The sequence below is a fragment of the Mustela putorius genome, unplaced genomic scaffold, assembly GCF_011764305.1.
Source record: "Mustela putorius furo isolate JIRA1106 unplaced genomic scaffold, ASM1176430v1.1 tig00003859_pilon_pilon_pilon, whole genome shotgun sequence".
NCBI classification, from domain to species: Eukaryota; Metazoa; Chordata; class Mammalia; order Carnivora; family Mustelidae; genus Mustela; species Mustela putorius.
In genome coordinates, this window is record NW_025422011.1 from 3,138,942 (window position 1) to 3,648,761 (window position 509,820).

The window sequence follows — 509,820 nt, forward strand, 5'->3', positions numbered from 1 at the left end:
TTATTTATATATAAATATTATATATTTACATTATGATCATATTATATATAAATATATATTTATAAAATATTACATATTATATTATCATATTTAATATGAATATATTATGTTCATATTAAATCATAGATTAAATTTATTATTTATTATATTATTAATAATATATTATGGTATATTATTAACATATTTTATTATGTATTATATTATTAATTACATTATTAAATATGTTATTGATTAAATATATTAATTTTATATAAATTATTATGATTAACAACATAACATTTAATAATATATTATAATTAATATAATACATAATAAAATATATTAATAATATGTTATAATTTATATATTTAAATATAGAAATATATTATATAAAAATATATTTATATTATATAATATACAAATATATGTAACTATATACAGATATAGTAATATACAAACAATTAATATAGATATTTATATTAATATATTAATTGTTAATATATTAATATCTATATTTCTATAAACATAAATATATCATATATAATACAAATATATAATGATTATATATTTATATATTATTATTTATATTTATTATATTATATATTTATTATATTATATATTATATTATATTTATATATTAAATATAAATATATATTATAGGGTCAATATATATTATATATTTATATAAATATATTATAATATATAAAATATATATATTAAAATTAAAAATATATTAAAATATATTATATAAATGAATGTAAATATATTGTATATTATATATAATCATCCTTATATATTTATATAATATACAACAAATGTATTATATTTATATAATATTTATATAATATAAAATATATATTTTATATAATATTTTATATTGTATATTTATATTTATATAATATACAATATATTTTATATTTATATAATATACATATATAAATATAATAATTGTATATTATATAATATACAATATATAAATATATTATAATTTTATATATTGTATATTATATAATATATGATATTTATATTTATATAACTTATATTTATATAATATACAATAAATAAATGTATATTATATAAATATAATAATTGCATATTATATCATATACTATATAAAAATATATAATATTTATATATATTGTTTATGATTACTATATTTATATTTATATAAATGTATATTATATAAACATAAATGTTGTATATTATATAAATAGATAACGATTATATATAATTTATGACTATATATAACTTATATAACTTATATATTTATATAAACATAAATATTGTATATTATATAAATAGATAACGATTATATATAATTTATATATAATTAAAATTATATATATTATGTATAATTTATATATAATATATATGAATTATATAATTTATATATAAATGTAATTATATTATATATATATTTATATATAAAATATAATTATATTATAAGTATATATAATATATAAATTTTATAATTTATATATTTTTATGATTATATATAATTTATATAATTGTATATGATATAAAATATTAATAATATATAATATATAATCATTATCTATTTATATAATATGCAATATATTTTACATTTATTTATATAATATTTCATTATGATTTATATATTTTATTATAATATTTACATAATATTTTTTTTTGTATTATATAAATATATTTTAAATATATATTTAAATATATATTATATAATATATATTTATATATATTATATTATATTATCATTATATTATTATATATAATTTAATTTATATATAAATGATATATAAAATATACAAAATATATAAAAAACATATAAATATATATAATATATATAAAATATACTATATATATTAAATATATAATATATATAAAAATATTTATATATAGAAATATATAAATATTATATATTTATAATTTAATAAAATATAAATAATAATATAAAATAAATATAAATATATTTATATATAAATAGACTTATTTATTATTCATTATTCATTATTTATATATAAATATGTTCATATATAAATTATATAATATGTAAATATATTTATTATATAAATATATTACTTTATATTAATTATATAAATTATAAACAGAATATATTTTAAAATATAAAATAATATATATAAATACATATATATCTTTCCATTAATCACTCATTTGCTCATTAATTGAGGACTTTCTGTGTTAAAGACCTGTGTTAGGAACCACCTCCAGGAACCTGTCTTATTTACCTCTTAAAATGTTAGACATATATAGTGCCTGGCACACAGTTAATGGCTCTACGAATATGAATAAAGGGTGCCCAGACACCGGGAGGAACTAAGCAAAACGACGACAAATACACAAGCAAGATCAGGTAAACAAAGGGCTGTGAGGTACAAAAGAGTAAGCAATCACGTCCAGTCCCAAAGATGTGGGAAGACTTCACACAACAGTTAATATCTTGGCCGGTCCTGGAGGACAGTTGGGATTTGGGGCAGGTAGAGAAGTGAATAGGGCATTCCAGGTCAAGAAAAAGCCAGGAGCAAAAGCACAGCTGAGAAGCAGGGCATGTAAAGAAGGAGAAGCCATCAGCAAGACCACGGGCTTTTTCTAATCCAGTTTAACTAGGACGATGCGACTCCATTGCTACATGCAAGTGATCAGCGGTAAGTAAGCGCAGAGCCTGGACTGTAGAGGCTACAGAGATGCTGAAGCAGCTGAGGGTGGCTGGGCCGTGGAGCAGAGCAGGAAAGGAAACTAGAAGCCAGGACCCACAGTCTCGGAGAAGGTAGGAAAGCTCAGAGGTTAGTGATTAAAAGAGGAAAAGCTGTAGAAAGATGTTTTGTTATTCACGTTGAAGATGGGGGTGGGGAGGAATAGACACCGCAGATCCCAGCCTACCCATGGGTCCTGGAAAAGCAGAAGAGGAAGTTAGACAAGGCCTGTCTTTCCAGGAAAGCAGCATCATGGGGGAAAGAGAGGTTACAGGCAGGTGGAATCCGTAGTGCGCTGTGGCGTCCCAGATTTACCACTTCCTTTAAATGATGGCGGTTTGCAAACAAGGAGAAAGGTATAATCTCCAAGGAAAAAGATTCTGTGAAAAGAATCGTTATGCTGGCTCGGCTTCAACAACACTTGCGGGTAGCCTGGAGAACTAGAAAACAGCTAGCTATCCAGCCCAGATCAAATATAATGAACACTCAGCCTGATGGGTAGCTGAGCTCACGAAAAAAGTAAAGATACAGAGGCTAGAAACAAAGCTACGGTGAGAAAATCAAGTGTTAAAGTAACAGTGAGGGTGTGCAAGATGGGAAGTGGGTCCTGAGAGGCTCACGGAAAGCCAGGATACTGAGGGGGAGTCTGGAGAACCGACTTGATGTCAATAACAAACCCAGAACTGTGCATCTTGCCCAGAGAGTGGAGAAACACCAGATTTAAGATCAGGTTTCACAACAATGTGGGATTTGAATTTATACCTACCAGCATGGTCCAGAAAGTTCCAAGCCTAGAGAGTAATACAAGGTATTAGCAACCCAGGTTGGTTGCACCGGAAGAGGAACACATGAACCCCTCTCACCTCCACCCCCAGATGGAGGGTCACACCTCCACACAGCCAGCCCGGGATCCTGGCAGATAAAACCCGAGCCAACGTAAGCTCACGATCAGAAATGAGCACATGGTAAATGAGCCAGTCAGAAGAAACTACAAACAGCACACATTTTACCCCCAAGAACCACAGATCATTGGATTCTGAGAAATAAATATAAAATAAGTAAGTTTATGGTGCTCGAAGACTTGAAAGATGGAATGTCAACATGAGAAACAAACAAGATGATATTTTCTGAAAAGACCGAGGGAATTGAAAAAGCACTAAACACGAAAACCAGGGACTCGATGCCTGAGTTAAACAGTAGATGAGACACAGTCGGCAAATTGGGATCTGGATCTGAACAGACTACCCAGAATGCAGACTGAGCGGAAAACAAAGGATGGATGAGGATGCTGAGAGAGAGGGAGGAGAGAAGAGGAAAGGCCAGCGTACATCCCGTAGGAGGGAACAGAGAGAATGGAGAAGCAGTATCCAGGGAGAGAGTAGCTGAGAGTAGCTGTAACAGGTGGACAGTGAGACTGACGGCTGACTTCTCAACAAGAATAAAAACAAAACACGGAAGGCCCAAGATCATCGTAAGAAGGCCAAGACAAGCTAGTAGTCAGTGTACAATTGTATACTTGGCAAAGACATCTTTCAAGAATGAGAAATAGACATTTTCAGACAAATAAAAATGGAAAGAATTTACTATCAATAAACCTTTCCTAACCATTTCGGAAAGATGTACTTCAGGGAAAAAGAAGGTTAGAACCAGAAGAAAGGACAGAGATGAGGTACAAAAGGCAAACAATGAAACCAGTAAAACTCATGGGTAAATCAAGACAAATTCCAATTAAAACAAGAACAACAACAATAAACACTGACTGTACCAAACTATAAAACACTGACTGTACCAAACTATAAAAATAAACATGACAAATTTGGAGATTTAAAACTAAATGTTTATCCCCATGCTCCCTGCAGCTTTATTTATGATAGCCGAGATATGGAAAAATCCATCAATAGATGAGTGGATAAAGAAAACAGGATATGTATACATACAATGGAATATTTCTTAAAACAAGTTGTTTGGGATTTTTTTTTTTTAAGATTTACTTATTTATTTGCGGTGACTGTGTGGCTCAGTTGGTTAAACATCTGCCTTCAGCTCAGGTCATGATCTCAGGGTCCTGGGGTCGAGCCCCTCATCAGGCTCCCGGCTCAGCAGGGCACCTGCTTCTCCCTCTCTCACTCCCCCTACTTGTGCTCTCTCTCTGTCAAATAAATAAAATAGTAAGTAAGTAAACAAATAAATAAATAAAATCTTAAAGATAAATATTTATTTATTTTAGCAAGTAGGGGGGAGGGGCAGAGGGAGAGGCAGACTCGTAAAGCAGGTTCCACACCCAGTGCGGAGCCCTACACCCCGGGGCTCAATCTCCTGACTCTGAGATCATGACCTGAGCCCAAACCAAGAGTCAGATACTTAACCAACTGCGCCACCCAGGTGCCCCCAACACCATGGAATATTATTCAGCCATAACCAGGAATGAAATCTTGCCACTTGGGACAATATAGATGGACCTCAAGGACATCATGCTAAATAAGTCACAAAGAGAAAGACAAATACTAGGTGATCTCGCTTATATTAGAAACTAAAAACAAAAACAAATAAATTTTAGAAAAGTAAGCTTACAGATACAGGGGACAGATTGGCTATGCTGGAGGTGGGGGTGGGAGGTGAGAGAAATAGGTGAAGGGGGTGAAAGGTAAAAAAAATAAATAAGTTGGAAGAATTTTCCAGCGAATACCCACATATCTACTACCATCTCTACTATGCAATTAACATTTCGCACTACTTATCACATATTGATCCAACCATTGTGGGCCCCTTCTTTTGCTGTATGCAGAATAAATTGCAGCTGTCAGTAGTTAACATCCGAATATTTTATCAAAGGCATGCCATTGGGCGCCTGGGTGGCTCAGTGGGTTAAGCCGCTGCCTTCGGCTCAGGTCATGATCTCAGGGTCCTGGGATCAAGTCCCACATCGGGCTCTCTGCTCAGCAGGGAGCCTGCTTCCTCCTCTCTCTCTGCCTGCCTCTCTGCCTACTTGTGACCTCTCTCTGTCAAATAAATAAATAAAAATCTTTAAAAAAAAAAAAAAAAAAAAAAGGCATGCCATTAACTACAGATCAATATTTTGCAGTTCCTTTCTTCTAATGAGGTAAACATTTTGCATTTTTTCTTTATATCAGGGAAAAACATTTTGCATTTTTTCTTTATACCAGTGAAAAACAATGGCTTTGGCAGGTGATAAGGAAAACAGAAAGGCAGAAGAAAGGAGCAAAAAATAATCATTTTACCTTTATGCAAAAATCATAGCTCACATGTAAGCAAAAAAAAAAAAAAAACCATTAAATTAGAAAGCAAATATACAATAGGAAGCATTAACAAAAGTAATAGTTCATTGTAAAAAAAACTAATAAATCCAGAAAAATTGATAAAATCATTATAAAGCTGACTATTGACGACAAAAAAAAATAAAGTAGAACAGGGCAAAAGCTACAATATCAAGAATGAAAAAGTGGATATTACTACAAAGAAAAAGAGAGGAAGAATGTACTATTGATACCTAAAATGATGTCAATGAATCTCAAAACATTAAGTTGAACAAAATAGCCCAGACACAAAAGGGAAGAACTACATGGCTCCTTTGATGGGAAATTGCTGCATGGAGAGCGAAACCAGAATCACAGTTGCCTACGGGTAGACTCAGAACCTTGGAACCTTGGAACCTTGGAACTCAGAACCCATACATAGATGGAGACACCGAAGTCATTAACTCTTACAATGAAGACATGTGCAGTTTGCTGTATGTAAACTTTACCTCCACGTTAAAAAATTAATAAAAGCCGTGTTCCAGCAGAAGTTCAGGAGATGCCTGAGACCAATACTAGACAAAAGTCTTGGTATCTGTAACTCTCCTTGGGATATAGCCTACATATTTTTTTTAGACTCTTCCAAAGTCCTTTATTGAGCTGACAAGGCTGGGAGTTGCCCTTGGGGTGGGGTCCCAGTTCCAGCCCTGAGTCTCCAGATCTATGGTGCCCCCGTTCCTGACTGGAGCACGTGGGTTCCTCTGAGAGGTTACTTGGTTGGCTCCTTCAGGAATTCCCAGCCCTCCTTGGAGTACTTGTGGGCATTCGAGGGAGCCACCAACAGAGCTGACATCACCATTATGATGCCCGAATTCCAGGACTCACAGATGCGAAAGCTAAGCTTTGGAGGGACTGGAAGCTGGGGTATCTTCAGACGGATCTGCTCACATGCATACTGGCTGAACTGGTCCATGGCTGGGGAGACTACCATGACCCCCCTGGCATTCTGAAGGACAGCCCGACTCTTGTCACTAGGGTGATGGAGTCCAAGGAAACACGATGTTAGACATGAAACATCCCATTGATAGTTGCGTAGCAACTATCATGATATTAAAAATGTTAGCGTGAAAAGTAGAGGTTCTGTTTTTTCTAGTCTTCACTCTAACTGGGGTTGTCATGACCCTTCAAAGCAGTTTCTGGAGGAAGAAGGAAAAAACACGCTGGCAAACAGCCTAGGCATGAACTAAAGCACTCGTTGACAATGTCACAGGAGATGAATATAAAGCAGTTAAGAGTTAAATGCTCTCAGGTCATTTCCATGTTCCGGAGGAGGATGAAGAAAATGCTGAGTATGAATGTGAATGAGTTCAGAGTCTCTGGCAAAGGGCTCACTTGGAGAATATATAAAGAGCCCCTAGAAATGTGAGGCCTGACGAATATATATGTAATTTTTTTATATATATATGGGGGAATAAGTGACTGAAATAAGATGAAAAGGAAGCACCAGAAACCATATTCTCTTTCCTGTCTCTAGAAGCGCTTGGTGAGGAGGTGATGTGTGGAGCTTCTGGAATTGTACTGAGACCCTGAGGAAGGAAGCTCCAAGGGGAAAAGTCAACTAGGATGACAGACCAGACAGATGAAGAGAACCCAGGCTCCAAGCACCGCATTCTCCTGAGGGGCTGGATGATGGAGGGAAGGCCAGTTGGCCTCCTGGAAGAGGAGAGACATGAATGCTGAGGCATACCCTGGGGGTGTCTGCTCTCACCACCATGGTGCTGGGAGCTCGGAAGCCATCTTGCCACCCCCTGAACAGAGCAAGTTTGAAAAGGAAGGCAGAAGACAGAAGGCAGAGAGCAAGAGCACACATCCACTGCCATCATTTGAACTCCTGGCCAGAGCCCTGCCTGCAACATTGTTCCTTCCCCTTCCTACTTCATTCAATCAACCCACCCATCCTTTTGTTTAATTGGTTTTAGTCATTTGTAAATGAGAATCTTCAGTAAGAGAAGGGCTTGGGGTCTTTCACTGATGGAAGAAGGGGAACATACTGTTTCCCTATGAAACACATTTCCCCCTGCAATTGACGATGATAGAGGTTTCCTGCAGAGACTCACAGAAATCACTAGGCCAAGCCTCTGATCACTTTGGGGCCCAAACCTGGCCCTGCATCTCTGGGCCATTGGGAAAGCAACGTGAGCTCAGGAAACACACAGTGGGGGTTGTTGACCTATCACGTATACTTGGCTTTGCTTGGTTCCCTGAGAGTCCTGGTGCAGGTAGCTATTCTGGGGAGCAACCTCAGGGAACAGTGAGATCGGAAGTCCAAGAGAACAAATCCTGTGCAGCGGCATGGTAAAGTGCAGGCTCCTGTCCTGGGCTCCCAGTGCTCCATCCCAGGGGTCTCTTTGAGGAGCCATGTGGCAGGTCACAATTGTCTACTGCGGCCACCTGCATGCGGAAGTATTAATCTGCGGCTTCCTATGCCCCCTTGACCCATGATCACCCGAGAAGGGTTAACCCTCCTCGGCGTTCCCAGTTCACATGTCCCCGTGAGGCTGTCAGAGAAGCTTGGGACAGAAAGTGACATTCGGGCAGACCGGGGGACCCCAGGGGCGATGCTCACACACAGCTGGCTGGCCATCCTAAGGAGCAAAGCAGAAATATGAGCCCACGGGGGGGACTGGAGATGGGTATGGAATATGCCAGACCCAGACTCTGCAGAGTGATACATATGGAGCACACCCCTTCCCCCAGCACAAGACAGCGGGGCTCCTAGGCCCCCCTTCTGCCGACTGAAACAGAGGAGCTCCATTCGGGCCCAATCCCCCGCTCAGTCTGCCTCTGCTGGGAGGGCGGCTGGACGCCCTCTAGAGAGCTAGGAGTCTTTCTTCGGAGAATTCTAAAAGGAGTGTATCACAGCGGTCCTTCCTTGGGGGGTCCCTGAACCCCAAGGGCAGCGCCATAAAACAGAGGTTTTTATGGCCTTTCTTACTCTGGCCCGTAAAACCTGAAGGCTTCCCAGTGAGTCAACAAATCCCAGCAGCAGAGTTTCCTGGAAGTGGGAATAGAAAAGAGCGACAGCCAAAGGCACTGAACAATAATTGAAGGCACTGAAGGTGACAGCACAAAGCCAGGATCTCAGGACCGGAAAGGGTCAAAGCAGCTGCCAGTCCCTGGTTTGGCAGGGTACAAACAGCACAGGATTCCAACCAAACCCACCCAACTTTGAATCCCAGCTCTGATGCTGTCTGGCTCCGTGACCTTGAGAATGTCCTTCCAGCTCTCTGAGACGCGTGGCCTCTTCTCCCAAGTGGAGGATAATAGGGTCTGTTTCCCTGGATTGTCAGAGTTGGAAATAATGCACAGAAATTATCAGCACGGTGCCTGGCACATGGAAGTTATTCAGGAAAGATGGAGAAGGGATGAATGGATGAAAAGCAGAAAGGTAGAGAAAAGCGAATCCTGTATCAAATACTCTGGGTTGCAGAAAGCACACACGACGGCCCCGACATTCTCTTAAAACAGAAGCAAGGAAAGAGACCGCTTTTCTACCCCAGAGAAGAGTCCTCCGCACACAGCTTTAACGTCAGTCCAGAAAGCCCACTTGGGCTCCAAACTCAAGCTCCCCTGAGGATGGCTCAAGTGGCCCCTTGCCTGCTTAGGATGGAAGGGCCAGCCTGGGATCAAGTCCAGCCCTATGCTCCCCGCAGCAGTCATGGCTGGCTCACTCGGGTATGATATGGTTGGTGAAGGCAGTTCCTTGCCAGGAAGGAGGAGGCAGAGCAGCTCTTCCTGGTCGCCCCCCTGCGTCTTGTCTGTCACCGCCCAAGTGGAGGCCTGTCCCAGGTCCCAGGTGTCCTGGGGGCCCACACACCCTCCCTGGGGAGAACGATTGGAACATACAGAATTAACTCCTTCCTCCTGGGACTTGAGAACTATCGCTCCTGTTTATTTCCTGGGTGTGCTCTGTCTTCTGTGCGCTGTTCTTCTGACTTGTTTCCCGGCAACAAAGGACGAAAGAGGGTGTCATCAAAAGAAGGTACATGTTGTTTTCTTTTCACATCCTCAGGGGGGCAAGGGCTTGTGGTCGGGAGCAGTCACGACTCCTCCATTCTGTAAATTATTCACAACACGGGGGAGATGAAGCAGGAGAGACTGTGGACTCTGAGAAGCATACTGAGGGTTTTGGAGGCGGGGGGGATGGGGTGAGCCCGGTGGTGGGTATTGTGGGGGGCCCGTATTGCATGGAGCACAGGGTGTGCTGCATAAACAATGAATCCTGGAACACTGAAAGGAAAAAAATAAAGTTTTTTAAAAAATTACTCACAACAGAGGCTCCTAGTTTCTTCCAGTTCTGTTTAATAGAGGGGGAGGGGCCGAGGCACAGCATGGCTGGAGGAGCCTATCCCATGCCCTGAGAGGGGCCAGGAATGGTTCTTCTTTGAGGGTGAGGTCACGCTGGGCTCCCTCCTGACAAAAGGCCCAGCTGCCGTGGGTCTCCGCAGCCCCAGTCGGCTCAGATTGGCGGTGGCTGCCAGGCCCTGCTGTCACCAGGCCCTGCTGTCACCAGGCGATGACCAGCTCACCTGCGCTGACTCCTTGGCTCCTGGGTCTGACAGGAAGAGGGCTCTTCTGCCACCCGGGATTTGCCCTCCAGCACCTGCCGGACCCTCTGCATCCCTGGGAAGGAGAAGGGACAGCCCCTTGGCACTGGCGGCTCGGTCGGCAGGACGGGCCAGCTGAGGCTGCTGGAGCCACAGGTGGGACGAGAAGCGGGAGGGCAGAGTGAAGGGTGCGGTGAGGAGAGGAGGTCGCTTACCCAGCCGAAGCCGGTGGGCCTTGTCCGAGAAGACCAAGCGGAACCAGCCGGGCTCTTTACACTCAAAGGTCTGGCCACAGGACAGCAGCACCTTGTTGTCCAAAAATTGGCGCCAAAGCAGCATTTCTGCCTTAAAGGTGGCCTCGGGCAGGAACTGGGAGGGTGGCAGGGGCTCAGGTAGGAGAGGAGACACCCCTGCCCCTCACCTGCCGGAGAGAGGCTTCAACTACCCGCCCCCCCCACCCCGCACCCATGCAGCCCCACCTGTGTTACCTTCCTCAGGTCAACCCAGATGAAGAAGCCTGCCCCGCGGCTCAGGAACGGGATGCCCAGGGCCCGGAGCTCTCCTGCCACGTAGGCGTGGGCAGCCTTGAGCCGGGCATGGTTCTCTGGTAAGTACACCTGGTTGATCCAGTCTGTTTGGGGGAAAAGAGAAACAAACAAAGAAATCTCTCACCAACCCTCCAGGCTGCCCCACGAATCTAAATGCTGACAAAAGAAAGGCCATGAGCTGCCAAGATCCTTTCTCCAGCTGTGGGTGGGGTCCACAGGAATAGTCCCTGTTGGTAGAAAGCACTGGAAATCCAGGTAGCTGGCCTCACAGCTGCCAGCCCTGCAGACACAGGGTCCCCCGGGGTGCAGATCCTAGCAGAAGGCCCCCTCCCACACAGATGCTTCTGAGCCCCAGAGGCTGCTGTTCAGATCCCAGCCTGGCCTCTGACAAGAGGTGGGGCCTGGGGCAACTTCACCTCCCCATCCTTAGCTTTTTATTAACTTTCTTTGGTGTCCCATTTGATGAGGGTTTTCAATCGTTTTTAAACAATTTATTTATTTTATTTTTTTCTGAGAGTGAGAGAAAGCGAGAGCTATAGAGCGAGCATGCAGACGGGGCAAAGGGAACAGGGGACAGAGAATCTCAAGCAGGTTCCACACCCAGCGCGGAGCCCAATGCGAGGCTCAACCTCACAACCCTGAGATTGTGACCGGAGCTGAAACCAAGAGTTTGATGCTTAACTGACGGCGCCACCCAGGCACCCCACCCCCTTTTGATGAGTTTTAACACAAGTGTCTATCTGTGTAACCCACCACCTGCCGGCAGGACACCGAACAGTTCCCTGGCCCCAAAGAGCACCCTCGTGCTATTCATAGTCCCGACACTTCCCTGCCCCCGACAACCACTGGTCTGTCAGTTCTCTGTCACCTGGTCTTGCCTCTTCTACAGTGTCACAGAAGTAGAATCATACAGTCATGTCACCCTTGGAGACTGGCCCCCTTCACACAGCACAATGCCCTTGAGCTTACTGTGGACTGCCCTGGACCTCGCCGCGGAGCCCTCCTCCATTGGACAGATGTGCCCCACTTTGTTCCCTCCTTCCCCCACGGAAGGACATTTGGAGTGATTGTGAACAAAGCAGCTATAAATTTTCACACGGAGGGTTTTGTGCGACCATGAGGATAAACAGCTTAGGAGTGGGATTGTGGGGCCACGTGGTAAGTGTGGGTTTAACTCGGCAAGCAACTTGGCTTTCCAAAGTGGCCACAACACCTTCCATCCGCGAGCAGTGTGAGAGTTGCTGCTCCACGTCCTCACCAGCATGTGATGGGGTCGTTTTAAATTTTGGCTGTTCTAGCAGGTGTATAATCATTTCCACATCTATAAAATACCAGGGGAAAGGCAGGAAATGTCTGCATCCTAGGATTCTGGGAAATAAGGTGATGCAATGAGAACATCTAGCAGGGCTCACTACAAGGTGGCAATTATAGATCCCCTTTGCTATCTAGACCCACTAGCTGAGATCCTCGTAGGCAGAGATACTCCCGTTATAACTGTTTTCCCTTTGTTGCTTCTACTTTCTCTTTTTTCAAGGGCTCACAGCTAATAATGATGAGTTCACGTTGACCAAGTGCCTATGATATACCAGGTGCTATTCGAATTGATAAATCACACGAACTTAGGTTTGGGGAAGTGAAGTAGTGTGCCACATGGTCAGGAAGTGACGGAGTGGGCTATGAACCAGCCGTGGCACTGGGTTCTCGAACACCACCCCAAATTCTTCTCATGCAAGAAGCACCCTTGATCCATTCCCAACTGACTATAACCTCTCCACCCCCCATTCTCAAATGACCAGGCCCAGACAGTCACCACGGTCCCGAAGCAGCTGTGCCATCTGGTACTGGACCAAACCACTGAGGCCATGATAGCGGCAGAGGGAAGCCACCGCAGTGGCCACGTCCCAGTTTTCCGTGTAGAGCGTGCCGAAGCGGAGCCCAGACATCCCAAAGTCCTGCAGAGAAAGGCACCCTGGGCAGTGGCCAGCCCTCCACCAAGGAAGCTGGTTCCACCCACCTCTCTGCCCTCCCACTTCCGTGACACCCCCGAGGCCAGCCAGGAACCTACCTTGCTGGTCGCCCACATCACGTGGGTCCTCTGGGGGTCAGGCAGCCTGCAGAGAATACAGGTGGGGACAGAGGCAACACAGATCCACAAAAGCTCATACACATTTGGATGAATTTAGTTCTGTGTCTGTGTGAAGCCCTGGTCTCACCTTTTTGAATCATCAATTCCTACACATCCTTTAGCATCAGGGTCAGCAAAATACAGCCTGCAGGCTAAACCCAGCCCACAGCCTGTTTTTGTAAATAAAGCTTTACTGGAACACAGCCATGCTTTTTCATGTACATAATGTCTATAGCTGCTTTCATGCCATATGGCAGAGTTGAATGAGAGACCATAGGCCTGTAAAGCCTAAAACTATTCGACATCTAATCCAAAAATACTTCCTGATCCCTGATCTAGAGCTCAGCTCAAGTTCTGCTTCCTCAAACAGACCTTCTCTGACCACTCCCAGTAGCCTGGGCCCACTGGGGACCCCAAGCAGATCCCCTCATGCCTCCCCAGACTTCTCCTTTTTAGCACTTGTCACAGCCACAATCAAATGACTGTGTATTTCGCCACTAAAATGTTTTTTCTGGGGCCACCTGGCTGGCTCAGTCGGTTGAGCATCCAACTCTTGGTTGAGGCTTAGGTCATGTTCTCACAGTCGTGGGATTGAGCCCCACATCGGGCTCTGCCCTCAGCATGAGTCTGCTTAAGGCTCTCTCTCCCTCTCCTTCCTGCATGTGTGGAGTCTTTCATTTACTTCAACTAAATGAAATCTCCAAAATGTTTTTTTCTGGCTAGAAATAAAAGTTCCGCTTGAGAGGGGCCTACGTCTTTCTCGGTCCCTGTTATATCCCAGCACCAAGCAGGGTCTGGCACAGCGGAGGTGACAAGTCGTTCATTTTCTGCGCCTCACTGTCCTACTCCATAAACAAACAGGAGTCGCAACCGTGCGCTTGGCAGAGCCTCGCGAGGACCCGCTGAGAGAACCAATGGAAAGGATTTCACGGGGTCCAAAGTTCTGAACACATACCAGGAACAGTTAGAGTCTCTCAATGCCGCATGTATAGACTCTGTGGGTGATCTGGTCTGAGAGTCTCCAAAACTCTTTCAGCCCAGATTCTTGGTTCAGGCTAAATCTAGTGAAAAAGCCCCAACAGCTAGAAGTGCTTGGCACGCGGCTGGGGCTGCAGAAGGATGGGCGGAGTGAGCGAGCGAGCGGGTGGATGGATGGACGCAGCTGAAGGCACTCTGGAGCTGAGCGGACGGCACAGGGGGCCAGCTCCCACCCTCGCAGCCCCTCCACCCCCAAGGAAGCCTACGGCCCAGCCCCTCCCTGGAGCTCTCAGAAACCCTGATGTAGCCCAGCCCTCCCATCTTCTCCTCACGGGGTCTGGGGACAGTGGGATCAGATCAGGGGGATGGAAGGAAGCTGCCCTGGGACAGGTCACGTCACGTGGGCGGGGCCACCAGGGGCCGGAGGACCGGGGGCTGGCAGAGCCGGCCCTGTGGCTGTGGGCAGGGCAGCCTTACCCTTCCAGGCTCAGGACGCTGCGGTAGGCCGCCGGCTTCTCGAACACGGACAGCATGTAGACCTCATCCACCATCACGTGCAGCTCATGCCTGAAGGGGCAGGGCCGGGGAGGAGACGGCTTAGTCTGCAGGTCAAATAGGTCCCCTGCGGTGGGGAAGCAATGACTCAGAAACCCAGTGGACCATGGTCGGGCCCAGGGCTGCCAAACTTTGTTCCAGAAACACCTTTCCCTGTGTCTAATGCTCCACACAGGAAGCTCTGTACGCAGCTGACGGCTTCTGAAGCACTTCAGAGGAGAGGCAAAGGCCTCGGGCACGTCCACAAAAGAAGGGCCCAACTGAGAGCAAACCAGGTTTGTACAGACAGATCCAGATTCGAATAATCAGGCTCCACTCCTCACTCGAGGGCTCGGCAACCTGGGGACCATGACCACATGATGACTAATAGGGTGACTGGGCGGAGTGCATGAGATACAGCACGTGAAGAGCTTAGCAGGGCCCCTGGCCCCTGGGGGGCACAATGTAGGACAGCTGTTGTCCTAGAAAGAAAGAGGGAGAGAGAGCCCTAATACCCCCATAAACCCTGCCCCCCCACCCCAGTGCTGGGGAAGGGCGAAAGCGGGTGGGGGCCCACAGAAGAGTGAACAGGGTAGAAGAGTCCATACCAAGGCCCACGCCCATAGCCCGATCTGCCAGGATGTTTTTGTGGGTGACTGTGGGGTGCCTCACCTCTTGGCAAATTCCAGGTAGTCCCGCAGCTCTCCTGGGGAGTAGATGTCGCCCAGAGGGTTGTGGGGGTTGATGAGGATGAGACCTTTGACCTTCACACCCTGAAAGCACCAGTGGGGCAGGAAACACTCAGCTCCTCCCGAAGGCCAGAGCCACACGCTCCCACTGAATGGGGCCGGCGGCTGGGTGGGATCCGGGGGAGCTGGGATGGGAACGTGTTCAGGACCCAGCGTGAAGCAGGTAAGGGCAGAGAATTACGAATCTGCAGCAGATGGCATACGTGCAAACGTGTCAGCCAGGAAAGAAAACAGAGGCAGAGAACAAAGCCCAGAGGCAAGAGGCCCAAATGCCAGTGAAGGCTGCCTCTGTTGGCAGAACAATGGGCGGGGGTTTGCACTCTCAGATTCCTACAGGAGGCATGTGTGACCGTACTGGCCACAAACTGGAAAGGAACCACGGGAGAAGTAACCCTTATTTCTGCCTTTCTTCAGAAGATCCCCTCAAAGAGGGATGCGACAGGGGAATCAGGTCCTCGGATCACCAGGGAGACTGCTGAACGGCACACCACTAAGCTCCACACTCGACTCCCTGACTGAAGTCAGTTGGAGCAGGGGTAGGGGCGTTCATCGAGTTCCCACTGGTCTCGGAATCTTTCTCTAGTGGGAAGACCCTCCACTGGTAGGCTCCTAATGGACCCCCAGAATGGTTCCCTGGGGCCATCTGACACCCCAACCCCACCAGGGGTTGCTAACCCCACACCCAGGACGAGATCAGCCACCAGAAGCCTGTGCCCTGCCCAGACCCACCCCTCCCAGCCTTGGGTTTGATTGGACCCCCAGACCTCAGAATTGGCTCGCTGCAAGGCCATCTCCAGCTTCTCCACGGTGAGCTGGAATGGACGTGTGTCCAGCCCAGTGACCTGGAAAAAGAGGGAGAAAAGCCACGGGCCCAGTTCCGTGATTCCCCCGAATCTGAGCTTCTGGGGCCTCTCCTAACAGTCATCTCTAGCCTCCTTGGAACAGTCTCTGAAAAAACCCCGGCAGGGTCCCTCCCCTCATTGTCGGCCATGCCATCACATCAGGGACAGCTCAGCACTCTCAGTCGGGAAGAGGCCCCAGAGACCTTCTGATTGGGGTTCAAGAAGTTACACGCTGAGGTCTGCTCTGTCCCCTCCTCACCCCACTATTTTGATGGAGTGTCCTTGCGGCTGCCCTTGGCTTCTACTCTGACCCACAGATCTCAGAGCCGGGACCTGGGGAGCCCCAGGGAAACCCAGGTATGGACCACCGTGGGCAATAGAGGGCTCTACCCTCCTTGCAGCCGTGACGCTGGCATGGACTCCCTCCCACGTCTGCCCTCAAACTCACAGAGAGGAAGAACTCTTACCTCACTGTCCAGATAGACACATACCAGCCGGACATTGCCATAGAGATAGACGTGCTGTGTGATGGCCCCATAGTAAGGTGCGGGGATCAGGAATGCTTCTGAGGGAAGGAATGGTTCAGGGCCTGTCATCCTCCGGCCAGATCACCCCAGGCCCCCGTCACCCACAGGCTCCACTCTGCCTCCCCAGACTTCCATGTTTTTGGGGAACCCCAGGTGTACACTCCAACTCTCAACTTCCAAGCTCTAACACCTGGATCCACTGAGATGAGCCCCTTCTCTGATCATCAGTAGCTGACATTTACTGAACACTTACTACGTGCTGGGAACTGGGCTAAACATAAACATTTGTGTGTCATCTCATTTGGTCCTCACAGTAGCTCTGTGACGTCAGTACTCCTGTCACCCTCACTCTCCCGATGAGGACACTGAACCTCGGAGGGCCCCTCTGAAGCACCCCATGTGCTGGCTCACTCCAAGGACAGACCAGGATCCCGGGAGTTGAAGCTGCGGGGTGATCTGGGCTCGACAGATGGACAAACGGGACAGCAGGCAGAACTGCCCAGAGAGAGAGAGAGTGTGTTCAGGACGAGTGGGTTCTCTCTCCCTGGAGACATTCAAACACAAGGCTGAGGCCATCTGGTGGGGAAGCACGTCGTGTGGAACATTCTAGCTATGAATGGGGGAGTACTGATGACCTCCAAGGTCTACCCTGAGGCAGAGGCAGGTGTCCCTCCAGTTCTGAAGGGTATGTGTGGGCAAGCCGCCCTCCCTTCCCCCGGCCCACCCCACTCACAGCTCCAGAAGGGGCAGCTTTGTCCTACATGTTCCCCAGCCCAGCCACGGGGAGTGGACCGGAGGGAAATGAGGGACCCGAGGGAGCCAAGGTACTGGCTGGCCAGAAACCCGGCACAGGCTCTCTCTCACGACTTGCTCCAGGAAGCACAGATGCCCGTGAGGAGAGCACCTACACCTGAGCAGAAAGGTCATGAGCGGGTGGAGTTGAGGAAGGTCCAGAGAGAGGTTCACAGATACAGAGGGGAGGAGGAGGGAACTGCCTACCCCTGTGAGAGGTGGACAGTGTGACACTGACCCCGTTCTTGGCTGTTGGAGAACAGGTAGGAAATCGCCTATCCTATCCTTGCGATGAATCTTCTTCTTATGGTTCAAATCCTGGGTCCTATCTCTGTATGTGAATTTGACAAATCACGTAAGCCCCTGTGCCCTAATGTCCTCATCTGGGACGTGGGGACGGCACAGAACCCACCTCAGAGGCGAGAAGTGAGGATTAAACAGGCCTATGTGTAAAGCCTTAGGCTGTGCCCGCAACATAACACACGGTCAGTAATTATCACCCAGAATCCCTGTTAGCGAAGCTGGCGTGAGGGGGCCTCTGTTCTGGTGACAAGGAGCCCTGATCGGGACCTGCTTTCAGATCCACTGTGGATCCTGAGGGACGCTGCTGGCTGCCTACTCACCAGCCATTCCAATTTTCTGGCTAATAGAGCACCAGATTTCCCAGAAATGACCAGCAATAAGTCTGAGGAAACCGGGCCTACTGCCAGCCCCTAGGGAGGAACCGTGTTTGGTTGAAGTCAACCAAACTTATCCCCTCTGCCTGGGGCTGCTCTGAGAATGGGTTTGTGCAGCAGTGCTGGCCACTAAGACACAAGGGGAGCTCCGCTGGGACTTTCTTTGGGAAAGAGTATCTCTCCTGCCCCCTCCCAATAAAACAAAGACACAGGCAAGGCACAACCTTTCCCTTTCTCCCTTCCTTCTGGACCCACTGACAGCCAGCACATGAAAGGAAAAACCAAGGTCATCACAGAGACAAGCCCCAAACCCTGGCATCATGTTGACCTCCTCTGAAACTATGGACATCCGGGTATCTTGACCGGACATCCGGTCAAGCCCCTTGTTAAGCACCCTGCAGCCGCATAGTTGGCTATGGCCAAAGGCATTCTGACACAGGCCACAAAGACAGGCAACTGTGGGCACTGCAGGCATAGGGCAGCCCCCAAAGCTGAGCACGCCATGGGTCACTTACCCCCTGCCTCACACAGCACCGTGGCCAGAGTAGAGAAGAGAGAGGCACAGCCATTCAGGACAACCACCTGCAGGTGACACATCCATGTTGACAAAGATGAGTACCCATCCAGGCGGGAGCAAGGACCTACAGCTGTACCCAGGCTAGCAGGGAAGGGGGGCCCGGTCCCAACTTGGTGCCCTCTGTGGCTCGGTCACAGCAAAGCCACCAGAGGAAGCCAAAGGCCTCTCCTGACTGAGAGCCAAGTGCCTGTGTTGCTTATCCTTTGGGCCCCTCTCTGGATCAACAGAACAAGAAGAGGGAGCGGGTCACTCAGAGAGTCTTGCCTGAAGGTACGGAGGCAAGGAGGGAGCACTGAACAAACTGGAGCAGAAACTGTAACCAAATTATGTCCTCAATATTTAGAATGAGGAAGACAAAGGGCAGGGGTGCTCCTAATTCTACCTGGAAACAGCCCAAAATCGAGTGGAAGGCAGATCCCACGCCCACCCTACCCTTGCCCAGTCAAAATTGGGGGAGGTGGGTAGAAGAACAGGGGAGAGCAGAGGAGGGGGCGACTCACATTGTCTGGTTTAAGGGGGTTGGGGCTCTTGCAGTAGAAAGACAGGAATCTGGCCACTTCCTCCCGGAGGCTAGAGATCAGACCGAGAGATGATCAGTGTTTGCCAGAGGATCCCCAGCCCACGGTCTGTCCCAGAGCTCCCCCGGTGAATCTTCACACAGCTGCCACCACCCTTCTCTGGTTTCCCACTCAGTCAGCGGGATCGGCGTGGCCTCCACGTCGCAGGGCCTACCAGTCCCCTGCCCCATCACTACCCACACACGGACACTTGCATTCTCTGTAGTTCTAGGACACCCGACCCCCTTAATCTGCTGGCCTCAGGGATATGAAAAGTAACACTCCACCTACACATAGATCTAGCTAGTAACAGTAATGCTATCATAATGGTAACTATCGTCAGAGTCATGGTTGGACCATTTCCATCATGCAGGAATTACGTGGGGAATTTTACTCATTTAATCTTTATAACAATCCTAAGATGCTGTTATTATTCCCATTTTACAGATAAAGAAACTGAGGCTTGAAGGAGATAAGTCACTTGCTGGTAAGTGCAGAGCCCACACTCAAGGCAGTGGGCTGTCTCCAGGGCCCACCATCCTCATTACCTAGGAACGAATGCTTTGGAATCCAGTCCTGCTTGGCCACGAAGCTCCTGGGACAGCAGCCTCCGCTCCCAGCAAGTGCTCACTAAGTACCAGCTCCAATTAGCATTATTTAACTCGCTCCATCGGACCAGGAGGAAAATGCCCCCACCAGCAGCCCCCGAAGATGATCCTGCTTCCTCTAAAACTACTGTGAGAGCAGGGAGAAGGACTCCATGCCTAAAGGCCCTCCGCCTGCCTCAGACCCATGGAAGCAAGTGAGGGAGCTCCCAAGCTGTGGTGAGACCCGCAGAGGCCCTAGTACCCCACAAACACTCCAGGAAACCCCATGATTGCCAGACCTCCAGGATGGCCCTCGGCCCAAGGCAGGCTTTCTCCACCTGCCACAGTCACATCCGGGGAGGGATAATTCTTTGTTGTGGGGGCTGGCCACTACCCAGTAAATGCCTGAAGAGCCCCTTCCCAGCTGGGACAAGCAAAAGTGTCTCTAGATGTCCTATGTCCCCTGGGAGCAAGATCACCTCCCGGGCTGGGAACCACCGGCCCGCGGCAGCTACTTACAACAGATGTCCCCTCCAGTCGGGGTACTGCAGCAGGGACGGCTCCACCCGCAGCATGTCGCTCTGACTCAGCTGGGGACAGAGGGAAGGGCGGGTTGAGCGCCATACACCCTCGTGGTGACCGCCAGCACGGCACTTCCACCCACATCCACACGGCCCCCACCACGAAAGCCTGGGCTTGGTCTGCTCATCAGAGAAATGAGGGGAGAGGCAGCACGGGCACAGCCTTCTCCTGCCCGTTTTGCAGAGGAGGAACCGAGGCTCCAGAAAGTGAGGTGACTCCGCCAATGTCACGGAGCTAGCAAGTGGCAGAGCCGAGGCAAAACCCTCGGCTCTGCCACTTGCTAGAAGAAGGTCGGACTCCTAATCCAGTGCTCTTTTTACAACACTGCCATCTAAGAAACCCAGAGGAGTGGGGGCACCTGGGTGGCTCAGTCGGTTAAGCATCTGACTCTTGATTTCCACTTGCATCATGATCTTAGGGTTGTGAGTTCGAGCCCCATGTCGGGCTCCCTGCTCAGCTGGGAGTCTGCTTGAGATTCGCCCTCTCTATCTCTGCCCCTCCCCGTGTTTGCATGTGCGTGTGCTCTCAAATAAATAAAGAAATCTCTTGAATAAATAAATACATAAATAACCCAGAGGGGTGAATTGGTAGAAGCAGTGATAGGAGACTATGCTACTCAGCTGCTCCCTGGGGTGACAGAAGGGGTCCCAGAATTGGGTGCCATCCCCTTGGAGTTTGCTCCAACTTCTGGAGGGACTCGAGTCATTGTGTTCCCATGGGCTCAGCTCAACTTTACGCTTTGGAAAGTGTGGCCTTTTTACACCACCCCCACCCTGACCAGGCACTGGGTTAGTAAGTCCCAGGGCATCACAGACACAATGTCAAAGAAAGGCAGAAGTCTTAGGGAGTGGACCAAAAGAAGAAGGGCAGTCAGCCACTTGTATATGACTCCAACCCTTCCCGTCTGTCCTGCCGCCCAGAGAGCCACACCGTCCAGTGGGAAGGCCACAGCCACGTGTGCCCCTTGAGCACCTTGAATGCGACTGGTCGGAACTAAGACCCACTGGATTTGAAAAACGTGATATGAAAACAGTATGTAACATATCTTAATTTTTTAGATTGATTACATGTTGAAACAGTCCTATTTTCAATAGATGGAGGTAAATAAAATACATTAATTACTAAGATGAATTTACCAGTTTCTTTTTACTTATCTAATAGAAAATTTTAAATTACATACATGGCTCACATTTTACTTCTGTTGGACAGTACAGCAGGGAACTGGCTGGATAGGACAGGCATCTTGAGCCCCCTTCCTACACCCCTCTCCCCTTGGGTCTTGGATTTGTCACCCTCAGAAATAAGTTCCTTTGGGGTGTGCGTCCCAAACTTGGAGTCTGTGGCCCTGGGAGACACATCTATCAGGCATTTTCAGTGGTTTGCTAGAAATGGCTCGGACCAGCTCAAGAAATCTGTTTATTACATTTCCAGGAATTTTACATGCTGTGTTTAAAAAAAAAAAAAAAAATTAAAAAAAATTAAATTATGCCAATGTATAAATAAGTAAATTACATTAAAAACAAACGTAGTAACTAAAATATCACTGCTTCTGATTATGTTACTACATTTTGTTTAGATTTTATTTATTTCTCAGAGAAAGAGAGAGCATATGCACAAGCAGGGGGAGCGGCAGGCAGAGGGAGAAGCGGCAGGCAGAGGGAGAAGCAGGCTCCCCACTGAGCAGGGAGCCCAATGCGGGACTGTATCCTAGGACCCTGGGATCAGGAGCTGAGCAGAGGGCAAACGCTTAATGGACTGAGCCACGCAGGCGTCCCTATGTTACTACATGTCTATGTGTATTCTTTTTTTTTTTTTAAAGATTTTATTTATTTATTTGACAGAGAGAGATCACAAGTAGACAGAGAGGCAGGCAGAGAGAGAGGAGGAAGCAGGCTCCCCGCTGAGCAGAGAGCCCAATGTGGGACTCGATCCCAGGACCCTGAGATCATGACCTGAGCCGAAGGCAGCAGCTTAACCCACTGAGCCACCCAGGCGCCCCATGTCTATATGTATTCTTGAAGTTATTTCCATCTTTGCGTCTGCATGGGGGGGACACTACAAACCTTTTTCCCAACTCTGTGTGCAAGGACGTCACATCCGTGGCTTGAAATCCGCCGGGAGTATTTACACTATGAGAATTGGCAAAATCTACAAATCAGAGTCCTCCCTACCCCAGAGGCAGTTGTTAAATGCTGACCACACCCCACTGAGTGTCCCCTCACCACCGCCATCCTGCTGGGATAGCAGGACCCAGCCAGCAGGAGGGACTGAGTATGGGAAGAGGTAAAGCAGGACCAGAATAGGGAAGTGACTGGCCCAAGATCACAGAGAAAGTTGTCCCTGAGGCAGATCTGGAACCAGGGTGAGAGGACTCTCAGGCCAGCGCTGCAGAGGCAAGGGGCAGACTCTGGTCAGGGAAGCCTTCCAGGAAGTCCAAGAGCAGATGGGCCCTGGGAGCTGCTGACGGCTCCCAGACATGTACGGGACTTACCCGCCTGGAGAGCAGGTCAAAGCAGAGTTTGTTTTCACTGGTGCCCAAATTAATGATGCCCTGGAGAGAGAGACAGGGAGGCAGAGTGAGCATAGCCAAGCGGTCCCAAAGGGAAGGCCTGAAATGCACACGGAGGCAGAAAAGCAAAGCGGGAACGATCGCACCCTCCCAAACCCCCTTCCTTAGCCTTGTTGAGCCTCACCTCCTCTCAGCAACCTGGTCCATCTTCCCATTTCTAAAGCTCTGTTCAAAGGCCATCTCCTCCAGGAAACCTCCCCAGAACCCCCACTAGAAAGGATCTTTCCTTCTTCTGGAACACAAAACTCATGGTCTGTCCCCCTGTAGAGCACTGCTCACTCTCTGTCCGGGTCACAAGGACAGACGGACATGCTTTGTGTCCCCCACTGGATGGGAAGGTCCCCGAAGGGGATGCATGCCCGAGAAACCATCACTTAGTAGGACCCAATACATGTTTGTGGTACAAAACAAGGTACAAAGTAAAGCAGTGCTCCGGGAGGACCAGGAACAAGGATACATGCGGAGCAGGAAGGGCTCTGGGGCTGCAGAAATGGTCCCCTGGGAGACCGTGTGCAACCACACACCACCTTGATCCCACCCCATGAGGCACCCACTCATAGGAGCGAGAGTGGTGAAGGCACAACTCAAGCCGCCCATAGAGTCCCCAGGGAGACTCATGCTCTCTAACCCCTTGACCCCTGTGGTATTAGGACAATGAGGAAGGAGGCAGGATATGGAAGCCAAGCTTGAATGAACCAGTGTTCTGACCAATAAAAGGCATGGCTCCTTTACTCACTGAGGAACAGAGCAGTAGGCTCCTCTGCTCACAGCTAATCTGTCCACAAATCCTGTTGCTCCTACCTTCAAAATACGTGTTCAGGGGCACCTGGGTGGCTCAGTGGGTTAAAGCCTCTGCCTTTGGCTCAGGTCATGATCCCAGGGTCCTGGGATCATGCTCCGCATCGGGCTCTCTGCTCAGTGAGGAGCCTGCTCCCCCCTCCCCCGCCTGCCTCTCTGCCTACTTGTGATCTCTGTCAAAATAAAATCTTAAAAAAAAAAAAATGTACAGCCCAACCTCATCTCACCTCCACGGTGAAGACCCCTGTCGAGCCGCCAGAGCTTCTTGTCTCCCTTCTTGCAATGGCTTCCCTCCTCTCTTGCCAGCCTACACTCATCCTGACCTCCACACAGCAGCCTAAGCCCCAGGCCTCTTCTGAAAGCCAAAATCAGATCATACTGCTCCTCCTCCCAACGCCTTCCACTGTGCTGTGTCCCAAACCAGAAGCCTGTCTGCGTCCCATAATGCCCACACTCTTCATCTCCAGGCCACCACCTGATCTCTCTGACCTCGTCCCCTGCCAGTCGAGGGGCTTCACTCCAGCCGTCGTGGCCCCGTGCTGTCCCTTGAACCCATCAAGCACAGATTCACCCTGGAGCCTTTGCACTGGCTGTTCCCTCCGCCTGGAACATTCCCTGCCCCAGGTATCTGCAGGGCTCCCTGGGAGAGGCAGCCTCCAAGATGGCTCCCAGGGAGCATCCCCACCTCCTGGTATCCACACCCTTGTGTAATCCCTTTCCCGTGAGTGTGGGTCGGACCTACTGACCCACTTCTGACAAACAAGATATGCAGATGGGATATCTTGCAAGAATAGGTTATAAAGTCCCTGGCTTCCATCCTGGGTACTCATGGTGTCTCCTTCTCTCTCAGAGCGCCTGCCCCGGGAAGCCAGCTGCCATGTCACATAGCAGTCTGTGGAGATTCCCACGTGATGAGGGACTGGAGCCTTCCAACACGCACACCAACAAGCCTGGAAGCAATCCTCTCCCAGCCCCCGACCACGTCAAGCCTAAGACGAGACCACAACCATGGCTTCAATGCAGGTTCACAGATGATTCTGAGCCTGTGGCACCCACCCAGAGCCTGAACCCCAGAAATTATGAAATGCATTTGTTAAACTGCTGAAATCTGAGGTAATTTGTTACAAGCACCAGGTAACTAATATAATCCTTTGTTTTCCTCAGGTCTCCACTCGAATTGTCACCTTAGGAAAGTGGCCCTCTGTGACCACCTTACATAAAACAGCAACATCCCCAGACCACCTCATCATTCTCTATCCTCTTTACTCTGCTTTATTTTCTCTATAGCACTTATTATCATTATAGGGATTTTTTTTTTTTCTGTTCCCCATCTGCCTCCCCTTCTAGAACAAAAACTCCACAAAGGCAAGAACTTTGCTTTTGCTCACAGTTGCAACCCCAGCATCTAGAACAACTTCTTGGTCAAGGCCGAGCATCCCACCCTGCAGTCTTTCCTTGGGCTCCAGTGGGCACAGGGGTCTCACTCACACTGGGGTTCTTATCCTCATCATACTCGTCCATGTGGTAGGTCCTGTAGCCCTCCTCTGCCGAGTCCCAGAACCACTTAATGACTCTTCCTCTCGAGGACAAGCAGGAGCTGTCCGAGGACAACATGGCAGTGGGACCACTCGCTCCACAGTCCTCTGGCAGCTTCCGGTCTGGTTTTCTGGAGCATTCTCTTTCCAGATCATCCCCAGAGTTACTGTCCAGATCCTGGATGGAGGTTGGGCCCGGGCAGGTGGCAGGTGCCCTGGATTCCTTCTGAGGCAGAGTGAACATCTGCAAAAGGACAAAAGTATTCAGGGCCCACATTCAGCATTCAGAAACGCAGCAGAACTGAACTGGGAGTCTAGCGGTCCTTCCCATTCTTGGCTCCCCCTTCCCTTATGTCTATATATTCACCATTTCCTATGTCCCTTACTAGTTGTAACCGTAAGTCCAACGGCTTCAGCAAGTAAATCCTGTTAAAGATCTCTTCGGGGCCAGGGGCTAGGCTTGCTACTTTTATATGGGGTAACATATAGCTGCTTTCCCTTGTTTTACATTTATGGGACTTTTTCATTCTGCAGCCTGCGGAGCCGCCAGCGTTCTTTTTCCATTCTTGCTGACCTCAATTTCAAAACCCCAGGGGGAAAATGTTCTGACTTAAGCAAATAGAGCCCAGAGTCCCAGGGGTCTTGCAGTGATTGCTGTCAACAGGGCTAAAGGGCCCGAGATTACTTGGTGATCGAGGGAGGGTCGGGGCCAAGAGGAGGATGACTGAGGGTCTCCCAAAAGCAGGCACCCTGCAGAGCTCCAGGGCCTGGCAAAGCACGGGTGCCAGGAGAGGGTGGTCTCCTGCCCGCGGCTGTGAGCTCCTCCGCTTTCCAAGCCAGCTTTGCCATCTGCGGAGGCGTGTAAAACCGCCAGGGCAGCAGGGAGGCTATGAACGGAGGAGCTACCTAGAACTAATGCCGGCTCGTGGCTCAAGTTAGGTAAAATAGGTTATCATCGCTCCTCGCCGAATTCCCGGTCTGTCCAGAGGCAAGCCCGCACACCCAGTGCCGGGGGACAGCCAGCGGCCCCGACCCCCGGGGCGTCCCCGCGGGTAAACACGGTTCCCCGAAGCACCCCTTCCCCCGCTCCACGTGCCAGGCTCTCCCGGCGCTCACCTCGCTCCCCACCCCCGGCGGCGCGGGCCGGCGGCCGGGCAGAGCAGCGGGAGCGACGCCGGGCTGGAGCGCAGGGTCCGGGTTCCTGCCGCAGCGCGGCGGGGACGAGGCCTCGGCGGGCGGCTGAGCCTCGCGAGACGACACGTCTGAGGTTCGCGGACAAGGAAGTGTGCGCCGGGCCGGGGACTGCGAGACGCAAGCGGCGACTCCTGCGGGCGATCCCCGAGCCCGCGCCGAGGGAGGCCCCGCTCCGCTGCCGGGCAAAGCGCGATCGCAGCCCCGGGCGGCACGGGGGAGGCAGCAGCGGCGCTGCTGAATCGGGCGCCCTGGTCGCTTCCGCCGCCCGGACCCGCCCTCCGGCTTCCCAGACACCCAGGCGTGCCCCGCGTGCTGCCGGGTTCCCTGACCCCCCCGGGGGTCCGGACCCCCCCCCCCACGCCTCCGCCCCCATCCTTCCCGGTGCCGACCCCGGCCCGCGCACAGCAGAAGCCGAGAAGACCACCGCGGGGAAGAGTCAGGCCACGGTTCCGGGTCTCTGCTGGCACCAGAGGACGCCTCCCTCTGCCTCCTGGGCCTCAGTTTCCCAGTTTGGAAGCAGTTAGAGTCTCGGAGGTTACTTGGCAAACGTACTCCTGCTTGCACCCATGGAGAAGCCTTTCGGGGTTAAAGCGAGGGCATCCTTAAAACATCCTTCCCCTGTGAGAATTTTTACAGTGGCATTTAAAATTCTCCTCCTTTCGCTCGTTGGGACCTTTGTTGAACTCTTCCACCGACCCCTACACGTCCTGGGGCATCGGCAGTGAGTTAGGGTACCCAGGCCCCAGCCTTCGCCGAGCCTTGAGTGGAACAAACAAGCAGGATCCCTCAGGACAAGTATGGCTGGGAACCACTCCACTGCTTGTCTTCTCTGTGGCCTTGCCAGGAACATGGTGACCTTAAGCAGCTCTCATGACTTTGTTGGTCCCCTGTGCGATGTTCTGTAAAACAAGTCAGTTCTCTCCATTTAAGTCATATTCTATTTAATTCTGGTAAGTACTCTTATCGAATGTCTGTCTTGTGCCAGCTCTCTGCGAAGTGCTGGGATACCGTGATAAGCAAAACAGTGGGCCAGTAGTTGATTGGGAAGGCAGACGGTACAAATGGAAGGACTATTAAGAAAGAGATTACCGGTGCCATGGAAGCAAGCAGCTGGGAGATCCACCCCCAACCCCAAGACATGCATTGGCCCCACATGGGAAGTCCCACACTCAGGAAATGATGGCAGAGCTCCGAAGGGTAAGTCCTAGTTAGCTAGTGAGAGGGTGGATTGTTGGAGACAAGGGCACCTTTGATAGGGGAAGGTCAGGGTCAGTCTGGAACATTAACATTCTCAGGAATTGAACTTAAATGGACACATTTTCTTGAAAGACACAAGTTGCCAAAACTGACCACAAGAAACAGGAAATGTGAATCACCCAGTATCTACAGAAATTAAGTTTACGAGTAAAAAAAACCTCCCCATAAAGAAAATTTCAGTATAGATGGCTTTATAAGTGGATTTTACCAACCTTTTAAAATATTTTTAAAAAATTAACTTGACACAAACGTTCAGAAAATGGAGGAACGAAGATTGCCAACATATTTATGAGGTCATTATTACTCTGATAGCAAAACCAACCATGTGTTACTAAAAAGAAAGTTACAGCACACTACTCAAAAAAATAGATGTAAAATTCTTAATATAAAACCAAATCAGGGGCGCCTGGGTGGCTCAGTGGATTAAGCCACTGCCTTCGGCTCAGGTCATGATCTCGGGGTCCTGGGATCGAGTCCCGCATCGGGTTCTCTGCTCAGCGGGGAGCCTGCTTCCCTCTATCTCCCTCTCTGCCTGCCTCTCGTCTGCTTGTGATCTCTGTCATATAAATAAATAAAATCTTAAAAAAAAAAAAAACAAACCAACAATATATACAAGGAGAATGCGTCGTGACTATATGCACCTTATTGTAGGAATAGGACCCTCCCTTAATATTTAAAAAGTTCAGTGTAATCTACTACATTAATACTTAAAGGAATTTTATCTTCTCTAGAGGTATAGATAAGAACATGACAAAAACAGAACCCTCATTCAAGGAAAAAAACTCAGCAAACTAGGAATTGAAGGAACTCTTATCTGGGAAAGGGCAATATGAAAAATACTTACTAAGACTAAGAGTCAGGTGCCTGGGTGGCTCAGTCGGTTAGGCATCTGACCTTGATTTCCGCTCAGGTCATGATCTCAGGGTTATGAGATCGGCTACTCACTGGGCATAGAGCCTGCTTGAGATTCTCTGTTCCCCTCTCCCTCTGGCTCCCTGCTTCTTCTTAGGAAAAAAAAAAAAAAAAAAGAAAAAAGGATCAAGAGTGGCCTCAGTTCTGCTAAGATTGAGAACAAGAATGTCCTCCCTTACTATCTTTGTTTGACATTGTACTGGAGGTTCTAGGCAATGCAATTAGAACAGGAAAATTATTGGGGCACCTGGGTGGCTCAGTTGGCTGAACATCTGTCTTCAGCTAGGGTCATGATCCCGGGATCTCAGGATGGAGCCCCATGTCAGGCTCCCTGCTCAGTAGGGAGTCTACTTCTCCCTCTGCCTCATAACCAATTCGTGCTCTCTTTCTCTAATAAATGAATAAAATATTACATAAAAAGAAATATGAGAAATATTAAAAAGGAAGAAGGAAAATCATCTTTATTTATAATCAACATGATCATATACATTAAAAAATTAAAGAAATCTCCCTTTCCCCCTGCCATGCTCCTAAGGCTAATAATGAGTTTAGCAAGATCACAAGATACTGTCAGGAGAGGATTCTTCCTAGGTCTCTCATGTTTCTGTCTGTCTTACAAGGAGGGGCACTGACTGTCTTTGTTCTAGGCTCTCTTCAAGGAGGTACACACACACAGACACACACACACATTTAGAGTGAACAGCATTGGATAATGTCTTCCTCTAGAGCAAAGGGTAGGTTTATTATTCGGGATGATAAAAATGTCTCCTTTGGGGCCAAAGTTCAGGCAGGCTTACTGCTCATTGGCCAAGAATCCTGTTCTTTAAGCTTGGGTTTCCTCTTCTGCAGGACACTGCACTTCATGTGCAGGCATCAGTGGTTCCTCCTCACGTTGCCTTCTAGAAAGCAGGGCTTGGGGAACCAGAAGCTGATTCTCTGATTCCACTGTGAGTAAGAAGCTGTCCTTTATCTCTGACCCAGTATTCTCATGTCTTCTGGCTAGCATCCTCGAAAGCTGTTTTTAAGTAGGGTAAAATCTCAGAGCCTTCAAAGCTCTTGATAGATACAAGATACAAAAATCAGTTGTTTCATACTAGCAGCAAACAATTAGAAAATGAAGTTAGCAAGCCTTTAGCAGAACATGAAAAGCATCATACAGAGATAACAGGATGTGTGTAGGACGAAATGTGTGCTCTGAAATCCACAAAGACCTTGCCGAGTGAAATTAAAGACCTAAATAAATGGAAGGAGATTCCATGCTCATGGATAGAGAGATATGACGTTTTCTCCACTCAAACATTCAAATCTTGAGTGGTAGACAAAATAGTTGACCCCTTCCATGACTGTCCCTTTCAAATGAGGACAGTGTCCTGACTGTCTGTCTATTAGCCCTCATTACTGATGTCCCAGGTCCCCCTCTGCTTCTCTTCTTTCACGTCTTCATCTTCTCTCTGGTCCCATGGGCTCCCTCATTCATCCAGTGAATTCCTTGTGTCTATTTATAAAGAACACTATCTGAGATATAGATAGATAGATAGATAGATAGATAGATATACCCTAAAGAATCAGGATTTGCTGTAATACTGCTTTTTGATTTTTCCTTGGACAGTACTCTTCACATGCAACTTGCCTTAGAATTTAAAAGAGACCCCCCCCCAAAAAAAAATCTCCCAGAGTTGACACAAATGAGTGTAAAGAAAGAAAACAAGCCTAGAATTTGAAAGAACATGAAATTTATTAGATGCAGCCTACAAAAATAAAACCACCAAAATCAGGACCCAGCAAGGCCCCACCCCAATCCCCATAAAAACATTTCACATACACCTATGATGGCTAGCAAAGATGAAAAAGATGCAAAGATTCCAAAGCAGCAGATGCTCAGCTGGAGAAGGTTGATGACGGGGTCAGAGGAGCCCGTTCCTGGAGGAGCCCATGGGTGGCTCAGACACAGCACCAGGTGCAAACCCCTGCTTTTGGCCCGGTGGCCGCCGTCAGGGGATCCCTGAGCAGGTGCCTGGCTGCAGCCTCTGGGTGGGAGGCCGACCGCTTACTCTCTCTGTGTGCTCTCGAGCTGCTTCACTCTCAGACGCTGCTTCTGCTCCTCCAGCACCTGGTAGAACCGGTACATGGCTGGAGGGTCCAAACAGGGACAGAGACACAAAAATTTAGTGAGTTTGCAGGTGGGTCCCAGACATCCCCAGATCCTGGCAGACCACTGCAGAGTGCCTTGCTCAGGGATGTTGAAGTTCAGCCTCCCTTCTTGAGGATGGATTTCCGGCTCCAGCCGCTCTCATTAAGCTGCACTACCCCAGCATCTGCCTGCCGGACACCTGCAGCTCTACATCAAATCCAGGAACCTGGCTCATGCCCTTGACCTCATCGGGTTTTCTATCTGCCTCTCTTTGCTCAGTCCATTCTCCAAAAGGTATTTCGGTGACATAAATGTTCTCTCGTTAACGGTTCTGTTCCCAGAGATAGAACAGTATCCAGTATGTGGCAAGATGCAACAGAAAATTGGCAAAATGAAGGTCGGAGTCTCCATAACCTTCAGAGGAGAATCTGAACTCCACAGGAGAACATACAGGGACCCCCAAGGTCTTCTACTGGTCTATCTCCCCGGCCATACACCACTAGTCCCACAAGGGCAGTATACCACTTCTTTGTGGGTAGTCCCAATGCCCCACTCCAGACAGGCACAGAACAAACACCCAAAGGGTGCGGTGTTCGAGTGCCTCTCGGTTCCTGTTTGCAAAGGAGCTCAAAGACATGAAAGTAGATGCTACAGCCAGGCTGGCGCTACAGGCTGCTAAAGGCCCCAAAAGAGGGAAAATCCAGGAATTGGGCAATAGAGGAACTGATGGAGCATCTTTGAAGGATGCCACGATCTTGAGGTTGGGACCACTCACCTTGTTTTAGCCGGAGGGGCTTATCCGCAAAGACAATGCGGAACCAGCCAGGCTCCTTACATGTGTAGGTCTTGCCGCGGGACAACATCAGCTTGTTGTCCAGAAAGTGGTGATGCAGCAGCAGCTCTTCCTCAAAGGTGCACGGATCCAGGTACTAGGGAAGGCCGAAGGACAGAGCTGAGCTGAAGACACACCAGGCAGCTCCGCCCCAGAATACCGGGGCCTCATTCCCACAGCTCACCACTTGCAAGTTGATCCAGATGTAGAGGCCAGAGCCACGGTTGAGAAAAGGGATCCCCAGTGCCTTCAGCTTCTTAGTAATGTATCTGTGAGCTTTCTGCAGCCTGGAGCGGTAAGTGGGCAGGTACACTGTGTCAATCCATTCTGGACGGGTCGGGGAAGAGAGCTGTCAGGGCTCTGGTAGCAGAAATCTGCCAGCAGGAGCCTTATCAGATGCTCCCTCCTTGGGATTTCTATCCAAGCCAGACTCTGGGTTCTTTCTGGGCTGAGGATAGCCATACCCAGCACACCTTCTCAGTAGGTCAGTAGGAATGTTCCACTTGGCTTGACATCCCTGACACAGAATCAGAGTCCCCCAGAAGGGGGACAATGAAGAAAGTAGATGTTCTGTTGCCAACTGGGGAGATATTCGGAGGCTCATGCAGTGGACTTGGAGAAACCTAGATATGCTGGGGGGTGGGAGGTTCTTTACCCAGTTGTTCTTAGCACTGGTAGCACATTAGAACCTCTTGGGGAGCTTTTAAAAGTCCCAATGCCCAGCTTATACCTGCAGATCAAAACCGGAATCTTTGGGGATAGAGCCCACGTATCAGCATTTAAGCTCCCCAGATAAGTCCCAGGTGCCCAAGGTGGAGAACTTGTGTCCAAGGGGCCAGGAACCTGGTTTCTGCCACATATCAAAGGGCCTGGCACCACGCATGGGGCCATCTGGTTGGACTTCTCTTAGCCACCCTGCCAAAGCTGAAAGCAAATTGCCTCTAAAACAGATTATCAAATTACATTAATTTGTATCATTATATCCCAGCTTTTAATTTAAACCCTCCAGCCTGGCATCCGCTCTGTTATAGGGAATTAAAGAAAGGGGGCCTTATCTAAGTTTGGGTGATGGCATTAAACAAATGAGGTGGGAGGGGGAGGTTTCCTCTGAAGCCAGGATTCACTTGTGATCCATGGAGGAAATTGAATCCAGGCGCCATAGGTCTAGCCACACCAGCTTGCCCAAATGGTAGTTCTCCTTTGGCCACCTTGGAAGATGAGGTCTTCAAGGAATTGTGGCATTTGGGGTCATCTTTGCCCAAAGCAAGCAGGGTATTGGGGAGGGAAAATTGACCTTTGCATTGGGTTTCTGTCTTTCAAGCCTTAGAGAACAATTTGCCTCTGCCCTTTCCAGGCAGAGCTCGAGCTCCCAGGCAGCCAAACACGAAAGCCCATCTGTGTTTTAGACCAGCAGCTCCGCCTTCCCCCTCTGCCCTAGTGCACAAGCCTAGCAGCATCCCGCCCGCTTTCAAACTTCCTGTCCTGCCACCATTAAGCCCAAGTCCGCGAACAGGTTCTTGGTGGACTAGAGGTATGTCAGTGGCCCAAGAAGACCCAGGAACTCCCCCATGGCCATGATGCCTAGCCATGATCCCAGCCCAGGATGGGACTCATTACCTTGGTCCTGAAGCAGCCGGCACAGCTTGTACTGGGCAATGCCGGAGATACCGTGGAGATAGCCAAAAGAGCTCACAGCAGAGGCCACCTCCTTGTTGTGCGTGTAAAGAACACCAAAGCGGAAGCCAGAGATGCCAAAATCCTAGAGGAAAAGAGGTAAGGGAAGGAGTGCCTGGTTTGCCCATCTCCTGGCCCCCTTTCCTTTTCTACCCAAGGACAGGAAGCTGGGGCTCACCTTACTGGTGCCCCAGATCACATGGGTCCTGTTGGGGTCAGGCAAACTGGAGAGGAGATGGTACAATCAAGGTTATGAACTACTGAAAGGATGAAGACTTGAGGTCAATGAGGACAAGAGAGGAAAACGGATTTGAGGTCCTGCCTAGAAATAAGAGCCTCTGGGGCCCAAAGTTCAAGAAACAGTTGCCCCAGTTAACAGCCAGGGAGTCAGCAAAAGGTATCCTTGGGGAACTAGATGGAAGAGCTCCTGAGTGCCCACTGAATGAAGTCTGGCCCCCTTGGCCTGACTCATGACCTTCCTGCTGCTGGTCTAAAGCCACCTTCCTAGCAATGAGCTCTTCACACACGTGGGCCACCCACCATTTTTAAAATGTGTTCACCTATTTCTAACTGCCCCACTTTGGGTAAAACTGTACGTTCTGCCAGGCATGGCCTTGGCCTTGCTTTAGCTGCTGGGATCCTATCTTAAGGCCACACGCTACCCTTAAGAAAGTGTTCTATTTCTCTTCTTTCCCTATGCACTACTTATCAAGAAATTCCTACCCTGACCTTCTGTGGGGTTTTATGTAGACTTTTGACAGTGTGCTTTCTACCTTACCTTCAAAGTTATCTCATGTACAAAACAGCATTGTAAAAAGATACTTAGGAGGAAAGAGGATGCTTTGGTCATTTCCACACTCCTGGAGGCACTTAGCTCCAGTTCCTAGTACACAGCCAATCAAGAATATGGCCCATGAACGCACCCTGCAAAAGCAGGAACTTCATGGCTCACATTCCCAACTCCAGAAGAGGCCAACAAACTCACCTTTCCATGCTCAGAACGCTGTGGAATGTGACAGAGTCGTCAAACACAGACAGCATGTAAATCTCATCTATAATCACATGGAGATTGTACCTGCAGGTTGGGCCAAAGAGGGAGAACATTATCTAGGTTCTCTCCCATCTCCAGTCCCTTTCTTTCATGGGCTTCTCTGGAGACAGTTCACATGCTGCTCCCACAGCGCATCCAACCCTTCCAAGGGACACAGTAACATATAAGGAGGGTACACCAGAAGGGGGGGTCTTCAGACCTGGCTTAGAGGTAAGAAGGAAGAGGACCCAAAGACAGTCAAGAGAACATCTAATCCTTCAGCCGTCAAGCAGAGACCAATGCAATGCAGAGGGCTCTGTGTCCCCAAGAGTTTTACATCTAGTATAATCAGGAGCTCCCACCTGGGGGCCGATTGGACAGTGGCCTTCAGCGGGCTAAGTGCTAGTACAAATCACCCTGCTTCTTCTCCCAACAACCCTCCCAAGCAGAGCTGGTATCTCCACTGCACGGATGAAGAAACCATTTCTGTGACAAAGTGAGTGCCTCAATTAGCAGGTGCTCGAGCTTGGATCTGATCCTAGTTCTGTCAGATTCCAGCCCACACACTTCCAGGTTCTTCCTCTTGTCCTCATGCTGTGCCATGAATTGGTCTGGACTAGAGTTATGACATTTGCGTAAGTGTGATTCTTCTAGAAAATGGGAGATTAGCACCCCTAACAAATAGGGCTATTTCAGGACTCCAGAGAAAACCGATGGTAACATGTTCGTGAAAATGGGACACGAGGGTTCTCTGGGGACACGTCTTCACCCCACAAGGTCTGAGAGTCTGGCTTCCTCGGTGCTTCAGGCCAAGTAGATGGGAAAGGGATGCTGGGAGAAAGTGGTTACATGACAAAAAGAGGAAAAACAACAAACCAGATTACAATTGTTATGTGGGTGTCTGTACCGGGTGGGGGACAGGGGAGCAAGGCAAAAAATGTTTGGTTGAAGCATGTGGATGCATTTTCTTCCACTTCAATTTCAGTGAGTATCATGCAGTAAGAATATTGGGATAGATTACATCTGGTTCCAGCTTCCTGGCCATGAGTGATAGGAACCCTGTTCAGGGACTTCGTCTAGTCCCAAGGACTGGAACCCCCACCTCTTGGCAAATCCCAGGCATTCTTCCAGTAAGTCTCGGGAGTAGACGTCTCCGAGGGGATTCTGAGGGTTGATTAGTATGAGGCCTCTCACCTTTTTCCCCTAAAAAAAAACCAAAACCAAACCAAAAAACCAACAAAACCACCAAAGCCCCCAAATAAACAAAACCCCCAAAAAACATCACTGAGGTGAACCCAACAGGTCCTTCACATCTACCTCAGGTTCAGCTGAAGGTCAAGTCAGGATACCTAGTTTTGGGTACCTCCCCGAGGCGTCTAGCTGGGATCTCAGCAGCTTAGGATCTGCAGCACGCAGCTCCCTTACTGCCCACACAGAGCGGGGCAAGGAGGAGCTCTGGGGTCGGCCCCCAGAGACAGGGCTCAGGGCTCAGAGCTCCTAGAGGGACATGCCCCTGGGATACCCCCTCCTCCGAAGAAGGAGCCTACAACACCTCGGTGAGAACGTGGTCCTGGGTCTCAGTACTCAGCCCCTCTCAGGGGCAGCAGCACCCACCGCGAAGACATGGGTCCCTCCTTACTGCAAGGGTCGACTCGAGCAGAGCTCGCTCTAACTTGTCCACGGTGAGCTGGAACGGACAGGGGTTCGCATCCGTGCTCTGGAAGACAGACACTGCCTGAGCACTGCCTACCTGAATGCTTCCAAGCACCGGTCCCTCGCTCCTCTACACACCGCACAATCCCTCATTCTCAGGGCTGCCGTCCCTCATGCCCTCTTTGCCCTAATTTCTCCATTCTCCACCCCCCACCATCACTTATAGGGGAGGAGAGTGAGGTCCCCTACACCTTCCAAATGCCCTTGGAACATTCCATTGCCTGGTGGGGAGGGGCTGAGCAGGGGAAGGGGCCCCATTCTGACCTCGCTGTCCAGGTGGACAGGAATCAGCTCAATTTTCGAATACAGGCCGGAACTAAAGACGAAGCCGCCATAGAAGGGGGTGGGGGTCAGAAAGGCCTCTGGAAGCGCAGGGAGACAATGCCGTCAGTCCGGGGGCTCTTGGTGGGAAACTGCCAGCCACCCCCCTCCCCAGACCAGAAGCAACACTACAGACAGAGGTTAGTTTGGCAATCTCCCCTACATGGGAGTTAATTTTTGGCCTCTAGCTCTGTAAAGGTTACATTTTTTTTTTTTTAAAGATTTTTTATTTCTTCATGTAACAGAGAGAGATCACAAGTAGGCAGAGAAGCAGGCAGAGAGAGAGGAGGAAGCAGGCTCCCTGCTGTGCAGAGAGTCCGATGCGGGACTCAATCCCAGGACCCCGAGATCATGACCTGAGCCGAAGGCAGAGGATTAACCCACTGAGCCACCCAGGCGCCCCAAGGTTACATTCTTATAAACATTATTCAGGGAACACTGGGGAAGGAGAGGGGAAGAATATTGCTAGGAATGGCTCGGAATCCAGGTTAAAAACCCAAACCAGCTTGCTAGCGGGTGGAGCCCTAGTCATCCAGCAAATCTTCCCAGCTCCTGTCCAACCATGAGAGGCTGAGGTCCGTGCCCAGAGAGGGCGCTCATCTCTCTGCATGGCTTCGGCTACCTGCCTCTGATGAGCCCCTGGGTTCTTTCCTTCCCTTTCTTTTGGCCTCATGGAGGAGTTAACCAAGGACATACTCCTTTGAGCGAAACTGGCCATCAGGGTAACTTCCTTCTACGGATCCAGAGCTAAGATCGGAGGCTCTCGCTCTGGTGTTGTCAGGAGGGAGACTGGGAACACATCCCTTGGCCTTATTTGATCTAAAATGAATTTGCCCCTCTTTTATTTATTTATTTATTTTTTTTGGGGGGGGGGGCAAGGGAGATAGGAGTTAGGAAATCTAACTGGCCTAGGCTAGTTTACCAGGGCTCTCCGTACTGGGGTTGAGTCCAGAAGCCCAGCCAGTAATATATGGAGTTGGCTCCAATTCTCACTCTTTCTGAGGCACACCTCCTTGAGGACTGTCCCATATTTTCCTTCCATATTAAATGGGGACCCAAATCCATCCCTCCTATGGAAATAGTAGGAAGATGTTTGAATCGGGCTAGAAGTTCCAGCACATCCGGGGAAAGGCCTTTGAGTCAAGATATCCTTCTTTCCCTAAGGTCCAATGCCCATGAGTGCTATTTCCTGAGGGAAAGCAGAGTCCATTGACTTACCTCCTGGATCACACAGAACCATGGCTAGTGTGGAGAATACGGAGGAGCAGCCATTTAGAACAACTACCTGAAGATGCACAGAAGGCAGAAGTCAAAAGCCAAACCCCATGTAAGAAGGTCTGACCCCTTCGTCTCCCTCCCCTTAGGAGGAACAGGCAACAGGAACCTCCTCTTCCTCCAGGGGGTCTCCTCCAGGACCCACTGGCCTTGGCTCTGCCCTGGCCCTGAGGGTCTCTGCTGGTTCTAGAAAATGCAGGGAGTACCCCAAGAATATACCCTCTACCAGGGTGGCAGTGAGGCTGGGAAACGGACTCACATTTTCCGGATCGAGCTGAGCAGGTACCTTGCAATAGCAGGTCAGGAACCGGGCCACCTCCTCCCGCAGGCTGTGGGTAGACCCAGACAGACTTGGTGGTACCCAGACCCGGGGGCCTTGCCTTAGTCAACGTCTAGCCTACAGCTTTTTCCAAAGAGCAGGTCATCCAACCTCCTGTCACAGGGCTATCGACTGATGCTATAGACTCTCCAGGCGATGCAGACAATAGATGTGAGAGTTTGGACAAGAACTCAGGCCTTTTGAACTATAGGGCGGTGCTATTTCTACTACATCAGGCTCCCTCCTGAGGAGGTTTCACTCTAGACATTTTCTAGAAGTTGTTACCCAAAGAAATAGGGAGGTAGCCAACCAAGAATCTGGCGCCCTGGGTCCTTGCCTTCCTGAGAACAGGTGTCTGGGGGCCACAAGACTGTAGATCTGGAAGTTGCTTACAATGGATGCCCGGACCAATCAGGATACTGCAGCAGGACATCCTCGATGACATTCATATCACTCTGACTCAACTGTTGACAAATAGAGCACGAGGACAGCCAGATCAGGAATGACCAACAGGCTCATCCTACCACTAGGATGCGTATGGGTATTTGCCCTACAACCTGGGGTCTTACAGAAGAGAATAGGGAGTCATGTCACATGCCCCTTCATGAATGGAGGCCCCAATCCTCCTGTCATAGGTTACACAAAGAGAACTCACTGAGGACTGTTGTTGGACGACCTCCCCAACCCTACACTTGGGTCAGAGCTCCCTTGGCAGCCTACCCACCATAGACCCAGCCATAGCACATCCCTAAACACAGCAAGCTAGGAGGTCAGATGTGTTATTCTATAAGCTTTCCCCCCCCCACTCCCTTCCTTACACTCTTAAGTCACATTCATATATCTACCGCATGCTAAGAAAGATTCTAGAGGGGACTGAACCCGACAGTGGGTCCCAGCACAGCCCAAGACTTGGCTTACCCTTTCAGTCATCAGATCAAGGCAGAGCTTATTCTCACTGAGGCCAAGGTTAATGAAGCCCTGGAGATGGAAGGAACTGATCAGTCCACTTGCCCTGCCCTATAGGGACCTCCTAGAACATTCTAGTAAGCGCTCAACTTAGATTATTTCAAATGGAAATCTCACCGCCCCATGAGGCAGTTCACTCCATGTCTAACAACCTCAAGCATCAAAAAACTTGTCACAGACTCAGAAATCGTACAGCTTGCAATTTCCCCCTTTAGAGCCACACAGTGCTTATACACCAGAGAGCAGTCTCTGAGTTCCTATCACGTGCCAGACCCTAGACCAAGTGCCTCATGCAGTGCCCTTACTTCTCACAACTCCCGAGGAAATGTTCTATTATGGTCCTCGCTTTAAAGAGAGTGAAGCTTAGAATGGTAGACTACCCCACTAGCCACAGGACATTGGTGGTGGACAGAACTCCATCTGCCTGACCCTAGGGCCTGTCTCATGCCCATGACTGGCTGATTCAACTTTTAATACACCTCAGACCACCCAAGCGGGCCTCCCTTTACTTCTCTCAGGTTATTATTAATGTTCCTTTCTCCAGAGGCAGACTACATTCAGCACTAGACTCCCTTTGGCCAGGGCAGGTTGGCTGAGCACAGTAACCACAGTGACCACAGTGACCCCTAGTGGCCAAGAGCAAGGACTGAGGGAAAGCTTGCAGAGGAAGGGCAGGGAGGACCCAGGTAGGGCCCTTAACTTTCTGGGCACTGTCACCGTGCTTCTGCGCCCATTACCTGATCTCTAAGATGATAATAGCGTCTACTTCGTGGAGCTAGGGAGAGTGAGAGAGAGAGAGAGCCCAGGGTTCCGTAAATTCTAGTGATCAGGGCCCTTGAGGAGATGTACCTCCCGCCCCTCTACCCCCCAACCCCCGCATCCTCACCAAGGTGTTCTCGTCCTCATGGTATTTATCTCCTTGGTACATCTTGTAGTCCTGGAAGCTGGCCTGGTAGGAGGCAGAGATGTCGATCCCACGGCGGGACAGGTGCTGGCTGACAAATGTCGCTTCAGGGTCATTCAGTTGGTAACCTGGCTGGGCAGGCTGCCTGGATGACTGGGCCCATTGCCATTGCCCACCTCCAGCATCACCCTTCACATCCAGAGAAGGGCAGGACGGTTGGAGCCCTGGGCCATCCGTGGCGCCAGACTGTAGGAGGTTGACCAACTGGTACATTAGGTTGCCCAGGAGGGCTTCCTGCTCCCCGGGGGCCTGATAAGGCCTCTTATCCTCTGGCACCAGGTCCTGCTGCTGGTGCCTGGTGGCGAGCTGCCTCATATGCTTCTCGATGGCCTGCTTCAAGTGTAGCATCATCTCCATGGGCTGGGTGTGGACGCCCTGGTTTCCGAGGCCCTGACTGCCCATCTGACCCCAGGGCAGATGGACGGCGTCTGATGGGTGACTCATGCTCTGGGTCTCGGCCTCAGCAGGCTGGCTGGAACCTGCGGAGAGAGGGAGAGACTGTGCAGTGCAGCAAAGGAGATGCTCTTCGACCCTCAGGTTCAGGCCTGATCTCAGGCTTCCCACCGCCTCCTCCGACTTCCACGCCTTGGGTACAGACCCCTGTCAGTGCAGGAAGAATTACCAACTCACTCAAGGGGCAATGCTTAAGTGTCCCTGAGCCCAGACACTGGAACACTGTACTCAAATGACATTAAAATGTGTTCTGAGAAAAAGCATCAGGGCCCACTTTGAGAAAAAGGGGAAACTCAACAGGTAGGCTTGGGAGTCTCCACCCTGTGCCTCAATTAGAGCAATTCCTGCTTTACTGGGTTCTAAGAAAAAGGGAGTTTGAAGACAGAAAGAGAGAGGGAAGGGGAGGGAGGAAGACAGAGAAGGAGGCACAGAGACAGAAAGGAAATAAAAAGCATGAGTAAATTATTCTGCTAGACTAGATGTTAGTAAACTCTGCCCAAGGACCAGATCCAGACACCTCTTCTTGCAAAGAAAGCTTTAATGGAAATACAGTCACATGTGCTTCTGTATCACCTCTGGCTGCTTTTATACCACAACGGCAGAGTGGAATAGGTGGGGCACAAACCATATGGCTCACAACGTCTAAAATATTCATTCTCTGGCCCTGTATGGACAAAGTTTGCCATCCCTTACTCGAGAACAACAGCCCTTCTTTTTTTCTCTTTTTACAAAGTTGGCCATACCAGATATTCAAAACTTGGCCTTTCCCTTCCTTCCTTGTGTCGCCTCCTTATAAATGCCTTTGACCTGCTCCCAGTGATGGCCACCTTAGACTATCATCCCTACAAACCACGGGCGTGCTACGTGGCCCTTGAACTTCAGACTTCACCAGGATCATCCAGAGGACTTCTAAAGGACAGGGGTGGAGAGGCCTCATTGCCAGACTTTCGTTCTGTAGGTGTGGGCTGGGAATTTTCAGTTCTAACAAGTTCCTGAGACTCTACTTTGAGAACTTCTACCTATTCAAACCAAACTTTCCTCTGAAGAGAAGTCAAAATGATGGGGAGGACCTAAGAAACACCTTTTTAAAGTCTCAAAGTATCCAAATACTGGACATTCTGCCCAATGTCTTCCAACCATGTCCCATCAGCCCGTGAGAGCCCCAGAGCCACGAGTAACTTCCCCCAGAGGACAATACTGTTCCTCGTTCAGGATCTCCCCGGCTCAGTCTTCATCACGATACTGTTAGCACCGTGCCTGGCACATATGTAAAAACGAATAGGAGAGGCCCAACCACAGAGATGTTGCCAAGTCCATGAGGAGAGGAGCCATCACTAAGGACTTGGCGAGAGGAGATGGAATGATGACCAGGTGCAACCACGGACAAAGTCATGCCAAGTCTTGACTTAGGGCGCCAACCTCTCAGCAGCAGTCAGTGCTACGAAGAACTTCCCTCACCAGAATCAGGAACATGCATGCTATTTAGGAAGAACTAGAACCAGCATAAACCCTCATGTCTAGACTCACCTAGACTCTGCTCTAGCCCAAATTCCCTCCTTTAAAAGTAGGAAAGTCGGGGCGCCTGGGTGGCTCAGTGGGTTAAAGCCTCTGCCTTCAGTTCGGGTCATGGTCCTGGGGTCCTGGGATTGAGCCCCATGTTGGGCTCTCTGCTCCGCAGGGAGCCTGCTTTCTCTCCTCTCTCTGCCTGCCTCTCTGCCTATTTGTGATTTCTCTCTGTCAAATAAATAAAATCTTTAAAAAAAAAAAAAAGTAGGAAAGTCATGTGAATGGGGCTCTCCACCCTGCAGGTAAGCAGGTCACACTGTCCTTCCGGATACAGACATCCCCCTGATGTAGGAGGGTTCAACTTATGATTCTTTTTTCCTTTACAACGTGCGAAAATGATATGCATTCAGTAGAAACTGTACTTGGAATTTGGAATTTGAAGTTTTTCCTGGGCCAGGGATACGCGATACGACCCTCTCTCTCTCGTGATGCTGGACACCAGCCATGAGCTGCAGCTCCCAGTCAGCCCCGCCACCACGAAGGTCAACAACCGGCTTGCAACTATCCAGGACCCAGACAACCCTTCCGCTTCTCACCTTCAGTACAGTATTCAGTAAATCATAGGAGATATTCAACACTTCATTATATAATAGACTGTTAGAGGACTTTGCCCCAGTGTAGGTTAATATGAGTGTTCTAAGCATATTTAAGGTAGGTTGGGCTACACTGTGATGTTCAGTAGTTTAGGTGTGTTAATTAAATGCATTTTCAACTTGTAATGGGTTCATCATTACATAACCCCTCATAAGTCAAGAGAGATCTATACCTGGAAAGCACAGAGGGGTAGTTAAGGGTCAAGAGGGATTCCTGTGGCTTTGCCTTCCAAAAAAGTGGTGCCTGTCATCTCTGCTGGCCCTGAGGAGTGCTGGTGGGAAGGGCCACAATGGCGGACAAGATCTCTTTTCAATGGAAAAGAAGTTAGCAATGGGAGGAAAGCGGGGGTGGGGGGGGCTGCTTTCTTCCAGGTCCGGACTCTCACATATTGAGAGTCTTGATCTGTGTCATCTTAATAACAAAAATAAAAGATCTCACAGCTCTGTAGTGTCTACTAGACCAGCGCGCGGCCCCAGAATTTAAGCAATAATCCCAGTTCTGGCTGGATTAGGAGCTGTCTTGGACTTCTTGCCCTGAGAGTCCTTGATGTTACCAAAGTTCCACGATTCTGCCCCATCTACCCATCTCAGCTGGCGACTCTAGGACCAAAGAAAACAGCAATCAGGATGCTGCTGACGGAACAGGCTTATGGAACAACAAACAGGTGCCAAGGCAAGTACCTGAAAGAAGTGTATTTTCTTGGAAACATGTATTTTCTAGTAAGGAAGTGAGAATGTGGCAAGGCCAGGAGGAAACCTGGCAGTTAAGCCTCTACGAAGATTTGTCTTTTCTCTAGGAAAAATCTATTGTGAAAGATGTTGGCCCACAAAGGCAATAATGTCCCTAAATTGTCTGTTGTTTAGGTAAACCAATCCTTTCCTCAAGTCCTCTTACACGTACCCTTGGTTTCAATATTCCCCAGCTTCCAACCATCTACCTGTTAAGTCACACTCTGGGGCACCTTCTAGAACAGCTAGAAGCTGTGTCTCAGAACCAGCCCAGTGGATAGCAACAGCCCTCTATAAAGGCTGACAAACAGTAGAAGCTGAGAAGGGGTGAACGTGTGAAATGAGCTAGGAGCAAGCTGGTCTCCGGTTCGTTTGCAATGCTAGCAAATGGGTATACCCTTTCTGGAAGGAAACTTTTGCTGTCACTCTTCCTAGTACCCTACAAGCTTTTCCAGCTCTGTCTTGCCCTCCAACCTTCATTTTCTTTGCCATATACCAACCTCGCCTGCATCCCAGTCCTCTGACCTAATTCAGGTATGTCCTTCTTATTATGGTAAGTAGGATAAGGACTATAGAGTCTCCTTTACGTGCTGGGAAAGCAAGGTGTGGAGAAAATACAGCCACTCAACACAAGCCGCAAAACTAAAATCTCAGGTAAAAACAGCCTTGAAGATCCTAGGTTCTATTTTAGAGTTCCTGCTCGGCTATTGTAGCATGTGGCAAGAATTACCTCCCCTGTCTGGGCATCAGTTTCTCAATATATAACATAAAAAGATGCCTCAATTCAAGGTGAGAAAACTGAAGCTTAACAACGATGAGTCACTTCCACGGTCCCACAGGAGAGCCAGGATTTTAAACCTCAGACCTCCCACTTGAGCCCAGAAGTTCTGGGAATGAGAGTAAGCTGGCTGAAAACCAGTCCTGGCATGGACAGCTGCTGGGCTTCACGACACCATGCCCAGGAGATCTCAATTTTTGGAGTTGGATTAACTTCATCCAACAAACTTGTCCTCCTGTATTGTTCGTGACTCCGATTCCCTGGGCAGAAGCTGGTAAATACTCTGGAAGTGGTTACCTTAGAGTTGCATTTCTCAGAGGATCACTTTTCAAATACAGTGTCCAGAACACAAAATCCAGACACACGAGCAAACAGCATGAGGTGAGCCCAGGGCAGACAACAGAAAGACTGACTGGACTCCAGTTAATAAGAGTAGACTGTAACATTATTGCTTTTCTCTGCAAGGAGATAAAAACCCAAGTCTGAAAATCGGCAGATTGGAAATTATTTTCTTCCAAATCTGTCCCTTTGGTCATCAATTCTAGAGGTTAAAATGCAACGACCAAAAGTGAAAAGCCTCAACGTAAGGGTTTATCATCATACTAGATCTCGGTAAAGAGAAAATTCGTAACCTGGAAGAAGAGCCTGAAGAAACTTTCTAGAATGTGACGTGAAAGATACAAAGGAAAGTTAAGAGAAGCTATGAGAAGATCTAAAATATACATATACATATTCATTCGGAGTCCCAAAGGAAGAGAAAAATGGAGCAGAAGCAATCTGAATAAGATGTTTTATCAGTGCCAAATAATCAGACACCAAAGCATGGATTCAAGAAGCCCAACAAATGCAAATTAGAATAAAGAAATCTACATATATACATACATATATATGTATATAGACATATATATATTTAGGATAAATATATATATATATATATATATATATATATATATTACAAAAAGCAAACATCTCAAAAGCAGCCAAGAAAAAAAAGTTACCCTTAAAGGAATAACAGACCAGAAGCTAACTTCAGCCAACAGTGGAAACCTGAAACAATGAAATGTTATTTTCAATATACAGAAAGAAAATAGCTCCCAACCTAGAATCCCACAGCCATCAAAACATCAATGTTTCATTAGGCGGTACCAATTCCTCCCCCTGGAAGAACTGGGTTTGTGTGCAGGGTAGCACTAATCCACACAAGTAGGTTTGCCTTTAAAAACTTCAAGGCCAACTGAGTGAAAGAAACCAGACACAGTACATATTGTACAGTTCTACTTATAGAATGAGCAAAAGTAATCAAGAGTGATAAAAATCAGAACAGTGGTTGCCCGGGGAGAGAGCTGGGAAACTGACTATAATGGGGTGCAGGGAACTTTCTGGGGAGATGACGTGATCTAGATCTCAACGAGGTGGTGGTGACATGGCCATCACCATTTGTCATAGTGTCAAACTGGACACTTAGGAATTTTACTATATATAGGAATTGGGTTTTTTAAATGCAGCTGGGCTAAATGAAGACTCTTTTAGGCTATAAATAGCAAAGTGAAGTTTGTTTCCAATGCAAGCCCATGGAGTGGAAAGACCAATATGGGGGCAGGTGCCAAGTACACAAGAGCATATTTACATCATTATTTATAGTAGGAAAAAAAGAAAAAAGAAGGATCAATTCTCAAAAAAAAAAAAAAAGGCACATATAGAGAATGTTTAAGTCTGGATGAAATGGATAATTCAGTTTAAAAATGCTGTTTAGTAATCTTAATCCCAGATGAGAAAGTTGAAACGATTTACATAGAAGTTATCAAAGAACTAATTCCCTAAAAAGGCAACTGGCCCAGACATACTTATCAGAAACTCCAGGTATATTTAAAGGAATACATTGTTGCAGTGCTATTTAAACTATTCTAGAGAAAAACATCCTCATTCTATAATTAAATAATGGATCTGATAAATTTTATATGAAGAACTATGGCCCCATCTCCCCGATGATGAGATTATCGGTACTTGAAAGTGGAATAACTCAGCAAACAGAATCCGACAGCATCACAACATAATCTTGCAACGAAACAGGATCATTCGGAGAATGGCAGGATGGGTCAATCCTAGGATATAAATTAACTTTTCATTAACAGATCCCAGAGGGATCTGTTAGATCAAGTGATCCTATCCCTCTAGGATAAAAATCACTTGATCTGTAGACACTAAAAAGACATCTTACAAAAATCAGACACCCGTTCTTGACTTAGATGGTAGGATAAATGGAAACCTCTTTAACACTAGACACCTCTCAGCCAAAAAGCCAGCCTCCTACTCAATCAGGAAACCTTGAAAGGTTGGAACTGCTGGGCAAAAGAAAAGCCCACCCATTGTCACTGTTAAATATCTAACATGGCACCAGGGGTCTCAGGTGAGCGTATTAGACAAGGAAAGAAACTAGAGTTAAAACAAGGGAATTTGGAGGTCTGTTATCTCCAGATTACTACTCTCTGCTTGCAAGACACTAGACAACTGGCAGACAATCTACAAGGGAATTTAGTGTAGTTAGAGAACAGAGGCCCAACTCCTGTTTCTGTTTAAATACAGGTTTATGGGAACACAGCCTGGATTGCACATAAATCCCAACCAGACTTTGGTACTAGACACTAGAACAGTATTTTCAAACCCGGGTCACTTACCTAGTGAGTGAGCCTAGCAACTGCCCAGCAGCCCTGGCCTCGTGCAGCATTTAACCCTAACCTCTGGGATGTAAGAATTATTCCCAGCCTTCAGATGGATCAACTAAGGGCATAATTTATTACAATCCACTGAATTTTACAAGGCCCTCCCCCAATATATCCAGAATAGGTATGAACGGTGTAAGCTGTTTGGGAAGACACAGAACCCTCTGAAACTCCAATATGATCAATGACAGCTGACCCTGGTAGAGCATGGCCTTGAACCAGGCTCTGGCCTGGGTGACTTAATCCTCAAAACAACTGTTAGGAGAGTACCACCATTAGCTTCACTTTACAGATGAGAAAACAGAGGCCCCAAAGAAGGAGATAACTCACTCAAAGTAGGATGGGAAAGAGGAGCTTTAACCCCCAGTCTGCTAACCCTGGGCCCCAACTGCGCTCTTAACCATCCCTCCTCAAGGCCTCTTCCTGGAACCTGCGAATACCTTCAAAGCTTGGCGCTCAGCTGTGGGACTCCAGAAGCCCCCTAAGTCCATCAGTGGCCCTACCCCACCAGGGGATGAGGAGCCCCAGCTGACGCCCCGGCAATGTTCGGTCCAAAGCCCCTCTCCCGCTCCACATCCCATGGCTCCCCTGTCCCCACTACCCTACATTCGCCTTGTCTCTGTTTACACTCATTTCTTCTCCAGTCTAAAATCCCTATTGTGTCCCATAAAACTGTCCTTGACCGTCAGGGCTCAGAGACCTCTCCACCACCCTCCTCCTCTCACTAAGCTTGCTCTCGGCCTTGGGCCCCCGTGCTCTGCTTTTAAGTACAAGGTGGTTTCAAGGGCGATAATAAGATCCACCTTTTCCCTCCCAAGGGGATCTCCCCAGGCATTCCTTATTACCTACAATGGCCTTTCTTTGCATCTTCACAGAGAAAGGCTCAGCCAACGCCCATTCATGGAAGAGCCACGCACTGGAGCCATGGTTCTCAAACTCTGGAGGATTGGTACCCCCTGGAGAGCTATAAAAGAGCAGGAGGCTCTTGGAAGTAGGCTAAGGCCTGGGCCCAAGGAATAGCTCAAGGCTTCCAGGTGATTCAAGTACTACCAGCATTTGAGAACCACATCTCAATTAAGAACAAATGAGCTACTAGCTTTCCCCATCTGTGGAGAGGCCATGATGGAGAACCAAGGGGAATCGGGTTAACCTAGGGCTGGAAGACAACTTGACAAAGACCCTGGGAATGACTGCCAGAAAGACGGGCCCCCATCCCCCAGCCTTACCTGACTGCATCATCTCGCCAGGTCTTTCAGATCTTCAGTGATTCCTGGTTAAAGGGGAGGTCATGAAACCTACCTCCTGGAGGGTGGTGCAAAGGCTGAGGGGGAGGATGTACACTAAATGGGAGGGCAGGAAGAACCACCACATAACTCTTCGAGTGAGCTTATCGCTTTCACTCCGGGCAGCTCCTGTCCCGCTTCCCCTGAGGGTCAACAAACAGAAACAAGGCCAAAAGCAGCCTGTGGTCTGAAAACACCCTGCCTTGTGACTGTTCTCCGACGTTAGTGGGTGTTTGTCTAATGCACAAATGCCTGGGTTCCACTAAGGGTGTCAACTCAGTAGGTCTGTAACTCGGCCCCATAGTCTACTTTCTAAAGCAAACATGGCAGGTCGTGATGGACAGCTCTTAGAGAGATGCTGCCCTAGCCAACTCCACGGTGAGAGGAAGCATGGGCTCTGGGTGGGCACCTCACCCCAGAGGACTGGGACCTCACCTATCCCCCAACCTGGCCTGTGCTGATGGCCCATCCCTTCTGGGTGGCTCAGTGGATTGAAGCCTCTGCCTTCGGCTCAGGTCATGATCTCGGGGTCCTGGGATGGAGCCCCGCGTCGGGCTCTCTGCTCAGCGGGGAGCCTGCTTCCTCCTCTCTCCCTCTGCCTGCCTCTCTGCCTACTTTTGATCTCTCTCTCTCTCTGTCAAATACATAGATAAAACCTTTAAAAAAAACTCACACACACAAAACTAAAACCAATTCACTAGGTACCTATTATGTACCCATACTGCATGTATTACACCCTATGTTAGACTGTGCTAGACCCTAAGACTCTTGGAATGAAAGAAAAGGTCCTTGGTTCCCGGAAGCCCCAGAATACCTCCCAGTGGAAAAGTCTGATCCCATCTTTCCTGGGCTCAAGATCCTCCCATGGCTCCCCTTCACCCCACAGGGATTATAAAGTCAAATATCTTCGGGGACACAACAGTAACAAACGCGCAAAGCTGGCTTAAGGCACAGGGTAGGCGGGGGAGGACATTGGCTAACTGCAGCGTGGATGACCTCCCTCGGTGCATTCAAATTCTTTTTTTTTTTTTTTTAAGTAAGCACTTAAGTGAGCAAAATGTTTTGAGCAGACACTGTCAGCAACCCAACCATCAATCTGCACCATCAGAATCCAAATTCCCTCATGTAGCATATCAAACTCTAGAATAATCAATCACAGACTACCTCCCTAATCTCATTCTTTGCACACCCCTCCCAGGCCCCCTGCTTGCAACGAGCCCAAATGCTGGCCCCCCTTAACTTGACCTGCATGCCATGACTTCTCATTGCCCCTTCATACCTACTGTTCCCTGCATCCACGAGCCCTTTCACAGACTCACCTGGTCAGCAGACCTCTGCTTCTCCTTCAAGTCTACACGGGTGCGTCACCTGCTCCAAGGAATGCTCCTCGCTGACTCCCCAGACAAGTTGAAGGGCCGGCGCCCTAGATCCCACGCACTTTACCCAAACTGAGGGTAGAAATTGCACAAGCCAGGCAGTGTCCCTCTGGGCCTTTGCGCCAGCTGGGCCTGCACGGCCCTGCCCCCAATGCCCAGTGGGCTCACTCTCTCACTGCCTTGTCCCTGCTCAAACGTCACCTTCTCCCAGAGGCCTACTATGACCACCAACTTCGTTCCACAGCCCACAGCCTCCCTTACCACACCATGGTGCCTCCTCGCTCCATTCTACCTGCCATGTTTTTACAGCAATTTTCCCCTCCAAACGTACCATACATTTTATTACTCATTATATGCATTGTTTCTTTTCAGTCCCGCTAAAACATAAACTCCGTGAAGGCAAAGGTCTTCAATTATTTTGTTTACTGATGTTTCCCAAATACAAAGAACTGTGCTTGGCCCTTACTTCCTTAGGGAAGTAACATTAGTGGATGAATGAGTGGAGAGATGGTTGGATGTGTGGATGGATGGATGGATGGATGGACGGACGGAAGACTGAATACCCTAATGCAATTGTCTATGGTCTGGGTCTGCCTCTGCACTTAGCTTCTCTGGTTCTTCCATTGTTCCAAGGCACGGGGGCAGGGGAGCTGGTTCTTGGTTAGTGTTTGTTCAAGAGTCTTGACAATTTACCAGTAATTGAGATGGGATTGAGGGAATCAATGAACTGTAGGCATCAGGTGAATGTTGACAGTGGAATGAAGCCTTTCCCAGAGGAAAACTCTCATTTCCCAACAACATGGACATTGTGGGGCATCGCCCACAACTTGCCACAGCATGGGCCCCTCTCCAGGGGCCCCCACTTCGACCACAACAGCTGTAACGAGGACCCGCCAAGAGGGGGCGCTAAACCCTTATTTTCCTTCCTGGCACGGAACACAGGGCCGCCACCTCCACAGCAGCGGTGACGCTGGGGTGAGAGGAGGAGGGAGGGTGGGCGATGGGCCGTGCCCTCCGGGAGCCGCCAGGTGCCGTGCACGTAGCATGCGCCGCGGAGCCTGGGCAAAGGGCACCTCAGGCACCGCGCTGGGGTGGGCCACACGACCCCTTCTTACCCACCTGCAGCCCTGGGCTCTGAGGCTCTCCTGGGGTCTCCAGCTTGCAGACAGGAACCCTGGGCTCAGAGAGGTGGGTTGCCTTGGCCAATGGCACAAGACTAGAAAACATCAGTGGTGGGGTTAGAATCCAGATGGGGGGAGCACTGTTGTTCCCTCTCTCCACTCCTCCTCCTCCTCCCCAGCTCCTTTTGGCATCTCTGTTCCAGAAGCAAAAGCAAGAGTCTGAGTCCAGCATCTGACTTGGCCTAACTTAGAGGGCCCTGGGGTTCTCGTTCCACGTTGGGAGAGCAAGGAGGAAGACAGTGGGAGGTGGGGGAAGGCAGAGCTCTTCCCTCAAGGACCAGGCGTCGCTGTCCCACCACCTCCCCGCTTGTTGATTTCAGCTCCCGGAGTTCTGCAGTAGCCACTTGGCCACACACAGATCCACTTCAGAGAGAGGAGCCTGGTAGCCACAGAAATGAGGGCAGGACAGGGAGGGGACTGCAAATGGTCCCCTGACCCATCTGAGAGAAAGACAGCCATGGAACGCAGTCTCAGAAAGTTTGAGAAGACTTTGGCCTGTGCATCCTTGTGGCCAGAACCCAGGAGTCTGTAATGAGAGGCTCTCTTTGCTGACACGAGTCCAGAGCTGACATTCTGGGCTTCCCAGCAACCCAGTGAGGAAAGTATCCTTGGTCTTGCCTTATAAATGGGGAAACTGAGGCCCAGCCAGTTTTCCTCAACTTTGTCCAAGATGACTCCTCTTGAATTGGCCTGACTCCAGACATGTCTAAATCCAGGCCTAGTGTGTTCTCTTCCCAGATTTCTGGGCCACAGCACCTGTACCCTAACAGTCCTGGTAGGTTTGGCCTGGTCTCCAGGTTGTATGAGGTCACCTGGATTAGGGAAACTGAGGAGGAGGAATGCCATGATGTCTGGCCCACCCACCCCCTCTTCTTGTGGCAGGACCTGAGGCCAGTTCCCACATGGTTGCCTCCTGGGTCCTGTTCCCCAAAGGGCACACCTCCACAAAGCCCCTCTGACGTCTCCAGCTCCTCAAGACAACAAAGACTGTCCCAGGTCCTGAGCAGCTGCCCACCCAGGGGTTCTGACCTTAGCACTCACACCTGACTGCATTGTGAAGACCTCGAAGAGAGAAACTCTTTGCTTATACCTCTCTTTAGCCTATGGGGGCTGAGTATACAGTAGGTGGCAAGTAACTGCATCATGTTTACTTGTTTATCATTTACATGGAAAAACACAGCCAAAAATCAGCTCTCTGTTTCTGAGAAACAGACAAACCTGGAAAATGACATTTGTGTCTTGTTGGACAACAGGAAGGAGCAAATTCACATTATTCATTCATTCACAAACATTTATTGAGCAACTGCCAGGTGCTAGACATGCTTCTCGATGCTAGTGACACAGAAGGCAACAGAACAGATACGACCCGCCGTGTTTACCGTCTACAGCAGGTGACAGAAAATGAACAACATAGATCAATAAATCTAGTTGCTGACTCTAAGTGCTACAAAGATCCAAGTTGGGGAGGGGATCCGGAGTGAAAGGGAATGCTATTTAGAGAGGGTAATTAAGCAAAGACCCACAGGGAGTGAGGGATCAATCCATGTGGATCTCTGGAGAACAGTGTTCCAGGCAGAGGGTATGGTGAGTGCAAAGGCCCTGAGGCTATATTTAAGGGAAGGACCTCGAAAGGTTTTGTGGACCTTGATAATAAGGACCTCGGGTTTTAATCTGAGCATGATGGGAAAACAGTAGAGATCTTCCAGAGCTGGTATGTGAGTCACTAACTGCCTTATGGAGCTGGCTGGGGGATCCCAAACCAGTGAGATAACTCCAGCTGCCTGAGGTACGTTCCTGGCTTGGATTCACTTGCTCTTATTGCTAGCTTAGAATACATTTGCTCCTTGAAAGCCCAACGTCTTCACCTAAAGCCCCCAGACAACATTCTCAACCAGAGGCTAGATCGGAATCACCCAGGAAGCTCTTCCCCAAAACCAGTGCCGAGTTCCACCTGAGCCTTGCTGACCCTGAGTCTCTAGGTTGGGCCTGGGGATGAATGTCACTCATTAGGAACCACTGTCTAAGAGGGGCTGTGGATGGCCTCTGGGGGCCTCTCCTTCCACCCCACACTTTACCTCCCTATACCTTTGGTGGTAAAAGGATGCTCAAGACCACAGCTTTCATCAGAACCCCCAAAGACTGAGATTCGCACGCCAAGGCAAACAAAGCAGGCGTGCCAGGGAAAACACAATGAGAGCCCACAGGCCGGTGTGCTGCCTGCCCCCTTGGCCTCCCTGCTCTTTTCCTCCCGCCGCCCCCGTCTCCTGCCAATGCCGCCCCCTCCAGCTTCTCCTCCTCCGGCTCCTGGCTTTGCCTAGATTTCTTTGGATGGCAGCGTCCCCCTTCCTCCCAGCACTTACTATGCTGCCAGCACTTAGTACCTCTTCCAACATGAATACGCTGTTCTCCCTGCCAGAGCTGTGGCTCAGTGAAGTCAGCCTCTTCTGGGCCCTTTCTGTTTGCTTTTCCGCAAGGTCTCCCCACTCTGGCCGGCAAAGAGGAGTTTGTTCTGGCCGCCCTTTCCTCCCCCCTGCCTGGGGTTCAGTTTCCCACTTCGGGCACAAAAAAAAGCGTTTTGTTTCATGTTCCAGTGACACTATCTACTCAAGTCACCCACACTTCAAAGTGGAAGGGGTCTCCTTCGAGATTCCAGGTCCTGGGAGGGAGACCGAGTGACCTTGGCCCCAGGTGTGCTGAGGGACAGCAGTGGGGTGACCGGGTGGCTTGGCTCCCTGCAGGGGCGGGGAGGGGCAGTCTCGGCTTGGCAGACACTGAGCTCATCGGCTTATGCTCTGGCCCCATTTGCAGTGATCCCCTGAGATGTCCCTTTCTCTAGAAGGGGTATGGTGGGGTATGAGCTACACAGAGCTATTGTCAGGGGACCAGGGTTCAAGACCCAGCTCAGCCACCTCCACACTGTGTGGCTGCAAGTTGTTAATAAGCATCTCTGGGCATCAGTTGCTCATCTGTGAAGACAGAAGGGAAGGGGGTTGAGAGGAATGCCTATAAGTTTGAGCCTCCCCCCTTCCAAATTCTGTTCAGCTATCCACCAGACCGTTCTTCCGCCTGAATATTTTTTTATTATTATTATTATTATTATTATTATTTTTGACAGACAGAGATCACAAGCAGACAGAGAGGCAGGCAGAGAGAGAGAGGGAAGCAGGCTCCCGGCTGAGCAGAGAGCCCGATGTGGGGCTCAATCCCAGGACCCTGGGATCATGACCCGAGCCGAAGGCAGAGGCTTTAACCCACTGAGCCACCCAGGTGCCCCCCGCCTGATTATTTAAACTTTCATTCTTTCAATCCATGGCTACTGAGACCTACTGCACACTCGCCACTATCCCGAAACAAAAGCTATTACAAGGAATATTCCAGAGGGAGCCAATTCCTCCCGGCAGACCCAGGAGTCGGCCAGCTGAGCTTCCACGGGACTTTTCCTTCCAGTTAGAACACGTGTGTGATATCCTTCCCACCGGGAAACTTCTTGGCAGGAAGTCCTCTTGTCCCCTGAGTGGCCTGCCCTGGCTTGTGGAGCTGGGTCTCCCCCCATACCCAGATTCCCTGAAGCTGGTCCCTACCACCTCCCTTCTTCCTGGGAATTCTTGGACAGATCTAAGTCTCTGAAATCCTTTGTCTTCTAAGTTCCCCTCAGGGCCAGAGAGGGCTCTTTCTAACTACCCCCACCCCCCGCCAGCCCTTCAGAAAATAGTTTCATCCTGTTCCAGTCACTGTTTATTGGGCACATGTTTGAGGCACTTAGCGAGGTTATCACGCCCCCTCCTCCACAGCCCTGGGCACCCAGTAACACTGGTGGCCACGACGAATGCCCCCATGTCATCCCCTCCTGTGTCAGCTCTGGGCTTGGCCACGCCATGTTCTCCGACTCTTGGAACATTAGCCAGCATGGCACAAACAGGAGTGTGACAAGTGCCCAGGCCATGAGGCTCTTCCTCTTGGAAGGCTTGCCTTAGAAGCCAGCCGCTGTGCTGTAAGGAATCTCAGGCTAGGCCATGAGGAGAGACAGCCTGGGGGGTGGTGAGAGGCACCTTGCTCCTTCTAGCCCCAGCCAGGAGGGCCTCTCCGATTTCAGCCCCATGAGTACTCTTGGCAATAAAAGCTAAAGCTGAAGAAACGACCCAACTTGAGGCCCATTAACCCACAGAATCATGAGAAATAAGGAATCATTGTTTTAAGCCAAAAATGCCAGGGATGATTTGTCACACAGCGATAGAAAATTGAAACGAACCCAAAGCCCTGGATCCGATGATGGTCACCCCTATTTCCCAGATGCTGAGTCTGAGCTTCGGGGAGCCCGAGTGCGTGTCGCAGGGTTGCGCGGCGAGTCAGCGCGCGTGCCGGCCGAGAGGAGGAGCATTTATCTCCTGCTGGGGGGCTCGCTGGTCAGACACCCCAGCTCCTGTCCGCCTGGATCCACCAGCACATTCTCCCTGCGGCTCACGTCTGCTCCCTCGAGGCTGCCGCCAGCCCGTGGAGGACAGGGGACCGGCCCAGCCTATTAGCAGGAGACATGGAGGTGCCTCCAGCAGCCTAGTTTGCCTCAAGGATGCCCCATTGGCCTAGCTGAGCTTTTTCTAGAACTGTGCGGCAATGCAAGACTCTTCTTGCCTCAAGTCCCCTTCGTTCTCTCTTCTTCACCAGGATGGCCCCGTCGGAAGTTTCTTCGGTCTCCTTCCCCTCCCCCCTCCTTATGCCTCACAGGTGTTTCCTCCAACAAATACATATGTCTTGACTCCCGCTGTGGCGTCTGCTTCTCAGAGGATGTGGACTCACACAGGGACGACTCGGGGACTCAAGCCGTGGAACCTCTCCCGACATTTCCCCTTCTTTCCCTCCCTACTCTTTTCCTCTCTTCAAAAAAAAGAGGCATCTTCAAAGGGCATGACCATCCAGGCCTCAGATTTTCGAAGGCCACGGAAAAAGGACAACTCCCAGGACAAGATAAACAAGGGGGCAGAACCTCCTCAGACATGCCTGGGGCGCCAGACAGACACCCACCTCTTCAGGAACTGACGCGACCTGGGAGCGTCCCCAGAAGGAAAGACGCTAAAATTCATTTTCTTCTCTGCCCCTGGCTCTTTACACAGCCTCTTGCTGAGTCCTCCCGAACGGTGAGGCCAGCGTTATGACCCCTACTGTACAGGCGAGGACACAACGCTCAGAGAGGGGAGGCCTCAAGTCACACAGCGACCATGAGGGAGGGCTGAGATTTAAACCCGGGAAGCTGAGCCACCAGGCGCTTTCCAGATCCTGGGGGTAAATCTCTTGTGCTTTTACATGTTCCTGGAAGACCTGGGGCATATTCCTTGATCTCCCTGCGTCTCTGTTGCCCCACATATAAAACCTGGACACTAGCTGTCCCTTCTTCCTAGGGAGCTTGTAAGCACCGAAGCTAGAATCGGGGGCTAGTGGCGGGTCAGGACACACTAGCTGTGCTCTGCATGGTCACCTTGCCTTGTTATACTTCTTCGCACCATTCCGCTGTTGACACAAATAAGAAGCTTTAAAAAAAAGAAAGAAAGAAAGAAATCCAAACCCAGGCTGATCCCAATTATACCAGAGACAACATCCCGGCCTGATTCATAATCTGGTGCTGCTTTCATTCCTATAAAAACACACCAGATCAACAACTGAAACCCTGATAAATTAGCAGAGAATGCACAAAAACTGAAGGCTTCCAGCCAGGGCCCCTTCCTGAAAAAAAAAAAAAAAAAAAAGACAGATTCTTTCCCCATGAGGGGAGGTTTTCCACAGGGACCCAGCCCTGTGCTTTGGCTCAGGGACCACGCTGCTCTCTCCTTGAGAAAGCTCCTGGGATAAAAATAGCCAAGCAGCAGCCGGCTGACTTCTGGGGCTTGGAGAAGAAAAGGGAGGGATGGGGCAAGGTGGGGGGGGGCTGGCTCCTGGACACCTGCCCACGTTCTTGAGAAACAGGGGGGCAGAGCTCTGCAATGTGGGGTCTGAGGTAGGGAGAGGAGGGAGAACTATCAGATCAGGACTCGGCAAATTTCTCAAGCCAGAGCATTCTATGGAAATACTGCTCAGGAAGTGAGAAGAGGAATGTCGGGGGGCTAGACTCTGACAGCCCGGAAGGGGAGAGGCAGGCCGCAGGGCCTCCTCGCGAGAAAGACAGGAGGGGCCCCTGAGTACATTAAAGACAAAACCAAAGCACACCAAGGCCCAAGTGACCCTGACTTAAGTGTCTAAAAGGAACCCAGGCCCCTGGAGCTGCTTCCAAGAGACCCATGTTCTGTGCAAGTTGTCCTCTAGCCTTCTTCTTCCTAAGCGACCCCTTGGCCAGCGCAAGGTCCAACACTCCTCCGGAGGGCCACATCCTTGAGCCATCAAGTCAGCATGCAAGCAGAACAGGGACCCCCTACAGTGCTGCGGCCCTCGGACTCTTCCCAACTATGAGGAATCTTCAAAACTGGGCAGTTCTTTATTTGGGCTTCATAGTGCAGATGGGGCCTCTGCAGTCCGAGGAGGGCAGTCGGTGTGTCCAAACCACAGAGCACGTCTCCTGAGCTGCCGGTGAGCCCATCTGCCCAGAATGTCATTCATCCAGCAAGAATGACTGAGCACCAGTGACGCCCCAGGCACTGTCCTTGGGCAGTCGGTGTACAAGGGCAGGGGCTGACCCTCTTGTCAGGTATACACAGAAAGCCTCTCTGTTAAGGTGACATTTGAGACCTGCAGGCAGGAAGGATGAGCCAGGAGGCCGCCTGGCAGGGGAATCATAAGTGAAAAGGCCCAGAAGCTTAATGTCCTCCAGGCCCGGCAAGAGGCTGTGTGGCTGGAGCAGAGGATTTGGAGACGAGGTCAGAGGGAATAGGAGGGTTCTGTAGGCCACTGGGAGGACACAGCCTTCCCCCGTGGGGCAGGAAGCCTTTGCAGGGTTTTGAGCAAGACCTGATCTGTTGTAGCACTGGAAAGGCTCTCTGATTCGAGTGGAAAGGGTGCTGTTGTAGAAGGTCAAGGGTGGGACCAGAGAGGAGATACTGCTATATCCCCAGGGTGAGGGGGAGATAACGTGGCTCTGGGTGGTCCTGGGAGGATGATAAGAAGTAGCTGATTCTGGGTAGAGGTCAAGCCTACAGGGGTGTGGTGGGAGAGGAAGAAGGCCTCGAGGAGGACCAGTGGAAAGATCAAGTTGCCTTTTACTTCGGTGTGGAAACCTGGGACAAGGGTGTGGATCCAGCCTGGGGTCAGAATCTATTCCCCGAGGGGCTCTCATCCGATCACCGGGTCACTTTAGCCCAGAACGGCCTGCGGCCCGAGTGCAAGGTCAGCCCCAAGCTGTGTGGCCGAGAACACAAGCCTGGGTCCAGGCTGTGTGACAGGTCAGATTCCATGAGCCCCAGTTCACTCATGCTGCCTCCCCCATCCAGCCCAGCCCGACTGCACTGGTTCCAAGAAACTCATCTACTCCGAAGATAGTTTTAGACCATTTTTTCCATTTCTCTACTATTTAATGATTTATAAAACATTCTTTCCTGTGTTAGTCACATGACCCTCATCACAAGCCAACATGATATACGGGACAGCAATTATTAGTCCTATTTTACACATGAGGAAACTGAGGCATGGAAAGGCTAAGTCCCTTGGACAAGACTGCGTAACCACACTGTCCAGGGTTAGGGGCAGAACCCTTCTCTGCCTCCACATACCACAGCTCCAGGCTCAGTGAAGCTGGCAGAGCTGTGGAGCAGCTGAGCTGAACTTGGCCACAGCCAATCTCTCCAACACAGCAGTCACTAGTCACACGTGGCCGTCTGAATTCAAATTTAAAAAGAATTAAAAATAAATACAATGTAAAAATGAAATCCTTCAGTCATCCCGGCCACATTTCAAATATTTGATGTGGTCAGTGGCTATCATATTGGACAGCCCAGATAGAGGAAAGTTTCCATTATTGCAGAAACTCCTACTGAACACAGTCATTTGGACACCCCCATCCTGCCCTCTATGACCCTAACTCCCAATGTCAGAGTGGAGAGTTTTGGGTAGAATGTAGTATCAGACCAACTTCCATCATGCTCAACTTTCACCCTGACAGCATACCACCTATACCATATCTTACTTAATAACTGGGTTTTTTTTTAAAGATTTTATTTTATTTATTTGGAGAGAGAACAAGAGAGAGAGAGACAGTATGTGCACATGCAAATAGGGGGAAGGGGTGGAAGGAGAGGGAGAGAGAGACTCCCAAGCCGACTCTGAGCTGAGTGCAGAGCCTGATGCAGGGCTTGAACTTACGGTGCTGAGATCATGACCTAAGCTGAAACCAAGAGTCAGTCGTTCAACTGACTAAGCCACCCAGGTGCCCCCGAACTCAGCTGATTTTCTACTGGAACATTTACTTAATGGGTAAAAAGGCCAGGGCTCAGAAAGATGAAGAAATGTGCCCAAGGGTCAAATGGCGAATTCTTTTCTGTTTTTTGTGCTTCAACCATAGCAGTGCTTCTTCATCACAAGATGGAGGTGATTTTTTTTTAAAAAATCAACTGAGTTCTTATAAGAATGGGATTAAAAAGGTTCATGGTGAGGGACACCTGGGTGGCTCAGTGGGTTAAAACCTCTGCCTTCGGCTCAAGTCATGATCTCAGGGTCTTGGGATCGAGCCCCGAGTCGGGCTTTCTGCTCAGCGGGGAGCCTGCTTTCTCCTCTCTCTCTCTGCCTGCCTCTCTGCCTACTTGTGATCTCTGTCTGTCAAATAAATAAATAAAATCCTTAAAAAAAAAAAAGGTTCATGGTGAGAGTGCTAACACTGGACCTGGCACATAGTAAGTGCTCTTCAAATGTTAGCTCCTTTTTTTTTTTGCTCCCTCCTCTTTTTTTTGATCTCCCAGGCCCACTCAGGGTTAAAGACTTAAAAGCAGACACCAGAATGGAATGTCCATAGAGGGTTGTGAAAAGTGCTAATATATTCCTGGGAATCTAGGATTCCACATACATGCAGGGGGCTTGGAGCACACCCAGGAAAGATCTAAGGAGGCCTTAACCTCTTGACATTGAGCCTCCTCATAAAGAGAGGAAGGCTAAAGGCCTAGTTGTAAACTGTCCACCAACACACTGAGCATATGCCCCAACACATGCAGAGCCTTTGGCAAATTCAGAGAGACTTACTGGATCTGGCATTTAAGGAAATCTCTGTTTAATCATTAGCTGAGCAGTAGGCTAACAAGCGGAGACTTCAGGGGCCATACATGATAAAGATTGCAGACTTCACAGAATTGGTCCAGTAAACAGCAACAATAACAAACCCTAGTGATGGGACAGACTCTCATTTTCAGAGCTGCTACATTGTATTATTGAAAATATCTACATTTCAGCAACAACAACAAAACTACAAGACACATAAAGAAACCGAAAGTCTGGCCCATACCCGGGGAGTAGGGGGGAAAATTAGTCAATCAGAAGTATCCCCAAGGAAGCCCAGATATTGAATTTACCCCACTTTCAATAAGGATACATAATAACTGGACAGGTGATCAGCAATGAAATAGAAAATTTGAACACTATAAACCACCTAGATCGAACATATTTAAGGAACTCTCCACCCAAAAAATTAGAAAACACATTCCTCCCACGTCCACAAGGAACATTCTCCAGGACAGACCATACTTTAGGTCATAAGACAGGTCGCAATAAATTTAAAAGGATTGAAGTAATACCAAGTCTGTTCTCCAAACACAATAAAATTAGAAATCAATTAACAGAAGAAAATATATGAAAATTAAACAACACACTCTTAAATACCCCTTGGAGTACAGAAGAAAACACAGTAAAATTAGAAATGCTTTTTGAGTAAAAATGAAACACAATGTACCAAACTTAGGAGATGCATTTAAAGCAGTGTTTAGAGGGAGATTTATAGCTGTAAACATCGATATTTAAAAAGAATTAAGATCTCCGATAAATAACCTACTTTTCCACCTTAAGAACTTCAGAAATGTGTGAAGTGGGGCTGAAGGGCCAAAAGCTAAAAAGTTCTAGTTATAAAATAAATAAGTCATAGGAAGTAATGTACAACCTAGTGACTAGAGTTACTGATAGTGTATTATATATTTGAAAGCTGCTGGGAGGCCAGATCTTAAAAGTTCCCATCACAAAAAAAAATTTGTCACTATATACATAGTTACATGATGGATGTTAACTAGATTTATTGTGGTGATCATTTCACAATATATACATATGTCAAATCATTATGGTGTGCACCTGAACTGATACAATGTTACACATGTCAATTATATCTTGATTAAAAATAAAGAAATAATAAAGAGAAGAAGAACCTAAACCCAAAGCAAGCAGGAGGGAAAAAATAATAATGACCAGAGCAAAATAAATGAAATAGAGAATGGAAAAATAGAAATGGAAAATCAACAAAACCAAAAGTTGATTTTTTGAAAAGTTAACACAACTGCTCACAAACCTCTTAATGTAACACTGTATGTTAAATGCACTGGAATTATATTTTTCTTAGAAAGCAAAGAAATGTTTTTAAAAAAAAGAAAGAAAGAAAAAGAAAAATGTCTGGCACAGTGTAGTTCTCAAAAAATATTTACTGAATTAAAAAAATAAAATTGACCAAGCTTTAGCTAGACTGACCAAGAAAAAAATATATTAAAATTACTAAAATAAAAAATGAAAGAGAGGACATAGGACCAAGAATACTAACCTTACAGAAATAAAAGGATTATAAGGGACTACTACCAAACACTGTATGCCAACAAATTATGTAATTTAAATTAAATAGACAAGCTCCTAGAAATTTAAATTAAATGGACAAATTCCTAGAAATGGACAAACTATTAAAATTTACTCAAGAAGAAATAGAAAATCTGAATAGACTTATGATAAGTAAAGAGAAAGAATTAGTAGTCAAAATCTTCCTAAAGAGAAAAGTCCAGACCCAGATGGCTTCACTGGTGAATTATATTAAACACTTAAGGAAGAATCAGTTGAAACTCTTCCAAGAAATAGGAAAGGAGGGAGTACTTCCTAATTGATTTTGTGAGGCCAGTATTACCCTGATATCAAAACCAAAAAAATTAGCACAAGAAAAAAAAAACCATAAGGATATCCCTTATAAATATAGATATAAAAACTTAAAACAAAATACTAGCAAACTGAATCCAGCAGCACATAAAATGGATTATACACCATGGCCAGGTGAGACTTATCCCCAAAATGCAAGGTTGCATTAACATCCAAAAATCAATCAATGTAACATACCATATTAATAGAATTAGGATTAAAAACCATATGATCATCTTAATAGCATCAGAAAAAGCATTTGACAGAATCCAACACCCTTTCATGATAAAAGTACTCAGTGGGAATAGAAGAGACCTTCTTTAACCTGATAAAGATATCTATGAAAAAGTATACAGTTAACATCTCTCACTCTCTCTCTCTCTCCTCTCGCTCTCTCTCTTTTTTTTAGTAATCTCTACACGCAATGTGGGGCTTAAACTCACAGCCCTAAAATCAAGAGTCACATGCTCTTCCGACTGAGCCAGCCAGACGCCCCAGCACTTACCATCATTCTTAATGGTGACAGCCTGAAAGCTTTTCCCCTAAGATCAGGAACAAGAAAAGAACGTCTGCTTTCACTATTCCTATTCTGTATTGTACCGGAGGTTCTAGCCAGGATAATTAAGCAAGAAAAATAAAATTAAAATAAAATAAAATAGAAGGCATCCAGATTGCAAAAAAGGAGGAGGAGGAGGAGGAAACTATTTGCAAATGACATGATCTTATATATAGAAAATCTCAAGGAAACACACATTCAAAAGTATGTGTGAACACACACACACACATACACACAGTTAATAAATGAGTGCAACAAGGTTGCACGATACAAGATCAAAATCTAAAAATCAGTTTGTATTTCAACCCTCTAGCAATGGACAATTAAAAAATGAAATTGAGGAAACAAGTTCTTTGGGATAAATTTCACAAAAGAAGTGCTAAGATTTATACATTTAAAGTTATAAAACATCACTGAAAGAAACTAAAGAAGATCTAAATAAATGGAAAGACATCTCATGTTTATGGATGAAGACAAATTGTTAAGATGGTAATAATCCCCAAATTGACCTACAGATTCAATAAAAATCCTTATTAAAATCCCAGCTGTCTTTGCAGACAGACATTGACAAGCTGATATAAAAATTCATTTGGGACTTACATAGGCAAAACAATTTATGAAAAGAAAATTTCTTGAAAAAGAAAACAAAGCTGGAGAACTCATATTTCCCAATCTCAAAATTTACTACAAAGTTGCAGTAATCAAGACAGTGTGGTACTGGGGAAAAAGGCAGACATTTGATTGGTGGAATAGAATTGAGACCTTATCAAGAACCATCTTCAGAGTGCAAGAAAATGTTTGCAAATCATCTCTCTGATAAAAACCTATTATTTAGAATATATAGAGAATGCTTACAACTCAATAATAGCAAGAAAAATAACACAATTTGTTATATGGGCAATTGATTTGAAGAGATATTTCTCCAAAGAAATCGTAAAAATAGCCAGTAAACCCTCAGAGCAAAGTTCAATGTCATTAGTTATGAGGGAAATGCAAATCAAAATCACAATAAATACGATGCACACTCATGAGGATGGACAGACTAAAAAAAACCCAATAACTAGTGTTGGCAAGGTTGTAGAGAAATCTACAAGTCTCGTACACTGATGATTGGACTATAAAGTGATGCAGCCACTTTGGAAGACTGTTTGGCCGTTGCTCAAAAAGTTACACTGAGCATTACCGTATGACCCAACAATTCCACCACCAGGTACATACCCAAGAGAATCTGAAACACAGGTGAGGACAAAAAGTTATACAAAAATGTTCATAATGGTATTATTGGTAACAGCCAAAAGCTGGAAACAATCCAGTTCACCAACTGATGAATGAATAAACAGAATGTGGTAGATCCATGCAATGGAATATTATTCAACCATAAAAAGGAATTAAAGTACTGGCATATGCTACAATATGCACGAACACTGACAATATTACGCTAAGTGAAAGACACTGGTCATAAAAGACAGTTTATATGATTTCATTTACGTGAAACGCCCGAAATAATCATAGACCAAAAAGGAGCCTCCCAGCCAGGGGCTGGGAGGAAGTGAGAATGGAAAGTGACTGTTAATTGGGTGTGGGTTTCTTTGATGAAAATGTTCTAGAATTAGATAATGGGGATTGATGGTCACACAACTTTGTGAATATGCTTAAGATCACTGAATGGGATACCCTTAAAGGGTAAATTTTAAGATCTATGAGTTATATCTCAAGAAAGCTGTTTTATTAAAAGAACAAGCAGTTATTGTTTTTTAAAATGATTCTTATGCTGGCCCCAAGCCTGGAAACCCTTCTAGAATGGGTCCTGAAGGACGGATGGGCTGGTGCCCCCACCAGGTGCAGGCCGTTCACCTTCTGTCTTCGTGTGCCATTGGAAGAGGCAACTGAGCTTGAGCAGAGATCAAGCCCTTGGGAGAAGCTTTGTCCTGACTGTCCGCAGATTCCTGGGTCCAGAATCTGGAAGGGTCTGGGTCCAGAAGGCAAACCTGGGGGGAACTGGAGTCAGTCTGGTCCTCCTGCTGCTCAGGCCTGTGTCTGCAGAGCTGGTGTAAGTAGAATGAAGCTGAGACTGACCATTATAGACCCCAAGGCTGGGAGTTTCCAGTAGACTGGCTGAGCAGTCTGTCCGGAGTCATGCTATTCCCTGGAAAGCTCAGCTTCTCCCAGTTATACATGGGGTGGGCAGCGCCCAGTGTGACCAAGGAGTCTAGCAACTATGAAGTCCTTCCCCATCCTCCCTGAGTGGGGTGATGGACACACAGAGGCACAGACCGAGGGAGCGACCTAGCATCCCTGCTGGGCATGGAAAAAAACTCCAATCTCCTGGGGCGCTGGCTTTTTCCTGAAACAGTTCTCCCACAAGACCCTGCGAGTGCCCTGCGAGCATTTAAAGATTATGGTAAAATCATTGCTATTTGGCAATGGCTTTTGCCCAGCCTAGTCACCAGCTCCTTGCCCCTCCCTCCACTCCCAGCCCTCCCCAGCACCCAGGAGCTTCCAGGAACCAACCACCCGTCCTCTCTCTGTGTCCGCAAGTCAGTCGTCATAACATGCATCATTTCTGAAGCCCAGGACTAGCACTTTACATACATGATCGCTTTCATGTCCTCCACAGCCGGTAGAGAGGAACACTTATGATGCCCACTTTCAGGAGGAAACTGAGGCCTGGAGAGGTTATGCCACTTGTTGAGAATCCCACAAAGCAATGGAAGAAGCATCTGAATCTGATCGCTTTGAACTTTTTCCATGAACATTTGGAGCTTTGTTCAGGAAGGAACAGAGCTTATGCCCCCAAGGTCAAGAGAATTGTACCACGGGGGGTCGGGGGGAAATGGGCAGTCCAGGGATTATGCTTCCCTCTTCCAGCGGCCCTGGGAGGCACCTATCCAGCATTTTTTCCAGGGCTGTCACATAAAGCCAGGGAGGTTATACTCAAGGAGAGCTAGTCCCATGGACTGCAATGAAAAGGGAGTTGTGCAGTGCACATCCCACACAACTGTATGTGTGAGTCCTGACTTCTCACAAGGACTTGCACAGATACCCTGCTCCCTTCTCCTAAACTCGTGAATTCTCCCCATCCTCCAAAGCCTGCCTCAAATGCCACCTCCTCCAGAAAGTCTTTGTAGACCAGCCTCTGCCACCTTGCTCTCCTTTCCTCTGGTCCCCTGTAATGGGCACCAACCACTGGGTATAGGGTATCCACTCTGTGTGTATGTGTGCCCATATGTAATCTGAGTGTCCTTGATGAGCTCCAGGAGGGCAGAGGCTGGCTCTGAAATGACCTATTTCTCCCACCTCACCTGACAAGGTGCCAAATGTTCCATAAATACTTGTGTACTGGCAGATCTCCAGATGAGGAGGGATGAGGCAAAAGCCCCAGAAATGAACCAGAGATTTTCAGAGCTAGAAGGGTCTGGGAAGGAGCACATTCTCCCTAAACTGAGGCTCAGGGAGGGAAGTGGTTTGCCTGTGGTCACAGGGTTATTCAGAGCTCAGATTTGCTATCTGGTGCCCTTTCCACTAACCACCCTGGGTCTTGGCTCTTGGCCCTGCTTCTCCCCTCACAGTGCTGCAGCAGGTTTGTCTACGAGTCCCCATTCTTACCTACTTGATCCAGAGGAAAGTCCCAAATCATGGAGCTCTGTCCTTTGGGGACCAGAAATGACCTTCGAGGCCTGGTCTGACCACCTTTCAGTTCCCGAGAGCCCAACCTCCCCACCTGAGCGGATGCTATCCTTTTTTGGTTCTATTAAGTCAACCATTTGAGAGTGAGCCAACTACAGAGGCTTGGTTTCCAGACCAAAACTTCAAACCAGAGTAGCTAGGAGAGAATTTGGGATCCTTTCCAGTCCCATTGCAGACTAGATGAGTGTCTCTAGAATGTCTGCTCTCCCTCCCGTGCCCCCTCCCCCCACTCAGCCAGGACAGAAGCAGCTGCTCCCCAAGGGACCTCAGTTGCTGGAATCCAACTACCTCCTAGGCCTGCCCCCGGTGACTAAGCTGGCCAGCAATACTGTGACAGCCACCACCCAATGACCTGGGGTTTTTCCACTCCAGAAAAATGGCAGGAACTTCCCCCAACCTGGCCCATTAGAGAGGCACTTGTTTGAAATTAGCCAGCTATATCAAGGCTCCCTTTTCTTGGGGGCTTCAAGTCTGGTTTAAACAAGGCACAGAAAAGAAAGCCCCCATCAGTGTTATGGAAGTTTTCCCTGGTTGAAAGAAGTGTTTAGGAATGTTAGGGTCACACAGGGGGAAAAAACCCTAGCAAGCTAGACTGAGGGCCCCTTTTTTTAATGAAAATAAAAAAATAAGAAAATATTGGAGGGAGAGTTGGAGCTTCTGCATTAATGATCTAAAAGGATGAAAGGCAACAAAGAAACAAATATGCTTTGGGTACTTACCACATACCAGGTATTTTCACTGCTCATATTTCATTTAATCCTAACAACTAAGGAATTAGTGTGATTGTCCCCATTGAGCAGATATGGAAGCTGAGGCTCAGAAAAGTTAAATATTTGCCCAAGGACTTAACACAGATCTCTGTCTTGCCATCTTGCCATGGCTCGGGCTCTTTCTAGCATGTTACCTCTAGGGAATTACCTCCACCCCTGAAAATGGGCCAATCGCATGCTTGTTACAGAAGTACCGTGGAGGGGCTGGTATGAGGACTGGGCTTCCAGAAAGAAGTAAAAGACCACCAGTCTTAGGAGCTCTTAGGAAGCTTTTGGTTTGGGCTCTGCCTCTTACTCAAGGAGGGAAGAAGTTGCTTCTTGTCTTGGGGCCGCGCCTTCTCCAGCTCTCCCAGACTCATGCCCTCCCCGTTAAGGGGCCCTGATTCCCACTGAGGAGAGGGGGTGAGAGGCAGAGGCAAGAACAGAGGCCTTGGAACCGTCCCAGTCTGGACGGAAGTCCCGTGTGGCTTTGGCAAAGTTCTGACCCTTCTCTGCCTTGGTTTCCCACCTATGAAACAGGGCTAATGTTATTACCAGCCTTGCAGGGGGTGCTGGGGGCAAACACGGATGTCATGCATGAGTTGTAGGCCTAGCAAAGGACCCGGCAGCAATAAACATTCAATACATGTGTTTAGAAAAGGGGTCATTAGCCTGCCACCAGGTGTTTATCGAGCACGTATCACATGGCCAGCTGGGTGAGCTCATTTTTCCTGAGCAGCTCACTCATGCCTGTCATTACGGCACTGATGGTGCCCACGGGCTCCCGGGCACTCCCCACGTTTGTATCACCACCCCCCTGCGAGGAGGGAAGGCTAAAATGGTCGAGTCCCCACTGGCCCTGGATGGGGGGCGCTGAGACCCAGAGGATGCAATGACTTGCTTGTGATATCTCAGGGTTGGAGCAGAAGCCCGCCCAGGGCGGGGAGGGGGGGGGTGTTGCTCTGGAGGCCCTTGGGTGGGTCCTCCTACCACTCCTGCCCCTGAGGTCACCAGCCTCCGAGATGCCCCCCAATCATCCCACTAGCCGGAAATCACGCTCTTGTGTAGCCTCCTCCCACGCTGTCCTGTGTGACCGGAAGTGACAGCATGTCACTCGTGAGATGAGGTCATAAAACACTGTGCTTCTGTCTTGGGTTCTCTCTCCGACTAAGAGCCAGGGAGGGACTGAGGGTTGCCAATGCCCGCAGGGTGAGGGGAAGCGGATCCTCCCCCTTCGGGAGACAGCAGGCCTGGCCCACTGCCCGACAGCAGCTGGGAGGTAATAAATGTTTGTTGTCTGGAGCTGCTGTTTGGGATATTTTGTTTCAGAGCAGTAGAAACCTAATACACGACCCTCCCCACCAGTTAACTGTGGGGGCAAAGCCGAAAGGGCACTTTTCTGCTGTCTGCCCTTCAGGGAGCGTCTATAATTCTTCCGTCTCAGTTTCCTCAACAGTAAAAATGGTGGCAAGCCTTCCTCTCAGGGTTGATATGAAGGCCAGTGGAGACGAGCTCAGGGCCAGAAGTGGTTGACAAGGAAGGGGAGCACCGCTGCAGGCCGGAAAAACCCACATCCGGCTTCCCTGACCCAGAAATTCAGTCCACCAGGCCCCAGCCCACTTCCTACATCCAAGTCTTGTGGCGACTGAGGTAGACCAGGATGTCCTCATGTTGTGGTTTCGGTTTTCTAATGAAGCTGTGTTTGGTGGTGGCGGTGGTGGGTGTCCTAGAAACATGATATGCTCGTGACGTAAATTTAAAACAGCTCAAAAACCCTATGAAGTGCCAAACCAATGTTTTCCCTTGTCTCCTACCCTGAACTCTGTCCCACTCATAGAGACGACCATTAAGACTTACTTGTGTTCTTTTACCCACATTTCCTATCCATAGGTAGGCAGAGTCACAGGCATTTTTCATCAAAAAGTGATAATAATAACCATGCCGTTCTGCACCTGGCTTTTTTTTTTACAATGTATCTTAGACTTCTGTCCTTGTTGGTCTATATGGATCTACCTCATTCTCTTCCCCTCAATCATTGAGAGATTATTTCTTGAGTCCCTAGTATGTGTCAGACTGTGCTCATTCATCACATACTGAAGAGCGTTTCCTGTGTCCCAGGCCCTGGTCTAGCCCAGGGTGTCTCATTCTTAGCACTACTGACACTTGGAGCCAGACAATTCTTTGTTGTTGAGAAAGGCGAACTCCAAAGAGGGCACTGAGAAGGAACACTCTAGAGTCAGGAAGCATTCAAGAGGGATGTGGGGAAAACCATCCTGCAGCTTTACAGGCCCACGTAAAGGACAGGCACAATGTAGCAGGCCATTTCCTAGGGTAGATATTAAATCGCTCCGACTTTTTTCCTTTGTTGCCGGCATAAATAACACTGCGGTGGACATCTTCATACACCCATCTGCACACAAGTCCAAGTACATCTATGGAATATAGTTCTAGAAGAGAACTTGCCACAATCAGGGTAGATACGTCTTTACATTTTTGATAGGGATCACTGAAGTGCTCAGACAAAGGTCGATCAAGTTTCCACTCCCCAAAACAGTACTGGGGGGAGGAGGGCTGTTTGTCCACACCTAGCCCATGCCAGGTCTTGTTGGATGGCTGAGTACACAGCAGGTGGAAAGGCAGGGGGGACTATGTCCAGAGCCACACGGCAGCCCCGCTGACCACAGCAGACCACGTCCCGGGCTCTCACCTCCTCCCAGGGGCCCGAGGCAGTGTCCAGGAGGAGATTTGGCCAGACGGAGAGAACAAGACCTTGAAGAAGACTCTTAAATTTGCTCCTACATTCCTTCCTTTCATAGCATCGGCACCAGGGTCATGACTCCCTCCTGTTTGCATTCACTGTGCAAATATTTGGCGGGTTTCTACTTCATAGCAGTCCCCAGAGCCCCCAACTGGACGTGCTTGTATCTCAACAGATAATCAGATAGACTCTTCCCCTGTGCATCCTCTCCACGGAATACGCTCTTAACCTCTCAAACACACACACACACACACACACACACACACACACACACAGCTTGAAAGGGGCTCAACCCCCGCCCCCCACGTGACCTCTGAACAGGCCGAAATGTCCTTCCAAATGGAAAGTCTTGAAGTATTTCTTCAGTGTTTCTTTGGTGGAGGAAGACCACAAGCTGATTTTGTGTGCGTAAAAAATTATTTCTCTTCCTTCTATGTTTAAAACAGCTTTACTCCCTTATCTATCCGTTGAGTACCCACCGTGGCTAAGGCTCAGCGGAGAGAGAGGGTTAGTGCAACGGACGGAGTTAACGTACATGGATATGTTTACAAAGTCTTGGGCAAAATATCCTTCAGCCTCCTTCCTAGCTCCGTGCTGAGTGCGGGGGCCAGAAGCATGAGCAAAAACAGATGCAGTCCCCGCGCTCGAGTTGGTTACAGGGAAGTGGGGGAGGCGGCCATAACTTACACAAGCTCACTCATCAGTCCCCAGCAAGGACCACAGTGCCGTGAGGAGGTATGAGTGCCAGAACGGGTGATGGGGGCGGGGACTTGGCCTCACTGATGGGGGCCGAGAGGTTGGCCGTGCAGATTGAGAAGATGCCCAGGCAGGAGGACCCAATGGGAGCAGCGGAGGTGGGGAGATGTGATCAGATCTGAGATGCTTAGGAAGTAAAATCACAGTGAGATTAGGAGAGGGACATGTAAGGGTTCATGGTGCAGTCTTCGCCAAAGGGTGGGAATACTGGAAGAGGCCCAGATTGCACGCCCTGCCTACAACACAATATTTTAACTTATTTGGACTTCTTTTTTAACATTCTTTTTTTTTTTTTTTTCCTTAAATAGCCTCCACACCCAGTGTGGAGCTGAATGCGGGTCTTGAACTCATGACCCTGAGATCAAGACCTGAGCTGAGATCAAGAGTTGGAGCCTTAATTGACTGAGCCATCCAGGCGCCCCCTCATTTGGACTTTTCCCTCCCGGCTTTTTCATCAGGCTATTTGCCTAAATGACTAAGGAGAGAGGTAACTTCCATGAATATGTTTGCAGATTCTTAAGAATTTGAAGCAAGCTCCTCAATCCTGGCTTCCCCAGGAGCGAAGCCTCACTGACTTATCTGGACTTCTGGTGCCCTCTTCCATTTTTCCCATTTTCTGTTGCTGTTTTCCAGCCCCAACAACTTCTCAGGAGACCAAGGAAAAGGTTCCGAGTGCAGGTAACCAAGTTCATTGGTTGCTGCTGGCTACCAGCACCGTACCACATGGGGTTCTGTCTTGGCTTTGACGAACTGGGATCGGAAGCCCAAGGGCGCCATCTGTGTGTTGCTCTGTGACCTACTGGGGGCACGTGCTACCTCGGGACAGAGCAGAACCCCTCTGCAGGGGAACTCAAGAGAGGAGGGGAGACTTTGCCTCTTACGTTATCTACTTGGACATAAGAGGGGTTGATTCCAGTGTTGCCCGTCACGTAACAAGTGTGTGCTGCAGACCCAAGTCAACGTGGACCACTTTCCCACTTGATCTCCAGTTCCCAGAGCAGCACCTGCACATATGAGGTGCTCACTATTTGTTGAATGACTGAATGAAGGAATGAATGAATGAGAGGATGTTTTGTTAGCTCTTGTGTATATATCAGTCCCCTGACTCTAGTTTCTCCATCACCAAAGAGTCATTTGGAGCAGGCAGCTCTGACCTCACATTTAGCAGCACTTGATAAGAGAGAAGAGGGTTATGTCCAGGGAGGATAGAGGGAAGAGAGAACTGAGGGCTGCTGAGGGTGACTTGTCTGTTCAGTGTAACAGGGACACCCATTTTTTTTTTTTTTAAGAGAGGCTCTGGGGCGGAAGGGCCAGAGGGAGAGGGAGAGAGGATCTTAAGCAGGTTCTATACCCAGTGTGGAGCCCAATGAGGGGCTCAATACGGGGGGCGATCTCACAACCCTGAGATCATGACTGGAACCGAAATCAAGAGTCAGACAACAGAAATGAGCCGCCCAGAAATCCCACAGATGTCCTTTCTGCGAGCAGCAGTCCCTCGATTCCAAGATACACACCTTGTTCACATTTTAACCATCTGGATATCTGAATGGATCTTCCGATCAATAGGTACACTTAAAAGACAGCCTTTTTTCTTTTCTGTCCCCCCAAAGAACCAGGATAAGGTCACTGGCTGACCTAACAACTGATGCAAATATGTAGTAAATTCATTTTCAAAACATCACCCCAGTCCTCAGCCCATTTCATCGCATCACCCCTACAAGTCGTCTTGGCACTCCACAGCGGAGGGGGGGGTGAGCAGCTGCACTGGCCCTCGGGCTTAGCCCCATTGTCTGCTCCCCAGAGCACAGATCCCCCGCCCCCACACTTGCCCAGTGGTCCTCATCCTTCACAGTCCCACTTAGCTGCATCAGAATGTTAAGAAGAAGGGCTCTTCGAGCCTTTGAGCCAGGCATTGATGGGTCCCCACTCCCCCCAGTAGCCTGGGCCTCCAGACCTCGTTGCTCCGTGAGGGTTGCCTGCAGAGGGACTTTGCTTCAGACCTCACTGGAACGCAGCTGGGACCCCTGATGTGTACTGTCACTGGGTGGGGTCTGAGTCCCAGTCCCACTAGACCTCAGAAGGCCTGAGGACAAGGGAAGGTGGCATGTTTCATCTCACCAAGAGGGAAGGCATATGTAGTGTCAAGGCTCACGTGTAGTTCTCAGGCACCAAAAGTCAGCCGCTCCCTTACCTTCCCCCTAGGCCTCCAGAGCCTCCCTGAGGCCGACACACGGCACCAAATGTAGCCCTGCGGGACCCATGTGGCTCAGTCTCTAAGTGGTGTTGGCCTCAAATAGCACAAACAACAGTTCACAGTTAAATCGACTCGTTTTTAACTCATCTGTGCTCAAGAGACCTGTTCATAAGCTCTGAGCCACATTTTTTTTTTTTTTAATGCTCAGTTTTTTCCTTCTCCCAATTTTGTCTCCTGCCCTCAATTCTTCGGCACTCCCCTCCAGCTCTCCTGGTCCTTCTCTTCCAAGTCCTGGCCGTGGCCAGGGCCGCGCTTCACCTGGAGATCCCCCTTGGCTGGGTAAGGGTCCCCTCTAGCAGCCGGGGGAAACACGGGCCTTGGTACACAGAGGCCACCTCACCCTTCTCCTGTTCAACAACAGTAGCGGGGCATGTTTATGAAACACCAGGCACTGTGGCCAATTTCAACCACACAACCACAGTGACGCAAGAAGCTAACATGTATTTGTTAAGAATATGGGGTCTGGAGCCTAACCCGTTGGCTCTGACACTGACTAGCTCTGCTAACTTGGACCTCAGTTTCCTCCTCTGTACACAGGATTAGCACCAGGAACTCGCCAATGTCCGTGGCTGGCATCCGGTAGGCGTTCAGCCTGGGTTAACAAGTGCCTCGGGCCATTTAAAGCAGCAAACCGGGGCACCTGGGTGGCTCAGTGGGTTAAAGCCTCTGTCTTCAGCTCAGGTCATGATCCCAGGGTCCTGGGAGCCCCCCATCGGGCATTCTGCTCATCAGGAAGCCTGCTTCCCCCTCTCTCTCTCTCTGCCTGCCTCTCTGCCTCCTTGTGATCTCTCTCTGTCAAATAAATAAATAAAATCTTAAAAATAAAAAAAATTTTTAAAGGCAGCAAACCTAGGAGACAGATTCTACCACCACTGGCATTCTACAATGGGGAAAAAGAGTCCCCCAAAGGCTAAATAACCGGCCTGGGGGGACCCAGGTCCCACGTGGGAGGCCGACTCTGCAAACTCAGGCAGCTGGCCCCAAGCCCACAGTCTCAACAAACCCTCCTTGTACGGATAAAGAAAACGAGGCTCAGAAGAGTCCTGCTCACCATGACGACAGATAGGAAGGCCCTGGGGGTCTGATCCATTCCCCAACACTGCTCTCTGCCCTGACAGCTCCAGGACAGCCCTGAGAAGTGACCAGAGCGCAAACAGATCCTCGCTGTCCAGGTAGCCAGCCCTGGGTCATGGGCTGCCGGGTCACCTCTCTTAGCTTTCTGCCATCTGGTTGCATCCCTGGGAGCAAGTGTCTAAACTCACAGTGGTCGGGGTCCCTACCACCACCCCCCCCAAAACAGTCACCGAGCATCTGTTTCTGGCCTGGAGAGAGGGGCAGCCCACAGGATGACATCCTGGGGGTTGGGAAGCATTTGGGAGATGTCCTTCAAGCACTGACATGTCGGCGTGGTTGATGGGGATGACGAGCTAGAAACGGGGAAGGTGGCTGGGGGATCAGCACGGAGCGATACCCCGCTCCAGGCCAGACCATGGCCAGACACTTGCCGGGTGGGCGTGGTCTCGCGCAAGAGCCACCCACCCACGCCGTCTCGTGAGCGGAGGAATAGAGCTGAGCATGTGCAGAACTCCTACACCTGGGCTTGTTCATTCCGCCCGCCCTTCACTGTATCTTCAATCCCTACCACAAACCCAGAATGCACGCATATGATCCCCATTTACTGGATGATAAGCCCGAGGCACAGAGAGCTTCAGTGTCGAGTCCAAGGTCACACAACTCCTGCATGTCAGAGGCAAGGTTCGAGAGCTGCTTTTCCCCCTTAAACTTAGGTGCCTTTTCTTGGACGTGGACTCCAAGGCCTTGTCTCTGTGAGGCAACAGGGACAGAGTGTGCGGGACCAGCTTTCTTCTAGGACAAAAAGGATTGAAGTGACCCATGACTGAATTGCCACCTAGAAGGCTATTTCTAGAGGGAATTTTTTTTTTTTTAAAGATTTTATTTATTACAGACAGAGAGAGTGAGAGACAGCTGGGGAAGGAGCAGAGGGGGAGGGACAAGCAGACTTCTCACGGAGTGCAGAGCCGGACGTGGGGTTCGATCCCACAATCCTGAGATCACGACCTGAGCTAAAATCAAGAGCCGGACAGTGAACTCACTGAGCCACCCGGGCGCCCCTAGGAGGGATCTTAAAGCCCCCAGCCTTTGCCCAGACACTCTCCAGCAATGGCAGCTCCAAATTCCATGTCCAAGAGAGGCATCTGGGAAACCTCGGACCTCAGGGCCTCCTTCCGTCCCCGCTCTGGCATGTCTGGCAGGGAGTGGGGCCTGGAGCCGAGGGCCTCTTAAACTGATTTCAAATAAAACTCAGCCCCCAGGGAGTCATCCGTCTCAGGGAGAAAGAGCCTGTGACATTCTTGGGGCAGCCCCAGGCAAATCTGGCAGAAGCCTGGGCAGGCCTGAGGCAGTCCGCCCCACGGCTCCCTGCCCCAAGGGGCTGCCAGGGGGCACCGAGTATGGCCTTGTACGGGCAAAATCATCCTGCCAAGCTTCCTTCGGAGTCAGCTTTACCTCTATTTTAGGCCCAGAGGGTAGTGTCAGTCTCTCCCCTCAGCTGTCCTTGGCTAGAACCCCACCCAGGCCTGCCAGGACCCTTGAGGCAGCCAGGGGATGGGGGGATTAGTTTGAGTCCCCAAACTCAGGGAGGAGGAGATCCCTAAAAATAAAAACAAAAAGAACAGCAACAACTCACTGCTATTTCCTCCGGACATCAGTATAAGAGCTTTTCATGCATTGTCTCCCTAGGACCTCAGAGAGGTGGGCAACATCATTGTTCTGTCTTTACCACGCGCCTTCTAGAAGTTGGGTAATTTGCCCAAGGTCATGCAGTTACTGAGGGCCTGCAAAGCCAGGCGCGCTGGCTCTCAGCCCCTCGAACGAGCCATGTCCAGCTGGCATCCAGAGCTGGAAGGGGCCTCGGCCTGTGCCCAAGCCAACCCCTCCACCCCCCAGAGGAGCCTGGGGGTCCCATGCTGCTCTTTGGCGGCAGATCCAGGCGCCCTGCCCTGGGCACCCTGCCCCCAAGAGTCTCGCCAGGTCCTGGCAATGGACAGCCCACCCATCCTGAGCCAGGCAGGTCCAGTTGTGGAATCCAGGAGAGAACAGCCCCTCCAGAGAAAGGCTGGAAGCCCCATGGGTTGGGTGGGGACCGTGGCCTTGGCCAGGGTTCAGAGAAAAGATGGAGCTCAGGGGGACACCCTGAAAACCTGGACCCACCCACCGGCTCTCCCCTGCACTGTGGCATTTGGGCAGATTCCTTGCACCATAGACCTCGAGGATCCGACAGACCGGGGTCCAAGTCTAGCTCCTGCTGCTTAGCAGCGGTTTGGCCCTGGCAATATCCTCAAGCCCTTCAAGCTCTGGTTTCTCCATCTGTGAAATGGGGCTAATGCGCCTCCCGGCTCTTCCAGCTGTAGAGAGAATGAGAGGCAGCTTGACCACCCGTCCATGCTTGCCTGGGACTGTGGGGGGAGGGGGCCCAAGGTTCTGCGGACGTGTTAAAACTGGGAACGTGCCAGGGAAACCAGGATGAACGGTCACCCTCTGAGATCCAGTATGCAAAGCGAGGAGCACAGGGCCGGGCCCAGAACACGCTCAATGCACAGAAACCGCTTTTCCATGAACAAACCCACTCCCCAGCCTCTGCTCCGTCCATCAGCCCTGCCTCGCTGCGCTGCGGGGGAACTGGCTCCCGGAGCCCCGGAGCCAAGGAGCAGAACAAAGCCCAGTGCTGCCCCCAGCGCCCCCCTCCTTGCAGAGGAACCCCTTTGTCCTCTAAACCCTTCCCTCCCCATCCTGGCAGGCTGCGTGCCAGCAGTAATCACAGAATCACTTATTCAGAGAAGCCTGCACGTGCAGCCCCCCATCAGCGGTAATTAGGCATCTAAGGGGGTTTGAAAGCCCATCAGCCAATGCGGGGAGGGGGTGCTGAATGGGACAATCAGCTTCGCCAGGCGGGGTTGTTGGGGGCAGGGGGAGTCTCGGGGAGGCAGCCTTTGCAACAGCCACCCCCACCCTCTCTACAGCAGCTGTGTAAATGAAGGGGTGAGAGCTCCAATCCAGAAGCACCAGGCAGGCTGGCATAGGGGAGAAGGGGAGGGTGGGCAGGGCGGGGTCTCTGAAGACAAGACCACCCTCGTCACCGCAGCGTGCCCCATAAGAGAGACCTTCTGGAAGAGTCTGATGTCCTTCATTAAGGGTCCACCCTTTCGAATTAGGTAGCCCCTTCCTGTATGCAAGCTGCTTCATCTAAACAGAAAAGAACGTCTCTAAAGCTGTGCTTCTCCCTCTGGAAAGTGCTCGCAAATTACCAAGGCTCTTGCTGAAACGTGGGTTCTGGTTTCCGGGGTCCAGGGAGGGTCCTGAAATCTTGCATTTCTCACCAGCTTCCAGATGCTGCTGATGTCCTCATGTGGGCCCACACATCTCTGGGGACAGGGCCAGGCAGAAGGGAGAAGGCCCTGGGGTCATTTTCCTGCTCTGTGGCATTGGGCCACCCCCTAAATTCTCAGAGCCTCCTTATCCTAACACAGAAAAGAGAGGACATGGTGCCTGTCTCACAGGGCTGTGCTAAGAACAAGGCAAATAGTGTGGCACAAGCCCACATGGGCTGCAAAATGGTGTTTTGGGGGGGCTCGGCCAACCTCACCTTGGCTCTGGGTTGGGGTAGGGATCCACCTGAGTTCAAATTTCAGAAGGGGCTGGTGAAACTGTTTCTCTCACCTCGTGATCTTGGGGTCTGTGGACGGTTTGGGAGTCCCCCGGGGTGGGGGCGGGGCGCAAGTCCCTGGGACAACCTGATCTGTGTCCGTCCTCTGACTCGCTCGCACGCCCGCCTGACCTGCTCCCAGTTCTTCCAGCTGCACACCTCTGGGCAGTGGCTCTGGCTGCCTAAGACACTCTCCTGACCCTGTGGCTGACTCACTCCTGGGAGCACGTTGGCCTCAGTTTCCCTTTCCCAACTGCAGCCTTACCCCACCCCTGATCCTCAGAACTAGGGGTAACTAGGCAGTCTGCTCAGGGGCCAGGATGCTGGCTCTAGTGCCCTGGACCCCAGCCTCTTCTAGGACAGAGACCTGGCCTTGCTCAGCCTACAGCACCACCACCCCCCACCAAGAACCTTCGTCTTCCCCTCTCTAGCCTACAAAGCCTACTGGAGTGCCTCCCTACTGGGGCTGCTGCCCAGAGGGGAAGACCGGGTGAGGTTCTTCCAGGCCTTAGCAGAACCAGAACCCACAGCCCCCAGGCAACACCTGGGTTTTGAGCTTCTAGAAACCTCCTGACCTGGCTCCCCATGCTGGGAACCGGAGGGGCTGGTGAAAAGTCAGAGGGGAGAACCAGCAAGGACTGAAGGGGCCACTTAAACCTGGGCCATTGTAGCAATTTTTCTCTGTCTTTCTCACTCCTTTTAAAAAACAGGCTTCTTGGGGTGCCTGGCTGGCTCAGTCCATAGAGCGTGTGGCTCTTATCTCAGGGTCATGAGTTTAAGCCCCATGTCAGGCATAGAGATTACTTTAAAAACTTTTTAAAAAAATAGGTTTCTAGTAACTGAGTTACTTTCTGCAAACTATAGTAACATTTTACATTTAAGAATATGTATTATGGGGTGCCTGGGTAGCTCAGTTGGTTAAGCGACTGCCTTCGGCTCAGGTCATGATCCTGAAGTCCCGGGATTAAGTCCCACATCGGGCTCCCTGCTCTGCAGGGTGTCTGCTTCTCCCTCTGAACTGTCCCCTCTCACGCTCTCTCTCACGCTCTCAAATAAATAAATAATCTTTAAAAAAAAAAAAAAAGAATGTGTATTATGAAATAATTCAGATGAACCAAAAGGTCTTACCTGCCCACACCCACTCCCAGTGTAAGACACCTGCAGCGCTGCAACCTCGCTGCACCTCTGCGGGGTCACATTTTTCTCCCTCCCCACTCCCTCCCCGCTCCCAGAAGAGCCGCCCTCCCCGCCCCCCAATCAGACCCAACCAGACCCGGGAGCCCTGAGCAAGCCCATAGTAGGCTTGGGCTCCCTCTTAGGGGATAGCTGGGCTTTTGCAGATTACCTGGGAATCCGCACCACAGAAACCACTGCCAGGCAAGGCGACCACCCCACTCCACCAGTGAGGATCCTGAGGCTCAGAGAAGTTAAGTATTTTGCCTGACACCACATAGCACTCAGACCCCTAGAAGGCAGAATCCCGAACTGCCCTTTTTCAGATGCCAGCTGGGGCTTGGGTGTGTCCCTTCCACCCCGGAGCGAGTGAGTGGTGGCCCTTGGGAAGTGATGGCCTGACTACAATCTTCAGAATCACTGGCAGTTCCCAAGGTGCAGTCTGTTGGGGAAGGGGGCTGTAAAACCCTGAGCTGGCCGCAGGGACGAGTTTGGCCCTCTGTTGTCAGGACTAGTTACACACAGAAGCCAGAGGAGACATATTTGCTAACTGACAGAGACCCTCGTGTCATAAGCTCACCCCAAAAACCACCTGGGGTGCAACCTCAGTGGGTTATTCCTGGGGGTCCTTTGTACCCCACCTGGGAGCCCCTGAGCCAGCTTGGGGGCAGGAAGGGTTGGAAGGAGTCAGGAAAGACCAGGCTCCAACAAAGCCCAGAGCAACATGGGGAGGCTGAGTTCGAAACCCTAGCCCTTCTGTTGCCCCCCACCAGAATGCACCCCCAGGTGGGCTGGGGTCACAGAGCACGAGAGGAAAGAGAGCCTGTGTCACCTGGCCCAGAAGCAGGGACAAAGGAGCAGGGACAAATGCTTTCCCTACCTCCTTGCCTGCAGATGAAAAAGAAAAGAAAAAAATAAAAGACAAAACAAGGCTGTAATTGCAAACCCATTTCCTTCTCCCTGATGGCCTGCCACTAGGGCCCCCTCCCTGTGCCATGAATACTGGGAACAAGCCGTTCTGGCTCTTAGAGGACCTGCTACTCAGGGTGCAGCAGGGTGAGGGGTGCCAGGGAAACAGGGACTCTGAGCTTCCCGGGCGGGCAGGAGAAGGAGCCTGTGGGGAAGCAGCGCTGAGCCTCCTTCTTACGCAAGCACCCACGTGCGGGCTGACCCCAACAGCCCTACTCCGGCACTCCCTCCCGGCCAGTCTCCCAAGGCAGAGCCCCAGCCTCCTTATCTATAGTTTCTCCCGGCCACTGAAAGTGTATATTTCTGACTCAGCTCCGAAGGCGGTGCGCAGGATCTCTCTCATAGTTTCTTGAATGAACACAGGAACGCGTGAATGGCTCTCCATTGAACAGATGGGCAAACTGAGGCTAGACTCTGCCATTGGCAAGTCAGAAGAGGCACCGACTTCCATCCCATCCCTTTCCACACAGTCTCACCCCCCAATCTTATAACATTTCCCAATTTTCATATTTCTGGAATTTTTCCTTTTTTTTTTTTTTTTAAACCTTGAATGCCTGTTGCTGCTCTCTCTGCCAGCAAAAGCCTGAACAGAAACAGCCAGAAAAGACCCGTAGGGGGAACTTGGAAGCAAGCCACCACCCAAAGCTGGGCAGCTAGCTTTGCTCCCGAATGCAAGCACAATTCTCCGTTGTGATTTCACTTTGCATACAAATAATGAGTATTGTTCATCGATTTTTCTGCTGGTAAATTGTTCCTGGTTTCCACACAGCCTGATTTTATGTGTCTGTTTATGTTTCTACCCCCCCTACAAGACTGGGAGCTCCTTGAGGGTAGAGACTGTATCTTAGTACATCTCTGCTACCCCTTTGCCCAGAACAGGACTTGGCGCAAAACCAGTGCTTAGTTAATGTTTGAGTACTTAGTTAATATTTGAGTACTTAGTTAATGTTTGAGTACTAACAATTACAGCTTACCACACTTCTCAAGGAAAGACCTCAGCGTCAAGGTCTCCGGAATCTCACTGCCTGGGTTTGAATCTAGGCTCAATTTTCTTAACCTCTCTGTGCCTCAGCCTCTTCGTCTGTGAAATGGGCTGACAGTATTTATTTCACAGGGTCAAATACAGGGATTGGCACTGCAGAATCCCCAGGCGATCCGGATATGCACATGCGGGAGCTGGGATGAGGCAGGAAGGTGAGTCTAGAGGTGAACTAAGATAAAGGGGACTGGTTGAGAGATTTTAGAACAGCAGTTAGACTCCCAGATCCTCTTTTCCATCCCTTGCGTTGGGACAACCCCTCCCATCCTGGCCCTCCTGCCCAGCCCCACACTAGCACAGGAGAGGAAGAAACCGGAAGAATCTTCTTGGGAACTCGGAGGGCCCAAAAGCCACTGACACCAGCGGGTTCTGACCCCCTCACAGTGGAACGACAACGTGGCACTCTGTGTTCGGCTAAAAAAGAAAGAACAAACATTGATGCCTGGCTCCCTCCCCAAGAGATCCCAGTTTACTTGGTCTGGGATATGGCCTGGGTGTTGGATCTTAAAATCTCCCCACTTGAGCATAATGTGAAGCCACGGCTGAGAATCTCTACTGGGGGCCATAAGCTACCCCCAGAGGCCCATCAACGGTACCTCGAGTCCCCAAGACAAAGGCTCCTGGAAATATCTGGAATGAGGGTCCACACTTTATCTCCAGTCCAAGTTTTCTGAGGGACGGAATCCGTAGCTCTAAGAGCACCTTAAAATCAGACACAGACTCATGATCTTTACCCTCAGACCTGGCCAGAGAGTCTTCCTCTCAGAGACCTGCTCCGCTGTGCTCTCCTGAGCAGAAGCCGGACCCTAGGAGCCAGCCCGGATACCCCTGGCAGCTCTACCTTCTGCGTGTCTCCCACACCTGTCTGCTTTGCTCTGTCTCCGGCCCCAGTCACACCAAGCGTGGGACCATCAGCTGTCTCCAGAACATCACAGTCCTCTCCCCATGGCCGTTTCTGTGACTCTGTCCCTGCTCTATGCCAGGCCAAGCACAGACACCTCAAAACACCAAGTCCAGCCATGTTCTCGCCAACAGCTCCCCACGGTTCTGCAGTTTCCTGGGGCTGCTGCGACAGAGCCCCACAAGCTGGGCAGCTCAGATGACAGACACGTATCATCTCATGGTTGTAGAGGCTGGAGCCAGAGACTGAGGTATGGGGCAGGGTGGGTTCCTTTGAAGGCCTGGGATGGGGACCCTGCTCCATGCCTCCATTCTGACCTCTGGTAGCCTCAGGCGTTCCGGAGCCTGGAGACCGTTCTTCCTGCGTCTTCACATGGTCCTCCCTCTGTGTGTGTCTGTCTCTGAGTCCTCATTTCCACTTTTCATAAGGATATTAGCCTATTGCATTGGGGTCCCCCTTGTGGTCTCAACTTGACCATCTGCAAAGATCTGATTTCCAAATAACATCACAGTCACAGGTACTGGGGTAACGACTTCAACATCTTTTGGAAGGAGTGCAGGGAGGGGCCCATCCAACCATAATACCAGGCTTCCTATTGCTTTGAGGATAAAAACCAAACTTTTCTCCTGTCCATCCTGGTTCTGGGGATCTGGCCTGGCCACCTCTTGTGCTTTACTCTCTCTCTTGCTCTCCGGGCTCCAAACATACTGGCCTCCTTCCTCTTAAGTGCCCTGGTTTCCTCACAGCTGGACACCAGTCATATCGGACAGTTCCTGCTACTCTCTCCTCGGGCACAGGGCTCTCTCCTTCCTGCTTCCTTCCCGACTGCCCAGGCCCTCCCAGTCCCCAGCCCGGCCATCCTGTGCTCCCTCCCAGGTCGGGCGCCGTCTCCTAGCACACGCTCTTCATGTCCCCTACTCTTTGTTAGAATATTTACGTCGCAACAAGCTCTTTACACTCTATCTTCTCCAAGAGAGCAGAAGCTCCCTGAAGAGAGACACTAAATCAGTTCTGTTGACCGCTGTTGCACACCGGAGTCTTGTGCACGTCCTCAACATGTGTGGGTTATCAACTGCTTGGCGAGAACAGCAGTCCCTGAGAATACCCTCTCGCAACGTCAAAGTAAGCTGCCTTCTGTGGAACCCGGGTCTTAGGCTTCCACCCACTGAACAGCCGTGTGCCTATTGGGCAGGTCACCCAACCTTCCTGGGCTGCAAAATGGGCTTAACGACACCCTCTCCCGTCTCCTGCAGTAACCAGCACGGAGCCCAGCACACGGGAGGCTCTCGGGGAGGTATGCTCTCTGCTGCGAGAAGGAGTGTGGGACCAGGAGTCAGGGCAGGGGCGGGCGCTCCCTGTGCCTCCGAGACCTAGTCACTCCACGTCCGGGGTCTGTTTTACTCTGCCCAGGGTGGGAGCTGGACCAAACCAGTGGTCTACCCCCTTTTTATAGTAGATATTTAGTAACACACCCTTGACCTCCCAAGATGAAATTCTTAGAAACAAAAAATTACCCACTCACTAAACTGAAACACACATACACACACACGCACACATGCTGCTCCAGGTCTGATGAAAAGGAGAAATAAAAGGCAAGTATTGTGTGCTACACTTGTGGGCATTTTAAAACTATTCGAATGATGATCTGAGTATGCCAAAGGCCTGAGGAAGCAGTTGGAGACTGGCAGGCATGGACAGAGTGCCACAATCCCACACATCGTGTTGCAGCTGCGAATGTGAAATCAGCTGCCCAGACACCTCCAGGAGCTTTGCCAAGGGACACTATTTTCTGAGATGGTGAAAAACTCCAGGTAAAGTTCCCAAAAGGACAAGAGAGATTACTCTCTACACAGCTGCAATCCAGAGAATTTTCATGAATATAAAAATGCAAAACACAGTGTGTGTTTAGATGTAAAACAGAATTATATCCTCGGCTCAAATCCTCCAAAACAGATTTCCATCTCCGACAGTTGTTCTCAAACTGTGGTCTCTGGGTATCACCTGGGAACTGCTAGAAACTCACATTCCTCGGCCAGCTGCAGCCCTGGTGAGTCAGGGATGGCGAGGCGGAGCCCGGCAAGCTGAGCTTTCAGGCCCTGCACGGTCAAGTTTGGAAAGGAGTACTCGGCCACACCTGCGCAGGTGGGCGGGATGCAGGACGGTTCTTGCATGTCCCCAGAAATCTGTACCTTCCACGGCCAGTGTGTCCACCCCGTTGGCCCCGCAGGAAGATAAAATTCCCCTCACGTGGCTCCAGACATCCCCACTGAGGACCATCAGGCTCTGTGGCCAGTCAGCATCCTCCCTGCTCAGTTTCCCTGAGATGCTTGGCCTGGGAGCGGGGCTGGCTGAGAACAGCGGCCAGCATCACAGTGGACGGAGGCTGGGCGGGAAGCCACGGAGCCGCCTGGGCTGCCAGGTGTCCCAGCTGAGTGATACGGCTCACCCCCAGCAAGGGCAGACGGGGGCGGGGGTGGGGTGGGGTGGCTGGCTTCTGCTTCCCATGGCTGGAAGTTCTGCTGGCAAAGGAGGCTTGTTGGCTTTCAAAGAGCCTTTCAGACGGCAGCCGAACACACTGGGCCGTAGACATAGGCCTGGTCTCCTGTACTGGTTGGGGCTGGGGCTGCAGATAAGAAGCTGAGACCATCCAAAAGATCGGTGGGAAGTCACTCAGGACGCAGCCCAGCCCACTCTTAACAAAGGGAGAAGACTGCAGCCTGCCCGGGGTCTGGACTCCTGCATCTGTAAAACCCTGTTCCAGAGGCCTAACAGAGCCCTCAGGCCCCCAAGAAGAGTGTCTGACCTAGAGCCACCCTCCAACCCCACGTGGGTTTCCCTAAGCCCCCCAACCCCGACCTGACCTGTGGTCAGCCTCTATCTCTGCGCGACAGACCAGGAGATGGTCACCTACATTACCCACACTGTGTGAGTCCCGCCCGCTGTGGCATGTGGGGGCAGCCCAGCTGGAAGCCCAGTCCCCTTCAATGTGACCTGGGGGTCTGCCTAGCCGTCTACACACACACACACGGGAGCCAGAAAAACCGAGTCAGCCTCGTGGCTGTACTGGCAGAGATGGTCAGTGATCACTCAAATCCGTCTCGTCCCCTTTCTTCCCGGGGCACATGGCCGCACCCCGTCTCCCCCCCTGCGCTGCTCCCGGGAGTTCTGGGCACCGGGACGTGAGCAGAAGTGACGTGTACCAATTCAGAGCCAAGGCTTTTCAGAGCAGCTGTACCTCCTCCACAGTCTTTCTCTGTCTTCCAGTCGGATGCCGATGGCAACAAGGACCTAAATAATGGTGGCGCCACAAGACGGAGGGAGCCAGCACCCCCAAGTCGCCGTGTGGAGGAAGGCCATGTGCAGACCAGCACCATTCGTCTCAGACTTGAGTGAGTGAGAAATAAACACCTACCACGTTTGGCCCATTACCCACTGGGGGGCCTGTGTGTTGCCATGGCCTACGCCCGCTGACAGCCTCCCCTGCACGAGCACGTGGGGCCCTTCGGGTCCTGTCCACTAGAGCTGGCCGTGGCGATGGCATTGGCCCCGGCCTTTCCCTTCCAGGGGAGCGTGAATCTCTAACATCGATCCCCCCCTGCCCCAAGATGGTGGCCTCACACGTGTAGCCACCAAATCCCACAACATACCAAGCCAGGGCTAGGCTCTGGGGACACAGGGCAAACCAGCTGGCGCTCCTGCCCAGGGGCTTCGGGGACCGCCTGTGGCTGGACAGGAATGATACGGAAGGAATGAACCGGAGACAGGAACACCTGGGACGAAGAGCCCAGCCCCCGGGAGGGAGGCTGGAGAGACTGCATTTCCTTAGCAGGGGCGCGTTACCGTGGCTGCCTTGAAAAGATAAGAAGGGGTTGTAAAGGAAAGGGGAGGGGCAAGAAATTCTAAGAAAGGGGAACCGTGCAGGTAAAGGAAAGGGGTGCGAACAGTCCCAGTTGCTTGGGGAGGGCTGGGACACCTGCTCTAGCCGAAGGAGGACAGAGATTTGGAGTCAGGGCTGCTGGGGATGGGGGAGGCGGCTCCTGGCACCAGATCACCAGAGCCTTGAATGCCGTGCCTGAGGCCAGCACGAAACTTGGAAAGCTGTGAGGAGGGCCATGACCTCACCCTCCCCGTCTTTATTCTGCTGCTGGCACTGGGACAACATTTCACGCGCTCTGCATGTGAGCCGTGTGCTCGACACACGAAATACTTAGTCCTCACGGCCGGCCCGGGCTCCCCATGATCCCCTTCCATAGCTGTCACAACTGAGGCTCCCCGAGGTTAGGAACTTGCCCTTGGCCCCCCCCAGCAGCAGGGCTGGGCCTGGAAAATATGCTTCCCTCTTGGTTTAGGGCACTCAGTGCACCCAGCTCTCAGAACACGGCTGAGTGCATAGTAGACAGCCAAGGACTGTAGAGGGAATGAGGGAATCTACCAGATTCCCAAAACCTGCCACACAAATCCAACTGGTTACTTAGAAAGCTGCCCCGGCTTAGCAGGGTGGGGGACAGAGAGGGTGAAGCCAGTGAGCAGAAGGAGAGGTTGAACGAAGACATTAGTAGGGGAGATAAAACCCATGCAGAAGAACTGGAGGGCGCAGACTCGGGCCAACTTTGAGCAGTGACTGTGCGCCAGGCACTGGCCTAGGCTCTCCCCCAGTATCAACTCAGTGTCACTTCCCCACAGGCCCATGGAGTAGAAATCCGCCTTAGCTCCATTTCCCGGATGAGCAAATCGAGGCACAAAGAGGTAAAAGGTGACAGATCGAGTAAGTGAGGAAGGGGGGACCCAAAGCCAGGCAGAGGAGGTCAGAGCTCTGTGTCCAGAGGAGGAAGGGAGAGGAGGCAAGGGTGACTCCCGCTGTTTCCATCGAGGGGACTGAGGGATGTGGGGCCTCTGCTTCCCCTGTTGGCCTGGAATGTAGATGAGTCAGGCCCCAGGCCAGGGAGCTGCCTAACTTCCTGGCTGGGCCAGCATTCTGGGAGGCTCTGTTTCTCTGTAGGACCCCAAGGCGTCTGTGAGGGAAGCTGTGTGTGGAATACAGATGACCCCAGCCCACCCTCAACCCCGGCAGTGATAACAGGGTGCCAACTTTGCTGAAGGGAGGGGGCCGGGACTGGCATGAGCCAGGCCAGGGCAACAAGGGGCCCGCTTTAGCTCCCTGCCTTCTCCACAGTGTAGGCAAGTCACTAGCCCCGCCCCCAAGCCTCTTTGGGGACCTGACCTTGGCCCCTCCAGGTAGGGGCTGTGGTGTTTGCGCCTGGAACCAGGATGCGGGGGGTCACGGGGCCCAGGCTGTGAGGAAGGGAAGGGCTAAGAGTGAGGGGCAGAGGAAGGATAAGGGCCAGCTCCGAGCCTATCCTGTGAGCAGAGACCCACAGCCACCACATGGCCCCAGGCAGGAAAGGAAACAGGAGGATTCTCAAAATAGACCAGGAGCGTGCAGCTCGGCTGCATTTCCCAGGTCCCACCATCTGGCCAAGCCTGGGCCAGAAGCGCGGCAGGGGAGGGGGGAGCCAGAGTGTGGATGGGCTGCCAGCCCTGAGCCGAGCGGGCGCCCACCATTCACCCGGCACCTCTCCCTGCCAGGTTTTCTGTTCGTGAGGACTCTGACAGGACGAGGCGAGCACCGTTGTCGTTAGAACTCTCAGGAAGCCGAGACTCGGAGAGGCACAGTGACTTGTCCAAGGACACACAGTAGGCAAGCAGCAGAGCTGAGGAGGCCTGCGCCCAGCATGGAGCTGTGCTCACAGCCACGGGGCTGGACAGCAAGGCCTGCCACCCGCCCTGGAACTTGCTGTCTCCTGTCTCCTATCTTTGGGCTAAACCCAACATGAGACCAGCTCCCCTTGAAAGCCAAGTTTAGGACTCACCAATGATAGCCCCGAAAGGACAAGTCTGTGGCAGCGAGGGCCCCAGCAACAAGAAACTTGGCAGAGAAGGGTGGTTTGGACCCTCTGGGCAGACCCTGTCCAGGTTCTGCCTGAGAGGAAGGAGGGGACTCCGCACAAACCAGGCAGATGCCCCAGGTCCGTTTCTACTTCCAGAGCTGGGACCTGGCTCGGCCCTCTCCCGCCTGCCACCATGGCCACCCGCACCCCTGGCGGCAGGAGCATTCCAGCTCCACGCACTATGGCACCTGATCCTCTCCACTGCCCCGAGGGGCTGGATGAGGACAGAGTGACTCCTCCCTATGTTACCCAAGAGGGTCCCAAGGCTCAGGGAGATGGAGGGATGCGTCCGAGGTGAGGCGAGCCGTCAGGACTGCAGTCTGTGGCTGTCATTCAGTCACTCAACAAATGTGCGTGTCATGCCTGCTCTGCCTGGGGATAGAGACGGAGGCCAAGCGTGTGTGGGGAATTCTGGCTCCAGACTCCTCCTCCAGTGCTCTCTCCCCTTCCCCGGCTTCCTTCACACACCTGTCTGGGAGGGGTGGCTTCACCCCACCCGGGAGTCTTGGCTCCAGTGCTGGCCCAACAGGGGCAGGGGCGTGCTGGAGCTGGGTGCTGTCCCCAACCCTCCCTGCGGGGACCCTCAGCCCAGAGGAACAGCAGCAGCCCCGGGCATCCCTGTGAGCGGAACTCGGGCCATTTTGGTCACCCAGAAGGAGGTGAGCCGAGGGCAGCAGTGGCCTCAAGCCCTTCACAGACAGGGTAGGAGTAGGGGGCAGGTGACGAAGGGGGAGACGGAAAGAAGAAGGGAAAGAGGCATGAAAGAAAAGGAAGGAACAGAGGGAGCAGGCAAGATAATGGGAGAGCCGCTGCCGCTGCCGGAGACACGGTGGGGAGCAGGTAGACAAAGCGGAACTGGGAGCTCCAACGACAGTCCTGGTCTTTACCTCGTCTTCTCCCCAGGGCAGAACACAGGTGTGTGGCCGCCTAGAGCCTCGTGGAGCCTGAGCAGCAGAAGCATATCCTGTGGGTGTGGCTCACCAGGACGGCCTTCCTGGAGGAGGAGGGCTGCGACCCAGAGGATGGAGATGGGCCGGGAGGCTGTGGCTCTCGCCCCCTCCATCTCTGCAGGCACATACCTGCTGTGGCTGTAGCTCTGCTTCATCTCTGTGGGGTCTCCCTTTCGACACAAAGTCATGACCACCTTCCTGGCATCGGGGGCCGCAGAGGCTGTGGAACCAGGAGCGGCCCCGGGGGGCTCAGGGCCAGCTCCCAAATTAACAGGCACCGTTTTGTGAAGATCTACAGTATGCCGCGCCCGTGCTTGGGCCCGGGGTCCTCTGGAGCACCGTCTGGTGGGGGAGACAGAGCAGCAAAGGCAAGACGGAACACAATGGGCAAAGTGACCTGACGGGTGCCGTCATGAGAAGGCACAAGGGGGACCTCCGGCACGTGGGAGCTGGGAGCCAACCCAAAATGAGGCTCCCTGCTCTCCAGCCGAGGCTGGGCTTCTCTGAGCCTCTCCCGGCCTGCCATGAAGCTGGGCCTCCCCGGGGCCGCTATGCTTTTCACCAATCAGGTGGGAGCCAGAGAGAGGGTAGGAAGGAGAAGCGTATCAACTGACCTCTCTTCTGTCCTCTCCCCAGTCACTGATTGTGATCTGGGGACTTCCTGGAAGAAGCTATCACTCCCACCCATTCATGGTAGCCTTGGAACGTGCCTAAAATTCCACCATTAGAGACACCTGTTGCGGGGGTTGGGGGGGTCAGGTGTTAGCTTATAAAAGGGGAACTTTAGAGAGAAAGCCTATTTAATCTTGGTTCAAACTTAACTAGCTTGTTGGAGCCAGATTGTCTTGATTTGAACCCAGCTCCACCACTGTTAGATTCTGAGTAAGTTATTTACCCTCCTTGAGCTTTGGTTCCCCCCCTCCCCCACCGTCTGCAAAAGGGGAACACAGCACCTGCGGTGAGGTGAGATAAGGTAAGAGACAGAAAGCCCTTGCCAGACGGCGGTGGGGCGTTTAGAAAACATTCGGTGATTGTTAGCTGTTACTGACGTGGGGAACAAAGGCAAAAGGAAAAGTTAAATTTCCTTACCGCCTGCAGCCCATTGATAAGTCCTTGGAAGAGGTAGAGGGACCTTCCTCTGGGAGCTCAGCTGCCTCCGTGTTAATACTTGGCTAAGGGCAAAGGCAATCTCAACTTCACATTATCCCAACTCCCCAGGATCCTGAGTCTACTTTAACATATAAAAATTCCTTTGGAAACCTCCTTTCTCTCTACTCGCCCCACCCCCGCAAGATACATGTTGGCAACCCTCCTCCTGCCATCTGTCACACTGATCTACATCTAAAGGGTCTCATGCCCGAGCCTGTACTAAACAGTAATAAATGACCTTTTCCTAACAACAGCTAGCCCCTCAAGGTCCTGGAAACCCTGCTTCTAAAATTCCGTAGACACTTCTGTTATCCCCGACCCCCTCCCAACTTGAAAGTATATAACCAGTCACACGTCACAAACCCAGGGCAGCTCTTTCCGCTTACGGGTCCCGTCCCTGGGCTGTTATAAAACCACCTTTTTGCACCCAAGCTGTCTCGAGAATTCTTCCTTGGCCATCAGTTCCGAACGCCAACATTTCTACCTCATTAATATTTATTACCCACGATTGCTGTCATCTTCATCATTATTGACACAACACTAACTTTTTTCCCCAACTGCAACTACAAAGAAGAAAAAAACAGAGGCCCGTGCTGCAGGAATTCAGTCAAGGGCGCAAGGCAGGTGAAAGCCAGCAGGGATGAGCTAGTTTAATACGTGGCTGTCCTTGGAAGGGGGCAGGGGGCTTTCTAGTGAGATGACCACGTCTGGAGGAGAAGGATTTCACACCCAGGAAAGCTCTTGCCCGAGGCCAGGGCGTCAGGAGAATTCATCCATCCTGTTTTGCTTTGTTGGAATTGGAATGGGGGTGCAGATCTGACCCCTGGGACAGAAACCAAGAAGACCATGCAGTTTCCATGCAGACTCTTCCAGGGTCTGCTGGGCTTTGGCCTAAGGAAATTCCCTACAGGAGGTGCCGGAAGAAGGACCCGCTTGAAGCTCCTGAAAGGAAAAATCTCCTCTGCCTGCCAAATGCATATGACTGTTCCCGCCACAGTCCCAGCCTCCAGCCGACTTCTGCTGGGACTTCTGCCCTGCCTTGGCCTTGAACTTCAGAATGCTGGATTATCTTGACTCTGTTCCCTTGGGAAGACATGTGAGATTATTTTGGGAAGTTGGCTAGGCTTCCTGTTGTGCTCCCCCTCCTCCCGCAGATCAGGGTGTTTACTGAGCCAGAGGAGACCCGGACAGGCGGTCTCCATGGTCGGGCCGTGAGGGAGCTCGGCTCCGAGGGAGGCAGAGGGGGCCTGGGAACGTGGGCAGGGGAGGCTGGGTGGGCTGGTGACCCAGATCTCACTTCCTGTCCCGCTTCCCTTCATTCCCAGACACTAGAGAGGGCTGGACACTTGGAGCACAGGCCGGCAGGAAACCGAATGTCTCCTTGTTGTGAGTGAGGCTGCGCCTGGCTCACCCCAGTGGCAGTCAGACATCCTAGAGCTCTCATGGTGCCCCTGAGCCATGTCCCCAGCCCTTTCTGACGGAGTCATGGACTCAGCCCATGAGGTCCAGCCTTTACCTCCCTTTTGACAGAGGAACAAACTAAGCCCCAGAGCTAGGAAGAGACCCAACAAAGCTGCACAATGGGTGCGTGGCAGAGGTCACATCTAAGCCTGGGACTTAGGAATCCAGGTACTCAGGATGTTTGGAATAAATGCACGAATGAAAATCCTGAAGCATGTGGCCCTACAGCGGTGAAGCAGGGGTAAAAAGGATCCATGAAACAGCTCTTCTTAAAGTCAGACTTGGGATACCAGCCGCCCGGGAAGAGGAGGGAGGCCCGGGTTCCTGCAGTACCCACACCGGGCCGCTAGTTGGGAGTGGGGGGTGTCGCGAGAAGTCGCTGGAGTCCTGGAGCCACACTTTCTCTTGCTCCAAGAAGCTGCAGCTTTCGTATCTTCTGGGATGGGGGCAGGGAGGGAACATGTTCCTCCCCTAGCTGAGAGGAGTTTACGGGGTGCATATCACGCTGGCTGTGGAATGTGCACTGCAAACCCTCCAGACAAGGTCCCTGCGCTTGTAGGGGCGACAACTAACCAACAGGCAAAGAAATGAATGAGAGATGACCAACCCGACAGCCACATGACAGACGCGAGCGGTGCTGGGATGCGCTTGGCAGAGAAAAGGACCAGGAGGGGTCTCTACGGCTTCTCCGAGGAGGTGGCATTTAGGCTGAGCCCACCGGATGAGAAGGAACCAGCGCCGTGAAGGCACCAGGAAGCCGGGGAAAGGCTATATGCCCGAGGGTGGATGGGATCCAGTTTATGTTCTAAGACCTTCTGTTGCTCTGAGTAAGGGGGCACGAGGCGGGATGGGAGAGAGAGGCAGCAGGGAGACTGGTGAGGGGAGTGTGTGGACATCAGTCAGGATGGGAGGTGACGCCTCTGGCCTGGGGACACCATCCCCGTGCCTCTCGCTGCTTGAAGAGAGCTTTGGCTGGACAGGGAGGAATAATGATGGCTCCCAGGGGAAACGAGAAAGACCGGGGAGGGGCAAAGGAAATGCTCAGCCTCAAACGAGTTAAGGTAGAGAAGCCGTTAGACGTCCAAGGGGAGAGGCTAAGAAGCCGTCTGGATATTCAGAGCAATGACAAGAATCATGGTGACCAAGTTCTGAGTCGTGTTTCTGTTATCCGGGGTGCCTTGGGCCTCCCGCCCCAGACTGGGCCCCTTCAGGCAGGGGCTGAGCCCGGAGTTGTTCCGACGCTTGTTCTCAGCCTCGAATCCACTGCGGCACTAGGACCTGACCGCGGGGATGTGGGGGCTCAGTGAACATCTGTCAAATAAACCTGAATGGACAGAGGCCACTGGGGGTGCAGATGGAGCTGGAAACTGAGACACCAGGGACAGACCCTGCCTAAGCCAACAGTCCCGGACAGACCCTGCCTAAGCCAACAGTCCCACCTGGCCCCCTGGGAAACCCAGCCCTGGGCCTCCCCTTTTCCCACCCCCTCCCTCGGGTCTCCTCCCCTCCTGCCAGCTTCCTGCCAGGAAACAGCAGCCCCCAGGCATACATCATTAACTACAATCACCTCTTACCAGGGAGCTGCACTGCAGTCCTCGAAACACTCTGCCTTCCATTATCTCTGAAGCATCCTTGGAAGCAGCCTGGGAGGGGGGCCTAGGTAACGCCCGCCCACCCGCCTCTGCCAAGAGGGGAGGTGAGGGAAGAAGCCTTCAGAGCGGTGCTGGCAGAATCGGGATCTCTGTTTCCTTCCCTTCACAAGAGAGTCTGGGAGCGTTGCATTCCCCAAGGACCCTGCCCTTCAAATAGCAGAGAAGCCCCTAAAAAGAGGGAATGTTAATGGTGGCCCTATAGGTCTTGAGACATCCGGCCAAGGAGAATGCAGGGCTGGGGAAAGCCTTGGGCACATGGGACCTCTCTACACACAGCGCTCTGTGCCTCTGAATAGGATTCCGTGGGAAAGCTAGCCTCCCTCTACATTGTTTTACGTTCCACAATGTTCCGTGATCCAGGCTCACCCTCCACCTGAAAACAACTCCCACTAGCTCTGGCAGAGGGTTCTGTGGAAGGTGATGGAAAGAACTTGCCATGCTGCTTTGACCAACTCCCTTTCTCTCCCTGGGCCTCAGTTTCCCCATCTGACAAATGGAGTAGGAAGTAGTTGCCCAGTTCTCCCCTCCTGCCTTTTAGTTCTGAGTCTCTCTAATTTGAAGGTCCCTGGACCCCAGCTCTAGCCTCTCCCCAGAAGGTTCTAAAGACTGTGGATCTGAAGTCCATCCCCACCCCGCCGCCCTCAGCCCTCTGGTGGCTACAGGAGGCCTTGGTCATTTCCCAGCAGCCACAGCGCAGTCCGGCAGACACACACCACCTGCTCTTCACATCCAAGTCCTGCGGCCCCAGGCTTGGAGAAATTCCCCTCTGTTAGGCAAGGCTGTGACAGGAAAGGGACAAGACCTGACCTCTGCTTGGAAAACCAGTTGTGCAACACAGTCCTGCAAAGGGGAGGCACGTGGCCGACGGGAAAGGCCGTCTGAAGGAGCCAGGGCCTTCTTTGAAATGAATATCTTGGCAAGACCCACAGAGAAATGTCCTTTTGGACACCGCTAACTCTGGGTCACTGCTAATTAATTAATCCAGAGGCTGGCTGCAGTGGCTGTGTCCCCACAGCATCCCTAAATACAGAGCCTCGGGGTCATTGTCAAGGATGCATGGAGTTGCAGGGGCAGGGCCTCGCTTGCGGCTTCTGCACTCCCAAACCCCTTGTTTGTGCTTCGAAGAGAGCTCAGCCTGCAGCTCAGTCATCTGAGCACACTCTCCCAAGGCAAGCAAGTAATGTTTTCAGTCACAAGGAAAAAGTCATTTTGTATCAAGTCTTGTAAACAAGGCAGGTAATGTCATTTGGGGCTACTAGGGGCAGCGGTGGAGAAGACTACAGAGCATTTTTTTTTCTTCTACTGTTATGTGGTTTGGAAGCTGATGGAGTCTTGGCATTGTGTTTGGAATAAAGCATACTAATGGTCATGTGTGTTAGATACCCATCGCGTGCCAGAAACAGAGCTGGGGCTTTTATACAGGTTTGGTCTCTTTCTCACGGCATCTCCGCAAGACAAATTTTTTTTTTTTAAATGTCTATAATTGCTTTAAGGCTGTTAAGGTGTTCCATCTCTTCTTGAAACTTCCTGAAAGACAATTTATGTCTTTCACAGAATTTTTTTGTATCTAAAATTTCAGTTGTACTGGCAGAAAGTTGCTCATAATATCCCCTCTCTCATTTCATGTCTGTAGGGTCTCTCTCTAGTTAGGTCCACTTCTCCCGTCCTGATATTGGTGATTTGTGTTCGCTCTTCTCCTGGGTCCCACGGAGGAGGAAACGGAGGTCCCGCAGGATTACAGAACCAGCAAAGCCACCATCTGTGGGGCAGGTCTGTCCCCCAGGTCTGTCTCCCTCTCCCTGCCCCCCACCAAGATTATTTTGAAGAACAACATTTAAGGCACGACTCACAAAAGTGACCCTGGAAGAATACTCCGATCTTTCAAAATTACTCATGGCCCTTTGACCTCAGTCAACAGCATTCCCTGTGCCTTCCCTCCCACTGGCCACCCCTCCCTGCACTCAGGTCTGCTCACAGCGACCTCCCCGCCCCACTGTCTGAACGAGCACCCCCCCCACACAGCCCATCCTACTCCTCTGGGCTTCCCTGTTCCCTTCCTCACAGCAGCGAGCAAGACCTAAAGGGATCCTCTGTATTTGGTGGTCATCTGTCTCCGCGTTAGAAGGTACATGAATGAAGACAGAGACTAAGTCTCTCATACCAGGCACATAATAGGTGCTCAATGGGTATTTATGGAAGAATGAATAAATGAAAACAATGAAATTCTTTGTTTCTTAAAAATATTCTTAACTCAAACTTGGCCTCCGATTTCTCTGTAATTATTTCCAATGAATGAGTTTTGCCGGGAGTTCCTTCATTTAAAACCCTTTAACCAGGACACCTGGATGGCTTAGTCTTGGTTGAGCACCTGACTTTTGGCTTCGGCTGGGGTCGTGATCTCGGGGTTGTGGAACCGAGCTCTATGTCAGGCTCCTCGCTGGGGATAGAGTCTGCTTGGGATTTTCTCTCTCTCCCTCTGTGTTTTCTCTCTCCAAAATAACAAAATAAATAAATAAAAAATAAATGCAATATGTATACATATATATGTGTATATGTAGTAGTAATAAATAAATAATTTATATATATATATATATATATATATATATATATAGTGTGTGTGTGTGTGTATAGTATATATAGTAGTAATAAAAATTTTTAAAAAACAGCCTTTTAACCAAATCTATTCTCCTATTTGCCTTCTTAAGTCCCTAGAGAGCTTGGGGGAGAGGAGATACGATCCCCTCCATTGAGGGATGCCTGGATGGAGCGCAAGAAGTTGTGGGTGGAGGCTCAGAGCCCCTCAGTGCCTGACACCCACGCTTGGCGGTCGGCCTCCTTTGCGGAGTGCCTTGGCCGAGAGAGCCTCCAACCAGTATCTTCCTGGGAGGCTGCAGCTGAGGGCTGACTAAGGAGATAAAGGCCTGCTCTGGGACTCCCACTTGGAACAGCAAGGCCACCCCGTCCTCGGACTGACCTGGGCGAGAGGTCAACTGTGCCTCAGCCCAGGGCTCCCCCCCTTCCCTCCTAAAGCACCTAGCCCCCGACAGGAGGAAGGACTTCCAGGACCCTCGGATCCCGGGCCCCCACTAGAGGATTGGGCTGTTGGGTGCTCAGGTCCCAGTCTGAGTGCTAGGGACTGAGTGCTCACAGCCTGCCTCCCCACTTCCTCCCCTTTGTGAGAGACACACACACACACACACACACACACACACACACCAGTAAAGAAAGTGGATAGTATAAAGTGGAGATACGTTGTATAAAGAAAAGTTTCAGAATGGGTAAGTGGTCATGAGGGTTTTGGGGTGGGGAGGCCCCAGGAAGGCCTCTGGGAGGGGACGAAGGGGAAGGATGGGGTCAGCTGAGGGTCCCACTCGGCCCACAGCCCTCTGACTAAGGTCCTGCTGGGAACCGCTCGGGTTTTGACCCCTGTGACCGAGGAAAGGGGTTGTTGGTATACCCCGCAGGTCCCCTTCTGACCAGCCCCCGTGCTCCAGGGAGCTGACTCTGTCACCAAAGCCTTCTCAGCAAATGGATTCTGGTTACCCCACACCCTTAAAGTCACAAACAGGGGGTGCCTGGGTGGCTCAGTGGGTTAAAGCCTCTGTCTTTAGCTCAGGTCCTGGGCCCAGGGTCCTGGGTTTGAGCCCCACATCGGGCTCTCTGCTCGGCAGGGAGCCTGCTTCCTCCTCTCTCTCTGCCTGCCTCTCTGCCTACTTGTGATCTCTGTCTGTCAAATAAATAAATAAAATCTTAAAAAGAAAAAAAAGTCGCAAACAGACCTAACCCCAACACCTGTCACTCTCCTTGTGGGTCCTCCAGAGGGTGTTTTGAATGGCAGTGGAGAGAGAAAAGGAGATTGGGAAGTTGCCTCCCCCCACCCCAGGGAGAGGGGGTGCAGAAGAAGGGCCTGGGGCAGAAGGAAGCCGGGCTGGCCTCCTCAGAATCTGCCCCCCCCACCCCACCCCACCGCAAGCTAATAGCAAGCGCAGGCAGCAGGCTACACCCCTCCCCACCCAGGCACTCTGCCAAGATATCTTGGGAGGAGGATCCTGAGCAAAGGGTCCCTAGGGTTTAGCTTCTGGGCTGGCTTCCTGGAGCTTAGAAGGCAAACTACTCAGAGTAAGAGCAAGAAAGATGAATTCCTTCCTATGAAACACCCGTGGATGGTGGGGCGCTGGGAAGGGGTCGTTGACTGAAGTTGGGAGGGAAATATATAGGGTTGTATTGAGAGAAAGGCGTTCTCCTTTAACATATAAGCATTTGTCAGAAATGCCCCTATAAACAGGATTATTTTAAGTGATGAAAGCTCATAAAATACTATATGTACCATGAGGTGAGGATATAAAACTATTAATATGAAGGAAGAACAGAAAGTACAGAAAGATTAACAGGGATGGTACACAGGTGACTTTCTTCTTGTTCTTTCTACTTTTTGTTCTGTATTTTGTGATTTCTTCTATTTTCTATTTTCTGCAGCTTTTCCCCCCTGTGACGAAGGGCCACAACCACACAACAGGACCTCTGCCCCAGCCCCCATGAGATGTCACTGACTCATCAAGCTTTGGTCTGAATTAGGCTTGAATGCAACAGAAACCATGAGCGTTTGACTTCAGGCAGCTACAAACCACCCAGAACCCCATGCATGAGGGCTCTTCCTTGGTCCTTTACCCAGATTTAAGGGAGAGCAACTGGAAACATTCCTTACCGGGAAATCATAACGACAACAATAATCAGTACCAAAGGCTTTCCTAATGAAACCCCAAGTCAAAAATCTTTCCCATTTAGGGTTAAAGTGGGGCCACATTAGTTAAAAGAGTGTAAACTCCTTACCAGACCAGCTGACCTTCGAGAACAGGACAGGCTCAGAGCTGGAAGAAGAGCAGTCCTTCTTTTTATCGGTGAAAACCCCACCTCATCCAGCAGGAAGTCGCACACATTTTATTTTTACTTACTTACTTATTTATTTAGTTTTGGCATCAAGTACGTGAGGTGTTTCATCAACCCCAGTGAGCGCTGTCTCAAGAAGAAAGAGGAAAACAAGTCTCCCCACCTCAAAATGATGGGGCGGTGAGAGATACGGTGCCTCCCTGCCCAGGTGGGAACAAAATCCACCTGTAGGCATGGCCAAAAGTCCTTGGCAGTGGGGTGCCTGAGGAGGGAGCTTCTGGGCCCCTTGTCCCCACCACCCTGTCAGGACCTCAGAAAAACCTCTATTACTCATGCAATGATCTGTATGAACTTGTAGTACTAATCTGAGATCTTCTTGTAACCCGTGAGTGAGTGCCTTACAAAACACTTGACAAAATGGCGGGTCAAGGAAGGACCTAAATTGTCTTGGGCTGGAGCTCTCCTGAGGCAAGTAAAGGAGAGATGCTTCCCATCCAGTGACATGAGTCTCCACTATTATTACCCATTATGAAGACTGTATCCTCTGTGTTATACGAAAATGATGCCCTTTATCACCCACAACAACCCTGAAAGCATTTATCTCCCCATTTTACGGGTGAGGAAAATGAGGCTCAGAGACATCAAGTGACTTGCTAAAGATCACACAGCTGGTGAGTGTTGAGGTCAAGAGTCAAATCCAGTCAATCAGGCTGCACAACTGGGCACCACTGTTAGATTGAGGGCCAGATGTCTCCAAATAATCTTGGTGGGTTCCTTAGGCAGGATACCCAGTATATCCATTCCCAGTTGTGGCTGCAACAAATCACGCAAACTTCGTGGCTTAACAACATAAATGTATTATTTTAGAATTTGGAAGGAAGTCAGAAGTTTACAATTGGTCTCACTGAGCTAGACTCAAGGTGCTTTTAGAGCTGTCTTCCTTCCTGGAGGCTTAGGGGGAAATCCATTTCCTTGTCCTTTCTGCCTTCCAGAGGCTGCCTGCATTCCTTGGCCAGCGGCCTCTCCCAGCATCTTCAAAGCCAGCAAAGGCCATAGCATCTTTCTCATGATGCCAGCTCCTTGGTTCTCACTCTTCTGGGCCCCTCTTCCCCAGGTCAAGACCGTGTCATTACACCGGGCTATTTAGGTAATCCAGGAGAATCTTTTCAGAGTCATCTGATCAGCAACCTTACTTCCATTTGCAGCCTTAATTCCCCTCGGCCATGTAACAAAGCTTATTATTCACAGGTTCTGAATTAGGTCCCAGACATGTGTTTTGGTGGAGGGGGGTACATTATTTCACCTATAGTGACTTCAAGAAGCCACCAAAGTCAGGGTCTGGTTTTCACCCACATGTGCCATTTGAGAAACTGATTCATCCTGACCAAAATGCCCAAGAGACTGATTTCCAGGCCAGGAACATCAGTGATACGTCACAGTTGGAAGCATGGCTGTCTGGTCCTGAGAGTGTCAGAAAGACCCGGTGTGAGGATTATCTAGCCAAACCTATTCATGGTGACTTCACAAAAGTAATATCTGCTCAGGCAACATAGTCAAACATTACAGAAGTGTATGTCTGGGAGGCACCATAATGTGTTCATGGGAACCCGCCTCTCGCTCTCAGTGGGGCACACAGCTGGCCCTCCCTTCCCAGCTTTCCCTCTAGTCCTGTGTGGACACGTCACATGTTCTGGCCCAGGGGGACAAGCAGAAGTGAAGGGTGTCACTTGCAGACCTGGTCCTAGAAAGCCTCCTCAAGGGCATCCTCCTGGGACACCCAGTACAGAAAATGGCAGTTCAGGATGGATCTGGAAAATTGCATCACTGGTCAAGATACCTGCTCCTGACTTCATGAGCCAGAGAAGAAGTTATACTGCATATACCAGGTGGCTTTGGTAGTTGGTCATACCAGCTCTCACTACTTTATTTTTTTTAATTAGCATATAATGTATTATTAGTCCCAGGGGTACAGGTCTGTGAATCACCAGGTTTACACACTTCATAGCACTCACCAAAGCACATACCCTCCCCAATGTCCATAACCCCACCACCCTCTCCCTAGCCCCCTCCGCCTGGCAATGCTCAGTTTGTTTTGTGAGATTAAGAGTCTCTTATGGTTTATCTCCCTCCCGACCCCATCTTGTTTCATTTATTCTTTTCCTACCCCCCCAAACCCCCCATATTGCATCTCTACTTCCTCATATCAGGGAGATCATATGATAGTTGTCTTTCTCCAATTGACTTATTTCACTAAGCATAATACCCTCTAGTTCCATCCACATCGTTGCAAATGGCTAGACATGTAGGTTTTTGTTAAATCTTTGAGAATGACTTATACCAGGCAAATATATAGCATATACCTATAGGACAAATATAGAAATTGTACCATGACATGAATGTTATTTTTCAACTTGTTCTTTTCATTTAGCAACAGACCAAGGGCATCCTTCAATACTTGTAGATCAACTTGGCTGTTTTTGGAACAGTTTTATTAAGGCTAAAGCGATCTACAAAGGACCACACATATTTGATGAGTACAATTTGATGAGCCTGGAGATCTGCAAACACTCGTGGAATGATCAAGACGATAGGCATACCCAGCACCTCTCAGAGTTTCCTTCAGTGTGTGTGTGTGTGTGTGTTTGTACCTGACATGAGATCTGCCTTGCTAACAGATTGTGAAGCAGACAAAGCTATCCTGTGAACTCTAGACTCTACTGCTTCTCAGACTTCGGGCGAAGAAGAAGTGTATCTACTATTTTTTTTTTTAGTAGCATCACATTTCTTGGTATCGGCTGCCCTATAATTTATGTTGCCAATCGCCCTTCATAGATGTTCCAAATGATCACAGTTTTTTGATGGTATGAATAACGCACTCTGGGCTTCCCTGTACATACAGCTCTGCTCAGCCTCGTGTGGCTTCCTGGAGGCCAAGTTCCTACAAGGAGAACTGCTGGGATCAAAGACTGACTCGTCTACCCAATGTAAGGGCTGTCATCAATTGGCCTTCCCCGAAGTTTGTACCAGTGTCAACGCTAATGAATAGTGAATGGAAGGGCCTGTTTTCCCAAACCCTTGCCAATGCTGTGTGCCATCGAGCTGTTTCATCTCTGCCAACTTGTTAGATAAGAAGTGGCAGCTTATTTCCCTTGGCATGCCTTAATATGCCTCAGTTTTAATAAGATGCATTGGTGGTTTGTGTTTCTGCTTTCATCCTGAAGTCCTTTGGTGAGCACGGTATGACAGGGTAGGGAATGGATGGTCCCGAGGGACATCCACGCCATGAAACACCCAAAGGACGATTGTTAACACAGGATGGAGCCCACTTCCGGCAGTGACACATTCGTGGATGCTTACAGCAGAGTAAAGCATGCCACACCCTCCCTTTGGGCCCATGACAGCATGGAAGAAATCATTATTAAATAAATGCCTACTATGTACCAAGCACTGGCTATATACGCCGGGGCACAGAGGAGACGATGAGACAGTCATTCCTTCACTCCTTTTCCTTCGCTCCTTTTCTTTCTAAGAGAAAGTGATTTTGTTCACCCTTCCTGCGGCTCTGGGCTGGGTCCCTCCCCACCCCGCAGAGGGCTGGTCCCTGAGCCACCTGAGTATTCAGCATCATCCCACTCCCTGGGCCACGTGACTAGCTGGGGGTGGCACCTGTGACATAATTCTGGCCAATGACACATTTGGGACCATCGGACAGGGGGCTTCCGAGGAGACTTTCTTTGTGCCTAAAAAGACACACACACGAGGCTTGATCCTGCCTGGAGCTGCGGCAAGGACCTTGGCATCAGGAGGGGAGTGAGGCCAAAAGGATGAGCCGATTGCCTGGGGATGGTGCAGGGGAAAGACAGAGGCTTTTTGGAACCTAGACGCCACCAATCCTAAACTTCTTGCAACGGGATAGCAAGCCTTCCTAATTAGCCGCCATCGGTTGGAGTCTCCCATGACTTGCAACTGTAAACGTGCTTCATAGCAGGGAACCCTCATGCGGAGAGGCAAGGATCAGATGGCAGGCTTGGACTCTGAAGGACGAAGAGGAGTCAGCCCTGAGAAGAGTGTTCTAGGCAGACAGGGTGGCGGGTGTCTGCGTATGCTGTTTCCCCGCGTAGAAGTGGCCGAAGCCAGCTGGCAAGAGGGCCGCGAAGAGACGATGGCGGAGATAGGATGGCGCTGGCACAAAGAGCTGTGTGAGCCGTCATCAGGAGCTCGCACTTTCTCTAGAGGGTTCTACGGAGCCGTAAAAGTCCTGAGAGTAGACTGATGGGGTCACCTTTGCATCAGCTATAGCTGGGAGGGCTAAGGGTGAAGGCAGACGGACCAGCCGGAAAGCTGCTCCCACCACTGGCCTTGGATTCCCCTGGCTTCCTTCTCGACATGGTGGGGCCTCTCTCAGCTTCCGTGCTCACGTTGCCAGAGAACGCCTCTCCAACTCAGAAAGACTGCTGTGACCTCGTGTGTGCCAGGCTCTGCTAGGACACCTGACCCTGCTCCCCGAGACACTCAGAGACGCACAGGTGCAACCCCAGTGTCCACCAACAGACGAAGGGAATCCACAAAATGTGGTGTACATCTACAGTGGGAGAAGGAGGGTGCTCTGACGGCTGCCCAGCACAGACAGATCCTGATGGCATCATGGGAAGTGAAACAAGCCCGTCACAAGAGGACAGATCCTATGAGAATCCCCATACATCAGGTTCCTAGGGCAGTAAGTCCCGCAAACTTCCGCAAGTAGAATGGCGGCTGCCAGGGCCCCAGGGGAGAGGAGAGGGGTCCGTGCTCAGTAGGTACAGAGTCCCCATTTTGGAAGATGAAAACATTCTCGAGATGGCTGGTTGCGGTGACTGCATGGTGTGAAGGTACATAATGCCATCGGTGGTAGGCTTAAGACAGTCAGAAGCGTAACCTTCATGTTATGCATATTTTGCCACAATACAAATTATTTTTAAGGCCAATAGAGAGGGCTACGTCTAGCACTTAGAGCCACGTAACTGATGACAGAAGAAAGGAAAGTTTCCAGTGAGAAAAATGCCACCAGGGAAAAGGGAAGGATGGTCAGCAAGTACAGATTTTGAAAGAAGTCAAGAGAGGGTTCAACAGATGTGGGGAAGGGGAACTCATGTTCACGTACACACCAGGCTCTGGGCGATTTTCATGTCCCTGGTGTTATTCTCTGGATTCCTCATCGAGACATTTCAGGTCTGTTTTGTTCCCATTTCACAGATGAGGACACAGACTTAGAGGCTCAAACTGGCTTTCCCAAGATCCCCCTGTGAACGGACAGGGGATTTGGCATTGGCGTTCCAGAGGCAGAAGGCTCGCCTCCCCACCTGGCCTCTGGGGAGCCGGTGGTCCGGCCCGGTGAGAGCCCAGGGCTAGGTCAGAAGTAGGGAAGAGAAGGCGGAAAAGGCAGGTTAGGAGTCTTGAACGCCAGGCTAGGTGTCTGCACTGAACTCAGGAGACAACTTAGGAACGACTAAAGGTTTGGATCTCAAAAGCTGCACTGAATTAACTAGAACTAACGTCTTCAGGTTAAGTGCTGATCTTCCCTATTCAATGGAGGTGCTGGGTGAAAAGCTAAGCTTTTTCAGAACTGGGCCCCACAGGCCTGCTGCTAAAGATGCATGTATCTAGAAGCCTCCTTGAGGGGCTAAGTCGAAGGCTGCTTTACATTTTATCCCGGCTTTGGTTTCCTTCCTCTCCAATTCCACTTTCGTGCCTCCTCCCAGCGCTCCTTGTTTCTCTCGGCAGGCAGAGAAAGCCCAGTGAAGCATCAGTCTGTGGCCCAGGTAAGGCTTGGCCTCAGAGGCCCTCGACCGGCAGGGTGATGCCAAGAGGGAGGAGGAAGCTGACAGAAGGCATGGGATCCAGCTCGGCTTACTGCACCGACGCCCGGCTTGGGTTAGGACAGGACAGAGCAACCTTCGGGGTTGACAGCCCCTGGCCTCCATCAAAGCCTGCTGCGACAAGTTCGGTGTGAATAAGGGACTTCTCAATACCACCCCTCAGCTTTCGCTCGGGCGGGACTGACACAAGCAAAAGACATCTGGTTGCAGTTCCTGTCAGCCACCCAGCTCTCCCACCGGAGACACACCTGCCCTCCTTGACAGTGGCACCAGCTTGACAATGACTCACTGGAACACCCTTCCCTTTGGAGGTGACCCAAGGGGAGCCACGAGATCAGCAACCTGAGCCAGAGATGACACCAAAAATCCCCCGCGAGCTGGAAGCACATCTGGGCATTATGGGGCCGACTGGGTCACTTCCCTCCTTTAATAAAAAAATGACCTTCTTACTCTTAATTTGGAATCATGTCAAAGATACGGAAAGTGTGAAAACCGGCGCCCCCTATATCCCATCACCCAGATGAAACAGATTTAACGTTTTATCCTAGGAAGACAGCCGCAAAAAGACAGCGAGAAACTCACCTACACTTTCCACTTTCACATCTCCTACCTGAGGTCACCGCCATGACGCATTCTCACACGTAAGTTCACCGTTTGCTTCCAGTGTACATCCGCACTAACTCATAGCGTTTTCTGTGATTCTGAGGATCTGAGTTTGCTGCAAGCATGCCTTTGTAGGGGCTCCTGTGGGGCAGAGTCAGTGAAGTGTCCTTGGTTTCAGCTCAGGTCACGACTTCGGGGTCATGAGATCGAGTCCCACGTCAGGCTCTGAGCTCAGCTCGAAATCTGTTTAAGATTTTCTCTCCCTCTCTCCCTCAGCCCCTCCTGCTCAAGCACGCACTCTCGCTCTAAAATAAATAAATATATTTTTTAAAAAGCTTCTATTTGTAATTTACCTTAAATACTCAATATAATGTATTTATAGTTTCTCCATGTAGAAACACACAAATCTAGTTCATTCATTTTTAACAACTGATTAGCTTTTTGTTCTATGATTGTGAGGATACAGTTATGTTACGTGATCACAAAGGTCTGATTCACTGAGGGATAACAGGGTTGTCTTCAACTTGTTTTGCTTTCTTTCATTTTGTTGCTTCTATGCATGCAATTAACGTCTTTGTCTGTGTTTCTTTATGCACTGATGAGAAAGTTTCTCCATAGATACCTAGAAGTAGAATCCTTAGGTCACAGTGCAATGAATATTTTCAGATTTAGTAGGTATGACAAAAGTCTCACTAAGGGGAGACCCACCTGCAAATATTATTACACACCCACCTGCAAATACTATTAGATTAGATCATTACTGCTAAATTGGTGGATGTGAAATTTCACTGTTGTTGTAATTTGTATGTTTTGATTTCTAGGGAGGTCAAGCATCTTTTCGGTAAAGCTGCCAGATGAAACACAGGAAGCCTAGGACATATGCGGTGCATCTTTTAACTTGATATATGATGTATCTTTTGTATATGCAGGATTGGGTTTTTAAAAATTTCAGTAAAGTCATAAAGACGTAAAGACATTCCTTCTATGTGTTCTGCTAAAAAAAAAGTCTCAAATCTGTGTGAAATTTATAACTGCATGTGGTGTGAGTTAGTAACTTAACTTTATGTTTTTCCATATGGATAGCTATTTTCCCCAACAGAATATATTAAATTGTCCATCCTTGCCTCACTGATCTACAGGGTCTTTATTTTTTAATTTTCATTTATCTATTTGAGAGAGAGACAACGAGCAATGGGGAGAGGTTGGGGAGAATGGGGAAGGAAAAAGAGACTCCCTACTGAGCAGGAGGCCTGATGGGGGACCCAATCTCATGATCTGGATATCATGACCCAAGCCAAAGGCAGATGCCCAACCAACTGAGCCACCCGGATGCCCCTGCAGTGTCTTTCTACAGAGTCTATATTCCCATACTTATGTGGGTCTGTTTATAGGTTCTCAGTTCCATTCCACTGTCTTTGTCTACCCCTCTCCCAAAACACAGTGTTTAATAATTATTTTTTTAAAGATTTATTTATTTATTTATTTATTTGAGAGCGAGTGAGCGAGAGAGAGAGAGAGCAAGTGCATGCACGTGTGCAAATGTGGGGAGGGGGCAGAAGGAGAGCTTCACAAGCTCTTTTGTGAAGTACAATCCAGAATAGGACGTAAAGCAAAGGTACATTACCTCCTGTGCACAACAGTGATAAAGCAAACACCCATAAGATCACTGTCCAGCTAAGAAAGTGACCATCATTGGCAACGGTTAAATTCAAGCATACTCCCCACTCAGCGAGGAGCCTGCTGTGGGTTTCCATTCCACAGCCCATGAGATCACGACCTGAACTGAAACCAAGAGGCAGACACTTAACAAACTGAGCCACCCAGGTGCCCTAAGTATTACTGCCTTAGTAAATACTAGTGTCATATGGGATAATTTTTCCAATTTTCTCCAAAATTATCTTTATTCTTGTAAATGAATTGGTCTTCAACAAGAATTCTCGCCCAATCTGATAGCAGAGATTTATTTGCAGATATAAAAGTCTTATCAGTACATCCACAAAACCTCTTTCTTTTGTTCCCAGAGTGCTGTGATGACCATGAGGTGCTTTTAGCGCACACGGCCCGGCACGGAGGCTCAGAAATTAGACTACACATTTCACTTCCCAGCTCTGTCCTCTAGTGCTCTGACTCTGAACTTCACATGTTGATGCCCTGTTTGCACAGCTTCAAATGGGGATTTAAAAAAAAAAAATAGAATCTACCTCATAGGGTTGTTATGAGGGTTAAATAAGTTAACAGGTATAAAGAGCTTTACTTACTATTAGGTAATAGAAAGCACAGAATTAAATGTGACTAAAGGCTTATGCTTTGTCGTCAGGCTTCCTGGAACAGAAATGCCCGCACCATTTATTCATCTACGGAACCAAAAACAAGCTCTTTTGTGAAGTACAATCCAGAAGAGGACATAAAGCAAAAGTACATTATCTCCTGTGCACAGCAATGATAAAGCAAACACCCATAAGATCACTGTCCTGCTAAGAAACTGACCATCATTGGCAACGGTTAAATCCGCTGAACTGGTCCATACTGCAGCCCCTTGCTCTCCTCCACCCCAGAGATGAGCCCTGCACAGACTCTTAACTGTAATCAAGATGCTGAGCCTGCTTTAACAACCATCTTTATCTCTATTGGTCTCCATGTTTTGTTTTGTTTGAAAACCTACTTTGTCTAATATTCAAGTAATTATACTTATTATTTTTTTAATTTTTTAGTTTTTACATGGGATTCTTTCTTTAAGCCTTTTGTTTTCAATGTGTCTTTATGCTTTCGATTCATCTCCTGGAAACAGCGTAGAGTTCAATGTTTCAATCGCCTGATATCCTTAATTTCAAACTGAAGTCATTAGTCTATCATTACAAGTATGTAAATTGATTGGGGTTATTTGGGCTTATTTATTTGTATGTATTTGGGTTTAAAATCTATCGCCTTATTTTGCTCTTTCTACTTAGCCCACCTGCTGTGTTTCTTTTTCATTTTTCTTCTTGTTTGCCTTTGGATGGATTGAGCAATTGCTTTCATTCCATTTCCCTTCCCCACAGTTAGCAACAGACAATATGCAACCCTCCCATTCCTTACGCTCTTATCCTAGAAATTACAACGTGTGTCCCCAACTTGCCAGAGCCCGGTGTGACTGCATACCTAATCCTCTTTCCAAACTGTGCAACCTTCTGTGGACCCTTTACTCCTGCATTTCTAACCTTGCAGCACAATCTCCCTTCTGCCTGGAACTCGAGTGCAGCGGTTCTGAAAAATCTTTATTTTGATTTTATTCTTTTTAAACTCTTTATTGTGAAAACTTTAGGTGTAAACTGACATGAGCAAAAGAAAAGAAACTGCTGCAATGAACCCCACTGGCAAAATAACAATAATAATTATTATTACATATAATGATATATAAAATATGTTATATATAATAATAAATTATTAATCATATGATATAAAATTATATATAACAATATAATTTTATATTAATATAAATTAATATTATATTAATATAATATTAATGTATAACAATATAATTTTATACCACATATTATATATTAATATTATATTATTATATATAATAATATTACTATATTTTATTATATATAATATATTATTATGTTATAATATAAATATATTATTTATTATATATTATATAATTATATATATAATTATACATATAAATAATTATATATACTATAAATATAATTATCATTATAATATAAATAATAATTATTATATAATAATATAATATTAATATATAATATAAAAATTATATTGTGATATATTTATGTTATAACATAATATATAACATTATAATGATATAATAATAATAATAATAAGTTTCAGCAACTCCCAACTCACGTCCAATCCTGTTTCCTTGGCTTCCCACCCACGTCTGTTTACCCAGAATTCATTAGTGGTAAATATCATACTGGTTTGCCTATAAATATGTTTATCTTAAGAAGGTGGACTCCCTTAAAAAAAAACCATACTGTCCACCAAAAAAAAAAAAATAACAGTGACAGATGTGAACTAAACTTAAGGAGGTAATCATTCTACAGTACGTACATACAGCAAATCATTATGTTGTACACCTTAAACTATTACGACATTATATGTCAATTATATTACAATAAGACTGAAAAAAAATGCCAGCCAGGGGAGAAAGTACCGGCAATCAATCCTTTCTATCATCACAGATCCTGATGTTCACATTTCCCTAATCGCCCCACTAGTTTCTGTTCCTACTCTTCATCTGTGTAAGCTGGGAATAAATGAGTTATTTGGATTATTAGTGGTTAACTTGCCACCTCCGCTTCTTCACCTCTGTAGAGGCTCCCCTCCATCTCCTCTTGGTCTTTCATTTTCTGTTGCTGTTGTTAGCGCAGAGACAGTCTAGATTCTGCAAACTACACCCCTTCACTGTCATCTAACATGCCCCTCTGTTCCTTCCGCATTTTTCCCGTGCATTCAGGATTGGATCTGGAGACATCATCAAATTCAGGCTCAATTACTTGGCAAGACTACTTCCTAGGTGAGGCTGCCTTCTACCACCAAGATGCACGTAGTGTCTGGCTGTTTCCCTCTGGGGAATGTAAATAGGAAGAATGATCACTGCCTAGATCCACAACTTCATCGGAGGTAGATGTGGCAGCAAGGACTAACTCTAGCCGTCCTTCTCCAACCTTCTCCATCCATCGGCTGGGGTCCTCATGCGGACAGGAACTCCCTCATCAGTCCTTTGGTGATTGTGAAGTACAGTTGACATAGAAAAGGCAGAATAACTGATTCTTTCCCTATCATTGCCATTTCCAAAATGAGTTGTTCTCCCAAACATCTTTGGTATCTCCCAAAGATGATTAAGGATATCTTTATCACTATAGAAATTATGCAGCTAAACATATTTGGTGTGTTTCAATCCACTACACTTATTGTCCTTATTGATGCTCCAATTGTCCCATCAGTAGGCAGCGGGAGCTCGTTCAAGTTGGCTCCTGAGTCCTTTGGACGGACTCTCATAGCCTTTAAGAGATTCTTTGCTTTTTGGTGAGAAAGAAATATTCTAGGCTCACCCTGTATATTTTCCCAAAGATCCACAGTAGTTTTTTGGTGGCCAGTGGTATTTAAAGACCATAATCTGGGCACCTGGGGTAATTTTCACTACTGGGCTAGTCCTTGTTTCTGGATTTTTCCATGGACAGAACTAGAAAATGTGTTCTTATTTTTAAAATAAAATACATCGCAAATAAAATAAAATAAAATATATCGCAAGAAGAAAAACATTATGACTTGATACTGATACTTGCAATTCCAATTTAGGAGTCCAGTGCATTTACTTATTCTCACTCCTCCCTCGCACACCAAAAATTGTGGTTCTCAGTGACCCCGGCGTATTTATTCATTTGCTTTCTCCTGCCCAGAGCCAGGACCAGGGCGAGGCAAGTGAGACCCCTATTGTGAGAAAGTTCCAGAGGCACCACCCTTGGGCTGGGGCAGGTATGGGAGCACCTCCTCACCCATGCTGGACCCCACATGGCCACCGGAGGAAAACTGAGATAGAAAGTTCTGGGTTGGGATCTTGCATCTAATAAATGAAGGCAAACAGAATGCTGCGACATTGCCTAACCCGAGGGAACTATGGCCAGCGAAAGGTCCCGACGCCCTTCTTCCATGGAGGATTCCAGAGTTCCTCTCTCAACCCTTCCTGCAGCCGCTGCAGTGCTCCTCCGCCTTTTCTCCTTCATTAGACATTTCTCTTTTCTCTCAGGATCTAGGAGCTCCCTTGTCTATCAACTGCATTCAAATTGTCCTGCCCTCGCCCACCACAGGGGCTGGAGGCAGACCAAAGCAATTCTTTAGATGATGAACATGGGGATGATATCTGATTAAGCATTATGACCCTGCAAACTATTATTACATGTACTGAGGTTTCTCTTCCCTGTCGATATCAAAACCAATCAAAGAACAGGGCATCTACATTAAAACACACACACACACACACACACACACGACTCTGTAACGTAGATGCAAGTAGGATGCATAAAATGTAACAGTCACACATTACAGCTACCACTTCGACTCAGGTAGTGTGTAGAGCGTATTACACAATAGCTATGTAGCTGTCTAGGATAAATAGTGTCAGGTTACCTTGCAAAGTCTTCGTCCCCACCCATATATTTGGTACTGAAGAGTTCTCATGCTGGGTCACATCATATAGTCTTTTCTCGAGGACACTGGGCGTCAACGACCGGTGTAAACCAGCATCCCTTTGGGTGGATAGATGCTTATGAAAGAGAAAAATTCTTCTTAGAGATCATGATTCAGCATTACTGGGGTACAGCCCAAGAGTCTGCATGAACCAGCTCGCTGTGATTCTGCTACAGAGAAGTTCCACTCGTGGGTGTTCTTCTCCTGCTCCTGGCTCATGGCTTGGGTTTTAAGTGAACTTTTTCTTGGAATCGATATTCACCCTTTACTTGGTCCTGTTGGTAAACCACATACAGAAACTTCTCTCTTGTGCCTGGCAGGGACAGTGAATCACTTGTGCCTTAGGGTATGTCTCCTAATCTGCTGGGTTTAGTTCTGATACCTACCGGTGGGTGTGGACTTCATAGGGGCATAAAACTGTCTTCCCAGAAGGGGAAGACCTGGTCACCGGCAGGTCTACACAGCCAAGCACAGCTCTCAATTTTAGACAGGTTGTAAGGCCACTCCGGGTGTCCGCATGACTCGCCAGAAACACCTCAATTACATAAATTTCAAAACCAAGTATTAGGAATATAAATAACTCCATTTTCCTGAGAACTAATTATTACCCAGAGTCCCTCTGCATGAGTTTCCAGAAGCCCAGAGCTACTTCCATGGGGCTGGGAATCTGGACACTGGGACATAAGTCACAAAGTTGCAGTGGGCCTGGGTTCCAGCTCTGCTCCTTGCCTGGTGTGGGCTTTGGGAAACAGGCCCTTTCTTTCTCGGGGCCGTCAAGGGTACCTTCCTTCTTTATAGCTGAGGAGGATCTCCTGCAGGACTTGGGGGACGGCAGGGAGAGAGGAGAGGAGAGGGTGAAGAATTGCAGTCATTCACACCTTCCACGCGTATTTACAGGGCGCCTCCTATCTGGCAGGTTGGCTGGGGAGGTATAATGACAACCAAAGGAGACATGATGTCTGTTTTCAGGGAGCTTAGAGTTCACCGGGGTAGGCAGACATGAACTGACTAGTCAAATAAATGACTGAAGCTGAGACAGGGGTCGGCGCTAAGAAGCAGAGGTCAGTGGTCAAAGCCACAGGCCCACAGGCAGGGAGCTCACTGTCAAGGAACACCGAGAGGGCTATGACCCAGAGCTGCTTCCCCCGAACCACTGCCTGGCTCAGAGAAGGCGGCAGCAGCAGGACAGGTGGACGCAGACGGAAGGGAGCCCAGAAGGGTGAAGCTGGAGGAGGGCAGCTCGGTTCAACGAGACGACGACCAGGGAGCCAGGTGGGAAGGGCTCCTTGGGGTGCGGACCTTCCCACCTTGCGCCCTGCCGTGGGTGTGACAGCCCTCACGCGGTGCCCTCTGGATGTCGTTTCATCCCCCAACCCATTGTGTACTCGTCAGAGTATCGTCTCGCTGTCGTGGCAGGTGTACGCGGGCAATACGGCGCGGTGGTCAGAACACGGGCTGTGCAGCAGACAGACTCGGTGTTCCGCTCCGAGCCACCGCACACCGCTGGGCGACCTCGGGCAGGACGCGGCATCTCTCTCAGCCCGGAACCAGGAAACGCTACCACTTTCCTCACAAGACCGGTATAATGAACTAATATGTGTCGAAGTTTGTCGAACAGGACCTGACACATAGGAAGTGGGGGATAAATACGAGCTCTCCGCATTAATAGGGCTCTAAGCCCTTGGTATGTCATAGCTCGAGTCACTTCTTGCAAAAACCCTATGACAGTCACTATTCTTACTGATACTTTATAGATAAGAGTTTGATCATTCATTAAAAATATGTTCGGCTTAGAGAACAGATAGATGGTTATGGGGCAGAGGACGGGGGAACAGGGGAAGGTACGTAGAGTCCGCTTATCACGAGGAGCACGGAGTGATCTGCACAAAGGCGGAATCATTGTATTGTACACCTAAAACGAAGATAACACTGTATGTTAATTGTACTTGAATTTAAAAAAAGAAAAATGAGAGAAAAAAAATACGTTTGGTGCTGTGCTAGGAGCTAGGATTGGCAATGAGCAGCAGAAACGCAGGTCCTTTCCTTCCATGCTGGAAGAGCAGTTAAAATGCCCCTGGGCCCCCACTGACCAAGCCTGGGACGATTGGAGCCTCCACATAAACAATGATGGTAAAAATGATAAGGCGTTGAATAAAACAGAAATGCATGAGTCCATTCTGATATAAGTAAGTGAACACACAGAGGTGTGGGGGAAGATTCTTTGTCCTGTTACAATGCCAGTTAATGAATGCAGAGGAAATGGTGGAGTTTTTGAAAAATTGCCCATTGACAGACATCATAGTAGAAACTGATTCAGGCAAGAATTATCATGAAGACACCTGTGTGGCGCAGTCAGTCAAGTGGCCGACTCGTGATTTCCCCTAAGGTCGTGATTGAGATGGAGCCTTGCATCAGGCTCTGCGCTCAGAGTGGAATCTGCTTGAGTTTCTCTCTCTCTCACTCTGTTCCTTCCCACTGTGCTCTCTCTCTCTCTTCTAAATAAGTAAGTACATCTTTAAAAAAAGAAAAAAAAAAGGTATTGTTAGCGGATGCTAAAACCACAGAGTGAAGTTTGATGAGGAATAGGATATTTACCTGCTTAGCGGATGCTAAAACCACAGAGTGAAGTTTGATGAGGAATAGGATATTTACCTGCTCTCAAAATACTTCTTAACTCCAAGAGGAAAATCCTATCTTTTTTTTTTTTTTTCTAAGTTAACCGCAACTCTCTTTTTTAGAGCTTTAGTTTAAGTTCAGCACTTACACACAGCACCCAGAGCTCACTATGACAAGGGCACTCCTTAACCCCCATCACTGTATCACCCATCCCCGCCCTCACCTCCACTCTGGTAACCATCAGTTTGTTCTCTGTAGTTAAGAGCCTGTTTCTTCGTTTGCCTCTCTCTCTTTTTTTTCCTCCTTATGCTCAGTTATTTTAAAATCCTGACTCTATAGTAGAAAATCCTGGCAGACACCACCCTAACCGAGTGATGAAAGTGAACATCCCCACTGAGGGACAGACTCCGTGCGCCTCCTGATCTGACGGGCTGTGGTATTCATGTCAAATATGCATGACCGTGAATTTAATCATGAAGAAATTGCAGACAAATGCAGATTTAGGGACTTTCTACAAAAGAACGGGTTTATAGTCTTCAAAAATGTTCAGATCATGAAAGACAAGGGCAGACTGGGAGTCAATTCCAGATAAGAAACTTGACAACCGGGGTGCCTGGGTGGCTCAGTGGGTTAAGCCGCTGCCTTCGGCTCAGGTCATGATCTCAGGGTCCTGGGATCGAGTCCCGCATCGGGCTCTCTGCTCTGCAGGGAGCCTGCTTCCTTCTCTCTCTCTCTCTCTGCCTGCCTGTCTGCCTGCTTGTGATCTCTGTCTGTCAAATAAATAAATAAAATCTTAAAAAAAAAAAAAAAGAAAGAAAGAAACTTGACAACCGAGTGTAACGTGTGATTTGGATCCGGGACAAGAAAAACAGGGCTTTTTTTTTTTTGCTATAAAGGACATTACTGGGACACCTGGAAAAATATGAATGTCTGTAGATTACATCATAATATTACATTTATATTAATTTCCTGAATTTGAGAACAGCACTGTAGGTAGGAAAGATAATGTCCTTGTTTTTAGGAACACACACTCAGAGGTACCAAAAGATAAGGGAACTTCATATCTGCATCTCTCACATGGTTCAGAAAAAAAATAAATAATAATAATAATAATGTATGTGTATATATAGACCAATAAACCAATAGATAAAATGATAGAGCAAATGACATAAAATGTGAATGCTTGGGGAGTCTGGGTTAAGGACATACAAAAGTTCTTTCTACTATTTTTGCACCTTCTTTCCCTAAATATGAGATTATTAAAAATTAAAAGCTGTCAAAAAATCAAGGACACCTCACCCCTGCCCCCATGCCTCTTTGGGGGAGCCGTGCGGTGCAGAGGGGAGGAGAGGGAGCTGTGACCCCAGGGCTACAGACCAGGCAAACCTGCCCAGGTGGCTGAACCTCTCTGCAGACGGAGCCGTTTCCGGCGGGCTGGGGAAGGGTGCTGACAGCGAGAAACATTATTCCTGGCCCTTGGCCAGTGTGGGAGGAAACAGTGAGAGGAAACAGTGAAAGCTCCGTAGGGCTGAGATGCTGGCACCAGAAGCTGAGGCGTGGGCAGGACGTGGGGTCCCCCTGGGACATGTAGCCAGCAGGGCTTGCTGGGGACCAGGGATCTGCTGTCCAGGGGGGCTCTCTCCCACTGCAGGGAAAGGGGAAGGAGGGACCAGAAAAAAGAGAAAGGGAACGACTAATGTTCACGAGGCACCCCCCATCTGCCAAGCACCGTTCTGGTTGGTTTACGTTTATTACCTCACTAATCCTCACAGGAGGCTTGGAGACAATCTCTGCTATGACTCTCATTTTAGAAAGGAGGAAGTAGAGGCTCAGAGGGTTAAGGACAGAACTTCTGTGTGGGGGCAGGACGGTGGACCAGAGATGCTCACTGATTTGTATGCTGAAAGCCACAACAACAGAAAAGCCAGTTAAAATAAGAATTTAAAAAAATTAATCAAGGATCTGGCATGAAAATATAAAACATTCTGAAGTCAAAATCCAGGTGAAATCAGGAGCCCAGAGAGGTGGGCAGGGCAAAGGGCTGCCTTTCACCTTGAGGGCATTTGTCAGATCATGTGACCTTGGCTTTGGTTCTGATGGACCAATAAAGATGAGAAACAAGGGTCAAGCCAAAGTGGGAAACTAACGGAAGACACTAGCCCTGCACAAAGCTGACCTCCATCAGATTAGGGAGGAACTAGAAGCACAACCCTCCACCACCACCACCACTTGCCCCACTCATCATCCCCACTAACCCCTACAAACAGATCTTAGCACTGAGTTGAGGAGGCAAGCATTTTCCCTGAGAATTCATAACCTCAAGTGCGCGGCCGGTGGTTTTGAAACCTGAATTCACATTCCCTGGTTCGACAAAAACATCTAAGCCGAAGTTGTAGACTGAAGTAACCCCGCAGAGATCTGGGTACGAGTGTCGAAGCAGGAAGAAACAAATTCCCTCTTCTTTCCTGGACGTTCAGAAAGTGAAAAGATAAATGGAAAAAAATAACACGGACTCCATTACATAAACTACAGATTCAAAAATATGTAAAGACTGGCAAAAACAAAGATTTCACACAAAAGCCATGAAGGTGGAGAGGTGAAGAGCAAGCCAGCCCAGGAGTGGCCAACTTCAAAGAACTCGGGCCAAAATACTTCACCTTTAACCAAGGGCCCACTGCAGAGATGAGTGCCTCAACCTCAGGCACGTAATTCATTGTTGTAGGGGCTGACCCACTGTAGGATGTTCAGCAACATCCCCGGGTTCTACCCACCAGATGCTGGGAGCATCAATCTCCAGTCTGGACTGTGGCAACCAAAAATGTCTCCAGATGTTGCTAAATATCCCTTAAGGGGTAGACTGCCCCTGGTTGAGAACCACCAACCTAAACTGATGAACATAGATGATGATAATAATGAACACAGGCCACAGATCTGAGAAGCCAGAGTAGGGATGGGAAGGCTTATTGTAGGTGGTGGGAGGTAGCGTTATTGTAGGTGGTGGGAGGTAGCGTGAAGCAACTAAGGTCCAGAGAAAATAGTACAATGACCCACTGGCAGCAAATCTCAGAAAGAGCCTGCAAAGCTATACTCCCTGAAAGAACCTTCTACAAATATCCGGGGCATGAAAATCCAACTCATTTCATGGCACATAATTTTTTTCTAATCGACTTAGCACAAAATCAATACAAGGACGCTTAAAAAAAAAAAAAAAAAAAAGTGGGGTGGGAAAATCGGCAAAGCCTGCCACATAAAGAACAACGACCAGGAAAAAAATGTTCCCACAGAATAGATGAAAAAATCTGACTAAACATTGATCTGCGATGGAACAAATCTTACTAAAACAAGTGCCTCCGGGAGGGAAGCCCCCAAAGCAGAAATGGAACGACTCTGGGAAGAGACAGCAAGGCAATGGGAGGAGAAGAAGGGAGAACTGGAAGAACGGAGGGATAAGAAAATACAAAATAATTTCAGAAATGAGGATGCGCTTGGGTGGAGGACTCAGGCAAAACACAATAAAAATGGAGGACAGACACAGGAAAGTGACCAAATAAGACAAAATGGGGAAAAAAGGTTTTTTTTTAATTAGAGAGAAAATGATAGGTATCTCAAAAAGACAAGAGAGCCAACATATTCATAATTGGAGTCTCTAGATGTGAAACACAAAACGATGAAATACAATGAATACTTGAGAATAGCATTGAGGGAAACGTGCTTGAAATAAAATATGTGAATCTATGAAGAACATCACGTGTGCCAGAGATCGCAGGCCTACAACAGTCCTTTCCAAGACTCTCCTAATAGAATTACCAGACTTCAGAGATACAGAAGATACCCTGTGAGCAGCCAGGCCAACCAAACAAACAAATAAACAAAAACCAAAAAGCAAATATGATCACTCGTACAGGGACAAAATTGAGCTGCCCCCAGCATTATTCAATGCCAAACAGTGGCACAACCCTCATAGGTTATGTAAGGATTTATGTTCCATCAAGTTGTTCCTCAAGCATAAAAGTTACAAACAAACATTCTTAGACTTGTGGGAACTCAGGGAGTATCGTGTGCGTGGACCTTCTTGAGCGAACTACCTGAGAACAAATTGAGACCACCAGGAGATGACCAGGGAAGCCATGGCAAAGGAGGAGCTGGAGCAAGCACATATAAAAACAAGTTTTATATGTTTAAAAGTAGAATGAAGATAAAAGGAAGCCTGGGCATCTGCTTGTGTAAATGTATATGGGCTGCCATAATATAGGAATGATGTATCTAATGAGAAGTGAGAGGAGAAAGTAGAAAGAAGATGAGAATAGAGAACATTTCCTCATGGCCCAGTCTGTGATAGCTAGGAGTTAAAGAACACCATCAAGAATTGAGAAATCAAATAGTAGAAGCATATTTAATATGGCATATTAATAATACAAAGTTACAAATGTATAGAGATCGTTTTGCATTGCATTGAGGGAAGGGATAGGAGGAATGTGCCAATTTTTCATTGCTCATTCTAGGAGATTAATAGATACTGCCTGATATACAGGGAACTAAGGTTGCTCTACAGTATTATAATTATGAAGGCAAACACTAGGAAAAATACAAAGAAGCCTTCCTCAATAAGAATTTTCATAGCTCTGGCTAGGACCTCCAATACGATGCTGAATGGCAGTGACAGGAGTGTGCACACTTACCTTGTTCCTGATCTCTGGGAAAGCTTTTGGTCCTTTACTGTTGGGTATGATGTTAGCTGTGGGTTCTTCATAAGTGTCTCATTTCATGTTGAGGAAGTTGCCTTTTCTTCCTAGTTGCTAAATGTTTTTATGATGGAAAATGATGGGTTTGTTGAGCCATCCTTGCATTCCTGAGATAAATCCCATTTGGTCCTGGTGTACAATCCTTTTTAATATGCTGCTGGGTTCTGTCTGCTAGCATTTTGTTGAGGATTTTTGCATCTATATTCATAAGGGATATTGGCATGTAATTTTCTCATAACTTCTTTTCTTTTTTTTTTCCCCAAGAATTTATTTCTTTTAGAGGGGGGGAGAGAGAGAGAGAGAGCACCAGTGGGAGGGGCACATGGAAAGGGAGAGAGAGAATCTTAAGCAGACTCCAAGCTGAGCAGGGAGCCCATCGGGCTCAGTCTCACAACTAAGATCATAATCTGAGCCAAAACCAAGAGTCAGATGCTTAACTGACTTTGCCACCCAGACAAAGAACATTTCCTTGTCTGGCTTTGGTAGCAAAGGAATACTGGCCTCATCAAATGAGCTGGGAAGTGTTCCTTTGTCTTCTGATTTTTGGAAGATTTTGAGAAGTATTGGTTTTAACTCTTTAAATGTTTGGTAGAAATCACCCGTGAAGCCATCGGGCCCCAAAGTTTGTGAGATGGTTTTTGATTAGCCATTCAACCTCTTTATTTGTTATAGGTCTGTATTTAACTAATTTTTAAAATATACTTTTTTTTCAGATTAAATCTCAAGATAAAATCCAACTCTCCACTGTACATAAGAGACACACCGAAGAGGTTGAAACTAAATGACAAACAAAGCCATACCAGGCAAAGAAAAAAAAATAATGATTAGCAGACGTCATGATTTAAGTATCAAACAAAGTGCAGTTTGGTCCAAAGAGAATTAAGCACAATGGAAAGGATCGTGTATCAGCTGCCACTCAAATGCTGATACAACCGTGAACACCTGTGCAGCAGATGTCCCAGATTTTCCAGATTAACCACAGCAGTGCAAGGACACTCAGAGCATGTGAGCAGGGGACTGGAGCTCATCTCTCATTATCCAAGTAGTATGGTCACTAAGGCAGCCCTGCTATAACGTGAGGGGGTTACAGCACCATGCCAGCGAGAAGAAAGAACTTTATTTTTCTCTCCTGTGACAATCCAAGATGGCAGATGGCTCTGTTCATTCAGTGGGTCAGAGGTCTAAGTTCCTTTCAAGGTTGGGGCGCCGTCATCCCCTAAGCCCATGCCATCCTTTGCTTGGTGGAAGCCAAATGACCACCATATGCCCACTTTGATCCCAGCAGGAGGGAGGTGAGATCACAGAGCTGGCAAGCCCACAATCGCAGACCTGGATTCACAAGTGGCAGATACAACCCACCCTCACATTTGATGAGAGAAAACTTGCCATTTGTCACTGGGTAAAACTAAATCCAAGGCGTGGGGTGAGCTGAGAGTGGCTGAGTCTCGTGCCTGGGATAAAGGACAGAACAGATCTTAGGGGATCACTACTGATCAGTAGCCACTAAACACCTGAGTGTGCTCATTCCCCCTTGAGTCAGACACACTCAACCCTCCTCCCCAAAAGACACCAAAGTTACCGTATTCCAGATTTTTGAGTGAGGCACAGACCCCTCTACCAGGTTCAGATGTGGTTGCTTGTGGTCTGAGGACCTGTAGGCTACAAGACAATTCATTTGTCCCCCCCGCCTGACCAATGGGCAATGGTGAAGCCAAGAGAACAAGACTGTGATAGGTACTAATTACAGAAGACGAGCATGGGCAATGCCACCCAGTCCTGGGCAGGAACTGTGAGGACCCCTGACCAGGGCGGGGATGTTCAGTCCTCTGGAAGATCCTCCCTTGTCTTCTGTCCCTATCTGAAGGGGATGTCAGCAAATATGTCTTCCTTTAGGGCTGTTGTGGGGCCTAAACACTTATGGGCTTTTGTGGTTTCTTTAGAAAAACAATTCCCTGGGTGATTTATTAGGGATCACAGTTTGTTTGCTTCCTGTCCCGGTCCTGAGCCCCTGTCGTCCTCTCCCACTCCCGCTGCGGGAGCCCATTTGGGGTGGGAAACTGCTGCCCCCATACCAGTCAGGAGAATGGGACATTTTTCTGGTGTGGGAAAATCTGCTCTGGGTCAGAATGGTGGGGAACAGCGTCTGGCCCTGCTGCAGATGGAGGGGAAGGCCCGGCTGATGCGGAGAGATCCAGTGGGAATGCAACGGTCTGGGGGAGGACAGGAGCTCATTTCAGCCAATGGCCCGTCTTGAGTCCCCATCCCACCTCCACAGGCAGCTCAGTGTCATGAGGTCCCCCAGGCCTCGCTTTCATGCTGGGTCAAAGGCAGACTGCAGGGAGGCCTACATTCTTCTGGGAAGAACAAGAGGGACATGCCCACGGGCTCAAAGCCTCAGCCCAGCATGGCTTGCCCTGCTTGCTTGCTTATTCCAGGAAACTCTGGCACATGGCCATGCTCACGGCAAAGGGGGCTTGAGAGATTCGGTCTAGCCACGTGCAGAGAAAGATGCAGAAAATGGATTTCAGTGTTCATGAGCAGTCTCAACTGTGGTCTGTCCAACTGGCTACCGGAGACAGTTTATCAGGAAAAAGGAAGGCCTCTCTAGAGCCACATATAGCCCTTCCTGGCCCAGGAACGTGTAAACTTCAAGACAGCTCCTCCGTCCACACCATTCCACTCCCTCCCCAAAGACCCTCTCCCTGCACACCCAAATACATTGGTGGACAGGAATGGGGAAACCACAGATTCTCATGTGGAAAAGGAAAGAAGAGAAACAGTGAAAAGTCACTAGTGCATACATGCAAAGGTGTTCAACGTCACTTACCATCAGGGAGAGGCAAGTCAAAATCACAATGAGATACCACCTCACACCTGCCAGAACGGCTAAAATAAATAAACAAAAACAAAACAAACAAACAAAAAACACAAGAAACAAGTGTTGGCAAGGATGTGGGAAAAAAAGAACCCTCGTGCACTGTTGGGGCAATGCAAACTGGTGCAGCCACTGTGGAAGACAGTATGGAGGTTCCTCAGAAAGTTAAAAATAGAGCTGCCCTATGATCCAGTAATTGCGCTACTGGGTATTTACTCAAAAAACACAAAAACATTAATTCAAAGGGATACATGCGCCCCTGTTTATAACAGCATTATTTACAAGAGCCAAGATATGGAAGCAGCCCCTGTGCCCATAGACTGATGAATGGATAAAGAAGTGATAGATATATACAATGGAATATTACTCAGCCAGCAAAAAGAAATCTTGCCATTTGCAATGACATGAAAGGAGCTAGAGAATATCATGCTAAGTCAGCAGTCAGACAAATACAATTTGATTTCACTCATATGTGGAATTTAAGAGACAAAACAAATGAGCCAAGGGGGAAAAAGAAAGAGGGGGAAAAAAACCAAACAAACAGACTCTGAACTATAGAGAACAAAACAATGGTTACCAGAGGGAAGGGGTCTGAGGATGGGTAAAATAGGAGAGGGGTTAAATTTTTTTAGATTGCTAAATGACTGTATTGCACGAATAAAGCCAAGATAACTGTATGTGAACTATACTGGAATTAAAATTTAAAAAAAAAAGAAGTCACTGGTACATGACGAATTGTAGTAGCAACTGGTGAGGACTCGCTCTGGCATATGAGGCTAATCTGGCCAACCCAGTTCTGGAAAATTCTCCTTTCCCCATCATCCTCTGCGACCACTTCTGAAGTAGGTGTTAAAAGTTCTGACCTCCTTGGGGCTCAAACAATTGTAATCACCGGTCAATTCCTACTTTTCTTGGCAATGCCTTCAAAAGGCTTCTGGTCTAGGTGCTTCTAGTTAGTTCCAGGTGCCAATAACCACACCCAAAGATGTTTTCTCAGCAGAGTTTGAGGCCTGTTTTATTACTTTGTTTCCTGCTCTGGCCCAGCTAACTTTGATTCGGGCTACTCGGGGGAATTCTATAACAATAAGTCTGAGTAGGAAGACAATACCCTTAACCTAACCTCGCTCTAGGGCTGGATCCTGTATGGGGCCTCCTGGGTGGTCTTCCAGAAAGGCTGAGCCTCAACAACGGATTTCCTTCTATGTGGATGACAAAGGGCTTTCACCTCTCGGGTACCATGTCTCTAGATACTCTCTATTCCTTTCCATCTCTCGTGTCTTTCTTTAATAATCTATTGAAAGTCATAAAGAACAGCAACCAGTATACACTTATATTCCAGCTCTTTCTAACCACTTCTCCTAGAGCTGTGAGCTCAGCCAGTATATGACCAGCCTTCCCAAGTGTCATAAAAATGGTTTTATTGCTGTTTTTCCAAGGTATAACAAGATTAGCCAACTTCCCAGCCTGCAATGCCTGTACCCTTCCCACCTGCAACAAAACCACTAAGCCAATGCCTCATCTTGTAGGGATTTTGCTAAAACAGCAGTAATAAACTGCCAGTATACCTGTATTGTTCTTTGTTTATTTAGGGTCAGGGAAGGCGGCTATAAGAATGAGAGTCTATAATGATTTAGTGGCTCAACGAAGATGGAAACGTGTTTCACATGTAATAGTCTATGGTGACCATTCCAGATTGGCAGGCTGTTGGGTTCCACAAGGTCATCCAGGAGCCTGGGGGCCTTCCGTCCGGTCGCCCTGCCATCCTCTAGGCCATTGGCCTCGGCAGTTTGATCACTGCTGGGTCGCAGACACATGCACGTTCCCACTTGTGGGAAGGGGAAAGAGGGCATGGGGGGTGGGGTGGTAGCAGGGTTTGATTTAAGGCTAAAGCCTGGGAGGAACCCAGTTCCCTTGCTAGTATACGCCACTGGCAAGAATGTAATCACATTGAGAGACCTACGTGCAGGAGGGACCTAGAGGCTGGCTGTGTGCCCTGGATGAAGCAGGAAATCAGTGTTGGTGGGCAACTGGCAGGCTGTTCCCTGCGGCTGGGAGTTGAATGGGCAGGTTGTCCTCATGGCTCACATGGCCTTGAGCATAAGCCGAGAGGAGGTTGGTCTCTGTGGGAGGCCCTGGCCCTCTCACCCCAGGCACGCACTTATTGCCCATTTAGAACGCTGGGCCAGCAGACCACAATGACACACGTTTGCTTGGCCAGCTTGGCCATATCCAGAATGTACTCTACGGCACCCTCTAAAATGATGCCCAGCCTGTACCAGTGGGTGCCTGAGAGAGACGCATGGCAGCCCCAGGAAGCTTCAGGGGGACAGAAGGGTGTGCTAGCCTCGAGTCTCCAAGAAGCAGAGGCCCAGAGAGGATTACATGTGCAAGGATGTCATTAGGAGACATGCACGTGGGAAATGAACAAGAAGGAGCCAGTGAAGGTCTGAGGGAGTCAGCAGGGCAGGCCTCCATGCAAGAGCGACCCCGAGAGAAGGGGACAGGGAGAGAGGACTGTGGCAATCTAAGAAAGCTTCAACAGAGCCACTGGGAAATCCTCAAACCAAAGTCGACCAAGAAACAAATCGGTGTCTCCTAGAACGGTTCTGTCCTAGTGTCCCCAGCTGTGCACATGGTCATTGGTGGGAAGCAGCTCGTCGGGGGAGGGGAGGGGATGGATGTCAGAGCTAGGGCTACTCTGATCAATATCGTGCCTGTCCCAAGAAGTCTGCAAGGCCATTTCTCATGGCTGCCACGGGAGGTTATGGTTAGATCTGGGATTCATACTCTAGACAGAGCACAGGATTTAAAAATTCTGAAATTAAAAAAAAAAAAAACAATTGCAATGGGTTGCCCCCCTGCTCACCACCGACAAGTTGTGTGGCATTGGATGAGAAATGGAACCTCTCTGATCCTTGTTAGTTTCCTCATATGTGAAATGCCGGAGAAATGTTATCAGGAGGAAAGTCGAGTTTCAGCAGGAGGTACCCACTAAACGGTGGCCTTTCTTTAACCCCTCGCCATTTTGCCAGAGCTCAGTGGGTCTAGAGGTACTCCACACGTGCTCCCTGAGGAAGGAATCCCAAGTCCACAGCAGACCCCAATTCCCTGGGACAGCAGATAGGCCTTCCCTCTCCGCCCCGCAGCAAGTGGGCCTCAGAGGCCGAGCTGGCTGGCAAACCAGTCCGAGAGGCACCCTGATAAATATCTCCCCCAGGGCCGAAGGGAAATATTTAGAAGAGACTGCCGGCCAGGCCTGGGACGGCCACTTGTTAGCTCCCCTGGGCTCCAGCTTGTTTGAAAACTCATCACCCAGGCTAGGACTGTGGGCTGAGGCCCAGGTGGGGAAGGGAAGGAAGGAGGCGGCTCCTTGGACGAGCCTGTAAATCCCGGCGGCAGACGGCAGACGGCTGGGCAGGCTTCCACCCACCCCAGGCACACGCCGGCTCTACAGCTCCTGAGAGGCGCTGTCTCTGGCTTCTCTCTCCCCCAGTGCCCGTTCTCCAGAGCACGTTTTCAGCCTCCTTCCCTCCCTCCTACTCTCTGGGCGCCCCTCCCCGCTCCCACCCGCCTTTCTTCTCTCTCTCCAATGGTCGCCCCGAATCTTCTCCATCTCTTGACACCTTCCGGTACTCCTGAGTCTTGAGTGTGTAGCTCTCTGCACTTCCCCATCTCTGGAGGTCCCCGAGTCTCCCCGTCTCCCCGAGCGGCCTTATTCCTCCCTGCCTTGCTGGTTCTCATGCTCTCATGCTCCCTCGGCCCATCTCTCTCCCTCTGGTTCCTCCTCTTCCACCATTTGACCTCCGAGCCCAGCTGCCTCCTTGGAGCTGTGTGCTGCCTTGGAACGCCTTCAAGCCACAAGGAGCAGCTGAGTCCTGCAAGTTCCATAGGGACCCTGGAGCAGCACCCCGATCCCCCATCTGCCCTCTTCCTCTGTGTGTGGTGGACATGCTCAGAACCAGAGGGCCCCAGCACCCCCGCCCCAGCCTGCTCGCTCTGATAATAGAGCATTCCAACCTCCTCTTCCTCCCCCAGGCCCTCTCGGGGTCACTGCCTCTTCTAAACATCTTTCTGTATCCAACCCTTAGAGCTCACTGCTAGTTACGGGTGATATGAAGAAACTGGGACAAATAGGACATCATTTTTATACCAAAGGGAGGGAAATTGGCTTAATTAAGTGTTCGGTATCTATTCAGGAGAATTTTATAAAAATTACGAAGTAGAGCCGTACATATCGGTGTAAAACACAAACCCAGGTAAGTCAAACGCGGATTAAAAGTAGTATTTAGAGCATAAACCTGTCTTGTAAAAGAAAAGAAATATGCATAATGTCCAAAATCACATATTTATTTCAGGGTGGTGGGAGTATGAGGAACTTTTTATTGCGATGAACAAATAAAGCCCACCAGGACATAGCCAAGATAGGCATCAATCTTCTTTGCTGCCCCTTTATTGATTTTAACCCAACAAACATTTCGGAAGCCCCAACTGGGTGCTGGCCCCTGCCAGAGGCAAACAGGAACTAGAGTGATCAAATACGTGACAGATCCCATGACAATCCCCGGAGACTGGCCAGGGTGACCCAAGAAGACCCTTCAGGTAGGTCTTCAGCTGGGGCCAGTGCTGAAGGTGAACAGAAGAGGCTCTCAGGGGCAAAGGGGTAGGGGAGCGGCACCCAGAGGGGAGCCGCCCAGCCAGGATCTCGAACGTTAAGGATGTGGAACCACCCTCCCAAGAAGGCTTGGGGCACCCACCACTTAAACAGCAGAAACAGGACTTACTGCTAAAGATGGAAGATAAGACAGGGGAGGAGGATGAGGGACTAGAACAGGGTTGGGGTGCGGGTACAGTTCCAAGTCTCAGCCACCCCCTTCTCCCCAAGGAGCTCAAACCAGCCTAGCCATGCTGCTGGAATCAAAGTCTGAACTCATGGCTGCCTGGCCGGGCTGTGGCTGCTGAAGTTAAGGGCTTTCTGTCAGGAACCCCAAGCACAAAGAAGCTGTGGCCTGGGACTGCAGTGGCCAGTGTGTTCCCATGGGCTAGGCAGCGCCAAAGACCCCCAAGGCCCTGGGCTGGCCTCCTAGATGGGAGAACATTCTTTCAGGCCCTACGGGTTCTATTTTTGTTTCTTTGTTTCACTTCCTCGGCTCCCCTCTTCTGCAGAGTCCAGGGCTAGGAGAGGGGTGGTGTCAAGAGGCAGTACAGACGCCCTGCGGGCAGAGCTGAGCTCCAGCACCAGCCCCACCACCAGAGGGCACCGGAGAACAGAAACTGCAATCTCCAGAGAAGGGGCAGGCGGAGTAGGGAAAGCTCTCAAACTCTGCACGGATCTCTGAATTCCTCCTTCCAGGGCCTGGCCACGGTGGGTCAGATCTGCAGCAATCCTGGAGGGCTTGGCTGGGTGGGGGCCCCAAGTGTGTGGACCTGCCCTCTTCCACCGGATGTTGTTTATTACATAGATCGCCACCTACTGCCAGGTGATAGTGTTACACTGCCAACTCAGGGTTTAGGGTGTAGGCAGGGGTGCGGGGCAGCTGCCGGAGACACTGGAAAGGGGCTGGCATGATGGAGAGAGCTCTGGACGCGAGTCAGGACAGCTGACTGCGCAGCCACTACTTTCTGTGTGACCTCTCCCTCTCCCCTAAGTTTGTTTTCTCATCTGTAAACAGAGGGGGTGGGAAGACTCAGTGGTACCCAAGCGCCCTGCAGGCTCTGACCAAAGACATGCCCTAGTCTCCTTGAACAGCCCTAAAGAGGGCCAAGGAGGCTGAAGAAAGGGGACGAAGAACCAAAACGGCCGCTGTCTGCTTGGGGGCAGTGCAGGGGCGCCCGGCACGGGGCTGAGTCAGCGCAGGGGACACGCAGCACTCTGTCGGATCCCACCACCCAAATATCCCCTCCCAGGTCTCCCACTGCTGACTGAGGCAGCGCCCCACCCGCCGCCTGGAAGGGGCGCCGAGGGAGTGGGGTGTTCTGCGGTGAAGGCGGGACGATGACCCTGACCCGGCCTCCCTGAGAAGTCAGCCTCACCAAGGAACGTTCTCTCCGTCCTCGCCGCGCCGACCTTCGCCTCGCGGGCGTCTCCCTCCATCCCGGACGCCGGCGATGGGGAACGGAGTAGGGAGGCAAGAGCGCTCGGAGCCGGGAATGGATCCACCTGGGGAGGCGAGTAACGGCCCCGGGGAACCCCGGGCGCGACCTCGTTCCGGTGATTGAAGTTTGTGGAGTTACCTCTACCCGGGGATCCCACCTCCCATTCCAACCACAACCTTTTCCCACCTCCCCCAGTCTCAGGAGCCTGAGCCCCGAAGGTTCAAGAAGTCAAGAGCCTGGAGAAATGCACTGTGCAAATATATTGACTTTATTTGTCTCCGTTCGGGAGCCTCACAGACATATCCAAGTAAAAAGATCGTTAAATAAACGCCGTCAGCCATCGCAATGCAAAAATAAATATCAGTCCTCCGGCCGCAGCAGCAGCTGCGCCCCAAGTCCCATCAGCCGCGCCTAACAATTATAAAAGTGTTCAGCGAGAGTGTGTTGGCGTGAGTGTGAACGGGTGAGCGCTGGGGAGGGGGGCACGGCGGAGCGGTGAGCGGAATCGGAGTTGCAGACCCTCAGACAAGGGCGTGGAGCGGCTCTCCGGGAAGCCCCGGCGACCCAGCGCCGACTCAGCGCGGGCGCGCCTCCCGCACACACTCACGGCAGAGTCCGTACTGGGAAAGAGTTAAAAAATAAACATTTACAAGGGCAAAGAAAGCGGCCCCCCTCCCCGGCAGCCCCGCGCGCTCCGGCCCGGGAGCAGCGCAGCGCGGGGCGCACCGAGCAGTTCGCAGCCCTGCGAGAGGTCCCCGTCCTCGCGGGCCTCCGGGGCGCGGGCCCTCTGGGGCCGGGTTCGCGGGTCCCCGGGCAGCGCCCCTCACAGGGCCGAGTCGGAGTCGCTCGAGTCCAGGCTGTTCCTCAGTTTGCAGCTGCTGAGCTGCTCCCTCTGCAGCGACAGGCTCTGCGTGCTGCGGCGCAGGCACTCCAGGCTCTGCAGGAACGACTTCTTGGCCTTCTCCTCCTCCATGGGGGACACCCCTTCCTCCTCCACCTCCTGGATCTCGTCGAAGGTCACCGGCTGCGTCTTGAAGCGGGACTGGCGCGGCCGCCGCAGCCGGCCCTTGCCCTTGGACAGCTTGGCGGGCCGCACGGGCTGCGGGAACTCGTCGGCCAGGCACACGAAGTGCGGCATCACCGCCTGGTAGCTGGAGCAGATGCCCATCAGCTCGCCGGGCTTGGCGGCCGCCATGGCGCTGCCGGCGTCTTCGGGGCCGGGCGGCGGGGCGCCGGGGCTCTCGGGGGGCGGCCGCTGCGCCGGGGCCCCCCGGGAGGCAGCAGCCTGGGGCTCGCCGGGCGGGGGATCCAAATCTGCTGCGGGGTGGCGGCGGCCCTCGCGGGCCCGGGTCGGCGTTTTCTTGGGAGGGCGGGCGGGAGAGCCCGTCGGGGGGCGCGGGGCTCGGCGCGCGCTGCTGGGCTGCGCTCCCGGGCGCTCGCCGCCGCGGCAGTCACCGTCTGCCCCGCGGCGGCCCGGCCCGCCGCTTATATAGCCCGCTCCTGCCCACACGGCCGCGAGCTCGGATGACAGCGAATGCCATTTAAAGCGTGCGCGCCCCGCGCCCTTCCGCCTGACGTCGCCCCGCCGCTCTGGGAAAGTAACGGCCCTTTCCCCAGCGCCGCCCGCCCGCCCCCAGCCAACCCGGCTCCGGAAGGCAGGCCCCGCCCGCGGGGTTCCGGGAGCATCCGAGGCCCCGGGAGCACGCGGCGGGGCGGGGTGGCCGGAGACCCGGGGGATGGGGGGCGGGGGGCTCGGATCGGCGGACTCTGGGCTGCCGCTGTCCGTCCTGGGATCCTCAAGTTGCTACCGACCGTGGCGGCCGCGGCGGCGCAGTCCCCTTCCCCCTCCCAGATCCCAAATGCACACACTCAAGACGCTGGTGATTCCGCCGCGGGTTCTGCGTTGGGCGCGTGTTGGAGGCAGCTCCCAGCCCTCCTCGCAGCGGGGAGAGCCGGGCGCCGGTCAGCGGGGCACCTAGCTCCCCAGAACTGAGTTCGGAAAAAAGGTTGGGTTTCTTCTCTGGATCCTCGTCACCCCTCCCCAGACAAACGCAAATACATAGACACACACAAACCCGCACAGAGCCGTGGACGAATAAAAACGCAGCCCGATTATTCCATTCCGGTTCTCCCCTTCCCTAGCCATCTTCGCTCTGTCTCCCCACAACCCCGCCCCCGGGTCCCCCGCCACCAGCCCCCTATTCAAGCTCAGAAGAATGACACTTGGATAGGCACTAATAACAATGATAATAACTACAATCTGGAGAGCTTCACTCCAAACCACCCAGGGAGCTTCGTTTTACATATATTACCCTACTTAATCTTCATAACAGCCCTGTGAGGTAATTGGTCTCCCAAATTTACATACGACATAGTGGAGGCACCGAGAGGATAAGTAGTTAGTCCTTTAGTAATGGATGGAACCAGCCGGTGCTATTACTGCCTTGTGCTGAGGGCTGGTACCCACCAGTGCCCCTGGGGCTTCTGAGAGCAGGTCCCCTGGTTTCCCTGACTCCCAAGAAGGAACTGTGAGCATCCCCCACCCCAGACCACATGGGTCTCAAGGGTGGCAGGCACAGAGCCCAGCTCACCCTTTTCCCCCACTCCCTTCTTCCACAGGCACCCAGCCAGGCTCACGGGGCCACGGGGAAAGGAAGGAATCAGTGGGGTTTGGCCTCCATTCCTTCCACAGCCTTTCAACAGATTCATTAAGGACCTCCTGGGTCCCAGCTCAGGGGTTACATTCCAGTGCGCCGGGCAGACAATAAATCTCAAAACAAGACCCTGATCCTGGGTGATGTGGGAGAGATGCAGATGGAGAAATGTGCAGAAGGCGGGGCCAGGAAAAGCTTCTCAGAGTGGTTGATCTGAGGGACAATAATGTTACTGCTACGAGCTTACTACAGGCCATGCTCTAAGTACTTTTTATGTGTTAGCTCAACAGCTCAGCTCTGGGAAACAAATACTTTTATTATTGTCCTTTACAGATAGAAAAACCAAGGCACAGAACAGGTAAGCAACCTACCCAAGGTCACACAGCTAGTAAGCAGCAGAGCTGACATTCATACCCGGGTGACTCCTCTCCTGAGCCCTCACTCTTAACTTACACTGAAGCCTCTTGTCCTATGGAGTACAAAGAAGGAACCAGAGTGTGACCAAGTGAGAGCGTAAGGAGAGTGTTTCAAAGGGAATCCTAGGGCAAATGCACCAAGGAGGGGAAGAGCCAGTGAGAAAGAAAAGCCATGTGGCTAAAGCAGAGTGGGAAGGGGGTAACGAGAAGCAGAGACAGTCAAAGAAGGCCTTGACGGCCATGTTAAGGACATAGCATTTTATTCTAAGGGCAGTGGTAAGGCACTGGGGAGTCTGGGGCAGGCGACATGCTTCAATTCATGTTTTAAGAGCTCACTCCAGCTGCCATGGGAGGCACAGACTGGAGAGGGGTGGGGATGAAGAAAGATGGAGACCATCACCCAGATTCAAGACACTGAAGATGCGGACTGGGTGAAGAGAGGGCGGGAAAAGGCCATATTTGGGATGTGTCTGAAGATAGGAGAAGAGGACTTGCTGATAGGGTGGGGGGAGGAACCAAGGTTGACTTTTATGGATTTGGCCTGCGCAAGTGGTAGACGGGGAAGTGGTAGTGGGGGGTGAGAAGGTTGGAGATGGGTAGGCCATTGTGGAGTCTGCTGGCTAGCCATTAAAGTCCTCTACCTATGCAGGCAAGGCCTGGATACTCATATCCGAACTATGTTACGTGAGAGAAAAATTAGTTTATGGACATTGTATTTGGGATTTTCTTTTAACAGCGGCTTAGCAATACTCTGATACAGAAATTGGTACCAGGAATGCAAAGCTGCCACGTATAAAAACCTAAAATCTATGGCACTGGCTTTGGCAACAGGTGGTAGGGAGTACAGAAACCGGGAGTGGAGGATGGAAAGCTGGTGACCCTCGTTATGCTGTGACAAAACATTTATGAAAAACATTACCTGTGATAATTGAGAAGACGGGCCACATGCCCGCTGAGCCTGTAATTCCCAAAAAATAGCTGCAAAGAGCTAAAAACATTTGCACATGTTGGCTGCTCAATGATGCTTTTAGCCTGAGACTCCAGCAAAGAGACTGGCTGGTCTGCAAGCAGAGATGAGCAGAAGGGGAGCTAATACAGAGAAGCGCTATTGTCAGGGCTGCAAAGCCCAGCTGGTTTTGTCCAAAGAGCAGAAGATCAGACTGTCGTGGTTTGCAGCGTCTCTCCAAGCTTGTCTGTGACACCAGGCAGAGGGATCACTCCTGCAGCGAAGCACTGTTGCCTTGTCATTCAAGTCCATTATTTTAGATGCCTTGAGGATAGCTTTCATTACAATGAAAGAGAGAGGAGTTGGGCAAGGCAGACAGACTTAATAACTCAGACAGGAAAGGAGCTCTGGGTGTAGCTGCTGGCACGTGGATCTGACTAGAGGCAGACCAAGTTTCTGAAGGAATTATTATTATCAACAAAATTGCAAGGCTGGACTTCAAAAGCCCATGATCCTTCCAGTCCAAATATGTGCTAGAAGAAGACAGACCTTCAATATCCCATACGGCGGTAGTGGAGAGTAATAAGCAAGAAGGAATTTGCCAAGGGCAAAGTCAAGGGCCAGGGAGACAAACAAAGGGCAAGAACTTCCTCCACCACCAGGGCAGGGAAGTCCTCATGGTTCCAGAAGGGGGGCTGTGGCAGAGATTGCCAGCTGTCCATCAGCTGGGTCACCTTTCCCAGCTTCCCTTGCAGCTAAGGTTGGGCCGTGTGTCAAAAGAGTCATCTGTGCAATGTCAGCAGAAGTCAATGGTTCGAATTCTGTCCCACTTGCATGAGAGGAAAATCCCACCCTAAGCTCCCATATTTTCCCCCCATACCGACTGGAAGAGTGATTACCAGACAGACCCCAGATCCTTCCTGTTACTCTGGATCCCTACATGACCCTGTGGGGCAGAGCTATCTACCAACTTGAAACACTTCCCTTGGAGCTCTTACATGAGAAAACAGTCAACTGAATTTTTTTTTTAAAGATTTTATTTATTTATTTGTAAGAGAGGGAGAGAGAACAAGCGAGCACAGGCAGACAAAGAGGCAGGCAGAGGCAGAGGGAGAAGCAGGCTCCCCGCCGAGCAAGGAGCCCGATGTGGGACTCGATCCCAGGACCCTGGGATCATGACCTGAGCCGAAGGCAGCTGCTTAACCAACTGAGCCACCCAGGCGTCCCAGTCAACTGAATATTTTTAAACTACTCTAATTTCAGGTCTCTATTATATCAACTCATTGTCCTAACCAAGAGAGCCGTAGACATCCAAGGTCAAGCAGGACACTGGAAGAACTCCGGGAGAGGTGAAGGACAGAGTAGCAGTTTGGGAGTCTTCGGGGTGCAGAAGGGATAGTGAGTGAAAGGCCACCTTCCAGAGAAAGAAGGGGTGGGAGCAGCCAACACGGGGGTGGGGCTCAGATGAGCCAGTCCTCAGAGAAGCAATGTCCAACAGGGTTAAGACGGAAACCAGAAGAACATGTCAGAATGCAACAGAAGGATGTTTCTAAAAGGAGGATGATTAGAATGGCTGTCAAGAGACAGGTCCTAACCCAGCTCTACCTGAATTTCATGTGTGCCCTGGGGCAAGTCACTAATCTCTCTGCACCACTGAGGTCTCCGCTCGAATGCTTTCCTATCAGAGCAGCCTTTCCTGGCCACCCTATTCTAAGTGGTCCCTCAGGCACTCTATACCACTAACCAAACAGCCTTCTCACATGTTTGTTCCCCTCGACAGTGTTGTCTACCTTCCCCACCGGCCTGCCAGCCTCCAGCTCCCCAGTACCCCAGCCAGTGCTGGCCACAGCAGGAGCTCCAGGTTCCTTGCAAGTGGACTGCCACCCTCTCCTCGTCTCCCCGTGACCTGTGCTTCCCATAGCTCCTGGTGACACCATCTCCACTGGGGCTTCCTTCCCAACATGCACAGCTCCTCCGGACCCCAAGTCCGCAGGCCAGGGACTGGGGTACCCTAGGTCACTCCTCTCGGCTTTCCTTGATAGAAGATTCCCCATCCTCAGCCCCAGGGAGGTGAAAGTAGGAAAAAAGAGGCCGTTGCTTCACATCAACGGGCCCAGGTTAGCAACCAGCCTGGCCCCTGTCACTTCTTCTCCGCAGCAAGTCTGGCTTTGCTCACAGGGGCCTTCTGGGAAGAGAAGGGAGTGTAGAGAGATGGTCTTTGCCTCAAGGGTGGCATCTGAACTCCCACATGACCTAGCTTCCTCTGTTCCACCACTGACCTCCCCCACCCCCATCCACAGCTCTACCTCTCAGGCTGCCTCCAGGACCAACCCTAGCCCTAGGTGACCCTTTTAAATGTGCTGTGCCCTCCAGATCCACAGAAATCAGCCAGGGACCACCGTCCAGTCAGGAGAACACGAAGCTAGAGTCCAACCCCACTCTGCCCTGAGCTCATTCTGTGACCTTGAGCAGGTCCTACTCTCTGAGATTCCCTTTTGCCCCTCAGCACAGAAGTAATGCTGGGCGTCCACGATGAGTGTAGGGAAAGCACCTGGACGAGTGGCCGGCATGGCAGAAACATGAGAATCCAGTTCTTTTTCGTGTTCATTATCTCATGCTCAAACCTCCCCCGCCCCCCAGCATGGTTGAGGAGATGGACAGGGACCAAGAAGCTCCTGCTGGGAGGGAGGGCTGTTTAGGGTTTGGGTGACTTATCCTCTGCCTGACTCACAAGGTAGAGGAGGAAGCCAGACCCAGCAAGGTCAAGCTCTCAGAGCAACTAAGTAATGTCTTCATTGTCTGGCGTTACTACCAGTGCCCAAAGGTGGTCCTGGGGGGCAGCACGGGATATTGGCCTTCTTGGACAGCACCCCCAGCCCCTATCTACCTTCCTCCAAAGATGTGGGATGGGGCATGGGGTGCGAGCCAGTGAGAGCTGCATGTGTCAAGGAGCGGTGGGCAGATCTGGGGGCTCTGGAGGGGTCTGCCCGGGGGTCAGGACCTGGGCTCTGTTGCCCTCCGGGCATTGCTGAGTTTGCTGGGTCCATGTGGGCTTTGCCGGAACAGGCTAAGTTGCCTCCCGGGCCCAGTGGGGCAGAGGAGAGCCATTAAAGGGAGTGAAGAATGGTTCCTTTTCTTGCTAGGCCCGTAGCCCTGGGCTTACAGAGGAGGGACACAGAAATGTCATCTGTTGAAGACGCACTACGTGCCTGGCATTCTGCCAATGGTGCTTTGCTCGAACCTCCCCTAAAATCATCCTCACGGTGTCCTTTGAGGGGGAGCCTAGCCATCACCTCCATTCTGCCGATAGCCTCGGGTGCTTTGTAGCTCACCGGGGTAACTCTCAGTGCTACGTGCAGCGCCAGGAGCCGGGTGAATGTGCCTGGCCCAGAAAGCCCTGCTCCTCGCCCGCACCACCCCGTCTCCCTGCCCCTCCGACGGGACGGGAACCGCACCGGCCGAGTCAGGCGCGCGCGATGCCCTATGTGCTCCATCGCCCGTGTACTCTGTGGCCTTGAACCCGTTGCTTCCCACCTCTGAGGCTCAATTTCCCTATCTGTGACGTGAGGAGGCCAGACTCACGAAATGGGGCCCACTGGGCTCTAACATTTTAAAATCCTCAGGAGGATCAGGGATGAGGTGACCTGTTTGCAAGCAGGAGATGCTTCCTCTTGAGCCCGAGAGTGGCAAAGAGCCCAGGTTAAGGCTGCGGGGGGGGGGGGGGGGGGGGCTCGCTTCCACGGAGGAGGGAGCTGGGGGAGCAGATGGGGCAGGAAGGTGGAAGCAGCCCGGGGAGGGGCTTGTGCCACCACCTCCTCCACCGTCCCCACCCACACTTTGGCTTTTGGGCAGAGCCTAGGATTAAAAAAAGCAATCACCAGTTCTTTAGCTATTAACAGGGCTTTGTTTCCAAGGGAGCCTGCAGTACCGTAGCCCCGGTCGGATGGGAGCAGGGAGACCAAGTCTGTCCTGGGAGGCAGAGAGGCAGTGAGCTGGGGAGGACACACAGTAAAGCAGAAAGAACTAGATTGGGGCAGTTCTGCCCAGATGCTCCTCTGCTTCCTTGAGGGGGGGCAGTGTGGGGGTGGGGGAGGCAGGAGGGTCAGGCCCCTTCCGGTGACTGCTTTGCCTTCCTGGCATATGGACCTTCCCAGGTCGGCTAGAAGCCTTAGTCAGCTGGCTTCCCCCCTACACTCACCCAGAAGTCTCCCCAGAGTCAATCTCATGCCTCCAAGGGCTGAATGAGGTGATGGTTATTCCAGAAGTTGCCGTTTGGGTCAGTCTGCACTATGGGTGTATTTGGTCTAGCCACTGTGTGTGTGTATATGTGTGTACGCACACGTGTGTGCATGTCTCTGGGTTTGTGGAGGTGGAATGCAAACGTGAATGTGGCATAAGGGGTGGGGAGGGGTCAGCCACAAACACACCTTCTGTGGCGGGGCCTTTCTTGCCTCCGGACCCCACCCTCACCTCCTGCTGGGGCCACTCTGCCCCCGCCAGCACCAGCGAGCCATCCGGACCAAGCCTGGGACTCCAGCATTTTACCAACTGCTTCTGCCTCACTCGGAATTAGCACTTCGTCTGGTACGAGTGTGAGCATAAAAGTGTTTTGATAATTTTGCTGGAGGGTTGCCATGACAATCCCCAGCAAGTTCCAAGAGGGGGTGTCGGTGTGCACGAGAGAGAGAGAGAGAGAGAGAGAGAGAGAGAGAGAGAGAGAGGAAGAGGGCCCGAGAGACACAAAGAGGGAGAGACAAAGAGAGGCAGGGAGAGGAGCCAGGGAGACCCCCACGATCTCCCCAAGTCAGACCTTCAGCCTGAATTCAGCACCCGCACCCCAGTGGCCCCATTCATGCAGCAGTGAGCTCCCTGTCTCACCAGGGTCTCACTGGAGACAGTGCGGTGGGACAGCAGCTACTGGCTGGCAGGCTCCCAGGGGTGGCAGGGCAGAGCTGGTCCCACTGGGGGAGGCACCTGCCACCCTCCCTCCACTCTCAGGATGAGCCCCAGGGAGTACCAGACTGGAGGGGAGGCAGGGAGATTTTCAGGAACTCAGCCAGAACCCCAGGAAGACTCCTAAGCATCATGTCCAGCCTCCAGGCCTGACTCTGCTAATGCGGCTGATGGCGGCGCATTTCCCTGCCAGGGGCCTGCTTCCTGGCATGGCTTGGGCTGTCCAGAGGCTGGGCTTCTGGTTTTCTTACATGCTTTCTTGCAGGTCTGAGTGTCCCTCTCCAGGGACCACTGGTGTGACAATCCCTATATGGATCAGGAGGAAACCCCACATCATCTGAGGCCCGTGAGCTTTGCAGAGTGGGTTCTCTCCCCTCTCTGGCCAAAGAGGGGATATCTCTGCCATCTTCTGAGATGAGGTCACAGAGGCCCAGAAAGGGGCGGGAAACAGAACGAGTTCCCACACCAAGTAGCAGTGCGGAGGCAGAGTTGGGATGGAACCCAGCCCTGGACCCTACCCCAGCCTCATTGTCCTCACGGAAGACAGGTTCTCTGGAATGGGTCCATCTGGCACTACCCACTTCACATATGGACAGGGAAACTGAGGCCCACAGACATTCCCCGGCTAATGAGCATAAAGCTAGAAGTTGTCACTGCCTTTACCGAGCCATCAGCCAGCCCCAGGTGGCCCCTTAAAGCAAGCTCGGGGACTTAAATTTCTGTTCCTGGGTTAAAGTGCCAGTCTTGGAAGGACGGTCTTCGGGTTATTGCCAAAACAGAGCAGAGGGCAGCTGGAGCCGGCCGGGGACCCAGAGGCAAGGAGATAAGCAGGTTGCTGGGGCGCTGCCGAGTCCCAGCTGCATAAGGACGTCTTGCTCGGGGCCTCCCAGCTTCTGCTGTGGGAGCCATGTGGCCCTGGGCTGTGGGAGCCCCTGTTTCTGCAGCTGTGGAGAGCCAGCGTGCCTGGGAGCCCTCCGAGGAACTACTTCCCAAGCTCTGGGCAACAGCTACCCTGGAACTGCAGTCTCAGAGGACAGAGGCAGCGTCACGCCTGTCTCCAGCTCGGCTTACATCTACCTTTCAATTATTCACCAGCATGGCAGGAGGGGGTGGGCACCAACAGGAAAGTGCTGTGGACTCTGGAGACAGCCTGTAGGGATGACTTTCCCGCAGCCGTAGTAAGAGGCAACAGCGCGAGAATAAGCAAACAGCAGCTCAAGACTGCCTGTTTGGATACCCTGGTTCTGGTGTTTGCTAGAAAGTTCTTCTCACTACTCTGTGATTATGGAAGCCTCATGACTGCCCCATCCTTCTCCCGAACCAAACTAGCTGATTTATTAAAACATACTGAGGCCAAACTAGCCCCGTAGGAGGGTGAATTTTTAAACAGATTCCAAGAAACCAGTGTCAAAAAGATGCCCTTTCACGTAATGTGTTCTGAGCCTGGCCTTTAGACAGGGTACATTGTCAGTCTTGTGAATAGCTACTGGCCCACTTTGGGGGCCCAGAAAGTCTGTCCTCTTCAGGCCCCATCTTCCTCCTCAGACACGGCCTCGGGTTGCCTAGTGGACATGAGATGCTTGCTGTGCCCCAGTTTCTTTGCATGATATGGACATGGCAAGGGGCAGTCACTCCTGAGGTACCCAACGTCAGGAAGCCTCTCTCTGACATTGCCTTGCCTGTCACTGGTCATGGAAGGCATCTCCTCGGTCTTTCTTCATGCTGGTCACAAACAAAGCATCCTGAACCTATCACTGCACCCTTAAGCTTAGCCTCTGAGATAGGTGTTACTATCTCCAAGCTTTAGTTAAAGCAACAGGCTCAGAGATGTTCGGGAACTTTCCCAAGGCCACACAGCCCAGCAGAGACAGAGCTGAGATTTGCTCCTAGGTCCTCTGGTTGCCAAAACTCTTCCCATCTGTCAGCCATCCCCATGACAGTGGCTCCTGAACCTGACCAGGGAGCGGTTCAGTGGGAGGAAGGACTAGATGAAGAGGGCTGGGTCCGGGGAAGAGTCTGGAACTCTAACTGGGAGCCAGGCTCCACTGCCCAACAGCTCTACCAGAAGGAAGACTGGTGTCCTGTGGGCCAAGTAGTAGAGCCTGTAGTACAGCAGTAGAGGGAGGGGAGTGTGGATGACATCCAAGCCCACTCGTTTCATGTGGAGGTGCAGGAGAAGGCCTGGGCGCCCCTCCCAACTCACGAAGCCCAGGGATGCAAGACAGAGTGGGTAGCGCGTGGCCAGACGGATGCGCCGGGGCCCCTCACCGTGAGCCCGGGCGGGAGGCCACTCAGAGCAGCGCACTCCAGCACCTTCGGGCCAAGAGTCTCCACACCTGAGACTGGAAACCACTGTTTGCAGATACTGAGAAGAAAAGCACAAAGGCTTGGCTGATAGAGGCCATGAGGCCGGAGTAAATGGAACAGAACAGCGAGCTGCCAGAAGAGAAAGGAATCTTCCAGATGAGCTGGGGCAGTGTTTTCAGACCAAGAGGCGTGATTCATTAGTGGGCTATACCAATGGATAGGGGGCCACGGCCAGCATTTTTTAATGATGCACAACAGTACAGAAAACAGGAGAGTAAACACATGTAATAAAGCTTTAGTTTTAAACAGTGTGTGTGTGTATGTGTGTAAACTTTTTTTTTTTTTTTTTTTTTTTAAACCATGGGTTCTGGTCCAAAAAGCTCCAAAAAACACTAAGTTGGTTCAACCCCTGTATTCTGCAGATGGAGATCTGGGGCCAAGGGCAGGACAAGGCTCGGCCCACAGTCCAGACACAGGACAAGAACCGTGTCCTGACGCTTGGACACTACTTCCCCAGCGCCACAGGATGCTTTCAGAGACACTCTCAGCCTTGGCCACTCGTACCCGATGTTGTTCCCAGGCTAGAAGCAGGAAGAATTCGGGCCTTCGCATGGAGGTGTTTGTGACAGAATGTCCTTGGGCCCTTTCTTCTCTAGACTGGTCCTACTCAGGCTCTTTCCCTGCCTCCTTTCCTCCCCCGACTCCCTCTCTATGGGAACATCCCAGAACCAGGGTGCTTTCACACTCCCCCCTGCTGCCACGAATGCCTCTGTGCAGCCACTTCCCAGGTCCCTCCTGGCCATGCTGGGCCCTCTCTCCCCTGAGGCCTTGTCCTAGACCCCTCTACAAAGTGACTCCAGCTCCACCGGCTGTGAGATCTGCCTGAGGCCCTGTGTGAGCCTCACCCCACCCTGTTTCCGGGGCCCAGGACTTTCCTTCACATCTACACACTATCTGATAACAGCTGCCCCAGATACACACATCACGCTCAATTCTTACGGCAGCCCTGTTTTATAGGTGGAAACACTCAGGGGAAGGAACTTGCCAAAAAGACCAGGCAGCCGTCAGCGAAGCAACGCGCTCTAGAAGCAGCTCTACACGGGCCCCACGTGTATCCCTGGGCACTGCCCTGCCGGGCTGATCCCTGGCACACCTTCCCCCAAAGCATCCTGGGGCTGGGCGGGAGGACGACACCAAGGGGATGGGAGCGAGGAGGACTCACTTGACTCTGCACTGAGGAAACGACTGCCCCACTCTCAGGAGGGCAGAACGCCGGAAAGGCAGCACCCGCCCTTCTCCTGCACCCCTTCTTTCTCCAGGAGGGCAGCCCGAGAGGCAGGCTTGGGAGGAGGAACCGGGTTCGGGGAATCTCTCTCCTTGCAGGCTCAGGGGGGTTGGCAGCTGGTAGGGACAGGGCTTGCTGTGCTGGTTCCCGAACAGGGTGCCCCATGTGCCCCATGTGCCCCTAGACTCTGGGAAGGAGTAGCGAGAAGTCTGACTGTGATCGTGGCTATAAGCCAAGGTCTCCCATCCAGGGTTATCGGTAAGAACACGGGTGTTTTGATCTTGTAGCTGAGTCCTGGGTCTGTTTTACTCATGCTTCAGCATTTACGGCAAGAAAGGGTGTTATTAGCACCAAAAAACCCGACATCTTTTCTCCTCAGCTGTCCTGGGGATCCCCATCTCTCTGCGTGGGCTCCTGCCCCGTGGGTCCTCCCACCTGCAGCCCCTCCCCTCACCCCTCCTGAAAACTGTTCCCAGCCCCCCGTGGCCCCCAGGCCCGATCTGGGCCCCTCTCCCTCCCTCCCTGTCTGTGCTCCAGCTCACCACCGCCCCCCACCCCCAGCCCCGCCACCTCAACACAAACCACCTAGGACCCCCACCGTCATTTCCCAGTCCTCCCCGTTCTCCCAGGTCCTCCTCCACCAGGCAGCCCCTCCTGACCACCACCCCAAATTGTATCTCCTGCTCCTCCCAGCCCTGCAGCTCTCGCTGTGAGGGCCCCTTGCCTCCCAGCCACCTTGTCACGAAGGTGTTTCAAGTGTTTGAATTGTCTTGTTTTCTCAACAAACGACACAACATCTGACCTCAATGATACTACTCCCCAGGACGTCCTGAGTGCTTGCTTGCTTCTCCTTCCCCCCGAGAGAAGCTCTGGAGAATGCTGAGTGCAGGGCCTGGCTTGTTACTGGTTCTTAAAGCACAGCATGAATTTCCAGATATGCTCAGACACCACTGGGAGGAGGAGAAGTTGGTGCCAACTTTTTGGAAAGCCATTTACATGATCAATTCAAGGCCTTAGAAATAGGCACAGCCTTCCAAATCCAGGCAAGGACCCCACTTTTAGGAATGTATTCTAAGAAAAAAATAATAGATGTGCATGAAGGTTTAGCCACAAGGATGGTCACGTTAAGTGACAGGATGGTGCTTCTGTTTCCTGAATAGTAACATGGGGCTAAAAATAGCTCCCAGTCCCTGGGCTGCTATGAGGGTTAATAAATCATGAGTTAATATACATAAAGCACTTAACACAGTGCCTGGCACCAGATCCAGGCTCTATGGAAACGTTACCTGTTCTTTTTATTAGAACTGAAGTCTGAATGAGGCCAAATCCTGGGCTCCTTGCTATGATACCACCCTGCCTCCCACCATCCCTTCTCCCGTGTTCCCAAACCAACAGAACAGTTACTAATAATAGCAAACCCCACCCCAGCGATGACAACAGCAAAGATCTAAACACCCAGCACAATGGGAGTGGTTACCGACGCCACAACTACACACAATACTATGCAGCCATTCAGAGCCATGTTATAGGACAGGGGTTAATGTCGCCCACTCAGGTTCTTGATAAATGGGAAAAGGCTACAAAATGTGTGAAGCTGCACCCCCCCCCCTTTTTTAAGGATACAAATATGTAGAAAAAGTATACTACAAAATGTGAAGTACTGTTGCTTCTGGTTGTGAAGTTACAAGGGATTTTCCTTTTTATCTTTCTTTTTAATTTCTTGCAAAAAACACTCCTTTTGTAGTCCGGAATAAAAACTAATATTGAGAGTAAGTCAGTCCCCGCTGGCTTTCTCCTCTCTGCACTAGAAGGGGCTGTGTCCTCCTCTTACGTGTTCCCGCCACATCTGATACACAATCTGCGGGCATAAAAGCCCCAGTCTCAAACAGAATTCCAGTCTGACAGTCTGGTTAAATCTTCCAGGCCAAGGCGTTCTGTACAGAATCTAGAAACTGCCAGCAAGGATGAGAAAACAATGTGACCGGCAGGGGTGCACCTGCGCCTGGTTGGTGGCCTGTTCCCCCAGGCTGGGGAGGCTTGAACACTGTCCCGAGGGGGCAGGGGCAATGGAATGAGGCCAGGGACAAGGCATAAAGAGACCTGTCACCTGGGGAGCATGTGGCAGGGCTGCTGAGAGGGAGCCGAGCCTTGCCGCGAGGCCACTTTGGCATCTGGGGGCTCTCGTCAGCTTGGTCTGAACAACTTCCCAGGAGACACTTAAGTGCAGCCAGATCTTAATGTGATCAGCCTCGCTCAGGGACAATTTCGTTTTGTCCCTATCCGTGTCGCCGCCCCGCCCCTGCCAACCACCCCGCAAGCTTCTGGGCCTCCCCTCGCAGCCCCGCTGGCAAGAGAGGTGTGGGCACCCCGGGGGGCTTGCCAAGAGGCAAGGTGGGGTCACAGGGCCATCGTCAGGGGTCAGCTGCGGAGGGATCACTCAGCCAGGGGGTGGATCTGGGCAGGGGTCAGTAGGGCACGTGGGACGCCCGCCTATGACAGACGTTAGCAAGCGCGCTACCATCAGGAGTGGTCCTTTTGCAATCTCGGCCCTCAAGAGAGCTCGGAGAGGTGGCTGCTTCTGCGTCCACTGCGCTGCTGAGGAAACAGGCTCGGGAGCTGTGTGGCCCGAGGGGCCTCGGCTGGAAAGGGCCGAGTGAGACTCTAGCCCCGGTCTGCCGGCCTCAAGTGGAGGCTTCTCCCACAAGGCCGTGGCAGATGTGGAGGCTGGGGCAGGTGTGGCGTGTCACGGCTGCTCCCTAATTCCCCCTGTGCCTGCGGCACTGGAAGAGGGGGGCTCGCCCCAGTCACAAGGCTGACTCAGGCCCGTCTTGCCCCAAACTGTCCAGCTCCCTGCCCTCCTCGGCTGCTGCGGGGCTTGGCCTGCACTATTTGTGGCGGGAGGCGGCCACCTCCAGCTGCAGCAGGGACTCTGGCCACGCATCGAGCCCCCTGACCGGTGCAGTGCAGACAGCCAAGACCTCTCCTTGGAGGGCGGCCCCGCAGGCAGTAGGACCTTCCGGGCTATCTGTGTCTGTGTTCCTGCTTGTCCCCAAGTGCTGCCTTTGGCCAGAAATCTCAAAGGAGGTCACAGATCTGAGTGGTGGAAAGAACAATGGCCTGGGCACTCGATACCGGTCTTTCTGCTGGTTCTGCCTTACAGGCCAGGTGCCCCCACAGGAGCACCTCTGGACCTCGGCTTCCTCATCTGTCCAATGGGGGGAGCTGTTCCTAACCTTCACCCTCACGGTACTTGGGGAGATGAAGGCTCGCGTGAGAGTGCACTGCGCTCCTTTCGGGCTCACCTCCTCCCAGCACGAGGCAGGAGGCTGCTGGAGAAGGTAGACTGGGGGACAGGGGGACAGTGAGAGAGGAGCCAGACATTAAGACTCTCCCTGGATTTCTTACCTCTGGACGAGCGGTCTTCCCTTCCCCTTCACTGCAGGTGAGTGGAGACAAAAAGTTACTATGTGAGACAGCATGCTGGGAAGAAATGAGTAGCTAATCCCTTAGACATTTTCAAGGGAAGCATTCCAGAAAACTTTTCTCTAACCAACAAGGGCAGAGGAAGACACTTCTCCTGAGACCTGCCTGGGTGGTCTAAAGCCTGAACACACTTGGGCCAGAGTCTGGGAAGCGGCCCCAGGCCTGTGGCATCCTTATCCACCCATCCCACATTCTTCAGGCAGGGAGGAGAGAGCCCTCAGACCAGCATTGTTTTGGGAGGTGTGGTTTCCGCTCCCGGAGAGCCTCACTCAGGCCTGTTCTCCAAGTACAGACCGGGAAGGGCAGGGTGGGAGCCAGTGGCATAGGGACATCACAGCACCTGGAGAAGGGCCTGGAGGGTGGCTTCCTGCCCCAGCCTCTTGGACAGGGGAGGCAGCCCTTTGCAGCCACCGGAAACGTTTCAGCCACATCAAGCCAGGAGGGTGTATGTGTTCTGATGGGGCATTCAGGGGCATCTGGATTATCACGTGTGCTGCTCGGCAGGCCCTTCCTGCAGGAGGCCGCTCACTGTAACCCGATCACACGGCCCCTCCAGAGCCCACTTCTTTTTGGTTCCTGTCCCAGGGGAAAAGCTTGGTGTCTCTATGCTGCTTCTGGTGAAGGGACCAAGACTGCAGCTGTCCCCTCTGCCTGGGGCCAGGGCTGGGGAAAGCCCAAAGACAACACAGAAGGCCTGCTGACAAGCAGCCCATGGGACTCTTCCAGCCCACCCCAGGACACCAGATCTCAGGATCTGATCGTCCTCAGGTACATGCTCCTCCAGCTGATTAAATAATGAGAAAATAACTTCATTAGGGTCACTTTTAGGAAGAAACCAGATTAGGGATGTTACAGGTCCAACACAGTTGTTTTTGTTTTGTTCAGAGAGAGAGAATGCTCACATGCATACCCAAGTGCAAGAGTGGGGGCAGGGGCAGAGGGAGAGGGAGAGGAACCCAAGCCAGCTCTGCACGGAGTGCCAAGCCCCATGCGGGGATTGATCTCATGACAAGAGATCGTGACCTGAGCGGAAACCAAGAGTTGGATGTTCAACCAATGGAGCCACCCAGGCACACCAGACCCAACACAGTATACTCTGGAAACTCCCTTCTGGCTTTCATCTTTCTTTCCCCATCCAGAAACCTACAATTTGTGTCCAGAGTTAAAAGCTAGTGGGGTCAGAGGCCAGGATCTTGCCTGAACATGCCCACACTTCTGGAGGTCCCCTGAGAAAAGGGACTGTCCCTGGGGTTCGGGGAGTGTGTGTGGGGGTGCGTGTGTGACAGCACAGGTGTAACTGTAATGACAACATTGTCACATATACCTTGGTCAGCATGGCACTGGCTCACCGGAGAAGCAAATTTTTCTGTAACGCTGGCTACAAGTGTCCTGCCTCGCTTACCTGTCCTGTACTGCTCTCTGACACCAGGCCCCTGGGCCAGCTTTAGCCCTAAAAGATAGTCCAGCCCAAGAAGGGGCTCTGTTCACAGGCTGGGAAAGGCACTTGTCAATCAGCGCAGCAGTACTAAGGCAGCGGGAAAAGGCACCGTCAGTCTGTGTTCCGCTCTAATAAACAAACATCAACGTCATTCCCTGTTGACCCTCAGACTCAGGAATCGCCATATCTGAGACTGGATTCCAGCAGCACAAAACTGACCGGGCTCTCCCACGACGGTTCCTTCCAAGGAGAAGATGGGGTGGTGGGAAGGGGACAGTTGTAGACCAGGTCCTTCTGAGGACAGCGAATGGGTGGAACCACGCAGAAGTAAAGATTTAAACAAACAGAATGCACCGCTGTGGAAACACTCAGCTTTTTCAAAAGCATCGTTCAGAAAAATAAAGCAATCAAGACTTCAGATTCAACACTTTACAAGTGTTTATGACCAGAAAAGGCAAAGTGGGTCTTGGATATTCTGCAGCCAAGTAAAAGCTGCCAGAATTCAAGGAAGAAGTATTCCCAGCAGGGCAGGGACCCGTCACGTGTCGAGGATTTCTCTACAGTTCTCCGATGGGAGTGTTCTGCTCAGCACAGGACCCGCTTCCCTCTAGTGGGGCTGCCATGACACGATTCAGGAGACCTGGCCACTTGTGGTCCAGGTAGACCTACCAGGCACTAGGGCAAGGTCATTATCAGCCACAGAGGCCGCAGAGATGGAGTGCCACAGGCGATGTCAGGTTTATGAGCTTGCATAACTCCAAATTTAACATGAACTGTCCAAGCCACCAGAGCGAGTGGTTTAGTCAACAACGTGAATCGGGATTTCAGTATGGAGGATACAATCGGATACCGGCTGCGCACTGTCCTGAGGCAAGCCGCCTGTCGTCAAGACCTCTTTAGGGTACAAGCGGACCTGTGTTCTTTGGGCTGTGTGCTGACTGCAACAGTGCTGTCGTTAAGTGTCACGAAGAAGCTTGATGCTGAGTTTGGGTGTCACTCAGAGCCCCCAGAGGGACTCACAGATGAGCATCGAGAGGAAGGGATCGCGCAACCACCCTGAGAGTTAGCTGGGATACGATCAGAAACATTGTTCTGGGTCACAGGAAGGTTGGATGAGAATTTGTCTAACTTGCCTGAAACTGCATTCTCTCCCCACAAAATAAGCTTCCTTAGTTAAGTGGCTGACTAGGAGTCCAGTTGGCAGTCTGGTTTCTGACTAGGAGCTGCTAACGCTGATCAGGAAGAGAGGAGATGCAGATGCCTGAGGACAAAGAAAAGCCAGAGGACAAACAAGGTGGCCGGGTGGTCCGCTCTGCCAATGGGGTCCAGGGGTGAGCTGGGCAGGGACGCCCAGTCAACCATTCTGCCTAAATTCATCAAGGCAGAGGAAGAAGCACGCAGTTTAAGGATTCACCTGTGGTTTGAGTTCTGGTTCTGCTGCCTGGAAGTCCTATTAAATCATTCGGCCCTTCTTGTGGGGGCCTCAGCTGCCTGGTCTCTACAATGGGAAGAACACCTCTTTCCTGCCGAGCTTTGGGGAAGATAAGGGATTACATAGAAAAAGCTCCCAGGACAGTTCCTGGTAGGTTATTAAAGCTCAAAAAAAGCAAAAACTAAATCTGTTTTTCTTCATGCTACATTGTTATATTTGCTTCCTCTGCTTTACAAGTAATGTTGGCAAAGCAGCTCAGCCCCTAATTCCTAGGGAGGATCTAAGGCCAGTAAAACACAGCAACAGGTCAGTGCGGCCCCGGGGCATCCTTTGCTAGGTTCTGAAAATCCCTGTGCAGTCCTAAACCCTGTACTTTAACTCTATGACAAGTACCTACTAGTCATTTCAAAAGGGACATTATCTTCGTGGTTTAAAAAAAAAAAAAAAGGTGTGTGTGTATAAGGGGTAGATCTAGCATTGGGCAGCAAGGAACAAAAGCCAAGACCGCTGCTCTCAGCTAAAGAAGCCCGGCATGGCTCAGGCTGTCGGCTGTCAAGTAGGAACTCATTTCCCCGACAGCCATGGCAGTGATGACTGAAGAGATCAAATGTGCAGCTGACACCAGGGGAGGCCGTGACCCTACATTAGGAGGGATGCCGGGACACTGGGAACCATCTGCCAGTTCTTTCGTCTATGGGAGCGGAAGAAGAATTTCCCAATGTCGTGCATCAAACTCACAACTGAAGCCGGCTGTACCACCCTGGCCAGGTTTTGTTTAACAGGAAAACAGCTAGGAATTAGAGGTTTTATTTGGCTTTTATGGTGATTTGCATTGCCCTCACTGAAAGGCTTGGTATGACGCTCAGATTTTATAAAGCATTTCATATTTCTTACAGAAAGGAGCCATCCACATGTAAAACATTAAAAAAAAAAAAAAGTGGCAGGGGGAGGGGGGAACCCCAATGCAAAAAGCCAGGAAGTTTGTCAGAAAGCAGGGCCTTCCAGGCCTGGTGTTACATCTGACTTCCGGGGAAGAGCCTGGCCAGTTTTTGGCACTCTACCACCATCGCCAAAGCCAATCTGTCTTCCAGAACAGAATGGAAACAAGATCGGAAGCAAGAAGGCTCTGTAGGTTTTCCCAGCAGGCAGCTATGGAAACTCTAACTCTCTTGTCCTGTTTTCATCCATTTGATTCCATTTTCTTTCTCTCGAGTTTTCCCTATGTCGGTTTGGAATCAATCCAGCCCAGCACTCCTAAGTCAAGAGGTCAAGACGACACGTGATTTTTATGAGGCAAGAAAGGGCAGCCACTCTGTTCTGTTTTGGGAACCTTGGTGACATCATGGACTGCTGAATCTCAGGAGCTCATGTCTAAGAGAGCACTGAGTGAGAAGAAAGCTTTTGTCACACGGCTCCCGGAACTTAAGGTAAAGACAACTATTAGGTAACCGAGTCTAACCCCAGAGGGCTGCTCTCTCTTCTCACTGGCTTGGGTTTAAATGACTCAAGTCACTCTCTAGGGGAAACTCATCTATGTGGGACAGCTGTCACTAGCAGGGCATTTGCTACTCTTCAGCCTAAATTTCTCATGACATCACTTGATTACTTCTGTCTCAGAGGGGACGGTTTCCTCTCGTATTACAAGTATCCAAACTGCTGCCTAAAGATGGCTGGGTTACAAGACACGGCTTCCACTCTTTGTTCAGAGGCCTGTAACCTGTCTGGGTCTGTCCCAGGAAGGAGACTCGGTTAAATAAAGTGCTCCTAGAATATGCAGCTTTCCATTACGAAAGCACTGAAGCCAAGATGTTGAGCAGTCAAGGCAGACTTCCACAAGGCTCTGTGAGGCCCCCTCTGTTTGGGTTTCGGCAGCTGTCTGCCTGCGGAGGCCTCCAGGGTCACTGACACATGTTTATATCCTACTTCACAAAGGCACAAGGAACAAACACGTGCGCCTTTACCACGGAGGCAAAGCCCATTCACAGTGCCTTAAATGAAGCAGGAGGGGCAGGAGAGAAACAGCTTACGGACAAACCTACCGAGAGTACAGCCACAGCAGTTTTTAATTTGCCTAAAGAAGCTCTGTGATTTTAAGATGTGATTAGGGGTACTGTTCCCACAGTAAACACAATATAAATGTGACCCGCTGGCTCTCATTTAATAGGACTCCGAAGCCAGGAAGCAAATCCCACCCTTGTCTTCTGAACAGCCTTCCTGCGAGATCAGCCGGACCAGCCTCTGGAAGTTTCTTCACGGCGGAGGATTTGTTCGGTCTCAGCACAGTTTCTCTCTCAAAGCTCTCATATCACCAGTGCGCCCCTCCAGGGTCTGGATAAACTGTCCGAAAGGTCAGGTTTATTCTCGGTTCTCTAGAGTGGTACTCTTTGGGCACTCGATGCTAAACGGAAATATAAATAATTCTGACATAAACACATTTATGAGGACATGGGACATATTTTGACTTCATCCCCCCTGCACCCCCCACAAGCATCAGCAAGCTCTCTGAAGTCTTGTGGAGAAAGGTTTTCTTCTCTGAAGCAAATCCTCCCCCACCCCCATCACTCCAATAAGCCAGCGCCCTCACACTGAGGTATTGTTTTTATCTTTTCTAATTGCTGTTCTTCCTCGCAGCTTCCTGCCATGTTCCCAAATCTCGCAAGGCAACACATAAATTACTGAGACCAAAGACAGACATGCGATTCTGCTCCCAAGCTAAGTGTTCTTTCATGAACTTGTACACCTTAAAGATGACCCGGTTTTAAGAGAGCCCGGCCTAAGGTGAGAAGCTGTGCCGCCCGGTAGCCACCCACTGGCCACCCAAAGCTATTGTAATGAACTTAAATTATATTAAAAATTCAGTCCTTCGACACACTAGCCACATTTCAGAAGACCAATAATAGCTGTGTGTGTCCAGTGGCTACAACATGGAGCCTCAGAACATGCAGAATGTTTCCGCTATCACAGAAAGTTCTACTGGATGTCACTGCTGCAGAGGTCCATTTTGACTGTCAGAATCAAAACTCTTGGAAAATGGTGTCACTGTACCACCTCTTGCTCATGATAAAAGCAGCTTACTTTTCACATTTACTAGAGAAATAAATAAACAGAAGCCGTCAGGGCACCGCCTCCACGTGAATCCAAGTTCCATACATGTTCTCACCTGCCAGTCAGCTTGTGTCGCTCCTTCCATGATTAACAAGGTCCCATGACCCAAGGGTATCTTCACTCTTTCCACATACGTGTAGTCTCCGTTCTCTTCCTAGAAAACAGCATTCATTGCACTATGTTTTTTGCTTGTGTGATCAAGATGCAATGGCACCTGGCAGTGGTCTAGAAGTGCAAACCTCTCCTCAGCAACATAGTCGGGGCTCATCTACTGGCTCCGTCCGCGGCAGCCATCTGGCAAGTTGTATCACCACTCTGTACCTTAGTTTGGGGATGGCAACAGGACCTGCCACATAGGGCTGCTGTGAGCCTCCACTGATGCAGTCTGCGTTGGTCACCTGGGGACCGGCGCACACTAAGTGCAGCGTTAAGTGCCAGATACTGTCATCCGCATCTAAACTGCAGAAGAGCTCATTCTGGCCTGTGAAGGAATTAAGTTATTTATACAAGAACTCTTCACACCTGCTTTATGCTGTGCTCTGCGTTTTGCCACGGTCTGTGTGGAAAAAACGGGCTTTTAAATAAGACACGGTGTAGTGAGTTCTCATTGCCTTTTTACAATTTCTGCTAATTCACTAACCGGAGCCTATGTTAAAACTGGTTACAACTCTTCCTATAGCTCCTCTGGTGTCTAGGAGATATAACCTTGTTTCTTTCAGAACAATCAACAGCAAGACTTTCTTGAAGAAGGAAGTTCTGGCTTGCCCAGAATAATGCTGCGAACTGAGACTGGCCATTGAAGCCTGGGAGCACAGACCACAACTCCTGACCACTTCACACAGAAATGCCTTGTATTTACATCACCCCCTCTTCCAGAGAGCTCCAAGTTCATTCATGTCCAGTGCTCTAAGGAAGCTTCAGGCCCGGCCTGCAAAACAGCCAGTACGTGAGGGTCATTCCTCCTTTGCAGCCGACAAAGGGGTGAGTTCAAAGAGCCTGTCAAGAGTCGAGGCCCAAGCTTCCTGATCTTTCCACTTCCATTCTGGGCAGATCCACGCATCCGTCTACTTCACTTCTGATGCAAGGGACTGCATCTGGGTTACTGCAGGATTGATTTCCCTGCAATACTGTGTTTATATTTATTATTGTAGGGGTGCTTCTGAGAACATAATTATTTACAATGATTTCCCTCAGGAAAAACAAAATCAGCACAATAATGAACTTGCATAAACAGTTTAAGTTCCAGGTCCCAGCCCTTGGCAGGGACTTCGTGGAGCAGTCATAACTTTAACAGGCAGAAGATAAAAGCAATGTTTGAAACAACTTTTGGTTTCCTTGACTGATTTTTTTTTTTAAAAGATTTTATTTATTTGACAGACAGAGATTACAAGTAGGCCGAGAGGCAGGCAGAGAGAGGAGGAAGCAGGCTCCCTGCCAAGCAGAGAGCCTGATGCAGGGCTTGATCCCAGGACCCTGAGATCATGACCTGAGCGGAAGGCAGAGGCTTAACCCACTGAGCCACCCAGGCGCCCCTCCTTGACTGATTTCAATTGTGCCTGCCACCTTTTCTTTTCCAGTAGCAAGTAAGCACTGCAGCATTAACCAATGACCCCTCAGCCAACCAGAGAGTGGTGGGAAGGTGACCCTGTCCTTGGGTGGCCCTGCTGCATCCAGAGAAGCAAGAGGAGGCTCTATGAAAGAAAGGATTCCAACCAGAGGAGATGCACGTCCTACTAGAGAAAAGAGACAGAAGGGAGTGCATCGTCCATGAGACTTAGAGGGCTCAAGGGTCCCTGATTTAAGCTGTAAAGTCAGCTACCAGATCAAGGTTCAACATAGGGAGAAGCAGATGGTTCTCCTGCCCTCTGCACACTGCATACTCTGGGAGTGCAGTGGGACCTGCTCAAGCACAGACATGAGGGCAGGGACACCAAAGAAAGTAGAGAGGAAACGCGCTACCCAGACATGAAGCCAAGCCTGCGACGAAGATCTCTTTGAACAGTAAAAGCATTCCTGGGAAGGAGGGGGCGCCAACGCCAATGGAAGAGAAGGGGTAAGCACTGTAGTTCTGCCTGGAAACATGAAGCAGGAACGGAGCCAGCAAGTGAGAGAGAGTTCCACATGCAAAGGGGAAATACCAGCCCCAATGGAAAATGACGTTCCACAGCGCCATGCCCCACTTTACGTTCCTAAGATCTGCATTTTCCAATGACAGAAAGCCTCGGGTTGCTTTTATACATACTACATCCAGTATAACGTTTAGTTGTACCTAAAAGCAAAAGAGGGAGACCCTTCACTTGGGAGAGAGCTACTCCTGATCAGTCCCTGAAAGAGTCGCCGATGCCCAGGGCACCCACTGCACGAGGTGATGTCATCACTCTGCTGCTTGCTATCTGTCCCTTCCAACACCCTGGGCTCAGAGAGCACATTCTAATCTGCAGAAGGAGACAGAAAAGAGGGCAAGGGGTTCTACTGAGGCAACACAGAGCTCACAAATGCTTCCTTCTGGTCTTGAGGCCAGAGTGCCAACAGAGCCCAGAGCTACCCTTCAACTTAACCACGACACAGGGAGACTTTTTCCACTCAGGAAGCAGATAAAAGGCCGACAGAGCTCACGTGGCTGTGCATAAAGGCTCAAATTGATAAATGGATAAGCCACGCTGGAAGCAAGGGTCAGACTGTTTAGAGGAGTGCATTCACAGCCATTAAGCATGGTTAAGTTATCAAAACAGGGCTCTGTGACCCTTCTGATTTACTCAGGTCTTTCTTCAAAACAAAACAGAACACACCCCTAAAAAAAACATTGCTTGGGATAAAATTTTCCATCCATGATCCCAGTTAAGAGAGGCTTTTCAGGGGCGCCTGCCTGGCTCAGTCAGTAGAGTATGTGACTCTTTGTCTCAGAGCTATGAGTTCAAGCCCCACGCTGGGCATAGAGCTTACTTTAAAAAAACAAAAAAGGCTTTTCAGGATCACAGTCAGTCTGTAGGGTGGGTTTTGTTATTGATGATTTGGTGTTCCACACAAAATTTCACAAGCAGATGAAAAAATGCAAAAAATACATACTTTATATTAATGCTGACCAACACACTCTCCCCCCCCTCCCCAAGCACAGCCAGTTCATTTGAACACACAATTATGATTCCCAAGGAGCTCTGGGCCTTCCTGAATTCTATACTCCCGCCTCAGCCTATTTGGTTTCCGTTAGGAAAATGGTATTTAGGGGAAAAGTCTGGGTGTATTTGTCGTCCTGTCATTACTAACCACTCAAAAGACAGGAAACCTAAACATGTTTCTTTTCACTGGAAAAGTAACTTAATGCTTCACAAGCTCTACGTAGGTTCTTCATGTAATTGCTCCTTTCCTGTCCCAAGAACGTGCCTTAGGAATTACAACCAACAATTGATACTTGAAAATCAGTAGCAGCAGAGTTTTTCTCTCTACAGAATAAAAGTGACACAACCTCACTAAAGTAAATGACACATGGAAATTACCGGCTTGCTGCCTGCCTTCCTCCTCTCTGATAAAAACTCCGTGAAGAGAGTGTTGTCTTACCCTTTCAAAACATGCTCAGCACCTATTACACACATCAGTATGTATGTGCTGAATGAGGAAGAGCATCGAGAAAATATAATCCTATCATCCAGAATTCATGCAATGCATGTAGAGGAAACGTTCTATATACACAATCATGTACTTTACATTTTGAACATTATATTGTGAGCATGTTTTTATGCCTCAAATGTATGGTATTTCAGAAATGGAGTTACATAATATTCCTTTATATATCTTTCCTTCTTTACACTCGCAAATATTTTTCGACCACTGTATATGTCAGTCACTGTGCTAATGTTAAGAATATGGCAACAAGGTACTCACTCTTGGACACTGAGATTTTAATACACCGGTACTGCCAAAAAAAAAAAAAAAAAAAAGAAGAAGAAGAAGAAGAAAAGAAAGGAAGAGAGAGAAAGAAAGAAAGAAAGGCTACTGCAAGTAGATCCCAGGCAAAACATTTCTGAGTATTTTTCTAAGGATAAATTTTCAAAAATGGAATGATGGGATCCAAGGATATAAACTTTAAAGCAATCTGACTTATACTAGCAAACTGCTTTCCTAAGAAGGTTATAGCAATTTATTATTCCATCAGGAAAATACTACAGTACCTACCTTCTGGTCACATCACTGATACTGAACATTACCAACTAACAATGATGAAAAAAAAAAATTGAGGGAAAACTCACAATCCATTATTCAAACGGAGTTCTTTACTAACCCCATTCAACATTTTTTCACATGCCTATTTGCTATTTGCATTAATTCTGTTGTGAACTCTCTCTTCACATTCTTTGTCCATTGTTCTACAGGATGTTAGCATTTTTTCTTATTGACCTATAACCACAGACCCTAAGATACTTGCCCTTTGTCGTACTTTGTGCAAATACTTTTTTCTCATTTGCTATTTGTCCTTTAACTATGTTGATGTTTAATACAGAGAAGCCCAAAAACTTTGAGTCAACTCTGACCTTTCTTTGGTTCTCTTTCATGGTTTTTATGCTTAGCAAGTCTTTTCTCATCCTGGGGGAAGTTAAATATACAACTGCATTTCCAAATTTTTGGTTAACAAAAAAAAGTATACGCTTTTTTAGACTTAACTCTTTCATCTACCTGGTATTTGGCTTCCTCCTCACACCAAGGCTTCTTTTTGTAACATTTTCCAAATACTTAAACCAAGGCACCCTGCCAGACTTTTTGGACAGGATCAACTAATGTATGCTGCCCAGGTGCCAAGCATGTTAGGAACTACATGTACATCACCGCTAATGCTCACCACAACCCCGGAAGGGCAGTGCTATTTTCCATTTTATCACAAGCAAAGGGAGCTGCAGGGAAAGCATATCTCTAAGGCAGAAGGCTGGCAGGAGGAAGGCAGGGCTAGTATTTGGACTAGATCTGTCTAGCACTAAAGCTTATATTCTTTCCAGTCCACTGTGCTCTCCAAGTGATCTCCATTCCTTCTGAAATCCCATCACATTTCCTGTCCAAATCCCATGGTACCCTGGCTGATCCGTTAAGGGTCACAAACACCAGCAAGCAGCATAAACGAAGAGTGAGGGCAGGATTCAGTGCAGTAGGGAGTGAAGACCATGGGGAACCAGAGAGCATGGGGTGTGCAGACAGGTGTAGCTCTGGCTCATTGCTCCCTCAGGGCTGTCTGATTTTCAAGGTTTTCCAGGGAAGCTGATAAATGGGATTTTTATGTGAAATCTCCTGAGTTAATAAATTTTGCCAAATAATCAAATTTTGTTAAAAACGCTAAGCAGTATAAACAAGTCTGAGGACCAAATTCACAAGAGCTGCCCACCTGTGCTGCTGATGGACCCAGCATAGGACTCCTTGTATGCCCACATCTCGTCATCCTATCTGGCCTGGAAGCTCCCAGTCAAGGCCAGTTGTAATCTGCCTGGCTCCTCTGATCCTGCTTTGCCATTCCAAATAGTAGTGCCTGATAGAAAGTTCAGAAAAGCTCATGCAATTTCAAGTATATATTCTTAATCTCTGACCCAACTCAAGCAAAAAAGGCTGTTCGAAGCAAAATATACTTCCAAATTAATGATCTCAATTTACAGTGAGACATCTGATTCTCCAAGTCATCTCTGATCCTCTGAAAAGTAGATGAGCTACTTATTTTTAAAAATTCCATCATTTTACTAAGAAGATGTTGATGAAAACAAAACACAAATGAGCAGAAAGAACAAAGTAGGAGCATGCTATGTATTTCTCATTTTCTGAGCTCTCCAGAAGCACTTGACATGCAGTAACTGTGATTAGTTTCTGCACTGGAGGCATGAGGGAAGGCTTCAAGACTACAGTGAGTCCCTGAATCCTGGAGAGGACTTACGTGAACACGAAGGTGGCGAGCGAGCGGAAGGGAGAGGAGAGCAGAGATGATCTCATGGAATGGTGCAAGCATACAGGGAACAGCAAGACACTAAAGGAGGTTGGGCATAGATTATGTAAAGATTTGACAGTCTGACTAAGGAACTGACATTTTATTTTATCTTTTGTTCCAGGAGAAGCAAATAAAGGCTTCTGAGTTGGAAAACAAAGTGATGAAAGCAGTGAGCTCAATCTTGGCTCTCTGCTCCTCTTTAGCTCTTCTTTCTTTTTAAAAAGATTTTATTTATTTATTTGTCAGAGAGAGAGAGAGAGAGAAACACAGGCAGAGGGAAAAGCAGGCTGCCTGCTGAGCAAAGAGCCCGACGTGGGGCTCGATCCCTGGAGCCTGGGATCATGACCTGAGCTGAAGGCAGATGCATGACTGACTGAGCCACGCAGGCGCCCCAAGCTACGCTCCTGCTCTGAGTGATGATGTGCGACCGCAGAGCTTCCCGTATCACCTCCATGATGAGTTCCAACTCGGCTCAGCGAGCAGTTACTGGGGACACGCTACCCAAGTGGTTTAACAGGGTGCTTCGGCCACCTCCTCTGTACAACAGGGGTAATGGCTGTACAGACGTTGCGGGATTACTGGAGGGCAGAACGTAATGCTCTCAGAACAGGGCCAGGCACAGAGTCCGCACATTTGTTATTTATCATCATCACTTTACTGTTGTTATTCTGACAATTCCCCAAATGATGTTTCTAGCACAAGCCGGTCATCTGACCCACAGACCTCAACAGCCAGCGGCCTACTTCCCCCACAGGAGTCTCCGGCATCTCCAATCTAGCATGTGGAAAGAACTCTTGATTCCATCTACAAATCCTCTGTAAACACGGCCACAGTTGAAAGCAAAAATCCCGGCTCCTCCCCCATATGAGTGAATAACACGTCTACCCAACCGCTACTCGGCCAGAAACCTGGGAGTCATTCTTGATTCTTACCCTTGTATCTAAGATGTTAGTGGCAACTTCTACGGCTGCACCCTCAAAAACACACCTCAAGTTCATCCACTTCTCTTCATCCCACTGCCACCACCTTAGTCCAAACCGGCAGCCCAGCACCGGCTCTCCCCCCTCTACTTAGTCTTCTGCTCTTGCCGCTCCTCAGACTATTCCCCACACAGCAGCCTGAGCGATCCTTCCAGATACAAACCAGATCATGTCATAACCTCATTTATTCCTGCTGGACTCAGAATAAAAGCCAAACTCAGAGCTCTAACTACAAGTTATAATTCTTTCTCTGTTCACTGGATTACTGTCTAGCTCCTAAGACCTCCATGCCGGTGGGCCCCCCGTTAGCCACTTTCACTGGTGTCTGCTCAGAGTTGAGCACAGCACCTGACATACAGTAAGTGGGCAGTTAGTATTTGCGGGACAGAGACAGAGAAGAGAGGAGAGGGAGAGAGATCTACCTCTTCCTGAAAATATCTGGCATCTGGGTCTCAGAGAGAAATGAGAGAGAAAAGATGGGAGTTAAAGACATGCTAGTATTTTAGACATGTGGCAAATAGAGCCTGGGATAAAGATGGTCACTAGTTGTGGGATGAATTCTTCAGCCATTTCAAGAACAAATTAAGAAGATTTGGAAATTGAAATAATTAAGAGAACAGGGAAGAACTAAAAAAAAACTTACATGTGCAGCACCTGGGTGGCTCAGTCAGCTGGGTGTATGACTCTTGACTTTGGCTCAGGTCATTATCTCAGGGTCATGAAATCAAGTCCTGCACTGGGCTCTATGTTCGGCGGGGAGTCTGCCTGGACTTCCCTCTGCCCCTCCCCCACTGAAATAAATAAATAAATCTTAAATAATAATAATAATAATAAAATAACTTATGTGTGAACCTGACCAAGAACAGTGATATCATGAACATAAATGGACTTACCAGCAGGTGGAATTGTGGAGTTTTTTGAGAGAACAATAATAAAGCTGATTTTATACTTTCAGGTCAGAAGTCACATGTGCTGTTATAAGTGGAAGTGTCCCCCTGCCACAAATAAATAAATAAGTGGAAATGTCCCCTGAACACATACGACTGATGACTTGAACTTGAGATAAAAGTCAAGGCTGGAGATAAGAGATTCAGAAGTCACTCCACCTTAAGAAGGAACAGCTGAAGCCATGGTTATTAACTTATTCAACCAAAATACACATACACACACACACACATAGTGCTAAATGATGGGGACACAGTAAGACAAAAATGGACCTTGCCCATATGGCACTTACAATCTATAGCCACTTTATAATCTCCTAAGAACTAATTTAAACAAAGATAACAGAATCAAAAGTAATCTTGAATATCCACGTTGTAGGGGTGAATGTAAAGGAAAAATCCTAAAAGGAGGGAGGGCAATAGCAGTGAGAAACGTCTGAGAGTAGCTAAAGTAACACAGTATCCCAGCCAACAGGACAAAGAGAAGAAAGAGATGGTTGAGTTTCAAGCAGAGAGGAGATGGATACGGAGACCAATACTGGGGACCAATATTACAAGGAAGAACGGAATGATGATCAAGGAAAGGTTCTTCCATACAATGGCATCTGGATATTAGCAAAGCGGTGGGGATGGACCTACGGGGCAGGGGCTTCAAGAGTTCAGTTGTAAGGAAAGGGAAACTGCAGACAGAGAAAACTTACTCCAGAATTTGTGCCTCAAAAGCAAGCAAGCAAAGAAAAAAACACCCCAGATATTAGTAAGAGTCCAGGAAAAGATTTTCTCAAGATGGTAACAGATATAAAGGGATTTCCCTAGCTCTCCAGTCCAAGGACCAGATTCATGGTGGAGCGCTTGGCAAGTACAGTCATGGCTTTTTGCAGACTGAAATGATCACTGAAAATTGAATGTTAGCCCAGGGCACCACTACGTAACCTGCTGAGGGCCACCTGTCCCTCTAGTTGCCCTACCTTCCAACTTATGATTATGCCAATAATGTCTCCCTCTCTGCCTTTTTTTTTTTTTAAAGGATTTATTTGAGAGGGAGACAGCGAGAGAGCGCACATGCATGTGCATGGGGGGTGGGGATTGTGGGGGAGAAGCACAGAGAGAGAATCTTTAAGCAACCTCCCCAATAAGTGTGGAGCCTGACACAATGCTCAATCTCACAACCCTGAAATCAGGACCTGAGTCGATATCAAGTCAGACACTTAACGGAATGAGCCATCCAGGCGCCCCGCCCAACCTGCTTTTTTTTTTTTTTTTTTTAAATTTTTTTCAGCTTGCTTTCACAATCAGAATGTGGGGTTCCCTTGCCCTTGAGAACTGGCTGGCTGGCTTCTGGAGGGCTTCATGGATCATGTATGCTTGTGGCTATATGTGGACTGCAACGTTGTTCCTACAGCACCAAGGAAGAGCACAGCTGGACTTACTCTTCATAGTGCTAACATGGTTTTTTTTTTTTTTTAAATCTGACATAAACAAAATACATTACTTATGGAAATTACAAAAAGAGAATAAAGCTAGGACCCCACAATGTCATCTCTACTTATTATTCTGCTGACTCAATCCACACTTTAAATGACTGTATCCTCAATATCGATCTGAAATACATTACTTTAAAAAGAGAAGCAGCTGTTTCTGAAATGAGATCTGCTAAAGAAAAAGGCTGGCTGGAAAAATACAGATTTGAAATCACTGAGGTTATCTGTCCAAAACAGGTGTAAGCTCATTTGCCACAACAAATCTTTGCATTTTTATCCAACTCTTTCCTGATGTTTGGCATGGAAGGTTCTGGTGAGATGAGTGAGGACACTAAGGAGGCATGAGGACTGGCCCTGGTGATTGGTCATCCTATACCAGGGATGCCCGGTGACCTCCATAGTTCAGTAAGTCAGAACCTCACCAAGGTCTTGCCTGGGAGGTCTGGCAGTTGTTCAGTGCAACAGAGGCTCTCTCTGTAGGCAGCGAAAACTTGGCACTAGGGACCAGACTACATGAGAACTCCTGCCTTTCCTTCTGGATGGAAACACGTGGAAAGGCAAACAGAGCGAAATACTGCTGACAGTGTCTATTGTTCAGACTTGTCAACATAGTGCCAGGGGCAGTGTGGGAGTAAGAAGTTACTGAATTTCAGCAAAAATAAACATGGCTTTACCCTCACTGTTACAGTCCTTCTAGCAACATTGAATACACATTTGAAACCAGAAGGCTTCATGTAATAATGATTCCATTTTTGGCAATATATTTCTAAGAAATGCAACTTAAAGGAACTGCTATCTTGAAAGAGCTCGCCAGCAACACTGCAGCACCAGAAACAAAGGTCAGCCATGTCTGACATCCAGATGACCCCAGCCCCCAGCAGAAGTGCAGGGTTCTCCAGTCATCCATCAAACGCACAAAATTCATTCCCAAACTGTTCCCAGACGTGACCTGATCAGACCTGATCTCCCCTCCTATACCCTTCCTCTGTGTCCTCTGGAATTCCAATTCAGTGATGAGCGAGCACCCCTAGTTCCCCAACCTCATGTGCTCTGAAGGTTCCCTAGACTTGCATACCCTAATTGAAGCCTTGCTATCTCCAGGATTCCAAATGCCTAAAGCCCTCTCACATGGAAAGTGATCATGTCTCTCACATCCAGCCAGCCAGGAGATACTCCGTATTAACACTTTCAGACCATTATTCCCAGGCCTCTCTTACAAATCCCTGCTCCTCTGAGCTCATGTCATTGAATCTGTTCACCTCTGTCCTTCTTGGCCTTGGTACGCACGAGGTATAACAAGCTCTTAATTGGTCCCTTGGCTTCCGCTCTTGCTCCTCTCTAGTCCAGGTTCCACACGGCAGCAAATGACTTTGTAAAATTATCCATCAGATCATGTCACTCTTCTGCCTCACACATTTCAGTGCTTCTTATTGGGCTTAAAATCTGCTCCTTCCTGAGGCTCATGAAGCCTCTGCATGATCTGGCCCCTGCCCACTCTCTCCACCTCATCACCTGCTCTGGGGCTCCACTGCACACTCTACTCTGGTGTGGGGTCTGCTTCTCCTTCCTCAAACTCACTTAGCCCTCTTCTGCCCCAGCCAAGCAGTCATCTACCATGAAAGCAGCGCTTGGGAAAGAGGAGACCATCACCACAAGGCTTAGGAATAGTTCTTATGGGTATGGCAAGGGGAGAAAAAATTTCTACCACTGGGATACAATTTTAAAAAGTCAAGTTTTACAGGCAGCAACCTCTTCGACCTCAGCCACAGCAACTTCTTCCTAGAAACATCGCCAAAGGCAAGGGAAGCAAGGGCAAAAATGAACTACTGCGACTCCATCAAGATCAAAAGCTTTTGCACAGCAAACAGTCAACAAAATCAAAAGACAACTGACAGACTGGGAGAAGATATTCACAAATGATGTATCAGATAAAGAGCTAGTATCCAAAATCCATAAAGAACTTATCAAACTCAACATCCAAAGAACAATCAAGAAATGGGCAGAGGACATGAACAGACATTCCTGCAAAGAAGACATCCAGGGGCGCCTGAGTGGCTCAGTGGCTTGGAGGCTCTGCCTTTGGCTCAGGTTGTGATCTCAGGGTCCTGGTATCGAGCCCTGCATCGGGCTCTCTGCTCAGTGGGGAGCCTGCTTCCCACTCCCACCCCAGCCTGCCTCTCTGCCTACTTGTGGTCTCTGTCAAATAAATGAATAGAAATCTTTCAAAAAAAAAAGACATCCAACAGACACATGATAAAGTACTCAACATCACTCAACATCAGGGAAATACAAATCAAAACCACAGTGAGATACAACCTCACACCAGTCAGAATGGCTAAAATTAACAAGTCAGGAAACAACAGATGTTGGCGAGGATGCAGAGAAAGGGGAACCCTCCTACACTGTTGGTGGGAATGCAAGCTGGTGCAACCACTCTGGAAAACAGCATGGAGGTTCCTCAAAAAGTTCAAAGTAGAGCTACCATACAACCCAGCAATCACGCTACTGGGTATTTACCCTAAAGATACAAATATAGGGATCCGAAGGGGCACGTGCACCCAAATGTTTACAGCAGCCACCACATCCACAACAGCCAAACTATGGAAAGAACCTAGATGTCCATCAACAGATGAAGAGATAAAGAAGATGAGGTATATACACACAATGGAATACTATGCAGCCATTAAAAGAAACAAAATCTAGCCATTTGCAACAACATGGATGGAACTAGAGGTTATTATGCTAAGCAAATTAAGTCAGAGAAAGACAATTATCATATGATCTCTCTGATGTGAGGAGTTTGAGAGGCAGGGTGGGGGGTCATGGGGGGCAGGAAGGGAAAAAGTGAAACAAGATGGGATTGGGAGGGAGACAAAGCATAAGAGACTCTTTACCTCATGAAACAAACTGAGGGTTGCTGGGGGACGGCAGGGTAGGGAGAGGGTGGTGGGGTTATGGACGTTGCAGGGGGCATGTACTGTGCAATGTGTAAGCATGATGATTCACAGATTTGTACCCCTGGGGCAAATAATACATTATATGTTTTTTTAAAAAAAAAAAAAAAGTCAAGTTTGGAAGCCGACCCCATTCCTAATCACGGCACATGCAAATACGATGAATCACTTTGGAAAAGGTTGTTCTTCCAAGATTAGAAGGACTGCCAGAGCACTACAAAACTGGGCCATCCGTGGCAAAAATTAATTCTTCCCAGTGGCAGTCAGGGCATGGATTCCGGCTTAGACAAGGCCCCAAGGCAGCAAAGGATGATCCACAGGATTTCACGTCTGAGGATAATTCAAGTCCTCCCAGAACTACTCAGCTTTATGGGCTCAAACATGTGCATTTTCATTTACCCATCCACTGCCTCACATTCTCCAAACCATTAAATGGCCCTAGAGATAGGAGCTCAAAGATTCCTGGTCCACAGGCCACGTGTCACCCTCCCCAAGTCTCCCTTCTACTCCCTCAATGAATGCCATTTCAGAGGCCAAAGGAATCTTGGGGTTTTGGCTTCACTGCCTTTCACGTCCTTTTCCAATTTCCAAATCTGAAAAGTCACTGTGGCATCTAGCATTTTTAACAGCTTAAAAATTCACGGATTATTCCAGTACCTCTGCTCTCATAAAGTAGCTACCAATTATTACCCCATGTACAAACAAAGAAGAAAATGTAAATGAGGTGGATAGGTGCTTTTTGCCAATATCAGTAACAGAAACAGGAAATGAAAATGATTTTCTAGACTTCATTTAGGGATGTATTAAAAATATGATGGTCATCAACAATTTTTTTCTGGTATTTCCTGTAACTTCTCAGAACAGACGCTGTAATCAGAAGCGGGGCTGATTAAGAGATTTGGATGACCAACCAGCAGCAGTGGGGTGCTGGCTGAGGCGGAGGGTCAGTCACTACTCCATGAAATATTGCCCCATGTAGCTTAACCAGCTTTCAAATTTAAGCTAGTCAGTATTACAGCATTTTGGATTCTGATACCCTCATTTCTTCTAAGTCCTGAAAAAATACCAGTATTTATGATCAAACTGACCTTTTCATACTCCACTCTTTCCAAAGCAGACAAAAAAACCAATGAGCAAAAGAGGTACTAGGAACTCCAAGTCACTGGGAGCTCTCAGAGCTTCCACCATTGGAAGTGGTTTTACAACCACCTCTTCTGGTCCTATGAACAGCGTTCACGTTCTTCAGAAGGTGCTAGAGAGAGAAGCGGCTTGAGAAATGCTGAACTTGCCTCAACTCACTAGCCTGAGGTGGACAGAAGCCCTTCACATTTTCAGGATTCAGCTGATGATGAAGGACAGAGCTTATCCATGGGTAATGTGCTAGAAGAACAAGGCTTCTGGCATCTAAACCTCCAGCACATCACAAACTTCCTGCTATTATCTAATATCCCCCCAACTCAGCCATCACTGTTTCCATAGTAACCGACAGAGAAATAGCAGCCTGCCAAATGGCTTTTGTAGTTCCTTTTCCAGCTTGTTTTTCAGTATAGAATTAAAGCTAGCTGGGAAAAGAACCAGACTAATCTTTACAGCAGGGACACGACGCATTTTGGAAAGTACAACTGGGTCTGGGACAAGGAGTATAGACAAACTTTAATGAGCTCAGCTTGAAGGAATAAAAAAAGGGTCTTGGTTTCTAAAAAAGTGTCCACCGAAGTATATTTGGTAAGCTTTACTTTTGTCTTGAGAGAGTATATCCTGACACTGGCCAGTAGACAGATATGGTGCTCTTCACTCCGTCTTTAACTGAATTAACAAAAGAAGGAACGGGGTGAACGGAACGGCAAGATCGGGCAAGTTTCCTCGGCCACCGAGTACCTTGTTATCATTAAAGGAAATGGTAATTTACTCTAAAATCAAAATGAATGGGCAGGAGTAGACTGGGTTGGACTAGAGGACACTGAAGCAAGATTCGCAGCTTGGAGGGGTGAAACGTTTACCCCAGGGACGAGGCCTGCACGAGGCCCACTGAGCCAACTGCATGAATCAGAGGGCACTTGGACTTCGGAAACAAAGACCTCCTTGCCCTCTCAGCGCAGGGAGAACAGTGAGGAATGCCGTGTGTATAACTGGGGCAGCTTTCAGAAGATCAGCAGCTACAGAGAGCAGCCGAAGGTGCCAGACGGCACAATAAACACCTGCTGCACACTGGAGGGGATGGCAGGAAGCAACAACAACAACAAAGTGGCCCCAAACAGATGCTTTTCGGTCTCAAAACTGCATACCTGAATAAAGTACACAGAAATCTGAGGACTCTTCTATGTCACTTTCAGATGAGAAACTTTGACTCAAGTCAAACAGGTATTTAGCTTCTCTTCTGATAGGTAAAAACGAACCAGATTTTGAAAGAGATTCCCTCCTACAACCTCTAACATACTCTGAATGTCTTGGTGACAGACATGAAAATTACAGCCTATGGTGGCATACTAAGTTCGGTTCCTAAGAGTTTCCTGACAGAAAGTCAGACTCCTACAAATTCTGCACAGAAGACTAACGTAATTTATACTTTTTAAATTTATGCTTTTACCTTGAGTTGTATGAATCATGAGTCATGTTCTCAGAGCCCTCACTGGAGTTTAGAAAGAAAAGTAGACACAGATTTGCAAAAACCACTTCCTTTCAATCCTTCAGAAAAGGGATCATTATAATAAGACAGAGCTGATGTACTCTTAACACACATGCCTAATGCTGTCAACTCTAAGAAAGGCTTCTGTGCTTCTGCTTTAGCTACATTTGTGCAGCCCTAGATTTTGGAATCTGTTAAAGAAACCTAAATGAATCCTTCCAAAAGTTTAAACTTGGGTCTTGTTTACCCAAGAATGGAATTACAGCTTCTGGTGGGGGGGGGGCATTTTTAAACTGTATTCAGTAATGCATGATGATAATTTCCAATATATTAACCTTCAATTTTCCCATCTTAAACAAAACCCAGAACTGAAGAGATATACAATTATATCAAACTCAGTCATAGTTTAGATTATGCAGGAAGCCAAGACTTACTGGAGTCAATAGCCGGAGGTACGGTACTGACACCTTCATACTTCCTCCCAAATCTGGGTCCTCAGCCAACTTTGTTTCAAGATCTCAGGTGAATTTTCTTACTTAGGAGATCTGTATTTTTATTAAATCAGCCATCATAGGTATATTACAGATTCCCCGGCTACTGGCAGATAATTAAAGGGACAGTACCACATTTTTTAGTATTTCATGGCCTGTGCGTTCACTATACTCATCAAAATAAACTATAAGAAGCCTTGAGAAGATAAAGCTTCAGTATGGGCAGTCTCCCTCTTAAACTGAGATTTTCCTCCAAATGGTTGCCTTCAAGGCTGTGTGGTAGTTGTATTATCCATCCACTCATTAACCTATAACAGACATCAGGTATAACCAAGAAAGAGCTCTTGGTCACCATGACTAATGTTTTTATATGAGAAAATGAAGACCTTCGGCTGCCTGGAGAGGAAATGGAATGGGGTGTATGCTGGGCATCAGAACACTGCTAATGCTTAATGGCTGGAAACTGCTTCTACAGTAAAACTAATTATCCAGAAAGCATGCTTTGGGAATCCTTAGGCTTCAAATCTATAAATAGGCCAAAATGTTTTTAAAAGGGGCGTGGTGGTGGTGAATGGATATGTGTAACGAAACAGTAACTGAGCACTTAAAATACCTGGCAACAAAGAAAAAACCACCAAGAACGAGAGGCTAGGATTACAGCAAACATTATACTGCATCTAGCACAGCTTACAGGAGAACTCCCATAGGAAGGCACAGCACGAGCATATGCTAGATCATAAGCTCCAGGAGGGAAAGGGGGACTTTATCTCACTCAATCGCTGCTACTGCCCTGGCTCCCAAGACCATGCCTTAGACCCGGCTTGAGAAGAGGACCTGAAGTTAAAATGAGACACACAGTGTTCCTCTGCTGTTCACACAACACGAATCTTCCCAAGGGCAGGATGAATTATTCACATGATTTAACTGGGTTTTAACTGAGTGGAAGGCTACATATAAAGCACAGCCATACCCGAAGAGAATATGGCAAAGGTAGGGTTGTCTGCTTCTCAAGTGGTACTCCTGGTTTGTGAGAAGGCTAATCACCCAAGGAACTGTGAAGTCTATTCCAAGCCCTGAGGAGCCAGTTCACCCTGTAACTCACTGGCAACTGTCGAGCCCCCTGCTGACTCAGACCAAAGGTAACCTAATCGATGGAAATTACACCAACAAAAGCTGCTTAATGGCGTAAATGCAAATAACACAATATGCTTCAAAATACCATGCTTGGAAACTGAAATACATGCCAGGAAAATAGCCCGGCCCATTAACTATGTTCTTAGAAGCAGCATATCTGATGAAGAACAGACATGAGCCCTGACACACTAACTACTTGGTCTGGATTAGGTCATATTCTAAACACAGCCTTATAAGCCCTTCTGCACGGACTGGGTCTGCTTTAAAGTGATAAGCTAAATGATCGGGAAGCCTGGTAAGAAAAAGACACAAAGATAGTAAGATAATCTGGTAGAGGTTTGCTCTTTTGAGTTCCTACTATTCTTCTATCTATCTTAGTTCTAAGGTCCTATAATTTTTGGATTTAAGAAAAAATTAACGGTCTTCATGTCCCTCAAATGTCATGGTCATTAGGTAAAAGCGGGGACGGAAAACAAGTCATTACACAGTTTAGTCCCTGCTTCTCCAAACTTGGACAGACCACCACCTCTGATAATTTGGCTTGAGTATCTATTTTCTGAACGAATTACAGGTTCATCTGTACGTTAGAAGATGGCTAAGGCGGCAAGGAGGATGCTTTCAATGTTCCCTCACAGAAAAGAGGCAACACGGCTATGCAGAGGACTTCCGTACCACAAGGTCCCGGGGGCATCTTCCTCACACCGTCTTCCTTTCCCGTCTCGCGTCTACTAGCGTGAGCCTTCCCTTTATAAGCTCTCCTTCACAGCATTTATCATGATTCTAATTATTTCAATAATTATTTCAATATCCCCTATGTCCATGAGGACAGGGATTGTGTATGGTCCTTTCCACCCAGTGGAAACGGAACCCTGGCAAGCAGTTTCTGCTGGGTAAGATGACGAATGAATGAAGGGAGGGAGGGAGTCTAATGTTAACCATGGGGTAGGCGACCCGTTGAAAACATTTCAACAATGAAACACGTACTCCCATTCTCTAAATCTGTACCCGGGAGCTTTACAGGGCGTTACGTTTTTCACAAAGTATTAGAAGGCAGGAAAAACCTAAAGCGAATACTCACTGGCGGGGGTTTCCTTCTCATCTCAAAAGTGCGTGTGGCGCCGAAGCTCAGTGAAGCGATGACGGGGCATCTCCCTAGCGAAGGTTCATCGTCGCTGTGCCAGTCGACACTGTCCTTCTCGTTTCGGTACAGATTGCAGAGCAAGGAGTTGAAGGTGTGGCCAGTGTTTTCTTCGATTTGGTCCTTCAGTGTGCGCAGCACAGGATGCCACTGCAATCGGGAGGCCAAGAGAAAGGGCAGAGATGGCTCCCGTCAGACACAAGGTGGCAGCCCCAGGTAAAATGGAAGGCAGGGTAAAACCGGTCATGCTGCGAACAGGGGCATGGAGTAAGCAAAACGCAGGGAATGCGACAGCCACAGGCAAGAGGAGTCGATTCCCGCCTGTTATTTCTACTTCGATGCAAGCTGACCTCCACGATTTTATTAAGGTACTAAACTTGGTATAGCAACGTCATGAGGACCAACCCTCTCTTCCCATCTCATCCTTTCTGTCCATGCGAAATTCATGACCGCCACAAAGCAGCAACTGTCATCATGGTCAGTCAGTAAGGAGGTAAGCGGAGCGCGGAGCCCGACCTGCCGCCGCAGCCCACGGGCTGCCGGGATATTGGCAGATACAGACTGAAGTCTGAGGAGGGAAACAACTTTCCTGCTGGGTGGCCCTCTTCATTCGACTCCTATTTTATCACGAATGACAGAATTGCTTTTAAAAAAAGATATTCAGTATTTCCAGAGTGGCTAACTTCCTAAAAATAGAACCTAAGGGAAAAAAACATTCTACAGAATAGAATTATGACAGGGCCTTATAAACACCTGGGCCGTGAGCTATAGACAGTTTACACAGATGCCACAGCCCTGCCTCCTGAGCACCCAGGCCACTCGTGTGGTTTGTCTCTCAGACTCATGTCTTGCCACATGTACTACAGGAAACTATGACCCCCGACCTTAGGCTGTAGCTGGGAGCTACAATCAGCATAGCTTGTATTAATTCTTGTTAGAATTCTGTCTTCCTGCCACAAAGCCTCAAGTACTTTATAGAACTTGCTTTTTTTTTTTTTTAAATAAAACTTCCTTTTACAACAGTTGTTCTCACACCCCTATCAAAAATTGAGGACCTCAAAGAACTTCTGTTCACATGAGTTACAGCTATGATGTTTATCACATTAAAAACTAAAACCTAAAAAAGTTAAATTATTGATTAATTCATTTAAAAAAACACAAACCCATGACATGTTAACATGAACGTTATATTACAAAAAATAACTCTATTTTCCAATACAAAAACTGGCACAAAGAGAGTGGCACTGTTTTGCAAATTTCTTTACTGTTTGGCTTCACCGAAGAGAGGTGATTCTCACATCTACTTCTGCATTCAGTCTGTTACAATATGTTGCTTTTGCTAAGTATGTGAAGAAAATTGGCTTCACATGAACATGTAATCAGAAAAGGGCAGAAGTATTTTCCAGCCTTTCCAAATAATTGTGGATATTCTTTGCTATTACACAAAAACTCAACATATACTGATTTCCTAAAGGTCAGCTGCAGTGTGGAACTGGAAACCACACCAACAATTACATTTAAATCTACTGGTCCAGCTTGCACTTCAAATGAGTCTTTTAATCTTTCATGATTCTATAACATCAAGCATTGGTCATGTGGAAAATAATGATCCAATGAGTAATACAGACAGACATTACTGTTGACACATTTCATTGTACAGTCTTAAAAAATCATATCCATTAATATCAGCACTGATCTCATCAGAAAAGACTAAGTAATAGAAAGAGGTCAGGATCAAAGTGGCGGTTATGACTTTTTCCAAAACTCTGATTCTCTTGAAAATTCAACTTTTATAAGTAACAAAACCTATCCATTGTTTTCCCTCAAGGGACACTCACTTCACTCATTTATGAGAAAATGGCAACCAAATACTCAAGCCGGAATAACTACAGTTTATTAACTAGTCTGCTAGTTGCTCTTCCAAACAAAAATGGTCCACGATAGAAGTGGGCAGTTCAGCTATAGCGTGAAGAATCACACAAGTGTTCTGCGCCTTGACAGCCATCACACTTGGCTTGTAGCAGGACTGCTATATGCATACTTTCCATTTCATCAAACTATTAGAGAGACATGAACCCAAACACTGAGATTTAATAAAACTAATAATGTTTATTGCTTTGAGGAATGTTCCTAAATGAAACCAGCCTTTTTTTTTTTTTAAACCGGAAGTGAATGGTGGTGAAGAATACCATGATTACTAATAAAGTTTGATGACAAAGACCTGATCGATGCTCAAGCACCAGAAGTTTTACCCACGATTACTTTCGCATAATCAGTGAAAATTCAACAGAGTGAAAACGTCACCCTCACCAAGTATGATATAAATAGTTTTGACCTGTGCACTTCCCAAAACGACTTAATGGACCCCTCCAGGTATCCACTGATTCTATTTTAAAAACCCCACCTGACAGAACACCTTCAAAATCAGGTTCTATGTATGCTAGTGAAGGAATAGATGTTCAGCAAAGGAAAACATAATATTTTCAGTATATCCCACAGCTACTGTCAGGTAAAACTGCCAAGAAAGCATATGTGGGAATCACTCAGCTTTGCTGTGATGTAGCAATCGTGGTAAGCTGGGATTCCTTATTACGGATACTAGCATTACATTCTAAGCAGAGAATTTTTTTAAAATAAACAATGACAAAAACAAACCAAACTTAGATCAGTAAAACAGAAATGTTATTAAAGTAACCTATGTTCTAGAGAATAAATTTCAAAGGGAACTTTCCTAATAATGTTAGCAAGCTGTATTTCCTATTTATTTTATGGCTTTAAGCTTATCTTCATGGAGATAAAGATCAGATGCTAGAATTATACACTTAGCAAGAAAAACAAGAATGTAAAAGAGGAAGATAGCTTTTTTGCAATATGACTGAAAAACTAATTAGCACTTCCCTGACTTGCTTAGGGACTGAGTACTGTGATAACTCCAAGTTTGCTTTATGTTTCTAAGTGGGTATATATTTTTACTGGTTATTTTTGGTGGTGAAGTAAGGAGAAAAAAAGGGGATAATGAACTAGAGGATTAATTTAGACTCTCCAACCAATACTCTATATACAGATCCCTCAGAACTGAATGTCTAAATTAAAATTCAGCATCATCTCACTGTTCAGTGAAGACATTCTATCCTTAAAAGACATTTGAGGAAAAGAGTATGAGAAAATATGAATCACAAAAGTAAAAGGACCTATTCAGTGGATTTCAAAAAGTGTTTTGTAGAGTCTTAGGTACCACAAAGGTATCTCTGGAAATTCAGTAGGAGAAAGGAGAGGTCAAGCTGGTGGGACTCCCAGCCAGTCAAGGCACTTCTTTATTTTCATACACTGGGTTCATATAAGATTCAGTTCAAAAAAGACTAAAAGAAGTTTAATAACCTCTGACTGAATTTGCTCCTGTGCTTTGGGTTATTAAGCTTGAGGTAATAATATCAAAATTAAACAAGTTAAAATTAAGCAAGAACCCCAACACACATATATACCTTTAAAAAGTCTAAGAGGCATCTCTTTTGATTTTGTTCACAGTGCCATAAAAACAAACTAAATCTTTAACCGAGGAATACAAAGTTATGAGCCAGCCAAATTCAAATAAAAGAATTCTGACAACCTTCATATCCAACAAAAAAGCTTGTTTGAATAAATTATGCTCTGTACATACAGGTTATGGACTACTACACAGCTATTAGATATGATTTAAAAGAATACTTAATGATACTAAGACATGGTAATGATACAGTCAAATGAAATGTAGTATACATAATTGGTATTTTTATAGACAAGTTCTCTGTTTATTTCCTTAAAATGAAAAAAAGGGGGGGAAGGGAGGTGCGCCTGGCTGGATCAGTTGGTAGAGCATGTGACTCTGGATCTCAGAGTCATGAGTTCAAACCCCATGTAGGGCATGGAGTCTGCTTTAAAAAATAAAAAGACTAGGGGCACCTGGGTGGCTCAGTCGTTAAGCATCTGCCCTCAGCTCAGGTCATGATCCCAACGTTCTGGGATTGAGCCCCGCATAAGGCTCTCTGCTCAGTGGGAAGCCTGCTTCTCCCTCTCCCACTTCCCCTGCTTGTGCTCCCTCTCTCACTTTGTCTCTGTCAAATAAATAAAACCTTTAAAAAAATAAATAAATAAAAATAAAAAGACTAGACCCAAACATTAGGTGGAAGAATTACCCAAAATTTTAATATTCTTCAGGCTTATCTGTAGTTTCTAAAATTTTAAAAAATAAATTCATATTACATACATTATAAGAAAAAGATTGTCATTAAAAAATTCTATTGAAGAGTTGTCAATATGTCCTCAACGCATAAGAGGCCCTACTACTCAGCATATCTGATGTGCCTTACATTTATTATAAAGCAGTGGTTTTTAGCCAAGGGCAGTTCTGCTCCCTAGCAAATGTCTGGCATCTACTGGGTACAAGTCATGGATACTGTTAAACATCCTAAAATATACAGGACAGCCCCAACAACAAGGAATTGCCCAGCCCCAAAACCACTAATATCAAGGTTGAGAAATCCCGTTCTAAAAGATTAACTAAAATGATGGGAAAGAACTTCTTCCCTAGAGCCTGTTTAATCCTCAACTTCTCTGTTATGACTGTTGACAAGAAGGTAAATTAATTCTGACAGAAACATGGCCAGCCATCTGTTGGATTGGTCTAATTCAATTCTCTTCATGTTTCCAAATCAACCTCAGCTATAAAGGGTCTCAGCACTTCCCTGGGTCACATTCTAAACACAGCCCAACAAACAAAAGCATGCAGCTATCTTTTCATGTGAAAAAGCCATGTCCCCACTCCCACTGCCATCAATGTTTTGGTCCTGAACATTTTAGTCAAGTGGGAGTTTATTATTACAAATTACTAGAAGCTCTAAAATGTGTCATACTTCTGTTTATCCCAATGTCATAAGCAAAACTCCATTTTCTTCAAAGCCTCGTTCAGTAAAGCATAAGATTATTTGCCAAAGGCAAGATTCCAGGAACTAAACAGGGAGCCATTTCTTGGATCTTAACTCTATCCTTTGGACAATCTTAATTTATATACTAGAATCTCCTTGTCTACTGTCATGGAAATTTTTAAAAACAAAAGAAACAGTAGAAATAAGCCAAACCCACGATAAGATTTCCAAAGTCTAAGAACTGCAGCCACAGAATGAATACAAAGTCAACAAGAAAAACACCAGCTTTTTTTCACAAGTGGCAAAAGAGCCTGAGAAATGGAAAGAGATGTTCTGACCTCACTGGCCAGTCCTAAGAATCTGGTTCCAGAGCAAACGTGTACCAGGGTGTACACAGAAGGTTATGGCCAGAAAAGCAGGCGAAAGGGGAAGATTTGAAGAAATGGCTCATTTTTCTGAAATCCTAAAGCCCAGTTCCTGTTTATTCTAGCTCCAATTTTTTTCTCATTGTCAGAGTTCATCTCTAGATCAAAAAACACAGGAAGAATGATAAGCACAAAGACGCAGTGTTTGAACCCAGAGGATTTTTGGTACTAGGAACCATCATGCAACTCTGCAAAATAATGTACTATTATTTTACAGTACTCTACATTTATAGCACATAGTCTATAAAACCATACCAACAGCAATATTCCAACATACGTGAGGATTTGGTTCCATAGTGATTCTTGAATAAGTGTAAGGAAGTTCTCCATACCATGCTGTAAGTCTTGGTTGCTTGTAAGTTACATCTAAGAAAGAAAATACAGGGCCTTTGAAATGGTTTAATGCTATTTAAGGTGTGCCTCCTGAGTGCCATGCAATGTGCAAGAAACTACGAGAAATACAAAGGCAGAGTAAAGATGAGCTGTGACTCAGGGTTCCACACATTTAGAAGACAGGAGATTTCAGGAGTAGAGAGACTCACGAGATCAAAGAAAGAAGACAAGAGAAGGTATGCTGGCACAAACCATAGCAGCAAAGCTCTGAGGTGAGAGTATACATGACTTGTTTGTGTCAGTGAGGACGTAAGTAAGAGTAGAGTCAGGGGCGCCTGGGTGGCTCAGCTGGTTAAGCAACAGCCTTTGGCCCAGGTCATGATCTGGGAGCCCCAGGATTGAGTTCCACATTGGGCTCCCTGCACAAGGAGTCTCCTTCTCCCTCTGACCCTCTCCCTTCTCATGATCTCTCTTTCTCTCGCTAATAAATAAAGAAAATTAAAAAAAAAAAAAAAAAGAGTGGAGTCACACTGCAGAACAATTCAGATTAGAGAGGGTCTAAAAAATGCAGGTTATGGAGTCTGAACCCTAGTAGGCAGGAATCTGTGGCACCAACATCCACACAAAACACGACATACTGTTCATCCATGTGCTACCTTTTGATTTTAAGAAAAACGGGCTCTGACCAACCACAGCACAAAGCTGATAGTAGTCAGAAGTTTCTGATGTCCAATTTATCGAGAAGGGAATTATTCATAGATCTGCTGTTTTTCCCCACAAATGAAATCAACTGCTATAATAAGAACAATAATGATAAAGGTAGCTAACATTCACCAAAGGCTTACTATGTACCAGTCATTCTGCTAAGCACTTATCATGCTGTATCTCATTTAATTATCACACCACCCTTAACGAGATAGGTATTATTATTAGACCATTTTACAGATCAGAAAACCAAGAATCGGAAAACTACTTAACTAGAACTTGCTTAAAATCAACAATTACTTTGCATGGCAAGGCCAGCAATCAATGCCAAGCTGGCCACCAAAGCCCTCCTGTGGAAACTCTGGGAGTCAGGAGAAAAAGTGGATTCCTATTCTGATGTCTGAGTCACAAAAATGAAGTCTATATACTTTGCCTCTTTCTTTACAGAAAATTTGAATTCGTTCAATGTGCCAGAAAGGAAATTTTATGTTAGAGCACAGACGTCCTCCAGTGGCCACCTCTGGTACAGCAGATACTGTTGGCTTGTGGATGCCCACAAAGGAGCAGGTTCCAAGCCAGGCAATCTTTACAAACTCCCAGAGCACAAATGCTGAAACTAAAGGACACTGGACTCCTCTAATGAAATGAAAATGAGAATAAAAAGCCGGTAATAAGGATCATAAAAGAACATATGCCAAATGGAATCAGAAAAAGAGAAGCTCTGGAAGTTTCTATGAAGAAAGAGGAAAACTGTCACTATTTAAAGTAATAGAGGTAATGAACAAACTCAAAAAGAGAGATGTCAACCACGGTTCAGCCAAACCAAACATCCTTTGGTTGCTTGAATCCCACCTCCATGCCCCTGCCCTGTTCACTCTGATCTCTGAGCCTGCTGTCTGCTGTTTCTTCTGCCTAGAATACTCTTCCTTGTCCCTTTTGATTGACAAATCCCTACTCATCTTTAGGACCTCTGTTAGGTTTTAAATCTGTTTACGTAAGACTGGGCATAGTGAAAAAGGCAACGGCATCAGAAAACATTCTAGAAAGGGAGACCAGGCAGCAACAAGTACGATCTCAGACATCTACTTACCGTCTCTGATGCCAGTCCTCTGTTTCCAGGGAACGACCTCACAAAGCTGTACCAATACCCAGTCAGCTTCTTTTAAGTTAATAAAGCCAGGATACAAACACACCCTTGATGCAGAAAGAACCATTATTAACTAAGTCATTATTATGACTAAATATAACTAAAATATAACTAAATACATATAAATATTTATATAAATATATAAATAATTACAATTGAATATAACTAAATAACTAAAGCATTATTAACTGAAGAATACAGAAAAGAGGGGAGCCTGGGTGCCTCAGTCAGTTAAGCATCCGATTCTTGATTTCGGCTCAGGTCATGACCTCGGGGTTCTGGGATCCAGCCCCTCCATCAGGGGCTCAGTGCTCAGTGTGGAGTCTGCCTGAGATTCCCTCTCACCCTCTGCTTCTCCCCCTGCTCATGCACACTCTCTCTCACTCAAAATAAATAAAAATCTTTTTTTTTTTAAATAAATAAAAACCTTAAAAAAAACACACAGAGAAGATGAGCTAGTCTCTAACCATTAGTGAAGGAAGTTAATCTGGATGTTTCCTCATGGGTAGGTGAAATCATCTTACATCTCTCATGGAAGAACCTAATTATCACCAGGTCATGATGTTCTTCCAATTGTGAAATAAACGTTCACGTTAGGACAAATAAAAGAGGCAATAAAGGAAAAATAATGCATGAGGGCTTTTAGAGACATGATTCAAATACTGCTCTACCACCACCTGCTGTGAAACCTTGAGCAAATTACTTAACCTCTCTGAACTTTGGTTTCTCTTATCTGTAACACAAAAATGATATCCACCTCATAGGCTCACTCTGGAACGCAGAGTAATTAATAAAATGCCTGACCCTGTGTTATTTTAACAATTGGTTGTCTTCTGAGACTAAGCCAAGTAGGGAAAAGGATCATTTATGACTCTATCAAAATAAACATTTCCAAAGGGTTCTTTCTCTCACTGAATATACACTTATTTCAATAATGCCAAGTCAGCTCAAAATCATTTTGGATATCCTTCTTAAGAAATGTTCTCGGGGTGCCTGAGTGGCTCAGTGGATTAAAGCCTATGCCTTCCACTCAGGTCATGATCCCAGAGTCCTGAGATCAAGCCCCGCATCGGGCTCTCTGCTCAGCAGGGAGCCTGCTTCCTCCTCTCTCTCTGCCTGCCTCTCTGCCTACTTGTGATCTCTGTCAAATAAATAAATAAAATCTTGAAAGAAAGAAAGAAAGAAAGAAAGAAAGAAAGATTGATTCTCAAAGCCCTTGGAACATTCTGCTGAACTTCACTCTCTGAGGGTGTGTCTGATTTTTTGAAAGAGCCAAAGCTCACCTGAAGCCACCTCTGGTTAACAATGAGATATGACCAAAATAATGCAACTGGGTTTCTCGTGTGACTGTTAAACTGGCTTTGAAACGGAGGTTCTGAAGCTCTTCCTAAGTAATGCATTCAGATATGCAAGTTCAGATACATTTATTTGAAATGCTTCATTATTTTATAGTGACAGTAAGTATATTCTTGAATTAAGGGAACATTTAATAAAAATTTTTTTTAAGATTATATCTATTTATTTGAGAGAGACAAAGAGAGAGCATGTGCAAGCAGAGGAAAGAGCAGAGGGGGAGGGAGAAAAAAGCTCAAGCTGACTACATGCTGAACCTGACCCAGCAACCCTGAGATCATCATCTGAGCCAAAACCAAGAGGTGGACACTTAACCAACTGAGCCACCCAGGTACATCTCAAAATGCTTTTAATAATGATTAATGCCATCTATACCCTAAGTTGTATATGCTTTACCTTTACTGAAACTTATCTTAATGTAGACTGAAATACTGATCCACTCATGTAGATTAAGGGTTAACATAACCTAATATGTTGCATATAGATATATGCAGTACTATGATTAATACGATAATGAATGTAGTAATACATATAATGTAACATAATAAAATGTAGCACCCAGAGCACAGAAGTAAAGGCTAGATCAACGGGAGTTTTAAGTTACTATGTGGCACTAGGAAAAAGTCCTCAATTTCCTTGGCCTGCATTTCCTCATCTAAAAAGTTACAGAAGTAATAGTTACCATACCTGACAGACAGACTTTGAAAATGTTCTGAAGTTAGAAGTGCTATATAAAAAGAGATATTACACACCAAAGAATTTCAGAGGCAGAAGTTACCTATTTCAAGTCAGGGAACAGAATATTTTAAGAGACTATAACTCAATTGAAATTATAGTCACTTTCTAGGGAGAATGCACTTACCTAGATATTATAGTCACTTTCTAGGGAGAATGCACTTACCTAGATATGCCTGTGGGTGACATGCTGATTTCATACACACCCTCTTTGCTACAGAAATTAAGAAAACAGACTCGTTAGTAGCAGGCAAATACTACACTCCCTCCAGTGGGAGAGCTGTGCTTTGCAGCTCTCCAAACTTGCAGTCACCTACACCACTTCAGAATGAACATGCACTGTGAGGGACGCACATCCCCACCTCCTCCACTACTGAGATGAAGGGCAAGACGGTGGCAGATTACCGATGTCACTGGGAACTGAATCCTGAGGGGATCAGGCCATGGAGACAAAGACAGGGATAAAATGAATCCCGATTCTACCCCTTTATATTTCACCCATAATTTAGGCTGATAGGGTCCAGAGATCTATCATAAAGGGGTACCAAACAGAGCATCTCTTTGGAGACTCTGGAATAGGTGCATTTACATATGGCAAATACATCTCAGAGCTCTGAGCTTCCGCTGCTTTCAGATACATGCCTAATGAGGTTCCTGCTCTGATTAATTAACATCCTTCAAAGGCTCCCCACCAACTTTTCAGCATTGTATTCAAGGTCCCCATGATGTAGCTCCACTTTCTGACCGCTCCCACTCACTCATGATCCTCCACTGCTGTCTGCAATCTCCTGAATACACCAGAGTATTGTTTTTAACTTTATTTTATTTTATTTATTCGAGAGCAAGCAAGCACTAGCAGGGGGAGGGACAAAGGGAGAAGCAGACTCCCTCTGAGCTGGGAGCCCAACGTGGGGCTTGATCCCAGGACTCCAGGATCATGACCTGAACCAAAGAAAGACACTTAACTGAATGAGCCCACCCTGACCCTCCACACCACAATATTTCTTTTTTCTTTTTTTTCAAGATTTTATTTATTTATTTGACAGAGAGAGAGATCACAAGTAGGCAGAGAGGCAGGCAGAGAGAGAGGAGCAAGCAAGCTCCCTGCTGAGCAGAGAGCCAGATGCGGGGCTTGATCCCAGGACCCTGGGACCATGACCTGAGCCGAAGACAGAGGCTTTAACCCACTGAGCCACCCCGGTGCCCCACCACGGTATTTCTAATCCTGCTTTCCTACAAGCTGAAATGCTTCCCTGCCATCCAGCACCCCCAATCCCACCCACCTGAGCTTTAGTCTGGGGGAAAATTCTAATTCATTCCTCAACATCGCAGTTCCGCCTTGCCTTCTGTAATGCTTTCCTGACCTCTAATCCACCCAAATAATGTTAACTATCTCATCCTCTGTGCTACCACTAGACCTTACTATAATTCTACTGTTTCTACAACATACATGACTGCAATTTCTTATTACATGTCTATTTCATTTACTAAACTGTGGGCTACTAAGGGGCAAGGAATAGGTTACTGTTGTGTTTCCCAGTGCCTTGCACATTGTAGATGGGAATAATGTGAAAAAGTACAAAACTGTTCCAGAAGTGCAGCATGGCCAGGTCCACAGTGAGAAAACTGATCCAGACTGCACAGGTTCCTGTACCAGGCTAACAGTCAGACCCTTCTTGGACAGAGCTCAGTTACAGAGAACATAAAGGGACAGTTTTCACATCACCCTCTGCCATGAGAGTTAGTAGTTTGTGATCTGTGAGCTGGGCTCTTGGGCAAATGTGAGAGTGCCTCCGAGCAAAAATGTGGGCAGTGTTATTGTCATATACATTTATCACATCTCTAGATGGTCTCCCCCAGGAGTGTAAATTACAATGTTTAACTGCAACTGTAAATTATAATTACAATGTTTCAGTGTGATATGTTTTGGGCCATGTTTAGAAATTGGCTCACTTTAAACATGGGTGACATTTTTGGCTATTAAATAAAAATCTAAGGAGCTAACTTTAGATAACCAGAATTAACAAACCTTGGGGTCAAACCAGAAGTTCTGTCATTTTGCTCTGACCTGAATATTCACAACTGCCCATTTTTTCAGCCTGAATGTCCCATCTGTACCTAGTAATAAGTTTCATGTTTTTTTTATTCTCTTTATCACCAATGGAGGTAATGTCACATGGTGTTCACAAACGAATTCAAGACTGTTAGAGCCACTAGACTCTACTTAAATGATCCTATAGTACAAACCTTTAATGTTACAGACAAAGAAACTAAAGTTCAGAGAGATGGCCTTAATGTACCTAAGGACTAATTACATAGCTAAATAGTGGCCAGGCCACAACTATATACCCTTTTTGAAAGTATGATGACACTCCTGGGGCACCTGGGTGGCTCAGTGGGTTAAAGCTTCTGCCTTCGGCTCAGGTCATGATCCCAGGGTCCTGGGATTGAGCCCCGCATTGGGCTCTCTGCTGAGCAGGGGAGCTTGCTTCCTCCTCTCTCTCTCTGCCTGCCTCTGCCTATTTGTGATCTCTGTCTGTCAAATAAATAAATTAAAAAATTAAAATAAAAATAAAAAAGTACGATGACATTCCTGTTTCAAATTTTTCCTGGGCTTACAAGTCAACCTGGAAACAGCCAAGCAGCCTAATAGACTATTCCTAGGCAGGAAGAAAGGGAGAAAATCTCGTAGGCTCCAACTCCCCACTGAGCACAGAGCCTGATGTGGGGCTCGATCTCACCACCCTAAGATCATGACCTGAGCGGAAATCCAAAGTTGGCCACTTCACTGACTGAGCCACTCAGGCACCCCACAAAGCATCTTTCATTAATTTTGGAAAAGAGTATTATATATACAGATCAATGTAAGAGGAATTATAAATTAAAGATGACATTTTATATATAGATCAACATAAGAGGAAATGAAATTGCTCTGGAACAATTATATGAGAATTTAAGGCCCTCTAGATTTCCAGCAGCTTTCGTTAAGTGTTGCTAGTAAAACAGTACCTGATGAAAGGCCTCTCAAAAGGCCAGTTTCAGGGGCGCCTGAGTGGCTCAGTGGGTTAAGCTGCTGCCTTCAGCTCAGGTCATGATCTCAGAGTCCTGGGATCAAGCCCCGCATCAGGTGCTCTGCTCAGCTGAGAGCTGCCTGCTTCCCCCTCTCTCTCTGCCTAGTTGTGATCTCTATGTCAAATAAATAAGTAAAATCTATTAAAAAAAAAAAAGGCCAGTTTCAGGGCACTAGGTGGCAAAGTCAGCTGAATATCTGACTCTTAGTTTTAGCTCAGGTCATGAGCTCAGGGTCTTGAGATCAAGCTCGGTGTGGAACTCTAAGCTCAGTGAGGAGTCTGCTAAAGTTTCTCTCTCCTTCTCCCTCTGCCCCTCCCTGTGCATGCTCTCTAAAATAAATAAATAAATCTTAAAAAAACAAAAACAAAAAACGCCGTATTTCAATGACTCAGGAAAAATCCCACTCTGTCTTTACCTAGGAGATATTTTAGCTTACTGTCTGCAGATATTTTAATGATCAGGGTCAAGAAATCCACACCAGAATCACAGTTTAAGATACAAATATCTTCTTGCATTTTCCACACCATCAGCAAATTGAGCAAGGCTTCCCAAAAGACCAAGTTTAAAGACATCTAAGAGACAACTATCCCAGCTTAAAATTAATACAGTAACTGGGCCCTTATCTCTTTCAGATGGAAAACCCCGTGAGGGAAAGATCTGGGCTCTCCATTTTCCTGTGGGCAACAAATACAGAAAGGCAACAAATTACTTACTCAATTACTCGTGGCTCTGGAGCTCTGCGTACTACCTGCAAGGAAACAGGCAGATTTTACTTCTGGTGTGATCCCTAATCCTCAGAAACGCTTATGTGGAGGACTACCACATCTTCTCATTTCTGATAAAAGTAAGTCAAGTTTAAAAACTATCCCTTTTTTTTTACTTTAAGCTTTTACAATCCTACCAGAGACCCTTGTCTGCTTTCCTTAGAACTATTTCACAGTTAGTAGCGGGCAAGAAAAAATAATAAAAGTGGAATTAATCCACTTTCAGAGCAGCCAGTAATTCTGGAAAAACCTTCTTTCCAGGCAACTATTTATTTATTTAATTATTTTTCCAGGAGACTTTTTAAAATAGAAGACATACTGGGGTGCCTAGGTGGCACAGTTGGTTGAGCATCAGACTCTTGGTTTCGGCTTAGGTCATGATCTCAGGGTTGTAAGACTGAGCCCTGCTTGGGCTCCGTGCTCAGCACAGAGTCGGCCTCAAAGATTCTCCCTCTCCCTCTGCTGAGTCATGCACATGCATGCTCTCTCTCTCAAATTAATTAATTAAATTAAGCCTTTTAAAAAATAAAATACAAGATAAACTAAGAAGTAAGTTTTAATCATTATTTACACAATCACTATTACAGCAAGATGACTAATTTTTAGCTTTTTCCATGTTATTAACAACAGTGAATCTTCACTGTTTCTTACAATTTTTCCCCACGGGAGGAAAAAAAGGCTAAAATATCAGGCATTGTAGTAGCTGAAAATTTCAACCCAATCCGGAGACATCTGCTACACTAGCACTTAAGACAGCATGGTTTGTTAGAACCATGTTAGAAATCAGAAAGCAAATGCAAGTGCTAATCACGATATAACCTCCTTCCTTCCCCCCAAAATGGGAATTATACTTGCCCATCAGCTGGGAGCAGACTATAAAGAATCTTCAGACATATTAAGGAATTGATATGCCACATTCCATTATAAGTAAAGGCCTTTCACATTCCTTTTATTAGTGAATTTATTCAGTCACTATTGGAGTGTCTACTATGTGAATATAGCTCTTACAAGCAAATCTGTTAGTACTGTAGGAGAACTAAGAACTTACTTGCTGGGGTTCTTTGAACACAAACTGTCTGTCTGCAAGACGATGCTCCTTGTTCATCCATGTCTGACCAGGTCTCTGGTGGAGATGGCTCTTAGCAGCAGTGGCTGAAACGAGCAAGAAGAGACGTGAACCAGACTCAAAAAGTCTGCTCTAGGGAGCAAGGGCAATAAAATCTAGTTGAAGATAACCGATAAGACACCTAGAAATTAATTAGTAAAGTCTGTCGGAGATCCCGCTACACACACTGAAAGGTGTGAGAGCTGTGATAAAATACGAGGAACACTATACCTCAACCGCCAATAAAAGATGACCACCAGTGGGGCACCTGGGGCTCCTACAGTTAGCGTCTGCCTTTGGCCCAGGTCATGATCGAGCTGGGATCAACCTGGGATCAAGCCCTGCAGGGAGCCTGCTTCCCCCCACTCTGCCTGCCTCTGCCTACTGGTGATCTCTCTCTCTAATAAATAAATAAAATCTTTAAAAAAAAAGATGATCATCAAGAAAATCAAGGCATCAGCTACACTTTAAATAACTTCTTAACATCAACTGAAATGCAAGTACATTCACACAAGATCCCCACGAGTTCTTGCCTGGCTGAGCAGGGGCCTGGCTCTTAGGGGGACCAGCCCAGGCTCCCTGCACTCGGGCTCGGCGTCTTTTGTCCTCCATATTGACCAAAAACGCTTCTGTTCTTAGCTTTCAGATTTCATTCCTGATTAAAACCACACGAGGGTATCTGTTTGGGGGGAAAAAAAGTGCTTTTAGTTAGGATTGTGAGTGTGAACCACCTAAGGAAGTCCTTATAATCCTTTCAAGCTCAATGCAATCGGAGATTCTATACAAAATTAATTTCTGTCATCACAACATCTCAATCAAGGAGCCTACTAAGTCACTTAGAACTGCAGGTTTTAACGTTCATTTTTGCAATCTTATAGAACGTTTTTTTTTTCCCCAAGAGAGAATGAGCGTGCATTGGCAGTGGGGTAGAAAAGAAATTCTTTTTTTTTCCTTCACCATAGCACATACCCTCCCCAATGTCCATCACCCAGCCACCCCATCCCTCACCCCCTGCCCCTCCAGCAGCCCTCAGTTTGTTTCCTGAGATTAAGTCTCTTAGGTTTGTCTCCTTCTCTGGTTTCATCATCATTCTTCCCACCCCTTCCCCTATGATCCTCTGTCTTGTTTCTCAAATTCTTCCTATCAGTGAGATCATATGATAACTGTCTTTCCCTGATTGACTTATTTTGCTTAGCATAATACCCTCTAGTTCCATCCACATTGTTGCAAATATTAAGATTCTGAGGGTTTTGATGGCTGCATAGTATTCCATTGTATATATACACCACATCTTCTTTATCCATTCATCTCTTGATGGACATCTAGGTTCTTTCCATAGTTTGGTTATTGTGGACATTGCTGCTATAAACATTTGGGTGCCTGGGCCCTTTCAGATCACTACGCTTGTGTCTTTAGGGTAAATACCCAGTAGTGCGATTGCTGGATCAGACGGTAGTTCTATTTTCAACTTTTTGAGAAATTTCCATACTGTTTTCCTGAGTGGCTGCACCAGCCTGCCTTCCCACCAACAGTGTAGGAGGGTTTGCCGTGGAAAGAGAAAATCTTAAACAGATTTCACGCCTGGTGCAGAGCCCATGCAGGGCTCGATCTCACCACCCTGAGATCATGACCTGAGCCAAGATCGAGGGTCAGACTGAGCCACCCAGGCATCCCAATGACCTAACAGGACATTTGCTTCTTTCCCAAGAAAGTACACGTTAAGAAACTCTAAGATTTATCATAAACGACATTAGTCTTAGTAGTGTCAAAGAAACCGTAATATTCTCTCACCTATACGGATACTGAGAAATAGCTCAGACTCCGTTTCCAAGGGCACTTCCATATTCCGTTGTAACCGGCTATATCAAACTTCCCTGGAAGCGTATTAAAAGATACCCATGGTTGGGGCACCTGGGTGGCTCAGTGGGTTAAGCCTCTGCCTTTGGCTCAGGTCATGATCTCAGGGTCCTGGGATGGAGCCCCACATCCAGCTCTCTGCTCGGCAGGGAGCCTGCCTCCCCCCTCTTTCTCTGCCCACCTGTCTACTTGTGATCTCTCTCTCCTTGTCGAATAAATAAATAAATAAATAAATAAATCTGAAAAAAAAAAAAATACCCACGGTCTGTCTCAGAATGGATCCATCTCAGAATGGATCCAAGTGTTCCTCTTTGCGACAAGCATCGTGGGAGATGTTGCGAAGGGAGCACAGATGATGACTACAAGGTTAAGTGGCTCACCCAGAGTCACTTGGGACGTCAACAGGAGGTAGATTAACATTCAAACTTCATTAACTTCCAGTTTTCAGTCAACTGAAAAAACAAAACAAAACAAAACAAAACCACCTCCTAAACTCAAGCAAATACAAGCACACCTACTAAAGAGACCCTAATATTCCTTTCATTGCTCTAAGAAATATTTCTTAAGGGTTTTGATGGCTGCATAGTATTCCATTGTATATATACACCACATCTTCTTTATCCATTCATCTCCTGTATTGCTCACAGCAAATACAGGAGCACCGCTACTAAAGAGACCAACCCAGGGAGGTCCAAGCCACATGTTCTGAACCTATGATTCCTTTCTTTATTGCTCTAAGAAAGCGTCACATTTCGAGTCCTCGCAGGTGACGAGCTCGTTTTATGGCTTATTTGGCACTCCAATTTCCAGACCTTCCCCAGACCTTCTGAGCTGGGGTGAGCCCAGGAATCTGTGCACTGAACACATTTCCCCAGGCGAGCAGCATAGAATTCCTTCTCCTTGAACAGGCAGGGAGATGACGGAGACGGCCATCTGCCCCCAAAAGAGCTAACGGCAGAGTCCAATGCCACCCCTCGACACCCACAAGATGTGTCGCGACAGCTTGCATTTATTTCCTCTCAACGGGAGGGTCAAAAGCTCTGAACACCCTGCGCTGTAGTTCTCGCTCTGTTCCCAGGGGAGCAGGACGCTGTTACCGGCCAGGGCGCAGCTGCTGGGACGAGATTTCGGAGCCCCCACCCCAGACCTAACCGATTCTGTGGCCCAGAAACGGCCCACCAGGCCCACCTCCCACCCCGAGAACCCCGCACAAGGCAAACGCCGGCAGCTCGGGCGCCAGCCGGACTCGCTCCGAATCTCAAGCCGGCAGCTCCCGGCCGCACCGCCTGTCCGCGGACTTCACCTTTCCCGGCCCGAGTTTCTTCCTCCGTAAAGCGCGGAACCAAGGCCTCTCTCGCGGCTGGAGCGCAGATCGGGAGACCCTCGCGGTGAAAAAGCCTGGTCCTCAAGCAGCGCGAGCGACCGGCCCTATTTTCGAGTCTTCTCTTCCACGAGCCTCGGGACGCGCGGTCCTGGAGGTTCGACGCGGGACGGCCCTCAGGGGACGGTCCCCAAAGCCCCAGCCACCCAGCGGGGAGCCGGGACCCCACAGCAGCCGGCGGAGCCCGCCGCGCGGGTACAAACCCGCCCGGTCCTGGAACGAACCCTGGCCCAGGCCCAGACCCGCGCCGCCACCGGCTGTCGGGGAACCTTAAGAGTGAAACACCGACTCCGACAACTCGCAACCACAGGCCGCGGCGTCAGGAATTTCCTCTGACGTCACGCGCCGCCGCCACTACTTCCGGCGCCGTTAGCTGGAGTCCGGGCAGCTCCCTGTTCCCTGAGGCGAGAGGTCCGGCTTGCTGAAGGTGCCGATAAGGGCCGGGATAGGTGCGGAGCGCGGACTGAAGGTGCGGTGGGAGCCCGGTCGGGAGCCGGGACATGGCGAAGGTGGGAATGAAGACGCGTTAGGTAGGCCGAGGTCCTTCGGGCCGTAATCCACCCCCCACCCCCCGGCCTCGCTCCCAAACCAAGCCCGAGACGTCTAAGTGCCGGCAACCTTGGTCTCTGCGGAAAGAGTGACTGGGTCCCAGCGGGGCTGGGGGAAGGGCGAGGGGGGTGGGAAACCGGGTCGTGATGTGCGAAGTAAAAGGGTCTGAATTTTACCCTGGAAGCCCTGGAGGGGGTCACAGGCGCTTCCTTTGCGTCCCCACCGCAGCCCGTGCGTCTTTCCATCAGCAACACGGCGGGGCACGGGACCACGCCTTCTGCTCGGCGCTCTCCGGTGCTGAACCACGTGTGGCTGGAGCCGGACCACGCCACTTACTGGGTGTGTGACCTAGGGCAGGTACTCCGCTGCTTCTTCTGCTTCTTTCTCTCTCTCTCTCTCTCTCTCTTTTTTTTTTTATATTTTATGTATTTATTTGTCAGAAAGCCAAAGAGAGATCACAAGCAGGCAGAGCGGCATTCGGAGGGAGAAGCAGGCTTCCTGCTGAGCAAGGAGCCCGATGTGGGGCTCGATCCTAGGATTCTGGGATCATGACCTGAGCTGCAGGCAGCCGCTGAACTGACTGAGCCCACCCAGGTGTCCCGGTACTCCCCTTCTTTAGGAAAAGGGCATAGCTCTTGTTGGGAGAGTTACATGTGGTAATGCATGTGAAGAATGTAGCAGGGTCCTTGGAACACAACAGAAATCCAGTTAATATTAAGAGTGTCTTGAAAGGGGCGCCTGGGTGGCTCAGTGGGTTAAAGCTTCTGCCTTCTGCTCAGGTCATGATCTCAGGGTGCTGGGATCGAGCCCCGCATCGGGCTCTCTGCTCAGCAGGGAGTCTGCTTCCCTCTCTCTCTCTCTCTCTGCCTACTTGTGATCTCTGTCAAATAAAAAATAAACAAAACCTTTAAAAAAAAAAAAAGAGTGTCTTGAAAAATAAAAAATAAAATAAATTGGGGCACCTGGGTGATCAGACAGGTAAGTGTCTCCCTTGGGCTCAGGTCATGATCCCAGAATCCTGGGATGGAGCCCCACACATTAGGCTCCCTGCTCAGTGGGGAGTCTACTTCTCCCTCTCCCTCTGCTGCTCCCCCTGCTTGTGCTGTCTGTCTGTCTCTCTCTCTCTTTCTCTCTTTGTCAAATAAATAAAATATTTTTTAAACATAAAATTAAAAATAAATAAATTTGACCAGTGGGTCAAAGAGTGTCTTCTTTTCACCGCCTCCGAGTTTCTGAGAAGCATCTTTAATATGGCCGTCTTCAACCATGTATCTTACAGTGTGAAAATAGAAAAAGTAGCACTGAATAGATTGTTTTGTGCAGCTTATTCTCTAAGATCTACCAAACAACAGTCACTGTCGGAGTCCTTAAAATAAGTCTTGCATTATATACTGCTTACCTGCAAAAGCTCAGTGTACCCCACAAATCTAATTTTCACAGCATTCATCATTCTTTTGTTATCCTTTGTGACACTGAAGGAAAATTACTTATCCTAGAACTGAAAGGAGAGAAAAGTGGTAAGGGCAGACTATAATTTTTATCCTTTTTTTTTTTGTCCCCATCAACTAGTCATTTGTCAGTGTCTGTTTCTGGTTCAGGAACCTTGGCTGTGTCTTCCAAAGGATGTTATTTCTTTCTTTTCAGTGATTATGGTTTTGGAACAAGGACAAAGAAGTTTGGATTGAGGAGTCCCTAAAAGTAGTGATTAACACCTTTTCGGCCTCCACGTAGAACATTTCTCAAAAATCCATCCATGGCTTGCTTGCATCCAAAATAACTGCATTTTTAACAAAAATCACTTGCATTCTTACCAAGTGTTCAGGGTAATTTGGATGCAGAGAAAGTTTAGAAACCTTCAGGATGCCTGTAGGGTTACAAATCATTCCCATTTGTCTGGTACTGAGAGGTCTTGCAGGACATTGGACTTCAAATGCTAAAGGCAAAAAAGAACTGGGCAACTGACATGGTTGGTTATGCTAGCTACATGTTAGTACGTAGTATTAGAAAGATGTTCTTTGTGAGTCTTATATCATGGGTTTCTCCATTTCTAGAGGCAGTGTTTGTGTTTTTATCAGGGAGTGGTGGTGGAGACTGTGGGAGAGGGAATGAAAGTGAGGCGTCTTGTCTGTTATCAGCCCAAATCTTGCCAGATTCTCAGCTCCAAACCCATCCTCCACTGCCCTGCTTGCAATACTGGAACATTTTTCCCTTGCCATTTGGTCCAATGTGAAACGTCATCAGTAGAGGGTGCTGGAGGGACATTGGAGGAGGAAAGGGTTCTTCCTGATTCAAGTGCTCCTTTCAGCTGTCTGTGTGCTATGCCAAGCAGCCTGCAGTGGTTGGCATCTATCTGTGGGCTGAATTGCAATGTTAGTGACACTGACAGCCTTGTTAAGTTCCTATTGTGAAGTTAAGGCATTGATTGGGAAGGAATGGGATCCCAAATTTTGACATAGTGACATCTGCTTGGACCCAGAGGAAACTGACATCTCTTGGACACCCAAGTCACCCTGAACTTCTCGTGGCAATGGAAGTAGCTTGCTCTCCTGTGTCTGAAGACATGAGCAGCCCTTTGCTTGAAAACTCTGTGAAACCCTCACCTGGAGCAGATTACTTGAAATGCACAGCATAGTTCTGAACTTCCTAACAGATGGGAGAGCACCCCCAGATTTGTTCCTTCCTTGGTGGTGGTGGTGGTTGTGTGTGTGTGAATGTGTGCACGCCTCTGCCTGGACCTAGATGCTGGTAGTGGCTCTTCCCTCTGTCTGCTGTTTCTGTATTCTTAGAATTTACTTTTCCCTTGTAGGTGATACCCTATTATGGTTATTGATTATTTCCCCTGAAACTAATTTTGGTCTACTCTGATTCCTAACTCTTACAGTGTGATTGTGATATCAGGGGTCGGAAGCGATAGCTAGCAAGTGGCTGGCCCCAGAGTTGCCCTTAAACTGTGAGCAATCGGTTTGGCTCTGATTTGGACACTGTCAACCCTGGCCCTTTGCTCTCGTGTTGCTCTCTTGTTTTCCTTCACCCAAGACAGCCTTCTTAAAGTTGTGCTGAGCTGGTTGCCTTGCCTCTACTCTGAAACCAGCATTTCTCAGCTTATGGTTGGAAGACTATCTGCATTGGGAATCCCTAGGGCATTGCTTGTAAAAAATGAACATTCCAGGCCACCCATCGAGAGTCTGGGTTAGTGGGTCTGGGGCAGGGCCAAGCAACTTGGATATTTGACCGTGCCTTGTTTATCTTTCAAGAACCTGCCAGACTTCTACCTTTTCTAGCTGCCTGCTTTCTGCAGGTGACTACTTCCCACTCAACAGATACCCCATCCCTTGGATGGCAAAACTGATAGATGCTTTCGAAGTGCTGGTAGCTTTTACCAAAAGGATTCTGAATGAGCTACACACTGCTGCTTATTTTCAGTTGCTGATTTTCACACCAGACTCTTGCCAAACCCTTGCCTGTTTTGATCATATGCTGCTTGTGGAGTGCCTGCTGAGAATTCTGGAGAAAATCCAATTCAGGGAAAATAACGGCACGTCTTGCTAATAGCTTTCAGTGAAGGTACTACACAGAGAAATTCCCAGCCCGTGTCTCACTGCCAGAGGCTTAGCGGTTCCCAGCTTGAAGTGGGGAGGAGAATAGGGCAGGAAACCGCCAACTCTGCAGCGGGTGGGCAAGGATGCTTTCATGTCTCCACCAACTCTAAGCGACATCGAGGAAGACAGGATGCTTCCCCAGACTCCAGACAGGAACTCCTCCCATTCAACACCCAGCACAATTACAGATGCTGCTCAAGATAAAATATGCCAGTAAGCCATAGCACCAACTGTGAGGAACAATGAAAGAACGGCATAATCGGATGTGAAATGGTGGAGAGCGGACAAATACCAAGGACAAGAGAGGGGACTAGAGGTTACCTATGCGAAGGCATACGGCAAACAGGAAGTTATGTCAGAGTTTTAAACAGTATGGAGCATTCGGTGGCTAAGATATTGATAGTCACGTCACCCCTAAAAAGAGCAGGCACCATTTACGCATCTGATTTCTAAATAATAGCACATGATATTAACATTTCCTGAGAGCATGCCGAGTAATGCTATAGTTATATGCATACACCGATCCAATTTTCTTAATCCCAATTACAAAGGAAAAAACTAAACCATGATGCTACATGAGGCCACCGTGCCCTCCTCTGCAAATATGTGGCACATGCAAAGCCAAATTAGGAAAGACAGGACTATTCGTGGAATGATAGATGGCGCCATTTCCTGGGGCCTAATAGCTGGGTTCTTTCAGAGACTTTGAAAGTGAAGGATTGGGCAGACCCTAGGTTATAAATCCTTCCTGATGGCTTTATCTAGATGGTTTAGCACATTCTTCTCTGGAGTCACCAAGTCCTCAAGGCCACGTGAACCACATTATTTCGAGTATATGAACTGGGATGTCAGGCAAGTCTTGATTCAAATGTCACAAGTACTGACTGTAGACAGCACTGTGCTGGATACTAAGGACAAAGTAGTGATCAAAGACAGATCCGGCTTCCGCCCTCATGGAAGTTGCAGTCTAGCAGGAGAGGTAGACATTTTTTAAAATACATAAATATTGTCGTATTTGGTATGAGACTCATGGGGGAACCTAACCTAGTGGAGTAGTATCCACAATGTATGTGGAGTCTTGTGTTGGTTGGGAGTTCTGATTTGTATTTGATTCAGCTGGTGCATCAGCAGCTGGGGGCTGGCTGATGTAGACTAACCTTGACTCCATGTGCCGTCTTGTCCTTGAACGAGCTCACTAGTGGTGTCCGGGGAGGCATGTACAAATACATCTCTGGAGACCTAGGCTTAGAAGTAGCACAAAGCACTTCATTTATTGGCCAGAGCAAGCTAAACCAAGTTCAAGGAGTGGGGAAATAGACTTCACCTCTTGACTGGACTTGTTGCAAAGTCACAGCGCAAAGGGTCTGGATACTGGGAGGAGTAGAGTACGGGAGCTGTTTTTGCAATCATTCAACCACACTGAATGAAGAGGTGTATTGGAAAGACTGAAAGAGGGTTCCTGTAGGAATAGAGAGGCAGTTAAGGGGGTTCTTCAAGATGGGGTAGAGAGGAGTCAGACCATGCAGGCTTTGAGAGGCATAGTAAGTAGTCAGTGTTTATATATGGTATGAACCCTATGATTAACATTAGACACTCTTTCTAGGGCTACAGAAGGGAGAGGGCTGGACTGGGAAGACAAGGTGAAAGCTTTTATAGTCTTACAGTGCTTAAAAAAAAAAAAGGTTCTGAGAAAGAAGAGTCCACAAGAAACATGACAGCTTTCATTCTGCTGATATTTGAAACTATAGGGCACCAAGTCTAAAAAAGTGGCAACTTGGAGCGCCTGGGTGGCGCAGTCAGTTAAGCATCTGCCTTCAGCGCAGGCTCCCAGACTCCTGGGATCAAACACTATATCAGGCTCCCTGCTCTGTGGGGAGCCTGCTTCTCCCTCTCCTTCTGCCTGCCACTCCTCCTGCTCATGCCCTCTCAAATAAATAAACAAAATCTTTAAAAACAAGAAAAAGAAAAAGTGGCTACCCAGCCCTAACTCAGCTGAACACCTGTTTAGACTGGAGTGATTAGTCCTTACTCTATCCAACAGGGAAGAGGCAAGTCCTCTCTGGAGAATAAAAACATTGACTTTAGACTTTTTTTGTTTTTTAAAGATCTATTTATTTATTTAACACAGAGAGAGAGATCCCAAGTAGGCAAATTGGCAGGCAGAGAGAGCGGGGGAAGCAGGATCCTGCTGAGCAGAGCCTAATACGGGCCTCAATCCTAGGACCCTGAGATCATGACCTGAGCCAAAGGCAGAGGCTTAACCCACTGAGCCACCCAGGTGCCCTGACTTTAGTCTTTATGTTTCTTTTATATAGAATTTCTGGCATACAATTAAAGAAAATTATGGGACATGCAAGGAGTTAGAAAAATATGACCAAGCATCAAGAGAAAAAAAAAACCCAAATAAGTAGATCTACAGATGATCCAAATGTAGGATTAAGCAGAGAAGAACTTTAAAACAACTCATAAATATTTATTAAAACTGAGGAAAAGAAGAAAACGTGAAAAAGGTAGATTTTTCAATAAACAATTGGAATTTACAGTAAAGAATAACAAATACATAGAAAAATAGATAGTAAAACAATTGAAAAATATATACTACTATATGCTAACCAAAATAAAGCAGAGATAGCTAGTTTGGAATAGCAGAAAACAGATTTTAAGGCAAAAAGCATTAGCAATAAGGCTGTCACTGCATGACCAAAAAAAGAGTTCAACCCACCAGGAAGGCATAATTCTAAACTTTATTAGCCTAACAAGATAGTCTCCAAATATATAAAGCAAAAACGGATAAAACAGGGAATCTGAATCCATCATTATAGTGAGAGATTTCAAAATAACTTCTCTCAATTATTGACAGGTCAGGCAAACAAACATTAGTTAAAGACAGGGGAGATTTGAAGAACTAATAAGCTTAATGTACATATATAGAAGATAACAATTGGAAAATAAACATTCTTCTTAAGCACATATGGTACATTTTAAAAAACAGGGAGGCAAATCATAAGAGACTCAATCATAGGAAACAAACTGAGGGTTGATAGGGTAAGTGGGTGATGGGTATTAAGGAGGGCACAGGATGAATGAGGCCTGAGTGTTGTATGCAACTGATGAATCACTGATTTATACCTCGGAAACTAATATACAGTATATGTTAATTAAATTGAATTTAAGTAAAAATTTTTTAAAAAGTTGGCCATATCTAGACATAAAATACATCTTAAAAACTTTCTAAGAACTGGTGAAAGTAAAGGGTTTACATTTGTATTAGTTTCCTATGGCTGCTGTAACATTACCATAAACTCAGTGGCTTAAAACAAGATCACAGGCCAGAAGTCCAAAATCAAGGTGTCAGTTGGGTCCTCAATCCTCCGGAAACTCTGGGAAATAATCCAGTTGCTGGCCTCTAACAGTGCCCAGTAGCCACCTGCATTCCTTGACTTGTGGCTGCGTCCCTCCAATCTCTGCCTCCGAGGTCCCCCTGCTTTCTCCTTTTCTGTGTGTAATTGTCCTTTTATTAAGGATATTTGTGATTCCATTTAGGGCTCACTTAGGTAATCTCATCTGAAGATCTTCTAACTTAATCACACCTGCAAAGACCTTTTTCCACCTAAGGTAGTATTTACAGGCTCCAGGGATCTGGATCTGGTATCTTTGGGGGCCACTATTCAGGCTACTACAACATTTTTATATATATTTACTTTATGCCAGGCTAGATCCTGAGTACTTAAAAAATGTGAAATTTTGCTCACCAACAGTTTACAAGTCAGGTGTTGTTATTCTCATTTTTCAGAAGGCAAAACTGAGGCAGAGAAAGGTTATAACTTGCCCAAGCTGGGCCACACCCACATGTTCTCGTCTAATTATTTAGAAATCAATAACAAAAGATTTCACTTTTTATTCCAAATAAATTTCAGATTTATGGGAATTCTACAGTGCAGCACACAGAGTTCTCATATATCAACTTTTACCTAGATTCTTCCAATGTTAACATTTTAACACGTTTGCTTTATCTTTTTCTGCATAAATAATTTTTTTCTGAAGCTTTTGAGATTAAGTTGCATAGATAATGTCCCATTATCCCTAAATACTCTAGTGTGTATTTCCTAAAATTCAAGAGCTTTTTCTTAAATAACCACAGTACAATGATCAAACTCAGGAAATTAACATGGATATGATGCTATTATCTAACCTACAGACCTTACTCAAATCTTACCCATTGTCTCAAAAATCCCATTTTTTAATCAAGATTCAATCTGAGATTATGTAACATTTACTTGTCACATTTCTTTAGTTTTCTTTAATCTGAAACTTTTGACAAATTTAAGTTGGTTATCTTGTAGGGTGTCTTTCAATTTAGATTTTTCTGATATTTCTTTTTGATTAGGTTCATATTATTGCTTCTTGGCCTTTTGGCAAAGATCAAGTGTGATTAGGTTCAGATTATACATTTTTGGGAGGAATACTACATAATTGATATTGTATCTTCAGTCCACGATAACACAGTATACAAAATATAAAATTGCCTCATTAATGGTGATACCAACACAAGCATTTTATTTTATTTTTTAAGATTTTATTTATTTATTTGACACAGAAAGAGATTACAAGTAGGCAGAGAGGTAGGCAGAGGGGGGCAGGAAACAGGCTCCCCGCTGAGCAGACAGCCTGATGTGGGGCTCGATCCCAAGACGCTGAGATCATGACCTGAGCTGAAGGCACAGGCTTAACCCACTGAGCCACCCAGTTGCCCCAACACAAGCATTTTTAAAAGGAAATAGCATTTATTAAAATTTGAATGTGTCCTTTAAAAAAATATTTTTAAACAGGTCAGAGGTCAAAGTCATAAATGTTTAAATATTAGCACTGAAAAAGAATGTGTGTATGCACGTTTATGTACACACACACACACACACACACTCCTGAATTGTGGGATGTAGTGAAAGATAATTAAACTTAGAGCAATAAATGTTTATGTCAGAATAGAAAAAATGTTAAAACATGGATGAAATGTTCAGTTTGTGAAATAAGAAAAATAACAGAATAAACTGCCAGAAATCAGGAGAACATATAATGAGAAGGGCCAAAAGGATCGAATTGCTTTTTTTTTTTAACTTAAGGATTTTCTTTCTTTATTTGACAGAGAGAGAAAGATCACAAGTAGGCAGAAAGGCAGACAGAGAGAGAGGGGGGAAGCAGGCTCCCTGCTGAGCAGAGAGCCTGATGTGGGGCTCGATCCCAGGACCCTGAGATCATGACCCGAGCTGAAGGCAGAGGCTTAACCCACCGAGCCACCCAGGCACCCCAATTCTCAGCTCTTTTAATGAAGTTATAATATTAATATGAAAGCCAGACAAATATGAAAAAGATTGCAAACCAATTTCCTAAATTTAGATGCAAAAATTCCAAATAAAATACCAGCAAATTGAATTCGGCAGTACAAAGATAGTGAAATATGACCAACAACGTAAGGTGATTTCATTCTAAAAAGTCATAACTAAACTAAACAAGATCTCTGAAATCTTTAGACTTCATGCAGTATGTACTTCAATATGTATGTACTCATAGCCATTTTGGAATATACCAGGCATGCAGTCTCCTTGGGTTCTTTGCTCAGGCTAGTCTGCCTTCTCCCACAAAGCCGAAAGGCTTCCCCAAGACAATTCAAAACCTCTCTCCACACCCACTATGAGTATACAAGCCTACACACATTGATTCCCCAACCTCCTTACCTAGCTTCGTCCCGCACCCCTCACTGCATATCATAAAGCACTTAGGCTATGTTACTCTTTCTTTCTTCTTTTTTAACCTGTCTCCCTCCTTTGCTTGCCTCACCTTTCCCCAGCTCAAATGTAAGCTCTACGGAGGCAAAATCTTTGGTCCCTTTTTCACTGTAGTCTCTTCTTTCCCAGAAGAGTAAACAGCATGTGGTTAGCACTCAATAAATGTACACAATGCTATATCTAGAAACTTTTGTAGTAAGGAAAACAAGTTTGCCTTATATCCTTTTAGGATTATCATTTGTAGTACCCATTTCGCTGGCTTTTCAGATACAGGTAAAAGGAGAGGGCAAAGTTGTAATATGCCATCATCACGTTAACATGGATTCATTTAATATGTTTGTGTTCGTGCTGGACACAATGTTTCATTTCTAGATATCTCTACATAAACCTCTACAGAAAGAATTACATTCCAAGAGGGAATTTAAATTCTGTCCACATGTATAGTTTTCATCATGAGGTGCGTATCAAAGTACAAAGTAGTGAGCCCTTTAACATTTTTTAATTGGAATAGTTTCCAACATATTCAATAAAGAGCTTTGACAATTTCCTCTGACACTGTAACTACAGATCAAAGCAGCAGAATCCAGGACCATCTAAATCTCAGATAACTTGGTATCAACAGAGTTTAAAAAATTAGAGTACAACCTAAGTTTATTGCATTCTCATAAGGTATTACAATAAATCTCTTCTACATGGCATCAGCACCATTTGTCTGGTGTCACCACTGATGTTCACCCCATATAAAGTTCAGTTCTGTCCTATTTCAATGCAATAAATGATCCAATGAGAGGAAGTCATCTATTTAGGGCAGGACCACATTTGAGGAAATTGAGAAACAGTCATAACATCTGTATTTACTCCCAGTGCATGGGGGACCGGCACAAAGACAACTCAGAATGGCAATGTCATTACGTGTGTTCCCCCCATGCTACTGCCGGAAACCATGAAAGAACAAGAAATTAAAATCTAGCTCACTGTGTTGTGAAATGAGCTGATTCTACATGAATCAGTCTCTCTTTTACTCTACTCTCTTGGGTCCCAACCTTATCTAGCACACATAGGACTAGAACATCAAGTTGATATAAAGTGAAGTCTAAAAACTGTGCTCCACTATTTTGAAAGTTTGGAGTACGCTGGGTTTTTGTTTTTGTTTTTGTTTTTTTTCAATGAATTTTTCCCTGTGCCTAGAAACAGAGTTTCATTCCATTATCTTCAGTCTTAGGTGTCAAATATAAGAGGACACAACCCAAGTTGAAGTAGTAAAAGCTAGAGCTCAGAAGTTTGGAGATTGCTACAGGATTTGGTCAGAATACAACTGCTTTCTAACTTGGGTGGAAGGGAACATACTGTGTATGCTTGCACATCGATCCCTCCCCATGCTACTAACCCACTGAAAACGACCACCCACAATAATCAACGAGCCCACGTGTGAAAGCAAACAAAGTATCGCTCAGGTCACTGTGGTTTCACCATTTCAACAACAAAATGAGAAAGAAAAAGGCAATGTGTTTTTCATAAAACTAAGTTTATTTTCATTTCAAAATCATAATTCAAAAGTCATTTTAAATGATTCTGAGATTATGTTCTTACTTTTTGGGTGCTAAATTGTCTTTTCTCCTATGTAATGATGCTAAGAGCAGACCGTACTTTGGCTCTTCCTATTTTTGTTTTACATCCTTAGCTAGCAAAACTAAAGGGTAGAAACACCTCAACACCTAAACACGGCAATTACTTCTTTTTTTTTAAAACAAATCTCCTGGTGCTTAAAACTCAGAGCTTAGGAACCACAGCTTTCATAAAGACCTACCTTCTGTGTTACATGTTTCACAATACTGAATTATCTCTTGGTGATTTCCCTCAAGTTATGGAGCAGGATAAAAGTAAGTCTTAATTTATAGTAAGCCGGTGTAAAAACAGCCTTAATTTCAAGCACCAAAGAAATACATTTACAATCATCACTGTGGTTATATCATCTTTTATTAAAACTAGTCAGACTGCTATCTACAGGGTATCGATTTCAAAGTCTAAGGTCACTTCTCTGTTACCATTACTCTTTTAGGAATAGCTTGTGGTCACACATGGGAACAGGACTGGTGCAGTGCAGAGACAAAAGAGGCTGGGGTCCAAGCAGGCCACTCTCCTGGGTCAGGGTTTTAGCGGCACAATAGGTGACTGCTCATCTCAATGTATTTTTTGGCCCATTTACCTTTATAAATCATACCATATAGCTTTCGGTATTTACGCGCATTTAAACTGAGAAGAAATATGTATTAGAGGAAAGCATGTATTAGTGGGCTCCATGTGTCAAAAGGAACTTTCATGTTTCCTGTATTATTTTTACATCATTAGCTACCTTTGAGAACAAAAAGTTCCACAGAAATATAAACATTGGGACATACTTTTAGAAAACCTCACAGCAATGCTTATTACAATGTGTCCTCCTATAAGTGAATCAATTAATCTCCGCTCCCTCCAAGTGTTTACAAACAAAAAAAAATGGAGCTCGCCATTACTTTTTAAGTTATAATTCAGAGAAAATACAAGAACCATCACCATCCGGGCCAGAGCAAACCACTGAAGTGTTATATCTGACTCTGTCATTCCGTGATTTGCCAAAATCACGTTTCTTCCCATGACACTGTTCTTGTTAGTATTATTAGTTCTATGTCCATTGGATAGGAGCATTTACATTAAATTTCAAAATAACTCCTGGCAGTATTCAAAATGTATGTCCAGAACTGCTGAACACAATTTCTGCTTTCGTCCCAATTATGACAACATTTAGCCTTATTAGTAACTGATCAAACGACAACCGCAGACTTTGGAGACGGGTGGGTGCTTTGCCGTAAACACACGTAGGCTGGCACACTGGGCCAAGCTACTCAGCGAGTTACCAGTGCTTAGTTCTTCTTGTTTTTCTTCATATAGCGAGCCCGTGTGGACTTGCCCAAATTCATGGTGATTTTAAAATATAGCCAGGTAGGCATGATTGAAATTACTGAGTCCTAGGGAGAGAAATGGGGAGATATGTCATGACAGCCTACAATTTGGGCTAACTGAGAGCATCCGATCTTATGTTTTACTCTATTGTTTCGTTGGTCAAGTTTAAAGTTCTTGGGTGTTTAAAATAAAACACAGATGCCTCATTAGTAAGTCTAGACAACATATAGATGCTAACACACCACATGCTATTTTGCGACCTAACAGGAAAGAAAACTCCAAACCAAAGAGCTGATTGGAGACTTGCAAGTCTACATACCATAAGAGAATGGACCAGGTATCCGGTGGTTCGGGACTGCAAGCCCACAGTTTTCAGTGCAGACTTCACATATGTCTCCGCAGACGGTTTATCCAGAGTTGGCTTTCGGATTTTCGACAGCTTTGTAGCTACGTAGTACGGCAGAACACTCTAGAAGGGCAACAGCCCATCACCACCACCACAAGAACAAAAACAAAAAATATGCTCTTGATTAGTTAGACCACAAACTGAGAATTGCTTGATTGCTCTTAGTGGCAGAAGCATAGAAACATTTTGGTGAGATCTAAAGTCAGCTTGAGAGAGTACATGATGGCATAAAATCAACTGTAATACAGCAATCTATCAATGAAACAATTTGAGACTTAGAAAGTATTAAACATAAGCAGAAACAGACCTTTTTGTACCTTTTAAAAAGAAGGCACTTAAACAAACCTGGAGAGCGGTGGTTCTGGAAAGGATACTCTTTCCATTCTTGACTAAACTGAATATTGTTACAAAACCACCAGGAAGGTTTTTGACATTTTATCCTCCCAAAGAGATAATGCTCATTTTCCTTCTAATTTGTGGTTCCTTAAGATAGTTCTAACAGCTTTGGTGCCTCTAAAAAATAAGCATTTCCCCTCTCAGAGTCTAGCTACTACTCTTCCTTTCCTAGTTTCTTACCATTGTGTCTGAGTCTTATAAACTTTGCTGCTGATAGGATAGGATCTTCCCCCAGCACACCATTTTTTTTTTCTTTCTTCGTTGTGGGGAGAGACCCTAAAACCACATGGAAACAGCCTGGGTAACCAAGAGACCCTTGAGGGGAGTGGCGTGGGAGGACAGATTTGAACATGACCTGTCAGAAGGACTTAACTAGTGTCAAGTTCTTTAGTGCTCAGGCTTGACACATTTGGATAGGATTCAACATAGAACACGAGGAGACCCTACTCCAACGGGTCCTGACTCATAACATAAGAGGTTCCTTCTGCAGTTTGAAGTAGGTTGGGCGATCATTCATCAAAGAGTGAATGTATTCCGTTTCCCACATGTGCAGGAAAGGAAAGGGTATTGAGGACAGTGATGTTTCTGTTAAAGAGGAGGATCTAATACCTGGTGGTCAAAATAAAAAATTTCACTAGAGGTAGAAATAAAATTGAGATATGTCCCAGAGGAGGTGTTTCCTTCCTGCTGAGAGCTGGAAGGAATGTTCCCATGTCTCTTTGGGGTTTTTGCTTTTAGGTTTTTGAATTTTTCCCACTCCAAGTATGAGTCAAGGAATATATTCCACCCTCATTAACATGGGGGCTGAAAGTCCAGCCTGCCTGGTAAGAACCAAGAGCCCAAGGGCCTAAACACGGTCCTTCTCCATCTTTCTATTATGTGCCGGCAGCCACAAACCCACACTAAGTTAATTAATGTCCCCCAAGTACCTCAATACCTGGGCTACCTTTGATTAGGTGATTCTTGGTTTTTGAGAATTTACCCCTATCCATGCAACCCCCACTTAACTGAGCAAAAATACTTTGTCAAAAAGGTATTTAATTTTAAAGCCATGTGGCCAGGATACAGTATGACATGAAGAGTTCTCTGAGACTCTAACAATGGGTGAGGAATGAAAACCGTTTGCCAAGCTGAGTGGCAAACAAAACAAAAGAAAGCATATGCCTATGCACCATCTTAAATAATGAAGGAACACAAGCAAGCCGTGTCACATCTCTGTTTCAGATTTCCCGGTTAATAAGAAAAGTGAAGATTTAAAATCCCATTTCCATCTATGGATCACGAGCCACTGAGGGTTCTGTAAAGTTCTGAGTGTCTCAGGATGAAGATGGTCTGATAATTATACCTTCCAATTACATCTTGATATTATCACCCTCCCTCTCTCTGTAGATACATGGCATAAGTTGGACTATTAGCATCCTGCAGAAGAATTAAGTGGCACTGCCCGGATGAACCACTTGATGGTGCAATAAGTTCACTCACCATTCAGCTAAACCATCCAGAGAGCTTGGGGAACCTCCTAGCTCCGGGAAGTGGAGGCAAGAGACACACGCCTAGGAATCCCAAGTCGAGCTATGTTTTTCCAATGAAGAAACTTAAATTCTGTTCTGGAAAGGTTTTTTATTTCCACCAATGGCTTAAAATCAAGGCAGTTAATGTGGTCTAGCAGAGGATGCAAAGGATTCAAAGATGAAATACTTTAGAGCGAAGTGTTAAAGTGGAGGACTTTGCCAGGGAAACAAACAAAGGAAGAACATTTTGGGTAATGAGAACAGTGGGGACAAAGAAAAAGAGAGAGAGCACAAGGTCCTCGGGCAACTGCAAAGCTGTTCAGTATGGTTCAGGAGTCAGAAATGTGTGAAGCACGGGGCGCCTGGGTGGCTCAGTGGGTTCAGCATCTGCCTGCAGCTCAGGTCATGATCTCAGAGTCCTGGTATCAAGCCCTGCATCCGACTCTCTGCTCAGTGGGGAGCCTGCTTCCTCCTCTCTCTCTCTCTGCCTGCCTCTCTGCCTACTTGTGATCTCTGTCAAACAAATAAATAAAATCTTAAAAAGCAAAAAAAGAAATGTATGGAGCAGTGGCAGGACAAAAGCTAAATGGAACAGAAAACTAAACCCAATCACGGGACAGTAGTGATTTCTAGAGTATCAGCTCTATGCAGCCATGGTCTTATTCACCATCATATGGCCAAAGCTCAGAGCAGCCCCTAGCACATAGGAGGGACGCACAGATCTGCTGCGTGACTTGGTAACAGAACTCCTCAGTGTGCACGGCACTGAAGGAATTGCATCGGGACCCCCTTCCACTGCTGCAGTACAGATAATTAATGATGCCAGGAAGTTCACAATATAATATGGTGTAAAATTTTAGATATTATTCTGAAGCTTAAGCAAGATCACCTATCTAAACTAAGACAAACGTACAGGTCTAGCTACTTTCCAAGAATTTAAAAAGGAGTATTTTAAGGTATGTGTCAAAGTAAAGAAATACCCCAAAGTGTCATCTAGATACATCCTTAAAGAAGTCACCAAAAACACAGTAAACAATAACTAAATTAATCCATTTTCCTCCCTACTCATGGAAATATTACAGTGAACAGGTTGGGAATATAGTCACCCTTCTACAGGAAGTATTTTGTGGCAGAACAAATTTTACAAGTTGCTTAAGCTCAAAACTTTGCCATTATAAAGATTCCCACCTGGAAACAACCTGGACCTTCACAACCACAGGTGTAGGCAAGTGCTCTGGTCTTCCAGTTTGGAATCCCAACGTGAAAATAATTAGGCCAGAAAGCAAAGCTGTTGTTTTGTCCTTATTCAGCTTGCTTTTTAAATTTTATTTATTTATTTTTTTAATATTTTATTTATTTGAGAGAGAGTGAGCACCTAGGCAGAGGGAGCTGCAGAGGGAGAGGGAGAAACAGGGAGCTTGATTGGCAGGTGGGTGGAGGTGAGGAGTTTGCGGGGGGAGCCTTGATCCCAGAACCCTGGGATCACTACGTGAGCTGCAGGTAGACATCTAACCGACTGAGCCACGCAGGTGCACCCCAATGTGTTTTTTAAACAACAATCCCTGGAAACAACGTGCATCTTTTTTTCCTCCCCTACTGGAGTAGCTTGCTTAGGTAATCTGGTCCTTACAAAACAATTTAGGGGCCTGACTCAGAGTAGGAAGGCTACTTAATAATAGCAGCACTGTATACTGGAAAGATGGACACCACAGGGCACCTGGGTGGCTCAGTGGGTCAAAGCTTCTGCCTGCGGCTCAGGTCATGATCCCAGAGTCCTGGGATCGAGCCCCTGCTCACAAGGGAGCCTGCTCCCCCCTCCCCCTGCCTGCCTCTCTGCCCACTTGTGATCTCTGTCTATCAAATGAATAAATAAAATCTTAAAAAAAAAAAAAAAGATGGACACGAAATACTGCGTGGCAGGCATTCAAGAATCAGATACTGAACATCATAATTTCAGGTGGTAAAGCATCTCTCATGTTGGTACCTGTACTAAACATGCCTTCTTGAATTTAAAAATGACCAGAACAACTCACAACCAGGCTTTGGAAAACGTGGATCCAAAGGACACCGGACTCCAGGCATTTGCACAATACAGAATTCTGGACACGATGTCTGATCTGCCTTTTGTGAGCATCAGTTCACCAGTGTGACCAGCACACATTCTTCATGCAGAACTGTGGCTCTGCGGAGGCATCATTTAGAAAACCTTTTCTCCTTATGTGTGTCTGTTCATCTTTCAGGATCTCAGGATCTGAGATCCTCCAGAAGACCCATAACTATGTACACAGAATGCAGTTTGGGGAGCTGGTGTTCCTTTACTTGCAGGCCATGAGATGAGCATTTCCACAAAAGGGCTCTTCCTTATCTCATCACTCTGATGGGGCAGAGATCCCTGGTTACATGGCATTGAGCAAACAGCCCCACAGTAACATTACATATAAACCTTAACGCCTAAGCCCCAAATGAAGGAGTTAAAATGTACTATGTTCTGTACAAAGAAAATCCTTGATAAAGACTGGCTGGGTGGTAATCTCACAAATGGCCTACCTCCAAATACGTGGAATTTATTTGTTAACATTCACATAACAAAAAGAAAAACTGTGTACAGCACGAAAAAAAAACAGTTACTTAACAACAAACATTTCCTGAGCACCTACTAGGACACTGTTGTCAGCAGTGGACTACATTTGTGAACAAAAGCAAAGTCCCTAATCTCATACAGCTTAAATCTGGGGCGGGGGTGGGACACAAAGACTATAAACAAGTAGTAAAACATGATACTACATTGGGAGGTGATGATAAAAAGGAAAAAAGAAAAATAAGGACAGAGTAAGGACGGGGTGACAGACGCTGTTCCTGCAGGTGACTAAGAAAGGCCTCTCTGATGTGGTGACATATAAGCAAAGATTTCAGTGAGGGGAGAGAGCTAGCAAAAAGTCTATCTTGGTAAAGATCCTTTTCAATGAAAGAACAGAAGTGCAAAGGTCCTGAGGCAGACATGCGTTTGAAATGTTTGAGGAACTGCAAGGAGGCCAGAAAAATAGCAGGGGATGAGAAAATGTGGGATGTGTGACATCAGAACATAGTAGGTCATAAGAGCTCATGATTTAACTCTGAAAGAAATTAAAGGGCACAGGAGAATTTTTGAGAAGAAAAGTGAAATGACCTGGATTTAGCTTTAAAGAGATCACTCCGACTGTTGGGAGCAGACTGTGTGGACTATAGGCAAGGATGGGAGGAGGGGAGGCTGGGTAGGAAGGTACTGCTGGGTAGGAAGGTACTGCAAAATATTCAGAGCACACAATCACAATGGCTTAAATTAGCGGTAGCAGTGGTGGTCCCAGGAAGTGGTCAGATAGTGGATTATGTTTAAAGGATACTGAAGTCAACAGGATTTCCCAATGCACTGAATTTGGGGTATGGGAGAAAGAGGTAGTAGGGTATGAGGTGGGGGAATGTCAGTTTTGAAATCACGTGGACTTGACCACTTACTAGTTGTCTGATCTTGACCAAAATACTGAGCTTTAAGTTTTTTACTTTGCAGCTGGGGGATATAGCATCCTTCTTACTTTACTATTATGAGGATTAAATAAAATACTGTCAGTGAAAGTGTGTGGGGTTTGAATTCTGGTATTTTCTAAGGTGTATAATGTTTATATTTTCCGGAATAAATTTAGAAAGAAAAACTTGGCTGAATTTTTATATCTTGTAAAAAGTGGAAGAACGCCGTATTTATAGAGTGACTCCTGAGGTAACCACCTGTTAGTTCTTTCTGGACTTACTCCGACACCTTATAATTATTACCTCTTAAGGTTTTATTTCTTGTGATTTACTACTGTTGTAAAGAGTCAAGTAAAGTGGATGTTACCAATGACAAACATGGAGATTCACGTGGCTGGAAGGGATCAGAGTCTGATGACCTCCAACAGGACTAAAGTTAAAATTCTTAAGCCAGTTCTCAAAGTTGGAGCAGTTATGGTGCAGATACGATTATTTCTCGGGAGAATTATATTGCTTTATAGTTCTACTTAGATTCCATCTGCACTAGCAGAGAAAGACACAGTCCATTGCCTTCTTTTATTGGCTTTGGCAATTAACAAGAAGAATGGATGAAGAATTTGGTTTTCAATCCTGATAGCCGCTTCTCAGTATTTAGCTTCCTAGGTCTTTGAAGCCCCAAAGATCTCCATGATTATTCAAAGCTATAAAATATTTAACAAAATATAAAAGAGAACTATCTTCTTTCATTTAAAAAAAATTGAATTTTATTTTTCCCTCATCTCAATGTGTCCTATTTATTTTCTAAATTTATTCTGATTAAAAACTACATTTAGATGAATTAACGAAACCACCAACTCTCATCACCCAAGAGTTTACCAAAGCACTGGAAGGCGGTAACTTAAGAGAAGGGGGCCCAGTGAATGTCCCCATTACAGTAAGTTCACATCTAAACAGAGTATTCTTCTGCAATCTCATGCTAAAAATGAGAAAACCCATTTCAGTTTCAGGTCAGGTGAAACCACAACCACCTTCTCTGGGTTTCATGGTCTCGACCTGTGTCCTCGTCTGTCCTCTGGTAAAGAGTCAGACAAACTAAACCCTAAGGGATGGTTTCAGTTAGCAAATGGTCTCCTTGTTGATAGCATTTCCAGAGACTTGGTTTCCCAGCTCCAAGGAAGAAAACTATATGGTGCAGAGAAACACCCCCATGAGAAACAGAAAGAACACAGACTTTGGAGTTATTCAAACCCAGGTTAAAATCCAGAGATGGGCAAGTTCCCCACACTTCCCCACATTCGTGAACACATCACCCCCCTCTAATTTCTCCATAGCGCTCTCACTGGATACTGTCGTGAATGAGAATTCTTGTATCTGTTTACCTGTTTACTGTCGGTCTCCCAACTAAACATAAGTTTCTACCACATCCATCTCTCTCCGTCTTTTTGCCATTGTATCCCCAGGTACAGACTACCAGGTACCCTCTAAATTTGTCTACATCGAAGAAATGCGGCTCACAATATATACCTCTAGTTTTGGACTTACTATCTTTCTAATGTGTTTAAATACCTGTCTTTTCTTTCTTTGTGTGCCTTGAGGACAAGGATGGTGTCTTATTCACTTCGTTACCTCCCTGCCTGCCCAAGGACCTGGCAAGTAGCAGGCATTTGTGGTCTGACACACTAGACGGACTTTACACAAGTGACACAACTCCTATTGCTTCTTTGTTTCCTAGCTGTAAAATGGAACTAGGTTGAGGTCTATCTATCTTAAGAAATATAACAAAATAGTGGAAAACATGGAGCATATTGTACATACTCAATAAATGTAAGTTTCTTTCCTCTCTTCTTCACACTTGGATATCAATTCCATTTCTGGCATTCTTACACCTGCCCCATTATTTGTCCCCACTTGCCAAAAGGGGAGACTAGGGCTCAAAGTAAGGAAGCGGCTTTCTGTCGGTCAGATGATGATCACCGACTGGTGATATCAGAAGTAAAACCTGGGTTTGCTGATGCCAAGCCCAGTGTCCCTTCCTCACTGCCCCCAAGCATACCAGTGATAAATGCGGTCTGCATAAAACCATGGTCTGGATTGAGGAAGCCGAGACTTCTTGCACAGAACTGACCAACTACCCACTCATGAAGCAGGACTTCATGAATTCTTTATCATCAAAAACCTCTTCCTAAGACAGGTTGGTGAGGAATCATCAGAGGATGCTAAACCTAGGGAACACTAAACTGACAGGGAGACAGGATATCTGCTTGGTCTCATAGTGCTTTCCCACGGACTGCTTAGCAGTGCAAGAAGAAAAGACAGTAACTCTACAGCAGAAAAACTGGGGGGAACCTCGAGTGAAGCAACCAAATCAACAGCAGCAACGAAGGGCAGAGGGCTATCGTGTGTCTCCGGATACGATGTCCCGAGAAAGATAAAAAACCACGCGTGCCATTTTGGCCAGAAAAGCATAACGTGATATCAACTATGAGGAAGCATCAGATAAACCCCAAATAAGCAGTGTTCAATCAAAAGGAGCAGGACGCGTACTCTGCTCTTTAAAAATGTCAATGTCATAAAAACAATAAAAAGCTGCGGATTTATTCCAGATTAAAGTAAACTAAAGGGACGGGACAACTATGGAGTACCCGATCCTAGGCTGAATTCTTAACTGGAGGATAAAAAATGCCATAAGAAATATTATGGAGTCAAAAACTAGAACACAGATGGTAAATTAGATAAAAATATGATGTCAATGTTAACTCTGAAGTTGATAAGTGTGTTGTGGTTATATAAGAGAATATCCTTATTCTTTGGCAGTGCGCACCGAAGTATTTAGAGGTAAAGAACCATGATGTATGCAACTTACCTTTCAGTAATAGAGCAAATGGAGTAAGTTATGTAACATTAAGTGAATCCGGGTAGAGGGGTCTAGAATGTTCTTTGTATTATTCTTATTCTTACAGCTTTTCTATAGATTTGAAATTATTTCCAAATAAGACATTTTTAAAAAACAAGGCAGCTTGTGAAGGTTTCACAGAGTAAGCGTTCAAGAAGTATGACTCAGGAAGTTGGCTTAGTCTTAGCTCCTTATACATTCATTCATGGCTAGTTGGTACCTGGCAGACAGAAGGAGCCAGGACGGAGGCCACCCACTAGCCAATCGGATCACTTATGATTTTGTCCTTTGAAAGTGTTAAGCGTAATTCTGACTAGGCTTTAATTATAAGGCAGTAATGAGAACAGAGAGTCCTCACCAACATACCAACAGCACACTTTTGATAAGGCTTACTCAAGAAAGAACTTCTTACTCTCAATTCAAACATAATGGACAGAATTTATCAGGTCCAAAATTCACCTTTTTTTTCATTTGCTATCTCCACTGTTCATTTACATTTCCACAAAATGCTTATTTCATGACAAATCTGAATCTATGAAGGAAAATTTAAATATCCTCACAAAATTATGGAAAAGAAGTTGAGGGAAAGATGGAAAGGGAAAAGCAAAGGAAAAATATTAAGAAGAAATTAATACAAAACAACCTAAATTCAAAAAAACATACTCTCTTTCTCTCCCCAAAGAGCAATCTGATATACCTTCACATGGAGGAAGACCTAAAAATGATAGCTTTCCTTCCAAGGATTAGAAGAAACTGAAATATGGCAACACAGCATTAGCCTGGAAGCCCTCTAGATACAGAGGTTGAAAATTCAAGACCAGAGCCTATGGGAGCAAGAGAAGAAGCTCAAAGGGCCTTTAAAATGAATGTCTGTGTACCGAGAAGCACGGCCATGCATAACCAGAGTCTTCCCTGATACCAAGCAATAAGCAGGTCCCTAGTGTGCCCCAAATTACATGTGCCACTAGCAACCACAGACGCAAACAAGATTAAAAAATAAAAAAAAGAAAAAATCCAGATCTCAAGGATTTATTGAAGTGGGCGAAGGCAGGGGAGCCAGAGAGTATCGGGCCGAGGTCGTAAGCAGAACGAGGAGAGCAGAAGGAAAATCATATCGTGTAGCTGAGATTTGGTTTCCCAGGGCAGGTGAAATGTGGCCTGAGCCTTGAAAGACGGACAGGGGTCATCGGCTCCAGCGTGAACCGAGTGGGGAGACGGGGAGCGGGGAGAAGAGGAGAAAGGCGTAACGGCCAAGGAGCCAGTCCGCCGAGAGCGGAGTATGTGTTGGACACCCCAGGCCCACTCTGGCCGGACGCAGGGAGGGATGATGAGTGGCAAGAGAGGCGATGGCCTTCTGGAGTCAGAATTCAATCTCAAACCCGGCAGGCAGCCGCTGGAGGACTAGGCAGGAAAGCCATTTTACCTGACTTGGCTTCTAGCAAGACCATCCGGGAAACAGTATGTGGGGTGGAGTGGAAAAAAAAAAAAAATTGCCAGTAAATAACTCCCGGTCCAAAAAACAGGCAGACATAAACCACCACCAAAAAAAAAAAAACAATAATTTTTAACTCTGAGCTTTATTTGGACCAGCTATTTCTGTCCCTTTGGTCAGAACTAGTATGACATTCTATTCTACTTCAGCATTCTGGTACGTTCACACAGAAACGATAGCTGTACTTTCCTTCCCAAACATGTGAGCTTTTATTTCTTTTTTGCCAAATTCACGCTACATTTAAACCTCAAATGAATGCATTCTGAAGGAAGACAATGATCAATGAAATGACATAATTAAGAATTCATTATTGGGGAAAAACAAGTTTATCAAAGTTACACATTTCAAAAAACAAACTGTTACTGTTTTTGGAGTAGCTTCTAATCACGCCAGGCTAATAGGCAGAGAATATGGAGAAAAGATCTTTGAGGGAAAAAAGCTGTGGGAATGAGGGAGGAGACAGTCTCATCTATTCAGAGAATTTCAGAAATCGCTCGTCTGTGCTCACAGAGTCTAATACTCCCTTTTGTCATTCAGCCACTGGCAGCTTCTGGCCATGCTGCCTCAAGGCCACCCGCTGACGGATCGGTGAGATCCTACTGAGTCTCAGCAGGTGTTTAAAAATTATGAAATTAATAACTTGATTACAACAGATTCCTCAGAATGAGGAAATGGCACGACACTGTGTGGCACGTGATACCCTACATTCCACGTGTGCTTTATCAGCTCCTTGTCACTGAAATACACCACATTCCACACGGCAGACTTCAGCTACTTGCACTGAAATGACAGGGTCAGGGGAAGAAGGGGGAGTGTGGTAGTTCAGTGTAAAATTCAGGGTTCTCAAAAACCTGTCTTCCTCCCCGCCATGTATGCTGCGTATTAATGGGAGGCTGCAAATCAGAAGAACATCAAAGGGCTATGATACTTAAGGACCGCAGGCGTGAGACCTCAGGAAGCAGAATCTAGGTGGCCCTGGAAGATGAGGACACATTGACCCTACTCTTCCCTTACCTACCACGCCATCTCACTGTGGGTGACTTAGCTGTGGTCTCCACCCATAGAATATAATGGCTTGGAAGCTAGATCCAGACACACTTCGGGCCACCTTGACCATCCAAGGATATGAGGGAAGAAATGGAACTGAGTCCGTAACTGCCCAAGCACAGATAGATGGCTGCAATGTGTTCAACGCTGCCCTAAAGGCCTCAAGTTAGGAGCCCAGTGATTAAAAACAAAGGCTTTGGTGCCAAATGGCCTTGGATTTGAGGCCTGGTTCAACATGGACAAGTGGCTTAACCTCTCTAACCCTGATTTCCATAAATTTATAGAAGATGATAATCGCACCACCTTATGAAGTCATTACGAGATAAAAATGAAATAAATGGATACATATAAAGTACTTAGCCCTGTGCGTGGAAAGTAACACTTCAAACATTAGCTATTACGATGACTGATCATCTGGGGCTTCGGGGCACAAAAACCGAAATATGAGGCTCGCAATAATGAGAGCCATGATGAACAATGGGGTGTGTAGAGAAGTGGGGGCAGGTCGTGGGTGGGAGTACGAAAGGGATGTGCATTGCAACTTCTCCTAAGATACTATTAAAAATGTGCCTAAGCAGGGAAACACCGTGAGCCATTATTTCTTTGTGTTGAACAAGGAGAGCTGCTCTGAGACAGGTAGTCATAAAACCCCCTACCTTTGCTCCCTCTCATGTTTGGTATTATACTTTCACAGCGTTGTGTCTGTTAGCTACATAATAAAAGCAAAGGTCTCTACAAAGATTAAATCAAAATGGATCAAATGCCTAAATGTAAAAGCTAAAACCAAAAAACTCTTGAAAGAAAACGGAGAGCTTCACATTCGATTAGGCAACGATTTGCTGCATAGGACACAAAAGCACAGGCAACGAAAGGAAACGGACTACATTCAAATTAAAAACTTCTGTGCATCCAAGGGCACAGCCACAGAATGAAAAGGCAACCCACAGAGCAGGAGAAAATATTTGCAAATCATATACCTGATAAAGGGTTAATATCCAGAATATATAAAGAACTCCCACAATTCAACAATAAAGAGCTAACGACCCAAGTAAAAAAGGGCAACGAATCTGAACTGACATTTCTCCAAAGAAGATACAAAATGACCAATAACCAGCTGAAAGGGCACCGAAAAGGTGTTTAGCATCACGAATGAGGGAGACGCAAATCAAAACCACAACGACAGGCCACCTCCTACCCATTAGGACAGCTAGTATTTAAAAACAAAAACACAACAAAATAATAAGTATTGGTAAGGATATGGAAAAGTTGGAATCCTGATATGTTGTGGGAATACAAAATAGGTAAGCTTCTAAAGAAAAGGTAAGGCAGTTCAAAGAAAAGATACATACACACAGACACACACACACACACACACACACACACGCGTAAATAATTGCCACCTGATCCAGCAACTCCATTTCTGGGCACCTGTCCAAAAGAACTAAAAGCAGAGTCTCAAAAAGATAGGTGTACACCTCATGTTCACAGCAACGCTATTCACAGCAGCCAAAAGGTGAAAGCAACCCAAATGTCCAACAGCTGATGCACGAAGAAGAATCACAACACGGCGTGTATATACGACGGAATTCCATTCAGCCGTCAAGCAAAAGGGAAGTGCGACACAGCCAACAACATGGGCGAATCCTGAAGATGTGACACGAAGTGCAGTGAGCCAGCCGCAGAAAGACCAAGACTGGGGATTCCACCCATGTGAGGTCCCTCGAGTAGCCAGGTTCAGAGCCACAGAAAGTAGAATGGAGCGTGTCCAGGGCTGGGAGAGGGGGAAGTGAGGAGTTACTTTAATAGATACAGTGTTTCCGTTTGGGAAGATGAGAAAGTTCTGGAGAGGGATGGTACTGATGGTAGCACAACAGTGTGAATGTCCTTAATGCCACTGAACTCAATATCGAAAAATGATTTAAGTGTTTTCTGTTAGGTATTTTTACCACAATTAAAAAAAAAAAAAAGAAAAAGAAAAGAAAACTCGCCACCACCCCAGAGTCATAGCCTTGCTCTGGAAAGAGAGGGTTTTATGCAGCCCTCCGCCTGCCCCTGCGATGCTTACCCTGTGGCTTTGGGAATGGAGTCACAGCACACCTTTCACACCTGGCAGCTAAGAGATACTGACAGTCCCAATTTTCTCAAAATAAAACTGTTAAGAAATAAAACCATGCACTTGGTCCTACTTTAAGTATCCCTACTTCAGAATTCTAGGGGATAATTTTTTTAAATCTAGACTTAAGTGCATAAAAGAAAAAGAAATCATGTCTTTAATGGTGTGCTAACGTCACACTCACTTCTTTAGGAATGTGATTTTCTTTCGTTGCCAAGACGGCAACAGTTGCTGTGGAAACCACACAAAAACAGGGATAGGCAACTGAGACAAACCCCACTCACCTGCACAAAGATACCCTTGCTCTTATATTCCTCATGGAGGCACTGAGAGAAGAAATCCACAAAAGCCTGGGATGGGGTGGGAGTGAGAAGGAAACACATACATTGCATCAATTGGTCTGATCAGTAGTCATGGCAACACAAATAACAAACTAACCATTTAACACTGAGTTCCTAATCATTCTTCTTATTTCCAATGCAGAAGAGACCTTAAAAAAAAAAACAAAAAACCCTCAAAACCTCAAGTTGTTTTTATCTGCCACTAAATTAAGTATTCTCTTACCAAATATAATCTCAAGATCAAATCTTGACTTAACCAGCAAAGGGTCTTTCATTTTTTTCAGAAAATTACTTTCCAAGAAGAAATGTTTTATTATATAACAAAGGCTCCGGTTCCTCCTCCCCACTTGCCATTCGAACGGAAACACAATATGAATTCTGTTCAACTCTCCTCTATAGGGATTTTGTTGTCAGTAAAGAAAAGAGCAAGCATCCTCTTGGTCCTTGGGGATGGAAAGATCCAAGAAGTGTAGGGATGAATGTGACAGCCCATCTTCTTCTGATAGAATACTTTTAAATCTATTTGTAAAATATAATGTCCCATTTTTCAAATATGGACTCCACCTCAGGCTTAAAATAATGTATCAATAATGACTCTGCTGGGGTCCCAATTAATCATAGTCTTATGCCCACAGAGCAGAACAGGGTGAGAAGCTTGGGTCCAAAAATCACTTCAAGAAACATGGTGTTCATCTTAAACCCACCTTCTGTATATTCAGAGATACAGAAAGCAAGAAGATGGCAGGAGGGGGCGTGGTGCCTTGCTTTTTCAAAACAGTAGTCACTGTTCACGTTTTTCCGGTGGATACGGAGCCAAGGGCAAAAGAAGGCAAACATTTTGCTCTTTTCCTTCTCTGACATATCGCAAGTTCTTACTATACTTTGCTCATTTTCCCCTAAAAGCTTGTTTAATTTCAGCATCTCAATGGTTACTTTCATTTCAGAGATGTGTCGTATGCCTCAGCAACGGGTAAGAAGACACCATGGACCTGTCGGCAGCCGGAAATGGATTCTAAATTATTTTTCCTCCTAGTAATGTGAAGAGGTGAGTGGTGATATTGTATAGAATTATGACATCTTACAGAGAGTTCTAGAAAATCCTTGTCTCACTCCAGAAGTGACAATAAATACCTATGAATTCTGAATAATGTAAAATACTCACACTCTGATCCGGGCTGTCTTGTACCTACTATGTATATTTATGTCCTGACTGGTGGCAAATTCTTTCACTTAGCTCTGCAGAGTTCAAACTTTTGCTGGATGAGGAAGCTGACTCATTCATGAGCCAAATCCGCCATCATCAACATGTTCTGATCAACAGAGCTGACTGGCCTAGGCCAGCTCTCCATGGAAAGCACAAAATCAGGCATACCTTGTTTCCTTGTATTTCGCCTTACTGCACATCACACAGACTGTGTTCTTTACAAAGTGGAAGGTTTGTGGCAACCCTGCATCAGGCAAGTCTACTGACACCATTTTTCCAACAGCATATGCTCACTTCTTGTCCCTGCATCATATTTTGGCAATTCTCGTAATACTTCAAGTTTTTCGTTATTATTATATTTATTATGGTGATCTGTGTTCAGTGATTACCACATGTTGAGGACTCAGAGGACAGCAAATTTTAGCAATAAAGTATTTTTTAATTAAAATAGGTACATTGCTTTTCGAGACATAATGCTATTACACACATAATGCTATTGCACACATAATACTATTGCACACTTAAAAGACTACGGTGTAGTGTAAACATAACTTTTTTTTTCCACACAGACCCTAGTGTAAACGTAACTTTTATATACACTGTGAAAACAAACCACTCATTGGCCTTGCTTTACTGTGATATTCGCGCTATTGTGAGGGTCTAGAACCAAGCCTCTGGTAACTCAGAGGTACGCCTGTATCGGTTTTAAAACCAGCTGACTGCCAGGAGAATAAAGCATCTGTGAATCTGAGCTCTTAGTGCCTCATTCCTTTCCTTCCCAGTCCATTTGAAAACAGCCAAGAAGAGAACTCCAAGAAGCCTCTATAGTTATTTCTCATCATTCTTAGCCTGACATGATTGACTAAAAAATTGTTCACCTTGGTTGCAGAGTAGATGGCCAACAGTGGAACTGGGGCTATGCCACTGGCAGAGGAGATATTCAGAATTGCCCCTTTAGATCTGAAAAGGAAAATGCACCAAGTAAACAGAATGAAATCACAGACACAATGGCTTGTAAATTACAGTTCGTGACATAGAATTACTTTAAACAGAATATAACTGTTTTTCTAACAGACATCTCTCCTTGCCTTTCATAGCACATGATATCCTTGGTCAGTGAATGAGGCATAACTCAATCAACTAAAAATAGCTCTTGTCTGCGATTAGCTCATTTCTGCTTTAGTAATCCGGGGCATGACCAGATCAGAGCGACAATCTCCTCCAGTTGATCTCTCCTGTCAGAGGTCTTCTCTGGCCACATCACCAAGAATCCTTGCTCTTAGAAACACTCTCATAATCCTGGCCTGGTAGCACAAACTACCTTGCTGTAGTATTTAATCATCGCATATGTATAAATGCTTTTCTCCCTCGACAAAACCCTAAGTTTCTACACATCATAGCCCTTACCTTACACGTTTCCTCCAACACCCCTGCACAGTCCTGAGCATGTAACAGGTGCTTAATAAAATCTCCCAGTGACAAGCGAATGGTTATGTTCTGCCCTGCTTCTTCCTCCAGGCTGTTGCTACTTGGTTACAAAACAAAGAGTTGACTATAAAATTATGCAACTCTATAGGAGATCAAACCATATTCTTTGCCCAAAGGCAAAGCTCAATTTCTACTGTAACTTCTAGAGACTACTGAAAGGTCCAAATCAGAAAGTTATTAGGAATTACTAATTTTACTAATAAATGAACAATAATTGGAGGAAAGCAATGCTGTAAATACACTAGTGGCCAGCAAGTACATCCAGTTTGGGTAAAGTTTGGAATTAGGGCTTTAGGAATTTTCAACAGAATTAAGAGCCACTCTTCCCCCAACAAATCCATTATTCTCAGGGTAGTGGGTGGGGTGTCAGTCCCCTTCATCTACTTCAAGCAAACCCTACCCACCTCCTGTCCTCCAGGTGAGGCTCCTTTCCTTCCACTCAGCTTCCCCTTGTTCTTCCGAATTTACCTCCCCCAAGACCTATTTTTTCAGCATTTTTTTAAAAAGAACTCTATAGACCCATGCAAAATAATAAAATATGCAAAATAATAAAAGAAACATGATTAAATGGAATCTACGTTATTTTAGACATAAATCTGAAAAGAAATAATCCCCCAAAATCACCGAGTCCATCTGCCAGCCCCTAGGCGAGATGCCACTTCAACCATCAGACGGAAGTCTGGACTCTTAGCTTACTGTGTCCCTGGAAACAAGTTGTCGTCTTGTGTTTTCATTTTTGAACCCAAGTCTTTACTAGTAATACACATGTTCCTAAACAGTGAAATCCACTCATATTTTGGTCACTGAAATCAAATGTCAAATTTAAAAGTATTATATTGAGGTTTTAAAGAAAGTTGGAAATATTTAGTCTATGCACTGATATATGATTCTTGCATGTTTTGTTTGTATCTCAGAGACCAAAAAAAGTCTTTTTTTTTTTTTAAGACTTTATTTATTTGACAGAGAGAGAGATCACAAGCAGGCAGAGAGGCAGGCAGAGAGAAAGGGGGAAGCAGGCTCCCTGCTGAGCAGAGAGCCTGATGTGGGGCTTGATCCCAGGACTCTGAGATCATGACCTGAGCTGAAAGCAGAGGCTTAACCGACTGAGCCACCCAGGTGCCCCAAAAGGCTTTTGTTTTTAAATACTAGAAGGGAGTAAGAATGCCTATCAAGAGTTAGAACCCAATCACTCTAGGGCAAAAACTAGTAATTAGGAATAAGTATTTAAGATTTTGATTTTATCTATTTGTGAGAAACTCCTCTGATCAAAGTGGACTAAAAGGCAACTTTTGTTACTGGAGACCTTTAAGAGAATAATACTAATTAACGATGTTTAAAATATCCCTATCTTCTTAGGGTGTTAAAAATGTTCTCAAATTAGATTGTGGGGATGGTTGCACAGCTTTGTGAACATGCTAGAAACCACCAAATTGTACACTTTAATGGATGGATTGTATGGTATGTGAAATGTATCTCAACAAACCTGTAAAAGACAAAGAGAGAGAGAAGCGTATTTATGATCTATTACAAGGTGTCAACTTTTAAGCTCAGAGCAGACCTCAATCACAGGAAAGAGGAGAGAGCTATGGTGTCTTCCACAACACAGAATGCTTTCTGAGAAGTAACCTTAAATCCTGACAAGCTGTACCCCTGTCTAAGCCTTAAGCACTCCTGTGACTTTAGGTTAGCATTTTATTTTAACCTCTTCTGGTGTAACCAGGAATTGCCATGGCCTCAATCGTTTGGAGCAAATGAAGAAGAAAAGCTAGTTTAGAGGAGTTCTAGATGATCGTGTTCTTCATGGAAGCTGGGGTACAGCGCGGCTGGTTTTGTCAGCTGGATTGTGTGCTCCATTACACTCAGATTGGTGGGCGGTTACATGTGCCCTTGAACAAAAATCTTAATTTTGAAATGAAATGAAATTTTTAATTTCATTCCTCACACATGAAATGCAATTTACAAGTCTTCCAAAATTAAAGTTTAATGTTATCAAATGCATTTTTTTAAAGATTTTATTTATTTATTTGAGAGAGAGAGCATGAGAGGGGAGAGGGTCAGAGGGAGAAGCAGACTTCCCGTGTAGCTGGGAGCCTGATGCAGGACTCGATTCGTGGTCTCCGGGATCATGACCTGAGCCAAAGGCAGTTGCTTAACCAACTGAACCACCCAGGTGCCCCTCAAATGCATTTTAAAAATGAAATTCTGATCTTACCAAAACAGAACACACTTTTAACTTCACTCACCAAAGCAATGATTTCAATACAGAAAAAATTTATTTAAAGACAATAAAAACTTCTTTCCCATTTTCAAAAATAATAGACCAATAATCAAATACGTCACAATTATGCACGTGTGCTCCTTTAATTGTTTACCCCTTGACGCAACTAAGATCTTCGTTTCTCAGATACTCTACCCCAGTTAAAATGCCTGGGAGCTAGGAGTTGGTTGTTCGTGAAAAGTCAGAATTTGAGAGAACGTTTTCAAACAAAGTATCTGTACTCTAAGACCACATTAAACAGACCCAAGACCAACGAAGTCTAAAGCAAGAACGCACTAGACCTGAGGAAATAAAAGAGCATTTATAATTGTATCATAATGACAGCAGAGAAACACCCCTTCCATGAAAACTCTGTGCCAACAAGCAGCTCACGAATTTGTCTGGCAAAAACCTTCCTTCCCCACCCACACACACAACAGCACAGAATGCTCTTTCTCTCCAAGGATGATAATATTCAACTTAGTTTTGTGTGAATCATAAACAACACACTGGTAGAGCTGTCTTAATCCTTGTACTGTATACAGTATCTATTCTCCATGCAGGGATGGGGTGAACATTTGGGACTGCGAGGCACAAAGGGCTCGTCTTTAAAATCAACTACTTTGTCTGTCTCTAATCCTCCATCCCTCCATCTAAGCAGAATTAGTGACGTCAAACCAGTTTCCATGGCAGAGCCAGACTCACGACAGCTCTGTTATATCAAGCAGGAGGACAAAATGGGCTGCGCTTAATTGCACACGAAAACAAACAGAAAACCGAACCTTAGTTAATCTCTCATTTTCTGGGGACTTGGGGAACAATTCTAAGATCGGAAGGTACATTAACAATATGTGCCCAAGTTCCATAATGAAGACGCGTGTTGCTCTTACTTCGGCACACTTCCCAGCCTGTTATGACAAATAAACAAGTCAAGTCATATTTTCTGTGATAGAACATTCTTAATTAATCACACTGCTTCCTTGCTAACAGCCACACGATGGTGTCTCAATGGTACAAATTACCAAGGATCTACCAGAACTAAAATGCTGCAAAAACAAAACAGAAGACACCACTGCTGATAAGAAAGCGCCTTTTCGTAGAAACATACTCTCTTCAATTACTAGCCCTTTTACAAGCCAAAGGTCAAACTCATCCAACCCTATAAAATTCAGTATCTGGTATTTATAGCTTCTCATAGCTCTGCTCTCTCGTAGCATTCCCGCAGACCTGTGGAAAGAAACCCTATCCTAAGGCTCTCCTTAACTGTCACCTGGATAAAAAAATTGTCAGGCCTTTATTTTCCCATAAATGCCCCCACCATGCTATCGGACTGCTGCAGTATCCTTGCCCACAGCTCTGTAAAAATACTACTGTCACAGAGGAAGTGTTAGGTCTCCTTTGAATAAGTCGCTGATCTCCACCTTCCTCGGGAAGGTCGGCACTGCCCTGTGATGCTGGGGAGAGAGATGGGGAGGTATAAGTGCTCCCGTGGAGGACTGGAACACAGGGTCAACTCTGATGCGGGCGGCTAACTGTATACAGAGTTTGATGGCAGGTAAGGGAGATTGTGCAGAAAAGACGCCATGATGATGCTTCCCATTTCCATTTCTTATCAAGGAGCTCAAAAGGGAGCTCCTGGAGGGTCCTTACTTTTTTTTTTTTTTTTTTTAAGCTTAAATATAACACTGAAATTGGTCCAGACAATTCTCCAGCAGACTCTCCAGAAGACTGAGAAACGTATCAAAACAGAGTTCTATGTCAGAAAAGAATTGTGGAACAGAGGGGTCAGACACATAATTAGAACCGGCAATCCAAATACATTATACGAATCGTGCTTTGCTGAAGGAAGTTTGCAAACATTTCCCACATGAAAGAGGACTGCCTGCCCTAAAACACGGTAACATGTCATAATTCCACCTTAAGCAATACAGTATGAAAGGGGCTATTTTTAGCTTTTCCATGGTTGTTATGGCAACCACCTCCTGGCTCCAGCTGTACACAATGTTTATAATTCCAGAGAAGTGGAAAGAGCAAGTTTCCTCTATAATGTAATTATGCACTTTCTACTTCTGTGGTAATAATACCTTAGTTTAATTATAGGTACTTGTTTAGTGAGAGTTGGCTTTAGGCTATCGTTCTAGAGGGTTTGGAAAATCTCATACATCAGAGGTAGAATCAGTGAAAGGGGAAAAGCAGCAACGACAACAACAACAAAGGATCTTTAGAAAGGACTCTGCTTGCCTCAATGGAAATTCGACTCCTATGGAAACCAACCATAGGAAATATGCCGTTTAAGGACAGGCTATAATAAAATCACTTATATGTACGAGGAAGAAGGCTTCCAGATGATCGGTTACCTTGGAGTTTTTCCTCTCCTCTTGGGCACACAGCTAACAACATTTCTGGCCTCGTGTGCAGTTAGTGGTAGCCTGTGACTGAGTTCTAGACAATGAATTGTTGGCAGAAGTGATGTATACCCCTTCCAGGCCTGGCCTGGCCCAATGAAACCTCCCATAAAGTCATCCTATTCGCTCTTCCCTCACCTGCTAGCTGGATGCAGAAAACGCAGCAGAGAGCTGCTAGGTCCAAGGGAAGAACAGCCCCTACACAGAAGGAGTCTGAGATCCCTGAATGGCCGGGTAGAGCACAGCCCCAACCACTGATCCATACTGGCCATGTACCCGGAGGAAGAAAGTCAGCCTTTACAATGGTAAGCCACGGAGATCTTAGGATGGTCTCTTACAGCAGTTAGCTTACCTTAACTAATAGAACCAGTAACTCTTAATTCGAGTGGACTTCGCTGTTCCCTTTTCTGACCAAAAGTACTGATGGATAAAGTCCACTTATATTTCTTACCAGTTCTTAGCAAGAGCCACGATCACCCTCACGGTGTCAGCTTCAGTCCACAGCCTATGACGGCTTCCCACCAGATCATTTCTCAAATTTAGTTTAAAATCAACTTGATTTCCTAAAGGCAAAGATCGGCTTCGTCTTCTGTATACTCCATGATAAACTCTACTCAGTGAGTGCCTGCTGAATGAATGGCTCCATGATAAACTCTACTCAGTGAGTGCCTGCTGAATGAATGGCTCCTCTTCTTTGCATGGTTTTTATCTAGGTGCTCTAGCTATAACTGCAGTCAAGGCTGCCAGGTCTCTAAAGATAGGAGTGAAGTTCCTGGCACTCTGTGTCTGTATCATTTACTAACGAATCATGAAGCTTCATAGCGCTCAATCTCTTTGGGACTCACTTTCTATCAAATAAGGGTGGGACTGGTTTCAACTAATTACAGTACTAGAATTCCATGACTATTTAAATCCATTATGATCTGCAAGATTACTTCACAACAATCATCTCTTTTTGATATGGTTTTCACCAACACACTTAAAAATCCCTTTTCCAATGCTTCTGTGGTTTTTAAGTATTTCATTTTTAATGGATGGACTTACTGTCCTGAATTAATACCGAGTCACTGGCAGATAGCGAAACTGGATTAAGATGATGGCCATGACTTACTTCATCCCTCCAGCGTTCTACCCTGTCGGCCCCAATTCTCTGTAATCTAGGGTTCTGTCCGGTTAGACCACTGTCTGTTCACTTCCATATCTGACCATCAGAGGCACACTCTCACTGTCGACCAACACGAAGCAGTCTGAGTGTTTAGAGGGAAATTTTACTACAGGAATTGAAATATACCAAACTTCATATAAAATGGAATCACAAACAAAAACTGCAAAGAAGGAGTTTTTCCACCAATCTCTGTAGATGCCAAACAAAATGGATTCCTAACCTCGCTTCCTCCTCTGTACAATGGTGGGAGGCTATCGAAGTTAAATGAGTTAACACACATCAAGTCCTCAGTACAACACTTGGGACGTAACAGGTTCTCAACAAACATTAGCTGTCAACCTTGCCTGTAGCTGGTCACAGAGGTTTCTTCAAAGTAGGGTCTTTGGACTATGCCCTTTCCGAAGCTATGATTCTTTTGGATCTCCTCCAAACTCAAAGCTGTTTTGCAGAGGAAGGATGACTGTGAAGCCCTAAATTTAGCAAACGATCAAGCTAACTCAAGATGCAAGCCCAGATCTTTTCAACAGGTTTCTTTTGAAAGCCAAGGCATCATTCAGGCTTTTCCAAGGGAGAAACAGAGCTTAATTACAATTTTACACTTTGTGCTATTTCAAGAAGAAACTCTACGACACATTTCTCAATGAAAATGAAGACATCTAACATATTCTAGGGGAACCCCTCCCAAGCCAGAACACAAAGGGGGCTCCACGGTGTGGGTTTCTGTTCCAAAGGTAGGTTTGACATCTTATAACCATTTTATAACATACCTAAGTTCCTCATATATCCATTCACCCCTTAAAAACTAAACAACCAGAAGATGGGGTCTTGCTTTGTGAAACTCCACTGATTTTAGTTCTGAGAGCATATAGCTTTAAGAAGGCATTCCCGGGAATACCCCAGGAACTCTGTCCACCCCCTCAGAATAGCAGGCAATTGAGTTGGTGATGGTGACTCAGGCAGACTTTTTAATCCTGATCTAAAGGAACCACCACAACCTGGAGAGAGAAATAAAAAGGGAATCAAGTGGAAAAGGCCTCCGCCACCAGATGACTCATGCTCTACCGTGTGACTCGCCAGGCACATTACTCTGTTGCTAAGACATGGAGGATAGGTTCATTAGTCACTCTACTGAATTTTGCAAAGAAAGGATTCTCCCTATAAATAATCATGAGCTCTGTCTCTCTAGTGTTTGTGAGTGTGCTCGTGACTCACCTTTCCACCATACCGGGCAGCACCAATCGTGTCATCTGCAAAAGAGAAAACAAAACATTCATGATGGCTGAGGTTGCAGGCATCAGATAAACAGTGGAGAGAAGCCATTCTCAAAACAGAAGAGAATCACGAAACCACTCACCACTCTATAGACAGCAGTTTATTTTATATACTCTATAAAATTTGGCTGTGTCAAGATTGCATAAAAGGGGGCGCCTGGGTGGCTCAGTGGGTTAAAGCCTCTGCCTTCAGCTCAGGTCATGGTCCCAGGGTCCTGAGATCGAGCCCCACATCAGGCTCTCTGCTCAGCGGGGAGCCTGCTTCCTCCTCTCTCTCTGCCTGCCTCTCTGCCTACTTGTCATCTCTGTCTGTCAAATAAATAAATAAAATCTTAAAAAAAAAAAAAAAAGAGTGCATAAAAAGGAATCAGATGAAATCATTGGAGTTAACACTGGGAATACTTTCAGGAAACTTGGCTAAACTTGGCCTTGCCTGAAACCTAATACTGGCACAGAGATCTTCAAATAATTAAGGACTTAACAGTGAGCTCTAGTCTCCCAAAATGTACTCCTGGAAAGGGACATACGTTATCAAAGAGAGTATCTGTGAACCAAGATCCCTTAAGATTCCTAATCTTAAGTGCTCAAACAATCTTTTCCTACCAAAAAGGCCTTTAGAAGAATGCCCCAAAGTGACAGGTTGGCAAATGTTAAGTGTATCCTGACATTTCATTACCCTTGTTGGTCTAGCTAGCTGTGAGTAAAACATATCCTTCAAGAAAGTTAAGGTTATCTGTAATATCTTGAAACCAACAACAAAGAAAAATGACACCTGCATTTTCAAAGGGCCTTGGAATTGTTGATTAAATACATATAATGCAGGGCACTAGGATGGCTCAGTCGGTTAAGCATCTGCCTTCAGCTCAGGTCATGATCCCAGTGTCCTGGGATTAAACCCCACGTTGGGCTCCCTGCTCATGGGGAGTCTGCTTCTCTCTCTCCTTCTGCTCCCCCGTTCCTGCTTTCTCTCACTATCTCAAACAAATAAATAAAATCTTAAAAAAATACATATAATATGATGAGAGGCTACTCCTAAATTCTGTTTTAAGGTATTATTAACTAAGAACAGTTAAGACACCCACTGGCTTAATCAGGGCCATGTCTCAGTTAAGTACTGAGGTTAGAACACGAATTCTTGATTTGCAGGTATCATCAATTTTCTAAGAAGCAAATGCTGCTGCTCTGTCACAGAAAAGTTGGCACGCGTGCCAAACACAGGAATTTTAAGTGTTTTATCTTGAATACTATGTCTTAATGAAAACAGTGCTCTGATGAGAAAATAATTTTTTTTCCTAGAAATATTTTGAAGAAAGAAAATGTATTCAGCTTTACAAGGTAAAATCTGCTATGCAGTGCTCCCAAACCAGATGTCAAGCCGGGAGCTGCTGCATATACTTTTCCAGGAAAAACAAGTTCAAACTGACACTGCCGCATGAAAGACAGACTGACACACTGCCAACTTCGAAACAAAGAAGTGTCTTCAAAGCCTAGGGGAATCATGTTGACAGAAGTTTCTGGATTTGGCCGAATCTTCTGGCCCAGATTAAAAAAAAAAAAAAAAAGATATCAAGAGAAAGAGTTTGGCCTAAAGCATTCCATATCTCCCTCCTTCTTACATACGGGTCTATGTTTTTCATATTAAAGTCGTCTTCACAGAACAAGGGGCACATGCTCTCTGTGTTCTATAGCAGGAGATATGATTGGAAGTTACACATGCAAGTTCTCGGTCATGGCCTGAAAGTTGAGAAAAACACGTGTCCTCCTCCTGCCACATTCCTCCACCTGACGGCTGGATACATGCGGTGGAAGGAGCTAAAACAACCCACCTGAACCGCAAGCTGAGAGCTGTGTGATAATAGGGGCAGAGCAATGAGGGAAAGAGGCAGGATCCCTAATGACTGGAGAACTACTATGTCAAACCTTGATTTCCTACCCAGCTTTTTATATGAGAGAAAAATACTATTTTATTTAAGCCACTGCTAGGTCTCTGTTACAGCAGCCAAACCACTACTCTAACTAATAAAACTGACCATTTGTGTTGACGAAAACCAAGCGATGGTAACATTTTAAGACTCAAAGATCAAATAACTCCCAAAGCACACTTAATCAGAGATTATGCTGATAACCCAAATGGCCTCAGTATTTTATAATTTTTTACAACATGCCCCTGTTTCTTCTCTTTTCTAGGTCTGCTGACCCAATTCAGGATATGCCCCCAGGGCCTCAAACCCAACTGGATGGAGCCAAGTGAGAGAAAAAGCTGATTTCAGGGCTGGTCCTTTCAACACCATAGTTACCTCCTCCCTTTTCAGATGAAATAACTCTTCAAACCTGTCTACACATTTCCTAAGATGTGCCTTTTTATGGGAACACACTGCAATTGCTCAATATATAGCCACGGTATGTTCAGGTAAATGTGGGACACAGTCAGGTCCAAGTTCAAATCCCAGCCGTTCTACTTACTAGCAGTGTGATCTCGAGTTACTTCCTTCTCTGCAACATACATATGGATTATATAAAGAAGGCATCTACACTACAGATTATTCTTTTTTTTTTTTTAAAGATTTTATTTATTTATTTGTCAGAGAGAGAGAGCGAGAGAGAGCGAGCGAGCACAGGCAGACAGAGTGGCAGGCAGAGTCAGAGGGAGAAGCAGGCTCCCTGCGGAGCAAGGAGCCCGATGTGGGACTCGATCCCAGGACGCTGGGATCATAACATGGCTGAAGGCAGCTGCTTAACCAACTGAGCCACCCAGGCATCCCCCCCCCACTTTTTTTTTTTTTTAAAGATTTTCAATATAGATTATTCTATTCTGAATCTCAAACGAGGTAATGTTTGTAATGGACTCAGCACAGAGCTTGTCACACAGCAAGCCTCTGAAGAGGAATTAGTGTCCCTTATTGCCAGGAGGCACTATTGTTTCAGGATGCAGTGCCACTACGTATGTAGGCCTCCTTTAACCATGTCATGTCTGGCAGTATAGAGCCAAAAATAATGACAAAGTTTGAGGTCATCAAGTTCAAGTGACAACAAGTTTCTGGATAGTTCCACCAATACTGAAAAATACCTCAGTTGGGATGTTCTTGGGGTAATGGAATTGTTCTAAAATTGAATTTGGTGATGATTGCACAACTCTGAATTTATTTACCTATTAATTATACACAAAGTGGATGAATTTTATGGTTTATAAATTATCCTTTTTTAAATTTTATCCTTTTTATTTTTTTATATTTTTTAAAGATTTTACTTATTTATTGCAGAGAGAAAGAGAAAGAGAGAGCACGGGCAGGGGGAGAGGCAAAGGGAGACTCCCTGCTGAGCAGAGAGCCTGGTGCAGAGCTCAGTCCCAGGATCTCAGGATCATGATCTGAGCCCAAGTCAGATGCTTCACCCACTGAGCCACCCAGGTGCCCCTGAATGAAATTAAAAAAAAATCTTAACCAGGGGCGCCTGGGTGGCTCAGTGGGTTAAAGCGTCTGCCTTCGGCTCAGGTCATGATCCCAGGGTCCTGGTATTGCGCCCCACATTGGGCTCTCTGCTAAGCAGGGAGCCTGCTTCCCTTCCTCTCTCTCTGTCTGCCTCTCTGCCTACTTGTGATCTCTGTCTGTCAAATAAATAAATAAAATCTTAAAAAAAAATCTTAATCATATGAATGAGTTGAAGAGCTGGAATCACAAAACACAGAGGATGTTACTTTCTCAAACCTAGGAGAAAAAAGAGCTTTCAAAATGTTCTATGCATATCAACTATGGCCTGAGAAACACAAAACAATAAAAAGAGACATTCTTCAGTTTTGTCGAGGCCACGTTATGTACTCAAACCTGGGCTGGTGGATAGGCGCTCACTACCTAGCCAGAGAATACATGTACATATAAACAAATCATTACAAGACACACCATGAGTGGTACAACAGAGGTGAGAACAGAGGGCCCTAATGCTTTGGAGAAAAACTCGTTATGTCTGGGGAATCAGGTCTAGAGCTTCACAGATTATATTTCATTTAAGTTCTGAAAGAATAAATAGGAATTCATCAGGCGGAAAAAATATTCCAGTAGAAGGAATAGAATACAAAAAGGCAAACAGCTGCAAGAAACTACAATATATGCCATAGAAATGATGCACTGAGAAAACCCTTTGTTGAACGGAGCTTATAAAGAAATTCACGAGCATCCTGTTATCTATATGTCACGCAATTTGCGTATCGTACCACTTCACGGACAGCTTCCCATGCTAGCGCAAACAGACGTACTTCAAGCATATTAACCATCATAGAGTATTTTATTGTAAGAATATATTACATGCATTCCTAGCAAAATCTGAAAACATTTTTTATTCAGCACATTTCCTCAGGGGACCATAATGGTTAGCTAATGTAGGAGGTCCCCAAGCACTCCATGGAGAGAAGTGAGCATTCAGTCCTCCAAGACCTGAGACCACCAGAAACAGGGTAAGCAGATTGATAATAAAGACATTCTCATCCAATGGCAGGGAGGTGTGCCTGCGTGTGCGTAACATGTGCATGCATCTGTGCGTATACGTACACATGTGCATGAAATGAGACTTGTTAACTGAAGAGTAGCTAACTCTTCAGTTCACTGAGGTAGCCGCCAACTGTTTGGCCCTCCTACACAAAGAGAGAAAGGATGGGATTTGTAGACAATGATCAACCTGGAAAACAGCCAGCAAAGTCTATAGTCTTAGACTTTAAAAGAATATAGCAAAGTCTATATTCTTTTATTCTGACCAGGGATCTCAGAACTATTTGACTATTAACAAGTGGTTGCACAGAGTTGTAAAGTTTAATTCAGATTTTTTTCCCAAGACATAAACTTACTCTCCTAAATATAATCCATTAAGAAATACCACACGAGGGGTACCTGGGTGGCTCAGTGGGTTAAGGCCTCTGCCTTTGGCTCGGGTCATGGTCTCGGGGTCCTGGGATCGAGCCCCGCATCGGGCTCTCTGCTCAGCAGGGAGTCGGCTTCCCCCTCCCCCCCGCCTGCCTCTCTACTTGTGATCTTTCTATCTGTCAAATAAATAAATAAAATCTTAAAAAGAAAAAAAAAATCACATTAGCTGGGATATCGAAGAAATAGAAATGCATACATGGGAGCTATTTTTTCCCTTATACTGTGTGCATGTCATACATTAAATGTTTCCTTTCTGAATGGCAAAAAATTATCCACAATCAGAGACAAAATAACATCCCATAAGATAGAATCTTACTTATAAAACTACATCAATAGCTAAACATTAAATATTTTCTGGATGGTCTTCGATGTATGGGGACATATTCAAAATATACCTTTCCCCTCTCTGTTTTAGTAAGAAATAACTGACATAAGACATTGTATTAGTTTAAGCTGTAGAGCATAACGATTTGATATTATGTATATACTGCAAAGGATTACCACAGTAAGTTAACATCAAAATTATAGAACGGTGAATGAATTTCTGGTCCTCTTTGCATATGGCCATGCTAATCTCCATATCATTCCAATTTTAGTGTACGTGCTGCTGAAACCAGCACCAAAATGTATCCTTTATACACGTAAATTAAAACTCAAGAAGTTTAGGGGCGCCTAGGTGGCACAGTCAGTTGAACGTCTAACTCTTGATTTTGGTTCAGGTCATGATCTCAGGCTCCTGGGATCAAGCCCCACACTGGGCTCCACACCCAGCACATCCCTCTCCCTCTGCTCTTCTTCCTTCTTGCGTACATGTGCTTGCTCGCTCTCACTCTCTCAAATAAATAAATAATATTTTTTAAAAACCCAACCCTCAAGAAGTTTAAGTGACTTAACACAAAGAGGAAGGAAGAAGCAGTATTTTTGATGCCTAGCTATTAAAGGGCCAGAAATACTTGTTGAATGTCCAATGACCAAATAATCCATCAAGTCCTCTCATGAAAAATTAAATTCTTTTGCATTGATCACTGGCTTCTCCTTTTAAATTCTGGCTCTAAACTATTTCTCCTTGTCACAGAAGGGAACATCTTTTTTTGATCTGCCAAATAATAACACCACCAAAAAGCCTAAGAAAAGTTAACTTGAAATCTGCATGCTTTTTATAAACCTGATTAAGGCCTTCATCTGTTCTTAAATTCTCTTTTCTCCTAATCAGATCCTAATTCATCATAAATTTGACTTCAAGCCTTTTTCTTATATGTGTATACAAATAATTCTTAAAATTCTATGCATAAGCAAAAGAGAGGCTTCACTATGTTCACATTAAATTAAATTTTTTAAAAATTCTCTTTGACATCAAGTTTTACCTAGGATATTTTAACTAAGCTATTAGAAGTCTCATTTTACTTTGTAGGCACCGATTGGTATCTTGATATCTGGTTATTTATACCATATACCAAGCGTTTCTGTGAAATCTCACTATCTATCTGAACTCCATTTCACAGCTCACAAGCTGTTTCTGGAGTTAACTCAATATGCTAATTTTAGGCCATCTGCAGGTGATAATTGCTGTACCAGGAAATTTTTTGTTCCTCTTAAGATACTGCTAAAGTAAGGTTACCATAACTTCTAAGTTCAGTGGCTAAGAATATTAGAAAAATAGCAGTAAATATGGTTTCTAACTTGTTTTTTCCTGTGTTGAAGTTGTTTTCTTTTCTTTTCTTTTCTTTTTTAAAGATTTTATTTATTTATTTGACAGACAGAGATGACAAGTAGGCAGAGAGGCAGGCATAGAAAGAGAGGGAGAAGCAGGCTCCCCACTGAGCAGAGAACCTGATGTGGCGCTCAATCCCAGGATCCTGGGATCATGACCTGAGCTGAAGGCAGAGACTTTAACTCACTGACCCACCCAGGTGCCCGAAGTTGTTTTCAAAAGTGTAGAGCAAACACTTTAGTTACTTCCTAAAAAGTGATAAAAGTTGTTGCAGTAGTTCCCCTCCAACAAGAGCTTCAATTCTCTCCAAAAAACCCCAGATATTTCCTAGTCTATATGTATATATATATATATATATATATATATATATATATATTTTTTTTAGTGACCATTTCATCAATCCTCACCACAAAATATTCCAGAAGTCTAAAATAAAAGGGAGAAAGGTCAATACACATTATATTGCACCACTTTGTATGCAAGCTGGCCGTACTGTATACAAATACACAAAAATAATGAAAGTCTTTAGCAAGGACAGCTTAATTTAGAAGTCTTTCTGGGGATACACATAGTCAGTTTCAAGAGCAAAATATTTACTGGTATTTATTACCACAGTTGTATATATTTGGGCTGGGAAAATGAATGAGAGGCTGCTTTAGCTCATAAAAAAATCAGATCAGTATTATCAGATCATTTAGCTGAGATACCTGACTTAATGCATTGGCTGGCCTAAAAAAAAGATCTCTGAAAATGTTATATTAAAATGTAACCATCTTAGTATTCTTAAATATTTCTCACATTTTTTGAGCAATTATTTGCACTGTTTTCATAATTAGAAAAGCCCCTACAAATAGTGTTATTTCTGAAAGAAATTAACATGAATAATTTTTTTCTTTCACTTCTCTGATATCAGTAATCAAGAGCTCATAGAAGGAATTTTATTTTATTCCTGGAACCCAATTTAGGGTTCTCTGCATTTTAGTTTATTATGAAAATTTGTACAAGCAAATTATACAAATTATGCAAATTGTTTTACATGCAAGTGATTTAATTTTATAAGCAAATTATTTTTGTATCATGCAACCTCTGGTGTTTGGTCAGTTTCTGTAAAGACTAGGACATAGAAAATAGTCTGTAGCTATTTATATAAATAATTAGGTCATCACAAATCACCACTTTGTCCACATCTGCCCTGCCTTCTTGCCCAGAGAAATCTGCTTGGAGCAAACAGGATCTGAATTCAAGCAACTGAAACATGAACTCATACAAATTAGAAGAAAGGAGATATAAATGCCTTAAACAAGTTTTCAATCGGAATCATTAACAATGATTTAAAAAATCATAGTCTGATAGTGAAAAGAATCACATAAATTATGTAACAATAATGTTACACCATGCCTGTTTGGAAGAAATTAGAGGGTGACTCATTGGAAGTCATGCTGGAATGGCACAGCACATATTTCCTTTAGAAACTGTGTAATTTGAGCTCTGTGGTCCCGAGAATACAACTTCATTAGAAATTCTTAGAATGTCACCTGTATGACTAAAGCAATATTTACTGCACAGTGGGTAAAAAGCTTAATCAGGTAAAAACTTTTGAGGGCTTTGAGATCTCCAAGTATTATTTCATTTTCCTCTTTAATAATGTTTTAAGTATAACATAAAAAAAACACAAAGTTTTTCCTTTCATAATAAGTTGTTTTGATGTATGTTAAAATAATTGAACTAAAGAAAAATAAAAGAACTTTCCAGAACAGAGAGGGCTGCATGCCAATGGATAATATTGAATCGAAAGCCATAATCTTTACCTCTCTAAAAAAAAAATTAAAGAACATATACACCACCATTCACCATCTTTCCAACTTTGGCATATTATGACATGCTAAGAATTTCCATTACTTAAATTTTCCCCCAAATAAATTGACTTCTCAAAAGAGATTTTAGGAGGGGAAATCATTTCTAAAGTTTTCAAAGAGATTTTTACATTTTCATCCATATATAAGGCATTATAAATTAGCTTTGCTTTGAGCTGGGAAGAACTTTAGAACCAATCTCCAAGCACTCGTTTTTCACAGATGAAAGCTATGCAAAGAGTGGTTGTCAGGCCGTCTGGCAAACCCATCATTTTGTGGTTATGCCTGAGGAAGCCCTGTTACTATGACACCCTAAGGGCTAAATGTACCCAATTATTTGGAAATTTTTAGGAGCATAATGATAGCGGCTTTCAAAAAGGATTAAAAAAGACTCTAGAGACTAACTTGGAATGTCTTCATCTAAAAAGTCCCAGGTGGGCGTGAGGGCTGATGGTCATACTCTCCTTTCCCACAATTTATTAACTTCCCAGTGTCCTTAACTTAAATTCTTGGGGCAGCGTGGAGGAATGCATTCTTAGCATAATCTCTAAATTAAATACGATCAGAGGGATGAACAGAGATTCTTCTCATGGATTTCCAGATTATTGGAGGGCTCCCTCTACTGGTACCGTGTCACATGCCAAAGGCAAATGCCGGCAAGAAAAAGGCAACCAATGCTTCTCCTGGGCTTTTCATCCATCCAAACCTTTATTACCTATGCCACGGGTCAGGCATAGCATTCACACTTCTGGCTGAGCCACATACGATGAACACACAGCAGTGGGAGTAGGAAAAAAATAGCTTCTCGAAATCACGCAAAGCACTCCAAGTGCTTTGATTTCAGATAATAATAGGGAGAGGAGAGACTGATTGGGTTAAAACCATTCTAACCTTTCAACTCATCAAGCAGTTATGCAGTTTGAGTACATGGAAGGGCCGACATTTAATGCACAGGGGACTGCAAACCCACACGCCTGACAGGCCCGGGCAGGTGACATAAAGGAGCACAGCGTGCCAGACAGCAGGGGTTAGTGGGGACTGTGGTGAGCTGGAAAGGGAGGGCCTCACGACTCCGTGGCCCCACCTGCCCCTTCCTGGCATGTAGCAGTTCAGGTCTGGGTTCCCTCATTTTCAGATCTTCCCCAGGAGAAGTTAGACGTTGAGTCCCACTTCTGGAAACACTGCCTGAACCAACTGAGATATGTTGATAGCATGCACGCAACCCAGACTCTGGGTTTGCAAACTCTGGCCTAGAATCAGAAAGGGAACTCACCTTTGGCCCATCCCATTTCTGGCCGATCCAAAGATTACAAAGTTCTCACAATTTCCTTGAGTGTAAATACCAACAATGGGCCTAAGCTCAGCCTTTTAGGGCCACATACAATAAGTGGGTTCCTTATTCCCAAAGAAAGAGGATTCTCAGGGGTTTTTTTTAATCTTTTTTTAAAAAGATTATTTATTTATTTATTTATTTATTTATTTATTTGACAGACAGAGATCACAAGTAGGCAGAGAGGCAGGCACAGAGAGAGAGAGGGAAGCAGGCTCCCTGCTGAGCAAAGAGCCCGATGTGGGGCTTGATCCCAGGACCCTTGATCCCACCACCCTTCAGCTCAGGTGGTGATCCTGGGGTCCTGGGATATAGCCCCGCATTGGGCTTCCTGCTCTGAGGGGAGCCTGCTCCCTCCCAACCCCCCCCATCTCTGTTTCTTGCAAATAAATTTTAAAAATATAAAAACAAAATAAATCAAAAACAAAATCATGTGTCGTATGCCTGCCATAGGTGAGGCTCAGGGCTAGGGAATGGCAGAGAACAAAAAGAACACGGTACCAGCACTCAAGGGGCTTACAGTCTGGAGACAGGCACTAAACCGAACATGAAATGCCGAGTGAAGGAAAGCCGTGCTGTGTGTGACGAAACTCCAGGCCCGAGAGACCAGGGCGACTCTGGAAGGCTCCCCACCGGCCCCCAAGGACAGAAGACTATCAGTTGAGAACAGAAAGAGGAGTGGCATGAGTGAAGTGGGAGACAAGGGAGCTTCCAGAGAGGGCACTGCCCGAGGGGGCACAAGGTTCAAGAGAGTGAAGGTGCCGTGACCTGGATGCAGAGAAGTAGCGGGGCACAGAGCCAAGGGGAGATCTGGACGGGTGGGCAGCAGCCCTGTCAGGTAGCTCCCTCCTTAGAGGTCATATGAAGGAGAGAGGACTTGAGGGCAAGAAGTCCTTAAAGGATCTCCCGGGAAAGTGAGATATGACATGTAAAAGATCACTTTGGTTGGGGGACAGAGACTGCACTGGAGGGAGACAAGTTGGTGTAAAAACGCTGGTTAGGTGGGGCGCCTGGGTGGCTCAGTGGATTAAGCCGCTGCCTTCGGCTCAGGTCATGATCTCAGGGTCCTGGGATCGAGCCCCGCATCGGGCTCTCTGCTCAGCAGGGGACCTGCTTCCTCCTCTCTTTCTCTCTCTGCCTGCCTCTCTGTCTACTTGTGATCTCTGTCAAATAAATAAATAAAATCTTTAAAAAAAAAAAAAAAGGCTGGTTAGGCTGTTCCAGCAGTTCCCACTGAGAAGTTTAGGTCTTCAAATTTGGAAGGAATCATGGGGGATGAAAAGAAGTGAGCTGACTTCCAAAATACTAAGGAGGTAGAACTGACTGGCCTTGATTAGGGGTGTGTGCGTCTATGTGTCTGGGTGTGATGTCATGCTTCCTCTCTCCATGCTAAATACATCTAGTTTTTTCAGCCACTCCTAACAAGACATGGTTTCAAGCCCCCACTTCGGTTGCACATCTGATGAAGGAAAAACTAAATGCTGATCCCCTGTTTAAGACTCCTCCCCAGTCCCAAATAAAACAAACAAAACTCAGTGTACTTCAGTGTAATTGGAGGTTAATAAATTTTTACCTTGGGTCACAGCCCCACCTGCTTCCTTCCCTGCTCTGAGAGACGTAATGAAGAAGGCTGGAAGGCTCTCCCCATTTATCAGAACGGGAGCCTGCAGGTTTCCTGAGGAATTCAGGCACAGGCAGGGCCACTACCAAGCATCCACCTTCTCCCCCTAAGCCAGTAGCAGCTTCAGGATCCAGGACCATCAGAGGGAACAGGTTTCCCAGCCCTAGGTAAGAACTATAGGTGGTTTGGGTGGTATTGCTTGGGTAGTATTTATCTGAAAAGGAGTGAAGCGTCTATAGTATCTTGAGGTCCTAAAACAGTCATTAAAGGAATCTAAGAACCATTAGGCCTAGAGAAGGAAGGCAATTCTGAATTTGGCAGATGTTTAAACGAGCAACCTCAAATCCGAAACAAACAATGCAAGCAAGATCAGTTTTAGAACTTGTCTTTGAAGTGGTGTGGAGCTCGGTGTCCTGCCTGTTGGAAACCAGACCTGTATTTAGCTGCCTCTGGTATTGTGGGACTTCTTCCGTTGCCCACGATTTCTGCCATAGTCATCAACAGTCGTACAACAATCTCCTTTGCCAACTCTCAGTATTCTGAGACAGCAAGCCCTCCAGGCATAAAACCGCAGCTATTTTAGAAGAGTCTGGGTCAATATTTGGAGGCTTAATTATCTCTAAACGCCACCATATCTTGTCTGAAGGTCACTGTTCTTGAGGAGAAAAAGACTTACGTTAGATTTCAGTCATGGAGCATCTGAAATCATAAAGAAATAAAGCCCTGGCTAGTAGGACCTCTCTTCTAGTGTGAAGGCTGATTCCACCTCCCATATGGGTCAACTACAGAGAACTTCTACACCACCCCTCTCTCCAGCTTGGCACTTAACTGCTCAGCAGAGCACAAGAACAAGACGAAATCCACCCCTGAAGGATCTGAGAGCAAAACTGTAAGGCAAGCAACAAGGCTTTTAAATACCCCTGGGGCTACTCTGACCTGCAGCTTTATGTCTGTTAAGGGAAAGTCTCATTAAGCGGGGCTCAGACAATGGCCTGGGAGAGCCGAGCTGCACTCTATGATAACATATCAAGGTTAATTGATATGTCAAAACTATTCGGATTACTATTTCTTCCCCCATATTCTTTTGGAACACTCACCACCACTTCCTCTGGTGAGGACTCATTTCTCTGGTCAGGATATTTCACTTTGATGATTCCTCTGGAGGAATGTAGAACTTACGTGACTTTTTATAATCCTCTGACCTCCTAACACAGGAGCACATGGACCACGCCATAACCCTGGATCTGAGGGATCCAGGTCATTCAGTGCTCATCAAATGGCACAGGACCGCCAACAAGATGCTGGGGCCTTCCCCATCAACCATCTCCAGATTGGGGGAAGAAGCCCAAGGTTACAAGGGGGCACTAATCTCTCTGATCTTTCTAGGCATGCTTCTCGGCCAGCCGGCCCTACTGTATGGTTTGGTGAGGAGATAAAACTTGGGCCAGCATTGATGATGAGAAGAGGCTGTTTTCTTTCTTGTCTAAACCCATTTTCAATACTTGTGTTATGACATTAGGCAGCAGACACCCATGCCCTAGCTCTCTTGATGTCCAGTCGCCATAAAATCTTCTAAGATTCTAGAGCCAGACCAATTTTCATCTTCTTTTAAGTTACCCCAGGGTTCTCAACAGAAGTTATATCTCTATAGAAAATGGAGCCCTGGCCGCGGCAACATAACACAGTCAACTGAAGCACAATTCATCAAAATACACCAGAGGGGACATCACAGCAGCACCGAAGGACACTAAACCTGGGAGCCTTGCACAGAAAACCGCATCAAGGTGAATGCCCTTTTTTCAGTACAATGAAAATAAACAGAGAGACCATAAAACACAATGCCATGTCCCGCTGCCACTAGACCCGCCTTTCTAAATGTACATCAGATCACACCTTATCTCTGCTCTAAGGCTTCCTATGGTTCTCTCCATCCTCTCGAGCCCAGCACCCAAGCTCTTACACACTTGTGTCCTCACTCACCTTTCTGACCGCTGGTTGGTCAGCCACTGTACAACCCTCGCCTCCCGCTGCTTGAGTCAAACATTCTCACCCCTGAACACGCCCTAGTCAACTGTGAGGCCAAGATGCCAACCACACGGATCCTGTCTATAGCCCAACAAAGCCCATGTGGCTGTCCTGCAGATGGTCTTAGCTCCACAACGAATCAAGCAAGAGTTTTGAACTGTTTTTCCACCAAAAGTACACATCACACAGGTAAAGGAATATTCGTGTTTACACTAAAGATAAAGGATGATTATTCAGCTTGACGTAGAAGTCTTTAAATAATAAACTCCCTTAGTGCTTTGTAAATGGGACTTGACTTGTAAAAATCAGGCTTCCATACAAAAATGTGAAGCCCATATATCGAGCTCCTCTGGTGGTAACACTTGCCACCCATACGGTTCACAGTTGATATGATAGGACATGTTTAATAAGTCAGCGTGCATCCCCCCAACTCATTTCATGGGAACCAATAAATACGCCAACATGAAAAGAGAAAGTGGAAGAGGAAGAATGAAGTATTGGGAGAAGCATTTTGTGATCTGCCGAGATCTTAAGACCGGTACCTCATTCTTATCTCATTATTGTCAAAAACCTGTTGGATCTGTACTGCTTTATCCGCAATGCTCCCCCCCTTACATGACTCATCTTCAGAGCAGGGACATGAGGTGATCACCAACAGCACACCCTGCTCTGTGCTCATATGCTTCCTGGAGGATGCTGTGTGCAGCTGTGGAGTACAGCAAGCTGACTGGTTCTCATAGGTCAAGGTCAAGGCCCTGGCCTTTTATCATTAGTATTCTGTAGACTGTCAGCCAAAAACACATGTTCTGGGAGACGGAGGAGGTCAGCATTTTATATTATGAAGGAATACAAACATGTAAGTATTGACAAGCAGGACATTACAGGAGAAAATAAATTCTAACATATCGAGAGTAAAACTTTACACAGCTTACCTCACAGAGGAGTTAAATTTATCAGAGGAGATAAATGTATCAGAAGACTAAATCTGTAGCTAATATCAACAGTTCTATAAAATCAAATTTAAACACTTAAACATAGTTTTCATCATTAACTCATTAAAACATATTATGAAATACATGTACATAGTTTTAACACTCATTATTTTTAGGCATTTGGCCAGATGTACCTAGAAAAGATTATCAAAACAATAGTACACATCAGTCATTTCAAAACCATAAAACATACAAATTATAGACCAGAATGTTCATTTTGATCAAAAAACTTTGCTTGCTAAAAAATAAACTCACACTTTTACTAAAACTCTTCAATAGTAACATTCTTCAGGGCCCTTACTATGATCTGAGTCCTCTTCTAAGTGATTTGCACATACTACCTTGCTCAATTCCCAAAACACCTCTGTGAGGTAAAGAGATTAACACCCTCAATTTACAGATGAAAAACTGAAGCACAGAGGGCAAGTAATTTGTTCAAGGTCATACAACTAGTAAATTGTAGAGTTATTTAATTAACTTAAAACCTCACACAGATTATTGAGGAATGTTAACATTTATACAGGTGTGCCAAGGGAAATACCTTTTAAACTATATGTATATATTCATACAAACCCCGTTTTAAAAGCTTCCATTTTGTGTGTGGGTCTTGTTCCAAATAATCAAGGATCCGTTTGTTAGCAGTTTATCTCACTTAAACTAAATCTCATGTTAAGTAAAAAAAACCCCAGTTAAAAACAACAGTAGTAAAGATACTGTGATTATTTCTTTTAAAAAATTATCAGTCATGTTACAAAATAATTCAGATAAGGGGCCTCTCAGTAGCAAGCTATAAAATGCCACATGGTATGCAGACAGTCACAATGAAGCTTTCGTTCCAGTGGCCGGTTTATGTGAAACAACATAGTGCTAAAACTGTACAAAACCACATAAAACTGAATGAACTAAGCACAGCCTTACCTGAAAAGTTGGACAAGGCATAAGATTTTTGGGTCCCCACACTTGAAATTAAGCATGTACTAGATATGATTTCTCAGGACTTGAAGACACAAGGAGAATTTTTCTTTAGACATTCGCAATAGAGGAAATGATCAAGACCGTGCCATCAAGTGAAAATCAGTTAATTAAGTTCTTATTTCTACTTATCTGATTAATTCTAATAGTTTTGAGGTCAATATTTTTTCATTTCCTTAAATAGAGCATTTAAGAGTTACTGAAAATGGATGTGGCTTTTCTGTCAGTACAAGGGCTTCACTATCTGGGGTTTCACTTCCCAAGGTTTCAAGTTACCCACAGTCAAGAGGATCCTCCTTCAGACCTGTATCATAAGGTCAGCGGCAGCGGCACAGCGCCTGTGTCCCTCTCCTTGTTTGGTCTCATCACAGGCATTTTATCATTTCCCATCACCACAAGAACAGTGCACGAACACGAACAAGTACATACAATCAGATGTTTTGAGAAAGAGAGAGACCACATTCCCATAAACTTTATTACAATATATTGTTGTAATTGTTCTATTTTATTATTGTTAATCTCTTACTGAGCCTAATTTATAAATTAAACTTCATCACGGGTATAGGAAAACACATAGTATGCATAGGGCTTGGTAGTATCTATGGTTTCAGGCATCTATGGGAAACCTCAGAGCGCATCCCCTGTGGATAAGGGGGGACTCCCGTAGGTTCAAATTTGACGTATTTGACGTTGCCTATGGAAATTCTGCCTCGGGCAATATTTGCTGCTGGGCTAGGATGTATAACCAAGGTATGGTGCCTTACTCTGAGTGACTGCTAACACATAAGGAAAAGTGGTGCTCAGGTGCTCAGATTTGCTGCCTAATCTTCCTTTTAGCACGTCATTAGCTGTGGCATCTTCTGTCAGCACATACAAGCAATGTGTCTACCAACTAGAAACCAGAATTGATGAGGGAGCAGAAGGCAAGCTGAGGACAAAGCAGAAGCGGACACCCTGCAACCTTTCCCCCACCCCTCACTCCTGGGTAAAACACATGGGACACTCTTCCAGGAGTCTCCCAACTACCTTTTTTTTTTAAATTTTTTAATTTTTAATTAATTAATTTTTTAAATTTATTTGATAGAGATTACAAGTAGGCAGAGAGGCAGGCAGAGAGAGAGGGGGAAGCAGGCTCCCTGCTGAGCAGAGAGCCCGATGTGGGACTCCATCCCAGGATGCTCGGATCATGACCTGGGCTAAAGGCAGAGGCTTCAACCCACTGAGCCACCCAGGTGCCCTCTCCCAACTATCTTGAGGTTAATGCCTTACTAGAGGGAAACCCTTGACAATGCAAGGCCTCTGGTGTCCGGTATCTTATAGGTCTCTTTAGCATATAAAAGTTCTTTTGAAACCTCCCTTTTTCCTTACCTCCTCCATATAATATATATATAAAATCAGACACCCCTCACAACCTCAAGGCAGCTGCTCTTTCTGCCCACGGGCCCTGTCTCCATGTTTAAATAAACCACTATTTTGCACCAAAGACATCACCAGAATTCTTTCTTGGTCATCGGCTCCACAGTCAACCCCACTGAACCTGACTTATATTCTAAAATTGATCAGAATGATGTTTACGCGTGGCTAATAAAAACCACTCATTACTGTATAGCCCCATACTACTGCACAATGCTTTCACCACAACATTTAATTCATCCACTTACAGGGTCATGGGGGATGCGAAATGGAAATAATTTATCAGTGAAGGACCATGTGTAGAGGAAAACTTTGTAAAAATCAATCTTCGGCCTAGGTTGTTCATGTAGCCCCAGGACCTGCCACACTGTTTGTATAGGTTCAGTTGTTAAAAGGCAAAATTACACACTTATTTGGTTTTCAGTTCTCTCTACTTCCCAAAGACAAAAGGAAATAACCACCTTCATCTAGAATACATACTCATATGGAAACAGAAGCTGGCTGAAGTGCACGAACTGATCATGTGTTTTTAAACAGAACAAAACCAAAAAAGGAAGACATATTTATAAAGAAGCTACTTACCTTACAAACAGAAAGAACATTAATACTTATCAGTTTCTTGATGGTCTGAAAAAAGAAAATATTGATAATTTTATACACATATCATCATGTAAAATAACCATATTTTATATGTATATGCAAGTGATCTAGAGAACCACTGAATGTTTCCCTAGATAGAGAACTGGAAAATGACAGGAGTTGGGGTAGAAAAGCAAATTTTATTTACTTTTGATGTTATAGTACTTTTCTACCAAAAGCAGCAACTCATGTTAATAAGCAAAATTCAAGGTAGATGTAGTAAGTAAAATCTGGAAGCATAAGATACTAAATCTAAAATAAATGTGCTATTTTCCTTCTGCTAATATCAAAAGGAAAAATTATTGAATCTGAGATCCTCAACAGTTTTTTAAAATTCACATATTCTTTCAATGACTTGCTTTTCGAATTTTTATAAAGAACTATGCATGCCTCAAGAATACAGCTTTCATTTTGGTAGGTTTACTTGAATCAACCATATTGTTATATGTCATCAGATTTATGATATCTAAATTGGTGTTTAGAATCCTGATACTTAAAGCAAAGCTATATTGATATCATAAAAAATATAAATAAGAATAATATAATGAGTTATTATCAAACCTGGCATTATACTAATGAGGTTACAAACATTTTCTCATTCAGTCCTTCTAACAGCCCTATGAAGTTGCCTCCTTCATAGATATGGAAATGGACCCTAAGCATGGTTGGGATCATACCCAGGGTAAACTTCGGGAACAAGCAGAAGAGCAAGAATGTGAACCTCAGGCAGCTGGACTCCGGCGCTCACAGTGTGAATCATTATACCACACTGCCTTGCCAATTCTCGCATGCATTCTTTTTGTTATCGTACTATACAGAAACAGACTTACGTTGTCCAAGTCAGGAACATCCAAAAAGTATTCAGGATACTCATATGACATTCCCACATTGTTCACTGAAATTAAACAAGATCGTTAGCTGGCTGACATACACTTTATTTTACAGATTTATTAAAATAATGAGATTAATAATATCAAGACTAAAATGACACATACAGAGGCATGAAACACTGTGTATGGCTGGAGTGAACTTTCCCACACATTTCCATCTGAAATCTATCAGTGTATGTCTAGTTCAAATGTCTTCTCCTTCATTAAGCCTTCCTGTACCTTCCATCCATCCCCTGACAAAGGGACTTTTTATTTGCTTCAATTTCCATAACCCCTTGGAGTGTGTGTACATTCTGTTCTGTGAGTATTGTTTATTTGTAAGTATTGTTTGTATGTATTATTGTAAGTTACCTGTAAGTATTGTTTATCTCCCCTCTAGACACACATTTTTTTTTTAAGATTTTATTTAATTTATTTGACAGAGAGAGATCACAAGTAGACAGAGAGGCAGGCAGAGAGAGAGAGAGAGAGGAGGAAGCAGGCTCCCTGCTGAGCAAAGAGCCCGATGTGGGACTCGATCCCAGGACCCTGAGATCATGACCTGAGCCAAAGGCAGCGGCTCAACCCACTGAGCCCCCCAGGCGCCCCTAGACACACATTTTCATAATGTAGTAGAAAGAGCGAAGAGCACTACAGCATAGGGGACCAGACATCCGAGTTCTACTAGAAATGGAAAGCCTGTGACTTGGGATAAGTCATATCTGAGAGGCATCTCAGTTCCTTCATCTCTAACACAAAAGCTTGTTTAATCATTCAAGAAATATTTGCCATGGGACGCCTGGGTGGCTCAGTTGGTTAAGCAGCTGCCTTCGGCTCAGGTCGTGATCCCAGCGTCCTGGGATCGAGTCCCACATCGGGCTCCTTGCTCGGCAGGCAGGGAGCCTGCTTCTCCCTCTGCCTCTGCCTGCCACTCAGTCTGCCTGAGTATTTATTTATCTCCCCACCCCGATAAATAAATAAAATCTTTAAAAAAAAAAAAAAAAGAAATATTTGCCATACACCAGTGTACAAGACATGCACTAGGAACTAAGAAACACCAGGAAAAAAAAGGCAGTTTGTTGGTATCATGGAATATACTATGTTGTAGAAAGAGAAAGGCACTGAAGAAAAAGAATTAAACAATTATTTCATTGCAAAATACAGAGTGCCATGGGTGTCTGAACTTAATGAGGAAGTGAGGGAAGGCTTTGTCATGGAGGCCAAGAGAGTGGGCAAGGCTAAATGTCTCCAATGAAGCATCCATCCCCACCAGATCATAAATCCTGAAACACTATGTTTTAGTCTTTCTGTATCTTCCCTCCTCAGCCACCTCCCCTAAGCCTGGAACTACAAGACAATCGAGAAGCCAAGAAAAAATTTATATACTTTGTTTATCTAAATTTATTTAGAGATATGATTAATACTCAGATACTCTATGGTTTTCCATAGTTCCAGAAAGACAAACTCAAAATAAGGATCCGTTTGCAGGAATCAAGAAAATACATAAAATATCCTGGAATTTCTAATAATGAAATGGATAACCTTATCTACATTGACTCACCATAACAATCCTATTGGGTAGTTCCTATTATAATCTCCCTTCTACATAGCAGGAAACCAAAGTTCATAGCAGTTAAATAACTTGCCAAAGGTCATAGAATAAAGAAGACTAGGACTTCGAAATTTGACTTCAGAGGCTAGGTTCTTTCCACTACATTAAAGCCGCCATGTCTTCACCCAGTACTTAGTTCAGAGAAAAAAAGAAAAAGTAATAATTGGATAATAAACAGAAATCTGGTAGCGATGTTTAATAAAACTAAAGTTTTAGAAAAGAAAGATTTCAGTAACAAAAAGAAAGTGAAACTATGATCAGTCTGCAAAATTTAGAAGGAGCTGTGCCAAATAAACTTGACAATAGTAACACTAACTTTTTCAATAGACTAACAAAATTGGTAGTTCAAAAAACTCAGCAAGAGTTCTCTACTTAGCAGTAAGCCAGTCACTTGAGGTTGTGAGTCTCAGGATTTTACTTGTACAACCTAACCTGGTCATGATGGACTGAACAACATCACTGAAGCTTATTTGAAAATCTGAAAACAAAGGACAATGGCAAAGCAAACTGTACTTAATTATGATTCATGCCCCTTTGAGCAGGGATTATATCTAAACATAATTGATAACTGCAGGTCCAAATCCATTTTTATTTTATTCAGCAGGTTCTCTACCCAACAGAAGTTCAAGGAATGGATTCCATAAAAGACCTTTTGACAATTAAGGCTAAATTAGTTAAAGGTGAGGCATTATGGTCCCTTGACTTCGCTTTACCCATGGACAGAATTATAAAGGATGAATAACTCAGAGTGACTAAGAGAAACAACTAAAGTATTTGTTAAAATGTTACAAATAAACAAAATATTTGTTACAAAGTCAGTTTAAAATAACAGACTCCTCCAGGAGATGCTTTGCCAAATTGTAATATTCTTCAGGACTGAAGAAAAATTCCATCATCTGTAGCCAACCCCATCTGCCTTCCCTCTCCTGGATCTAGAAAATTTTGTCTTCAGATTTCTTTCTAGCCAATGGAAATATTAACACTCTGTTTTGAAATGCAGAAGAAAACTGGAGAGTGTAATCATAAGTCTTTTAAAATCCAGACTTGGATTTTTTTTTTTTTTTAATCTGGGAACTTTATAACCAGCACACTTGACTTTGTCATCTTAACATGCACTGCAAGTACAAAGTTGGGCCAAGAGAGCCCACTAAAACAAAGCAAGCAGGGAAATGCCACTCTGATTAAGGCTGTACTAACAATGGATCTGTTTCTAATTAAGCAAAGGAGAGCTATCAAAACTACCTACTTGCACAATGAAAATGCAGACATCTATTTAACTAAGTTCTAGGGGCTCCTGGGTGGCTCAGTGGGTTAAGCCTCTGCCTTCTGCTTGGGTTGTGATCTTAGGGTCCTGGGAACACCCCGCATCAGACTCTCTGCTCAGCGGGGAGCCTGCTTCCCGCCCCCTTCTCTCTGCCTGCCTCTCTGCCTGCCTGTGATCTCTGTCTGTCAAAAAGAAAAAAAAAATCTTAAACGTAGTTCTTTGAAGGAAAACACATTCAACACTGAGAACTTTAGCCCAAAGAAATAAACAGAATCATGTATAAGGGCTATGTTATTATATCCAAAACTACACACAGAAAGAAGAAAAAACCCAAAACATTAAAGCTGGAATAGATCTTTGAGAGCATTAAGCCCAGTTTTATGAGGGAGAAGTGCATGCCAAGGTCACACAGGCAATTTGTCCTATGCTAGGGAGAAGGCTTCTTAAATCCCTTCCTGTTTTGCTAGTGAAATATACACTACCTAGAATCTCTCCACCCTTGGCCATCACTTCAGAGTGCAGAAAAAAACAACTGTTGCTCTCAAGTAGCTATTTCCATAAATTGCTTGCTAGTGCAAATCTTTCGAAAAAGCCAATCCCATTGCAATTTTATTTTGAAACATAAGGTGGCAGCAATAACCAAATGGCAGACAGAAAGCTTTCAGGGAACTGGAAAAGGAAGAAAACAGGCTTTGGGTGGGAGTGAAGGATGAAATATTTCTATTAAAATGTCGTCTCCTTACGAATGGGTGCATGCAATGCATCTTTATATATTACAAGATTCATTATAGAATTCACCAAACCAAATAATGTCACAAGTTGTTCCAACAATATTTAGATGGTTGAAGATCCCTTCTAAATGGCACCCATTTAAATTGGCATTAAATATCTATTTAGTAGTGAGGATTTTTTATTTTATTTTTTTAATTCTTCAAGTAAGATACCAGAGACAGATTTAAAATTTTTTATTTGGTGACCCGCAAAAACCTTTCATTTATGTGAAAGACACCGAGTCTTTCCGAAAACAAAGGATGTCTATGTAATCTCAGAATTCCAACCAGAACTCCAACAATGACTACAGGATCATGAGCAGATATAAAATGTTTCCCATCAGTTTCTCATTGGAGTTCTAAGATAAGAACAATCCAACAGAAGAGATGAAGCAAACAGTGCAGAGGTCACGACAGACCAAGGATAAGGACAAGGTAAGTGGAAAAAGAAGGAGGCGGCGGGCAAAGCAACAATCCTAACAGAGGGGCCCTCACTGGGAAGAACTGTCAAATGCACTGAGCTCAGCAGTGCCCTCCACAGCCTCCCCCTAAATCCCCATGCAGAACTTCTGAAAATACCAACACTGATAAAGTATTGTATTCTAAAGACTCAAAATCCAGAATAATTCTGAAATGTTATATAAATATTCTGTATCGTACTACTGCTAAAAACCATTTCCACATCTCCTACTTAAAAAGAACATTCACAGGGCACCTGGGTGGCCCAGTGGGTTGAGCATCTGCCTTCGGGTCAGGTCATCATCCCAGGGTCCCACACTGGGCTCTCTGCTCAGCAGGGAGTCTGCTTCCCTTCCTCTCTCTCTGCCTGCCTCTCTGCCTACTTGTGATCTCTGTCAAATAAATAAATAAAATATTAAAAAAAAAAAAGAACATTCACAAGATTTGTTTCTTCTAAATTCACTTGCTGCTGTTTCTGACCTTATTGAACTTAGAACCCTTTACCAAAACCAGCTGTTTTTGAGACAATGATGTCATTAGAAAATCAGATATTTGGTGTCTGGGTTGGGCATGAGGGAAGGGCAAACAATAAATTACTAAAAAATAAAAATCCACTTGAACACAATACTAACCGATACAAGCAACAACCACACCACAGAACACCTCTAACCTGCTTTTTCCAGATTAACCAGAGGCTTAAGAAATTAAGGTGGCATAAAAGTACATCACTTGGGGCGCCTGGGTGGCTCAGTGGGTGAAACCCTCTGCCTTCGGCTCAGGTCATGATCCCAGGGTCCTGGGATCAGGCCCCGCATTGGGGCTCTCTGCTCAGCAGGGAGCCTGCTTCCTCCTTTCTCTGTGCCTGCCTCTCTGCCTACTTGTGATCTGTGTCTGTCAAATAAATAAATAAAATCTTTAAAAGTACATCACTTAATAGCTGGGCTTCCCAATACATGACAAATAATGCATAGTATTCTGAATTTCCGGCTCATCATATCAAAATACAAATGTTAAGATAATTTCGTCACATTTATAGTGATATATACTAACCCAGTTCTAGCACTCAAACTAAAGACTAGACAAATGGAAAACCTATTACAGTTCATTAATAAAATGGTTTAGGGGGAAAAATGCACTATGTTGTTATATTTCAAAACAGACTGAATTTTTTACATGTAGACTTCAGGAATAGTGTATATGCTAAAAGTAGGGGGGAACCTCTCCTGTCATAAACTCTTTTTTTTTTTTTTAAGATTTTACTTATTTATTTGACAGAGAGAGAGGGAGAGATCACAAGCAGGCAGAAAGGCAGGCAGAAAGAGAGAGGAGGAAGCAGGCTCCCTGTTGAGCAGAGAGCCAGATGCGGGGCTTGATCCCAGGATCCTGAGATCATGACCTGAGCCGAAGGCAGATGCTTAACCCACTGAGCCACCCAGGTGTCCCTGTCATAAGCTTTTGAACTAACAAGTTCTGGATCTTGGAGTCCAACAGACCCGGGTTTCAGCCCTGACTCTCCTACAACCAGCTCCTGCAAGAGGCAAGTGATTTATCTCAATGAGCCTCAGTTTTCTCAATGTCCTTATATATAAAATAGGGCTAATAATTTAAGCAAATGAGATGCTATGTATCAAATCTTTAATCCATGCCCGGAACATATCAGTATGTCAGTAAATGGAGGAAGGAGAGTTGTTATTTTTGTGTGGTCATTTTTTCAACAGGTGGTTATTGACCTACTCTGTAGCCGACACTATCCTAGATGCTGGGATGCAGCAGGACTGGCAAGGTCCCTGCTTTCATCAGATGTGAGCAGCGGCACAGTGCAGAGACAGAAAGCCCGCTCCAGGCCACAGTTTAGCCAGAGCAACTGCTCGTACTGATTAAGGGTAGACCAGTTGTTCCTCTCTCCTTTCTTTCAAGTGGATCTAGCCTGACAGCCTAGAGAGAGTTTGCAAAGTGTTCCTTCTTTGCCTTACTTAACATATTGCTGTAGCTAGCACATGTTCATACTCTGACAGATGATATTTGGAACACCATGTAAAACATTTTGCAAACTTTACAGTTTTCATACACTTGTGAGTAGCAATTTCTAAATAAAAGAGAGTTTACAAGGCTTTAAATTTGCAGTGCCTTTAATCAGAAATTGAAAAGTTAAGACTGAGTAGAAAGCAACACAACAGAACATTTTGTTTCCACTGATTAATTATAAATTGCTATGTGATCCTCATTACAAAACTAGGTAAGATCTGCCATCCATAAACTTGGAAGAGAGCAGGAAAGAAGAATGACAGTTTGGTAGTTAAATCTTAGTGAACAGGAGGAACATTCATCAATTTCTTGAATTACGGTTCTATTTGCATTTCTGAGATCACAGCTAATTACCCGGTTTTAAATCAAAGGTTCTGTTTTAATTAGTACCATTAGTGCTTTTCTAGTGAAAGGAGATACATTTGAACTCTATGCCTTAATCCCACTCTAGAAATCCAATTTCATCCAACACGTCTACTAACGGAACTAGAAGGCACTATGCTTAGCCTTACAATGTTCCGGATGAGTCTCCTAGTCTAAAAAAAAATTAAAAAAATAAAATCCATGTATCAATTCCATTTGCCATGTTTGGTGACACCAGGCTTCAATCTCATTCAACATGAAGGAGTGTGCAATCACCAGAGATCCAAAGGTCTACTTGAATCTCCACTTGGATTTTTCCACCACTCTCTCAAGTTTAACATATCCCAAAATGAAATCATCATATTCTTTAGGGAATTTGCTCCTGATCCAGGATTTCTTGTCTTTGGCAAACAGCATACAGTTGTTCAAGTCAGAACCTGCAAGTAGCTAATTACTACTTGCAAATCCTGGACAATGTTTTTAACCTCCCTAAGTCTGTTTCTTGTCCATAAAATGGGCACAAAAACAGAGACGCCTACCTTACGGTATTGTTGAGGATTGCATGAGATTCATTAGCATGGAGGCTGACATATAAAAGTACTTGAGGATGTTGGCAATAATGACGGGAAAAACAAGCAGAGGCTACTGTTACTACCATTATTGGTCACTCCTATCAGACAAAAGCACTGATGAGGACCCTCCCTCATCCCGGTAGACATTGGTCCTGTTTCTATTTCCTAAACATCTCTGCAGTCAATCTACTTCTAACTATTCCCATCACCCACATCCTGAAGTTACCACCATCATCTTATGTTTTGTTGCTAAAAGAAGCTCATTGATCTCCTTTTATTAATTCTTGCCAACTTCCACTTGGAAGTCAGAATAATCTCTCTAAAATTCTAGTATGATGCTAGAAGTAGGCACAAGTAGGCAGTATCTACACTGTCCTTCCATTAAGCCCGCACTTATTAGCTGATTTTCTAAGCCTCTCATGATCTGGCCCTGCTCAGTCTCCTGACTGGCCACTGTCCCCTTTTATGGTCCACACTCTAGATTTACAGGTCTTCCATCAGTTCCTCCAACCAGCCAAGCACATTTGCCTTCAGGATTTTCTTCTGCCTGGGAACCCTTCCCATATCTCTTCTCCCAGAGCTGATCAGCCTGTAGGCCTCCACTTAAATGATACTTTCCAGAAACCATCTCTGACACTCTCCACTTCCTCAGTAACAGTCTTTCGGTATTTGCAAAACATTCCCAAATGCTTCTTCAGAAGCTGTCTTCCATGAAAACAAATAGTATCAGCTTTATTTACTATTGTATCTCTGGAATTTTACTTGTTCAATGAACTGGCACAGAAATCTGTTGACAAATAGGAAACAAAAAAGGTGTGTAGTATTTGTCTTGGATCCCTGGGGTGGTTCTAAACCCTTGCAATTTCCAGGATGACAGGGGTTTCTTTGTTATTCATAGTGGGCCTCTGGACCACACTTGAGTTTATGTTAACGAGATGAATCAAGATGGGGTTTGGTCACCCAAAAGACCAACTGTGTGAATAGAAGATTAAGGCGTTGAGCCAGACCAACCTGTGAAAAGGGAGGGGGACTGGAAACTAAGTTCAATCACAGTCAGTGATTCAATTAATCATGTCTACATATTGAAACCCCAATAAAAACTCTTGAGTTTCTTGGTTGGTGAACATCAATCAGTGTGCAGGGAGGGTGATGTATCCTAACTCCACCAAGCACAGAGTTCAGAACTCTTTCAGAACTTGTCCTGTGTGTCTCTATATTTAGCTAATATTAATTCCTATCCCTCATAGTTAAACTGTGAGTATAGTGCTTTCCCAAGTTCTAGAAGATGTTCTAGCAAATTATCAAACCTGAAGGAGCCATGGGAACCCCCAAATCGGTAGCCAGCTGATCAGAAGTACAGGTGGCCTAGGGACTGCTGAACTTGCTGTAGGTGTCTAAAATAGGTAGGGGCACTCTTACTGGGGACTGTGCCCTTGAACTTGTGGAGTCCATACTAACTCTAGGTGGTTAGGGACAAAATTTGATTGTATTACAAAAGGGATGTTTCGGATGTGTCTTAAACCCCTAGAGGGCACAAGAATCATATCCTGGTATAAGAAGTTCCACCCTGTCTGCAAACTATCATCCCATCACACTCCTGCGAGCCTTTTCTGCAGACCTCACCTAACATTGAGCCTGAGCCATTTTATACCTGAGCTATATGGGCGCAGTGGTAGGAGGAAAGGTGGGTCGTATTTCTAAACACAAAAAATTTATCTTTGGTGCTCTCTCAACTAACTTTATTTTGTCCTTCTATTCTTTCTCCCTTTCTCTGCACCCCACTGACCACCAACTTACCATGACAGTTTCCTCTGCAAGTCTCTCCTTTTCCATTTCAAAATGATTTTTCCACATCTTTCACCAACTACAATAGTCATTTCCTCCACAGGACTGATTCAGCAAGTAAACCAGTAATAAACCGAATGTAATAATCCCAGTAAGATGTAAATGAAGATGTCACTGGCCCTTTCTGAGACATTTTATCTTTTTTTTTTTTTTTAAAGATATTTTATCTATTCATTTGAGAGACAGAGAGTGAGAGCACAAGCAGGGGGGAGGACCAGAGGGAGAGAGAGAAGCAGACTCCCCACTGAGCAGGGTGCCCAATGCAGGGCTCAATCCCAGGACCCCAGGATCATGACCTGAGCTGAAGGGAGACATTTAACCAAATGAAACACCCAGGAGCCTGCTTCACAGACATTTAAAAAGCAAACGTAAAGCTTTCTTTCTTTCTTTTTTTTTTTTTTTTAAAGATATATAGAGAGAAAGCATGTGAGAGCCGGGAGTGGGGGTTGTGGGGCAGAGCTAAAGAGAGAGAGAGAATCTTAAGCAGACTCTGAGGCTTGATCTCATAATCCTGAGGATCATGACCTGAGCCAGAATCAAGAGTCAGACCCTCAGTGGACTGAGCCACCCAACCAGGTGACCATGCGAGCTAATTTCTAATTAGTAAAGTTCCTGAGGAAAGCAAGGAGGTAACAAGCAGCTTTATAAATTTCTAAGTCCGCTGAAGAAGCAAGACTCTTCTACCTGTAACTTCTTCATCAGCTGGGACCAGGAAGCTGCATCACTCCTAACAATTTCCTTCCTTTCCAGAGAGCCCAGGAGAGTCTTCCTCAACCCGGTTCCTCCACCCCCTTGGCTCTGTCTCCTCAGCCTACACCTACACCTCTTCCTTTGATATGCTGGGGACTGAACTATAAGGAAGAGATCTCTGTATTCTAAATGTTAAAAAAAAAAATTGCATTTAACCAAAGAAAAAGGAAGGACACTAATAAAAAAATAATCTATCAAATATGTAAGTGGAGCAAGTATTCAATTACAAAGGGTATCGGAAGAAAGAGAATAGTAAGTTCTAGTCCAGCTTTTATAATCAATCATTTTTTTACAATGAACTGACTCTTATTATCTATACTATATTAGATCTATACTATTTTATTATCTATACTATTGTTATTATCTATACTATGTCTAAACTTTTGTTAATACTATACTATTAAAATGATGCCTCTTTGGGCACCTGGGTGGCTTAGTCAGTTAAATGTCTGCCTTGGGCTCAGGTCATGATCCTGGGATCCTTGGGATGGAGCCCCATGTCCAGCTCCCTGCTCAGCGGGGAGGTGGCTTGTCCCTCTTCCTCTGCCCTACCTCCCACCCTGCCATGCTCCCTACTTATCTCTCTCTCAAATAAATAAAAATCTTTTTAAAAAATGATGCCTCTTAATAAAATTATGGCACTGTGTTCGGATAGAAAAAAGTCACTAGGTAACAGACAGTTCTGAATATGGTAATGGCAGCCCAGCATCACATCAGCCCGTATCAACGGATCCTCTTGATTTTGCAACAGACACAAGCACGACAGTATGCTTTATCCATTCCCTGTGGAAAATCTGGGTCTAGGATGCATGAAGAGTTTGAATAAAGCAATAATTGATTTTTTTTTTAATGAATCACAAACTAAATAACTATTTTTTCCAAGAGGACCTTTTTATTTTTCTTCTAGAATAAAGAATGTCACTTTTTAAAGGTTAAAAAAGTCATACTAGGGGAACTTGACAAAGTACTGTTTGTGGCATACTTCAAATCCAAGGCTACTCTTTTGGCCTTGGTAAACTACGCCTCCTGCAATGTATTGTGCGAAGTCCTCCAAACGCATTTGGAGCACCCAGGAGACTCTCTCTGGAGGAATCAAGTCAACATTATAGCAATCGCATTTTGTTAACCTATTGTTTGCTTACTCAAAGCAGTATTGATGTCATTTTCTCTAAATAGTTCAAGTTTTCTAAGCTTTCTCAAATCTGTTTCTTGGCATTTGCCTGAAAGAAGACAGCAGATGCTTACTTATTTTACTAACAGAGTCAAGAATCCAACTTCTCCACCTTTAGCATTTATGGTCTTATCAAGTTCCTGTGACCTTTCTGTATAAATTCAGACAGTGCATAGCCATTTTCTCTCCACTTATCTTACTGAAAACTTGACGTTTCTTTCATGACAAAGGGCTTTAGCATTTTCCTTTGTAATTTTGACAATACTCATTTTATTAAGCACTGACTATATACTTCGGTGGTTAATGTTATTCAAATAGAGTATGGCTTGGTGACTTAGTTTTCCTTTTATCATTACTGGTTTCATTAATACTCAGTAGAAAAAAAACCTTCCTATGCCTTCATATAGATTGCAAGGTCTTACTAGGAATCAATCTACGTGTTTACTATTTTAGAAAATGTTAGAAAAGTGAGACTGGCATTAAATGGAAATATTATTTCCCCCTTACGAGACAGAGATGGAGGGATGTGGGATCTGGCTGGGGGGGAGGAGGTGGAGGAGCTATATACCCAGGGAATCCTAAGAAAAAGATATTAGACACACCCTCCCAGATGAGTTCTATAGTGTTATGTCCAGAATAGAGAAGGAACTGTAAGATTAGAGTTCAAATATGGCCTGGTGATAAAACGAAGCTCATAAATGTGTTTATATTTATTTACATTTAAGGTGTCTTTAATAGATCCCTCAAAAACCTTAACAAATTAAAATTATGATGCAATATAAGTGTATCTGCTAATAATTGTCAATAATTATGAGTAAGAAGACAGTTGTGGTAGAGTAGGAAGAGAAGTAAGCATACAGCCAGTTAATAAGGCAACATATGTGAAAACAGAACTACAGACTCAAAAGGATCATATAAACATTAGATACAATTTTTTTAAAAAGATTTTATTTATTTATTTATTTGACATGGAGAAAGAGACAGTGAGAGAGAGAGAGAGAGAGCAAGCACAAGCAGGGGGAGCAGCAGAGGGAGCGGGAGAAACAGGCTCTTGACTGAGCAGAGAGCTCAATGTAGGGTTAGATCCCAGGGCCTTGGGATCAGGACCCAAGCCGAAGGCAGACACTTAACAACTGAGCCACCCAGGCCTCCCTACAATTATTTTTATTATTGATTTGTCACCAAACAGAAATTTAAAACAAAGTTGTGTGTGTGTGTGTGTGTGTGAGAGAGAGAGAGAGAGAGAATATCAGTATTCAATCAGAACAGTTTGATTATAGTAAAACTTGAATGCAGGGTCTCTCAACTTCACCACTATTGAGATTTCAGGCTGAGGCTTTGCTGGGGGGTGGGGTCTGCCCCATACATTGCAGGGTGTTTAACAGCACCTCTGATCTTTACCCACTCGGGGCCAACAAAACTTCTCCCACCTCCTCCCTCAATTAGTGACAGCTAGAAATGTCTCTGGACATGACCAGACAGTGCAAAACTGCTCCTGGCCGAAAACCAGGTTAAAGCATAAGAAAAATGTAGAAACTACGGTTCTCCTACACAAATTGAGATTGAGAAGACAGCCCATGTGACCTAGAGCAAAATTGTCCCTCACTGGGCACATATGGCTACTAAACACTTAAAATGTGGCCAATCTTAATTGAGATATGCTGTCAGCATACAATACACATGAGATTAGAAGACTTAGTATGAGAAAATGAATGCAAAGTATTTTAATAAATTTTTATATGCTTCTCCTTCCAGGACCTCTATAATGCAAATTTAAAAATAATAATAATTTTATATGGATTACATGCTAAAGTGATATTTTAGATACAGCAGGTTAAAATAAAATACATTATTAAAATTATGTTATTATTTATTTTGAAAAACGTGGCTACTAGATGTTCAAATTACACACGTGGCTCATGTTTTACTTCTATATTTCAATCAGACAGTGTTGAACTTGTGCAAAAAACTATCCCTCCTTCATGCTATATATTCTAGGCAGCCTTTGATGACAAGGAAGGGAACTAAAAGAGCTCTGTCCTCAGTTTTCTTTATATTCCCCTTGGATGATCTCCAGTCTCGATGCTTCAATGATACTCTCCAAACTCTCTCTCCTATTAAAAGCTCTACTAATACCTAGATCCAGGACACCTAGCTGGCTCAGTTGATAGAGCATGTGACTCTTGCCCTTAGGGTTGTGAGTCTGAGCCCCACAGTGGCTGCAGAGATAAGTAAAAAATAAATGAACTTAAAAGAGAGAGAGAGAGAGAGAGATCCCTATAATACATAAATAAAACCTAGATCCATATACCCACTACCAACTTAACAATCCCACTCGGACATTCTGGAGGAACCCCAAATTTAAATGATCCTCATTCCGAAAAAGATTGTCCCAGGAGTCCCCATTTCAGTAAATGGCCCCATTAACTAGGTTCTCAAGTCAGAAACCTCAAAGTTGCCCATGACTTCTCTCTTCTCCTTCATCCCACAATCTCTTGTGAAATTCTACTTCATTTACTTCCTAAATACTTCTGGACTCCTCCTTTCTCCTACCCCAGTGACAGGGCCAGGTCACCATCACTTACCCTGTATCAATCCCCTCTTTCCTTTACATTCTTATTATATCCTGCCCTGCCCTTCTCAGAAGTGCTGTCTTTCCTATTAGACATCATACTACATGAGGTCAGGCACCTTCCTGTTCATTGCTGTGTCTCTAGTTTTTTCACGAATGGATGAGTGAATGAATGAATGAGTGAGTAAAGAGGGTACAAACTGCTAGCCCCATGTTACAATTTACTAAGGAGCTGAATTACGAAACAATGGTTCCACTTGTATATGAGGGCTGGAAAACATCAGTCTTCAAGTCTCAATGCAGCGCGGATGTGCTGATACGAGTCCTAGGATTCTAGAAGTGGGGAAAAAGTGCTTGGGAACCATGTGCCCTGTACTCTCATCCTTGACAGATCTCTACTTTCTACACGATCTAAACTTTCTACACGTTGAGTCGGGAAAAGACCAGCTGAAGAATGCCTTTTATAATCCTCTAGCCCTCTGGGAAAAAGATGCCTGACATTTTCCATCTTCAATGTCACAGTCCCAGAGTATCCGCAGTTTCAAAGTTACCCAGTGAAAAGAAGCTAAAAGTTATGCAAAGCTTATAACAATCATGAGCTATTTCTGAAAGAAAATCATTCTCCAAGATTACAAGTTCAAGATAAGTCTCGTTTCTTCTCCTTAGGGATCCGCAATCTACCTCCATGCATAAGCCAGCCTTCATCCCCCAGTCCAGTCATCACATGACTAGTTTGAAAGGGGTGACACGGATGGACTTACAGCTGCTACTGATGAGGAAATTTTAAGAAGTCAAGAGCTTTATAGATGTTACTCTAGCCTCGCTAGAACTAGGCTAAAGAAGAAGAACTTGTAAAAGAGTCCAGGAATACATGTATTTTGAGAAGAACATGTAGATACAGAGGCAAAAATCAAGCCCGTGTCTCCATTCACCTTTTGCCACGGGCTCTCCCAGAAGCGGGAAAGTAGCAGGGTGGGTAGGAAGGGCACGGGGCAATGTGAAACAGACCAGGCAGGAGCGGAAGCAGATAGCGTGTCAAAGTCAGGAGGAACTGCAGGTCCAAGGTTACGGAAGTAGGCTATGTGCATTTAACTCGTTTCTTTTCTTGCCTTAGGCAGAAATTACATAAAAGACCATTCTTTTATAGAATGAAGAAGGGAGGTAAGGTCTTGACTAAAGAAATGTTAGGAAACTTTAAAAAAAAATATTTTCTCTTTATTTCCCTCCTTTGATAATCCCTCAAAAGAAAACGATGGCAAATTACCAGGTTAACACCAATTTAGCCAGTGGGATAAAGAGATTTAGCGAAGAAGCAACTTTTTTCCAAACTAGATGCTGTTTCTTTCTGGAAAGGACTCAAAAAATGGTGGGTAACTTTCCAAAGCCCCCATTTCCCCTTAAAATCTGGTGAATCTTTTCCATAATAATTTCCAACACTTGTCCCACCTCAGCAAAAGCACTGGTTTTTCATAATGAAAGAAAGAGAAACATGGCTGAGGTGTAACAAAAGGGAGGAGCAGACTTAGGAAAAACAAACAGAATCCCCAACTGTATCACTCAGTTCTCATGAGACCTTAGACAAGTCTCTCGGCCACGTGTTCGCAGCTTTGGTGAGCTCATTGCCAGAGTACTAAAACTGGTTCAGGGGTGGGCAGTGTGAGATCTTATGCTTTGTCTGTCAAAGCACAGAGAGAAGACATACAGTGTACCTGTGGTGTTAAAATTTCATGAGAGGGGGCGCCTGGGTGGCTCAGTCGTTAAGGCCTCTCTCTTCGGCTCAGGTCTTGAACCCAGGGTCCTGGGATCAAGCCCCGAGTCAGACTCTCTGCTCGGCGGGGAGCCTGCTTCACACAGCACCCCCCTGCCTGCCTCTCTGCCTACTTGTGATCTCTCTCTCTCTGTGTCAAATAAATAAATAAAATCTTAAAAATAAAAATTTCATGAGAGGGAAGATGAGAGGAAAATAATGTTGAAAAAGCCTCTTTCGATAAGAGGAGGGTAGTTAACAAACAGAAAGCTGAGAAACACTTCCCTTAGCCTTCATTTCTTCAACTATCAAAAAGGGTCAGCATCACCCACCTTAAATAATTATTATGTTATAACCATATCTAAATATACACAAAAGAGGGGCACTTGGGTGACACAGTCAGTTAAGCAGCCGGCTCTTGATTTTGGCTCAGGTCATGATCTCAGGGTCCCAGGACCGAGCCCTCCATCGTGCTCTGAGCTCTGTGGGAAGTTCTGCTTGAGATTCTCTCCCTCTACCTCGGCCCCTCTCCCACACATGCATGCACACGCTCTTCCTCTCTCTGTCTCTCAAATAAACAAATCTTTAAAAATACATACATCTATACAAAAGAGAATGAGAGACAGAAAATAAAGCAGACAGAGAAAATAACCAAAACTGTAAAAAGTCATTAAAACACAACTAAAAACAAAGACCCAAATGTATATAATGTCATCTCACAATCAATTGTAATAAAAAGACAATTTTCTTCTCACTACTCATTTTACTGACTGGATACATAAGATCTAAAAAGAAAGCATACAGTCATAGTAAAAGTGAAATAAGAAAGTGCAAGATGAAGCTATAAATGTGGCAAAGATACAAACCTAAAACACCAATTTTAAGACCTGCCAAGCTTGTTTTAATTTTATCATAAATATCTTCTGATGCAAAGTCAACAGCAACGGTTCTTGTTTCCACCTTGAATTTTTCTCCTAGAGAAAAAAACATAAATAGAGAGAAGGAAAATTATAGCATGGCAATTAAGATTAGAGCACTTTATGACACCACCTATTCAAACTCTTCCCCCCCGTCCCAGTCTGATATGAAATTTAGACCAGAATCATGTTAAGCAATCATGAGACCATCTAAGAGATGATACAGAGTCAACACAATAATCCCACAATAAAAATTCCAATGTTGTTCTGGAGCTGGCTGAATGTTCCTTAATCAGTTCTCCTTCTATAAATCAATAATGACTCCTTTTTAGACCCTTAGGTACAAATAATAAAACATGTTTCATACCATAATGTTATATACTCTTTAAATATCACTGATTTTGTGACTTTTAATTACAAAGTGATACTTCATAATTTCAGACAGAAGTGTTTATGTTGCAAAATGTTTTAAACAGTGATAAATAAAAATCCATCTTATTAAAATGGAAAGAAAATGAATATGATCATCATGGAATTTAACGCCTTGGTTAATAGTTAATGGTCACCACATTAAAAACACCCACAAAAAATGCACAGTGAACAGAGCTACAAAGTGACAGAAGACAGACCTCGTTGTTCTGCTGTGCTCAGGACGACGGAAGTACACACAGAGCTAATAGAAATCACACATTGAGAAACGGGACTCTGAAGAAACCAACTTATTGATGTAATGTCAAATGTTACTTTCACTCTCTTTCGTGAGCGCATTTGAGAAGGCATGAACTGTGAGGTCTTCCAGTCACGGGTACCAATTTTATTTTCATATCTATTTGCTAAATAACTGAGTAATAGTCACATATCCTCCAAGAGCCTCAGCATCCTCTGAAAATGAAAATGAAAGTAATGCTACCCAACCCATGATCCAAGGCTCAAATATTATCTGGTGGTATACAGAAGGCACTCCATAAATGTTAAGTCTCCTCTCTCCTCCACTAACCCCACACTTACTTCACCTAGTGCAGTTCAGGTGGCTAAAAATGTTTACTCTTTGGAACTTGATGAGAATTCAAAAGAATTAATTTAAAAATCCTGCTTCCAAAAAATAAATTTTTCTTCATTCAAAGTCGATGTTGGCTCATCTCAGAGTATGGAATGTTACTCCATATAGGACGCTACCGTTCTTGATCTAAAAGGAGTTCTGCCTACAACCGAGCTGGTTCACAAGAGTTCTGGTTCTTAGTCTTAGTGAGAAGAACTGACCTGAGGTAGGAATCCATGAATTAACTGGAGAGGAGAATATGTAACCTAGAAAATTCCGTATCTGGTGTTGGGGTGCCTAGGAGACTCCATGTGCCTTTGGCTCAGGTCACGATCCCAGCATCCAAAGATCAGGCCCTACGTCAGGCTGCCCCACTCAGCAGGGAGTCTGCTTCTCCCTCTCCCTCCCCGTCCCGCCCTCTTCCTTCTCTCCTCTCTTACACTCACGCTCTCTCAGATAAATAAATAAAATCTTAGAAAGACACACCTACAATTCCATAATAAATGAGTTACTGTATGTGTTCATGTAATGGGGAGCCACAGACTAGGCTGTCACTTCACAATAGCTCATCCAACAGGTCTTACTATAAATGCTTCCCAGGATTTACCACCAGTAAGTAGAGAACACTGCCCTTATTAGAGCCACAGATTCTCAAGGAAAAAAAAGACCCAAATCAAAAGGCTGAAGGATACCTTTTATTAAATGTAAAACTTCATTCAGGAATGAAATGAGATAAATTTATCTATATATTTTGAGATAAACAAAGTATGCTTCCACACAAGTGCTATAGATTGACATTTAAGAAAATTCTCTCTAGTAATAAAAGCCACCTCACAACTCCTGAATCAGATTTACTCTTTTAAATCTCACAGGATTTGGTGGAGGTACTTATAATGTAGAGTCTTGTATAGATAGGCTGCTAAACATATTCAGAGGCCCTTTTGGAAAGAATGTCATTTTATTTAGTAAGAACCCCCAAGTAAGCTTCTCTTTGTACTCACATTTGGATAAGCAAAATGGCTACTGATGCAAGCTCTTCAAAATAAATCCAATTTTTAACTTGCTCCTGGATTGCCCTGAATCATGTCCTAGTTCAGTTAACACTGCTTTTCTACCTTTTTGCCACTGCCTCCAGCACGAGCTGCTGCTTCTGCCATGTAGGACTGTCTGATCACCTCCCCAAGCCCCTCACACACTCTCAGAGCTCCAGCTGGCTTTGGTAAGAGTCACAGTCTGTGGCAATGGCCTAATAGCACTCTGAACTGACCTCCACCTCCCTACTCTTCTCACTGTCCCGGGCTCTAGCCATACAGGCCCTGAGCATTCTCTCTCTCTTTTTTTAAGATTTTATTTATTTGAGAGAGAGGGAGCATGTGCACACGTTATGGGGGGTGTGGGGAAGGAGGAGAGGAAGAGGGATAAGTAGACTCCCCGCTGAAAGCAGAGCCCTTTGCAGGGCTCAACCCCAGGACCCTTGAGAGCATGACCCAAGCCCAAATCAAGAGTCCAATGCTTAACAACTAAGCCACCCAGATGCCCCTTAAGCAATTCTTTAAACTCAGAATAACCCCCAAACACATTCAGGGCTTTTGCACTTACTGTTCCCTCCGCCTGCAATGCTCTTCCGTATCCCTTGTTTCTGTTGGGTCTTAACACAAATGTTACCTCCTCAGGGAAGCTTTCTACTCCTCCATAGCATGCATGCCTTGCCCCCACCCCCCAGCCCCGGCTTTATTTCATTCCATGGCACTTAACCATCTTCTTAATAACACATGCGCATTTGTTATCTGCCTCCACCAGAATCAAGCTTTGTGATGACAAGAGCTTGGGTCTATTTTATTCAGTTGTTCAACAGTATCACAAAGGATCCAGGGTCTTTCCTCCCTCCTCTCTTATTCCGTTAGGCTGGCTCCCCATCCTGGTTTCATGAGGGCCACTGCCCTTCCAAGTATCCCATACAGATGGCAATGTGCAATGGCAGAAATAGGACAACCTCTTATATTTCCCTTTTATAGAGTGAGGAAAACTTCCCCCAGAGAGTCCAGCAAACTCCCCTCACATTTCCTTTCCCAGAATTAGGAGACCTGGTCCATAGCTGGGCTTCACGAATTCCGAGTACTTTCCCCACTACCATCACCAAGTTGAGTGAGACCATGTACAGAAGAACAGGACAGGACATACTTCACTCTCTGGGTCCAGGCAATTAGGAGAGAATTCTGATGAGTGTTCCAAAAAGCTGAGATGGGAGGTAACTGGCTTCTTTAGGGAACTGAGGAAATAAATCCAGGCATCTCCTCCTTCCCCATAACCACCAGCCCTCACCTGACCCTGCCAGCAGAAGCCAAAGCAGACGAACGACGAACAAACATCCTCTAATTTTAGGATGTATCAAAGCACCTGGAACACAAGGAGATACCCATAATACAGCTTTCATTGCCACCTTCCCCCTCTCCCTAAACCCTGGCTCTTCTTAAGACCACCATAAGTCCACACCACTCAGCAACAACCCACTGATGGGGAAGAATAAGAACTTGATCAAAGACTTAGAGAGGTTACTTTTGAGTACTCTGATCCTTACCCACCACAAAGGCACAAGGCATGACAGCTGTAATTAAATAAATAAAATATACTGTAAGTGTAGGATAAAGACAAACAATGAATTTGGGTATTCCTATGGAAAGACACAGCCCCTCAAATGTCCCTTCGAGGAAATTCTGGTTGCCCCAGCTGCAAGAGCGTCATCCGCAGACAGAGTTCAGGTGCCAGGCCCTTTGGGGACTGCCTCGGTTTCAGAGAGCTGCCCGGACCCAGATCGTGCCTCTCCCATAACATCCACATCCAATGACTGACCGAGGTGGGAGTATAAAGCCATTGAACAGCTTGTACCTGCCAGTTTCTGATTCCAAATTATGGTCTATTCACTATCCTATTTTCTGTACTTTCATCATGCCCTGGTTATAATTATTCTAGCTTTAAGACAAGTTTTAATATTTCTAGTGGTGCAATTTTCTTCATTATTATTCTTTCAAAAGTTTATTGGTTATCCTTACTTGTTTAGTCTGTTTTCACTGGGGTTACATTAAACATTTCAATTAAATTTATGAAGGATGACAATGTAGCATTCCCTCCAGGCTCACCATTTACTCAGTGTCTCAGGGTAAAATCTTGTGGTTGTAAATTCTTTAAGAAATTAAAGAACTAAAGGATGCTGTTATTAGAACGTTACATACCATTTTGCAAAGATACTCAACACTGTTGATTATTCCTACCATCAAACCGCTTGGCATTTGAAACTGAATAGGCTGGCATCCTGCTACTTACAATTGTCGCCAAATACAATTGTACCCTCCTCCCTTTTTGCAGACTGAAGTGATTCTGAGATGGCCTTGGCCCACTGTTTCTCGACCTAGTGGCAAAGACCAAAACCTAAGAAGCAAACAGCTGATGAGTGGTATGAGCTGTTCATGGCAGCCAACTCACCAGAAATGGAGGCAGATAATCAGCTCTGGCTTGAAGGAAACACAGCTAAGAAATAGCTGAGATGATACCATTATTCCTTTGTATCTACTAGTCCACTGAAAGCTACCCAACTACAATAGCAGAATAAGAGGAAGAAATATTATTTATAACTATAGAGCTAATAACACCGAATACCCTCCCAGCTCCAAGACACTCCACCACTTCCAAGTATGGATGTCCTGCTCCTCCAGTTACATGGCTGATTTTTACTTAGAGGATTATAAATCAGTTCAAGGTCAAATATTGAAAGGACAGAGAAGAGACTGCACTTATAAGTAGCCTCAAGATGTTGCTAACACCTCTCAGTATTAAAACTTACACACCTTTAGGTTCATGCCTACAAATATTCTGAAACATATTCAGAGTAGCCTTTTGTTTAACATACTTCTAGGTCTGGCCATCATCATTATTTTTATTTTGCTCAAAAAATTGACATCTCTTAACTTTAACAGTCTTCCCCTAAGAATAATTGTTTAAGTCTTAGGAAGACTCCTCATTTTTCGTCTTGGTGCCTAGGGGAAGGGGGGGCCTGAGAATGTTAGAGAAGAGACCTAATGTACATAAACTCATGTACCATTAATAATTTTTCTATTAATAAAACAAAAAAATATTAATTCTCCTTTGTCCCTACATCTGTTCCAAATAAACAATCTGCTTTTCCCCTTAAGTTCCAGGTGCTATCCATTATGAAATTCTTACTACATTTCACTCTTCCCCATCTTTTCCATATTATAAATTTCATCATTTAAGATTCAAGTTATGTCACCAGCCCTGTGGACTGTCTTTTCAGGATTCCCATTTCCTCCAACATAAAACTACTTACTTACTCTCTAAGCTATGTTCCTAGAGACCTTCTATATATCCTTAGTAAACTCATAATATATTATGCCAACAGTCCATTTCCTAACAAACACAGATCATTCTCTGTCATCTTTGTATATCCAGCACCCAGCACAAGGCCTGCTGAGGCCTCACTCAAATGTCTGCTGAGTGAGTAAATACATCAAGGCTGACACAGCCAATTTATTAAAATCATCTTCTCAGTAACTTCTTAAACTCTTTCTTATAGAAATAAAACTATGTGCTGGTAATAGACGTCCATTATGAGGCATAAAAACATAAAGTTCTTACTATTAGGCATTTGAAAGTATTAAGATAAACTGAGAAACATCTCAGTCCCTCGATTTGCCCTGCATGGGTTGGACTATCATTCTCATAGAGGTGGAAACATTTTAGAGTTGTAGAAAACCATCCAGTCTCGTGAATAAAGTACTCTAGGAGCTTAACACAGGACACAGAGATGAAGGTTGAAGATAATTTTAGTCAAGGACCACTCTCCCTAACCCCAGTCCTGAAAAAGATAATTAGGGGAGAGGAGCGACTCTTGGGGAAATGGCACTATACTCAACACCTACCAATTTTGGCTTTTAAAATCTAAATTCATTAAACGCAATTCAGAACCATAAAAATATCTTGCATGTTTCAAAAACCTCTCTGTTTTCACATAAAATGTTTTAGAGTATTTACAAACGTAAAAAGCACAATGAGTCTTTTGTACTTTCTCTAATTTTAAGGGGAAAGCAAAGAACAAAATGTCCCCTAACTAAATTCCCTCTACTTCCCTCCTTTTGCTGTTTTCCTTTTTGGGCCTGAGATCTTACCATCTCCCTCCACCCCACCCCTCAGGGTGAGATACCTCTCCACGGAGAAAGCCTCCCTTGTGTAGCTATGGAGAAACGGTGATTGTGCCCTAGAAGGGAATAATTCATCTGACTCCATTTTTAAAGACCCATTTAATTATAATTATCAGAGATGCTACACAAATAATGGTCCATTTCTTTTTTTCATTGCCCTTGAAAACACTCTCATGATCATTTTAATCTCATATGAAGAGACCCACTTCCAGTCAAAAAAAAAAAAAAATCCATTAATACTATCACCAGGACTCCATCCCAAACCAACTATTTCTTTATTTTAAGCCAAGGTTATTATATTTTGTTCATTACAGGCTATTTAACTAGAACAACAACTGAAATAAATAAAAACCATATACGATGTGAATTTGTTCTATTGAGAGCACATGAATAGATTCTTTTCTTTTGAAAGCCTGAGTTCAACACTGAGTTCAGGTGGGCAAGTCACTTTCGAAAAAATTTTCAAGTAAGAATGTTTATTTTCTAAACTTGGGGAATAAATTATCAAAACATAACAAAAGTCTGCTAATGGAAACATCTGATTTTTATGTTCTGAGGTGAGAAAAAATGCAAAATGTATTCCTAACATTACTAAAGATTCCAAGATGATGTCATTAATATGATGTAATAAGCAGAGTGTTTGTGTCCCTCCAAATTCATGTGTTGAAGCCCGACCCCCCCAAGCAATGGTATCAGGAGGCGGAACCATGGGGAGGTAACTAGGTTCTGATGAGGTCAGGAGGATGAGGTTCTCCTGATGGAATTATTGTCCTCTTGAGAAGAAGACAGAGAGAGCTCTCTCCTCACAGGCATGCACCAACGAAAGGCCATCTTCTCATCAGTGTGAAGGCAGCCATCTAACAGGGGCCCTCACCAGGAACTGAATCTGCCAGAACCCTGATCGGGGACTTCCCAGCCTGCAGAACTGTGAGAAATAAATGTGTCTTCTTTAAGATAGGTGGACCATGTCATTTTGTTACAGCAGCCTGAGCTGACCCAAACACAGTTTGTTCAAAAAAGCGTGGGATGCAATTAGACACCCTGGACGTGGCTGTCAACTCAGCCACTTGTTGGCTGAGGGCCCTTCACTCAAGCCTTTTCACCTGCAGGAATCCCCTTACTGCAAGAAATAATGCCCACCCTACAGAGTTCTTGTGAGTATGTGAGAATGTATGAAGGCAGCTGTCAAGTCTTACACAAATGTTTGCTTTCCGTAGACCTGTCAGCATCTAAAAGAGGACCACATCACATACAGTTGTTTCTGTCCTCAACAGCGCAGGCTGCCACACGAATTTTCTGCACCGTTCACTCTTTCCTCTTTGCATCAGCTGCATAAGCACATCCAACTCTACTCTAAAAAGTGACTTCTTTATTACTATACTATTCATGGAATCAATGGTCATGTTATGCTATTTTTAGAAATGCCTTTTGTGTCCAAGGATTTCTTTGACTCAATCTGCCTGTAATTAACCTTTGAATTACTCTGTTTTATTGGTTCCAAAAGGCACATTTTTACTCACTTTTTTGTCTCTGAAATCAGGATGCCATACACTTGATGCCATGCCAGTTTAACCGGTGACTTTTCTTTCTTAATGCTTACAAGCTACCTCATTGTTTCATGATCACTGATGTCTCGGATTTGATGAAAGAACCCGAGAACTCTGCTGACAACCCAGCCTTCTCCTTAATGTCACAAAACGAAGCGAGGGCAGCTTCCAAATGCAAGATTTTCTGGTTTTCCGGGTGCCTACCCCGCCAGCACCACTTTTCATGAAGGCAGATTTCCCATCCTAAACTAAGACCCGAAAGCCTCAGCGTACACTCATTCATTTACTGGGGGGCACAGGCATTTGCAAACCAAACAAAGCATCTCACTCTCTAAACTGTCAGCTACGAGAGGAGTGTCCATGTCTGGGTCTTCCTCTGCCACCACACACTCAGAGCCCAATAGGCCCTGATTCCACTTTAGGAGTTCAGTATCTATGTTTTGACTAAGTAAATTCGAAAAGTACCCCCTGAATCGTGCACGCCTATCAGATTTCAACCTGAGTGGAACAGCAGATATTCTCAAAGAGGTCATATTTTGGTGAAGGAGATCTGCATGAACCCAACTGTTGCTCATTTATATGAACGAAAAGTGCAAAGAGAAAGCAACTCACACCTGCAGAGTGGGATTTTAAATAGGAGGTGACATTTGTGTGGAGTCCTTGTGTAGGAAATTGGCCATGCCGAGAAGGGGGAGAAGTAAGCAGAGGCAGAAAGTGGGGGAAAGGAAAATCATGTTCTAAGAATTCCTGTGGATAGAGTATATAGTGCACAGGGAGGACGGGACAGAAAGTATTCTGTAGCAGGAAGCTGGCAGAGGTTTTATGGGCCAAGATAATAAATAGGACTAGAGACATAATTGGCAAGGCCTATGCAAACAAAATAAAAAGTGGGGCCCCTGGGTGGCTCAGTGGGTTAAGCCACTGCCTTCGGCTCAGGTCATGATCTCAGGGTCCTGGGATAGAGTCCCACATCGGGCTCTCTGCTCAGCAGGGAGCCTGCTTCCTTCTCTCACTCTCTATCTGCTTGCCTCTCTGCCTACTTGTGATCTCTGTCTGTCAAATAAATAAAATCTTTAAAAAAAAAAAAAAGTGGGGTCCCTTGTTCAAAAATTATTATGAATTTCAAGATGACCACAACAGAACATCAAACTAAGTATGGGACCTTCTAAGTGGGAATGCAGAGGCCACACACCTATGACGGCAGCCCTATAATGAGGCCACTCCACTGGAAAGTGTAAGATCACACTTGTACTTTAGGAAAAAATGCTAGTGGCAGAAGAAAGGACACACGGCCTGTTATGAAAAATGGTGGGCAAAAAGGACAGAACCCAGCAGCTTCTGCTCTAGTGCCATGAGGAAGGAGGGCCCCAAGGAGAGAGGCAGGCAGGCTAGGAGACTCTTCTGAGTTAGGGTCTGATTAGATACACTGCGTTAGGGAAGAGGACACAATGGTTTTATCCTTTTGGTTTAGAAATCTGGTAAATAAACTATCATATCTTAGAGCCACAAGAGTCTTCACAGTTTTACGTCTGAGGCAATGTTCGTATACTTACATCTCAGTGTTTTTTAAAATCATAAAAAATTCTTTAAAAAAAAAAAAGAAGAAGAAGAAGGGGACTCTTGGGTGGCTCAGTCAGTTAAGCATCAGCCTTGAGCTCAGGTCATGATCCTGAGGTCCTGGGATTGAGCCCCACATCTAGCTCCCTGCTCAGTGGGGAGCCTGCTTCTCCCTCTCCCCACCCTGCTGTTTGTGGTCTCTCCCAATTTCTCTTTCTGTCTCTCAAATAAATCAATAAAATCTTTAAAAATTTTTTAAAAATAAAATCACCCAAAAAAGTTTGCTATTTTTTTTAGTAAAGTGAGTTTTTTCTTGAGGTAGCTCGCTTCCCTCTCTTTGTTGGCTTAAAAAAATGAAATTACTACCACTGAGATTTGGCCCAGAGTTGACCAGTTTTACAGACAGGATTATCATGAACTAAAAACCAAGTTGGCAAGCAAAAGATACATTTTTTTTTAAAAACATCCATATATTCCTCCCTTTATCTTTCAAAACGAAAGAGAACTAAAATTAATTAGAAGTCAAATATCACATGGTACCTTCTAAAAATTCTGATTGAGCTACTTTTTTTTTTTTTTTTTAAAGCAACCACTTTTTATTTTAACCTGTCACTTTGTTCTCACAAGATTCTGTTGTGGTTTTGTGAAATCCTGCCACAGGAAAAAAGTATTCTTTTCAAGATCTGGGTCTCTCATTTTGGTATTTAGAAAAAGGAAGCTTAACACTTGCTTTTATTTCTTTAAAAAAAAAAAAAAGAGGAACTTTTGAAAAAATTACCATAAAATTTAAAATATCAGCTATTGAAATGAATATTTACTTTATGGCAATTAACACTTTGAAGATAAATATAGTTTAACAACATTTTGCCAAGAGTAGAACCATCTTTCTGTTCAACACGCACAAAAAAAAAAGCCCTCTTCATTTAAATTGTTAAAAGAGCATAGCTTTCACATATCAAACGAAAATAAAAGCAAAAGAATGACTGATTTAGAGTCTCTTTCTCCTGCACTCTTAGAACTAAGAATAAGAACTTGATGCAAATCATCCTGACTCTAAGGTGCCCTGAAGAACCCAGAGGTACAAAGTAAAAAAACACATACAGTTGCAGCTAACATTCTACCAACTGAACAGGAGTATTATGGTCATTGATTACTGAGCATCAGCAAGACACTGAGCATCAACTAGATGCCAAGAACTCTACGAAGTGACATTACATCATTTAATCTCCATAAGAACTTACTGGTATATTGCTGAAACTTGCAAATGATTATTCCCATAAATTTTAGTTTTCAATATTTAAAAGGCCATTATTTATTCATTTGTTTTTTAATTGTGAAGTAATGTCAAGCAAAGAAAAGTTGCAAATACTCTACAAGGAACTTTCTTTCCTGAATGATGTCAGAGTCAGCTGCTAACAAGATGTCATCCATCAGCCATAAATACTTCAGTGCAAAGCGTGGTCCATGACTTTGAGGGTCGCTGAGAGTCAAAATTACTCAGATGACCATTATCTGCATGGCAGGTAAAAACCTTAACATGAATTCAAGCAGCAGCACCTAACTATATCCTTCACAGACTTGCAGTGAAAAACAAGTCATTTTGACTTAAAAATGTCCCGTGAAGAAGCAGTAAAATCATTAATTCTATTAATGATTGTACCCTTGAGGACACATCTTTTTCATGTGCTGTGTGGCAATGGGAAGTATGCATAAAGCACTTTCTCTGTGCACCTAATAGGACAGGTGTCCTGAGGAGAAACATCCGTGAAACCGAGTCATGTAAGCGGCATTAGGCCCTGTTCCCACACTGCGCCCTTTGACTTGAAAGAACAATGGGCACAAAAACCATGCTTCTTCATATTTAGCAGACATATATATATATTTTTAAAGATTTTATTTATTTATCAGAGAGAGAGGGGGGGGAGAGAGCGAGCACAGGCAGACAGAATGGCAGGCAGAGGCAGAGGGAGAAGCAGGCTCCCTGCGGAGCAAGAGTCCCATGTGGGACTCGATCCCAGGATGCTGGGACCACGACCCGAGCCGAAGGCAGCCGCCCAACCAACCGAGCCACCCAGGCGTCCCTAGCAGACATATTTTTAAAAATGGAGTCTCTCATTTTAAGAAAAACAACCAACAGTATTCATTGTCCAGAAGAAAATTTGAGCTTTTAAAGCGGGGGGAGGGGGCCTGACGGGGAGCAGGCTCCCTGCGTGCGATGCGGGGCTCGATCCCGGGACCTTAAGATCATGACCTGAAAATTTGAGCTTTTAAAGTAAGTATCAGAGTTTTGGAATGCTTGCAGCTACTTTCATGTGCTTGAGAGAAAAGATTTTTCTGATAAGATTGGAGTGATATTAATAACCATGATGGCGGGGCTTGCCATTTTAACATTTGTGAGATCTGCAAAACTCAGGAAACAATACTGTCTGATGACCAAGGCACACAGTTAACAAAATCTTAACGCACAAAAAGCATGTGCAAAGTGCGAGGTGGACAAATGGATTTTAATGTAACTGAGTACGAAAATCCATTGACACATTTTCCCATTCCATAGTGCAACTAACTTTTAAGAAATCTCCCCTTATGGCGTTTTGATGTAGTATCAAAGAAGAATATCCACAATTACCTGAGGAGGCCATTCAAATCAAATCACTTGCTATTTTCCAACTACACTACCATGTAAAGCCAGATTTTCTTCTACTTCAACCAAAATAACATCACAGCAGACTAAACGCAGAAGCAGATATGCAAATGTAACTGTCTTCTACCATGCCAGATATTAAATAGATTTGCAAAAATGGAAACCGCCACTCTTGTCACTGAATTTGTTTTGTTTCAGAACCTATAGTTGTTTTTCCTGCCAAAAAAATGTTATATGAACATGCGATGGGTTTACTGTTATTCTTACATGAATTAAATAAATTTTTTTAATTAGTCAGTTTGAATTTCTAAGATAATTAACATTCACAGCTGTATCACACATAAACCAAAGCTCTTTGGAGTCCTCAGTATTTTAAGAGCTGTAAAGGGGTCCTGAGACTACAAAGTTTATGAATGTTGCTTCAGTATGTATTTCCTATAGTCTCGAAAACTCAGCCTTCAAAATCAGGAAATTAACACTGATGCATTACTGCCTCTAGTCCTCGGAGGCTGATCGAGTTTCACCAAATGTCACAACAATGTCCTTTACAGAGAAAGGATCCAAATCAGAATCACCAGACACACATTTAGCTGCCATGTTTTGTTTAGCCTCTTCCAATTTGGAACCACTTTTCAGCCTTCTCTTGACCTTTATGATTTTGACACTTGAAGATTACAGGCCAATTACTTTATAGAGCATCCCTCAACTTAGGAGTTTGTGTGTGTGTGTGTGTGTGTGTGTGTGTGTGTGTGTTCCTGCATGATTAGACTTAAGTCATGCATCCTTGGCAGGACTATCCTAGAAGTGGTACTTCTCACTGCATCCTATCAGGTGGCACAAAGTTTCAACTGTCCCACTACTGACTAAAGATAACTCTCATCTCCTAGTAAGGAGGTATCTGTCAGGCTCCTCCCCTGTAAAGTTACTATTTTTCCCTTTGTAATCAACAAGGATTTTGGTACTCTATAGGGGGATACTTTGCGACTATATAAAATCCCATTTTTTTCTTTTTCTTATTTAAGTCTAATTAACACACAGTATTATATTAGTTTCAGGTGTACAATATAATGGCTCAACAATTCTATATACTTCTCACTGCTCATCAAGATAAGTATACTCTTAAGAGATATTCCAGACTCATCTTCCATTCTCCCAGCCCCAGTCCTGAACTAGCCATTTCTCCAAGGGCCCCTGGATCCTTAATTAGAAAACATACCTAAAACCAAAATGTGGGTCCTGAGTTTATTCATTGCAGTTGGGGTGGTTCCTGCTCCCAGGAAGGACTATAAGCCTTAGCAACCAATATTGGCAGTGTCAACACTGCCTCGACACAACACAAGCATATACTGGGGACTGTCCCACAGAGCAGCAACCAAGACACATCACCGAAGATGCTTTTGCAGAGAAGCCAAAGATGCAGTAGTTAGGCCTTGGGGGTCTCCTCCAGAGTTCAGAACAATGTAAATCATCTTACATGCTAAACACACAAATGTTTTGATAGTACTGAGTAATAAAGGCCAATAAAATACTGTAAGTTAGGCTTTAGTTTCAGAAGAGATAGCTTTGTGGCCTTTACTTGGTGGATAAAAATGTAAATAAATATTTGAGCTTTGTAGGAGCAAAACAAGCTCTTGGTTACTTCTTTGCATGCTAAACATATATAAGCAACTCTATACTTTGCCCAGAGCATTTCCAGAAAGTGTGCCAAACAGATATTGAAAAGTAAATCCCATCTGCCCACAGAAACAATTTTACAATTGGAATTTCTGTTACTAAAATCAATCATAGCTAAGCCTAATAATATACCATAAATACACAAACATACAATACCATTAGCTTCTATAATTTAAAATAGTAAAACTGTGGTCCCAAATACTGATTGTCTTCAGGACCCAATTTACCATGAAGTGTGTGTATGTGTGTGTGTGTGTGTGTGAATATATATGTGTGTCTGTGTGTGTGCGTATATATATATATATATGACCTACAATATATAAAAGTGTATATAATTTTATTTATTTAAAACACATTAGTTAGTCCCATTTATCTTAATATATAATAAAACCGCCTTCTTAGAATTTAGGGGAATGATCTGGACAGTATGGGCCTTTAAAAAAGAAGCTCAGTGAAATATAGGCTAAACTTTCTTTCATATTAATCGTATTTCTCTATAGCTGGCAGGTGCAATATCATTTCCATTACCCATCTGGTTGCCTCAAAGTCCTGTAGTAGAAGCTCAACAGATATTAGAATGAAGGCAAAACTTTCCTCAGTACTTAAAAACAGATGAACCAAGATTGATGCTAGGCCATAATGGCAATATACATTAGCTGAATCAAAGCAGTTATCAGAGGACTCCCCGATTCCGTAAAATTGCAGGCAAAATATTCTATGTGTAAATTGACCCTTGAACAACAAAGGCAGATGTGCCACCTACTGAGCCACCCAGTGCCCTACTTTCTGACTTTCTTAATAGCATTTTCTATTCTCTAGCTTACTTTATTGTAAGAAAGAGTATATAATAGATATAAAACACAAAATGTGTTGGGGCGCCTGGGTGGCTCAGTGGGTTAAGCCCCTGCCTTCGGCTCAGGTCATGATCTCAGGGTCCTGGGATAGAGTCCCGCATCGGGCTCTCTGCTCAGCAGGGAGCCTGCTTCCTCCTCTCTCTCTCTGCCTGCCTCTCTGCCTACTTGTAATCTCTCTGTCAAATAAATAAATAAAATCTTTAAAAAAAAACACACACAAAATGTGTTAATGGACTTTATGTTATTGGGAAGGCTTCCTGTCAATAGGTTATTAGTAGTTACTTTTTTTTAAATCTTATTTATTTATTTGACAGACAGAGATCACAAGTAGGCAGAGAGGCAGGCAGAGAGAGAGGAGAGAGGAGTAAGCAGGCTCCCGCCAAGCAGAGAACCCGATGCGGGGCTCGATCCCAGGACTCTGGGATCATGACATGAGCAGAGGCTTTAACCCACTGAGCCACCCAGGTGCCCCAGTAGTTACGTTTTTGAAGAGACAGAAGTTACATGTGAATCTTTGACTGAATGGGGGGGTCAGCACCCCTAAGCCCCACATCGTTCATGGGCCAACTGTAAACATACATATTTTTATAGGGATACATTTTTGTATCTTTTTGATTCACAAAAAAAGCTCTAGGACCCTCAAAAGAGTAAAAATTTTTGGTCTAACTACTCCCCAGAAATAACTACTCTGAACAGTCTGGGCTACAAACTCCCAGACCTTTTTTGATACATACCTACATATGTTCTATGTTACATACATACAAAATTTGCTCATGAGTTGAGCATTTGGGGGTTTTGTTACTGCTGTTTTGCAAAAGGAACACCAGAAGTTCTCGAATTAAGCTACTTTGCAACTTGCATTTTTTTTTTTTTTTTTTTTTTTTTTTTTTTTTTTTTTTTTTTTAAATACAGATGGCCTTCCGGGACGCCTGGGTGGCTCAGTTGGTTAAGCGACTGCCTTTGGCTCAGGTCAGGATCCTGGGATCAAGTCCCACATGGGGCTCCCCCGCTTGTCCTTGCTCTCTCTCTCTGTCAAATAAATAAAATCTTAAAAAAATAAAAAAGATGGCTTTACAAAGAGACTTTTAAAAATGACTGACTGATTGATTGATTTGAGACAGGGAAGAGAGAGGGGTGGAGAACACGAGCACGGGGGAGAAGCGAAAGTAGATAGAGAAGCAGCCTCCCTGCTAAACTGGGAGCCCAACATGAGGCTCGATCCCAGGACTCTGGGATCATGACCTGAGCCAAAGGCAGTCGCTTAACCAACTGAGCTACCCAGGCACCCTCATATATATAGACCTTTTTAATTATACGGAATAGCTGGTCCATAATTTATTTAACCAATCATTCAAAACATGAGCAAAGATCAAAGGAAGAATTTATTATACTGGAGAAGGGGAATATATCATGGCAAGTTAAAAAAAAAAAAAAAACAGAATGCCAATGAATTCAGGAGAACTTTTATAGGTCACCAAGACCTTATTAAAAACAAAAACAGGGTTGGCTCAGTCCTTAAGCGTCTGCCTTCAGCTCAGGTAATAATCCCAGGGTTTTGGTCCTGGTCCTGGGATCAAGTCCTACACCGGGCTCCCTGCTCATCAGGAAGCCTGCTTCTCTCTCACCCACTCCCCCTGCTTGTGTTCCCTCTCTTGCTGTGTCTCTGTCAAATAAATAAAATCTAGAAAAACAATGAAAAAGACAAAATAAGGATGGAGAAACTACAGAATGTTTACACGTTAACCACCAACACCAAAAGCAGTTTGACCAAAAAGAGTTTGGGGTGCAACTAAGGCTAACCTCCTCACATATGCCCCTCGCCCCTCTTCCGGGATCCCTCCCCATGCTGAAGACATGATTAAAAAAAAAAAAAGAGAAAAAAATCCCACATATACAAATAAAATATGCAAAATAAGTTCCAATCCAAGAGGGGGTTACGTGTAATCAAGCCCACATCAAGACAAGGTCTGGGGAAGAATCTGAGAATGGCTGTACCATAGGCAACAAAGGCATAAAGTCATAGAGGAGAGAATTTGAGGAATACATTAAAGAGCCATACTGAGCCAAAGCGTTCAAGAGTATTTGTGAACACTGGTCCCTATTTTACCCCCGTAACTATGGTCAAGCAGGTGATAGATCACATGGCTGCAGTTTATTTTATTTTTTTAAAATATTTTATTGATTTGAGAAAGTGAGCGAGCAAGAGAACACAAGCAGGGGAAGGAACAGAGGGAGAGGGAAAAGGAGATGCCCCATCGAGCAGGGAGCCCACTGTGGGCGCCGATCCTAGGACTCTGGATCATGACTTACTGAAGACAGATGCTTAACCAACCCAGGGGGTTCCGCGGCTATAGTTTCAATCATCCATACCAAGGTCTGGAAGGAATCACTGACCAAGAAGAGGTAAAAGCTCCCGTTCTCATTGTCCGGTGTATGAGCTTATCTGGTAACACAGAGTAATCTAGCTCTTTCTATCTCCATTGAGGCTTGGGCCCTGTCTTTGCACGAAGAGGACACTGGAATATGGAGCCGCTGACACACATTCACATAACTTCTCATTTTTCACTTCCATAAGCAACATTCTGTAAGTGAATACCTGCATACAAGTCTCTGTACAGTTATCAGAGATTTTCTGTAGAATAAACGTATAGAAGTAGAATAGATCAAAAGGTGTGTGTGTGTGTTTATAGACCGAGAACAGGAGAAAAAGGGAACCAACTTTCACTTATTATAATTCTATACAGTTTGAATTAATTAGTTGATTAATTTCAGGAAATAAGTAATGCCTTTGTCATTTTAAAAGAATAAAAGTACCTCCTCAGGTCAAGACTGGCTCCCAGGCCTATAAGAACTATCAAAAAAGCCAGGCTAGAGAGAATAAAATAGAAAAAAGAAAGTGTTCATTAGAAGCTAGAGGAGTTGCTGGAGAGATGTGGATAGAAGAAATAGGAGAGTCATTGAGGCATGTCTTACAAATGTTCACCCAAGCACAGGCTGCAGAACTGGCCAGAGGCATCAGATTGTTAGGTCTCCCCTTAAGGCTGCTCCTATCATGGACATAAACATGCCAGATGCTCTTCACGTGACACTCCTGACCACACACGCTTTCTGGCAATAGATGGCACACTTACGCAGGGAGCCTCTGGTTTTATGTTGGCTTCCTTTATGCATCAGTCACCAGGAAGCAGTTACACTGTAAGTATTAGAGCCTGCACAACCATTACACTTCTTTAAAAACAAACAAACAACAACAACAACAAACCCTGGGCATTCAATTTTGCTTATCATCATACTAAACTTGATTTCAGTCAAGTTTTCCCTTAAAAGGTATAGTCACTCGTGAGTCTCCCAGCAAAAGCAGGTTTCAGGGCCTGCAAATTTATATGCCAGTTCCTAAATCTTGGTTAGTTCTCCAGGAGTTCCCTTTTGAACTGAATAGTGTGGAATTTAAGTGTTCAATCTTGGAAACGGGGCACTTGGGCTCTCTCTCTGTCCCCCACCCAGGGTTTGTCAGCCAACTTCTGGTAGTCACTGAACTGGTTTCTCAGCCAACAGCCTTCTGCAGTAACATATCCTTTTACCTTTTAAAATCCTGTATGTATGTACGTATGTTTTTTTAAAAGGGCTTTTATTTTTTTTTTATTTTTAAAATTGTATTTATTTATTTGAAAAGTCACCTGGAAAAGTAAGCAAAGGCCAATGTCTTTTTCCTCCCTTTTACCCACTCCTATTCCTCATCAAATGCCACAAGCAGATAAGAATTAAGAGCTATGAAAGTACATCACATTTCATTGGGAAGTCAGGAAAAGCACTTCACTGTCGGAAGTTTTGTTTATGAAAAAAAAAGCAATGGGTGTTCTATGTAAGTGTGGAATCACTATATTGTATACCTGAGACTAATATTAGACTGTACGTTAACTAAATTGAATTTAAGTAGAAACTTGTAAGAGGGGTGCCTGGTGGCTCAGTCAGTTAAGCATCAGACCCCTGATTTCAGCTCAGGTCAGGGTTGTGAGATTGAGGCCCCCCCCTACCACCACCACCGTTGGCTCTGTGCTGAGCATGGAGTCCGCTTAAGATATTCTCTCCTCTCCTTCTGAACCTCCCCTCTTTCTCTCCCTTCTAAAAAACAAACAGACAAACTAGCAAAGACGCTTCTACATCTTCTGGAGGAAGACTAAAACAACACAAGACATGATATCCTTATGTGTGACTATGTCACTCACGTATATGACACGTAGCAATGCCACATATTTATAAGAACAGCATGTGTAGGGCACCTGGATGGCTCAGTCAGTGGAACATGCAACTCTTGATCTCAGGGTTGTAAGTTCCAGCCCATGTTGGGTGTAGGGATTACTTAAAAATGAAATCTTTTTCAAAAAGGTGGGAGGACGTATGCCTGGATGGCTCAGATGGTTAAGCATTTGCCTTCAGCTCAGGTCATGATCTCCAGGTTCTGGGATAGAGCCCCATGTTGGGCTTCCAGCTCAGCAGGGAGTCTGCTTCTCCCTCTTCCTCTGCCTCTCCCCCTGCTTGTGCTCTCTCTGCTTCTGTATCTCTCTCAAATGAATAAATTAAAAAAAAAAAATTAAGTCCAAAAAAGAAAAAAAGAACAGCATGCGTATGAGATGCTATCTTGCACAGCAGACAGTATGTGCGGAAAAATAAAACACAGAGAAAAGGGAGTAGGGAGGTGATCACCTAGATTCTGCTCCCATGAAATTAGGGACCTCAATCTCTCCCAGGAAATTAAGGAGATGCTAACCTTTATTATTCTCTCAAATATCTGAGTCAGCAAAATTATTTTGCAAATGTCAATGTATTCTAACAATTTTTGAAGGGGCAGCTAGTTAGGATCAGAAATGGGAAAAGCTGTGGCAAGTTTTCTTTATCAGTAGGTATTAGAGGCCAAGATGATGAAAAACAGAAAGATGAACAAAATTCAGTAAGTCGCCTCAAGCATCCTGCCCACAGGGAAAGCAGTAGGGGATCATGGAGAAGACATCTGGTAGACCGCCCTGGGTAAAGAGCAGTTAAATTTCTCCTTCTGCCCCAAGAAAGCAATTAACATATAAAACTGCAAGGGCAAAGACTGAAAGTTCAGCTTTCCCCTACACTCAAGAATGTCTCAAGTATATTATCTTGCTCAATCTTTACAACAATCCGCTAAGTTGTATGCAGCCGATATTATCAACGTCACAGACAGGAATATACCTGTCTTGCACAAAGTACAACAGACAACCAGGTGTCTTGGGTAACAGCGATCCTGGATGGAAGGCTCCAGATGGATCCAGGTCACCCACTGACTAATTCCTGCTCACAGCATCAAGCTCTGGTAACAATTCTCGGTATTTAAATAGTGCAATCTAGATAAAAGCAATGTCATCAGTTTATTTCATAGTTCAACATGGAACTTTTTTTTTTTTAAAAAAAGGTCTGGATTCCAGCTCATTGAAGGTGGATAATTCTTAATCATGCAGATCCATTAATTATTAATAAATGACAAATGCCTATTAGGTTCTCCTTAAAGTGTTTACTACTCACACAGATTATATATACTCCTGCTACGTTGTCTGCATGGCATTGAGTGGGTCTCTTTACCACCCACATATTTAAAAGTAGATGAAGGTAAAGTGAAAAATGATAAATTCCAGTTCATGATTCTGAAATGTAAGGTAAATTATAAATTCTGAAGGTCAAAAGTTCAAGATGAATGTCATTAATTGAACAACTGGGTTAAAATATTCCACCATCATTTTCAAATTGAATGAAGGAAAATAAACCTTCCACAATACCTAACAGATCTTTCAGCAAATAATTTACATATTCTAAAATGCTTCATCTTTACAATTTTATACCAAAGAGATTAGAAAGAGAACATTAATATTAGTTCACAATACCAAAAATAAATCTGGCTTTTTAATAAAGCAAATTTTAATATACAATATGTAAGTAATTGTGAACCATGTATATAACTGTGTTTGTGCATGTGTGTCCCTATCAGCTTTTTAATTTAGGGGAAAAGATGAAAAGAAAACTTGAAGAAATTAATCTGAGTTGCCCATAAAAGTGGATTTATGAAGCAGATCATAGCAGAATGCACACTTGGGGTTGTGGTTATGCAGGACATAAGAGAAGCTTTCAGAAACATTTTTACACTTATTACTCAAAGAGCTGTCTGGCTAGGAGTGATCACATAAGGCAGTGTACTCTGTAGCTGGGCTGCTTGAGCCAAACCCCAGTTCTGCTACTCCTCCGCAATGTGACTCTATTAGTTTTCGATGGCTGCATCATACATTACCATGAACTTAGCTGTTTAAAATAACACATGTTCCTTACCTCGGTTTCTGCAGGTTAAGAATGCAGCCATGGTATGCCCGGGTCCTTTGCTCAGAAGGTTGTGACCTCCTCTGAGGCTCAGGCTCTACTCTCAAGCTCAGCCCTTGTTTGTTGACAGGATTCTATTCCTTGCAATTATAAAACTGGGATCCATCTCCTAGAGGTCACCTGCCATTCCCTGCCACATGGTCCTCCTCACACACAGCAGTGTGCTTCAACAAGACCAAAAGAAGAGCATTTCTGGTGCTTTAAATCTCTAACCTTAGGGAAGACTTGAGTAGGCTTTTTAAGTGGTCACCTGACTAGGTCAGGCCCACCAAAGAAAATTTCCCTTTTGATTAACTCGAAGTCAACTGATGAGACCATGTATCTGCAAGCTCACTTCACCTTTGCCATATAATGTAACCTAATCACAAGAATGTCATCCACTATATCTACCAGTCCTACAGGATTTTATTCCTTGCAATTGTAAAATTGGGAATCCATCTCCTAGAGGTCACCTGCCATTCCCTCAAAAGAGGGGGATTACACGGGGTGTATACACCATGGGGCAGGAATCTTTAAGAGTATCTTAGAATTCTGCTTACCACAGACAATTACCCCTCCATATCTTACTTGTATCCTCTCTCCAATGGGGATAACAGAAGTATCAATCTCAGAAAGCAGTTCAATGGTTCAAGGAGTTGAGTTCTACAGAGCTCTCAGAGCCCACATAATAGTTATAGAAATAATGGCTCAACAAAAAATAAATAATGAAAATAGTGGCCCATGAGTTGGTGGGTCCTCAACTTTGTCTGGCCCCAATTAAGGCTAAGGTGATATAAAATTGCAAAGTCTTTCACAAGTTATCTAGTTTCCTTTTTAAATTATTTTAATATAACTGGAAAAATGTGGCACCCAGGGCTTGCACAGCCACATGAACAATAAGGGGGAGCTGCCACCATTACATGGGGAGGGTTCTTCAGTTCTCCAGGCCTCACTACGTCTTCTTGCCGCACTCCAGCCACCTGATTCATTTCTGTAATTGCCTGGTCTCTATAAGCATATGTATTTCTGACCAGAAATCTAAACTGATCCCTTCTAGCCTATGTCCTGTGTACAAAACAAAGACAGAAGACAGGCATATAGCAAAATGTATTTTTTGAAAATACTAAATGTTTAAAAAGTAAAAGGAAGAAAAATCAAATAGGCGCTTCCCATGCCATTTTTTTAAAAGTCAAAGGAGAATAAGCTAAGGAATCCAAATGCAGACATCAAAGAGAAACATTTTGGAGGCAGCATGTAAAAACAAAAGTTTGAGATTTAAATTTATTCCTTCCAAAAGCATGAAAAACTATCACTGAACTACAGATTTTGGGGTCCTAGTGATATGTGATCATAGGTTGGTCAATTGGAATAAAGGTACTCAGGATTTTGATAGTAAGGGACGCTGTGCGTCTATGGTCAGTCTCCATACCCTCCACTCGGTTTTGCTGTGAACCTAAAACTGCTCTAAAAACTAGTTTACTTTTAAAAATAAATAAATACACTGAAATATTTTTTAAATCTAGTAAGACAAAAATTTCCCCTCAAAGTTCTCTTTTTTCAAAACATCTCCAAAATGGCTTGAAAGTATTTTCTTTCTCCCAAAATCATTCATAAGAATCTGACAACTTAAAATTCACAAACAACTTAAAAGTCACAAAAGAGATCAGTACACATTCCCACGATGTTCATTCCATTCAAGAAAAAGTAACCACTCCTATGGATTGAGTCTCCATTCATATGGGATCACAAGCTAGTACATAGGGTATTTCACTTGCTTTCAAAAAATATGTTAATATCCCTAAAAGTCTGTAGCACAATACTTGATTTCCTTCATCTACCACAAGCAGCTGCATTGTATGTAAGTCCCAGAAGCAATGCTACTATGTAAAATGATGACTGAAGTAATACTCAGCCCTTCTTGTGTAGTCATGCCAGAAGAAAAATAATGCTTTAGCACTGAGTATGAAAGGGTGATGGAAAGAGGACAAAGCCAAAGAAATAACAAAAATATTTTAATTCATGATTTGATTATGATGGTACAACTTACATAAAGACATATCTATTCTCAAGTTTTCAGGAATGAACTTCTAAGAGAAAATGAATGGGTTGGGGAGGGGAGTCTTACAACTGTTTCTTTTCCATTTAATGCAATAATTTGCAGCATATTCAGCCTCCATCATCCTTAACGTGATCTTTAAAATGTACTTTACATCTCCTCACTGGTAACCACTCACCACTTGGAACCATGCCAACAGAAGGCAAACTGCCAGGAAAAATGACTTCAAAATGTTGTGGGGTTTTTTTAAGATTTTTATTTCTTTATTTGGCAGAGAGAAGGACAGCAAGAAAGGAAACACAAGCAGCAGGTGTAGGAGAGGGAGAAGCAGGCTTCCACCGAGCAGGGAGGCTGACACGGGGCTTGATCCCAGGACCCTGGGATCATGACCTGAGCCAAAGGCAGACACTTGATGAATGAGCCATCCAGGCACCCTGACTTTAACAATCTTTGTAGGTTAAAAACTTTTAAAGCAGTTAAGTAAGAAGGTTAGCTATTCTGCTTTCAAACTTTGGGTATATTTAAGTTTAAAATTCATAAAGCATACCAAGAGCTAAGACATAAAAATCAGAATCTTGGTATGGATGATTAAAATGCAGCCACGTGCTCTATCACCTGTTTGACCATAGTTATGGGGGTAAAATAGTGACCAGTGTCCATAAATACTCTTGAATGCTTTGGCTCAGTATGGGTCTTTAAGATTCCTCAAATTCTCTCCTTTATGACTTTATACCTTTGTTGCCTGTGGTAGAGGCATTCTCAGATTCTTCCCCAGACCTTTCCTCAAGGTAGGCTTGACTACATGTGACCCTGCCGTGGATGGGGGCTTATTTTGCATACTTCACTGGTATATGCGGAGTTTCTCCTCTTTTATTATCATGCAATCTCCTTTGGTGTTTTTTTGTTTTGTGTGTCAGTCCACAGAAGGATTTAAGGTCTAGGTACTAACTCCAAGACTGCTGTTTTACAACGTTATCTTAAGCAATGTATTTGATGGAAAAAGCAATGTTTCAGGTATGACAAAGAAACTCTCAGTATGTCTCAAGAATGTAAGTCCTCTTACAAGGACAGATCCAAAATAGTCAAAAATGGGAAACAACCCGAATGTCCATCAACAGTGGAATAGATAACTAAATTGTAGTATATTCACAAGGGTTGAAAATAAATGAACTACATTTTTTTGCTATTATCAGAAACAATCCTGGGCATGTCCTTGGAATACACGTGAATGCACGTGTTGCATCTATACATTATACGCTGAACTGAAAAAGCCAAAATTCAATAGAATACATAGTGTATTATGTGATGTATATAAAAACCAAAGAAATAAAGATTAATGATAGTATTAGAAATTAATTAATATTAGATAATGTTAGAAGTTTAATTAAAATTAAGAAACTCAGGAGAGGAAAGAAGGAGTAGTAAATAATTAGGAGGAAGCATGTGATTCCCAGAATTTTGTGATCACTTCCTAACCTGTCTGTGCACAGTTTTCTTACATCCTGAGTTTATATTGTTTTTAATATTAACATTTATAGGTATGCTTCTGTTAGGAGACAAAAGCAAAATTAATGGAGAATATTTATAAAGCATAAGTATACCATACAAGAAGAATTCTATTTCACTGACAATGATACAAATGAAATAGAATTTCTCTCTAGATGCGCTTAGAAAGGGTAACAAAGGTCACAAACTGTAATGTCCTTCAGGCCAAGCATGTTACTCAAGTTCGTGAAGAAAGCCCCATAAAAGCATATGCGTAGGCACTGTGTGAGCAGGGATGGGCTGGGACAAACTTGACAGGGCAGGACCCACCTAAATGGCAACTGGTTCTCAGTGCCAACGGATTGCTGCCCTACAGGAATGCTAGGCCCAGAGTTAACAGATCATTTGGATTTTCAAAAGAAAACATAAAAAGTAAGATTTATGTGATTAAGTGAAATCTGCTGATCATTAAAACAAAAATCAGGCCCAAAAAAACCTGTCTCAGGGATATCTGTTAGAGACATCAGAGGAGAGGAATGCTGTGGGAACAAGTCCTTAAGGAACCAGTAAGAGGTTAGTAAGCAAGACACCAGCAAAAGGTTGGCTCCTAGAGAAGATATTTCTTTTTGAGAGGAAGATGAAAGGCTAGGCGTATAGAGACACATACTTGGTAAAACAGGGCCTTTGTTAGAAGGACACAATTGAAGGACTGATCAGGAAGGTGTGGGGAGTTATCTATAGCAATGGTTCTCAAACTTCGCTGCAACAGACACTTTTATCAAAAGGATGCAAAACTCAATGTATAAAACCGATCGAAGCAGAGTGGCCAACCCTGTAGCAGGAGGAAAGCTGGCGTCCACCTTCGAGGGCATCGTCTACCTTGCTGGCAGTCCAACATCCAGCCTCACAAGCCACTACTAAAAGACACACAAAGGATGAATAGAGGCTTTCCAGAGTTTTCCATCCCCCATGCAGTTCAGAAATAGGAGCCAAAAACACAAATCTGAGCAATTCAAGGCCGGAAAACAAGGCACATTTTCAAGGCACCTTGGGTTCTGGATTAATACCATAAAGGATAAACTGGGGGAGAGGAAGATGAATAGTTAGAAAGAACACAAGAAATACCACGTAGCAGTGAAAGCAGAAGTAGATGTGCACTTGACGCCTCCAATTGAAGATCAGCATTATAGCCTACTGCAGGATCTTGGGGAACCTCGCCAGCTTGTCCTCATACTTGTTCTAAGGATCGACATGGATGCTTATCTCACCACTTATTACAGGAAACCTCTCAAATATTACTGGAACACTTGTTTTTAATCAAAGCTCATTTTAGTAAAGTTAACCGTTTTATGCAGTTACGTTAGAGTGTTACTAATTCAAAAACATCCTTAAATAACCAGTTGGACACGGCTGTGTCTTAAAAAATGAAAAGGACTTTTAACCATCCTGACAGGTGTGAGATGGTATCTCAACATGCTTTTGATTTGTGTTTCCCTGATGATGAGCGATGTTGAGATTGCTTCATGTGTCTATTAGCCACCTGGACGTCTTCTTTGAAAAGTGTCTATTCAAGTCTCCTGTCCATTTCTCAATTGGGTTATTTGTTTACTTGGTGTTGAGTTTGATAAGTTCTTTGTAGATTTTGGAGACCCTTTATCAGATATGTCATTGGCAAATATTTTCTCCCATTCTGTAGGCTTCCTTTTAGTTTCGTTGACGGTTTTCTCCGCTGTGCAGAAGTTTTTTATCTTGATGAAGTCCCAATAGTTCATTTTTGCTTTTGTTTCCTTTGCCTCCAAAGACGGGCCTAGTAAGAAGCTGCTATGGCCAAGGTTGAAGAGTTGCAGCCTGTATTCTCCTCTAGGATTTTCATGATTTCCTGTCTCACATTAAGGTCTTTCATCCATTTTGAATTTATCTTTGTGTATGGTGTAAGAAAGTGGTCCAGTATCATTCTTCTGCATGTTACTCTCCAGTTTTCCCAACACTGTTTGTTGAAAAGGCTTTTTTCAAAGTGGGTCCATTTCTGGATTCTTTTTTCTGTTCCATTGATCTTTGTGTTTGTTTTTGCCAGTACCATACTGTCTTGATGACTACAGCTTTGTAATACCTTGAAAACCAAAATTGTTATGCCTCCAGTTTTGTTTTGCTGTTTCAGAATTGCTTTGGGTATTCAGGATCTTTTGTGGTTCCATACAACTTTTAGGATTGTTTGTTCTATGAAAAATGATGGTGGTATTTTGATGGGAACTGCATTAGATGTATAAATGGCTTTCGGTAGTATAGACATTTTAACAATGTTCTTCCAATCCATGAGGATGAATGCTTTTCCATATCTTTGTGTACTCTTCAATTTCTTTAATAAGTATTCTATAGTTTTCAGAGTACAGATCTTTTACTTCTTCCATTAGATTTATTCCTTAGTATCTTATTGTTTTTGGTGCAATTGCAAATGTGATCGATTCCTTGATTTCTTTTTCTGCTGTCCTGTTATTACTGTATACAATGCAACAGGTGTTGGCGAGGATGCAGAGAAAGGGAGAACCCTCTTTCACTGTTGGTAGGAATGTAAACTGGTGCAGCCACTCTGGAGAACAGTATGGAGGTTCCTCAAAATATTAAAAATAAAACTACCCTATGACCCAGCAATTGCACTTCTAGATATTTATCCAAAGGATACAAAAATACAGATTTGAAAGGACACATGCACCATGTTTATAGCAGCATTATCAACAATAACCAAACTATGGGGAAAGCCAAAATGTCTACCCACTGATGAATGGATAAAGATGTGACATAGACACACACACACAGACACACACAGGAATATTACTCCACCATCAAAAAGAAGAAAATCTTGCCATTTGCAGTGACATGGATGGTGCTAAAGTGTATTATGCTAAGTGAAATAAGTACAAACACCACATACTCTCATTCATAGGAGGAATTTAAGAAAGAAAACAGATAAATATATAGGGAGGGGGAAAAGAAAAAAAAAAGGAGAGAAACAAGCCATAAGAGCCTCTTAACAATATAGAGCAAGCTGAGGGTTGATGGAGGGATGTGGGTGGGGGATGGACTAGATAGTGACAGGTATTATGGAGGATACTTGTTGGGATGAGCACTGTATTGGGATGTAAGTGATGAAATACTGAATTCGACTCCAGAAACCAGTAGTGCTCTGCATGTTAGCCACCTAAAATTTAAATTAAAAAAATGAGCAGAGGACCTGAATAGATATTTTTCCAAAGAAGATACACAGATGGCCAATAGGTACATGGAGAGTTGTTTGGCATCACTAATCATCAGAGAAATGCAAATCCAAACCACAATGAAATACCACCTTATACCTGTCAGAATAGCTAGAATCAAAAAGACAAGAAATAGCAAGCGTTAAAGGAACCTTTGTGCATTATTAGTGGGAACGTAAATAGTTGTAGCCACTGTAAAAAACAATATGGAGGTTCCTCAAAGAATTAAAAATAGAACTACCATACAATCTGGTAATTATATCTCTGGGTATTTACCCAAAGAATATGAAAACACTAATTCAAAGGGATACATGCATCCCTATGTTTATTGCAGCATTATTTACATTAGCCAAGAAGATATGGAAGCAACTTAAGAATTCATCAAAAGATAAAAGGAGAGGGGCACCTGGGTGGTTAAAGCCTCTGCCTTCGGCTAGGGTCATGCATGATCCCAGGGTCCTGGGATCGAGCCCCACATCGGGCTCTCTGCTCGGCAGGGAGCCTGCTTCCTCCTCTCTCTTTGCCTGCCTCTATGCCTACTTCTGATCTCTGTCTGTAAAAAAAAAAAAAAAAAAGGATGAATGGAGGGATACCTGGGTGGCTCAGTTGGTTAAGCACCTGTTTTCGGCTCAGGTCATGATCCTAGGGTCCTGGGATCGAGCCCCATATCTGGCTCCTTGCTCAGCAGGGAGCCTGCTTCTCCCTCAGACTGCAACGTGGATGGACCTAAGGATATTATACTATTGGGTTATGGACATTGGGGAGGGTATATGCTATGGTGAGTGCTGTGAAGTGTATAAACCCGGCGATTCACAGACCTGCACCCTGGGGCTAATAATATATTATGTGTTAATAAAAAATAAAAAATTTTTAAAATAAATAAATAAAAAGACCATTCTTGGTGGGGGGAGGATACTATACTAAATGAAATAAGTCAGACTGAGAAAGAAAAGTACTACGTGATTTCACTCATATGTGGAATCTAAAAAAAAAAAAGCAAAGGAATAAACAAACAAAACGTAGAATCTGCCTTATAGACAACAAACTGATGGTTGCCAGAAGGAAGGGTTGTAGGAGAATGGGCAAATGAGTAAAAGGGAGTGGGAGATACAGGCTTCTGGTTATGAGATGAATAAGTCATGGGATTAAAGGTACAGCATAGGGAATACAGTCCATGATATTGTAATAGTGTTGTATGGTGACAGAAGGAAGCTACACTTGTGGTAAGCATACCGTAATGTATAGAGATATGAATCATTGTTTTACACTTGAAACTGATATAACATTGCACGTCATCTAAAAAATCATTCAAAAATTTTTTTTAAATGGAAAGGAATAAATACGTCCATTTTAATAAAAATGCTCACAATCCTAAAATTGACCCAATGATAACAACTGACTGTAATTAACTGTAATTCAACACAGTCATGATACAATTTGAGTTTAGATTGCTTTTTGAAACTCGTGATGCTATGTAACCATGACACTATGTTTGGGCAATATTTACTTCCCCCAAATTGTCACTTAGTTCCCCAGCTACAACATTTAAAGCACAAATTAAGAGCAGAGGGGTAATGGAAAATATAGCACAAGAAGCCAAAGATTCTGCCCATTTCGGTCATTAGCTAAGTAAGACTTGGTTTCTCAGACTTAGTTTCCATATTTAAAAAGGGGTTTAGTCTATCAGTAGTTCCTAAACAGGAATGACCTTTAAAATCATGCAGGGTACGTTTTCTAAAGTACACATACCTAAATGTGATTCCACTCAGTGTTCCCCCAAAATGAATATACTTACATTTTGTGGCTTAATATTTTTATCAGTTATTGAAGGATGATTACATTTAAGATTTTACACATCACTACAGCATTAAACAGAAGGGAAACACAATGAAAGCTGATAAGACATCAACATTCTTTAATACTATTAGCCTTTTGTCATTAGACATTAATTCTGTAGATTTTTCTTAACAGTGAAGGAATAAAAGAATACAAAATTTATGAAATTTCTTGTTGGTTTTAATGGATTCATCTTCCCTTTCATTTTAGTATTAGATTTAGCACTAAGTCATTTAAATTAGTACTTGGTAGTTAAAGATTTATAAAGAGTAGCATGTAACATAAACTTGGCATTTAAGTAGTAATGGTATAAAACTATTAAAATGGTGGATAATTGACAAGAAAATATATAACTTTATTGGATGGAAAAATCAAGTTAAAGTGAACCTTTTCCATCAAACTTTCAAAGTACTTTCTTTCCATGATGAAAAGAGAAGCAATCCCTACATGAAAGTCCTGAAGAACTTTATAAATACACCCAAAGAGTATGCCTTTCTACGAAATCTTTTATAGTTTAAGTCCATACCCCAAATTACAATTATCCACTTAGAATAACAACTAATAATTTTCAAGTGGGAGGAGAAACACCAATCATCTACTTAAATGGGACTCATTTCAGAACACCTTGGCCCCATATTTCCTCAACTAAAAAAAGTTTTATTTTACATAAAAGTTACCGAGCCATCAATAATCCAATTGGAAAGACCACTCGCTGTTTTAAAGAAACCATGCAAACATAAGCAAATATCTTAATTAAGAGGTATAGTTCGCGTCTGGCCACAGCACAGTACACTCCCACGCGCTTAATGCCAGCTGTAGAACAGTGAATTTCAAGCAGCTGCCTTAATTGCAGATGCAGATCAACACATGCTCATTTGGCTGGGCCAACTAATTGGTAGGTAGGCTACATTTCTAACAAAATATCCACCCATATTACAGATGTTGTTCTCTAGCAGGGTAAACGATTGGTAACAAACAGTAATGAAGTGGCAATAAGGTACACTTGGCAAAATGATTTAGTTGGACAGTTTACAAGAGGATCCCACATTAGCTCTGAAAACCACTTGTGCCAAAATTGGAACATCAACTAAATTTCAAAAGTATCTTTCTGTGCAAGATTAAGAATACTAAAATGTTTCACAAGGGTTCTTAGGTCACCAAAATAACACTTGCAACACTTGCGAAGTGGACCCATCCCCCTTAACCATACCAAGCCCAGGGAAAACGTGCACAAACATTTAGTCCTGTTCTTTCCTTAAAGCCTAATGCAGGGACGCCTGGGTGGCTCAGTCAGTTAAGCATCTGCCTTCAGCTCAGGTCATGATTGCAGGGTCTTGGGATCGAGTCCTGCATCAGGCTCCATTTTACCCTGCTTATGCTCTCTCTCTCTCTCTCTGACAAATAAATGCACTCTTTAAAAAAAAAAAAAAAAGCCTAATGCAGACCAAATATTTATAGACATGTGCAAAGATAATAATTATATTTACCAGGAAATTTATAAGGATCTGTAAGGGTAAAAGGGAGGAGGATATGAGGCTCTTCTGTTTCCAGCCACGACGGTATAACAGACTAGATTTACCCCATGACCTTAAATTGAAAAAAACTGGACAAAATATGTGAAACAATGGATTTCAGTCCGTGCAAGATAGACAGTTCAGGACACTGATATCCACAAGAAGGGAAACAAATGAGGTGAGCCCTGCAGCTGCCCTAACTTACTGCCTACAGATTTTTTAGACTAGAATGCAGGGACTCATATAGAGAGCAGCAGTTCCCCTGAGTTGAGGAAAGAGCCTTAAGCATGTGGGTAAGACAGAGCCCCTAGAATTACCAGTCAGTGGACAGAGAGAGCATGAGTGAGACTAACAGCAAGAGAAAGTCAAGGATAAAACAAGAGCAAGAGCACACTATATACAGTAATCCTCCCTTATTCACAGTATTGTTTTCCAAGGTTTTAGTTAGCCACAATCAGCTACCGTCTGGAAGCAGATGTTTCCCCTTCTGATGAATCGTCAGCAGGTCAACAGTAGCCCAATGCGAGGTCACAATGCCTATGTCCTTCATCTCATCATGTAGGCATTTTGTCATCTCCAATCACCACAAGAAGGGTGAGGACAGTACAATATTTTGAGAGACTAACATTCATATAATTTTTATTACAGTATATTGTAATTATTCTATTATTTTGTTGTTAATTTCTTATTGCGTCTAATTATAAATTAAGCTTTATCCTAAGTGTAGATATGCAAAAAAAAACAAAGTATGTGCAGGGCTCAGTACTACCCACAGTTTCAGGCGTGGGGGGGTGGGTCTTGGAACACATCCCCCACATATAAGGGCTGGTGTATGTTCAAAAATGGAAAGGGCAAACATCTTTAAAAGAGATAAAGAAGATATAAAAATGACCTAAAACTTTCAGAGAAAAATAAAATATCTGAATTAAAAAAAATACACTAACAGGATTAAGAAACTAGACATTAGATTAGAAACTAGAGAAAGAAAGATTAATCAATGTAAAGGGACAGCAATAGACACTCTCTAAAATGAAACACAGAGAAAAGAGACCCCTCCCCCAAAAAGAAAAGGAAAGAAGACAACATCAGTAAGTTGAGAGTCAACTTCAATCCATTCAATATATGTATACCTAGAATCCTAAAAAGAGAGTGAAGGATAGGAAAAATATCTGATGGCCCCAATTTTCCCAAATATAATGAAAATTACAAACATACAAATTTAAGCTCAATCTTTTCCAAGTAGGAGAAACATGAAGAAAAGTACACCATAGGGCAAAATACTCAAATTCCTTAAAGCTGCTAATAAAAAGATAAATCTTAAAAGTAACCAGAGAAGAAAAAAAAAGTGAATTACACAATGTAGTTAAAAAAAAAGAAGAAAAAAGAAATAACAGCAGACCTCTCAAAAACACTACAGACTAGAACACAATGAAGCAAAGTAAAGTAGTGAAAGGGGAAGAAAGAATCTGTCATCATAAAATTTTATACCCAGAGAAAATACATTCAAAGCTAAATGTTTTTGTTCAGATTTACAAAAAAAAAAAAAAAATTCATCAGTAGCAGACCAGCACTTTAAGAGATATAAAAGGAAGTTTTTCAGACCGGTAAGAAAAAAAAATAAGATTCCCAGGGACGCCTGGGTGGCTCAGTTGGTTAAGCAGCTGCCTTCGGCTCAGGTCATGATCCCAGCGTCCTGGGATCGAGTCCCACATCGGGCTCCTTGCTCCGCAGGGAGCCTGCTTCTCCCTCTGACTCTGCCTTCCACTCTGTCTGCCTGTGCTCGCTCTCACTCTCTCTTACAAATAAATAAATAAAATCTTTAAAAAAAAAAAAAAAAAATAAGATTCCTGACTGAATTATGTACCCATAAAAAGGAATGAATAGCATCAGAAATAATGTGTGTAAATAAAGAACACTTAAAAAAATAAAAAATAAGTTTCTCTCTAAAATATAGTTGACTATGGCAAAAATGTTATACAATTCATAACATATATAGAAATAAATAAAACAGTGGGGAATGGGAGTATACTGTCATCACATTCTTGTGCTCTACATCAAGTAGTAGTAGCCTGAGACAAGGTAAACATTGCTAAATCTAAAGCAATCACTAAAAACAAAGAAAAATATGTACAGTCAATAGCCAAGGAAGGAAATAAGGAATGATTTATTTTATTTTATCTTATCTAATTTTATCTTATTTTATGTCATTTTATTTGACAGAGAAAGACACAGTGAGAGAGAGAATATAAGCAGGAGGAGTGGGAGGGGGAGAAGCAGGCTTCCCGCTGAGCAGAGAGCCCCATGTGGGGCCAGATCCCAGGACCCTGCGATCATGATCTGAGCTGAAGGCAAACACTTAACAACTGAACCACCCAAGTGCCCCACTAATAAAGAATGATTAAAAACATGTTATTAATCCAAACATAGGCAGAAAAAACAAACAAGGGAACAAAGAACAGATGAGATGAACAAAAAAACAGAGTAAATGGGTAGATCTTAACCCAATCCTATCAACAATAACATTAAGTGTAAATGGTCTGAGAACCCCAGTTAAAAGGCAGAAGTCATTAAACTGAATTTTTTTAAAAAATGACCAAATCTATGCTGTTTAAAATTTTAAGATTTAAAGATTTATTTAAAGATTATGCTTTAAATATAAAGCACAATAAAAAACAAATGATGTATTTTATGGTGACTAACATAACAAAATAAAAATTTTTTAAAATAATAAAAAATAAATAAATGAATATAAGGCGCATATAGGTTAAAAGAAAAGACAGAAAAAATTTATATACCATGCTAACACCAACCAAAAGAAAGATAAACAAAGCTGATTTCAGTGCAAAGAATATTACCAAGAATAAAAAAGTTCATTTCATAATGATAAAGGAATGAATTCATCAAGAAAACATATCACCCCTAAATGTTAATGCATCTAATAACAAAAAAATAGACACAAAGAAACAGACAAATCCATAATTATAGTTGGGGATTTCAACACCCTCCCCACAGCAAGTACACAGAAAAATCAATGAAGATACAGGAGACTTGAACAATACCGTCAATCAACTATTTTGTATTTTTAAAAGCCTCTTCTGAGTGGCTTATAGAGATTAATCACTGTTCCCTTAAATCTGAGAAGAGAAAATTCAAGAATGACCAGACAAGAACAAAACTTCTAATGCTTCAAAATGTACTAGAGATTTGAGAAAAATCATCCTCACAGAAATGGCCAGCTTGAGAAAGGACAGTAAAAAATTCAAACAGATATTTGGCTAGCAACTAGTAGTTTTTTTAAATGTACTAATAAACTTTTGAAGTATTTTTATTAATTGGTATATAAACAAAGAATGACTTAAGAATCTAAGATATACACGTAAGTCCTAATTAAGGTAAAACGGCCAAATTAGAACTGGTTTGACCATTTTAATTTTAAAAGCGGCTATATCTCTTCTTTCTGATCATATCACAGTCTGGAATTTAATGCCATTGCAACATTTCATTCATTCTTTGAACTTTTAAATTTTCTACATAGGTTTTCTCAGTTAGCTTTGCTATCCCAGCTTCCACAAACTATTTCAAGTTATGACCGTTGGTATCTTCATGAAAGGACAGCCTCTTCTAAAACTTTAGACAATACTGCAAATCACTGACGTTAATTACTCTTCCTATCCTCTGTGTAAAATTTGCAAATGTCATCTTTTGGACAAACTTGGTATCAATAATGACTGTATTGCTCCACACTGTCAACTTAAATATAACTTCTCTGATCCTTAACTGACCTTAAGATACTATATTAATATCACAGTGAGTTAAAGAAGGAGGCATCTTAAAGAAAGCCCCAATTCAGGTGGCAAAGTCACCGTGATAGGTGAGTTTTCTTACAAAGTAATAGCAGCACATAAAGTTAATGCATTTTAAGCTTCAGGGGAAAATGTTAACTTATCTAAATATATGTATAAGTAAGTATATAAAATACATTAAAATCCACAAAGAAAGCTTATGAATTAAATAATTTGAAACAAGTTGTTGAAAAGAAACTTGATCTTTGATAATATAGTCTTCTCTTAATGAGAAAGCTGTAAAAAAAAATTATTCTGTATCACCAGTGTCCAGCCTGGCCAACAAAGGTTCCTTATCTCCCCAAAACACTCTCACTTTCTAACAGCCTGTTAACTTTTTAAGCTTCTCTGTTGACTTTTGTCATGCCCTTGAATCATTGTTTAACAAAAGTTTCTCGATTCTAAAAAAGCTGGATTTCCTAATAATTATTGTTTCTTAAGGCTATGTTTTATTTTACTGACTGTCACTTAAACCACCACTCTAATCATTTCTTGTCTTGGGCACCTGTGATTTATGCTTATATTTTGCTATAATCACTAGTCTCCTGGCAACTCTTCATGCTACTGCCTTCACATATTTGGGCCATAAAATTAAAAATAATGAAATTGATTAAAGTGTATGTTATAGTCAAACCATCATTGGTATTTCCCAGATGGCCACTAGAGCACTACTGAGCAGAGAGGCTATTAGGAAAAAAACTAGACATGTAGTATATTTTCTGTATCTTTAATTAGCTCAACGAGAGCTGCCCTGTTTACCCACAACGTGGGAAGAGCCATGGTCTGACTAATAATGAATATCGTTCAATATGTGTATACTTTTCAGGATGGACAGAAACAGATTCATGCTCGTGTGCACAGCCTGGCACACAGCTATGAACAAAACGATATCTAAGATTATGGTTAAATGGTGACAATTTTAAAACACACTTTATAGAAGTCCCTGGAGCTTTTTCAATGCCTTTAGTGTCCACCATAAGGCACATGCCCTGAGAAAAATCACTAAATCATTAATTAGCTCTCTATTATACCAGAATTGGGTATTCTCTTCTGACACTGTTAATTATTATAATAAGTAAACCAGAGACCATCAGTCTTATTAACCAGGTGGATTCCTACTTTTCCTTCAAGTTTGCCAAAAGCTAGAGGCCCATAATCTGGAGGTCAGAGAACTGAGTCTTTAGGAAGAACACCCAAAGAATAACAGCCTCGGTAGATGGAGGCCTGCTGTAGTACTCTCAACCTCCAGGGATGCTGTAAAGAGTCAACTCCTGTTTAAGACTTCCTTCCCAGCATAATCTGACACTGCCACCAAGCTCAGACTATGGGACAGATATACCAGGAAACCGAGTCAGTATCTATAGGACTCTTTAATGCTCTTGCCCCAAGATCCAATGGAATAAGAATTAATTTTGCAACTGAATGAGGTCAATGAAGAAACTTTAATAGTGGTTTTAAGAAAACATTTTTTTCTTAATTTTTTACTCCCCCGCATCCTTCCTTGGTGGCTGACTGTCCTTAGGCAAACTGGAGCAAAGCACTCTTGGAATGGTGTGTTGCTCCAACTGATCCCCCAGAAATCGAGAAAAATACAGCTTATAAACTGTGGCAGATTGTATTCTCCAGATCCAGATTTTATTTTCCAAAAATATCTCCCTTCCCACACGCTCTTTTCCAATGTTAACCAAGTCACTCCTCCATCAAGAGGTGGAGTCTATTCTTTTCACCTGGGATCTGGGCAGGCTCGTGTCTGCTTTGACCAACAGAATATGACAAAAGTAATGCTGTGTGAGTTCTGAGGGCAGGCCACAAAAAGACATCAGCGTGTGATTTGTTGTCCTGCAACATCCACTGTGAGGGATGCAGTGACCGTATGAGGAGTCCAGCTCCCCATAACTGGCCATGCTAGGCAGGCTATGCAAAGGCACCATGGCCAACAGTTCCAGCTCTGTCCAGCTTTCCGGTCATTCGCAACCATGGCACCAGCCCTGTGAGAGAAGCCATCTTAAATCTTTTGAATCAGCCTCTCCTCTACTGAGTGTCACAGTTAGGGAACTTGGTAATGCCATGAGAAGCCAAAGAATCATTTCCCCGAGTCCTGACGAAACTCCCAATCAGCAGAATTTCTGAGCAACTAACACAGTTTTATTTCACATTGGTAAGTTTGGGGTGGTTGTTATGCAGCAATAACAACTGGAACATAAACTATTCAATTGTTTAGGCAAATCTCAAGATGGAAACTGTATAGAAAATACAAGACATATTGATTGGCCTTGTCTGCAAAACTAATCAGAATGATGGTTAGATGGCATACAGGCCCTTACAGAGTTCTTCACCTTACATGGCAATGTAATTACTTGCATAGGCTCAATAAGAATCTATCCTTCCTCCTACCGGGATATAATTAGATAAAACAAATTTGTAACCATGACCATGCCAGAAACGTTTCATTTAACGGTAAATCTCATTTAATTAGGCATGACAAGCCCACTAGTAAGGAACAATAATTCCACTCCAATATGTAGAAACAAGGCTTCAAAGAAACTGTCCTGGCACCTGTGTGGTAGCCAGGATCTTCTGGGACCTTGGTCTCATGGGTGGTACAGAATGTTACTTTCTGGAAACGTTGACAAATCTGGGGATCTTGGAGTAAGAGGATACCTCTACAATCAGAGGCACCACAGACAAAATGGGAGGCTTTTGGTTCCTGGTAGTTCATTACTTTAGCATATGGGAACTGCAAGGGCAATAAAAATGTTTCCGATAACTACAGAAGTGCCAGAAAAACATTTGAGATTCTAGGGGCTGCATGGTCAACTCTCTGACCCTGACATCATGTGGTTCTAGTTTCATTAAACATGAAAGTAAAATGGTTTACTATTACCTTGTTGTCCTTATGTAAATAAAACAGGCTAAATAAAACAAGGCATCACATTAATGATACTGAGAGTGCATCAGAAAATGGTGAAACAAACTTATTTGGTCAAATCTATACCTAACTACAAAGATTTGATCAGAGGTAAGATTTGAAAAAAATGAAAGTGATTCTTTTTTAACCTAACCCTATCCCTCTATTGACTACCTGACTAGTAAGATTTACATTTCTAAAAGCATTTCTTAAGAGACCATGGAATTACAGGGTCATCCCAGAGCTTTACACCCTAAGATAATTAACAAAAAGAGAGAAACACCTTGTTTGTTTGTTTTTTAATTTTAGCAATTAAAAAAACAAACACCTTGTTTGTTTGTTTGTTTTTTAATTCAAGTAATCTCTACAACATGGGGCTTAGACTCTTGACCTGACCAGAGATCAAGAGTCAAATGCTTCTGACTAAGCCAAACACCCCTTGTTTTATTTGTTTTAATCAAAGACAGAATTTGTATTCTTTTTAATCAAAGCTGATTAAAGTGAATGCAATCAGAATTACCAACTGCCATGTACTAATATGAACTGTAAATATCACCATCTCTCTATTCTGTGAGCCAATAAGTTGTTCTAAAAGCTAGTCTTTGCATTGTGCTTTTTGCAAGTAAAAATATAGTTCAGAGTTCAAACATTATCTAGGAGGGTTTTGCTTTGACAAATCAAAATTGACCAAATACTAAATATATTAATAATCCTGGCTAACAAAGATAATAAACGAAGCTTATTATATAGGTGTTGACTCTCAGCTTGTATTAATTCAACAGGTGACAGTTATCCTCAAAAAGAAGCGAAAATTCATCAAAGCAGTTGATCCCGAGAAGGCACTTATCCATTGTTGGCAAAACATTTAGTTCCCTACTAAACTATATATAATCCTTTAAAAATTCTCCTGAAGAACTTTTGTAAGTAGGTTGTCCTCCACACTCACAAGAAATTGCTTCTAAAGAAATAGAATCCCCAAGTTTACATAATGGAGAGTCAGAAGGTGACAGGAGCCCAGAAGAGTCCTGGTTTTTCTCAGTTGGCATGTGGTTTCTTTTTCAATCCCCTCCTTTCCTCTTTTCTTCTTTCTGTCACGTCACGTAGGAAAGGAGGGAGGAGTTTAACCTCCTGGAGTGAATGTGAGGGCTGGACTAGAAAAGACAAGTTAGCCTAGTTAAACTAACTTGCCTGACTTCTGTTTCTGGACTCAAGTCTGACTGATACAGAAACTGGTATCAGGAGTGGGATCCCCAAAAACAGACCTCAAAGGATTTTCTGGTATTGGTCTGATTTGATCCATAATGCAGTCGCATCGCCACTAATCAAATGAATGCTGGCTGCCGATTATAATACCGTATCCTCTGAAGAAGCGCCTTAAGGGACCAAGTGGCCGTCATATTTGAGTTGGCAGAAGTGATGAACACAGAGATTGTAGTATGGCACAGCTTCATCTCAAATGACCAGCTTGGGCCTTTAAGCTTTCAGTCCCATTGCTGAGCAGAGAAGCAGAGGCCTTCTATGGCAGCCCTAGGAAAAACTCTCATGTTTTACAGCCACAGGCTTCCCCTTGCTAACATCGGCTTTAACTGAGTCAGGGGCAGAATTACAGTGTGTAAGCTGCGCTCCCAGACTCACCACGTCTCATGTATGGAAGTGAGAACACTGAAGAAGACTCGGGATGGGATATCGGGGTGGGCTCAACTGAAGCCAAGGAGCTTGAACCCCTAAGCCATTCTGAGCCTCCCTTGCCAATGCAAAGAGAAACACCCTTCTCTCCTGTGTTGGAAGAGATTCGTTTTCCCTGGACAGAAGAACCTGCAGTACCTCACGATAACTTTAAGGCAGTTTCCTTGCAAGAAAATTCTTCTTCTCCTCACGACCCAACCAGACGATCCCCCTACTGCTACTCGTAACAGGGTAAGATCACAAGCATTCTTTGAGGAACAAGGATAAAGTCAGATCCATAAAGTAGTGGCTGACACACAAAAATAACTGCACAAGTGTGCTCATTTGTACTGGGAGATGGCTAGGAAATCTGGGTGAGAATGATTTGAAGAGTGTTAGGCCAAGGAAAACATAATCCAATACCAGACTGGGATATTTTTTTTAAGACAGGAATCACCAGAGATTTAGGACTTAACTGTTAGCTCGTACAACTGGAAGGCACTCCAAGAGTTGACTTGGGTGGCTGACTGCAACTTGGGACCCCATGACGGCCTTCCGTCTAGTAAGACTGAGAGGCTACAACTTTCTTGGCATAATGTAGAGGCAGGGATTCAAAGGCTTAACAAAAGAGGAACGCTGGAGCGGATTTAAGGTGTGCAGCTTGCACATACAACCCCTCCGCACTATACCCCCTAAGAGGGCCCAGTGCATATTCTTGGCACCTAAGGCTCCAGCTGCATAACCAGAGTGGCACTATATGGGCAAGAGGCTATTAGTCTGGCCTTTAACACCCGGTCAGTCATAAAATTCACAATGCTACAAAATGAGAACCTCTCCATGTTCTCTCCTTGTTTGTTTCTTTCATGGCACTATTACAAACTGCAATTATTTATTTGTCTGATTTGCTTTGCTTTGTTTTTTTGTTTTTTTGTTTTTGCTTTTTTACCTATTTTCCTCTGTCTCCTCCACCAGCATAGAAGTTCCATGAAAGCAAGAAAAGCTTCTGCCACACTCACCACTGTACACTGACCAGCTAGCACAGAGCCTGGTACACAGGCATTCAATAAAGATGTGCTAAAGGCATAAACAGAGTTATTCTGTCTTCGTCGACATTAAATTGTGCTCCCTCCTTCTCCTGGAATAGAGATGTGCATGAAAAAACTATCCTGACAAAGAGATGATTTACATCTGAGCTGAAAACCTGTACAGGTATACATAAACTCCTCTTTGTATTTCTTCAGCTTAGAACTGACGACCTGGTCTGCTGATACCACCTTTCTCATTTAATTTATACGACACCCAGGAAAACAAAGTAAAGGTCAATTCAGTGCATCACCATCTGTCCCTTCATGAAAATGTTTGAACAGGATCCTGTCTTTATCCAGAACCGTACCTCTCTGCCCATAGTCGCATGTCACCTCATATCACAAGCTAATAAATTCTCAAATATCATTAAAGTATACTTCTGGCCTGCTGAGCAATTTTTTGTACAGGCTGGAGCACTTTCTCAAAGCCTGTCATGAGGGAGTTTTTACTTGTCTTGGGATCAAGTAGACGGTGGATTCGTTCAGATCACAGCATTTCAAAATTCAACATTCCATTTCATCAAAGGTTCTATTTTTCACCTATAAACCTTAACTTCCAGCCATGAGCAAATGCTTTCATTAACAGTCAATTGGTCATCTACACATGCACCAACACATTTTTATCACTGTAAGAGTTAATTATACACATGAGCACAAGTAACTAAGAAAGAAACAGTGTTAAGATCCAGGCACTATGTAAAGTTCAACTACCTAAGCTAACTGCACGGGGCTCATCAGTGCCATGGCTTAAGTCAAATTCACACCTTAGACAAACTGCCAAATACTCTATGTCTTGAACCTTCAGAGCTATGTTTACATAATTCAAAACTTGAAAGTTAAAATCCTTAAATGCTAAAGATATAAAAATCTGTGACCATAACAGGGTTAAAAAAAAAAATTTAAGAAAAAAAACAAGACTTAGCATACTTAATATCGGTATTTGTAAAGATATTTTTTTACATAAAGATAAAGTGCATTGGGCGCCTGGGTGGCTCAGTGGGTTAAGCCACTGCCTTCGGCTCAGGTCATGATCTCAGGGTCCTGGGATCGAGTCCCGCATCGGGATCTCTTCTCAGCAGGGAGCCTGCTTCCTCCTCCCTCTCTCTCTCTCTACCTTCCTCTCTGCCTGCTTGTAATCTCTCTCTGTCAAATAAATAAATAAAATCTTTAAAAAAAAAAAAAGATAAAGTGCATTTATATATAATCTATCCAGCAGGACCAGTTATGATCTGGAAAGAAACAATAACAAAAATATTCACCTCACAAGGATGTTTGAAAGCTTAAAAAGGATAATACATGTGAGGGAATAAATAAATAATAAAGCACCATATGAATGCTAATGGTAAGTAGTAATGTTAATAATAAAATACAGTATGTGGTACACCTTAAACTTACACAATGTTCTACATCAATTATATCTCAATAACGCTGAAAAAAAAATACAGAAGAAATCTCTCATCTGAAAGAATTGGAGCAGTTTGTTAGTTGGCTACTCACACAAGTTAAAGCGGGAATCCTAGAAAACGATAAATACACGTTGTAACCATTTTATTTAATTTAAATCTTGCATAAATGTAATTCATTCACCAATCGTCCAGGCAGGACCCCTGCCTTCCATAAGAGTTTAGGTCTGCTGACTCCTGTCTCGCCCACGCTCATAATGCATCCTTTATGATTGCAGTTTCAGTTCTTGTAAAGTGCAGCAAAAATTTCAACACATATGAAACGAGAGCAAATTTCTTCATTTTTTCCAATTAGTTTACATTTGTCTTGTTCACCCCTAATTTGACAGCCGATTTCTGAAGGAACTCGCTTTTCTCACCCTTTTCAGAGCACTCAAATTAGTTTTCATAGAAACAACTCCCCCTTTTTAAACAAATATTGCATCTGTGTGGAATATTAAATAATAAATGCATTCAGCCTAAGTTTGGGAACACACAGCGCTGACTCTTAAAGCAAGTAACTTAACTCGTGGGGGGAAATGTGCCAAAGCCTCACACTCAGAAGCCGACCGGCCACAAACGGTCAGCACCCTGGGAACAGTGGTGTGCTCTACCAAGGAATGGACAGGACTACTTTACCCATCGGGTTGGTTAATTAGACATGAGTTAAGAATCTTTGCTACATAGCAATTCAGGTCTCCAGCACAGCTGACTAAAAAGAAAGCTCAAAAGATAGATATATATATATATATATATATATATATATATATAGGCTGCCTTCTCTATTTTTCTTCAATTACATATAAAAAAAAATTTAGAGGCAATGATGTCAAAGAGTAAAAAAAAATGCAAGAATACTGAAATAAAGCAACAGAAAAGGAATTCAGGTGTTTAAGTAGAACATGAAAAAATAATCAGAGAAGCTGACTCCTAAAAACAACTTAAATGAGTCAGGAAAAGACATTTTAAGGAAATTTTAACAGTCCCATATTAATTTGAAAAAAGTTGATGACCCATTTTAAAGCACACCTTTTAACAACATAAGAAAGAAGCGTTCTCAACTATAAATACGTCAGTGCTAGATACCTACTTGAAAACATTCAACTTAGATTAGCTGTGTTCCTTTTGTAAATATGAAAGAAGAGGGTGAAAAACTTACTTATTTCACTGGAAACTTGATTCAGTTTATCCTGTGATCTGCTGATAAGGACAACCTTCATTCCATGTTTTGCTAACTGAAACAATAAAAAACACCAAGCAGTTGAATCACACCTGTACATATCATTAAAAAACAGAAATCAGATAAACTCTCATTTTAAGATAATCTGATAAAATGATAAACCCAACAAAAAAATAAATAAATAAACTTAAGTAGTAATGAATGGTCAATTCAAAATGAAGACTTTATAAAGGAGTCTTCCAAAGGGCTGTCTTTTTGAATCAAGCTAGTATACAAATGTCAAAGGATTTCAGAAAGAATAAAACTTTTACTTTTCACTTTACACCCATCTACACTGCTTTAGTTTTTAAAATCATAAGTACTGGGGCATCTGGGTGGTGTGGCGGGTTAAATGCCTCTCAGTTTGGGCTCAAGTCATGATCTTAGGGTCATGAGCTCAAGCCCTACATGCAGAGTCGGCTTGAGAGTCTCTCTTCTTCTCTCTCCGCCCCTCCCACTCATGCTCACAATCTCCCTCTAAAATAAATAATTTTTCAAAAATAAATAAATAAATAGTACCCACTACTTCTATAATTTAAAAGTCAGGTTTATTTTTTTTAATTTATTTATTTGAGAGAGAGAGCACAAGGAGAGGGAGAACCAGACTCCCCACTGAGCAGGGAGCCTGATGCGGGGCAAGATCCTAGGACCTTGGGATCATGACCTGAGCTGAAGGCAGTGGCTTAACAGACTGAGCCACCCAGGCACCCATAAAAGCTTTAAAAAAGATCTGCCAAGACTGTCATCAGAATTGGGCGATATCATAAGCTGTGATGCCTCTGCAGAACCAGAGGGCAGGGAAGCTTGCCTTCAAAGAGTACTACCAACACTACTGCTTTGTACAATGGCCCTCAAATTACCACGGTCCCTATCCTTTCATGACATTACAGAGACCTTGAACCCTTTGTCCATGTCTGTCAATATCTTTTCATCAATCTTAGTCTTCCTTATATAGAAACGATGCCATGGACTAGCCTGGAAATATAACTATTGCCTAATAACATAACCTCCTTTTGGAAAAGAGTTCAAAACAACTGACGAAGGACTGTCCATAATTACACAATATAAAATAAAACTATGCTACATTTTCCCCAATTCCAACTTACTGGAACAGAAAGTTTTATACTCATTTTTGCACAAAAATTTATTAAAATTGTCTTTGAGCAAGTGTGGGGTTTCTGATGAGAAATAAAGCATACCTATTGTACTATAAAGCAGTGTATTTGTTTTTAACTTCAAAAATCAAAGCAACTGTAAGAGATCATCCTGTATTTGTTGTTTTATTTTTATACCAAGAAGGTCTTGAAAATTACCTACCTCTTCTGCATATGATTTTCCAATTCCATCAGTACTACCTGTGACAACTGAGAAAAGAAAAAAACAGCTTAGTTTAAGAACTATAATGAAGAACCAATCATAGGATAGGACCCACCAATTATACACCAGAGGACCTGTGTAATACTTGAACGTAAAAGATGAAGGAACACTAGTGATTCAAATTTAAGACAGAATACCCACCATAGGAACTAAAATTTAAAGGGCTGTAACACCATGCCTTGACAAGGTTGTGGAGGAACTGGAACTTTCATACATTGCTGGTGGCACAGTAAATTTGATACAATCACTTTGAAAAAAAGCTATTTGGCATTAGGTCCAGAACTAAACAGGGCATACCCTGTGACCTAGCAATTTCCAAGAAGTATGAACGGATCATGTCTACCAAAAGAATGTCCATGGTAGCTTTATTTATGCATAATAGGTAAACAGGCCCAAACATTGATCTACAAGAGAATAAGTAAATGGAGGTATATTCCTATAACGGAATACTATATAGCAATAAAAAAGAACTACTGATATATTCAAAACATGCACTAATCTCCCAGATATTATGCCAAGTGAAAAAAGCCTGACATAAAAGCATGCAAACTGTTATGATTCCATTTATGAAGGTCTCCCCCGCCCCCAAAAAAGGTGAAACTAATCTACAATGACGGAAATCAGAATATTGATTACCTCTGGGTGAGGGGGTAGATGACAAGGAAGGGACATTAAGGGATCTCTGGGGTAGAGGATGTATATCCTTTATCTTGATTTGGGTATAAAGGTCTGAAAGAATTCACTTTAAAAATGCATATTTATGTATATACCTGTTATACTTCAATAAACTTAATTTTTTGAAATTATGGGCAATAAAAAGAAATAGAGTATGATTTATTCTATAGGAAAGTATATTTATCTTACAAGCTCAAAAACCTTTTTTCTTTTTTTTAAAGATTTTATTTATCGAGAGAGAGAGAGAAAGTAAGAAGAGCACAGAGGGAGAGGAAGAAGCAGACATGCCACTGAGCAGAGAGCCTGATGTGGGGCTCCATCCCAGGACCCTGGGATCAGGACCCAAGCCAAAGGCATATGCTTAACCAACTGAACCACCCAGGTGCCCCTCAAAAATCTTATGTAGCAGAAACATTTGAAAATATAATGGGTCAGGCTTCATTATGGTACCTTATCTCTGAAATACTGGAATGACTCTTGTTACAAATTCAGAGCATAGCTATCCCCTCCAAATTGTTAGGGATGTGCCTCAAACTTCTCTGAGATTTTCCAAGCCATTTACAAATTATGGAAAACAAGTTATGGAGTAAAGTAGGATTTTCTTGTATTTGTACTAAAAACACTTTTTCCAAATTACACACGGGCAAACATATCAAAAAATAAAAACAGTATAACAAACTCCTATGTACCCATAACCCAGCTTCAAAGACTATCAACTTGATTTTAAATAATGTTGCTTCAACTATATACCCCCACCCACTTCCTCCCACCTCAGATTAAGTAAATCACTAACATCATATGACTTCATAAGAACTTCATTATATGTTATTTTAAATAGCCACAATACCATTATCACATTCCTAAACTGTAAATAATAAGTCCTAATTAAATTATCTAATCTCAAATCAAACATCAGTTATCTAATCAGTATGTAAATTCCCCCAAGTGTTCCAGAAAACTTCTAATAATTTGGTCAAATCAGGATTAAATAACTTCCATACTTAAAATTGGTTAATGTCTACTTTTAGACTATAGGTCTATCTATCCATCTACCTTTCTGTATCTATTTATTCAATCTCCATCTCTTTCTCCTCTGCTTCTACTCCCTCTCTCTCCCCTTCCTCCCCCAACCCCCAACTTCCCTACTACTTGTCGAAGATACTGGGTCCTATTACTTTCCCAGCATGGCATTTACTGATTACATTCCCCTGATGTCACATAACATGTTCTTCTGTGCCCTAGTGGTTACCTATCAATACTTGATCAAATTCAAGTTTGATGTTTTTGGTAAGAATACTTCACAAGCAATGACACATATTTACATCAGGAGGCACATGTCTGGTTATCTGTCTTTGTTGTTTTATTAGCAGCCACTGTTAACCACTGAGATACAGAAGTTCATTAGATGTTGCAGAACAGTGATATTTGTGCTTTTAGGGTTGGGGGGGGCGAGAGAGCGTGCTCTGTCAATACTCAGTGTGTACGTTATTTTAATAATGTAACTCAATTCTAACACTAGCCTTAGGACATGGGCCCTTGCAACTGTCCATGTACCAGGCATTAGTTGTAAATTCAGAGGTCCTGACAGGCATCTACGCTGACTGACTGCAAAATTCAGGGTTCCTGCAACTCCTCGGGTTCAGCAATTCACTAAATAAGTCACAGGACTCAGGACTTAAAAATTTGTGATTACAGGGGACGCCTGGGTGGCTCAGTTGGTTAAGCAGCTGCCTTTGGCTCGGGTCCTGGGATTGAGTCCCACATCGGGCTCCTTCCTCGGCAGGGAGCCTGCTTCTCCCTCTGCCTCTGCCTGCCTGTGCTCACTCACTCTCTCTCTCTCTGTCTCTGACAAATAAATAAATAAAATCTTAAAAAAAAAAAATTTGTGATTACAGTTTTTCAAAAAAAAAAAAAATACAAATCAGGACCAACCAAGTGAACAGCCACAAGGAGCAAGGTCTAAGAAGATCCTAAATGCACAGCTTCTTTGCCCTCTCTGAATCAGGGCACTTCACCCTCACAGAACACCAGTATGTTCACCAACTAGGAAGCCACATCAAGCTTCAATATTCAGCATTTTTAATGAGCTCCATTACAAAGGCATGGTTGACTGTATCACTGACCTCAACCTCCAACCCCCCCTTCCCTCCCAGAGATTGAAAGATTGAACTGATGTCACATGGCTCAGACCTCCAATCTTCTAATCACATGGTTGGTTTTTATGGCATGACCAGCCCCCATCTTGAAGCTATCCAGGATCCCACTATGAGTCCTGTCAAAGTATCGGGGCCCACCATGAATAATAAAGACAATCCTGTCACTCAGGAAATTCCAAGGATTTAGATTCTCCCCACCAGGACCAGGGATGAAGGCCAGTCAAATTCCTTATCATACAACAATTATTGTGGCTAGATAAATATATTACTCACTAGTGAATCAAATAATATAGTATAATTACATTTCCTTTCTTGGTCAACATTTTTATTTTCCTATAGTCAAATTGCCTTTTCTTCCATTTGCAAAGGTTTCTTTTTAAATCTCCCATTCCCTACCAGCCTCTCAGTACAATTTTCCACAGAGTCAATCCCATGATTTTTTTTTTCTTTTTTTTTTTCTCCCCCATAGAGATTACTTCCCGGTTCCCTCCAGCTTTTATCCTGCTCCTCCCTGGAATGGCTACTGTGCTGCACAGCTGTTGTTCTAGAACATAACCATGGGAATTCCTTTGGCCTCCCTCTTCTGTTGAATATCTTATTTCTAGATCTTATTCTACTCCCTCATTAGGGATCACATCCACCAATAGCTTCCCAAGGACAGATGCACAAAGACACAGTTTTGTAAACAGTTTTTTAAAATAAACTTTTTATTTTAGAATAGTTTTTTAGACTTAACCAAAAAATGTGAATATAATACAGGGGGATCTCTATATTTCGAGTCGGGTTTTCCTATTACTAACATCTAATATTTGTCACAATTCATGAATGAATATTGGTATATTATAGTAGTCCCCTCTTTTCCATGGGGGATACATTCCAAGACCGCTTGTGATGCTTGAAACTATGTAGAGCACCACGCCTTATATACACTATGGTTTTTCCTAGACATACATACCTATGATAAAGTTCAATTTATGTTAGGCATTGTAAGAGATTAACAATGTTAATAATAAAATAGAACAATTCTAATGTACTATAATAAAAGTTATGTGAATATGGTCTCTCTCACAAAACCCTATTGTACTATATTCAGCCTTCTTGGGATGATGTTAGATAAAATGTCCACACGATGAAATGAACTGAGGTGAATGATGTAGGCATCATGATGTAGTGTTAGGCTACTAGTGACCTTCTAACAAGATGTCAGAAGGAGGATCATCTGCTTCTGGACCACAGCTGACTGCAGCTAAATGAAACTACAGAGAGCACAACCTCAGATAAAAGAGGGAACTACTGTATTTTCAACAAAAGATTTTTTCAGATTTTCTTGTTACTGAATGTCCTTCTATTCTAACATCCAGAATATCCTATTAAATTCATGTGACAGCTTAAGAGAAACTTTTTTTTTGATAGTTTAAGAGATACTTTTTTGATTGTGTATACCTTTTTTTTTTTTTAGAAAGTCTATATGCTAACCTCATACATAATAGTTTAACTAGGTTAAAATTCTAAGTAGGAAATAATTTTTAACAACAACAACAAAAAATTGAAGACAACTCTCTACTGTCTTCTAGCACCAGTACTGTTCAAAAAGTGTTTCACCATTCTGAGTTCAGACCATTTATAAGTGACCTGCTTTTTTGTCACCGGAGCTTTTAGGATTATCATTCAATCTTTAACAATCTGTCACAATAATATACTTTTCAGTGGTTTTCTTCTATTCATTGGTGCTAGGCACTGACGGGCCTTAAAATCCATGATCTTTGATTCTGGCAGTTTCCTTATATTGATTCTTTGACAATTTCTTCCCCATACTTTTCTCTCTAATTCTTATCAATCAGAATTTAGATATAACAGTTTCTCTATTAATCATATTTTTCTTTTTGTTCTACTTTCCTGGAAGTTTCTTCAACTTTACCTTCCAAACTTTCTATTGACTTTTAAATTTTAGGCTGTCAAATTTTTAAGTTTGAAGAGCTCTCCTTTATTCTGATTGCTCTTGCCCTCTTTCTTTCTTTCTTTCTTTTTTTTTTTTAAGGAGTATCTTGTTCTTATTATACGCCTATTATCTTCTCTTATCTCTGAGGATATTAACTAGACTTTATTTATATACAGTTGACCCTTGAACAAAAGGGACTTGAACTGCATGGGTCCACCTATACACAGATTTTTATAAATACAGTACAGTACTATAACTGTATTTTGTTTTCCTTATGATTTTCTAAATAACCTTTTCTTTTCTCTAGCACAGTGTAAGAATACAGGCAGCTAATCCATAAAATATAAAATATATGTTATCAACTGTTGGTATCAGTAGGGCTTCCAATCAGCAATAGCCATTTGTAGTTAAGTTTCTGGGGAGCCAAAATGCAGGCTTTCCACTGCACTGCGTGGATTTCCCTAATCCCCATGTTGTTCAAGGGTCAACTGTATTAACATTTTCTTCTCCTTACATTCTCTTTCCTCTATATTCCTTTTGACTGATTTGGTCCATATCATCTTGGAAGCTTCAATATGGCAATTCGTGTGCATACATGGGGTGACTGCAATGTGAACCTCACTCTAGGGTAACCAGTGAGCAAACCAGCTTTTTTATTAGAGATTCCACAAAAGTCAGTATCTTTTCTCTGAGACCCTTCACTATCTCTTAAGAAGCATTTCCCCATTTCAATCTTTTGGCTGCTGGGTAGGTGAGCAGCTGTTAGTCTGCAGACTTTTTCCTCAACCCCTGCTCTCAGTCAGGTGTCTCACCTCTGCCTTCTCCCGTGCCCGATTTCCCCGAGTCTCAAGCACATCTGGTCTTCCCCACTCCTGTCCATTGAAGTACCTGACACTTCCAGTTGTGCTTTTCTGAGATGCAAAAGCAAAGCTGTGTGCTTCCCAATGGTGGACAGTCTGTGAGCACTCTGGTGTCTGCTCTCTGAAGTGAGGGACCACTCTTCCACCTACATTTGCTCTTATTGGGAAATAAGGGATTTCAGAAGTCCCCTAGTCTCATCAAACTGGAGCTTCCTGTTTCTCACTGTTCTAATTTTAGAGAGGATTTCCAAAATATAAGAGGCTAGAAATACAGTTATTTGATCATTTTAAAACTGGGAAGTTCCCCAAGTTTCCTCTGAAACACATTATACTAAAGTAGACTAACTTTAGTTGAGAATGAGATACTAAACACACTACTCAAAAAAAACTGATTTTATACTCCCAGCAAGAACACTTCTTCCTATCATCTCCTGCTATCAACTATCAAATCTAAATCAAATGAACAGTTTTTAGAAACTATTATGTGCACAACTTTAGAGACTACAATGACGTATGAGATCCATTCTGGATATCAGGTATTCTATAAATCACCTATCCTCTGGTTAGGACTTTAAATATTAAGCATAAACAATCTGACTTTTAAACAGATATAAATATTAAAAATTTAGCCTGATCTTTTTAGATAGATAAAAATATCATTTTTCTAGGGGCTCCTGGGTGGCTCAGCTGAGCACCCAGCTCTTGATTTCAGCTCAGGTCACAGTCTCAGGGTCCTGGGATCAAGCCCAGTGTAGGGTTCTACACTCAACGGGGCGTCTGCTTCTTTCCCCTCGCCCTCTGCCCTGCACGTGCTCTCGTGCACTCTTTCTCTCTAAAATGAATGTCTTTAAAAAAATATATCATTTTCCTATATTCTAAGTCTCAAAATCAAATCCAGCATTGCATAGTTATAGATGAGCCAAATATTACCTCACAAGTACATTTTTTCCCTAAGAAAACAGAAAAGTATAAAAATTATTTTTATGGACACAAAGTATTTCTTTGTGTATTTTTTATTTAAAAATAAAACTGGAAACTCAGAGGCTTCCTTAGTCATCTCTGTAAGCACCACTGTAGTTCTACAATAATCGGTCACCTACACAATGGCCACGCAATGGGGGATCAACTACCCCTTCTCCATCAAAGGAAGTGACAAATTCTTTAGTTCTCTATGTCATACTGTAGGTAAGTGTTTGCAATAATGTAAAAACATGACCAAGTGATCGGTCAAACTTCAGTCAATCAGAAAAGTCTCATTTGATGTAAAAAAAGAATTTTAATTTATTTATTTAAGACATAGACAATGGAGACAAGGATTGTCCTACTGCTTTTGCTTTACAAGATCCATTCTCTGCTTTAAAGCCACAAATATTCCTAAAGTGGTAGCAGATATAGCAGCTGGTAGTTGGATAGAAAAATCTCCTAATCGAGTTCATTAATTTTTTATTTTCATAAAATAATAGTGTGATTCTCTCTATTAAGATGATGCCATATTATCTGGGGAGTCAACTACCATTATTAATTTTAGGAAGCTAATCAAACCATACCATATCTTAAATCAAAAGTCTTTTAATGTTGCTTCTGGGACATTGGGAAAAGACATGAAATAGATTACTATTTTTTATCCTTCCTACTGTTGATATTTTTTACCCATGTGCGTATTCTGCCTTTCTAACAAAGAAGTCCTTTCCTACCACGAATAGAAAGATGGTACAAACTGAGCCGGTAGACTCTTTTATCTATTCCACTTTCCCAAAAATCAGTGTAGCACTGCTTAATCCCCTGTTTCTCAAGGTCACTTAACATTTTCTTAAAACAGAGTTCTTAAAAATAAAATTTAACAGAAAACTTACTTGACTACTATTTACTGAATTATTTGATTATTGTAAAAGACCACCAGTTTTAATTACCATTAAATAGAATATTAGTGTAAAATGTGTATGTATATATGTAACCATTAAAATTTTTAAAATTCGGGACGCCTGGGTGGCTTAGTAGGTTAAGCGTCTGCCTCCAGCTCAGGTCATGATCCTAAGGTCCTAAGATGGAGTCCTCCATCAGGCTCCTTGCTCAGTGGGGAGCCTGTTTCTCCCTCTGCCTCTGCCTGCTTGTGCTCTCTCTCTCACAAATAAATAAATGAAACCTTAAAGGGAAAAAAGTTTTAAATTTTTAAAATTCGTCAATGCAGTACCTAAGATCATCTTCTGCTCTGGGAAATACTTGATCTAACTCTGAAATGCCTACCACCTTGCAATGGGAACCAATGAAGCAAAGACCAGCAGCTCCCACATCATTCATACTAGAAGTACTGCTTGTTTTTCTGTTGGTTTCTTAAAATGAAAAAATTAAGCAGTCAGCCAAAATGAAATAAGGTGCCAAGTACTGAAATACCCCCGGGGACAACTCCTTCTCATGTTCTATGCACATCTGGGCCAGAGCCCAGTTGGCAACTGTCTTCCCTTCCTTCTTTCCAGCAACTGTGGCCTGGAATATAGACTCTATTTCCCAAACTCCTCAGCAGCCAGGTGTGGCTGGTATTCGATTCTGGAAATAAGATCCAAGCGGTAATATAAGCCCCTCAAATTACAGTGAATGGCTGCTCACAGCGAGGAAGCTGACTGAGCAGGGAGAGGCCCCTTTTTGACCTTCATCTAGCCAATTCAAAAGTGATGGCAGAAGTCTGGCGGTCTTGAACCACAAGTAACCTTGAGGGTAGAAGCCACAGGCTAAAGGGAAGGTGCATACTCACAGGAATCAAGGTTCCTGAGGACTCCATGGAATTACCATGTTTTTTTAATTAATCGTTCCCTTTTTTACTGCTTACCACAGAGAATCAAACATATTCTAGTTTTCTTTAAGCTGGGTGAAAAGTAAACTTCTCTCTTGTTAAAGTCATGACTATAGGCCCAGAAAAGCAAGAGTAAGCTGTCAATAAAGTCGATTATTAAAACAAAATATTTACAACTCACATGACTACAAGAATATTTGCTCAAGGTACCTCATTCATATCATCCAGTTAATTCTCATAATAGCTATCACCCCAACCTAAGCTATCATCCCAACATACACAGGCTTGTCCTTTCTCACTTAGTTCATGGGCTACATAGTTAAGAATTATCTTTCTCAAACACCATTTTTATGATCTCATTCTTCTGTCAAGAAGTGACAGTGTTTCTCTCTTGCCAGTTACATAAAACCTGAAACACAAATCCATTCACTTCTCCCAGCTGCACCACCCGGGGCTACCATCATTCATCTCCCACAATAACTACCCCAACAGCCACTCAGTCATTTGCCTGCTCCCACACCTGTTCCTCTCCAATTCACTGCAGCTGAAATGATCCCTCCAAAAGGCAAATCTGACATCACTTCCCTGCCTAAAACTAGTCAATGGCTTCCCACTACCCTTACTCTTCACAAAGTCTTCCATGAGCTTACCTTACACCCATCACAGTTCCACCTACCACTCACTTCCCCGGACACCCTGAAATTACCAACAAGGTAACAAGTTCTCTCTTCACAAAAGTCTTGTTCTAGTCCAAGTTTCACTCCAACCAGTGTCTCTGTCCCATCCTTGAGGTCTTCACTTGAACATCTCCTCTCCCATTAAGGCTTCCTTGAGCTCTGACAAACAGAATCTCCTAGCTCTCTGCCCCCACAGTGCTCCATACTCCCCCTCCCTTCATGACATTAATCACAAAGGTTTATATAAGGGTCTGCCGGGGTCACCACAGTCTAACTGCTAGCACAGTGCCTTGCAAAAAGTAGATGATTAATGAGTGGATGAATGAATGAGTAAATGAATGAAAAAAGATTATGAATGGAAAACTAGCCTCTTAGGATACTATCCACTATTTTGTCAGCTTTTTTTTTTTTTTTCCTTGTAATAATGTCCAGTCACCTACTATACAGAACCCCATATATCCCTCGGCCTCTCTCAACATCAAGTAGTGATCTAAAATGAAATTTAAGAAATTTAACAGAGAGAAGTTTAACTTTATGATGAATCTGCAGAGACACATTTTCTGTAGATGAATCTGAGGCTATCTTTGAAAAGAGATTGTTTTCAGTGTTAGGGAGCTACTTCATTCATAATGTGCCAGTGTGGCTATGAAGTGAACAAATCCAAAGCAGAATTAAGGGGAAGGGGAGATGAACCATTCTGGTTCAGGAAAGCATGGCAAATTACCCATGTAGTGACAGTTCATTGTTCTTGTCATTAAGATTTGCTTCCTCCATTGACACTGAGTATTCTCAGATTTCATTTTGTTATGGAGTAAGCAGGTAAGTAAGGTAGTTTTCAACAATACACAGAAAGAAGCTACAGGCACCATCCCTATCCCTACTGGCTTTGAGGGTAGGTAAGATGGCCAGGGGCAGAACTGAGGTAGAGGAAGTGAATAAAGGGAGGGGGAAAGGGAGGTTAAAAAAAAAAAAAAAAAAAAGGCCTCTGTCTTCATGTATAAATATAACAGCAGAACCCGAATTTGCAAGCCTTTGTGAAGATGAAAACTGACAACTATAAAGAATATCCCAACTTGGCATCCAGAAGTGTCTAGCTTGTTACAGATTATATAAAATACTGGCAACTGACCAGGGCTTAGCTTCCAGATCTTATACAGTCAACAAAAATACTTTAGTTTGTGTAGGTTAAAAATATTCTACTCTTTTTGTCCTCAACTTGCTAAGAACAGATATTTTTAGTAAGCACCCAATCAACCTTATCAAAATCAAACATCAAAAATAGACTAGAGAAACACTGGAAGCAAATATGCTATTTTTAGCTCTTCTGACTCTTTCCTGCCACTACCCACCAAATTCTGACTGCAGAGCCCATGCATAAGAGCTTAGTTATTCTAGGCAGGTTCCGTCTTCTGACCCTTTTTTTTTCCCTCCCTGAACACCTGAATGCAGAAAACACTCGATTGATTAAAGATTAATACTGCCGCAAACCATGACAGCTGCCTTTCCTCTGAGTGCTTTTGGGGGATGGGGAGAATAGAAAATGACAGAGAGCTTGCATCAGTATTCCTCCTGGGGATCTATTACATGAAAAAAAAATTGCTATTTCAATTCCCTTTTGTTGCTAAAAATAGCAGCCTCAATTGATTCAAGCAAACAGGGAAGCGGCTTAGCAGTGCTGAATTTAGAAACCACTGAAGTCCCAAAGAGCAAATGCTAACGTAGTCTTAACACATGCCAGCTCATATTTAACAAAGAACAAAGAGAAGCATGCAGGCTGCAAGTTAATAAAACAGCAGCAACTTCCTGCATTTTTATCTGAGAAAGGCAGTGAAAAGGATACAAAATAAGACAACTATCACTTATTCTCCTAATCATATTTTGATAAAAAAGTAATTTTACAGGGAAAATTAAATCAGATTATGCATAAGCCCAGACACTGTGGGCATTTCCCACAACCCCATGGTTTGGAAAAATACACGCCTTTTTTCAAGCACGGTGCATTACTAGAGAGAAAGAAAACGCCCAGCTTCCAAATGTGCTGTCCCAACAGCGAGGTCCCTTTTCCCACTCAAGTTTGCCCATGAGGTTTCCCCACCCAGCGGGCCCTCTCTCACCTCCCCCTTCCTCTTCTCTGGACCCAACCAGACACTGCAGACAGGTAGAGTTTATCACTTCAAAAACTAACCAACCGAAAAATCAAACCAAAACACCATTCAAAGCACCTAGGTTCAGGACAGGGGGAGGAGGAACTGCAAGCAGCACCCTCTTGAGGCGGCCAATCCTGGGGACGGTCTTCCCGGCAAGGCCTTTCATCTTCTGCTGGCACCACACCCCAAAAAGACCTTCTGCTTGACTTTGTCACTTTGCTTGGCTAACTGAAAACTTTTCCAGCTAAGGATTCATTTCAGTGACTGCCACATCCTCTGCAAAAATTCAAACCCTTGTAAAAGAATTGAAAGGCTATCAAGCCCTGCGCCTTGGTGATTTGGTGGATTCAGACTGCTTTGTGGTCTCCTTTGGGGATAGCCAAAACCAGGGGGAAATTTGGAATGCGTGTAGGAATTCTGACCGGAACAAAGAAGTTACTACTCTGCATCACAAACCTAGGAATACACCACAGTAGTTTAGAGGCCAAGAGCAGCCTACCCCAAAATGTGCCACTCTGGCATACTGATTGTTTTGAAAGAAGTTACCTAATTCCAAGGGCACTCAGACCCTCCTCTGTCCCTCTGAGAGCAAGAAATAAATCTCTCACATGAAAGGTACCCTCCCTATGCTAAGAAATAAAAAGACATCCTTATCACTGGGAGACAGGAACTTTAGAAAGGCTTCTTTCTAAAGACAGGAACCAAGAAAGCTGTAGAAACAAACCTGTTACTTTTTAACTATCTGTTAAAAGGTAACTTTTTAACTATCTCAGCCCGAATTCTGCTTAGAATTCCTTACTCCTCAAAGCTCCCAAACATGTTCTCTTCATCCCATCAATTCCTCAAAAATGTACTGTATCTTGGCCAAAAAGTATAAAAACTGTCTGCCTTGGTCTTTTCCTTGGGTCTCAATTTCAATATTGGGCCTCCAGGTGCACATAAAATGTTGGGTTTTTTCCCTCCTGTTAACCTGTCTCATGTAAATGTAATTGTTAGCTCAGCTGGAAGACCTTGAAGGGTAGAAGAAAAATTTTTCCTTCCCTACAGTGCAAGGACTTTGGGCTTCTGCTATTTTGGTACAAAAATCAGTATGTGAAGTGGTTAAGAATATGGGTGGAGGGGCACCTGTGTGGCTCAGTGGGTTAAAGCCTCTGCTTTCAGCTCAGGTCATGATCCCAGGGTCCTGGGATGGAGCCCCGCATTGGGCTCTCTGGTCAGCAGGGAGTGCACTTCCCTTCCTCTCTCTCTTTGCCTGACTCTCTGCCTCTTTATGATCTCTGCCTGTCAAATAAATAAATAAAAATCTTAAAAAAAAAAAAAAAAGAATATGGGTGGAAAAATCAGACCAGCAAAGTTCAAGTCCAGGTTCAAATTCCAACTCTGCCATCTATCAGAGGCTAGTTAACCGCTAGTATCTTGATTTATCTGCAAAGTGAAGATAATACTATGCATCCCACAGTCATTGTAAAAATTCCATAAGATAATGTTAATAACAATATTCAGCATTCAGGATTACTTGAGAATTAAACGGGACAATGTATATAATACAATGTACTTAGCACACAACTTGACAAGTAGTAAATTTCCAATAAATGTTAGCAATAGACAACACTAGAAAGTGACAGGGGTATAGAAAGAAAAATAAAAGAGCTACTAAGATTAGATATGATACCAAAAGTACAAACAACAAAAGAAAAAATAGGCAAGTTGGAGTTAATCAAAACTAAAACTTCTTGCAAGTGCCCAGCTGGCTCAGTCAGTGGAGCATACGACTCGATCTCGGGGTCATGAGTTGGAGCCCCACATTGGGGGTAGAGATTACCTAAAAATAAAATCCTAAAAACAAAAAAGGAAAAACCTGAACCTTCTTGAACATCAAGAGACTGAAAAGACAAACCAAAGGATAGCAGAAAATATTTGTAAATCATAGCTTTAATAAGAGTCCAGATTCAGAATATATAAAAGACTCCTAATACCTCAAAAATAAAAAGACAACTCAATATTAAAATAGACAAAGGACTTCCAGAGATATTTATCCAGAGAAAGTAAACAAATGGCCAAAAAGCACAGGAAAAAATGTTCAGTATCATTAGAGAAATGCAAACCAAAAGTACAATGACAAACTAGTTTGGCCACAATTTTTTAAGCAAGAAAATGGAAAATAACAAGTGTTGGTAAGGATGTGGAGAGAATGGAGCCCTAGTACACTGCTGGTAGGAATGTAAAATGGTGCAGTTGCTGATGTAAACAGTTCAGCTGTTCTTCACAAGGATAAACACAGAATTACGATGTGACGCATTAATTCTACTCCTACCTATATACTCAAAAGAACAGAAAACAAGTATCCAAACAGAAAATAGTCCATGAATGTTTGTTAGCAGGACTATTCACAACAGCCAGATGGTGGAAATGACCAAATGCCTATCAACTGATGAATGGATAAACAAAATGTGGTTTATCCATACAGTGGAATATTACTCAGCCATGATAAGGAATGAAGTACTGACACGTTTCAAAATACAAATGAACAATCGGTATGAAATTATGCTAACTGAAAGATGCCAGATACAAAGATCACAAGCTGTATGATTCCATTTATACAGCATCCAGAATAGGAAAATCCACAGAGAAAGAAAAGATTAGTGATTGCCAGGAGCTGGGGAGAAAGGGATGAGGAGTGACTGCTTCAATGGATATGCTGTTTCCTTCTGATGTGATAAGAATGTGCTGGAACTGGACAGAAGTGATGGTTGCACAACACTGTGAAGCTACTAAATCTCACTGAATTGTACACTTTAAAATGGTTTATGGTTCATTTTATGTTATAAGAATTTTACCTCAATTAAAAAAAAAAACTCTTTCAAAAGTTAGTAAAGATTAGCTTTTTACCAAGGGCTAGAGCAAAAAAGGAAAAGAAATTGCTATTTCTCTTGCTGCATCATCCATTGAATTTTGCTGCATTGTCCCTTGAATTTAGGAAGCAAAAATCCAATCAATACATCATTCAATTTACACAACAGAATACAGAGGAACCTAAGTTTGGACTGCCCCTATGGGCAGAACGGTCTCTTTTCATCTATCTAATATTGAGAACTTATTTTGTGCCAAACACAGGATGGCAAGTACTTTACAGACGCTGTCTTAACTGTCTTAACTGTCCCCACACTCTATTAGGCATGATTAGTAGCTGCCCCAAAACTAAACGAGGGTCCCAGAAAATAAAAGGCTATAGCATCTAGATTTACAAATAAAGAAACCATCTCAAGAGAGGTTAAGTGACTTGCCAATGGTCATATCAACCTAAATGTCAGAAAATTAATCCTCCACACAACAGAACACGAGCTACAAACTTAGAACAATCTACAATACTCATTAGCAATAATGCATGTTGCATACACAAATATTCGAGTCCCTTCCTCATTAGTCCCATAATGCAGAATCTGACTTTTTCACTATTCCTTAACCAGCCTCTTAGCCCAAGGCAGTCTGTCCGGTGTTTCCCAAATATAACATATTAGGCAATCGGCTCCATTGTGTGCCCAACTCAATCCTTATATTAAAAGTGGCATTTCTCTTCACTCCCCAAGGTGGCCATCAGCCACCTTGCAATCAGAAAGCTAAAGAATGTGTACAAGTTCAAGATAACTGGAAGCAAAGAAACAAAACCATTCCTGACTTTTTGTCTGGCTCTTAATCCTAATGATTAATTAGGTCATGAAACATAGTAAGGAAAAAGAGTTGGCGCTAGAGTTATGAGATGCTTATCTCCAATGTTCTATAATCCTGGCTTTTTCTTTTTTGAAGAATTTATTTATTTATTTATTTATTTATGAGAGAAAGTGTGGGTATGAAAGAGAAAGAGAGCACGAGTGGGGAAGAGCAAAGGGAGAGGAACAAGTAGATTCCGTGCTGAAGCACAGAGCCCAAGGCGGCGCTTGATCCCATGACCCATGAGATCATGCCATGAAACTAAACCAAGATCCAGATGCTTAACCGACTGAGCCACCTAGATGCCCTGTGGCTTTTTTTTTTTTTTAATGTAGACAGAGTGGTTAACATTCAAATGATAACTGTCCCATCTATGCAACTGTTTTACGTTCAACATAAATTATCACATTTCTTTTACTTCTATGTAAGATATCTATATCTCATAAATGCCTACAGGCTTGAATTCACTTAAACAGGTCCAAATTGGAACAGTCCTGTAGCTCAAAATAAGAAATATGAGCTTTTGGGTGGCTCAGTCAGTTGAGCCTCCATCTCTTGGTTTCAGCTCAAATCATGATCTCAGGGTTTGGGGATCAAAACCCAGGTTGGGTTCAACGCTCAGTGTGGAGTCTGTTTGAGATCCTCCATCCCTCTCCCTCTGCCCCTCCTGCTCATTCTCTCTCTCTCTCTTTCATTAAAATAAATAAAATCTTCTTTAAAAAAAAATAGCAGCTTTTGACATATCTTATGGTTGTACACATTTAACCGGCAGAGTAATAACTAAATCAAACATTTCCTTAACTTATAAACATTAGGCAAACACACTAATTAGTCCATAGTGCTTACTACTTGAGTTTCCTTAAAATATACAATTCAGGCCTGATAAAATTGAGAGTTGTAAGGAGATCTACTTGGTAATTCCAATAATTAACTTTTACTAAATGGCCCAAATTCATGTACACCAAGGTAGATAAATATCCAGACAGAGTTTAGTATAAATTATGTGGCTTGTTCCAACTTAACTCATCCAGTTTAAGCTTTTAACAATATTCTTCAGCTAAGTGGGTAAAATCCTCCAAAACAAAGAGACCTTGGATTTCCGTCACTCTGAGAAGTAAATCCCTCCCTCTGCACTAAGACGCCAATCTGCTTTTAAACCACTAGGTTTACCACAGTAACACTACAATAAAGTCATAGTTAGAGCCAGAGTATCCTAGTGAACAATTTCTTCCTCAAGGAATAGAGGGTTCCCTGAAAAGTCAAATGTTAATGATTTAGTCGAAGAGACCTCACCATATCCCTAGGTACTTTTTACCTAGGAGAAAGCAACTTCATCTGCTGTCCTGCCGGACTCATGTCTGATCAAGAACTTTAAAAATCCTCCCCAAAAGATAGTCTGATAAACAATTTATGATATATACCTTGAAGACTGAGATAAATAATGTATCAACAACAAAAATCTTTTAAAGAGGTTTTAAATTAATTTATTTATTTTTTAATTTTAGTCAGCTCTTTGCTCAAGGTGGGGCTTTAACTCACAATTTCAAGATCAAAAGTCACATGCTCTATCAACTGAGCCAGCCAGGCTCCCCTCAACAACAAATGTGAGGTAGGAAATAAAGAAATCTAATCTATTCTCTCCAAGTTTTTTCCCCCTCATCCCTGAAGAGCCAAAACCAAGGAAGCACAATTCCCGCCTGTCAGACAACATCTGGCTAGATCCTCATTCTACTTTTTAGGAAAACCCAGCACTGCCAATGCAATTATGCTAAGCAACTCAACAACTATCACACTTTTCAAAATGAGCACTCAACGAGATATATTTCCAACAGAATCTTTTAAAGGAACTTCATGTAATCCAACACTATTTTTCTGAGTTCCAGAGACTGTATTGTACAAAAAATAGCTGTGAGTTGACCAGAAGTCGGGGGAAACCTATGATCTAGTCCTGGCTCTGCTAAGTGTCCCTGGCCCAGTAATTAACATTTTTTAATTTAAATTCAATTAATTAACATATAATGCATTACTGATTTCAGAGGTAGAAGTCAGTGATTCATCAGTCTTAGATAACACCCAGCGCTCATTACATCACATGCCCTCCTTAACGTCCATTATCCATCTATCCCAACCCTTAAACCCCCTCTCCTCCAGCAATACTGTTTCCTATGATTAAGAGTCTCTTATGGTTTGTCTCCCTCTCTGATTTCATCTTATTTTTTTCCTCAATTCCTCTAAGATCCTGTTTTGTTTCTTACATTCCATATATGAGTGACATGATGCGATAATTGTCTTTCTCTGGTTGACTTATTTTGCTTAGCGTAATAACCTCTAGTTCCATCCATGTCACTGCAATGGCAAGATTTCGTTTTTTTGATGGCTGAGGAGTATCCTACTGCGTGTGTGTGTGTGTGTGTGTGTGTGTGTGTGTGTGTGTGTGTGTGTATGTATAACTTCTTCTTTATCCATTCATCTGTTGATGAACATCTGGGTTCTTCCCATAATTTGGTTATTGTGGACACTTCTGCTAGACACCCTGGGGTGCAGGTGGATCACTACATTTCTTCTTTGGGGTAAATCCCCAGCAGTACAATTATGGGGTTGTAGGGTAGCTCTATCTGCAACTATCTGAGGAACCACCATGTTTTGTTTTCCTGAGTGGCTGCATCAGCCTGCATCCCCACTGTAAGAGGGTTCCCCTTTCTCTGTATCTTCACTAACATCTATCATTTCCTGACTGGTTAATTTTAGCCATTCTGACTGGTATGAGGCGGTTTCCCATTGTGATTTTGATTTGTATTTCCCTAATGCCAAGAGATATTGAGCATTTTTTCATGTGTCTTTTGGCTATTTGTAGGTTTTCTCTGGAGAAATGTCTGTTCATATCTTCTGCCCATTTCTTGACTGGATTATTTGGTTTTGGGGTGGTGAGTTTTATAAGTTCTTTATAGATTTTGGATACCAGCCCTTTATCTGATAAGACATTTTCAAATATCTCCCATTCCGTGGCTTGCCTTTTAATTTTGCTACCTGTTTCCTTTGTTGTGCAGGAGCTTTTTATCTGGATGAAGCCCCAATAGTTCATTTTTACCTTTGTTTCCCTTGCCTTTGGAGACGTGTCTAGCAAGAAATTGCTGCAGCAGAGGTCAAGGAGGTTGCTGCCTGTGCTCTACGCTAGGATTTTGATAGATTCCGGTCTCACATTGAAGTCTTTCATCCGTTTTGAGTCTATTTTTGTGTGTGGAGTAAGGAAGTGGTCCAGTTTCATTCTTCTGCATGTGGCTGTCCAATTTTTCCAACACCATTTGTTGAAGAGACTGTCCTTTTTCCATTGGATATTCTTTCCTGCTTTGTTGAAGATTAGTTGACCATAGAGTTGAGGATCCATTTCTGGGTTCTCTATTGTGTTCCATTGATCTATGTGTCTGCCTTTGTGGAAGTACCATAGTGTCTTGATGATTACAGCCTTGTAGTAGAGCTTGAAGTCCAGAATTGTGATGCCACCAGCTTTGGTTTTCTTTTTCAACATTCCTTTGGCTATTTATGACCTTTTCTGGTTCTGTAAAAATTTTAGGTTTATTTGTTCCAGCTTTGTGAAAAAAGTTGATGGATTTGGATAGAGGTTGGATTCAATGTGTAGACTGCTCTAGGTAGCATAGGCATTTTCACATATTTGTTCTTCCAATCCATGAGCATGGAACCTTTTCCATTTCTTTGTGTCTTCCTCAAGTTTGTTTCGTGTTCTGTAGTTTTCAAGTACAGATCCCTTTGTCACTTTGGTTAGGTTTATTCCTACGTGTCTTATGGTATTAGGTGCAATTATAAATGGGATTGACTCTTTAATTTCTCTTTCTTCTGTCTCATTTATTTTATATCCTGCCACTTTGCTGAATTCCTCTAAGAGTTCTAGCAATGTTGGGGTGGAGTCTTTTAAGTTTTCCACATAGACTAGCATGTCATCTGTGAAGAGTAAGAGTTTGACTTCTTCTTTGTTAATTTAGATGTCTTTTGTTTCTTTTTGTTGTCCAGTTGCTGAGGTTAGGACTTCTAGTACTATGCTGAACCACAGCGGTGAGAGTGGACATCCCTGCTGTGTTCCTGACCTTAGGAGAAAAGCTCTCAGTTTTTCCCCATTGAGATTGATATTCACTGATATTCACTGTGGGCTTTTTGCAGATGGCCTTAATGATATTGAAGTATGTACCCTCTATCCCTACCCTGGGAAGTTTTAGTCAAGAAAGGATGCTGTACTCTGTCCAATGTTTTTTCTACAACTATTGAGAGAATCATATGGTTCTTGTCCTTACTTTTATTTATGTCGTGTATCACAATGATTGATTTGCAGATGTGGAATCACCCTTGCAGCCCAGGAATATATCCCACTTGGTCGTGGTGAATAATCCTTTTAATGTACTGTTGGAACCTAAAGGTGAGAATTTTTGCATCCATGTTCATCAGGGATATTGGTCTGTAATTCTCCCTTTTGGTGGGATCTTTATCTGGTCTGGGGATCAAGGTAATGCTGGCCTCATAGAAAGAGTTTGGAAGTTTACCTTCCATTCTGATTTCTGAAACAGTTTCAGAGGAATAGGTATTAATTCTTCTTTAAATGTTTGGTAGAATTCCTCTGGGAAGCCATCTCTGGGCTCTTGTTTGTTGCCAGATTTTTGATTACTGCTTCCATTTCCTTGCTGGTTATGGGTCTGTTCAGGTTTTCTATTTCTTCCTGTTTCAGTTTTGGTAGTTTACATGTCTCTAGGAATACACCCATTTCTTCCAGATTGCTTAATTTCTTGGCATATAGTTGCTTATAATATGTTCTTATAATTGTTTGGATTTATTTGATGTTGGTTGTGATCTTTCTTTTTCCATTCATGTTCTTGCCAATCTTATTAATTCGTTCAAAGAACCAGCTCCCAGTTTGGTTGATCTGTTCTACTGTTCTTTCAGTTTCTATTTCACTGATTTCTGACCTAATCTTTAGTAACTCTCCTCTCCTCCTGGATGTAGGCTTTACTGGCTGTTCTATCTCCATCTGCTTTAGGTGTAAGGTTAGGCTGCGTATTTGAGACTTTTCTTATTTCTTGAGAAAGGCTTGTACTGCTATATACTACCCCTCACCCCAGAACTGCCTTTGCTGCATCCTAAAGGTTTTGAAAGTTGTGTTTTCATTTTCATTTTTTAATGAGCTTTTAAAATTTTTCCTTCATTTCCCAGTTGATTCATTCTTTAGTAGGATGCTCTTTAGCCTCCATGTATTTTAGTTCTTTCCAAATTTCCTCTTCTGATTGAGTTCCAGTTTCAAAGCATTGTGGTCTGAAAATGTGCAGGGAATGACCCCAATGTTTTGGTACCAGTTGAGCCCTGATTTGTGACCCAGTATGTGATCTATTCTGGAGAATGTTCCATGTGCACTCGAGAAAATGTGTATTCTGTTGTTTTAGGATGGAATGCTCTGAATATATCTGTGAAGTCCATCTGGTCCAGTGTGTCATTCAAAGTTTTTGTTTCCTTGTTGATTTTCTACTTAGATGATCTGTCCATTGCTGGGAGTGGGGTGTTAAAAGTCTCCTACTATAATTGTATTATTTTCTTTTTTTTTTTTTTAAGAATTTTTTTTTAAGGTTTTATTTATTCATTTAACAGGAAGGGAGAATACAAGCAGGGAGAGCAGCAGGCAGAGTGGGAGGGAGAAGCAAGCTCTCTGTTGAGCCAGAAGCCAGATAGGGGACTCGATCCGAGGACCCTGGGATCATGACCTGAGCCGAAGGCAGCCGCTTAACGAAATGAGCCACCCAGGCGTCCCTAATTGTATTATTTTCGATGTGTTTCTTTAATTTTATTATTAGTTGGTTTATATAATTGGCTGTTCCCATGTTAGGGGCAAAAATATTTATAATTATTAGATCTTCTTGTTGGATGCACCCTTTAATTATAATATAGTGTCCTTCCTCATCTCTTATTACAGTCTTTGGTTTAAATTCTAATTTGTCTGCTACAAGGATTGCCCCCTACCCTGCCCAGCTTTCTTTTGATGTCCATTAGCATGATAAATTGTTTTCCAACCCCTCACTTTAAATCTGTCATTGGGTCTAAAATGAGTCTCTTGCAGACAGCATATCAACGGGTCTTGCTTTTTTATCCAATCTGATACCCGGTGTCCTGTGACTGGGGCGTTTAGTCCATTTACATTTAAAGTAATTATTGAAAGATACGAATTTAGTGCCATTGTACTACCTGTAAAGTGACTGTTACTGTATATTGTCTCTGTTCCTTTCTGGTCTGTTACTTTCAGGCTCTCTCTTTTTCAAATGCAAATGATTTAACAGAGTTTCATTACTGGAACCAGACTAACTTAAAGAGAAAGATCTCTGATGCCTTAAGTTAAAAGTTGTCTTGTTTACTGATCTACTCCTCTACCTTGAAGGTATGATGGAAGGATAACATTACCTCTTATTTAATGTTTTAAAAACATCTTCGATTCCTCATAAGATTAAGACAGTGCTAAATTTATAAATTCAATGTTCTACTGGATTCTATCAGACGTAAAATGTCCCATGTTTTTCTTAATTGGTCGTTGATCCTTAAGATACAAGAGCATCTGAAGCAATTCTTTAAATGTCACACACCTTTCCATGCCATCTGCTGGTCCTTACTAACTTAATGCTCCACTGCCTTTCCTTTTCAGTTTTTCAGAATGAACATGACCTTTAAGATGCTGAAACATTGCAGCAATGTTTGCAATAGTAAAATTTAGACCATTTAATGCTAAAGAACCACTAAATAAATTATAATATATAATTTAAAAATACATATAGTGTATATACACAATGTATATATAGTTTATATATAGTGAATATGGTATAATATTATGGCATATATAGTAATGTAGAATATACTCATATCTATATTATATATAGGATATCAATACAATGGAAACACAGTGCATCTATCAAAAATTATAGCCCCAAAGAATAGTAATTGGCAGTAAAAGGTGTCTATAATAACTATTCAGTGAGGACAAATTAGAGCAAAATTGTGTAGAGCAAAACTGACCATCTTTGTTTTAACAATATTTCTCCTGAAGACCCTTAGTTGGAATTTGTTTCACTTTTTTTTTTTTTTTAAAAGATTTTATGAAAATTCTAGTTAGTTAATATATAGTGTAGCATTAATTGCAGGGGTAGAATTTAGTGATTCATCAGTTGCATGTAACACCCACTGCTCATCACCCATTTACCCTCATCCCCCCATCCCCTTAGCTGGAATTTCTAATGACCACTATCTAATGATGATCCAAAAGAAGTTTACCAATGATCTTGCTTATAAATAAGCCAATTCCCAGGTGCAACAGAAGTAGCAAGTCCAGTTACCATCTTTTATATAAAAAAAAGATTTACATGCACACAAGCATGTATGTTTGTGTGTACAATGGAGAAGGTCTAACCAAATCTAAAAGGTCATACATAGACCAAGGAGTTGATGGGAATTACCTCAGAGGACTGTTAAGTACTTTTTCTTTTAATTTATTTAGCAGCACTTCCTATTTTTCTAAATAATAACTAAAGGCATTTCTTGGATAATTTTTTTTAAAGTATAAAATTATATTCTGTAAATGCTAACTTAAGCAGAATTACACTGTGGAAGCCCCTATATGGTTATTGCCACAGTGAGATGGTCTGTTTAATTAACATTTAAAGCCTAGGACAGAATAGCACTTAATAAACTCAGGCTTTCCAGAAATGAAACCAATAAAAGGCACTGGACCTATTCTGCCACTTCTGGAAAAGTGGGCAGCCACTGCCCACTATGCACCAACTGCCTGCTTCAAGTCCACCTCTCCTGGCCTGAGACCAAGAGGTACAACAGGCAAGAGAGAAACAGGACTGATCAGAGAGGGGGATTTTTGTGGGTTTCTATGGCTTTACCCTAATAGCAAGTACTTGAAGAAAGAATTGTAAAACAGCATTAGGAGATGGGGGTATGTTCTCTGGGGGTAATTTATACCACAAAGTGTCTTATAATCATGAGCTACTCCTCTAGCATACTGAAGATTCAAATAATCTCAAAGTTCATATAAAGTTCTTTCTAAACTGGGTCTTCATAGACCCTTCTACTCGGGTTTTATTTAAATATGACAGGGCTATTCTGAGCAAGTGAGCAGATACTACATAAGAACAGTCAGGAAGAGCCACATGGGTGGCTTAGTTGGCTAAGCCTCCGACTCTTGATATCAGTTTAGGTCTTGATCTTGGGGTTTGGATTTAGGCCCCACATTGAACTCCACACTGGACATGGAGTCTACTTTAAAAAAAAAAAAAAAAAAAGAATACTCAGGGAAATAGCTACCGAAAATAATGAGAGCTGCTGTAATATTTTACATTGAATTTGTTGTCTGATAAAGTCTACTTATTCCTTCTAACATTACTCAATCTAAGAGAACCAACAAGGCTACCCTCAGCTTCAGCCGACCTCTTGGCCTGTAAGAGGCCACAGTCCACTCTGTCATATACGATCTGTCCCCATCAATGAGAATGAGCTTATTATATACTGACAAGTCCTTAATATAAAGTATATTTAATAAGTTTACCCTTCAATAGCTGTAGCTTTGCATTTATAAACTATATAAATGAAATCTATTCTTGAATCATTATGCAAAGCAACTCTCCCCAATTAACTTAATAGAAGTCTTAAGAATCTTTTGGGAATGCACACACCCCACACTTTAGCTATTTTTGTAAATTTATATTTTCTTATACCAGGTTTTCTTAAGAGTGGACCACACCTGTATCCTGACAGGCTGGCAGCTTCTAATTTGGGACAGAATGTGTACAAGAAACCAGATGGAAATTTTAATAGGCCATGTCATAACGTTTGTTATTATAAGAGTTTTTCAGATACTACCTGAAGGTATTTAATTTTGGAAGCTCAGTCCATTAGAAGGCCAATAATGAAGTTGGGAAATTCCTTTCATTCAATTCAAGTGGAGAATCAAACAAACAAAAAGACACTCTTTCCATGAGCAAAAGATTCTAAAGGTAACTGTTGAGTAAAGGTATAGTCCTGGGGCTTGACTCTAGGAAGCATGTCTCTGAAGTAGGACAGAGTTCTGGACCAAATCATAACCAAAGGTAGGTCTCAGGCAGAGCTACAGAAATTGGGGTAACTGTTTATATGAGCCATCTCAGCCCGACACACACCCTCAATTTCTCCTTTCTTCCTCTGCTCAGGCTCCTGGGAGTCAACCTACTTACACTTCGTCAGCATTACTCTCACCTACCCCACCCCTTCTACTTGTCCTCACAAATAACTCTGGTCTGAGGTACTTAACTAGCTCAGTTCACTCATCCATAAAATGGCCACAGTAGAAGTACTTAACTCAGAGACTGGGGTAGGAGTATGGATAGCAAATCTTGTAACAGTTCCTGACACACAATTAGCCTGACGTGAAGCGTCAGCCCATATATATATATGTATACATATATATATATATATAAAATTCATTAGGAGACCTATATATATATATATATATATATATATATATATATATATATAATTTCTGCTGTTTAGAGCAATGTTTGATATAACAGCACCATATATTAGTGTCATTACTTGTTTTAAGTATCTGGTTGCTCGTCGTCATAGACAGTGAGAACAGTAATAAGAACATGTGAAATTTTTTAAATTTAGAAATCTTGGGATGCCTGGGTGGCTCAGTTGGTTAAGCGGCTGCCTTCGGCTCAGGTCATGATCTCAGTGTTCTGGGATCAAGTCCCACATCAGGCTCCTTGCTCGGCAGGGAGCCTGCTTCTCCCTCTGCTTCTAGCCTGCCACTCTGTCTGCCTGTGCCTGTGCTCTGTCTCTCTCTCTCTCTAACAAATAAATAAAATCTTTAAAAAAAAAAAAAAAAGAAATCTTACACAAATCTTATATTCATGGTTCCCGACTACTTGCTGACTAACAGCACTCTCATCCAAAAGTCCATTTTGAGGGTGACACCTCCACCCTTTCTCACATCTCTACCTCTGCTGTGCCTTTCTCTTATTAAGCCTTTGTTTACTGAAACTCAGTCGTTCTCTTGTGGGCTAATTTAAATGGCCCCTCCTTTCTGAGGCCCACCATCTAATATATTAATAACTTGTACTTTCCTTTTGTTTATTTGCCTCGCTCCCCAATTAGAATATAAGATTCATGAGGATAGAGCTTGTTATACTTTATTTATGGATGAATCCTTGTGCCTAGAATAGTACCTGGCAAATACATTTTCAATAAATATTGTTGAATGCTGACTGCGCACTCTGGCCTACCCCAGGCTTATTAGATAAATCTCTGTTTGAACCGCCACACTGAGGTGTTCTGTTGCTTACAGCTGAATACATTTCCGACTATTAAAGTACCATAGAATACTGGTAAAATATTTGTTATTATCCCTGCTAGAGTTATTACTGTTATTATCATGAATTAACTAGTATTTGTATGTGCTTACTATGTTCTGGATATGACATTCCATATTTTTAGCATATTGCTACATAATAGTAACTTGTGAGGTACACACCAATTTTACAGATGAAGAAACTGAGGCTCAGGGAAGCTAAAACAGCTTGCCCAAGGTAACACAAATAGGAAATAACTAGGACAAGTTGTAAACCCAAGTTCCTGGCTCCAGTGCGTACACTTTGACCTAATGTACAACACTGCCAAGTCTGTAAAATATATATAAAGAAGTCTTCTCTCCTTAAAATAATTAAGCTCTAAAGCTTTGAAATCCTATTATCCAAGCCATGGTATCCACCAAAGCAATGATTGTATTAGCCCCTTAAATATCTACTCTGTAAACATTCATTAGAAAGACGGAAAAGTGAATACCAAGCCTGCTTTGGAAATTAAAGCTTTTTAAAAATGAGACAAGAATATACATTGTTTAAAAATCATTTACTATATGTATGACTTTCCCTTTGTTTTCTCATTATTGTAGGAATCTTCCTGTTTGGACTGTATTTGCCACTCAAGGGTCTATAATAAAAAAAAAAAAAGGTCTCCTAATGAATTAAATGATTAGTGTTGTACACATTTAGAGATAATGATGGATTTGATGGCTTTATTTTCAGTGCAAACCAGTAGGCTGTATGCCACATATGGTAACCCCCAGGCCTTTAGGCAGCCATTGCTCACACAAAATAATGTCAGTCCCTAGCGGGGTGAGACAAGGAAACACACACGCACACACATATAAAACAACTTATTTGGAGAAGATAGAGCCAAAAACTGAATGGACCCATAAAGAGAGCCTGCAACGCACACATTTCTCTTTTCCCCCCATTCAACTCAGTGATCTGTAGCAGTTTCCCATGAAAGACAATAAGGAGAGAGGTGTAAGCAGCTGCAGACAGATGAATGAATTGTGTGACGCTGAAAATCTGTGAATTGAAGTATCTAATACATGAACCAAAATAAAAAACGTTTTCCTCCTCCAAAGAGTCCTGAGAACAAATCAAAAGGAAAAGACAAAAGTTGGAAAGAGAATGAGACAAAGAACAAAATCTGGTCTGTGTGACACATTTATAAAAACTGATGGCCTGTCAGCAAGGCACTGATGAATATTTTTGCAGGATAAAAATGGCAACCCAGTGTCTAAAAATAACCCACTGTGCCGCAGACCTGTCTGGCTCAGCTACACCACCGGAATACAAACACTCACTCCCTAGTACATCTTGACTCAAGGTTTCACAAAGAAAGAAAAACTGAACGTTTTGCTAGCAAGAGAAGATATTTTACATGGTTTCAAATCAGTTATGTTCTCTATACAATATATATTTGTATATATTTACTAAAAAAGATAAAATAAATGGTAATAGCAATAAACTGTTAACTCATCTTAAGAGATCTTTTTCCCAAGCCAATTACAGTAAAACAGAGTAGTATTATGACCATCTCGTAATATCCTAAAATTGCGATCTAAAAAGAAAATTATAAATTATTTCTAAGCCATGCTGATTTGAATGGCAGATCTAGTCAAAATGATATGTCCAAATGACTCTGGAGATGGGGTGAAAACCTATTGCCTCATTTTGCAGCTAAACTCTACAATAAAAAGCTGTTGGCTAAAATGCAAAAGTGAATTTCTATCCTTTACAGGGAGCACTTTAATTCATCAAATCCATTCACCTTATTCAATCCTGCCTTACGCATTAAGATTCTGGTCTTAACTAAATGGTAATTTCAACTCTAAGAGTTATAAACCTCCAGGAAGCTCTCCCAGAACATTTTGATTACTACCATGCCACCATTTTTAATAGTAAAGATGAATTAATTCTTCCTAATAATATAACACGAATAATATCCACACTCGATTCTTTATGACCACACACACCCAGTTGGAATAAATAGAAAGTTAAAGAAAACAGATCAACATTTCAGGGACCAATGACATTTTCACAACACAATACCAGTACCACCAAATTCTTAATGGTATTCAGTTGTGCTACTCATTGCACAGTAAATACACATTAAATAACTATATCCTTCCATGCTCATCCGTATACTCCTTCCACTGCAGCTCACATCTCAATCTAAACAACAGCAAAGTTTCTTAATGAAAAAAATACATGTATAAAGAACCGTAAGATAAAAGCAATTTCAACTTTAGGAGTTTTGATGATCACTGATCTATCTTCAGAGTTGGCATCACAAACTTAATAATGGTCAAAATAAAACTCTTAATTCTGACTTCAAGCCTGTTCCTCTGTCAGAATTCCCCATGGGACCATCCGTTCATTCCACTAACTAACCCAAAAGCCTACTAGTCAGCTTTGAGTCCTTTCTTCCCCACATTCTGTGTCTAATCATCCACAAGACCTGGCTATTCTCTCCCAAATACATATCATATAAGCACTTCTCATTCCCTAAAGCACCATTCCCTAGGTTCAAGGTTCCATCATTTGTATCTAACCTACATGACTGAGGCTCATTAATGTCCATCCGACTTCCATCATTGGCCACTATTCACCGCACAGCAGCCAAAGTCATCTTTATAAAAAGCAAATGACATTACATCATTACCCCTCTTGAATTCCTCCAGTGACTTTCCATTACTCAGAATAAAGTCAAAAGTGCTTCCCAAATCCTACAGGATCTTTCATGATTTCATCCATGCTCACCTCCTCTACTACCATCTTTCCCTTGTATACTCTCTTCCTATTTATGTAGCTCAGCCAAAGGCCTTTCCTTTTTCTCAAACACATCAAGCCCAGTCCTACCATGGCTTTTTACTTGCTTTTCCCCGTCTAAAACACTCTTGCGACCAGTGCTTCAGAAAACTGGCTCCTTCTCATCAATAAGGTCTCCACTCAATATGTCTTCAAAAAGGTCTCCCTAACTACTCTAACTCATACAACAGCTATTCTCTATCCTCTTTACCTTGCTTTATTCCATTAGAGCACATATCACCATCAGTGATTATATTCTTTATGGGCCTAGTTGATTTTTGTCAATCTCTCCCTACTTAAAGTTCTCTGTCTTACACATCACTGTATCCCCTAAAAACACTAATGTATAAATCAATCACCTACAGCAACAGAGAATACAAAGTCAAATACCTATAGAATCAAGACAGGTGGTGTGAGTGAAGAGGTAATTTCCAGCTAATGTGAAAAGGCAAGCCTAATACTATTGCTTACTATTTCTCAACAGAGGTCAGATATACAACTTTCTAAATGAAATCATCTAATTGTCTAATGTTGACAACTTATTGTGCTTTTTCTAAAAATTAAAACTCTGTATCAAATACTGCCAAATAAACCATATCTGTAAACTAGATATATACACAGGCCACCACTTGTTAATTTCTCCCCTATAGTAAAATTAGACTAAATTTAGACTTAGTAGGTATGAAATATTATGCTAAAGATGACTACAACAGCCCCTCGCATTCTGCATGCCCTTTGACAATATTCAACTCTCATTCCTCTTCTCAGGAGAGGGAATTTATTTTCCCCTCCCCTTGGATATATGACTTAGTTTGATTGCCTTGCTTTGTGTCTTCTGACCTAGGCCTTTGGGAGGCTCTACAGTCATGTAAGGGAGTCCAGCTATAACCACTGAATGATGAGAGGGCCTGTGGAGATCCAAGACCCCAAAGATGGAGGGAGGCCATCTGAGATCCTCTGGGTTCCCATCAATACTCCAAAACCAGCACTAGGCATCCAGACATGTGAGGATGTAATCTTGAACCTGCCCCAGCAAAGTCATCTTCCCTGACTCCACATGGTACCAAAGTGAGCCATCCCAGCCAGACCTGCCCAAATTTCTGACCCACAGAATAGTGAGGAATGAAATGACTATTGTTTTAAGCAATTATATTTTTGTGGTAGCATGTTTCTCAGTAATAGAGAATTGAGATTGAAACTGATACCCAAAAGTGAGATGCCAAAAACAAAAACCTAAAACGTGGCATTTGCTTGGGACTGAGGGGAAGGTAGGGGCTGGAAAGTGACAAGCAAAATGTTAGCAAAGGCCAGAGGTGCCATTAGAAAATTGCTATTAGAGGCTGGAGAAAAAGCAAGCCAGGTTATATAGTGGTGGGATGTCTGGCAAGGATGTTGCCCACAATAATGTAAAAGCTAGACTATTTATCTAATAAACTGTTGGCTCTGGATAAAGATATTTCCAGGTAGAACATTAAAAGTGCCAACTGGCTTCTTTCAACTGCCTGTGATAAGATATAGGAAGAGAGAAATAAAGACCTGTTTAATTTTCAAGCAAAACTTAAAGACACAGAATTTAAAGGTACAGAATTTAAAGGCACAGGACAGTCTTGCCAACCAACATAAGATTCTCAAATTAAGAAATGGCCTCAGGCTAAATAGCAAATTAAGAGTTTGTCCTCAAAATCTTTTGTTGAGACCTTGGAAAGGTTTAAGTATTGCCTAACAAAACCTTCTCACCTATACAAAGGTACTTCTAAGAATCTTGAGAATTTTATCTTATATATATAGTCTAATCACTCCAAAGCATAGAGAAATCTACGTTGGAAAGGACTTATGGATGTGGCTTTTGGGGCTTAGAACCAATAAAATTCATAGAAAACTCTCAAGGTTTTTAATAAAACTAAAGTACTAAAACTCCCACCAGGTTGGATTAAAAGAGACAGAAACTATTAAAAAAGAAAAGAAAAAAAGACTCTGAAGGTTCACAACTTCACACAGAGGAGAAGTGGGTTGAAAAGCAAATAGAATTCATTTCTTATGGGGAAAAAAAAAGCAGCAGAGAAGAAAGCCAAGAGCAGAGGGTACAACTAATAGCCTCAAAAACAAATATATTAGGAAATAAATGAAAGGAGCAGTACTCTCATGATCCTCAGTGTGTGTAGTAAGAGAGCTGGCAACATGTGCACAGATTGATTTCAAAATTGCTATGGACCAGTGATGGCTAGGTTCTTCACTTTCTTCCTCTTTTTGAATGGGAGTATTTACTGCAGTTTTCCTGTCCCCATCTCACCACAGTATGCTGGGTATGGGAAGGTAAGGTAGAAGGGTAGGTAACTTTGTCTTTTTAGCTCACAGACTTCCAGATCAGAAGAAGCCACACCAAAGCAGCTGTGCCTGAGAAACTTCATGTATATTGGCCTTTACTTAAATGATAAGATCCTGGACTTTAAGTTGATGCCATAATAAGAGAAAACTTCTGGGATTTAGAAGTGTATTCTGCGGGTGGAAGAGATGTGACTTGTTATGCTCAGAGGGCTGGCTGTAGTGGAGCGTTTCCAAAAATGGCTGCAACACCACCTCCCATCTTATGCCACTGTGCAATGGGAATAGGCCATTCTTCCATCACAAGGTGGAATTTTTTCTCCTCTGCCTGATTCTGGATGGGTTCTGTGACTTGTTTTGGCCACGGGAATGTCACTATATGACTTCCAGGTCAAAGCTTTAAGATATCATGCAATTTCTGTTTTTACTTTCTTGGAACAATCTCAATGTCTGTAAGAATAGCTGAGTGTAGTAAATGATGACAGACCCTATGGAGAAGCCACATGGAGAAATAAGGTTCCCCAGTCAGTAACCAGTACCAAGGCCCCACACAGGGAGTTGAGGTCATCTTGATTTCTCCAGCCCTAGTGTATCTGTCTCAGCCAACACCTTGCAAAATAGAGAAAAGCTGTCTCCACTGAGCCCTGCCCAAATGTCTGATTCACAAATCATTAGCAGTAGTATGTTTGGTTGTTCTTCTAAGCCACTGAGTTTAGGACAGCTTGTTACATAGCAATAAGTAACTGAAACAATGAAGGAAAGGCCAGTCTGAATATGGAAATGTCTAAATGTTTTAATTTCAAAAAAACACATTTTTTAATGCTTTTAAACATTCACAGTGACTTTTAAAATAAAAATGTAGGACTCATTTCTTCATTCACCAAATATTTACTGAGCATCTAATATGTGCCAGGTACTGTTTGAGGCCCTGGAAAAAGAGCCATGAATTAAAGCCCTGTAAAGCTTAGTAAGAACAAGGGGAAGCCTTCGGGGATCTGCTTTAATAAATAAAGTGATTTTTAATTAGCCCATCAATATTTTAAGTAAGTGTTTGCCAAATAACTAAATCTAGTTTTAACTTTCTCCTTGAAATTGTTACTTGGATGTTTTATCACTGTACCAGAAGCTATTTTTAGCCCAGTCCTTCTTCCGACTGAACTAGAAGAAAAACAAGGTCAAGATGATATAAGAACACGAATAAATTTTGTGCACCTGAATTTTCAGATATCTTTAATGTACTAAATTTATTCCCTGACTTAGAACATTAGCACTTTCACACCTTTGCCCCTGCTGTCTCCTCTTCCTGAAGTGCCCTTCCCCTCCCTTCTTCACCTGGAGGACTCCTGCCTCCCTCATCAATCACCTCCCACTCCAGGTGCCTCTGCTCTCCCACTGCCTCCTGTGAGTACATGTAGGAGTCCCCCAACACACACACACTAGAGCCCCAGCAGATGCCTGAAACCACACACAGTACCAGACCTTACACATACTACGTTTTTTTTCTATACATACATACCTATGATAAAGTTTAATTTGTAAATTGGGCACATTGGGAGATTAACAACAATAATTAATATGAAGATGGAACAATTATAACAATGTACTATGACAAGTTATGTGAACGTAGTCTCTCAAAATAGCTGACTGTACTATACTCATCCGTCTTCTGATAATATTGGATGATAAAATGCCTACACAATGAGATGAAGTGAATAACAATTATATCAAAAGGAGAATCATCCGCTTCCAGAACCAAGGCTAATCACAGGTAACTGAAACCACAGAAACATTACACTATCATATCACACAGTATTGGGCATACCTTATTACAATTTCTTGGTCTTCTGTTTAATTGCCTGCTACAGATTCCCTATTCCTCGAGGGAAGTGATTTTTCTTCCATTCTCAACCTCGAAACTTATATGTAATAGTTAGTGACAAATATCTGTTGAATGAATGAATGTTACAACTTTCATGAAATCATGGTTCTCACCTTTATAAAAAGGGGCAAGTAGGGGCGCCTGGGTAGCTCAGTTAACCCAGTTGCCTTCGGCTCAGGTCATGATCTCAGGGTCCTGGGATTAAGCCCCACATCAGGCTCCCTGCTCAGCAAGGAGTCTGCTTCTCCCTCTCCCTTTGCCTCATGCTCCCCCTGCTCTCTGTGTCAAAGAAAGAAAGAAAATCCTTAAAAAAAATAAAAATTTAAAAGGGCGGGGGGTCAAGTAATTCAAGCAGAAGATGAAACTACAAATACCTAGGAAACTATAAAGCATTAATCAAACTTTTTATCATTATTTGCCAGACATGAGCACAAATTTCCTCATTCTAATACTTAAGTTTGCTCTCAAAATAGGAAGACTTGTTAACTTGAGGACATTCAGAAAAGCATATCAACTCCCAAATAAAGTTCCTACACAGGTACATATAATTCTGGTTTGTTGTTTCTCTCTCTCTCTCTCTTTTTTTAAATCAAGTCACTCCATTTTGCGGCCACCTATTCTCTCCTGTATATCTGTATTTTAATCCAAAAGCACCAAAGAAAACCCTCGGGGCTTGAGACACACCAAACAGGCAAAAACACCAAACAGGTCAGTTTTAAGAATCAAAGGATTTTAGACCTACTTAGGTCCATTTAGACTTAGTAACTTAGTTTTCAGGACACAATTCCTCTTCTTTTCACTAAATGTTGATATTTGAAAATAAGGCATGGACACCTGGGTGGCTCAGTAGGTTAAGCCTCTGCCTTTGGCTCAGGTCAGGATCTCAGGGTCGTGGGATCGATCGAGCCCCACATCGGGCTCTCTGTTAAATGGGGTACCTGCTTCCCCATCTCTCTCTGCCTTCCTCTCTGCCTACTTGTGATCTCTCTCTCTATGGCAAATAAATAAAATCTAGAAAAAAGAAAAAAGAAAGAAAATAAGGTGCTTACATATTATAGTGTTTCAGAAAATATTATTAAAAATGCATAAAAAGTTATACTGGGGGTGCCTGAGTGGCTCAGTGGATTAAGTGTCTGCCTTGGGCTCAGGTCATGTTCCCAGGGTCCTGGGATCAAGTTCAGCATCTGGTTCCCTGCTAGGCAGGAAACCCACTTCCCCCCTCCCTTTGACACTTCTCCCTGCTCATGCTCTCTCTGTGTCAAATAAAGAAAATAAAATCTTAAAAAAAAAAAGAAAGAAAGTTCTACTGGACGACAGCCTTAAATGAAAAAAACAGTTTAAAATCAGATTGCTGAGAGAAGTCTTCCAATATGATTTTCAGCCAGCAGCAATGAAAACAGTGCATTATTTCAAAAGAAATGTTAAACAGGGGGGCACTGTCTGAGGAAAAGGAAATACATCATTTTTTCATAGGTTGATAGGATGCAAAAAGTTTACATTAAAATTCATCTTTTGACATGACTAATATTCTAATTAGAGACAATTCATTTTGTTTAGCGTATCAACTCTCCTTGTAATGTAGACCTTTCTCTTCACCTACATCAACATCACCACCTCTAGAATTTGAAAAAAGGGAGCGATTATCTTAGAGCTTTCTCATCCTAAAACTCTGATAATTTTCTACAAAATGGTGTATCACACTATGGTTTTAAAGTAGTAGGCCTGCTAAGACATACAAGGCATATGTTATTTGGGACTCTAAGAGCTAAATGTTAATTCTCTAAAACATAACTTTAGTGTACACTTTAAAATGGCTCCTTTCTAAAGATAAAATAAGCATCTCTTCAAACTTACCTGAACTTGAATTTAAATCTTTTTAAGATTGTATTTATTTATTTATTTATTTGAGACACAGAGAGAGCACAAGCAGGGGGAGGGGCAGAGGCAGAGGGAGAGAAGCAGACTCCCTGATGAGCAGGGAGCCCAGACATAGGGCTCAATCCCAGGACCCTGAGATTATGACCGAAGTCAGATGCTAAACCAACTGAGCTACCCAAATGTCCCCAAACTTACCTGAATTTAAAAGAGACAAACTGGGACACTTGTTTAAGTGTCTGACTCTTGGTTTCAGCTCAGATCATGATCTCAGGGTCATGAGATCGAGCCCTGCATGGGGCTCCAAGCTGGGCATGGAGAATGCTTAAGATTCTCTCTGCCTTCTCCCCGGTCTCTCTCGGTCTCTCTCTCTCTCTCTCTCCCTTCCTTTCTAAAGAACATACAAACAAAAAAAGGACAAATTTATCCAGTACTAAGACTTACATTTTAGAGCCATGAATTAGGTCTCTTCTTTTTGAAATATTAAACAAAAGTGGGATCCAAAGATGGTTTAGAGAAAGTGCACAAATTCAACGGAATTTTCAAAGAATTTCAAAGTGCAATGGTAAGTTATTTACCCAATTAAAAACAACAACAACAAAGTATCTTTGCTTTGGCATCTGCTGGGAGGCAAGCTGTGTGTTTACACTCAAGAACTATATGAAAACCCAGAGGAAGCTTCACTAATAAAAATCACCTTCAATACAAACTTGCAGAAAGTGTCTGGTGCTCATCAGCGCCCTCTAGAGTTCAGTTATTGAAGTGACTGCAGATCTTTAAACATAGTAATTCATTATTTAAAATAAAAGTGATAAAGGTAAAGAATTCTTAAGAAACATAAATCACACTCATATTATCACTTTCCTTCAAAAATTTCAAAATCCCCCTCTAAAAGTCCACATACCATGCTTTTTTAATGAGTTCAGTTTGGCAGGATCTCTTTAAGAAAATTTATGTTGTGGGGACGCCTGGGTGGCTCAGTTGGTTAAGCAGCTGCCTTCGGCTCGGGTCGTGATCCCAGCGTTCTGGGATCGAGTCCCACATCGGGCTCCTTGCTCAGCAGGGAGCCTGCTTCTCCCTCTGCCTCTGCCTGCCATTCTGTCTGCCTGTGCTCGCTCTCTCTCCCTCTCTCTGACAAATAAAAAAATCTTTAAAAAAAAAGAAAGAAAGAAAGAAAGAAATTTATGTTGTGGGCCGCCTGGGTGGTTCAGTTGGTTGGACGACTGCCTTTGGCTCAGGTCATGATCCCGGAGTCCTGGAATCGAGTCCCGCATCGGGCTCCAAGCTCCATGGGGAGTCTGCTTCTCCCTCTGACCTTGTCCTTGCTCATGCTCTCTCTCACTGTCTCTCTCTCAGATAATTTTTTATCTCTCAGATAAACTTAAAAAAAAAATGTATGTTGTGCTGGAAGACAGTTCAAATGAAAGATACTATGCTGTTTAAACTTTATTATGCAAAGATCCCTGCTTAAACACTTACAAATTCAAGGTTTTTATTCAGGTATTTTTATTTCTAATTGTCCTCCACATGCCTAAATTTTAAGAATCACTCTAAATGTAAAAAGGTCTATTTAATACATAGTCACGTAAAATAAGATTAAGAAGGAAGCTTCTATTTCTTGGACATATAAAAAAAAAAATCAAATGACAATTCATTGAAAGGACAAATGGCCCAAGTTTTGTAAGAGTCAAGAAGAAGAAAGCCTGTGTTTACCATTTCTCAGATATTACTCACTAAATTATTTCAGTGAAGCATACCTCCAGTTTGTACCGAACACCAAACTATCAAATCTTTTCTGTTTCTGCTTCAACTAAGTTATCTGGTTCTCCCTCCTTCCCCCTAGCAGAGACGGAGGAAGTCTGCAGGCACAATGAGCACATCATCATGCAGCAAAATTCAGCCCCCCCGCTGGGTCTGGTTCAGGTGCCCAGTCTGGCCCTGCTCCTGTACCAACCGGTGTTGCAAGCATGAGCCACTGCAGGGCTCTTGGGGGATCAGGCATGGGCAGTCATCATTCCCACAGAAACCAAGTGACCAAAATTCAGGCCAGGAGTCACGGCGCAAGAGAGCAGCCCTTTCTAGTTAGAAAAGAGGACAGTGGTGGTCAATTCACTATTTTCTGAGTGCTGTGGTCATACACAGGTGCTGCAGCAAAATGTTTCTTGTTTATACTCACTAAATTAATTGGGGGTATTTTTTTGTCTTCAAAAATTAAAAAAAAATAAAAAGTCATCAACTGAGTTCGTTGAGAGGGAGGGGAGGGTTGGGGCAGGGGCAGCGAATCCAATACTTCCTACCCTCAACTCTTACTAGACTTGCCGAATACGTCATCACTGAGGGGACAAAACACAGCAACGCACCGAATCAGCTACTCGGTGAAAGGCGATTATGTCAAAACACCGCTAATAAATCCTTCTTTGAATCTTCAGCAAACTCAGAGTACTCATGCATAATATTCTTGCTTGCAATGGGTGAAAACAACCTCTTTTTGTAGAAAATACTTATGCAGCTCGGATCTTACCTGGATACATTATGTCCTCTCCTCTCTGCTACTTTTACACTTGGGCTACTCGACCGCCCTGTGTTTTCTCCACTGGAGGGCACAGTTAGCTAAAAGAAAATTTGGTGAAACCTAATTTGGTCCTACAGTTCCAGAAAAAGTGTTGTATGGTGAGAAGAGGTTAAGCTGCTATCAGAAAGGATCTTTCAGTAATGTATCTGAATTTCATCCCTGCTCTTGAAAACCATTATAAAAGAGAACCACTAATTAGCTAACAGCTAAGACCAAACAAACAAAACCCGACAACAACAAAAACCTTTGTTCTAAACACCCATACCTATAAAAAAAAAGAAGATGGAAAGCAAAGAATCGTTTTTTTAAAAAGTGCAAATGAATGAATGACTCTAGGTCCAGAATAACCTGAAGAATAAATGCAAACGGAAATTGTCCTCGTCAACAAGAGTATACACAGCTACTAGTCTCGACAGCTCCATGAAAATGCAAGGCATCTCCATGAAAATGTGGTGTTAAACCACTTTTGCTATGACATAAATCATACACTTGGCAAAAATGCCTGTTTTTATTTTCTATTTTTGCATTATTCTTTTAGAGATAAGCCAACAGGAGATGCTATTTGGCAATCCATTCGCAGTTCCCTTTTCTTTATAAACCTAAGCGATCCTAAGGGTGCAGTGCAAAATAGTTTCAATATATTTAGAAAAAAAGATTAGTAAAGAGATATGTAAACACCGCACTTCTAAATAAAGTCAATAAATGTACAGTTTTCAGAGGAACTTATAAAACTTCGGTCTTTTGTTGTTTTAAAAACTATTTTTGAGGGGCACCTGGGTGGCTCAGTTGGTTAAGCATCTGACTCTTCATTTCCACTGGGGTCATAATCCTAGGGTTAGTTAGGCTCCTCGCTCAGCAGGGGGTCTGCTGGAGATTCTCTCTCTCTCCCTCTGCCCTCCCTCCACACCCACACATGTGCAATCTCTCTCTCAAATAAATAAATCTTTAAAAGAAACCAAAAAGACCATCTAAATATCATGGATTTTTAAACAACTTATTTCTGTTATTTTCTGTTAAAAGAAATAAGAAATTATTTCTGTTCACTCCCTTTGAACAGGTGAGATGAGCTAAGATGTCCAAGCTTTCTTGCCCTCTTCAAGCTCCCTTTCAGAGACCCTCAACTGTCCTCCTGTCTTACCTCTTCCATATCTCACAGGATAGTCCGAGGACACCCATGGGCCACTGTATAGTACTGGGGCCTGGATGCTCTAGATGATGTGGACCTCTTGTGAGTCCTTTACTTTTCCTCACTCCTGGTATTGTCTATAACTGGGACTGCCTGGTCCCATCCAGCTGAGAAATTTTTTTTGTATGTTCAACTCTACTGACAGTAAAACCACTTTCATGGTGAAAAATATATAAACAAACAAACAAATAAATAAATAAAAGTGATTCACTTAAAAAAAAAAAGTCCCAGCTAGGATCTTCAACATAATCCAGTAGCAGACAGACCCACCTCTGCCATTCTAAGAGAAGGAATTCCAAATGCCTGATAACACAATTGATCATTCCCAATCCTTCTTCCTATTTATTTAAATCATCGCTACCTGTAAGAGTATTCTAGGCAGAAGGATAAGTTAGTACAAAGTCTGTGCTGTAGATGCACAAGGAACAACACAGAGGCCAGTACGGTTGAAGTGAAGACAGAAAATTCCATTCAGATCTGAGTTCAAACGTCAACTAATGGGAAAATCTTGCCCAATGATCTTATGCAACTTTGCAGAATACAATCTTCCCTCCAACCTCCTCAGTTATCGTCTATTATCTACCTTGCTTCATTTTTCTTCTTGGTGCATCTCATCACCAGACTTACCAAATATTCATTTGTTTGCTTATTGTTCCTCTTTCCCTACTCATATGCAAGCTCCAGGAGAGCCAAGACTCTGCCCATGTTGTTCACTGCTGTACCTCCAGCACATTGCCAAGTCTCTGACACAAAAAAGGGGATCAAAAATCCATACATGGTGCTCGCTTCAGTAGCACATATACTAAAATTGGAACGATACAGAGAAGATTAGCATGGCCCCGCGCAAGGATGACACGCAAATTCGTGAAGCGTTCCATATTTTTGACAAACCATAAGTGACTCTTAATCTCAAAAAACAAACTGAGGGTTGCTGGGGGGAGGGTGGTTGGGAGAAGGGGGGTGGGATTATGGACATTGGGGAGCGTATGTGCTTTGGTGAGTGCTGTGAAGTGTGTAAACCTGGCGATTCACAGACTTGTACCCCTGGGGATAAAAATATATTATATGTTTATAAAAAATTAAAATTAAAAAAAATCCATACATGAAGGGATAATTATGGGAGTATTGAAAAAGCTCAAGAATAGAGGATACAATCTCATTGATGATATCTTATCCTTGATGATATATCCACAATATAGGTCACATGCCCAGTATGACGTACCAGTTAATAAAAGGGAGAGAAGTGATAGTAATATAAGAACATAACAAAAGAGCTGTCTGTTATCAAAGAATCACGTTCTTTTATTAATCAACAGTACCTTACCTTAATTAAGACTTGTTCCTTAAATACAAGAACAGTCATCTCTCCAAGGCCAATGAGTGTTTCGTATGTAAAAGAGGAAGGCAGGAAAAGAACGCACGAAAAATGCACATACACACACTTGCACACCTTCATTCACAGGGCAAATCTTTCTTATCAGAAGGGACAGTACCACACAAAGAAGTACAGCTTCCTTCTATAGTACATGGCCAAGTACACAGCCAGTCCATCCTGACAGACCTGAAAAGCTTGATTTCTTATTGCACTATAGTCCTTTAAAACTTGGGCATTGTATTACTGGTATTCAAGATAAACAATCTCTACATTCTCTTTAAAACAATATTGTTTTATTATACATTATTTTTATATATAATAAATATGTATATTTATTATATATATCATATATTATAAACACACATCAGGCTCTCCTGGTTCTTGTAACAAACTCAGCATCAGTAAGGCCATATCCCCACATGGTACACAAAGCAGAGTACATGTCCCCAAGTTCCATATATCTTGGCTCCAGCTTTCAAGTGACCCATATGGCACATTTCCCCCATCATTTGGATTTTAAAACTAAGGGAATTTAAGTAACACTAAATCTCTAATTTTACACTTGATTATCTTCCCAAACCAGGAATCATTGAAACAGATTCCATAAGTTTTTATTTAATAATATATTTATATGGGGAAATGGTGGAGCTAAAAATTTAACAAGATAATGAACACTACTGACTTCTTATTGGCTTTGGAATGTACTGGAGAGAAATACGCACTCAGGATTGTACCAGACACAGACCCACACATATACATGCCCACACCACCTTCAACCTCTTCATACATAGTCCTCACCTTTTTCTAATTCCATCAAACTATACAGGGCCAAGGTCCCCGGATTACCAGGTACTCCCTAAAAATAAAGAGTTACTTAAACTAACTTAAAGTAGACCATACTGAGAAATTTACTTCAAGCTAAATGAATGCCCAATATTCCTAAATCCTTTGGTAACAGTTCTCAAAAATGACAATAAGACAATCCTTATACACATATTCTCTTGGGATTTATAAACTGTAGACCTAGGCACTAAATAATTTAAAAGCCCAACACTCAAGGGTGACTGGCTGGCTCAGTTGGTTAAGTGTCCAACTCTTGGTTTTGGCTCAGGTCATGATCTCGGCGTCTAGGATGGAGCCCCTCATCAGGCTCCACGCTCAGCAGGGAGACTGCCTGAGGATTCTCTCTCTCACCCTCTGCTCCTCCCCCAGCTTTTGCGCATACTCTCTCAAATAAATAAATCTTTGCAACAAATAAATAAATAAAAATAAAAGCCCAATATTCAACAACCAGCATAATCAGAAATGAAATTTTATTTAATGAGATCTGCAATCAGATCGCGTACCAAAGCTGGCCTCCTTTCATTCATTTCAGTTTGCAAATGAACAGCAACAGTGTCAACCATATTCAAAAGAAAATGAACAGCAACAAATTACATTCACCCAAATCTACAGGATTTTAATTATAAATCGTTATTCAGAACAAGAAATTTCCCCCCTTTTCTAATGAAGCTATAGACTGGGATGCTTTCTGCTGCAAGTAACAGAAATAGCTTAAAGAAAAAATGGATTTATTCAAAATCACAGTGAGATACCACCTCATACCAGGCAGAATGGCTAAAATTAACCAGTTAGGAAATGACAGGTGTTGGTGAAGATGCAGAAAAAGGGGAACCCTCCTCCCACCTTGCATTGGTGGGAATGCAAGCTGGTGCAGCCATTCTGGAAAACAGTGTGGAGGGTCCTCAAAAAGTTGAAAATAGAGCTACCCTATGACCCAGCAATCACACTACTGGGTTTTTACCCCAAAGATACAGATGTAGTGATCCAAAGGGGCACGTGCACCCGAATGTTTAGCAGCAATGTCCACAATAGCCAATAGATGAATGGATAAAGAAGATATGGTGTGTGTGGGTGTGTTGTGTGTATGTATACACAACACACCCACACACACACACACACACACACACACACACAATATGGAATACTATGCAGCCATCAAAACCCCGAAATCTTGCCATTTGCAATGACGTAGATGAAACTAGAGGGTATTATGCTGGGCAAAATAAGTCAATCAGAGAAAGACAATTATCATATGATCTCTCTAATATGAGGAATCTGAGAGGCAGGGTAGGGGTACATGGGGGGAAGGGAGGGGAAAATGAAACAAGATAGGACCAGGGAGGGAGATAAACCATAAGAGACTCTTAATCATGGGGGGCACCTGGGTGGCTCAGTGGGTTAAAGTCTCTGCCTTCGACCCAGGTCATGATCCCAGGGTCCTGGGTATCAAGCCCCACCTTGGGCTCCCTGCTCAGCAGGGAGCCTGCTTCCCTTCCCCTCTCTCTGCCTGCCTCTTTGCCTACTTGTGATCTCTGACTGTCAAATAAATAAATAAAATCTTTTAAAAAAGAGAGAGAGAGACTCTTAATCACGCGAAACAAACTAAGGGACGCCGGAGGGGAGGGGGTGGGAGGGATTTGGGAGGGGATATGCTATGATGAGTGCTGTAAATTGTGTAAGAATGATGATTCTCAGACCTGTTCCCCTGAAACAAATAATACATTATATGTTAATTTAAAAAAGAGGGGGATTTATTAATATTAATATATTAATAACAGGAAGTATAAGGCACCTCCAATGTAAGTACATTCCGAAGTATGTGACAGCATCAAGTCCCAGGTGCTTTCCATCTCTCTGTTCTGCAGTCCTCAGCGTATTGGTTCTTCCCCCAGTTTGTACCCTCCAGTCCCAAGGATGGCTGCAGGCCATCACATTGTCACCTAATACTTTTCCTTCTCTCTTTTTACTGAGGAGAAAAGGCTCCTCAGAAGCCCTCCCTCTGGGGCACCTGGGTGGCTCAGTGGGTTAAGCCTCTGTCTTCAGCTCAGGTCATGATCTCAGGGTCCTGGGATCGAGCCCCACATCAGGATCTCTGCTCAGCAGGGAGCCTGCTTCCTCCTCTCTCTCTCTACCTGCTTCTCTGCCTACTTGTGATCTCTGTCTGTCAAATAAATAAATAAAACCTTTAAAAAAAAAAGAAGAAGAAGAAGAAGAAGAAGCCCTTCCTCTGGCAGATCACCTCTCCCGTCTCATGGCCAGGAACTGTGATACATGCCCATTCCTAAACCAACCTCCAGCAAGGGAAAAAGAATCACCAAGATAAGCTTAAACTACCCAAGACTGGGCCCCTGGGACTGAGGAGTGAGCCAACCTCCCCTGAGGTACATGGTCATCAGTACTCACACAAAATTGGGATTCCGTCAACAAGCAACCAACCACATTTGCCAGCTTCCCCAAATGCTGTATTCACTGTCTACTGATCATGGAAATTACCTCCCATTTGGTAGATCAGAAGTAAATTATGAAGAGGAAGAGATTAACTCACAGTATGACACAAACAAACTCATAAGGTTTCATTATTTAATTATTATTTATTTATATAATTATTATTTAATTATTTAATCATTCAATATTGAATCAGTCACCTGTATTTTTCTAATGTTAAAGTACTGAATATAGGTCAATACATCAACCCTGAGATGTGGTAGAACCTCTACCACCACCCTCCCAACTGCCTCAAATCTACTAGATTTCTTTACTTTTTGCCAGAACTTAGTTCCATTTTTATTCCCCCGTGGGCTTATTTTGTTTTGTTGAAAGAAAAAGAGACCGTGCACAAGTACTGAGACTGGAAATACAGCTAAGCTGGTGCCCCACCCTCCGCTCTGGCAATACCATTGGAGCGCACATTTCAAATGCATGGCTTTCCCCAAGGATTTTGGTGGCTAAAGCCAGCAACACCCAAGTGCATGGCAGACAGAAATTCTATCAAATTAATGTTCCTTCCCACCAACAGCCCTCACCAATGCCTAATGGCTCTTGGTATATAATTATCTGAGCTTCCCGGACCTGCAGGTTAGATAACTCTGCAATGTGTGCCCTGCACTAGCTCTAGAGTTCTGCAGTGGGATCAAGTTTTAGTTGACCAATGTGCTTGATAATGCCCCCTGTACTGGCTGTGTTCCCTTCCCTGCTTCACTCCCTCCTGGTGTTTCTTAGGATCACCTTCCAAATAAACTGACAGCCCCTGAGTCCGTGTCCTTTAATATTTGCTTCTGGGACAACCCAAATACAGGAATGCAAAAGGAGAGAAAAACACGTTTCCAGTTGCAGTAATAGTAACAAATAAATTGCCCCCCCCCAGAAAAAAAATTAACTCGTGAATTCCAAAGAAGTAATGTACTTTGAAGCAAATATTATTAAAAGATTTGGGTTTTACATATAGTCCTCAACTTTGCTAAATTTTAAAAAATTAGATTTCAAGTACATTCTAAAAAATATCCCCTCATTTCCAAGATAATACCTTTGCTATAGAGATCTAAAAGGTACTGCTTTGTCATCAACCTTATAAATCATAAGAATCTAGCTGAAACCAAGATGAGAACAATAGAAAATCTTTCACTAAAGAAAGAACTCTAAATATCTTTAAGCCTGAGACAGGAACAGTGAGGTACTGAGTAAGAAATGATGGGAACTTATAATCACCTTTTATAATAATGCTTGTAATACAATAATGGGACTTCAAACAGTTATGTCAAGTTTGAAAGTCATCCAATTATATTACAGTTGAAATAACATTTTGCTGCCAATATTTTAACGATATCGTTAATCCACTATACCTAACCATAGCTTTGGTATATATTAAGAATAAAGTTGAAGTTTAAGGCACTTCTTTAAAACTAACACAATTTGTGGTTAAATTAGCTTCACTTTTAATACAGAAACCCAGGTTACATTCACAAAGTTGTAAAAAAAATTTTTATTATTTTAGGTACATTCTAAAATTGACATGTATTAGATAATCACATCAGAGAAGACTCAGGTGTTGATCACGACAAAGTTGCAACAGATCTCAAAATAAATCTCTGAAGCAAATTAAACCTCACATAAACAATTTAATCAACTCCTGGGGCAATTCTATTTCTAGATTTCTAACTGAAAATGGAAAGGGAAAAAAAGGCCCAATGTCTAATGAGTGTAAAATGCTTTGTATTGTCTACAAAGAGGATTCAGTCTCTTACATCTCTGAAGATGAAATGGGTATCTTTAGACATATTTGAAAGATGAAATAAACAGTGTGGCTGACCAAAGACTTCACAGCTAATAAGTGTCAAAGTGAGAACATGGAATATGAACTCAGGTCTTCTGGTAAGTTCTTTACTTTCCACCATACTTCCCTGCTTTTCTGCCTAAAAGGAAACAGCAAAGAGTGACTGAACTAAGGCACAAAGTGCTACATGGGATACACTCCATTCAAGCCATTCAAAAATACTACTGTCCCTTTCCTAAAATATTACATGCTGAGGCTCCAAACTTTCCTATAACATATACTTTATGACAACTATAAACGACTGCTGAACCAAAGGCCTTTGGTAAAGAACTTGGAACAGTAGACTCAGTCTGGTGCTAATCTCTTGAAAGGCTGACTGACATCCACACAGAACCTATCGGAGATCAACCTCATTATTTCCCTCCCCGAGCCTGCTCCTTCCCTTTGTGTTTCCAACGGCCGTGACAAGTGTCATCATCTGCCCAGAGTCCAGACAATCCACCGTCCTTCTTGACTTTGTGATCTCTTTCATCCCCATGACCTATTTATGACAAAGGTTTGCAACTTGAACCTCTTCTCTCTCCTCTGACTCCCTTCCTCAGTGCCTGCCCTCATGATCTTGACCCAAGCCACCATCTTCCAATGCCTGGCTTCCCACGGCAGCCACCGCCACCACCCTCCTCTGATCTCCTTTCTCCTGAGTTGCTCTCTTCACATCCATTCTCCAATGTCTTGGTTGTCCAAAATATAAATTTGATCATGACCCTCAACTGCTTAAAATCTTTCAGTGACTTCCCACTGCCCTTAGGATAAATAAACCTCTCATCAGAGCCTCAAGGCCCTTTATGACCACCCGCCCACACTCCCTCACCCCTACTTCTCTGCCTTAACATCTTGCTTCTCTCCTCCAGGACTCTCAGCCCAAAGTTCCTGAATGTTCAGTCCCTCTACTCAAAGTACTCCCCGGTCCTCCAACTCCCCTTATCTGCGCATCTTTAACTCATCAGTGTAATTTGCAGTGGTTAGCAGGAAGCTCGGGAGACAGAGTTCAAATCCGAGGTCCTCCTCCACTTACTAGCTATATGACTTTGATCAAACCATTTGCCTTCTCTATTAACTCAGCTTTCTTTGAGTAAAAAGGGGAAATTAATAAGACCTACCTTATTGGATTATGTGAGAATTAAGTAAATTCACTGAGGTATTTAGAAAAGTATCTGGTACATGGTTAGCTTTTTTATAAATATTACAGCTTATTACCATTATTAACATTATCATCTTCTTCCCTCTCCTCCTTTTCTTCCATACTTTGGATTAAATGTTATTTCTTCTAGAAAACTTTCTCTAAGCCCCTGAACCAGGTCAGTGTCCCCAAAGCTGGTCATATTACACTTTCCAGAGCTGCTTATATAAAGATCTGTGTCCTCTGCTAGAACAATGGAGACAGAGACTATGGCTTTCTTACTCACTACTATATTCCTATACTCAGTACTGAGTATGGCATACAGCCAACTAAAAGGAAAATTTCTTCTGATTAAACCTAGGACCATTTTCTTTCTTCATCATTTGGAAGACTTAACATTTTTTAAAAAACAAAAAAATAATTAGAACATTTTCTCTAGTTTCTTGGCCTGTAAGAATCATCAGTACAGGGGCACCTGGGTGGCTCCATCCATTAAACATTTGCTTTTCGCTCACGTCATGAGCCCAGAGTCCTGGTTTCAGGATGGAAGGAGCCCGCACTGGGCTCCCTGATTGGTGGAGAGTCTGCTTCTCTCTCTCCTTCTGCCCCTCCCCTGCTCATGCTCACATATTCTCTCTCTTTCAAATAAATAAATAAAATCTCCCCCCAAAAAAGAATCACCAGTATGTATCACTTACATTAATTTCACACAAAAAATAATTTTTTAAAATCCACCTATAAAGAAGGGAATCAGACTTAAAGCTTCCTTTCTGCTAAATGTAATAAACTAAACTAAAAAAAAAAAAAAAAAAAAAAAAAGCCACCAAAAAAATAGTATCACAAACAGAAAATAAGAAAATATTCAATTCTTTTTACTTAAGCTTCCAAAGTCTTCAGCATTCCTTCTATGGTCTTACTTAAAGTAAAGCTTCTATTATTTGCATCTACTAAAATATCACTCTTATTGAGACCCCTACTGTCACCCCAATCTCCAATTAGTAAAGCCTGGGAAATACTGGATGTGCTGCCTACAGTTCTTATTCTACAGCAACACACTTAAGTTCCAAGTGGTTGGGGTTTTCTTTCCCCCAATCTATTTCAAATATGGAAACACAGAACTAGCCTAAAATAGAATCTCTATTTCACTGTCAAAATTATAATATTTAGTACAGAAATCACTGGGAGTTTTAACACTATTATAAATCAAGCCCTGCAACCAAGAAAAGACACCCAGCTAGAAAGTCTGCACATGTTAGTCCCCTGTCTTCTTCTAGGGCTATCTTGACCATAGTCCGGTGTTTCCCAAAAAGTGTGATCTTAAGAATCATCTTATTTGCTAAAAATACACTTGCCCACATTCTTTTCTTAGAGATTTTGATTTAGTAGGTCTATGGCGAAGCCTTAGACTCTGTGTTTTTAACAAGCACATCCAGTTATTTTTATGAACCATGTGAGTTTGGATATTGCCACAGCATAAATAGACCTTTTAGTTCCAGGCAACATTTGAGGAAACCTCCAGTTTAGAAGCTCTTGTATGGGTATTCCAAACGGCCTTAAAAATCATTACCAGGAACTTTGGCAGGAAAGTAGAAAGAACGTGGAGCTTGGAGTCCAAAAACCTGGATTCGATTTCTTCTGGCACTGGCTGTAACCCTTCCGCCAGCCACTGTCTCCCTCTGGTGCAGGCATGTTACATAGAAAGAACAAACCCGGGATGCCTGGGTGGCTCAGTTAGTTAAGCAGCTGCCTTCGGCTCAGGTCATGATCCCAGGGTCCTGGGATCGAGTCCCACATCAGGCTCCTTGCTCGGCAGAGAGCCTGCTTCTCCCTCTGCCTCTGCCTGCCTCTCTGTCTGCCTGTGCTTGCTCACTCTCTCTCCCTCTGTCTCTGAGAAATAAATAAAAAAATCTTTAAAAAAAAAAAAAAAAAAGAAAGAACAAACCCAACCCTAACCTGCTTCACAGGTCGTTGTGGAAATCATTTGAGAATGCTTGCAAAATCACTTTGCATATTAATATGTCATCATTACAGTAAAACTTCATTAATTCAGCCTCCTCTAATTCAGAGTGTGTGAACACCATTGTCTAACCAACTGTGGTTTGTTTGCTTGTTTTTTTTTCACATTATCTATAAAGAGATCATCACCTGCTTTCACATGACAGGCAATGAGAGGTATTGGAAAACACAGATAAGCAGCAGCTCCCTGTTCCCTGGCAAAATTATTAGACTGAATGTGCAAGATTAGGAAAGCTTGTTTACTGTATCAGCTCTGTTTATGTGACAAGTCGGGAGGTTCAGCTATCATTAAAGCAAGCTTGGCAATATTTCTACTGGAGTTAGCTTGGTCGTGCGCAGTTAATGCTAGTCATTACAGTAAAACCAATCTGGAAAATGAGTTTTCTACATACTAGAAATGTTAAGGGAGCACTAAAACTAGCATTTAAACTTCTAAAAGATACTGTAGCCTTTCCTGGCCACCTTGAGGAGCACATACTAAAACAATACACTATTTCCCTGGCAATTCAGTGTCATCAACATAATCCATAGTTGGGGGGGATAAGCACAGCTGAGACAGTAGGTAAGAGATACTAGATCAACTCACTTAGTTTATACCACTGTATACAATGAAAAAGGTCCCTGTATACAATGAAAAAATTCACTGTATACAATGAAAAAGTCTTAATGTCTGCGAAGGGGTGTACCGAGAACATGGCATTAACGGTACCCTCCATGGCTAGAAGTGCATGTCAGTTCTTCTAGAAGGGAGGACCGTTTTTATCCCATACCAGCTGCAGTGGTACATAACCACATCCAGTTCTGCCGGCATCCTCAGTGTTACCACTGATCGCCCTGACATGTCTCTTCTCCTTTACGTCAGAACCTGATGCTCAACACTCCCACCACTGCTTTTACTCAGTCTACCACAGAGGCATCCACCATTTTCTGGCTTTCCCACTGACCCGCCTTACCTGGCCATTCTCTAACTGGATGCATGATCTTGCAGCGTATTTCCCTAATAGTTCAACTGAAGAGGTCACCCAAAGCTCTTCTGGTTTCATTACTCCATCACTGTTCTTTTCTGCTTCCTAATGACATTACAATTTTCTTCTTCTTCTTCTTCTTCTTCTTTTTTTTTTTTGAAGATTTTATTTATTTATTTGACAAAGGGAGAGAGATACATCAAGAGAGGGAATACAAGCAGGGGGAGTGGAGAGGGAGAAGCAGGCTTCCCACTGACAGGGAGCCCAATGTGGGGCTCGATCCCAGGGTTCTGGGATCATGACCTGAGCCAAAGGCAGACAGACTATTAACCGACTGAGCCACCCAGGCACCCCGACATTTCAATTTTCTTAAGTTTCTCACAAAAATGACTGACTAAAGTTTTGTAAAAATCATCAACCAACTGTTGTATTCATTTCTTTCCATGAGGCAAATAAACTACATATCCAGCGCTCTACAGTTAACTTTCTAGAAGTTATTGGCTACATACATTTACCAGTCAATGGCTTTCCCACCCAAGAGATTTTCCAGGAAATTTGGTTCAATGTCTCCAACAATTCAAAAAGTCTAAAGGTTTAGAAGGCGTGGGCATATTTTATCAGGCTTTCAAAATAACCAAACTATATTTTGGTCAACAGATCCTAGAATTTTTTTTTTCATTCATTCACTCAACCTTACCAATTAGCAAGGTTTTGCTGAAACTTTAATCTTGCCATTATATCAAGCCAAGAGATTTCAGTGGCTTACACCAGTGCAGAAGGGACTGGATTCTGAATATTCTGAAGTTAGAGACAATGGGATTTCCTAATAGACTGTATAGAGGGTGAGAGAAGAGTCAAAGATAATTCCAAGGTTTTTACAAATTTAATTGAAAAGTTGCACATAACCAAATTTTCCTAAACCTTCATATCTTAGGTTCACTAAGGGGAGCCATATTTCAGGGAAGCATTTCATCAATCTTCTCACAAAAGCAAGAAATCTTCAAGTAACACTAATTACCTCTTACTTGATATGTTCATAACTTCACATTTCTAATAGTTTATCAGCTGAGTGACGTACATTATTCTTAGTTTCAACAATTCCTCTTCATCAAATATGAGTAATGTATACAAACAAAAAAAGTCCTTAAATATTTACTCAGTACCCATAAAACACACAAAAGACTACACTAGAGCCTTATTTACACCTCTTTTCGTTGCCACAATGCTCCTGAAAAGTATAAGCCCCATTTGATAGAGGAAGAAAGTTATTCTCAGAGGTTAACTATCTTTGCCCAACGACAAACATTTTCTCCAATAGCAAAGCTCACCCTTGTGGCTGACTCCAAAGCCAAAGCCATTATCACTATTGTTAACTGATGTAATTCAACACTCTTGAGAAAAGGTAATTATTCTAAATCTTAAATTTGGTAGCCTTTCTTCCTTTACCCCACTGGCTTCATCATTTAAATAGAAAATAACTTCACTTAAAGGTGCTAAAGATAACTTTACAGGAACTGGATAGTCTCCCTGGAACTGCCCCTCTGAGACGGGGCAAACCCCTTGTTTTGCTAGCCAAAGTGTGTAAATAAAACAAAGTTTTCCCTCTGATCCGGGCTTTGGGGCAGGCTTCTCAACTACCACACCATGGTTTCATGCAGTAACCCAGTTTCAGGGTTCATGCAACAACCCTATCACCCAGTCCCTGGTAAGAGTACAACCTCCCACATCGCAGGGATTAGATTTTTCCCCCCCAGGGAGAAATGGTCTATGAAAGACAATAACACAAAAGTGGCCTCCCATACTCTACAGTATGAATTTGCATTTGGGGTTGTTTGGCGTTTTTAAAGGCAATTTTGATTGAGATTATCTGAATAACTTGCACTGGTCCATCTCTGAGGTCACGCAACGACCTGGGGAAGATCAGAGAAACAAAGAATTCTATTTAAAGTTGCAACTCAATTGCATCACCCTTCTGATTAAAATCCCTTCTATTGTCTTCCCTGTTCTTAGGGCAGATTAAACAGCCCTGCTTCCTGGCTCCTTCCCCCCACTCCACTCTCAGTTTACATCATGCCCACCCCTTCCTGGCTCTAGTCACTCAGGCCCTATTTCCAGAGAGCCCTCCCATGTCCAGCCTCCGCCTTTCCCTTCAGTCACTGCTCCCGCAGGGTGGCTCTCTCAGACCAATCCTGAGCTACTAGATTCAAACATGTGCTACCAATCCACGATGCTTCTGGAAGCATCAAGCATGCGCAAATTTGAAAGTGTGCCTTCGATTAAAAAGCTGAATGTTCCAGGGGTACCTGGCTGGCTTGTCTGGTAGAGCACGTGACTCTTGATCTCAGGGTTTTGAGTTCAAGCTCCATGTTGGGGGTAGAGGTTACAGAAAAATAAAAGCTTAAACATCTGACTTGGCTCAGGTCATGATCTCAGGGTCCTGGGATGGGCCTGGTAGGGCTCCCTGCTCAGCCTACTTCTCCCTCTCCCTCTGCCCCTCCCCTGGCTTGTGCTCTCTCTCTCACGCTCTCTCTCTCTCAAGTAAATAAAATTTTTAAAAAATAATTTAAAGGGATGCCTGGGTGTCTCAGTGCGTTAAGCCTCTGCCTTCAGCTCAGGTCATGATCCGAGATTCTGGAATCGAGCCCCGCATTCAGCTCTCTGCTCAGCAGGGAGCCTGCTTCCCTCTCTCTCTGCGTTCCTCTCTGCCTACTTGTGATCTCTGCTGGTCAAATAAATAAATAAAATCGTTTTTTTTTTTAATTTAAAAATTAAAAAAATAAAAGCTTAAAAAATAAAAAATAAAATAAAGCAGTATGTTCCTAAGATATAAAGGAATCCGCCCCCAAGTACCCATGCAGTCTATAAACCAATCACCAACATATAAGACATGCATATTGCAAAATGGACAACTTGGCTTCAAATCCTCATCTTTCAACTCACTAGCTGAGAAACCACAGACAAAGGACGTCATTTACCCTAAGCCTCTATTTCTTCTTCTACACAATGGGGATAATAAGTCAGCGCTCAAAGACTGATTAAAGATAATATCTGTCAAGTGCCTAGAATACTTCAAGCATTCAATAAACGGCAGTTCTTCATATGACTTCTGGGCTTGCCAATTTAAATTATTAACATTTCATAAATAATTCCTCAAATCATGTGATTCCTCAAAGCCCAGTGAAAGAAAGGGACCTATTGCCAATGGCCCCTGGTTACTCAAGCAGCCCTTAGCCACTGGAGACCTAGACCAATCTTGTGGAGTTATCCGAAGTAAAAACAGAAATGATGCGCCACACTCGATTCTGAGAATCCTTTGATTCTTGGAGCTTGGCTAAGCAAAGCCATTTTGATGGATGGCTTTTCTACAAAAGAACCCCACCACCATCCTATGACCTTTCTAAGTGTTCATTGTCTTGGAATACTACAGGGCCAAATGAGTTCCATCAGCATCCAAAGCTGAAAAATCTCAGGGAGCTGCAAATACAGATGTGCAGAGAGCAAAATGCAGAGGTAAAGACCCTTTACAAAATCTACACTCACTCCACAGAATGGAATACTATTCAGCAATAAAGAGAAATGAAGCACTAAAACATGTTACAACGTGGGGAAACCTTGGGAACATTGTGCTCAATGAAAGCCAGTCATAAAATACTTCACATTATAAGATCCCATATATAGGAAATACTCAGAATAGGCATATATATAATGTATACATATAGACCAAAAGTAGATTAGTGGTTGACTAGGGATTGAGGGTGTGGGGGTTGGGGAGTGACAGCTAATGGGTACAGGGCTTGTTTTAAGAAAGATGAAAATGTTCCAAAATTAGACTACAATGGTTGCACAACCCTGTGAGTATAATAAAAATCTTGGAACTGTACAATTTTTTTTTTTTAAGATTTTACTTATTCACGTGAGAGAGAGACAGAGAGAGTCAGAGAGAGCACAGCAGGGGAAGAGAGAGAGAGAGGAAGAGGAAGAAGCCGACTCTCTGCTGAGCTGGGAGCAGAACATGGGGCTCCATCCCAGAACCTGGAGATCATGACCTGAGCTGAAGGAAGTCACTTAACCATCTGAGCCACTCAGGCACCCCGTAAACTGTATATTTTAAATGGGTAAATTATATGGTGTATACATTCTATCTCAACAAGACTATTTTTTAAATCCAACTGCTTCGTGGATCCTTTATTCTTTGCCGCCTGGAGCAATATCCCCTCCTTTAAAATCTAAAAATAAGAGCTCAGAGTGCTGTCCTGGCTTTAAAGTTATAAAATATCTTGGCTTTAGAAGTCTACTTACCTTGCCTTTCCATCTGTCATCTCCACAGTAGTTCAGTATCAATCATTTTGGATGAATTGCAATGATGGAAACTGCTCAAATAAATGCAAAATTTATCTATGCTCAAATCAAAGCCTACAGATTACATTCTTTATTGTTCCACAGTAATGACTGTTCTCCCCTTTATTGAGTACAAACTGACCACTTTTGTTAGCACTCTTCTTCTGATTACTTGCTACAGTGACCTTCAAGCAAGTAAAGCTCCAGTTCCATAGGAGCTCTTTGTTCGTTAGAGGAAGTATCCCCTAACGATGACAGGATGTCAGGCAAAACTGGCAAAACCCATCTGCTAGGGACCTGATGAAATCGGTGTAACTCACTTGAGTGGGAATGGTACTGGAGAGAATTAGGGAAGAGCTGACTTAACTCTGGATTACAAGAAGGAGATAAACTAGAGTATGCGTCAAGTAATTTATGGTCTTAAAACCCTAACTAGATTAAGGAATATGTGGTCTGAAATATTTTTATTGACTACAAAGCATACCTGTTTTCATGTTTTGACAAGCTTTGAGGGTTTTGTTTGTTGAGATAATAATGACATACAACATTATACTAGTTTCAGGTGTACAACATAACGATTTGATAGTTGTATATATTGTGAAATGATCACCACAGTAACTCTAAGTAATACCCATCACCATATATATTTACAGAATTTTTTTCTTGTGAATTTTTTCCTGCCCAGTGTGGGGCCTGAACTCATGACCCCAAGATCAAGGGTCACATGCTCCATCGACCAAGCCAGCCAGACACCCCTTGTGATGAGAATTTTTAAGATTTCATCTCTTGGCAACTTGCAAATTTGCAGTAAAGTATTATCAACTACAGTTGCCATATTGTACATTATGTCCCATAACTTATTTATTTTTCCAAGCTTTTGTTTTTAAATTTAGAAGCACTTAAATCTGATCAATACACTAGTTACTGTGGGAATAGGAAAAAAATGGGGAATCACACTCCCTCCCTTTCAGATTCTAAAATCTGAGGAGAAATTAAACATACTCACATGAAGAGACTTAAGAATAACAATAAAAACATTATCAATTCAATGCACATTACTATATTATACTTAAAACATTTAATTGGTTATGGAGAGGAAGATGTTAAATGTTAGTAGTAGAGAGTAAAAAATGTCTCCCTAAAACTGCCGGCTACCACCATTTATTCAAAGAAGACTGCACAGAATGAAGATACCAATTTTATGGGGCAGAAAACTTACTAGTGCTATTTATACACAAAAATTAATTCTAATAATCCTAACTTCGATTGAACAAATCATTTACCTAATTTTAATCACATTTAGCCCTAATTATTCAAGTATCATCGCTGCTGCTTTGTCAAATTATTTCAGTTCATCCCTCCAACAAAGAAGCTGTTTAAGATGAAGTACTCTTAATTTTGTTTTTCAAAGATTCCCTGAATTTGGAAAAGTAAAGGAAATATTTTAAGATTCAGGCTACCACATATATGTCATGTTACAAATAACAACTTGATCATTACTTCTGCTTAAGTACTTAAAAAAGAGATTTTTCTAACAATCCAGGGTAGACCGAACTCAACAATCACAATGTCACTTTATGACTTCCCAGTGTTCTGGTTCAAATTTCATTTCTAAATCTTTTAAACATTTCTTTCAATTTAGCAAGGATCCCTCCTCTGGGACAAATCTTTTCAATAGTGATTTGGACCATTTGAGTTATTAGTCTACAGTCTATTTCAGTTTTCTAAAAGTTACTAACATGACTCTTTGCTTACAAATCACAACACTTCATCTTGCTACAGGATTTCGTAATGCACCAGAATCTTGTGCAACTATCTCAAAAGTTCATTAGCAAGTTTTCCAGATGTGACAATCAAGAATTTGGGCAAGTCAGTTGTGAAATCATAAACTTTATTACAATCAAGTTGAGCGCTTCACTTGTTTTTTAAGTAATATCAGAAAACACCAAGTGATTTTTAAAAATAAGTATTGGGCGCACCTGGGTGGCTCAGTTGGTTAAAGCCTCTGCCTTTGGCTTGGGTCATGTTCCCCAGATCCTGGGATCAGCCCCACATCAGACTCTCTGCTGGGGGAGGGGGGCTGCTTCCTCCTCTCTCTCTCTCTGCCTGCCTCTTTGCCTACTTATGATCTCTATGTGTCAAATAAATAAATAAAATCTTTTAAAAAATAAAAATAAAAACAAGCATTATAATGTGAACAGTTGCTTCACATCACAGAGTTCTTACATATCCCTTCCTACTTGAGATGTGCTCTCTTCACACTGCTGTCCCCAAAAGTTAATTTCTTGTGTTTTTCCTACTAAGTTCTTTAAATGATTTTGAGTGAATAAAGTGAAGAATACAGAGTCCCATTATTTATGTACCTTAGTTGAACCTAGTCTGAAAGCAACCCCTAACCATCCCAAAATTCACTGAAATGCTTGGTGAAGTGTACATTCAATCATGAAATAGCAGAATAAATAATCACAGAGAACGATCACAGCACACCCCTTGGTTTAAAAAAAAAAAAAGAAAAGAAAAAGAAAGAAAGAAAGAAAAGAAAAAGAAACGAAAAGTAAAGAAAAGCAACAAAAAAGAAAAAAAGCAAGCACAAAACTTCCCTGCAGGTAATTCTCCCAACTTCTCCAAACTGACCTTTCTCAAATCCTCCAACAAAATGAAACAAGATCCACAGGCTTAGCTCACTCTTTGGGGGAATACTTTTTCCTATAAGCGTCCTTCTGCCAAAAGTATTTCTGATTGCTACGCGGAGAGTTACCGTTCTGCAGAAGCAATAATTACGTTACCCATCAGGCCTCCAGAAAAGTTTAAGGAGAATTTAAAAACAAACCAAAACAAAGACCTTGTATATCTTGAAATGAACTCGGCCGAATCCAAGTAACAGGAGAGAGCCAAGTTTCTAAAAAGCAGAAAGACTTCGGAAATTCTATGTCCTCTCCCATCATCCTCGCCCTCCCCCCCAAAAGTCAACAGAATGCCTTTCATCCTTAGCAGGGGACCACTATTCCAATCAAGCGAAAACCTTTATTTTAAAAACACTCAATACGGGGCGAACCTAGGTTAAGGCAGAGTGTGACTGAGGAGGCTGCAAGGTGACTGACTCCCGGCCAAGCACCCGAAATGGCTTAAAGGACACCAGCCCCTGCGGGTTCAAGCAAATTGTCCCCGCACCCACCAAGTGGCATGTGAGATTCGCGGAGTTGGGCCAACAACGTCTTTCCTATTTAAAAACTCGCAAGTCCAGGCAAGCCAGGGCTTGGGGCCCCAAGGCTAGGGGCCAGGCGGGTCCAAGGGACGCAGGAGCCTCAGGAGGGAGAGGGGACCTGGAAAGCGGAAGGCCAGGCGCTGGGCCCGGACTTGGGCAGCACCGGCCAGACCCCGGCCGGAAGCCGCGCGAGCCGCCGCAGGAGCGAGGAGACCGGCGGCGCTGGACTGCACTCACCTGCCCATTCTCCGAGCCTCGGTCCGACCCCTGCCTCGTGACTCAAACCCCAGACCCGAAGGGCCGTGAAGAGCGAGTACGAGATGCGCAGGGCCACGTAGGCCACGGTGCCTGCGCCGACCCAGTACAAGAAGCCGGCGGCAGGAAGAGCGCTCTCCATGGCTTTCAACTAGGCCTTACTACCTTCGTGAATGGAAAAACGAATGAATGAATCCAGGAAGAGACGCCCGCCGTGACGGTGAGGACGACACTAACAGGCGCGGCTCCTGCGCCTCTTTTGGCCTAAACCCCGCCCACGGCGCCATATCCGTGCCGCCATTGGTGATCTAGCGGTCCCTCTGTGAGTAGTGCGTCAGCTATTGGCTGACTCCAGTTTCGCTACCCCGCCCATGTCCTCCCCCTCGCGCACACCGGGCCTGGTCTCTGTTCGGAGCCGGCAGATCTCTCTCCTGCCAATCAAACCTCAGTCCCGCCCAAACGCGTCACCACGCCCCCAGGGTTCCACCAGAGGGCGGCTTGTCTCACCCCACCAAATCGCCCACGTCTCTCATTGGCTGCAGCGGTCCTCACGACTGCGGAAGAGTGCGCTCCGATTGGCCAGGGAGACCCAGCCTCGTTAGAGCTCTGCATTTAGGAGGGAATGGGGTCTGAGAAGCCGGTTGTGAATGGGAAGATGGTATAGTAAAAGGTGGGCGCGGAGTCGTAGTTTTATTTTCCCCTCTGTATTAGACACATCTATATCATTGTTAAATATGCTGTCACTGTTCCCATAAACTTTTCCGAATAAAGGCTTGCATCTCCCCTTTCCCCTTTCTATGTCTTCTTCCCGGAGCATCTTCTCCCGTTACATGCACTTATTATGGAGCTTCTAAACCCTCCCTCTCGTTCTGAGCATTGCTCCCAAGGTCTTGGAGTTCAAAGCGAATAACTTCATGGACTCAAAAAACTATAATACACAGCGGCATAAGAGCTGTAAGACGAATGCAAAATAGAGGGAACCCAGCTTGATGAATAAGCAGTTTAAGGAAGGGACTCCATGTTTAACTGGACCTTAAAGGACAGTAGAGACTTTTTGTTTTACTCTTTTTTTAATTTACATTTTCGGAGGCGGGGGGTAGAGGTGGGGTGTGAAGGAACACAAAAGTATGTGATCCTGGTAGAGATAAGAAAACTACCTCCGCAGAGTTCCCCAAGGTAAGCATGAGAGACTGTGTAATGCAATAGAGTGCTTCACACTTACTCTTCCATCCACCAAGAGTTTTGGTTTCCTTTTCTGGCATGGACTTGTATAAAACACCTGAAATTTTTCTTAGCCAGTAGGGACTCCTGATTCGAAACTTGAGACCTTTTTAAAAGGCAGGAATTTAAGGGTAATAATTTTAAGGATCAACAACAGATCTTGAAGATAATGTAGTAATTTTCTAATATGTAGCTCCAGAACCTTATCTCTCCCTGCCCAACCCCCTACTCTTTTTCCACCATCTTATCAGATTGAGTATAACCCCTAAGGCTGATACTGTTTTTTATAAACTGTCAGCTGTCTAGCAGAATTCAGTCATGTGAGTTGAGCAGGCACATTTTGTTTTAATTGAATTTGATCCCCTTAACTGAGGCTGTCTGTCCAATTCAATGAAATCCCACCACTCCTCTCTCTCTCTCAACATCTCCCTCTAGCCAAACTCTTCACCTGCAGTGGAGCTCCAAATGCATATATCCCGGTTCAACATTGCTCACCAACTTAGGGCCCTCAAGATATCCATGCTCCTTAGAATAGGCAAGAAGGAGAAGAGAGCTATTATAAACCAATAATACAAGGATGCCTGTTGGCTTGGTCAGTGGAACGGGTGACTCTTGAGGGGTGTAAATTTGAGCCCCACATTGGATGTAGAGATTACTTCCAAATAAAATCTTAGGGATGCCTATATGACTCTGTCCGTTAAGTGGGATGCTCTTGATTTCAGCTTAGGTCATGATGTTGGGTGGTGGGATGCGCCCTGTGAAAACAACGACTCCACGCTTAGCAGGGAGTCTGCTTAAGGATTCTCTCTCTCCCTCTGTCCTTCCCCCACTGGCTCTCTCTAATAAATAAATAAGTCTTTAAAAAATGAATAGAATCTTTAAAAGTAACTAAACAAATAATATGTGTTCGTGTTGCCTTTGTATGTATGTCTATGACCCACACTAGAACTTACGATTATTGGGAACACTACGCTGTGAATCTGTAGGACCTAGAACAGTGCCTGGAACCGTGAGACACTCAATAAACATCTGAGAAAGAAATGGGAGTGAAGATTCATTCATTTAACAAATACTACTGTGCTGTAAGTATGTACCAGAAACTGAGCTAGGTAGGTACTGGATATAATAACAATAGTGAGCAAAATGGTCAATTCTTCGTCCTCATCCTATTCTACCATTCAATAAGGAGTGGCCTCTGTTTTCCTTACCAACTCCTTCCCAGAGTCCTTCAGGGCCCCTCACTAATGCTGGCCTCTACATGATCCTATGCCTTTGGGCTCAGACCTCTGTTCTTTGTACTTCTCTACACAATCTCCCTACGTGATTTTATGTAATTCCTTGATTTTAAATATCAACTGTAAGTTAATGAAGTCGAAATATCTCTGGCCAGGCTGAACATCTGCTCAGAGGTATGCATAAACACATAATCTCTATGCCTACTCAACATCTCCATTAAGAGGTAAAATAAAAATAAACATCTCAACTGAAAGGTGTTCAAAACAGACTCAACACACACACAGAGACACTTCTTTTCTTCCAATCTGTTAACGATATCATTATTTACCGGCATTCTAAGGTTTAAAACCTAGCTGTCAGCCTTGATTTGTTTCTTCCTATTACATTCCCATATTCAGTACTTCAGCAGTCTTGTTCACACTACCTCCAATATAGATCTTGACTGGACCACTTCTCCTCACTTCTGCTACTACCAACCTAATCCAAATCACAAGCATTTCTTGCCTGGAATATGGCAACAGCGTCCTCCCTGGTGTCCCTGAAACTGTCTTGGGGTTTGTTCTCCACGAAGCAACTGCAGTGTTGTGTTCATTTTTGGTTTTGTTTTTAAGTAAATTAGATATCATTTCTTCTGCTCAAATCCCTTCAAGGACTTTACAAATCAGATTAAGAACAAAATCCTCCAAGACTAGTTATTTCTTCCCTGACCTCTCCAACAGCATCAGTGATGCTCTCCTGGGCTCACCTGATTCCAGCCACATGTCTTGCAGTTTCTAAAATAAGTCAAGTTCCTTCCAGTCTCAGAGCAGTTCTATTTCCTGTTTCCTTTCCAGAACCTCTCGCCCTCGATCTCCCAAGGCTCACCGCTTTATATTATTTGGGCTTCTGTGCACACATTCTTCCCCTTAGAGTGGTTTTCTCTGATGGACCAACATAAATAGACCAAATCACCTCCTCTCCTTTGCCCTGTCACCACTTATACTTTCACCGCACTTTACGTTCCTTATAACACTTAATGCCTTCAAATTGTCTGATTATTTTGTTTTTTGTCCATCTTCCCAATAGAATGTAAGTTCATGAGGACAGTGACCTTTTCTTGCTCACCATGGTATCTTCACCTAAGATGTACACCGAAGAATAACTGACACTTAGTAGGTCTGCAAAAAATACCCATTGAATGAATGAATGATGACTACATGGAAATGGTCTAGCTAGAGAGGCAGACCTTAAGGACATCGAACTAGTGATATGATAAAAATTGTCATGAGTACAAAGAAATGGGAAGACCTAATTTAGATGAGAAGAGGGGACTGCCCTGAAAGGCTTTTCTAAGGGAGTGACATTTGAGCTGGGATCTAAGGCAAAGTAGAAATTAATCTGGTGGCGTAGGATGGGGTAGAGGAAAGGAGAGCGCAACAGATACCCACTGAGGGTTTTGTTGTGATTCTGAAGAATACACACGCATACACACACATGTGCCTCTAGCACCTACGACAGCATCTGACATAAAAATAAACAGGCAGGGACGCCTGGGTGGCTCAGTGGGTTAAAGCCTCTGCCTTCGGCTCAGGTCATGATCGCAGGGTCCTGGGTTAGAGCCCCACATTGGGCTCTCTGCTCAGCAGGGAGGCTGCTTCCCTTCCTCTCTCTCTCTGCCTGCCTCTCTGCCTACTTGTGATCTCTGTCTGTCAAATAAATGAATAAAATCTTAAAAAAAAAATAAACAGGCAACAAAAAATAATTGATGATTTGGGTTTTTTTTTAATGAATAAGGACAGACACCATGTAAATGCAATTTCTACTGTTCTTAGAATTCGTATTGAGCATGGTATTTTTACTCAAGGAATGTTGATTGAATCCACCTCAGTTGGGTGCCCGTTTTTTCCTATAAGGTATGAGCAGTACTCTTGCAATTAACAGGAATAATCTTTATTAAGAGTGCACACATATATTTACTAAAAGAAAAAAAAAGTGGCATCACAGAGTGAAGTGATCTGTGTCAAAGAAATTCCTTTGAGGTCCAGAGGGCTATATACTTTTGGAATTGAATAGGAATCTTTGTCTACAGATAAATTTTATGAACCACTTAAAAACTCTAATGCAGGGACACCTGGGTGGCTCAGTGGGTTAAGCCTCTGCCTTTGGCTCAGGTCGTGATCTCAGCATCCTGGAATCAAACCCTGAATCGGGTTCTCTGCTCAGTGGGGAGCCTGCTTCTCCCTCTCTCTCCCTCTCTCTCTGCCTGCTTGTGATCTCTCTCTCTGTGTGTCAAATAAATAAATAAAACCTTTAAAAAAAATCCTCTAATGCAGGGGTGCCTGGATTAAGTTGGTTAAGTGTCTGGCTTCAGAGGGCCCTGCTCATACCTTAGCTTTGGAGTTCAAGGCCCACATCACTTAAGTGTCTGACTTCATCTCAGGGTCCTGGGACCGAGACCCATATCAGGCTCCCTGCTCAGTGGGGAGTCTGCTTCTATCTTTCCCTCTTCTCATGCCCCTACCCCAACTTGAGCTTCTCAAAAAAAAAAAAAAAAAGTCTTTCTAAAAAAGTTTTTAAAGGGACATCTGGGTGGCTCAGTCATTGGGCTCAGGTCATGATCCCAGGGTCCTGGGATTGAGCCCTACATTGGGCTCCCTGCTCAGCGGGGAGTCTGCTTGTCCCTCCCCCACTCCCCCTGCTTATGTTCCCTCTCTCACTGTGTCTGTCTCTGTCAAATAAATAAAATCTTTTTTAAAAATAATTTTTAAACAATTTTTTTAAAAACTTCTAATGCATACAGGAACCTACAATGATGGTCTACTCCTATTCAGCACTATTCTATGCTAAAATTTAACATACAGACCTGGGTTCCCAAAGATGGGCAGGTATTCTACCAAACATATGAAAACATTAACTCTCCAAAGAGGAAGCAATACTCTAAAACTTTGGGCTTTGGTATCAGGTAAATCTGGAACCAGACTTCAACTCTACCTCTTATTAGCTGTATGACTGTGTATGACTTTAGCTACTAAGCATTCAAATTTTACAACAGTAAAATTGGACAATACTATATAAGCATTTATCAGTGATTGGCAGAAAAGCATTATGTATTCAGTGAGAAAAACGAAGCCTAAAATATCTAACTTTCCTATAAACACATAGAGATTAAGTGGCAGAACTGGAATTTCAGCTACCAAGGTGTGGTTATGAAATCATATCTTGATAAGTAGCTCAGAAAGGCAACATAAAAAAATGATTAACAGAGAGGTGAAGAGTTCCTGCAAGTAGCTGGTTGTTATACAAGTAACATACTCAGACACAACAACATTAAATTTCAGTCTCGTTTATTTAAAAGATTTAGAGTTCAGAACAGTCTTTAATATGGAAAAATGTGAATCAACAGTATTGCATCATATTAGTATACAGATGGTCTCATTTAATTTGAAATTCATTTTCAGTATTTCCGTAAATTGAGTTTCAGATCAGATTCTCATGATGAAATCAGGAGTAGCTCCATATCATGAAAGAAAATTCCATAATTAGGGAATTTCACAGAAGCTAGGAATTTTTCAGAATACCATTACAAGAGAGCCGAATCCTTCATTTGGCTATATAATAAAACTTACATATTTTTAACAGTTCTGTCTTCTAGCTCATCTTCATTTAAACATAGCTCACAAAACAAGGCACTTAATCTCTCCATTAAGTTCAGTTGAGAAGGAGTTCAGTCCTGGATTTAAAAGAGAGAGAGAGAAAGAGAGAGCCATGGTTAACAACCAGGTTTAAAAGAAATTGAAATTTTTGGCATGAGAAATCAGGTTTCCATGAGAGCCTGGGTGGCCCAGTAAGTTAGGCGTCTGCCTTCTGCCTTCATGAATCCAGGGTCCTGGGATCGAGTTCTACATCAGGGAGTGTGCTTCACCCTCTGCCCCTCCACCACCCCACCCCCCCAGCTCCTGTGTGCTCTTTTTCTTTCTCTCTCTTGCAAAAATAAATAAATAAAAATCTTTAAAAAGAAAAAAGAAAAAATAGAAAGAAATCAGGAGGTTTCCAAAAAGTTAATACTTCTTTAACAAACATTATTACCATTTAATTTCTTTCACAGACAATATCACCATAAGGCACGCACATTATCATTTACTATGCTTTGTTATTGCATTAGCGTGTCTGAAATTGACTTCAAATACAATATTCCATTCCAAGGTCTGAGTAGCACTCCCATTTTTCCAACATGGAAACAGACTCTTGAACTAAGAAAACTCAAACCAGTTGTTTTGAAAAAAGTGGTCAAAAAATATGTTTTAATATTTTACTTTTTTTTTAGTTTCAAAGGATCTCAGAGGTATATAAAGTGAAAAAGTATCACACCCCATTTCTGATTCCCACAAACGGCAGTTGGCTACTTGGAGTGCCTTCTTCCATTTCTTTTTCTATGTAAATATAAAGCTGCACAATATAGACAATATACCCTTTTTAAAAAAAAAAAAGTAAAAACTGTGATCATAAAACATAATCCAACAGCTCTCTTTCTCCACTCAATGTACCATTAAAAATACCATTGTGAATAGTGGCTGGCCTGCTCAGTTGGAAGATCATGAGACTCTTTTTTTTTTTTTTTTTAAGATTTTACTTATTTATTTGACAGACAGAGATCACAAGTAGGCAGAGAGGGAGGCAGAGGAATAGGGGGAAGCAGGCTCCTCGCTGAGCAGGGAGCCGAATGCAGGGCTCAATCCCAGGACCCTGAGACCATGATTCGAGCTGAAGGCAGAGGCTTAACCCACTGAGCCACCCAGGCACCCCAGAGCATGAGACTCTTGATCTCAAGGCTGTGAGTTTGATCCCCACATTGGGTAGAGATTATTTAAATTATAAATGAATACACTTAAAAAATATCATGGTGAAAACTTGACATGTCAATATTGTGCATGAACCAGATTTCTTTATTGCACCAACAGATCTATTAAGCATTCCAACAACCTTACCCAAAATACTCTTTCACTTAAAAAAAAAAAATTAGTGCCATGATGAACAAATCAATTTAAAACTAGGTGAGGGATGCCTGGGTGGCTCAGTTGGTGAAGCAACTGCCTTCCACTCAGGTCATGATCCTGGAGTCCTGGGATCAAGTCCCGCATTAGGCTTTCTGCTTTACAGGGAGTCTGCTTCTCTCTCTGACCCTCCCACTTCTCATGCTCTCTCTCTCTCTCATTCTCAAATAAATAAATAAAATCTTTAAAAAAAAAAAAAACTAGGCAAAAGTGAAAGTAAACAATATATTTTTATCAACATCATACTTCCAGCCAAAAATAACAAAATTTCAGGATGGTTATGCAAGCAAACTAAAGTAACATTAGGGAATTTCAGGGAAGTATGTCTTCATCTGAATGCCTACTGTAGCAGAGGATTTGCAAATCTGGATTTGCTCTATCTACTCATATTTTTTCTAAAGTTCTATACTTTAACTGCTATGACTTTTGCCTAGTTTTCTTTCTTCTTTTTATTATTTTTATAAATATATTTGATGCAGGGGCGCCTGGCTGGCTCAGTCCATAGAGCATGCAATTTTTGATCTTGGGGTCATGAGTTCGAGTTCCACATTGGGTGTAGAGATTACTTATTTGATACATACAAAAGATTACATGAAATACATAAGCTAGTTATAAATCATAATACAGTGAAAAACTATAAACCCACCACCCAACTCAAGAACCAAAAAACCAGGAACCTTCCTATCCCTACAGTCCTAAATGTTCTGTATCATTCTACAGCTTTTAGGTGTATATAATAAATACTTATGTACATATAAATAAATATATATATATATACATATACATGTATGTAAATACTCTATCACAATTGTATATTAAATAATAATATATTGTACACTTTGGCTTATTTTTTGAGATCTATTGAAAACCATAATATAGTGGATGCTGGAGTATGCAACTCTGATATCCTCTCCATGACCAAGACATTTATTTGCGGAGAGTGCTAGTTGCTGAGGGCTCCCAGTTGTGTGTCCCCCCCCCCCCCACGTGGGAACTGTTCTTGGTTGAAGGGCGTTGCTTTGCCCCGCCCCCATGGGTTACCTGCATCCAATGCCTAGATACTGCAGGAAGAAACATGCCTGGCTACTGGCCTCAATTATGGACATCTGTGAGGCCATCCTAACTGCGGAGCTCCCTGTGGGCTCAGCCCAGGCTTCTGTTAGACCTGCATCACAGCTCAACGGCTCTGTCAGCTTAATCGTGCTTCCCTCGCTCCCTTACAGATGCTGCAATTCTGACTGTATGGCTTGAATTGTGTCCCCCAAAAGATATGTTGAAATCCTAACTCTCCCCACGCCACCAACGTATGAATGTGGCCGTATTTAGAAACAGGGTTTTTGCAGATGTAATCAAATTAAGACAAGGTTGGACGGGACTAGGGTGGGCCTTAAATTCAATGACTGGGTCCTTATAAAGGGAGATTTGGAGTTGCGCAGGGAGACAGAGGAACGAAGGCCCTGTGAGCTGGAGAATGCAGTTGTGCAGACACAAAATAAAAAAATGTTAAGGATTGCCAACACCCAGCAGAAACTCGAAGAGCGAGGAAGGATTCTTCCCTAAGGCCGTCAGAGGGCCCTGCCCATACCATGGTTTTGGACTTCTAGCCAAAAAAACTTCGAGAGAATAATTTTTTGTTCTTTAAAGCTGCCTAGTTTTTATCAATCTGTTATAGTAGCTCTGAGGAAACTCATGTGTAAACCTAAGCCTTTTACTTGGGGAGTCTTCTGAGACTTGCTTTTTTACTTAACACCACGTTTCTTAGAATTATTTATGTCATTTACTGTAGAGGTACCTCTCCGTTTCTTTCTTCTTCACTATCAATGGCAATATCTCATCAGAGACATTCATGAATAATATATACATGAAAAACTTTTTCCAAAATGATCATGCCTCTATTTGGGGGTGCAGTTTTTTTGTTTATGTTCATTTTATTTATTTATATTTTTGAGAAAACGTTCTATATAAATTTTAATATTCATGCCATAACTACCTTTGTATGTGTAAGTGTGTATTAGGCAAAATAATGATCCTCCCCACACTTAAAGAGATGCATATCCTAACCACAAGAACCTGCAAATGTTACCGTATCAAACAGTATATTGTGATAATAGGACTAAGTTAAGGACTCAAGATGGGAAGATCATTCAAGTGAGGCTAATCTATGTCACATGGGTCCTTAAAATTGGAGAACCTGCCTCAGATTTGGTCGGAGAAGGAGATGCAAGTATGGAAGAATGGTCAGAGTGGGGCGCTGATGCTGGCTGGGGGAATGGAGGAAGCCTCTAGAGGCTGAAAAGCAGCAAGGAGACAAACCCTTCTGAGACCTTCTGAAAGGAACACTTTGACTTCAGTCCAGTGAGTCCCATCTTGTAATTCTAACCTATAGAACTGTCAGATAATAAGTGTGTGTTGCTTTAAGCCACTAATTTGTGGGAATTTATAGGAGCAACAATAGAACACTAATACCCTGCGCGCGCGCGTGTGTGTGTGTGTGTGTGTGTGTGTCCTAAGGAAGCACACCTGAATCAGGCCCCGCCCTCCTCTCTTGTTTATTGTATTCAAGCCATAAGAGCCTCCCCCATAGTCTTCAAAAGCACCGAAGTTCATCCTACAGCAACCATACTTTCAGCAACCGTACTTTAAGTTCCATAAAGGTCTGTTCCATTCACTGACACAGCCCTGGGAAACAGTAACCACTCGATACACACTCATTAAACGAACAAATGGATTAGTATTGCTGAAGGAAAGGGTAAAAATTAGTGACGAGAGATAACTTCCAGTGGAAAAATAAAATCGGTCACATCTTAAAAATTATTTGGCTTGTCTCTCAGCTCTATTTTCCTCTTCAGTCATAACACATGAATTCTTCCTGTATAGAACCAAAAACCGAAATGGGGTGATGATGTTAAGAGTCACGTTTTATGGTCTCACCTACCCACAACCAGTTCATTTGCTGTCTCAGGTGAGAAAAACAAGCTCTTAAAAACAGGGCACAGTTATGTGGTTACTCTTTGGCCTCCTCGGTGGGCCATCTGGCAAGTCTCCAACTTCGTGGCAACTTTGCTGTCTCACGTTACCCCATGTATAGGACGTTGAAAAATCAGAATAGTGGTTATGCTTCTGTGAAGTAGGTATCATTAGTGAACTAGGTTCCCTTTATCTATATAGGGGATCTAAAAAGATTTTCCTATTTCTAGCTCCCTTCTATCTTTCTTTACTTTGCATTATGAGAATTTTAATAAGCCTCCTCAAATCTTTGAAACAAGGTACAGACAATGGAGAAATAACCCACCTTTCTTAGCATCCCAGTATTGAGGGATCTGATGCCTGTAAGACTAAAGCACTCGGGGAGGAAGCAAGAGTAGGACTAGAGTGTAAGCGCAGTAGGGAGAGAAAGGAGGCGAGTCCTCAGGTAGCTGCTGGCAACTGCAAAACCTCCTTGGTGTACAATGAGCTACATTTACTTCTCTCTCCCTTGTCTGTGGGTAGACTAGGGTTTGGCTGACACAGGCTGCTATGAGCAGAGCTTTGCTCCTGGCCATGGGCTGGGCTTACGTCTGCTCTGTTTCTCAATCATCTGAGATCACCTAGGTCAGAAAATAACTCTAGAGAACTCATTATCATATATATTGCAAAATATTTCATCAACAGATTCTTCTTTTCCAGGGGTAGGAGGAAAAAAAACAAGCCCTCAGTTGTGTGACCTTGGATAATTCTGGTATTTAGTTAGCTCACATATCAAATGGCAATGGCAAATGATGCCCACTCTTTTGGAGAAGATAGAGAAGACAACCAGGAACGCTTAGGGACCTACTGAATTTACTGTCCCACTAGCGGTAGATAGACTATTTGCTTTACCTCATTCTCATCAACAGTAGTTCTCATTAAACTGTTTTGTCAATTCTACAGATAAAAAAAGTATCTCCTTTCTGAATGTGCTTTCCAACGCCACCAAGAAGTTAAATTAATTCCGTTTGGTTGTTCCCTGGTGATAGCATGAGATCCCACAAGCTTAGTGTCACAAGACTGTCCCCACGTCAGATACCAGTTACAGGCCCAGGTTGTTGCCTGCTTTCCTGACCTGCTGGCTGTCCCTGCAGGTTTCCACAACATCCTGCTTGGCTTCTGTTATGTGTAGAGTGGCTCATAGAACTTGGGAAAACAGTTTACATTACTAGGTTACCAGTTTATTAGAAAAGCATACAATTCAGTAACAGCCCAATGGAAAAGATGCATAGGGGAAGATAAGTGATATGGGAAGGGACATGGCAGTCTAGTGCCCTCCAGACATGCCACCTCCCAGCACACCCCCATGTTTAGCAACCTGGAAAATCCCTGAACCCCACACTGTTGGGTTTTTATGGAGGGTTCATCACATAGACACGATTGATTAAATCATCGGCCATTGGCAATTGATTCAACCTCCAGACCCTTTCGTCTTTCTGGATATAGGGTGAGGAATGGGACTGAAAGTTCCAACCCTCCAGTGCTGGTTTGCCCCCATCCTTAGAAGTTTTCCGAAACTCATCACATTAACATTAATTTAGGTGTGATTGAACGGGGCCTGTTATGAATAACAATACACTCCTTCCAGCTTTATGGACACAGGAATCCATTATACAAGGCTAAATATTATGAAAAAGATACTCCCATTGCTTTTTTTCATTAGGAAATTCCAAAGGTTTGGAGAGTTGCAAGCCAGTAAGAGTGGATGAAGACCAAATATGTTTCTCACTATAAATCACAATATCACACATTGTCCTAATTTGCATGTTTTTTTGAGACTGAAGTTCTCTTCATATGCTTATTTACCGTTTATTACTTCTTTTGCACACTACCTCTTCATATCTTTTGCTCACTTGGCATATTTCTCTTTTTCCTAATGATTTGTTAAAGGTTTTACAAGGTTATTTGTATGAGCTTATTAACCCTTTTGTTTATTTACTTACTTATTTTATTTTTACTTATTTTGAGAGAGAGAGCACTCATGGGAGCAAGGGGAGGGGGAGAGGGAGAGAGAGAACCTCAAGCAGACTCCATGCTAAGTGTGGAGCCTGATGTGGGGCTTGATCCCACAACCCTGGATCACAAACTGAGCCAAAATCAAGAGTGGGACATTTAAACGATTGATCCACACAGGTGCCCCTATTAACCCTAATAGAAATGCATTTACCATTTTGTTATGGATAATTTCAAACATATGAAAAGGTAGGCAAGATAATATAATGAACTCCCTCGTATAATGAATTTTCATAACTATCAACTCATGCCCAATCTTGTTTATACAACTATCCACTTCTCCTTTCCTAGAGTTTTTAAAAGAATAATCTCTAGGCCCAACGTGGGATTCAAATTCATGGCCCCAAGATCAAGATTTGCACACTCCACTGACTGAACCAGCCAGGTGCCCCTCTCCTGAATTATTTTGAAGCCAATCACAGAAAATATAATCATTTTATCTGTAATTATTTCTGCATGTACCTGTAAAATTATAAGGGACTCTTTTTTGAAAACAAAATACCATTATCCCACCGAAAAAAAATTAACAGGATTCTTACCATCAGATAGTCCCAACTTTTTGCCTTATTAGTGTCTTTTTTATTTAATGGTCTCTTTGCAATTGTTGATATGACTAATGTGCTTTTGTTTGAAGCACATCTAAATCAAATATCCCTGTAATCACACACTACATACTTTTTCTTCCTCTTCCAAAGTTTCCAGCATACTTTCATTTCTATGAAAAGTAGTGAAGGAAACAGCATTGAAAATGGAGTTGGGAAGCCCTAAAGGGGGAGCGCTCACATGCATACCCCTGGTTGCAGCCTACACAGCAGGCAAAAAGATCTCTTTCTGCCCCAGCAGCAACACTTGCAGCCAGTGAGAAACCACCACCACCTCTAACGAACTTTTGTGTGAAACAACCCTCCCCTGAAAACTAATAAAGGCTTACCTTCCCTTTGTCTCTTTGGACTTGCCTATGGTTTTTCCAGTTTACTCGTCCTAAATCACAATTCCTCTGCTATTCCCAAATAAACTCATTTTGCTAAAAAATAACTGACCATTTTATTTTTTTAAAGTTGACACACATGGAAGATGCATCAAGTTGAGAACATTAGGATGGACAGGAAAAGCTAGCAAGAAAGTGGGATTAACGAAAAAAAAAAGTGTTTAAGTAAGCTGTGAAAATAGGTAGTTAGGTTAACTGAAATGGAGTTGCTAAAAACTAAGAACTACCGAAAAGTGAGTTGCTAAAAACAGATGTAAAATCAGTAATTAGACTCACCACAAATAATCACCAGAAACATGTATAAATAGTCTAATTGGGTAACAGCATTCCATTTTCTGAATACCAAAGGCAAAGGGAGAGAGAGCGAGAAAGAGAGAGAGTATGTGAATACAGTAAAGGTGAAATAGATTCCTTCTCAGAGCTCAACGTTTGTGGTCTTGATTTATAGTTGGATGCAATGTAAACAGCTGCTCCTGGCTCTGGTATACCTTTGTTAGGTGAAATTCAGAGGGAAACAAAATGTATGGGTATAAATGACAATAGCTCTCTGACACCAGTCATCTGGGAATAAAACGTTGACACTCTGGTTTTAACTAGGGAGAAATAACCTTTTTGCAACACACGAGCAGTCCCAAGGTTTTCTGTTTTCTCTTCCCAATCCACACTTTGTTTTAGATATGTCTTCGTGAGAATTGCCTTATTTATATCTCATTTTATTCTCTGTCTATATATGTGTGTTTATTGAAGACGTTTGAGTGAACATTCTTTCTGTAAGTGCCTTAATATGGCTCTTTTTTGGGTCTGGATTTGTAGAGAGACCAAAGACCCACTTTTAATATTTTCACACATTCCTCATAAATAAACTACTCAACGATTTGCATGGCAATGTTAAAAAAAATTGCTTTCCAAAACCAAGAATATTTCTTATTTACACATAATTTTTAGTGAACTGGGCTGAACATAAAAGAAGACCCTGTTTATAGAAATCCAATTAATTGCAAACTTACAGATAAAAAAAAAACCCAATCTGTGAACAAGATTATAATTTTTGATTACAGGTTTCCAAGTGTATAGAAAACATGATTTAAATTGCTCAGGGAAGGGGCACCTGGGTGGCTCAGTCAATTAAGCACCTGCCTTGGGCTCAGCTTATGATCCCAGGGTCCTGGGATCAAGTCCTGAATCGAGCTCCTCGCTGGGAAGGGAGCCTGCTTCTCCCTCTGCCTATTGCTCCCCCTGCTTGTGCTCTCTCTCATTCTCTCTCGGAATAAATTCATTAAATCTTCAAAAAAATAAAAATAAATTGTTTAGGGGATGGGACACCTGGGTGACTCAGCCAATTAAGCATCCAAATCTTGATTTGGCTCGGGTCAATATCTCAGTGTTCTGAGACTGAGCCCTGCCTCAGGCTCCATACTGGGCATGAAGCCTGCTTAAGATTCACTCCCTCTTTCTTCTGCCCTCTCCTCTCCCCTTTCCCCCTTTAAAAAAAAAAAAAAATCGAATACTGCCATAAACATTTTTCCAATTTACTTTCAAAAAACTAATGGCTACTAAAAATATATAACCAATTTTATTTTACTTTTTAAAGATTTTTTATTTAAGTAATCTCTACACCCTGTGTGGGGCTTGAACTTAAAAATTAACAATGCTGACTGAGATCAAGAGTTGCAACCTCTACCAAGTGAACCAGTCAGGCATTGCAAAATATGTCCAATTTTAGATATTTCCTTAATGTTCTAGAGTCTGTAAAAATTAGAGATACAAAACTGGAGATCTCAGAGTTAATCGATTCTGTCTTTCAATCATGCAATGGAAATCTCAGGATACCAAGAGAGAGACTAATCAAGGAATTTCACAGGCCTTTTATTCACTATTGAATGTATATTCAAACACCTTTCATTTACCTGTTTTACCTTTCCTGACCCAGGGTGGGAATATTGAATAGTCCAAGTGTTCCTAACCAGGATCCTGCTCAGCCAGTATAAGGGACATTTTACCTGCAGACTTTAGATGGGATGAGATATTCTGATCCCTAACATACCCCAGGAAATGTACTGTGTGTCCATGTCTAATTAAGTTCATTTCAACTCTCTTCTGATTTTTAGATACAGATGGATAAGTGTTCTCTTAAGTTAATTGAGGGAGCTTTTAAAATAAAGTCAAAGCTAGGGGTATCACCTTGAGGATTTGTAAATATTAGTCAATATCCTTCAGGGTGCATATAAATCCCTATTTTATTGTAAAAAGTAATAATGAACTTGGCCTATCTTGTTGCAAAAGAACATTGGTCTGAATGTTAATCTCTTTCATTTCCCATTGGAAGAAAAAAATATATATGGAGGTAGCAGATTTTCAGATCTTATTTGCATAATATCATGAAAATCCCTCTCGCCCCTCATTTATCAATGACATAGTAAAAATATTGTACTCTATTAACTTCTGGTTTTAAAATAAAAACCCAAGTAAAAAACTAGACACATACTGTATTTTAATCTGCCTTTTTACTTAAAGTGGCACACATTTCTCCAACTCCTATTTTCTATGTAATTGTTAATAGCTTGACAAATTCCCTGTATGAATGTATCATAGACAGATCTAAACAATATTCTACTGCTGGGCATTTCAGTTGTTTCAAGTTAGCTATTATAAATAATGTTGAAATGAACACTCTATGTTTCAAACACATCTCTTATGATTTCTTTATACTAAATTCTTAGGTATGCAATTTTGGGGTGCCTGGCTGGCTCAGTTGGTAGAGCACATCACTCACGACTTCAGGGTTGTAAATTCAAGGTGTAGAGATTACTTAGATAAGTTAAAAAAAAAACTTATGAAAAGTAATGCAATTCTGTGTTAAAAAGCATGAGTGCTTTGTTTTTTCCTCAGTCCACCTTATTGAGAGATAACTGAAAATACGATTCTGAATTTTAAGTGTTTGATGGTTTTTGATAAATTTGTAAATTTGCATAACTACCATGATCAAGATTAGTATTTCCTCATGCTTTATAGTCAGTTCCCTCCCTGATCCTTCATCCATCATGACCAATAGTTGTTTTCACTCTCTCATTTTGCCTTTTCTAGAAATGCAGATAAATGGAATCATACAGTATATAATCTTTTATGTCTTGCTTCTCCATTAGCATGACATCCTTGAGATTAATCCATGGTGCAAGTATTGGTAGTCTATCCCTTCTCGTTCCTTAGTCGTATTCCATTTGGTTATCCATTCTTCAGTTGATGAACATTCGACTTTACGATTTTTCACTGTATGAATAAAACAAATATGAATGTTTACATACAAGTCTTCATGTGGACAAATGCTTTTATTTCCCTTGACTAAATAATACTTGAGAAGTGGAATTACAGATTAAATGGTAACTGTTTAATTTTATAAGAAATTGACAAACTGCTTTCCAAAGCAGCTGTATCGTTTTGTACCATGTCTTCACCACACTTGGTAGTGTCAGTCTTTTTCACTTAGTGGGTCTATAGTGGTAACCCAATGTGGCTTTAACTAGCATCTCCCTGAAGAATAAAGATGATGAACATTTTTGTATGTGCTTATTGGACAGTCATTCCTTTTTTTGGTAAAATGTCTATCAAAGTCTTGTTGGGGATTTGGTGATCTATCAAGATCAGAACACATGTACTGGGCAGTACGTAGAGTTACAGGAGTTTTCAGGGTTGCACGAAGTCCCTCAGAGCATGAGACTGGAGGCTGACAATGAGGGGGTCACTACCCAAAAAGGGAGGAAGGCAAGGGAACTCCTGGAGGAGAGGGCAATCAGACAGGAGGATTACATGTCCAGGTGATGTGCTCTAGCAGCATGGTAGAGTGTTTCTGTGTCAGAGCTTTAAAAAGGCAGCACCAAAGGCTTGGGGACTTTATGGGCCCAGAGCTTATCTTTTTTTTTTTTTCTTTTTAAAGATTTTATTTATTTACTTGAGAGAGAGCACATGAGTGAGCGAGCACAAGCAGGGGGGAGAAGCAGACTCCCCATCAATAAGGGAGCCCAAAGTGAGGCTTGATGCCAGAACCCTGAGATTGTGATGAGCCTAAGGCAGGTGCCCAACCCACTGAGCCACCCAGGTGCCCCCAGGATTTATCTTACTGACTGCCAGCAGATGTGGAGGTTGGTTTCCTGGAGTATGCAAAGCAGGCAGGTTCTAAAAATCCACCTGTTCGGACTATTTTGTAAATAATGGAATGTATAAAAATTTGAGTTTGGCACTGGTGGGCTTTTATAGCTAAAAGCTTTCAGACTGTCATAAGGAAATAAACTTGGAGGAACACCTAGGTGGCTCAGTTGGGTCAGCATCTGCCTTTGGCTCAGGTTATGATCCCAGAGTCCTGGGATCCAGTCCCATGGCGGGCTCTTTGCTCCATGGGGAGCCTGCTTCTCCCTCTGCCTGCTGCTCCTCCTGCTTGTGCACTTTCTCTCTCTCTCTCTCTGAAAAATAAATTAATAAAATATTTTAAACAAGAAATAAACTTGCAGCCAATACACAAAGATGATCTTTGCCTCACTTACTTAACAAAGTTTTGCTCTGTTTTAATTAGGTTGCCTGTCTTCTTATTACTGAGTACTAAAATTTCTTTATATTTCCTGAAGAGGAATCCTTCATCAGATGTGTTACAAATATTTTTTCCCAGTCTATGGCTTATCTTTTTATTTCTTAACAGTGTATTTTGATAAATATTTTTATTTTAATAAAACCCAATTTATTAACTTTTTAAAAAAGATTTTAAGTAATCTCTACACCCAACATGGGGCTGAAACTCAACCCTGAGATTAAGAGTCATAGGCTCTACCTCTGACCCAGCCAGGCATCCTATTAACTTTTTTTAATGCTTCTTACTTTCTGTGGCTTATCTAAAAAATCTTTGCATTACCCAAGATTACAAAGATCTTCAAGATCTTCCTCCTGTTTTTTTTCTATAAGTTTTCTCTCTTGTGTTTGGGTTTGTGGATCCATTTCAAGTTAATCTTTGTATATAGTGTGAGACCAGAAACAAAGTCCATCATTTTGCCAATGATATCCAACTGTTCCTACATCATTTGTTGAAAAATTTTTCCTTACTGATTTCACCTCAGAACTTTTGTTGAAAATCACTTGATGATATATTTATATACCTCCACTTTGTTTTGTCCCATTGATTTATATAACTATCATCATTAAAATTACACTCTCTAGATTACTATAAAGTCTTGAAATCAAATAGTGCACCTTTTTGGACTTACCTACTCTAGAGCCTTTGCATTTCCATATAAATTTAGCCTGCTGAATTCTATAAAAATAGTTCAAAATCCTACTGGTATATTGACTGGAATTTTTTTGGATCTATAGATCAATTTGAAGAGAGGTGAAATCTTAACAATATTGAGTCTTCCAATCCATGAACACGGTATCTGTCCCATTAGTTTGGTCTTTAGTTTCTCTCTGCTGTGTTCTATAGTTTCCATATACATTCCATATAGTTTCCTTACACATACTTTGTTAAATAAATCTCCAAGTATTTCCTGTTTGCTGTTGCTATTTAAATGGCTTGTTTTCTAAATTTCATTCTATAGTTTCTGTTTGTTTGGTTTTTTTTTTTTTTTTTTTTTTTTTGGCTAGCACATGAGCATTTTTTTAAGGCTCTTCATTAATACTGTCATGTATAAAGGTCATACCAGATTATATATCCAAAAAATATGAGATTGCCTATTTGAGCACACTTCTTTTTTAAGGTTCTGAGAAAGAGAGAAAGAGAGAGCACAAGTAGAGGCAGAGGGAGTGGGAGAGGGAATCTCAAGCAGACTCCATGCTGAGCACAGAGCCGATATGGGACTTGATCTCACAACCTCGACAGAATGACCTGAGCTGAAACCAAGAGTCAGAGGCTTAACTGACCACACCACCTAGGCACCCCTTGACCACACTTTTGTAAGTACTGCTCTCATTTAAAACCCCCAAGCATGGCAGATTTGGCAAATAGTTCTATCCTTTCGATTTGCTTTTTTGGACTCCTGAAGAATTATAATCTTCTCTTGACCAGAGTTCATTGCTGGACCTCAGGCACAGAACATTTGCTCATACACAATGGTTCACAGCACACCATCACTACTGGACTTTAATTTCTTTTACCTCATTCCCCACTCCTCCCTCTATGGGCGACTTTTTTCTTGTTCTTAGGAAACCATTCCAACGTGTTTGATGTAGGTTTTTTAATATTTTCTTACAGGATATTTTTATTTCCCTGTTTTAAATTTATACAAATGGTATTTATAGACTCCATTGTTTATTACTTTCACTAAACTGCATCTTTAAAAATATGCAGATGTGGAGGATATATGCAGTCCTTTGCTTCTAACGCACGACTGTATATGTGAGCCTTCACCAAGTTTGAACTAGCTCTCTCAGTGAGAGAGATCGGTAGGGCACTTTGGTGGCTCAGTTGGTTCAGCATCCAACACGATTTTGGCTTGCTCTGCATTGGGCTCTGTGTTCAGCATGAAGTTTGCTTGTCTCCCTCCCTCCCCACTGCTCCTTCCCTCCTTTGCTTGTGTATACCCTCTCTCAAATAAATAAAATCTTAAAAAAAAAACCAAAAACCTATATTGACTTGGAGTTTGTCACCAAAAAGCCCAATATAATTATTATTTTCATATTTGTTCCCTTAAAGACCTGTGTAAGACTTCTTGAGGACATGTATCCAGGACAATTTATTAATATCTATATTAAATTTTGCCAGACTGCTCTCCAGAACAGCTCCACCACTTTACACTAAGCAACAGTGCATAAGGGTTCCTATTCACCCCCATTGCCATCGACACATGACATTATCCATCCATCTTTCCACTTTTTGTTAGTCTGTTGGGTACTAAGAGAAATTTTCTTGTGGCTTTAATCTGACCCTCTCTCTTTACTAATGAGTTTGAGCATACCTTTCTGTCATTCGCCTATTTAATATCCTTGGTACACTTTTCTACTGAGGCTCTTGGTTTTTTTTTTTTTTTATTATTTAGGCATTCCGTTACACTGTAGATACATGTAGACATATTCTCCTATACTGCCATCTCTTATAAAAATGATGAAATCTTTTCTTCCCCAGTATTTTTTTACAGGTATCATTGACGCATAACAAAGCACCCAAAACCTCGTAAGTTTAAAAGAAACCATTTTATTTTGCTCATGATTTTGTGGGCCAAAAATTGAGAAGGGCTCTCCTGGATGGTTCATCTGATTTACAAAGCAACAGCCAATGGCAGGTGGGGCTGGAGGATCCATTTCCAAAATGGCTTCTTCACTTACATGTCTGGTTCCTCAATGCTCCTTGGCCTCTCCAGATGTTTTATCCTCCAGGAGTTCATTAGATGACTTTGGCCTTCTTAGAACATAGTAATTTGAAGGTAATTACATCTCTTACTTAGTGGGTGGGTTCCAAAAGGCAGGAAGAAATTGCCAGGTGAGGTAAGAACAACACCTGTAACTAGGATATCATCCATTCTACCATGTTCTTTTGGTCTAAGCAGTCAAAAAGCCTACTCAAAATTAAAGAAGTGGAGAGATGCCACGTTTTGATGACAGAGTGACATCAATCACACTGCAGAAGAACATGTCAGCTGGGAGATATTGCTGTGGTCATCTTTGGAAAACATAATCTGCTACGTTATGCAATGACATTATTGTTTTTTCTTTTGTGAACTGTCAAACCATGGCTTAGCCTTTCTATCTTCTCTTACTGATTGATAAAACCCAAAATTACATATCTCAAACTTTTACATTTCTATAAATTATGTTCTTTCCAAGTTTTCCTCTTCAGGTAGAAGACTACAAGTCAGTTTCATTTACTTTACCATTAGTTTTCTTTTTTAAATCTTGTGTTAGAATGAAAAAAATTGGGGACATCTGGGAGGTTCAGTCCATTGAGCACCCAACTCTTGATTCAGCTCAGGTCATGATCTCAAGCCCTGCACTGGGCTCCATGATGCACATGGATCCTGCTTAAGATTCTCTCTCTCCCACTCTCTCTGTTCCTCCCCAACCCTGTTCAAGTGCTCTGGCACTGTCTTAAAAGAAAAAAAAGAAAGAAAGAAAAGAAAACTTTACTTAAATCTGTGTATCTCAAAAAAATATTTTATAGAATTAATAAGTCATTTCACAAATATCTTAAAATTAACTCCATATTATAAGTTCAAATTCCTTAATTATAACAAATAGTACAGAATAGCTTAAAATCACAGATGTCTTCATTTTAACTAATGCAATGGGTCTTTTCTTTCCCTCTTATAAACTGTACAAATTCTGTATCTTTGATTAATACTAAAATATAAAGGAAAAAGCTGACCACTCCTTTAATACACCTTCACTGAAAGTATGGTTCCTATCCCTTTGGGAAAAAACAAAAACAAAAACAAAACTTCTTGAAAAACAATTTAAAATCCAAAAACATGGAGTTAAAAAAAATGAAAGTGGTTTACAAATAATTTTTTTTAGATTAGTAAATATACATAACTTCGATCAATTTAAAAATATCTTCTTATACAGTCTTCATAAAAATTTCACAAATCTGCATCTCATGAGTGTCAGGCAAGAAGTAATACTGTCTTCATGTAAAACTTGTCTGAAAATTAAAAATCATGCTGATCTTCATTAACTAAAGACTGTTAATAATAGAAAAGGAGACTAAAGCCATACACCCTAGATGTTTTCACAGGCCACATTCTGGAACTTGGTGCTGAGGTTTAAAGAAGTCATTAATTCTTTTTTCCCCAGAATATAGAAACCTAGCATATATAGCATTTTAATTATATAAATGTAATGTGACAAGGGGAGCCTGGGTGGCTCAGACCATAAGCTTCCAACTCTTGATTTCGGCTTAGGCCGTGATCTCAAGGTTGCAGGATCCAGCCCTGAGTTGGCCTCTGCGCTCAGCAGGGAGTCTGCTCGAGAATCCTCTGCCCTTCCCCCTGTTTGTGTAAATTCTTTCTCAAATAAATAAATAAATGTATCTTTAAAAAAATATTATGTAACAGTAATACTTCATTAAAATAATTATTTGTCCGTAATACGTCCAGTATGGTTTTTTTGAATATCAATGTTGAGATTCACTGACTTTCTTAAAATTCTAAGCACGTATCTTTCATCAAAATTGGGATGTTTTCCGCTACTGTTTCTTCAGTTGTTTTTTGCACTCTACTCTTCCTCTTCTCCTTTTGGGATTCTGATAAAATGAGTATTAGACCTTGTGATATTGTCCCATTGGCTCTGTTCATTTACCTTTTCTATCATTTTCCTCTCTGTTCATCAGACTGGATAATTTCTATTGCTCTAGGTTCAAGTTCACGGACTCTTTTCTTCATCATCTCCATACTGCAATTGAGGACCTCCAGGGAATTTTGGGTTTTATTTTGGTTATTGTATATTTGAGTCCTAACATTTTGTTACACACGCACACACACACAAATATCATCTCTCTGCTGAGACTCCTCTTTTTTTTTTTTTCAAGAATATTCTTCTTGATTCCTTGAAGCATGGATATTTAGAATGAATATTATCAATATTTTAGAGGAAAAATGGTTTTTAAAAATTGAAGCAAATAATTTGTAAAAAAGTACCAAAATAAACAAAAATGCCATTTAAGTTCTAGAGCCAAACAAACACACCGAGGGAGTAAGTTAAACAAAATGAAAAACAAGGAAAAGTCGAGGGCAAAGCAAAATAATCTCTTCAGGGCTCTTGAATTTCTAAGATCTAGAGAGAATCTGGGGTGCATAGGTAGCTCAGTTTGTTAAGTGTCTGCATTCAGCTTAGGTCATGATCCTGGGATCAAGCTCCAGGTTGGGTTCTCTGATTAGGAGGGAGTCTGCTTCTCTGTCTCCCCCTCTACCTCCTCCTCTCTCTCATTCACTCTTTCTCTCTCAAATAAATAAAATCTTAAAAAAAAAAAAAGATATAGACAGAATCCTTTAAGTTTTGGAATATATGCCTATGATCTTGCTTTCTTTCCAATAGGAAACAAAGTAATATCTTTTAACCTAGATACAACCTTTTGCTGTAACCATTGGTGTGTTGTGTCTTGTCTAGAAAAATCCTACGATTAATAATCTGTCTTCAAGAAATAATATCCAGCAGAGCAGAAATAATGTATCCTGTCCTGGAAATATATGTAGGAAGAACAGAAAATAAGATTCAGTGAAAGGCATGAAAAAATTTTAAAACTTTTTCCTCTTTCTTTCAGACACCTAATTATCCTACAAAAAAGGTGGAGTGAGTGGGTGGAGATGCACTCCATGTTTAAGAGTATTGTTATTTAAAAACAAAATATATAAACAAGTGCACAAAGTACAACCAACAATTCTTCCACTTCAAATACTATAAAGGAAAACTAAGGGCCAAATTCTGAATGGGTGGTTTTGTTGTCTTGTACATGCAGTTTTCCCACACACAAATGTTCACAGATGCAGAAGTACATTAATAAAAATGTGTTTTCAGCAATGTGAACAGTATTGTATAGGGAAATGAAATTAGAAAGGTTTTACATAAAGGGCTCAAACAGATATTCCCACTCAATCCCTCCCCACCCGTGTTTCCAAATTTTGGTTACAAACTAAAATAAAAACTTTATTTTTTTGTTATCTTCTACACTGTATTATTTGGAAGTAAGTTTGTATTTATTTTTGAATGAACAGCAGAACCAAAGGCTTTCATTTATAACACCTACGTCAAGAACATTACCAGTGGGGCGCTGGCTGGCTCAGTTGATAAAGCATGTGACTCATGATCTACGGATCATGAGTTCAAGTCCCATGTTAGGTGTGGAGGCTAATTTTAAAAAGAATTAATTAAACAACAACAACAAAAAGAATGCTACCAGTTACCCTTTGGTGCTATTATAGCTCACTGAAAGGAGTTTTGTCAAAACCATACAAAGCCTAAGTTTCAAAATGATCACCTTTGACACATTTATCAAATACATATGCACAACCTTAGGAATCATGTTCTCCAGAAGGTAGTGGTTATTACCACATTTTTTTCTGGAAGCATAACTGACCTTGTATTTCAAAAAACATTTCACACCAGCAGAATTGAAATGATGTTGGTAAAAAGCAGAGTACAAAACAAAGACCTCAGGGATTAAATGTTAAAATGTTTGGGTGTAAAATCTCACCATTTCTTGGAGATGTCCAGAAGGGCTCTCTGAAAATACAGAGATACATTTATTTCTAAACTTTTCAAAGTAAGTACCTACCTATTCCAAGCACCTTCAAATGAACCATTTGTTGAGGACCTGAGTCATAGGTAACTTGGCAATTAAAAACGTATGCCTCTTGGGGTGCCTGGGTGACTCCAACAGTTAAGTGTCTGCCTTCGGTTTAGATTAGGATCCCAGAGACCCAGGATCAAGCCCCACATTGGGCTCCCTGCTCATGAGAGACCCTGCTTCTCCCCCTACACTTCACCCAACTTGTGCTCACTCTCTCCCCCAAATAAAACCTTAAAAAAAAAAAAAAAAAAAAGGTGTGCATCCACTTTCAAAGCAAACTGTGGTTGTCATTGGTTTTGAATAATTTTATGATTCTACAAATCTACAAATTCTATCCATTCCTAAGATACAGTTTTCCTAAGATACAAAACCAACTCACCAGTATTTTACCATATTACCAAACAACAACAATATGAACAGTATAGTACTTAAAAATTAAGTTTCCCAATCTTTTTCCATTGGCAAGTTAATTAATATTTGAAGATACACTGGCTTCAGGTCAGAGTGAAGGAAATACCATCCTGAGACCTGACTAGCAAGCCAACAGTATTAGTCTATCAATCTGTACCCAAAATCATATTCAACAGAAGTATGTATACAAACCCATCCACTTTGCTCCTTTCTATACCACTACTATATTTTCAAATATTCAAGTACTAAGCAAACTCAGACAAAAGGGTAATTATGAAAACCCATACAGATACATCAAGAAAACTCATACACAACACATTGAAGGGTTTTTTAATGGTATATGAAAGCAGTCCAATAAAATGACACAGAAACAGGTTTTATAGGCTCTAAAATATAAAGAAAAAGAACAGTTTTTTCCCTCTCGCTATAAATCATTTCTGTTACATGGCCTATCCCCCAAACTAAAAATTGGTAGCTGATTTCCAAAACCACGCGGTACCTTATTTTAAATCCCCTCTTTCACCAACCTTGAATGAAAAAACTTTCTAGACACCAGTACTATTTGTGGGAGTAAAAAGCTTTTATATAATATTGTCTGAGAAATAGCTTTTCATGGCCAGTTAGGCCTTAAGTCATATAAACAACAACCAGACTATCTAAATAAGGCAGAATTTATGGAGCAGCACCTGAGGGCAGAAATAGTGAGGGTGTGCAGGGGTGTTAAGACAGGTACTGACCTGCTTGGCAATTTGGTGTTATCCAGAGATTCTGATACATGCAGTTACATGTCAGTACACAGTGTCCCATTTTGACTCAAGCTGAGAGAGTATGGAAAAACAAGTAAGATCAAAGTGTACCAACAGGCAGAGGAACCCTGGGAGCCAAGAGTAAGGTAAGGCATCTAAAAGCAAATCTGATTCCCTTAAGTAACCAAATCACCCCACAGCACCACTAAGGTCAAAGGGCTTGCTCCCTAGAACTAAGGGTATTTGTTTCACAATCACTTTTTGCAATACTGTTCTACAATACTGTTCTACGACCAACTAACTGCAAAGCAGTCTTCCAGAGGCTCACAAAGGTTTAAGAACACATCCAAGTTAACAGAAAGGCATTTCATAAGGAGGAACTGCGGAGCACGGCCTGTGGGCATTAGGAAACAGGGGCAAGGTTCACCACACGCAAGAGAAGGTGAAGCACACGTTCAGGGGCACGTTCACCACTCACGCAGTTTCTCACACCGAAAACAAGACAGACAACACTCAGGATATTGCCCTTCAGACTTCCCAAAATTTCACCTGTTGCACAAATCCCACCAGACCCAAGAAAACAAGCCCAACCTAACCTCAAATAGGGTCCTGAGCATCAACGACTACAGGAACACAGTACAACACTGTAAGAAAAGTGGGAGAGGTGCAGGATACAAACCACAACAAAATAAGGCATGCTCCAAAATGCTTAGGCGCTGGCCACCCAGATATTTTGAAGGCTGAAAGCCCAGACGGCTAGGGTCTGGCAGGTTGGAGCCCCTCATCTAGCCCTTAGCTGCCAGAGGCCCCCAGGCCGATCTAGCGACACCAGGCCCCAAGCTTAACCCAACACACCGCTCCCCACCTCCCTGGCACACAATTAACAGGCCCTCGGTAACCTGGGGGCTGTCGGTGGCCTTCTGATGGTACAGAGAGCCCCCCGAGCCGTCCGGAATAACAGAATCCCCCAATTCCTGCCCTGGCGGCGGCCATCACACCCAAAGAACGAACTTTTACGACAACTCCCACAATACCCGCGGCCTACAACTCCCAGAGTGCACCGGGCGCCGCTGCCGTTAACCCTGTCGTGGCGCCGGAGCTGGCGAGCCCTTCACCCCTCCCCGTGACAGAACCCAATTGTTGCACCAACTTTCTCCCTCACAATCCAAAGCTAACTTTGCAAATTCTGTCAAACAGTTCCAGTTCTGCTGTTTCCCTGCCTTCCTTTATCACTCAAACCCCCTCAGCTGCCCAGAAAATTATCCCTGACAGAGTACTACTTGTTATCCCCAGAGCACTCTTCACACTGCTAAATACTTCTCATTTATAGGGGTACATTTAACTTCAATCAATCTTTCCTTTTGCCTTTATAATTTTCTGGCATTTTTCTAACTTCTTGTAACACAGATATTTTGGTACTCAACATTATTAATTTAAAAATTGTTTTCTAAAATCTGGGAACCAACAATAGAGAAGGACTATCCTATAGCTGGCTATAATAGTCTCAATCTCTGCTTTTTGTAAGATACACTTCCTCAAAAAATTCATGCAACTCTAAATAAGTCCTATAAGAAAAATTAGATATAGGCGATATATATCTTTTCGATTTCAAGATCTTTTTTTTTTTTTTAAAGGGAGAACTATTGTGTCAACATACTTTATTTTCCCTTTTTCTCTCTATTGATAGAAAGATAATCAGAAATAGCATATACTACTACTTTATTCCTTTCTGACTTTAAAAAATAACAAATAACTAGCCAGGAAACATTTTCATATAATTTGAAAAGAAAACCAAGAGTTCATTCTTTCAGAAAACTGCACAATCACCTATTTTGCTAATGAAAGAACTCCTTTAAAGTTCCTCATTTTAATTAAAAACAAGTTTCAAAATGCATTTCTTTTAAATACATTGCCCATAATTTCAGTAAATACGACAATCACATGTAGAGATCACTGTATCATCAATATAAATTAAATGTGTAAGATGTACTTACACAAATTGTAACTTGCTCAGACGTGTAACTGACTGACAGACAAAATAATGCTTCAGTATTTGATGCATGCACCAAAACAACAACTAGATTTCTCCTATAGTATCTGCTATTTTTCTCACACCAAAATATAAAACAAAATGTACATAATGTCTGATTTTTCCTTGGAAACATTTTGCCAGATGAAAGGGCACTCAAAATGTATCATGAATTTCAAATCACAAAACTCAGAAATCCTAACACACACACACAAAAACCCCAAAGCCCTTTGGGAAAGATACGTCTTCAGCAAAACTCTACAAAATCTTATTTTAAACATGACCCTTAATAATACATTTAGCTTATTAGTAAATTTTTTGATCTAGTAAACTACAATGAAAAAATACTTCTACAGCATTAATTTTTTTTCATTCATATTACAGTATATAGTTTCATTTACAATTAAGGTAAATGCTATATGCCAAGACATAAAATATATACATAAATATGCTTTAAAATTTTAGTTCATTAGACTATTTTAGCTTTTGTATTTTTCTAATTTTAACTTAACATCTTAGTTAGGACTTAGCTAGGCAAAGTTGCATTTTTACTCTCTATTTTTTAATATCTGCTAGACCATAAAAATGTAATGCATATTTTATATATTATTCTTCTGATGTTAAAACATATGATTCATAAGAAAGTTTCAAAAACAAGTCAGAAATAAAACTGATCTCCTCGTATATTTATAACATGCTTACAACTCTTTTCTCAGTGCTATTAAATTATATTTTCCATTAGAAGGCTAGGTTTTTCTATTTTTTATCTTTTAAAATATAAGATTTAAAAACTGACCTATTAAAGACTTATTTAAAGAGTACATTAGAAATAATGTTAGAATCTTTTTCAGATTAACAAAATTCTTCTTTCAAAAATAACTTAGAAGTTTAGTATAACCTAATTAAGTAATTTAAGTAAGTCTCATCCTATATACTTAATATTAATATGGATGTCTGTATTAGGAGAAAAATACATTCTAGAAATGAATTCTTCAAATCCATGTATTAAAAAAACTTAGTACTTTTCTCCCAACGTTTTTAGATTTTATTTAACCATATGAATTTTTACATGCATTTCTTAAAGACCGAAACCTCTATTCTATAATTTTTAAAAATATTTATATGTAACTGTTTTATATATTTAAAATTAGGAGAAGTCTTGTTTAATCTTCAGAATATATGTTAATAAAAGACAAACATTGCAATTTATTTCTTTTTCCAAATGTGGTATTGGTGAGAAAGCTGGAATGTACAAATTTGGATATTTTATAACAGATTCTATGTATCATTTCTCTAACTATTTCTTTCATTCTTTTAGCTTCATAAAATACTTCAAAGCATTGTAGTATGATGATTGTTTAGACGTTTTAATTGCATTTTTAGTTTATCTGCTTTAAAACATCTGATTTTCATATATGTGTTTATACTGTTCATGCAAGTAAACTGCACTAATAGAATTATTGCCAAAAATAGAATGAGTTGCTAATATTTTAATATGCTCAAAAAGTTAATCTGTCTTTCCTTTTCATACGTTATCAGTATGACACAAATAAAAACTGAAAAGAGGTCACACACAAAGGACAGGTTCTTGCTTGATTAAACAAACTGTTTATATTTACATTATGACCCTACAAAGCAATATTTTCCTAGCATGTGAATAGATCCTAGAGTTTAAGCTTCTTTGTTACAGTCCAAACCTTAAATAACTTTATTTCACTAGCCTGCTTTTAAAGCAGTGACCAGTCTTGCCAGCTTTTCAAAACATTCTATTTTTTATTATTATATACATCTATATTTATGTTTAGGGATACTCTAGGTGTCTCTAGATTTTGAAAAATATAATTTTAATTTTGTTATGTCCTAAATACTTAGAAAAGATGATAATGGGAATCCTATTATAATGCCTGTCTATTAGAAAGTGCAAAAAAGGTGCCTCTTTTTTTCCCCAAGAAACTGATTTTTTAAATGAAAAATTTTCAACAATTTGTTTTACTTAACTTAAAAACCCAGCTTTCTATCATCTTCATTATATTTTATATCAGTTATCATAAGCAACGCTTAAGTTCATGTTTCTTCTTTTCTCTAATCGAAATGCTTTCTTTTCAACAGATGCATAAACAATAGAAAACGTTTCCTTACCTAAAGATGAAAATTTCACCTTTAAAAAAGTCTCCAAGTTTCTTCCGAAGATAAAATTTGACAATTTCCTATAGAAATAAGAAAAGATACAGGTTAATGATTATGATCACTCTAAAAACTCCTAATAGGATGATGGATATTTGCATTTTTTGAGTCCTAATTTTGGACAGCAAGGCTTAAATATAATTAAATTAAATCAGTGGTGCCAATTAAAAAATCATCCTCATTTAAATTTTAGATTTTACCATAGAACCCTCACATGATAATGGTTTCTTATACTTAGTTGTCCCGCATTTTTTTCTGGTACTGACATATCATATGGTTCTTATTTATGACTCAATAGTTTTAATGCTTTTTTCATGTATTTGTCATTAACTATCCTAATATGTTTTAAGATGTTTTCTAATACGTAATAATGCCTGTTTTACACGTAGTTTCTATAGCCTAAGTTTCCAAACATACGAGAGAAAAAAGTTCAAATCTTAAACTTCGTAATTTTCAAAGGCTTTTCTAGCGTCAAATCAATTTCCCCAAAAAGAGATATTTAACATGTGACATACCCTAAAACAGAAACGATAAATACTTTAAGACTGAGTAAGACTTAGACTGAATGTTTAAAAACAGCTCCTCCCTCTCCCTCTTTCTGCTCATAATTTTATTTCCATTTTAATACAGGTTTACATTCATTAGCTCACATTCCTTCTCTCCAAAGAAAAATTATTTCTGCTTAGAAAAATTTCAGATTCTTTACATTTTCCCTGAATGGCACGTCAGGATCTACTCTTTTCAAGACCAGAAGGGGGAAGTGAATATTAATTATACTATTTCTCCCCCAAATTTCTTTTCATAGAACTATTTTCTAATCCTTCCCTCTATATGATTCTGCCATATCCCTTTTAGTTTTTTTTTTCTTTTAACCAACAAGATTTGTCTGACGTTCCTCTCCCCAGTATATGAGGGCATGTTCTGATTTTGTTTTTGTGTTTTGATGCATATGTCACAATTGGGTCGATACCACCTCTCCATACTCCCAATAGAACCAGGTTTCATTCACCACTAGGTACTTGTGGGATTTCCTGCACCAAACCCTGACAATTTCCTGTTCTTCACCAGGACATCCCATTTAAAGTCCTCATACAGGTGAATAAAGTTGGAGAGCACAGGGGAGTTAGAACCACAAGAAACAATGCCAAGCACAGATGTCACCAGTCACATCACTGCAAGTATCTTGCTCGTAACCTTAATGCTTTAGAGCAATATAGAACCTATAAAACTCCTATGCCCAGCCACTAAAATATTCCCTTTTGTTACATCACTCATGGCAACCTTTGATTTCCCAAGCCATTGTTTTTTTGTTTTTTAATGTATCCTTTGTGGTACAAACAATTTTGCAAGTGCAGAGCTTTCTTTTGAAGGTAGGAGAACTGACCACTCAGGGTTCCAACCAATTGCTAGGGCAGGAGCAGGATGACCTATTGGGCCTCCACCCGACCGAAAGCTCGAGTTCTGCCTCTGATTTTTGCCTTGTCATAAGCTCCTGAGGGACTGAAGCTAACCCTGTAATCACGCTACACCTCAGTTTCTTGGTCTCCGATTGGATTCCATCACACAACTGGACAAGCAGATCTTGAAGTGGGAGCCCAATCAAAAGGCAAAAAGAACAAAGATTTAGACTAACAGGCATTTATTTCTCAGCTGCGCCCCTTTTCTGAAGCCTTTCTCCCTGCCATGGAGGTGGGCTGTGGTATTGGGCAAGGTTGAGGGGTACACTATGGACGGCCTCCAATATCCCCAAACCCTACAACACTGCAAACAGTAACATGGCCAGACATAATAGCAGTATTTTTCCTTTTTAATAATAATTTAAAAAAAGCCAAACTAAAAGCCTCTTTCTAAAATACTGACATGGTAGGTAAATGCTTTTTTATAAAGAATAATGCACAAGTGGTTCACAACCATAAAAATCTGATCATTGCTTCAGCCTTGGTGCTGTTTGCTTCTTTTCCACCATGTAAACAGATAAACTAGTCCTCATTCAGTAATCCAATGCTTTTGTAACTGGGGAGCAAGCACAGTGGGGAGCCTTTAAACCCCTCAGAGAAACTCCCTCCAACCCAGCCTGGCTCTGAGAACTGTAAAGGGAACTCAGCAAAGCATTGTGAGTGTTCAGAAAGAGGATTCCTGCCCCAATCCCCTGCTCAGAACCCCACGCCAAATTAATCTGACTCATTAGTTCCTATTGAGACACTCTGTTATTTAAAAGAAAGCACTAAGCATAAACTTAGTTAAAAGTGATTTTTTTTTTTTTTAGAAAGCCAAGATTTATTCATTCTAAACAGTAACAGATTAACGTTAACCACTTACCAGTTTCGACACCAGGTGCAAATGGATTAATTCATTTGCTGGAACAATCAACATTGCCACACTCTCTCCCAGACCTCCTTTCCATTTTAGGAAACCAAATTCTTAGAAATAATAAAATAAGAGTTCTCCTTATCATGGCCTTTTAAACATTAACTACAAATCCAATCTCAGACTGTTTAGCATAAATTTAAGAGTTCTCTCTCTCTCTTCCTTCCTCCTATTCGTCCCTCTTTTAATTAATTAGGGGGAATTCACAGTCTTCTGTACTCTGCTTTCCTCCCTGGGTATCACTCTAAAATGGAAGGAACCTCCTGCCTCTTTCCCTTCATCCTTACTTGAAATCCCTCTTTAAACATACCACAGTTTTTCCTGGTTTCACAGTACTGTGATTCTGGCTAAATTTCACCAAACTCTATCCTCACAGAAACTGTAAAATGCAAAATGTAAAATGAGGGGGCTGTACAGGACAGTCTCCAAGGTCCCATTTAGCACTGGCATTCTATATGTGTCTCTGATGATCCAGAGAAACTGGGATAACTCCATGTGAACACCCAAATTTGGGCCTCGTTTCTGTACACGTTACTGCTTCCACTGTGCGTCTGTAAACTTTTTGCTGAATTACACCATAACACACATTTTTCTGCCTTTCGAGGCTAACAGTCCCCTCTTCACTTCTTCAACCTAGTACTTTTCTTTCTCTAAGAAACCATTCTGGATCCCTGATCAGGCTCGCTCTGTTGTTTGCATGAAGGCCATCCCTACCGCCAGCAACCTTTTTCTGACCTCATTGGGGAATCTCTTAATAACACCGCAACACATTCTTCTAAGAACAACAGTGTTCTTCCCCAGACCCTATGGTCCCCTTCCTTATCTGTAACATTTATGGAGGGCTTCCAAGGCAACACGATTCTAAGCACAGCACATTGAACAACCAGATAACGCAGATTCTATTATCATCCCCATTTTACAGATGAGCAAATTGAGGCAAACGAATGTGAAGTCATTTGCTCGAGGCTTCTTTCTTTTTTTTTTTTTTTAAGATTTTATTTATTTATTTATTTGAGAGAGAGACAGTGAGAGAGAGCATGAGCAAGGAGAAGGTCAGAGAGAGAAGCAGACTCCGCATGGAGCTGGGAGCCCGATGTGGGACTCGATCCCGGGACTCCAGGATCATGACCGGAGCCAAAGGCGGTCGTCCAACCAACTGAGCCACCCAGGCGTCCCTGCTTGAGGCTTATTTCTAATGAGTGGAGGATCCAAGCCTGAAAACCACCCACTTGGGCTACAGAGCTTGCACCCTTTGCCCATGATGAGCTCACTGCCTTTGACAGGATGATTTCCGTGGATCCTCCCAGCTCTAAAATTCTCTGCTCCCCCAGCACTTGATTATCTCCATCTCCTAATAGATGAATTAGGCATAACCAGAATATTTACTTTCTAGTGATGGGGAAAAAGGAAAGAAATTTAATGTAAAGCATTCAGAACAGTGCCTGGCGCAGAGTGAGTGGTTTGAGGAAATGTGACAGTTATTTCATGAGAGAGTCTCAATTTGCAGATGAAGAGGCCGAGGTCACTAGTTAGTTAGTGGAAAGACGAGGGCAGGGGCCCAGAACTAACGGACCCATTTCTTTTTAAAAATACCATTTATGAATGAACTATTGACGTTCAGAGACATACTTAAATTTTAAGACTAACAACTCATGTACTTCTTATGTTTCTGAGTCGGGGGCTTTATCTATTGAACTTACATACTCTTCTTGCTAAAGTGGCAAATTCCAAGGAATCAAGGATTCTGGATTTGCCTGCCCCCACCTTCAAACACACGGCTGGGCTTTGGTACCAGTATATCAACAACCTCTAATAGCTTTTGGAAGAGTAAGCTTGCCAGAGGCTTCCTATCTATTAAAAATCACCTCCTGGGGCACCTGGGTGGCTCAGTGGGTTAAGCCTCTGCCTTCGGCTCAGGTCATGATCTCGGGATCCTGAGATCAAGCCCCGCATCGGACTCTCTGCTTGGCGGGGAGCCTGCTTCCCCCTCTCTCTCTGCCTGACTCTCTGCCTACTTGTGATCTCTGTCTGTCAAATAAATAAATAAAATCTTAAAAAAAAAAAATCACCCCCCTATTGGGGAACCTAGGTAGCTCAGTCAGTTGAGTGTAGACTCTTGATTTTGGCTCTGGTCATGATCCCCGGGTCGTGGCATTAAACCCCACACTGGGCTCCACACTTAGCATGAAGTCTGCTTGGAATTCTCTCTCCCTCCCCCCCTGCCTCTCTCCCTGATCTCTCTCTCTCTCTCAAATAAATAAATAAAACCTTTTAAAAATTACCTTCATATATTGAGTATAGGTTGAAAGTCTTTTCAAATGGTGATAATGATTTGGTGGAATGCATTTCTCACCAGAGGCCCCATACTTGAGAATTTTATATTTATTAATCAAAAAATAGGGGCTCCTGGCTGGCTCAATCATGTGGCTCTTGATCTCAGGATCATGACTTTGAGCCCCATGTTGGGAGGTGGTGTTTACTTTAAAAGAAAAAAAAAAGAAAGAAAAGAAAAAGATATAGGTGCTCAGGATGGAAAGGTGTCCTTCCCTATATAAAGAAACCTGGGCTCACAAGAGTTGTGCAGGTAATATTAATATTTTTTCATTGATGTCATGTATTATGTGATAAAAGTAGATTTGAGAATGCATTTGTGTACAGCAAAGAATTAAAGGACCTAAACTCGACACAGTTGAGGCTGGGCTCTGCACTCCAGAATTTTACATGGAAACAATCCCTTCGCCATTGGAAGTAAATTTTTTCCTGTGTCCTCATGGCAATAAATAAACATACACATTTTGTTATCAACAAAAGCTATGCTAACATATCGAAAAAGTATTACATTGCTTGGGTAGAACACAGCTACTGTTGTAATAACTATTCAAAAGACAAAAGAAGATTTTGCAAGAAGTGCATTAATCTGGTAATTCCAAACAAGAATAAAATAAAATAATCTCGGTACAGTTTATATTTTCATAATTTATACCATTATCTTCGGACTTTCAGTTAGCTTCTAGGATCACCTTGGCTTCTTTCATTGCCTATCAAGTTATTATCTGAGAGGCCATGGCTCTCAAACCTGTTTATTTCTGTGATCTTCAAGGAACATTCCACCTTGTTCTGAGGTCAGTATCCCAAACTTCTCAGCCATTAGCTCAAGTAAGTTAAAAGGGGTATGCCTTCATTTTTAATGTCTACCATGATTTTCTTGTAGTTTCACTCTTAAACTTTTGAATGCATTCAAAAAATAAAATAAATAGTATTTTTGCCCAGGATTTTCATTTTGTGCAGGTTTGTGCATTAATGACATACTCTTAAGAACTAAAGCCCCACCTGAGAATGTTGAATTTTCTTATCAGTTCAGAGAAATTCAAATCTATGGTCCCCTCTTGTGCATGCACAAATAATTATCTCGACAAAATTTTATTTTATTGATATGTGTGGTTTTTTTTTTTAACACTAGGAGATTGGATCTCAATGGTTTTTTTTGTTTTGTTTTTTTTTTTGCTTTGTTTTTACAGTCTGTTTTGGAAATTTTCAAGCAAAGGAAAGTAGAAAGAATATACCAAACATCCATGCACATATTATCTCTGTTTAATAGTTAACGGTCACATTTGTTTCATCTCTCTCTTTTTTTTCTTTGCTGAAGTACTCTAAAGGAAATGACAGGCACCATGGCATTTCACTCCTAATTACCTCATTGTGCACATTTCCTACATAACCAGTCTGCCATGATCACGTCTATGAACTTAACAATAATTCCCTACCCCCAAGGCCATACTCTATTTTGGGGGCTGGGAGCAGGGCAGAGGGAGAAGCACAGAGAGAATCTGAAGCAGTCTCCATATCCAGTGCGGAGCCTGATGTGGGGCTGGATCTTACCACCCTGAGCTCATGACCTGAGTCGAGATCAAGAGTCGGATGCCTAGACAATGGAGCCACGCGGGTGCCCTGGGCATATTCTGATTTTTCTATGTGGAATCTAATTTTCTTGAAAATTTCCTTAAGCCTCTATTCTGCCACCAATGACAGGACACACGTGTTTTTAAATAAAAGCCCCTTCTAAAGTGGTTAATTCCAACAAGGTCTGCTGAGATAGCCGTGTGCTCCCTGACCTGCTCCAAGTTTTTTACCTGATAGACCACAGGCATCATCTAGTCTTGCCTGCATGCCTGTTGGAGACATCATGCCAAGTCAATCTCTGATAAGCACTCGGTAAAAGAAACTGGGATTTCGGGTATGTATTTCCCCTCCATAATCAGTGTGCATTGGGGAGCAAAAAGAGTGGGACAAAGGACCACAAAATCCTAAATACAGTCACATAATTTTAAATGGGTGTGTTTTGCCTAATCATTCAGAACAGGTCCATATAGCCCAATCTACACAAGATGCAAAGGTGGTAATTTTTGTTTTGTTTAGTCAAATTTGTAGAGTCAAATTCAGGGAAATTCAGAGGGAAAAAAATTCACTTTTCCTTCACTCAAATAAAATTATAATCCATCAGAGGAGGGGATAACTGGATTAGTTGGGTTGTCTAGGAGTAAGGAATAAAGAGGATTTTCTTAGGGGGTGGGGAGAGGAGAGACTGGGAATTGTCTTGGCATAAATTTTAAGTCATGCTCATTCATAAAGTAGGAATTTTCAGGAATTATTTGTAGGAAATCATCAGAAGGAGAAATAGGAAACTAAGATTATCTTCTGGCTTCAATTTCGTCTGCAAGCCACTTGTTTTCCTAGGAATGTTCATCTACTATATATGAGTCTCTCAAACACCGATGTAAACAAAAGGGGACAGTCAGCAGTTGTGCAAGCTCTGACCCTTGAAGCTATCTTGAAGGCTATTCTACCACGGTCTTAAGGGTAAGAACACCGCTTGGAACACCCTGCCTTAACCTTTACCTTTCACATCTTCCCCTTTGTCCCTGAATCCACAAAGCCAGTTAATAATGTATGCAATGTTACTGTCTTAAAATTATCACTTTAATTGATTTATATGTGACTGAACTAGTTAAGGACACTCACATTTTTTTTTTCCCCCACTGAGGTAAAACTGTTTGGGGGACAAGATAAAGGCATCTCCTCTTTCTGTTGTAACCAAAGCATACCACGTTATGCTTTTCTCCATTTTCCCCCCTTTTAAAATAGGGGAACTATAGCAAATGTGTAAGTCGACTAGATTTAAATCTGACAGCGTCAGCATTGAGTAAGGCATGGCCATCAACACTCAGCCATATGCCAGCCCATTAAGAACCTCGTTCTAAAAGACATGCTGACGTGCCCATGTGCAACATTTACAAAAATACATGTGTGGACATGTTTACACTTGATATGGTAATTTACGGAGAGGAGGTCAAAGTGAACTGCTTCCAGAATGGGACCGAAGGAAGCATCGGAAACCAGAATTCAAGGACAGTCCTCAATCTTTTCCTTTAGGCAACAAAAACTTCCCAGAAAAGTCAGTAAGTAACTCAGTTGCTGACCACCACCCCTCCCCACTCTCCTGAAGAAAGCGTTTAAAGTAAGAAAACCTGTCAAATACACCAGAAATAAAAAGAGCTGTAAAAGACCGATAATGATCTACAACCTCAGAAATCTATCCCTGGCCAATATCATGGGCTGCAGAGCCACCCAGTGCGTATGCAGGTGAACAGACCGGACAGACAGATGGACAGGCTGTGCATACCACCTGCCCATGTGATCATCACTAGCAAAGCCTTCCCGCCCGCACTCAGTGGGATGTTAGAAGAAACAACCTCAAAATAAACACATACACATACATAGACAGACACTGCAAAAAACTTAAAATGCCTCGCAGGAGAGACATTTTTTTTTTTTTCCTCTAAAGAGTTACTTTGCAAACGAAGTTTACACTATAAGCAGTTTCCTCCTCTACCATCCTTTGCGGGCATTCCACTACCCAAGGCACAGAATGTCAGTATCACTTACTCATCGGACAAATACTTATCCATTGCCTCGACCTGCCTGGTAATAGACACATTGGTCTTTAGAGTCGGAAGTGTCCTCAGAGAGCATCTAATCCCATTTATTCATTCTACTGAGGAAGCCAAGAGAGGTAAAATGACTTTACCAAGGCCATACAGCTTTCTGAAGTGATGATCTCCTTCGGTAGATGACACAGAGCTCAAAAGAAGGAACTGCCAAATTAAAAGCCAGGGATATGGTAGAGAATACCCACCAGCACCAAAAAGATGGAGAACTGGACTCTTGGACAACTTTTCAAAAGAAGTAAAAGAGGCTGGCCACTTGCTCCATCCTTCTTGGCTCACGTCGCTTGCTCACCACACGTCCTGCAGAGCAGTGGTCGACCACCTGCGCTCTGCATCTTCACCCGCCAGGCTTGGGCAGGGGGGCGGGTGGTGGGCAGGTGGGTGATGAGAGGGAAAGAACAGGACGCCGGCTGTGGGACACGGAGCCAATACACAGAAAAATGACCTTACAGAGACAGCTCCAGATCAAATTTTGATAAGGGGTTCCTTCCTATGGGAATCCAGAGCTTGTCGCATTGGGTAGCTAGGGTACCTTTAGGCCAGGGCTGCTAAGAGTTTCAGAGGGAACAATTCCTACAGGGAAAATTAATGGAAGGAAAGAGAAAAAAAAAAGTACCTAAGTTTTCGTTGTTCATTCAGTCTCCTGACATGGGGCCTTCCTGCCTTTTGGTACTAGCTTTAATTGTCTCCTTTAACAGAATGATTGAAAAGGGAGCTCAGTTGGTGCCTATTAGGACTGGCCACACTCTGGACAAATTAGAAGCTGCCCTTAGGAATTTTGAGGGAAAATGTTTGAAAGGTCTTTTTTTTTTTTTTTTAAGTCACATTATATTTGTTAGGATATATTTTTAAATTAACTTTTAAACTTTTTCCCAGTATTAAAAAAAAAATCTATATTCTGGTCTCTTAAAGTAGTTGCTAAAAAGAAAGAAAGCTTAACACATAAATTGTGTATATCTGAAATATATTTTAGAAAATCCTCTTGTAGCAAGAGCTTTCTTGTTAAATACTCGAAGACACATGAGATCCTTTACTTTCTACTCAATCTGTATCTGTCAAAAAAAAAAAAAAGAAATCTAAAACCTTATAGGTTTTTTTTTTTTTACCCCTGCCAAACCAGCCACCATCTCTTTTCTGTCTGCACCAAACTTAAATCTCCTTGAAGTCTAAACCATGTGTCCAAGCATTCAACAACTGTAACTTTTGAAAGATGGAGGTACATTGTTTTTTTGTTTTTATTTTTTTGAAGAAAAGAAACCCACTAGACTATTACGATTTCATTTAGAGGGCATTAGGGCCAATGCTAGGGAAGCTTCCACAGAGGTGACATTAATGAAGGCAGTAAAAACTCATCCTGAATCTTCATCTTTTTCAACCATCAAGCTAGCCTCTTAAAGGGAGAAGAACTTTTAGAAACACAGAGGTTGAAGTAGCCTAATTTCCAGCCTTGCCCCAAGTCTAATCTCTGGCAAGATACCTCACTGCTGGGCATTAAGACAAAAGTCCTTCTGGCTGTCTGAGACATCTGGATGCACAGGGGTTTGACACATTTTGGAGTACCCTTCAGGGCAACAGTCCCTAAAAAGGCAAGAGGAAGCAAACAGAAATGTAGGGTATTAACCTGCACACAGAGCAAAATCAAAGGGCACCCTATAAACCTACAAACCCTATAAACCCCCACTGTGCGGTGTAGCGTGGAACCTTGCTCTCTTGTCAATATATACTTCCCTAATGTTCATCATCATCCCCAAAGATAGGTTGTCAAAGCTACAAGATGACTTAGAGATGCTATAGTCCATTTTTTTTTTTCAATTTGTAGATATGGCAACAGCTCCAGGGAAGAGAAGTGCCCGAAGTCACAGGATCAACAGGCTTTAAAATCCCTGAACTTCTGCCTCCCAACCAATTCTCTTCCATGCACTGGAGTTCCACCTTTCCAAAACCATTTGACCACACACCACATACATCACCTCATTTCATCCTGTAAGAAAACTCTGAGGAAGAAAGCATGCCATCCTCATTTTCCAGACAAAGAAATTACTCCAGAAGCTTACACAAAATCACCGCCAGATTCAGAATCACAATTAGCTCCCTCAACATTGAACTGGCGTCTGAAAATAATAGTTTCTGTTTATTTAGCATCTACATTTGTCCTTTATATATTATGCCTAAATGTTTCTGGAGAATATGTTGATCTTCACATTCCCTTCTGGACCTACCAGCAGCTGTAGCCATGGCTGGGAAGTCCAACCCTGTGGGCTTTCTTATTTCTTTCTTTCTTTTTGTTTTTTTTTGGAAGATTTTATTTATTTATTTGACAGGCAGAGATCACAAGTAGGCAGAGAGGCAGGCAGAGAGAGAGAGGAGGAGAAGCAGGCTCCCCGCCGAGCAGGGAGCCCGATGATGCTGGATCATGACCTGAGCTGAAGGCAGAGGCTTTAACCCACTGAGCCACCCAGGCACCCCTGGGCTTTCCTATTTCATAATGATCATTCAATATAGAAAATAAGCTGTATTCTCAGTTGTTAAGAATTCACCAAATGAAATAGTTGCTAAGGCCCATTGAGCCTGTGGCCAAGGTATTATGTCTTCCATGGAGGGCTAGAGAGAAAGGCCACCTGAGGAGGGGGACGTCGCCATGCAGGCTCAATAAACTCCACAAATAGGGCCACTGAGGGGTTCCAACCATTGGCTATTGAGCTCTTCTAGACTAAATATACCATAATCTAGGTTGGTTTGTGTCACCCAATACATTGAAAGCTCAGAAGCAGAGAAAATTGAGCAAATACCAAGGAAAAACAAAAAATATAGTAAGAGTAGCTTTCTCGAGGTACATTTAAGAGATAATGAGCCAGCCTGAACTCCTGTTAGGAACAAAATACCACACGTGAGCACAACTCGAATACCAAGGCATTGCAGGAGGACTCCGTTAGAATCACTTGACACTGTTCATTTGGAAAATTGTGATATCATAAAAATTACTATATTTTGTCAAGTAGTCTGGATAATTTGTTCAATGCAAAGGATTACAAATAGGGTTTGTCAGAATTGGCAAGTACCTAGATCTTTTCAAGTTTGAGGGTAGCCGGGAATAAAGATATTTCTTTATCCCTACCCTTCTCCCCTCCCCATATATGTTTCCCTAGAAAAATATGTCTGGGTAAATCAACTCCCAAATCCAACAACATGGAAAAAAATTGGTAGGGGTGGGATCAGGTTTGGCCAAATCACTGCTTCATATCAATGACAAACATAGACTCAGACGTTGGGTGAAATGTGGTTATGAGTGAATGGTATGGGTTATCAGTAAAGATGAGTGACATCCTTAAATGCTCATACTGTATAGCCCTTCATACTTTTGATTAAGCCAGTTAAATGGCATCGCAAAAGTCAACAATATTTGCTTGAAAATTATTTAGATGAATCTTGGAGCCTTTTAAAACAGGTTTGGAATAGCTCTACCAATGGTGTTACACAGTATCACAGTTTATTGAGAGCCATGAATATAAAAAACACATAAAGCCAAAAGAATATAAATGTATGTTTCTACAGATTCATTCATTTCTCTTTGTTTGACCATGGCTATCACACAGGTTTGGAAAAAAAAAAATGGTTTAGAACATTAACAAGGCTCTGGAGACTAGCTCTAACCCAGACCAATCTGTAGTAGAACATAATGTTTTTAAGTCAAAGTAGCCTGAAAAATTGCAACAGTGAAGTGGTCTTCTTGTCCATTTTTATTAACATTTATATTTGCGTAACATCTTTTTTTTTGGGGGGGTGGGGGGATGTAGCTGATTTCTTTTTGAGTCAGTGCTCATCTGAATGCCTAACAAATCTTGAGAATTAAAAATGCCTTTAAAATTCTAATCAGTAGTGACAGTGAAAAGCCATCAAGTCCAGAGGCTTTGTTTGTTGGTGGTGCTGTTTCGGTAATACACAGCCAGTGAAAGTGATAGAACCGATAGCTGCCAGGCATAAAGCAATAATGATGTTGCCAAAAATGTTTAAATCTTTTTTACTTGGGGCAAATTTCAAATACAAAGTTATTCAGCAAAATGAGATATCAGTATAAAAACCAAGACATCGGGGGGCGCCTGGGTGGCTCAGTGGGTTAAGCCACTGCCTTGGGCTCGGGTCATGATCTCAGGGTCCTGGGATCGAGTCCCGCATCAGGCTCTCTGCTCAGCAGGGAGCCTGCTTCCTTCTCTCTCTCTGCCTGCCTCTCTGCCTACTTGTGATCTCTCTCTGTCAAATAAATAAATAAAATCTTTAAAAAAAAAAAAAAAAAAAAACCAAGACATCGGAAGCTGACAGAAAAAGAAAAAAAATTATTTCTAAGAGGAAAGAAAGTTTCATTGAAATGGGATCCAATTTCTCTAGTAATTAAAAAATACCATTATGTTGGGATATTTATTTTATGTGGCAGGTTGCAAACATTTTAAAAGATAATTTTATATTTCTTCTGATTTGGCATTTTGTAAAAAAAAAGTCATGAAGACAAAAACTTCTGGAGTAAAATTGAGAATTTTAAAACATTATTATTACTGACATTAAAACTAGCAAAAAGAAAACTTTGCTAGTTCTTTCAATTTTCTAATAATACTTTTTAAATACAGATAAAAATTTATTAGACAAAATCAAGACTTCTTGAAAATTTATTTATCATGATCAAGATTTTAAAGTTTAGCATTATATCAGAATTCTGTGATAAAAATCTAAAGAAAAGAATATCATTTAGAATATCTGAAAATACATTTTAGAAATAAACTGAATTTATGTGTTAAGCTTTCATTGACACTGGCAACTACTTTAAGGGACCAGAATATAGATTTTTTTAATACTATGTCATTTTAAAAAGTTAATTAAAAATTATATGCTAACAGATAGAACATCACTATGAAAAAGTCTTTTAATATCTAGTGAGTGAATAACAGCAAAAAGTAATAAAACAGTAAGATATTATTTTAGTTTTCTTCTATGACTTATTTCATATCACTATGAATTTTTTGTTAAGTCATGTCATTTTATTTTAACTCAAATATATATGTGTCTGTATTGTTTCTTAAATGCAGTTTATTGTGATCAAGTTTTTTTTTTTTTTTTTTTAAAGCAAGGTCTAACACTTAAACATTTAGATAGCAAATTCAGGAGATACCAGGGTTTATCCCAAACATTTCTTTTAATGTCAGTTTAATTCCATATAATCACTATAGAATCAATTGCTGGGTTTTTATAATGTCAGTACATCTGTCTGAAAAATCAAAAAACTTCACAGGGCTATGTTGCCTGGCTGATGCCTGACAATGCTTGTAAACATCAGGTAGCTAGAATTGAGTCATGTAACCTTCTAGCACCTTCTAAAACTAAGCTGTCCCTCTCTAACTTTGAAAAATTGTGAGATTAATTCATTAAGAAAGTAAAGCAAAGTAAATGCAACTGGTTAGCCATTGATCTGAAGGTTCTAAGACTGTATTAGATCCTCCATCTTTATTGATTCTATGATAGTTCTTGTGTTCTGTGTAATACTATTTATCATTATTATAATTGTTATTATTACCCCATAGCATGTGTGACATTGATTTCTGTATCAATGTAAATATGTAGTTTCATAAGATAGGATTATGATCCATGTTTTGAGTCACATTTTGCTTCAACACTGTAATCTGCAGCAGCTGCTTCATGTAAGTCTGGGAGTTGGCAAATGGGAAGTTTAAAAACAATGCTATTATTTTCCTAACGTTCTTCAAAACATTACTTAGGATACTACAGGTCTTAGATTAAAATAAAAATTATCTTTTTGCTGAAATCATTGTTTTAGCAACCTTCAAAAAATAAAATGTGAGCAAAGTTCAAATTCTCATACAGTTTCTGTTTCTTACTATCTAGTTTATTTGTATATAAAAACAAAACCCCTTGCTTTTATTGAATTTTAAGGGTCAATAAATAAATATGTGACTAGTTCTCAAATGTATATTCTATCTTTAGAATTTACAAATAAATTGAAGTAAATTAAAGACTTTTATTCCTAGGAAAGGGGACAAAATTCTGAGCAGCAGAATAGCAACTTTTTAAATGTTCGACATTCAAGTTAAAAATTGTTATTCTGCTTTATAATTCTAAAAAAAGATGAACTAAAATAACTAAAAAGTTTTATACATAGTTAAGATTGCTTTTAGTTTTTATCAAATGTTTTTAAATAGTATTTCTATCCAGAATGTATACCTTTCTATCGTTTTACAAATAGATATAATGCAGAGTTTTTTCAGTTCAATTGTTCGAAAATTCAAATAAAAAATCCTAAGCAATTAATACTTCTTAGCAACTCCTTGCTTTCCATGGAAATAAAACTTTTAACTAATGAACTTAACTTAGCTTCCTTTTAATATTGCAAATATTGGTATTTCAAAAACCAAGAATTTAAGCTTTTTAAAAAAAAACATAAGAGTTTTAAATATTTACAATAATTGTATTCCTAAATAAGGATACTTTCAAATTAGAAATAATTCATATTAAAAATTGGATATCATCTGTGATTCCTTATGGGAGAAAAATAAAGAATTGTATTGGTTTTTAACAGGATCATATGTTAACTATTAGTCCAAAATTGCTTATTTTGGTCTTTTAAACAATTTTTTGAATTATTAAAGACAGATTTCAAGACTAAATTGACAATGAACTTCTACAGCTATCAATTTGCCTTCATCAAAATGTTCCTATTTGGCAAAAATTTAAACAACGTAATTAGTAGGGGTAACCTCTCTCTGTAATTAAGTTGTTCCTTTTAAATAATGTTCCCATAAATGTGATAAACTGTCTCTCATTCTTACAACATATTTATAAGATAGAATTCCTAAGAAATATATTTTAGTAATATCTCCTTTTTCTTTGAACTGTGAATTAATTGCCAAAGAAATGGAGTATTTGTTAATAATCAAAACTTACTTTTTCAGATTATTTTAGAATGATCTATTTTTACTTTAGTTCTGAAAATACATGAGGTTAAAAATATGTAATTATATCATTTTTAAAAGTAGCCATTAGTTTTGACATTAGTGATTAAGGCCAATATTGCCACAGGCTTTATAAAAGCTTATGTCAGGAGTTCAAAATATTTAACTAGCCATCTTGAAAAAAAATCTTCAAATATTCTAAAATTATAATGAAAGATCTTGAAAGTTAAACTTGGGGGAAATTTTAGTTTTTGGTTTTGTTTTCTTTCTACATTTTGTCAATCTAATTTCACAAAGTTTATTCTTTTTATAAAACAGATAACAGCCATTTCATGTCTCATCCTTGGAAATATGGTTTTGATAATATTTTTATTCATTGAAGACTGTCTTTTTAATTTTGCATGTGCCTGAAACTTTTTAAAAACAGCATTAGAATTAACGTGATTCTGTTGAATGTATTCCACAAGTCTATATATGAAAAACAAGTGAGATAAATAATAAGCTTTCTTTTTGTATTCATTTAACTATTTCTGTTTTAAATATTATGCTTCTAATTTTCTAATAGGACATATGACAGGCCTTGGCAGTACTCATTTCTGGCATGAATGAGTTTCAAACTTGGTTTTAATTTAAATATCTGATATATCTCAGGAACTATTAATCTATCTGATTTTTTACCCTGAAATTTACAGTCCAGTTCATTTTCTGTGAATATTTATTTTCTAAAAAATTTTAAAGATATTCATACTGAGTTTAAAAAATATTTTTAAAAGATCCTCTAACTTCAGCTGACTAGAGCAATGTTAATTACTTTTGAATTTCTGGACCCTTATAACTTCATAGCTTTGCTGCTTAACATTTATCAATTACTACCCCCATGTGCACTAAACACAGAGGTAATAATTCCTTTCTTGATTTACATTGTGTAATTCAGAAGAATATACAAATACCATGTGAACAAAACCACAGGGTATCACCTCCAGCTGACAAGTAACTTAATGAGTCTCTTTTACCTTCTGTTAAATCTTATCATCTCTTCTGAAAATGAAAGGTACTTGAGGGGTTAGTCCTGAGAAAACTTTTCTAAGGGAGAGAAGGGAGTATTACTTGATGCAGCATTTGTCTCTCTCTCATAAAAATAACTTTAGATTTTCTTGAAGGAGGATTCTCTAAAAGTTTTACTTTCTTTTCCTTTAAATTATACATATTTCATTGAGGTTGAATGCATAGAAAAAAGGAAAAGAAACGTTCATGAAATTTCTTCCTGACTTATATCCTATGATCCTCTTCAAACTCTCCGGGTAAAGAGCAGTTATCTGGTGAACTGATCAGTGACGACAAACAATCCACATAGTTCAGTCTCCTCGAATCTTCTGTTTTCAGTGAGGGGACTTTTTTCCCTTAAATTATCTGAATAATTGGTCCAACTCTTCAGTTCAATTTGCATGTCTAGACAGGAAACTAGACTGAATAATGTTTGGAAGGACTGTGATTTTTGAAACTGCCTTTTTTTTGAAACTGCATTTTGAATTGTAATTCTTAGTATCTTCCACATGTCACCTCACCGGCTGCTTGCTTCTGAAGCCTTCCAGAAATCTTGTTGTGACATTTTTTAAGCAGTCGTGATCCAGAAATATAGATACATATACATATACATGTTTTAAAACTTACCAGGGTCTGCTTTACTTTTCCTCTTTTAAAAACCTATCATGGGCACTTAATTTGTTACTTCTATACAGGAAAATACAAATTTCCTCCCAGCCCCACCCAGTTTTGAGGAACAAATAAAAAGATTTACCTCTTTGTACAAAAAGAAAAAAGTTTCTGTGTTTTTTGAAACACATTGCTGATTGACACAAATAATGCCATTCAGAAAAGAACTGAATGGCATTATTTATGAAACAACATTTGCTCAATGACATTTTGCTGGAATCCTTTTTTTAAAAAAGTTATTGATCATTTCACAAGACTAAAAGAGGCTTCTCCAAAAATAATGGTTTTGGAAGAATACGCAAAAAAAAAAAAAAAAAGGAAGTCTAAAAATTTATTCATCGTTGTTTCTAATGACTAATGGCAGACTGGAAAGAGTTAAAAATAGGATTGAATAAAGATCATCAAAGGTCCAAATTTCCAGTTGTAAGATAAATAATCATAGGGGATATAATGTACAACGTAATGACTATAGATAACACTGCTGTATCTTACATTTGAAAGTTACTAAGAGAATAAATCTTAAAAGTTTTCATCACAAGGAAAATTAATATTTTGGGAGTAACTATAGGAAGTGAGGGATGTTAACTAAGCTTACTGCAATAGTCATTTTGCAAATATATATGCCATGTCATTATGCCATATAAACTTACATGCGGGTGTATGTCAATTATATCTCAATAAAACTGAAAAAAGTTTAAAGTAAAAAGAAAATAAAAGAAAAAAAATGACTGAATTAAAAACTCTAATAAATGCCAGCTTATTGATCCAATTTCTCTATTGGTAAAGCAAGACCATGTATGGAATTCCTTCATTTGCAGACATGTTAAATAAATTATTGTCCCTCCAGTCTGAAATCTGGAAAGAAAAGTTAGCCACAAGTCCAAAAACCATATACCTCTTTCAATTTTATTAATTAATTGAGCTTAAAACATTACTCCAGCAACATTATTTTTCTTTGTTGTTATTGCTGAGACCCGCAAAATGGCTGCTGGGAAACATACTTTTTGGCATCACAAATGGGACCTGTACACAATCAATCATAGTTGAGTTAATCAAAAGACCCCCAAAAACTCAAAACCAAAAATGTATTGATCATAAATGTCGTAGAAGTGTTAGAGCCCATCCCAATGTTAAAATTCATGAAACTGCCTTCTGAAAATGGTTCTTTCTTGAGACATTTTGGTTTGGGCGTCTAGATAAATTCTCAACAGCCTTCCCTCCACAAAAAAATTTTTCACAAGGGAATTAACTTCTTCATTTCTCATGTGATGATTCCTTATTTATGCTCCTTTATTTCTCAAAGTGCAAACCTAATACAGTTGGGATACAGTTGGGTGGCTCAGTCGGTTAAGTGTCTGCCTTCAGCTCAGGTCATGTTCTTAGGGTCTTAGAATTGAGTCTTGCATTGGGTTCCCTGCTCAGCAAGGGGCCTGCTTCTCCCTTTGCATGCCACTCCCCCTGCCTGTTAATACTCTCTCTCTCCCTCTTTCTTTCTGACAAATAAATAAATAAAATCTTAAAAAAAAAAAAAACTCGCACAATTAAGGAGAAAGGAGGCTGGGATAGTAAATCTGGACTATCACATTTCAAAAACATGGCAAATTCCATCAGTTTGTTGCAATTCATTTCTTTATAAAATCTGGTCACCTTCTTTATCAGATATCCTCTTATATTTATTCTAAAAGAAATTCTCAATGATCTGCCTGATACAATGAAAGTGATCCTCCAACTTCAGATAATAAAAGCTATTACTTAGCAGTTGGGGGCCATGGGCTCTGAGAAGTCATTGGGGTTTATCAGGGATTAAAACAGTAAAAGAGTAAAACTCCTATCCCCCAAATATCCCCCAAATGTCGTGCTGTGCATTCAGCTGCCTCATTCTGCATTTCCCTTCCTACAATAATCCATCTCCAGTCCACGCTTTCCAAGGACAGAGCCCAAACAACTTCATAAAACCACTTTGTATTGTTTAGAGCACAAACCCTTTCCTATTTTTGGATAAAAGGGAAAAGACTGGAGCACGAGCTACATCACTGATTCTGTCACTCAGCTAAACCTTCAGCTGGAGGCAGCTTTGGTTTTCCAGAGGGAAGCCTTTAAACAAAAACAGATGGATATCAGCTAAGATAACCTGGAAGTACGGAGAGCATTCAGCGTGGATTTTCTAGAGTAGCCCCAATTTCCAAAAATGTTATTGTATTCAATAAAGAGCTATTAACACATGTGCTACATGTGAGGCAAATTTTTAACTCCAAAAGACTCTTTCTTTCAACAGTCTCATAATTCAGGGGAAAAAGACAATTGTCAGATAAAATATCCCCATGTCTAGTTGGGGAATTATTGTCACCATCAAGAATTTACAAAATATTTCTTTATAAGGGATATAACCATGAATTCCAAGTTTTCTGTCCTCCGGCTCTGCAGAGGGTACAAAATCTGGTAACCAGGGTATGGATTTAGGTTTTCATTTTGAGACCCACTCTTGACTCTGGATCTACCTATTATTATATATTCGTACTGACTCAATCAGTTCAATCCGTTCCATCAGTACTAGGGGAACCAGAACAAGGCAAACTGTATGCATGAGAGACTCTACCTAGTTGGCCCGTGTGGCAGTGGCCTTCCTGCTGATGACTGAAGGAAGGGTTCTTGCTGATACAGCCAACAGGAAGAAGGGAGCAGCCGTCTCTTCGACCTCACACACCCATCTGTCAAGGGAGTTCTGATGATGGGAGACAGGTCTATACAGCAAAAGCAGAGCACTCACAGAAGATTTTGTCCTTTTGAGGAACCTACCTATCCAGTAGAGGGGGAAAGTATGTTTTGACTTTGTGGCCCCAACAGTTGGGTTTTACACATTGCTGAGAAGGACCATAGGAAACTTGAAAAAAATCTTTTGAAAGGAGTAAATCTACAAAGCTGTAAATCTACAAAGCATTTTGATCACTGTGTTTCTTTTTTCTTTTTTTAAAAAATTTTTATTTATTTATTTGAGAGAGAGAGAAAGCAAGAGACAGAGTGTGAGTGGAGGAGGAGGGGCAGAGGGAGAGGGAGAACCAGACTCCCTGCTGAGGGAGAAGCACCATGCGATGGGCCGCTCTATCCCAGGACCCTGGGATCGTGACCTGAGCTGAAGGCAGATGTTTAACCGACTGAGCCCCCCAAGGCACCCCTTGATCACTGTGTTTCTGAATTTACTGTTTGTAAGGGTCCATTTAAATTTCTGTTTCTAGGTAAAAATAACTCTATATCGTGTATATTTTATTGTGGTGGTGATTTAAGGAACATTATGTCTCCGTTTCATAGACTCTGATCCTCTTATGTCCTACAAGCAGACAAATAACACTTTCTCGATTATTGTTAACCTACATTATCGTTCCTGGGGGTGTTTGAGCTGAATTTCTGTGCAAATGTCTTCATAACTTGAATAAATAAACAGACCAGAGCAGCCTGGCTCAGAGGTAACTATAGACCAGAGATGCTGCTCCTTGTCTTACGGGTCACCCAGCCTTCTAAAAACTGATTCAGATGGTCATACCTCAGACCCGATTTAGGGAACATACCATACTTAATATTTTGATGGTGCATTATTAGGTAAAATTATGTATTCAGGAAATTCTAAGTTGGTTTACAAAGAACATGTAAGCTCTGGTTTATAGGCATTTGAAAATACCTTTTCATGACCTTGTCATATAACTATTTCTTAATTTTCCCTTTTCTTAAATGATCTCTTTCTAACAATTATAGCAAGTGTGTATGACTTTGGTGTTTCACAAACAAGATTTCTTGGTCCTCACGGTGTTAATCTTGGTGTTGTTGGCAGCCCCTGCAGGGTGACTAAAAGTTCAGACCTTGAACTGAGACTGATGAGAATTTGTATCTTGGTCCTCTTAATTTTCTAGCTGTGTAACCTTGAGCAAGCTTCATGGCCTTTCTGAACCTTGGTTTACTTATCTCCAAAATGGGGGTGGTAATAATATTTACTCCATAGGATTGTTGTGAGGTTTCAAGGAATAGAAGTTCAGAGTCCAGTGACTGGCACATAGTAAATGATCAGTAAATATTGCTATTTAAAGAGAAGGTGAACAAAGTTAGAGACATTGAGAGGTGTGCCCTTGATATAGCCAAGGCTGGGACCCAGGTTTGCTGACTTCAAAGCCAGTGATGAAGTCCTCCTGCTTTGTTTGCAGTGCAGCTGTTTTAAAATGTGACTCAGCAATGTTCCTTCCTACCTTCTGCCTACATACTGATCAAACGCAAAAGCACTTTTCCCTCTTAACCAATGGACTTCAAAACCTTCCAAAGATGCCTTCGTGAAAGTTAATGGACAACTGGGCCTTGTCCTGGTACAGGAAAATGCAACAAGGTTAAGTCATAAAGGCAAATCACTGAGAAAAAAATATTCTACAAAGACAAGCTTCAGTACTAGCTCATGGCCTGGGCAGGAAGCTGCACTGAGAAGCAAACCGGTAAGTGAGCCTCAGGCCAGTCTGAAGGTCTTTACATCAATGTATTTTAGTCTATCTTTTACAACAGACATTCTTAGCATACATGATCAAGCTATTCTGTTCGTTTAGAAGGAAAAGTGCATTGGCTTGAATGCTTGGCAAGTGCCCAGAACTTGCAAAGACAGGTACCTAGCCCCTTAAATATATATATATATATATATATATATATATATATATATATATATATATTCTCTTTGGTGTTGAGAAAGCTTATAAATGAAGCTCATTTTGGTACTGTGGTTCTTTGAGTTTTCTAATGAGGCTCTTTCCCTTGAGTTCTAAGTGGGGCTGTTCTCAAGAACAAAATCCCTTGTTACTGCTGCACATCTCTGCTCCCAGTGTGCTTTCTGAGTCACTTCAGTTTAATTTATTTACCCTTTGGCTGCCTTCAATGCACGTTTGAGCCTTACTGATGTTCGTGGGGACTATGTCAAAATCACAAGCAATAAAACTATGGTCCTCTATTTTTAACCTTAAAGCCAATACCATTCCATTTCAGAAGTTAATGTTCTAGGCTCTTGAGCCCTAAGTCCTAAAGATTCTGGATGAGTTCTGATCCTGGAATCCTCAGAAACTGATGGGGATGTTTCATGAGTTCAAGTTCAGCGTTTTCTTACATGGAGCTTTGCAAGCAGTTTGCCAGAGGAGGGATACTCTGTTTGGTTTCTGGAAGAACTAAAAGAGAGAGAGAGATGGGATGTAAGTGTAGAAATAGCCAAAATTTACCTGATCCTTCAGTAGGATATTTTTTTTGTTGGTGATTATTATTATTATTATGAGTGACTTTCAAAACAATAGCTCTCAAGTATTAACCAAAAATGTTTGATGCAAGGTGGCTCAATTTGATTTTTTTGTTGTTGTTGTTCGGTGAGATGTCAGTTGGAAGATATCTTAATATACAAAATGTAAAAATAATTTTTTTTTGTTTTATAAGAGGCATAAGTTGTCAAGCACCATCTTAAATTCTTCATGAAATAAACAAAAAACAGCATTAAGATTTTAGATTTTTTTCTTCAATCAGTACAGGGAAAATTTAAAAAAAATCCTAACCAAGGATCTCTGAAGATGACACAGATTTTAATGGGGAAAAATAATGAACATAAATAAAATCAAAGCTATCTTGATATTATTTGTCTTAGAGGAAAACTCTCTGGTACTTAGGCATCTCTTTAGTTTCTTCCTTTAGCAGGGGACTCCTTCCAAAAAGAAAAGAAAAATAACAATTATATAGAATAATTGCAGGACTGTGGTTGACAAGAGAAAAAGGATATACTAGTTTTCCGGTTTTAAAATGGACCCAGGCAGATCCTTCCAAATTCAAGTCTCCCTAGTAAATATGATATTATATTTCTAAATACAAACTCTACCTATTTTGTTTTATAACCTGTAATGTCTAATGCAGTTTCCTTAGACATTACAAATAAAATATGACCTCCCTAGTACATGGCTCAATCCATGTGAAAAGATACTTAGGGAGATGATTCACTAATCAGGAACCTCACAGACAGCAGAGAATAGACAATGGTCCCTCCTATCTGCGAGGACATGAGATTTTATGACCTCGAAAGATGTCAGTAGAATGGGCACTTGAAGGTCCACACTAGCTGCTTGGCATGGATCCTGGCACTACTTCCAGGCCTATTCATTGCTGTCTTCCTGCTGGGCGCTGGGTGACTCAGGGGCTTGGTTTTGGCACACTCAGACTTTCTCCTCCCAATTTCAAAGGCAGTTTAGTTCGACAGCCACTGAACAGAGTGGTTCATGACTCAGGGAACAACTGTTTGGTGGCCAGAGAGAAATGATCTTGCCATAATAATAGCCCACAATCTGCTATCTCCTTTCCTCCTAAAAATCTCAAAGACCACAGGAAGAACTTGGCCTAGGGAGATATCAACTCTCAGGTAGAGAAGTGGAAAGTAAATCATAGAGAAACCCAGTGCCTCTGGTCTGGGGCAATATTCCTACCCACCCTCCCAATATCACCACCCCCTCATCAGAAATGGAACTAGTCTGAAAGACTCCTGATACGAATTGCTAATGATCTAGTGAAGTGATTTTTTTTTTTTTTTTTTTTTTTTTTTTTTTGCAACACCTTCCTATAGCTCAGGAAAGTTGGGTCATTGCAATCGTCACCTGGTTTCTAGACCAGTCCAGATTAAGAAAACAGACACTGAAAATCTCCATGAGTAACTCATCAACTTTTGCCCACCTGGAAGGTCAAGTGAATATCAAAAGCAATACTGACGACTGGAACAGATGAAATGAGCGACATTAATGACTCCAGGGTGGAAAAGTGCCTGTCTTTTGCACTTTCAAGCATCTCTCACCAGCACAAAATCCCAGTGAGGTGTTTATAGCTCACCAAAACTTAACATGGAATTGTTTTTCAGTCTGGGGACAGGGAAATGAGGGAGGGAGTAGGGGAGAGACAAACTACTTCTCGGACAGGAAAGCAATAGAGAGGTTAAAAATGTATAGTTTTGGATGCAGACCACCTGAAATCAAATCCCAACTTCTACTTATTAACCTTATAGCCTTAGGCAAGTTATACCATTTTTCTACATTTCAGTTTCCTAATCTGTAAAATGAGGACAATACAGGTACCCCTGACAAAGGGTTGTTGTGAAAATTAAATAAATTAAAAAATGTGAAGCCCTTAAAACAATGCCCGACACATGAAAAGCATTAAAATGGAGCTAATATTACAGGGAGAGTTAAAAATTTTTTTAAGGTTTAAATTAATGCTATTATTTTTTAAAGAATAAAGGTTTGATCCTTCCAGCATGTCTTCCCTTATTTTCTATTAACTTGATCTCTTTTTCACCTTTAAGTATTCATTTTCTCTCACTCTTACTCCCTTACACACAAATATACAAAACTGCACAGTCAGAAAAGCATTAAACCAGAGTTTGTAAACACCACCTTGAATTCTACATGGCACCTTGGTCATGCTATTTGTCTATTAAAAATATATTTTTTAAATTTATATATATTTTTATATATTCACATGTCTTTCCAGCGATATCTCATTTCTCAAAGGTAAAACTATAGCCATCTAAGATGGAGGGGAATGAACAACTGGTTACAAATCATTCAGTTGTGCTATAGACTTCCACCTTCAGCCATGATGGAGTAATTAGTAACAGACTAGTCCTCCTGCTATAAACAAATATAAAACTGAAGCAGAGGATTTCACACTTTGAACGACAATCAGAGAAGGAATGTGATTCCTGAGAAAAGGAAAACAGGATGTCACCTTCATAATCACCTGCAACCTTCTACTTAGAAACACCTTCTGCACTATGGTGCAGGAAGAGATAGCTTAGGCAAAGCAGAATGATCTCATTGAGCTGATCAGGTAAAGACTAGAGTTCAGGGTTGCTTAGGCGTGGCTGAAATTTGTGCATCAGGTACTAGGGAGAAAAGCGAGAGAGAGAGAGAGAGAGAAAGCTCCAGAAATATGCATAAAAATGTCCTTGATTCTTTCACTGAACACTTAATTGTCATCTGCATAGAAAAAAGTCTCTGAGCCGTGGCAGAGAATTACCAAGAAATTATGAGCTGAACAAAGATTCCAGAGATTGCAGAGGGCTGGGAGACATCCATGATCTGACAAGGCAGAAGAGAGATACCTCACTGCACATACTGGGCATTCAGTTGAGATCTCAGAAGGGCAAAGTCTTTGTAGGGTTATTCTGCTTCTAGAATAAGAGTTACTTTATACTCTACCCCAGAACTTTAAAAACAAGTCTCAAATGATCAGCTAATCTGTGAGTAAATTAACTACCTAAGAGAACAAAAGTCAACACTCTTTAAAGGAAGACAAATAAATCCACTTGAAACAAAGCAAAATACACAATATTCAATATACCTTTAAAAAAAATCACTAGCTATTCAAAGAAACAGAAAAATACAACCAAGGGCAAAAAATAGTCAAAATGAATAAATGCAGAGATAACACTGATACTGGAATTGGTAGACAAGGACTTCAAAGCATATTGAGAATTTTAAGGAGAAACTAGACATGATAGGTGAACAGATGAAGAATCTCAGTACAGAAATGGAAACTATAAAAAGTACCAAATGAAAATTCTAAAATTACTGTATCTGAAATAAATATGTACTGAATTGGCTTAACAGAAGACTGTGCACTGCAGAAGAAGAGATCAGAAAACTTGGAACACAGATATTAAAAAAACAAAAACAAAAACAAAAAAAATTGAAAAAATGAATAGAACCCAGGGACCTGAGGTACAATATAAAAAGGTATAATATAGGTATAACTGGAATCCCAGAAGGAGAGAAAAGAGAACTTGAATCAGAAAAAGTATCTGAAGACCCAATGACCAACTTTCCCCTGGACATTTGAAGAAAAATATCAACCCAAAGATCCCAGAAACTCAACAAATCTCAAGAAGCAAAAATGCAAGCAAAATCATACCCAGACACATTGTAGTCATGTTGTTGAAGCCAAAGATAAATAGAAAAATCTTTTTTTTAAGTTATTTATTTATTTATTTATTTTAGTAATCTCTACACCCAATACGGGGTTCAAACTCACCACCCTGAGATCAAGAGTCACATACTCTTCCAACTGAGCCAGACAGGCACACTGAAAAATCTTTAATATAGCCAGGGAGGGGCTCCTGGGTGGCTCATTGGGTTAAAGCCTCTGCCTTCGACTCGGGTCATGATCTCAGGGTCCTGGGATCGACCCCCCAATTGGGCTCTCTCCTCAGGAGGGAGCCTGCTTCCCTCTCTCTCTGCCTGCCTCTCTGCCTACTTGTGATCTCTGTCTCTGTCAAATAAATCTGTCAATATCTGTCAAATAACTTTGATCTCTTTCAAATAAATAAATGAAATCTTTTAAAAAAAAGATTTAAAAAATCTTTTTTAAAAAAGATTTCATTTATTTATTTGTCAGAGAGAGAGATTACAAATAGGCAGAGAGGCAGGCAAAGAGAGAGAGGAGGAAGCAGGCTCCCTGCTAAGCAGAATGTCCGATGCGGGGCTCAATCCCAGGTCCCTGGGATCATGACCTGAGCCGAAGGCAGAGGCTTAACCCACTGAGCCACCCAGGTGCCCCAAATAAGTGAAATCTTAAAAAAAAAAAAATGAAAATCAAATAGCCAGGGAATATATACAGAGGAAAAAAATTCAAATATAGCTGACTTCTCATCAGAAACAATGAAAGCCAGAAAACGATGGAATGACCTCTTTAAAATACTGAGAAAGAAAAAAGTTTGCCAAATGAGAATTCTAACTCCTTCAAAAAGTGATGGCAAAATAAACCCTTTGTTTAGATTAACAAAAGCTAAGATAATCTCTAGAAGACCTCCGTTATAAGAAATGTTAAAGGAAGTCCTTTGAGCTGAAGGGAAATTGCATATACAAAGGAACAAAGAGCATAATCTGTATGATATATATATAGGTATGTGTATATATACACATAATATTACACATAAAATTATATATACACATAAAATTAGAAAATAAAAAATATTTTGTGTGTATATATATATTTTTATATATAATATTATATATATAATTATTATATATTATTTTATACATATAAATTATATTATATATATAAAATATATATATTATAATATTTTGTGTATATACACACACACACAAAATATTATTTTATTCTCTAATTTTATAATTTCCTTTAAAGTAGTTGTGTAATAATGTAGTTTATAATATATACAGAAGTAAAATATATGAAAATATCACAAAGATTCTTAAAATGTACATGAAATAGCATCATAATAATTCATAGAAATCTATAAGCTAAGAATGCAAATAATAATTCCTAGACCAAACAGAAAAAATAAAAATCAAGTAGTTTTGTTAAAAGCTAATAGAAGAGCTAAGATAGTACTACAGAATACTGAGTTATTACAGAAGGAGTATAAAAGGAACAAAGTCTAATAGGACAAATCAAAACCAAATAACAAGGGGCGCCTGGGTGGCTCAGTGGGTTAAGCCACTGCCTTCGGCTCAGGTCTTGATCTCAGGGTCCTGGGATCGAGTCCCGCATCAGGCTCTCTGCTCAGCAGGGAGCCTGCTTCCTCCTCTCTCTCTCTCTCTCTGCCTGCCTCTCTGCCTACTTGTGATCTCTCTCTCTGTCAAATAAATAAATAAAATCTTTAAAAAAAAAAAAAAACCAAATAACAAGATAGTGGACTTAAGCCCAAGTATATTAGAAATTATATTAAGTGAAAATTGATTAAACACTCTAATTAAAGGCTATTGTTGAGGTGCCTAGTTGGCTTAGATGGCTAAACATCTGCTTTCAGCTCAGCTTATGATCTCAGGGTCCTGGGATTGAGTTCCATGTCAGGTTCCTGGCTCAGCAGAAGTATGCTTCTCCTTCTTTCTCTCTCCACTGCTTATGCTCTCTGTGTCTCTCTATGTCTCAAATGAAAAAATAAAAGATCTTTTAAAAAGGTTGCTGTTGTCAGACTGAATAAGAAAGCAAGATCTAACTATGTACTTAAGATTTGTGTTCTAAACATTAATAAACAGATGAGTTAAAAAAAGAATGAGAAAAAAATATAATACATATAATATAGACACTAATCTTAAAAAGGCTGGAGTGTGTTATTAATATCAGATGATATTAACAGAGATAATGAATATTTCATAATGATAAGAGTCACTTTTTAAAGAAGAAATAATAATCCTCAATGAGTATGTGCCTATTAACAGTTCTTCAAAATACATGAAGCCAAAACATACAGAATTAAATGAAAAAATAGACAAACCCATAATTATTGTCAGATGTTAACTCTCCTGTCCCAGAAACTGATACAAGTAGACAAAAATTAGTAAGAATATAAGAATATAAGTAAGAAGATAAGATTTGAATAATTCTACCAATAAACTTAATCTAACTAATACTAATTTGAACACTATACCTAACAACGGCAGAATATACTCTTTCTTTCAAGTGCACAGGGAATGCTTACCAAAATAGAGCATATATGGGGCCACAAAACAAATTTAAATAATTTTCAAAGTTTTATAATCATATGTGGTATGTTATCTGACTGCAAAAGAAACAAATTATAAATTATCAGCAAAAGATCTAAAATAGCCCTCAGCTGAACTTCAAATGAATAATAATTTTTAAAAATCATATCTGAAAATTTGTGGGCAGCAGCTAAATGAAAGACTTGAAATAAAAACGCAGGGCACCGGGATGGCTCAGCCAGTTAATTATCCAACTCTTTTTTTTTTTTTTTAAGATTTTATTTATTTATTTGACAGAGAGAGAGATCACAAGTAGGCAGCAGGCAGAGAGAGAGGAGAAAGCAGGCTTCCCACTGAGCAGAGAGCCCGATGCGGGGCTCGATCCCAGGACCCCAGGACCATGACCCGAGCCAAAGGCAGAGGCCTAACCCACTGAGCCACCCAGGTGCCCCCAATTATCCAACTCTTGAATTCAGGTCATGGTCTTGAGGTCATGAGATAGAGCCCCACGATAGGCTCAGTGGAGGGTTTTCTGGAGATTGTCTCTCTCCCTCTTCTTCTTTCCCGCCGCACCCCACTCTCCCTTCATCTCTCTTTCTTTATAGAAAAAATAAAGCTTTAAAATAAATAAATAAACAAATAAATAAATGAAGCAAAAAGCTAGAAAAGGAAGAGGAAATAAAGCCAATATGTAGGGTCAAACAACGACAGCAATAATAATAAAGATAAGAACAGGGGCACCTGGGTGGCTCAGTTGGTTAACCATCCACCTTTGACTCAGGTCATGGTCTCAGGGTCCTAGGATTGAGCCCTGCATCAGCTGTCTACTCAACGGGGAGTCTGCTTCTCCTTCTCCCTCTGTCCCCTCCTCTCAGATAAATGAAATTTTTTTAAAAGGTAAGAACAGAAATCAATAAAATAGAAAAACATAAGGGGCTCCTGGGTGGCTCAGTGGGTTAAAGCCTCTGCCTTTGGCTCAGATCACGATCCCAGGGTCCTGGAATCGAGCCCCGCGTTGGGGTCTCTGCTCAGCAGAAAGCCTACTTCCCCTTCTCTCTCTGCCTGCCTCTCTGCTTACTTGTGATCTCTGTCAATAAATAAATAAAATCTTTTAAAAAAAACATAAAACCAAGAAAACAAAATATTGTTTCTTTGAGAAGATCAATAAATTTATTGTATTCCTTGCTAGACTGATCAAGAAGAAAATAGAGAAAATACAAATTAACAATATAAATAATAAAAGAGGGGCATCACTACACATCTTTCAAATGGCAAAAGGACAATACAAGATTATTATGAAAAACTTTATGACAATACATTTGACAATTTACTTGAAATAGAATTTGTGTCCTAGACACTGATCTAAGTAAGACAAAACAGAAAATGCAAATAATCCTATATCCTTTTACCTATGGGAGAGGAATTAAAAACTTTCCCCAAAGAAAACTCCAGACATGGTCTCACTGGTGAATTCTACCAAAAACAAATAACGACTTACATAAATTCTTTCAGAAAATAGAGAAAAAGGGAATATTTCCCTATTTATTTTATGACACTAGCATAACCCTGATAATAGCCAAGGACACTACAGGAAAATAAAACTATAACTAATATCTCTCGTGAATATAGACAGAAATATTTAACAAAATATAAGCAAATCAAATCCAACAATATATAAAAATGATACTATATTGTGACCAACCGGAGTATATTTCAGAGAGCAATATGAGTTTAATATCTGGAAATCAATGTAATTCACCATATTCACAAAATAAAGAACAGTGACACAAGCATTTCAATATATGTCAAAGAGAAGTTAACATTCATGGGGAAAAAAAAATCCACAACCAACAGCTTTAGTAAACTAGGAATTAAGGAACATTCCTAACCGTAAAGGGCTTTTATGAACAACCTGCAGCTAAGTTCCCTCACCTTACTAAGTTCAGGAATAAGACAAGAATATCTGTTTTCATCATTTCACAACATTGTCCTCGATACCTTAGCCAGTACAACAAAGCAGGGAAAAAAGGAAAGGAAAGCCATAAAGTTTAGGGGGGAAAAAAAGAAGCAAAACTTTTTATTTATGGATGACATTTGTAGTTAAAAACAAAGATCTGTCCCCCTCATATTATTGACCATGCCACCAATCACCAAACCACATGACCATGTAGACAATTGTCAGGAAATCCCCTTAGTATTCCGGGCTCCACCTTTCAGGATTTAGGCCAAAACAAGGGCAAAGAGCATTGCTAGGGAGGGACTGCTTTCTGCAATGGAAAGAACTCTGGGCTAGAAGGGCCCTATTGCTGGATTTGCCAGTAAGAAACTGTGGGACTTTACCTCACTTTTGTCATTGTATCTTCATCTGTAAAATGGGACAGTTAATCACTTCCAACCCTAAGATTCTACTTTTGGTCCTGAATAGGCAAATATTTGTTCATTCAGCTTCCAGCCCTAGACAAAATTAGGGAAGTGGGAGCAATGCTCCCTCATTCCAGGTTCCTGAGAGAACATACAAGCTAGACCCCAGGAGTGGTATCACAAGAACATGCCAAAGATACATCTGCTTCTCCCCATCTACCCCTGTCATCTCTCACCCACAATAGGCTTTTAACTGGTTTCCCTTTTGACATCTTGCCTTTCTTCAAATCTGCCCTCCACCAGCAGCCAAAGAGATATTTTCAAGAATAAGTCAGCATATCATTCTTCTGCTTAAAACCCTCCAATGGCTTTCTCATTGATCATGGAATTAAAACCCAATTTCCTGACAGGCTAGTAAGGTCTAAATGAGGTGGATCCCGACTACTTCTCTGACCTCATCTCTTAGCCTTGTCTCTGATTACTACACTCCAGCCACACTGGCCTAACTGTCCATCCTTTGTGCCAATCCTGTTTCTGCTCCATGGCCTTGCTATTTACAGGGAAACTCTCCTTATTCAGGACATAGCTGACCATTCTCTCCCCAGGGCCTTGGAGGCCTCTCTCACCCACCCTGTACAAGGTGGCAGCATCTCTGCCTTACTTCTCAACTCTCTGTCATGTCAGCCATTTTCATTTCTTCATGGCTTGGTACAGTCAGTGATTTTCCTACCTAGGCATTATCTGCTTCTTAGCTAGACTTTATCGCTCTTGTCCACAGCTGTTTCCCTTTATCTGGAGCAGTGTCTATATGAGACAATATAGACCTTTCTGAATGAATGAATGAACTATCAGTCTTGCTGAGTTGCCAATGAACCAGTCTGCTTCTGGGTCAGCACAGACCAACCCAGACCCTTCCCAGTCTACCTTGCAAAGAAAGTCAATGCAATTTATATTACACACATTATTTTTATTAAGTGTTACCTAAGTACATGTTCTATGGATGTCAAGAATATGACAGGATTCCTAGTCCCAAGGTTCACAATGTAAAGACGAAAAGGCACCAATAATAATAATCAGAACATTATAATGTTCTAATAATTATTTGACTAATAATTATAATACCTCAAGTTCTATGAATACTTTCCAGTGTTCAAAGTACTTTCCAATGAATTATATCCTTTGATACCAAGAGGGTGACCATCTTTTTCTGTCATTGTTTTCAACTAGAAAGGAGTCAAAGAAAGGAAAGATGATAGGCATACCCTGACATAGCAGAAAGAACATGGAGTTTGGAATTCCCTGGAAGACCTATGTTCATCACTTTAAAACATAATAATGGCAGTAATAATAAACACTATTTACTATGAACTTACTATGAGCCCAAGCAGCACTAAGTTATGTTGTACAATTAATTCAGAGTCAGTCTGTAATGGGTAACCTCAGGAGATTAACTTACCCATTTTACAACACAGTTTCTTTTCCCTAAAACAGTGAAAACTTACATGGTTATTGTCTGAATTTGAAATAATAGACAATGGGTAGTTGGTATATGGAAGAAACTGAAAATATTAGTGTTATTTTTAATAATTGCCCCAAATCAGATTTATTCCTGAATTACAAGGGTGGTCCAATATTTGCAAATCAATCAGTGTGATACATCACATCAATAAGAGAAAGGATAAAAACCATATAATCATTTCAATAAACACAGAAAAGGCACTTGACAAAGTACACGTCTATCATGATAAAAACCCTCAAAAAGTAGGTTTAGAGGGAACATACCTCAACTTAATAAAGGCCATATATGGAAAAACCCACCGTTAATGTCATCCTCAATAGGGAAAAACTGAAAGCTTTTCTCCTAATGTCAGGAACAAGACAAGGATGTCCACTCTCACCACTTTTATTCTACATAGTACCTGAGGTCCTAGCCATAGCAATCAGACAACACAAAGAAACAAAAGACATCCAAATTGGTAAGGAAGAAGTAACTTTTACTATTTGAAGATGAAATGATACTGTATATAGAAAAGCCTAAACACTCTACTGAAAGAACGGCTAGAACTGATGAACAAATTCCGAAGAGTTGCAGGATACAGAATCAATCTACAGAAATCTGTTACATTTCTATACACCAATAATGAAAGCAATGGAAGGAGAAAATTGAAAAAAAAAAAACAATCCTATTACAATTGCACCAAAAATAATAAGATACCTAGGAATAAACCTAACCAAAGAGGTGAAAGACCCATGCTCTGAAAACTACAAAACACTGATGAAAGAAATTAAAGACGGCACAACAAAATGGAAAGACATTCCATGCTCATGGACTGAATCAACAAATACCATTAAAATGTCTATGCTACCCAAAGCAATCTATACACGGATTGCAATCTCTATCAAAATACCAACAGCATTTTTCACAGAACTAGAATAAACAATCCTAAAATTTGTATGGAACCACAAAAGACCCCCCAATAGACAAAGCAATCTTGAAAAAGGAAAGCAAAGCTGGAGGCATCACGATTCTGGACTTCAAGTTATATCCAAAACTATAGAAATCGGAACAGTACAGTACTGGCACAAAACCAGGCACATAGATCAATGGAATAGGATAGAAAACCCAGAAATAAACCCACAATTATATGGTCAGTTAATCTTTGACAAAGAAGGAAAGAATAAACAAGGGGAAAAGATAGTCTTCAATAGATGGCGTTGGAAGAACTGGACAGCAATATGGAAAAGAATGGAATCGGACAACTTTCTTACACCATACACCAAAATAAATTAAAAATGGATTAAAGACTACATGTAAAACCTGAAACCATAAAAATCCTAGAAGAGAGCATAGGCAGTAATTTCTCTGACACTGGTCAGAACAACTTTTTCCTAGAAATATCCCCCGAGCCAAGGGAAACAAAAGCAAAAATCAACTATTGGGACTACATCAAAATAAAAGTCTTCTGCACAGCAAAAGAAGCACTCAACAAAACCAAAAGGCAACCTAGAAATGGGGGAAGATATTTGCAAATGACATATCTGATAAAAGGTTAGTATTCAAAATATATAAAGAACTTATACAACTCAACACCCCAAAAAACAAATAATCCAATTAAAAACTGGGCAGAAATCATGAACAGACTTTTCTCTAAAGAAGACATCCCGATGGCCAACAGACACATGAAAAGATGCTCATCATCACTTATCATCAGGAAAATGCAAATCAAAACCATGGTGACATGTCACCTCATGCATCAGAACGGCTAAAATCAACAACACAAGAAACAGTAGGTTTTGGGCAGGATGTGGACAAAAAAACCACTTGGGCACTATTGGTAGGAATGCAAACTGGTGCAGCTACTGTGGAAAACAATATGGAGTTTTCCTCAAAAAGTTAAAAATAGAACTACCCTGTAATCCACCAATCTCGCTACGGGGTATTTACGCAAAGAACACAAAAATTGAACACTAAATCAAAGGGGTACATGCATTCCCATGTGTATGGCAGCATTATTTTCAATAGCCAAGATATGGAAGCAGCCCAAGTGTCCATAGATAGATGAATGGATGAGGAAGTGGTATATGTATACAATGGAATATTATTCAGCTGTAAAAATGAATGACATCTTGCTATTTGCAATGACAGGGGTGGAGCTAGTGACTATTACATTAACTAAAACAAGTCAGTCAGAGAAAGACTAATGCCATGTGATTTCACTCATATGTGAAATTTAAGAAACAAAACACATGAGCAAAGGGGAAAAAAAGAGAGAGAGAGAGAGAAAAACCAGGAAACAGACTCTTAACCATAGAGAGCAAAATGATGGTTATCAGATAGGAGGAGTGTGGGGCGACAGAGAAGTCTGTTGGTGACAAAGGCAAGCAGTGGCCACAGCCTGTCACTTGCTCCTGACCAGAGCTGTTTGATCACTGGGAGTCTGTATCTGTGCTAGACCAGAGACAGTGAGGCTCCATGCCCAGCCTGGGAGTCTGAAGTTCTGAAGGATTAAAAAATAAGAACAACCCTAAAACCACAAGCAACTCTTAAGCATACATTTAATACAGCACATTCCTAATTGTGATATTTTATCTACTTATTAAACAAATTAATGTCACTGAGCTGCCACAAAACTGGTCCTAAGCAAGAACTCCTCGACCAATCTGGAACTGGGGGAGGGAGGGCTTCATAAAAGAAGGGTTATCTGAGCTGGACCTGGAAGGATGGGTAAAATTTGCCTACCGGGTAAGGAGATCACTCCTATGGGATGAATAATTTGAAAGCAGAGGATAACACAAAATATTTGGGATCTCATCTACGTATTTTTAAAGTAGGTTTATCTTTCTGGCACTGTTTTCTTTGCTGCTGTTGCTCTTTTTTATTAACATATAATGTATTATTAGCCCCAGGGGCACAGGTGTGTCAGTCGCCAGGTTTACACACTTCACAGCACTCACCGGAGCACACACCCTCCCCAATGTCCATAACCCAACCTGCTGTTGCTCTTTTTAAAAAATGATACTAAAGTAACTTGTGTTCCTTGAGCAATTCAATTACAGTATCAACGGGGTTGGAGGGAGTTATTTTAGGGGTCAGAAAGAAGACAGACTGGACAGTTAAGTGTCTACCTTTGGCTCAGGTCAGGGTTCCAGGGTCCTGGGATCGAGCCCCACATCCGACTCCCTGCTCAACAGGGAGTCTGCTTCTCCCTAACCCCTCCCTCCTGTACAGGCTCTCTCTCCCTCTCTGTATGTGTCTGTTTGAAATAAATAAATAAATAAAAACCTTAAGAAGAAGAAGAAAAAAGACAAACTGGACCCATGGACAGACATGCCACCAATCAAATAGGCAGTCAGCAGGCAGGTTAACAGAAAATCAAATATACTGGGTTTTAGGAAGGACGAAATTTCAAACTCTTGGACTACAGGACTTTCCTAATGAATTTCCAAGAAAATGTGCTCATTGTCTGCAAGTGGCAATCTCGGAAGTGCTGAAAGTGTGCCCACAGGAGGAAAAACACCTTGTATATTCTAGAAGACCTTGTATATTCTCAGGTATCATTTTATCCATGGGAGACAGAGGATGCAAACACATGTCAGTATATTCCTGTAGGTTTGTGTATGCATTCCATTGCATGGCAAAGAGGAAAAAAATGCCACTTTTTGGCGACACTAATGTAAAGATGCCCAAGAACAAAATTTTCCATGGTCCCCACAAAACATCTTGTAATGTCTTCTTTCTTTAGGAGGAACTCCCCTGTGATGAGCCCCTACCATATACTAGTACTCTGTGTAACCATGGCAACGAGGTAGGCATTATCATTTCCATTTTCCAATTGAGGAAACCGAGGTTCAGGCCCCTCAGCTAATAAGTGTCAGAGCCAGAGTTCCAACCAACATCTTCTGCCTCCACCAGCTGCCTCCTAATTTCCTTGTACCTTCCAATTACTTCTTAAGAAGACTCCTGCTGAACCAGTTGTCTGAAACCAAGACCTGACTAGATGTCAGATACCTTGCACTTGGTCTGTTTGCTCACCCATCCGCCTTTAACAACAATGGTCATTGGTCATCGATTATGTGCCAAACGTTATGTCAAGATACTAGGCATAGGAAAATGCATAAGATATCCCTGGCCTCAAAGATTTCCTCATGTAGTAAGGAATTCAATTTCATGCTGGGTGCCTATCTATGACACCATATGTATTTTTTTTAAATCCCTTTATATCTGAATCAACCTAGCCAAAAACAATTGAGCAATCCAAGGGGATAAAATAGATAAATACATTGAAAAAGGAATCTTTTATGGGAAAAAGGTGAGAAAACCATATTCCAAGTTGTTCTTTCTAGTAACAATTAGAAATCATGAACTCTCGTTTTATCCCTTGCTACCAGCATTGCAGAAAGGAACAGATGAAAATACGAACAATGCAACCATAGGTGATAGGTTTAATTTTGCTGGATCTTGTTTTCTTCAGGGGACTAATGAGTCTCATTCTGAGCCTATCTCAGAGTTGCCAGTAAGGATTGTACCAAAATCTTGCTAATGGCTGCCATGTGGTACCACCCCTCATTTTATAAATGGGGAAATAGTTCCAGAGAGAGAAAGGAACTTGCTTAAATCCTCAGGGAGAGGTACTGGCAGTTCTGGGAGTAGAACCCTTGTCCCTTGCCAGGTTGGGGGTCTTCTTGCTTGACCATGGGTGCAGGGTGTGTCGGAGATCCAATATATACAGAGTTATATTCATCATAACTGACATGTGAAAAGGTTTTCATTGTTCTAAAATGGGAACGCACATATGTCATCTCTATCTTGAGATTCTAACACTCTGAGGGCCCCCACAAAGCAGATACTATTATTCCCATTTTACTTATGAGGAAAGTGTGTCTCAGCCATAATATTCCCAATTATCACACAGCATGTAGCAGAGAGAGCAATCAATCTGGGTTTTTAACTGTTGTAATTCCTACACACTTGAGTTTGGGGCAGGCGGAGAAAGGGACCTATACACTAAACCTGCTCTTTGAGGCCTTAGAAAACAACAGGACCTTACATATCTTCCTTCATTTGGAAATGGGATTTTCCTCCATGGAAGGACTTTCCCAGTTAACTGAAGCAGACTCCATTTCTGCTGCTCCCCTTTCTCTCCTTACTCCCCTCGTGTCAGCTCTCGTGTCAAGTGCTTTTAATGGAAGGCCTTCCAAAGTGCTTTACTACTTGGAACAATTTTTCTGGAAAGTAATTTGGTAATAAGTCAGCCAAAGAAATAATTAGGGATGTTCACAAAAATTTAGCTACAAGTATTTTTCTTACTGAATTACCTATAATGGCCCCCCAATTTTTTTTAAGTTAAAAAATTTTCCAACAATAAGGGATTAGTTACTGAGACTTTTTTTTTTTTTTTTTAAGATTTTATTTCTTTACTTGTGCGAGTGAGAGAGAGAGAGCGAGCATGAGCAGGGGGTGTGGAAGAAAGAGAAGTAGACTCCCCGCTGAGTTAGGAGCCCGATGTGTGGGTTGATCCCTGGGTTCTGGGATCATGACTCAAGGCAAAAGCAGACACCTAACTGACTGAGCCACCCAGGCCCCCCAAGCCTGTTTTTTACAAAACATAACTACTCCGATGCACACAATAAGATGCTATCTCTGAGTAGTAGTATTATACATATTTTGTCTTCTTTTTGATTTAGTGTACTTTCTAAGTTTTCTTCCAAAGAAAGTTCATCGCTCTTTAAGTTAAGAAAATTTTATTTTAATTTTTTCAAAATGGAAACGTCATACAACTCAATAGTAAAATAACAAATAATCCAATTTAAAAATGGGCAGAGAATCCAAACAGACATTTTCCAAAGAAGACATACAGTTGGCCAACAGGTACATGAAAAAGGGCCCAACATCACTAATCATCAGGGAAATGCAAATCAAAACCACAATGAGATATCACATCACACCTATTAGAATGATGATTTTCAAATAGGCAAGAAATAACAAGATCTGGCGAGGATGTGGAGAAAAGAGAACGCTTGTGCTTTGTTGGTGGGAATGTAAATTGATGCTATCATGGTGTAAACCAATATGGAGGTTCCTCAGAAAATTAAAAATAGAACTACCATCTAATCCAGCAATCCCACCTCTGGATATTTATCTGAAGGAAACAAAAACACTAATTCGGAAAGATAGCTGCATTCCCCATGTTCACTGCGACATTATTTATGATAGCCAAAGCGTGGAAACAACCTCAGTCTCCAATGATGGATGAATGCACTTAAAAAAACGTGATAGATACACACATACACATGTATGTCTACACAAAATGTTGCCATTTGAGACAACATGGATGGACCTAGAGATACTATGCTAAGTGAAGTAAACCAAACAGAGACGGACAAATATTGCATGGTCTCGCTTATATGTGGAACCTAAAAAACCAAACCCCAAACAAGGAAAATCAATTTATTGATACAGAAGTAGGGGGTCCAGCGGTGAGCAGATGGGTGAAGGTGGTTAAAAGGTACAAACTCCTAATTGTAAAATGAGTAAGTCTGGGGCGCCTGGGTGGCTCAGTGGGTTAAGCCTCTGCCTTCGGCTCAACTCATGATCTCAGGGTCCTGGGATCGAGCCCCGAATCGGGCTCTCTGCTCAGCAGGGAGCCTGCTTCCCCCTCACTCTCTGCCTACTTGCGATCCCTCTCTCTCTGTCAAATAAATAAAATCTTTTTTAAAAAATGAGAACATCCTGGGGATGCCATGGACAGCATGGTGACTATAGCTAACAATACTTTCTTGTGTATTTGGAAGTTGTGAAGAGGATGGGTCTTAAAATTCTCATTGGAGGGAAGAAATTTGTAACTGTGTTACAAATGTTAACTAGATTTCTCGTGATCGTTTCACCATATATACATATACTGAATCATCTTGTACACCTGAAACTAATATGATATTATACGTCAATTCTACCTAAATATTTTTTGTTTTTTGTTTTTTTGAACTTCACAAAAGATGAATTTTATTGTATTTTTAAAAAAGTGAACCTGACGTGTTTAACCAATATGAAGGCGGTAATTAAAGAGAACCCTCCATTCCATGTTAGGAGACTTCATCACCCTTTTAAAATACAAATAACCATTTTGTTTCCTTAGTCTCCCTCACTTCTTCTCCGGCCCGCTTCTTTTTTTTTAAAGATGTGTTGACAAGTTGGAAAAAGAGCATAGGTTCCTGTCATCTTCAGAGGAACATCATCTCACTTTCTGATGGTCCAGCCATTGGCATGAACCTTAACTGCCCAGACAAGGGCTACACATGCAGGATGTACTGAGATGTGTGGAACTTGTTTAGTCTTGGGCTGGTGTGTTTTTTGAGCTCTCAGGACTGCCTTTTATAGTCATTCTATTATCTCGAAACTAGCTTTTCTGGCTTGTCACCATCAATGTAATAATCATGACCTCCCAACTTTTGGCCCACAGCTTCTAATCTGAAGTGGGCTGGGAAGTTAGATCGTGAAGACTGAGAATCATTTATGAAAGAAATGTATGTGAAAGTCACTGAACAAGTATAAAGTACTATGCAAATATATAGGCTCTGATTATATTTTTTGTATTATTTTACACATGCATTGATGTTTATACTATTGCTTCTCAGTCTCCTTATCTGTGAAATGGGTATATTCCTGTACCTACCTCCGACAATCAGATGAGTTATTATTTGTAAGGCACTTAGACCCATATCTGACCCTTACTGAGTAATAAGTAAATGCTTGAGTTTTATGGAGTAACCTCTGACGTCTATCCTTGTCTTCTCAGAAACTTTTCTGGTTTACTTCATAGTTCTCAGGCCTGTAATACCAGGTGGGGCCACACACACACACACACACACACACACACACACATCGATGTATGTGCCAACACACCCATCACTCTTCCTCTTCTTTGTCTCCTAGGATCCCCTGGGCTCTCACAGTCAAAAAATTCACAGAAGGAAGCAGTATAAGGATGTGATACCACTTTTCTATAACGAAGCAAAATTTCTCAGTACAATGACAACTAAGATAATAAATATTATGCATTGAACATGTTCATTCTTTTCTGAGCTAAGCACTTTCCATATCAATTCATTTCACTCCCTGAACAATCACCTGAAGTAGGGACTGTTGCAATCCCCTCTCTGCAGATACTGAAAACAGGGCCTTGAGACGCTTAATAACCGCCCGAAGTCACACAACACTAATCACACAGACTCCCAATGCATACGAGCATGGAAGGCTAGTATTCTCAAGTCATTCTATTATTTTTTGGGTGTGTTTAATTCTCAGAAGGGAGTAATCCATAGAAGAATGAGTATTAATTGCTTGGCCTCAAATTAAAAGTCTCTGGTAGTCCCAATTTTACTTCCTCTCTCTTTTGCACAAAGCACTGGCTTATCCTAATTTGGTTGAGAAATCACTGGGGGGACCAGGAGCTTCTCCAGGGAACCCTACTTAGTGCTCTGCACTTGGAGACAAAAGTCCTGTGTTTCAGTCCTCCCTCCTGACCCTTTGTTGCTGGGTGAACCCAGTGACTTGATTTAAAGCGTTCAAGCATCAGTTTCTTATACTGTGGGGATGGTGACTGCTGAGCTGGTTGTGAGGGCCAAAGCACTCAAGTGTGAGAAAGTATCATATAAACCCTAACAAGCCACATAGACAGGAGGTAGGATCATTGTTTTCTAGGAAAAAAATATCCTCCTGTTGCTCTTCAGTGAGGCTCTTACAGTGATGGCTGACTCCCCTTCCATAAACAGCAGCCTTAGCCATCCATGCCGCTCAAGGCCATCTGAGCTGGACCACTTTGGGAGTGACACACCCAGAAGAGATTCCATCAGGATGCAGCTAAATTGTCCTTCACATCTTCAAAGCAGTCTGGGTGCTTGAATTGTGCAATAAATGGACACGGCCAGGCATCAGTAAGAACTTCACGAAGTATATTAAGTTCATTAAGGGAGACTCTGAGAACCCCCTTCATGGGATATTTAAAAACGGTTAAGTCCTTGCACCTTGAATGTTTTAGGAAGTGACCTGAGACCGGGCAGAGACCTGGATGAAATGACCTCCTCTTCTTTCCCACTTCTATCCTACCACAAAGTTCTTGCACTCAGTCCTTTGCTTGGTGTTTCCAGTCATCCTCATTTAGGCATACTGTTTTCCTTGGACCTTAGATCAGCTGCCTCCACAATACCAAAGACAGCTCATTCAGGCTGTCTGATTTCTTTGGTGTAGTTTCTGGCACACAGTCTCCAAAGAACACTTGTGCACTTTTATATACCTCAGAATGCAAGGGACTGTGGCACTCAATTTCTCCAGAGAACTCTGTAATTATTACTGATGATACTGAATACCTCATATTTACGTAGAGCTTTATACCCTCCAGTATCCTCTATCTTGTTAGACTTCAAAGCCACAATTGTAATACAGATAGGCAATTATTATGGTCCATATTTTACAAAAGACAAAATGGAGATAAAGAGATTTAAGAAACTGCCTGTGAGGACACAGCCAGTTAGTAACCAAAAGGACCCTCAGATCCAGAACGTTTTCTACCACTCACATTAAAAAAACAAACAAACAAAAATCCACGTTCATTCCATGGACCACCTAAGACAGAAACAGGATAAGAAAGGGCAAGGGGTTCCAGACCAAAGTTCACATGACTATTTAACCTTCTGGTCCCCAGAAATCCCAGGTAACTCTAAGTTCCTTCCTGTCAGGAGACATTCTGCCCACTCTGAACACAAAAAAACCTGGCCAAGAATTACGGTTGCCCTACCTTGGAATTTTCCACACATGGTGGCTCCCAATAGCAAATCCTGAAATGTTTTGCAATGGTCACCCGTAGCGGCGCACCTGACTTGAGGAAGACCAAGCTTCCATCCTGCTTCACCACTCACAGAATTAACAGCCTGCTCGGGCTGAAGGGGGCCAGTTGTAATCGGGCTTGTAATAGATAGCAAATACCCCATCGTCTCCTAACTCCTACGACATTACTGAAAAGTTCCTAACTTGAAGAAATTTCCAAATCACATTGAAGAGGTAGAATGAAGATCATACAACTCAATTCAATATAATATAGAAGCTGAAATTCTTCTTGCAGTGTGAGTCGGTGCACATCCTAGATCCAGGGGGCTTCTGGAATCCTGACAAGAGGGTCCTGTATTTGGTGTGGGTAATGGATGGTGATGGAAACCTTAGCTTTAACTATTTTTCCCATTTTGCATTTCAGTTTTTTGACTCCATCATTTTATTAACAGTAGCCACTTTCAAATGACTTTTGTGGCCCTTAAAAAAATAAAAGCATGTTAAAAATCACAAAAACAAGCTAAAGTACACAATTTTCAGGCAGGTCTATATCGGCAAAATAGCAAAATTCCAACAAAAGTGACATGAAATAAAATGGACCTTTACCCACATAAACCCATTAATGCTATTTTAACATTACTCTCCTTTGGAGAATAAAGGATATCTAGTTTAATTGAAGATTATTTGTCCAGAAAATTTTGAGCATCACAAAATTCAACAAGTCTAGGCCAAAATAAATATCTAACTATATATTATAAATTCTCAATTGTTTGAAAGAAGAGAAATAAGAAATTATCCAACATTCAGAATTATGGTTTATTTAAAAATAATACATATCGATTTTTTTTATTTACAGTGCATATTATAAGGTAAGCTATATGTGGGAATAAATAAGGAGAATGAAATATATAGTTGCAATGTTACAATTCAAAATAAGCCGATATTACATAATAATGAGTTTTAAACACAAAAGCTTCATGTTATTTCATTTTTTTCAAATATTTCTCCAACACCATCACAATTTCTCATTGTTAGCCTCGGAATTAGCAGGTTAGGGCATCAGTCACAAGTCTCACTCTGTATTAACAGATTATGTCTACATTTTCAGAGGTAAATTTGGATTTAATTCTTATAGGAATTTAACAGTGAGCTAAAAACAAACATAGAAAAATATTGGCCTGATTCTTTGAAGGATTTTTTAAATTAGAAATAACATATTAAAATAAAGTTTTATGTAAATTTAATATGGCCTAACTGGGGCATAGATTTTATGTGATCGCAAAACCAGAAACTCGAGAAACAAAATAATAACAAAATAAGCTTTTAGTTTTTAAGAGTAAGCCATGATATTCTGGAATATCAATAATAATTTTCCAAGTGAGTTTCTATAACCCATCACTTACACTATCTTGAAGCTGGCCAACAAATGTGTGCTTTAGGAATACCAGCAAATTTCACATATCTCCTTCTGTATGCATTCTTCTACTTGGAATGACATTTTCCCCAAATTAACATAATTCCTTTATGTTTTTAAAAAGACACAGCACCCTGACAGGAGAAGATGCCTGGAAGTCACATACAAAACAATAAAATTACGACCTATGTTTTTTTGTTTTTTAGTACTAAGGGTAATAAAAATAAAATCACAGCCTACTGCATTTTTCACTCAAGATTTCGAAGTTCACCAAATTAAGATTTGCTTCATTCTTTACTGATGTGTATTTATCCTTGCAGAGGAAATATGGAATCTGATTAATAGCAAACGTATACTTCCAATATTACTATCCTTTTGGGCCAAGAAATTTTAAAAAATCATCAGGAGAAAATATTAAGTGGAGTCAATTGTAGCTGATCTCCTTAAATTGACCAAACTAGGATTCTGCCAGTCTTGGTGCATGGAAATTTTCTACATCCCTTTTCTAGTAGTGGAGCTGAGTGGGCACTAAACCTTCCACAATCTCACATCCAGCCTCAATGCATTTGAAAAACAGTTCCAGAAGGCTTTGATGATGAAAGTCTTATCTCTGAAATGAAACAACCTATCTGGGTTGCACCTGTAATCTTGACCTTTCACAAGAATACTGGGACACAATTAACCTAAAGACTAGGCCAGAGGGGAAAAACCCAGACCTGGACTCAAATCTCTTTCTAGATACACATGCCTGTGCTTCTTCCCATCCATCTTTTGGTGCACAAGCCCACAATGACAACAATCAAAAATGACACAGCTGGGGGCGCCTGGGTGGCTCAGTGGGTTGAGCAACTGCCTTCGGCTCAGGTCATGATTCCAGACTTCCGGGTTCGAGTCCCGCATCGGGCTCCCAGCTCCTTGGGGAGTCTGCTTCTCCCTGTGACCTTCTCCTCTCTGATGCTCTCTTTCAAATAAATAAATAAAAATCTTAAAAAAAAAATGACACAGCTGGAGGACATACACTAACTCAAATAGCCTAGAGATATTCATATATCCCAGTCTTTACCTACTGCCCTCAAATGGTTATGGGTTAAATATTTGTCTTCTCCCCAAATTCATATGTTGGAACCCTAAACCCTAATGTGATGGTAGGGGAGGTGGGGCTTTGGGGAGGTGGGGCTTTCAGGAGGTGGTTTAGATGAGGTAATGAAGGTGGGGCTCCACAGTAGGATTAGTATCTTTATAAGCAGAGACTGGAGCTCACTTCCTCCATGCATATGCACTGAGGAAAGGTCATGTGAGCGCACAGTAAGAGAATGGCTGTCTACAAGACAGGAAGCTGGCTCCTACCAGGAACAGAATTAGCCAAGATCTGGATCTTGGACTTCTAGCCTTTGGAACTCTGAGGAATAAATGTCTGCTACTTAAGCTACCCAGTCAACAGTATGTTATCACAGCAGCCCGAGCTGACAGAGACAAATGGTACAAATGCCTTTCAAAATAAAATCACCTGAGTCCTGTTCTCCATTCATTTACTGATTTAATGAATAAAAATGCACGAGGGGCTGCTATGGGTTGGGGGCTGCTGTAGGTACTGAGGATACAGCAGTGTGTGTTGGGGATCATTGCACCAAATTAACTAATTATACAAAAGAAAAAAAACCCCAAATGTGTGTGTGTGTACATTATTGGTATAATAGATTCACACTGTACCTTGATTCTAAAGGGTGCTTGTGTTTTTAAAGACATAACCTCCCACACTCAAGCTGTTATCGCACAGAAATGGAAATGGGGCACTTGCTGGGAGGAAAATATGAACTTTGTAATGATGCATCCTTGTATTATTTAACTGGTTGAAATGAGCATGTATTCATTTGGTAGCTAAATATAATTCCATATTTTTTAAATTTTACTATCAGCCCCTCAATATTCCTAAGAGATTGAAACAGGACAGATGGAAGTGAATGAGGTCCAGAGAAAGACCCTGAGTTAAGAAAAAAGAGAATCACCTTACAGAAATCCCTTCTCCAATACCTAATGAAATAACCACGTAGTTCTCTAGTAACAACTCACAAGGAGAGAGGCACAGCAAATACTATAAAGCTCAAAAAGGGATAGCTGAGAAAGAAATCAATTCTGGGGTGGAGTTGAGCAGCAAAATGGCTAGACTCCTAACTGCATCCCGACTTCTCAAAAGCTCTGGTGTTAAGCTGAGCCAATCATGAGAATTCTCACCTAAAATCCCAAACCTAGTGAGAAGCAAATTGAGGATATGCTAGTATTTTTTCTTCTTCACAGCAAAGTAGTAGAAACAGATACAGGCAGCTGCTTGAGAGAAACAGAGGCCAAGGAGGCTGCTTCTGGCAGAAATGGAGACCACAGGGCTCTGTCCTGAGTGAGGCATCGATCTGAAGCCAGAGATCGTCTATCCATCAGAAGGAGATCCACGCCCCCACACAAATCAGATGCTGTGAACTCTGGTACAGGACGACTCATAAAAATCTCCAAAGCGAAAGCAGAACCCATACTTTCTAACAAAGCCTGCCTTAGCTGAGTTCTCTCTGCTCCTCTGCTCTCAGGCTATAGGAAGAACTAGGTAGCTCTTAAAGTGTAGATAGACCCTATGGAAAAAAATCGCTACTGCGAGATGGTAGTCAAGACACCACTAACACTATCAGACTAAATAGAGAGAAGATATAATATGCATAGAAGTGTCAAAGCCTGATCAAGATAAAAATAGAAGGTCATCAATGCAAGTATACACAAGGTACACACACGCACGCACGCACGCACACACACACTAACAAAGCATGCAAAAGACACACAAATAATCAGCCTAGAAAATGTAACTCAAGAAAGAAGAAAAATTCTTCACATGTGCATTTAACTAAAGAATAACCTAATAAGAACATGAGTTTATAAAATAATAAAACAGAATGAGATGAGAAAGATCAGATTTAAGGGAACAAATGGATGCCAAAACATACTATTAAAAATTAATAAATAAAAATACCAAAGGACAGCACAGACATAGCTGGACAGTTACAGAATAAAGAACTGAGATAACTATAGTGTATGCATATGGAAAAGTATGGAAAAGATAAATTAAAACAAGTCAGAGAGAAGTCAATAAGCATGGATGATAAAAATGATCAATAATAATGATAATAATTGATATCTTAAAAGCAATAAACTCAATAAATACAGTGGGGAAAAGTATTAAAAGACCTAATACAAGAAAATTTCTTAAAAAAAAAAGCAACCTTAAAAATCGTGCTTATTATGTGCTGGACAATTATCTCATGTACTTGATACATGTTAACTCAAATCATCCTGAGGATTCTATGAGGTAGGTATTATAATCATTTCTATTTTACAGATCAAAAAACAGAGGCATAAAGAGATTTGGCAACTTGCTAAGGTTTTACAGCTAATAATATAAAGCCAGGCAGAATTGAATCTATCTATTGAAAAGTATTCACTGGGTTCTAGAAATACTGAACGCAAAAAACACCAAAATATAACAACAAGGATAAAGAAAACACTTCTCAGACATTCAATCAGAAAATGTAAATTACTTACAAGAAGAAATTATCACACTGACCATCTTCTCCACAATAATACTCAATGCCAGAAAGAGAACAGAGGCATAACTACATAGTCCTTTAGAAATAAAGTGTGACCCAAGAATAGAATGGGTAGTCAAATATAAAGGCAATATATATAAAAGAATTCAAAGAAACAGCACCAATGAGTTATTTGGAAAGAGAGAAAAATGTCTACAGTGAAATTGGGCCAATTAAACAATAAATCCCAAATAAAGAGTTCCAGGATGGACAAGCAATGGTAACAAAATATAACAAAAGAAACAAACACCAGACATAAGCTATGAATCATGGCTACAGAAGGATACAAAACATGATGATGTACAAACAATAATAATATAACTAAATAACAATCACACATACCGTAAATGATAAAACAGTAAAAATCAAAATGAAAGCAAAGGAGGTGGGAGGAAGAAAAAGTGCTTGTGTCATGGGACATAAATCAATCATGGAACCACGTGGGGTCAAAAGTAATGGTGGCAACATGTGAAGGTACATCACAATTTCTTCTTGGCCTTAGAAGGGATATTTTAAGAAATGATAGTTCTCGTGATGAAGCAATGTTTATTTGAAGTTTAGTAATTTCTTTGATTTCTTCCTTTAATCTAAGAACAATTAGTAATTTCTTTGATTTCTTCCTTTAATCTAAGAACAATTAAATGTAACAGTTCTGTTTAAAACAGTTGTATGATCCCATTTTGTATGAGAGTCATAGTATCTTGAGTGTCTATCCCCACCCGTTCATCCATCCACCCATCCATCCATCCATTGTTCTATTTACATGTGCCTAGGAGATTTTTTAAACCACAAACTATTTTTATTATCTATTTTTAAATTTTTGGGGGGGGGGGAAGAACAGAGGAAGAGGGAGAGAGAAAACCTTAATCAGCGTCCACTCCCAGCACAGAGCCCAATGTGGGGCTTGATCTCACAACCCCTAGATCATGACCTGAGACCAAATCAAGAATCAGACGCATAACTGACTGAGTCTTCCGGTGCCCCAAAACCACAAACTATTTTTTTTAAGCATAACCTATTTTTATTTATTTTTATTTTTTAAAAATTTTAAAAAAGATTTCTTTTATTTATTTGACAGACAGAGATCACAAGTAGGCAGAGAGGCAGACAGAAAGAGAAGGGGAAGCAGGCTCCCTGCTGAGCAGAGATCCTGATGCGGGGCTCAGTCTCAAGACCCTGAGATCATGACTTGAGCCAAAGGCAAAGGCTTAACCCACTGAGCCACTCAGGTGCCCTAAAGCATAACCCATTTTTAAAAGCAAAAACAGTAAAATAATTTTTATATAAAGAAAGTTATGATAATAGATTTGGGGAGCTGGATGCGGCTTTTAAAATCTCCTCTTTTATATGGCAAAAAAAAAAATAAAATAAACAAAGAGATTAAGTAGTAAGGGACACATAGGGACCGTTGCCATCTGAGCCAACATTCATCCCATTCTGGTATTCTGATTTTCTGTTAGGAATTTAAGCAGTACAGAAAAACATCAACAAGGAATTTTAAAAAGAAAAAAATCACACCAAATCCTACCATCTAGAAATAACCATTATTATCATTGGGTGAATATCATTCCAGAGAATTTCATCCAGATATCCAGATATAAGAATCAGTGGATAGATGGATAAATAGTTGAGCAGATAGGAACAATATTATAAAAATGAAAGGAGATTTTATGTGCTATTTACTAACAAAATGATTACATTTAACTCCTAAACCATGGTATTATCCAAAGTGATATAAGAAATCAGACCACAATCTCTCAACACATGGTTTAGGGTCTTTGCCCCCAGTACAATGGCTTTCCCAGATGCATTCATTGCCAGGCAGATACGTACAAGTGACATCATGGTCCCACCTCCACACACATAAATATGGACTCCTCCCCTGGTGACTTACATCATCCTGAGGTCTGGCTGAGTCTTGTCCTCACTTGCAGAAGGGACTTCCTTGCCTGACGTGTCACACCCCACTCTGACACGAAGGCACCATATGGAGCCATCAGAACACAGAGCTCAGGTGCATGCGTGAGAAGTTTTGAGGGGAAGGGCAGTTGAAGCCAAGAGGACCAAGAGAAGCAGAGGGCAGAGGGACAAGGACGTGTGTCCAAAGGGGCAGAGGCATGAATCGGCAGGTATGGGGTGCCAGGAAACAGAGCAAGAAAGAAAGAGAGCTGTGGGAGCAGTGCGGGGTGGGTGGTTGGGGAGATGTGAAGTAAAGGAAGGGCCTAGTTCCCACCCAAGACCCAAAGAAGGACACTTTTCTGCTGGCACAACCAGTATGAACAGAAATGGGAATGCAAGAGAAATGAGTCACCTTCACTGAGATCAAGGGTGGAGGGAAAAATGACCCCAGGCCAGGAAACGGCTGGGTCAGTACGCAGACGGTCAAAATCGAGATTTAGAAAGAACCCTTATCGGAAAGGTTTACATCCAAGACACCTGGAGCAAGATGGCGCCCAGACACCTGACTGGTTCCGCTTCCTCATCCTGGGGGAGGAGGCGCTACCTTATCTGAGGACGCAGGTCAAAAGAAGCTGACAGGACACAGAGTTCTGTGTGAAGACGGTGGACATCTGGAGGCCACTCTTTCACACACACAACAGCATGCCCACTGGTCTGGCTGCTTCTTGGCACGCGCTGACTGGTACTGGGTACCCTGAGTGGATAGGGAAGCCGAACGAATGCCCACCCGTCTTCTCAGAACACCGGGCTCTGCGATGGCATGAATGGCGTCACCCTAAGTGAGTTTCCAACAGACACTAGTACTGTCTTGACTTCCCTCAAAGCAATATGAGAAAGGCAGGTCTATCCGAATGACCTGAACTAATTTGAGCCACCTGCTTCCATTACCTTTCTCTCCCAGACCACCCTCTCATAGCACCACCAGAGGTCAACTCCCTAATCCAAAGGCTGCATTGGCTTCTGTAGAGCCTTGCAAATTTAGCACAGAGTCCTTTGCTCGGCATTCAACTTCCTCTACATCTGGACCCTTAACCATCTCCGTAGTGTCCATTTCCTCCTTATTATTCCCAGTCACCCAAGTGCTCCCATCACAGCGCATTACCCGACACTTCACGCACCCACCATGGCAGACCTTTCCGGTGGGGTTCCCACAGCCAGTCATGTTTTTGTTCATTATCTATCAAAATCCCCAGGTGCCTGGGTGTCTCAGTCGGTTAAACGTCAGGTTCTAATCTCGGGGTCCTGGGATCGAGCCTCCAGCCCCGCCTCGGGCTCGCTGTTCAGCAGTCTGCTCACCCCCCCCCCATCTGCTGCTCCCCCTTCTCATACTCTGTCTGTCAAATAAATAAATAAATTCTTTTTAAAAAATCCTACTTGACTTACGAGGTCCAGCTCACATGTGCTGAACCCCAGAACCTCCATCAGAATAAAGCATTCCTTTCTTTCAGTGCCACGGCCATCTGACCTCTAGTTAAACTTAATATATGCTGCTTTATATTAGTTGCTGTTTAAATCTGTCTTGATTTAAACCTGTCCTTACAGGTAGTAAGTGAATTTATTGAACATCTACTGTGGATGCCAGGTGCTTTCATAGACCTTGTCTGATGTATCCTTCGGTGGCTAATATGTGGTATTGTGCTCACACATGTCGGGGGATCATAAATGTTTGTTATATTATTCTATGAAGAGAAGGGGAATGGTTTGATTTCTGAGCTTAAGAAGGGAAGTTACTCAATTACGCTCCTTTCGGGAACTTAATGAAAACAATGAGAGGAAGAGCTATCCTGGTCAACTCTGCTGGATGATACAGAGGCAGGGGGAAAAACACTGAGGCTTTGATAATTCTGTCTCCAAAAAATGCCCTAGCTGGAAAACACCTTCTCTTTTTCCACTTTGCTTTTCCTTGCCCCACCCAGGAGCTCCGCATCACAACTCTATTCTGCCTGGAGTGAGACCTCCTTACACTTGCTGGTTCTGGCCCTAGACCAGTCACTAATTCTCTGTGGACTTAGGCAAGATGGTGTCTCTCTGTCTGCCTGTTTGTCCTCATGTAGAATGGATAGTTTGGGCTGGACGGTCTCGAGGGTCCCTACCAGTTCCATAAAATCCTAAGATTCTATCTTGAATCAGCATATACAAAATGACTTGGGAATTGGCTCACTTTTCAGGCCAACCTACAAACCAAATATGGAAGATTACGTAAACAGGGCGATAGATTCCTCTGCGTGTATGCGTGCTCTGTGAATGTTTTCTCTGTGTGTGCGTTGTGGGTGAGAGGTGGAAATTTGTTACTCCATGAAAGTACATTTTCAAGCAATTTACAATGTATTCAATGAATATATGAATAGCAAAAGCATTGCTTGGTTACTCCCCATGAAGGTTTACCGGTTTTTGCTGCTGTTGTTAATAGGAAACTAATGAGGAGTAATTGTATTTAAAATTTTAACTACATTAATCTGACAATTGAGGATCACTTTAAAAACGCAAAGACCTACAGAACTCAGAGATCAACGTTAACAAGTGAGTTCTCATTTACATCTAACATCTGACTCATCATCCAGAAGGATCTTCTGTTGAACAAATGAATGAATACATCAGCAGTGTGGCATTAACTTCAACATAGGGAGAGGGAGGATGTAACGATCTCAATTCTAGTCGGATAATCAATGAAAACATATCACTCACTGCTTAATAGTTAGTTGATCTGGATTCAACTATTCTTTGTAAAATCGTAAATCAGACTGGACCAAAGGTCCCCTATGACAGTTTGGGGGAAAAGATGCAGTTCATAAGCAAGGTATGCCCATTTACACATAGCAACCTAAACCTGAGAACCTTCACCCTAATTTTGGAGGAAACCACCCCACATTTCTACCTCCCTGAGGATACATACAACGTCTTCGGCCCCTCTGTTGTCAGAGAAAACCTAGAATAATAAACACGGGCTTCAGCACTGCTGGGATCAGGGTGGGACTCATGCCTTTGTTTACATCAAATGTTTCCTTGAGACATAGTTTGCATATGTCACCAAGACTGTTGGACCCAAAGCTGCATCATAATGGTCTCAAATGTGCAAGTACTTCAGTGGTCCCAGTAAAAAGGCTCTAACTATGTAAGGACTATTAATTTGCTCTAAGTAATAGCTATTTGCTTTGCAAAGGAAAAAAAAAATCTTAAAATATAAGAAAAAGGGGGAAAAAAAGGAGACAACAAATTTTTTTGATTGGCTAATTTTGGGTGGGGCTGGGGCAGCATGATAGGAGATTCTGAAGAAAAAGGAAATATCAATAAAGTAAAGAGAAACGAAAAAAGAAAAATCAGTGACTAATGTACCCTATTGGGTAAAACATATTCTTAATGCAAACATATGAAGAGCAAAGTACTCACGTGCCTCTAATACAAAAGACTTCATTCATTCACTAATTCACTAGCCCTAAGAAGGCCTAACCACTCCGGGTTACAAGAAGGGACACAGTTTTGAGGTCAGTGTAGTTCTATCAATACGATTAAAAAAAAAAAGGGAGGATAAAAATTCCTTAAAAAACAACAACAATAACAACCAAAAAGGAAAACCAAACTGGTTAATAAAATTTTAAGCCAAAAATTCAATACACTATTTTTAAGACTCAACTTCCTCATTCATGTTAGCATCTTTTCACTCTATTGAATGCCTTCCTACAATCAAATATGTGTTTTATTTATTGAAAAATTCCCCCCAAAAGGACATTTCCTCTAAATCTAGTTTCAATATATTAATGAAATAGGTTTGATTTTTTTGTTTGTTTTTGTAGAAATTGCTAACATTTTTTTTCCCTGAAAGAAGATTTCTTCCCCAAAGTTGTATTTTTTTAAAAATTTTCAGATATTTAAAAATGATTACTACTTTTTCAAGGGTTGTGTTACTATGGAGTAATTAAGATTTTAAAAAGTTAACCATTGTTATGACTCAGAAGGCCTTAATCCAATTATCAGGGTAAAGGATGAGTTGACCTTTTCCCCTCATGATCCCTGTTTCCAGTTTGGAAAAAAGAAATCTTTTTCAGAGAATACTGATACCTAAATTTACCAAAATATGATGGGCAAATTTAATAGCAGTGAAATTTTAAATAAGCTTGAATACCAATTTAAAAATACTTGTAGTCTATAAATTTTACATTTATGTACGTGCACTCTGCAAGAAGACAGTAGTATAAAGAAGAATTTCATGTATTTATATTACATGTTTAAACCTGCCTCCAATTAATTCTCCAAATTTAATTTCCTATCATCAGATTTTTTTCTTTCCTTTTTAAAATATTTTACTTTTTCTTACTTTATGCTGCTATATACATTAATTTCTTTTTTGCTCATTGGCAGTATTTTCAACAACAAGATCAGTAAATAATGGTGGTTAAAACACTGAAGATTATAATTATATTACCTATTGCTTTCCTTCCAAGGATCTCAAGGTGGTTTACTAAGAGAAAATAAAATCAGTGTTCTTTCTCTTTTCACAGGATTTAGAAATTTGACAGTTATGATTTTTTTTATTGATACTGATGCTAAACTATTTTAGATAGTGCCTTTCCCACATCATCGTTAGGATTTCTCCATATTCGAGGTTGGGGATTACATTTTTATTTATTTAATGATGTTTTGATTAAACATTTTCAGATGCTGACAACTGCACAGTTCCATGATCAGTTTTTCTTAAGGAGGCAGAAAGGGTTCTAAGGTTTAATTCAGAGTTGAGGGTAACTTACTTTTGAAAAAAAAAAACTATCTTATTTCAAAAATAATGTCGATATTTAGCTTATTTATGTGGCAGACTGCACTTTAATTTTAAATGAAACTTAGAGGAATTTATATCTTCTAGGATCCTAGACAGCTTAAGCCAGCATGAAACTATGGTTTAACATTAGGGTACCTTGAGCTACAAATGGTTAAGTTCTACCTTCTAAGTGAGAAAAACGAGTGAGTGTCTCAGCTTGTGATAGCATATGTGTGTGTGTGTGTGTGTGTGCGTGCACACATACCCACGTGTACAAACAAAAATACCGTAACGAAATTAACATGTGGACAGAAGTTGAGTCTACAGTTTCAGGGTTTTGATGACATCACTGTGCTGAGATATTGGAATAATCTCCCCATGCCTCTCCTTACCCCATACTCTCCAGGTCACTTACTAGCTGGTGACATTTCTCCCTCACCCTCTGGGGATCTTTAAGATCATGGTGTCCCTTCCCTACCTTCAGTAAATGTATATTAGCCTCCAGGAGTGGATGGCATCAAAAATATAATTCTCACCCCCTTGAAAAGAAAGAATTAACAGGCATCAGTTTCTCCTCCACACTGCCATAAAACCTCCACTTAAAAAAAAAAAAAAGGAAGAAGAAAGCAAGCTGTACTAGCCAAATTTTTTCCCATACGGGTACATGCTAACAGACAACAGGAAGAGTAGGAAAAAACCCTTGTAGATATGGAAAGATTGCTCCCGGGCTGTGCCTGTCTGCCCAGGAAAATGGCAGTGAGAACAAGGTGAGCAATTGCTCAAGAAATTTATTTTAATCACGTGAGCTCTCCTCTCTTCTCTGCAGCAGACATAGCATCTAAATGCAACAGGTTGGTGGTCACAATGCAAAGTATGAGAAATGAATAAAAGATTTGTGAAATCTTTGAAAAAAAATTAATTTGGAGCAATTTGGTGACCTGGGTTTTATACTTTTCTTTGGGGGGGTATATGATTTTTTGAGTTATAATCATTTCTGAAAATTTCCAAAAATTTGACTTAATTCTATTGTATGACTCCTCAAGCAACTATCAGAATCTACTACTTTGACTTCTTATAAGGCTCTCCTAACATATAAAAATAAAAACCACAACAAAAATATTTTTGCCAAAAGCAAAGCAGTAAATAACAGTCTCTATTTAGTGTCATGTATAATCCTTTTGTAAGAATAAATTTCACAAATAAAAGAACCTATTTTGATGTGTTATATTAAGATCTATAAATTTTATAATCTATGAACATATCAGAAAGGAAAAATAGAGATGAAATTACCCTAGTGCTAAAATATAAACTCTTACAATTTATGTTAGTAAAAAAAAAAAAATGCTCTCAGTTTAAAATTGTACCTGGAAAAATATTTTGATAACAATTATATTTCTAACTAAAAGTTAACTCCAAAAGGGATCTTATTTTCAAATTAAGGAATGAATTTATAAATACTAAAAGAATGTGGCACCCCTCCCCAAAATAAGCATATTAATGAATCATCACATATCTCTCTGGAAAGTTATATTTCCTTTGTGCCACATGAAAAATTGATGTTTTATATTCATAAATAAAATATCTCGTATATTTGAGCTTTGGTTAAATGATGATCTTCACTGGGGTAAATTGTCTTTAGTGTTATTCAAGTTGACTATACAGAAAACAAACAAACAAAAAAGAAACAAAAAATTTTACATTAAATCTTAGATTAGCTGAAAGGTAGCTCACTGAGAAACAAGATTTTCAATGACAGCCTATAAATTAATTTTTAAAAGAAATGAAATGAAAAAAATAAGCACAGTTTATTTTTAAAAGTCTCCCTTCTTTTAAAAAGATTTTCCTTTCTCAGAATTCTAAAGCATCATTAAAAAATTTTAAGAAGCTAATAGCTAATCCTCAAAAAAGCAATAAACCTATATTTGTATTTCTAAAATACCACTTGTTATTTGAAGGGATAGCAATTGTTTTCATGACCACTTTATATTTAAATGTAAATATTTTTTGTGTAAAGCTATCCGAAACAGCTTTTATTCTAGACAAACTACCTAAAAGGTAATGTCAAGGGGGAAATCTCTATGAATTGGAGGATTTTTTAAGCCTGCAAATACATAAAAATGCCAGATGAGTACTACAGCTTAATATGTTCTCTTAACGTCCTAATTTTAATTCTTTAACATTTTAATGAACAAATTTTAATCCAGGAAGCTGCTATCAATAAAAATTTTTTCTTTCCCTTAAGAATTTTATTATAAATGACTACCTGTGTGCCCCATTACTTACATGTTTTAAAATAAATTTTAAAAAAGTTAGGCATAAGAAAATTCATTAGAGGGAAACTATTTCTCCTTTTTATTTAAATATTATTTCATTAAAGTGAATAGTAAGACTCAGAGTCTAAAGGAGAAAGTTTGGAGGGCTATAGCTAATTCACTCTTTCTTTTAAAAATTAATTTATAGGCTGTCAATTTACTTTCTGCCCCATAATCAGCTGAGAATTAGAATTTTCCAGACGATTTCATTTTGGTTCATCAAACCTCTACCTCTAGCAAGTAGGTTTTATGCTCTCTTTTTCTCTTCGCTAACCTAGTGTTCTTGCCACAAATTCAAAGGGTGAAGAAGACCTCTTAATTTAAAAACAAAACAAAACAAAAAAAAACACAAAAAACACTCACTCCACTTTGAAACAAATAGTGAAACTACCTTTTTACTTGATTTTTTTTTCTAGTAACTTGAGATCTGGGCCTGAAAGATGAGCTGACCTGGGGATCATAAGTCCTTTATAGAGCTAATCTAAGTTATTTGTCTGTTGCGGTATTAAGGGGTCATTGCCATTTGAATGACTGGCTCTTCTTAGAGCCTGGGAAGCCCTCATCAAGTTCCCTTCATGCTATCACTGTTTGTTCAGCTCCAGATGGGTTCACGACGTCTAGAAAATCCTGGTATGATCGGACGCCCTTTGACTCGAGACTCATCTCCGACCTCATGACAATTAGTAACTTTACGTTTCGGCTTCCTTATTCGTACTTCAACATTTCCAATGAGGGCAGGACTTTATCTAGTCCTGGGTCTGCAGGGCTCTGTCTTAGCCAAAAGAGTGAATATCCGTGGTGTATATGCTACATGCCAGAAGTATTAGACTGCGTGTTTCCTGACATCTCATTTCATGTCTCCAACAGCGTCGTTAGGAAATAGGTACCTTCATATCCCCATTTTACAGATGACAAAACAGACTTGCAGACACAAGTTGGTTCAGGGCACGCAGCGCCAAAGAACAGAGTTGGGTAATAAAGCTCGGTCTCACTAGCAATCGAGCCCATGACTCTCAACCATTAGGTTTTACTGCTTCCTCAAACTATGCTGTCTTCACCCTTCCCTTAAAAGTCTTTGAAGAATAGGGGTGCCTGGGTGGCTCAGTGGGTTAAAGCCTCTGCCTTCAGCTCAGGTCATGATCCAGGGTCCTGGGATCGAGCTGCACATCGGGCTCTCTGCTCAGCACGGAGCCTGCTTCCTCCTCTCTCTCTGCCTGCCTCTCTGCCTACTTGTGATCTCTCTCTCTGTCAAATAAATAAATAAAATCTTAAAAAAAAAAAAAAGTCTTCGAAGGAGAGCTGCATGGACTGCAGTTGACATATCCCTGAGCTTTTAATTATGATTTTTTTTAAAAAAGAAAGAAGAAAAGTAACTGAGTAGAAGCAATGGGTAGGCTCTGAGTTGAAATGGAGAGTCTATATGGGAGGCTCCAATTTCTGTGAAAATTAAATAAAATAGATGGGGATGGCCTCAGGCGTACCCCCACCGGTCTGGGGGGTGACTTGACTCTTTTTTTCTAGTGTTATCCAGAAATGTGGAGACTACATCACATTCTCCCTATAATTACCCCTGCAGTTTGCAGCCAAGACTTAAAAGAATTACCTGATGGGACGTTAAGTGGATCGCAGGGAGGAGAAAAAAAGATCTTTTTTTTTTTTTTTCAGGGGGTAAGAAGAGACAAAAAGTTTTCTAAGACCATGAAAAGTTGAAGCTGGAAGAAGAAAAGAACGAAGATAAAATATGTGTGAAAAGGAAAGGGAAAACGTGCTTTATGACAACAAGTGGTACCGTCCAGTCCCGCCCTTTCTGTTTCTCCTTTACTGTTTCCTTGGTGGGAATCACCTAAGCCCTGAAAATTTAGGACTGGACAGAGGTTGAAAGTGAAAGGTGAGTGGCAGGCATCCTAGGTGAATCGTTTATTCTCCCTGATCAGAAAGTTCACAAGCACAACAAAAAGTATAAAGAGAATGATTTGCAAAAACAATTGTGATAAATTCAATAGATTTTTTTAAAAAGAACTGGAAAGCAAGGAATTAAAGGGAAATGAAACCACAAAGAGATAATCTTTGTGTAGGGATGCCTAAAGTAGAGAAAAAGATTTTCCTATCAACCCTTCTGATTTGCTCCCAGCTGGGTAATCCTGGGCACTGGCAAGCTGTGGGGCAAATGGACAGATGCTTCCAGAAAAGATTATCTTTTATCTATCACTCAGAGAATAGCTCTGTCTATATGAGGGCTGATTCTAGGATCTAAGCCTTATATGCCATTGCTATATGTGTCAAACAGAAAAAAAAAAAACCCTATAATAATAAAATTAATAATAATGATAATAAAACAAGAGCAACGAGAGAAATGTATACCGAGTACTGAGCAAGTATAAGGCATTTTCCATGCATAACCGCCTTTACTCCTCACCAGAACTTTAGGGTTGCTATTACTATCCCCATTTTGCAGATGAGGAACTGGAAAAATTGAAAAGGACTGGTTTGCATGTGGATGGATTTTCCCGCAAGGGAGTCTCAGCCATAGCGACCTGCTGCTCTCTTGCTCAGGTGGAAACACACGCTTCCTCCTGTCCTCCCACAGTCAATCTCAAAGTCTTTACAAGGTCAGATCTGAATCCAGGCAGTGGCTTCCATTGGCCCTGAGCCTCGGCCGTGCTGAGTAAGAGCGTCTACGTCTCCCTGCTAGTAAGGTTTGCATCAGCTTCTGATCAGAACGACAGTCGGTAAATGTCCTTTGCCCTAAATGAAAAAAACCAAGGCCTTCGTCATGGCAAGGAGGAATTCTGAGGGCCCCGAGGACAGCAAGGGAGAGGCTCTGAAACATGGCACTAGGATAAAACCTTTGCACACCTGCCTCTCCATGTCCATTTTGAGCCTTAGAGACTCCTAATTTCTCCCTCAGCCAGGACCTCGTTAGAATTGCCTGGAATCCATGTCCTTGCTATGCTATGTGTCTCCCAACCTACAACAGACTCTTCCTGCCCTTCTCAAGGCATCCCTCTGCTGTCCAGCTGTAATGTTCCCTGGTAGTCAAAAGCACCAGCAGAAGTTCACCCTGACGTTCAGACCTTCTATTGTCCAGCTCCAGTGCAAACCTCTCTTCCCTCCACCGCTTGCCAGACTCTGCTGAGAAGACTTAGCCTAAAAGATGGATTGTTGTCTGGAAATTCTACAGGTACAGGCTAGGTTGGGCCATGAAACTTCTCATCTGCTTCTGTCCCTCGGCTCCATGCCTGCCTTGCCTTTTGGTTACTCATTTTTCTATTCAACATTTACCTAGCGGTTTGCATATTGAGTAAGCTCCAGATATTTGTTCTCCAACAAAGGGGGGGCCTAACATCATGACAAAAATGCAACAGGGAGCTAGTAGGAAAAAAAAGAAGAAGAAGAGCAACTAAAAATCGAGCTTTGGCGCTGCGATCTAAGCCTCAAATCTTCATATGGCAAAATGTAGGCCTCAGAGACTAACTAGACAAACAAATTTTAATTTGTGGTTCATGGAGCTTAGGGAGGTCATGAAACCCCTGAAATTATATGTAAAATACCTATGTTATTTTTGTTTTCCTTTTCTACTCTTGTTTTGTTTTTCTGGGAGGAAGTTCCTAGCTTCATTGGATTATCAAAGGGAGAATTAATTATTTTTATCTCCAATACCTAGAAAAAGGCCTGATCCATACTAGGAACTCAGTAAACGTTTGTTGAATGAATGAATGGATGAGGGGTCTGAGCTCTGAAGCATCTAATTCTATAGATGGAGAAATTAAGGCCTAGAAAAGATATAATTATTTTCCCGTAAGGTCATGAACCTAAGTAGTCAGGACCAGACCGAATGAGCTCTTTCAACTCTTTCGACTGCTAGACAGCCCTGTTGATTTGCTTTTTCGCCTAGTTGTATCTTTCTTCCTTCCAAACTATTGCTTTTTAAGCAAAGAAATGCATCTCATTTGCTAGTTTTAAATCTGCCAACAAGTGCCCGTTCCCAAAGGGGAGATGGAGTGGGGGGCGAACAGTGGGGAGAGTCTATGAAAAAGGCCACCAGAATGATGTATTTGTCATGGCGCTCAAAGCATGGCTATTTTTCCTCTGTGCTGGGGACAGGATCACTCTCACGGCATTGAAATCGCAGTCAGTGATGGAAATATACAAAGGTGAAAGAGTGGAGTTAGATCTGGGGGCCAGCAGGAAGTCTTACGCTTAAAACTGTCCAGGCCAAGCATCAATCCGACAAGCAAATGAGCTGCGGCTTTCTGGAAGGTGTCTGAGGAACGGAGATCAACAGATCCTCTGCTCTGTTGGAAAGTTCCTTTTGAGGGTCTTCCTTACTTATAAAGTTATTAGGAGATCCTGGGAAAATTCAAATTGGACCTTGCTACTCTCCTCACAGCTCAAAAACAAGACCAGCAGGCAAGAAGGAAGGGGTTCAAATGCCACTTAGAGAAGAGAAATAGGGGAGAGGGGCCCAGGCCTCAGAGAGCTGCTTTATGCTGGGACAGTTTCTGAAAGAGACCAATAACTTGAATTCTATGACACAGCAAATTTCTCGTGCTGATGACTTCCTCGGCAAAAGGAGGCCAACATGGAGGCTCTGAGTTCAGGCCATGTCAGAAGAGAGAGAGAGAGAGAGAGAGAGGAGAGCCGTGCCTAACCCAGGGATGCCTCCAGAATGCTAATGGCCAGCAGAAGAAACTTCCAGTATACTCTTCTTTGAACTCTGGCATCCTAAATGCAAGTCATTTTGGAAGGGAATCCGTTACAATGCCCTAGATCATGTTTATTGATTGTCTTATCATTTGGCAATGGTCAGAAATATTCAGTAAAAAGAAAGAACCCAGAGTAGACAAAAAACAATCTGAGTTTGAGCCCCAGCTGTGTGACCTTGGTAAAATCATTCAACCTCTCTGAACTTCTGTTTCTTGATTTGTAAAATGAAGGAACTGGTCTATATATCCTCTATAGCTCTTTCTAACCTTTGCATACTTAATATTGTATCTAAGTTTGAGGTTGAACCCATAGACAGATTTTTTTCAAACATGATTAGAAGAGGTTACCCTTCAGGCAAGAAAAGCCCACCCAATGTATTATTTTCTTACATTTCTCTGCAATGCAACTGCAATATCAGTTAAGGGGGGGGCAGGGGAGAGGGAAATATTAACCTCTTGGAGTGAACAGCAACCCTATTGCACAAAGACACTTGTTGTAAATTTCAGACCCTTATATTAAAAAGGGGAATTTAAAGGAAGTTAAGGTCAGGGAATGATTTGAGGACCTTGCCCTCACTTTACAGGGTAGGATTATGGAGGATCCCAGTCAATTTATTTGTTCTTTGAGTTCCACTTGCAAAATGTAAACATTTCCAAAAAACTCATGTGGCATTTAATACATACAACAAATAGGTCTGTTGCATAATGACCCGAAGGTCTTCTATGTAATGTGCTTCTGTTCTGCCGTGAGCCTCAAGTTTCCATCTAAGATTTCTGGCAGTTTCCTACATTTTGCTCACATAACATCCAAGGATTAGCCAGGTAGCTCGCATTCTCCCTTCCTTACAAATCTAACTGCCCTGGGCTTTCCAAAATCCTCTGCCACGCTAGAACTGAACTCCCCAATAAGAATTCACAGTATGACTCTGAAGCTCAGAAAGGCAGCTAACAAAAGCTCTATAGCAGAGAATTTTGCTGGTTAATAGGAAAAGTAAAAATATTTAGAGTTTAATGTCTCCCTCAAAAAAAAAAAAAAAAAAAAGAATAACCTAAAACGTTTCCTACCTGTCCTATGCTGAACTTTAGTTAAGAAGAAATAACTCAACATGTCAGTTTCCTTGGAGAAACTGAGCTCAGCAAATAACTTCTCAACTCTACACATCGCTGTCCCCCCACCCCCGCCAGAGGCCTGAAACAGCCTAGGAAGTGGGGGGTGGAGAGGCAACCCTGTACCCCATGGATGAGGTCCTGTAGGCCTCAGTCCTGGGGACATCTGCACACCCAGGCCCAAGCCCTTGGAGGAGACAAAATAGGAAGAGGCCTGCTTCGGAGGAGACTGTGTCTTTCCTAACGACCTCTGTGACGGGTGCCTTTCTTTGCCAAAGGTTAAGCCATTGAGGACAGCCCTCAGCACCAGATCCCTGATTTCCCTGTGCTGTATCACCAAGTGGGTATGGAGTCTCCTTGGTTCTGCCCAGGCCAAGGGCCGTGCGCTGAGGGATCTTTGCACTCACCTGGGACTCTGGAGCTCACAGTGTTCAGACTCTTCAGTTCCGTGGCCTCCCAGACTCCTGTCTCCAGTGGCCACCCCTCACGTAGACCCCCAGCTGGCAGGACAGGTCTGACTACCTGAAAAGGCAAAACGATGGGAAGGGTTACTCTGCTGGCTTGGGAGGAGAACAGTAGAGACTGGGGGCAGGGACATTTTCTAGGAAATCAAGGAGTGGGTTGGCTGAAGGTAGGGAAAAGGGCAGAGGGGCGCCAAGCAGGGATGCTGATGCCCCAGGAGAGCTTTTCAGAGATGCTCACAAAGTCCCTCCCCACACCCCTCCTCCCACCCCCAGTTTGGGAAGTCCCTGGGACCAAGAAGAGGGTCTGGTCTGAGATTGCAGCAAGTGTGCCCAGCACTTTTGACTCAATCTCAATCCCTTCCTTTGCCTCCAACCTAAGGCAGATAAGGCAGAAGAACTCAAAGCAGCAGGTCTTGGAAAGAGGACAGAAGGGGCAAAGGGGCCAAAAGGAGAAAACCTGGTTCCAGTCATGGGTGGGGAGGAGAGATAGAAGGGGAGAAGTGTGCGTGCTGGGCAACCAAAAGGGGGCCTGAGGGTGGCTGCGGGCAGAACCCCCTAGCCTGGCCCAGCCACTAGGGGGCAGAAGGCTGGGTGAGAGGGTGAATCTCTTAGGTGCCTTCACCCCTTCCTTAGCTCCAGAGACAACCTCTCGTCTTGATTTTTCTAACACAGTCAAACACTAAGCTATCTGACTGGGCATGAGGAGCCAAGTTTCCTCAGGGGCTTCTCGGATACGTCCCATTCCCCACGGAGAAGCCCACTGGGTGAGGAAGGGTCTCCAGCTGTCACCCCTACCCACTTCTCTATAGGGACTCCAGAGTTTGACATCAGAGGCAAGTGCCTAGAAGTTTCCATCAGGCCCCTGGCTTACTGGGTGACGTGGCTTTTTTCAAGAGGGGTGTGCATTAGCAGTTGGAAGGTTCTAAGAGATTACCCCCTCCCCCCCTCCCCGCCCTCCTTCCTCAGCAAAGGCAGAGTGGGGAGAAAGGGGGAGATCTGCTCCCACTGGCCTCGGGCTGACGCAGCTGCTTTGAGGAGGAAGGAAAGAGGCACAAAAAGCCACAGATTTTCACTTATTGTGAAGGGAAAGGGGAGGGGGTCCTTTCCTCTGTTCCCACCCGGACGGAGACGCCCCTCTCCGCAAGTCCCCCGCGCCCGGCCCGGATCAAAAGTGAGCAGCCCGGGCCAGCAGGCAGCTGCCTCAAGGCAGCAACAGTTGTCTGGCTGAGGCGAGGCGAGCCAAGGACTCGCTCTGGCGCGCACGACGCCGGCTTCGGTCGGTGCTCCGAGGCTCTGGAGCCCCTGCCTCAAACCCAGCCTCCGTGGGAGAAGTGAGGGGACTGGGGACGCAGTAACCCCGAACAGCCTGAGCTCCGGTGGCTCAACCTCTTCTGTGCAAGTTCACTTGTCCTAGGTCACCTCTCTCCCAAATCGGAGGAGATTCAGCCTTTTGGGGCGAGGAGGGCTTTCAGGCTGGGGGGAGGTGGGGGATGTAAGAAGCAAAAGACAAAAAAAGAGCCGAAGGGACACAGGGTGAAGCTATTTTTAGCCTAACGTGGCTCTTGCGCTTCCTCCTCCGCGGGAGCTATCGCTCCACAGACGGCCCCAGGTGAGAGGCAGGGAGGAAAACCCCCCAGGGTTTTTGCTTTTGCTCCATCTCCTCTGCAGATCTTAGGGACCCTTTTACTCTCTCCGAAAACGCAATCAGGGAGGGGAAATCTCCTTTATCTGGGGAGAGGGGCTCTCATTTAGCCTCAGAGGTTCAAGTCCTCGCCTTCGGTGACTTCTACGTGCCTTCTCTCAGGCTGAGCTATAAAAGATAGACTCTGTCCAGCACTCTCGGACTCCGCAGCCCTTTCCTTTTTCGGTAGACGATAGAGTCTGGGTGCTTGGCTAACCGAGAGGGGAATAATTGTGGGTATTTAATTTGCTGGAAGAACGTTGGTTGGGGTGCGGGGGGAATTCAGGCCCTCCCCGAAAATGGGAAGCTTCACGGCCCTCGGATCTTAGGCTTTCATATCCCTAGACTCATCCTCTATCCGTGTCCATCCCTGTGGGCGCCTGTGTATGTCTGTGTGTCCTTCTGGTCCAGTCCCTAAGGGCGTCTAGTACTGTTTCTAGCTGGCGAAGGACACGGGGCGCAAAGCATGACGAAGGCCTGATTTGTGCCACTTGTAACCGAAGTGGTAACGACTGCAAGGGAAGGAGGGGGACCCACAGACGATCCTCAACCCTGCAGCTCTGCCTCCCTCCCCAGGACGGGGCGCCTGGAGAGGCCAAAACAGGGCTGCTGCTGCTACTGCTAAGCTGCTGAGTCGGGTACAACCACATCTCTCAAAAGCTCCTTCTCTGCGGGGGTTTCCCCAGTTTTCGCCTGTTTTACCCCCTTCCGTGCTACTTAGTTTTGAAAAAGAGGAGATGGGAGAGACCTGAGGCTGCAAAACGCCCCAAATTAGGTTGGAAGCAGGTGCGGGACGAAGAAGAGACTCCGGGGAGCGGGCGGTGCCTGGGTGTTTTCCCTCTTTTTCCGAGCTACCCAATTCGCCGCGGCTCGCCGCACCTCCGGGTCCCCCACGCTAGGACAGAAGATGCTGAAGGCCTCCCGCTCTTCCCTCAAGGGCTTCCCCACCCCTATATTGCAGAGTTGGATCCTTAGGGTCAAAAATGACCAGAACATGTCCTAACCTGATTTATATTCCAGGTACTGACTTAGCCTTATGATAGGATCCCCCCCTTTTTTTTTTGCAGTGGGTGAATAGGGTTATTCGGGGTGTGGGCGGGGGTGGGGGGGAAGACACAACTTCTGTAAACTTTTATTGTATTTTAGCTTCTTTCCACTTCTCCGAAAACACACGCACACTGCCTGCTTCAATTCCCCCTGTGATACAAAGTCGATTTAAAAGTTGGGGGCGGGGGACCCGCGCGGAAGACAGGCGGGTGACCAATGCCTCAGGGAGCGCGGGAAGGACGGGAGGGAAAGGATTGTTTCTGCCGTGGAAAACGGGGAAAGGGCTGGGAAAGGCTCGGACAGAGCCGCTTCGGGAAGGTGCGGGCTTCGGCTATCGCTGCCGGCTGCGGTCTTCTCGACGAGCGCGCCCTCCGCGAATGCTTTTTGGGGTAAGGGCTTCCGGCTATTGAGTTATGTACAGCAAGCCCAGACCGCAAAAAGATTCGCGAAGGGCAGAGTCCGCTGGCTTCTTCAGTCCGCCGCCGCCGCCGCCTTCAGCCCAGGATGTCTCCGAACCCCGGAGCCGAGCCCGCTGGGTCGCCCCAGCGCGCTTCATCGCGGCTCTGCCTTCCCACCCTGCGCGCCGCCCGCCCCCTGCCGTCCCTCCCTGAACCCCCCGACCCATCCTTGCGTTTCTTTACACCGTCCGCGACCCCCCAACTCAGCCCGCACAGACGCGAGCGAGGTGTGTGGAGGGCGAGAAGAGGAGCGCGGAGGGGAACCAGGGATCCCGGCGCCCAGCCTCCACCCCTCTTCCGTAGACTCAGCACCCCGAGCTTCCCCCCCTATCTGGTCTATCATCCCCATTCCCCTCGCAGGGTTCTGCCAGCCCCGGCTGCAAGGTCGCGGATCTCTGAACAGGTACAGTTCGGATTTCCCCTGAACCCGCTCTTGTCCCTTCTAGTCCCCAAGCCGAGGTTCCAGCCGTGACTACAGGCGCTGCGTAAAGAGAAAAACTCCCCCAGAGCACTAAATAAATACAGACGAGGCCGCCAGCTCATTGGTGCGGACTAAAATCGTCACCCACCAATCAGGAAAGAGCTCACATTTCCCTTTTTTTTTTTTTTTCCAGAAGGGGGAGGGAGGAAAAAAAATATTTCCATTTCTAATTATTCAACAAAACCCAGACTGGAACACATTAAAATCTTGTTGTTGCAAAAAGCTGGCCAAGACCCCTACCCCCATTCCAGCCCAAACGAGGAGAGGGCTGCAAGATATTGAGCAAGGGAAGATTCAAGAGAGACAGACCTCTCCCAACGGGACCCAAGCCAGAAGACTCAGACAGAAAACGACAGGCAAGATGAACATAAAATAAACCCAAACTCCACGCTAGTCAACCTATTTCTAGAAAAATGAGAATGTCTCAATCCCACCCTAAAAAAAAAAAAAAAAGTTCTGAATGCTCAAGAGAAATGGTGAAGCTCCTCCCTCTGTACCCCCTTCAAACCCATCCAGATATTGGGTGTCTAATGCCCCACTCGCCTCAGGTGCCCTTTCATTGCTGCAGCCCCCCCTTCCTCCCCATTCTGCAGAAGGTTGAGGGGAACAACAAGGGACGAGCCCCTCACTGATCGCCGGCTCCCCAAACGACGGGAGATTCCAGCATCTGCGGGAGGAAAGAGAGGGGAGCGGAAGGGAGACAGGGTTGGAAGGAGGAGGGTGATCCCTTTTTTTCGTTCTCCCTCCTTCCCTCTCCCCTGTCTCAGTCTAGGCCCCCTCTGCCATCCCATCCATCCAAACTTCGAGGGGTTGATCTCTTTCCTCCCAGTGCAGCGCCACCCTTCCCATGTCTGCTCTTGCCCGCCCCCCCCCGCGCCCAGTATCCAAGAAGGGTGTGGGCAAAGGAATGTTCAGATCACCTCCCTGCACAACAGTAGCCCCCCAGTGGGGAAAAACCCAGCCAGGGTAGGATGCTGCAAACATTGCAAGAAAGTTGCCATATTTGTTCTCTGCCACCCTGGAATCGACGTGCGGGCGGGCGCGGGCGCACACACGCTCTTGCTCTGCAAGCCCGGAATAAACGTATCTAGTCGAAGTAGTCACTGTCTCCAAGTCCCTGTCGACCCACCCCCTCCGCCCATCCATCACCCTCCGCAGCTCTGCGACCCACCCACTCTCCCACGGCATCCCCTCGGCTAGGCGACCGACAGACGCACGCACACACCCCCCGAGCGTCGGCGCGTCCAGCGCGCCAGAGGGGGCTCCACCGTCTGCGCCTGCCGCCGCTGCGGCGCGGGGCAACTGGGAAAAAAAAAGTTCTGCTCAGCGGACCAGGGAACCTACAGACCACCAGCCGACCAGTGTACCAGCCCCTTCCTCCTTACCTCGGTCCGGGGGCCCCGAGAGCGCGCTGGTCCCGTCCGCACTGCAGCCAGCTTGAAGGAGTCCCTTTCCAACCGGCCCGCTCCCCTCCCGCCCCTCCCCGCCCCCCACGGGTGTTTGCCCAGCGGCAAAGCAGGCTCTTCCAGGTAAGTATATAAGTTACTGTACTGTGTGGGAGGGTCACGATCTTGGTAATTGCTGCTTTCCGAGCTTAACCCCTGCGTTCCTGCTTTCCTCCAACTTGTTGAGGACTCGTCGGATAGCGGGAGAGCGAGCGAGCGCGCCAGAGAGCGCGCCGGCTGGGAGGGGGTAGAGAGGTGCACCGGGCCGAGTAGGGAGAGCGAGACAGCGAGCGGCGGAGTTCAAATGCCCCCCTGGCAGCGGTTTTCATTGGATAGGTCTTCCCCCCCACCCCCGTCTCCCCTGGCTTGCCCCCCCCCCCCCCGGTCTCCCATGTAGGGGACGTCTCCAGGCAAAGTCACGATTCCTTCTCAGTTCGGAATGAACTGTGACTAGAGCCATGACGCAGCCAGCGCGCATTACTCACTTTTTGCAGTCACGACTTGGGAATCCGTGCTGGTTCCAACCAAAATTACACCGCTACCATTGAATTATTTAATAGGATCCAGTTCGGGGGTAAACTTGTGCATTGTGCCAAGGGATGGGGGACGAGGGATGGGGGAAACGAGGACAGGGGGCACCTCCCCTCCCCTTCATGACTTTTGGACCACCCCCACCCCCACCAGAGCTCCACGTGCTGCAAGTGTTTTATTAGCCTACCACCCTTCCCGGCCCCGGCCGCTTCCCCCTACCCAGCTACTTCCTTTGCAAATGTGGCAGAATTTGTAAACACAACCACGCAACTTTCAGGACCGAGAGGGGCGAGGCTTGGGGAAAGAAACCAGTAGGTCTGGGTGAATGACGAGGAGGCCGAGGGGTGGGCCGAGAGGCTGCGAGCAGCTTTGGTTTGAGCTGAATTGTCAAGACACAGTGTGGGTTGCAGCGTTATTTGTGTTATTCTCCACAACATCGGTAACAGCCCTTGTTACTATTATGAGTTGACGAATACTCAGTCTTAACCAGGGAATCTTTCAGAAAGGGACTGCTTCTGAACTAAAAATAACTCGACCCACCCTCTTTATTTTCCCCCTCAGGGCTGCACCTTGGGTGCCCTGTGTGGGGGTCAGGTCACTAAAGCCAGAGACTGTGGCTGGGTTAATATGGGGCAGAGGGAGCACGGAGTACCTGGGCTCTCCTCTCTCGCCTGAAGGCTATCCCCTTGAGATACTTACCTCACCATCCCGAGTTTATTTTTTTTTTAATTATGTAGAAAATATCCCTGTATGCACACAAGCTTATCACAGATCTGCAAGATTCATTTCCCCTACCATGTACAGCCCACTTTTGTGGGCCAGTTAGAGGATGCATTTTTATTATTCCTCTCTGAGGAGTTAATCAGTATGAATGTCTTTGCGTGCTCGTGATATTCATCCCCCCTCTGGCCTCCGATAACCTTCCTCCCTCCTCACCTGTCTGGCTACAGGTTTGGTCAAAGTGTCTGGAGCCCATTGCAATGAATCTCACTTTGGGTCGATCCCATAACCCCAGGGAGTGGATGGTCTCCCCAGTAACATTTAGCAACTTGGAGAAGAACCCCCATTCCCCAGTTTCTCTCGGAGTCGGTTTTCAGAAACCCTTGGCTTTTGACTTTAAGGCACCACGCGTTGTTCCCAAGCCTGGATTTTCTGCGCATCGCACCAGCAACTCCTGTGCTTTGGCTTCTAATTCATTCATTCCACAACTCATTTGGGGCTCCTATGACTAGGACGCGAAGGAAAGGGGAATGATAAGAAAAATGCCATAATGCACAGACACATCCTTACACACCTTACGGGAATTGCAGAATGTGGGAGCGTTGGGGGCATGAAGTGGGAGTGAGGAGGGCCCAAATAAAGCAACCTATAGTCTCTTATTTTGAGAGTCACCATCACCGGAGAGAAATCGTTCAAACCCACTGGCGGGAAGGTGCAGGAGCCTGGGAATGGAGACCCAGATAGAAACTGGCCTTTGCGGAGAAAGCCCGTAAGCCACCGGCTTTCGGTTCCTGGAGCGCTGGGCCTTGGCTCATCCTCGAATCTAACACTTCGCTCCCCCCTCCTTTAAATTTTTTTTCCCTTTCCTTCCCACTCACCCCTCCTTTTCCCCCAAGCTCTCACCGAAGTCACGACTCTCCCCTTTGAACATCCTTAACCCCCTCCTTTCCGAATCCCTCTTCTGCATCCAGGGCGGGGCTATCCGCAGCTGGCGCCAACCCCGCCCCCTGGCGCTTGGAGCTGAACTCGCGGAGGACGAAGGAATTTTCAGCACCTGCCTTCTATGGACAGCTACCGCGCCCTGAGCCTGCCCGGGGCCGGGGTCTCAGCCCTCGGGCTCCAGGAACCGAGCGAGTAGGGAAGTTTGTCAAGGGAATGGAGATTTTACCCTCTCTTTACCGCCCAGCCCCATCCATGCAATTTTAATCTATATCACATCGCCTCCATTAATGTCACAGAGAAATGGTCCATTAAGTGGTATCTGAGCACCCTTTAAGACAGAGAAAATGGGGAGTGGAGGGGGGCAGTCGAGAGAACCGGGCTCAACAGCGCCGACCCATAAAGAGAAAGAGAGTTGCAGCAGCTATTGATTCAGAGATTCGTCAGGGTGATTCCCAGCTCTGCAAGAATTCCCCCTTTCAGTTCCCTTGCATGCAGCCCCAAATTCATTATGCACACACACAGCTATACCCCTCACCCTCCACTCAGTCCCACCATCTTCCTTCAGAAAGGGGTAGAAAGGCAGCCAAAAAAAGAACCCCAGAGCATGCACAAAGTAAGCCTCAGCTCATACTCACAGTCTGCCGCATGCACATGACATAATATTACTTACCCAAACGGGAACTCCTTAAGAGAGAGAAAGAGAAACACAGGGGGAGGGAAGAGAAAGTGGAGGAGAGAGGGAGACAGAAGAGAGGAGAGGAAAAATCCAACAATTAATTTCCAGACATAGTTGGGGGGGGCAATGCGGTGATGTCCAGGTTTTCTTCCACCCGCGCTGGCTTTTTATCCAGTACAGCCCTCGGTCTATTTCTGGAACACGATCAAACCCTGATGCTATTTTTAGCAAGTACTGAAAAAACCTCCACACACAAAGGCATTTCGCTGGAACGTTACCTCCAAAACATTAAACGTGCATTAAGCGCCCCCTCCCCACTTTTTTCTGCACCACCAGACTCACTTGCATTACTGCAGGTGATGTTTTTCAAAGCAGAAAAATACCCAAATATTATATTTTCCCACCCTCCCATGAACTCCCGTCTGCCTCTGCCTGTTGCAAGCTTCTCGCAGTCTCCCCAGCAGAAGGCTTTGGAGTGGTTGTATTCTTTTAAAGCTGCTTGTCTCCATTGATCAGATTCCCTGCATGCTGGGGAGGGGTGAAAGGGGGTCCTTAGGCCCCTTCCCCAGAGGAGCTTCCCAAGAAAGCTCTAGAGTCTAATGCTATCCACGATGGAGATTCCCAAATGAGGGAATAAAAAAAAAAAAAAAAAGCTTCCATACCCTTCCCACGTTTCCCACCCATGCTTTGCAAAATCGCGCTGTGTTTGCAACACACCGCCTTTGGAAATGTATATTTTGAAAGCTGCATATGTGTGTGTGTATGTGTGTGTGTGAGTGTGTGTGTTTTGCGTTCTAGTAAATTCACTACGAGAGGGTTGGAGAAAATAGACTCAGGAAGGCAGCGCGTAGCAGCCGCCTTGAGTCTCCTTTGCCAGCCTGCGTCAGTCAGGAGCTACTGACGTCACGTGCAGATTCTCCTCTTTGGTGGGTCTGGTTCAGCCGAGAAGAGGCTTCTGCTCAGAGACAGCGCTTTGTGTTCGGCGCAGCCACTGAGCAGCCGAGGCCGCTGAGGCAGGCGCCACCCCAGGCTCGGGCTAGGCAGCTGCAAAGGAGGCTGAGGCCGCGTCTGCACTAGGCGTGCGGGGCCCCGAGGGCGTGCCCAGCAGGACAGCCCCCTCCCCAAAAGCCCTCGGCCGCCCAGTGCAGAGTCGGCTCAGTACAGACTCCCGCGAGCGTCCTTTCCCCGCCCTTTCGCAACTGGTCACTGTAGCAAAGACAGCTACGGCTATGACTCGGATTAATTCCGTGTGTTTGTCGGGCAGATAGCCCCAGCTCCTCCAGTGACGCAAATAACAGATTCTACGGCTCCCGTTGTCTCCCCTGCTCCCCTCTTCTCCCTCCCTCCTTTTCCTTCTTCTGTTTCCTCTGCCCACGCATCCTACTTGGTCTCCCACGGAATCAGCCAGCTACAGCTTCCCAGAGAGCAATAATCCGAGTTACAGACAGACAGACTCCCAGAACAGGAACAAATAAGCTTGCAGTTTCACACACACACACACACACACACACACACACACAGCCCTTTGTAAATGGCCAGTAGCGTTTAGGGGCTCCCCTGAATGGGGGAGGGGGGAGCTGATTCACAAATCCAAGGAGTCACTGCTAGGGGGAGGGGGAAACCCGAGAGGGAGGGACAGGGCTCAGTGTTGCAGCTTTTCCCTCTCCTCACCAGGCAAAAAGGAAACCCACTTCTACAAATATCCTGAGGACAGGGTATTAGCGAATAAACAACTTTTGTTGAATGGTGAGAGAGAAGAAAATTCAACAAAGAGTGCAAATGCTTAGTCTCTTGCAACATTATCAGAACTTTTTAAGACTAGGTGATGGTTTTACCCTTCCTCCCTCTAAAAGACCAAGAGATCTTTTATTTTTCTTCTTCTTAAAATAATATTCCTAAGAAAGGAGACCAGTGGATGGGAGCTATTTTTAAACCAATTTGAATGGAGCTTGTTTCATGAGGGTGACAAAGTGTGTGTGCTCACATGCCTCAGGTGTTGTATCTGAATCTGAGATTTCAGCAGAAGACATGCCACACCTCAGTATGACAAAGGGTTTATTGATTGGTGGAGTGATGAAGTGGGAAGAATTCCTGCAAATTGAAAGATCTGAACAAAATCACACACACAGGGATTGCCCTTCCAAATCTACACAGCATCCTATACCCAACTCATCTGCCCTCTGCCCAGAAAGGGGGGGGGGCCCACTGGAAAGCAGAGAACTGGCATTAAGCCAGGTCTTTATTTCCTATATTAACCCTCATTCTTAACATTCCCTGACAATGGGATGATGCCAGGAAGCAGTTTTTCAGAGGCTACAGCTACCATTTGGGGCACAAGGCCTAAGAGTGATCATGAGCTGATCTTTCAACAGTGTGACCCTTCATACCCTCTCATCTCCCTCTTCAGACCTTCCTAGGCTTCTTGGCTTGCCTTAGAGATTATAATTTAAGGTAAAACCCATCTTGTACCCTCAATTCCTGTCCGTGGCTTAAGTTTTGCCTACTAAACGGCTGCTCAGGATGGAGGACACTCTCTGGCAGCCCCATCAGCAGCTGCTTATTTTTAGCTCCATGAATGCCTCTATGAATGCATGTGAGAACGGGGCTGCAGTGGGGAGGTATGCAGTCAGAAAAAATATCAATGGGAGGCAGGTGGCCCTGGTTTTTGCACTGAAGATGGCTTATCACATGGTATCATCAGATGTGGCCTGATGGACAAGAAAGCTTCCCCATCATGTGGCAGCAGCATTTCAAGGCAGTCTTCTTGGAATCATGAAGATGTCAGGCTAAGGATGTTTCTAAACGCACAAAGTATATATGTTTCTAGAGTTATGAGACTAGGTATATGTGTAAGCATAAACTCATGTATATGGAGCACATTCACAGAAACCATATAGTTCCGATACAGACCACATAAACTATAAAAAGAAGAGACCATTTAAAATAATGTGACCTACTTTCTATGGTGGTTAGATGCCATTGTGTCTATGTTGAGATCAAGGCAGGTTCATTCGAGGTCACTTTGAGGGTCCCCTGACATCTTTAAGCAAACCCTGAAATCTAGCTCTTACAAATGAGGTAGAGTTGGAAAAAGAAGAAATGTGCTCAATGTAGCAGCCAAAATTATCCTAATCTAACTTCAGCGGACTGGTAGACTCAGCGTCTCTGCTTCTCCCCCTGCCGAAAGAGGGCGCCCTTCTGCAGTGTCCCTGTTTTTCCTACTGCAATGAAGCTGGCTGGTTAGATTGCAGGCGGGGGTGTGGCTAGGAAGCTCAGCAGAAACAGAAGTTAGTCCTAGGTAGCCATTGTCTCCATTCCCCCCACCACCCCACCCCACACACACAGCAGTCCCCTCCTTTGGTACATGCCTCGACTGGAGCTGGTGTCCTTGGCTTTCTGAGCTGTCCCTCCATTCTTTGTTAAGTGCTATGGTGCCCAATTACTGTCTGAGCATTGAAGTTCAGTACCTAGGGAGTTAATAGACTGATGTGGAACCAGTCCAAGATAAAAACCACCTTCTGCACTGCCAGGCCATTCCTGGGCATCCCAAGCATGAAGAGGACTTGCATCCCCTAATGTCTCCCCAGAGGGCTCTGGGTGTAGACTGCTGTCACCAAGCCCTTGAAAAGAACGGAGTCTCCTTTCTTTCAGGGTCACTGAAGCCCAGAAATGTCCTGCTTGTGTCTCTTGTCTCCTCTCCAAGCACCAAGAAAAATGCCAGTAGGTAAAGTACTAGGTTTGGAGAAGGAAAAAAAAAAACTGCAGCTCCCCAGAAATCAACTAAAGGGAATGTATCGGGAAGTCCAGGAAAGAGATTCCTCTTTGCCTAAAGGTGTCTCCATTAGGGAGCTGACCTATTTGGGCCAAAATAAGGGATGGGATAGTGAAGAAAGAAACCAATAGTTTTTGACACCAACTCTGTGGCAGACATCGTGCTGGGCACTTTACATCAACGATCTTGAATAGTACTTAAGGCAACTGTATGGGTGTCATTATAATGTTAACTTACCCAACTGGATTGTTGAGCACAGAAATCACTCCAGAAATATTAGTTATTATTTATCCCATTTTAAACCTAAGGAAATGGAGACCAGATAGCTTAAGTGACTTGCCCAAAAGTCTTAAAGCTTGAAGTTGGTTAAACTTGGTATCCAATCAAATTCCTATCCGTGAGGCTCCAACACTCATGCCTATACCACTCCATCGTGTTGCCTCTATTCCAATATCTGGTTTTCTATATTCCAGTTCTGGGTACCATCATGTAGAATTGCACATATCTGGGACTTGCTCAGAGGTGGCCTGAATAATGAATCTACTTTATTCCTTCAAGAGGCCCGTATGCCAGGAGAATTGCCCCCGCCAAAAGACCATCTGCTTGAGAAGACACCCTCTCCAGTTATACCAAGGAAAGCACCAGCTGGTTCAGCCTCAAGAGTTTTGTCCAAACCCAGCCAGTGTGGAGATGCAGTGAACTTTATGTCCATTCAGGCTGCTACAACAGCCATGTTTATACCTCCATGTTAGTGCCTCCCTTTGGATGGCACTAGGGAGGAGTTAGAAACTCCCCAGTCCAGTCTTCCAAGAAAGCTGTCTTAAGGTGAGAACAGCAGCAGATCTGCATTTGGATTGGCTAATCATCCAAGCCCTCCTTCACCCTTTTAGAAACTGGCATCCCTGATCACATATTCCTGATTCTGAAAACTTTAGAAGCTAAGGCATTAGCACCATGGGGGAGATGCGCCACGGCATGCATAATACAAGGTATTCCACAGTCCCCTTCCCCTGTTAAATACATGTTTTCATCACTTACCCTGATCAAGAGGTACATTCAGTCTTGGGAAATATTTCTTAGAAGCCAGCATATTTGGAGGTCTGAGGGTGATATTTTTAAGGACCACTTGCACGCTGGAAGAAATTGACTAGAATTCCAGCACCCCCTTTTTTTGTTGCCATCAGCATTCAAAAGTCTCAACTAAATGCAGTGTTCAACTTCAGAACAGTTAAGACAGTCTCTCTTCTTCGCACACCTTCATTATCAGCGAGTGAGCTCTTTCAAATACCCTCCTCCCTCCCTATGCCACTCTACTAGACACCCCGGAGAACCAGATGATGGGTTTTCCCATGCCTTGTCAGATGAAAGGCACATTTGAATAGGGACTCAGAGGGTCACCCAGGAATGTCTACAGTAGGTTTCATGGTGAGGATCTAAGCAAAGACAAGGAAGCCAGAGCAAGCACATGGTAGGGGGCTGAAGCTAAAGGGGTAGGGTGGGGTAGGGCTTAGGAAGCCAGCATGCTTTAGTTTAGCAGAGACTAAATAGAAAAGGATCAGAGCTTGAAAAGCATGGACTGCCGGGGGAAAAAAGAACTACCTGAGGGGTGCTTCAAGATGCCTGTGAGTTTGGCTTTAATTTTGTGGTTGGTAGACACAGTCTGCCACAGCTGAATTCGGTGGGCAGGAAGAGCTCAATCATGAGTTCATGGGGGTGTGAATTCACTAAACTTTTTATCTTTTCATGATTAAAAATGCCTTGAAACTAGCTTCTTGGGTCACTATATCTGATAGGCAAATAAGAAAATATGGGCTCCATTGTCTTTAATTTGTAGTCCAATAACTATAGGCTGGAGCACACGGAAGAATGGACTCACATATCTCCTGGCTTGGCCAGTTTTTTGTACTTATGGGCAAGGCTATGACTAAAATAACAAATTGGGTCTGAATCTTGCCATAGGAGAGAGACTTGAAGCTCACCTGTGAAAAGCCAGCATCTTCCATTAGTTCTAGCTTACCACTAAAAGCAGAAATAAGATGTGGGGAGGAATATGAATTCCAGGTATAGTGGGTTTTCCAAGGACCACACTTTTTGTAGTGATTGTCTTTGAGAAGGAGAGCACCATAACCTCAACAAATTCTGATTTGGGTAATCCTGGGGTCTGTTTTATGAATGAGATTAACATTGTGAGGTTGGCCTAACGTCTGTGGCTTGGCTGGGGATCCCTGAAGGGCATTTGGGTCAGAAGGAACCCAGAGCAGACAAATCTTACTGCCTAACAGGGTGGAGCCCTGGGCTTTGGAGATCACTACAAATCACCCTAGACAGTGCTGGCAAATGTCACTTACCTCACCGTCCAGGAACCTGTGGTTCAGAACCCATGAAGAAAAGCCTTGGGTCTCAAACGAAAATGTCTAGAGTGAAGCCATCACAATGTGGTAGAATGAAATGCAAATTTAATTGGAGAAAAAAAAATGTCTAGATGATTCCATCCTGTATTCAGGGACAATGCAATCCTGAAAATCTTTCTCTTTCTCTTTTTTCCTACCTCCACATTCTCAATCAATCCAAATAGTCATGAGTAAGCTCTTTCACTGTATCTGACTGGGATTAAGGGATTTCTGGTCTTTCCATCTAGTTTTAATTACATCACAATCAGATACCTTGAGTACCTTCACTGAGTGAGAATGCGCTCATAGAGAGTCTTGCCACTTCATTTTGGGAGAGGCATGGTGTGCTGTGATTTTCCTGACATACTGGGCTTTGGGGCATGAAGCAGGGGGTAGGAGAGAGGGCAACTACTGTTAGCCATCTGGACATAACTCAGAAGGGAACTTGCCAGAGAACAAAGCCACTGTCTATGAGATGGGCACCTTGGAGAAAGAGCTGAGTGGGTTGTGAATGGTGAAAGAATGGTGATCAGGAAGGGGTAATTATGGCAAGGGTTAACAGGAAGATGACTGTAAGCAGCAACATTGCAGAAAGCACGAGGCAAAGGATGAGGTGTGTCCTGGGTGTTTGAGGACTGCTTTGAAAACTCATCTGGTCTCCTCTTGATCGTTGGCGCTCCTACAACAAGCAAGAATGAAAGGGATAGGGTGTCAGCAACCTATATTCCATCACTCACAGTTCCCTGTGAGCAAGCAGTTCCATGCTCTCCCCGCCCCTCCTTCACTGATATCATTTTGGCTTCCCTGGGAGTGGCAGGGACATGGGGGACAGATGCTCGAGGCTACGGTTAGATAAAGGGTTGCTCAGCCTTACCAGCAGATGGACAAATATGAGTTCGCTTCAAATTGGCAGGCCAGGACCAACTTATTCGTCAAGTAGTCATATTTCTGGCAAAGTAGAGTTTGTGGTATTAACAGGTCAAACCAGAGGGACCTGCTCAGGGCCGGGGAGTTACATCACAGACATATTTTTAACCCAACCACTCCATTTAAGACAGTGACAGTCTCATTGCTCAGAAGGTGCTGCAGAAAGCCTACTCTTGGCTCTGTTGTGTTATTATCACCAGAGACCATTCTGATCCATTATGACATCACTCAGTCTATAAGGAGAAGCGGAGGCTGGCAGAAAATCTTGAGGCAGGGGTAGAGGAACTTAGTAAACCCAGTGTGGCTGATGTCCCATAATGGAGGTTTAGAAACACAGCAATGAAATTAGAGACCAGTACCCATCCAAAGAGAATGGGAATCCCATGATTCCCCAGAAAGTAATAATGTAGAAATGCTTTGAGATTATTCCGTATTAAATGAAAAAGTTGACATCTTTGCCTGTACCGGAGAATTGAAGTAATATTTAGGATTCTCACAGGGACCTAGATACCTTTGAAATGGGGGTTGGTGAGAGACTAGCCTTAAAAAAGGTAAGTGGCTGTGTAATTTCTAATTCCCAAATGACTCACTATCAAGGGAGCTCAGTTAGGAACCAGCCTGAAACAGGGAAAGGAGTGACTCAGGCCAAGATCTAGACGTAAGGATCAAGGAGGTGCTTTCACAGTATTTTCTGTAGTTAAAAAGCCCAATCTGGACCTCCGTTTCAACCAATGCCAACCAGAAAGTCAGAACTTAATCTGTACGTGGAGATCTGGTCTGGGCTCTGCCATTTGTTCCTAACGAGAATCTGGAACACGTCATTCAGTATCTTGAATTTCCAACTTATAAAATGAGTCCACTGCTACCTGCTCTACCCACCTCACAAGATTTGATTTTTAAAGATGTAGGTGTGAACATGTTCCACAAATTAAAGAAGGCCTCACCTCTGTAATGGAAATTCTTACTAGTCACTGTGGTAGTTACTCTGAGTTCTTCAGTATGGGCATCACAGTAGAAGCACACACTGGGCAAGCATTGTCACGTACTTCATTGTCTCACGGGCTGGACTTTTTAAAAAGCAAAGATGGAATGCTCTAGAATGTTTATGGAACAATCCCATAGCCAAGTGTAACCTATTTATATTAGGTGGTGAGAACAAGTTCTGCTTCTAATTTCACATTTGTCTCTTGGTTCTTGATTCTCTTGAGTTCTCACTCAGGAGAATCCTAAGAACAGTGAGTATGCTCAGCTCTAGTCGTGCCAGGAACCTACTTAATGTTCCAGGTTTGGGCTGTCTTATTTGTAAAACCTTGCCACATGGAGTTGTGGTATTCAAGGAGATCATACAAGTAAAATGCCTAGCACTGTGTTGGCACCCAATGAATGTTAGATGAAATTATCAAGGAGGCAAAAGAGGCCAACCTGTGGAGTTTCATCTTCCTTGGCTACCTTATTTTCTTCTTGGTTCAAGGCCCTGAGAAGCTCAGATGCCTCAAATTGATACCCACAGGGCAGGGCAGAATGACTGCTTAGGAATTTCTACCAAAGAGCCAGTAGAGGGAGCTCCCAGGTAAAACTGCTCTTCTCTAGCCTATATTTGCTTCGTTTCCCCATGAAACAAATCTCTGCCCAGAGGCCACAGCCTTTTTCTCTACCAGAGACCTTTTTACTGAGAGCAAGCTGGAGTGCTGAGCAAAAGACCTAGACCCAGTCCTGCTTTCAGAGAATCCAGGAGTTCTTGAACGTCAGAGACATGTTGTGTCCCATGGCCTGGTTCAACTTTTAAACTCCAGGTGTCACTTGGAATAGAAAGGACAGTTCCTGTTGGGGCTGATCCAAGGAGATCTGGGGTGAGACTTTGAGGCAAACACGTCTCTCGCCCTTAGAATCTTGAATGTGGTCTAGTTTTCCAGTCACCCTCTCTCCACAGTTATCTAGATTCATAGTCCCTGAAGGACCTTTATTTTAAATTTGTTATAAGGCGTCATGAAGCCTGGCCGCCATTCACAGCAGAGTGAAGGAAATTGTCCTATCTGCTGTTAGGAGTCTTTAAACACAAGTATATGAGGAACTGAATGATGGACACGGCATGTCTTTCAGATAAAATACCTAAGATGGCTACCAAAATGTAGTGGGGTGGATTCTACTGAGGGTCTGAGCTGAGCTTTTCCAGTTCCTTCTCTGCTCAGATTCCTGAGGTCAACCAGGTAGCCCACTATCAGGGCACAGAGCTTTCTTCCTCACACTTATTTTCTAGCTCACAGTTAATCAATATAATAGTAGGAGCCCCAAGAGATAATAGGAGATATTTCTAGTCTTTCTTACAATTAACATTTGCTCACAGCCCGATTTTGATTAGCAGTGGCCTCATTTCTTTTAGGGTACCCAAGAGGCTTGGTGCCTTACCTACTTACAGGATGATACATAGCTTAGGAAGCACCCAGAATAAGGCAAAGACTTGACATATAGGAAGATGGAAAATATATGGGGCACCTCTCCCTCCTTCTGTTGCACAATACCAAGACTAACAATGACCAATATTTATTGATTATTCACTGATCTCAACTACTGTGCTAATAGGTATGTATCATCCTATTCAATCCTTACAGCAGCTGAGTGAAACAGTTCCTACTACCGTTACCATTTTAAAGTTGAAAAGCCGGGACTTAGAGGGGCTACATAACCTGCCATAAGTCAAACAGTGATTAAGTGTAACAGCTAGTCTGAGAAACAGAGCAGCCCCTCTTTGAGCCCTAGCCAGGTTTTCCAGAATAGACAATAGTGGAGTTCCCTTCAGTACTAGAAGTTTCCACGAGTAAGGAGAGCCAGAGCATACCTTAAGTTCTAACCAGGACCAATGGAAATATCTGATGCTCCTCCTCATCCCATTGTTTCATTTACACAGGGCGAGTGTGACCCTGGTCCAAACCATGGAGAGCAAAATGGACTCATTACATCTTTGGCAAATGCACTGGACTTTTATAATTTGAGGTGAATGAAATGACTGATATCTGGGGACTTAGTTCAAGGATAGAAACCTCTAGGGCTCATGCCTGTAAAGAAAAGACTCTTTGAGAACTGCCATTAAGAATAATCTGGGAGGGGCACCTGTGTGGCTCAGTGGGTTAAGCCTCTGCCTTCAGCTCAGGTCACGATCCCAGGGTCCTGGGATTGAGCCCTGCATCGGGCTCTCTGCTCAGCAGGGAGCCTGCTTCCCCTTCTCTCTCTGCCTGCCTCTCTGCCTACCTGTGATCTCTCTCTCTCTCTGTGTCAAATAAATAAATAAAATCTAAAAAAAAAAAAAAAAAGAATAATCTGGGGAAGAAGCTATGGACTCTATCAGCAACTCTCAAACCATGATGTCATCTGTCTGGATCTGTAACTTTGGCAGCTCTATTTACCCACCTCTGCTTAAGGGTCAATGTTGGCTCCTTTGACATAGGGGCTGGGACCTAGTAGGGAAAGTGCAGGCTGCAGAGCAAACATCACAGGAGGTACTCCTCATACCCATAGGTAACAAAGACTTCAATTACCCCATGAGCTTGGCTGCTACTACTCATCCTCCTCTTCAAGTCAACAGAAGGAAGCTAACCAGTGAGAACGCAGGCCTCTGATGACAAGGAGGAGAAAAACATGAAGGAGCTACTGCCTTGAAGAGCCTGAGAACCACTGGCCACAGGGAGAAGAGAGGACTCAGGCCCAGTCTTGTCTTATCCTTTTGGTTCCTCATCTCTAGGGCTGATACCAAGTGTTTTGACTCATGGAATAACTTGCTGCTGTGGACCACCAGTATTAGCGGATATATAGGTTATAGGTTCTGATTGGTTTAACATGATATGTAAAGTTGCAAATCAAAACACAACTTTGGTCTAGATTGTAACTCAGGAGAGTTACTAATGTTTTGATTAGATCTCAGACTCATGCACATGCAGGGCTCATTATGATTAGAGATTTATGATCAGGTTAACTTCCAGGCCCTGATATGGATGCACCAAGTCCTCAGCAGGAACTGGCCTTTATCATGCTGCAACCTGCCTCATGTCCATCCTGCTTTGAGCCCTTCAGGGCCAAACTAGTTACAGAGTATTTATGTTTTCCTTGAAATCTTCAAGTGCATAGAAATCTCCCAAGGGGGACCTGAAAAGGGGGGGGGGGATATTAGAGACAGAGACGCCTGATGAATGGAGGAAACACTAATAACAAAAGCATCCAACTGACCACTTTTTATATACTAGGCAATGTCCTAAGCACTTTGTATGTATTCATTTACTCATTGTAACCAAAGGAGGTGGGTACTATTATTATTCCCATCTTCAGATGAGGAAACAGAGAGGTTCCTGAACTTGTCTGAGGTCTCTGAACTACTTAAGTAAGCAGGATTTTCATCCAGGCTCCCCGGCTTGTGCTCTGAGCCCCATGTGAGAGTCTCTCCTCTTTATGGAAAGATCTCCAAAGTGCTGATAGAGGCTGGGCGTGTATAGGTCCCAGCTGAAAAAGAATCCATAGTCAGTCTTGTGTTGTGTTTGCCGTGATGGTCTCTGCAATGCCAGACATCGTGGGGACTAACGGGCCCAGAAAAACCTGTTGTCTAAGGTCTGAGCAACCACTGAGCCCTCCATCCCATGACCAGAAAAGAAGACTGATAACAGTTACAGAACATTCAACTCCTACATGCTCATTCTTCCAAACACCTTAAGAGCTCCTCTTAAGGACAGGAATTATTCAACTTGCTCTGAGCAACACTCATGATATTACATAAATTATAGGTGTGGTAGACTCTGACCTTTGTTTTAGAGATAAGGTAAAGAGAGGCCAAGTGAATCACCAAAGTTCACTAGGTTAGGACAGCAGACCCAGGGCTAGAACCCAGTGGACACCTGGTTCAGTCAGTTTATCTAATCATAGGGTCTCTGAAGACTGGGGGACAGATAAGAGAATATAGCGGTTGCTGATGAGGCAGGCTACTAGTACCGAAGCCCCTACCTTCTGGTGGGGAGGTGGGGAGTGGGAAGGAAGGTGTTCCTTTAATCTGTGTAGGGGAAATAAAACCTTGAGGGAAAGTTAACTTGCTCCAGGTCACAGGCCAAGGGAATAAGCTCATTGATTTCTGTTCCCAAATATTCAGCTTACCAGATTCCTTCCTTGAACACAGTATAGGTTGTAATGCTTTTAAAAATGTGAGAGTTTATAAATAGCAGGTTAATATAGAGTGGGAGAAATCCTCTTGCCTTGGTGGAGATGACTAACAAAGGTGTTTTCATGGAGGGATAGTGGCTATTTTACTCTTCCTTAAAAAAAAAAAATCACCTCCCCAAATGATTTGTTTTCCAAATCTGTGTAAATTCAATATAGGAAAGTAAGTAGAGTAAATAACCCTTGTAGTGAATTGAGATCCTAACTCCTGCCCCAGACTGAAGCTAGGTTGAGGCCACTCCTTGGAAAGCAGATCTTTCCAGGCTCAGCGGTTCTTTAATACCCAAGATGTACTGGTTCGGGTAAGTCCTATTCTGAGATCCATAAGACCTAACATAATCATCTCATGAGCTTTGGATAGGATGAACTGCCACAAAAGCCTGGCTTCCTCCCCAAATATTACCAAGTCCCTAGAACGAAAAATCTGGACTTTAATGGATGTAACTTCTTTTTCAAATGATAGATCCACACGAGTTAACATGCTCATATAAACTCACGGATCAAAGGATTCCTGACAGAATAGAACACAGGAAAGATAAGTTTGGAACAAAGAAAGGAAGCCTGTAGTGGATTATTGGTCAAGCAAAAGCTTCATAAGTTCCTAAGAACCTAGGGTTGGTAAGGGTCTTACCAAAGGAAGAATGGAATTTGCTAAAGGCCTTTTTCACCTTCTAGACTATGAGTGCCATGATGGCAAGTAGGATGCATGTCTTAATTACCTTTCCTCAGAGCTTAGTATATGACCTCCTATCTAGGGGACCCTCCATAAATTTTTGTTGAGTTCCCAATTTTTCACAAGGTCAGGAGGACAGGATAAGGGATTATTTTCTTCTGTCCTCCACTAGGAATGAAGTCATTGAAACTCAAGATCTGGATGAAGAGTAGATAGATAAGTCATACTTGCCTTCATGGAATCCCTGAGGGACTCTCACAGTGTCCAAGGAGGACTTAGAAATTTGCCCCAGTGGATAGGAGGGAACTAGAGTCTTGCCTCTAGGCTCCAGTGAGTCAAACACAGATGATCTTCTCACATCCATTCTCTTGAGATCCAGACCTGGACAGACTGAGTCCCTCTCCCCTTACCTGGATGCCTCCTCTTTCAGGACTCAGGGCTAGTGGGAGAAAAGAATTTATGGTCTCTGAGCTGAGATGAAAGGTCCAGGAAAGTTTCCCAGGTCTCTCCCTGGTTTAGCAGGGTCAGTGGAGAACAGTTCCTTTGGCTACCAAAGGGTAGGTTGCAGGAAGATATATTTTACGCAGCGTCTCCTGAGAGGAGTCCCAGCATATGTAGGAAGGTCTAAGAACAGCCCAGCTATCTTCAGAGAAGGAAGAATCTACCCAGGAACCAAAGACACATGGTGGAAATACCACCCCACAATATGCCATAAGAAGATTGTCCCACCACTTTTCTGATGTTTCCTTGGCTTCAGAGGTCTGATAATAAAAATAACAGTAAAAATATAATAATATATCAAATACTTAGTATGTTCCAGGCACCATACCAAGCCCTTTGCAAATAACTCAATGAATCATCATCATACATCTCTGAGGAAGGTACTGTTATTTTCTAGGTAGGTACTGTTATATTTCTTTCTGAGGTAGGTACTGTTATATTCTAATTTTAACTGTCAAGAAACCAAGGCATGGAGAGTTTAAATAACTTGTTGTAACTCACATAACCAACCAAATACAAGAACCCAGATTTGGATGCAAACACTGAATTATCTGCCATGATAATGTATTCAGGAAACCTGTGAGAGTCCATCCTATCAGAGACTTATGTTTACTCCTATTGCTAATTGGGATGGGAAAGAGAGGTAAGCATGATTTAAAAATTTTTAACATGTGCCTACGTGCACACATATAGGTGCAACAAAAATATCACATATGCAGAATATGCTAGAGTGCTTTTGGATAAGCCATCTAATTTCTCATTTTATTCTCAATCAGGTAGGTCTTATAATGTGAATATTCCCATTGTTTAGGTGAGGTCAGCAGGTCACAAAGAACCTAAATAATTTGTCCAAGATCCTATATTACCTTGGTTGCTTGAATCTATGTCATTTGAAGCCAAATCTATGACTCTTTCAACTATAGCCTATACCACATATTCCACAATAACAAGACATGCTCAGAGTCAGCTAGCATTTATTAAACACCCACAATGGGTCAAGCACTGTGCTAGCCTCTTTCACAAACAGTAAATAATTACTCATCGACTGGTCTTCCAGTCCACTAAGTGAGCTGCTGCTGCAGCAGCCTCCCAAGTCTAACAAAGGTTACATAAAAGAATAAGAGTAATTCCTTTCTTTCCTCTAGGTACTCTTAGTAGCTTAGTCTAAACTCCCATGTTTCACGAAAGGGTGTTCTATCACCTAAAGGACCAGGCAGGAAAGAAAAGCTAGATTAAGGCTGAAAACACAATTCTCAAAATCCCTCAACCAATGATGGAGGGTCAATAGTGTCTCTGTTCTCTAGTTTGGATGCATTTTTCATGTCATCTGATTTCCACTCTAGTCCACCTTACATTTCTGAGGTGCCTGCTAACTTTGCTCCTTAAAGGGGAAGGAGGTGGTTGATGAAGGAAGGGAAAATTCCCTTTGCACTGGGGTCCATCAGAATAATAGGGGACTATCTTCCTCTGGACTCTTTGAGCCGTAAGCTCTACTTCTTCTGTATCAACAGTTGAACCTACTGCCAAAGTCTTTTCTGAGAACCTGCCATTAAATATCTAGCACAATTATTCATGAAACAAGTTTTATTTTATTCATTTGTAGATGTTGAAATCAAAGTACTTATCAGGCAAAGGGTCTATTGGATAGGGCCAAGCTCAGAAGTGTTGAGTAAGGATTGGAATAATACTTCATTTCCAGGCCTGGTCTCTAACCCAAGGCTTCAGCAGACCCAGAAGGATCAGCAGATGACTCCTCTCTTCAAAGCTGTGACAGGATCACCATGAACTTGTGGATTTTTCACAGAGTGGGATTTGGTTAGAGGAGAAGAATACCCCCATTGATCAAAAATGGAGGTTGCTGAAGATTTTTTTTTTTTCTGCAGATAGTATTATTAGCTTGATGAGCATGAGTAACCGTGTTCTCAGTCTAGGATCTGGATTACTTCTCACCTCCTCCTGACTAGGCTTCTTGGGTGGGCCAACTTGTATAGTCATATATGGCCCTGTGCTGAGCAGGGCTTCGTGCTTGGCTTAATACTCTAATAATTAATACTCTAATACTCTTAATACCCTTGTCTTGAAATTTGTAATAATTTTGCCTTCTAACTTGTGTTTTGTAAACAAAGTCTATGGGACAGTGGAGAATGTGTGAATAGAGAAAATATGTGCCATGGACATGCTCACCATCTCTTGCTGCCCCATAGTGTTGACAGTCCCTCAAGAGTACAGAATTCCAGTGGAGCTCAGTGAGACTCAATGCAAGTGAAAGGCAAATCTGTGAGTAAGTGGGGGCACTGACAGTACTGAGAGGTAGTGCTGTTTGAACCAGAACTTGCTCAAAGGCAAAAAGGCGGCAATGGAGTTCTTTGAGACACTAATGAACAAGGAACCCTACCATAGAGTTTCTTATCCTCTTTCCTTCCCTGTATTTACCAACCATCTATGCCGAAAATGATGACACAGGAGGAAAAGGAAGGATAGGACAGCTCATAGATCCTTTTCCTTTCATTCCTTCCTTATCAGAGAGCTGACGTCAGAGAGAGCTGGTAGAATGTTTGGTTTTAAAAAGTGAAATAAAACCAGTTGAATACATTTTGTTTGAGGTTTCCATCATTGAGGTAAGAAGAGAATACTTATGCATGTATGACCGAGGAAATATGAATTGTGTAATTTTGGTGACTCTGCAAATAAAATGCTCTCCTATAGCACGGAACAATATAAAGATGGATGGTAAAATTCATGCTAATAATTTAAAATTTTAATTTTTATTTAGCAATTCAACAGCAAGTAGGAAACACGACAAATTGAGAAAAACAAAGAAAAAAGTTTTATGTGTCAGTTCCTCTAATAGCACGTTTTTCCTGCTTTTTGAACAAGGAGCCCTACATTGTCATTCTATACGGGACCCCACAAATTATGTGGTTGGCCCTGCTCCTGCCCTTATTTTTAAGAAAACAGCAGTGAAGCACCAGGGCTCATCCAAAGTGGTGAAGGGAAAAGTTGGACTCCATTCTTCTCATGAGTGGGTAGACAGCTGCTTGTGGTAAGGTTCTCCAACGTCGAGTGAAGGGGGAACTAACACTCCTGAATGAGTATGAGGAAACCCAAGGCAAATTCAGGTTCACCACATACACTCAGGGACGTCAGATCCACCCCTGAACCAGATGTGACAGAAGATGAAGAAGGTCCACTCCTGTGTGTGTCGCCCATGAGCTCACGTGTGGAGAGGACCCTGCACACACACACACACACATACTTGTGCACGGGGCTGTGGTCTTGGCACACTTGTGAGGTACATGGCGCATGTGTATCTGTACGGGATGTGTGCTTGGGCACTGGGAGAACTTGAGACGGGTGGTCTTTACGTGGATCTTTGGGGACCGGCTGACAGACATGAAACACTTTTAAGGCTAGGGCCAAAATGGTGGACACCACAGCAGAGTAGAGGGTGATACCGATAAATCCGGGGGAAATAGCTATATTTCCAGGACCAGATTTTTTCTTGTAACCACTCTCCTTTCCAACTTTATATCAAAAGGGGACAGACACTTGCTGATTTAGGTAAAGAACAGAAATAATTTCCCTCTAAGAAGGAGCGACGAAAGTGACCCTACTTGCCTTCAAGGCTGTGAAAGACTATTCCTCCTCCATCCCTGGATAAAAAATGGGGAGGGGGGGTAGGGTGGGCAGGTCCCTGAACTAGGACTTCCAGTGACGCGGACAGTGGATATCAGGGACGTTGGCCTGGTTTTACTCCACACTGGCAGGTCCCTAAAGATGGCACTGCCATCCGCTCCGCTTTCTCTAGCTGGACAACGCTTCACCCTAAGAGCTGGCTCAGTCCAGTCTGTGTCACTCTGATCCTGTTTCTATGTCTGGACTCGACGCCTTTGGGTTATTCTAGCTTTGGAGGTGCGCCTTGCTGTGACCATGAGCGTTGCAGATTTAACTTCCAAGCACCCTCCCTAAATCTCTCTCCCCCACCCCCTGCTGAAAGAGATTCACTCCTCCTGTTAATTTGGGGACCCAGCCCCCTCCCACCCCCCAGGATCAAAAAGCTACTAAGTCACCGCTTGCCAATTCCATCCTCAACACGGTGGCCTTCACTACTACCAGCCCAGCCCACTCCAAAAAACCATTGCCTGTCACCTTCCCCATATCTCTACGTGCATTTTAACTTCACATTCAAACGGTGCCCCCACATCTATATTTAAAGGCTCTGTGTGTGTGGGGGGGGTATTCCCCCCTCCAGAGACTTGAACTCCACCTCCCAGAAGTGGCTGCTTTTCAGAGTGGAGGTGATTCAGCTTTCCTAGAAGATCATTTGCAGGGGAAAAAAAAAAATACAGTACTACCGCTGAGAGTGCTGCTTGCTTCCCTAGATTAAAAAAAAAAAAAAAATCCTGCTCTCAGACACATGGAATTCCCATTGACGAGGTTTGGCCAACGCCAGGCATGGAATTTTTCCCATTAAAGATAAAGCTCCGTATGGAAGGAGGGGCGGGAGAGGGGGTCATTTTCTCTTCAGGCTTTTCTACTCTCCGGAGGATTTGAACTCTGGCCCCCAAGGTCAAATGGCCGATGTTCAAAAGTCCCCCCTCTCTGTCACTCCACCGCTCTTCCCCCAGCTCCTTCCTAACAAAGAATGACTCTCTTTGCCACACACAATAAAGCTCCGGTGGATTTACCCAGATTAGAGAAGCCCTTGAAGTCTCTGTCAAAACTAATCTTCTCAGAAGAAACACTTGTTGATAACCACCTTGCTTTGCGGGGCAGCAGGGAAACCAGGGCCCTGCTGGAAAACCTGGCCTCTGACCTCCCATCTCCACACGGCACCAGGCGCCGCACAGCCCCTGACCTCCCAGAACACACCCCCGCACACATATACCCAGCACGCCCTCGCCCCCTAGCAGCTTTTCCTCTTCAAGCTGGACCCATCTCCACACCAGGCTCCCAGAGCAGAGAGGCCAACTCTGCAGCTTCCCAGGCTGGAGAGACCCTGGCTGGGTGCCAGCCTTTCCCTCCTCTGCCGCCCCCGCCAGGAACCCTCCACCCTGCTGAGTTCAGCCTCTCTTGTCTTCATGCTGCAAAGTTTGCCAGGCGCCTTTTCAGGCAGTTTTCTTCTATACAACCGGCCCCAAGAAATCATGCATAAAGATTTCCCTCTACAGGTGGTTGTGAGCTGTAGCAGTTTTTCCTCTTGCAATGGAAATGTAGTTTTTTTTTTTTAATTTCATTTTACCCACTAATAGTTTTTTTTTAATTATTTTGATTGCACCCACTAAAGAGCATTTTCTCCAAGTCGTGAGAAATTAAATTCTCTATGCAAGAAATGCTCCCACCACCATCACCACCACCATACCCTGACTCTTTATCTCTCCACACTCCCTCACTTTGCTCTGACTTCATGAAGCCTTTTTCCAACTAAATTTTCATGTGCAAAATGATTACAAGGACGAAGACACTTCGTGAATGAGAATCAACCCCAAATAGGGCAAAGTGGAAGAAGCATTTGCCCACTACAAAAGCGCCCTCCACCACCGCCCCCCCCAAAACATTAGGGTCGGGGGAGGCGAGGCAGCATCCTCTACCCAGTTTACCACCACAGGATTCTCTTCCAACTGGCATGCCTCTTGCAAAAAGCACACATACACACACAACCACGGAAAGCCTGCTTAAGAAGTCTAGGCAATCTGTACAAATATAATTGTTCAGTGAAAAAGACAGTAATCATGGCCAGTCACCCAGATCTACTCCTCCAAACATCCACCAACTGACATCATAAACTTTGCAAAAGCCAAACACAAGACAGTGCATGGTATAACCTACCTTGGCGAGCTCCTTCACTTTTTGTGCAAATGTTTCCCCTCCGCATGCTTTACATAGATTTCTAGGGAAATTTGGAAGGACTGGTGAGGGGGTGGGCGAGGTGAGGGAATGAGGGTAATATAAATAAGGAAGCATTTTAAATGCACCACGCAAAAAGCTCGGGATTTCACGTTATGTGTCTGCACTCTTCCCGGAGCAAAGCAAAACAGTTCGCGTTCAGTGCCAGACTTGGAGGGAGAGGGAGAAGAGAGAGGGAGGGGGAGACAGGGGAGGGGGGAGAAAAGGAGAGAGAGAGGGAGGGGGAGAGAAAGAAAGAGGGTGGGGAAGGCTGAAGGAGAGAGGAGAAGAGAAAGAGGAAATGAGAGAGGGATAGAGGGAGAGGAGAGGGGAGGTGATCGAGGAGGGAGGGGGAGAGAGAAAAAGAGAAGAAAGGAGGGGGGAGCCAGAGGAAAAGAGAGAGAGGAGGCAGCCCCCCTCCCACGTTCCCACCCCCACACATTCAGGCACCTCCTGAGTAACTGATCAGAGCAAAGAACTCATCACCCACGTTCAAAAACCCGGTTTGGGGACTAAGTCCCCATGCACACACTCCCGGGATCTATTTATAGACAGACCCTAATAATATGCATTGCATTCTGCACGTAAATGTGTGTGTGCACGGATTACATACAGTTCCTTTGACAGGTATGATTTTTTTTTTTTTTTTTTTTTTTTTTTGGCACTGCAGTGCGTCTGATTGTATCTGTTTGGATTTTCTTCTTTCTTTTTTTTGCATCAGGAAAACATGCATCAATTATGAAGGTGTCCAGGGAGGGGGAATGGTGGGGGTCTCAATGCTAATAAAACCCTGGCTCCCCCCCCCCCCACCCCCCTCCCGCCGCAAATCTGGGATATTTGCAGAGTTGGGGCTGTTTGAAAAGGCTCCAGCTCTGGCTCGGTGTAGCACGCCCAGTTCCAGCAGTGTGTGCTATTGACCTGCATTGACGTCAGTGCGTCATTAGGTCTCCCTTAGAAACACTGACTTTCAAAAATAGTATCAAATTAATTCAGTTGGAGCCTGGTGAAGAAAGGCTACTAGCTGGAATCAGCCATAAAACTCCAGAATTTTCAGCCCCAGATCTCTGCTTTTTCTAGGAGCCAAACAGAAATCAGATTGTATGGAAAATGCCATTGATGGGATTTTTTTTTTTCCCTTAAGAAAAGGGACCAAATTAGATTGCAAAACCCAGAACTGCTTTTTTTTTCCCTTTCCCCTCTTTTTTTTTTTTTTTTCTGATCTAAAAATAACCCCTTGCTTGAGCTGACTGCGGTATCTTTTGTTGCGGCTCTCTGTTTTTAGCAATGTGGTCCCAGAGAAGGCTGGAACTCAAGTACAGATATTGATCTATTGTTATTTGCAAAGCAAGGAATTAATTTTAATGAAACAGGTGTGCCTTATGGTGGCAGTGGGTAACAGAGAAGAGGGGGCACCATGGGAGAGACTTATGCCATTCACACTTTTCTGTTTCATTTTTTCCAATTCATCTTTTTAAGATATAATTCCCACCCCACGTGTCTCACGTGGCCTCTGACCAGCACATGCAACCCCCATTCATACAAACACAAAGCACCAGCGCATTCACACTTAGCAGAGACAGTACATTCATAAGCAAAGGCTCTGGGATGTTCCTTCCTCTCATGGCTGCTTGGCAGAAAAGACCTAGCAGCCCACCGAAACAGGATTAGGTTTAATCTGGGGGATTTCAGTATGCAATTAGATTGATAATTAGATTGTACTATTAAATTCTGCACTTATTAAAAAATCTACTTTTTATGGGGAGCAACTGCGCCCTTCACAGAGCTAACAATACAGTTTTAACCCATCTGTTTTACAATCATACAGTTTTATACATACCTACCCATTACATACGTGAATATAAAGGGTGCCTCCCCAACCGAAGTGAGGTGCGTGATACAGAGTGACTCTCAAAGCTTGGGGGGAGGGTGCTATTAGATTTTTCTATTCTCAGAGGAGGCAGTTTACCATAATTTTGTAGAGCCTTCATTCCCCACATTTCTTGCTCCCCAACCCTCTGTCTGACCCACTCTCCTCCAATGGGCAGCACTTGTGCCTCTCAGTGATAAAAGAATTTGGTTTCTCTGACCCATTCAGTCTTTTGCCTCTGCTGAGACTGTTAATGAGGGGACTAATTAAGGCCATTGTGTACAAGGGCCCTCTTAGGAGGCTACTTGGATGACAAGGGATGTGGGGGGCCTTGGGTGGAGAAGGAGAACCCAAGATATATTTAAATCATTGGACTTAAAATTAAATAGGCCTTTTTTTTTTTTTTTTTTTTGGTACACCCACAATGTCAGATTGCCATTTGATAATTACCTAATCATCTGTGCTTATCATGATTTCTTTACAAGAATGAGGACATTTCTTTCAAGCCCTGAAATCTAGCTGAGAGAGAAGGGGGTAACATGTTGCGGACCTCAACGTTTTCAGACAAGGACACAATGTGCATAAATTCTACCACGATGGGCTAGTAGGTCAGGGGAAGTGGAGGTCAGAGAAAAATCATACCCCAGCCACTCATCTGCCCCTCGCTCAGCCCCAAGGAGGAGCACTGAGGGCAAATCAAGATGCTGTGGGGCTAGAGTTTATCTAAGGACAATTTCTGGTGTTTGGAGGAACCTTCAACTAATAACAGACTGACCACGTGGTTTCCTTTGTCTTTCCCTGCCTTTCTTTCCTGAGGGTTCAGGGAAGACAAGACAATTGCCAATGGTTCAAGCTGCCACCCCACCGCAGCAGCAGGAAAAGGGAGGTGCTCTGAGCAAATCGAGTGTTCCCCCTCTCCCCCAACCCAGCACTTACAGACTGTGGTCTAGACGCTGATTGGTGGAGAATTCCAGACGCCAAGCACCTGCAAACCACTACCCCAGCTTGCAAGGGCTCCCATACACACTTCATCTGAAATGCATTCATTCACAGATACATACAGTCATTCATGCACCTGCACACAACCACATTCATTCATATTTTAGCCACAACACCAGCCGTGCATTTGCCTGCAAAGCCTGGGCAAGTGTACACACAAGAATACGCCTTTATAAGGTTGCATTCTACCCCTCTCCTCCTACACACACGTAGACACACACATACAGTTTGCTTGCTGCTTCTTTTCCCCGGGGGGGGGGGGGGGGGGTGGGGTGGGTGTTCAACTCTGAAGTGTGCAAAATCCTGGCAGGAATAAATTTCTGCCATTGAGATGGTGGAATCCCCATCCTGCATCAAGACCCACTGACCTCGTCCGTGATTAAATCATGGACGAGATGCCCAAGTGTTGGCAGAGCTGCAAATGCCTAGGTGGATGAGGGGGGCCAGCTCTTTTTCTGGCCCGATTTGCCTCCCTTGGCAGCCCAGAGAATAAAAAGAGGGCCAAGGGAGGGGCTTGCAGTGTGTCCCAAGGCTGTGCAGTGCCCCAGTTGGCTGGTTCCGATCTTGTCCTTTGGGGAGAGGTAAGCATCGTGGAGAACTGTCAAGTACTGCCAGAGCCAAGCCTTGGTGTTTCCAGGTCTCAGAGATTCTTGTTGGTCTGCACACCAAGAATGGGGGAGCTGGGGATGCTCATCAGCCCCTCCCTAGCCACCCAGCCCTCTCTCCTCTCTGCTCTGTGCCCTGCCCAGAGGCTGACCTCTGTGGTCTACATTAATAGACTCTTGATCTGTGGTTCAGTCAATGGGGGTCCCTGACAGGGACACGGAAGACAAGAAGGGAACACAGTAAGGGATTTAGTCCCTTATGTCCCTCCCTTTCAAGTTATGGGCTGTCTGTGGCTATGTCCCGTTACTAAAAGCCACAGCTCCTGGTATGTGGCTCTCTTGAACAGCTACAGTTATAGCTCTAAGGGGTGTGTGTGTGTGTGTGTGTATAGCTGCATCTAGGCCATGAATTCTCAAGTTCTCTGCACATGTGGAACTCCTCAGCAGCACAGGAGGTCCCAAATCCACATGCTTCACTGGGTCCTACTTGGTTGCCTAGAACAATTGCCCATCAGAATGCTGTAGGGGTAGTTTGCTTTATGTGCATAAAGCAAGGTGGGCTTTGGCAGTGAACTCTACAAGATCAAAGACTAGATGCTGCTGGAGATACTGGAGATTAGTGTTTAAGGAGAACCCCAAAGTGGACCACCAAGTTAGCTGTGCACCAGCTTCATGATCCTGCCCAAGTTACTTAATTTCTCTAAGCCTCAGTTTGTCCCTCTGTAAGATGGGAAAAAAACAGTACTCTACTCTTGGAGTTGTTACAAGGAAATAATCTATGTGAAAATATATAATATGGTACCTCGTTTAATGCACAGTAAAAGTCAACGATTTACTAAGAGAATGAATAAGCATTCTATAAATAATCATCCACGGGACATCTAAAACTTTCAAAGTTTTTGAGCCAGAGCCAACAATAAGATATTTTATACCATGACCTGAAGACACACACACAAACACACACACAAACTGAAAGGCAATACTTGGCCTTACAACTTCCAAAGCACTTTGCTATTTTATTTGTTCTATTTCATTAAAAAAAAAAAAAGTTCAGGTCACAACCAATTAAAGGGAAGACAGTGATCTAATAGACCTTCCAGGAATTTATGTAGTGATCTATGTAATGTAAGTGATCTATGTACAAAAAAGGTGTAATGAAGACACCTTTTCAGGTGACAAAATAGATAAAGACCGTTTCTTGTTATCTTCTAAACAGGTGTAGTCACGTTGTGGAGAAATTGGTTGGAGATACTCTGTACAGAGTGAGAAATTCACTCAAACAGCACTTGAATGGTCTTCTGCGTAAGAGACTAGGAGACAGGGAAGGGGACCCAAATGGATCCACATGGTGCTTGCTCTCAAGGATGTTCTGGTTGAGTAAGAGAGTTCAGATTAATTCGTTTAACAAACTGAGCACCTGCCACTTGTGAGAAAGCTTTTTCTACATCAGTGAACAAGGCAGAAATTCCTGACTTCATGAAACTTACCTTCTCATGACGGTGAGAGACAATGAACGAATAAATAACAGAATAAATGTAATAAGGCTTAGATAGTGGTAACGGGTTTTAAGAAAAAGCAAGGAAATGGGAGAGGGATGGGTAGGAAAACCAATTCTAGATAAGCTAGTCAGGGAACACGTCTCTAAGAAGGTATTTGACCAGAGAGGTGAAATGCAGCAGTGAGCCCTATAATTTCTAAAAGAGATGCACTCCTTTAAGAGGGCCAACAAGGGTAAAGCTTCTGAGGAAGACATGAAATGTTCTAGAAACAGGAAGAAAGCCAGTGTGGCTAGACCTTAGTGAGCACAGGAGAGGTAGATGGGGCCAGATGACACAGGGTCCTAAATGTTGAGCTAAATCTTGCATAACATCTGAATGTGATGGAAAACCATTGTAGGGTTTTGAGCAGGAGAGTGACATGATCTGGTATATGTTTTTAAAAGATCATTCTTGCTGCTATGTGGAGGACTGACCGGAAAGGGCAAGAGGGAAGCAATGGGACTGGTCGGGAGGCTAACTCAGCAGTCCAGACAAGAGATGACAGTAGCTTGGACGAGGAAGCCAGTGATGGAGGTAGAAAGAAGTGGCTGGATTAACGGTACCTACTTTGAAAGCTGATGCCTCTACGTATCTGGAATACAACGGAGAACGTGAGGTGCCAAGATAGAGTACACGATGTTGTGGGAACTCAGATGAAAATTACATCTGGCTGTGGGATGAGCTGGCACTTGAGCTGTGTCTTCAAGGATGAGTGGGCAGAAATGGTGCGGGAGGAGAGGACATTCCAAAGAAAGGGAAAGCTTACAAGTGAAGGCACCAAAGAGGGAAAACAGAAGGCAGAATTACCAAGAGTAATTCTGTGGATTATGGTAGGCGTGAAAGGATAGATAGAGGGCAGGACTGGCAAGGTAGGTTTGGGATAAATCATAAAGGGCCTGCCTTGCCATAATTGAGTTTGGGCAATGGAGAGCTGCTGCATGTTCCTAAGAAGGGTTTTATATGATCAGAACTGAAATTTGGAGAATATTGTGCAACCAGAGGACTGCAGGGGAACCTGGAAGCTTCTGCTTTGTGTCTCAATAGATTCACTCATTAAGGACATCTTTCACTTCCTCTGATCCTTTTATTAGATTCTTTATTAGATCCTTTCACTAGATCCAAAAGAGCCTTCTCCATGACCGATCAGGTAGCCACAACCCAACCTTTGCCTCTGCCTTTGTTCATGTAGTTCTCAGCACCTAGGGTGTCTTCTCTGGCTCCTGTTCACTTATTCAAATCCGCACCACCACCACCCCCCATCCTTTTCTGGCTCCTTAGCGTCTACTTCTCTCTCCCTTCTACCAAAGCTCGTGTCTACACCACTCATGTTGGCGTGTAACCTCATACACCTGCTTACATTTCCTTAAGTATGTATTTCTAGAATGTAGGACTTCCCTTATGATATATAAATTCCTTTCGGTCAAAGAGCTTACCTGGCACTCTGTTTTCTCCACAGTGTCCAGCACTCAATAACTATTTAAATATATTGACCACCCTCATACCTAATAAAGTGAGTGTTGAGAGCCAAGGAGTCTTCTTAAAAGCTAAGGGCAGAACGACACTGGTCCATATATACTGATATCTAGACACATAGCCCGAGGGGACTCAACTCCCTGCTCCATTCCTCCTTTCATTTCCTCACCACCCCAGAAATGAACCCACTAAGACCTGGACACACTTAGGTTTTCTTCCATAGAACAACTCTCCTGGGAAATTACCCCTGCTCTAGGGAATATAATACATGTTCCAGAAAAGGAACTTTCTGGAAGTTTTCCCACAGGAAGACAGGGAAGTGAGCCTGAATCAGATTTCGTGTCTGTCCCTCTCCACCTCACCTCTCCACCAGCGGCTGGTGGACAGGTGGTTGTCCTGGCTCCTCCCTCCCAGTCTCTGTGCCACACTATTTCATGGAGCCCGTTTACTTACCTTAGGGCCTTCCACTCCAGAATGCTTTCCCCTGGGCACTGCCCTTCCCCATTCCACCAGCCATTGGAAATAGCAACCAGTGAGACACAAGTTTCAAGACAGCAACAGGGCCGTGTGAACTCTCTCAGCACCTGACACCTTGCAGGAACACGGGTCACTTAAGGACACACTGCAAAGACACAGATGACGGGTCTCCTTCTCTGTTGCTGTGGACACTCAAATTGGTGTTTGGCCTGTCCTTGGCCTCCATTGCTTTCTGGTTCTTCCCAGATGCTCCATCTGCCATTTCCTGGAGAGGGGTTGGGGGGCCGGGGTTGTCAGACCCAATAAGGATGAAGTTGCCAGATTCTTGGTCATGCCTTGAACTCGGTGCTTGGCCCGGGCCAAGGTACCCACCCAACCGAGCTCAGAGTCTGGTGGTCAAGACCAGCCCACACTGATCTGCCATGGCGCTGGCGCAGTAATGGAGATTAAAGAGGTCTGCGGGAATCTCCTCATTTCAAAACCTTTTCTGCCTGCCTCCCTCCAGCAAACCAAGCTCAGGTTTAAATCTAGAACCCGCTCTTCGCTCTTCGCTTGGGGGAAGAGTCCTCCCTGAAACTCAGGTGGATGAGGGGTGGGGGTGGGGAAGGGAGACCTCGAAAGTCAGGCCACCAAAAAGCTCTGCGCCCCCCAACCAAGCCCCCAACTCCAGAGCAGTGAAGGGGGGTCCGGAGGCCGGGTGTGCAGGGGCTAGTGGGGGTCGGGAGTGGGGGGTGGCTACACAGCGCAGACTTTCCCGCAGCCTCCCCAGGCCCGGCCACCCCCGCCGCCGCCGCCGCCGCGGCCTCCCTCCCACGCGTGGAAGCCGCAAAGCGCCGGAGGCGGTGGAGGCGGCGGCCGGGTTGGGCGGGCCGGTCACGCGGGCTGCACGCGGCCCTGCGCCGCGGGCACGTGAGGGGGCGGAGCCTGCGCCCAGGATCCCCTCTCGCGGCTGCTTGCGTAGGAGCCCGGAGCCCGCCCGCGCCCGGGCTCGCGCCTGCACCCGCGCGCCCGCTCCCTCCCCGCGCCGCCCGCCCCGCCCGGCGCCACCACCCCCGCGCCGCTGCGCGCACCGCCTCCGCCTAGAGAGCTCCCGCGCGGGGGCGGGCCGCGGAGCCGGGGGAGCGGGAGCCGGCGAGGAGGAGGCAGGGGGGGAGGCGTGCGCACTGGAGGAGTGGGGGTCCGGGGCTGTTCGACGCCCCCCTCCCCGGGAAGCACCCTCCCCCCACCCCCTCCAGAGGTGCTCTGGGGTGCTCTGGTGCTTTGGGGGGATTTGGGGCGCGGGGAGGTCGGGCTGCGGGCTGGAGCTGCGGGCTGGAGGAGGCGAGGGGTGCAGTCGGGTGCGAGAACCCCTCCTTCCCCCCATCCACCCACGCGCCCTCCCGACGCTGATGATGTCCTGCCCGCTCCGCTGCTCTGGCTCGGCTCGTGACTCTGCTTCGTGCTGGCAGAATTCCGCAGCGTGCACACAGGGGCGGGGGCGGCGGGGGCGGCGGGGGGGGGGGTGTCTCCTAGCGTTGCCCCTTGAGCATTCCCACCTTCGGGCCTGCCAAGCACCCCACTTACCTGCCTCCCCCCCCAGACGGTGGCCTCACACAGGTCATTCCCAGGCCCAGTCCCTGTGTCCCCATCCACTCCACAGGACAGTCTTTTGTCTCCATCCTGCACCTTGTTCCCTACCACCATCCCAAGGGCAAAGAAGTCACCCATCTTTTGGGGGGCTCTCATAACCCCACTTCCGGTATCCACATGGGTGCTGGCAGCAGAGGGGAGTGGGGCAGCACAGACTGTCCATGCATCCCCTTCGATGTACACGATCTTGGAACAGAGCAGTGGAAAAACAAACAGGAACTCTGCAAGAGGAGATGGAACCAAAACACCAGCTCCTTTCCACCCTCCACGTGTTGATCACTGAGCACGTGTGTCCGCCCCCGGGGTAAATATTGTGGTTTGGTTCCGCTCAGCACCCAGAAGACGCACTCGCTGCCCCTGGTAACTGGGCAGCAAGGCCTTGCCCAGGGCTCTGTCTTCTGGGATGCCGTGCTTCTGACGCAGGGTCCAAGATAAGGTGGTGTGTTGGACACACAGAGAGGGGTAGGGCGAGAAAAATATTATGAGGCGAGAAAATAAATATTATGAAAAGCAAGACGTACTCGGTAAATCCGAGTTGGTGCCCTCCAGTTGGCAACATCCTGCACCGGAAGGGATGGACTCCTTTTTGGAGGGAGGACTGTGTGAGAACCCTGTTGCCCTTCGCCTAGCCAGACGCTGATTTCGGATGCAGCCCTGAGAGACAGAAGAGATCCTATCTTTCAAGTGGCAGTTGCCTGGGCTGAAATTTCACAGGGAATGGGGGAGTGAGGCAGTGGGGCTGGGCTTCTGATCTGGGCATTGACAATTCCCGATTCCAGGGATAAGGACTAAGAGCTTGACCTGGAGAGGCTCTTGAAAACTGCTAGGCAGACAAGCTCTATCATCCCCTCCAAAGAAGTCTAAGAAGTAGGTTCAGTTTTCATTGGTCCTCCTCTGCTGTAGGCTACTGGATGTTTGGATCTGATTGCCTTTAACTTTGGAAACTTGAGGCCATCTTTCAGAAAGGCTGTTACAGTCCACACCATATTCCTCAGATTTCCTGTTATTCTGGATAGCACAGCAACTTACTCTTTGATTTGGGCTAATTTTATTACCTGATGTCTGCTGGAAGGTGGGAATTTATGTGCAAAGGGCCTCAGGAGAGGGCTTCACTGCTTGGGGTGGAGATGACAGTGCCCAGCTTTCAGATCCTTTGAGCACTTATTGATTCATTCATGATTTTTGAGAGCTCATTATGTTCTATGTGTAGGGGGAGAAAAAATTTTCTTTTATTTTTTAAGTTTCTTCTATCTGTTCTAAGAAGTCGACATAAGACAGATGAACAGGAGAAAATCAGACTTAATTTTGTACATATAGGGAATCCATACAGACCTGAGATTCCAAAAACAGGCAAAATGGGGTATATATGTCATCTTGAACTAAGGAGAAGGGGGTAGGGGGGTTGGGACCTCAAAGGGAAGGAATGCAAAACATTTCAACTCATTTCAGGAGTAAATGTTTGGTAAGCAAGTGGTTGCTAGACCTGTCAGAAATAATGGGACATAGACAAGACTTTGATCAAACAGACCTTGCTAGGTTCTTTCCTGTCTACCATCCCTAGTTCATATTATAATGCAGTCTATGGTGATAGCTCTCTTCTTAGAGCAGCTCCTTTGCCTAAATTTTTTTAGGCAGTTGGAGTGAGGTCAGAGTTTCTTCCTGAGTCTTTTAGACCTTTATTGTTTTCAGCTAGAAATAATCTGCATACCAGTGTGGCCCATTTTGAGGTAGCCTGCCCTTCAGCCCTACATGCCTTGTGCAAAGCACTGGGAAAACCTAGTTAAATGAAATGAGCTTGGGGCGCCTTGGTGGCTCAGTGGGTTAAAGCCTCTGCTTTGGCTCAGGTTATGATCCCAGGGTCCTGAGATCGAGCCCTGCATCGGGCTCTCTGCTCCTCGGGGAGCCTGCTTCCTCCTCTCTCTCTGCCTGCCTCTCTGCCTACTTGTAATCTCTCTGTCTGTCAGGTAAATAAATAAAATCTTTAAAAAAAAAAATGAAACGAGCTCTAATGGGGAGGAGTTTGGGGTCCACTGGAAAGATTGTGAATGATTGTGCCACAGTGAGGTCATTGATACAACTGGATTGTTCATGAGATGCAGTAAGGTCAGAAGCTGCCGAAATATGCCCTGGGGAAATACATCAGTCAGCTCGAGTCACTGGTGCTGCAGTAACCAGTGACCAAAACATTTCAAGTAGCTTAAAACAATCAAGGTCCACTAGAGGTCCCCCCTAGTTCTGCCTTGTGCTCTCTTCATTCTGGAACCAAAGGTAAAGGTATATAGTCTCTGTGTGGGTCTGGCTGATCTCGATGGCAGAAGAAAATAGATATGGCAGAGCCAAGTAATAGCTTCTGCTCCAAAGTGTCGTGTCCCCAACTCACACTTCATTGGCCAAAGCAAATCATGTGATTTAAGTTGGCAGTAAATGGAGCAAGAAGTATAATCTTTCTGCACAGTGAGGCCAATGGGAAGGGGCAATGAATATATAGACCGATTTACAATCCTTCACAGCCTCCCAATCAGCCTAAACTGATTGCAAAAGAAGATTAGAATGGGGGCAGGGGGCGCCTGGGTGGCTCAGTGGGTTAGGGCCTCTGCCTTCAGCTTGGGTCATGATCCCAGAGTCCTGGGATGGAGCCTGGCATCGGGCTCTCTGCTCAGCAGGAAGCCTGCTTCCTCCTCTCTCTCTCTCTGCCTGCTTGTGGTCTCTCTCTGTCAAATAAATAAAAAAAAAAAAAAAAAAAAAAAAAAAAAAAAAGAACAGGGGCAGGTGGGCAGACAAGGTAGGAGAAGATATTCTGCAGCCACATGGGCCACAGTCTGAGAATTATAAAACTTCCTAGTGCCTTCAGGACAAGCCAGTCACCCCTCAATCAGCAATCTTTCCTCCTACATCTGCGTAGTATAGGGCACTATTCTTCATCTACCCCCCCTTCCTTTCTGTGAATCTCCTTTTAGGGGGCTTGCCGCCAACCCTGTTTCAAGGATTGTCACTGGAGAAAGGTGCTGATTGATTGTTGTGTGTCTTCCCAGAAAAAAAATGGACCCAGATTACCCCCAGAAGACTCTTGTCTTCCATAAATACTGGAAAACAAACAAAAAGATCAGCAGATGGTCATGTGGTTCTTAACACCTTAAAGACTGCACAGTGGTGGGTCTTGATGTGTACACATGGGACCTGGGGGCTACCAGAATCACCACTGCAGATGTCAAGTCTTCTAAGATTCCAGCCTGTGTTCATGGGACACAATTTCAGGGGGTGTCTCTAGGTGGTTCTGATGGCCACCTGGATGTCAGCAACACAGCCTCTCTCTTCTGGTAAGCCTGATCAGTAACGGCCTCATGCCCATCTTCATCTAGCACTTTCTATCCTGTTTTAGGAATTAAAAGAGGACACCTCTTGGCCAAGATGCCTAGATGTTGGTGTCAAACAGCCCCTCAAATGCTATTAAGCAAGAGTAAAAATGCTGTTATTGATTTCTGAACTATAATGAAACCTTGCATAGTAGTTAGACTTTGACTCAGAACTGGCATGCTATTAGCTTCACCTAAATATTCTTGTGGCCAAAACAAGTCACAAGGCCAAGTCCAACACCAATGAGGCAGAGAAATATACTGAAGAAAAAAATATCCAGCTTTTCTCAGTGCTGCAAAAGTTGAGATTAGCAATGGGAGTAGGACTACTCGAAATTTCCAAAATTCCGTCTGTATGGCCTTATTCACAATCATCTCATGTTCATGTGAACATGCAGAAAAGGGTTCTGCTGAGAAAATCACATATCAAGTGTTTTCTCCTCTTTAATTTCCCTTTCCCCTGGTCCCAGCCTTCAGGCTTCCTTAAGATTTTCCTACAACTATCTGTGATTCATTTCACCTGTTTTTGAGATTGTGAGGGCTGATCCAAGAACTATTGTTGGTGTGTATCCCCCAACAGGTGAGTGCCCACCTGTCTGGAGTATCGTAGAAGTCATTCTTGTTGTGTGTGGAAGTTGGATAAGAAGAGATTACTTCTTGAGCCCTTTCCCATTCTACAATATTCAAATTCTGGGTATCCAAGTTAATTTCTGACCTATGTAGTTGGTTTTTGGACACAGGATTTGATCTGTGAATCTTTGATCTCCTTGTTTCCCTTGTCTTTAATTTGGGATCCATCAGGGCGTAGGACCACAGTAGGCTCATACGCCAAGAAGACCACTGTTCTGTCCTCCCTGGGGGAAACTATGAGGAATAGAAATTGCAAGAATATAAGTTTCTCAGCACCCACATTTTTTTTTTAATAGCACTTCTCTCTGCCTCTGACAGCTACTGGTGGAAGAATGGTTCTAGAAACATTAGTCTCCTGCATCCTTCCTTCCTTTCTTCCTTCCTTTCTTTCTTTCTTTCTTTTTTTAAAGATTTTATTTATTTATTTGACAGAGAGAGAGAGATCACAAGTAGGCAGAGAGGCAGGCAGAGAGAGAGAGGAAGGGAAGCAGGCTCCCTGCTGAGCAGAGAGCCCGACGAGGGGCTCGATCCCAGGACTCTGGGATCATGACCTGAGTCGAAGGCAGAGGCTTTAACCCACTGAGCCACCCAGGCGCCCCCTCCCCCGCATCCTTTCTTTAAAAAATATATGTTTGTCTAAGAAAGAAAGCACAACTTTATATTTTCTATTCCAGGGGCTCAAAGCGCCCAACACCAGGAAGTTCTGCTTAGTGTCTAACTTTATTCTCTATGGTTAAAGGCCATCCTGTCTCCTTTCTCATCTTTCACATCTTCGCATATAGTGAAGGCCATCTATAATGTTGGTTTTATGGAGACCTGTTTGTTTTATGTTTCCAGAAGAAAGAACTGGTATTGTTTTCTCTTATTTCACATCAACAAAGAATCACAGAATGAGTGTGATCATCCTCATAAGAACTTGCGATATCCTGAACATTGCCTTTGGAGCCAGACTGTCTGTGTTCTAGTTCCAGTTCTTCTACTTACTAGGTGTGTGGCCTTGGGCAACTTATTCAGCCTCGCTTGTTCACAATCTCCTTGTATGTAAAATGTGATTACAATAGGACCTAAGAAACAGAGTTCTCTTAAGGGACAAATGAGTTCATGTATGTAAGGAGCTTAGAATAGTATCTGGCACATACATGTTCATACATGTTCACATAGATGTAAGATGTAGCCATTGTCCTCAAAGAACTCAGTCCCCAGGGAGGGAAATAGCACGGACCACACTGAGGCACTGGAGGATAGCTGTTCTCTTGACTGAGGCGGTGAGGGGACATGGGTGGCTGTAGGAACACAGAGAGAGGAGGTTACAAGGAGGTAGATTTTTATTTCAGGTGATATCTTCCTAACCACTAGAATGTATCAAAAACTTAGTTAAACAATGGGATCCTCTGTCATCGGAACAGTCAGGCAAATCCTGAATACCCATCCAGATGGATGGTAAATGAAATTCTCTAGAATTTGAAGAACAGACTTTGCAAATGGTTTGTTCATGGACTGGATCTCACTGCAAAGGTGTTTTGTTTGAGCTGCAATGTATTTTTTAAAAGTGAAATGAGTTGCCAACAGATTAAGAGGTTTTTTGCTGAACAATGTTATTTTTTTTTTTTTTTTTCAGAGTTGGAAGATCTGACAACACTGAGTCTACAATCTTGTATGTCAGTCATGGAGCTGAGCTGTGGCTACTCCCTTAAGACAGAGCCCATTTTATGTATATGTATGTCTTCTGCCTTCTAGGATCTCTTCTCTTATTTATGGGACTCACTTGGCTCCTATGTTATTCTGAATTTAAAACACCTGTGGCAGAAGGTTTGCCTAGGAGGAGGCTCGATCAAGCCATATCACCTTCAGGATGACCTGATCCCACATGAACTCCCTCCTAATGCTGAGAGCCTGTCCTTGTATTCTGGGACAGAGGTCTGACCCCTAGCACAACACCATTCTCCAAATGGGTCCTGCACACCTACTCCTTGCTATGCCCAGTGACTGATCCTGGAGCTCTACAATACTACACTAGACTTCAAGGGGTCCTAAATTAAATATTGAAAGGAGAACATTTGTTTCCTTTACTCACTATTCGCTGAATACTTCCTACACCAAATGTGTGGGGGTTTTTCCCCAGCAAGCAGTTCTCCAACTCTGTGGATGCCAACTGGGTGTCCTACAATTTGGCTCCGTTCTGATACTGACTGCCTGTGTTTAGCATTGATCCCACAGCTGAAGGGCTCAGCACCCCCAAGACTGCCTGGCCCCTGTCAGATGGCAGCTGCAAGTCCAGGTTGTCACCTTGAACTTCTGATCTTTCAGCTAAAAATCAGAAGTTCCCACAACCCTTCCCTTGCATTGATTGTTTGCTAGAATGGCTCACAGAGCTCGGAAAAGCAGTACCCTTACCAGATAATTGGTTATAAAAGGATATATGCTGTAGAAACAGCCAGATGGAAGAGATGCACGGGGCAAGGTGTGGGTGTGCTACCTTCCCAGCATTTCCTTGTGGTCAGCAACCTGGAAGCTCCAGGAACCCCAGGGATAAATATATATTTTTTAATGGCGACTTCATCACACAGGCATGGTGGATTGAATCATTGGCCATAGGTGATTAACTCAAACTCCAGCCCCTCTAAAGTCCTCAGAAGACAGGTCAGGGGCTGAAAGCTTCAACCCTCTGAATACACAGCTGGTTCCCCTGGCAGTCAGCCCTCTGCTCTAGGGGCTTTGCCCAAGTCACCTCATTAACAAGTTGGGGGGGTGGGTGGCTGAAAGGGGCCTATTATGAATAACAATATTCCTTTTACATGTTTTCTTTTCATCCTTAGGGAACTCCAAAGGTTCTAGAAGCTCTGTGCCAAAAGTCCAAATATGTCACACATATATTTGATTCTTTTTGTGGTAAAAAACACATAACAAGATTTCTCATTTTCACCATGTTTAAGCGTACAATTCAGTGACATTAAGAACATTTACAATGTTGTGTGCGATCATCACCACCATCCGTTTCCAAAACTTTCATACCAAACAAAAGCCATACCCATCAAGAAATAACTGCATTTCCTCCAGCCCTTCAGCCCCTAGTAATCTGCCATGCTACTTTCTGTTTCTATGAATATTCTATTCTAGGAACTTCAGTAAGAGGAATCATACAATATTTGTCCTTTCTTGTTGGATTATTTCACTTAGCAGGATGTCTTCAGAGTTCATCCATGGGGTAGCATGTATCAGAATTTTATTCCTTCTTAGAGCTAAATACTACCTCATCGTACTTAGGTACATTTGGTTTATTCATTCATCTGTGGATGGACACTTGGGTTGCCTCCACCTTTTGGCTGTGGTGAATAATGTTGCTGTGAACATTGGTGCAGTCGTATCTGTGGGAGTCCCTGCTTTCAATTCTTTGGGGGTGCTTGTGGTCCTGTTATATTTTAATTCAAATTAAACAATAAACTTCCAGCTCTTTTTTCTCATTGTTTCGTAAGGCAATAAAAAAAAAAAAATCCCGGTCCTTTTACAGATGTAGAAACTGAGCTGAACTCAGGGCTGGAAACCAGAAGGGGAAGCTCAGTCTTTGTTGAGTTTGGTCGTCACACCAGAGTCAGAGTCCTAAGGACCAGGGCTATGTCTGTTATCACTGATGCATCCCCAGGACAAGTGACTAGGATGCAGTCAACGTGTTTTGAAAGAATCAGTGAAAGGTTTTTGTGCTTTTGACTCTAACAGAGCTTCTAGAACAAGTTCCCGGTGTCTGGGACACTTATTGTCCTTTTCCCGGTCTCCTTGTTAGACACTCCTCCACCTGAGGGACTTGGACAGACAAGCCGGTCCCCCAACTTGCAGTTGACTCAAGTGATGACAACTCCAGTGTCCGCCCAGCCCGAAAAAGGCGGCTTTCCAAAGCGCTTCTAGTCACAGTCCCAGGAGTCCGTCTTTGCTCCCATCCCGTGTGGGGTTCCTTTTGAGCCCCGCCCCGGAGTCCGCTGCAATCCCCGGGGCAACCGGCTTCTGGCTGGCGAACAGGACCCCCGGGGTGTGTGTGGGGCGCTGCCTCTGGCAGAGGGGGTTCAGACGACTTTGAGGCAGATTTTGTCAGGGAATCTCTAGGCTGCTGCCTGCTGGTAGGTCCGCCTGTCCCCCAGGGCGCTCCTGGGGTTCGGGAACCTCAACCCAAATTCCCTTTTGTTTAGAAACAGAGACAAAAGTAATCTTAATGGAGTGGTGGAAAGCTGCTCTCGGGGAACCGTATGGCCGGCTTGGCATTTGCTTTAGAAAATGAGGGCTCCGAAAGGATTCCCTGGTCCCTCCGCGTTGGGGAGCAGCACCACTCGGGCTCTCGGAGGAGGGAAGGGGTGTGGCGGACATCATCTGGGGTCCTTTGTCCACTGCTTCGTGCCTACCCGACAACAAAAGCTGTCATTGACAGCACAGTGATGGGAGGCACGAGGCGCCCGTGACCGTGTCTCGCTAACGGGGAGAGGCTGGGTAAGGAAGAAGGCGAGTGCCGGGGAGAAGCACGCGCAAGGCATCCATTTCAGGCCCCCAGAACAGTCAGGCTTGCGGTTCAGTCTCACCGGGGAAATTTCTTAGACTCTTTGGGAGGGAGGTGCCGAGACAAAAGGTTTGGTGGGGGCGGGGGAGGTGTGGAGGTGAGCTCACGCAGGTTTGGCCAAAAATAGGCAACCGAATGCATTTCCCTATAGCCTGACGAGAGGCCCCCAGAGCGCCCCCTCCCTAGGCTGGAAATGCACCCCCTCCCCCCCGCAGCAGCAAAGGGTTAACCCCTCGGGGCTCCCGAAGACCTGGGAGCGGGCTCCGGATTGAGAACTGTTATTCCTTGTTACCTTTCCTCATGCCTTTGCTTTCCATTGTGTTTGGATTTCTGGATTTGGCTGTTTCTTTTGAATATTTAAAATATTTAGGAGAAAAAAAAAAATCATCCCAGTGAATGGACGGGAAGCCCAGCGGGACGGGGTGGAGGTGGGGAGGGGCCATCGGAAGTCCTGGTTCAGAGGAAGGGCTTTCCGCTGAGCCACAAAGACCTCCACCTGGGCGGAGGGGCTTCCTGATTTGACGACCCACCTTCCACTAGTCGGCTTTGAGGACAGCTGTGATTAACAGGGACCCCCACCCCATCCCCTGGGCGCTCCTCACAGACAGTCTGAGCCTCTGCGGGACTGGGAGCCCAGATGATCCCAAGGTTCAGTCAGGCATCCTTGTCCTTCCTCCTCTGCTGACCGGGTGGGGAAAGGGCGTGAAGGAGAAGGGCACACCCTCCCTGAATGTGAAGGAAGAGGAAAATGGAGATCAGGTTCCGGAAATGAGGGAAGAAGTGGCATGGGTTGCTCAATGATACTTTAGAGCTTCTTAGACCTGGGAGCTTATATGATATTCATAAGAGAAAATGTTAAAACTTGGGTAGGGAGGGCATGTTCAGCCTATGGCCATATGGATTAGAATTTTCCAAAGCCAGCAGGCTTCACGTGAGGCGAAGGGTGCTGAGCGCTAAGGTCAGGTGAGAGAAAGGTAAGGTGGCCTGGGTGTGGCACTATGGAGCCAGAAGTTGAGGCAGAAATGAAGAGACAGAGCTATTAACTCCAGAATCCCAGAGATGGAAGGGAGGTAGGAAGGTATTAACTAGGGGGACCTGCTCCCCAGAGCAAGAATGGTGTTGGCCCACATGCTTGGGATGGAAGCATCCAGTCAGCTTGCTTATTTCAGGGCCCTAGAAAGATGACTAGGGAAGGGATAATAGCTACTTCTCAATGGAACCTTGTAGCTTGGAAGCCCTGGGAAGCTGCAAGACTTATGAGGAGCCAAGGCGACTGGAGAGGCAAGACCAAATAACATCTGCATCTCTCTTAGTCTTGCACATGACAGAGAAATCAGGCCCCTGGAAATGGCGAGCTGGTGTTAACAATCAGAACTGGGTTTCCTGAACCAAGACTTACATGATAAAAATGGGCTTTCTACCGAGGACAGACCACATCTAAATGCGACCATGACCATGGTGCCCGGTGGGAAGGTCCACTACCCAATCAACATAAAACTGAAATTTGAGAGAAAGAGGGAGGGAAAATATCCGTCTACAGTGAAAACTGGAAATTATGGAGAACAAGCCTGGCATTGGTGAAAAATAGAAAAACGAAGAAGTTCTCAGTGAAGTGATGTTTAAGTGATCTCAGATGTGGGCTTCTATTTGGTTCAGCTGACCTAAGGTCAACCAGGAGGAGTGTGTCCATTATACTTCAGTACTTCAAAAATTTTTTTTAAAAAAAGGAGTCAACTAGCAGGAGATTGGAAGTTGGGAGGAGAGTCAAGTTGGGATTTATTTTGTGACTCCATGCACTGGCTGCATCCCTCTCGGAGGACCACCATTCTTGTCAGGTGGTAATCTGTTACAGCAGCTCTCTTCCGATTCTGGTATCCACGCCTCCCTTTGCCCTTCCAGAGCTTGGAATGATAACAGATACCCGCAGTTGCTAGCTCCATTCTTTGCTGGTTTCCCTTAACGTTGCCCACAATACTTCGTCAGCCTCTTTCTTAAACTCTCAGTTGCCCCATCGAAGAGTGCCAGCCACTTCCTACCAGGATCCCGACCAAGATAAAAATCTGATAAATGACTTCAAGTTGAAATTGTAACATGAGGTTATTATACACTCAAAGCCAAAGCCATCACCAAGACTCTACCTGATGAAGTTTATGACACAGGGTCTATGATGGTAAGGATGCCCTTCATTCAAATCAACTGGACTCATTGCAATGGGCCAAGGAGTAGAACTTAGTTCATTCATTTATTTAAAGAAATATTTGTTGAGTAGCTGCTGTATGCTATTCAGTACATTAGGAATTGGGGACTCAGTGATGGGCAAATGACAAGCTCTCATGGTGTTTTCAGTGTCGTGGGGAAGAAAAACATTAATCACATAGCCACAAATATAAACATATAGGTAGAAACTAGGACAAATCCTTAGCAAGATAACTCCAAGTGTCTTTGAGGGCATCTAATAGCAGGCTAATAAGGAGTAGCCTCCTTTGGGGAAGTGACAGTAAGCTCAGCCAGGCACAGGCCAAGAGAGGGAGAGAAAAGCAGTGTAAGCAGAAGGAAGAACATGTTCAAAGATTCTGAGGTTGGAAGGGTTTTACAGATGTTCAGTAAATCTAGGAGACCCTCTACAGCAAGCTGAAATTGGCTTTAAGTGCAACGGGGGGGCTTTAGGGAGTTCAGAGCAAGAGAATATCGTGATTTGATGTCATAAAAGCTTGGTGGTAGTACCGTGGGGAGCACAGGTGGGGATAAAAGGAAAATAAAGTGATGTTGCTGTGGGAAGTCCAGACCCCTGGTTGGGTTAACAGTGCTGCGATGCTTTCCTTGTCTAAGGAATTCTACATCTATCAAGGGGGGGCAAGAGGCCAACTGAGCTCAGGGCCCTAACAATTGGGGGCTCTGTTCTGTCATAAACATTGCTGTGGATAACATTCTTGATCTGGTTTTCCTCTTTCAGAGAGATGAGACTGCAGTGAGGGGAGAGCCCTCACTTGGGACCTAATTCTGACCCGCAAGGCAGAGCTTGTGGATAAGCGTTTGGAGGAACAGAAGAAGTTCTTGAGAGAACAAGATAGGTGATGTCATGGTATAAGTGTGTGTGTGTGTGTGTGTGAGAGAGAGAGAGAGAGAGACAGAGACAGAGACAGAGAGATAAAGAAGAGTGACAGAGACAAAAAGATATGTTAGAAGAGCAAACCTTATAGACTTCAGAAAGAGAAGAGCTTATGGCTAGAGATTCAAAGAAACAAAGGAACAGGAAACGCAACTATATTAGTTTGCGGGGCTTGCCGTAATGAAGTACCACAGCCTGGTGGCTTAAACAATGGAAATTTATTGTCTCACAGTTGTGGAGGGCAGAAGTTCAAAATCAAGGGGTTGGCAGAGTTGGTTTCTTCTGAGGGCTATGAGAGAGAATCTGTCCCAGGCCTCCCTGCTTGGCTTGTGGTTGGCCATCTTTTGCCCTTGTCTCTTCACATTGTCTTCTTTCAATTCATATCTGTCTCTGGATCCAAATTTTCCCTTTTTATAAGGACACCTGTCCTATTGGATTAGGCCCACCTTGATAAACTCATTTCAGCCCATTTCTGTAAAGACCCTCTTTCCAAATAAGGTCACATTCAGGAGTAATGAGTTTTAGGATTTCAACATATATGTTTTTAGGCGGCATAATTCAATCCATAACAATTACCCTGTAAAATTCAAGCAGAACTTAAACTAATTCATCTATCAAATACGATTGGGGAGCTTATTCTGTACCAGCTACAATACTAGGTAAGGTTTGTTTACTGCTAAGTAAGGTCTTGCTCACTGCTAAGTAAGATAATGGCCAAGAACGGTCCCAAAGGAACACTTGGTCTTGTGGTAGGATACGGGTATGCAAAAGCATATCAGACAGGTTAGCAAATGCTGTGATAAATATATTTATCTCTGTGATACACTGCTATATGATACAGTTTAATGTAAAATTAGAGGTAAGCACAGGGTATAAAAAGCAATACAGTGGATGGTCAGCTTTACTCAAGGGGGTCAGGAAAAGCTTCTTGTAGGAGGTGATATGAGCTGAGTCACCAAGGATGACAAAGGCATAGCCTAGGTGACATGGAAGGGAGTTCCACACAGAGGGAAATTCATGGAGTGGGTGAATGCAGCGCGGGCATGAGAGCATAGCTTCATGGTCTGCGGAAGGAGATGAGGTTAGAGAAATCGGATAATGAAGGGTCTTGGGTCTAGGATAAAGAATGTGAACTTTATCCTGAAAACTGTGCCCTGTGTGTGTTGGGGTGGGGAGGATGGACAACATCTAGGGGATTTAAGGAAGGGAGCGATAAGATTAGATTTGGCTTTTGTGTGGAGAATGGATTGAGGCAGTTGTGAAGGAGTCAGGAAGAGTAGTGACTGGGCAGAGAAACAGAAATGTGAGAGGAAGAGCAAATGAGAGTGAGAGAGAGAAAGAGAGAGACAGATGGAGAGTGAGATTGAGATTGCAGAGGGCCGGACCAGGGCAGTAGAGATGGAGAGGGGAGAAACCATCACAGAGAGTACTAGGGGTGGCATTAAAATCTGTTAACGACCATTTAATTGTGAGGGACAAGGGAACAGGGAGTTTAGGATGGCTTCAGGTTTGAGGGTATAAGTGGACTATGGTGTCCATTCATAGGACAGGGACTTTAGGAGGAAGAATGGATATTGGAGATTAGTTCTGTTTGGACATGCTGAGATTGAGATGTCTGTGAGAGAGTCAGGTAGAAATATGAAATAGAAAGTTATTGTACATCCAATCTGGAAGTCAGGGAAGAGGTTTGGGTTTGAGATAAATTCTTGGGAATTGTCAATAGTTGAAGTCATGCACTTGGGTGAAGTTACCTAGTATGAACTCTTAGAGTGGAAAAATAATACAGGGCTTACAGACAAAAATTTGAGGAAAAGAGCATTCCACATGTGTATAAAATAATGAGCCTCCAAAGGAGATTGTGAAAGACTAGCCAGATGATCCTGGAGAAGGGTGTAGCAAATATGTTGTCACGATATCATAGGGAACAGAGTTAACATTGGCAGATGCCCCTGGAAGATCAGCTGAGAAAAAAGTGAAAAGGATCTATTGGATTAGGCTATTCTGTGGCCATTGGTTACTTCACTGAGGTCAGTTTCAGTAGAGTGAATACAATAAAGGCTAAGTTGCTTGGACAGAGGAGTGAACAAAAGGGGAGAGAATGGTGATGAATAGTGTAGATGATTCTCTCAGAAGTCTTGGCAGTGTGGGAAGAGAGACCTTACCTAGAGGGGCAGAGAAGATTGGGAGTTGTTGAGGGTTTTTCTCCACGAGAAAGTGTTGGTAGTGTCTAAAATGAATGAACAGAATAAGGAGAGGGAGAAGTCAAAGACACAATAGGGAAAGGGATTTTTGGAGATGAAAAGGATGGGATCCAGAGCAAAAGTGAACAAGTTATCCTTGCAGGAAAGATATCATGGATATGGTAGTGGGTCCAGCAACTTTAGATGGATAGGCAGGAAGTTGAGGAATTCCTCAATAATGTTGTCTACGTTTTTCTCCCCTGACATATAAGAGGTGCTTCATTTCTGGGAAATGAGAGGGGAAGTGGTTGAAGAGTAGAGATAAAAATCGATGAGGGGAAGAAAAACTTGGAAGGGAACATATCAGAAAAGGGGAGAGCATATCAGCCAGAGTTCAGCTGCAGCTAAAAAAAAAAAAAAATCCATTCTAGCTATCTGAAGGAGAAAGAGATTTAATAATGTGAATTGGGTGCTTACAAAATCGTTGGAAGGACTGGAAGGCCAAACTCCAATCTAAGACTCCAGGAATGAATCCAAGGCATCTCATCATTGACCTTCCAGAGGACTTGCCACCTCCAACACAGTCAAGAAATTGAGGAGTCTGGAAGCCACTGCTACAAATGTTGAATCCAGAAATGCACTCTTCAGCTGTGATAAAGGGATCAGGAAGTTGAGACGCAACTTAGGATACAGGGCCAAGGTTGCAAATTCAGGATTCACCGAGTGTTTCTCATTGGCAAGACCTAAGTTATAATTTAAACCAAAATCTAAAAGTACGAGGGATTCTGGGAAGTTTTTGATTTTTCATTCCCTGCAGTATAGGGATGCACAGTTTCATTCTCACACTTTAAATTCTAATAAAATAACAATAGCAATAACATCATGCTCCCACCTGATAAAACCATCGTTTCATATAAACGATTCATCCATCCATCCTTCCAACCATCCATCCATGTTGAAATCCCATTTATGCCTAATATACAACTACCAATTTTGACAAGCCTAATTAATAGCCACAGACTTTTGTCCTTGAATAATAGGTAATTGCCAAGAATCTGCATTTTAGTCCTATATAGAAACAGCCTAGTAGCTATTTACCTTGTCCCTTATAAAGTTTATGATCCTCTTTCACATACAAAACCTCATTTGATGATCACATCATTTGGTGAACTGGATATACGTGGGGACTACTGTTCTCGTTTTATAGCTGATGTAGAAGTCTCAATTGGTGCAGTATCATACAAATTTTAGTTGTATTTATATCAATTTCAAATTTCTCTAGTATTCAAATATATTTACAGTCCATCAAAGAGAAAGAGGCTGTGTATTACATTCAGTAGTAATACTTGTGTGAGAAACAATACAGGCTGGGGGGTCAGTTGAGTCCCATTGGGCAGTGTACTAATCTGTCTAGAAGAGGCTGGAAGCGATTGCCTTAGCCTTGCTAATAATTTCCTTTTTTCAGCTTTATTGAGGTATAGGTGACAAGAAAGAATTGTATATATTTAAGGTGTTCGATCTGATGTTTTGACATATATATTATAAAATGATCACCATAATCAAGCTAATTAACGTATCCATCACCTCACATAACTATAATTTTCTTCTTTTGTGAGCATACTTCAGATCTGCACTCTTAGCAGATTTCAAGTACATGGTACAATATTGTTAAATACAGTCACCATGCTGAACTTTACATCTCCAAAACTTATTTGTCCTGTATAATTAAAACTTTGTACCCTTTGACCCCCATGTTCCTCTATCTTTCTCCCCCAGCTCCTGGCAACCACCAACTCTACTTTCTGCCACTATGATTTTGACTATTTTAGATTCCACGTATAATTGAAATCACAGTAGTTGTCTTTCTGTGTCTGCCTTATCTCACTTAGCACGATGCCCTCCAGGTTCATCCACAGTGTCATAGATGACGGGGTCTCCTCCTTTTTGTGGCTAAATAATATTCCATTGTGTGTACCACGTCTTCTTTAACCCTTCATTCCTTGTTCGACATTTAGGTTGTTTCCGTATCTTAGCTGTTGTGAATAATACGTTTTCATTTTGCATCTGACCATTCATCCATCTGCCCCCTAACCAAAGCTGGCATCAGAAGCTGGGCTGATACAGTACAGTGGACAGATCAGATCAAGAACAGCAGCTGCAATGGAAATCTCAGTGCGATTTCAATTACATAATCTGCCGTCATTCTCCAACTCCAACACACGTCTGCTCTGGGGAAACAGATAGGCTCCATGAGGAGATGGGGAGCTACCACCAGTAGCTTGCTGGTAAACTGGCTTTCAGAAAAGAAAAGAAAAGAAAAAAAGCCCTGATTTGTAGTGTTTGCTGGTTTCCATGGTTTAAATAGTCCCAACTCGGCCAATTCTAAGCTCCCAAAGTGGCGTCACCGCAGATGAAGTTGGGAGGTAATGTTCACAATCTTCACAATTCTTATGAATAAATGAGAATAATGTTAACACATTCTCACAGGTGTGTATGAGCGGATTCCAGCACGCCACTGGGTCACCAACCTTGCATTTTTTTCAAGTCTTCTGAGGTGGCACTGCTCTCTCTGATTCTCCTAGAAATGTCGCACCAGTTTTGATTTCCTTTTTTGTGACCATTTGGTTAGGAAAGGCCTGACAAGAGTTTTCACTTGATCCTTCCTCTCCTGCCAGTCCTTACTTCAGAGGTCAGGCAGGCGACTTTGCCTATTTTGCCTGTTGCTAAGTATATTTGTATTTTCCAGCTCTACATTCGGGACCTTAAGAAACGACCACAGGGTAGATATGAATCTGTTGGACCCACTATGAAATAATTTGGGCCCAAACTCCATTTATTTCCTGACTTCTGTTAATTCTCACTCAACCCACCACCTGGAATTAGCGTTAACTCAGAGCCAGTAATAAGCCCTGAAGAGTCTGGGATTTCTTTTTTCCCAGTGCACACTCACTCTGCTTAATGGCCACAGAAAAATTGGGTGGGAGATGCATACTATACATGTGCAGTGTTATATGGTACAGAATACGAAGTTTTTCTATTTGCCTGACTTAGGTTGGGGATTTAGGGAAAACCTATAAAACTCCTGACGTCCTAAGATTTTGCCTGTCAGATCTCTAGTTTGTGTGTTTTTTAATTGAATGTGCAATGCTTCACGTGTTTTAGCCCTTGGTACCTAGATCGATTGGCCACCGCCAGAGACGACCCCCACCCTATCTTGTGTCAGTCTATTCTGTCATTCTGATCCTGCTGCCTTCTGTGTCCACTTTGCCCCTGGTCACTAAGTGTCACTGCATTGCCCATGCTGGAATCTCATGATTCCCATTAAAACCCAGGAACACATTTCAATGGCAGTATCTTCCATCATCAGCCCCAGGACTGTTTCAGATGTTTCTTCCTATCGTCGTGAAGAGAAAGTCTTTCGGTCCCTCTCGGGGCGTATAAAGTGTGGATAAGCCAGTCATGGGTGGTAAACCCATTTCAACATATCTAGCTCCCTAAGTCACTGGCTTTCTCCCACATTATACCTAAGAATTCGCTGGCATGTCAGTTTCACTCGGCTCTTGCTGAAGCCAGGCTTCAGTTTGCCAAGAGAAGTAACACTAGAACTTCTATCACATTCTCAAGCTGGTACGCCAGCCTCAGAATCTCTGATAAGCACAGCCATCCTGAAAAATTAAGCTGTGTTTCCAAATACATTTGCTTCTCCCTGCTCTGGAAGGGGTGGGACCTATTCTTATGAATATGTCTCAGGTTTTCATTGATATATAAATGTGCACGTTTTGGTGTGTAAGTATTTGCTGGATTCACCTTTATAACTGGCTCCTTGGGCACGTGGAGATTGTCTTTTAGCCATGGCTCTGGGGTACACGGGAGGCTGTGGGGTGAGGGACAGTCCTAGTCTTCAAACAAGGCAGGACCAGTCTCCTTAGGTAGGGCAGGAGGGGGCGTTCCTACTAGTGAGAGAAGCCTGCTGGACTGATGGGGTTCCGGGTCTTCACACTGAACTGGGTTTTCCTAAATATCACTGTTCTGAATTTTGAGACCAGAGTCCTCGCGGTCTCAAATGGTTTCTTTCCGAATCACTGTCCCACACCGAGCTGCTGGCGTGGTTTTTACGTCTGGTTGGCTGAAGCGCATTGGAGATGAAGCATCAGTTTGAGCTCAGAGGGTCTGTGACTCGGCGATTTGGAAACGTGAGACAAGCGGTCGAGGTCAGCCTGTCTGTCTTTCCCAACACCTGGACTCCCCTGTTGGAGCTGTCATCCCAGCACTGTTATGCGCAGTCTACCTGTCTGCCTCTCTCATCACACGTGAAACCATGCACCTGTCTTGTTTTCGTTATGTCCCCAGCGCCCAGCAAGGTGCCTGGAATACAGAAGTCCTCAGTACATATTTACTGAATAAATGTACCAATCAAGGAATAAATGACTGAATGAATGGTTATCTTCCAGGTTGTCCTTAGTACTCGGAGGAGTTACCCTGAATATGTTCCTTCACCCATCTGGCCACCCGCCGCATACTTATTAAGCATCTACCCTGTGCAAGACACCTTGTCCCTAACTTCCTTGTAGTGGCTTGTTTTTAGTCAACGATCAGTCTGCTTATTGTGTACAGAGTAGTTCAGATACTGTCCATGGTGGGGAGAAAGTAATCTCTTCTTGACTTTAAAGAAAGGACATTGGAGCCAGGCAGAGCTGAGATTGAATCCTGCCTCTGACATTTGATATTTTGGAAACTTTGAGCCATTTATCTTTTGGAGTAAAGAGTTTCTCCTTCTGTAAAGTGGTTTGAAGAAGATCTACTTGCAGGTTGGTCCTGAGTCAGACTCAGTGAATGTTGTTGAATGATGAGATGTAATGGATGAATGAATGAATGAATGAGCAGTGATCACCCCACTTAGGCTAGGTGGTCAGGCACAGCCTGGCTCCACTCCCATAGCCAGAGTCCACCTGCTGGCTGAAGACTCAGGATGGGTAAGAGAAAGCCTAAGCCTCAAGCTTTGCTTAACCAAGCAAAAATGGCACAAATTGGGTGACAAAGCAGAGAGCGAGCAAAATCCTCCCCCAAAGTGGTCCTTGAGCCAGCGGCAGGGGCACCTTGGGCAGGTGACCCAAGAGACAGACAACGGCTCCCTGGACTGCTGAATGTCCCACCGCCCCAGCCCCTCCCCTCCCCCCAGGGATGTGGGCAGTGCAATGTTGGCATGGTGACCAGTCAGCCTGTCTCCCCCTCCTCTGCATCCCGACGACAAAGAGGCCCTGAGGAGTAGAATGGGGCCCTGCGGGCTCGGCGGGCTGCAGACCGGCAGGGAGAGCGGGTCCAGAAACTGAGCGGCCTGGCCGCTGCACTCTGCGCCGGGAACAATGGAGCCGTTGCCCTGGTAACCAGGGGCGGCCTCTCCCTGGGGCTCAAAGCCGAGTCTGGGAAGAGGTGTCTTCTTCCAGAAAAGGAGGCTGGGACCAGGGGAGGGGAGTGCCTGTTCTCAGAGCCGCCTGTCCCCCAAGGAAGGGCCAGGGGCCCCCTTCCAGGGAGGATGAGCCGCGTCTCTGCGGACGGTTCTCCAGGGCGTCCGAGGAGAGCGGCTGAGCGCAGTCCCCGGCGGGCGGAGTGGAGCCTCCGTGGAGTGGGTGGGGGTCGCTTCCCCGCGGCGTGTGACGACGACTCTCCCCTGCTGCCCGCTCCTCCTCCACTCCGGCCTCCCGAGGGCTGCTTTCGGGGAGGCGGGGTGGGGGGGGGTGCGTGGAATCAGGGCCCAGGGTCAGCGGCGCGAGCCCCCCCCCCTCGGGGTTGTCCTGCAAATTCTGGGGTGTGCGAGGCTGCAGGGGGTACAGGTGAGGTGGGAGGGGCAGGGCCACATTCTCCAGTCTGAGGGCGGACACTTGTCCTGAGGGGTCCCGGGGTTTGTGAAGGTGACAGCTTCTGGAGCAGGACCGTCCTGGCTCTAGCTCGGCTGCAGCCCCGACCCGCTGCAGGAGCCCGAGGAGCCGGTAGTGTCGGAGGCCAGGTTTCCCCAGCTGAAAAGCAGGACTGACACCGGCCTTGGCGTGTTGGGATGGCACAGAGGAGACGGTCCCAGGGAGGCACGGTGAGGGGCAGAGGGGCCCACTGTGGGGTAGCTTCCCCTCCCTTCCCTCCCTGGGCCGCACCTGTGGCTCGCAACCCTGGAGGGGTCGCCTCAGCTCTACCCAAACTGTAGGATACTCCCTCAACACAAACATATCCCCATTCTCCCGGAAAGGCTCTCCTGCTCTCCTGAGCCTCCCAAGGAGCACAGTCCGTGAGGGTCCTGGAGCAGACATAACCTTGTCGTGGTGACCAGAGTAGTCTTTGAGAATGGTCAGTTACAGGTGTTTCTTGCCTTTCTGAATTTTCTCCTTTTCCCCCTTTGGATGTGGGTTGCTCTTGCTATAAAGAAAACGGTGAGGGGCGCCTGGGTGGCTCAGTAGGTTAAAGCCTCCGCCTTCGGCTCAGGTCATGATCCCAGGGTCCTGGGATAGAGCCCCAAATCGGGCTCTCTGCTTGGCGGGGAGCCTGCTTCCTCCTCTCTCTTTCTGCCTGCCTCTCTGCCTACTTGTGATCTCTGTCTGTAAAAATAAATAAAAATAAAAAATCTTAAAAAAAAAAGAAAAAAAAAAGGTGAGGGGAGATGAAACACACCTTATAAAAGGCCCCAGTACTCAGAGGCACGGGAGGTGGCCAGGCTGGGCCCTGAGTGTGTCCTGGGCCTAGGGCCCACTGCACTTGCCCGAAGAGAAGCAGGTGGCCAAGGGGAGCCTGCTTCAGCTGGTGGCCACCTGAACAAGAGGACCCAGAGCGGAGGCTTGGCCGCGCACGACCTGCTCTGTCCCCCTCTGTAGTCAGCACCCCACAGGACCCGGGAGCCTGCGTGGGTGTTGGGAGATGAAGTCTGGAGTCACGATGTCAGCCAATGCCTAGTCCTTTCAGAACAAATGGGTCCCTCTTGTGGCCACAAGGCCTCATGGCAGCTGTTTGCCACACCAGTGCCCTCGGCTGTGGCTCAGACAGGTGTCTGAAGGGAGGCACACCAAGGACTCCGGACCTGGTCTGGCCTGGCTCTGGTGTACCCAAAGTCAAGATCGCACCTGGCCTGGATCTCCGAGTCAGACTGAAGAAGCCAGGCTCTTCTTTGCTTCTTCCCAAGGGAGAACCTTGTGGAGACTGAAAGTCAGCCTTTCTGAGAGGGCTCACCACACTGCGACCCTGATGGACGAGGGGGGCTGCTGAGCAGACAGATTGGCTGCAGGGATCTCACCCACAAAGGTGGTCTCAGATCCAAGATGATCGGACAAGAGTGCACATCCTAATTCTGGGGAGTCTCTTATGTCAGAGTCCTGGGCTGGGCTCGTGGGGTGTGTAGGCAGAAATGAAGAAACTAAGAAAAACACACTTGTGGCTCTCTAGTGCCCTCACCCTGGTTAGTGTGTTCATTCCAGACAGAAGTTACTCGGGACACATGGCGCAGCCTCAGGGGGTCTGTGAACCCCTCAAATTATATGCAAAACACGGGCTCAGGAGCATTTTCCTAGAGAGGGTCCAGTTTTCACCAGCTTCTTGAAGGATTTAGAAAAACCAGAACCAGAATGAAAGGAGATGAGACCAGAACGTTCTCATCTGATGCGGTATGGGCCTCAAAATGGCCACCCTGTCCGGAGGCAGATGTGCTCAAATGATGCTGTCTGCCTCCATCTGGGGCTCCCTCCGGCTGTCCTCGTGGGTAGCTTTCCAACGATGGAGGGATGTCAGTCTCATTTTTCCCTGGCCACATCTGGCTTTTGTCCCCAGAATGACCCAGCTTCATCACCCACCTTAGTCATCAGCTTTGGATCCAAATGACTGTCAGCTGTTTCCAAAAATGCCATCCACCTTAACAAGGCAAAGATTTGTCACCCTCAAGAGTATTCAAGTGAACATGACAGGATTGCCGCAGGAGTTCCTGAAACTTCTTCAGAACTCCGAGTGGGAAAAGAGTATATAAAGGTATGTAGTCTTTGGAGGTGACTACTTTAAAGGGTCTGCTAGATCAGTAAAAACTCACTGATATGACTCGGTAATGATGAATTGTAAGCATAATGGAAAACTAGTAGGACCCAGAAGGTGAGATAAAGGTTCAAGGAATGTATAGAGACAGTCAGAGAATGCATGAGTTGTGGTGGCCAAGAATGGGCCATAATTTATTCATAAGGCATTCAAGAGACATTTATTTCTCCAGGTCCACTCTGGACCCTAGGCAAATAGGACAGGAGCTCACAGTGGATAAAGGAGAGAGGCCCTGTTTGTGCCATGTGTGTTAATGCCCATCAACTAGGGATACAAAAGTCCTTTGCTAGCGATTTCAGTACATTTCCCCTTGTGTAGATATGTGGGAGGACTGGCAATGGTCATAAAGGAAATTCACTCATCATGCAATAAATATTACTGAGCACCTACCACTCACCATGTTCAAAGTGCTATGGCAAGTAAAATCCCCTAAGAGGCTTCAAGTCTAGAAGGAGAGATAAGTATAAATACACAAAAGGGAGAATGTGATCAAAGTGTCACAGAAGAGACCAGACAAGGGGCTGGGGAAGGTAAAACATGGACGAAGGCTGTGGTCGATGACCTTAATGGTTTTGGGTCCTCATTCCTCCCTGTGTCCGTGTCCATTGCCATGGGACTTCTCAGCACTCTCCCACTGAAAGCAAGTCGTAATTCCTGTCCCAGGATCATGGATAATAGCACAGGACACATAAGCAGGGTATTTTAAAGTGCTCACCTGATTGTTCTCTAAGGCTTCTGCCATTGCCGCAGGAATAATATTCTGGGCTATGTCCCTGGTCCCGGAAGAGCCTCTGGAAGTAGGAGAGGCAAACAGAACCCATGTTCCAAGAACAGGGGAGGGGTGAGGACCCTCAGAGTGCCCCAATCCGGTTCATGGGTCAGTCGGTAGTCACCTCGTTTTGATGACATTCCCTAACATGAAGAATTGAATTTGTAATTGCATTCCACTTCAATGCCTAAATGGCAGTATCAGTAGGCGGATTGGTTAGAGGCTACCACACCGACCAGTGCAGGTCTGGTCGCCTCCCTTCTGCCTCTTCATCCTCTGCAGCCAGCGGCGGGAGCTCCCTGGATTGTGAGCATCTCTGCACCTGGAATACCATGTGGTCTGTCTCTTAGTTACCAAGTTTGGTCCTCAGAAGCTCAGCCTGGTGTCCAGCTGCCACCTGCAGGATTTGGAGAGTAATGGGCAGAAGTTGGCCTGGTCCCTTATCCCTGGGGCCCCTGGTCTTCACTAGCTTTACCCAGAGACACTCGACTGTAGAGAGACTGGCTGCTGAGAACGATTCTGGATATATTATCAAAACTCTAGGGAGATGCCTTACTGGAGAAGCCCCGGGGCTCTCATCTGCCTTTTTTATGGAGGTAACACGTGGAAAGGGTCTGGTTGGGCCTTCCTGATTCAAAAGGGGTCAGGGCTTCTTTCCCAATGGTAAGAAGTACCTCCTGACATTTCCAGAATACCTGGGCTTTCTGTAATAGGCTCCTGCAGAGATTTTGGGGTTGCAGGGTATGGCCTAACTCTGGAGGAAACGAAACTGTAGACAAAATGGATGTCTGCTCTGAAGTCAGTGGATCTGAAGGCTTTTTTTCCATTTGAGCCCTTATGAAGAACACAATTCATGTTTATCAGTAGCAATGCTTCTCACACAAGGGCTCATGTTCCCCAACAGGAGGTTCTAGATTTCTTGAGGGAAAGGTCATATGTAGTATAGAACTTGTCTTTTCAAACTACCAGTCATGAAAGCAATGTGGAGCACACACACTGAAATCCCCTACCCTCAACTTCAGCACACACAATGGCCATCTATAGTATTTTAAATATTGAGCTAATGCAAAGTCAAGAAGGATAGATCACCAGGTACCAGCAGCCCTGCAACAACGCACAAAGCCTGAGAAAATGGACAGGCCAAGAACTCTGGTCTCAGGCTCCATACAGGGCCAGGAATTAGGACAACTCATGGACAACTGAGATTTGCAACTGGGCTCTGTGTAAGGATAGGAGCCAGGAATGAGACCCAGTCCACTAGGTAAAATATTAGAACCTTTAGCCTCCTACCTGTGGGAAGGTGGGGCCCTAATTCATTCTCTATACAGTGTGGAAACCTCATAGAAATGGACATGAAAACATGTTTGACCTTGTAGAGATCCCAGGAGAGACTGCCTCAAAAGCTTCCTGTATAAGGGAGGTGTCTTCAACCCCAGGTGCTTGTGGGATTACCTCAAATGTTAACTCCTACTGAATAAGGACAACAAATATAAAATAATATGAGGAAGTCCAGCACCACTCAATAATTAACGAACTCAACAGTTTTCTCCGGGTATCTTTTGTGTATCAGGGGTTAGAGATACATCAGGGCACAAAGTTAAAAACTTACTACACTGTATGTTAACTCGCTTGAATTTAAATCACAAAACAAAAACAAAAACAAAGACAAACCATAAAAACTTTGCAGTTAGAGCTTACTTTTAGGTTGGGAGTGACAGACATTAAATACGCATTGCACTCACTGATTGAAGTTATAGAGAGAAGCCAAAGCAGGAATGGGGATTAGGACAGAGTGGAGGCAGATGCCACAATATTACAAATATCATGATCAGGGAAGGCCCCAGACATGATGAGTGAAGTCAAATGGATTTTTGGGGGAAGAGCAAATGCAGATGCCCTGAGGCAGGAGCATGCTGGGAAGTTTTAAAACATAGTCACGAAGCCAGTGTAGCTGAAGAGGACTAAGAGGGAAAATAACAGATGAAGTCAGAGAAGTGAGCCACTTTTGGGGGTGGTGGTAAGGCTTTATGGCATTGCAACTCCCTGGTTTTAAGCAGAGAAATGACACAATTTGACTTACGTTTTAACAGGAGTTAGAATTGCTCTAGGATTTTTTGAACCAATTAACTGGAAGCAGGGAACTCAGATGGAAAGACCAAAGTTAGACAAGCATCTCTGGAAGGATAAGGAATTCAATTTTGGACGTGAAGATATGGGGTAGACAGATGATGAATTAAGGGCTAAAAGAGGCTATCTGGCCAGGAGGTGTGACTGTGGAGGTGTAAGCATGGAGAGAGGATCAGAAACCACATAATCAGATGAGATCACTAAGGACACGAGAGAATACAAAAAGCAGAGATTTGAAGACTGAGAACCAGGGAATTCCAGCATTATGGGGTCAAGAGTCCACAGGCCCAACAAGTAGAATTTATTCCAGATGAGTAAGGAATAATTGAGTGATTTGAAAAGTAAGAATGCTGAAAATGTTCAAGTCGGTAAAAGACTAGCATCCACAAAACAAGGAGAGATCATGAAACATGAGCAGGCAGAAACGATGAATAAAAAACACCCAAAAACCCTATGCATGAAAAATAACGTTACTGCAACAAGAAATCTCAATGGATAAGCGGCAGACTAGACATAGCTGAAAAGTTACTGAATTGGAAGACAGAATGGAAGAAATCCGCCAAAGTGAAAAACAGATAAAATATGTCTTCAGGTGGCATTTCTTTTAAAAGCACTCACGAGGCTTACCTTCCAGGCTAGGAATCACTGTTCGAAGCAGTCAAACTTTTGAATCAGGGTCCAGAAATGGAACAAAACTCTTTAACGTGGAGGAAAAGGTAATTTATTTCTATAATTGGTAAGATGAGGCGGCTTGATTGAAGACCTCCGCCGAAGAGAGCTAACACTGGCTGGCTGTG

General features: G+C 43.6%; 4 protein-coding genes, 3 long non-coding RNA genes and 1 other non-coding gene across 15 annotated transcripts; 2 read left to right on the top strand and 6 right to left on the bottom strand.

Annotated features, from left to right (window-relative positions):
* Positions 1-10,268: 10,268 nt before the first annotated feature.
* On the bottom strand, positions 10,269-26,981 carry ACCS (1-aminocyclopropane-1-carboxylate synthase homolog (inactive)). The gene is made up of 15 exons (XM_004763196.3): positions 26,624-26,981; positions 25,461-25,751; positions 23,097-23,156; positions 20,543-20,613; positions 19,380-19,449; positions 18,818-18,884; positions 16,774-16,871; positions 16,229-16,306; positions 15,388-15,488; positions 14,659-14,748; positions 13,144-13,189; positions 12,889-13,030; positions 11,019-11,161; positions 10,746-10,899; positions 10,269-10,606 (listed from the first exon to the last, which is right to left on the bottom strand). The coding sequence occupies exons 2-15, from the start codon at positions 25,749-25,751 to the stop codon at positions 10,509-10,511; spliced, it is 1,509 nt and encodes a 502-aa protein (XP_004763253.2). The 5' UTR covers positions 26,624-26,981; the 3' UTR covers positions 10,269-10,508.
* A 3,605-nt stretch (positions 26,982-30,586) lies between these two features.
* LOC101673521 (very-long-chain 3-oxoacyl-CoA reductase) lies at positions 30,587-356,093 on the bottom strand. Of its 3 annotated transcripts, XM_045066001.1 has the most exons (15): positions 355,671-356,093; positions 40,018-40,574; positions 39,084-39,143; positions 38,559-38,629; positions 38,106-38,175; positions 37,790-37,856; positions 36,515-36,612; positions 36,177-36,254; positions 35,640-35,740; positions 34,493-34,582; positions 33,686-33,731; positions 33,451-33,592; positions 32,018-32,160; positions 31,777-31,930; positions 30,587-31,000 (listed from the first exon to the last, which is right to left on the bottom strand). In XM_045066001.1, exons 1-15 carry the CDS (start codon positions 355,828-355,830, stop codon positions 30,918-30,920), a joined length of 1,920 nt encoding a protein of 639 aa, XP_044921936.1. In that variant the 5' UTR covers positions 355,831-356,093; the 3' UTR covers positions 30,587-30,917. The 3 variants fall into 3 exon arrangements, with proteins under 3 accessions (XP_044921936.1, XP_044921937.1, XP_004763262.1); XM_045066002.1 differs by lacking the exon at positions 39,084-39,143; XM_004763205.3 differs by lacking the exons at positions 30,587-31,000; positions 31,777-31,930; positions 32,018-32,160; ... (9 more) ...; positions 39,084-39,143; positions 40,018-40,574 and adding exons at positions 195,356-196,854; positions 197,109-197,258; positions 210,433-210,498; ... (5 more) ...; positions 297,819-297,894; positions 299,196-299,242 and having other exon boundaries at positions 355,671-355,956.
* On the bottom strand, positions 126,668-133,930 carry CUNH11orf96 (chromosome unknown C11orf96 homolog). Its single transcript, XM_004763198.2, has 2 exons — positions 133,769-133,930; positions 126,668-128,224 (listed from the first exon to the last, which is right to left on the bottom strand). Exons 1-2 carry the CDS (start codon positions 133,928-133,930, stop codon positions 127,244-127,246), a joined length of 1,143 nt encoding a protein of 380 aa, XP_004763255.2. The 3' UTR covers positions 126,668-127,243.
* ALKBH3 (alkB homolog 3, alpha-ketoglutarate dependent dioxygenase) lies at positions 147,380-183,976 on the bottom strand. Of its 6 annotated transcripts, none has more exons than XM_004763201.3 (11): positions 183,841-183,976; positions 182,918-182,989; positions 181,214-181,359; positions 180,624-180,727; positions 179,525-179,559; positions 175,906-175,953; positions 173,595-173,698; positions 171,744-171,832; positions 166,081-166,290; positions 148,495-148,593; positions 147,380-147,732 (listed from the first exon to the last, which is right to left on the bottom strand). In XM_004763201.3, exons 3-11 carry the CDS (start codon positions 181,290-181,292, stop codon positions 147,640-147,642), a joined length of 861 nt encoding a protein of 286 aa, XP_004763258.2. In that variant the 5' UTR covers positions 181,293-181,359; positions 182,918-182,989; positions 183,841-183,976; the 3' UTR covers positions 147,380-147,639. The 6 variants fall into 6 exon arrangements, 5 of the variants coding, with proteins under 5 accessions (XP_004763258.2, XP_004763260.1, XP_004763256.2 ...); XM_004763203.3 differs by having other exon boundaries at positions 182,800-182,989; XM_004763199.3 differs by having other exon boundaries at positions 182,796-182,989.
* On the top strand, positions 338,020-338,125 carry LOC123387792. The gene has a single exon (XR_006602281.1). It is a non-coding gene; the product is annotated as a U6 spliceosomal RNA (small nuclear RNA).
* Positions 356,094-361,465: 5,372 nt separating the features above from the next.
* On the bottom strand, positions 361,466-382,598 carry LOC123387754. The gene is made up of 3 exons (XR_006602247.1): positions 381,585-382,598; positions 372,291-372,449; positions 361,466-361,854 (listed from the first exon to the last, which is right to left on the bottom strand). It is a non-coding gene; the product is annotated as an uncharacterized LOC123387754 (long non-coding RNA).
* Positions 382,599-462,538: 79,940 nt separating this feature from the next.
* Positions 462,539-463,604, bottom strand: LOC123387753. The gene is made up of 2 exons (XR_006602246.1): positions 463,364-463,604; positions 462,539-463,168 (listed from the first exon to the last, which is right to left on the bottom strand). It is a non-coding gene; the product is annotated as an uncharacterized LOC123387753 (long non-coding RNA).
* A 76-nt stretch (positions 463,605-463,680) lies between these two features.
* Positions 463,681-467,357, top strand: LOC101675853. The gene is made up of 3 exons (XR_200249.2): positions 463,681-463,967; positions 466,322-466,407; positions 466,930-467,357. It is a non-coding gene; the product is annotated as an uncharacterized LOC101675853 (long non-coding RNA).
* The last annotated feature ends 42,463 nt before the right edge of the window (positions 467,358-509,820 follow it).

Excerpts from the sequence above, each read along its gene's own strand:
- LOC101673521 (XM_045066001.1), bottom strand. The coding sequence starts at position 355,830 with ATGGAGAGCGCTCTTCCTGCCGCCGGCTTCTTGTACTGGGTCGGCGCA. Across the intron at positions 40,575-355,670 it reads GAGGCTCGGAGAATGGGCAG|GTTCCAGCCAGCCTGCTGAG; the intron begins GTGAGTGCAGTC and ends CTCTCTCCGCAG. Across the intron at positions 36,255-36,514 it reads CTGTCCACCTGGACAGCGAG|AGCACGGATGCGAACCCCTG; the intron begins GTCAGAATGGGG and ends TCTGTCTTCCAG.
- ACCS (XM_004763196.3), bottom strand. The coding sequence starts at position 25,751 with ATGTTCACTCTGCCTCAGAAGGAATCCAGGGCACCTGCCACCTGCCCG. Across the intron at positions 18,885-19,379 it reads ACCCCCTTAAACCAGACAAT|GTGGTTGTCCTGAATGGCTG; the intron begins GTGAGTCGCCCC and ends TGTCACCTGCAG. Across the intron at positions 11,162-12,888 it reads ACAGCTGCTTCGGGACCGTG|ACTGGATCAACCAGGTGTAC; the intron begins GTGACTGTCTGG and ends TCCCCCAAACAG.
- CUNH11orf96 (XM_004763198.2), bottom strand. The coding sequence starts at position 133,930 with ATGGAGCACATAGGGCATCGCGCGCGCCTGACTCGGCCGGTGCGGTTC. Across the intron at positions 128,225-133,768 it reads TAGCACTGAGAGTTACCCCG|CAACTTGAGGATCCCAGGAC; the intron begins GTGAGCTACAAA and ends CACGGTCGGTAG.
- ALKBH3 (XM_004763201.3), bottom strand. The coding sequence starts at position 181,292 with ATGGAGGACAAAAGACGCCGAGCCCGAGTGCAGGGAGCCTGGGCTGGT. Across the intron at positions 180,728-181,213 it reads CCAGGCCCCTGCTCAGCCAG|CCACTGCTGCTAAGAGCCAT; the intron begins GCAAGAACTCGT and ends TGCTCGTTTCAG. Across the intron at positions 166,291-171,743 it reads CTATGGAACCAAATCCTCAC|TGGCATCCTGTGCTGCGCAC; the intron begins GTATGTTGGAAT and ends TCCCGATTGCAG.